Genomic DNA, 576716 nt, shown 5'->3' on the forward strand with positions numbered 1-576716 from the left:
CGAAAAACACACGCTGTTCCCGCCTTGCGCCTAAATACACGCCCACCCATATAAATGAATAAGTAAATAATACTCATATTTATCCACTGTGGGTGTCATTTCAGTCCACTTTCACTAAGTGGGTGCCATGCTGTTCCTAAGATGTTTCTTTGTTGGTGGTTGCTGGGTTGGTTGCTAAAGTGGTTCAGGTGGTCCCTAAGGCATTTGTTGCCAAGTGACTGCTGAGTTATTACATGTGGTTTGCTAGGTGTTGCTATTGTATTTGATTCTTCCCGTCATTTATAATGAAAAGCACTATTGGTAAACCGTCAGTTGACATTCTGAAAAGTCTTGTGCAGAGAAACATCGTCTTTGAACTGACTGACGATTCTGTCACAAAACCACAGCCCATTCCTACCCTCCACCAAAGTGCACCATAGTGCAGTTTCTGCAGTGCTGAGCCCAGGGCAGCAGCAACAGGGGCTCTTTTCTACCTGTTACAGGGCAGTGAAGCATCACGACGATTCTGAACCTGTCATTTTAAGGTAAATATATTACATAATGTTCCTTTAAATGAATATAGTATCCCAAAGTATCCCTACTTTTTAGCATTTGGGGATGTTGTGGATGTTTAGTGCACAATTCCTATTAGGTGCTGAGCCTTTACCTTTGCAATAACCACACTTTATTTTTTCACAGTGAGCTACATTCACCAAATACACTGTAAATGTAAAATGTGCAGAAGAACCTTCTCTGAGGAAGTGTAAAATCAACGTGTCATTTGACAAGGGGGACCCAAACCTTGCATCCGACTGGAGTATTTTACTACGGCTTTGAACGTGGTACAGCTGCCGACTCGGATGCTGGCTCCAGATTGGCTGGTCTGCCGTCTGCCTGTGAAGCTCTCTGACGACGGCAACGCTGGCTCCAGATCCACAGTCAGTGCCGAGCAAGCCTCTATTCAGTCTGACGACAGAGACGCTCCTCTATCCGGCCCGGGCTTATAATTAACAAGCCAGACCTCAAAGAGCACAACATTTCAATCTTAATGGTAAGCTTCTTTCCAAGGCCCTGGTTTAATACTAACACAGTGCCCATAAAGCAGTGCTGTGGACAGACAGGAAGAGAGATATTAAGACAACAAAGCCGATGCAGCCCATCCCGGATTAGAGGTTCGCTATCCCTTTGTAGCACTGAGTGGTAAACGCACACCATCAAAATAATAACTTCATTTGAGTCTCGCTCATTGTCTTGTCTTTTGCTCTAAATTAAGACTGCACAACAACGTTCAAAAGCAGAGACAGGAAAATGTCTGAAAACCATGGGGAGAAAATTAATGCAGTTCATGTTTGGAGGGCATGTTGTGCGATTAAGGGAAGCCCACATCAAATAGTGCGGCTTCAGAAAACCACCACTTGAAAAACAAGGCACTTCTTCTTTGTTGCGCTGCGGAGAAGAGAGGAGGTGTTGTTTTTAAAGAGGACCAAGCCCATGTTAACATTTTCCTGGAGCGATATGAGTCAGGGGACAAACATATACACACACAAAAACAGAAATTGAGGACATGCAAATGGTCATTTGTTGTGAGGACAAACGTAGCTTACAAGAAACTATCAAAAACTTTAAGGAAAACCAAGATGAATTCGCAAAACTCCAGCCTAAATTTGACATTTTTGTTCCTGTTCATCATGGGGCTATATTTAATGTAAATTTTGTGTTAAATAACAATACCATTGTGACAGGCAGTGATTGTTCTAAATGTTTGTTTGTTTGTTTATTTATTGATTTTAATTAAGATTAAAATACCACCCAAAAAGCAATGAGAATGGTTCTGGTCTAGAACTCCATAATCAGGCCACTGTCTGTGAGGAGTGTGGTGGGTTCTCCCTGTGTCTGCGTGGGTTTCCTCCGGGTCACTGTCTTTGAGGATTGTGGTGGGTTCTCCCTGTGTCTGTGTGGGTTTCCTCCGGGTGACTGTCTGTGAGGAGTGTGGTGTGTTCTACCTGTGTCTGCGTGAGTTTCCTCTGGCTGACTGTGAGGAGTGTGGTGTGTTCTCTCTGTGTCTGCGTGGGTTCCCTCCAGGTGACTGTCTGTGAGGATTGTGGTGGGTTCTCCCTGTGTCTGCGTGGGTTTCCTCCGGGTGACTGTCTGTGAGGAGTGTGGTGTGTTCTCCCTGTGTCTGTGTGGGTTTCCTCCGGGTGACTGTCTGTGAGGAGTGTGGTGTGTTCTCCCTGCGTCTGCGTGGGTTTCCTCCGGGTGACTGTCTGTGAGGAGTGTGGTGTGTTCTACCTGTGTCTGCGTGAGTTTCCTCTGGCTGACTGTCTGTGAGGAGTGTGGTGTGTTCTCTCTGTGTCTGCGTGGGTTCCCTCCAGGTGACTGTCTGTGAGGAGTGTGGTGGGTTCTCCCTGTGTCTGCGTGGGTTTCCTCCGGGTGACTGTCTGTGAGGATTGTGGTGGGTTCTCCCTGTGTCTGCATGGGTTCCCTCCAGGTGACTGTCTGTGAGGAGTGTGGTGTGTTCTCTCTGTGTCTGTGTGGGTTTCCTCCGGGTGACTGTCTGTGAGGATAGTGGTGTGTTCTCCCTGTGTCTGCGTGGATTTCCTCCGGGTGACTGTCTGTGAGGAGTGTGGTGGGTTCTCCCTGTGTCTGCGTGGGTTCCCTCCAGGTGACTGTCTGTGAGGAGTGTGGTGTGTTCTCTCTGTGTCTGTGTGGGTTTCCTCCGGGTGACTGTCTGTGAGGAGTGTGGTGGGTTCTCCCTGTGTTTGCAGGGGCTTCTTCTGGGTGTTTCAGTTTCCTCCCATAGTCCAAAAACACATTAGCGGACTGGCTATTCAGAGAGTGTCCATTTGTGTGAGTGTATTCCCTGTGATGATTGATGGCTTTGGACCTATGGCAGCGTTGAGCAGGATAAAGCGTTTATTATTATTATTATTATTATTATTATTATCACATTTTTATAAGAGCACTTAATTTTCTGAATGTTCCTACGCAAAATGGATCTTTGAGTGATGCCATAGGAGAATCACTTTTGGATCCATAAAGAATCCAAAAGAGAACACAACACACTCCTCACAGACAGTCACCCGGAGGAAACCCACGCAGACACAGAGAGAACACACCACACTCCTCACAGACAGTCACCCGGAGGAAACCCACACTCCTCACAGACAGTCACCCGGAGGAAACCCACGCAGACACAGAGAGAACACACCACACTCCTCACAGACAGTCACCCGGAGGAAACCCACGCAGACACAGAGAGAACACACCACACTCCTCACAGACAGTCACCCGGAGCGGGACTCGAACCCACAACCTTCAGGACCCTGGAGCTGTGTGACTGAGACACTACATGCTGCACCCCCGTGCCGCCCAAATACAATATTACAATATAGAATACAATATAGTTTAACATAATTATACATAATTAATAAACAATGAACATGACTGCTTTTCTTAACAAACAGCATAAAATGGAGGCATTCTGTTTTGATGACAGTGAGAATGAGCAGTAAAATTTGATCATTTAAATTATATAAAACTTCTATAAACAGTTGTTGTGTTGAGAAGACATCAGTGACTAGAGATGTACTTTGGAAAGAATGATCATTAGATAGAATCAGCTAAACTCTACTGGCAAAAGCTTTTGGACAAAAAAAAGAAATGGGGTCAGGGCTCTGATGTCCTCAGAGCCCACATCTGTGAACGTCTTCCTTTCACCTAGTTCACTTTTATCCTAAAGCTATCCCCTCAACATCAAGGCTGTTTAAAACATTAAGGGAACTGTCATTAGACAAACAAGATAAGCAAGTTCTATTCTTGGCCGAGCTGATCAAAGCACTCCCGATGAACCCCATGTGCCAGCTTCAAGAGGGGGTCAAAATCAAACACAGATGAGGTCACTAGCCATTCAAGAAAGACATCTACTGTCATTTTGAGAGGCCCTTAACAAGATGACAAGTGTTCTGTTTCTGAAATGTTTGTGTAGACTTCTAGAAGAGGGGGCTTTGTCCAAAATAAAATGCCCTGTAAAAGGACACAGGGAGTCACCTGTATAATGCTTGAAGTTGATTCCCATGGCACCTGCGGAATGACTCCTATCATTTCAACTTTTTTTCCCCCACATAGCACAGATTCACGGTCACAGTGGTCATAGGGCAAGCAAAGAAGCCCAGGCATCTCTGTGCCCAAATATTCCCAGACCAACTAGGAGATATAAACCCTCCAGTGGGTTATGGATCTGTTTCAACGCCTCCTCCCAGTTGGCAAAAGCTGGTATGCCTCATATAAACAGGGTACATTCTGATCTACCTCAAATAATTCATCATCTTGTGGTGAAGGAGCAATGTCTTTACTCTGAGCTCTAATAGTGTCCTACATTCTGTACTGGAGAGTGGGCCCAATTATCTTCAGTCGCTCATATCTGCAATTTCGTTCTTTCTGCCATCGCTGAAGGCTGATGGCTCCCCCCTTCACCTCCCAAAGAACATCTTGGGGAACACAGTCATACTCCAAATCCACAAAGCACAGCTGAGAAGGAAACCCATGCTCCATAAGTCTGAAAATTTATGAAGTGCGGATTCGCCATTCCATAGCTAGGAGGGATACCTCAATAGTTTGCACACATCCATGTTGGTTTGCCAACCTTATGTCCACTGTAGTGCTGTGTACAGCCACCTAGCAACCGAGACCTTTAGCCAGTTTGAGTGAATCTCTTCAAACCTGGTGCATTGCCACTGCAAACGTTCCAGTTACCATGGGGTCTTTGACCCGGGAAATGGATTCTGACCCTTCCAGTTACTCCCACATTGGTTGGGTTAAGAAGTTCCTTCCTGGGGTAAGGACTTCCCAGTCACTAACTTAATTGGGAACTGTTTGGCTCATTTTCATCAACATAAATAGGTCCATGAACCAGAAGAGTTTGTTCCAAGCTGGAACCAAAGAAGAGTTGGATCTTCACCCGTGATGTCGTCTGTAAGCGCGTTGAACAACACCGTTTTTTTTTACCATAATATCTACCATTTTGCTTGGAATGCCATCCTGACCGAGCCCACGCTCACACAGAGACACACAGATTTAGGGTTGCCACTACTTCTGTATAATATCCTATGGAATTGTTTCTCATTTAAAAATAAAATACAATGTTCCTTTGTCAATACGAGACACAAAGTGTCTCTCACTCAGCCATTGTGTCTCTCCTTACCACCAGTCTTGTTATAACAGTAGTGGGAAAAGGCCTTGGCCCTAGCGACATTTGAACCGGCCTCACAGTGTTCCAGGTGACCACTGGAGTCGGACAGAGATATCAGACCACACATCATCAGCTGTGTAATGTCCTGGTGTTGTGATTTTCCCTGAATGGGTTTCCAAAACTTTAAACCAGCTTGGTTCTTGCGAGGCGGGCTGTGTGTCGTTCATCATAGTCATCTGTTGGTGATGTACTATTAAATTAGTGATAATGAATGCCTGTAGAAATTCATTAAAAGAGGAAAAACAGAGAGGAAAGATGGTCATTTTTAATTGGAAACATCATCCAATGCTTCTTCCCTTCCTCCATGTCTTGTTCCCGTAAAGAAGAAGGGTGAGGAAAGCTGGCAGACTTTAAGGAGGTATTTTCACTGAGACCCTCTCCCTCTCTTTAAACTTTCTAACATCCCATGCACAAATGAGTAGCAAGGTCTTAAGCAAAGCCACAAGTTAAGTTGATTGACGTGTCTTTTGATCAGTAGACAAAGCCTCAAATTGTAGTTTGGGTTAAACTTGTTCTAGTGGGAGGCATTGTGGATTTAGTTTCCAGGAAGCATCAGGCTTTTAAGAAAATCCCAATTGAAAGGTCACTCAAAATGTTGGTTAATTTTACTGCGGCATTTTTGAACAGTTAGGTCTCATGATTTGTTTCCAGTTACAGAACTATGAATGTTTTGGTGTCTCCTTTTATACTAATATTATGTCCAAAAATGTGTAGACCTCACCTCAAACACCCCCCGCCCCATTTAATGTGTTAATATAGTGATTGCATCAGACCACTAGAAAAAAAATCTGTTTAACGTTATTCATTCATTTTTTCTAACCATTTCAGCCTATTCAGGGTCATTGTGTCCTGAGTCTACCCAGAGTCACTGGACACAAGGCAGGATCACACCCTGGAGGGGCACCAGTCCATCATAACATTCACACATGTGGACACTTTAAAAAATAGCCAATACACCTACCTGTGTGTGTTTGTGGGCTGTGGGTGGAAACCGGAGCGTCTGGAGGAAACCCACACAGACACAAGGAGAACACAACAGTGACTCAAGGCAGGGTTTGAACCCACAACCCGAGGACCCTGGAGCTGCTGACTGCGACACATTTTGCTGCGCCACCATGCCGCCCTTCACATTAACTTCTATAAACTTCATCAGGGTTTTTAAACCGTGCGTCGCGGCGCATTCAATCCAGTCAAAAAAATGAGTCACAGAGAAAAACAATATTAATTAAATAACCAAATTTTAACAGGCACATAAACACTCGTGCAAGCTTTACCTAATGCTGTAATCCAGACTGTGTAGTTAACCCAGCTGCTGCTGTTCTAACTTTAATGGTGAATCCCATTTCTTTGTTCCCCTATGAACTGGGACAACCCTTCAAGCTCCTCATACATCAGTAGCTTCTTTCCCAGACTCTTAACGGGGCTCTGTAGGCAGCTCTGCACCGGTCTGCAATGAGAGGAGCACTGTAGGTAAGTTAAGTAAATTGTAATATATAATCACTTACAGCACAGTTTTTTTTCCCCAAATCTTCCAGTTCCACCTTAAATGTTGCAGTCACATTAGGCACTAAATTGGGATTGATTCTCCATTTAAAGGCAACGTGCAAGATGTAAAAAAAAAACCTTCTTATAAAATTCAGAGGAAGTTTCCTCAACCAACCGGTTGCTCCTCGAATATGGTCTAATGTTTTTACGAAGGCCCCAGGGTCAGCAAATATGTAAAAACATAGTGTCTCAGTTCCGCAGGCTAGGCTATCTCTCTCTCTCTGTCTGCTGATGGCAGATATTTTACACAACGAATAGAACCACAAACGTTAAAAAGCATGAACTGAGATGAGGATAGTGGCCTATACCTGCTCCATAGGTGGTTAATATTGACATATTTTTGCTGTTGGAAATGACTCCAAACTCAGGGGATGGCTAACTGCATTAGCGTAAGTGCTACAAAACTACAAAACTCGAGTTACAAATAAGATTCTGTGGTGATTCAAACAGTGAATGAAAACCTACAGAGGAGTTACACTTCAGCGGCGTACAAACAACAGTCAGTTTTTCTTCTCTAACCCTAACCAGAGCTTCTGGACTGATCACGAGCTGTTCATGAAGGTCTATTAAACTCAAATAAACACTTCTCCAGCACTGGAAATGACCTACCACATGAATAATATCTGCTCTGGGTTGGTCCCATTGGACTCCTCACCTTTGAAGAACAGGGTAAAAGGGTTCTAAATACGTAGACAGCACACAAGATGGACTACAGTCTGTAATTGTAGAATGACAAAGTGCATCTACATGGACCATTTCATGATTTTTCAAAAATTATCAACAGCAGTATGAAATTTCTCTATATTCTTTGTGTGAGAGAACAATGTGAAACACTGGATTATGTTCAGCGTTAAAGAGGGATGAAAAAGGTGGATGTGTTTGTCACTGGGCAGCAACTGGACAAATCAACCTTCCATATTCATTCAAACAAATTAAAGGGCTTTTCTGTAGTGTTAAATTATATTTATCTTCAGTTTTTTTAAGAGAAATGTGGACACTTTTTCAGTGTGTTAATTTGGTCTCTTGGATCAAAACCAGTGCCCCTCTGGGTTCAGTCCCATTGTATCATTATTTCTCAGCTATACTTTCCAAGCTAAACATTGGCTTCTGACATCAGCATATCATTGTCATTTCAAACATACTCTTGGAGACAGCACACAGTTTGTGATTGATCTCAGAGAACTGCCCTGGAGCTGTACTTTGAGGGAGAAACCACGGAACCACACTTAATGCCTTGCAGTCCCGTAGTCTTAGCTACTGTCATCAGATTTTCACTTGGTGGAATACTTCGCTAACATTGGTGTTCACTCTTTACAGACGCTAGCATCAGCTGACAAATGAGACTCTACAGTGGGCTGTAAGGGTGTAATGAATATAGATTTACTTAAGATAGTTGTTTATAAACCCATATAAATATGACCTAACCTTGCTTATAGATTATTACAAACCTCACGTGAATGCTGTCCACCGCTTTTTTATGTCACAAAATAACCCCGTCTCTGTAACGTACTGGCTTCTAATACCAACATAAACGTGTTCTGCAGTAAGACTGTCTGGAGTTACCACTGCCATTACCTCAAACAGTGTGGTGCTGTGGTCATTCAGATGTGTCCTTGTTGTTGGAATATTTGTGAAAAACAAATGGCATGAGTGGTTTGTTTAAACAAAGGAATAAAGTGCTTTTTGTGTTTGGTCAAAAGAGCAAGACTGCACTAAAGGGAGAGGTGTTTTCTTCACTTTATGGAACGGAATTGGAGTAAACATTCTTCAGGAGCTCTGGGGCTGAGCATCATCCTTTCATCCCTCACCACAGACTGAAGAAACAACAAAACTGGCATCACTCCATTTTAATTCCAAAGAAACCCCAGTTTAATTATAGAAGAGTGACGCAGCCCTGTTCCCAAAACGAATTCCTCACTCTAATACTGTGTTCCTTCTTTGTCTTGTCTGCTATAAAGAATGCCATTGATTCGCTTGTGGTTTACATTTAACATTTAGAGTGTGCTTCTTTCTGCACCGTGCGTTCCCTCCCTCTTCCTGCCTGTGATTATTGTGGAGACTATGTTCAGTCGGTCCTGTCCTGGGAAGCAAAGCCCCCCACACCCCAAAAGACAAAAGGTCACATGTACTTAACTTTCACCGCCAAAGTGCCGTGTGAATGATTTGGGACAGCTACTTAAACATGTAGAATTTAGAAGGTTTGTCAAATGACTTTTGAAGCTAAAATACAAGGCAACACCAAATAAGAACAAAGAGGTGTGAACCAGAGGTGTTATCAATTTATAGTTTGTCTTCAGTCCCATGATTCTGATGGTGGGCAGGAGGTGAAAAACAGACTGGAGGAGCATATATAGTTATAGTTTATATAAAAACCAAGGACAAAAAAATAGAAAACAATGGCCTGTAGTCTCTGACAGCACTAAAGCACTAAAGTTTTTAAAAAGTATTGACATTAAAGAAAAATTCATTTAAAAAATTCTCCAGAATTGAAGCATTTTGATGGTTTACTGACCCCAGTGATTCTGGGTAGGCTCCAGACCCACCGCAACCCTGAAATGGATAAGGACTACAGACGATGAATGAATGGGTAAGTAGTTTATCTCCTTTTTGCTGATGAAACAAACTTTTCTGGAAAGATTTTAGATGTTTTATTGAAATTTTCAAAGAGGCATTAATAATTAGTTGAATAACAAATGCCAAATGTCAGTGTTGAGCCGGACCCAAGCAGTGGGAAAGAGCCATAACTGTGTCTCCCTGTGTTTACAGTTCAGGGTCGTGATGGGTCCAGAGCCTACCTGGAATCATTGGGTGCAAGGTGGGAACACACCCTGGAGGGGGCGCCAGTCCATCACAGGGCAACACAGACACACACACACACATTCACTCACACACTCACACCTACGGACACTTTTGAGTCGCCAATCCACCTACCAAGGTGTGTTTTTGGACTGTAGGAGGAAACTGGAGCACCCGGAGGAAACCCATGCAGACACGGGGAGAACACACCACACTCCTCACAGACAGTCATCCGGAGGAAACCCACGCAGACACGGGGAGAACACACCACACTCCTCACAGACAGTCACCCGGAGGAAACCCACGCAGACACAGAGAGAACACACCACACTCCTCACAGACAGTCACCCGAAGGAAACCCACACAGACACGGGGAGAACACACCACACTCCTCACAGACAGTCACCCGGAGGAAACCCACGCAGACACAGAGAGAACACACCACACTCCTCACAGACAGTCACCCGGAGGAAACCCACGCAGACACAGCGAGAATACACCACACTCCTCACAGACAGTCACCCGGAGGAAACCCACGCAGACACAGAGAGAACACACCACACTCCTCACAGACAGTCACCCGGAGGAAACCCACGCAGACACAGAGAGAACACACCACACTCCTCACAGACAGTCACCCGGAGGAAACCCACGCAGACACAGGGAGAACAGACCACACTCCTCACAGACAGTCACCCGGAGGAAACCCACCCAGACACAGAGAGAACACACCACACTCCTCACAGACAGTCACCCGGAGGAAACCCACGCAGACACAGAGAGAACACACCACACTCCTCACAGACAGTTACCCGGAGGAAACCCACGCAGACACAGGGAGAACACACCACACTCCTCACAGACAGTCACCCGGAGGAAACCCACGCAGACACAGGGAGAACAGACCACACTCCTCACAGACAGTCACCCAGAGGAAACCCACCCAGACACAGAGAGAACACACCACACTCCTCACAGACAGTCACCCGGAGGAAACCCACGCAGACACAGAGAGAACACACCACACTCCTCACAGACAGTTACCCGGAGGAAACCCACGCAGACACAGGGAGAACACACCACACTCCTCACAGACAGTCACCTGGAGGAAACCCACGCAGACACAGAGAGAACACACCACACTCCTCACAGACAGTCACCTGGAGGAAACCCACGCAGACACAGGGAGAACACACCACACTCCTCACAGACAGTCACCTGGAGGAAACCCACGCAGACACAGCGAGAATACACCACACTCCTCACAGACAGTCACCCGGAGGAAACCCACGCAGACACAGAGAGAACACACCACACTCCTCACAGACAGTCACCCGGAGGAAACCCACGCAGACACAGGGAGAACACACCACACTCCTCTCAGACAGTCACCCGGAGGAAACCCACGCAGACTCAGAGAGAACACACCACACTCCTCACAGACAGTCACCCGGAGGAAACCCACGCAGACACAGAGAGAACACACCACACTCCTCACAGACAGTCACCTGGAGGAAACCCACGCAGACACAGAGAGAACACACCACACTCCTCACAGACAGTCACCTGGAGGAAACCCACGCAGACACAGGGAGAACACACCACACTCCTCACAGACAGTCACCTGGAGGAAACCCACGCAGACACAGAGAGAACACACCACACTCCTCACAGACAGTCACCCGGAGGAAACCCACGCAGACACAGGGAGAACACACCACACTCCTCACAGACAGTCACCCGGAGGAAACCCACGCAGACACAGGTAGAACACACCACACTCCTCACAGACAGTCACCCGGAGGAAACCCACGCAGACACAGGGAGAACAGACCACACTCCTCACAGACAGTCACCCGGAGGAAACCCACCCAGACACAGAGAGAACACACCACACTCCTCACAGACAGTCACCCGGAGGAAACCCACGCAGACACAGAGAGAACACACCACACTCCTCACAGACAGTCACCCGGAGGAAACCCACGCAGACACAGGGAGAACACACCACACTCCTCACAGACAGTCACCCGGAGGAAACCCACGCAGACACAGGTAGAACACACCACACTCCTCACAGACAGTCACCCGGAGCGGAAATCGTACCCACAACCTCCAGGCCCCTGTGTGACTGCGACACCTACCTGCTGCACCACCATGCCACCCCTATTAAAAACAAGGAAATACAATTATTTTAAATGTATAATATAAAAACAATATTTATATATATTTTTATATATTTAATATATTTAATTCATTGTCTGTAACCCTTATCTAGTTCAGGGTTGCGGTGGGTATCTGAACTTCTCAGAATTTATGTAAACATCTCCAAACTATAGCATAAGAAAGCAAATGTGTGGTTATCATTTACAGAAAATCAGTGTCAGGACAGGGGCTCAGACTGTGGACGAGTCTAATAAACACAAACCACTGGAAGAGAGAACAAGGGAGACACACATCAAAGTCCTGTAGAATTACACAGACCGTTTGATCTCTCACAGTTTTCCCTCTTTTTAACATCACTCTGGAGTGTTTACACTCTGGTCTTCATTATGCTCCTCCTCCATCAGGTTTTTTTAAACCTCACAGAGAAATGGAGCATGGTGGGAGTAACTGGGACGGCCTTAAAATAGCGATAAAACCCTCTATCACCAAACATAGCTCACCAGATTAGGTTCATTCTACTTTAAAAAAAAGTGTTCCTTTGTCACCACCAAAGCTGTTGATATGTTAATGTCTCAGCTCAGGAATTAGCAGCGAAGTAAAAGTGCAAGCGCTCCACACTGAGCGTTACTGAAAGATTAAAGAGGGCCCAGCATATCCCCCGTGGGTCTTGAGAATATTTATTGGGCATTATCTAGATTAAATCACTCATTTCAGGGATGTCTGCTCCTGCCTCAAATAAAATGAATCCATAGCCATAAAAACTAATAAACCAATGAGCAGCCACTCATTGAGAACTGAGCCGTGTCTTTGGCCTCTGTGCTAAGATTTTTACAGGGCCAATGCCACACTTGGGTGATAAATGAAGGCTGGGTGTTGGTGAAGCTGTGTTTATCAAATGTGTGTCCGAGTGATGACCGGAGTCTTGACTGATGGCTCATTAAAAGCTAACATTTTTTTCTCCATAAATCAGTCACAAAAAGAGCATTATTTATTAAGTGTAGTGTCCTTTTTATTGAATGAAGGATGATATGTAAATATATACAGTCAAACAAGCCAATAAAAAAGCAAAGAAAAACACATACTAACTAACACCTATAGTGTGTGTGAGGTGGTGAGATTTATGTATTAAGTGTGTATATATTTGGAATTGGGAACTGTGTTTACACTGGAATCGATCTGGAGGGGCAATTACTGTAAAATGGAGTTAATAACTGTAGTCCAGAACAAAGTGCCTTTTTACTGAGCTTTCTGCATACTAAATCTACTCTGGCTACTCATCAGATTCATCTGCTCTAAAAGGAGACTGCACTTGCTGTGTGCAGTTACACAATCTCACCAGAGAGGTCTCTAAATCCCCAAAACACCTATGGAGCATCTACACTCCTTGTCCATTTCATCAGTTCCGCCAAACACACAGGAGCACTCTGTACTCCACCTGTTTCTCTGCCCACTTTCTTATCCCCATTTCACCCTGCTCTTCAATGGTCAGGACCCCCACAGAACAGGTATGATTTGTGTGGTGGATCATTTTCAGCACTGCAGTAATACAGATGGTGTGTTAGTGTGTGCCGTGACTGAACTGATATTCAGAGTAACCTGTAGTAACATTAAACAAGAAAGGATTTTTTTGTTTGTTAATAGTGCTATATATAATCACTGAGCGCAAGGCAGGGACACACCCTGGAGGGGGTGCAAGTCCCTCAGGAGGTGACACACACTGACACATTCACTCACACCTATGGACATTTCTGAGTCTACGATCCACCTACCATCCACGATCCAGAGTGTGCTTTTGGGGTGTGTGAGGAAACCGGAGCCCCGGAGGAAACCCACGCAGACACAGGGAGAACACACCACACTCCTCACAGACAGTCACCCGGAGGAAACCCACCCAGACACAGGGAGAACACGCCACACTCCTCACAGACAGTCACCCGGAGGAAACCCACACAGACACAGGGAGAACACACCACACTCCTCACAGACAGTCACCCGGAGGAAACCCACCCAGACACAGGGAGAACACGCCACACTCCTCACAGACAGTCACCCGGAGGAAACCCACACAGACACAGGGAGAACAGGTAGTGTCTCTGTCACAGCTCCAGGGTTCTGGAGGTTATGGTTTCGAGCCCCGCTCTAGGTGACTGTCTGTGAGGAGTGTGGTGTGTTCTCTCTGTGTCTGCGTGGGTTTCCTCCGGGTGACTGTCTGTGAGGAGTGTGGTGTGTTCTCCCTGTGTCTGCGTGGGTTTCCTTTGGGTTCTCCGGTTTCCTCCCACGCTCCAAAAATACACGTTGGTAGGTGGATTGGCAACTCAAAAGTGTCTGTAGGTGTGAGTGTGTGAGTGAATGTATGAGTGTTTGTGTTGCCCTGTGAAGGACTGGCGCCCCCTCCAGAGTGTATTCCTGCTTTGCGCCCAATGATTCCAGGTAGGCTCTGGACCCGAATAAAAACATAGCGTATGAATAAATATGATGTGACTTGATCAATCGTTCAGTTCAGCTTTAGACATGAGAGACTACTAACCACAAATTATGCAAAAATGAATAAACTGGCTATAAACATGTTATTATACTTAGGGCTGGACGATACGGACAAAATTTATATCATGAGATATTTCAAAATTTTGGTCGATACGATATAATTCCGATATCGATATGAACATGCCACAAATAACACATATTGAAATATAGAAAATGTGTTTAAAAATCATATCACTGTTATTAATACATTTTATATTGTGATATATATTGATATTATCGTCCAGTCCTAACTATAGCGCTAGACTTTAATTAGACACCTTGCTTCTTTGAATGGGAGCATAAACCATGAAAAATACACTTGGAACGTCTTTGCCTGTGTGTGCATGTGTATTTTACTGGACTGCCCCTTTCAAAATAAAAGCTCCTAATAGTATTGAATAGTAAATGGAACAGAAACATGACATCAACAAATACAAAAAAGTGCTTTTCAAATTCCACAACATTAACACAGAACATGCACAATTTCATCTGGAAAATGAATGTATTTAACTAAAGTATAAAATATAATAGAAATAATAGTAAAGTGAGATAGTAAAACAGATGTGTATGTCTTTGATGGTGTTTGTATAATAGGTGGAGTCCATGAAATCAATACATGTTCTACTCTGTAAATATAGTAACGGTTCTTGGAGAAGGTAAATATATTTATATCGAATGTAAGCTCATATATAGAGATTTAGATGCTTTTGGAGCATTTCGACTTCATCATTAAAGTTTCACACAATGCACAGCACACAGATAAATAAAACGGTATGTTTTTCCGAGGACAGCAGTAGTATACAATAAAAGTTGTAGGCTTAAGTGTATTCTCTAGAGTATGTGCAAATGTTTAACTTTCCAGATACATCTGTGCATAGGGTCTTTATGTGTGTGTCTGTGTGTTTGTGTATGTGTTTGTGTGTGAGGGTCACTGGTGCCCGTGGCGTCTGCGAGAGCTCGTGACTGTGCCTGTTTAACTCTGCTAACAGGGCAAGCATCCTCAGATCCCATCACGCAATCCACAGATGGCCCACAGAACAGAGACCACTGAAATAGAAAGGAACACAGAATGGTAACCGTCCACAGCCTCACACTGCAGACCCATAAACCGTCAGGAAAATAAACTTCTGCACTGCACTGCCCTCTACGAGGAGTCATTATAGAGTGCCGTAGGTTAGTGTTTACACAGCAAAAGACAAAACAACAATTGTAAGCATTATATATATTAGATATGGGGTCTAAACTTAGATGTATTTAAATCTGACCCAGATTTTCTATATTTTTTCATCCATTCTCTTCATTCGTTTCATAAAGAATAAAATACACTTACTAATACTTGTTATTATTATTTTTTGTTATTAAATATATGGAACATTAACATTTCTATATATTTATATAGGGCGGCACGGTGGCGCAGCAGGTAGGTGTCGCAGTCACACAGCTCCAGGGGCCTAGAGGTTGTGGGTACGATTCCCGCTCCGGGTGACTGTCTGTGAGGAGTGTGGTGTGTTCTCTCTGTGTCTGTGTGGGTTTCCTCCGGGTGTCTGTCTGTGAGGAGTGTGGTGTGTTCTCTCTGTGTCTGTGTGGGTTTCCTCCGGGTGACTGTCTGTGAGGAGTGTGGTGTGTTCTCTCTGTGTCTGTGTGGGTTTCCTCCGGGTGACTGTCTTTGAGGAGTGTGGTGTGTTCTCTCTGTGTCTGTGTGGGTTTCCTCCGGGTGACTGTCTGTGAGGAGTGTGGTGTGTTCTCCCTGTGTCTGCGTGGGTTTCCTCCGGGTGACTCTCTGTGAGGAGTGTGTTGTGTTCTCTCTGTGTCTGTGTGGGTTTCCTCCGGGTGACTGTCTGTGAGGAGTGTGGTGTGTTCTCTCTGTGTCTGCGTGGGTTTCCTCCGGGTGCTCCAGTTTCCTCCCACGCTCCAAAAACACACGTTGGTAGGTGGATTGGAGACTCAAAAGTGTCCGTAGGTGTGAGTGTGTGAAGCTCTGGACCCACCGTGACCATGAACTGGATAAGTACTTACAGGCAATGAATCAAACAATCGTTTTGTTAAACAGAATACTTCACTGTAACAAGGCAAACAGAAGTAAAATATACAAACCGTTATGAGAAGAGCACAACATACAGAAAACTGAAAAATAAAAACGTCAGAGCTGTGATGACAGAGGCAACTGCAAGATTTTACAGACGAATATTGGTAATGTATAATGCCATTCATGTATGAGAATATTATATAACAGTTAATTTAATGATGAAGATCTAACCTGTAGCTCCTTCACAGTCTTACATTAATCATGTATTAATTCCAACAATTGTCTTTTGCTCCTCAAGATTTTTCATCCGGAAGATTAATGACTTTGTTTTTTACTTTCAAACTCCTTTTATCTACAAAGGATAAAAGAAAAGTCTGAGTCTGAGTCTCAAGAAAGTGAATGATCTGTAAATCTCGCCATCAGTTTCCTTCGCTTTGATGAAGCTAAGTTAAAAAAAAAAATCTGTGGAGGGGTTCAGGGGAGTCTCTGGAAAGGTGAGGTGAAAGCAAGCCTTCTTGTGTTGTTGCAGTCACAGCAGTGTGAAGAGAGCAGAGTCAGACCGGCAGGTAATACGGCCTCTTACTTCAAAGGGCCAAAAGAAAATACATAAATAATCCACCATTAGGCAGAATGTTTTCTTAAGTTAACATTTCAAACTCAGCCCAGGACCCTAGGACCATGTTTTAAATAACCACTAGAAGTTGTGGCTTTGTGGTGGAGGTTTGTTCCCAAAATGCAGTGGGGCAATGCATACTACATGTACATGTGCTCTCCAACACGGTGGAAAAAGTACAACTGTAGATACAGAAACCAAAGTCAGGGCCTTTGCTCTCTAAGCCACTCTCCTGTAAAGCACATGGAATGATTGAATCATTTTTAAATTATTTACTTCTGCTTATTACGTACATTGACTAGTATTATGGTTATTTTTGTCCTCGTGCATGGTGTGTTTTGCCTTTAATCAACTTTCTGATCTGTCTAATATTAACACATTGCAGCAATGTGGAGTTTATTACGTATTATTAATTCATTCCTTCTTTTTAAACTGCTTCATTCTGATCAAGTTTGTGGAGAGAGTCTAATGTGAATCACTGAACACAAGGCAGGGCATGGGGAGCACACCAAAGTCCCCTGACACTGACCTGAGGTCAGGATCAGTGGTGGATGCTGGTCTTTCAAGGAGGGGAAGCTCAATTTCGGCCTACATCATAAAATGTGTCGGTTTATTTATACGTAAATTCTACCCTCCGTTCCTTTTTAAGAAAACGATCTGTACCCTGTCGTACCAACAAGGCGTCTTTTCCAGGGACTTGACTAGTGTCCTCTCAATGGCCAGCAGAGCTAGGCTGCTTAAACGGCCTTGGCCCATGTGAAGTGTGTCCGCCTGTGCTCCCACGGATCTTTACACCAAAGGATCGCTGATTCGCTCATTTCGCTGTCAATCAAAAAGGGATTCAGCCTCAGACAGATCATCCAATCATCATGCAGAAGCTGAGCGTCCGGTCCAGCCGAGGCCAGCCCACTGCCCCATAGACCCCCAGAGACGCTGAGCGTCCGATGGGCAGGACAAAGCCCAGCATTTATCCAATGACTCGTCTCGTTTCGCTGCTTCGCTATTGAACTCTGTGGACGCTCAGCGTCTTCACTGTTTAAAGCACTGTGAAGCTGCGGGAATGATTGAGAGGAAAGCTGCGTCTTTACCAGTGATAAGAAGCTGATTCTGAACAAAAGTTGAGCGCGTTGTAGTGCATATTTATTCACTGACATGTACACACAACAGTATATATCTGATCACTTATTTTTTTACATTTTAGGGGAAGCTGAGCTTCCCTTGCAGTCTTAGAGCAATCGCCGCTGGTCAGGATCAAACCCAGGATCCCAAGACCCTTGAGCTGTGTGCCAGCAACTGCATGATGTTAATCGAAAAACCATTTTTATAAAATTCTGAGGATTTTTACTCACCATTTGCTCCTCTCCAGTGGATTTGCGTTGAAACTGATCTAATGTGTTTACAAAGCCCAGATGGCTTTCTCCCTCTGTCTGCTGATCGCAAAAACAGTATCTGGAAGATTTTAGACAAAGAATAGACCGCCAAACGTTGAAAAGCATGAACCAAGATAAGGAAGTGCTCTATTCCTGCTCCATATGTGGGTAATATTGATATATTTTTTGCTGTTTTGGACCACTTTTAATTGCAAATGTCTCCAAATTCAGAATAAAGCTAACTGCATTAGCGAAGGTGCTACAAACCAAACAACTGTAGTTACCAATGAGTGTCAGTGGTGTTTAAATCATGGATAAACACTTACAGACAAGTTCAACATCAGTCACGTACAAACAACGTCATCGTTATTCCCCCTCAAACATAGTGTTTCACCTTAAAAGACATCTGAATGTAAACAAACCAGAGAGAACAGCATTTCCCCGTGATCGTACACACCCGTTTAAGAGAGTAATAAGCCTTACTAAATTGTTAGGTAATGTCATAGTTAATCATTAATTAATGAATTTAAACAAGAAGTAGCGTTAATTGACATAGATATCGTTAATTAATGCACCCTTACCTTACTAAAATTTTAACGTGTTACCAATAATTATTATCATTGTTAGCGTAGTAGCAGCTGTAATATTAAGTGTAGTAGTCCTGATATTAGTATTAGTAATAGTCCTAATGGTAGTGAAGGTATTAATATTAGTAGTTGCAATAGGAATATGAGTATTAATAGTGGTACTATTTAATTATTTATTATGTGTGGTGTGCCATGCTTTCTTCAGGTTTATTTAACCAGAAAACGTTCCAACCAACAATTAAAGTGATACAGTTTAACACAGACATATCGGGTTTCATTTCATTTGTTCATTCTTTTCGTTTTAAAACTCACAACTCTGCGACAGTCGTGAAGGTTAGAAGATAAATGTAACTCAACTGGACTTTCCACAGTAGTCTGCCTCCACACAAGCAGACAGAAAGTGGGGAGAAAGCCAGTGGTAATGTGATGACACTTCTATGGAGAAGAAACAGATCACCCTCACTTCAAAGAACACAGGGGATGCTTTTAAAAATCAACTGGCTATAAAATACAACAGAGATTCATCGGTTTTCCATGACATGAAAGGCATTTTTAGCATAAAGGACTCCTGAGTTCAGAGTCTTAGAGTCGTTTCCCTGTTTCATGCACAAGACCAGACACTCCAGCACCACTCCTGTGGTAATACTGAATGATTGTAGTTAAAAATATCAAGGTTAGCTATATGGCCAAAAGTATATAGGCACTCTTTATAATGAGTGAATTCCTCTTTTTAAGGTGCACCCAATGCCCACTTGTACACTATTTGTATTATCTCTATAGAAAGGCATGGAATGAAACAGGATTCTTTGGAGCAGCCACATAGGTTCAACGCCAAGACGTTAGAGAGGTTTAAACCTTTTAGCACTGGGCTGGCGATGGAGCATTGTTCATGGGCTTTTACACGAGTTGGAATCATTTCTGTGATCCCAAGCTCATCGTGCAAAGATGGTACCTGTTTTCACAAACGTTGTGGCTGAAAGCAATCCAATACTTCCATCTAATCGAAAGCCGTTAACACTTTAATGTCCTTATTCTGAGGAAGAGCAGGAACTTAAAGGGTTAAAAAACACAAAGGCTGTTTCTCTGGGAAAGTGGGAAGAAACAAATGACAGATGAACCGGTGTCCACAAACATGTGGCTATAAAATGTATGGTCAGAATAGAGTGTGATACTTTTTTAATCTTTGCACTGACAGAGCTCCCCCCTGAGGCTTCCCTTAGTAAATATGGATTTTAAAAAGTACAGTAGCATTTAAAAATAGGGTTTATACAAATAGCCGGGGCTGAGTTAGCTGTGTAACTGCAGTAAACACAGTAGAAACATGTGCATGTCCTGTTTGAAGATAGTTGCTTACATATTCCCAGCCTAACATTAATTAATTTGATATAAAATAAATGAGCACTGGAACTACACATCTCATTTTATCAGAGCCACTGACCACACAGGAGCACTTTGTGTTCTACAATTAGAGACTTTAGTCCGTCTGTTTCTCTGTATACTTTCTTACCACCACTTCACACTGTTCTTCAATAGAGAAGACCCCCAGAAGACCCCCACAGAGCAGGTATGATGCAGTGACACTGACGTGGTGGTGGTGGTGTGTTGTGCTGGTGTAGAGTGGATCAGACACAGCAGTGCTGGTCCACCTTGTAGATGTAAAGTCAGAGACAGTAGCTCATCTGTTGCTGCACAGTGTGTGTCGCTGTAGATACGTTTTTAACATTGGGTTAGTAAACACAGATGCTAAAACATACCAATCTTTTCAAAGCCGTACATTATTAATGGTTTGGTTTTGTGGAAATAAGGGTCAGCCACGTTCATGATTCTGATATTTAAACTTGGAATTTGCAGTACATTCATAAAGTTATAAATTAAAGTTCAGTGGCCTGATTTGAGTTTAGTTGCCAATACTTTCATGGTCTACTATGAGAAAATAAATGTATAGAAATGACACTAATATTTGAGATTACAAAGCATGCTGTTTCATATTTCTGAGCTTAAAAACCCTTGTCCCCGCATCCAGATTTTGTGATTTATTATTTCCATTTATCTGTACATAAGAAAGACGACACGGTGACGCAGCAGGTAGCTCCAAGGACCTGGGGGTTGTGGGTTCGAGTCCCGCTCCGGGTGACTGTCTGTGAGGAGTGTGGTGTGTTCTCTCTGTGTCCGCGTGGGTTTCCTCCAGGTGCTTCGGTTTCCCCCACGCTCCAAAAAAACATGTTACTAAGTGGATTGGCGACTCAAAAGTGTAAGTCTTGTGTGTGTGTTGCCCTGTGAAGGACTGGCGCCCCCTCCAGGGTGTGTTCCTGCCTTGCACCCAGTGACTCTGGGTAGGCTCCGGACCCACCGCAACCCTGAATTGGATAAAGGCTTACAGGCAATGAATGAATGTACATAAGAAGACACAATACTCCACAGAATGTGGGAAGGAAAAGAGTGACCATAATTACAGTTTAACACATAGGGGGAGGACCAAGGAGGAACTTTAATCTGTTCATCTATGTTTGTCTTTCCCAGAATCGCGGAGCTTGTATAGCTTTTGCTTTAAAAGGATATGACAAACTCATCTCAGTGTAATCATCAAATGTAATCTCAGTGACCCCAAAATGGCCAGCAGTACCTTGCCTTGTCTCTTGTGTTTGTTCAAGACATTGATTCACAGCAATGTGTGTTTAACAGATTCAGGCATCTCCTTGTTTCTTTCTTTGCTTCTCGTCTTTCTCCACTGACATCTCGTGTTCTTTTTCAGGGAATATTTTCCAGTGCATTGTTTTACCTGTGAAAGGTTTATACCTATGGAATTACTTATATGTCAGAGATGTTTCTAACACAAACAGTAATTTCAAAAATGTGTGGTTTAAAACTGTAAATTGCACTTTATAAAATCTTTATTTGATATATTTTCTTTGTTATTTTTATATTAATCTATTTATTTCTGTGATTCAAAAACAATTGTCTATATTTCCAGACAAACCTATAAACAATATAGACACGCAGAGTGCATCTCAGGCAAAGAGAAACCCAGTAAAAAAACACATTTTAATTTTGAATTCAGGCATTTTTGCTGCACTATGCAGATTTATAGATCTGGACTGTTTCTAATCAAGCTCAACAATCTGTTCCAGCAAAGAATAGTAGTAATCTTAAAGGATCTGGGTTCACTGTCTCTGCTTCACCATCTCTATCACATTTTTCCACTCCCAGACATCCTGGAACAGCTATTATTACACTTGGAAAGACTCACTATCATCTTAAATGATGTGCAGCAAGTCATGGCGGAGTGGTACCAGACCTCTTCATATTGTCTAATGGAGACAGGATTTATGAACTGCGTGGGCTTACTAGGGAACTGTTAGCATTAGACGCTAATGTGTTTACTTTAATGACCCATTCTTGAGGTTAAAATAATATTAAAACTCATTTTCACAAACAAAAACCGGTTGTTTTGCTAGAATCTTTGTGTAATGTGATTTAAAAAGTAGAATCTTTCACAAAAGCACTCATAACATTTCTTGTGACATAGAGCATGACAGCAGCACTTTCAGAAACTCTGACACCACGAATGCACCGTCATTTCAAACTATATCCTTGCTTCATTTCTATGGGCCATCACACTCCTCCAGCTCTAATGTAAGGAGCCCGAACCGAGAAATCTAAACAGCTGCTTTATGACAATGCTAGCTGTAAAAAGTGCTCTTTAATTTGAAGTTATTTGAACTTTTACTGAAGCTTACGTAGCACTAGTCAACTGCACTATAATGACATCTTTGGTACGTAATTCTTCCCACTGTACGCTGAAACTAGACCACACCCTTAAATGAAACACTACAAGCCACTTCATTAAAGATACATTAAAATAACGAAAGAAAAAACAATTGTGAGCCAGTTTCACAGAACGTGTTAAAATCCTCACCTGTGCTGAATGTGCTGAAGTTATCATTTTGTTTTTTTTATGATTTTTAATTTTAAATTTTCTATGTCGGGAGTATGCAAGAAAATTTTGGATCAAAGGTAAATGCCGTTCCCTACCAGAGATCTGTCCTTAAAGAAAAATAGTTATAAATCAGATTTATTCAAACAGATAATCAAAATGATCCAAAAATATGTTCAAAACTATATATATATATATTCATTCATTGTCTGTAAGCGCTTATCCAGTTCAGGGTGGCGGTGGGTCTGGAACATCATTGGAATATCATTGGGCATAAGGCAGGAACACGCCCTGGAAGGGGAGCCAGTCCGTCACAGGGCAACACACACTCACACATTCACTCACACACTCACACCTACGGACACTTCTGAGTCGCCAATCCACCTACCAACGTGTGTTTTTGGACCCACGCAGACACAGGGCGAACACACCACACTCCTCACAGACAGTCACCCGGAGGAAACCCACACAGACACAGGGAGAACACACCACACTCCTCACAGACAGTCACCCGGAGGAAACCCACGCAGACACAGAGAGAACACACCACACTCCTCACAGACAGTCACCCGGAGGAAACCCACGCAGACACAGAGAGAACACACCACACTCCTCACAGACAGTCACCCGGAGGAAACCCACACAGACACAGGGAGAACACACCACACTCCTCACAGACAGTCACATGGAGTGGGACTCGAACCCACAACCTCCAGGTCCCTGGAGCTGTGTGACTGCGACATTTACCTGCTGCACCACCGTGCCGCCATATTCTCTTATTATTGTTTTTATAATTGTATTATTCTCATTTTGAGTAAAACCACATTTAGGATAAAACCACATGCACTGCCTCTTGTGGCTGATTAATTTAGTCTTTAATGTAAATTACTTTATAAAAACACCAAGAAATGTACAAGTATATGTTTTGCGAATAAAGAACATCATTGCCGTCCTTTCAGGGAAATAGAGAGAGAGAGGGGGGGGGGGGGAGCGGGGGGAGAGAGAGAGAGAGGAGAGAGGGGGGTGAGAGAGAGAGAAGGGGGGAGAGAAAGAGAGAGAGAGGAGAGAGGGGGGAGAGAGAGAGAGGAGAGAGGGGGGAGAGAGAGAGAGAGGAGAGAGGGGAGGGAGAGAGAGAGAGAGAGGAGAGAGGGGGGGAGAGAGAGAGAGAGGAGAGAGAGAGCGTAGTAGTTTTGTTTGGTTTTGTGTCGGAACATCGCTGAAGGGTGGCTACTTCTGAATAATTTGTGCTACTCACATCATCAAAGATCAGGCACTGGTATGGTCTGCTGATCCTCCATTTAGAGCTCAGAAGAAAAAGTGTGTCATCTTATTTTGGCCTCTTGTTGTTCATGTGGATGGTGAAACCCAAAACCGTGTCATACATAATGGAAAATATTTGAGGTTCTCTTTTATTAACCAAGAACAGCTTTGATGTTTGATGTCTTTTTTTATTTTAAAAGAAGAAAGAAAAGGGGAGCAATATGGCATGCTAGCCATCTCCCTTTGGAGAGCAAAGCCAACAAAAGTGGGGGTGTGGGAGAGGGGGACAAATAGGATAAAACAAAACCAGAGCTCCTACACTTCACTTAATCAATTAAATGTCATCATTAGCCTCTCTTCCTTGTGGAATGTCAGGGATCAGAGAGCAGTCAGAACTGATCAAAGTGACAGCATTTGCATTGGTTTTAGCTCAAAACCTATGACTGCCACTGCAGCTCCTCCTCTCACTAAGCTACAGTTGTGTTTAACACAGACACAGAGAGAACACACCACACTCCTCACAAGACAGTCACCCGGAGGAAACCCACGCAGACACAGAGAGAACACACCACACTCCTCACAGACAGTCACCCGGTGGAAACCCACACAGACACAGGGAGAACACACCACACTCCTCACAGACAGTCACCCGGAGGAAACCCGCGCAGACACAGAGAGAACACACCGCACTCCTCACAGACAGTCACCCGGAGGAAACCCACGCAGACACAGAGAGAACACACCACTCTCCTCACAGACAGTCACCCGGAGGAAACCCACGCAGACACAGGGAGAACACACCACTCTCCTCACAGACAGTCACCCGGAGGAAACCCACGGAGACACAGGGAGAACACACCACTCTCCTCACAGACAGTCACCCGGTGGAAACCCACGGAGACACAGGGAGAACACACCACTCTCCTCACAGACAGTCACCCGGAGGAAACCCGCGCAGACACAGGGAGAACACACCGCACTCCTCACAGACAGTCACCCGGAGGAAACCCACGCAGACACAGAGAGAACACACCACTCTCCTCACAGACAGTCACCCGGAGGAAACCCACGCAGACACAGGGAGAACACACCACTCTCCTCACAGACAGTCACCCGGAGGAAACCCACGCAGACACAGGGAGAACACACCACTCTCCTCACAGACAGTCACCCGGAGGAAACCCACACAGACACAGAGAGAACACACCACACTCCTCACAGACAGTCACCCGGAGCGGGACTCAAACCCACAACCTCCAGGTCCCTGGAAATGTGTGACGGTGCCGCCCAGAAATTTGACATGTACCTGCCAATTTGAGATCTGATCCAACCAGGCTTTTCTTTATTCACTGTCATGTTGATTGCATATTTCTCATTTCCTCTCCAGGACTTATAGAGTATACTTTTTTTTGGACAGATTTCTGTAATGAAAACATAAATATTCAGAGAATGTAATGAATCTTTAGGGAACACAGCTGGACCTTTAAATGTACTGTTACACTATTTGTGTCTTTCATGACAATAATGTACCTGTACAGACGTGCCTCGTGTGACTGTCAGTGAAACATTTGGAGCGTTCTCCCTGTGTCTGCATAGGTGTCCTCCAGGTACCTCCTTACAGTCCAAAAACACACGCCGGTAGGTGGACTGGATATTCAAAAGTGTCCATAGGTGTGATTGTGTGAGTGAGTGTGATATGCCCTGTGATGGACATGGTGCCCTCTCCTGGGTGTATTCCTGCCTTGCGCCCCATGATTCTGAGTAGGCTTTGGAGTGACCTTCAGGACTCAGACACACTGTGAGATATAAAGTCTTGGCTAAAAAGTTATTTGTTTAGTCTATCGTTTATTAGATAGTTTTAAAGGCATGGACCTAGGTGTTCATAGATATTTCACTATGCTTTTTTGTTCCCCTTGCTCTCATGTGAGCACTCAGGTTTGCTGATGGTGAAGCTGAGGAGCTCTGATATCTCAGGGAGCCCTCATGTCTGTGCTGCTGTTTCTGATTCTCCCTATTTACAAATGCTGTTCTCATGAAGTCTGCCAGGGTTTCAACTCACTGTAATTATTCTCATAGTGTTCAGTAACTCTGACCCAGAAATCAGATCTAGGTATCGATATGCATCTCTACAGAACAATTACGCATCCTGTCTGACGTGATGCAGGACACAGATTGTCTAAACTGTGTTGTCCCCACCCGCCTGATGTCTGATCAGCTTTGACCATCTCTCATGGAGGGACCTGCATGTGCCGAAGTGTCTCACCTTCACACTCAGAGACTGACTGATGAGCCCGGGCTTTTACTTTAATTAGAACTTCTCGTTGTTCACCTGCCTCACACTGTACTTTATTAACACACAGGGACATCATAGAATACTAACTTCACATGAGATTATAGACTACTATACAGTCATTAGGCATCAACTACATTAGGATGGGTCCTTATAATCTGAGTGTGCTTTTCCTCACCGGTGTCACATTAACACAGGGCTAAGACCTGGAATACTGCACAGCTCCTGTGAGACAACACCACTTGTCAACTGACTTGAACTGGAAACTGTTTTTTAAAGGTTATAAGTCATTGGCTTAAACTGTATTTTTCAGTTAAATTCATCTAAAACCATACAAAGCATTCATCCAATGAAAATTCACTATAGAACAAAATGTGGCATGAATTTAGCATGAAAAATTGGGTATGAATATTCATTCATTCATTGTCTGTAACCGCTCAGAGAGTTCAGGCTTGTGGTTGGTCTGGAGCTTACCTTCAACACACAACTCAAGGACCCTGGAGCTGTGTGACAGCGATACACCTGCTGACACACAACAAAAGGTTCCAGAGACTGAACAAATCACAGATTTTTGTTGTTATTGCAGTTTAAAAGTGTTGACTTTAATTATTAAATGACTGTTGTTTGTACGTGACTGAAGTTTAACTTGTACGTTTTCATACACTGTTTGAATTATCAACTGTTTCGAATTCGTTTTAGTTTTGGATCAGTTTCAGTCTGTGTTTACTTTCATGACGTTAGCGCTCTCATGAATTTAGACTTGGTTCCACTTTAAATAGTCTGAAACAGCACAAAATAAGTCAGTATTACCCACCTGTGCAGCAGAAATAGAGCAATATTTTAGAAAACATTTTTTCATGATTTTCAGCGTTCAGCTGTTTTCCTGCAGTGAGCAGAGACAGAGGAAGCCTAGCCAGTAAACAAGGAACGTCCCTGGACGTTCAAAATAGGTCTAAAAGTAGTCTGTCCGTCAAGGACATATTTTAAACGTCAATGGACGTGCAAATCCATCTTAATGAGTTAGTTAAGTGGTGACCAATTGATAACATCAGTGGACGTCCAAAATGCGTTTTATACAAGTCATTTATTTCAGGACCAATTAATAACGTCAATGGACGTCCAGAATACGTCTAATAGTCGTCTTTTCAATGTCTGTGTTTGGACGTCTTTGCAACTTTCATTTTCAACCTTAAGAGAACGTTGATTAGACGGCAGTCATTACGTTATTTCAACGTTGAATCAACGGCTAATTGTTTACTGGGTAGCTTGTCTGGCTGAGACACTTTGTTTTTTACTCGTTTACTAACACTGGGGCTTCAAAAACACCCGGTTTCCAGCGCACAAACCGACAGGGGAGCAGCACACGGTGAGGAAACCTCTTCTGAAGTTTAGAAAATGTATTTTTTGATTAAACTTATGGACATCACCTTTAAATGAAGAAGAAATTATTGGAAAATAAAAGCAGTCGTAATAACTCATATTAATAAACATTTATTGAAATAAACATTAGCCTATTTTGACAACAGTAATATTATCCATGAGGTCAGCGTTGTAGAAAGCCCTGTTTTGAGTCGTTGCAGGATTTGGGGCAACACATACTACACTAAAGCGTTTAATCAATAATCACGGAGGTAAACCCCTGTGCTCCTTGTTCTTAAAATCTATCACCACTGCTGAAACTATCCAAACACACATGCACATACAGTTAACCTTTCTGACCCCGAGAAGAGGTGATGCCCACGATGATTGGACTCAGCCTCCCGTCACATGACCCTGCTACAAATAGAAAGAGGAAAGCAGACGATAACATTACGACAGAGTTTATTTTGTGCCTCCCCCAGTGAAAACACGTCTTTGAGCCTAGGTTTAACCCACATCTTCTCTTGTAGAAAAACAAAAAGCAGACTGTGTGCTGACAGCTGCAGCTCAGGCATCCTGCAGAGAACCATAGGAGAGCTTTGAGAAACTTGACCTTCTGAAACAATAAAACGGCATCATCAAACACACCGCTGACCTGGCCTTACAAGCGCCTGCTTGAAATGATTCATATTAAACGGTGGGGAGCTCCAAGACAGCGATAAATAGCGTGAGAGCATACTATTTTAAATAAATTTAAAGAGCGTGCTATTGTCACATTGCAAATTTCTACCCTAGACCACGCTTAGCAGCAAGTTTACTACTATCACGTTTCTGTGGTCTGCACTGAACCAGACAACCCACTGTGGGGAATTAGAAGGAGAGCGCTGACAAAAACACTGATGCCAAAGTTAGTTTGAGTTAGGTGCAGTGTATGAGTGCGACTGATTCCGTACTTAGAGATCCCCTCACACTCATATACATCCTGCAACATAAGGAACTACTTTTGAGACGATCCTTAGCCACAGCCCATGTTTAACCACTACTATAATCTGTAAATCATTTTCCACCGGCCAGATAACTTAAAAAAGATGAGCAAAACATTAGCGTTAAATCCAGTTATATGTTAGATATCTAAGTACTTTACCCACTACTGTAATGTTACCGAAGGACTGTATCCAATACTGAACTCTTTATAACATTACAGTGAAATTACTTTTATCATTGTGTCAACGTAGGCTTTTGCTAGAAGTGAATGTGCGAGCATTTTACACTCTCAGAAAAAAGGTATGATAGAGGTACATAAGGTGTCACTCAAGGTAAAAAGCATAATTGTATAATGGTACATTCATTCATTCATTATCTGTAACCGTTATCCAGTTCAGGGTTGCAGTGGGTCCGGAGCCTACCTGGAATCACTGCGCGCAATGCAGAAACATACCCTGGAAACCCACGCAGACACACGGAGAACACACCACACTCCTCACAGACAGTCACCCGGAAGAAACCCACGCAGACACAGAGAGAACACACCACACTCCTCACAGACAGTCACCCGGAGGAAACCCACACAGACACAGAGAGAACACACCACACTCCTCACAGACAGTCACCCGGAGGAAACCCACGCAGACACACGGAGAACACACCACACTCCTCACAGACAGTCACCCGGAGCGGGACTTGAGCCCACAACCTCCACATAATATACATTTATTATAATATAAGTCCTGGAGATGAAATGAGGCATATGAAGTCAACACAATTTTACAATCTGAAATCATAATAGAATATGGTACAATTATATTCCCTAATTAAAGGTAGAGAATATGTTCTCTTAAAGGTACAACCACAGTTTTTCTGGCAGTGTATAACAGGAATTTGGGAACTACCTTTTCATTAGGAATTGTGATTATACAAATCAAGTTTCCAAAGTGTTTGTACACTGTGCTAAATGTAAATAAAAACAGAATACAACAATATCATTTAAAGCCTATATTTAATAGAAAATATAAAAAAAAAACAATATTCCAAAGGTTGAAAGTAATTAATCTAGTTGTCTTTTGAAAAATATACGCCCATTTATAAATTTGAATGCCAGCAGCTAAATGCAAGATTGAAGTGCACGAGTGCAAACATGCAGCAATGCGAGACAAGGAACAGCAATGCAAGCAATAACAAAAAACAATAGCTGTTAGGGAGGTGACACAGTGCTTTTTCTTCTGTGCTTCAGTGCTTTTTCCAGACGGTAGGAGTGTGAGGGGTGTGTGGGATCATCCACAATGTGTTCTAAACAGTCCTCATTATGCTCAGAAGGGACCTGTGTTTTGAGGCGGTGCAGTTCTCAAATAAGGCAGTGATGCAGCTGCTCAGTGTGCTCTCGACGGTCGTGCTATAGATGGTCCTCCCTGGATCGGAGGTAGGAGGTGTGTTTTCCTCAGACTTTTAGACGTTGCCACACTTTCTTGGTGATGGGGCTGGTGTTGATGGACCAGGTGAGGTGAGCAGCAAGGAATCTGGTGCTCCTTGTGGTCTCCACCGTGGAGCAGTCGATGTTCAGTAAAGAGAGATCCCGCCCTGTTCTTCTGAAGTCAACAACAATCTCTTTGGTTTTGTTAGCTACAAGGTGGACCAACCAGGTAGGTGTGTCCAATGCGGTGGGCAGTGAGTGGGCATCCACTCATACCAGCGCATCACACACTAACACACCACCACCACATCACTTTCGCGCAGAGAAGGAGTCATCACACAAATTAATCATGATCTGTGGTGGTCCTGTGGGGGTCCTAACAAAGTTTGCAGCGCAACAGGTGGCCTACAGTCTGTGATTGTAGATCTACAACGTACACTTTTATGGTAAGTGGAGCTGATAAAACGGACAATACGTGTGGAACAAGGCAGGTCACTGTAATGTTAGAAATAATCTAATAATCATTATTTATTTAATGAGAAACACATTTATTCCTTTTCAAATGAAATACAAAAGGGAATGTAGAGTATATCTTTGTAGTATTGGGGGTAAAGGAGTGTTAGACATTCAAAAGAAACATCTGTCTGAAACATAGAGCCAAGAAGCTTTAGGTTCCAGGCCGACTGATATTCCCCTCCTATTAATGACGGCAGGAGAAAGTTCCTTACGGTTCTCCGCTACCGCTCGAGGACTCGTGCCAGACTGCACGGGTCCGCACCTGTTACACCATCCGTTCAAATTTCAGACACAAACAAAATATCAGAAAGATCAGATCAAAGTAAACATGCTGAAAAACAGATCACGAGTCCGTTCCACCGCTTCTTTATTCTTATTTACAGTACCGTGTGATCACTGTTTAGTTTAAACCATGCTGTGTTTAGTCTGGGATCATAACGAGAACAATCCCAGCCATAGATCTGATTCTGAAAGTTAGAAGGAAGTGTATAGGAAATGTTCGAGTGTTTTAAGAAGGATTTTATGCTCGTCATGTGGATCCAACATCTTTTATTTCTCCCCAGATGTTAATATTTACAGGCCACTCGTGGAATTTGTGTTGACAGCCTGAATTTGAGGTTAAGGAAAGGTCAAAGGCCAAGCACGTCCCGCTGACTTGAAAGCGCATCTGAGCACACCTTGCTCTTCGTCTCTGTCGTTTGGTTCTCAAACCATCTGTATCGCCACACTCTGGGCCTGATCAAAGCCAAACAAAAGCCATGTGTTAATTACCTTTGAAGAGGTAATGACTTCAGGGCCATGCGCAGCCCCTCATCTGGTTTCAGAACTGGGACAGAGTGTGGGCTTCGCTGGTACCTGCCTCACGTGTACTCTTTTCTCCTGGAGAAATCCCCCATTCTTCCTCCACAAATAAACAGCAGATGCTATTTTTACAGCATGCATTTTATTACGCTACTACAGCTGAACCGCTGGTGATATCTGCATGAAAATATATAGAGAGAAGCAAATGGGGTGACATTATATTACACTGAGTACTGCACTTATGAAAAACATAACTGCAGATTTCTTTAATATTAAGTGTCTAGGATCTTTGGCAGCACACCATCCCCGTGTCCACCATAAAATATTACATTTAGATTTGCTCTCCATACAATATTACAGACATTGACGTGTTCGTGCACCTCAGGCTCACAGACAATGCACTTCATTCCTTCTGGGAAGTGATTCATTTACAGCCTCAATTCAGAAAAAGGGGACAGAGATTTTCAAATACAACGCCATAATACCCTTGTGTTTGCCTGTAATGTCACTGTCATCCAGCTCCAGGGTCCTGGAGGTTGTGGGTTCGAGCTGTCTGTGAGGAGTGTGGTCTGTTCTCTCTGTGTCTGCGTGGGTTTCCTCCGGGTGACTGTCTGTGAGGAGTGTGGTGTGTTCTCCCTGTGTCTGTGTGGGTTTCCTCCGGGTGACTGTCTGTGAGGAGTGTGGTGTGTTCTCTCTGTGTCTGCGTGGGTTTCCTCCGGGTGACTGTCTGTGAGGAGTGTGGTGTGTTCTCCCTGTGTCTGCGTGGGTTTCCTCCGGGTGACTGTCTGTGAGGAGTGTGGTGTGTTCTCCCTGTGTCTGCGTGGGTTTCCTCCGGGTGACTGTCTGTGTGGAGTGTGGTGTGTTCTCCCTGTGTCTGTGTGGGTTTCCTCCGGGTGACTGTCTGTGAGGAGTGTGGTGTGTTCTCCCTGTGTCTGCGTGGGTTTCCTCCGGGTGACTGTCTGAGGAGTGTGGTGTGTTCTCCCTGTGTCTGCGTGGGTTTCCTCCGGGTGACTGTCTGTGAGGAGTGTGGTGTGTTCTCCCTGTGTCTGTGTGGGTTTCCTCCGGGTGACTGTCTGTGAGGAGTGTGGTGTGTTCTCTCTGTGTCTGCGTAGGTTTCCTCCGGGTGACTGTCTGTGAGGAGTGTGGTGTGTTCTCCCTGTGTCTGCGTGGGTTTCCTCCGGGTGACTGTCTGTGAGGAGTGTGGTGTGTTCTCCCTGTGTCTGCGTGGGTTTCCTCCGGGTGACTGTCTGTGAGGAGTGTGGTGTGTTCTCCCTGTGTCAGCGTGGGTTTCCTCCGGGTGACTGTCTGTGAGGAGTGTGGTGTGTTCTCCCTGTGTCCACGTGGGTTTCCTCCGGGTGACTGTCTGTGAGGAGTGTGGTGTGTTCTCCCTGTGTCTGCGTGGGTTTCCTCCGGGTGACTGTCTGTGAGGAGTGTGGTGTGTTCTCTCTGTGTCTGCGTGGGTTTCCTCCGGGTGACTGTCTGTGAGGAGTGTGGTGTGTTCTCCCTGTGTCTGCGTGGGTTTCCTCCGGGTGACTGTCTGTGAGGAGTGTGGTGTGTTCTCCCTGTGTCTGCGTGGGTTTCCTCCGGCTGACTGTCTGTGAGGAGTGTGGTGTGTTCTCCCTGTGTCTGCGTGGGTTTCCTCCGGGTGACTGTCTGTGAGGAGTGTGGTGTGTTCTCCCTGTGTCTGCGTGGGTTTCCTCCGGGTGACTGTCTGTGAGGAGTGTGGTGTGTTCTCCCTGTGTCTGTGTGGGTTTCCTCCGGGTGACTGTCTGTGAGGAGTGTGGTGTGTTCTCTCTGTGTCTGCGTGGGTTTCCTCCGGGTGACTGTCTGTGAGGAGTGTGGTGTGTTCTCCCTGTGTCTGTGTGGGTTTCCTCCGGGTGACTGTCTGTGAGGAGTGTGGTGTGTTCTCCCTGTGTCTGCGTGGGTTTCCTCCGGGTGACTGTCTGTGAGGAGTGTGGTGTGTTCTCTCTGTGTCTGCGTGGGTTTCCTCCGGGTGACTGTCTGTGAGGAGTGTGGTGTGTTCTCCCTGTGTCTGCGTGGGTTTCCTCCAGGTGACTGTCTATGAGGAGTGTGGTGTGTTCTCTCTGTGTCTGTGTGGGTTTCCTCCGGGTGACTGTCTGTGAGGAGTGTGGTGTGTTCTCCCTGTGTCTGCGTGGGTTTCCTCCGGATGACTGTCTGTGAGGAGTGTGGTGTGTTCTCCCTGTGTCTGCGTGGGTTTCCTCCGGGTGACTGTCTGTGAGGAGTGTGGTGTGTTCTCCCTGTGTCTGCGTGGGTTTCCTCCGGGTGACTGTCTGTGAGGAGTGTGGTGTGTTCTCTCTGTGTCTGCGTGGGTTTCCTCCGGGTGACTGTCTGTGAGGAGTGTGGTGTGTTCTCCCTGTGTCTGCGTGGGTTTCCTCCAGGTGACTGTCTATGAGGAGTGTGGTGTGTTCTCTCTGTGTCTGTGTGGGTTTCCTCCGGGTGACTGTCTGTGAGGAGTGTGGTGTGTTCTCCCTGTGTCTGCGTGGGTTTCCTCCGGATGACTGTCTGTGAGGAGTGTGGTGTGTTCTCCCTGTGTCTGCGTGGGTTTCCTCCAGGTGACTGTCTATGAGGAGTGTGGTGTGTTCTCTCTGTGTCTGTGTGGGTTTCCTCCGGGTGACTGTCTGTGAGGAGTGTGGTGTGTTCTCCCTGTGTCTGCGTGGGTTTCCTCCGGGTGACTGTCTGTGAGGAGTGTGGTGTGTTCTCCCTGTGTCTGCGTGGGTTTCCTCCGGGTGACTGTCTGTGAGGAGTGTGGTGTGTTCTCCCTGTGTCTGCGTGGGTTTCCTCCGGGTGACTGTCTGTGAGGAGTGTGGTGTGTTCTCCCTGTGTCTGCGTGGGTTTCCTCCGGGTGACTGTCTGTGAGGAGTGTGGTGTGTTCTCCCTGTGTCCACGTGGGTTTCCTCCGGGTGACTGTCTGTGAGGAGTGTGGTGTGTTCTCCCTGTGTCTGCGTGGGTTTCCTCCGGGTGACTGTCTGTGAGGAGTGTGGTGTGTTCTCTCTGTGTCTGCGTGGGTTTCCTCCGGGTGACTGTCTGTGAGGAGTGTGGTGTGTTCTCCCTGTGTCTGCGTGGGTTTCCTCCGGGTGACTGTCTGTGAGGAGTGTGGTGTGTTCTCCCTGTGTCTGCGTGGGTTTCCTCCGGCTGACTGTCTGTGAGGAGTGTGGTGTGTTCTCCCTGTGTCTGCGTGGGTTTCCTCCGGGTGACTGTCTGTGAGGAGTGTGGTGTGTTCTCCCTGTGTCTGCGTGGGTTTCCTCCGGGTGACTGTCTGTGAGGAGTGTGGTGTGTTCTCCCTGTGTCTGTGTGGGTTTCCTCCGGGTGACTGTCTGTGAGGAGTGTGGTGTGTTCTCTCTGTGTCTGCGTGGGTTTCCTCCGGGTGACTGTCTGTGAGGAGTGTGGTGTGTTCTCCCTGTGTCTGTGTGGGTTTCCTCCGGGTGACTGTCTGTGAGGAGTGTGGTGTGTTCTCCCTGTGTCTGCGTGGGTTTCCTCCGGGTGACTGTCTGTGAGGAGTGTGGTGTGTTCTCTCTGTGTCTGCGTGGGTTTCCTCCGGGTGACTGTCTGTGAGGAGTGTGGTGTGTTCTCCCTGTGTCTGCGTGGGTTTCCTCCGGGTGCTCCGGTTTCCTCCCACAGTTTGTGTGAAAAACACAGGTTGTGTGAATGTGTGTTGCCCTGTGAAGGACTGGTGCCCCCTCCAGGGTGTATTCCTGCCTTGCGCCCAATGATTCCAGGTAGGTTCTGGACCCACCGTGATCCTGAATTGGATAAGGGTTACAGATAATGAATGAATTCAGAAAAAGGTCTGAACAGTTAATATAATACCACAGTGTTTTTTATATTTACTTTGACAGTATGAGCCCAAGATATTTCATGCTTTATCTGGTCAGCTTCATTTCAATATGTTAAACTCAGTTCATGTATTTACAGGCCTGCAAATTTGAGACAGTACAGCATTTACCAGTTTGTAATTCTGCCATTCTTTTTCTTATAACACTTAAAAGACATTTTGTCACAGAGAATACGAAGTGCTGATTATTAATTGTGCCCCATGCATCCTACAAACACATCTTAAGGTGTGTGAAAGTACAGGGTTATCACTGTTAAAAAATGTAATTCATTCATTGTCTGCACCACTCATCTACTTCAGGGACATGGTGGGTGCAGAGCCTACGCAGAATCACTGGGCGCAAGGTGGGGACACACCCTGGAGGGGGCGCCAGTCCACTGCAGGGCAACACACTCACACAATCCACCTTCGACCATGGGAGGAAGCACCCAGAGGAAACCCATGCAGACACAGGGAGAACACACTACACTCCTCACAGACAGTCACCCGGAGGAAACCCACGCAGACACAGGGAGAGCACACCACACTCCTCACAGACAGTCACCCGGAGTACACCCACACAGACACAGAGAGAACACGCCACACTCCTCAGACAGTCACCCGGAGGAAACCCACACAGACACAGAGAGAACACGCCACACTCCTCACAGACAGTGACCCGGAGGAAACCCACGCAGACACAGGGAGAACACACCACACTCCTCACAGAGGATCACCCGGAGCGGGAATCGAACCCACAACCTCCAGGCCCCTGGAGCTGTGTGAATGCGACACCTACCTGCTGCGCCACCGTGCCGCCCTTAAGTAAAACAACTTACAGAATTGTGGTTCGTTCTACGTTTAAGCTGATAAAATTATGTTTACAAAATAATTCTGATATGTTGTTGTGTAAATTACTCAGTATGGGTTTCTGCAGCTGTATCAATGCTGAAAGTCTTTTTATTATTCTACAGCAGTGTCCCTTAATTTTTTCCTGAGGGACCACTGATATACTAAATATTCAAAGGTATTTCCTAGAACCTACTTCCAAGCCAAGACCCATTTAACAAGCTATATTTCTTGAGTGTAAAATCCCATGGTGAAAAACAAACAAGTCATGGCCCACTATAAAGGTTTCCCTACTTATTTAACACGACACTTGGGAATCAGTGTTTACAGACTAAATATCTGTTCACCACACAAACAAATTAGCCATCTCCATTTAAACCAGTCATTGCACAACCTGACAACATTACTCTCATAAGCCCCCTGTGCCAAGACACCACACAGGAAATCTGCTCTGTCTTGAACTGCTTAGCTTTTTATCGAAAGGGGCATCATCTGCATCCAATAGAGGGTCCCCTCTTACGAAAGCAGAGTCTGCACGACAGATGTGTCCCACCTCTTCTCTATCCACTCAGGTCCACGTCCTAGATGATAACTAGAAAAGAAGGATTCGGGGTCACAGTTTGTTACTAATTATTTGAGCTTCATCAATATTTGTATGACAAAAATCAGAGCTATATATTTAGAAGTTATTCCATAGACAAAGTTCCCTAAAGTTTTAAAAGTAGTAGAAATTGGTCCAAAGTGACCCTCTGCCCTCCGTCCTCTGTTGCCAGATCCAGGGAAGTCAAGAGGTATTGACACCAGGGTAGTGAAGAGTGGGAAGGTACCGGAGCACTCGGAGGAAACCCACGCAGACACAGAGTGGGGCTCGAACCCACAACCTCCAGGACCCTGGAGCTGTGTGACAGTGACATTACAGGAAAACACAAGGGTATTATGGCGTGGTATTTGAAAATGTCTGCATACTACAAGTAAACTTCCCCATCCACACCTGCTGTCCCCTGCCTGTCAGGAAGCTGGTGATCCACTGAGAGGTTGCTTGGGAGATTGAGTTAAAGGGTTTGGAGGAGAGAGTTGCTGGGACAATGGTGTTGAACACCGAGCTGAATCTACAAGCAGGATCCTTGCGTATGCCCCTGGGCAGTCAAGGTGATGCAGATTGTAGCAGTTCCTGTATTCACATATTGCACACTAGGAGGTGCCTCAAGTGTCCACAGGATTTTGCAATTCCAATTGGGGCGACAGGGTGGCTTAGTGGTGAGCACATTCGCCTCTCAGCGCTGGGATCTGGGGTTCAAGTCCCATCTGAGTGGAGTTTCCATGTTCTCTCTGTGTCTGCATGGGTTTCCTCCAGGGTCTCCGGTTTCCTCCCACAGTCCAAAAACATGGAGGGTAGGTTAACTGGCCTGGATTGTGAGTGAATGAGTGTGTATGTGAATGAATGTCTGTATGCGTATGTGCCCAGATATGGATTGGCACTGTGTCCTGGGTGAAAGCCTAGTGCCCGATGCAGTCCTCCAGGTGGACGGTCGTTCCTGGTGGAGAGTACACTGTGTGTGTTTGGCTGCTGCTTCCCACACACTATGTTGAGTGTTGATTGTAAAGTGTCCTTGGGTTTCTAGAAAGGCTCTATGTTAAGTTTAACATTAAATAACGCTAATAGAAAGAGGAAAGGGCCTTACTGGATTTCCTGAAGGAGGCGTGAGAGAGTCACAGTACAAACCACAAGTTTAACAGCTTGTCTTACATCCTGAAGATGAAGGAGAAGAACAATGGCTTCTTTCACTGAAATAGTTTGCGAGAACAGAAAGAAGGCCCAGCAAAAACTGGAGTGGTACTACACAGCGGCTAGGAACAGAGAACTGGTACCTGGAGGGAACGCCCAGGTTCTCTCGCCTACATCAGAGACCAGTCTGGTGACAAAGTGGAAAAACACGAAGTTCTGTAGCAGTTCTATATTCTGATCTATAATTAGAATAGAAAAAGGTGCAATTATGTTCCGTAACTAAGGGTATGTACTACGTACCCTTGTGGGTACCACCACAGCGGACCAGAGAACAGTAATTCCCAGTTAAAGGAGGGGAGAGCCCAATATTTGACCTGTCACACCGTGAGCTGAAGCTGCGCAAGGAGTTTGAATGATTTATCTTCTCTTCAGAGACAGCTCTTCAGAGAAGATCCAGGCAGGACTAACAGTATGCAGCACAACATCAGACAGACAAAGTGCAGAGTGCCATCGTGCCCGATTCCAGACCTGAGGAGGGAAGTGGAGATGATGCTGGAGCTGGAGGTAATAGAGCCATCAAAGAGTGAATGGTACACACCAGTTGTGCTGGTCCAGAAGAATATTTATTGTCTGCAGTTCTGCATCAACTTCTCTAAAGTGATTGCGGTGTCAGCTCTGCCCCTGCATTCGTTCATGTTTTGAGTGAGGTATCCCAAAGTGGACCAGAATGTGACAGGCTTACAGAGGTAGGATGGGATGTGATATAGCCCCATCACCGATACGTTGTTTTGCACTACTTTTAGCACTTTGGTACCTGATTTAACATGAAATAAACTAAAGAGTAGACTTACTCCAAAAGATTGAAAGCCAAAGCACTGAGACACTGGGTTAATGCAGAGTAAAGAGACACTAATATAGCCATCGCAAGGAACTACTCAACCAAGAATCGACTATAAACAAATATAGATCTGTCTCAAAACCTAGTGAGCGTCATGGCTTGTTCCGCCCCATTGCCTTGCCTCTGCTCTTCGCATTTTTATAGCAATTTTAATAAATTTTGCTCTGAAATAAGAGAAAAATTGAGCAGCACAGCAGGTAGGTGTCGCAGTCACGCAGCTCTAAGGACCTGGAGGTTGTGGGTTCGATTCCCACTCCAGGTGACTGTCTGTGAGGAGTGTGGTGTGTTCTCCCTGTGTCTGCGTGGGTTTCCTCCGGGTGCTCCAGTTTCCTCCCACAGTCCAAAAACACACATTGGTAGGTGGATTGGTGACTCCAAAGTGTCCGTAGGTGTGAGTGTGTAAGTGAATGTGTGTGTGTGTGTGTGTGTGTGTCTGCGTTGCCCTGTGAAGGACTGGCGCCCCCTCCAGGGTGTATTCCCTGCCTTGCGCCCAATGATTCCAGGTAGACTCTGGACCCACAGCGACCCTGAATTGGATAAGGGTTACAGATAATGAATGAATGAATAAGAGCAAAATTGATGGGAGTTTTGCATCATGGGATTGCCCTAGGGATGCTTCAATGCTGCCCTACTTTTAAGTCAGATTAAGGTATCTCAATAGGCAGAATTTTTAAGGTATGGAAGAATTGGGAAAGCCTGTGTGTCGGGAGCATTCACACTTTGACGTAAAATGTTCTCTATGTAGACAGCTCACTAGGTTTTGGGAGAGACCCTATGTCACCCAATATATAACACCTGAATGTCACTGAACAGGTTTCCACACCTTTGACTACTCTTCATAGCTTAGCACCAATAAATGATCACATTTGACTCTCAGTCAGAAACCGTATACATTTTACATCAAGACTTGACAAAAACGCTGAGCTGGAACTCAAAGAAAATATTTTATATGTCTTGATTTCTGCTTTGTTCTTGGGGTGAGGACCTGCACCTGTTTCTGATGATGGGAGCTGGAGCCTGTCCCTTCCAAGAATCTGATCCCTCTTGATCTTTCTGCTGTAATCTGACCTAACAGTTCCAACTAGCAGGGTTTGATCATCATGCTGATGGGCCCTCCTCACCAGCAGCTCATGAAACCTGAGACTCGGGTGGAAGGAGGGATGAGGATGTGTGAGCTGAAGGAGGAGAGCAATTCTCTCTCTCTCTCTCTCTCTCTCTCTCTCTCTCTCTCTCTCTCTCTCTCTCTCTCTCTCTGTGATGTGTGTGATGTGCCTGAGTAATGGGAATGGTAGTCACGTGGGGCATCTATGCCAGGCCAAAGTTAACCAGTAAAACCTGTGGATCTGTGAAGGGCACATGCCTCTGATCAGAGATAAAAGCCAGACTTTGACTTTCATAGGGGGCTGGAGACAGGGGGAATAGGGTGGTGATGGTATTGGGCACCTTTTGAAGCCACTGCATTTCAAGTCAACGCCAGTGTTTTTTTTTATTGTCATTTCAACCACATACAGTCTGTACAGCACAGAGTGAAATGAAACAACGTTCCTCCAGGACAAAAGGTGCTACATAAACAACTCAAACAAACTACACATAGTGCAAGGGTGCAAACATGTGCAACAATGCAAAAACAAATTTGGGAGTAGTATACTACATTACTGTGCAAAACTTCATATTATTATCATCTTTAAAAAAAATGTATCTTTCCAATAAACATGGTGTTTGCCTGGTACATTTTGGCCCTCGCTATTCTCAGGGCCACATCGTCACCTACTTTGAAGGCAGAGTCTCAGGCCCTCCTCAGTCATCCACGGCCAATAGTTGGTGCATGTGGTGATAGTGTGGGAGACAATTATGTCATCCATGCACCTGCCAATGTAGCTTGTCCCTCAGGAGGTGTACCCCTCCAAGCTGGTGGTGTTATTTAGATCTCAGGTAGAGTACCTGAGAGATCATGAAGGGACATAAAACAACAAAGATCCAGTGATGTCAGTGGGTGCAATAGAAAAATGTTAAAATGCACTTTATAAGGTACAGGAAGCCAGTGCTGTGTAGCTATAACTGGAGTAATACGCTCTCTCTCTTCCTAGTTTGAGTTCTTTCTGCATGTGTGTGAAAGCACTACACAAAATGATTCTGGAAGCAGCGCTACCTTCAAAGCCACCAGACAGAGATGACTGTGATTGGTTAAAACGGATTGGGCAAAGAGCTGTTTATTGATTGATTTTTTGGACGATGTGAAAAAGAGCATTGCACCAGTGCAGTCTGCTCAAAATAAAAGAATGAATCAGCTTCTCAGCATCCAGTCGGATTAAAACTGAATGTACCTTGGCAATATTTCTTCAGTGGAAGAAAGCTGTTGTTGTAACCCTAACAATATTCACGCAGACACAGAGAGAACACACCACACTCCTCACAGACAGTCACCCGGAGGAAACCCACACAGACACAGGGAGAACACAACACACTCCTCATAGACAGTCACCCGGAGGAAACCCACGCAGACACAGAGAGAACACACCACACTCCTCATAGACAGTCACCCGGAGGAAACCCACGCAGACACAGAGAGAACACACCACACTCCTCACAGACAGTCACCCGGAGGAAACCCAGGCAGACACAGAGAGAACACACCACACTCCTCATAGACAGTCACCCGGAGGAAACCCACGCAGACACAGAGAGAACACACCACACTCCTCACAGACAGTCACCCGGAGGAAACCCACGCAGACACAGAGAGAACACACCACACTCCTCACAGACAGTCACCCGGAGGAAACCCACGCAGACACAGAGAGAACACACCACACTCCTCATAGACAGTCACCCGGAGGAAACCCACGCAGACACAGAGAGAACACACCACACTCCTCACAGACAGTCACCCGGAGGAAACCCACGCAGACACAGAGAGAACACACCACACTCCTCACAGACAGTCACCCGGAGGAAACCCACGCAGACACAGAGAGAACACACCACACTCCTCACAGACAGTCACCCGGAGGAAACCCACGCAGACACAGAGAGAACACACCACACTCCTCATAGACAGTCACCCGGAGGAAACCCACGCAGACACAGAGAGAACACACCACACTCCTCATAGACAGTCACCCGGAGGAAACCCACGCAGACACAGAGAGAACACACCACACTCCTCATAGACAGTCACCCGGAGGAAACCCACGCAGACACAGAGAGAACACACCACACTCCTCACAGACAGTCACCCGGAGCGGGAATCGAACCCACAACCGTCAGGTCCCTGGAGCTGTGTGACTGCGACACCTACCTGCTGCACCACCGTGCCACCCCTTACCAATATGTGATATAAAAATATAAATCAATATTTAAAAAACATCTAAACCTATTCCTTGTTTGCTTTGTTGATTTAAATGTTCTAGTCTTTAAGAGACGGCATCTTGAGATTATTTCTACTTTTCCTCATTTTGTTTAAGAAAACTGTTGTTCATTCATTGATTAACAGCAAAAAAACATGTAATTTAAGGGTTTCGTGTTGAGACATGATACATAATAAAATCAGGAAATATGGGGAAGGCTTATTCCTCCTGAGTTTATCACATGATCTAATCTAAACAAGCATCTGTTTGAAGTTCCCTACTGAATACCATCGTCCCTGCTGGTGTGACTTCACATCAGGGTTACTACACTACAGAACATCAAGATGGCATCAACTGAAACTGCATTTTGTTTTCTGTTTCTTTACCTCAGACTACTTTTAAATGTATATGCATTTTTACCATGGCTAGCCCATTTAAAAGATCTATATTTTATTGAATAAGATCATTCCAGCAGATGCTCACACTATAGAGTAATGTGTATATGTTACAGCAGCATTCAGTTAAAAAGCCGTTCTAAAAACGTAATGTGATAATCGTAACCAAACTTAATTTTTAGTTTTTTTGCACCTTTCAAGAACCTGAAAAAGAAGAGAAAATACACAGGTGTTCATCAGTGTAAACCTGCATCTGTTCCATGAGAATATTTAATAGAGACTTAGCTCCAGTGAGAGAGCATTAAATACGTTATTAATTTTTAGTGAAAATACAGCCTAATACATTCATTCATTATCCATAACCCTTATCCAATTCAGGGTCGCGGTGGGTCCCGAGTCTACCTGGAATCACTGGGTGCAAAGCGGGAATACACCCTGGAGGGGGCGCCAGTCCTTCACAGGGCAACACACACACACACACTCACACCTACGGACACTTTGGAGTCACCAATCCACCTACCAACATGTGATTTTTGAACACACTACACTCCTCACAGACAATCACCCGGAGGAAACCCACGCGGACACAGGGAGAACACACCACACTCCTCACATACAGTCACCCGGAGGAAACCCATGCAGACACAGAGAGAACACACCACACTCCTCACAGACAGTCACCCGGAGGAAACCCACGTGGACACAGGGAGAACACACCACACTCCTCACAGACAGTCACCCGGAGGAAACCCACACAGACACAGGGAGAACACACCACACTCCTCACATACAGTCACCTGGAGGAAACCCACGTGGACACAGGGAGAACACACCACACTCCTCACATACAGTCACCCAGAGGAAACCCACGCAGACACAGGGAGAACACACCACACTCCTCATAGACAGTCACCCGGAGGAAACCCACACAGACACAGGGAGAACACACCACACTCCTCACAGACAGTCACCCGGAGGAAACCCACGTGGACACAGGGAGAACACAGACACAGGGAGAACACACCACACTCCTCACAGACAGTCACCCGGAGCGGGAATCGAACCCACAACCTCGAGGTCCCTGGAGCTGTGTGACTGCAACACCTACCTGCTGCACCACCGTGCCGCCGTGCAGCTTAATACAGTATTCAGGGTGTCCATCGTTTGCTTATTTTAATTGCTTTATTAGAGCTAACTCCTTTCTGCATACTTTCAGGTGTCACTTGCGGTTAACCACTTCATTCCACATCCGTAGCCTTTGAGCTGTCTACTCAGAGAGGCAGGATGGGCAGTAACACCTGTGTATTTTTTCAAAACTAATGCAGAAGTTTAGCTTGATTTTCTTCTTCTTTAAAACCCCTAGCGGCAGCTACAGAACATGAATTTACTAATTTAGCGTAGAGTTTATTGACATGTCAGGACTGTGCAGTAAAACACAGTACCCTCCATGGTGCATATTCTGTACCTTTAGTTAGGGAACATTATTGTACCTTATTCTATCAGAATTTTAGATTTTAAAGTTATGTTGATTTCATATGATCCCTTTTATCTCCAGGACTTGTGTTCTTTTATTCTCCACAGTTGTATAATGGAAGATTACAGAGATCCCCCTCTCCTTCTGGAGGACAGAATGTAATGAACCTTTAGGAACACAACTGGACTCTAACACCACTGCTGTACCTTTAAAGGTGCATTACACTGTTGGGACCTTTAGTGACAATAATGTACCTCTACTGTACTTTTTTTTCTGAGAGTGTATGATTGTGTTTAAATACACAACAACAGCGCTGAAAAATTTGTATTCCACACCCACACAATAAACAGTTAAAATCTGCACAGACCTTTAAAATGGAGCAAAAAAATTGATTAAGACACTGACAAGGAAGAAACCACAGACAAGAATAAAAGTGTGGTGTGTTCTCCCTGTGTCTGTGTTCTCCCTGTGTCCACGTGGGTTTCCTCCGGGTGACAGTCTGTGAGGACAGTGGTGTGTTCTCCCTGTGTCTGTGTTCTCCCTGTGTCCACGTGGGTTTCCTCCGGGTGACAGTATGTGAGGAGAGTGGTGTGTTCTCCCTGTGTCTGTGTTCTCCCTGTGTCTGCGTGGGTTTCCTCCGGGTGACTGTCTGTGAGGAGTGTGGTGTGTTCTCCCTGTGTCTGCATGGGTTTCCTCCGGGTGACTGTCTGTGAGAAGTGTGGTGTGTTCTCCCTGTGTCTGTGTGTGTTTCCTCCGGGTGACTGTCTGTGAGGAGTGTGGTGTGTTCTCTCTGTGTCTGTGTGGGTTTCCTCCGGGTGACTGTCTGTGAGGAGTGTGGTGTGTTCTCCCTGTGTCTGTGTGGGTTTCCTCCGGGTGACTGTCTGTGAGAAGTGTGGTGTGTTCTCCCTGTGTCCACGTGGGTTTCCTCCGGGTGACTGTCTGTGAGAAGTGTGGTGTGTTCTCCCTGTGTCCACGTGGGTTTCCTCCGGGTGCTCCGGTTTCCTCCCACGCTCCAAAAACACAAGTAGGCAGGTGGATTGGTGACTCAAAAGTGTGCATAGGTGTTAGTGTGTGAGTTGCCCTGTGAAGGACTGGCGCCCCCTCCAGGGTGTATTCCCGCCTTGCGCCCAATGATTCCAGGTAGGCTCTGGACCCACCATGACCCTGAATTGGATAAGCGCTTAAAGATAATGGATGGTTGGATGTAGAAAACAAATTTGGACTCAGTTGCAAAGTGTCCAAATAGAATATAATGGGAGTGTAAATGGAATAACTTTGGTACAATTTATGTGATTGTATATATTTATTTATCTATTTTTTATATAACATTTCATTGTTTTCTCACTTATTTTCCACTTATGCAAGAATTATTTTATAAAATGAAAATTAAACTAACAATATACTCTTTAAAATTGAGGGATTTTCAACTTCTATAGTAACAGAGGTGGTCCTATTTTACATGAAAAGTTGGTTCTTTCCACAGTGCAAATGTTCTTCAGATTGATGTAGAATGTGTTGTATTTGGTTCTATAGTATGTTTCTGAAATGAGTTCTGTAGCACCAAAGGTGTTCTTCTGTTGAGATGGTGTCTAGCTTGTTAGGACCATTATAAACTGAACCATACACATATTCTCCATCAATGTGAAAAAAATATATTTCACAATGGAAATGGTTCCAGCTAGAACCAGTGTATTTAGTAAACAGAACCGTTGCCTTCACTAAAGAACCACTGACACCAGTTCCTAACTTTTACCCACACTGTAGCGCACTGGTGTTATATACATGGTTTATTTATTAAAAAAAATAATTCTACATCCAAACCCTCAAGTCCAAAACCACCTGCAGCTTAAAGTAACTGGAGGACTGTGCATCTGTGTCCAGTTGGACTTAAATGACCACTATTAATGTTACTTCAAAAAGGGAGACTTCACTGTGTAGCTATTGTTGAAGATCTGACAGACTCAGCTTGGAAGTGGGAGTGCTGAATTATCCCGTGTTTCTGGCTGTGAATAGACGCTGACTGCTCTATTCTTTTCGTGATTAGCATTTAAACAAAAGCGGACTCGTGGTAAGTCACTCACTGAATCAAATGGCGGGCTCCCCCCTGTTTCCAGGGCGCTGTAAAAAATGACAGTTAGACACCTGATCTCAGCCAATGGGTATGCGGAAAGGGAAGTGCTTCGTTATGATTGGCCGCCGCAGCTCTTTGATCTTGCCGCCTCTGTCAGGGTGAGAGAATCCCTGAAGGCCGTCACGCCCCAATGTAAGCCATTGAACCACCATAACGCGTCATTAAGCCATCTCAAACCAACAATCCGAGCCTAATGATAATGATAAACGAATTATCACTGCCATTTCAAAGCAGGGAGTGGACCTGAGGAGGGTTTGTCGCAACGAAAAATGTTACGATTATACAAACGTCTTCAGTAGACCACGTAATTGAAAAAAATAATGCGGTGTTATAATCAACAAAACACTTTTTTTCATCTAAACAGTGGGTCTCAAAGAATTTTTTTCGCTTCATTTGCTCAGTTCTCGTATTAAAACGAGCTGGACATCGCAAAAATAGAGGATTTATTTTGTTACATCCAATGAACCCAACATCGTCGCTGTCAAAAACATGTATCTCCATTATTTTTTGTCAATTATCAGTTTATTACGTCATTTGAACACAGCAGCCGTCAATTTCATGAGGAATGGACCAATAGAAACCCTTCATTTGTGTGCGCGCGCGTGTGCGTGTGTAAACACTAACACGTTAAACAGATGTTTCTGCAAGGTTTCTTTATATAAAAACACGTTCAGAAAGTGTTATATAGAAAAACACAGCTTATTTTCCATCAGAAAGAACCTTTTCACCATGAAAATAACCTTATAACATTGGTATCTCCTGTCTACACTACACTACACCTGTTTATACGATATCTACGCTCCCTTTATTAAATAATCATTCAAGAACTCTTTAAAGTGCTGTTGTAGTAGTAACTTTCCTCACGTGCTTTCGTCAAAATAGTTATTGTCGGTGCTGCACTGTCGTGGGTTAAAGATTTTCCTGTGCACAATTGTTTTATTTTATAGGCTGTAGTTTTTTTTGGTGATGATTTTTTTTCCAAAGCGAATGTACCACTAGAAGTTGGACTCTCACTCTATAAAACTCTGCGGATTAGGAAACAGGCATTTCAAGGCCAATAAAAACTCCCACATCAAATAAAACATCGTGGATCAAAGAGCCAAAGCCTGGGCGCTTCTCTTCTCCCCCCCCCCCCCCCCAATAAACGAAAAGGATGGAAAGACGTGTCACTTGGCCCCGCCCTTCTTGGCGTGCCCTCTACTCTGATTGGCTCCGGCCAAAAGAAAGGGGGGAATTTAAATAAAACCTGGAGCTTAAAAACATGAGCGCAGGTATTCAGCTGAGACAGAGCTCGGGGAAAGGAGACCTCAGAGACTGCACTTACTGTAGCTTTAGTACTGAACACCGCCCAGAACATTAAGAACCGAGCTTATTTAAAGACTCAGACCAAATTGAAGTCACCTGTTCCACTGAGTGAAACCCAGTCGTCCGCTTGTATCTTCCACAGTGGTTTACTGCTCGTGCCGCCGCGTGTTCCTGAGGGAGATGTACCTGAAGCTGCCTGTGGTGCTGGCGCTGGTGCTGTTGCAGAGTGGAGCGGTGTGTACGCGAAGGCCGCGAGGAGGCCGAAGCGAGCGGCGAGCCCCCCACCGCCAGCGTCCCGAGACCACAGGCCCCACGGAGAGCTTTGCGCTCGACTTCACGCCCGTTGAAGACAAGATGGACAGCTTCATGACCCAGGTGAAGAACTTGGCGCAGTCTCTGTACTCGTGCTCCACGCAGAGGCTCGACCACGACATGAAGCTTCACTTTCTGGAAAATACCTCAGTCACCTGCAACGACGGAACACCTGCCGGGTAAGTCCTCAGCAGCCACTGGGAGCAACCTGTAGCCTGAACTGTAAACTTCGACATGCCTTTTACTGGCTTGTTTTATCATAGAAACGTACAGAACGTGTAACGTATAAGGCGCGTTCTCGATAAGAAGCTAAGTATTTCCACTTCAGAATGAACACAAACCGTGTGGAAATGAGATTTGAGCTTAAAGGGTGAACACAGCTCCAGTCCTGGGGGGCAGGTGTATCCAGCACAGTTGGGTGATTCCTCTGCTCACCTCACCTGTTAATTACCAGGTCTATGGGGTGTGTTTTAGCAGAGGAATCACCCCCACTGTGGTGTACCAGCCTTCCAGCAACCCCTGGTCTAGACCCCTGAGCTGTACATGGAACCATCATCCGGTTGATGAACATATGAATATAGTTCTTTATAGCCCCCCCCAAAAAAATAGTTCCCGTATTACGACGCCCCGCATGGTAAAGTAGATGGTTCTGTACAGAGCTGACTTCATAAACATGTACAATATAACGCACTCAACACCCTCCATCAATCCAAAGAGTGATCTACAATGGACATATCAGTCTATAAATGTTTATTTGTAGAGCTTGAGGTTCTAAATAAAACCACTGCCTTCGCTAATGACCCCCTGAACACAGTTTCTTCAAAGACAGCGGGTCCCGAAGCTCTGCAATTCAGTTCACATCTCAAACCCAAACCCACAACATCTGATTCAGTTAATGGTCGTCTTCAGAACAGGTGTTTAGGTTTAAGCTGAAGCTGAAAAGTGGCTGTCGAGAGGAGGACGGTTGACCACAGAGTTCACGAGCCTCGGGGGTGGATCGAGACTCAGTTTCATTTGGTTGTTTTTTGGAGAAATGTGTTGAATGCTTTAATGATGAGGTGATAATTTGTTGCCACTAGGTACACATTATTATATATAGTTTTACTGATCAGTGCAAGTGTCTTCATATTTGCTGCCTTCCTTATAACTGTAGTTTATCTTAATGTCCATTTCAGATTAAATAATATCTTAATTATCTAATGACTGTTTTAATCTGTAACTAATTAATTCAGTCACTTCAAAACAAGGTAAAATAATGAACTAGACTCACACGCATCCTCCCCGTTGAAGTCTTTTTAAAACATGAGTTGCGCGTTACGCTCTGTCGTACGTGTCGTGGTGTGTTCCTCGTCAGCTGATGACTGTGAATGTGATCTCCCACCAGGAAATGCATTCACAGGTTGTATCAGTCCCATGTGGGTATGAGATGGATCTTTAAAGCCATAAAAGTCTGGTTTATCAAAGACATTATCCTGTTAATATAAGGCATGTTTAAGGAGAATCACAAAGAGAAACTGCCTTTTTTGCGTGTCTGCCGTACATGTATATGATGTAATACCAAGTGGTCGTCACCTCATGCTTCTGTGCTAAGCTCAAGTGGATGACAAGGTGTTAATCTGCTCTGAACTGCCATTATTTAAGATGAATGTACCTTAGAAAAACAAACAAACACAAATACGCTGGTAGAGTGACAGTATAGTGAGTTGACGTGGGTGGCGATACCAAGTGTACCAGTGTAACCGTGATGGGGAAACGTCTCTCGTCTCTGTCTCAGTCTGGTTCATGTTCAGGGGTCCGTTAACGCTTGGACAGTTCAAAGGCCTCTGCAGTTTCTTGTTCACGTAGAAATCAACAGCAGCGAAATGGAAGATAAAGGAAACGGGATGATGCGTAGAAAGTTGGGAAGAGAGACGGGTGATTATACTTATTATGATATAAACAATGCAGTAAAGATGAGAGGCTGAGCTCTGGATCAGAGACGGGTCAAAGAGCTGGTGCTGTCCGTTCTTCTCTGATCCTGGGGCACGTCTGTGTAAATTCTACACTAAATCTATGGCTTCTACACTTTCTTACTGTAATGTCTTGCACATTTTATACACAAAGGCACACAAGGATCGTCCAGAAAGATCATACAACTAAATGGAGGGGAGGGGGATCTCTCTTTCTCTCTTTTTCTTTTTCTCTTTCTTTCTCTCTTTTTCTCTTTTTCTTTCTCTCTTTTTCTCTTTTCTCTTTTTCTTTCTCTCTTTTTCTCTTTTCTCTTTTTCTTTCTCTCTTTTTCTCTTTTCTCTTTTTCTTTCTCTCTTTTTCTCTTTTCTCTTTTTCTTTCTCTCTTTTTCTCTTTTCTCTTTTTCTTTCTCTCTTTTTCTCTTTTCTCTTCTTTCTCTCTTTTTCTCTTTTCTCTTCTTTCTCTCTTTTTCTCTTTTCTCTTCTTTCTCTCTTTTTCTCTTTTCTCTTTTTCTTTCTCTCTTTTTCTCTTTTCTCTTTTTCTTTCTCTCTTTTTCTCTCTTTTTCTTTCTCTCTCTCTCTCTCTCATATATATTGCTTGTAACGATGAGAGTGCAGGGAACTTACGTAACCAATTCAGTTTGACTCTGTCGTCTAATCACAAAAACACAACACGTAAATATCACTCTTCATAATGGCCTGGCTACAGCTGGAGCCATGAATTCCCAACAGCAGTTTCACAGTCACACCCTTTTAAACAGTTTAGAATACAAAAGCAGCTTATTAAAAAATAAATACTCTTCCCTCAAAGCAAGCTTTATGAGGATGGAGAAGACAGTCTGATAGTAATTAGTGTTTTCGCTCCTGGAAGCGAACCAGCAATGCCCTAAAAAAAAAAGAGAGATGATCTTTGTTTTCACAGCAGCAAAGTTGTTCGGTTACACTGCAGTCCTTAAACGTGACGATGTAACGACAAGACAGGCCACAGAGAGATGTGCTGCAGCGATTACAACTTGTTTGTGTTACTGTCCCTTCTGAGACGTGCAGATAAACATCTTAATGGAAACGGTGGCTCTGGGTAGATGTTTGATTTACAAACTGCCAACTCCACAATCATCAGTGTTAATTTTGTAAAAGAACAATGATCTTTAACTTATTATAAATGCGTCTATCCACACGTGAAATGTTCTGCTTTAAAGTGACGCAGTACTTTTTTTAAAAGCGTTCTGGTTCACAGCAGTGGGAGCACAATCTCTAACACTGAGTAATGTCTCTCTTCTCTTAGTTACTACCTGAAAGAGTCCAAGGGAAGCAGACGGTGGCTGATATTTCTAGAGGGTAAGTACCGAGTTACGGCTCTAATTATGCGTTGTCAGTCATTTTACACACGGAATATTCTGAAATTTGATTGTTTCAAATATTATTTCTCTGTTTAATGGATTTACTCAAAGAGAAACTCTCTGAACTGTAAAGGTTTATTAAGAGTGTAATGAATGACCCCTTCTGTCTGTTCTAAGCACAGCAGGATCAGTGCTAGTCTGCGTTCATCTAATAAATAATCTTCTTTAACCCCTAAGGAGACCACACTTGAGTACATTATTTGCTGTTTGAATTATCAGTCTGTATTAAGTTTATTTTCCCTTTCTCATAGTCGGTGTAACTTTACAAAACCGTAATCACAATCTCAAACAAGGTGATGTCAGCGGTGATAACTGATCAGCTACAAACTCAAGGCCCTGTCTCTCTCTCTCTCTGCAGGTGGTTGGTACTGCTTCAACAAGGAGAACTGTGACAGTCGATACGAGACTATGAGGAGGCTCATGAGCTCCTCCCAATGGCCCCAAACCAAGACAGGTGAGACATGCATCCTGAAGGCTCTGTTTTACAGCATGCCCAGGACGTACACGGGGTGCTCTTTGTTGTTCCAAAAAAGTGGGAATAGCCAGAATTACAGTCCATTGATGATCAAACAGGACTGCCGTTCATAACAAATGTGAGATGGCAACAGTCGGCGTTCTCATACGTGCGTCTTTTCTTCCCCAGGAACAGGTATTCTTTCTCCACTACCAGTGGAAAACCCTCACTGGTGGAACGCCAATACGGTGTAAGTACTACTTTCATGACTTCTTACACACACAGATCAGCCATAACATTATGACCACCACTAACTGTCCCTTCTCTCAGCTCCGCTGAACGTGGAGGACAACTTTGTAGTTCTGCGGTTACACAGTGGAGTCCGTCTGTTGCTTTGCTTACACACTGTTTGCACACTTCTACCCTGTTCTTCAATGGTCAGGACCCCCACAGGATTGCCACAGAGCAAGAGGGATCATTTTCAGTGCTGCAGTGACACTGATGTGTGTGAGTGGATCAGACAAAGCAGTGCTGCTGGAGTTTTTAAACACTGTTCACTCACTGACCGCTCTTAGACACTCCTGCCTTGTTGGTCCACCTGGTAATCCGTGGCATTGAATATACACACACAGACACACACACTCTAGTGCACTAGGGTCAGTGAACACCCATGCAGGCAAGAGGTTAGGAGCCTTGCTCAAGGACACTTGCGCCTTGCATTGAGGGAGGACGACGGTGCTGTTTGACCTTCTGGTCCCACACACGCTCCTCGAACCATTAGGCCATGGCTGCCCAATGTTGTAGTTCTTCATTCATCACTGGTCACTGGATACTCCCCACAGGATGCTGTTTACTGGCTATTATTGGTTGCTGGACAATGTATAATCCAACACAGTGTAGAGTTTAAATGATTCCCCAGCCGAATCACACCTGCTTTTAGGGGTCTGGATCTTTTTTTGAACAACAGGGTAAACAAAGTATGCAGAGCAGCTGATGGGTTACAGTCTTTAACTGTGGAACTACAAAGTGCTTCTGTATGGCCTGTAGAGTTGAGAGAATGGACAGTGTAGAAACAGGAGGTGGTCATGTGACTGATTTACATCTGAGCTATGAACTTAATCATTGTTCAGTTCATTGTGCCACAAGTATTTTCAATTTGGCGCCTTTTGGGCAGGATATCATCATCATAATAATCATAATAAACTTCTTTTAGGTTCATTCCATATTGCTCCAGTGATGTGTGGAGTGGTGCCACCCCCAAAACAGATCAAAGTAAGTAAATTATCCAAAAGAAACATCAACTCTGTTCTCAAACTGAAGGCCTTTTAAACTCAGAGTAAGAAGGATTTGCCTAAAACTGTTCACTTTTGTGATGGGCAGGTGACTATGCGTTCATGGGTTCTCTCATCATAAAGGAGGTGGTGAAGGATCTGCTGAGTAAAGGTCTAGACGGTGGAAAGATTTTGCTCCTGGCTGGAAGCAGGTTAGTCTGTGTGTTACTCAGATCCGCTTCCTAACACTTTTTTCCTTGCAAAAGCACTAGGAGGATTTTTTAGAAACACATTGGTGAATTAATCATGAAACATATATTTAAAGAACATGAAGACTGTATTGTTTTAAAGTGAAAAAGTGCAAATCTCAAAGTGCATGACCTGCAATTTTAATTTTAAAAGAGGAAGCTGACCTCGCTGCATACGTCAGAGTTGGACCAATCAGAGGCCCACGTGTGGCGTACCTTTTTATTAACCACAGCTTTGGAATGAATTGCGATTTTTAAATAGCAAACGAATTATTAGAAATATGAGAAAAATCACCAAATCTTTATAAACACAGGAAACATTTAAATCTCAAATTTAATCAATAATCAGTTTAGCTCAAACACAGCAAATTTCATATTGTTCAAGACCTAATGCATGTTAAGGTCCCTTTTTAATTGAAGGTTTTATTGATTACTCTGTAGTGCAGGTGGCACTGGAGTACTGCTGAACGTCGATGCTGTGGCTGAACTTCTGGAGAACCTGGGTCACCCCAACATCCAGGTGAGGGGCCTGTCTGACTCGGGCTGGTTTCTAGATAACCAGCAGTACCACTGCACGGACTGTGTGGACACCGTCAGCTGTGCCCCTACAGAGGCCATCAGAAGAGGCATCAAGTAAGTAAACAATAAGCAATTAAATATATTAATTGAAACATTAAAGTCATGATGTTAACTTTGTTATAAGACGAAACCTTTTCAGATTAGCGTTTATGCTCAGGGGATCTGTATATTCCTTTAGGTATTGGGGCGGTGTGGTGCCTGAGCAGTGCAGACAAGCACATGAAGGAAGTGAATGGAACTGTTTCTTTGGTTACCGAGTTTTCCCCACGATTAGACGTGAGTAGCTACAGACGACCAAATGAACAATCTTCTCTGAATCATGTAACGCTTATACCTTGGGTCTCTGTATGAATTGTTTAGCCCTTTTCACGCATGCGCAGTAACCCTGAAATGTTTATCTTGAGAAGCTGTATATGTGAACGCCTGCAGCATATGTCCCAGACTTTACGTGGACTTTATACCACTAGCCCACTCTTTTGAGAATGGACCCGCTAATGTTCCGGAGTATTCCTGCATACACTGCACAGGTGCCTAAAGCATGCACAGACACAAATAGGAAAAAAAAAATTTAAGGATAACTCCAGGACTTTTCTGGACATGATGCATGGAGTTTCTCTAGAGAGTTGTGAAAGGGCTTTTGTAAGTCTCCTTCCCGTCTGTCATACACCCTGCTGATCTAATAAGGTGTGTTTTCTCCAGGACCTGTTTTTGTGGTCCAGTGGCTTTTTGATGAGGCCCAGCTGACTGTGGACAATATCCATCTGACTGGTCAGCCTGTCCAGGAAGGACAGTGGCGTTACATACAGAACCTGGGCACAGAACTCAGAAATACTCTCAAAGATGTCCCGTGAGTTAAATCTTCCTGATATTGAAGTCTCCAATAAGTATGATTTTATGGAAAACGAGGAATACCTTCTTATGTTCTGTCTTTGTTTCTAGAGCCATGTTTGCTCCAGCGTGCCTGTCGCATGAGGTCATTGCAAGAAAGTAAGGGTTTCTTTTATTCATTTTCAATCAAAATCCATTGATCCAATGCTTCCTGGAACTCATCTGTCTCCATAACAGCTGTAAACATTCTTTAAACAGCAGTGCCCTCTTGTGTTTGTTTGTAGCTATTGGATCGACATACAGGTTAAAGGGACATCACTTCCCAGAGCTCTGCACTGCTGGGACCGCAGTCTCCATGACAACAGCCGGAACAACAAGTCCTTGCCGAAGGGTTGCCCCATGCATTTGATTGACAGCTGTCCATGGCCCCACTGCAACCCAACCTGCCCTACTATCCGAGACCAGGCTACAGGCCAGGACATGAGCGTAATCCAGTTTCTCATGCATATGGGCTTCGACGTGCAGAAGATGGCCCAGCAGCAGGGCATGGACCCCAGCAAACTTCTGGGCATGCTCAATAGTGGCAGCTAAATATTACGACCAATGGAAAGTTCTTCTCATCTCGCTGTTATGATACCTCTGAACGATGACCTCAGACCCCTGACCCCTGACCTGCCCCCCCTTAACCTCACCATAAATCCCTCCCTACCCCTCAGTATAACATTCTGGTTCTCATTGGAGGGCTCTTCCTGTCCCTACACTAGCACTGATCTTAGATAAAGCTGGACTAATGAGAGCACAACCTGCTCTCATACATTTTTACATATTCACAACGGCTTATTACAGCCACGAAGGGCAAGGATGCCTCAAATTGATGTTCAGGATGATAGAGCTATTGTCAAATCCACCTCAGAGAAAACCACGGGCTGCTCACTGTTTAACAAATTCCACCTTAATGCAGTGCAGAGCTGCAGAGGGAACGTAAACAATACCCAATCTATACTTCACCCAAAAATACTCTGGTCCTTAGTTAACACCAGTGAATTATAACAGAAAATTAACTCTCACCCGTTTTCCTATTTGGCTTTTTTTTTTAGCAGAAATTGCTGCAATGATTCTTAAGACATTTTAGCCACGTTTTCGTGTTTTTGAGTGAAGTATATTTTACTTTAATTGTTTAGTCGACGAATGTAATCCATTTTGAATATTTGCTTTTTTTATTTTATTTTTTAAATCAACGTATACCTTTTTTAAAATGTATTTTTTATTAGATTCTTGTCTGTTTCAATACGGTGGTCATGGCTAAGCTGTAGATTAGAAGTAGAGTTTTTATAGCAGATTCTAAAGTCTTTATAAGCAGTCTTCTCCTAAAGAACAGACGGAGACTCTCGTGTGAGGAGCGCTCTGTATGAAGTCCTAAACCCAAGCATATGAAGTGTCTGAGCAAGTGCTGATATCGGATAAGCTTCCTGTTTAAAGTAAAAAGTGATTTCTTGTCGGCGCTAGCGTTTACCCGCAGTACGAGAGTGGGAGAGAGAGTAAATGAAGTTGTGAAATGCGAAGCAGCTGCAAGTGTCTTTAGTTTACCCTCTAAATTTATTCGAAGTCTCTATGCCGTGCTGGACACACACCATTGACCCGAACTCAGACAGGAAGGTAGTGTTTGAGGCTTTGACATAAATGTACATAATAAAAGTCACCCGTTCTGTTTTATAAATACTTGTTGCTTTCTTGCTGTAAAGATCTGACAGACATTAAAAGGTTCAGTTTGGACACACGGGCCAGAAAATGACACTTTTACTCAGGTTGGCCTTTGTTCACTTTTAAATGCATTTCCTAAAAAACCTGTTCCATTTATTTGAATATAATGTAGGAAGCAAACTTTTGACTAGAGTACTATGTGCTGCCAAAGTGGTGTAGCACAGGAGTGAATGATTAACCAGATAGTTTCACTTTCTTAAAAAGTATATATTGCAGTAAGAAATGAAATGACTCCTTCACGACGGTCAAATATTTCATATATTAAATTTCACTCAATACAAATGATTCTATCAGTGCAACCTTTTTGTCCTCCTCCTCCTCACGACAGAGGGCAAGGGCATTGTTCTTCCTTTCTTTTGTTTGTTTTAATATTCATTTAATCACTAGGAAAGTGTTTCTTAAGCGAGACTGTTTAGAATATTTAGAAAATGAAGTGTTTTAAAAATCACAACAATGAAGAAAATTTATTACTGATTATTTTTTTTCTCTGTAACATTTTTATCAAACGAACTCATAGCTATGTGGTAATTTACATATTTATTTTGTTATGTAAATCATATTTATAAAAGATGTGTTCACAGAAAAGTGATTCTTTGTAATTTATAAATGATATTTTCTGTGCGTTGTTTGCATGTGTTTCTATAAGAAGGATGTATTACAGTTATTTCAAAGAATCGTTTGCCAGCATTTCCTCGTTGCTCGGATAGGTGTTTGTTTGCCCCACCCCCTTCATCACAGACCCCCCCCCCCCCCACATAAAAATAAATCATTCTCATCTTTCCTTTCTCTTTCTTTCATTCATTCGTTATCTGTAACCCTTATCCAGTTCAGGGTCGCGGTGGGTCCAGAGCCTACCTGGAATCATTGGGCGCAAGGCAGAAACACACCCTGGAGGGGGCGCTAGTCCTTCACAGGGCAACACACATTCACTCACACCTACGAGCACTTTTTTGAGTCGCCAATCCACCTACCAACATGTGTTTTTGGACTGTGGGGGGAAACCGGAGCACCCGGAGGAAACCCATGCAGACACAGAGAGAACACACCACACTCCTCACAGACAGTCACCTGGAGGAAACCCACGCAGACACAGAGAGAACACACCACACTCCTCACAGACAGTCACCCGGAGGAAAGCCACGCAGACACAGAGAGAACACACCACACTCCTCACAGACAGTCACCCGGAGGAAGCCCACGCAGACACAGTGAGAACACACCACACTCCTCACAGACAGTCACCCGGAGGAAGCCCACGCAGACACAGTGAGAACACACCACACTCCTCACAGACAGTCACCCGGAGGAAACCCACGCAGACAAAGGGAGAACACACCACACTCCTCACAGACAGTCACCCGGAACGGGAATCGTACCCACAACCTCCAGGCCCCTGGAGCTGTGTGACTGCGACACTAACCTGCAGAGCCCCTTTCTCCTTCTTGTGCTTTGTTAATAGTAAATTTCTGCATGAGGCGCATGACTTCCATGCCCTCTACAAATATTGTGACAGAACATAATTATATTTGCATTTTGATTTTTTTTTGGGGGGGAGGGGGCATTTTTAATGTATCAATTTCATAAAACAAAAAAAATTTAAAAACTATGCTAAATAAATAAGAAGCAATTGTGCTTCATAAGCAAACACCCCCGTGGTCTTCCAGCACCAGCAGCTCTCAAACATAAATACCCTAGGATTTATTTTCTCTACGGTTTTTTCTTTCCCCTGCTCAATTGAAGCATAAATAAGGATCTTTTCAGCCAGCTCTGTCATTACCTCACACAAAAATATTACCCTAAGAGGCACAACTCCTCCACCCTCAGCAACATGACTCCCCGTACAGTTGCCTGACACGGACATGTGGACTCCCACCCCATTCCGCTGTGGAATATAGGCACCTATTTATAGAGATGGTCTGGCCTGTGCCCCTGAGCTCAGCGGAACAGTCATTTAAACAACTTTCCACAGCAGGCTACTGCTCCTTCAGAGACCAGAATGAAGCCTAGTGTGTGAAACGGTCCGCGAGAGTCAGGAGAGCAGCTTGACATCTTCATACAGCCGAAGAAGGGTCACACCAACTAGTTTTGTGCTTAAATCACCAAAGGAACTTTGTGATCTTCGTTTGTTGGAAAAGCTTTTTACCTGCTTTCATTCTGGAACCTTATTGTGGAAGATTTGAGGAAACATCTGGAACGTTCCTGAAAGAAACTGCATGGACAAGATTTTGGACGTGGCATATGCCTCTTTAGATGGAACTTTTCATCTAATGACTTTTGGTGAATTGATTTAAAGGTGATATCCGCCTGGCAACAGTGAGTAATAAGCCTTCTTGCCTCTGTAGTTAGCCGTGTTTTAAATGGTGGTAACAATTTGGAATTTAATCGTATTATAATATATTTACACAGAGCAAACGGTTCAGAAATAGCCTTGTATTTTTTGCTCTTAATGTAAGACCTTATTGTACAGTTACTTTAAATTAAGAGGCAGGCACAAGGCGAGCAGGGGTTTTCTCTATAATCTGAACCCACACACGGCAGTAATTACAATGCATGGAGGGAAAGCACTGAAGGAGATTTGTAATTAAGGGCATCTAAAAAAAGACCCAGGCTGAGGGTGAGCTTTGTGGAACCGGGCGTGTCTGTTTAGTGGCACCAAGTCTCCAGTCGGGGCTGTAAGCAGCACAGAGGCCTGCTAATGGATGCCCACGGAGGCCACTACCTGAACCGGGATGCCGTGCTGTCCGGCCTCGGTGCTGCTCGCATGTGCCAGCTGGTGTTGGGTTGCACCACCATGTCTCTGGTGGCCCACAGTGCCGGCTTCAGCGCCACCTATGGGACGTACTGCATGTTTGTGTGGTGCTTCTGCTTCGCTGTGACACTGGTCATCTTCACACTGGATGTGGCCCGGTTGCATGGCTGCATGCCAATCTCTTGGGACAACTTCACGGTGGCCTACGCCATGCTGGCCACGCTCATGTACATTACAGCTTCTGTGGTGTACCCCGTGTACTTCCTCCACAGCAAGTGTCCTTCAGAAGGCTGCGAGGTTCGCAACTATCGCATAGCCGTCACCGTCTGCTCCAGCGTCTGCTGCTTTGCCTACGGAGCCGAGGTCTTCCTGACGAGGGCCAAGCCAGGCCATGTCGTGGGATACATGGCCACCATGTCTGGCCTGCTCAAGGTGGTCCAGGCCTTCATCGCCTGCATCATTTTCGGTGCCCTTGCCAACGACAGCGAGTACAACAAACACATCCCCACCCAGTACTGCGTGGTGGTCTATAGCCTGTGCTTTGCCATCACCGTGGTGGTGGTGATTTTGACCGTCTCTGGAAGGACCTCAGCGCTCAGGTTGCCCTTCGACCGCTTCGTCATCATCTACACCTTCTTAGCAGTGCTGCTGTACATGAGTGCTGCCGTGGTGTGGCCCGTCTTCAGTTTCGACAAGAAGTATGGCACCCCCGGCCGCCCGGACGAATGCCCACGGGGGAAATGCCCTTGGGACAGCAAGCTGGTGGTGGCAGTGTTCACCTTTGCCAACCTGGTGCTGTACTTTACCGATCTGGTGTACTCTCAGAGAATCCGCTTTGTCTCCTCATCAGCAGCCTAGAAGAACCTTTCTTCCATTTGCCTGAACATATGAACTCACTGGAGATTGAGAAGCAACTACTGATGCAAATAAGACTCCTGCATTTTAGCCACATTCTACAGATTCTTTAAAATCGCTGTAAAATTCAATAATTCACATGGAAACAAGATTATTCAGAGTATGTAGATATGAAATGCTGAATTGTAGAAATATTTACCAACTCTGATTTCTTTACATTGGTGGTAATAGGAGGTCATGAGTCCTACAACATTTGCTTCACTTGCCAAAAAGTTTTATATGTCCTGCTGTTCATTGTAAAACAGTGGTAAATCTGTGAAAAAATATGCCTTTTGGGACTATTTTGCCTTAAAACCACACACAGGCACATGCTTTCACGGTCTCATTCATCAAGCAGCATATTCACAATGATGTCATGTGACACATTTCATACGTGTTATCGTACATATTTCTATGACAATGCATTTCATATCAAACCATCATTAATAACTATATTTTTTATCTTAACTATTTAATTATTTGGAATTTTTGGAAAATGGAGGGTATCTTTAACCTGCCCCTGGCATTAGGGATTTCTGTTTTATTAGTTGAGATGTGGCAAAGTAAAATATTGGGCTGTAGGGGTGCAGTTAAGAAAGTATGTGTTTTATTAACTATTGTCAATGTCACAGTAAATAACTTTTTGTACTTTTATGTACAATACCGGCATTGTCTGTTAATTCTAGAAAAAAAAACTGCGTATGCCTTCAGTTGGTTTCAATTTTTTAACTAATTATGCATAAGTATTTTTTTATATGAGGATACATCATCTATTTAGCCAATCCCCAAATGTATTGTTTTTTTATGGGATTTAATCACTTTTCATCAATAACAGATCTGTAATTTTGTTTTAATTCCTCTGTTATACTGGAGTTTTAACATATTTCAGGCACTGGAAATACTCTGATAACTCAAGAAAAACATACTAAAGCCATTAAACCTTTTTAAAAGTGCCTCATTATCATCTCAAGTTAAAGCACAAGAGGCAAATTCAGCAGAAATATAAGGTTTAACACAATTGTCTATGAATAATGAAAATAATAATTGATTTGGACATTGCCAACCTGACTCTGTATGTAGTTTGATAGTTACTTATTGCTTTTCAATGGAAATTCTTCCTCACTTTTTTTTTGGTCTACTTTGCTATTATTTAAATGTTTTAAGTTTGCTCTTTCTGCATTTTATTTATATTTGAATGTTAAAAAGTTTGTAGTGTAGAGTACGATAGTATAAATATTAGTCTACCTGAGCATAAAAGGATTTCCCTTTTATCAATTACACTGTTTCACTTATTTTAAAATATTTGATACATCATTGGTTTTCAGGATTCCAAATCAATGTAGTTCGATTCCATCTTTTACTCAGAAATGATAGTTGACATCTCATACCTTGATAATAATAGGCTTAATTCTGACTGTACTTATTTCAGTGCCTTAGCTTTTTATATAACTTTCTGAAAATATAAAAAATATTTTAAAAAGATGTATTTCTTATGGTCTCATTGTCACTCTACCCATTGTTTGATAAGCCAAGAAATGTATATTTCAAATAATTTCTTCAATGTGGAAAGTTCATATGGATGCATACACAATCAAGAAAAGTACAATTATCTGTTACACAGCCGGCCACCAATGTCAGCAGACAGTGATATTTTGTCAACAATCATCACAAAGTCCATTCAACCAAATTTAAATGTCTGTGGACATAGGTGGCCACCTCTCCTTATAAACCAATACATCAAATACAACACCTTTAATAATAAAAAACAGGCATTTTGCTAAATGCATTAAAAAGGAATTATCTGGGATTTGGTGTTTCTTTTCAACTGTGAAATGTAAAATTGTGCTTCATGGTTATTGTACAACTATAAGTTTAACAAAGAAGAAGGCACCACGACATTCAAAATGTACTTTAAAATATCAACAGCCATGAGTTTTTTTTTTTTTTTTTTTACCTCACGGCTCTAACGGTTAAACAAACGAGCCAAATCACTGAGGGCTGAATGACATCTGAATAGATTGGCTGATGCAAAAATGACGAAAGCTTTTTTTAATCTGTGATTGGCTCATATAAAATGTGACTGACAGCCATCGGTTTTTTAATTGGCTGGAGCAAAAAAATATTGCCAGGCTCCTCCCCCAAGAACCCGCCCTCTCTTGGCGGCGGTTGGACGCTCGCCTCGCGTTGATTGGCTCTTTGGCGTAGGCGCGGCTTCAATAACTCCCGGTAGGAGGTAGAAGGTTGACGACTTTATAAATAAAAACGGTGGAATCACTAGGTATAAGGTCATACAACAGGTGGTGGCTTTCTAGCAGAGCTAGCAGTTCCTGTGCTGCCCTCAAAGTGGCTGTGAAAATGAGTGTGGGGTTCATCGGAGCGGGGCAGTTGGCCCATGCCTTGGTAAAGGGATTCAGTGCTGCAGGTAAGTTCCACTTCCTCAACTTCTCTGTAGCTTTCTCTTGAGTTTATTGAACAAATGCTGAGCTACTGCTCACTCTCTCCTCAGGTGTGATCGCTACACACAGGATTACAGCCAGCTCCCCTGGAACAGACCTGTCAACAACCACTGGACTCAGGGTAAAGACCCAGTTTAAACAGCGCCATAACAACAGGCATTCTTGGTGAAGAGAGTTATGTAGCTCCTGAAACAGTATTTTGATTAATAACAATTTAGTTAATTGGTTAAACACAAATCAGATGTTTGATGAATATTGAGTTCCAGCTCAGACACACACAGGGTGTTTCCAAGTGTGCCAATAATAATAGAACAGAGCTGAACTGAAAAGGGAACATGGTTATGTGACAATGGTTAATGGCTTTAATGCAGTGGCTGATGCTGGTCTTTCAAGGAGGGGAAGCTCAGTATCAGCCTATATAATAAAATGTGTGGGTTTATTTATACGTAAATTCTACCCTCCGTTCCTTTTCAAGAAAATGATCTGTGACCCTGTCGTACCAACAAGGCGTCTTTTCCAGGGACTTGACTAGTGTCCTCTCAATGTCCAGCAGAGCTAGGCTGCTTAAACGGCCTTGGCCCATGTGAAGTGTGTCCGCCTGTGCTCCCACGGATCTTTACACCAAAGGATCGCTGATTCGCTCCTTTCGCTGTCAATCAAAAAGGGATTCAGCCTCAGACAGATCATCCAATCATCATGCAGAAGCTGAGCGTCCGGGCCAGCCGAGGCCAGCCCACTGCCCCATAGACCCCCAGAGACGCTGAGCGTCCTCACTGTTTAAAGCACTGTGAAGCTGCGGGAATGATTGAGAGGAAAGCCGCGTCTTTACCAGTGATAAGAAGCTGATTCTGAACAAAAGTTGAGCGCGTTGTAGTGCATATTTATTCAATGACATGTACACACAACAGTATATATCTGATCACTTATTTTTTTACATTTTAGGGGAAGCTGAGTCTTAGAGCAATCGCCGCTGCTTTAATGCCTCCGAATACAATGCTCATGAAGTAGTTCTTTCCTTCCTCAGAAATTGGGGGTAAATCTGACCACCAGCAACAAAGATACGGTCAAGAGGAGTGATGTTTTATTCCTGGCAGTTAAGCCACACATTATTCCATTTGTGTTGGATGAGATTGGACCAGACATTGAGGAACGTCACCTCATCGTCTCCTGTGCAGCCGGTGTTACCATCAGCTCCATAGAGAAGGTCTGTGATTATTTTATATCCATGTAGCTCACATCAAATAGCATTGTTTTTCCGTGTCATTAGGGATTTTCAAGCTTCAGAATCATACGTATTACGTTAGAAACATTCAGCGAAGTACCTGTAAACAAAGCTGTATATCTGACAGAAACTACTCCAGTACCGTCCTGCGCCGAAAGTGATCCGCTGTATGACCAACACGCCAGTGATGGTGCGGGAGGGAGCTACAGTGTACGCTACAGGGATGCACGCCGACGTGGAAGACGGGAAACTGCTGGAGCAGCTGATGGCCAGTGTCGGATACTGCACAGAGGTGGAAGAGGACCTGATTGATGCCGTGACAGGCCTCAGTGGCAGCGGCCCAGCCTACGTGAGTAAGATTAGTGGGAGAGCTTTAACTGCCAGGACCAAGCAGATACCATCTCGGGTCGTGACAGGTTTCTCCATGTCTTACAGGACTTCTGTAAGTTTAGAATGAGTTTAGTTTTACACTGAAGCTTCAGGACCATTGTAGATAACCTGTAATGAAAGTTAATACTCTAATTAGCTTCATTCAAGGGCTCCACGCTGTTCTGAAGAAAAAAAAAAATAAGGCAACAGATCAATTAAAAATCAGCTTTTTACTGTTCAAGATCCATTGTTTTACCTACAGTTCAGTCATGATCTTGATAAAATGGATAGATGTAACTTTATTGTCCATTAAATTTACATAAAATGGAAATGAACATTGTAGATCTGAAGCTGGAATGATGAGTGAAGGGGGCTGGTGGGGGTCATTGTAGACCTGAATGGCCTTTTTAGTTATAAATGGAGTGTATACGTTTTGTAATAATAATGGTGTGTCTCCAATAATCATGGCCTGGGCCGGCTTATTCCTATACTTCACTGAGGGGTTCCCGTACCAGGACACCATGTTGAAACTGGGAATACTCTCAGGAGAGAAGAGAGGGAAGAGAGAGAATCCTCACTTACATGAAAAGGGAATCATTTTGTTGTCAATAAATGTTGCCAAATATTCAACATGATCAACTTGTTCCACTTCCTGTTTTATTTGCTCTTAATGCTAACACACAGGAGTCTCTCTCTCTCTCAGTAACTCTCTCTCTCTCTGTAACTTTCTCTCTCTCACACTTTCTCTTTCTCTCTCTCTCTGTAACTTTCTCTCTCTCTCTCTCTCTCTCTGTAACTTTCTCTCTCTCTCACGTTCTCTTTCTCTCTCTCTCTCTGTAACTTTCTCTCTCTCTCTCTCTCTCTGTAACTTTCTCTCTCTCTCACTTTCTCTTTCTCTCTCTCTCTGTAACTTTCTCTCTCTCTCTCTCTCTGTAACTTTTTCTCTCACTTTCTCTTTCTCTCACTTTCTCTCTCTCTCTCTCTCTCTCTCTCAGTAACTCTCTTATTCGTAAAACAAGGCTATTACTGACTACATTATTATCCAATGTTAATGTTGGCTTTTTTTTCCCTCCAGGCTTTCACTGCTGTTGATGCTTTTGCTGATGGGGGAGTGAAGATGGGGCTGCCCAGAAGACTGGCAGTTCGACTTGGAGCGCAAGCCCTTCTAGTTAGAGCTTTACCAAGAGACATAACTAACGTTAATGTCATTAGACTGACAGCGTTCTGTCTTATTTGATCATTTAATATATTTGGGTTTCTAGGGGGCAGCAAGAATGCTGCTGCATTCAGAGCAGCACCCTGGTCAGTTGAAGGACAATGTTGCATCGCCAGGGGGCGCCACTATCCATGCCCTTCATGTGCTGGAGAGCGGAGGTTTCCGCAGTCTGCTTATAAATGCCGTGGAGGCGTCATGCATCAGAACCAGGTGATCACTGATGAGCTTTGACTCTCTTATGGACAGTATTCGTGTGATATTCAGAGAGGTGTTTTATGTTTCAAGCCCTTTATTGACTGGATTAAGTGTTCTCAAGGTATTTTTGATTTCCTGAAAGGGAGCTCCAGCACTTGGCAGACCAGGAGAATATTTCCCCAGCGGCTATAAAGAAGACCACTCTGAAAAAGGTGCTGCAGCAGCCGGGCGTCAGCGGAGCGAGGGTTGGGGTGCAGACCGGCAACAACCCCAAACACAAATAGAAACGATGTTATGGGTGAAAGTTTGCACTGCCGTACTCTTCAGGACCAAGCTTCCCAAAAGCATCCTAGTGTTATGACGTACTTAAAGGAACACTAGGTAAGATTAGAGTTTTTTTTTTGCTCCTGGGACCCCCTGTAGCATTGTTTAAGCACTGTACTAAAAAATTACATAGTGATGTTTCTGTAGTGCTGATCCCAGAGTCACAAGAACAAAGGCTCTATTCCCTCTATCACAGGTCAGTGGACCATCACAATGATTATGAAGCTGTAATTTTAGGATTTAAAATATTACGTAGTGTTCCTTTAACTGGCAAAAAGTGATCAGTGTGATGCTGGTCCTGTTTACGAATGAACGTTCTGCAAGTGTGGCTCAGTGATTAAATGGTTAATGTTGCTGTTTCACACCTCCAGGTTGTGGTTTCGTACCCTGCTATGGGGTATGTTCTGTGGTGTATTCTCTCTGTGTCTGCGTGGGTTTCCTCCTGGTGCTCTGTTTACCTCCCACAGTCCAAAAACACACTGGTAGGTGGATTTACTGTTCAAAAGTTTCCATAGGAGTGAATGAGTGTGTGATTAGACTGGTGCCCCCTGGTGTGTTCAATGATTCCTGTCAGGCTCTGGACCCACTGCACCCCTGAACTGAATAAAGTGCTAACAGACATTGATTGATTGAATAAACTTGATGCACTTTGAACATTGGTGTTAATGTCTGGGCTATTTGATTGTATTTGGAACCTTTCTTTATTTTAAACCACAAAAAAAAGTGTTCTCAGACTGGACACCGTGACGAGTCTCAGAGAGCGTTAGGAAAAATAGGGAAACCAAGGTTCTGCCCAAGAGTCTTTCAGTGGAGCCTTTCCTCTGTTCCACTTGCTGTAGCATAAGTACCAGGGCATTTCACCCTCACTGCTGCCCTCTGTGGGAAAAGTGGTGAATGAGCGTAATAAAATAAACCTGAATAAATAAATACGTTGTTATTAATTGGCACATTGAGTGAGGGGTGTGTTTATACCTGATCCATTTTATTATTGTGATGACGTCTCAGTCTCTTGTTCCTTGTAAATGAAGCTGAGCCTTTAACTATTATCTGCTCAGTGACAGCCCCATGACGCACAAAATGGATGTTTCATGCGCCTTAGCAGTTATTTGTAGTGGAGATGTGATTAAATTGACCATGAATGTATGTATAAGGTGGCGGTATTTAAAAGAACACTAGGTACGATTGTTTAAAATCAGCGGGAGAGGGGGTGATCTACCCTCCCTGAGAAATTACATAGTGCAGTTTCTGTAGTGCTGAGCCCAGAGCAGCAACAACAGAGGCTCAGTTCTCCCTCTTACAGATCAGTGGAGCATCACACTAATATTTTAACTCGAATTACAGCTTCAAAATCAGTGTTCCTTCAAAACAAACGAGCAGTTTATGGTATGTTATTACTTTGTTAACCAGAGTGTGCACTTTGGTTTTGTTTGAAAGTCAAAGCAACTCAACTTTCTGCATTCTCAGCTCTGATTTTATTTTATTTATTTTAAATAAAGACTAAGAAAACCAGGCCAACTGTCAAAACATCACTATTTTTAATGTGTATGAAACGTACATATAAAAGGTTAAAATATGTAATTTATCATTAATAAACAAAGTGAACGTATGTTTGCATTTATTTATTTAAGTCACGGAAATTATTAAAAGTAAATAAATAAAGCTACAATTGTGCTCGGTGATTCCGGGTGGGCTCCGGACCCACCGCGACCCTGAAGTGGATGAGGGTTACAAACCATAAATGGAATGCTACAGATCCTGTAGACGTACAGAAAACACTTTATTCTCAGAATGAATTTAATTGTAACTCTTTTTTAATGACGATTTTATGTGTATATGTATATTTTTATTTTATTTTAAAGTGTTTGTAAAAATACGACATAGTAATATTTTAGCTTGTATTAAGTTTCCAAATAGAACCAATCTCTACTTAGAAACATGTCGTTTGACAAGTGACGTTGAAACACGTACCAACTCCTGCTCGTGAACCCAGCATTTCAATATCGTCTCAAGACAACTCTGGAAACCACGCCGTCAAAATCTGCTGCAAAAACAACCCGACACCACTTACATACGCGGAGAAGAACATTTTGTCTATCACTTCAGCCACTTTCGTCCATTTCTGGGCTGCCTTCTGCTTCTCGGTTTCTTGATGTTGTTTCTGAAGCTCCGTAACAATCTGCTGAAGGACGGTGGAGTTTTGTGATTCTCCACCACTGCCTGGAGACACGGGGGTGTGTTGTGGAGGTCTTTCTCCACCTGAGAACAGAATAAATCATTAATAAATGCTATTAATTTGGTCAGTCTTGCTGTGTTTTTATATGTGGAACTTACCGTCCAGACGAGCTGAATCAGCCATGGTTTCTCCTGCCAGCTTTTGGACGACTTGAAGTTTACGGTTTTTAAGAAAATTCACAAGAATAGTCTCCAGGAGGCTCACAGCTGTGAAGGTGAAAATGATACTGCAGTAGACCCCTAAAGTAACAGGAATTATGTCAGGTTACACTATAGTTGGAATGCTATACCACTTTTTACTAAATAGAACCCTGTTGAAGCCGTCACAAAACTTTATCAGTTGTATTAAGGTTTATGAACTGTGTAAACGCTGCTGACGAACCTATCAGTGGAAGGTCTTCTGACGTGGAGGGCAGCATGTCATGTAGAATTAGCAGCAAGACAGATATTCCCAGAAGTAATGTCACCTTAAAGCTCAGTTTCTCTCCACCATCATCAGAGATGAAGAAAGAGGCCAGGTCCAAAACGAGGAAGTACAACAACGGCAGAAAGAAGATGACTACATACAGCAGGGGTCTTCTCTTTATGGTAATCTGAATGTTGAGAATATATGTGTACAGTGTACATACAGGTACACCATCGTCATCGTGGTCATTAGGTCATTATGGATTATAATGAATTACAGCGAATGGAAAGAAAACACACACAAAAGGTGGGACAGGGACAAAATAAGTACAAAGTTGACAGACTATTCAAGTTATTCCATTTTTAAAAATCCAACAATCAGTGAATATAAACAGGTACCAAAAAAAAGGGTATATTTTTGCAAACCTAAAGATGGAATCGTTAAAAAGGATCATTTTCAACACAAGTGCAAAAAATGTAGATTTTTCACAATGTATCATAATTTTAAAAGATTTAGGAAATGAGGGGAAATTTCAGCACATGTAGAAAAAGGCAGGGAACTACCGCTGAATGTACCTTCGAGCCCTCAGACAGTGATGCATAAGAAATTATCTACTCATGCTACTGTGATAAAGAAATAGGTGTTTTGGGAAAACTCACAGTTTCCTGGGTCTAAGCTAATCACTAGGGTGACCAGATCTTAGATGGTGAAAAATGTCTCGTGGGGACGGGGGCGATTAGCCTCGCCCCTCGCTGCCGTTGTATGCTTAGCTGAACCTATGGGTGCTTTTAGGTCCTTTACACCTTTATTTGCGACACAAAACATGGGAAGAGATGAGGGTAGGTACATGAGCTTTGCCTGACGTAAACAAGGACTACTGACGTGCAGACTGACCAATTAAATGTTTACAGAGAAGGTTATCGACCAATAACGGTAGCTCTACAGTCAGACCGTCCAATCAGAAGATTTTAGGCTACTTCACCACGCCCCCTTCTCACACAAGCGAACCAATCGGAGTAGGGGAGGACGGGACTAGTTTGTGAACGAAACTTCTCGAAGTTCTATGTAAACGCTAGAAAAACAAAATCCCGGACGTTTGTGAAATTCCGCCCGGACATTTTTTTAAGTCTAAAAAAGAGGACATGTCCGGGTAAAAGAGGACGTCTGGTCACGCTACTAATCACAGATGGTTAACATGCCGTGGTCAAAAGAGTCTACATTTTAATTTGCTTTCAGCTTGTTCACAAGTGTGGCTTCATAGACACGCGTTTGTGGGTATGATATTTTTTAAAAAGAAAGGTTATTTCCTGCTTTTTAGCCTCACATCCACACGAAAACTGTGATTTAGAGAACTGAAAATGGAGGTTTTTGTTGTTTTGGCTGATATTCAAATAGCTTTCAACTCACTAAATAGTGAAATACATAAGAACACAACCACAATGTACACATGCAGCTAGCACTAGATTTCAGATTCCCCACATATGAATAAATAGAAATGTTGTATTATATATATAATATACTGTTTAGATCTAGATTCAGTAATTTAATAACGTGTGTAGTGCACTACATAGGTAGTATGGTGTGATTTGGGATTAAACCCGTTTCTCTCATACTTCCTGTTATATTGATGTCTCTGTTAAAGCGGTACTATGACCCCCTACTGGACTGGCATGGTAATGCAACTGTTTCATATTCGTCTGAACGGAGATGATTTCAAAAATAGAGGGAGGAATATGATATTTTAAAAAATATCCGGATGCTTATGGCCTCGGTCTCCTATGAGGAAGAGAAGATTTGAAAAATGCGGATCATGAACTGTTGAGGAGCTTAGAATGGGCTCCATTTAATGGAACTGTTTGTTGTTCTCTGCAGAATCTAAAGAAGCACCATCACAGTACCACACAAGATCACGATATATGATGGGATCAGTACCGTATATATGAGCTGGTCCCACACCCTTCCAGAAGATTCTATAAAGGATTTTGACATATTAATGCTGATGAGCTCCCATTCCCCTTTGTTCACAAAGAACTCCTTTGAGTGTGCGGTCAGTGAAGAAGCATTGGAGTAGGCTTCAATGTGGAATTCTTCGACTGTGGAGTAAAGAGAAGGTTGTGTTACTCGTGTGAAAATGATACTGTCCCAGTTTTGTGTTTCAAAATAAAATCATTATTTAATTATAAGATCATTATTCCTGTACAAAATAGATATTTAATGTCAATCATTTTAAAGACGTCATCCAGCGTGACTTGTTATACCTGCTAAACACGTCCATTGTTAACTAAGCTAAAAATGGATTGTCTGTCATCTTCCACATCTATGATTTAACAAGAACAAAGAAGACTGTCCCTTAAGACGGTAACATTCATTCATTCATGGCCTGTAACCCTTATCCACTTCAGGGTCGCGGTGGGTCCAGAGTCTACCCGGAATCACAGGGCACAAGGCAGGAAGACCTCCTGAAGGGGGCGCCAATCCTTCAACATACGCTCACACAAAAACACCTATGGACACTTTTGAGTCGCCACACTCACGGTCCCTGGAGCTGTGACAGAGACACTACCTGCTGCACCACTGCGCCACAGCTTGAAAATTAAGTTTGAAAACAAGATGTGCACAAAGATTTACACAATTTCTTTGTCATTTATTGTCTGTGAAGAGTGTGGTGTGTTCTCTCTGTGTCTGCGTGGGTTTCCTCCGGGTGACTGTCTGTGAGGAGTGTGGTGTGTTCTCCCTGTGTCTGCGTGGGTTTCCTCCGGGTGACGGTCTGTGAGGAGTTTGGTGTGTTCTCCCTGTGTCTGCGTGGGTTTCCTCCGGGTGACTGTCTGTGAGGAGTGTGGTGTGTTCTCCCTGTGTCTGCGTGGGTTTCCTCCGGGTGACGGTCTGTGAGGAGTTTGGTGTGTTCTCCCTGTGTCTGCGTGGGTTTCCTCCGGGTGACTGTCTGTGAGGAGTGTGGTGTGTTCTCCCTGTGTCTGCGTGGGTTTCCTCCCACAGTCCAAAAACACACGTTGGTAGGTGGATTGGCGACTCAAAAGTGTCCGTAGGTGTGAGTGTGTGTGTGAGTGTGTGTCTGTGTTGCCCTGTGAAGGACTGGCGCCCCCTCCAGGATGTATTCCCGCCTTGCGCCCAATGATTCCAGGTAGGCTCTGGACCCACTGCGACCCTGAACTGGATAAGGGTTACAGATAATGAATGAATGAATGAGTTCTACTCACTAGTGTGCAAAGAAGACTGTAGAGTAAGAGTGCAGCTCTGTGTGTCAAAGGGGAACCGATATAGATCCATTTTACAGACAGAGGTCAATGTGAATGCCTGTCCTCCATTTACAAAGCCTTCAGACAGCATCTTCAGAAATGGAGCCTCGTTTGTTGAAAATTCTGTCCTAATTCTACAACAGACACCGGTAAACAAAGTCAAAATGAAAAATATTTAATATAAAATTGCACTTGCATTACATTTTAAGGTAAAAATATATATTAAAAAAAATCAACTAGAGGTATACAGAGTTCCTTACATCTCCATTACGGTGATATCTGGAATCCATAGCATTTCTTTGGGAACTGACATGAAGGTTATTCCACAAAAATCTGTAGCGTTCCACTTTGTAAATTCATTGACCCAACCCTGGAGAAAACACAGTCAAACATTAGACAAAATCTTTGCTGTCTGATTAAATGTTAGCTTTTTTTTTTTTTTTTTTTGTAAATAAAAACAAACACATACCATTTCTACATAGATGTGAGGAGAAAAGGTTTGGGCTTTTTCATTCTGGGGATAAAAAAATTAAAACCTTCCTTAGCTCCAATATGCTATCAATACCGGAATGTATTTGCGAGCAGAGCACAGCTAGGTCAAGTAATTCTCCACGTGCTGCTATATTTAAACAGATTTAAATAGAAATATTAAAAACAAGATCCACAAATATCAAACACATACCACCTCTGTGATAGAGGACACATAAAGATCTAATAAAACCAGAGTAGGAGTTTTCCAGTGATGAACAGGCCGTAAAGAGGTCATCTTGATATTGTCCTTGTCCAAGCCAAGGTACTCCTGAACACTCTGGTAGCTGCAGTTGGTTAACTGAGTGCGCACTATTCCTTTATTAGAAGACATCACTGTTTCAGAGAGAAGAGAGGGGGGGTAGAACAATATTATTCATTATCTGTAACATCTGTAACACGGGAATACACCCTGGAGGGGGCGCCAGTCCTTCACAGGGCAACACAGACACACACAAATTCACTCACCCACACACACACCTCTACGGACACTTTTGAGTCGCCAATTCACCTACCAACGTGTGTTTTTGGACTGTGGGAGGAAACCAGAGCACCCGGAGGAAACCCACGCAGACACAGAGAGAACACACCACACTCCTCACAGACAGTCACCCGGAGGAAACCCACACAGACACTGGGAGAACACACCACACTCCTCACAGACAGTCACCCGGAGGAAACCCACGCAGACACAGAGAGAACACACCACACTCCTCACAGACAGTCACCCGGAGGAAACCCACGCAGACACAGAGAGAACACACCACACACCTCACAGACAGTCACCCGGAGGAAACCCACTCAGACACAGGGAGAACACACCACACTCCTCACACAGTCACCCCGAGCGGGAATCGAACCCACAACCTCCAGGTCCCTAGAGCTGTGTGACTGCGACACCTACCTGCTGCGCCACCGTGCCACCCTCAGAACAATATTAGTTTCTCCAAATATATTTTGGACCAATGTAAATGGAAATTATGCAATAAATTAATGAATGATGAAAATATTCAGGTGAATGCAGTAATGTACTTTATACACTTTCCTACATCTATATTTCCATTGAAATCATCAGAGTATTTATTACACCAGGATGGAGACAAGGAGTAAATGATAATGCTATTTTTAATGACACTATTGCTGTATATGCATCCAATGTATATTCTACTCTGTGTTTCTGAACATTTAACAGGATTTTTAAAGGTTGAAATCTAGTCAGATCATTAGATGAAGTAGAGTGTGATCAAATCATTCTGTGTGAACACTTTATTTAAGATAAAAGACTTTAGCATCATTCTCAAATCAATGAAATTCCACTATGAGCTTTAATAAGAAACGTAGTCTTTATTTAAGAAAGTGCTGTTTTGTTTGCATATACAAAGATCACCAAATTAAAAAGAGCCTTACCAAACGATGTAGCGATCAGCCAAAGAAGGTTCATTCTCCCTCCGCTCCCCTGCACTAATGAGCAAACCCCAGGTGTGTACTCGATCACACGTTCAGAATTTTTGAGGATATTGTCAGATATTTATGCTTCTATCACGCGGGTTATGCTCCACCCCTTCTTACGTTAACAATGGCTTTACAATATCTACAATGGGCAATCGGCACGAGCTACAGAGAGCTGTGTTTGCTGAACTGGCAAAGAGATGCTTTACATGCAGCTGAAATCCCTGATGTGTTTTATACTGTTAGAAAAAAGAAAGTAATTAATCAAACTCAGGGCAAGCAGACGATTGGAGAACACTGTGACTCTGCAAACGATTACCTCACACCGATCCACTGCCGTGTTAAAGGTTTTCATTTCCAGACAAAAGAAGAATGCTGTTTTTGTGAAGATGTTTTTGGAGCATTGTTCTAAAAATGTTTCTGAGAAAGACCCTGAGAGGCAGATCCACTGACAGCAAAGCAAAGCCGTCCCTTGCTCTTCAGTCCTTATTATGAATCTAAAACACGGATATGTGTCTTTCAGTAGACGTCTGTGGGTAACTTGAACTCCTTGAAGCAGTAGAAGGAGATGTCTCCATGGTCCACCACTGCAAACGTCACAGGGACGTCCCCGCTCTGGAGGGACAGCTGCTTCATGACGCGCAGGTCCGGTACCGCTCCGTCAAAGCTGGATGAAGACGATAAATTGCAGAGTAAATTTGAACAAAGCTCCCTCGAGCACAGATAATGGACTGCTGTAATATAGGTTCAAAACGAATGAAATATAAAGAGAGACTAAATAAACAGAACACCGGCTCTGAATAGAACTTCCATCACACAGAACAAAACGTGGTGCTGGAGTCTGTGAGATAATCCCCCTGCTGTGTGCCTGTTTACCTGCAAACACACATGCGGGTGTAGGGCTTTCCAGGCTGGCTCTTCTTGTAGTCAGACACCGTGTCCGGCTGGTAAACATTGAAACTGATCCTCCACTGCTCTGAGTCAGGCAACCTAGGAGGGTAGATGCTGAAGTGAGGCATCGAATACAGCAACATACAACATCCTGTGTCTAAAATCATGCTTCAGTGCGATGCATTATAATTCTACCCCAGTTTTTATTCTTGCACTTGTCATTTTAGGGTTAATAAATCGATAAATAAATAAATAAACGTCAACAAACCCTGGAAGCTCAAGTTCCACAGTCGAGGAATAATATTATAGCTGCTGTATACTGCAATAAGTCAGTTGTACAAGACGTGTATCAAAATGACTGAAAACGTTTACGTACCTGGAAGCTCCTTCCATCAAATCAGAGGACTGAATGATTCTGATTTGTTCCAGGAGTTCACCTGCCCCCAAAAAAACAATAATAATAATTAAAAAAAAAAAAAAACGTACACTGGTAGGAAGTACAGTAACCCCTCGCTAATTCGCGGTTCATCTTTCGCGGGTTTTTTCAAGGGCGCTTATGGCCTCTATATCGTGGATATAGATACGCAAGTATTTCTTACGTACAGTACATGTATTGTTCACGTCCACATCCGAGTGAAATTTACTGACACTAAATCACAGCTTAGGAATTACTCTATTAAAGAAACTGTAGGATATCACATGTAGTTCCAGCTGAAAAACATTAGAGAACGACTGTTTAATGCAAAGGGTGGGTTGTTAACGGTAACAGGGAGGGGTTTAAAAGTCCAAATACTCGTTAAATACAATAAAAATATATATATCTTTCCTCTACTTTGCGGAAATTCATTTTTCGGGGGTGGTCTTGCAACGCATCCCCCGCGAAAAACGAGGGATCACTGTAACACAGAATCGTATCTTCTGACAACATCAGAAACAACACTATGTACCAGCCTATTTGTACTTGGCTGTGAATGAGCAATCGTACAGTATCCTTACACTAATGATTCCATTAATAATAAAGGCTTTGTAAAAATGTTATTCTGTTTTAGGGGGAAATAAGAAGCTATTTGACTTCAAGTTTTGCAAAAAACGTACGATGTGACGGACACTGCCCAGGCTGAGTGAGTGGTGTAACTTCCTGTTCCCAGAGATGGGCGGGTCTTTCCCTGTGCTTCCTGCTCCTCCTTTTCTCCATCAGCTGTAAGTATTCGGCCCAGTTCCTGCAACGCCGCACCTCTTTGTCATCGTTAATGTCCCGCTTGTGTCTGTCCCGCTCTCTCTGTCTCTCTCGCTCTCGCCGGGACAGTCTTTCCTCTTTCAGGTTCAGCTTCCTGAGCCAAGGGGCGAACTCACACTCTCCCACCTGCAGAGCTCCGGGGAGCAGCACGGGATCCGGTGAGGCCAGGTGGTGATGTCTGACCTTGGAGGAGCCCAGGTCGGGGAAACAGATGCAGCTGAAATTCCACTGCGGGGCCACAGAGTGGCTTGAATTAAGCTGGGCTTCTCTCGATGTAACCGTCCACCAGTTCCTTCCAAGTGCTTCATCCAACACTGGGCAGGTCTCCATTTGCTCGTCCGGGGGAGTCTGCTCTGTTTTCAGCTGGTCGGGGGTGGTCTGTTCTTCACACCGTCCTGAAACTGTTGGCTCTTCCATGGGTGTAGGGCTTTGTTTTTCACACTGCCTGAATGAAACGGGTAATCCATTATGTGTAAAATATATACAAAAGTCTGGATCATCAATTTAAATGTTGTGTTGGCTGCTTTCATCACACATTTGCCTCAAAGTTCCTGAGCAATCTCAAGCTAATTTACTTTCAGTGGATGTCATTTCTGACACTGTAGTGTTGTATCAAGTGGAAAAGATGACAAAATAATTAACAGCCAACTTAAAACATGATCTCGATCGCTGGAGGTCTAATGTGGAAAACGTATGTTACCTGGAGGAAGGGCTATGACTACGTTTCCTCTTCAGCAGCTTGCTCGGCTTGTCCCTGGACACAGGCAGATTTAGCTGTCGTTCATACAGAGATTGCTTTGTACTGCAAGAGACACACTGGTTAAGAGAAAGCTGACTCTGACACACACACATCACAGATGAAGGTGAGAGATTACTGCATATTTACCCAGGATCAAATCTGTTCACCACGTATCCCAGTCTTTTTAAATGACTGAAAACCTATGAAAAGGGAAAAAGAAAAGTCATGGATCAGAATAGAAGTAAATTCAACGTCTGATCCACCACAACATTATAACCACCTCCTTGTTTCCACATTCATTCTCTATCTTCTCCACCCCACTGACCCCAGAAAAGTGCTTTGTAGATCTACAATTACAGACTGTAGTCCATCTACTGTTCTGTGTTTTTTTTTATTGGCCTTTCTGAGGACCACCAGAGTGCAGGTAGGATTTGGGATTACTCTCAGCACGTTACTGGCATCAACATGGGAGTCATGTGTTAGTGTGTGTCGTGTTGGTACGAGTGGATCAGACACAGCAGTGCTGCTTGAGTTTTTAAAACTTTCCGCTCTGTTAGACACGCCTACATTGTGGGTCCGCCCTAAGTCAGATGTAAAGTCAGATGCTGTGGCTGAAACAGAAGGCAGCAACCTCTTGCCGTCTCAAGTCAGTGCCTTTAAAGGCAGCATTTTGAAATAAAGTATTGGTATGTCACGTTAGAGACAGAAGTTTGTCAATACACTTCTGGGCGGCACGGTGAGCACGTTCGCCTCCCAGCGCTGGGATCTTGGGTTCAAGTCCCATCTGCGTGGGTTCCTGTCTGTGAGGAGTGTGGTGTGTTCTCTCTGTGTCTGCGTGGGTTTCCTCCGGGTGACTGTCTGTGAGGAGTGTGGTGTGTTCTCTCTGTGTCTGTGTGGGTTTCCTCCGGGTGACTGTCTGTGAGGAGTGTGGTGTGTTCTCCCTGTGTCTGCGTGGGTTTCCTCCGGGTGACTGTCTGTGAGGAGTGTGGTGTGTTCTCTCTGTGTCTGCGTGGGTTTCCTCCAGGTGACTGTCTGTGAGGAGTGTGGTGTGTTCTCTCTGTGTCTGCGTGGGTTTCCTCCGGGGTCTCCGGTTTCCTCCCACAGTCCAAAAACTGTCTAATAACTGTCCTGCTGTGTGTGTGAGTGAATGTCTGTGTGTGTGAGTGAATGTGTGTCAGCCCAGATATGGATTGGCGCTGTGTCCTGGGTGAAACCCTAGTGCCCGATGCAGTCCTCCAGCTGGACGGTCGTTCCTGGTGGAGAGTACGCTGTGCGCGTTTGGCTGCTGCTTCTCGCCAGTGTGTGTGTAGATTGAGTGTTCTGAGCAGTGTGTGGATTGTAAAGCATCCTTGGGTGTCTAGAAAGGCGCTACATAAGTGTAACGATAGAACACACTGCAAGGACACGTTAGCACTCGCTTGCCTTATAAGTTATTGTTTTGCTCTGATATCTTCAGACACACATTCTCTAAACTAATTACAGACTCTACATTAATTGTAATTACTGATAATTTTTTACATTGTGTTAATTTCATATGCTCCATTTACTACAACTACACTTGCTTTCCTCATACAACACTCAGCCTCTAAACCCAATATCTCTGCTAATGTTTTACCATTGAAACCTGCTTATTGTTCTTCCACAGGATATTAATTAAGCTTCTGTGTTTGTTAATGCTCACTGACTTCAAAGGCAAATGACAAATGCTGAAATGATAATCTTTGCTCATTCAGTAACAGAGGAAGAATGCATGCAGCTGGAAACACAGATCAATCAACAATCACAAATACAGAAATGTCTATAAAGAACTTAAATTCACTACAATTTCCCCTGACCTGCTCCTTACTGACCTGGTATTGACTGAGAGTCACCGTTTCAGGAGAAAGGAAGTGTTCATACCCCTCCTGGATGGACAGAGGAAGGTCCCGGTAGAACACTTGCACATTGCCCTGAGATGTTTAATGGAAAAACAGTTATATTTTATTTAATATATGAAGCAGGAAATAATTAACAGTTGAGTGTGGATTGTTTGTGTAATGTATTGCAAATAACTGAATGCTCCGTACTAGCTTTTGATAAATTAACATCAGCAAAGCCTTCACTCACACATTCCATGAGGTAGAGGGCCTCCTCTGGGTGAAGGCACTGCTTTCCTCGGTCTGAAAATCCCATAGTCTGCCAAAATTTCCCCTGCAACAAAAACAAGTTCTTAGAAATAGACTGTCGCCCAAACATTGCCCATTGATGTTAGCACCGAGTGGTGACAAGTAGAAATGATTGAAAGAAAGGCAATGCAGAAATGAAGGCGGTTCCTTTCTTGCAGCTGGGGATGCAATGTGATAAGTTCAGGTGGTCAGGTGCATTCCTGACCCCCCTAAGAAGGCTGAAGTCATCAGATGAGATGCATCTGACCTATTTGTACCCTACCAGGATGTAGGACAACCTCAGGTTTGATAATAACCTTGCTTTTGTGGTTGCTGCAGTCATTTTATAGGGTCAGGTTGTTTGATGATTTAGACAAAGCAGTCTCCACTATGGAATTATGGGACATAGAAGGAAAGTGCTTTCTGTTGGACAGTACTTACGGCTGCTGACTTCAGCTTCACTAGCTTTCCCTCTGGAATCCATTCTGCACTTACAAGGTTTCCACTACAGAAGAGAAAAAGATGTTGATCCTCATTAAAATAATAATTATAATAAAATTATCTAAATTAACATACAGCTAAAATATCATATTTTAATAAATACATCTATATTTAAAGATGTAGTCTAGTCGTATTGTCCTGTGAAACGGACTAGACTCAAAGAAGTGAAGTTTAAGAAGCTCTAAATAAACACAGTGGTCCCTCCGAATGGTGCTCATCAAATTTGTTAAACACAAGGGAATGTGGAAAGTCAGGATTCTGGATGATAATTACACACAAGTTCATCTTACTTGACACGTAGGACAATCATTCACAGTTTCAACGTGTGTGGACTTGCCCCTGAATGTGAAAAGGGTATTACTGATGCACCAGTTGACCTACGAGCACCCAAACAAATGTTGTATAATGGCAAAGACTGTAGATGTACTAGTTTCACCATCTGGGATTTCATTCTCAAACTTCTAATGGTCTTATGATCCTTTTAACCTAGGACTACTTTGACAGAGTGACTCCCCACAATTGTTTTTATTTTTTAACACATATTTGAACCATGGGTCAAATTAAATGTTATTGATGCCAATGTTTCTGTAGTTTAAGAAAGAAAGAAGGAAAAAAAGAGAGAAAGAAAGAAAGGAGAGAGAGAGAGAAAGAAAGAAAGGAGAGAGAGAGAGAGAAAAAGAGAGAAAGAAAAAAGAGAAAGTAAGAAAGAAAGAATTAAAGAGACAGAAAGAAAGAAGAAAGAAAGAAAGCAAGAAAGAAAGAAAAAAGAGAAAGAAAGAAAGAAAGAGAGAAAGAAAGAAAAAAGAGAGAAAGAAAAAAGAGAAAGTAAGAAAGAATTAAAGAGAGAGAGGAAGAAAAAAGAGAAAGAAAAGAAAGAAAAAGAGAAAGAAAGAGAGAAAGAAAAAAGAGAACGTAAGAAAGAATTAAAGAGAGAGAGGAAGAAAAAAGAGAAAGAAAAGAAAGAAAAAGAGAAAGAAAGAGAGAAAGAAAAAAGAGAAAGTAAGAAAGAATTAAAGAGAGAGAGGAAGAAAAAAGAGAAAGAAAAGAAAGAAAAAGAGAAAGAAAGAAAGAAAGAAAGAAAGAAAGAAAGAAATAGAGGGGAAGAAAAAATATAGAGAGAAAGAAAGAAAAAAGAGAGAAAGAAAAAAGAGAAAGTAAGAAAGAATTAAAGAGAGAGAGGAAGAAAAAAGAGAAAGAAAAGAAAGAAAAAGAGAAAGAAAGAGAGAAAGAAAAAAGAGAAAGTAAGAAAGAATTAAAGAGAGAGAGGAAGAAAAAAGAGAAAGAAAAGAAAGAAAAAGAGAAAGAAAGAAAGAAAGAAAGAAAGAAATAGAGGGGAAGAAAAAATATAGAGAGAAAGAAAGAAAAGAGTAAGAAAGAAAGAAAAAAGTGAAAGAAAGAAGGAAAGAATGAAGAAAGAAAGAAAGAAAGAAAGAGAAAAAGAAAGAAAGAAAAAGAAAGAAAGGTAGAGTCATTGTCACACAGCTCCAGGGGCTTGAGGTTGTGGTGTCGAGCCCCTCTACGGGTGACACTCTGTGGGGCGTTAGGTGTGTTCTGCCCGTGTCCGTGTAGGTTCCCTAATCCTCGGTTACTCCTCATTAAGGACAGATTCTCCAGTATGTTAATAAATAAAGTAGACCAGGTCTAGGCTTAATCTTTCACCTTAATCTTTGACTGAGTGTTTTTTTAATTACAGCAACACTGCTGTGACTGATCCACTCTAGACCTGTGCGTTGGGTCACTCACAGCCTCTCCACTCGCTCCTCTTCCACAAGTGTCCAGTGCTCACTGAGACCCTTCTGCAGACGTGCCCTCTGCTGCTCCGAGCTGGATGGCAGGAATTCCTTTTGCCCTTTCAGGGGAATTTTGTGACTTCGAGAGCGTGCATGTAATAAATCTGATGGACTGCAGCGGAAGGAACACAGAAAAACACACATTATGGAACAAGTAGATGCATAGACAAGGCAGGGTTTTCCTACATCATGATTCTACAGAACCAAGCCTGTCAGCTCACAGGGCACGGCATTAAAGGAACACTTTGTAATAATTTAACCCTATAATTACAGCTTCTAAATCATTGTGATGCTCCAAGCACCTGTAAGAGGAGAACAGAGCCTTTGTTCTTGCTACTCCGGGCTCAACAACACATAAACCACACCATCTCAATTCTGGAGGAGGGTAGGACACCACCCCCTCTCCCCACTGATTTTAGTACAGTGCACAGTGTCAATATTTGTATCATTTAATCATTTTATATCAGGCTTATACTCATTATTATATCTCTCACAGTTGTTGGTAATCTCTGGTTTAGTGTGTTTTCCAGAATAAAAGTCTCTGTGAATTTAACGCCTGTAAGTTAGCGATAGATTTCAGAATACAAGTGCTGCACTACTTAACAACACAGACTCTACAGCTTTCCCCTGAAAGTGAGTCTAACCTAAGGGCTTTTGAAGAGCACGAATCTCACGAAGCAGGTGTATCTTGTGCTGTACAATTAGCCGGAGTTCCTTCTGTTAGCATTGGTCGAGTTCTAACAGTTGCTGAGCCCACGTATTTAGAGGATAAACGTCTGAAAAATTAATGTCTCGCCTATAAGACGGGGCTAAGAGGAAATAAGGGAATTCACTACTCACCAGCTTCATAATAAAACAACCCCCGCTTACCTCAGTAATTCATTATCAAAGTCTTTCTGACTAGCTCCCGTGTTTCCTGCCGCCATGTTTACAGCTAGGTTCCTCAGCCCCTGGGTCCTAGTGCGCAAAGAAGTGAACATGTAATTGTACATCTTCGCCTGTAGGGGGCAGAATAGCACCAAATTCATTTTAACTCGGACAAGTTTCCATCTCTCTCTTACGACAGGTTTATTAGAGTTTACGAAGCACTTGTTACAGTGTGAGAAGAACAATGCCGTTAGGGTTTTTTCCACCATGAGGCCTAGCTGCTAATCTGGTACACTCGTCATATTGTATAAGAACTACAATACCGTGAGAAAACAAGCCTGTAACACTGAAATAATAAAAATAACTCAAGGACTAAGTTTTTATGAAGGAAAAAATTTTTAATAAAGGAAAAAAGTTCTGGTCAGTTCCTTCAGTCTTGGCATTTTAACTAGATTGAATTGGGAAAAACCATTATACACCACCAAAAACCTCAGTATTCGAGTCTTGAAAGAGCATTTGAACATTGTTTGTCATGTTATTCAGTGTTCTGTGGCCTCTCAGGTTCGACAGAATTCATATTCTTGTGTCCTTTCTGTATTTCTGACCATCAATGGTCCAAATCTCATAGCAATCTGTCTCCTCATGACTGCTGTGGCACTGCTACAGAAAAAAAAAAAGCCATGTTTGTGACAGTTTCAACAGTTTTTCATTTTATCTGACGTTTCTCTTTAAAATGCTGCTTTAATTCCAGATAAATGATTTAAATTAATATTGGACTGGGCTCACCTTCAACATTCCTTAATAAACGTTAAACTACTTTAACAAGAATTCTTTCAAAAATAATCGGGATTGCCACAAGACAGAAGATGGCTTTTGTTTCACATTTTTTCACTGTCATTCAAAGCAATTGATGAGGTGTTATTTTAGAGATATCAGGTGAAAACTGGACAATGACGTGTGGTGGTCATCACACATTACGTTCTCTTTGTTTGGCCACAAAGCTAGGCCACCTGACCCCAGAGGTGAGGGATGCATTTCAAATGAAATAATACCTCACTAACCCAAACACGGACACAGAGGACAAGGAAGTGAGCAGCCGCTCCTCCCACAGCCCTCCGAGCCGCCCCCCTCCCTGACTGAAAGTCAACAATACAACCACATTTCCAGTAAGCCAGATAGCTTCCCAAGTGCTGCTCATCACCATAGAAACAAACGCCTCAAGCTGACAGTGGTGTCTCTTCTTTGGCCAAATAAGGCCACCCATGCACCAAAAACGCAATAAGCCCTCTTTCTAATTTGCACTTAGTTAAGTGAGTTTTAAAAGAAAAAAACTATCAAGAAACGTGTTTAGTCTAATAATACAAGGCAGGAGAAAAAAATTATCTTTCATAGTGACATTCATATTATTTCTCTTAATGACCTTCGCACACCCAGAGAAGTTTAAGGGGTAAAACATATATTAACAGGAGCATCCCTTGATTTTTCCAAATATCTGAATAATTAATGTATTAAATAATAAACATGTTTTAAATCTGTGATTCCAGAAGTGTCACAAATATTTAAAATGGGGGAATTGTGACCTCTAAGAGCCACCTAGAAGGAAACAAGTAATACATTTCATGACATCACTTTACAATAGTTTTGATGTGTTCCGTTTTGGAGAGTAAATAAAATGGCTTTATTTGGTATTCAGACATTACGCCCCCAGGGTTCCAGTCACCAGCACTCTTCAGAAATCTTGGTTTATTTGTTAATCTACAATGCACCATTTCACATACGACCACTCGATAAAGAAGTGTATCCCTCTCTCACCATTGGCTAATGGCTTGTGACTGTGATCTAAACTGGGATAAGGTTTATATATTTCTTGCTTCCAACTAGAGGACACAAAGGATAGAAACCAATGCAATGTTAAAAACACATTGTTCTTTGAAACGGATTAAAATGCACAAAGATACAATGATTAATATTGTACATTAATATTTCTGTGTGACCTATTTTATATGATATATGCGATATACCAAAATCTGCTCAGAAACAGTCAAATTGGTAGAATTGTATTAGTGCTCATCCACATCCTAATGTGTTGACAGGTTTAACATGTGACGTCATACAACCTATAATCCCTCATTGACACAGTAAATGTGTGTGCAGTTCTCAACGTCTTATTCAACCTTGCTTAACTCCTGGGTCTGGGATTGTGTGGAGGTCTTTCAAAGTATGTGACTTTTTAATCCCCCGAATCAAATGCGCTGAATCGAGCTGCTTGCGTCTAAGGTCAGCAGAGCTGAATGACCGTTGACTTGCAAATCATGCATGGGCAAGTTCAGGCAGGAAGCCAGCTGGGTCATCTTAAAACATCCGCATGAATATTAACTTTGTTGGGTGCTGGTACAAGCATATCGTAAGCTATAATTTTATGTTGTTAAAAAACAAGACCAGCTAATTCAAATTTAAAAAATAAATAACAGGAAAAACATGAGCTAAAGCTAGGCTAAACAAGTCTCTATGTGAAAGATCAATAAGTAACTTTGTGATAGTTTTAGGCATCTTGCTACAGTCAGAAAAGGTCAACCAGGAGCTCCTTGGTGGCTAATTCAAATTTCTCACACAAGAGTCTTGGGCAAACACATCTGAAGGAAAGCTGACACAAACAAAGCCATTAGCAAACAAAGCCATGCTAAGGGCTACTTGTATAGCACCCACAGTTTTGCTTCCTACGGCACTAATCTGTTAAACTATTTGTACCTGAATGCACTTTCACTGATACAGGGAAGGCCCCAAACAACTCCCCTCCCTCCAATTGAAATCTCAGAAGCTTGCTAATAGCTGTATGCTATCTAGAAAATCAGTGGCCTTACACCTGTTCAGCTTCATGTGGAAAGAACAGCTTACCAAAGAGATACTTTGATAGCTTATAGTCATTTATCACAGTGGAGAACGAATGATGAGAACTGCGCTAATACACCTGTCTCTGCCAACTGTTAACAACAACCCAACCCTGTATACGATGCTAGGCTAGGTCCAAGACAAGGTCACAGTGTTCCTCCCTTGTAAGATCCCATTGTTCTAGAATGTTCTATCGTCCACCACCCACCACCTCCCAGATGTGTGCTGGAGGTGGTGAAAGTGGGTGAGGGGACATAGCCCCGCTTCCTTTTTCTCCTTGTCCTCTGTGTCCAGCCTTTAAGCTCTGGCTTGTTTGCATTCCTCTCAGTTAATAAGTGTTTGTCTGATCCCTGGCAGGGGCTAAAGATCACCCCACGCAAACACACTGAGCCCCTCCCACGCCTCACTAAAAAGGAACGAGCTCTAGCGACGCTAGGCTAATGAGCATCATAAATTTCACGGACATTCAGCTCACTCGTTAAACATGATATAACACTGTATAGGTATTAAGTCGTATGAAATTCAGCGATAAATCCATTTCAGAGGAAGTATTTTGGAACAAAAAGGAAGCTCATGTTCTTAAGAAATGCTTGTTTAGCACCTTAGAGAATGTGAAACAGGCCCTGTGACCCAAATGGCTCTCTATTCACTAATCTCTATATTATTCACTATATAGTGTGTTATTATAGTGAACCCAATCATAGCGTAGTAGTGCATTATAGTGAAATTATGTACAGTTTATATATGTTATATTTAAAATATTTTTATGTATATAAAAAATAGAGGGCTCAGGCCTAGCCATTTAAATTAATTTTTTATTTATTCAAATGAGCTTAAGTTAAAAGTGGATAAAACATATTCTAATATTTTTCAAATATCTAAATTAATTTATTAAATTTTAAACATTATTCTAAATCTGAGAATCCAGAAAAATGTGATAAATGTTTAAAGTTGGGCACTTGTGACCTCTAACAGCCTCCTCACACAAAAGTTATTCCCTAAAACGTAATAAAGAAGATACTCCATGACATAGTTTTACAAAGCTTTCACCCTCCAGGTGATGGGGCAAGTCATGCAGCTGAATTTGTGCCCACACCATAGAAATTAAACCTTGGACAGAGAGCCAGAGGGCTGTGGGAAATAGCCATGGAAGTCTGCTTCACTTCATCCCCTGTCTGTTCCAATCAAGGCCTTAAAAGACGAGCGCCCGGCACAAATGTCGCGTCTCATTGCTGGGGGTTTGGTGGCCTGAGAATGCATAGCTGTTGTGTCCGAATTAGCAGGAAAAAGCCCTGGCTGGGCTGCTCTACGAGGGGGTCCCACTTTGGATCCAACGTTTGGGTCTTTTGTTGTGTTTTTTTTTATTTTATTTTAGTCACCCCCCTCCCGGCAGCTCACCTATTGAAGGGAGAGCCTAAGATATGTAAAGCAGCATAGTTTCAAAGTGTTTGCTGTGCTGGGAAACAAACAAAGAAATAAAGAAATCAAATTAAAACTTTTTAGAAAACAGGAGTCTGTGTGTGTATGGGTGTGTGTTGAGGGGGAGACACAAAGGGGGGGAAAAAAGAGTTAGCGCTGAAGCAAGTGTTAAAAAGAGTCCTGGCAAATGATGTATAGGAAACCAGTGACACCCTGGTCTTGAAGCAAATAATGAATGAATGAATGAATGAATACAAGGAAAATATGGAGCAGGGTGCAAAGAGCTTACTATGGTTTTGCTTGCTTAGAGTGGACTATTTTTTTTTTTTAAACTGAGTCCTGCTGACATCCTGCAAGTGGCTTGGTATGCCTCCCACCCTGTATTGAAAGGCAGGCCTGGACTTGCCCATCCAAGGTCATGCCACGGCCAGTGGAACCACACCACCAAGCCTTGACCTGGCTGCTATGGCCTTTGTTTATGTTTGTTTTTTCTCCCAGTCTCTGTAATTCTCCCTTGCTGCTGCACCCTTAGGGATAGCTTGCAGTGCGTGCTCTCTCCTCTCTCTCTCTCTCTCTCTCTCTCTCTCTCTCTCTCTCTCTCTCTCTCTCTCTCTCTCTCTCTCTCTCTCAGGGCCAAGATCGTGTGTCAGCCTACGAAGGTATGTGATAAACAGCTCAGGTCGAGTGCTGCATTGTCTCTCTGTCTCCACAACAGTAGATATCAGCGTCTCAGGACTGACACACCTGTCCTCAGAGGTGACAATGGATGCCCTGTAATTTTTCTTCATCTAAAGCTCAGATCACATTAAATATGTACTTCTTCTGTAGTTTTAAATCCTTTGAAGTTTTCCGGTTGGACCAGAGGAGGCCTCTGTGCTGCTGTCAGTTCCTCGAATGAAATTAAATGACATTAAATTAACTTAAATTAAATGTATGCTTCACTGTCATTGTACAACCTGCTTTTAACTCATCCATGGCAGTGAACATACACACACACATACGCTAGCGATTAGGGGCAGTGAACACACACATACACACAGAGCAGCTAGCAGCCATCACTGGCACCCAGGGAGCATTTGGGGGTTAGGTGCCTTGTTCAAGGGCAACTCAGCCGTGGATAGAAGGAGGAGACCATGTTGTTCCTTCACAAACCCGACACCCCAATCTTCATTTTTTAAACCTAACACAATTCTTTAGAAAACCAACAGTGTTTCATCGATGGCATCACTCTAATAACCTTTTACTCCATGTTTATTTTGCGTAAAACTGAAAGGTAGTAGGAGTCAAATACACTGGTGTTCATTCTCACTGTTGCCATCACCTGCTTCTCATGAACAGCACTGATTACATTAGTGTTTCGGGAACAGGATGCATGTCGTCCACTTTGTACTGCCTTTAGAACCTTTAAAGCTTACCAGCTCTAAAGCTTTGATTGGCCAGTCCAAGACGTTCTGTCCCAGAAAGCCTTACATCTCTGCACTGGGACTGGCAATCACAAAGAACATAATACAAATCACTCTAGAGTAGTTGCTAGCTTATCGCTAGCAGACAAGACAATCCCCATTAATTAGCTACAACTAGAAATGGCTTTGTCATGGTGGTCTTTTGCCGTCTCACCCCCTCCTGAAAACACCTACAAAAGAGCGTCACAGCTTTGTGTAATGAATAAGGGGCCTCCCACCATTTTACTAGGCATTGTCCCCTTTGCACTAGCTCACCGTGTGTATTGCTCACTAAGCTGGTGATGGATGTCAGATTACCCTGCTGCTAGTGTCTCACTCATAAAGAGTCACTGGCTAAGAGAATACACACACACACACACACACACACACACACACACACACACATACACATAAACACACCACCAGGAACACTGCATAAAATATGTCTTGTATGACACTGCGTTTTACACCTATGCCTGTGTCCATGGCTAGCATACTATATAAACCTTTCTAAATTGTTCTAAGAAAAAGCTAAAATGTATAGAAAAATGTATGCCGTCATTTACTAATGTGGTTCTTTAACTTTACTTTGTCGTCCCCTTAACGTTACTGTTTAATTTTTTTATTGCTGCTACTTTTTTGTGGATTACAGTTAAAAAGTGCCCCCCTTGCTTTATTAGCATGTAGCTGTATCAGGGTGATATATCGTTTACTGACTTGCTGATAATAATCTGAAGTGTGTAACTGAAGGTAAATTGAACACTATCTAGAACCATCCATAGCTTATTCCATGTGTGGGAGTTCACACGCTCTTGCCTGGCTGTTCCATGCACATTTTCATGCTGATGCTGCTTTTTGTGAACTGTGTAATCGCACCCCCAACACCCTGTTTGACAAACTGAAACCACCCCCTGAAACCAGGAACTTGTAATAGCACCTTTACATACTGTGCGCCTCAGTAATCAGCGACCCCACTGTGTAAATTTACATGGACTGCCACTTTGTGGCTGAGTTGCTGTGGTTCCTAACCACTACCATTTTTCAATAATACCACACAGTTGATCATGTAATACCTAGGAGGTAAGACATTTTACAAACTAATTTGCAAAGCTGACATCATATTACAGTGACACGCTCAAATTTGATCAGCTCTTTAGAAAGACCCATTTTTCACAAATGTTTGTAAAGACAGGCAGTGTGGCTAGGTGCTGGATTTTATTATACACTTGTTGGAATAGGACAGAATGAAACATCTGAATTCGCTGATTAGGAAATGTGTTCCAAGAGTGTAACAGAAGGATTGTGTTCACTCTCTTTGTGAGGAGATTCATTTGAAATTATATGAGGAACAGGGGATATTTTAAAGTTTTCTTGCCCTTGCAATTTACTGCCCCTACTAAAGTAACATTTTTTCTGAAATGAAAGATATCAATAAATAAGATGTTCTAATTTTTGGAAAATTTCTTTGAAGGATTTGATAGCATTTAGCTTCAAAAACGTTAGTGAGGCCAGATACTGATACAGATTTGTTTTGGATCTCAAACACTGCTCCAACTCATCCCAAAAGTATTGCAATGTGTTCTATCACTCCAAAGAGTGCAGTTCCATTGCTCCTCAGCCCAGTGCTTTTTTTGGGGTTTTTGCACCTCCAGCTGATGCACAGCATAAAGCATGATGTTCTTAAGGGTGTCATGGTGGTATTACAGGGGGTGCCGCTGCCAGAGAACTCCAGGGACCTAGAGTTGTGTGTTTAATACCGACCTTGGGTCACTATCTGTGAGGTACTCCGCATATGTGTGTGGGTTTCCTCCAGGTGATGTGGATAGGCGATGTCACTGTGTCCATAGATGTACACTATGATGCCCCCTCGCAGGGTGTGTTCTGGACAGGGTGAAGTGGTTACAGAAAATGAATGAATGAATAAATGATGACCGTGAGCTCATGTGCGGCTGCTTCAGAGCATCTCCTTTTCATTTCACTCTTTTCTGTCCTCACTGTTCGAACCGTGGCTGCACACTGGGACTTAGGTGTCCGTGGGTGTCCAATTCACCGAAGCACAAACAAAAACCCTAAAATACTTTTCACTTTTTCAATTATCACTAATATTTAATATAAATAAAATAATAATAGAGAGTGTATACATTGACCATTTTATACATCAAATGTTAAATGTGTTGTGGGACTGATCTGATTTAAAAAAGGAAGACCTATCGACTCATAATAACTGATACGAACACATAGAAAAACATTTCTCTACAGTAAGTGTACTCTGACCCAGAGGTGTTTATGCCCTTGTTAAGAAGCGCTTTCTCCATTAAAGACACCCCCTCCATTGAGCAGCTAAAGAGCCTCCAACAAACAGTAAACCTCTGCGTGGAGAGAAAAATCCCAGGTTGTGAACTCCACCCCCAATGTTGTTGCTTTAGAGGTTCTCATTGGCCAGATAAGTGCAGCTACAAAGCCCTACAGCATCACTGTAATAAATCTTGGTTACCACCAGGCTCTTTCTCTTTCTGTGTTTTCCGGAGGGACTGTTATTGGCTCTCTCGCATTTTGTGTCCAGCCTTCATGACAATAGCACCCGCAGTTACCCAGGAGACTGGCCTTTTTAGGGGGCCATGTGATGTAAAAAAAAAGATGTATTCCACCTCTGTCCTTCCACTTTTTCCTTCTTCAGCCTCTTTTATTTTTGGCTTTGAGGGGGATGCCTAGAGCAGTGGTGGATTGGTGCCTTCCTCGTATGGTGCACAGCGGCAGGAATACCAAGGGAGTTGTGGTGGCAACGGGGGTACAGCTTAACCTTGTGGCAGATATTTTCATTAGTTCACTATGTTATTATATTTTTAAAACATGATGAGAATAGCTACAAAGGAAAACGACAAGAATTAAGCAGAAAACGTCTTTAGTACCTGACATTTTAAACATTTTTTAAGTTGAAAACAATCAAAATCTCAGTGATGTTCCAACATCTAGTTTCTAATACCCTCCTAAATCTTTCTAATTCTCTTAAAACTGCTTAAAACACTTGATTTCAAAGGAATTTTTGGATTGTATAAATACAGTTTTAATACCTTTTTATTTCGAACCTCCGTTTTTGCATAATCTGATTGTCTGGTTGTAATTGTACCTGTCTTCATCAACTGGATCATTTCCAACTGTAGCCGATGTGACCCAGTGTTTTAGACAAGAATCTAAATAATGCCCTGTTTACAAACAGATATCACTTGCTTATAAAAAGAAAAAGAGTTGCGAGAAATGTACAATAACAACAATATACCCCCAAATACAGACAGCTGTGAAAGACCTTCAAATGTGAAGAACAAAGAAAAGTAAAAGTTGTAACCCAAGCTGACACTGCTGATTGGCACTTATAAAAACATAAGACATTTTACTGCTGAGAATGCGCACTTGCAAAAATTAACTGAGAAAGCTGGCAAGTGTCATCATGTGGTCACCACCCAGGACTGATGTTGTAATCCTGTAATTCTTCCACAGTGACGAAGCTCTCGTAACAGCAAAAGCCTGGACATTTGACTGTGTACTGTCTGAAAGTTAAAGGCTTTGTTTACAGTTGTAATAAACGATTTTTATAAAATTTAGAAGATGTTTCCTCACCTTTTGCTACCTCTCTATTCTGTTTGTGTGTTGGACACTGATCTAATGTGTTCACAAACAGTAGCGTCTGTAAACGAGTAAAATAAAAATAAAAAGTGGATCGGTCAGTCATGCTAGGCATCCTCTTTCTCTGTTTACAGCAGAAAAACAGCAAAGAGCCCTCAAAACATTGAAAACCATGAACAGAGATGAGGATGTTGCTTTATTTCTGCTCCATAGGTGTGTAACGTTGAAGATGCTACAAAACTAAACAACTCGAGTTACAAAATAAGATTCTGTGATAAACTTCAGCTATGTACAAATAACAGTCACACGGTTCCACTTTAAAACACGCTAAGCTTCTGAACGTAAACAAACCAAAGAGAACTGCAGTTCCCCACAGAAATAGATTTTTCCTTTAACGTTCACAACTTCCCTAGACAATGCCATATTTTTGCACTCTGCTATAACTATTTGAATCACTGGATATAAACTGCAGCATAAGTCATTTACAGTTTCAGTTTTGAGCGTTTGTATCACTCTGGTGAAAAAAAATAAGTGCAGTTAACATTTCATCAGGCAGCTCTCCTTACATGCCACCATCAGCGGGGATAGAGAATAATGCCTGCATCATGTTACCCAGGCATTCTCGTCTAACCAAGCCACAACGTTATAATTACTAGCCATGCACTCTACCAGGAAAGTCTACCCCGTTCCAGCATGGACAGGCCATCCTAGAGCAGAGAGATGACCTCAGCAAGACACATATCAACCTTCCCGGACACAGAGAGGCAAACCCTAGCTCCACGGACATACGTTTCAATAATATCTATAATAATTTGTGTTATTTTATATACAAAATTAGCCTGTTTAGTACAGAATGTACCCATTAAAACGTAAATAGTTATTTTATTCGGTCCATAACCGAAGTTATAAAAACTGTCATAAAAGCTGCTTTAATCGATAAGTGTTTTAACAACGGTAACTAATGGGAATAAGCTTTTATAGTTAATTAAACAGGCTTATGTCATGTAGCTTTATGAATGAACACCGTCAGTAAAGTGTTATCCAATATTTCAAAGAGTTACAGGCTGTAATTTAATTCATTACACTTTTATACTTCTTTTACCTTTATTTTAGAAACTTTTATAGCTACTTTTATAATTCTGGCCTAAAGTAATGTCTCCTTTTTTATGACTTCCCTCCTTCCTACAGTTTCCAAATAATCAACAATAATATGTTACACGTAATATATACGAAATAGTACGAGAACACTACTCATCCATATGCTAACAATATGTCGTTTAACAATGACAAAGTAGCATTTTATGAGGTACAAACTCCAATGAATCCAGGAGTAGACCTATTAGGCTGGTCACCCCCTACCCAGCCCTTCCTCTAGGGCTGTGGGCTGGTGCAGTGCAGTAAAGTGCGGTGATATATGAGGGCGTGGGACACTCGTCCCCATCAGACCCCACACGGTCCTCACTGAGGGTCCAATTGACAGCAGCTCCGGGTGACGCGAGAATCCGACTGAGCGCAGACAAAGCTCTCTCAGCCCCCCTGCTCTCAGCCAAAAAGAGTCAGCTCTGAAACAAGAGAAGCTGAAACAAGCTTGTGTAAATCACACACACCTTCCGAGAATAATCAAAGCGCTGCCCAAATAAAACAGCAAGAAGAGAGAGAAAGAGCGGGATTATAGATGTTTTATTTCAAACACAAACTTGCAGTAAAAAGCAAAGCATCTTGGCTTCATTATAATGGCCTTAAACTAAGGAGAGTCATGGTAGGAACAGTAAAGAAGGTGTTATACTGTTAACACTTGAATCTTCATCAATTCCAAGGCTGACAAGTTATTTAAAAGGAGAAATATATTATTATTCCCAACTTACAAATATTTCTAAAGGTTTTTTATTGTTGTTTTCTGTCAAGTGTAACTCACATCAGATGAATCATATTGCTTTGAAGTCCCTGTAGGAACCAGATTACGCTCCACACCATTTCCACAACAGGTTTATTACATGATATCTGAATTCATCGAGGCCACTGTGTGTCCCCGTAATGTCTGTTTATAATGTGAAGTATTTTCTCAATTCCTTCTCAAACAGTGACAATGCTTTTTTGTCAGAATTCATTGCCAACTCACATTACGTTTTACATTTTATAAAATTTAAAGCATCTCCCTGCACATTCAAACACACAGAACAGCTTCCAAATGTATATTTAAGAGTTTATATGATTTTATATGTCATTATTTCATGGTGGTTCTGTTCAAGTAAGTGTTAAGTGTTTCCTACAGAGCTTATCTTTACCCTGTAGATTTTGCTCATGTGCGGATAGAGAAAAATACATTTGATCGCGCTTAAAACACATCAAAAAACTTAAAGTTCAGTTCTTTAAAAAGGCTTTAATCAGATTGTAGAGACTTGGGATGCTATCTACATTTCTTTTTGTTGCTGTGCGTGTGAACACACTCGTAGAAAAGCATCTGTGGCATATGTTGAACAGACATTTTCTGTATAAAGAGTTTGGCTGCTCTCAATAAACAACATGTGAGAATAAATAAACCTGCCACCAACAACTCAGTTCACACGATTCAGCCGGTGCCTCGATCGATCGATTGCTGATTTATTAAAAGGTACGTGTCTTTGTTCGGCCAATGTATAGTGTATTTCTTAAAGTGATACAATCACAGTAACATTGTTATGCAGCACACAGTTATTACACTGAAACATGTACAGCAATGTAAGCATAAATTAGAAGACATTTTAATCCAAAGAGCTGTCAAATGTATGAGAAGAGCTGAAGCGTGTTGAAGCGGGACAGGAACGGTTTGGCACTTAACGTTCAATAACTGGTCTTTACACAATCACAGTCTGGATTGGGATTCCTACAGACGTTCTAGCGTATGTACAGTTGTATTGTCAGTAGGTGTTATTTGCTTTGTAGCACTAGAAGAGTAAAAGAGAACAATGAGAAGGCATTACTTCAACCCATTTTGCTGTGATCTGGATGTACATGCCATGACAGTCCTGATTATTCAGGCTTATTATTATTAATATTCCTATCAACAACAGAAAAAGAAGCAGAACAGTTATTCTTCATATAAACGATAAGCACTACAGCTCCACGAATTACAAGACGACGAAGCTAACGTCACTTTGAATACTCTTTGTAATTGTTAGCCTCGGATTTACAATACTATGGAAACTGAAAGGAACTCTGCGTAATTACAGGAGAGTAGTTCATACAAGTATTTCATACAACAATAGCTATAGCAGTCAAACGTTATCATTGTGATGCGTGTTTATTTGCATATTCAAAGAACTTTGTTCTTTCAAGCAGACGCTCCAACTGCAGTAAAAAAAATTGGTAAATATTCATCGGTTTCTTTATGTCAGTCTTAAATGTTAAGAAGTTATTTTACTGCTTAATATTTAAATTCAAGTGGTTAACATGAGCATCTAAACTGTAAACAAGCACGAACTTGTAGCTCTCATTTTCCACATGCACTGTCTACAATATGACATTCCATGGCTGGTCAGTATACAGTTTCCAAGTGGTTCCAAACATGGTTTTAGAACCTGCTGCTCGTGGCAGTCTTTGATCCGTGGCGTTATGGTCAACAACGGTAGACGATTCATTTTGCCAGATATAAAAACATAACCATCAAAATCAAAATAAGAAACAAAGCCAAGTTTAAAACGCTATCTTTGAGATAAAACCAAAGTTCTTTGGAATAAAAGGGTTGTTGTTCCTCATAAGATTTCCTGGACTGGTCAGACATGAAGTACGTCAAGAGCTACTGAAGATCTCCTCAGAGGAGGGATTCAATCTTACAGTCAAACCCAAGTGAATCTCCCAGATCGAAAAGCTGGTCGAGGTTAACAGTGGAGCTGCTGAGGAAGTCAGGCCGGCTCCCTGCTTCATCCTCCGCCCACGGACTCTGTAAAAATTCGGTGGCCAAGAATGTCTCTTCGTCGAAATCGACGTCATTGCCCCTCTGCATTTCTATTAGCACGTTGTTGTCTGTAGTACCAGCAGGTGCCTCCAGGGGGTCGATGCGAATGCCTTGTACGGTGAGGTCCTCATCATGTGGGATTGGACTCAACGGGCCACCTTCGTTCAAGCTCAGCTCACCATTCAGCGCAGAATCGAGTAGGGCATCCCAGTCAAAGTTGCTCTTGAGGGAGCCTAGGTCTTTTGGCTCCTCCATGACCAGGAGTGGGGAGCTAGAGCGGCGCAAGGCTTTGGCGCCTCCAGCACGGTGCCCGTGTGTCTGTTTTCTCTTGTGGCCTTTTCCTGAGCCCCAGCAACCAATCATTGTGGCCTCAGCTAAGCGGGGATCCCAGTTTTGATCAACTCCGGTGAGTTCCTCAAATTCTCTCAGGAGCTGCTGAGACTCAGGGCTAACAAAAAGACCTCCCGGGACACTTGTTGGCACAGTTAGATCAGGCTTGGAGTTAATCCTGAGTCGGTTTTGAAGAGCCGGGTTAATCTGTACAGGAGGCATCCTCCGCTTTTTATAGGCTCCACTGAGCAGACGCTCAGCATACTGAGGGTCAATCTTCCAGAAACCCCCTTTCCCCGGTTCATCCTTCTGCCTTGGAACCTTTATGAAGCACTTGTTCAGGGAGAGGTTGTGTCGGATGGAGTTCTACAGTGACACACGGGGAGAGAAGACAAAACCACAATAGCATGGTTCATTAATCCTATACTGGAAACAAATGTAGACATTAATATGCTCTTCGGTTATTATGGTCCTTCTCAGCAGAGCAGGAAGTCCACATGTTTAAAATCATATATTACACAAGTCTTCTGCACATCCTGCACTTTTATGAAAACAATAGACTGACCAGCCACCGCTAAGCACTTATATTTAAATGAAGCACTGACCCTTTGACCTTGGTTAAACATTATGTGTTAATGTTTCGGGTCAGAATAACTGAAACTGAAGGAAACGTCTGAGTTGTCCTCAGAAATGCTACAGGGTTAATTAATCATTCACCAACAAATGAATTTGGTTTTTTGACTGAAAATCCCCTTTATTCACAGAAACTATTACTTCATTTTGTCGGTAGCTTTAGTCACTAAACGTATTCCATTCCACTCTCGTCCTTTTTTTACTATCATCACTCAGTACGATGGTACGTTGTTGGGAACCCCAAAAATCCTCTGTAGTGAAATACTCCCATGTTCCTCTGCCAGTTTTGCCTCTCAAGCACCTTAATTAGCCACACCGCTTAGTCGCTAATGCAATTTCACTGTGTGGCAGGCGTCCAAGAACTTCCAAAATATAAAGTCTCTCAATAAAAAAAACTTTCTAGAGGGTTCCTGTTGAAGACAATCTTTGTGCTCAGCAGAAGTTGGTTTCTCTCCAAACACACACAGGGTCCGCAGCCGTGGCAGATGTTTTAAAGGACTCTTTTCTTTTAGCTTAGCAAAAAATAAGGACACGAAAATGCTAACATTACGTTTTCTCAAGTGTGTGAATGCTATCTCTTGTAAAGGAAGCTGACACAACAAGTAATTCCCAACATCTTAAAGCACTAATGACTCTTTCATAAGGATAATGCACTGTATTATTGACTGGACTAAACCTTCATCGCGTTATTTCCTTCGTTTTCAAAATGGCCTACAAGTCTGTGGAGCAAAACTCACCTGCCAGGTTGGGTCAGCGTGGCGGAAGTAGCAGAAGTTGTCAGTGATCCATTTATAGATGCAGGAGAGTGTGATTTTGGTTTTCTTGCTTGCCTGCATAGCCATGCAAATGAGAGTGGCGTACGAGTACGGAGGCTTGATATGAGGGTTAGTCTTGTAGTCGACTTCATCCGGACAGTGGCCATGCGCGACTAAACAGGGCAGAGCCGACATGGAGGGTGCCCGGCAAAACGCGGCCGCCGTGGGCTTACCTGGGGTCAGTGGCATGCCAATGGAGGCAGGGTCGCCCGCTAGAGGGGATGCAGGGGCTTCTGCACCCAGCTGCTGACCAAAGAACTGGCTGTGGTGCTGGCTGGAATTAGATCCATTATGCCCTCCGCTGGCACTGAGGATAGAGAATTCCTGCAGCCACTGCAGGCTGGTGAGGCTATCATCCAGGTTATCTGAACTACCGCTGCTGCTGCTGCTGTTATAGGCCAAAGAGCTTTCGTCCAGTTCCTCTGCCTGAGCTGCGGCAGTCACAACCTCCTCTTCCAGCCCCACAGAGCCCTCAGGCCAGGAATCCACACAACTCATGGACAGCATAGTCCTCTGTTAGCCTCTCCCTGCTACAACCTGCACAAGGACAAAGCAAAGGCTGCGTAAATCATGCATGAGGCAGGATGTCATTGCAAGAATGATCCCATATACGTCAAAGCGACATAGACAAAAGTGTTAGGGCTCCCTGACGTCTCTGTAAACCTGAAATAAAGAATGGTTTATGGAGCCACTGTGGCTGCCAAGAGAAATCCCCCTAAATTCCACTCGTTACAGGAGGTCAGAGAATGTTCCTGAAAAGGCCACAGCTTTCTGTGTTTCTGTGAGCCATCTTCCACTAAAACAGGTGCATTTCAGTTTATAATAAGCCTCAGCATACGTTGGGTACACTTCCTAGTCCTGGATTAAACATAAACCTACACTAAAAGAAGAAATTCCAATTATGATTTACCTCTAGAACTGCACTTTAAACCAAAAACAGACTTAATGTGAACGATTACGTTTAAACGTAACTGGACCAAGGCTCAGTGAGACTGCTCTAACACAGCATCAGGTTTCTCAGGGAAATGTAGAACACACTTATAGCTCCCTACACTGCACATTTATAAAGGGAATAAATAAATAAATAAATAAATAAATAAACAGCTGATTGTATAATCAGTAAATAGTTATTTCAAACTGGTAGCTAATGTAATTCTCACAAAACTATTCAGCAACATTAATATTAATATATGAATATATCCCTTATTAACCACAATTTATCACGAGCACTACCCACATAACATACTCAGCTTGACATTACCTGTTTTATTCACCTTGGAATAACGTGAAAACCATCCACAAAAGCGGTAGATGCTTTTAAACAAATCCTTATTCGACTTTGATACGGCGCTGAAATTCCATAACATAACGTCTCCGCTCACTTTCAGGTCTCCGGGGCCTTCCGACCGGGGGGCACTTTAATACCTGCTGCACGAGGGCAGTCCGGTAACCGTAGCAACACTACACCCCCTTGTAAACAGCTTGCCGTTCTTCCATTGGCCGAGCGGTTGCTATGGAGCCTCATTTTCTCACTCAGGTTTGTTGGTGATGCTAATGAACCCAGGCTAACGATAGCCGCAAAGGGCGAGAGGGGTGAAACCTCTTTGTTTTTGGGATTACAAAGAAAATAAAGACAAAGTTAATGTTAGTATTAGCATGGGGCAGTGGATTAGGATATTTGTGGGCGGCATTCATTCTCAAACAGTCCGTTTCTAACGTGGTATATAGCCCAGCAGTTTAAAGTCTACAAAATGGCAGAAAATAACACTTTTGGACAGAATTTAAACACGAGAAATAGTGGTGGGAGTCTGGGTGTTTCTCCCTCAGACTGAAACAGATGAGAAAGTCTTGTCCTTTTATTGCTTTGCACTTGCTTTTGTAAAGTGCTTCAGGAACCCACTCAGCCACACTAATAGTGTTTAAGAGGCCAGCCCGCTTTTATGTGGGGGTTTTTTGGCCCTCTTCTGCCATTTTAATTCTTCTGGCTAACTGAGAACAAATACAATCCTTCACAAACACCTTACACATAAGTCTGTGACGTGCTCGAGGTTTCTTTGAGAATGAGCACTTCCATTACGGTTTTAATGGCATCTTATTGATTCCTTGTGTCTTCTGTTGCCACTGAAACTCTGGTGAACAATGTGAGAATGAAAGTGAAAAAAGGGGAAGGCAGACGGGGATTAGAGTATTTTCACCTCTCACCCCATTGCCAGCCACCTGTGAAATGTCCATCAAGACACTCCCTTTTGTCCCACTGTGACAGGCTTTTTTTTTTTTGACAGTGATTGTTCTAGACATAATTTGAACTGAATGGTTTACTGCGATGAAGGGATAAAAGACCAATGTGACATTCATGAGACATCCACAAAGTGACTTCATTTAAATGAGCAGTTATTCATAAATACAAAAAAGTGATTGTGTATCATTTTTAGATATTTTTTTTTTGAAATGTGTAACTCATCAAACTGATCTTTATCCTCTGAATTACACAGTTTATGTTCTCACATCAATGCTGTGTTACACAGGGCCTTGGCATCAATGTAACTACTTATTATTGACTCCGGTTACTCAATTAACATGGACTCAATTATCAGTCAAAGCCAAAGACAATAAATAAATCTAGCCTGGCATACAAAGTGTTAAATATACAGATGTATTATTTTCTAAAAGTTAATTTTAGGAATGTTATCACGCCCATGTCTGATCTCAGTCAACGTTAACATTCTGCACTATGTCACTTGAGGTAAAATGGATGAGTGAACAGTAGAGGGCGCTAGGTCATAACTTCTGTAAGTTTGATTGTCAATACGGATTTTAGCCACACGAGGGTTTAAAATGGTCCACGTGCTTTTTCAAATGTTCACTTTGACTCATATAAGTGTTATTGTTTATTACGGAGACCCGCTTATGTGAAGAAAGAGTACATATATTATATATTAAATATACATATATGTGTGGAGTTTCTAATTGAAGCTTTTAGAATTCAAAGGTTGGCTCTGTTCATATATTTTGTATATATTTGGTATTTATTTGTGTTAGGAAAACCAAGGATGACATATTAGATCTTAGGATGTTTTCACACTTATCATCTTAATTATGAGTGTATATTTTACAGAGACCCTTCATTCACTTTTCCCTTATATCCATATTTTAGATTAACTGTTTAAGAAAAGCGGACATGTATTACTTATTTAAGATTCACTGCTTTGTCTGTTTTTTAGGAAATAAGGGGGAGCTAGCTTAAATTCTATTAATTCAATCATTTCATTCAAGCAGTAATACTCTCGCTTTATTAGAAATCACTGTTGCATTATGTTACTGTATGAAAACAGAGCTATATCTATTTTGATAGATCGCTGAAACTTGTGTAAAACCCCAGTGTTAATCTTTTTTTTCTTTTCCTTTTGCTGTTGCCAAATCATGATAGTTTTCAGTTTCTAACTGTTCCAAGAAGTAGGGCGTGCTATGACAAGCGAGAGTTCCTGTCTTGCGCTCAATGGTTCTGGGTAGGCTCTGGACTCACTGTGACCCTGAACTGGATAAAGCAGTTACAGAATATGAAATGAATGAATGACTGTACTAACAATCAGGCATTCTGCCTGTGTTTAACAATGTATTGTATGTCCAGTGGGAGGCATGGTGGGGCAACAGGTAGTGTCACACAGCTCCAGGGGCGTGGGGCCCAATACAAGTCCTGCTCTGGGTGACTGTCTGTGAGGAGTGTGGTGTGTTCTCCCTGTGTCTGTGTGGGTTTCCTCCGGGTGACTGTCTGTGAGGAGTGTGGTGTGTTCTCTCTGTGTCTGCGTGGGTTTCCTCCGGGTGACTGTCTGTGAGGAGTGTGGTGTGTTCTCCCTGTGTCTGCGTGGGTTTCCTCCGGGTGACTGTCTGTGAGGAGTGTGGTGTGTTCTCCCTGTGTCTGCGTGGGTTTCCTCCGGGTGACTGTCTGTGAGGAGTGTGGTGTGTTCTCTCTGTGTCTGCGTGGGTTTCCTCCGGGTGACTGTCTGTGAGGAGTGTGGTGTGTTCTCCCTGTGTCTGTGTGGGTTTCCTCCGGGTGACTGTCTGTGAGGAGTGTGGTGTGTTCTCTCTGTGTCTGCGTGGGTTTCCTCCGGGTGACTGTCCGTGAGGAGTGTGGTGTGTTCTCCCTGTGTCTGCGTCGGTTTGCTCCAGGTGCTCTGGTTCCATCCCACAGACCATAATCACATGTCGGTAGGTGGATTGGCGACTCAAAGTGTCCATAGGTGTGAGTGTGTGAGTGAATTGTCTGAGTGTGTGTTGTCCTGTGAAGGCTTGACGCCATCTCCCGGGTGTGTTCCTCCCAGTGATCCTGGGTCGGCTCCGGACCCAACGCAACCCTGAACTGGATAAGGGTTACAGACAATAAATATATGGCTAGTCTTTGTATTTATTACATTTTATATATTGGTTTCAATGTGATATAAATGGTCCAAAAAAGTATTTAGAAATGTAGTCTTTTTGATAGTAACTGACTAAGGAATTCTTGTAAGTACATTTGCAAAATGATGAGCTTTGCTTTCAGTGTGTGTCATAGAATCTACAGAGCTACAGTTGTCTACACTGTATGTTTCAGATGGCTCCACTTTCAAATTTACTCATACTATAAATCCTAGGAACAGAGAAATATATGTGAATTTTCCTATCACTTCTGTAGGCCTCATTCATCTTACATTCTTTTACTGTACTCTATTGGCTTGCATTAATATCACTGTATCCTCACATTCAGTTTATTTGCCTCCATTCAATACTGAATACACAGGAAACACCCAGATCCAATACATTATAGATAACCTTCAATGTGAAAGGCTTTCACCTACACCTGAATTATTCAGTTTTACAGCCGGGAAGTTTGACACTCCTGAGGTGGTTTCAAAGTACTATTCCCATCAACACCCTCTCTGATTACACTCTGTTCAACACATGGTACATTTACTTTTGTAGGCAAAGGAAATTTTGTTAAATTTACTAATCCCCTGAACATGTATAATTTATCCTGGGTTTATATTTAAAAAATGCCAAAACATAAATAATACCATTGTCTGATTATATATTATTTAAAAATAATATATTTTATCTGTTTAAATGTAATTTAATCAAATGGACCAACAGTAGTAAAACAAAAGGCAAATAAATCAAGTCTGAGAAACTAAATAACTTAATCTGTTTTAATACAATACCCATATATTATGGGGCCTACAATGCAGTGGTTAGGCATTGGCCCTATCATCTTTATTGATGCCACAGCCAAATGAGACTGGGGGTTCAAGAGTGCACAGCTGGCTTTGTTCGCTGAGTGGATAGATTGTTCCTCATCTCTCTTCATCTTATCATGTCCAGTGCAAGCTAGCACTGGTGTTTGTCAACTGATGTGACAAATCTGGGCAGTTGGCATTCTCCCCACAGCATCGAACTGTCCTTTGTATTAGTTGTATTAGTGCCAGTTCAAAAAGAACTGGTGTAGTATTAGTGCCAGTTCAAAAAGAAAGTGCCAGTTCAAAAAGTGCCAGTTGTATTAGTGCCAGTTCAAAAAGAAAGTGTGGTTTCACATGTCTTGGTTAAACCTTATTGGCCTCCACCCTCCCACCATTCACCATTATTTATCCAGTTCAGGTTTGCAGTGGGTCCAGAGCCTGCCTGGAATCACTGGGCACAAGGTGGGAACACGGTCCTGGCAGGGCGACACACACTCACATAGTTCACACACATGGAACTTCTGAAGACCCAATCCACCTACCAATGTGTGAGTTAGGACAGTGGGAGGAAACCGGAGCACCCGGAGGAAACCCACACGGACACCAAACTCCTCACATTGGTGAACTGTCTACTCAAAAGTGTTCATAGGTCTAATTGAATGTGTGAGTGATTGGTGCCCTGTAATGGACTGGCGCCCCTTTCAGGGTGTTTTTCCTACCTTGTGCCCAGTGATTCCGGGTAGGGTTCGGACCCACCTCGACCCTGAAATGGAAAGGTGGTTACAGACAACGAATGAATGAATGAATTAAAATTGTAATGCACTCCCTTGGAATTAAATAGGTTAAATATAATGTTACCTATACTAATGAAGAAAAATATCAATTGCATTAAATATATATATATATATATATTTGATCTATTAATGAAACAATAATATATTAGCATTTATGTACACGACAACATAGATTGTTTCCAAACTACTTAAGTGTTTTACGCATTAATGTCTATTTTGTAGCCTTTGAGTAACAGTGTGTATGTTTTTAGTAAATAATCCTAGTTAATGTGAGACGTGACTACAAATCTTAAACGTGTTCTTCCTGTTCTTCTCGTTTCTTTTGTTTTGCGCCGTGATTTTCACACGAGTTCAGACGCCGTTGGCTTTTAGGCTCAATTCATGAAAACCGTACAGCAGCTCGTGGCCAATAACGACACTGTTTTTGAATAGATGACCAATGAGGGCTTTTGTTGCGATTTTCCAGTAGCCAATCACTGAGAAAGTGGGTTTAAAATTACGTCACACGAACTGAGTGACATTGCAGCGAACGTCCAATAGAAAGCTGTTATGTAGTATTTCCTTTGGCCTCCCGTCCAATCAGAGGCCGAGTTGGCTTGTTGTTAGTGATGACATAAAATATTTGTTGTTAGTGAAGGCAAAGAGCCGAGAAGTAGAAGTGGAAGGGAAGGGGAGGCCAGGCCAAGCCAAGTATTCGCTTCGAAAAAACTTAGTTTCTTCGGCGGCGGCTTTAACGCTCACGGTGCTGGAAGTGTGAAAAGCGGCCATGTCGGTGAATATGGACGAACTCAGGCACCAAGTGATGATTAACCAGTTTGTTTTGACCGCGGGTTGCGCCGCTGATCAGGCGAAACAGCTTCTCCAAGCGGCGCATTGGCAGTTCGAGGTAGCTCCCTTAGCTGTTTATAACGGCTCTGTACATTGCTACAGAGGTGGCAGATTCGGGTCCAGAGTTTAACCAGAGTTAGAAATTCTTCCCAGTATTTCGTTTCAACTGCCTTGACACCCCTGAGGCTAGTTGGGGGGGATTAGGGAAGCCGGTAGTGAGACTGAAATCCTGGGGATTATTTTTAATTTAACTTTGTCGCTACTTTTGCCACCTCTGTAATTCCTGTGGTTTGTATCTGTCCATTTGTTACTGCAAAAAAACGTTAAAACACCAGGAAAATCGGACCTGGCTCTTTCTCTTTTCTCGTTACACGTGTAACATCTTTAAAATGTAGGCATGCGTATGTAACGTATTTGAGGCTAATCCGGAAGATGTGTTCAGGAGTCGGTTTACAAAGTCCGTTTGGATCTAAATGAAACTTGAACACGTTTACGTTTATAATTAATTTAGTTTAGTTTCGGCTCGTGTGCGATGTATCCGTAGTCATTAGTCAAAGTTAGTTCGCGAGATTTCACCGTTTTATTTCAGAAACGCTTAGCTTCCTCTGGTTTTAACCGTTTAAATCGATCGAGGAGGACAGCGAGGCGGTGTACAGTCGCATTTGTTATTTATTTATTTACTTGTTCATTCATTCGTTTCGGTTATTTATAAAGGACGTACGCGTAAATACGTGAAAACCAAAACAATGTGTAATAAAACCGTTTTAGTGTGTTTACTGTGACGTCACAGTAGGAGCGTTTTGTGTTCCTCTATTGTTGTGAGTGTTACAGTACAGTGGAAGCTTTTGTGTTTACATCCACCAAAGAGACATGAATCAGGCGGTGGCTACAACTGCAGTTAGACGGTTAGCGTATATTCACAGTACACGCTTTGTTGGTGGTTGTCGGGCGGGTGTTACGAGTTACAGACAGTGTGTTAAAAAATTAACAGGGGTCTTAAGAGCCTCGAAACACTGTATTTCACTGGTTTCCTGTCTCGTTAATAATGCCCTTTTGATTTCGACATACAAAGAGGGGTTGCTTGGTACCATTTTCTCATATTATGACGTTTCGTTTTTTAATATATCTTTGTTTATCATAAAGTGTTAGGTCTGTCAAAACCAACACGTTTCTGAAAACCTGTTACATTTCGTTTTTACACCTAAATATTAGTAGTTAGCCAGGTCTGTTATAAACACACCTAACTGTCTCTTATGACCTGCATTAGGTGTAGTTTCCTAACACTTAACTGTGGTTGTCTGACTGTTATTTGGAACATTCTCAGTTTAACCACATATTGTGAAAGTTATCAAAGAGAGAAGGAAGTAAACCCCGCCTTTTACCAGCACTCGGCCAAGAGAACATGGCTGCTTCATGTTTATATTCTCAGACCACATCAGTTAATGGCTGATCCTGTTTGAAATCCAGATCACTGTGGAAAGGGTAGCAGCTTAGCTCAGTGTCTTCTCTCGTTCCCTACACAGAGCCCAGTTAAACACACTGATGACCAGTCTGGTGAAGGAATTTTAACGTGACCAGGTGGTTTATTGCAGTAAATATGTCTGTCTTTCTTAGATACGACAATGGTGACAATGAATGCATGAATTTGAATGGTTTTCAATTCAATATTAATTCATATATTGGGCGTTTTTAAAGCTGGTGTAAAAGGACTCTCAGAAAGGAGTCCTGAACACTGACTGGAAGGTTATTCCAAAGCTTGAGAGTTCAATATGAAAAGGCTTTATCCACGGTGGTAGATTTCGCCCAATAAACAGGCAGCAAGTACATTGTGTGTAGGCAAAATGGTTCATAATGCAAAATAAATTATCTCAAGGTGTGAGGCCATTTATATGTCAGTAACAGACATTTGGAACCAGTTTGGGATTTGACTGGCAGTCAGTGTAGGTCTGATAATGTCAAGTTCATGTAGGAACTCTAGCTGTGACTTTCCGAACTAACTGTAGATTATTTAGATGATTGTCATTGCATTAGTCCAACCTAGAAACAATAGGCTTGAAAGCCGTGAAAGTTAATAGCATGTTTATAGCATGTTTACACTCTGCCCGAATTAGTGTACTTAGGAGGTTAGTAATCCCCAATCCAATGTACACAACTGGCTTCTTTCTCTTCAGGACAAACGAATTGTTATAGATTTGTGGGATATTTGGAATATGACAAATGGTCTACACGTGTAATTACTTCAAACTGCTTTCACAATTCTGCATTACGTTCAATAAAGATGCTCAAGGCATGTTTTCAAAAATGAAAGTGTAATAGAAAGAACACTTCTCTCTCGTGTGATTTCTGTTTGTTTAAAGTATGGGAATATGTAATTATAGAGATTACCATTAACATATTCTGTGTTAAAATATACAGATTGGTATTTGTGTATCTCAAAGCAGGGACTTAATAATAATAATAATAATAATAATTCACACTTTTTATAAACACGTCTTTCACAGATTTCTGTTAATAACCATTATGCTTTTATAATATTTCCACAACATTCCTGGGTCTGTACTCACTTCAGTGGCAGGTTTCTACATGATGGCTTTTGCCACGTTTGTCCTTTCACATTTGTTGCTGTTAGAAATACTTCACTGTCCTGTACTTCACTGGTAGGAGACATTTTAAAGCTGTTGTGACCCTGAGCCCCTTGTGTTTGCGTAGCTGCGTATGGTTATAGGAAATGAGCTGTAGACTAGCACTCGAATGAGAACAATTCCCATAAACAAACCTGCCTTTTGGGGTGAACCGGGGCAGAGGAGAGAAAAGATTTGATGACAAAGAAGCTCTTTGGTTCTGTCAGTGTGAGACAATAGCAGTTTTTGCGCGTTCGCGTTGATATGTGTGTCACGTCAAGCAGCAGACATTCCTGTGCTAGCCACTTCTGTTGTCAAACAACGAGAGAGGGTTAGCACATGGGGTTGGGGGAAGGGGACTGTCGGGGGATGGAGAGACAAATACACACTATACGCTGCAGGAAGTGTTGGCAAAGGAGGACATTTCAGGAGAGAAAGCTAAGCATTCACTTGTCAGGCAATACTTTAAGACCAGTGTTGCTTTTAGATCCTCAGTTGGGTATAAGAGCAGCATCACTGCTGTTGAGGTTTTCAGGGACAAACAGAAGGATTGTCTTGCTTGTGTCTGACTTGGAGCGTCAACCAAAGTCCTGGAACATTCTAGTGTGTTGCTGAAAGTCACTATTTACCTCAAAAATACTTTAGGGCTGGGGCTAACTGCTGTTATTAAACTTGCTTATGTTAAATAACCGTATTTCCTTTTCTGTAATATTTGAAGAAGCTGGAAAATCAATAACAGAAGTGCTATTTTTTGGATAACAAAATTCACAGAACACGTCTAAGATGATGTCCTAAGATACTCCAAATCGCAGCTAGATTTCCTTCTAATAAAAATGTTGTTTTTATTAAAAAATGACTGCTACTACATTCATTGGCCAATCTTTAAAGGCAGTGTTGACGATTCTGGGCAACTGCTGTTCTCTCCGGTTTGTTTACATTCAGAAGCTCTTTGTCTTTTAAGGTGGAAGGGTATGTTTGTTGGGGTGGGGAGCGCAGCTGCGGTCTCAAAAATGAGTCAGTTCCATCTTAAGTGAGCAAATATAATCAATATTACCTTCTTTTTTATGATTATCAATGTTTCTGCTGTCAAAGCACCTCCAGATAGTTTTCTGCCACGAGCAGAGAGAGAGAAACAGAAAGCCTGTTTATAGATGTATGATTATTGCTGCATGACGTCTAGTCACTCATTACTAAGTAGTTGCTGTATACTGCTTTCAGCTCCTCTGTAATTAGTCTTTTTTTTTTTTCTTTTAGTCTTTTAAATCTATATGGTTAGCACCTGAAACGTTTTGTCACATGCTCACTTTTAAAGCCTGTGGTTAAAATAATCACTGAATTATCTGTACTTCATTTAATGATTTTTTTGATGTTTAGCTTGCTCTTGAAAGTCTAAGCCTCTCTAGCTGGTCAGAAAGCAGCTTTAACCCCGTGGTCATGTGATCTGTTTCCCGACTGTTCCACAGATCAGAAACAGGGAGAAGAAGAGGCACAACGTGAAACGTTTTTTTTCCAGTCTCGATGAAGAGTTTGCGATCTCAAGTTCCTCTGCTGATGTGATTTAACACACAGTTTCCTGTCTGATCTCAGTCTCCATCTCTTGTTCTCTCCCCACAGACTGCACTAAGCTCCTTTTTCCAGGAGGCGAACATCCCCAGTCACCATCACCAGATGGTAAGTGCATTTGCAGTGATCAGGAAAAGAGGTTTAATACCAAGTCCAAATTCAGCATCCTTTCATTGTTATCCACGGGCCAATTGGCAAAATGTTTGCCAGACCGTGCCAAAGAACTTGACTGTATTTAAGAAAATAAAATGTAGAATAGAAGCTGTATTTCTTTTTGTACACGGCACAGTGAAATTCTGTTTGTTAGTTCTCAAGAAAAGTATAGTGTAATATTGCTATTGTATTTTTTCCCCTCCCCCATTTATTTCCTTGTCTGGTGTTAGTCTTCTGTTAACCTTTTAAAACCCAGAAGTTCTGTGTCATTCTCCTGGATTCCTTTTTTTTAGACTTAGACTTAGTTATCACTTTTAAATAAAAATAAAAACTGGGTAAAAAAGCTTATATAATGTATATAATATTAAGTTATGAATCATGAACAACGCCGTGTTCACAAACTGCTATCAGAGGATACAGCAGTGTAGCGTTCCACTTTTAAAATGCCATTTCTTTACAAATAAGATATTGAACATACAACGTAAAAGCACTTAAGTTCTTGTTTTTAAACCCAACACTTTAAATGAGAGTTTAGCTGAAATGTAGGGTAATGGTTGTATTCACTCAGTCGGCTCCTTGTTGAAATGCAGAGCAGCGTAACGGTGACATCAGCTGCTACGATTGATGATGTTTACATTAAGCATGCAGTCGCCCATGGTTTTGAAAGTTCAAGTGATGCCTGTGATGTGCCGAGAGTAACACACGAGAGAGATGTTCTTTCAAGTTACGAGGTACACATTCTCTACTGCTGCCTGTGTACCTCAGGGTTGAGGACTGTCCAATAGGATCGTCCCTCGGTTCTTTGTCTAATTAGACAGGCTTGACTTTGGGTGGACGTTATGTGGCTGAACTGCAGAATTCCTGCTTTGTGGAATACTCCCTGGTATTTACAGATGTTCTCTGTTGATTTGCCGCTCTTTGATCACAGCACGCTGAGAGAGTGACTGCCATGCTCCCTGCTTCCTGCCTCTATACGTTCACTAGAAATTCCTGTTTTAACCGAATGAAAGAGAGAATGCACACAATGCGCACTACCCCCTCTTTGAACATCTGTTTGACTGTGCCAGTGGTTTTTTTCTTCTTTTCTTTAAATAATATTAACCCCCCCCCCCAGTCTTCCTCTTGGGTGTACGTGCATGTTTGCTGTACTGGGAGGAGCATGCTTGAGCAAGACAGTGGCAGGAAGTGTGTGTGTAAAAGAGAGAGAGAGAGTGTGTGCACGTTTGTTAGTGGGGGCAGGGAGGGTGATGGGTTGGTTTGTTTTTATTTTGGGTGCAGCCATTACATCATGCAGCCAGAGGCAGGGAGGTGGAGCCATGCAAGGCATCACAAGAACTGATTGGTGGGGTGAGTGTAGCGCTTTTGTGTCAGGGTAGTGATACAGCAGTGCACCAGCCAGTGCTGTGTGTTGAGAAATACACTCGTGTTGATTTAAGGTGTCATTGCTGGTAATAAATTAGGGCTAGCATTGTTTCAGTAAGGCCGTTTAGCCAAATGAGCCTCAGTAAGTAGCCGTTCTCCGCATCCGTAAGCCGAAAATGTGCTTCTTCCAAAGTGTAAACTGCTGCTGGCTCTTAATTAAGAAAAGTATCTGCATCGTATTTTACTAGATGTTAACATCAGTGTTTCATGATTATAGTCATTAAATAAACAGCCCCACCATCTCACATTCGTTTCTGTTTTCAGTTACAACCACTTCTGGTTTCGTGATTAACACACGATACACTGCGCACTCTTCGGTCCTCAAGCCACCATTTGCTTGAGGCCCTACATTTTAAGCTAAGAACCATTGGAAGTGGAGCGTTTTGTGTGGTGGGTCCAAAGCTGTGGAACTGCGAGCTTGTTCATCTGTAGGTGTTTTTAAAACCAGACTTAAACTCATCTTTTTAAACTAGCATACGGATGATGATATGTCTATGTGGCTGTGTATGTACTACATCTATCTATTGCACGGTGTCCTTGGGTCTCTTGAATGGCACTTTTCCAAATAAAAATGTGTTATTATTATGTCTTTTCGACATTTCAAAATTGGTTTAACACTGAAATAACTTAACAACAGCACGCCGTACATAGAACAGAGACCAAACTGAATCGTGGTCATAAACACATGTACAATCTTAATTAGCTTAGGTTTTTTTTGCTGTTTTATGTATTTTACATAAAGGAAACCACCCTGAACTGAAGGTCACACTCATCCAGCCACTCGCGCGCACACACACTTAAGTTTTAAGTTGATGTGACTTTTCAAACTACAGTTGTAACACACACTCCTAGAGGAAGTGGAAGTACATTTGTGAATGATAGACATCGTGGTGTGGTCTTTTGTTTTGGTTGCAGCTTGTGTGTGTGTGTGTGTGTGTGTGTCACCGTAACCTGAGCAGTCTGCCACTGGGGCCTTGAGTCACATGTCTGGACTCATATCCCTTCAGAAGAACTTGCTTAACTCTGTTCTCTTTTACTCTCCGCCCCCTGAGTCGCTCCTCAGCTAACACAGGGGCTGTTATTATCCCAGGCATGCTCCCCCAAGGCTGGGCCCAGCTCCTCTGAGAGAGACAGACCCCTTACTCTTAAAAGCCTCCTCTGAGAGGCTGTCTGCTAGTCATGTTTATGCTAGGTCAGGTACACAATGCTGTAACTGCTCCAGGAAAAAAAAAGAAAAAAGAAGGCTCCGACTGAAAACACTCCACTGTGTGCCAGACAACGCAGTACATTTCCACTCCTTGAGCTGGGATTGTTTTGGATCGGTGCGGTTGGGAGCTGGCTTTGTTTGCTGTTACAGATTCTGTGATTTGTATCTGGCCTTCACAAAATGGCAGCAGGTTTATTTTTTCTTTTTGTTTGTTTTCGTTTGAATTAAATGAGCAATAAGTAATGTTTACTAACAGAATTTAGCAAAGAACATTAGGTGAAAGTGGTTGTTTATTTCTTTTTCTATGAAGTGCAAATGAGATTAAGCTTTAAATTTGTAGTCTCTAAAGGAACCAGTTTGTGGTTCATAGAGCAGGCATCCACTTTGGAGTGGCCATGTTTTTAAGATTTAGCACTGGATATCTGACACATCCAGGTCACTAGGTGTCAGTAATGTAGCCGTGCCATGACCAAGAATTAAACACCCATGGAGAAAGTAACCTGCTTTAACTGTACTTATTACTGTTAGGCATTAATGTTTAATTATTATTTAATTATTCATATTTACTTATACCGCGACCCTGAAATGGAGAAGCGGAGAAGAAAATGATGATGATGATGATGATATTTACTTATTACACATAAGTAACACAATACAAATGCCTTTGTTCAATATACAGGAGGTCCTCGGGTTACGTCAGTCCCGAGTTACGATGTTTCGTGGTTACGACACATCTCCCATTTACTGTATAAAGCCTTGTTTCGACTTAAGTAGTTTTGTGTCGTAAACGTCGTAACGTGAACTTCGTGTTTGGTGTGCACTGCGCGGCGGAAGAATACACGGTTACACGGCTCAGGACCGAGGAGGATAGGTGTTAGGATAGGATCAGTGCTTACAGTATGTTGACCTGGAGGTTGTGGGTTCGATTCCCGCTCCGGGTGACTGTCTGTGAGGAGTGTGGTGTGTTCTCCCTGTGTCTGCGTGGGTTTCCTCCGGGTGACTGTCTGTGAGGAGTGTGGTGTGTTCTCCCTGTGTCTGCGTGGGTTTCCTCCGGGTGACTGTCTGTGAGGAGTGTGGTGTGTTCTCCCTGTGTCTGTGTGGGTTTCCTCCGGGTGACTGTCTGTGAGGAGTGTGGTGTGTTCTCTCTGTGTCTGTGTGGGTTTCCTCCGGGTGACTGTCTGTGAGGAGTGTGGTGTGTTCTCCCTGTGTCTGTGTGGGTTTCCTCCGGATGACTGTCTGTGAGGAGTGTGGTGTGTTCTCCCTGTGTCTGTGTGGGTTTCCTCCGGGTGACTGTCTGTGAGGAGTGTGGTGTGTTCTCTCTGTGTCTGTGTGGGTTTCCTCCGGGTGACTGTCTGTGAGAAGTGTGGTGTGTTTTCCCTGTGTCTGCATGGGTTTCCTTCGGGTGACTGTCTGTGAGGAGTTTCCTCCAAAAACACACGTTGGTAGGTGGATTGGCGACCCAAAAGTGTCCGTAGGTGTGAGTGTGTGTCGCCCTGTGAAGGACTGGCGCCCCCTCCAGGGTGTATTCCAGGAAGACCCTGGACCCACCGCAACACTGAACTGGATAAGCGCTTAGAGATAATGAATGATCATACATTAAATGATTTTACATTAAAGTAAAATGATACATTGATTATCCTGGTATTTAAAAGAGAAAATGCCTATATTTGTTGGTTTCTCTGGTCACTTGTGCCATCACACAAGGCATTCATAACCATTCAGAGTGTTCCTGTGAAATATCTCTGTTTCAAGGGCCAGGGTAGCCCTGACAATACGTCATACCCCTGTATCTTAAGGGATTGAGAGTCTCTAGCTTCAGGCAAAAAAAAAAAGGAAGTGTAGGGCTAAGTGGTAGGGGCAAGGTGTGAAATTTTATTCCGACATTTTTAGTACTGTGTTAATTCTTGTTTGCAGTGCAGCCGATGATAACTGGACTTGCCCGGTCTTGTTTTAATAAGATGAATCAGATAGTTACCAGGTAATCAACACTAGCAATGTTCTCAAACACACAATATTATCTTATTCACGATAGTGTTGTGATTAAGATTATAACCCGATTAAGCCATGGCAACATGAACAGAGGATGGGTGTGTACTGTGGTGTCAGCAATTGTGTTTTATTAAATGTGGGGAAACAGGTTATGAGTACAGAAAAAAAATAGGAACATTGTTTGCTGGTTGTGCAACTTTTTGACATGTCAATGTCTTCCTCAAACACTGGGTTGGACATGAATTGGTGTAATATAATTCAGGGTTATTTATTTATTTTTTTAAAACCTTGTTAGATAATACAGACTTTAACGATGGAAATCTACCGGCAGTTGAATTCAGTTTTATTTTTACAACTGGTGCTGTGAAAAGCAGCTTTACTCAGGGCCCAAGCCACAAGCCAAGGCTGCAGTGGCAGGGGGAAAAACCTTGAGAGGAACCAAGACTCAAAAGGGGCCACACTTTCCTCTGTTTACCACCCAAGCAAAACGCTGCAGAAGGAGCAGTAGGAGTGAGTTACTGAGCGTACAGTAGTCGGTACCGTGTAAATGAGCAGGGCTGGTTAAAGTGAATAAAAAGCCCTGTCTCATCAGTCATTGTTTCCCTATGAAAATGAAACACTCTGGCACATGCACTTGGCTCATTTGGGGTTGAGTAGGAACCCACAAATGTTGAGGTGTGTTCAGGAGGTCGGTGGAGACCGTAGGGTTAGGGTTAGGGTTAGACACCCCAATCTCTTTCTCAAGGACCAAGTCAGACGGAATGAAAGTCACGTTAATTGCTGATTGGCTGATGCACGTAATAATAGTAGTGATGAGAATTAGACTCCCAAAGGAGCTGGGAGTTGGGGTCAGCTCTTGGCCAGTGGTTTGAAAGCTGGGAAGCAACTGGGTTTAACTTGGTAGAGAGTGCACTTTTAATCCCAATTCTGTCTATTTATCTCTGACTTTATTTTATTTTAACCAAAGTTTATATAGCATCCAGCAGTTGATTCTGTCGACAGAAACACTAGGAATCAGGAATTGGAATCTACTCCTCCAAATCACTGCATGTCTGTCTGAGAAAACAGTGAAAACGAGACGTGGAGGATGTTTACAGAAAGAGAAATATCAGTCTGGAGTCTACTAGGAGTCTACTAACGCTGTTATGGCTTTTTATTATAATCAAACGAATCGTAATTGACTCTATGACTCGTTTCATTTTTAACCAAAGTTTGTTTGAATGCATCCTCCTTTTTTTTACACGTATTGATAAATGTGTAGAGTCATGATTAAACCGCTCTCTCAGACTGCCACCGAGTCCGTTCCAAGTCTTTCCAGTCATTGGCTTTACTTACGATAACGAACATGAGTCTTATCAACAAAAATGTATGCAGTCGTTCCAACAGATTGCAAAATGCCAAATGAAAAGCCTTGATTGTCTTTTGAGGACAAGGTATTTGAGCGCTTAGGGGGGGGATATAGTAGGGCTGAACAATTCATTCATCAAAAATGAATTAAAACTGTCCCTTTAAAGCCACACGACCGCACTGTCGTCACATGAACCTGCCCCATGGAGGAGAGCTTTAACAGCAAGGCCAAAAAATGCTGTGTCTGACCTTTTAGACATGTTTTGACTTCTGTGAAGATGTTCCTGAGCACAAAGAAGTCAACATTTTTTTTTTTTTTTTTTTTTTTTTTTTTTTTAAAGAAGAAACAAAAAAAAGTTTCAGCAGCCAGAATTAATATCACGTCTCAACACAATCACGTCACCAAATATGAAGTGACTGACAAGCTCCCAGCAACATTAGAAAAAAACATACCAATGTACAGGAGGTCCTCGGGTTACGTCACGATGTTTCGTGGTTACGACACGTCTCCCATTTACTGTATAAAGCCTTGTTTCGACTTAAGTGGTTTTGCGTAGTAAGCGTCGTAACGTGAACTTCCTGTTTGGTGTGCGCGGTGGAAGAATACACGGTTGCGTGGCTACGGACCGAGGAGGATAGGTGTTAGGAGGAGGATAAGTGCTTACAGTATGTTATTTACGTACAGTATGTACGTATGTTCCGACTTACACAGAAAATCGGTTTACGACGCGACGTAGGAACGGATCAATGTCGCAAGTCGAGGACCCCCTGTACATACGTATTTACAGTAGCAAGGTACAGGGGTTGGACAATGAAAGTGAAACACCTGGTTTTAGACCACAGTAATGTATTAGTGTGGTGTAGGTCCTCCTATTGCGGCCGATACAGCGTCAGTTGGTCTTGGGAATGACATACACAAGTCCTGCACAGTGGTCAGAGGGATTTGAAGCCATTCTTCTTGCAGGATAGTGGCCAGGTCTCTACGTGATGCTGGTGGAGGAAAACGTTTCCTGACTCGCTCCTCCAAAACACCCCAAAGTGGCTCAATAATATTTAGATCTGGTGACTGTGCAGGCCATGGGAGATGTTCAACTTCACTTTCATGTTCATCAAACCAGTCTTTCACCAGTCTCGCTGTGTGTGTTGGTGCGTTGTCGTCCTGATACACGGCACCGCCTTCAGGACACAGTGTTTGAACCATTGGATGCACATGGTCTTACTGGTGCAGTGTGGAGTTAATGAAGATTGTCCACCAGGCTGCTCCAATTTAGCCCTGAAACCTCCCACACTACAATGACAGGTGTTTCACTTTCATCGTCTAACCCCTGTGTATATATACACTTTATTTAAAATGCAAGCCTTGATTGTGAACAATGTGGACAATCGTCATCAAAGAAAAATATTTGAGTTAATCGTGATATTGGTTTGCAGTCGTATCGCCCAGTCTCTGTAATATAGAGTTATTCGGGGGGCGTGTTTTGAAGGGTTCTGCTCGCAGAGAATTTATTAGTCGAGCCCTAAAGTGCAAGAAATGGTCTCCAGATGTTTTTTTTTTAACAAGATCTTGCCTGGACTTGTGAGAATCGTGTAATGAAAGCAGTGTTGCCTAAATGTTGTTTGTTCTTTCATTTCAGATGTGCACTCCACGCAACACTCCAGCCACGCCGCCCAACTTCCCAGACGCTATCACCATGTTCTCCAAGATGCGGGCATCCGAGTGCACGAGCGCAGGGAGCAGCGGTCCGGCTCAGGTCCCCATGGCCTGCTCCCCTCCTCCGGCGTCCACGCCAGGCTTCAGCTCTTTCTGGGCGTCGTCACCGCCCAGCCACCAGCCTGCCTGGCTGCCCCCCTCCTCGCCCACGGGCCACCACACGCACCATCACCACCACCATCACCATCATCACCACCACCAACACACGCATCAGCCACCCATGTGGCCACCTGTCTCCCAGCCCGGCAGCACCCAGCAAACTCCGGTCATTTCAGCCCTCCACGGCCAGAGATGAGACTCGTGGCGCTGCTGGGGGTCAATGGGTTGGGAAGGGCAAGGGGTTTCAAGGGTTTTAGAAAAAGGCAGGTTACTGAGAGCTGCACTGGGGCACAGGGAGGGGTAGGTTTTAAAGAGGGTCTTTTTTAAAATGGCTGCCGATGGCCAGGGGACAGAGACAAGGTACTTTTTCTTTATTTTTCTTCCCCCTTCTTAATATGAACAATCTTTTCTCTGTCTGTTTTCTTTTTCTTCCAATTCTTAATGTAATAACTGTCTAAGCCTAGGAAGAACCACTAAGACAAATCAAAGAAGCGAAAGACTTGGATTTGGGGGCATTGGCTTCACGGTTGGGAAATGAGATTTTATTTTATTTTTGCCACGGAATCATCTGGAGCAAAGCAGGAATGAGAAAGACAAGGATGTGTGTTCGTCTTTTGACTACTTTCGGAGATCCTCGCCCCCCCCCCCCCCCCCCTCCGTAGCACTGCACCGACGACAAGCACTCGCAATAAAGCAGCTCGCAAAGCATCGAAGGCTTACTGGACACACAACGGTGATTACGCTCTGCTCCTCCACGGCTCCGAGGAAAGATTGTGTTTAAAGAAGCTGTATTTTTAGAAAATTCACACAAATTCTTTAGGAACACTATCCCTCCTCCTGTTCCTCTGTGAGACAAATCCTTGAGGACCGTGTGCAGTCCAAGGAAATCAGCACAAACGAGTGAAAACTTTATAAAAATCTGCAATAATTTTGAAATCCACAGGACACCTTTTCCGTGTCCCGCTGAGGTTCCATGAGTGTTTTCTTTTCCTTTTTTTTTAAATGTTGAATTACTGTTCCAAATTGTCACTTGGATGACTGTGTCCACCGTGCGGATGCTGGTTTTTTTTTAGCTGTTTATGTCTGGTCACGTGACACTGATGGTTTTGTGTATTCCATTTTCCTCTTTCGCCTTCAAACAAACTGCTACGCTTCTGCAGAAATTGTGTTCCATTTTATGAGACGGTTAAAGGCTAGAGCTGAAGCCGGGAAGTAGCCAGCAAAGGTCCACATCCATCTAAGCCTAAAGGAATACTCCAGTGTGTTTGCCCCACCGTGATCTGGGACTGGCGAGGGATTGCCGTGGAGAGAAAGGTCACACATGGCCCTGTTGAGTTCAGTCACTTCCAAAAGAAGCCAAAATGTGGTAGAGGAATAGTGTAAATACAATGTTTTATATCAGTGGCTGAATTACAAGATTGAAACCACAGTAGAAATGATTTAAAATGGAAGAGATATAAGAGAACTCCCTGAAATTGAACGAAATACAGCTAAATACATCATTATTCATGGTCATCAAGCCTGTTATTATAGAAGCAGACGCTGAGAGTCACTGGAGTATTTCTTTAAGCCACACAACCAGCCAAGTAAGCTGTACTGCACCTACCTCTGCACCATCCCCTCCACCTGGATGTTTTCTACTAACCAACGCTTTGCAGGGTTTTTAACACACAAACAATTGGGAACAAGGTCAGTCAATGCTCTCACCTCTTAAAGGTGTAAACTGTGTCTCAGAAAATAACCTCTCAAAGGAATACGCCTTTGAAAACTACTAAAACACGGATAACGCTGAATTAAAGCTGACTTCCACTAGGTTTTGTCACTTTCAGAACTCACACACGGGAAGCTGTTGGCCTTCTGTCACTAAAGGCATTGTATGATGTGGAGTATTCCTTCCAGCACGTTTGGGTTTGGTCAGATCTGTCCGAGTAGGGGTTGTAGCTTGTGAGATAACAATAATCTTAGGACCATTGAGAACTGAGAGAAACACAGGTTTAAAAAAAAAAAAAGCCCTTTTTGATGCACATTTCAAAAGTCAGAGCCCACCATTCACTGGTTCGATTCCCCGTCAAAATAAAAGTGTAAAGCAGATGTGGATTTACTGAACAGAAGATAAAACCTCGGCGTTTAAATGTGATGTATTTATAACGGCTACAGTTTAGTTCACTTTTTAAAGAAATCTGCAGGGACACTTTTCCACACCACGTTTTCCAGTTGTTTCATGTCGTTCCGAGTGGATAATGTTTACTGTCCAAACGAATATCTCATCCTCAATGGCTGCTGGTCTCTAACATATGCACAGTGCTGTACAATGAATGTTGTTGTTTTAAACAAAGCTTTGTTGTTGCTGTTGTTGTATTTAAGTGGGGACAGATTTAAATGCTGAGGTCTTTGGTTTATCAGTCAACCACCTGTTTCTGTGGGTATTGGAGCAGATGGCTAACGGGGCTTTTGTTGTATGGTGAAACAGGCAAAAATCTAGAGAGAGAGAGAGAGAGTGTGTCTGTCTCAGAGAACTCATTTCCTGGAGAGGATGTGTGGCACCGCACTGTTTCAGTGACACACGAGTGGCGCTGTTCTCGGTCTGATCTCACCAGGAGGCCAGACTTCTTCTCGGAATATTGTGTGCCGTGACTCTCTTTGGAGCTCAGTGTTGCAGGCGTTTAGCTTGTGTTCCAGTAGCATTTAGTGACAAGTTCATTCAAGAAAATAATGTGTACACAGAGATGCTTAGCACCTACGTTATTTTTTTATTAGGTTCTCCTACCGTTGTAAGTGCCCAATGGAAAGTCCCAGAATCCCATTAGATGGCATTGTCGGTAGTGCTTTTGTTCCATTTACGGACGGTGACGGAGGGTTTCTGACGGATTGTGATGCAGCAGATAAATGCTTTACCTCAGAAAGTGGGCAATTTTTAACGCTATGTTGTCCCTTTTTCAAATTAGCCAGCCTCTAGTGGAGCCGGTAGGTGCTGATACCCGCCCTGTTTCTGAAAAAGTTGGGATTTTATTTGTAAATTGCAATTTTAAAAATGTAGTTTGTAAATTCTGAAACTGTGAAAATGATTTTATTTTGCGAATCTAAGAATATGTAGAAATTGTTGCATGCAGCACGCTCTGAAAGTTGGGAACGGGGCAAAATAAGAGTGGGATGTTTGTTTGTAGAATATTCAAATTACATCATTTTCAAATGTCCCACAGTAAACAGGAAAATATAAAATATATAATGAACGTCCTGCAAACGAAGAACCGTTCTGGCTCAAGACTCAAGATTTCTCTATATTGCAACTCAAATGAGGTCTTTAACTATGTACCAAGCTTTATCCTGTAAAAAAAAAAAAAAAAAAGAGAGAAATCAGATTGTATCAGAGGCCAGAACTCAGTGCTGAATATATATATATGGTCTTCAAACCCTCAGATGGCACTGCAAGAGAAGTCGTCATGCTCCTGTGAAAGATGTAGACACAACGCCGTACCACGCTACGCTATGTAACGCTCTGCACAGTTCACCATGTTCATTTTAGAGGTATGCTGTTGTCACACAGGTCCACGTTTTTATCTTGTTCTCAGGAAAAACGCATATTGATTTCTCCATGCCAAAAACGAAAAGGGAACATCCAGGTTGTAATCAGCGAAAAGTACAAAAAGCAACACAGTGCCAGGCCTCAACCTACACTTGCTACAACGGCGTGGGCAGAGTATGGTTTTTATTGTGTTTTACAAAAAAAAAATCCCAACTTTTCTGGAAACAGTTTGTAAAAAAAAAAAAAAAAAAAAAAAAACAGTTTGTAAAAAAAAAAAAAAGAAAAACGAGACACACACACGAGTTATTTCTTTTACTTCTGATATATATTTTCTTCAGTTCTGAACGTGTGGTTGTAGTAACTGCCATTCATCACTGCTCTAAGAGTTCTGCCTTAAAACCAGGTGTTCGGTGACAGAGATGCCCCTGCGCACAAAGCAAGTTTGTTCAGATGAAAGTCGGCCGCCAGACGTTTTACTAATTGAGGGTTTCCCAAAAAATAATATTTAAAACCTTCTTTTGTATCACTTTGTTCTCTCCTGTACATCTGTTTTCACTTGTTGGAACTTGTATTTATAATGTTTGACAAACAAGCTATGATCTGCAACCATTTGAGGTCATTGTGGTTTTTATCAAGGTCAAATAAATGATTTAACAACTAAAACACAGCTTTTGTTTCCTGCTTCGAGGAGGTGACCTCAATCGTGAGGAGCGTGCGGCTCATCGTTTTTATTTGAAGGGAATCCTCTTCAAACGAGATCAATCTAAGATTTCAGAAATGAAAAGGCATTTCTCTCTCGTTAAACCGTGAGTGTTTTAGAAAGTTCAGAGTTCTGCAGCCAGCGTCACAGTTAACGTTCGGGACTCGGTCTTTAGGTCGAGGCTGAAAACGTAAAAGGCTGTAGATCCATAGGTTCGTTGACTTGTAGAGTTGTTGACGGTGGAGTGGGAGATGCCAGGTTTTCAGGGAGCTCTCGTCTCTTACCTGATGGTCCTCTCCTTTTGTTTGGCTGCTGTGGTGAGATCTCTCCCCACTCTGACAGTATTCATATCCTCCATAATCCATAAATGTAAAAACCGAACGAATGCCAACTCTCTACTCCCTGTGAGTTAATGACTACCCTCCTGTCCGTGGGGTACAGATGAAAGTCTGTCTTCTGGAGGCTCCTGATCACCAAGGTTTCTTCCTCCACCTCGCCACTATCACCTTTATCTGCTCATTCATTTCGCTTTACATTTGACTTGATTTAATATGGAATCTAAGATCTCTGTGTAATGCTCTTCAAAGTAAGCATCTGTTAGCTCAAATAACAGGTGCCAATTAATGCTTTCTGAGTGTGTAGAGCTCTCCAGCAGAACATTATTTAGGTCAGGTACCAGTCTAGAATGATTAGTTGTGGATCACAGATGGCCCTCGAGCTCATCCTATGGGTGGTACTATCAAGAAAAAAGTTGCAGTGCTCCACAGTTCAGTGCTGGGGCCTTTTTAACTTTAAGTTTCTCACATGTACCTGGTTCTCTGAATCAGAAGTGAGGTGACTCATGGGAATCGCCCTCCTCTGGGCGACCCACCATGGAAGCACCAGTGGCTCAGGTTTCTTTAGGGTGAGCTGAGAAGGAGATTGTGGATAAGATGTAAAATATCCAACACCAAATTCAGTGGAGCTTCACACAGGGCCACTCTCTTCCGACTTCCACAGCCACAATATTCCTGTGATTCCTGTGACCGGGTTCATCAGGCAGTGAAGTCTGGTGTCCCAGAGCCACCCCTCCTCAAGCCATCCCTGGTCAACAACTGGCCTCCCTGATGACTAAGGCCGTTCCTATGTGTTATTAGGGAAGTATAGACTTGTGACATTAGTGTCACACACATGTAGTTCATGCTGGAGCTAGCTGTTAGGTCACTGTGAGTTTCAGAGAATAACACACTAATCTCAGAACGAATAAATACCACAAAGACGTGAAGGTTTTTTTAATCATCATCAAAAATTATAGCACTCATAGCACCGATGTGAACTAAGATCCTCAGAGTAACCTGGTTACTAAGGAACGTGCCAGAAAACGTACATCATTTACAAAAACATGTTGCACAATTAAGCAGAGGGAGCTATTATGATCAAACCTGAAAAGGATGTGGTCAGTGCCAGAGACTTGTGAAAGTACGAGTGTAATCTGAGTTCACGAGCGACTGTAGTCACACAATGAAGTCTTATCTGCTTTATTTTCAGTTTTTAGGGTTCTATATCGGGCCAAAAATGTTATTCAGTTTATTTAATAACCTACAAATGTGTATACTACATGTGACATGCAATACTTTATCATATGATATATCACACACACACACACACCATAATCATAACACTATGACCACCTCCTTGTCCTTGAGCGCTCACTGTCCATTCTCTCAGCTCCACATCTTACAGAAACACTTTGTAGTTGTACAATTTCACAGTGTTAGTGTGTGTTGTGCTGGTGTAGAGTGGATCAGACACAGCAGTGCTGCTGGAGTTTTTAAACCCCTCAGTGTCTGGACTGAGAACAGTCCAAAAACATCCAGCCGACAGCGTCCTGTGTCACTGATGAAGGACTAGAGGACGAGCGACACACACTGTGCAGCGACAGATGAGCTACTGTCTCTGACTCTACATCTACAAGGTGGACCAACGAGGAGGAGTGTGTGTGTGTGTGTGTAATATACATTATATATTATATAATCATTTCCTTCAATAGAGTTTGTTATAATAAGCAAAATGTGCGCTCACTCCTTGACAATGCTTTGGAAAATCTAGGCCAGTGATAACTAAACCGTTCCAGTGGGTCATGGTGCTTTTGCAGTTGGCAGAAATCCAACAGACAGCACAGTTAGCCACTTTTATCCTTTTAAACAATCATTCTCCACCATTTGTCATTATCAATTAAAAACTAGGACTCCCCCGACTACTGCTTCACTTCTAACAGCAACTAGTGCTACACCACTGGACCTGTTTGGAGGAGAATGACAACTGCCCAGATCTGCTTTGTGAATCAGCAAAAGCCTGCACTAAACTCACAAAGCACTTTCCTTCATTGTTCTTGCTGACAGCGACAGATGCTGCAAATCACACTGCAGTTCTGTCTGTACTGTCACCTCACACACCCAGAGCAGCACTGTGTGAATGTATGCTCTGTGTGTGTGTGTGTGACACTGTGGCAGGATGTATTCTTTAAATATACCATGAAGGACAAAATGTTCTGAGGAGAGTTTTAGAGAGGCTGGGTGTGTGTGTGTGTGTGTGTGTGTGTGTGTGTCAGTAGACAAATATATTGTTTAAACAGACATATCGCCACTGTCCAAGGAAAAACATTGCAAAACAGTAACTTTACAGTAAATGGAAGTCAGAGTAAAACATTTCTAATGGTCTGTTCATGATTTAACTTTCACACAAGGTGAAGAGCAGCTGCTGTGGTAAAATGACACTAAACTAAAAAAAGTCAAGTAAAGTAAAAATTAGCAAAAACTGAGACACATTTTTCTTTGGACTGTGACCAAATGTTCAAAGGTTTGTGAACACCCACTGGAAACACAGTACATCTGTACAGCTTGTAAAATCACTTATTCATCCATTATCTGTAACCCTTATCCAATTCAGGGTTGCGGTGGGTCCAGAGCCTACCTGGAATCACTGGGCGCAAGGCGGGAATACACCCTGGAGGGGGCGCCAGTCCTTCACAGGGCAACACAGACACACACACACATACAGACAGTTTTGAGTCTCCAGTCGACCTACCAATGTGTGTTTTTGGACCGTAGGCACCTGGAGGAAACCCACGCAGACACAGGGAGAACACACCACACTCCTCACAGACAGTCACCCGGAGGAAACCCACACAGACACAGGGAGAACACACCACACTCCTCACAGACAGTCACCCGGAGGAAACCCACGCAGACACAGAGAGAACACACCACACTCCTCACAGACAGTCACCCGGAGGAAACCCACGCAGACACAGAGAGAACACACCACACTCCTCACAGACAGTCACCCGGAGCGGTGCTCGAACCCACAACCTCCAGGTCCCTGGAGTTGTGTGACTGCGACACCTACCTGCTGCACCACCGTGCCGCCTGCTTGTATAATGTCCATGTTAAAGCATGTAATGAAAAGTGATGTTCTGGAGTCACCATGTGAACTACCAAGTGTCTGACAGAGTGTGATAAAGCGTTTGTGATCAAGAGCTTATCGTGTACCTCACCTCATTAACGTTCTTGTGGCTGAGTGTCATAAAATACTCACAGCAATGGTTCCAAATCAAGTGTAAAGCCTTTGTGAAAAGTGTGTTTGTGGATTCAATTAGTTTCGCTTGAATAGATTATATTCAAATTACATTCAGATGGATGTGAGCTGTCCTCATTTCTTAGGCGTAACGTCCCAGTACTTTACAACAACGATAGACCTGTGTGGTGTGAAGGAACAACGCTGCCGTGCTGCAGATTTGTGACGGTCATTAAGGTCCAGAAGGCTGACTACAGCAAGTAAACACACAAGTCAACGAGGAAATCCTGTGCTGGAGCTGAACAAGCTCGTCAAAGCACTGTCTAAAACACATCAGCAACTGAAGACAAAAGGGACTAATTCTGCTTAGTCATCGCGAACGTCTGGGAATGTATCAATAGATCAAAACAATGTGGGATATTTATTAAGCCACAGGATGTGGAGTGTGCAGAAAATATGCAGGTTTTAGAAGCCTGAAACGGGGTTTGGTGGTGGACTGAACTTCACAAGCTGCACGGTGTAAAAGACACCATTTGAAGTTAAGAATGGAAAAACCTGGTAACTCCATGTCTGACCTAGAACGCTCAGAAACACTTCCTCGGTGTTTGTGGGTAGTACTGGTGCTGAGTTGCTGGTTTATTAGGTGCACTGCACTCGGCGTCATTAAAACCTAATTATTAACGTTAAACTCTATATCATCGCTATCTTTAAAACAGTAACTGTTCAGGAGACGGGGAAAAACATGTCAACCTGTTTATTACATGGTTATTAATTAGGTTGTAAACACCTTAAACATCATTAATAATCACTTGTAACACAGAGGTATGAAGTGCCACAGTGACCTCTTTTTTTTGTCCAAAACTGAAAGTGTCAGAAACTTTTACGAATGTGAATTTAGTCGTTTCACATTTTAACGTAAACACCGCATTATCACTGATGTATAATGAGACACTTTGTCGGTGATTAATTCATTACATGGTTAAACTTATCAAATTCATGCTGGAGCTGACGGGGTTAATGTTGAATGATGTGAGGTCAGTATTCGGCGGGATCTGAGGTTTAACAGTGTAGATGAATGTGGGTTCACTATTTGGCAAAAAAAAAAAAACAGGTCACTGCCCTGTATCTATGTGTTATAACTGACTATTAGTGACTAATAATGTATTTACAACCTAATTAATAACTATTAATAACTAGATTTGAAACCTTTGATAAGTGGAGTCTTAATTTTACGTAGTTTCTGGGTATAACCGACTAAAACGTTATAAACTTTTGCGTAGATTTCTGTCATTCGTCACGAAAAGGTTTGTAACTTCATGAACAATTGCTAAATAAATATCATTTGAAATGCGCAACACGTGCTAAATTTCCACACTCTCACGCCGACTGTACGCTGTAATTTCTCATGAGGCTCATGAGGCATTTGCTAACATTCATTAAAAGTTTGTATCAGTCTGTATTCTACAGCACATTCGTCAGCCACCCACCTCCGAGCACATGCCTCTTTCTTGGCTGCACATTCCTTGTCGTTACGCCATGTACTCAGATCTAAAACATTAAGACCGCTCACTAGCGAAGCTAATTTTATTGACTATCCAGTAACAAAAGCACATTTCAAGATCTGGGCTAAAAGAGAGCGAATGGAAACTTTTGTTTCTTGCAGAAAAGGGCTGCCATTTAAGACCTCAGTAACTTCATAAAGATCAACTCTTACAGTCAGGTGACTTTGGGACACAGCCCTGTGGAGTGCTCCTGGTCGGTGGGGAGGTGGACAGAAGGAGGGACACACCTCAACCCAGAGACAGCCGGTTAGAGGCCCGTTGATGTACTTTGTAGACTTTGTAGGTGCAGATGGTAAAAGCGCTGGAGAATTTCGGAACTGGACTTTGCAGCAAAAACAACATTCGTCCTGACATTCAGTTCGGAAACATGGTGGTTCCTTTTGATTGTTTCCGTGGACGGGCAGGGCTTCGGGTGGCTGAGAAACTGCAGTAAAATTGTAGCCACAGTCTGTAATCGTAAACCAACGAAATGTTTCTGATGAAATGGCCGATGAAGGTAAGTACAAGGTCGAAGCATTAAATAAAGCGCCACTCATTCAGTCTACGTCTTAATAACAAATGTGTACCACGACTAATCTAAACAGTCTAAAGTGTTAGCTACTAAACTGTATTTCGCTGTTGCGCTCTTCTTTAATGCAGCAAAGGCAGGCTTGTGTACTGCTGTAAACAGTTTAATAAACCAAAGCAATTTTGGACTCAAACAGGAAGTTTACAAACAAGGTCACTGTTTCCTTCTTTCATTGACTGAAGTCTTTGTGGAGTTCTCCGCAGCGCAGATGCTATATTGCCGAAGTCTGCGAGGGCTAGGGGACTCCAGACTGGTATAAGTAACCCATGGAGGACACTGGCCGGTCTTTCACAGAGCTGCTGGAGGCTGGGGAGATCAAAGACAGGATGACAGTGTGTAAATGTGTAAAAAACGATTTCTGGAAATGTCTGCACTGTTATTTAAGACAAAGATAAACCTCTTTGGCCTTTCAGCTAAACATTGTTGGTAACTGTTGATCAGTTTTAGCCCATTGCTCTTTATAGAACAGCTCCAGCTGTGAGAAGGTGATGGGGTTCTTCAGTTTCTTCAACCACATTACGGTCAGAAGTTTGTCTCGGCCCGTTTTTATCTATTTTACATTCTACATTACATTTCCGTTCTCCTGCTGAATGAACCAAATTCTCTTAACTACCAAAGCACTTATACCATTTAAAACTGGCTCTGAGTTTGAAGCAGAGGCCTTTGTTACTGTTTGTAAAGTGCTAAGAGGTTGCTATAGGTGCATCAACTGTTTGCATTTGAATGATCAACTGATGCATCACATTAAAATGCAAATCTAAGGCGGGTTGTGTTTACTACATTCTCAGTTTTAACGATTTCGCACATGACGTGTGTTTATTGCATCTTAAAAGCAACGGAAGAGAGAAATGTTCCTTTTCCATGTAGTCTTTCTGTTTAAAAACGGAATTGTCACTGTGTATGGAAGGTACTTTCCTTGGAGGATCACTACTAATAACCAATAATATCACGTGATCCACCACCTGAGAGCTTCTGGGACCCACCTGAGTGGCTGCCCTGTGTCTTGGCACTGTACGGCCGCAGAGGAGAAGCGTAGCCAGGCTCTCCATTGCTACACTTCTGTGACTGAAAGCGGCCCGTCGGATCTTTGTTCTTGCGGTTGCCTGCGGTGACAATAAACATCACAGAACCAAATGTCAGTGAGGGACAGAGATCCATAAGGAGCTGGTACCTCATTTGATGTTAAGTACGCTAACCCTCGCCCCCATGAATCGCCGTTTAAATTGTCCAACGCGAGCTCAAAGACCCTGACAAATTTTCATTGACGGATTTGGGACCGCTCCTACGCCACACCATCACAGTCAGAGACAATTTAAATTAAGTGAGTGACACTGGTAAACGAGTGTTTACAAACCCCATATACTCCATTTCTTTTCTGATTTGTGAACGTAGCAAGGACAGTGAACACAAAACACTAAAATCACTGGAACTACAGCTTAGTAAACCTGGACTTTCCTTCACAATTTAAATGTTAATTTTGAGGTTTATTTTTATTTATTTTAATTGTTTTTCAAGATATTGTGCAGATATTTAAGGCAAGACATGAAAAGAAAATTAAAATATTGTGTATATTTAACACCCCAAGACAATCCTTAAACTTATTCAGCGTCTATTTTTGTAATCTTGTATTGTCTTTTGTAGGTGTCCTAAAGGGAGCCTCTAAGTTTCTGGGGAACTGCTGTTCTTTTGTTTGCTTACGTTAAGAAACAACATGATTTTAAATGTTAAATTTGATAATAAAAAATAAAACACTTTATAAAATTCAGAAATATTTCCCCACCATTTGCTGCTCTAAAGTCTGTTTGTGTACGGTCTAATGTGTTTATGAAGCCCCAGTGTCTGTAAATGGGTAAAAAAAATATAGTGTCTCAACCGGTATGCTAAGCTTTCTCTCTCTCAGCTCATGGCAGGGAAACGTTGAAAAGCATGAACCAAGATGAGGATATTGGTATATTCCTGCTCCATAGGTGGGGAATATTGACTTATTTTTGCTGTAGCTGGAACTGACTCGAAATACAAGAGAGCAATAACTGCATGAAAGTAAACGCAGACTGAAAGTGCTACAAAACTAAACCACTCCAGTTGTTGTTGTTACGTTTCTGTGGTAATTCAAACAGTAAATGAGAAAAGTTAAACCTCAGCCACATACAAACACAAGTCTTTTTTTATCATCAAACACACTGTTCCACCTTAAAAACGAAGAACTGAATGTAAACAAATCAGAGAGAACAATCGTAGACGTTGCCTTTAAGGTGGATGAATAAAACGATGGTGCATTTGTACTTTGCTGAAGTGTAACTTGTCTGTAATTTCACAATATTCACTGTTTGAATTACCACAGAAACCTCTGTAACGTGAGGTGTTTAGTGATGTAACACTTTCAGATTGTGTTTAATTTAGAATCAGTTCCACTTAATGTGACCTGAAACAACAAAAATAAGTCAATGTTACCCACCTATGGAGCAGGAATAGAGCAATCCTCATCAACGCTCCTCAACGTTTGGGGTCTCTCTCAGCGGTTTCTCTGCTGTGAGCAGAGAGAGAGAAGGCCTAGCATATATCAGACCCATTGTTTTTTTTTAGCAGATTATTGACTCTTGAGCTGTGTGAACACATTAGACCAGTTTCCAGCACACAGAGCCACATCTGGTGTCGTTTGTGCAATGCATATGTAACACCTTATTTGAAAAGTAAAGCTTGAGAATGCTCGCGCCAGGTAGATGCCATTGGCAGTGGAAGTACTGAAAATAAGCAAAGCACAGACACACCGCAATAGTGTCCTGGGTCCTAGATTCAAACCGCGCCTTGGGTTACTGTCTGCAAGAAGTTTGATGTATTCTCCCAGTGTCTGTGTGGGTTTCCTCTAAGTGCTCTGGTTTCCTCCCACAGTCCAAAATCAAATGTTGGCTACTCCATAATGTCCTTTTTCCTTGTGTGAGTGAATGGGTGAGTGTGGACTGGCGCCTGGTCAAGGGTGTGTTCCTGCCTGACCCTGACCAGGATAAAGCAGTTACAGAAAATAAATGAATTAATGAATGCTGCTAGCAATATACTGTCCCCCCGTTGTTTATAAGATTGTGTGGAAAGTGAATTAGCGCAGGAATAAGGGAGCCTTGCCTTCTTTGGAAGAGATGGTGGGCAGTCTAGACTCTGTGGTTTTCAAAGCTCTGCTGGTTAGGCGGCCCTTATAGATGTGTCCATCCAGACCCAGTATGTCCACCTCCTCTGGCTTAACAGAGAGGATAAGACCATTTGGAGATTAGTAAGAGCAAGAGAACAAAATGATCACGTTACTGTTTTGTTAAAAAGTACTTACAACAGTATTTACATGAGGTTATTTAAAATAATACAATGACCAGGCTGTGGAAACATGCTAAGTTGAAGCACTGGCATTTCTGACAGCAGTGCTACAACCAATATGTTTTTCTATGAGGAGCGTCTGTTCTGGAGCAGATCTCTGTTTAAGTGTTCGTCTGTGACCCAACCACTGTCCAATCCTCAGGACCTTATCCACACCCCAGACTGCTGCCAGGTACGAAACAACACCAGACAAACACAGCATGCTGCAGCCATGGAAGTGGGCAAATGAACAAAGATAACGTTAGATTTTGCAAAACCTAAAATCCTCAAAATGGATGCTGAGGTGGCTCTTCTAAACAGATCAACAAGTCATTTCCAAAAACCTATAAAAATACAGATGCGCATGCATGGATAAAATCTGTAAATTCTGTGGTTTGTGTGTGAAGTGAAGAAAGTAAGGAATAAAGGTTGTGTTTCAAAAGCTATCTTCAGCCTTCACATCTCTGCCTCTCTAAAGTGGAGCAGAAAATTAAAGACAATGATGAATAACGCCAGTTTTTACAGAGAATGCCTTAGATGCCTCTTACTTTCTTTTATTTAGATCATATTATTAAAAGAGGGCGGCACAGTGGTGCAGCAGGTAGGTGTCGCAGTCACACAGCTCCAGGGACCTGGAGGTTGTGGGTTCAATTCCCGCTCCGGGTGACTGTCTGTGAGGAGTGTGGTGTGTTCTCCCTGTGTCTGCGTGGGTTTCCTCCGGGTGACTGTCTGTGAGGAGTGTGGTGTTTTCTCCCTGTGTCTGTGTGGGTTTCCTCCGGGTGCTCCAGTTTCCTCCCACAGTCCAAAAACACACGTTGGTAGGCGGATTGGAGACTCAAAATTGTCCGTAGGTGTGAGTGTGTGAGTGCATGTATGTGTCTGTGTTGCCCTGGGAAGCAGTGGTGCCCCCTCCAGGGTGTATTCCTGCCTAAAATAATTGGACTAAAAACAAATCATCTGAATCATTTATAAATAATCATGGACAGTGCATCCCTACTTATGAAAACATAAAAATGCATATCGTTGTGCCTTTCTTAGGGGGATCTGCATTGTGGCTATTTACCGTCACAGTGATTATTAAAAAAGAAAATGATACAATCACAATTACAGAATTATTATTTGATTTTAGCAAACTTAAAAACTCTTTTTATAGAGGACTAGAATTCCATTGCTCAAGACAAAAACATTGAAAATGAAGAGATATTCCACACTGACATCATCAAATGAGGAAATCGAAGCATGAGTCAAGGAAAAGCTCCTTCTCATCGTGTAAATATACAATCAAACCCCTACAAACCCATTTTTGATGATCAAAACCATATGTCATTTCCAGAAGTCATTTCCAAGACAAGAAACACCCAAATGCCATAAAAGTTTATTAGATTTAACTCCACACATGTGCCTTCATTCTCCAGGTTCAGATCTATGAATATTCAGCTTGTCCCCAACTAAAAAAACCCTGAAACTGTCAGTGGTTCACTGAAGTTTTCCAATGGACTCGAGTAAATGTAGTAACTACCCTCCTCTGAAGACATACAACAACATTAACGTGTGCTTTTCATGCATGTGACTTAATAGACATGTCAAAATAGCTTTGAATCGATTAGGAGTCTAACCCACGTGTGATCCTCACCTGAATTCTCAGGCTAGAGCCTGTCATAGTGACTGCATCATCTTCCGTCTGGAGGAGCTGTGTGATGTGCTGTAGGCGACTGTAGCGGCGGTTGGAGTAAGTGAGAGTGTGACTGCCTCCACAGCTGCGAGACATGGCCAGATAGCCATTGTCTGCCATTTCTGGGATTCGCTCGCTGGGCGTTACATAAAACAAAGCCGAAATTATAACTATAACAGTGGGGTTCATGGCAGAAGTGGTTACTTGGAAAGACACAGGTGTCTACAGGTACATTGATGTGCATCTGATATTTCAAAGACATCTTTCCAAAACACCTCTGTTTACATAAGTTACTTTTAATTAAAATAATCCATGTTTTAGCTCATTTAGCTAAACAGTCATCTACGTGTCTAGTTATTAGCTCGATTTAAAAGGCTAATTTATGGATTTGCAAAAGTGATCTAAAGTGAAAGCTAAAGTAATTCCTATTACAATTCGTTTCTACAAAAGTGGGGATATTTGGTTAAAAAGCAATAAAAACCTAAATCTGTGATCTATTAACTATTTCAAACCTTTATTTCACTGTCAAATGTACACAGAGTCAATGTTATGGCTTTCTCCTTGCGTAGTAAAGTATCAGATCACATCTCTGTAAGAGATGTTAATGTCTTGCAACAAAGAAGTGACTGCGATTTGTGATTACACTAGTGATATTCATGTGCAAAACATAGAAGACCAGCCTGGACATGTGATGCCCCCTACAGGATAAGCATGTTTCCTAAGGCCTGTTACCTCCTGCTGTGCTGACGCATTTGCTCCAGCTCATAGACTGAATACGGCCGATTCGTTTTGTGAGGAGGCAGCCCAGGAGCTGAGGGCACGGTCAGTAAATGCCTGAGAACATTCAAAAACAGCAAAACAGTGCAATGACACACTTGTCAGTGTTATTTTATGTTATTAATTGAAGTTTCACAGTTAATATCTGGTCAGCCGTGGTTCTATGGTTGTAGGTATCTCTAGGTATAGCTACAAAACAAGCAAATATTTTTAAATTAAGTGAAAAATAAAGGTCAAACATACGGTCCCGGAGTAACCATGTCAACCGGGCGGTCACAGGAGATACAATGAAACCTTGCCACAAGCTGCCTGTTAGAGAATTAGAGAATAAAAGACTTTAATATATATACTTGAATATACAGTGGTAATATCACAATATTAAACTTTTTACTAACTACTGTCTTTCTTTATCTTACTATAAAAACAAATCACAAGGAAGTAGGGGTGGGTGATTAAGCCCTTAAATAATATCACGATATTTCTGGGCATTTTGGCGATAGCAATATTCTTGGCGATATGAAAAAAAACACAGAAACTACTTTTATTAATTTCAAAAACAGATGATTGCAACAAAAATAACTGATATATTAATATTAATTATATATTCATTCATTCATTATCTGTAACCCTTATCCAGTTCAGGGTCGCGGTGGGTCCAGAGCCTACCTGGAATCATTGGGTGCAAGGCGGGAATACACCCTGGAGGGGGCGCCAGTCCTTCACAGGGCGACACACACACACACACACATTCACTCACACACTCACACCTACGGATACTTTTGAGTCACCAATCCACCTACCAACGTGTGTTTTTGGACTGTGGGAGGAAACCGGAGCACCCGGAGGAAACCCACGCAGACACAGGGAGAACACACCACACTCCTCACAGACAGTCACCCGGAGGAAACCCACACAGACACAGGGAGAACACACCACACTCCTCACAGACAGTCACCCAGAGGAAACCCACGCAGACACAGAGAAAACACACCACACTCCTCACAGACAGTCACCCGGAGGAAACCCACGCAGACACAGGGAGAACACACCACACTCCTCACAGACAGTCACCCGGAGGAAACCCACGCAGACACAGAGAGAACACACCACACTCCTCACAGACAGTCACCCAGAGGAAACCCACGCAGACACAGAGAGAACACACCACACTCCTCACAGACAGTCACCCGGAGGAAACCCACGCAGACACAGAGAGAACACACCACACTCCTCACAGACAGTCACCCGGAGGAAACCCACGCAGACACAGAGAGAACACACCACACTCCTCACAGACAGTCACCCGGAGGAAACCCACACAGACACAGAGAGAACACACCACACTCCTCACAGACAGTCACCCGGAGGAAACCCACGCAGACACAGAGAGAACACACCACACTCCTCACAGACAGTCACCCGGAGCGGGAATCGAACCCACAACCTCCAGGTCCCTGTATGCCATAATACTAATGGCTTCTTTCATTTCTAATGTACACGTGATATTTTGTAACAAAAACACCTCACTTTTTTGAAGCAAATTCCTCCACCTCAGAGCCACATTCCTGTGCCTAAATGACTTATGTAAAGTATGTAATTGCATAATTATCTTTTAATTTAACAAAACTAATGCTGCTCATAATGAATGTGGATTTGTACTATATTCAAAATGATATTACACTACTCGTGGACTATTGGCTTATATTCGCTACACGCCGCATGTTGGGTTTAAATATTCCTTCAAGCATTAAAGAGCGTGTTAGAAGCTAAAAAAATTCATATCAACTCCTAGAATTAAATGTTAAACTGCTGGACAGTGTTTGGAGTCTCACTTCCTGAGGCCAGCAGCATCGTCGTGTTCAAGGGCAGGCTGTGCTTGTAACTGCTTGCGAATGCTCTTCCAGCGATCCTCAAGCTGCTTCTTTAGAGGTTCCAACTCAATGCGGTTCAACTGCAAACACACATTCACCACAATAAATAAATAAATGAATAAATGAATAAATGGATAAAGATGACAGCTCTAAATCGGAAATATCGATTACTACATATGTTTGGTAAAGTCTGTTATCCACAGCCATTCCTTCACTGTGGTTCAGCAGGTCAGAAGAGGGAAACCAATGAGTGTCACCTTGGACTCCATCTCTGTGGAGATCTTCTCAATGACCTTGTTCCAGTCTTGCTCCTGACCGGTGATCTTACTGAGAAGCTCCTGGAACATCCCGTTCAGCTGCTCCGTCATCGTGTCGAACTGGATGCGGCTCACCTTGGCCTCCAGAGCTCGTTTATCTGCTTTCTGGATGAGGAATGAGAAACGTTCTAGTTACTCAGAGTCCGTAAGCTTTGGGTTTGATCTCTTTGAGTTTCTTACACTGGGACATTGTTTATCTATAAAGACCACACCCTATACACTGAGCGATCACCTACCTTAACGGCACAAATCGGACGAGCCACTCAAGTAAGTGGAACAAATGTTGGACGACTCACCACACTCAACCAAAAAACAGTTTTTGTACAACAGCAGCCGTGGGTATATGTGTGTTATGAATGCAGATGAAACTTTTTTGTGATTGTATGCCATAGCCATCATCTGTTACGAAGGACTAGAAGATAAGCTCGTTAAAAGGGAACGTCTACGATTGTGGGGAAACACACATAATATCCTCATCTCGGTTCATGCTTTTCAACATTAGGTGTGCTCTCCATAGACTAAAAAAAGCAGATGCCTCTGGCATGAAGAGAGAGAGAGAGAGAGAGAGAGAGAGAGAGAGAGAGAGAGAGAGAGAGCCTAGCATACCAGACCGAGCCAGTTTGTTTTTCCACTCATTTACAGGCACTGGGGCTTCGTAAACACATTAGACCGTTTTCGTGTTAGATATTTTAAGTTGTTGGGCTGTTCTCAGAACAGCAGGCATTGTGTAAACTGAGGAGGCACTCCCCTCGCTGATAATGACAATGATATGGTGCAATTATTTGTCATTGTACAACACACAACAAAATGTGTCTTCCGCATTTAACGCATCTGTGGCAGTGAACACACACTCGTGCACTAGGGGCTGTGAACACACACCCAGAGCGACGGACAGCCATCCTTGGCGCCCGGGGAGCAGTTGTGGGTTCAGTGCCTTGCTCAAGGGCACTTCAGCCACGGATGTTCCCTCCAGTCATGGGGATTAAACGGCAACCATTCCAACGGTACCAAGCCCAGTCTCTAACCATTGGGCCACGGCTGTGATTTATACCAAGATTTCGTATCAAATGCAAGTACATCATAAACATTACAGACATCCTGTGGTAAAATAACATTACCCCGGTTCCCTCTCTAAAACTAATCCTTTGAGACACTCACAATTCCAATCTCCATCTCCACCACTTCTCTATCTGCCTTCTTCTCGTCCAGCTCCTCCACCGCCTTATACAGGTGCTGAGGGAACAGAATTTGAATGGAATCTTCAGTGAAGTCCTCAGATTTCAGTACATAATTATTCCATCATGATTTACCTTGTGAATCTTTATAACGAGTTAAGCAGCAGTCCTAACTGTTAAAACTATTCTAATTTATTAGTTCTAAATGAATAAATACTATTAAATAGTCTGTAACTGTACAATGAAAAGGATATATGAATTATGTAGTTATGAGACTACACAACTGAAATGTGGACTTTGTGAATCATTAATTCTCACATCAATGTGGCTTTGTTTCTGGCTGTAGTCCTCCATCATGTGGTTGGTTGCGATTTGAAGTTTCTCGCACTCAGCCTGAAGCTGCAGGATTTTGCCCGGTATATCACTCATCAGTTGAGAGCTCTGGGGAAACACACACGCGCGCGCACACACACACACACACACACACACACACACACACACACACACATGTAAGTAAATTAAAGCTAAGTAATAAAAAGGAGATATGAGGTCTGGGGTGTATACACAGCAGTTATGTTTAATTGAACATACAGAAAATGAATCAATTAATTTATTCAATTAATGAATCAATATTTTTAATGTTGACAATCATTTATTTTCATATCAAAGTGTAATAAATGTAGTGTGTAGTTCATGAGTCAATGAGCATTAGGAACATCATATTTCAGTTTACTTACAGTTACATAAAGACATCAACAATAACTTCTTCATTCTTTAAAACCAAGTAAAAATACTGTGCATTAGAACACAATAAAAATGATTAAATCGTTATAGAGTACGAGTCCTAGCTTAAGAATGTGCTGGTGTGTGTAAGATGAGTCATTCACATAAGGGGTGATTTTGAACCTCAGAGTCTGAAAGCCGTGTACATGTTAGGAATCTGTATCCTACTCAATAAGTTCCCATTAAACAGTTTATTACAGAAGGTAAAGAATTGTGTGAAGGATTAGGAGAGAATCAAGTTGTTTTGAACTTCAGTTGCCATTGCCCTTATCTGTTGTGAAGGACTAAGTATAAGGTCTTTAAGGGCTAGATATTTTTGGTTGGTGGGCTGTTCTCTGAACAGAGGGCAATGTGTAAACTGAGTAGTTACTTCCATCACTTTAAGTTACACCATGATTTCCCATCCAGACGTGCAGTAATACAATGTTCAACTTCACCTCCCTTCACCCCATCCCTATAATCAAACTCGGAGACCTTCCAATATAGTGTTTTACTTAAAGATATATCACAGTACATAAAAGAAAATGTGTAATAAACATTTCATATTGTCTTTATTCATTTAATTCTTCTATTTAAAAACTGCACCTTTCCTTTACTAGAGAAAATGCAGCAATGGAAATTACTTCAACTAAATTCTCACAACATGAACATCCATCAAATCAAAATGGCTTTGGTCACAGCAGTCATAATATATTCAAGAGTGTAAATATTTGTATCTTGTATATATTTGTTATAGTGTTTTTTTTTAACATAATTCACATTATACACATTTTGTAACATTCATTCATTCATTGTCTGTAACCCTTATCCAGTTCAGGGTCGCGGTGGGTCCAGAGCCTACCTGGAATCACTGGGTGCAAGGCAGGAATACACCCTGAAGGGGGCGCCAGTCCTTCACAGGGCAACACACACACTCACACATTCACTCTTACACTAACACCTACAGACACTTTTGAGTCGCCAATCCACCTACCAACGTGTTTTTTTTTTAACTGTGGCAGGAAACCGGAGCACCCGGAGAAAACCCACGCAGACACAGAGAGAACACACCACACTCCTCACAGACAGTCACCCGGAGGAAACCCACGCAGACACAGGGAGAACACACCACACTCCTCACAGACAGTCACCCAGAGGAAACCCATGCGGACACAGAGAGAACACACCACACTCCTCACAGACAGTCACCCGGAGGAAACCCACGCGGACACAGAGAGAACACACCACACTCCTCACAGACAGTCACCCGGAGGAAACCCACGCGGACACAGAGAGAACACACCACACTCCTCAAAGACAGTCACCCGGAGGAAACCCACGCAGACACAGAGAGAACACACCACACTCCTCACAGACAGTCACCCGGAGGAAACCCACGCGGACACAGGGAGAACACACCACACTCCTCACAGACAGTCACCCGGAGAAAACCCACGCGGACACAGGGAGAACACACCACACTCCTCACAGACAGTCACCCGGAGGAAACCCACGCAGACACAGAGAGAACACACCACACTCCTCACAGACAGTCACCCGGAGGAAACCCACGCTGACACAGAGAGAACACACCACACTCCTCACAGACAGTCACCCGGAGGAAACCCACGCGGACACAGGGAGAACACACCACACTCCTCACAGACAGTCACCCGGAGAAAACCCACGCGGACACAGGGAGAACACACCACACTCCTCACAGACAGTCACCCGGAGAAAACCCACGCGGACACAGGGAGAACACACCACACTCCTCACAGACAGTCATCCGGAGGAAACCCACGCAGACACAGAGAGAACACACCACACTCCTCACAGACAGTCACCCGGAGGAAACCCACGCGGACACAGGGAGAACACACCACACTCCTCACAGACAGTCACCCGGAGGAAACCCACGCAGACACAGAGAGAACACACCACACTCCTCACAGACAGTCACCCGGAGAAAACTCACGCAGACACAGGGAGAACACACCACACTCCTCACAGACAGTCACCTGGAGAAAACTCACGCAGACACAGGGAGAACACACCACACTCCTCACAGACAGTCACCCGGAGAAAACTCACGCAGACACAGGGAGAACACACCACACTCCTCACAGACAGTCACCTGGAGAAAACTCACGCAGACACAGGGAGAACACACCACACTCCTCACAGACAGTCACCCGGAGCAGGAATCGAACCCACAACCTCCAGGTCCCTAGAGCTGTGTGACTGCGACACCTATCTGCTGCTAAATTGAACATTCACTTGACGGACAAAATACAAAGAAAAATGTTTTCACTGATCAACTTGGTTATATTTTGTAATTATAAACACAATTGGCATTTGATGCTTTTATCACACTCCAAAAGAAAAAAAAATATGTATCATTAATACAGTAAAGTATCAGAATATAACATTGTGTTTGTGTTTTTCTCTGCAACATTACAGGTTTTTTATGAATGAAACCAGTGATTCCAGACTTCTGAATGTTAGAGTTTGTAAAATGTATGTGTTATTTTTTTATGTATAATTTATCTTCACCTATAATGTGTTTTGTAATCTTTGAAATATAAACTGAATTAAAATCACAAATAAAATCAGGCTGTGATCAGTTTCAGAGAAAGATTCAGCTCAAAAAGTGTATGTTTGGATTGATTAGACTACACTAGTATTCTCTTTCCTCTCTGCCTCTCTCTGACCTGATCCTGAATCAGTTTGTCTGAGCTGCTCTTCTGTGCCCTGCTGTCAGCTGCCACATCTTTCTTCAGCGTTTGTACCTCTTCATCCAGCTTCTGCACTGCATTCCTATGAACGTTTATACGACTGTGTGAGATCATGAAGATGAGTTCTGTCTTCCTGACGTTAGGTCAATTTTCATTTCATTTTAAAGGAACACTAGGTAAGATTTCGAATCTTTGTGTTGCATGAACAATGTTAATCATTTTTACAGCACTGTAAATCTTTAGTTTCCTAGTCTCCTACAAAACTTACACAGTGCCGTTTCTGCAGTGCTGAGCCCAGAGTAGCAGTGACAGAGGCTATTTATTACAGGTCAGTGGAACAGCATAATAATATTGAAGCTGTAATTATAAGGTAAAATTACTATCTAGTGTTCCTTTAATATCATTGGCCACTAACAGTTCATTCTCAATGTTCTGTAAGTTATAGATGCATATGAATGAATATTTGCCTAAATATGATGTTTTAGAACTTTGCACCCATCCAATCAGATGGGCTACTTTCAAATATGCTTCAAGACTCAATTTTGGACTAAAGGGTTACACACTCCCCCATCACTGGGCTGTGGAGAAGCGGAACTGTGTTCTCTAAAATGACAGAGCACTGTCAAATACCTCTGGGATCAGCTGGAGTGAGGTTTGTGGTTCACCACTAATCCTCCAATATCAGTACCTGACCTCGCTGAAGTTTATGTGGATGAAAATAATAACTCATAACAATGTTCCAATATCTATTGTAAAGCATTTTAAAGAAAATAACAGAAGCAGTTACTTCAGCAAACTGGAGACAAACTTTATATCAGTTAATTTCAGAAGAAACCATTTGCTGAGTAGGTGTAATGTATTAAAATTGCCAACGAGTTTTACTTTTTCTTTTAGCTGGGACATAGTCAGGTTTCAAACTGGTAATCTCACCAACAACCGGGTGAAACATTAGACAGTTTGGGAGCTATTCGGGAGCCCAGTATGACTCATTACTGTTTAAGTGTATTGTATCATGGTAACGCAACCACAGATATGGTACAACATACAATGCTATCATGGTGGGGGAAAAAAACAAGAACAAAACATAGATATACACCTAACATAACATTGAAACAACATGTTAAATGTTATTTAACAAAAGACACTGTTCTATAAACAGAAAAACTGGTTAGCCTCTGTGCTATAGGGTTTTATTTACTGAGTTTATGCTGATTAGGAACATTTAAAGTTGAATATTCACATTTGACACTGACAAAAAACACTGGTTAACTAAAATTAATGAAATTAAGTATGAATATAAAATGACATCAGCTGATTTTATTTGCTATCTGAAAGTTTGGCCCAATAAAGCTGCTATCAGTCACAAATTTCTACTCTGTATTTTAAGTCAGTCTCAGCACAGGATTTGATGTCACATGTTCTCGGTGCTGCCCCCTGCCGGTTGGGACTTTACCTGAGGTACACTAGCTGCAGATACTGTCGCTGTGGATCACTGATGCTGATTTTGCCCTGGCTGCTCACTGACTCAGACTCCAGGGCTGTTTCACCTAAACCAGAGCTCTCTGACACGATCTCTGGACCCATGACCAAACTCTCCATCCCTGACACCTACAAAGATACACTGTAACTACTGGATTTGTGCATGTGTGTGTGCAAAATGTGTCCTTTTGATACCTTCTCTCTAGCAGTCATTACAGTTTCCATCAGACCCTTCAGGTTATCCACTTGCTCCAGCACATTTTCGGGCAAGTCCCTCGCTCCTAGAAACATACCAACAAATGGAAAAATATTAATGTAAATTTTAATAATACATGTAGATGTAATTAAAGGGAGAATACAATTTCTTAATTTTACCCCTACTCATTTTCAAGTGTTATATTTTCTCTTGGAACTGAGTTACAAGCTGTAGTAGTTAAAATATTCCACTATGAAGCGGAACAACCCTTCCAGAGCCTGTACCATCCGAACACAAAAAAGAGCAGCGCTTCAGCTGTGCTCTGCTGCCAGTCTGCAACAATATCAGCGCTTCTGGACTTAAATGTAGTTTAATTCAGGACGTCATGTTTTCAAAAGAGTTCCACAATCATATATTATCAACCACTCCTAACTGTCTCTGCTATGAAGCTGAATTCAGCTGATTATTTGGCAGAGTTTGGTTCGAAACTTCCAATTCCACCTTAAATGCTGCGGTAGCCACAGGTACTCGAATATAAAAGCTTTAGCATTTAAGGTGGAACTGGAAATTCAGAGACGGCGGCAAACTACTGGCTGTATTTTATGCCTGTTACGAAGTAAAGGGACATAATACACTGAAACTATATTAAACTAAGATAATTCAATAGGTAACATAGTTTTATAAAGGAGAAAATACCAACATTTGTGGCTTTATTTGCTCGCTTGCGCCGCCATCTTTGGGCGCAATGCATTTATCTACTATAGCCATTCGTTTGAAGTGTGCCTCTGAAAAATAAGTAGTATATAGTCCTACCCCACTTTCCCAACAGGAGGAGACACCCCTACCCCTAGGCAAAATGAAGAGTTGGGCCCTTTATTTTATAAGGGTTCTATACATGCTGTGTTAGTAAATTGAATCGAATCCCCAAAACATTCAATATTACTCTTAGTTTTATTCTGAAGCCACAAATTTAAGACCAACAAATAAATTTGACAGGACTTCATAAATCCTGTCTAATTATCTATCATCGATTCATTTTCCATAACCAATTCATCCTGATCATGGTTTTGGTGGGTCCAGGTTCTACTGGGAATCAATGGGTGCAGGGCAGCAGTACACATTGGAAAGGTCACCATTCCAATGCAGGGAATCACACACTCATCCAAGGCAATCATCCAACGAACATACGTTTTTGGATTCTGGTAGGAAACCGAAGCACCCATGAGACATTCTGTGTAGATATGAGAACAGCACAGACAGTGACCCAAGGCAAGGATTGAACCCTTGACCCCAAGATCCTGGAGGTGTTTCAAAACTGCATCAAATCTTGCTAACATGAAAGTCATGAGTGACAGACTATAATATAAGAAGGAAGGGGAGCTTACATACTGATGTTTTGCATCATTAAAGCCTTTTCAACTAAACTACTCAAGGAACAGGATTGATGTTCTTCATGCCACAGAATGCAGGTCCTCTGCTCTACTGCCCAATCCTGAGAGGGCTTCATACACCCCTGGCCCATGCTGTTTGCACCTTTATACCCATGTACAGTTGCTTCAGAACATTCCATATCATTTGATGCTTTTCTGTTGATATTACACAAGCGGTACATCTATATTCTGTCTTTTCTTCTGTATATGTATCAGGTTCATACCCATGTCACTGAGCAGATCCCTGAGTTGCTGAACCTGGGTCTGGTCTGCTTTTCCACCCTCCAGACATTCCACCCGATCCTCCAGATCCTTGAGCTTCTCCTGCAGTTGATCCACATCCCTCAAAGCTTCCACTGCCTCAGGGTAGCGCTCGGCCCCATTGCTGACTTGTGACCAGGGCTGGCCAACTTGCAGATGCAGAGCTCCTTCAGAATCAGGTCCGAGTGTAACCTGCTCAGACACAGGGCTTTCAGAGCTACCCAGGACTGGACCACTGGAGCTGCCAGACTCATTCACTGTAGAAGAGTCCCTTCTGGTCAAAGGGATGCTGCCTTCTGTGATTCTGTCCTCGAGTTCCTGCATGTGATATTTATCTCAGTGTTAATAATCATGAACTATTCAACTATAACATATTTCTTAATGTTTTTATTTTAATGAAGTCCACTTTGGCCTTTAGTTAAATAATAAAACAGGACACTTACATTATGCAAAAATTAATTATAGACAGGTAGATAAAACCACAGAATTCTCTACACGTACCACAAATAACACACAATGGGGCGGTTTCCCAGACAGGGATCAGTTCTAGTCCTGGACTATATCCTACTATTAATGCAAAATCATCACAATTCCAGTTTCTTTTCAGCGCAGGACTAGGCTCAATCCCTGTCTGTGAAACCAGCCCAGTGACTTGTTAAGTGTTACTTATAAGTCTAGCCCTTAAACATTCTCTAAAATCAATTCAATGGTTGTACACAACATTTCTGTAAAAGCTGAAAAAAAAGAAAATATGTTCAGTTATTGATGCTTTTGTGTAATTCTGTTACATACATTTTTTGTTGGTTTTTCCCTTAAATAAATAACTAATAACTTACGTTTAATGACTGTTTACTGGAAATTAAATAAACGTGGTCTTTTTAGCACTGACTTGGAGTACATCAAATTTAAATTTAAAAAAATCACACGGCATTTAACCTGAATTTCTTGATCTGAATTAGTTTTTTCCAATGCACATTTAAATGACGTGGTCACTGCAAATGTTATGATCACAAAATGATTTGCTACTGAAGAAGACTGGGTTGATATATCACTAGACAATGCTACAATATCAGCATACGTTCTTTATCTTTTGTCCCTCGCTGATGAGAGCTGCCTGCATCACTTCCCACGTCACACACTGGTTCAGATCTTCAGCTTGAGGGCAGCCAGCTACTTTCTCCTTCAGCTCTTGCTACACACACACACACACACACACACACACACACACACAAATAGAAAGACAGTCAGATTTAGTGTGTACGACAGCCATTCCTTCTTATGACTCATATTCACATTGCAAAACCGTCATTACACTGACTCCTAGTGTTCTGAATGAAGCAGATTCTGTTTTTACACCTGTTTTAAACACTGCTCTGTGGAACAAAACCTAGTTCATTCAGGTTCTTAAAATCAGCTCTATTCTTCTTCTCATATGTGATATACTCCAAAGAAGTAAACATTATAATTCTCATCAACATTACTTTCTGACTGTAAAAATACAGTTTAACTTATAACCATTTTATTATTCAGTTTCATCACATTATTATGTTTCACTCACTGTGGCACTCCTCAGGTCTTCCACTTGGTGGAGGCATTGCTCCACAGTGGAGATTCTATCAGCCAGCTGCTCCACATTAATCTGTGTAAGCAAAAGACAATATGCATTCATTCATTCATTGTCTGTAAGCGCTTATTAAGTTCAGGGTCACGGTGGGTCCGGAGCCTACCCGGAATCACCGTGCACAAGGCAGGAACACACCCTGGTGGGGGCGCCAGTCCTTCACAGGGCAACACACACTCACACATTGACTCACACACACACACCTATGAGTGAGTCGCCAGTCTTGTTTTGGGTCGTGTTTGGACTTGTGTTTTTGGACCGTGGGAGGAAACCAGAGCACCCAGAGGAAACCCACGCGGACACAGGGAGAACACACCACACTCCTCACAGACAGTCACCCGGAGGAAACCCACGCAGACGCAGGGAGAACACACCACACTCCTCACAGACAGTCACCCGGAGGAAACCCACGCAGACACAGAGAGAACACACCACACTCCTCACAGACAGTCACCCGGAGGAAACCCATGTAGACACAGAGAGAACACACCACACTCCTCACAGACAGTCACCCGGAGGAAACCCATGTAGACACAGAGAGAACACACCACACTCTTCACAGACAGTCACCCGGAGGAAACCCACGCAGACGCAGGGAGAACACACCACACTCCTCACAGACAGTCACCCGGAGCCGGACTCGAACCCACAACCTCCAGGTCCCTGGAGCTGTGTGACTGCGACACCTACCTGCAGCACCATCGTGTCGCCCCTAATTCATTAATTCCTTCATTAAAATAATTATTTTTTTAAAAGTGTAATTGGCATAACTTCTTCCAGTTATAATATTAGCGTCATAGTTCTCATTGCCCTGTGTATGTTTTAGTACGATAACCAGCGAGCTAATAGAGCAATATACATACTAATAAACCGCTTGCCTGCCATTTTTATTTGATAATTACACAATCACTAATTTATTAAAAGGTATTATAGCATGTAGACTATACTGTGTGCCATTGTTCTTGAAAAAACAGTTGGGAATGGAACATAATAATTTCAAACTCAATTTATATGAGGAATAGTCATTAAAATGGGTTTCTCTATTAATCCATAATCCATAATTAATCAATAGTTCCGGACAGCTCTCATTTTCACTGTTTATCTGATCAGAGGCAGAACTCTCAGTGTATCACTATTCTACGTTTAAGTCGATTCGATTACATCATGGGGTCTAATCACCCTCATTTGAGCTAAAACAGCAGAGGAATAATGCTCTGAACATACACAGCAATAATACAGCTGAAGACAAGTTTAAAAAAGATGTTGAAAGGTGAGGGTAAGCTACAATATACAGCCATTTTCAAATACGTGGGGCAGATGATATATGAACGTGTGTGTGTGGTGTGTGTGTGTGGTGTGTGTGTGTGGGTGTGTGTGTGGGTGTATGGGTGTGTGCGTGTGTGTGTGTGTGTGTGTGTGTGTGTGTGTGTAGTGTTACCTGATTGAACTGAAGCTGAAGATCCTCAACCTCCTTCTTCAGGCTGTCCCTTGAGTCCTTGAGTTCCTTAATTTCATTCAGCAGGTCTTGAATAAGAGCCATACACTGAGGAACAGAGCATGTGGCCTTTCAAACACTTGATTTGACTTTAAAGCAAGCCTTCCCAGTGGTGAAACAGAATGTCAACATATTTACCAGGATTTGTGGCTTCTCTAATGATCTATAACCAACCCCAGATGTATCAGGCCAAGTGAATGTATCTATATATTACCACTTAAACAGGCCGCCTAAGCCTTTACCGCCAAGAACATCTTTTCTCTCAACTCTAATCCCTTCTCTTCTGCATCTTTGAAAGAAGATAAACCATCACAGCACGGACTCAATTAAGCACATCATTCCTGTTTCACAGGGAAGCAATATTCTAACTTTTAAAGAGGCCCCAGAAATCCCTCTGACTCTTGATCCTAATGGAGGTTACCGGGGCAACAAGTAGCCCAGAGAATGCCATCAGTCCTGGATCAAACACTGCCCACCATCTCCCCCAATCTGTGTGCATAACCCCTCTTCTTATTGGGCGCCCTGTCCTTCTCTTATTTATGTTTGGCTTCATCGTGAGGTGCTTTTGACTTGGCAGACGGTCAAATTTGCCTTGGGTTTTGGCTTATTAGATTCGTGGGACAAGAGAAAAGTGATGACAAAGACATTCCACTAAAAGCTATAAAACAACAGCCAGGGACTGTTAGTGTCATTTGTCACAGGGCTTTCAGCCTTATCCAAAGTTTTCTGAATGCAGTGACGCACAACAACTATGCTTCATATCAAACCCAATCCAAACACACACAAGACCCTGCATGCCTACGTAGGTATCCATGAGGATAAATGGCCCTTTGCTTGTTAATGTATATACGCAGACCTGACTTAATGATTTCCCTTCATGAATTAGAAGGATGGAGTTAATAATAAGTGATCACAGACACTCACAGACAGTCACCCGGAGCGGGAATAGAACCCACAACCTCCAGGTCCCTGGAGCTGTGTGACTGTGACACCTACCTGCTGCACCACCGTGCCGCCCTTAAACAAATATTCATGCAAAATCTATGAATGATACACACAAGGGCGCTTTAATGACGGCCAGTTATTGACCAACACATTCGCCAACTTTACATTCCTTCTGCTGAAAGCTACACACAGCTCCAAAACCCCTGACTCCTGACTAAGATATTACCCCATACCCACTGCCATGCTACTGATTGGACCCCCATTTTTTAAAACACTAACACTGTTGCTTCATATTCTACAGTAGTTTGAATGTAACAACCCAAATAGCTTCATAAATCCGAAGAATATGGGATGAAAAAGAACAGGCAACGTTAATAAAACCCAAAACGAACAGGTCTGGTGGACTTGTGACTGTGTAACCAGCGTGCATGGAGACCAGTGGTCAGTCATTAACAAAGCCAGATAAGGGAGGCAGGCCATCTAGACCCTCCTCGGCGCTTCGTGTCTAAGGCACAATGCTGATTAACCCAAGTTTCCTGTGCCTTGTGAGGACAGCGTGTCATTTTTCGGCACATATTTTCACAGATGTGTCCCAGGAAAACAAACAATACAATGCCCTTTTCTAATCTCATTATGCACGTTTATGTGTAAAGTACTTTATGAAACTGGCTTGTGATTCACACACTCATTCACATTTAATAACAGGCTTCAGAAGAGGCACTACTCAGTGCTCCACATCACTGACAGGGTGCATCCTTGTTGAAACACGAGGCCAGCGTCAGCGCCCTCTCCTGTGGATTGTGTGCGGGGTAAAAGCTCTTGTTGTTTGGATGATCACAGTACTGACATCAGTGGATGTGTTGTTTTGTAACAGGTCAGTGCATGCCCCGAAACATGAAATGAAATTGAAAGTGCACGCCACAGTAATACGTCGATCTCTTAGGTTAACCCTTTGTTTCATGTATTATTCTGCTTTATATAATATAATTATATTCTATTATAATTATATAATTAATTTCCTGAATACATACCTACAGGTGTTCAAGGCCTGTTTTGTAGAAAAAGAAAGTGTACTTAAAGTGTACTATTTTGGAACCACTAATTTGTACTAAATCATATACTATATGGTAATATGTCATTTAAATGGACCTGGACCTGGAGGTTGTGGATTCGATCCCCGCTCCGGGTGACTGTCTGTGAGGAGTGTGGTGTGTTCTCTCTGTGTCCGCGTGGGTTTCCTCCGGGTGACTGTCTGTGAGGAGTGTGGTGTGTTCTCCCTGTGTCTGCGTGGGTTTCCTCCGGGTGACTGTCTGTGAGGAGTGTGGTGTGTTCTCTCTGTGTCTGCGTGGGTTTCCTCCGGGTGCTCCGGTTTCCTCCCACAGTCCAAAAACACACGTTGGTAGGTGGATTGGCGACTCAAAAAGTGTCCGTAGGTGTGAGTGTGTGAGTGAATGTGTGTGTGTGTGTCTGTGTTGCCCTGTGAAGGACTGGTGCCCCCTCCAGGGTGTATTCCCGCCTTGTGCCCAATGATTCCAGGTAGGCTCTGGACCCCCCGCGACCCTGAACTGGATAAGGGTTACAGATAATGAATGAATGAATGAGTGTGTTATTAAATTAAATCCCTTTGATAGCAACAAATGTTGATGTTATTGGCCACTTGGAGCTTGGGTGTGGGAGAGAGCGCTGGTCAACAGCATAAAAGCTCCAGGAGCTCAGGATAGAGGAGAATCTATTGCTGAAGGAGTGCTATGAAATCCTATCCAGGAGAAAACATTTAAAAATAAACTTATATTTACATGTTTTTATCACATGGAAACTATTTCAAATTTAGAAATGTGCTGGTTTATTCATTCATTCATTGTCTGTAACCCTTTATAACCCGATAATCCAGTTCAGGGTCGCGGTGGGTCCAGAACCTACCTGGAATCATTGGGCGTAAGGCAGGAACACACCCTTTAGGGGGAGCCAGTCCTTCGCAGGGCATGTGCTGGTTTAGTTGTTTCATATTTTTAGGATTTTTAACGATAACCAAGATGTCTCGTGCGAAAAGTACAAAATCATTGGCCCTTTCCCAGCAGGTCATCTCCCTGTTCCACCTTAAATATATTTCTTTAATCTTTAATCGTGGGCTAATCGACTAACTGAAGAAAATATTCGTTTTTGTTGCAGCCCTCACAGACACTCTGACTGCTCTAAGCCTACACAGTCCATAATGATATTGCAGATTTGTGGTTCGTCCCTCAGGCCGTTGTCAGCAGCAGCTCCTACGCTGCACGGCACTATAGCACTGTTCCTTTCACTTCGCCGCTTGTCAGATTTGATCGGGCCTTTATGCCTGCTCAATTCACGCAGCCGCAGATAACTCCAAACACACCCAAAGAGGTCTTTAATGATTCAGAGGGCCAGAGCAGGACCTCTTTGTGCTCTCGCTGACCGCGGCCTGCCGTCTAAAAAGCCGTTCTCTGTATGACACCAAGCTTGGTGGGGGGTTAATTACCTTAGGCTTATCAGAGGGAGATGGAAACAGAAGGTTGGGGAGGTATGATCTCATTAATGCATATCCTCACAGACATGTCTGGACAATGCCATGGCTTTGGCTACAGCTCTGTGGTTCCTCACTATGTGAAATGCCTTGTCCATAACTAAAGGTTTTTAATGGTTAATGTGCTTTTGAAAAGGCCATGGAATCTCTGTACTGGCCTAAACACTAAAATCATAAGTGTGCTCCCTGGACATTAAACAGCTGCCTGTTGTTTGTTTGGTGTGTGTACGGTTGTGCAGTTTGGCGACTGGAAAGAGAGAGAGGCAGTGAGAAGAGTCATTAAGTCATTTGAGAACACGGCTCAGTGTCAGCGCCTCTTTGTTCCGGAGTCTTTCATCAACCACCTCAGTGCCGCCAGGAGGACCCGATGAAACACTTGACCCTAGGACAGCACCCCCAGCTGAGGGCCACATAACAGCACACGATGCGCATGTCAAACAGAGAGAGGCTGATAGCAAGGAAGAAAAGGAATGACGTTGTGTATGTGTGTGTGTGTGTGTGTGTGTGTGTGTGTGTTCCACGATCAGCCACCAATACGGCTGTGGTACTGAAGTATAATCAGCACTGCCCTGTTTACAGCTCTGGATCTGGAACATCAGTTATTAGGCCCCAAATATAACCAAAGATCTCCCTTGTGCATGAATACATCTTACAAAATAAAAGCACATTAACTGAAAGAGTATTGAGTGCGTACACCGCACATTCTCCAGTGTTAATTTAACACTAATAACTAATAGTGAACTTGCAGTGTACAGGTGTCACTGGACGATAGCGGTTTTACTGCATTTGAACCCGTAAATAATAAAAGAACGAATGAGGATATTTCTTCTAAAGGCTATTACTGTGAGAAACTGACATTAGACCACAATTCACACATTATTTGGCCATAAACTTGAATAATTCTTGAATTTCCAAACACGCTAACTGTGCTACATTCACACACCTGCAGAGAGGATATAAAACAATAATCCATTAACCTTCAAATCACTTAAACTGCCAAGTGTTAAAGGGGAATTACGCCGATGTCTTGTCCACTGATATTTCTGTGAAATACAGCTCAGAGATCTGATGTGTAATGAATCACTGTACTGTAGAACCCCCCCCCTCCTCCTCCTCCTCCTTAAAATGGTGGAGGTGAGAAACAGATCTATATATCGACCAAAATAAAGTTAGATACTTTTCTATATAAAATAGTGTGAGTTTTCCTATTTAACACAAAATTATAGATGACAATTATTGCTAGAAAATACATTCCATACACCACAGTTCATTTTTGTCAAGAATGGCATATTTTCACCACAGTTTATTACGTGATACTCACAGTTTAATAATTCAACAATGTCTTATTTCTAACTTGAGGTCTGTTTAATTTGTTTTTAAAACGCTATTTTAAGGAAACTCTATATTTAAATGAGCTTTGTTTTGTTTGTTTTGGTCTGGTATGAATATGAGGAATAAGAAAAAAAAGGGCTCTTACTTTGGTTACACCGTCCTCGCTGCCCTCCACTTTCCGGCGGAGCTGCAGGAGCTGCCACACGTCGTTAACGGACCCAGAGCGGTCGAGCAGCTCGGAGCCGCTGGGGAGTCGCTCTAGCGCGGCCAGCTGCCGCTCTATGAGCCTCAGTTTTTCCTCCATGAGGCGGTAGGGGCTCTGCGGACTGGACGCGGCCGACAGCGGCTCGCCGGGGTCACGGCCCTCATCCTCCCCCCGCCACACGGCGCCCAGGTGCTGGATGTGCAGGTGCTCGAGAATCGCGTGGAGCAGCGTGTGCAGAGCGCCGAAGTTAACGGATCCCGGCTCCGGAGTCCCGATAGACACGTTCACCAGGTCAAATAAGCTGATATCCCCTGACATGGTCGCAAAAACACAGCTGCTCAGTTATTTCCTCTAGTGTAATATGGAAGAGACATCTGACACTAAAGTAGAGAAACGTCTAAATGGATATGAGCAAATATTCTATAGAATCTAACGGTTCCATTTTTGTTTACTTAAGAAAATACTACACTAACGCAGTAATCATAAACTAAACAGTTCTCTATAATGAAAACTCATGTCCCAAGGAGGGAAACAGCCCTTAAACTACATGAAATCTCTTCATATGATACGCCGCAAATGTTGTGATATTCTGCCTTTCGTATTTTCTATGTTTGCAGCAGCTTTGCCTTCGCTAAAATGTTTTAAGATTATACAGCGTTCTATTTCGCTCGTCCCACCCACCGAAAGCGTTCATTGGCTGAAGGAATGAGCGGAACGGGGATAATCGCTGATTATTGGCTGATACTCGCCCCCACCCAACCGCTTTTTTTTTTTTGTGATTCATGGCGTCTGCCGTTGCTTAGCAACCGATGCCCTGACAGCACAGTTTTGCCACGCGAGTACAGACTGCTTATCATTCATTGTTCTGGACCTGTTTGGAAATGAACGATGGACGTTTACTGACTTCTGAAGAGTTTATGTCAATTTATAATTTTCCAGTTCCTGATATAATATAATATAATATAATATAACACTGGGTGCAGCCGTGGCCTTACAGCTAGAGAAGTGAGCTTGAAGCCCCAAACTAGGTGGTCCCAGCCCCCTGCTCCGGTTGTGTGTGTGTGTTCACTGCCCCTAGTGTGTGTGTGTGTGTGTGTGTGTGTGTGTGTTCACTGCCACAAATGGGTCAAATGCAGTGAAGCAATTTCCCCAGGCGGATCTATAAAGGTGGAAAAAAGACATACTTATAAACAATAATGTTACATAGAAAAATAAATACACATTTGTCATTAAAATAAAGGGCACAGTTAATTAAATGCCTGCATTTCTACAATTATTTATTTCTGTTGGGACAGGAACCACTGGGCTGTTGCTGGGCTGTTGACTGCTGTTGACCCTAACCAAGCCTGCTTTTTAGTGAGCTTAGGAATGCCCACTCACTTAACATACTGACGAACAAACGCATACATAAATAAATATAGACCTGTGGAAATATATAACTGAATAAATAAATAATCTATTGTGAAATATATATATAGAAATGTAAAAAAAAAAGAAATGTAGAATTGCATACATTTAATCAAGATATTTAATTAATTTAGCTGTGTTTCATTACAAACATTCATTCATTCATTCATTATCTGTAACCACTTATCCAGTCCGGTGGGTCCAGAGCCTACCTGGAATCATTGGGCACAAGGCGGGAATACACCCTGGAGGGGGCGCCAGTCCTTCACAGGGCAACACACACACACATTCACACCTACGGACACATTTGAGTCGCCAATCCACCTACCAACATGTGTTTTTGGACTGTGGGAGGAAACCGGAGCACCCGGAGGAAACCCACGCAGACACAGGGAGAACACACCACACTCCTCACAGACAGTCACCCGGAGGAAACCCACGCAGACACAGAGAGAACACACCACACTCCTCACAGACAGTCACCCGGAGGAAACCCACGCAGACACAGGGAGATCACACCACACTCCTCACAGACAGTCACCCGGAGGAAACCCACGCAGACACAGGGAGATCACACCACACTCCTCACAGACAGTCACCCGGAGGAAACCCTTGCAGACACAGAGAGAACACACCACACTCCTCACAGACAGTCTCCCGGAGGAAACCCACGCAGACACGGGGAGAACACACCACACTCCTCACAGACAGTCACCCGGAGGAAACCCACGCAGACACGGGGAGAACACACCACACTCCTCACAGACAGTCACCCGGAGGAAACCCACGCAGACACGGGGAGAACACACCACACTCCTCACAGACAGTCACCCGGAGGAAACCCACGCAGACACGGGGAGAACACACCACACTCCTCACAGACAGTCACCCGGAGGAAACCCACGCAGACACGGGGAGAACACACCACACTCCTCACAGACAGTCACCCGGAGGAAACCCACGCAGACACGGGGAGAACACACCACACTCCTCACAGACAGTCACCCGGAGGAAACCCACGCAGACACGGGGAGAACACACCACACTCCTCACAGACAGTCACCCGGAGGAAACCCACGCAGACACGGGGAGAACACACCACACTCCTCACAGACAGTCACCCGGAGGAAACCCACGCAGACACGGGGAGAACACACCACACTCCTCACAGACAGTCACCCGGAGGAAACCCACGCAGACACAGAGAGAACACACCACACTCCTCACAGACAGTCACCCGGAGGAAACCCACGCAGACACGGGGAGAACACACCACACTCCTCACAGACAGTCACCCGGAGGAAACCCACGCAGACACGGGGAGATCACACCACACTCCTCACAGACAGTCACCCGGAGGAAACCCACGCAGACACAGGGAGATCACACCACACTCCTCACAGACAGTCACCCGGAGGAAACCCTTGCAGACACAGAGAGAACACACCACACTCCTCACAGACAGTCTCCCGGAGGAAACCCACGCAGACACGGGGAGAACACACCACACTCCTCACAGACAGTCACCCGGAGGAAACCCACGCAGACACGGGGAGAACACACCACACTCCTCACAGACAGTCACCCGGAGGAAACCCACGCAGACACGGGGAGAACACACCACACTCCTCACAGACAGTCACCCGGAGGAAACCCACGCAGACACGGGGAGAACACACCACACTCCTCACAGACAGTCACCCGGAGGAAACCCACGCAGACACGGGGAGAACACACCACACTCCTCACAGACAGTCACCCGGAGGAAACCCACGCAGACACGGGGAGAACACACCACACTCCTCACAGACAGTCACCCGGAGGAAACCCACGCAGACACGGGGAGAACACACCACACTCCTCACAGACAGTCACCCGGAGGAAACCCACGCAGACACGGGGAGAACACACCACACTCCTCACAGACAGTCACCCGGAGGAAACCCACGCAGACACAGAGAGAACACACCACACTCCTCACAGACAGTCACCCGGAGGAAACCCACGCAGACACGGGGAGAACACACCACACTCCTCACAGACAGTCACCCGGAGGAAACCCACGCAGACACGGGGAGAACACACCACACTCCTCACAGACAGTCACCCGGAGGAAACCCACGCAGACACGGGGAGAACACACCACACTCCTCACAGACAGTCACCCGGAGGAAACCCACGCAGACACGGGGAGAACACACCACACTCCTCACAGACAGTCACCCGGAGGAAACCCACGCAGACACGGGGAGAACACACCACACTCCTCACAGACAGTCACCCGGAGGAAACCCACGCAGACACGGGGAGAACACACCACACTCCTCACAGACAGTCACCCGGAGGAAACCCACGCAGACACGGGGAGAACACACCACACTCCTCACAGACAGTCACCCGGAGGAAACCCACGCAGACACGGGGAGAACACACCACACTCCTCACAGACAGTCACCCGGAGGAAACCCACGCAGACACGGGGAGAACACACCACACTCCTCACAGACAGTCACCCGGAGGAAACCCACGCAGACACGGGGAGAACACACCACACTCCTCACAGACAGTCACCCGGAGGAAACCCACGCAGACACGGGGAGAACACACCACACTCCTCACAGACAGTCACCCGGAGGAAACCCACGCAGACACGGGGAGAACACACCACACTCCTCACAGACAGTCACCCGGAGGAAACCCACGCAGACACAGGGAGAACACACCACACTCCTCACAGACAGTCACCCGGAGGAAACCCACGCAGACACGGGGAGAACACACCACACTCCTCACAGACAGTCACCCGGAGCGGGAATCGAACCCACAACCTCCAGGTCGCTGGGGCTGTGTGAATGCGACACCTAGAATATGAATGAATGAATGAATGTAATGTGGTTGGAATGCTACTGAAATTCAAAATGCTTCATAGTAAATATAAAATAATCACTGCATTGCATTCAAAATCAAGTGTTTGTGCAGGACTGATGACACCACGCTGCACTGTACAAAGGTGTTTTTAAGGTTGTATAGAACCTTATGTAGCACTTTCTTTAAAGGGTGTATAGTGGGATCAGCCCATCATCTAAAACTGATCATTAAAATGTAATTTCAAATGAAATATTGTATGAGCAGGTGTCCACAAAAGGGTCCCTTCAATCAAACAGTTATTTTGCATCAGTGTTTGTTTCTGACGTGCTGCAGTAGTATTACAGTAAGGGTGGCTAATACAGAAAAACAGCAAAGGTTTCATTTAAAACCAAACAATAAAAACAAGTGCTAAACAAAGGCTCAGAAATTTTATTCATATGTAAAACCAAGCAGTACGACTTGTCTCCATTCTGATTCATGTAAACAATCATTCATTCATAAATACAGTTTACACATATGTCCCTCAACATTCCCTTTAAATTACTCTGAACTGAAGCGGAGCGGATCAAACCCAGTATATTCCAGAAAAATAAGAAGTGTGAACAGAAACCTGGCAATATTCTCATTCGCAAACGTGATCTACATGAAAGTGTTTAGTTAACTGAAGCTGGGAAAGCAATTTAGAAGTTACTCATCGTAAAATGGAGTGTGCCCTGTGGATTCCAATAATAAAACTCCAAATGTTTGACTGTAACATTATCAATTACCTTTCAATCTCCTAAAAACAAAAAAACGTATGTATGATTACATCAGCAGAGACGCTTTGCTCTGATTAACATCAGCACCCACCCAAAGACAAAGTTTCACCTGAACTTGCAATTACAGCAGAGGATTTGTTTCCTTTGAAGAAAGTGTCCCACTCTCCGCAGTCTCGATTTCTTTCAGTAATTTATTTCATACAGACTCTCTGTAGATGCACGATGGCTGTTGACTTTTATATATAAAAGAGATGAAACTGAAAACACCAAAAGTGCTCAGCCTCTTGTACGTGTGCCACTGGTAGTGCAGTAAATTCATGCCACGTCTTTAGTGTATTACCATTTTACAAGTTGTCTTTGTTTATGTGCAAAATATTGATGACTAGAATCTACTATGAACGTTTTTCCCTTTTTATAATCGATGACCGTCCTCGACATTGCGTTACACTACATTACACTAGTCTGTGCCTCTTCAAAGGTGTGTTGTCATGGCGTCCTGCTCACAGGGCTTTTGCGAGGACACGGCGTTCAAAGCTCTAATAAAATCGGAACCTTTTATTACGTTGCAGTAGGTGAACTTTGGCACCTTTGCAGGTGGAGAAATTAAATTTAAAAAGATGTAAAAGCAACAGTGACAGCAGTGATTCTTTTGAACAACCTGGTATATTAACAAACGTTCAGCCGATGGTCTTTCAGAAAGAAGAAAGGAAAGATTTGTTCCCCGTGGTCAAAAAGGTCAGAATTCAGAAAGTGTCCTCAAAACTGAGATGAATCATCAAGAATAAAGCAACAACCTCCCCTTGTTCCCATTCCTGAACTGAAGACTGAAGAGCGTGTCCTCCCGCTTTTGACAGCTACTACACATCCTCCAGCTCTAAATGTTAGATGCTGTCGTAATCAGAGCCCCGCTGATCCTTAGCCACTGTCCATTCAGCCACGAAGAAGGACAGCGTGCCTGCAAAGCCCACTATCACCATAATGAGCAGCTGCCAGTGCAGTAGAAGATAGTTGCTGTAGAAGAACGCCACAGCTGCTGTGATGGACTGCAGAGAAGAGGAGAGGAGACAGAGTACAGGAATTGTTACAGATCTTTGTAAAAATTGGCTTAAAGGGAACGTCTACAGTTGCAGGGTAATGCAGTTCACTCTGGTGTGTTTACGTTCAGAATCGCTGTGTCTCTTAAGGTGCAATGGTGCTATGTCTTACACTGATAGGTTTTAACATTGGTGTATTTTCTGTGTGTGGAACAGTATATTCAAAATGCAGTACTGAACGTGACATGTAAACCTTGTAGAGTGCTGATTGGTCAATCACCATGCAGTGCAGACATCCAGCACTAACTCGCCATTTGTAAAATCTCCAAGTTACAGCAGCTGTCACGTTTGTTTTGATCCAACTACACAGTGGTCTTTTGAACCTCTTCAAATGCTCCTTGTGTTGGTGGCCGACAAAAAACTCCAGCAAGAGCCGGATATGAAACAAAGAACAAGAACGGTACTGATCTGTCTGAAGTGGGGCATGGAACAGTGTGCAGTCAATTAAAAAAAAACATCCGAATACAAAACATGTAAAAGCCTGTGGTTCCCATTAGAGATGGGTTTTACAAAGTCACAAGCTACATTTCTGTTTTAATGGAAATGTGTGCCAAGCCGAGCCGGATAAATACCAGCGCCGTTAGCGCTGCTTGAGAAGTGTGGTGGCTCACAGCACTTACGAACTTATATCGAATCTTGTTAATATCTCTGTAAAATGAGTGAAGAGTGATTTCTGACGCAGTAATGAATTAAAATGTGTTAAACCCAATAAAAACACAATTTTATCCTGATCCTCACAATACATTCATTCTAAGACATTTGTTGTTTGCTTCTTTACAGCTTTAAAATAATTATGAAAACACTAGGAAGCTTTAAGTCAATAATAAATAAAGGTATATACACAACAAATTGTAGAACATGGCAATAAAATAATTCTGTAGAGTGTCCAATAATGACTGGAAAAGATTTATAACATGAGCAATTACACTCAGTTTGTAGGTATTCCAGACCCTACACCTGCTGTTAAACTAGCAACAAATCTGCAGTGTGTTACCTGTACAAACTTGAAGACAGCAAATGCTGGAGCACTGTCGTCACGGAACACAGAGCCGATAATACTGAGCAGCTGAGTGTTGAAACAACTGTCGCCCAGGCCTAGCAGAAAACTGCACAGCAACGCCACCTCGACACTGAGAACACACACAGTCATACACTCAATCTGCTGCCACGATTTTCAACCTTGTGTTGTACGAGCTAAAACAACACGGCTTTGTAGACACAGAGTGCAAGTGCTTGACTCCTGTAGCACATAATGTAGAGGAGAATCAGAGGCAATAGCAACGATGGACTGAAGATTATTAACAATCAAGAACGCACAAAAACTGCTCGTGTGAAACTTTAGCAATAGGTAAGTTTAATTCCCAAATGATTAAAAATGAAATATGATGTGAGGCAATGGTAAACATCCCTTTGTCCCAACTGTCTGAGCGCACTGCGGGCATCAAATTCATGTGTTTATATTAACAGAATACAATACAGTCACACAACTCCAGGGACCTGGAGGTTGTGGGTTCAATTCTCGCTCCGGGTGACTGTCTGTGAGGAGTGTGGTGTGTTCTCCCTGTGTCTGCGTGGGTTTCCTCCGGGTGACTGTCTGTGAGGACTGTGGTGTGTTCTCCCTGTGTCTGCGTGGGTTTCCTCTGGGTGACTGTCTGTGAGGAGTGTGGTGTGTTCTCCCTGTGTCTGCGTGGGTTTCCTCTGGGTGCTCCAGTTTCCTCCCACAGTCCAAAAACACACGTTGGTAGGTGGATTGGTGACTCAAAAAGTGTCCGTAGGTGTGAGTGTGTGAGTGAATGTGTGTGTGTCTGTGTTGCCCTGTGAAGGACTGGTGCCCCCTCCAGGGTGTATTCCCGCCTTGCGCCCAATGATTCCAGGTAGGCTCTGGACCCATCACGACTCTGAACTGGATAAGGGTTACAGATAATGAATGAATGTCTTGGATATGTTTTCTTTGTGCTTTTGTCAGAAATATAAAGCTAAAATACGTTTACTAGACATTTACTAGTAGAGGTGGTGTACTGGTATCGATAGGCATGGCTCTGACACATGAGTGGGGTTACAGTAACTTGAATGAAACAAAACTGAAACGATTTCTCACTGACAATGTCACCTCTCTACTCCCATCGAGGTAATGCCCGCCCTCCTGTCCTGAGGTACGCTGATGGAAAACAGGCTGCCAGGAGCTCCTGTTTGTTTATCAATGATAGGATTGTAACTTGGACTAGTCATACCTGGGAATGATGAATGCCTGCAGCTCCGTGCCTTCTTCTGGTGCAATTGGTGCATCTTGTGCAATGTTAAGAAAGATCAGGTAGAAAGCCAGAAAATGGGTGAACAGTCCCAAAAACACTATTGGATTCCGTCCGAAGCGTTTGCTCTGGGTAATCATTCCAAAGACAGATCCACCTGAGTCAATGAGAAAGAATAATGTGCATCATACTTTTTAAATATCGTCTGAAAGATCTTGAGAGCAGGGCGATACGTTGACTCACAGTGACTTACCAAGTATTTCCCCAACACCGATGAAAATTCCAGAGAGTCCAATGAGACTCTTGGCATTATTCCCAAAGCGAGACATGGCTCCTATACATGTCCCATATACCCCACTGTAAAACGTCAGTTCCAGTCCTGAAAGAAGAAGACAGCAAAATAAACAACTACACACTGTACAGTCTGTGGTGGCACCCTCAAGGGGACATGTTCTGTACCTTTAGTTAGGGAACATAACTGACCCTTATTCTACTATAATTGGAGCTTTTTTAAATCGTGTTGTGCTCCGTTTCAGCTCCAGGCCTTGTGTTCCTCCAACAAATATCCCCCTCTCCTTCTGGAGAAGAGAATGTAATGAACATTTAGGGAACACAACTGGACTTTAACACCACTGCTGGACCTTTTAAAGGGTACATTTAGTGACCTCTACCGTAACTTTTTTCCCCCCTGAGAGTGTATAACTCAATTTGCTGCATTATGCCAGTGATTCCCAAATGACACTGGGCCTATAATCGAACAAATTCGGTCATTAAACTTCATTGCTTTCAATTAGTGAAACACTCATTCAGCTACTTCCCCAAAAAGAGTGCAGCACCTGACAGACCCATGCTCTTACCCTTTCATTTATCTCCTTTTCTTCAGAAGAACTGTTGGAGAAGAAAATTTTACTCATGTCCCTTGTAAGTTTTGTCCCTGAGTGGGTGCTGAGCTTGTTTCACTTGAATTTTGTGGTTGTAGGGAGTTATTAATGTGTAGCTGATGAAGTTAGCACTTGTTTATTATGTATTGGTTACAATATTATATCATTTTTGTTGCACTGTGTCTGTATAAATTACATGCTGCACAAATTACAAAAGTTGACAGCTGTTTTGTCAAATTACAAATCACAGATTTTATTTACCAACATATTAACGTCAGAAGAAATATTAATAAATTCTGGCTTTATGAATCATACCTCTGTTAAATCCAATGAAATCATTTGAATTAATGAAAATATTTACATTTCAAATACAGACTCAGTTCTGAGGAAAAACATATGGAATCCTCAACAAAAAAAATACCAGTGAGTACATTGATGTTCTCCTTAAGCACGAATTCTTTGAGACACGAGACTTCAATTATGAAAAACAAGACACTTGATATTTCTCTATAAGCAGCTGACAAACCCAGCCATCGTCCATTGGGATGAGATCTGGACGGTTGCTCGTCGTGTCACAAGTTGATCTACATTTTCTGAAGAAAGTCATTAACCACTCTGCTCTGTGGCCAAGCTTATTTTCCATCTTTGGAATTAGAAATGTGTCCAGAATTTCAGTGTCGTATTGAGTGTGAGTGAGTGTATGGCGTCATATCTGTGATTTGTTTATTTGCTACAAAATGAGAAAGCAGGACAACTATCACAATCTGGACAAAGGTTTCTTCTAAAATGAAATGGAACGTCTATGACTGTAGGGAACTGCTGTTTTCTCTGACTTGTTTACGTTCAGAAGCTCAGCATCTTTTAAGTTTGTATGCGGCTGAAGTGTAACTTGTCTGTACATTTTTATTCACTGCTTGAATGACCACAAATCTCTTTTGTAACTCGAGTTGTTTCGTTTTGTAGCACTTTGCAGTAACGCTGTTAGCCGTCTCTCAAATTTGGAGTTAAAAAATGACCTACTATTACCCACCTATGGAACAGAAATAGAGCAATATCCTTATTTTGGTTCATACTTTTCAACTTTTGGAGTTCTCTTCATTGTTTACATAACTCCTGATACTTTTTCTCTGCCATTTTTTCCCCCCATTAACTGACACCAGGGCTTCGTAAACACTTTAGACTGGTTTTGAGCACAGAAAAAAACATCCTCAGATTTGAATTTTAAAAGGTTTTTTTCTATTAAAATTATGAACGTCTCCTTTAAGGACATCTTCTGCCAGTTTAGTAGACACTGCTTTTCTAGTACGGCTTTTCATTACACATTGCTGTGATGTTTTGACTGCATTCATCCACAAGAGCAAGAGTGAGCTCAGGTCCTGATTTTGAATGATTAGGTCTAGTTCACCTCTGCGCCTGGAACGTATACCAAAGGCAATGGAAAGAGTGCCATCGCTCCAGATATAACAGTAGTTTCACTCCCTCTGGTCTGTACTGGGTATGGTAACTAGGATGGTAACCTAAGGCTCATGTGCAGCTGCCCCAGATCATCTTTGGTAAAGGTTTTCTTTAGAGGTTGCACTGGCTGTGAGTTTACTCTGTAAATAACAGGTACATCAGAACTGGATGAATCTTGACACAGCTGAAAATTTTGAATCTCCTAGCGTAAGGTTCCTCAAATTAAATGCTATGGCACTTGAGATTAAAAGTGCTGAAAGCTCACTCGTCTTCCTCCTCCAGTAAAATACTGAAGCAGTTCTAATATTACTCGTTCTTAAAGTATTGTTTATTTTTAGGACATGTTTGATATGTTAAAGTTATTTCATGTTAAAAGCTACACTGTAACAGAAAGTTTAATATCTGAGGGGGAATAGGTTTAGGAACCACTGCCTTATGCTGAATATGCATCTACTGAGCAAAACGAATATTAATTACACCATTTCTAGAAAATAAAAAGTGTGAATATCGGGTTTACCTGTGTATGCAATGGAAACACTAAGCAGCAGCATTTCTTTGGTGACAGCAAGCTGAAAGGCTTTCTCTGTGCACAAAGGGTTAAGAGATTTTAAAACATGTCTGGATTATTTTGTTAGTTTATTAGTTTAGTATTCAACCATAAAAAGTAAAGAGTAAATCTTACTGAATGCATCCAACGCCTGAGTGCTTCGACGCTGTGGGGCTCTGGATTCAAAGAAAAAAGAAAAAGATTATACAGTGAGCCCCTGAACCTTAAATAGGGGAACGTGGGGCCTAACAAAGAATGTAGAGCAACAGAGAGACTATGTTCACTCAAAGTTTAGAACTACAGGGTGCACCTGTTTGGCAAATGGAGCTGAGAGAATGGACAAGGAGTATAAACACTGACCTGTGTTCTTTTCTCTATATATGAAATAACAAACATATCTGAACTGAAGATAATATTGTAAAACTGTCCAAGTCAGAAATTGCTGTTTTTTTTATTATTTATTAAAAGGGGAATAAAAAAAAATCCCAAGAATGGGGCAAAAAATAAATCTGTAAAAAAAATAAATATCAGGATATTGTTATTGTCACGCCTTTGTCCTGTCATGTCTGTTTGGTATTGTCCATGTCTCCGCCCATGTCCCGCCTTTGTTCCTCCTCATCAGTGTCATTTGTAATCCATCCCCCTCATTATCTATCTCAGGTGTCCCTTGTCTGTGTGGTGTATTTAAGTTCCCTTGTCTCTCGTCCTCGTGTTGGACATTCCACCTTTGTTTTGTGCTCTCCGGTCTGACTGTCTTGTGTATTTCTCATGCCCTCAATGCCCTCCACCCCCCCCCCCCAGGGCCCCGACAGCATTATTAATGAATGCGTTTGAAATCAATTGAATTGTGAACAGCAGAAAACTCAACAAGGTTCTTAGAGAACATAAGAAATGATGAATAAATAACTTTTATAACCACAGTTCTCTGAAAAAAAAAGGTAAAAAAAGTAATAGCCGTGACAAGTCACTACACTCATTACAGCTCTTACTTATGTCAACTTCTAGTAGAACATGCAATGATTTCCATACTTACACCTCCACTGAATCACTCTCAGAAGCGTCTCCTGTCAGCAGTGACCTTGACGCCTCTGAGGGCGGAGCCTGTTGTTGGACCCGCTGAATGAGGAAAAAGAGGAAGTTGCCAACTAGACTTATGACGGTGAGTGTGATGAACACCGTCTTACGGTCCTGGTCTGACACAAGAGGAAGTGATAGAGACACAGGCTTGTTATATTTATGTCCAAACGTAAAAGACACTCGGTCAGTGCACACGTATGTACCAATGACACAACAGAAGAATCATAAACCTCACCTAATATGTGCACTTTGTCGCGCCAGGCAACATATATGTAAAGGTTTCCCCAGAATAAGCTACAAAACACAAAAAAAGAAGCCACATGAAAATGACCTTAACCCTCTTTACTGTCTAAGAATAATTCAGTTCCATCAGAAATAATACTGTAATAAAACAGACTACACAAATTCACAGAGACACACCTGAACTGCATAAGGGCCCAGAATAATCCGCTGTTTCTGCCAATGGTGCTGTCAGTGGAGTTGATTGTAAGAAGATTCCCCTGAGCAGTCCACAACACTGTGAAAAGAAAGTTCCATAGATGAAGTAGCGAGTAAAACCAGAAGCTTTTTATATAGCAACAAGAACAGTAGCACCACACCTGCAGCTGCAATCCCAACCAAGACAGACAAGGTGTAGAAGCTCCAGGTAGTGGGGAGGATGAACATTGCAATGTAACCACTAAAAAAAAAAAAAGACCAGAAGGCATGTTCATAAGAGAACATTTCAAAAATATGTATAACCCCATTTCCAGAAAAGTTGGGACACTGAGCAAAATATAAATAAAAAAAATAAAAAAACGTAAAGCACTGCAAATCATATAAACAATATACTTCTTTGAAAAATACTTGCATGTGAACAAATTTGCTAACAGGTGAGTGACATTTAGAGAATCCAGAGAAATCTCTATATCCAAGGGACAAAGCCCAAAACCAGTATTGACTGTCTGTAGTCTTCAGGATCTCAGACAGCACTGGATTATAAACAGACAAGTTTCTGCAGTGGAAATCACTGCATTGGCTCAAAAACACATTATAAACCTGTGAATCTGTGAACACGATTCCTCAACAGAATGTAAAGAAGAAACCAAAATAAACAGGATCCAGAAACACTGCTGCCTTCTCTGGGCCCAAGCTCAGTTAAGATGAAGGTGAAGTTTAAAAGTGTCTTGTAGTCCAACAAATCAAAGTTTATTTGGAAATAATGGATGAAGCGAAAGACCACTCTTGAGAACCCAAGATATTGAGAACTTTCAGAAACACAGCAACTGGTCTCCTCAGTTCCCAAACACTTACAGAGACTTGTTAAAAGAAGTGATGATGTAACACTGTGGTAAACATGATCCTGCCCTTTTTTTTGGGAATGTGTTGCTGCCATCAAATACAAAATGGGAATATTAAATATTTTTCCAATAACAGTAACATTTTTCAGTTTCAACATATAAAATATTGTCTTTGTGCTATTTTCAATTAATTATACGACTTAAATTATTCGGACCTCATTGCATTTTGTTTTTACTTATATTTTCTTCTGCGCCCCAACTTTTTTTGGAAATGGGATTTTATTTATTTTATTAATAATAATAATAATAAGTGTACAACATTATAAATATAGTCTTACCTGTAAACTAATCCACTGAAAAACAACGACAACTGAGGTCCAATGACAGCTACCACTGAGGGAGCTATTAGGTTTGAAGCTGAGAAAACTCCATAAATAATTGCCATGCTGTCCAGATGGAATAAAGCAGCCAAATTAACACAATTTCATAATGCATTTCAAATCAAATATACAGTGAGTAGGTAGCTACATGGGATGTGTTTTTATTAGCCTTTCTATTAGCCTAACAACTTAATGTATATGTATTTCAATAATATCCTCACTTTGCTATGCTATTTAAATGGAAATCGCTGTTTTGTTGATTAGAATTATTAAGATCACATTAGATTTCAGGGTAAACCCAGATTACTAAGCACATATTAAGAGTCATCTGAGAGCTATGAGGCCAAATCACATGATTTCAAATTCTAAAATGCTGTCATTAAAAACCCACATCCTGGTACAGATTAAAAGAAAAGCAAATATAAAAGAGAAAACACTGCAAAATACCTCGTATAGCCACTGCCTTGAAATGCTGTGTTATTAAAACTCTTTATCACCGTTTGCTGTGAAAACATGAGGCACAGTTAAACTTGGTAGGCGTTACATTTATTAAAGGAGAGATATGAGAAACGTCTGGAACACTAATTTACACATGTGGAAAGTGAGGTGGGCAACATGACAATATTCATCATTACTGTCATAAACAACACGCATGTCTGAGCAAGCTGTGGATAATGTAAATAGTGAATAATTTTGTGAAGTACAATATGCGAAATGTGCTTACTACTATGTTTAAATGTAATACTAACTGCATTTTATTGGTCAAAATATCATAAAATGCTTGGCACATTATGAAAATGTCTTTAAAGGAGCAGCCATTTTCTCCAATAACAATTAGCTCACACCTAGCCCTATTAGGACTTCTATAGTAAACATAGGCTGTGTCCAATATGGCTCCCTACACACTATTCCCTACATTACTCACTATAGAGTGCACTAATTACAGGATGTTGAATTCAATATGGGAGTGAAGGATTTCGGTCACAACTCGTGGGGGGCGGGGTTACCTAGGGTGACCAGTTCTAAGATGGTGAAAAAGAGGACACGTCCCCGGGGGGTGACGCTGCCGTTGTATTCTTAGCTGAACCTATGTTTAGGTCCTTTACACATTTATTTCCTACACAAAACATGGGAATTTCTTTTTTAATTCATCCGAGAACTTACATTTCCGTTTAAGCTGCTCGAGCTGAGGGTGGGTACATGAGCTTTGACGTAAACAAGGACTACTGACGTGCAGACTGACCAATTAAATGTTTACAGAGAAGGTTATCGACCAATAACGGTAGCTCTACAGTCAGACCGTCCAATTAGAAGATTTTAGGCTACTTCACTACGCCCCCTTCTCACTCAAGCGAACCAATCGGAGTAGGGGAGGGCGGGACTAGTTTGTGAACGAAACGCTACAAAATCACGGACGTTTGTGAAATTCCGCCCGGACATTTTTTTAAGTCTAAAAAAGAGGACATGTCCGGGTAAAAGAGGACGTCTGGTCACCCTAGGTTACCAAACAGTGCAGTGCATTATGGGTACCCGGTCATGACTAGTGTATATGGGCTGTACACTTCTTTTTTTATTTGGTCACAGCACTTGTTACATGATAAAACTTTAACATATAAATGACATTAAAGAAAAACAACAGTCAATAAAGTAAAAAATTCATTATTCGGTAACACATTACTGTAGCTATATTAATACATAAGAAAAATACACCTTGAAGGAGAAGCGTGTAAAACAGTTGCCTCACCTCTATGTTGCCGCATGTTTGAAAAGCAGTGAACATTAACATGAAACCACCGCCCAGAACAATGATGTTTAAAAGGGTTTTCCTTTCTGGACGCATCTTGGACGCTACAGTCTGCGAAGTGTGACGAGAGAAAGAAGAAAAAAGCCTCTGAGGCTGACGGGGGACATCTGGTGAGAGACAGTCACTGAGTCAGATGACACTTTTACTGCGGTGTTAGAAGATTCAGTCTCATAAACACATTTTAAAAAGCGGACGACTGTGCTTTTTGGAAGCGCCATCACAGCCGCTTTGTTCATTACTTTCATTAGCTGTCTAGTGCTAGATAATCTCACATAATGATCAATAAAAAACCTCTGCGTTGTCACTGAACCAGCTGCAAACTCACCGGCGTCTGTTAGAAGAGGTGCACTTTTTGCCTCACAGCTCAAACAGAGGCTAAATTCATCTCGAGAAAACTTCAACGGCGACAAGAAAGCTAGGTCTTCACCTTTAACTCAACTGTGCCCGACAGTAAAGGGCACACATACTGTAATCCGAATGTATTTGTAGCTGTTTCCTCGGTGCTAACTAGTTTCAAGGGCTTGTGCCTCTTTCTCCACTGTGTGTCATGTGAGAGATCAGCTGACGAACCGAGTCACTTTAACCGGAAGGTGTACGACGCGAAAGGAAGAGACTCTCTCAGCGTGGCCGCCTCTGCTCTCTCCGTGTAGCTCCATGGCTGTGGCCAAGCACTGCGCTCCTGGAATGGTCAAGTCGCGTAGAAATGCGTTTCACAAAACGGTAACACTCCGTAACACTCTCCACGAAGCCCGTATTTATAAGACCCTTTATAAGTGCAGTTATTATATTAATATTAACTTTAATTATACGTTTAATTAGATAATAATGATTTGTAAATATATATAAACTCAAATAAAGCCTCATAAGGTTCTTATAATGAGCCATAATCGATTATTGTGCAACTTTTAAACACATTTTAACACATTATACATGTTTAAAACACCATTGAGTGCCTCCAGCGCTCAATTTATTATAAAATAATAAATAATAATGAAAACAGTCAATCACTTTACATGAAACTCTCAGTGAGGGCATTTTTAAACATTTCTGTTAATATGTATTATAGCCGTTTATAATTATGCACAGGTCAAAATCCATTGAAAAGTGACACAGTGTGTATACATTTTAAAATATTTAATTATATCTCTGGTTGTTTACATTTGGAAGCTAAGTGTCTTTTAAGGTGGAATGGTGTGTTGGACTGTTGTTAGTAGGTGGCTAAAGTTGAACGTGTCTGTAATGGTTTATTCACTGTTTGAATTACCACAGAAACTCATTTGTAACTCGAGTTGTTTCGTTTTGGAGCACTGTCGATAATGCAGCTAGCTGTCTCCTGAGTTTGGAGACATTTCCACCTTAAACAAAATAAAGTCAATACTATCCACCAATGGAGCAGGAATAGAGCAATATACTCATTTCAGTTAAGGCTTTTCAACATTTGGAGTCCTGCCCATTGTCTAAAATACTGCAGATGTGAGCAGAGAGAGAGAGAGAGAAGAAAGATGAGTGAGAGAGAGTGAGAAATGAGAGAGAAGAGAGTGAGAGAAGAGAGAAAGAGAGAGGAGAGAGAGAAGAGAGAGAGAGGAGTGAGAAGAGAGAGAAAAGAGTGAGAGAGAGAAAGAAGAGAGTGAGATAGAGTGAGAAATGAGAGAGAAGAGAGTGAGAGAAGAGAGAAAGAGAGAGGAGAGAGAGAAGAGAGAGAGAGGAGTGAGAAGAGAGAGAAAAGAGTGAGAGAGAGAAAGAAGAGAGTGAGATAGAGTGAGAAATGAGAGAGAAGAGAGTGAGAGAAGAGAGAAAGAGAGAGGAGAGAGAGAAAAGAGTGAGAGAGAGAGAAAGAAGAAAGTGTGAGAGAGAGAGAGAAGAGGAGAGAGACAGAGATGAGAGTGAGAGAAGAGTGAGTGAGACAGAGAGAGGAGTGAGGAGAGAGAGAGAGAGAGAGAGAGAGAGAGAGAGAGAGAGAGAGAGAGAGAGCGAGCCTAGCATACCGGATCGAGACAATCTGTCATTTCACTCATTTAGACACTGAGGCTCTGTAAACACATCAGACTGGAATCCAGCACAAGAACACGCTGGACGAGCACAAGGTGAGGAAGCAAGCATCTTCTGAATATTATAAAAAGTGTCTTTTGATTACAATCGTGAACCATGCCTTTAATTAAAAAAATAGATCATTCTTAGCAGACTGTACAATTTATTTTAAAAATAAATATACCACAACTGTACAATATTAAAAACAACAACAAGATATTCCAGACACAACACTGAGGCTGTATTCATGTATCAACAGGTCATGCTTCTGCAGTAATAATAATCATTTGTATGGTGTGATTCCCGGGGAGAGATGATGCTGCTAGATGACTCTTATTCGCCTGAAATGTGTCCAGTGGAATTTCAGTGCACTTCAGGCTCCACTTATGCAGCAAGGCTTCTATAGACCAGTCAGTGCTGAAACAATATTACACATCAAAAGTGTTATTCCATTCTAAGTCTGAACTGTGGTTGAACATTACTGTGAAGAGCAGCGTTGCTGGACATTATTACCTTCTCTCTTGATATGTGGTCCAAAACTGAGCACAGGGATTTCGTTTTAAGAGGAAAGACACCGTCACAAGGACATCTTCAAAATCTGCAGAACGACAAGTTCATTAAATAAACTCTAGACATATTTGTTTATATCTATTTACTGTCACTGACCAGTGTGTGTGTTAAAGGCCATTCATTCATTCATTCATTATCTGTAACCCTTATCCAGTTCAGGGTCGCGCTGGGTCCAGAGCCTACCTGGAATCATTGGGCGCAAGGCGGGAATACACCCTGGAGGGGGCGCCAGTCCTTCACAGGGCAACACAGACACACACACACACACACACCTACGGACACTTTTGAGTCGCCAATCCACCTTCCAATGTGCAAGGACTGTGTGAGGAAACCGGAGCACCCAGAGGAAACCCACGCAGACACAGGGAGAACACACCAGACTCCTCACAGACAGTCACCCGGAGGAAACCCACGCAGACACAGGGAGAACACACCACACTCCTCACAGACAGTCACCCAGAGGAAACCCACGCAGACACAGGGAGAACACACCACACTCCTCATAGACAGTCACCTGGAGGAAACCCACGCAGACACGGGGAGAACACACCACACTCCTCACAGACAGTCACCCGGAGGAAACCCACGCAGACACAGGGAGAACACACCACACTCCTCACAGACAGTCACCCGGAGCGGGAACCGAACCCACAACCTCCAGGCTTGATAAAGAGTACTGTCATATGATTCAGTTCAATGGCTGAGATGTAAAATGTGTCTTTCAGAGTGGACTGTTCATGTGAAATGGGAAAAACAGAAAAAAAACAGTACAAACGTATTGGTTTTATAAGTAAAACAACAAAACTACTCTAGTACAATGAGGCAAAGAAAACAGAAGCAGGTTCACCTTCGGGCTCATAGAACACGTCAGATCCCAGGATAATATCGACAGGTGGCAAAGACAGCAGCTCTGGTGATACCTGCCCCCAGGTAAGACCCACCACAGCTACACCGGCAACACCATTGGCTTCACAGGAGCGCCTGCAATTGTCGAGGCAGAGAGGAAGCGCCGCACTGTCAGACAGAATCACGTCAGCTCCACACTTTGCAGCTACGACACCGGGCAGGCTCACCCCAGCACCTAGCTAAAAACAAACTGTAATAAATAATCATTTCTCAGTAATCAGCACTACAATCATAAGCTTGTAAGTGATTTTGTCCGACGCGAGCTTCACCTCCAGCACGGTTTTCCTCTGTAGATTCTCTCTCGCCGTCCAGACGTACTGCGCTAAAACCACTGCACAAGGCCACACATACATTCCATACTGGGGATCAAGAACCTGAGTACACAGCAAACAACAGGAGAACTGTAAATAAAACAGGACCGGTGTAACATGATCAACAGTAGAAACACAGTGCTATAAATACATCAGGTGTCAGTCACAAATCAAGAATGAAGTTTGCAGTTATAATCATTTTAGTAAATAATAAAACAATTACATTAAAATGTGACTGATTTATATTTATTATGAACTAATGTGTAATTATTATGTTATATATAGACAGAAATATACAAAACCATGACCCATCGGGGCTTCCATGCATCGGAGACATTGTTTGTCAATTTGGTTTGAGAGTTTGGCCCAAAAAGTCGATTAATGGCATTTTTATTTGCTTTGCACCTATCCAGCCTCTACCCAGACAAGAAACCCATGTTGGGCCCAAACGGACAGCACAGCTGCCCATTCACAGGTTAAATGTAGACCCCACACATAGTGATAGTTGCCCACCTGTGTCGGTTATTAGACCAGGATTTGCTAAACATGGGAAATATGAGGTGTTCTCCCCGTGTCCGCGTGGGTTTCCTCCGGGTGCTCCGGTTTCCTCCCACAGTCCAAAAACACACGTTGCAGGTGGATTGGTGACTCGAAAGTGTCCGTAGGTGTGAGTGAATGTGTCTGTGTTGCCCTGTGAAGGACTGGCGTCCCCTCCAGGGTGTATTCCCGCCTTGCGCCCGATGATTCCAGGTAGGCTCTGGACCCCCCGCGACCCTAAATTGGATAAGCGGTTACAGATAATGGATGGATGGATGGGAAATATGAGCTGCCCTCCTGAAAACACAAATTCTCTCCCAATTAAAGACTACCACTAAGGTGCCCATGTGGACCATACAGTCACTGGGCTGACAACATTTATTCGATATAGGCAGCACACCTGGATCCCACAAATTGCCAACACACCAACCCTACCACAGACCATGCCCATCCTGAACCCATGCCCATTCTGAACCCATGCCCATTCTGAACCCATGCCCATCCTGAACCCATGCCCATCCTGAACCCATGCCCATTCTGAACCCATGCCCATTCTAAACCCATGCCCATTCTGAACCCATGCCCATCCTTAACCCATGCACATTCTGAACCCATGCCCATTCTAAACCCATGCCCATCCTGAACCCATGCCCATTCTGAACCCATGCCCATTCTGAACCCATGCCCATCCTGAACCCATGCCCATTCTGAACCCATGCCCATCCTGAACCCATGCCCATCCTGAACCCATGCCCATCCTAAACCCATGCCCATCCTGAACCCATGCCCATCCTGAACCCATGCCCATTCTGAACCCATGCCCATCCTGAACCCATGCCCATTCTGAACCCATGCCCATTCTGAACCCATGCCCATCCTGAACCCATGCCCATCCTGAACCCATGCCCATTCTGAACCCATGCCCATTCTGAACCCATGCCCATCCTGAACCCATGCCCATCCTGAACCCATGCCCATTCTGAACCCATGCCCATTCTAAACCCATGCCCATTCTGAACCCATGCCCATCCTTAACCCATGCACATTCTGAACCCATGCCCATCCTGAACCCATGCCCATCCTGAACCCATGCCCATTCTGAACCCATGCCCATCCTGAACCCATGCCCATCCTGAACCCATGCCCATCCTGAACCCATGCCCATTCTGAACCCATGCACATTCTGAACCCATGCCCATTCTAAACCCATGCCCATTCTGAACCCATGCCCATCCTTAACCCATGCACATTCTGAACCCATGCCCATTCTAAACCCATGCCCATCCTGAACCCATGCCCATCCTGAACCCATGCCCATCCTGAACCCATGCACATCGTGAACCTGGACCCACGGTGTGCTAGTAAGGGGTTGTTTACTACTGAGTTTCACTGTAATAAACGTTTCTCATCAAACCAGTTTTTACCTTGTTTACATTTTAACAGAGGAATAGTCTAGGAATGTTAAAATATCAGGGGACCCCTCTTTAAAAACCCCACTCAGTTACCTCTGGAACAGACACGGTCAGTTGAAGAGCGCTGTCGTTGCTTTCAAAGGTGAACGATTTCTGGATAAAATGCGTTGTAACGAACTCGTCCATGATTCTGTTAAAATAACAAATAAACAAATAAATATAAACGCATATTACACTAAAGAATCTAAAGCCGATATATTTCTTCCTAAATTTCTAACGACTAAAAAACTTCCGAACGCAAAAATGGGTGGGAATACCCACCATTTCCAGCCAATCAAAACATGGCTTTCCGGCGGACAATTCCACCTCTGAACTCCTATTGGTTTAAGATTTGACTGACGGTAGGCTACATTTACAGACACCAATGAAATGGCGCGGTTTCAGTTCGCCTCTGAGAGCCGCGAATGTTCTGTTCAGTTGTGCGCTGAGGGCGGGCTCCTGTGCTGTAATGTAGGCTGCGCTCAGCGCTGTAGAAGTTAGAGCTGTCGGTTCACGAAGTTAATTTACAGCGGTTTTCCTTCTTCATCGACTGGTTCAGAAATAAAGAGATTTGTTTTTGTCTTTATTAAAGCGGTTAGTGCTGCCTTACAACCGAGAAATCCTTAGGAGCGTAAATAACGTATTCATGCGTGGCTAGTTAGCGTTAGCACCCCCGTTCACTGTCACTAGCCTCATTAGCAGCAAGCTACACCCACTTTCACTGCAGCCTGAAGTTTCACACCGTAGCCAACACCGAGAGGGAATGAACCACAAGAGCAAGAAACGGATTAAAGAAGCCAAACGGAGCGCCCGGCCAGAGTTAAAGGATTCAGTGGACTGGTCGAAGCACAACTACTGCGAGGGTTTTGATCTTTCTCTGGGGACAGTGAAGGTAACCGAACGGCTAGCCTTCTGCTAACTAACGTTTTTCTCGGGCGACAGCAGGTCTGCGTTAACGTGCAGTGCTTCAAGGTAGGAACGCTGCGAGGAGGTTTCCACGTGCTCGGTGTTCACTCTGACCGGCGGGGAGGCCGGGGATGTTTCCCTGCTGTCTCCACACCGCTGGGTGGGTTAAAGTCGCGGTGTAAACGCGGGGTAAAGGGAGTTCGTTCCTCTCGGCACGTACACCATGGAGCTCCAGTCTCGGCGGTTCTGTTCAGTTCGCGTAGTTACGGGAAGTCTGACAAGACACAGGCTTACAACTTTACTGATGATAACGTTATTAATATTCACTGCTTAAACTTATACCTTATTTAACATGGCAAATAAAGCGTTATATTTGAATTTGTCATAACTGGCAAATCCAGGTCTCAGTTTTCTTGACTGTAAAACAGCCTGGGCTTTTAAAAATATAATTTCAGTTTAAATGAGTCACGGTATTAGTCAGATACATCTCAGTGAGTTATTGTCCCAAATGCTTCAGCCCTGTTTCCCACCAGAAAACACCACATCCACCTGAAACCGATGTTGGGGAAACACCAAAACATTAGAACTGCAGCTAGTTGGTCGAATATTGTAGTTGAGAACTTAATAAAGAGTAAGAAATAAAAGCACACATTCTACGTATGAACCATGGTTGTAAACGTGACACAGAATTACTGTTACATTTGATTTGTATTTAAAATATATGTTTAAATTTATTAAGCATGCCAATTTCTGTAACACCACTTTCACACGTTTACACCCAAACTTCATGACTTCAGATTCAGGTTCCAGTGACTCAGATGGAACATTATTTTCAGACCAACTTTCAGCAGAAAACAGTCCCAAACTTCCCAAATATAGCTTTTTTTTGTTTGTTTTCACTGTATTTAATTCTCAGTGTAATTTATTGAAGTGTTCTAACATTATTAGCCATCAGTTGTTGTTTATTATTATTATTATTATTATTATCATCTTGACTGTGCTTTTTATGAAGTATTTAACGAGGTAAAATAGTTGCCCACTGTATGAGGACGTTCTAAGCAAATTATCTGGTTTTGAAGCTTGCTCCAAGGCGAGATTTCATCGTTGTTGTTATCCACCTGTTGCTCTTCATTAAGTAGGAAATACCTTCAAGAAAAATGTACATTAAAAGACAATATAAAATATCTTTTAATGTGTTCTTTCTTCAATTCATTGGTTGGTTAAACTTTGAAATGCATGATGTTTTTGGTGTTTTGCCTCAGGACAATGTGGAGCGAGTGGACGCCCGTCTTCTGAGCCCAGAAGAGTTCATCCAGCGCTTCGAGAAACCCTATAAACCTGTAGTTTTGCTCAGCTGCCAGGAGTCATGGCCTGCTCGGGAAAAATGGACCGTGGAGCGGCTCAAACGCAAATACCGCAACCAGAAGTTCAAGTGCGGCGAGGACAACGATGGTTACTCTGTGAAAATGAAGATGAAGTATTATGTTGAATACATGGAGAGCACAAAAGACGACAGTCCGCTCTACATTTTTGACAGCAGCTATGGTGAACACGCCAAACGCTGTAAGCTATTAGAGGACTACGATGTGCCCACCTTTTTTAGAGATGACCTCTTCCAGTTCGCTGGGGAGAAGCGACGACCACCATACAGGTAATACATGGGCTCTCACTGCTGTCACCCGTTTATTCGCTGACCAAACGTTCCTGATATTTTTGGAATTGTTGAAAAATGTATTGTCTAGAAATTATTAACCGTTTGTACATATTTGTGGGTTTTGTATGTGGCCCTGTTAACAACACACTGTGAAAATAGAAGCCAGTCCCAGATTCTCTCTCTCTCTCTCTCTCATTTCTCTCTCTCGCTCATTTCTCTCTCTCTCTCTCTCTCTCTCTCGCTCATTTCTCTCTCTCTCTCTCATTTCTCTCTCTCTCTCTCTCTCACTCCTCTCCCTCTTCTCTTTTCTTTCTCTCCTCTCACTCTTCTCTTTCTCTCTCACTCTCTTCTCTCACTCTACTCCTCTCTCTCTTCTCTCTCTCTCATTTCTCATTCTCTCTTTCTCTCTCTCTCTCTCTCTCTCTCTCATTTCCCACTCTCTCTCCCATTTCTCTCTCTCTCTCACTCCTCTCTCTTCTCTTTTCTTTCTCTCTCATTCTCTTCTCTCACTCTACTGCTCTCTCCTCTCTCTCTTCTCCCTCTCGCCTCTTCTCTCTCTCTCTCTCTCTCATATTCATATATATAGCCAGAGGTGGATGTGTTTAATTAAATATTTTAATCCAGTATTTGATCCATTGATTTTAGCTGGTGCAATTTACACATTCAAAACTAAGCTTTTTGATATCATTATTTATTTTTAAAACAACCAGTCCTATACCTATTTAACACAACATACAAATTATTTTCAGTACATTGTACATTTGATACAATTAATTGCAGACGTAGAAGACTTTATGGTGTGTTTTGTAAAGGGTAAAGGGGTACATTGTGATCATACCACGTTTGTTTCCTGCCCCTCAGGTGGTTTGTAATGGGCCCTGCTCGCTCTGGTACAGGCATTCACATCGACCCTCTGGGCACGAGTGCGTGGAACGCCTTGGTTCAAGGCCACAAGCGCTGGTGCCTGTTCCCCACACACACACCTCGCGAGCTCATTAAAGTGACCCGAGATGAGGGCGGCAACCAGCAGGATGAGGCAATCACCTGGTTCAATGTGATTTATCCCCGAACGCAGCAGTCCACCTGGCCAGCTGAGTTCAGACCATTAGAGATCCTGCAAAACGCTGGAGAAACTGTCTTTGTTCCAGGTCAGTTACTGATTAATGCCGGATGTTGTAAGAATGTGTTCTTATCACGCTGCAAATTTGCTCAGCTGCCACTCAAGCATTGTCATGCATTGAAGCTCTGTATTGATAAATGGTTTGCTGTGCACCTTCGCACCGTCTACGTTTTTGAGAGACTTTTTTACAGCAAGGGTTTCATGGAATTTGCTCTCTCTTCAATACATAACCCTTGGTAGCAACTTCATTTATAAACAGTGTCTTGTTTTGTCGTGCTGAAAGTCAACACTAGGGTAATGTAAGTAACATGTGGGAAGGGCAGAGTTCTATATTGAAACTTATTGAGCTTAACTATGTCTTTTGGCATGGCTTTATATGACATGGTAATTTTATTATAGCCTGAAAAGAGACCCATGGCTAGGGTTAGGGTTATATTACATTTATATTTAGGACATTGAGCAGACTCTCATCCAGAGCAACTTACAAAATGCTTCACTGTTTACTCTGAATATATCTGTAGTTAGGAGGCTTCGATCTTAGCTGCTGCCAGATACAAAAGTCCAGATACACAACGCTTTTATATTACAATTCTAAATGTCAAACACAGTAAGACATAGTACAATCGTAAGAAGTGCAAGATAAATGCTGATTTAAGTACTCTTGAAAGAGGTTAGTCTTCTGTCTTAATTTGAAAACAGCCCGCAACTCTGACCCATTCGGGATCCCAGGGGATGTTAGTTCCACCACGTAGGTGCCCGGTCAGAAGGGAAAAAGTCTGGATGCTTGTCTTCCATCTACGTTGAAAGATGGTGGGTCATGCTGAGCTGTACTCGAAGGGCTCAGGGTACGGATCAGGTTTTTACCATAGTCATTGAGTATGGAGGGGCAGTTTTATTTTTACTTGTAGGCTGGTATCAGTGTTTTGATTCTGATGTGGGCAACCACAGGAAGCAGATGAAGAGAATGCAGTAGAGGAGTCAAATTGCTTAATTTAGAGACTTTGTCACACAGCTCCAGGATCCTGAGGTTGCGAGTTTGAGCCCTGCTCCAAGTGACTGTGAGGTGTTTGCTGTGTTCTCTCTGTGTCTGCGTGGGTTTCCTCCGGGTGACTGTCTGTGAGGAGTGTGGTGTGTTCTCCCTGTGTCTGTGTGGGTTTCCTCCGGGTGACTGTCTGTGAGGAGTGTGGTGTGTTCTCCCTGTGTCTGTGTGGGTTTCCTCCGGGTGACTGTCTGTGAGGAGTGTGGTGTGTTCTCTCTGTGTCTGCGTGGGTTTCCTCCGGGTGACTGTCTGTGAGGAGTGTGGTGTGTTCTCCCTGTGTCTGTGTGGGTTTCCTCCGGGTGACTGTCTGTGAGGAGTGTGGTGTGTTCTCCCCGTGTCTGCGTGGGTTTCCTCCGGGTGACTGTCTGTGAGGAGTGTGGTGTGTTCTCTCTGTGTCTGCGTGGGTTTCCTCCGGGTGACTGTCTGTGAGGAGTGTGGTGTGTTCTCCCTGTGTCTGCATGGGTTTCCTCCGGGTGACTGTCTGTGAGGAGTGTGGTGTGTTCTCCCTGTGTCTGCGTGGGTTTCCTCCGGGTGACTGTCTGTGAGGAGTGTGGTGTGTTCTCTCTGTGTCTGCGTGGGTTTCCTCCGGGTGACTGTCTGTGAGGAGTGTGGTGTGTTTTCCCTGTGTCTGCGTGGGTTTCCTCTGGGTGACTGTCTGTGAGGAGTGTGGTGTGTTCTCCCTGTGTCTGTGTGGGTTTCCTCCAGGTGCTCTGGTTTCCTTCCACGGTCCAAATATACATGTTGATAAGTGGATTGGTGACTCAAAAGTCTTCATACATGTGTGTGTGAGTGTGTATCTCTCTGCGAAGTACTGGCGCCCTCTCCAGGGTGTGTTCCAGCCTTGTGCCCAGTGATTCCGGGTAGGCTCCGGACCCACCGCAATGAATTAACTGGATAAAGAGAAAATGGTTCACTTGATATCATTGTGTCATACTGAATGGGAACAGATCACATTCTTTAAATACTTTTTTATTCTTTGCTGATTTAGGAGGGTGGTGGCATGTCGTCCTGAACTTGGACACGACCATAGCGGTCACCCAAAACTTTGCCAGTAGCACAAACTTCCCTATTGTTTGGCACAAGACAGTTCGTGGACGTCCCAAACTCTCCAGGAAATGGTACAGGTGAGAGAATGTCCATCATATTCCTGCAACCTACAGCTGTAAATGTCCTCAGTGTATTAGTACTTCAACTGTGTTTTTATCTTTCTCAGAATTTTAAAGCAGGAGAGGCCAGATTTAGCTGCCCTTGCAGACAAAGTGGACCTTCAGGAGTCCACAGGCATTGCTTCAGACAGCTCCAGCGACTCTTCCTCCTCCTCTTCCTCTAGCTCATCTAATTCAGATTCAGAGGTACACGCTGTCAACTCATATTCAGCCATTCACTAATGTCTCAGTAAGACAGGGAAAGATTTCAGAAGACTTCTGTAATTTTATGTTTTGATTTGTCAAGAGCATAAAAGCAGACACAGCAACACATTATAAAAACGCAGGGACAGGGGCTGTGTAGCATCACCTCATCTTTTAACAGTTACTCAGATGCATACAACTGTGTATAATATGAATTTTATATTTTAAATGTTGTTTACGAAGAGGATTACATTGCTCAGTAGACAACATTCAACATTCTTCGTCTTCTTTCTAAAGGCTGAATCAGGCTCTGAGATTGATGCCATGGCTCACCGCAGCAAGAAAAGGAGAACATGTGGCATGATGGGAAATGGTGACATCTCCAGCCAAGATGATTGTGTGAGCAAAGAGCGAAGCTCATCACGGTGACATCCTGCCACTTTTAATGATACTGGAGGAGCTTTAAACCCATGGAGCCTCTCAAGACAGACACTCAGTTTCTCTCTCTCTCTCTCTCTCTCTCTCTCTCTCTCTATCTCTCTCTCTCTCTCTCTCTCTATCACTCACACACTGTCTCTCTCAGTCTCTGTGCTTTTAGTAAATGAAACAAAAGGAAGGAATATCTTTCAGTGATGGTTGGGCCAGGTTGGCCATAATATGAACTATAGAGAGTTGCCTTTACTGAACAGCAGGTTTTGGGCTGTACAGTGTGTGCCCCACTGACAAGCTCCTAAAATAATCTGTGGCCACAGTCTGAATTGTTTTTTTCTAATGATAATATCAGTAATATGTTTGTCCTCCACACTCCACTTGCTCTTAATTTCCCCCCCTGTTCATTTAATAATTGTCCTGCCATCGATCAGATTGTTTTATTACAATCTGCAAGTTCCACATCCGAGATAAGTTTTGCCAAATTTTGTATCCTGTCATTTTGTCATCACCGATTCCACACATCATCGTGTCTCCCTCAGTTGTACACACGGCCACCAGCGTGGGCGCTAACGTGCTTTCCGAGACTCGCCAAGACTCGCCTCATCATTTCAAACCGATCTGCTGCTTATGCCACTGAACAGCTTAAGAGAACACACCTGCCCAGATCTGTCACATCAGTTCACAGCTAACACTGGGGACTGAACTCACAATCTACCCATGAAAGGGCCACTGCGCCACGTAAATGAGCAACCCCACGATGAGCACTTTTAATGCAAGAAAAGTGCTGTAAAGCGAAGTTGTCTAGCGAAATTAGGCATTCAACAATCTACAAACCTTACATTTGACCCTACAACGTTTTGTGAATTCCCTTGAGAAGACAGAGAAGTAGGGACTTTTAGCAAAGTGTTTGTTCTTTAAAAGGACAACGGCATTTAACTTATTCAGTATTAAGTGTTTGAATTCAGACACTATACAAATAGACTTTAAGCGTTTTAAAATGGAGATCTGGTGATCTTGTAAACAAAGTTGTTCAGAGTGGTTTGATGAGTGCTGCATTTTAGAGTCTTACCGATTTGGTTTTGTTTACAGTGGCCATAAGCAGTTTATTGGGTTTTTTTTTAAATGTCAGACACTGAGTTACCAACCGTTTTGTGTAATCTTTATTTGAAGGAGATTGGGAAACATTTAACAATAGATTTCTTGCTGCTTTTGCCATTGTTTAGAACGGTTTTAATTCTGTGGTTATTTATAGAACAGCATTTCACATCAAAACACTACAAATGGCTTTGTTTCTTTCTGTCGTGTGCAGATTGAGGAAAAAATATAGGAGTATTTTCCTTAAACCTAAGACACGTGCTCTAACTGGATGCAGGCAAGTCCTGTGTGTTGTATTTTCAGGGAGAAATATGTTGCTTTTGTTGGAAGGTAAGAGCTTCATGTTTGGTATTTTAAATAACGGCTAACACTAGGGGGCAGCAGCGTGTTTCGCTTTCGTGTGCTGTGCAGAGGGTCGTCATTCAGAGCTTAGAGCCCAAAATATAATATTTTATTTTACATTTATCAAATGAACAGGGACAAAAAAAAGCAAATGTAACACGAGCAAACAGTTGGTTGGTGGTTGGATGTTCTGATCGTGCTGCTTCTTTTTGTTCTTAAAGCAACACCGCAGAAACCGAACGTTTGGTTGTGTTACTGTTAATGTTTTATAAGTCTTGATGGGGTGAATGCACAAAAGCCACCATTAAAAATAATCACTATTGGGGCAGGTTTAAGAAAACCAGCTGTGTGTTGTGATGTACATTAAGGGCGTTGCAGATTCAAGATTCTTGTACTACTTCTGAAATTGGTACCATGTTCTGAGATTGTGTGTGTGTGTGTGTGTGTGTGAGAAATGATCTACCACTTGCAAAAGAAGTGCCTATATGTGTCTAATGGTTCTGTTGTTGCGCTAATTAATGCAAAAGTGCACCGGCCTCTTACATTGCCATGTTGATTATTAAATGAATACATCATTGTTTTTCAACCTGATCACCACCTGCCTGTTCTATATTAGAAGTTTGATCACCGCAGACTGTAATTTCAGCCTGTTTTTCAAAACGATTGTGCGCGCACACCCTGCTAAAAATAAGACAAAAATCCAGCCACAAATCGAGCAAACAGTTCAGCTTCTTGCTACTATCAGCCCTCGTGCAGCAACTCTTTCAACCTCCTCCCTTTTAAATCTGTACGTTCTGCTGGAGACTTCTTAAAGTGACAGTACAACTTCCAGAGAATAGACTCGGTCGCAAAGGCAGAAGTCCAATATGCAAATGCATCCCAATTTTTCTATATATTATTGATCAGCTTATTTTATAGAAAACAAATAGAGACTCAGATCCCCAGAGAACAGAGAGAAAAGCTCACACACCCTAGAGGCTGGTAATCTGTGGATCACACTGACATAAGTCTATATGTGCTCTTTTATTGTAAGTTGGGAAAACTAGACTAGCTCTGCGAATCACAATTATGCACAAGTGCAATTCTCAGATGGGATATTTTTCCTGTTCTCATCATTTTGAATCCACTAGACCTTCTCTTTTGTGTATTGAGTGGGTTTTGTTGCAAAGAAGAGGGGAACACGGTATAAAAGCTATGACAGAGTGGTCTTTTGGAGATGCTTTGTGGAGCGCAACAACGAATTCTGCTCTTTCCGTTAAAGACGAGGTTGAAAATTACCGGTGTATAATTTTAATGAATAAATAATTGTAGTGTGTCAGTGGAAATGTCGTACGTCCAGTTGGAGGGCCACAAAGATACAATTCTCTTATCTTTGAGCAAGTCTTTGAGGCTCGTGAGTGCTGCTGTTTTTAGACGGAGGTGTGATAACTGCGGGTCCTTGTTATCTGTCTTATTCAGCACTGTCCCAAGTCCCTGGGGGCGAACGTGTGATTCTCTCGGTTCACTCGGCTTTGGGTGTGCAAGAAAAAAAAAGTGACATCTTTGCTGTTGCTTGGGTCGAAGCAAACAAATGAATATGATTAAATATTTGATTTAATAAAGCTTTGTATGAATTTAGTGTGTGTGTGTGTCTGGATTTGTAATCAGTGCTTGCAATGCATTAAATATAATTGCATTCTTGTCCCACTCTGTAAATTCGTTCATGGATTACAGAGGCAAGGAACAAGGGAAATGACTCATGATTATAATAATTTTGAAAGGTGTGTTCTGCACTCTCTACACCTTTATAACAGTGCTTCCATACTTTGCTTGTTGCACATTTGTTTAGTGTTTTCTCTACTCCCAACACACCAGGTCCTACTGAATGTGCAGGGGTAGGATTTAGGAAACCCTCCCGTGAAAACTGCTGAATAATGATTGTTGGTTTCAGTGTTTGCTTCATACGAAGCAACTCATTTATTTGAGGCATGCCCCTGTATGTTTGTTGTGCTAGCTTAGCTAATTAGCCTGTAGGTGCAGACAAGTAATTGTCACCTGTGTGTGTGTGTGTTCGTTTGGAATCCAGACACTGCAAGAACAGGGCCAGTGAGAAGCAAAAAAAAAAAAAAAAAAATGAAAAGGACAATAGAGAATGAAATACATTTAAGGGAACATCTACAATTGTGTGGAACTACAGTTCTCTCTGGTCTGTTTACGTTAAGAAGCTCTGCGTGTTTTAAGAAGGAACGGTGTGTTTGTGGCTGAAGTGTAACTTGTCTGTAAATTTTATTCACTGTTGGAGTTACCACAGAGACTCATTTATAACTCAGTTTTCACATTAACTGATATGAAAAAGCAAAGTTAAGTCAATATTCCCAAAATATGCAGCAGGAATAGAGCAACATCCTCATCTCTGCACGTGCTTTTCAATGTTTTTTTTTTTTTTTCAATGTTGTCTTACTTTAAGTTTATTTATTTTTTTAGTTTTTTCCCCTTCTCTGTAGTAACAGCTGCTATGATTCTAGGAAGGGTTTAGGACTGATGTTGGAACACTGTTGTAAGGATCAAAGGGCAATATTTGTGAGGTCAGTTTCGGATGCTGGATGACCAGTGTCCACTCCAACTCACCTCACAGGGTTTGTGTGCTCTTATCAGTCCAGAGAACCCACACCACTGCTCTAGTGCTGAGGCATTGGTGTGAAATACCAGCATATTTAAAAAAAAAAAAAATGAAATTAAATTTATTTTAGTCAGTGCTGACCTGTTCTTGAGTAAAAAATAAAATCATAATATTTGCACCAAAATTTGGTGAAAGAAATTGCAAAAAAAAGGGTATTTGCATTTTCATTTTATTGTTTTCATTTCAATTTTAATTTTGGCAGAATCTACTTCCCACACTCACCGCGGCGCTTCCGATTGGACGGCGGTGAGTAATCCGACAGGCCCCGCCTTCATTCACTGTGATTGGTCAATGTACCTTCTTTAAAAACAGTGCCAGGCCATGCTTCCGAGGAGGGTTGTGCCCATTGGACGTGCTGTTTGCCTGAGGGCGTGGTTTGTCCGGAAACAGGTGTGACATTCAACGGCCCTTCGCCGAGTTGTTGAAGGGGGCGTGGCGCTGATGTGACGAGGCGCGTGTGAGCTGCCGTTAATCAGCGCTCAGTCCGTTAATCTTCCCGGCATTCAACGGCCAGCTGCCGCCTACATGTCCTCCTCATAAACTAAACTTCCCTCTTATAACGATTTCTAATTTACTTTTTTTATTTACGAGGCCTTTGTGCTCTCAACTACAGCCCGGCAAACATGACGATAGAAGCCCCGGTTATTTTGTCCGCTCTCCTCTTCACAATAATCGCTGTTATACTCGCCTCGTTGTTTTTAGCCAGGAAACAGTCTTCGAAAAACGAAAAGCAGAAGGAAGATAAAGCAGCGAGACCGGAGCGGGAGGCAGAGGTCTGTGAGCCCCCTGTGAAGCCCACTGAAGCCGAGGAGAGACGGGAGAAAGAGTCTTTCTCAGCCCCCGCTGTGGTGGAAGAGACTGGAGCCACAGAGAAGCCAACGGTTCTCGAAGCTGAAGTTGCCTCAGTACAAGCGCAGCTCGAGGTAAACGGTCAAATTGGTACAACGCTTTAGTTACAAACTGATAAAACGGCAAAGGGACGAGGGGGAAATTTCTATCAAAAATGAAACAGAATAAAGAATTAACTTCTTTATAAAGGAGGCAGCTGCTATTTATTTATTTATTTTTAAACCCGTTTACTCAAATATTCCGTTTTTGTTTACTGTACCTTTAAGAGTGATATGTAAATATGGTTTACTCTGATTGGCTGCCATTGAGCCCAAAGTAGCCCTGGCTAAAATATAGCTCATAACTTTAGCTCAGTAGGTGGATAAGTTCTACATTTCTTCCTGTATATCTATGTTTTTATTCTTCTACGTGATTTTGAAAAAAATGACATTAGTTCAAACTTTTAATTCAGTAGTTTAAATTATTTTTACAAAACCAGGGTTCTCAGTTATTAAACAGACACAGTTTATTGTTATATCTGTGATGTCTCCATTTGCTGTCAAGTAAAAGTAGTATAAAGACAAACCTTAATCCCCAAACCGGAGGTAACAGGGATGAGAATGAAGGATAAAGCAGGTCAGGGATGATGCTACAGTGACTCGTGGAAAGAAAGTAGGCTGTAAGCTGGTTTACTGCTCACTGAGGAACAGCAGACTTCAGTTGAAGCTTCGCATGTGATGAGCTCTGACATCTTCACGTATCAAAGTATTTTCTCAGTAGATGCTTTACTCAAAGCCTTCCACCTGTTTTTTTTAGTGACGCCGTGTGGCCACTCGCCTCTCGTTTATGATTAATCTGATCGTCCTGGACTTTGGGAAGCCACAAGTGCCCGTCTGATGCAAGACATCTTAAAACAGATGCAGTAATATTTGTGTCATTGCGTGATTTAATTTGTTCTTGTAGTTTTATAGCTTTAAGGCCAAGATATAAACATGATATCTGATATGGCACCGCCTTGTTACTGTTATACACCCTTGGGTAGAAAAACAAAGATTGGCCACAGTGTGTTTAATTACGTATTCACTAAATGATTGCACATTTTTTGTGGATTTGTTGGATTTAGTGTTTTAATAGATAGTTAAACTAAATAAAATAAAATAAATAAAACCTTTGGCATCTGGCTTCCCCCAAACTTCCTAATCCCAATAAAATTTCCCAACCTGGATCTGTGACCTTTTAACATGTCAGAAAGAAACGCTGCCCCTAAGGCACTCTCAGGTTTCTATGTACTCTCTCTTTTCCCCATCCTGAAAATACAAGCTAGCAGTCTGAAGCGCTGGCTTGAATTTCGCTGACTTTTGTATTTTGTCTTGTGGCTACCAAATGCGAAGTATGAAGCATGCACAGAGACATCATTTTCACCTCGTCTTGAGCAACAGAATTAGGCCTATATTCTTATAGATATTATCCACCCCTAAAAACACAGATGTAAACCCATCCAAGTATGGATCTACACAGCAGGCCTAAATATTTTAATCTGAATTAAACAGAGCTCCAGGGTCCTGGAGGTTATGGGTTCGAGTCCCGCTCCGAGTGACAGTCTGTGAGGAGTGTGGCGTGTTCTCCCTGTGTCTGCGTGGGTTTCCTTCGGGTGACTGTCTGTGAGGAGTGTGGTGTGTTCTCCCTGTGTCTGCGTGGGTTTCCTCCGGGTGACTGTCTGTGAGGAGTGTGGTGTGTTCTCCCTGTGTCTGCGTGGGTTTCCTCCGGGTGACTGTCTGTGAGGAGTGTGGCGTGTTCTCCCTGTGTCTGCGTGGGTTTCCTCCGGGTGACTGTCTGTGAGGAGTGTGGCGTGTTCTCCCTGTGTCTGCGTGGGTTTCCTCCGGGTGACTGTCTGTGAGGAGTGTGGTGTGTTCTCCCTGTGTCTGCGGGGGGTTTCCTCCAGGTGCCCCCATTGTTAGGTCATTGCACTCAATTTTAAAGTTAATTTAAAAATATTAATGTTGACAAAGCCAAGACATTTTCTGCCCTATGTTTTATAAAACTGAAAGTCTTCTCTGTCCCTATAACCCCCGCACTCCACACATCTCAATGTTACAGCCTACTGACACTCAAGCAACTTTGTTCTATGAGAAAACTGAGATCATGACAGAAACTAACATGGTTATATTTTAATCTTAGACTTTTGTGATTGTATGAGCTCTATTATTTGTGGGCCTTCCCTTGAACATTTACATCAAATAAAACCAAAAACTACTAGAGTGCGTCAAGGGCTTGTGTACATTTTAAAGGAACACAAGGTAAGATTTGTTGTTTTTCCTACTGGGGCGCCTCTAATGCTATTAATTTTTACTGCACTGTAGTGACGTTCAAGTGGGTGGGTGGTGGAGGGAGGAGGGGTGGAATCCTGCCCTCCTCCAGAAGTTACATAGTAGTAACTTTTGTATAAGCCGTGCAGACCACATGCAAGAATGTAAACGCTCAAGAATCACATCCCCCACCTTGAGAAGCACATCTTTTTGTGACGGTTCCCTCATTTGGACACACGAAGAGGCACAACCCTGATTAAAAATATAACATCAGTCAACAATCAAATAAAAACCGTCTCCAAGTCCCAGACTTTCATTGCAGCCTTTAGTGCAGATTAATCTTTTCATCACTGGGTGGTATTTAACAACCAGTCTCTAAAGTATGTCGATAAGGGAGGTAACAGAAGCTGGCCAAGAAATAAATTCCAACAAGGAGAGCTCAGAGGAACACTTAACCAATCAGCAAGGCACAGAGCAGATTCCATTGCACACAGCTGTTAGCAGCTCGAGAGAGGAGGAAGAGGAGTTGTGGAAGGTTCATCTAATACCTGGTGTGTCCGACCCCAAAATAACCAGGACGTTTTAGCCAATGAACTTGACCACCCCAGTGGGGCCTATAGACAACGTGTAGGAAAGCACACGTTCCAAGAATTATGTGTACAGAAATATTAATAGCATCTGGAGAAACACAAAAATATGACCCAAGGTTGGGGTAGGGTTCATGATGCCGTTTTGTGTCTCTGACCCGCATCTTGGAAAAGATCTGCCTGCCAAAGATGGCTGCTGTGTATTCTGCTTTCAATGCCTCATGCTGACACATTGCCTTTTAAGGAAGGCCACAGCTCTGGAACAAGGCAGACTTGAAGAGGTGGGCTTTGCATGAGGGTGGGGAGAAAATACCAGCACAGAAGTTGAGTGATGCTGATGGAACGCACTTAGGACTGAACTGTTTGGGGGGAAAAAAAAACCATACACGTAGTTTGTTATTCATTTTTTTTCAAGTAATATTTTCGTAGACCCCGTCTTTAAAAACTCCAGCAGCACTGCTGTGTCTGATCCATTGGTAACAGAACAACACACACTAACACACCACCACCATGTCAATGTCACTGCAGCGCTGAGAATGATCCACCACCAACCTGTAGAGGTCCTGGCCTTTTGAAGAACAGGGTGAATCTGTGCCAACAACATACGCAGAGCAACAGCTGGATTACAGTCTGTAACTAGAAATACAAAGTGCTCCTGTACGGTCAGTGGAGCTGAGAGTAATGTATTAGAAATCAGTTAAAAGGAATCTCTGAAAACTTTGTAGATGTGGTGTGTCTGGTTTGAGGAACTGAAATGCGCACAGACACATTTAACGCCTTGTTGTGAGACAGATGTCATACCTGCTTCTGCAAATGTTGTAATTGGGAACTGGCAAATTACAGATAGTTTTATAAGAGTGCTCTTAAAAGAGAACATTGAAATAGAACAATAAATAATCTAGCCTTGCGTATAATGACTAGTATTGTGTAGCTATATATACTTTTTCTTTTGTAAAATTTGTTAGAGTATAGTAGTGATAAACATGCACCAAAGTCATAAAAACTGATTTATTAACGCACGGTTACGGCAATAAAATTCTTAGTTGTATAAAAGTATAGTCAGTGGCGGATGCTGGTCTTTCAAGGAGGGGAAGCTCAATTTCAGCCTATATAATAAAATGTGTGGGTTTATTTATACATAAATTCTACCCTCCGTTCCTTTTTAAGAAAATGATCTGTGACCCTGTCGTACCAACAAGGCGTCTTTTCCAGGGACTTGACTAGTGTCCTCTCAATGGCCAGCAGAGCTAGGCTGCTTAAACGGCCTTGGCCCATGTGAAGTGTGTCCGCCTGTGCTCCCACGGATCTTTACACCAAAGGATCGCTGATTCGCTCATTTCGCTGTCAATCAAAAAGGGATTCAGCCTCAGACAGATCATCCAATCATCATGCAGAAGCTGAGCGTCCGGTCCAGCCGAGGCCAGCCCACTGCCCCATAGACCCCCAGAGACGCTGAGCGTCGGATGGGCGGGTCAAAGCCCAGCATTTATCCAATGACTCGTCTCGTTTCGCTGCACTTCGCTATTGAACTTTTTTAAAGCACTGTTTAAAGCACTGTGAAGCTGCGGGAATGATTGAGAGGAAAGCCGCGTCTTTACCAGTGATAAGAAGCTGATTCTGAACAAAAGTTGAGCGCGTTGTTGTGCATATTTATTCAATGACATGTACACAACAGTATATATTTGATCACTTATTTTTTTACATTTTAGGGGAAGCTGAGCTTCCCTTGCAGTCTTAGAGCAATCGCCTCTGAGTATAGTCTAATACCTTATTATATATGCTCTATGGCCAAAAATGTTCAGACACACAGCAATCCACTTGAGTCTATCCTTTTGTGCACGAGGAGATGGTCATGCGGTAACAGGAATATTCCTTGCCCAAAACCTTGTCACAACGTAGTCAAAGTCAGAAGCAAAATAGCCAAATTGACTTTGTAACATTTACATAAATCATTGGAAACTAAGGGAACTTATCATTGGAGACCTGTTCCTCCTTCACCAAACTCTAGTGTTGATCATGTGCACTGCAGTGGATAGCGTTCTCCTGGCATTCACCAGACCCAGATTCTTTCCTCAGATGGCCAGACTGAAGCGTGATTCCTCACTCCAGAGAAGGTACTTTCACCGCTCCAGAGTTCAGTGGCGACATGACTGACGTGATTTAGCTGCCACTGACACCTCCCAAAAAAACAAACATGAAACACACACCTATTACAGTAAAGCTGTGCTCGCATCTGTCCTTGGTTCCACATAGTATCATAAATTAGAAAATAATAGATTGTACATCAGCCAACATGGTCAAATCCACACTCGTTTTTTTCCCCCACAACCTTAATGAATAAGAGCCACTGTGTTCTGTGCGGAGAGTGGGCTCAATGTACCATTGGTGTCTGTCTGCTGAGATGACGCAATATGTTGAGACGGCACCAACAGTAGCCAGAAGGCCAATGGAGAAGTGTGTGTGTGTGTGTGTTAGTGTTAATTTCACTGTACCAAATTTCACTCCTATCAAATTTTGGCTACTCTGACTATTCAATACTGTGACTGTATTTGAGGCATACATCTCAGAATACTGCTTTTGTTTTTAGTTTTGAGATTTGAGGGTCCTATCAGTAATCCCTCATTTTAGCATGTGACCAAAGTACTCACTTGTATGTACCTTATACAAAAATATAATATTAATTCATCCATTGTCTGTAACCCTTATCCAGTTCAGGGTCGCGGTGGGTCCAGAGCCTACCTGGAATCATTGGGCACAAGGCGGGAACACACCCTGCAGGGGGCACCAGTCCTTCACAGGGCAACACACACTCACACACTCACACCTACGGACACTTTTGAGTCGCCAATCCACCTACCAACGTGTTTTTTTTTTTTTTTTTTTTTTTTTTTTTTTTTGGACTGTGGGAGTTTTCCTGTTGTGTTTTGTTCTCCCTGTGTCCGTGTGGGTTTCCTCCGGGTGACTGTCTGTGAGGAGTGTGGTGTGTTCTCCCTGTGTCTGCGTGGGTTTCCTCCGGGTGACTGTCTGCGAGGAGTGTGGTGTGTTCTCCCCGTGTCCGTGTGGGTTTCCTCCAGGTGACTGTCTGTGAGGAGTGTGGTGTGTTCTCCCTGTGTCCGTGTGGGTGTGCTCCGGGTGACTGTCTGTGAGGAGTGTGGTGTGTTCTCCCTGTGTCCGTGTGGGTGTGCTCCGGTTTCCTCCCATGGCCTAAAAAAAAACAAAACAAAACAAAAAAACGTTGGTAGGTGGATTGGCGACTCAAAATGTGTGTTGCTCTGTGAAGGGCTGGCGCCCCCTCCATGGTGTGTTCCTGCCTTGGACCCAGTGATTCTGGGTAGGCTCTGAATCCACCGCGACCCTGAACTGAAAAAGTGTTACAGACAATGAATGACAGTGAATGAGGCAATGCAAAATGGTCACATAAAAGTTAAATTTAATCAGTTCACCTGACACAATGCAAATGATCTGTTCAAAAGAACAATTTGTGATGAATTAATCATACATTTTTATCAAACAAAACACCAGATTTCAAAGAGGTATCAGTTTTCCAGACAGCTATTTCCTGATTTTTATTGCTACGTTTAATTAAAATCAATAACTTAAGAAATAAGAATCACACCATTTTAAAAGATTAATCAATAAAATCAGTGTACATATTTAATAAGACTTCCATGGGAAAAATATCTTAATGTGAGTGTGGTTCGGAACTGGCTGCATGCCAAAGTAACTGAACAGCTAACGCCGTTAGATTATTAACTGAGCATGGCAAGTACTGCAGCTTAAAATGGTAGTCCAATATTTAACCTCAACCAGTCAATAGTATGATTGCCTCAGTCACAGAACAGTGATTCTCCACCTGTGATTTCTGATGAGTAGTACATTCTGAGAAGCATGATGTTCTGTAATGAATAGTTTCAGTTAAACTTTACCAGGAGGATCTTTTAGCTAACAGCAAAAACAACTTAAATACATTGATAGATTCTTTCTGCGGTTAGAAGAACAGCAAGGACACTCTAGAGGCTGGAACATGAGCTCTGATAAATCCTAGTTAGGAGGATTGTCGGGAGTCCAAAGTGTGCCAAGCTATCCTTCAAACTGCTCTGAACATCGTGAGTCTGTTTGTCCTTTCTTTGGCCTTTTGGGGGTTTTAAAAAAAAATTGTCCAAAAAAAGCCCTAAGTAAATAGGTAATGTCGCTTCTGTTTGGATCCTGTGTGGATTCTGCAGTTTGTAGATGTGTGCACCATGTTGGATGTTTCTGTAGCTGATGTATTCATTGGCATGCTGAAGGAACTAAGATCATGCTCTGGGGTTGCACACATGCATACACTCACACACGAGTGTGCAGTATGAACAGCTACTGAGTAAATAGTAGTTTTAAAACCAAACATATAGCGTGCCATGGTGGGTAGTGTTGCAGTCACACAGCTCCAGGGACCTGGAGGTTGTGGTTTCGATTCCCACTCCGGGTGACTGTCTGTGTGGAGTGTGGTGTGTTCTCCCTGTGCCTGCGTGGGTTTCCTCCGGGTGACTGTCTGTGAGGAGTGTGGTGTGTTCTCCCTGTGTCTGCGTGGGTTTCCTTCTGGTGACTGTCTGAGGAGTGTGGTGTGTTCTCCCTGTGCCTGCGTGGGTTTCCTCCGGGTGACTGTCTGTGAGGAGTGTGGTGTGTTCTCCCTGTGTCTGTGTGGGTTTCCTCCGGGTGACTGTCTGTGAAGAGTGTGGTGTGTTCTCCCTGTGTCTGCGTGGGTTTCCTCCAGGTGACTGTCTGTGAGGAGTGTGGTGTGTTCTCCCTGTGCCTGCGTGGGTTTCCTCCGGGTGACTGTCTGTGAGGAGTGTGGTGTGTTCTCCCTGTGTCTGTGTGGGTTTCCTCCGGGTGACTGTCTGTGTGGAGTGTGGTGTGTTCTCCCTGTGTCTGTGTGGGTTTCCTCCGGGTGACTGTCTGTGTGGTGTGTTCTCCCTGTGCCTGCGTGGGTTTCCTCCGAGTGACTGTCTGTGAGGAGTGTGGTGTGTTCTCCCTGTGTCTGTGTGGGTTTCCTCCGGGTGACTGTCTGTGAGGAGTGTGGTGTGTTCTCCCTGTGCCTGCGTGGGTTTCCTCCGGGTGACTGTCTGTGAGGAGTGTGGTGTGTTCTCCCTGTGCCTGCGTGGGTTTCCTCCGGGTGACTGTCTGTGAGGAGTGTGGTGTGTTCTCCCTGTGTCTGCGTGGGTTTCCTCCGGGTGACTGTCTGTGAGGAGTGTGGTGTGTTCTCCCTGTGTCTGTGTGGGTTTCCTCCGGGTGACTGTCTGTGTGGAGTGTGGTGTGTTCTCCCTGTGTCTGTGTGGGTTTCCTCCGGGTGACTGTCTGTGTGGTGTGTTCTCCCTGTGCCTGCGTGGGTTTCCTCCGAGTGACTGTCTGTGAGGAGTGTGGTGTGTTCTCCCTGTGTCTGTGTGGGTTTCCTCCGGGTGACTGTCTGTGAGGAGTGTGGTGTGTTCTCCCTGTGCCTGCGTGGGTTTCCTCCGGGTGACTGTCTGTGAGGAGTGTGGTGTGTTCTCCCTGTGCCTGCGTGGGTTTCCTCCGGGTGACTGTCTGTGAGGAGTGTGGTGTGTTCTCCCTGTGTCTGTGTGGGTTTCCTCCGGGTGACTGTCTGTGAGGAGTGTGGTGTGTTCTCCCTGTGCCTGCGTGGGTTTCCTCCGGGTGACTGTCTGTGAGGAGTGTGGTGTGTTCTCCCTGTGTCTGCGTGGGTTTCCTCCGGGTGACTGTCTGTGTGGAGTGTGGTGTGTTCTCCCTGTGTCTGCGTGGGTTTCCTCCGGGTGACTGTCTGTGTGGAGTGTGGTGTGTTCTCCCTGTGTCTGTGTGGGTTTCCTCCGGGTGACTGTCTGTGTGGTGTGTTCTCCCTGTGCCTGCGTGGGTTTCCTCCGAGTGACTGTCTGTGAGGAGTGTGGTGTGTTCTCCCTGTGTCTGTGTGGGTTTCCTCCGGGTGACTGTCTGTGAGGAGTGTGGTGTGTTCTCCCTGTGTCTGCGTGGGTTTCCTCCGGGTGACTGTCTGTGTGGAGTGTGGTGTGTTCTCCCTGTGTCTGCGTGGGTTTCCTCCGGGTGACTGTCTGTGTGGAGTGTGGTGTGTTCTCCCTGTGTCTGTGTGGGTTTCCTCCGGGTGACTGTCTGTGAGGAGTGTGGTGTGTTCTCCCTGTGTCTGTGTGGGTTTCCTCCGGGTGACTGTCTGTGTGGTGTGTTCTCCCTGTGCCTGCGTGGGTTTCCTCCGGGTGACTGTCTGTGTGGAGTGTGGTGTGTTCTCCCTGTGTCTGTGTGGGTTTCCTCCGGGTGACTGTCTGTGTGGTGTGTTCTCCCTGTGCCTGCGTGGGTTTCCTCCGAGTGACTGTCTGTGAGGAGTGTGGTGTGTTCTCCCTGTGTCTGTGTGGGTTTCCTCCGGGTGACTGTCTGTGAGGAGTGTGGTGTGTTCTCCCTGTGTCTGCGTGGGTTTCCTCCGGGTGACTGTCTGAGGAGTGTGGTGTGTTCTCCCTGTGTCTGTGTGGGTTTCCTCCGGGTGACTGTCTGTGTGGTGTGTGGTGTGTTCTCCCTGTGTCTGCGTGGGTTTCCTCCGGGTGACTGTCTGTGAGGAGTGTGGTGTGTTCTCCCTGTGCCTGCGTGGGTTTCCTCCGGGTGACTGTCTGTGAGGAGTGTGGTGTGTTCTCCCTGTGCCTGCGTGGGTTTCCTCCGGGTGACTGTCTGTGAGGAGTGTGGTGTGTTCTCCCTGTGCCTGCGTGGGTTTCCTCCGGGTGACTGTCTGTGAGGAGTGTGGTGTGTTCTCCCTGTGTCTGTGTGGGTTTCCTCCGGGTGACTGTCTGTGTGGTGTGTTCTCCCTGTGCCTGCGTGGGTTTCCTCCGAGTGACTGTCTGTGAGGAGTGTGGTGTGTTCTCCCTGTGTCTGTGTGGGTTTCCTCCGGGTGACTGTCTGTGTGGAGTGTGGTGTGTTCTCCCTGTGTCTGTGTGGGTTTCCTCCGGGTGACTGTCTGTGTGGTGTGTTCTCCCTGTGCCTGCGTGGGTTTCCTCCGAGTGACTGTCTGTGAGGAGTGTGGTGTGTTCTCCCTGTGCCTGCGTGGGTTTCCTCCGGGTGACTGTCTGTGAGGAGTGTGGTGTGTTCTCCCTGTGCCTGCGTGGGTTTCCTCCGGGTGACTGTCTGTGAGGAGTGTGGTGTGTTCTCCCTGTGCCTGCGTGGGTTTCCTCCGGGTGACTGTCTGTGAGGAGTGTGGTGTGTTCTCCCTGTGCCTGCGTGGGTTTCCTCCGGGTGACTGTCTGTGAGGAGTGTGGTGTGTTCTCCCTGTGTCTGCGTGGGTTTCCTCCGGGTGACTGTCTGTGTGGAGTGTGGTGTGTTCTCCCTGTGTCTGCGTGGGTTTCCTCCGGGTGACTGTCTGTGTGGAGTGTGGTGTGTTCTCCCTGTGTCTGTGTGGGTTTCCTCCGGGTGACTGTCTGTGAGGAGTGTGGTGTGTTCTCCCTGTGTCTGTGTGGGTTTCCTCCGGGTGACTGTCTGTGAGGAGTGTGGTGTGTTCTCCCTGTGTCTGCGTGGGTTTCCTCCGGGTGACTGTCTGAGGAGTGTGGTGTGTTCTCCCTGTGTCTGTGTGGGTTTCCTCCGGGTGACTGTCTGTGTGGTGTGTTCTCCCTGTGTCTGTGTGGGTTTCCTCCGGGTGACTATCTGTGAGGAGTGTGGTGTGTTCTCCTTGTGCCTGCGTGGGTTTCCTCCGGGTGACTGTCTGTGAGGAGTGTGGTGTGTTCTCCCTGTGTCTGCGTGGGTTTCCTCCGGGTGACTGTCTGTGAGGAGTGTGGTGTGTTCTCTCTGTGTCTGTGTGGGTTTCCTCCGGATGACTGTCTGTGAGGAGTGTGGTGTGTTCTCCCTGTGTCTGTGTGGGTTTCCTCCGGGTGACTGTCTGTGAGGAGTGTGGTGTGTTCTCCCTGTGTCTGTGTGGGTTTCCTCTGGGAGCTTCGATTTTCTCCCACACTCCAAAAACACATTGGTAGGTGGATTGGGGACTCAAAAGTGACCATAGGTGTGAATGTGTGAGTGTGTGTGTTGCCCTGTGAAGGACTGGTGCCCCCTTCAGGGTGTATTCCAGCATTGCGCCCAATGATTCCAGGTATTGGATAACTGTTACAGATAATGGATGGATAGAGGTACGTTATTGTCACTAAAGGGGAGAATTTAAATATGAACCACACTTCGGATGTTGTTGCTGTCCAAAGAAAAACATATCTCAATTTTGCCGAACTTTCGTTTACTACATAATTTGAACTCAACAGCTGTCCTTCACGCTGTGTCAGTTTCATGATGAATAGACCAATAGAAATGCTCCAAAATGACTTGGAAACTTTTTACACTGACCTCCACTTAAAAATTGAGAAGTTCTTTGGACAGCAACAATATTTCTTTTTTGCCTCCACACTCTGGAGGTGTTGTCTTTAGCTTTAGCTTGACTTTGAAGCTGTCATGACCAGAGGAAAGCAAAGCAGGTCGAGGTGGCTTTGAGGGTGCAGGCTTTGTCCTGGAGTCAAAGTCAGGTGCGTGATGAAAAGGACACAACAGAGTGCAGATGACAGCACTCCTACGCTATATTTCCACAGGTTTATGGACACTCTTTCTAATGTGTTCCACAAATTGTGGGTGTAGTGTAGAACTTCCACTGCATTTAATAATACTGTTAATTGTCTTTTGAGTACATGGATATCCAAATTTAATTTACTTATTTGTGTATTCAAATAAACCCTCAAAGAAAAATGCTAAAATCACGTGTAATGGTTTTGGAAGCACCTCATGGTCGTGAAAGTGACTACAGGGAAAAGAAGGAATCGTTGCGTCAGTGACACAGATCACGGGTCAAAATATAGAAACAATGGGGTCATATTCAGAAAATAAATCCCTTTTTTAATGAATGTTTTGGAAGTGAAAAGGGACAGTGGAAGGACAGTGTGGTCATCGGCGTGGCCTCTTGTGATTGGTCATTGTGGCTGTAGTGTGTTTGATCATGTGGTTGCTCCATGTTGTTGTACTGAGACTTTGAGACAGACTCTTTATTGATTGTCCGTTTGTAGGCAACAGTAGAAGAGTCTTTTAAAGTAATAAAATTGGAATGTGGCCTCATTTAAATTGAGGCTACTCATTTGTATTTTGAATTTGGTTGGCGTATTAATTTAATACAAATCTCTAATGTGTGTTTTGGAATGCTGCCCCAAACAGGCATTGTGTTCAGCCCTACAGCCACACATACCACGGTCATATACACCCCTAAAGACAGTTAGTACAGTATCTGTGTTACAAATTATGCCATGAAATCCATTCATTCATTCATTCATTCATTATCTGTATCCCTTATCCAGTTCAGGGTCGCGGTGGGTCCAGAGTCTACCTGGAATCATTGGGCGCAAGGCGGGAATACACCCTGGAGGGGGCACCAGTCCTTCACAGGGCAACACACACTCACACATACATTCACTCACACATACATTCACTCACACACTCACACCTGCGGACACTTTGGAGTCACCAATCAACCTACGTGTGTTTTTGGACTGTGGGAGGAAACCGGAGCACCCGGAGGAAACCCACGCAGACAGAGAGAACACACCACACTCCTCAGAGACAGTCACCCGTAGGAAACCCACGCAGACACAGGGAGAACACACCACACTCCTCACAGACAGTCACCCGTAGGAAACCCACGCAGACACAGGGAGAACACACCACACTCCTCACAGACAGTCACCCGTAGGAAACCCACGCAGACACAGGGAGAACACACCACACTCCTCACAGACAGTCACCCGGAGGAAACCCACGCAGACACAGGGAGAACACACCACACTCCTCACAGACAGTCACCCGTAGGAAACCCACGCAGACACAGGGAGAACACACCACACTCCTCAGACAGTCACCCAGAGGAAACCCACGCAGACACAGGGAGAACACACCACACTCCTCACAGACAGTCACCCGTAGGAAACCCACGCAGACACAGGGAGAACACACCACACTCCTCACAGACAGTCACCCGGAGGAAACCCACGCGGACACAGGGAGAACACACCACACTCCTCACAGACTGTCACCTGGAGGAAACCCACGCAGACACAGGGAGAACACACCACACTCCTCACAGACAGTCACCCGGAGCAGGAGTTGAACCCACATCCTCCAGGTCCCTGGAGCTGTGTGACTGCGACACCTACCTGCTGTGCCGCCCCGCCATGAAATCCAGTGCATATATACAGCACTCTGCTTCTGTTTTCATTTGTGAAATGTGTCGTTTCTAAACAACAGGTTAAAGATTTGAGACACACCTGCAGTAGAGAACATTCTGGGTGCCATACCCACTCTCCCACTCTGAATATGTGGACATTCCATTCATACTTTGTCTCCAACTGCTTTCCCAGTGGACACTTTCCGTTTTCAGTGTTGAGCTGCTGTCAAAACTGTTTGAGGAGGGCACATTTTGGTGCATCTACAAATATTTGCATTCATTTTAACATGATGTAATAATGAAATGCTTTAATTTTGAACACTGACGTTTATTTGAATGTAATGTTAACTTACAATCTCTCTCTCTCTCTCTCTCTCGCTCCCTCTCTCTCTCTCTCTCGTTTCTTCACTGCAGGACGTCCCAGTGCCCGACCCTTTGCCTGAAGTCATCTCAGCTTCAGCTCCTGTGGAAATGCTGGCATCTGTGCTTGAGCTCCATGACGCACCAATCCCAGAATCAATCCCAAAGGACACGTTTCCAGAATCTGTTCCTGAACTTGTCTCTGAGCAAGTTTCTGAATCTATCACGAAGCCAGCCTCAGAAACTGACACTGAGCAAGTTTTAGAAGCTAACTCTGGACTGAACTTGGAATCAGCTCCTGAGGTTTCAGAACCTGCTCCAGAAACCGTTCCGCAACTCACCACTGAATCAGTTTCAGAACCCATTCCTGTTTCAAAACCTGCCCTTGATCAAGTTTCAGAACATGTCCCTGAACCAGTTTTAGAGGGTACCCCAAAAGTAATTGCAGAGCCCACACCTGGACCAGTTTCAGAGCCCACACCTGGACCAGTTTCAGAGCCCACTCCTGGACCAGTTTCAGAGCCCACTCCTGGACCAGTTTCAGAGCCCACTCCTGGACCAGTTTCAGAGCCCACTCCTGGACCAGTTTCAGAGCCCACTCCTGGACCAGTTTCAGAGCCCACTCCTGGACCAGTTTCAGAGCCCACTCCTGGACCAGTTTCAGAGCCCACTCCTGGACCAGTTTCAGAGCCCACTCCTGGACCAGTTTCAGAGCCCACTCCTGGACCAGTTTCAGAGTATACACCTGAACCAGTTTCAGAACCTACTCTTGAACCAGTCTCAAAATCGATTTCTGAACCACTTTCAGAACAGGTCCCTGAAGTATTTGCAGAACCTGCGCAAAACTCAGAGCTAATTGTAGAATCTTCAGAACTTTTTCCAGAGCAAATTTCAGAAGCAACTAATGAGCCTGAACTAGTCTCAGAAACTCTTTTGGAATTCACACCAACTCCAGCCTTGGAATCGGTTCCAGTTGTTGCAGAGCATAATGGTATAGTATTTGTATTTGTCACTTTATTATTCTTTTCCTATTGCTGCCCTCAGATTCTGATCCATTATTCAGCACTGTGTAAACGGTGCCTGGATTCTTCTGCAGAGGAAACTTGGAGGTTAGGTCAATTGGTTACTCTAAAAAAAAAACAAATAAATAAATAAATAAATAAATAAAATCTGTTGTGAGGGGCGGCACTGTGGCGCAGCAGGTAGTGTCGCAGTCACACAGCTCCAGGGACCTGTCTGTGAGGAGTTGGTGTGTTCTCCCCGTGTCCGCGTGGGTTTCCACTTTTGGCGACTCAAAAGTGTCCGTAGGTGTGAGTGAATGTGTGAGTGCGTGTTGCCCTGTGAAGGACTGGCGCCCCCTCCAGGGTGTATTCCTGCCTTGTGCCCAATGATTCCAGGTAGGCTCTGGACCCACCGCGACCCTGAACTGGATAAGGGTTACAGATAATGAATGAATGAATATTGTGAGTGAAATGAATAAATTAATTAAAAAAAAAACAACAACAACCGTTTGATGACGTAAGTGTGCTCAGGTTCTGAACGTTATCACAGGAAAACCAAACTTAAGCAGGGTTCTATTCAATCAGGTCCAAAGTGAGTACACCCCACGTGACTTCTTTTGCATATTCCACCACACCACGAAACACTAATATTGATGTAACTTGCTCAATTATACAGAGTTAGAAATATAACCATTTCTACGTTTCGGTTCAGTAGACATGGCTTCTAACACTGACCTTCTATAAAATGAAGGGGTAGAAGTGCTGTCCAGTGTTGGAGAAGTGATGTGTCCCACACACAGACCATGCTACGCATTTCTGGATTCAGATTGACAGCTGCGTTATAGCAAGTGTTTGGAGACTAGGGTTAGACACATGGTGACTATAATAACTTGCATATCGAACTGGCTCAACACACACACACACACACTAGACTTTTGTGCCCAAGTTTCAAACATCTCTTTGTTCTGCCCACACAACATCTGCTCTCCGACAGACTCAGCTGCTACATGCTGTTAGCTGCTAGCGGGTGTTGCTCTTGGATGCTATAATTCTCTGAGAACAAAATTTACCACAGTGAATGTTTTTCTTTAATTAGAGCAAAAAACAACTAATCTAAGGTCTTTATGTGCTTTTTATATTTAGGATTAATTTTTGTAGACATGAATGTTTGTATTATTCCTACATATTTTTGTGCCGTAGACACGTGAAATGCCATGCTTTTAAATAAGTATTTGCTAATGCTATTTGATACTTTCTCTTTGTTAAGTACTTAAGCTGTAAACAAAGAGAAGATGCTTCAGCACATAGTGTTCAAAATGTCCAAATTCTGTATTAAAGGAATGAATCTCTGTATTCAGCTCAACTCTACTTTCATCACTGTATTCTCAGCTCAGACGAGCATCATGTTTTATTCCACTTATTCTTTTTCAGGTGTGGCAGCTGCTCCTGCGATATCTGATGGCGAGGCTCTGAGTTTCAAACCTGGCAGAAAATTGACTGCAAAACTGACAAAGGAAGAGCTGGCTGAGGAACAGAGGTCAGTATTGGTCTGTTTCTGACACCAGGGCATTGCATTTAATCACCTCACATCACTGTCGTTGTCAGGAAACGGGGTGTCTGTCTTAAGGGCTAGAAACGCTACCGAGCTCCCACCACACCCTCCATCACTGCCTTCTATCAATAGAGGAGCAGTTGTTGAAGGCTTGTGTGGAGCTTAGATCTTTTCCCAGAGTGCACTGAGAGGGTGGGTGAGGTGGAATCTGGTTGATAACAGCATAGGAGAATTTATGGAAAGATTTACTTGTAGCAACTACAGCATTGCCTTTTGTTCCTCTAAATGAATGGCTCTCTGGAAAGAGTGGGTATGTTGAGGATCGCTAAAATTACCCACTGCTGGAGCAACTAGGAAGCAATGTGGAAGCAAACAAACAGCACATATTTTAAATTGTCATAATTGTTGTATATAAAGCACACTGGCTCTGGCATTCACATTTCAAGCCATGTTCTCCAGAGTGCATTTTCCTCTCCTGTGTTAGGAGTGTTAGAAACTAGCCCATGACGTATGTTAAAAGCTAAGCAGCAGCTCTATGAATGTGTCAAACAAATAAATACAGTGGAGTTTGAGTTCCTAACTTGTATTTATTGATAGTCAGAAAACGTTATGTTTGTTTATGTTTCCGGTGTTGGGAAACTCTAATAGGCGTCTTGCCTGTGACGTAGATGGTGGACAACAACTCTAGAAGCTGCACTTAATTTAATGCAAAATGACGAAAGGTGTGTTGTTTTTGGCTGCAATCATTCAATGTACAGTGGGACATCTGTGAACAAATGGCCCAAAGATCCCAAAATATCCAGAAAATGGACTAAATTTGTCCACTTTAAACGGGCACTTTGGAAAGGACCCTCCGCTCACTCCGTTATCTGTAGCTCATTTCACTGGCGCTTTTCCAACAATATGGGCATGTAAGGACCCCAACGAAAGGTGTTCAAGAGCCTCTGTAACATGGAGGTAAACAGGGTAAGGACACTCACTTCGCCTGTTTTAGTTGGTGTTAGTTAACGTTAGCTTGACTCGCTAAACTCGGTGTCTCAGATTATACTCGGCTACGTAGCTGCATTACGGAGGTTTATAGTGTCGGATGAATTCGAGTTCGACTTCGATCACATTTACAAGAATAACGGTACCTCTACATTTGAGTTTAGCTTATTGCTAGGCTATTGTCATGAATAATGTTGGTTATTTAGCTGGATACTGTCATAACAGTCAGTCATAACGGTGTTTTACCGCGGCGTTGTTCAGCTGTTGTCCACCAGTGACGTCACGGTCGCGTTCAAGAATTTCCGTAGGGAGCTCGGGTTTTTCCGTCAATTTAATAAAATTGTCAGTTTTAAAGCAAATTAAGCTGCTATTTTCATTTTAATTCATACTTATATCTGTCAGTAACTACAATAATGTGGAATATTCATGGAGGACCATTAAGTGGTGCTTAGCCTTTAAGGCTTTGTAGTTTTATGACGTTTTATACTTTTGTAGAGGCAGACAATAGGGGTGGGGGTTGAAAGTCAATACTTTAATGCTACCCACCAAATTACTTCTGCAAAGAATCAAACCGGTCCATACACTTCTATACCAAGTTTTACTATCTAATAACTCACTTAGTGTCATTGAGCCAGTTCATTTGCTTCTGTTTTAAAATCAAGACCGGCGATTGGCTGTTTAAAGACACCTGCTATGTTTAAAGGCATAGTACAAAACAAATGCACTTTTTACATAGTAAATTTTTTGGTCAGAAAATCGAAAAAAGACTTGTGTGATACCCAGCCCTACCACTGAAAATATTTAAAATATTTCAAACAGCTTTAACTTTGAGCTGTTAGACAAAACATTATTGTGGTCAAAAATATTCGTGAAAAATGTAAAAATGACCAATTTTTATAAATAACTTCACATATCGTAATTTAATATTTGTGGTAACAAGAAAACGAAAAGCTTCTCATTCACTGAAGGTGCTGGGCAGTTTTCAGTGCTACAATAACTTTCATTTTTTATTTCTAAGCCGTCTGAAAAGTGAGAACTGACAGTCCGTTTAAAATTCACTATTTAAAATTTGCACAGGCTGAAAGCAGTGTTCTTTTTTGACCATAAAACTTGCATTTGTTGATGTCAGAATGTTTAGCTCTGAACATCAGTTTCTGTATTAACTTTTACATATTGTTTGGACCCATTTTAAAAACTGCCCCAATCCTCAAATGCTTTGTATAAGAGTAGCCTCCTTTTAGAGAACAGCTATGTAGAGTGTGATATGTGTATTCTGTGTTACATCCCAACCTTTATCTTTGCAGGATAGAGTTCACAAGTGATTTTACCTCCCTTTAAACACGAGACAGTGTCTCTGTTTGGCCTCACTGGTAAGGCAATATTTACTTCAACCCAACCCCTGACACTTGACCCCTGACCTCTCTCATGGCCTTACCCCAACACTCCCCCCTCCTGTTTACTCTCTCCACATCAGTCTATGGTGATGCTTGGGTCCTAGAACATCATGGTGGTCTTGCTGATGGCCACTAACCCTCCTTCTTCACTGACCCTTTTAACACGCCAGTTAACACTGACAATTCCATGCACATTGCTTTAATTGCAGGTGTAAACAAGGGGCTGATTTACTTTTGATTTACCACGTCTGCTGTTACATGGAGCCGCATTGTCAAGTCAATGAAGTCTTTGCAGCAGTGTCATTGTTTCTTTTAAATCAAATCAGACTTTATCAGGACCCCACATGACTCTTCAATCTGCCTGGAGGGATTCTGGGAACTGTAAAATGAATTGTTTGGAATTGTCTGCCCACATGTTAAATTGCACGGATCAGTGAGAGAGACAGTTGAGAAATAAATTGACAAAAGATGACGGAAACAATCATGGGCTTTATTTACAAATAAATTATTATTAGTGTCTCAGTCACACAGCTCCAGGGACCTGGAGGTTGTGGGTTCGAGTCCTGCTCCGGGTGACTATCTGTGAGGAGTGTGATGTGTTCTCCCTGTATCTGTGTATCACAGCCTTCACCGCACACCGCACAGCAGTTGTTGAGTTTGGCACAGCTTCAGGCTTGAACTCCTTCAGAACATGATCCTGATGATGATTTACCAGCTCCTCCCTGGCTCAGCCTATTGTTGACTTGTGAACTCGATGGAGAAGTTATTGAGAATAAACTAGAAGGAGTCATCTGCTTGTGAGGAGAGATTTAGGTTCATTAGATGTTCATACAGTAGTGTTAACAGGTCTCCATTTAGTTCACCCTCTCCCACAGAAGGAGCAAACCATGTTTACAGTGTTATCACACTCACTGTCACAGTCCTCCCCTCACACCCTAAGCATCAAGGTTATAAACCGATGATAAACAAGCAAAGGAGAGACAAGCAACTCGGAGATCGCTCAGTGACCATAAAGAAAATATTATAGAATAAGTATTAAAGTATAAATTAACCATTTTTGAACAATACTTGAAAAGTTCTCGAGAGACGGCTTTAAGTGGGAAGCGGCTATGGTTGGAAGTATAAAATACTCAGCCCTAAAATGCTTGTTTCCTCATATACTTTTGCAGTTACTAGCCACATGGTATCTATAGAGTCTTGCCAAAAGAGGCAGTAACAGAATGTGTCTATTTACAGCCCAGCTCCTATCGCTTATTCGTGCTTAACAATAGTGCCTCCTGCTGGCTGATGCGGGCACGGGAGGATGTGCTGCTGCCAAAACTTAAGAGCAGCATTCATAAGGCTTCACAGCAGCTAAATAATGCTTACTGTTATTGGACAAAAATCTCTCTTTTATATATATTTATTAAAGGTTCTCAGTATTTTTACAGAAGTGAAATTAATATGGACAGTAAAAGCCTGTATTAAAATGTTTATCAACAGTTATTTAGAAAGGATTGTTTTTGTTTGCCAAGACCTGCTTACAGTGTAATGCTTCTAAACAGTGTGACATGAATTTACTGTCACTGTGGCCCTCATATTTTGCTTATATTGCGCTGTTCCAACTTTTTTAGAGTGTGTTGCATGCATTAAATTGCAATTTTTTTATGTTTACAAAACCCAATCATGTGGTCAGTGGGGAAAAAATGGTAGTATTTTATATGCGCTTTTATTGTCACCTAAAGTTTCAAGATCACTTTAAAAATCACATTTCTGTTTTTTTATTGCATTTTATGAAATGTCCCAACTTTTCTGGAACTGGGGAATGCATTTCTCTCACTCTGATTATTCAAAGTGGCAGGATTAGACTTCCTGGGACTAGGCAGAGGCAGAGCGTACTGATAACGTTAAAGTCTATATGTATAGTCTATATATATATATCTATCTGTACACACACTAAATGAATATTGACACATTTGAGAAACAAGCCAAAATAGCAGGAGGTTTTCTCTGGAGACGTGCTCTTAGCGCTCTGGATTCCTACTTCCTCCTTTCCAACAGTCGCTTTAAGGTTATATTACCACCCCAATTCCAATGATTGTGTAAAACATGAATAAATACAGAATACGATGATTTGCAAATCACTTTCAACCTGTATTCAATCAAATACACTACAAAGGCAATATATTTAATGTTCGAACAGATAAACTTTATTGTTTTTTTTGCAAATATTCACGGCCTGCAGCACGTGGATGTTGTTGGATCTCGTGTGATTCTCTCAAATCTTTTCTTATCCGTGTGTAATGCTTTTGTCTCCTAATCTGCACTTTTTACTACAAGCTTTTAGTGCTTTCAGGATGAGAGTCATCCGTGTCCTGAGCACATCCTAATCCCAATTATTACATAGAATTATATGTCAATACTTGAGTCTAGCTTCAACCATCTAACGACTGCATGAAAATGAATTAGTTTGTGGGCGTAAGACTCTGTTAACTTTAAGTAGTGGTTGGTGGCGACGTGTGGGTGTTTCTCCTGAGTGCTCGCAGTGTCTCTGATCAGCTCCATCTTGGCTTTCTCAAGCAATAATGTCTCAACAACCTGCATGACTAACACGCCTCCTACTGGCCACTAGGACGCAGCATCACCACAGTGCCAATGGTGAGTGAGCTTTTCCACTTCTTGATTTTATTGTAACTGAATGCTTAACTAATTTATTACTGACATCTAATGACTTTCTCTTCTGGAGAGCTTGCTTTAATATTAACACCAGGTAAACAGAGCGTAGATGAGATGGTAGTGCCGCTCTTAATGGGCTAGTATTGTTATTAAGGCTGTGCCACACCACCACATCGTCTGACTAATAACATCTATTCTGTATTTTTGTCATGAACTGTGACACACCCGCGCACGTTTATCAGGCAGCGACGAAGAACGGTCACAACTTTCATAGACTTTATATCCACAGTCTGCTTAGGTGGTTCACTGTGACCGTTCCGCCTCGAACGGCAATAACCTTGTTTAGACCAGTCTTTTAACCTGGTCTCACAAATATATTGTGATATTGGGTAAATGTGCTCCTCCTTCTACAGTTGCTGAAGCATAAGTGTTTTCCAGTAAACAGTATTTCATCTCCTTTCTTTCAGGGAGGCGGAGTAAGTGGAACGGAATGAACTTCAGCTGGTCTCCTTCAGTTATTTTTGAGGCATCTTGAGGATTCACCCTTTTTTTTTTTTTTGGCACGTCTCAGCACATTTCACAACCTTATGGAGAATAAATCTTGTTGCCTTGCTTCCACCCTTTCCCCCCCTGTGTATATGTACTTTACTTAAGAAAAGCAAACTTCCAAACAACACCAAAAAGCCAAAGTTGTGATTTTGTTTTCTGTGGAGATGCTCACGCCTATGTTTTTAAACAAATTTCAAAAACGTACTTAAAGGTTTATGTGTTGCCTGTTCATTTTAGACGTCACTGTATTTATAAGACTTTTTAATGTATTTCAGAGTTGTGAGGCTTTATTTGGAAGATCCCTGAATATGTTCCAAAATGGGGACTAGAATGTTGTGTAATTCTGTTACATTCTTTTAGTGGAGAATGTAGACTTTGTGTTTTCAGTCTGAACTGATTTTTAGTGCAATATCACTGCCATTGGTCCTTTAGCTAAAATTATTAATAGTGCATTTGAATCATCAAGTTGAGGCAATAAAAATGCTCTTAACATTAATAATGTGGTTAATATTTGATTGAATCCAGACTGGTGTATTCAAGTGTATATTTAATAAGTATTTCTATTCAAATACATACTTATCAACTCCAAAAATCAACATTTATGACCACCTCCTTGTGTCTATGTTCATCCTCTCACTGTCCACACAAAAGCACTGTGTAGTTCTACAGTTACAATGAATCTGTTGTTCATGTGTCGTTTGCCCCTTTCACCCTGTTCTTCAATGTGTAAGGTCCCCCCCCAGGACCTCCACAGAGCATTCTCAGAACAGCGACACCGCTCGTACCGATGCAACACACAAACTCACCACCACGATGTCTGTGTCACTGCTGCGCTGAGAATTACCCACCACCCAAATCAGACCTGCTCCTGTAATGGTCCTGACCATTGAAGGAAAGGGTGAAAGTGGACATCAAACACAGTACGTACAGCAACAGCTGGTCTTCATCAATGGCCATCTCAGTCCCCTCATCTAACTTCAACTGTCAACATGAAGAGACCCACCCCCAGGAGGAGACCGCATATGACACATTGTGTTTTCATTTTAAGTTTGATACTGATGTGCTTTCGTAAGTAGATACATTCATACTGTGGGTTAAAGAATAAAATGAGTGAAAATGACATGTTTGTCTTTTCTCAAACTCGAGAAGCACTGCTGTGTCGTATCCACTCAACCACGCCAACATACCACCACCGTCTGAGTCACTGCAGCGCTGACAGTGATCGTACCCGCTCTGTGGGGGTCCTGACCATTGAAGGACAGGGTGAAATGAGGATAAAAAAGTGGAGTGGTGTGATTTATGTGATTTGTTTAATGATGGCAATAAATGATCATTTTTCAAATCTAAACGGTTGTTGTTTTTTTAGGGAATTTCAAAGTGAATTGTTTGATTTAACAAATATATAGAAATTAATGATGACTACGTTTAAAAAAGTAAAAATAAAAAAAAGAATTAATTCCACGTGTTTTACTTATTTTAACACTGATGTTTAATTTCCACTTGTTATTAAAAAGTCTCAGAATACATCACACCAAGCTACAAGCTGAGAGTGTAAAGCTGGACTGAACCAGCCGTGTTTTAAAGTGTGACCTGTTTCTAACACTTTAACACTCTGAAAGATGGCCTTCCTGAGAGAGCCCTCCGTCCCATCTTATACTGTGGTTAAATAATGTGTGTAATTGATTGATCTTAGTAGTTTAATATAAAACATCTGAAAATTCAACTCAGACTCTTGTAGTGACCGTGTTGGTTTTTGTTACAGGGTTCAGCGGGAGCAGCTTACTGCCATCTTCAAGCTGCTGAAGGACAACCAGGAGACGTTCGGTGAAGTGACAGAAGCAGATATAGAAGAGCAGCTCAAACTCTATACGTACTAGAGTCTACATCTGTGTGTAAGATACGTATGAGGCATGAAACGTGACCTTAAAGAATGACGAGCAGGTTCTTAGCGCTGATGTAATACTCAGATGTCACGCGTATAATGGACTGTTTTGGCATCGCTGTACGTCTAGTTCGCACAGATAACGGTACAGGAAAGTTATTTTCAGAGCAAAGAATTGTTCTGCGATTAAATTAGTAATTGATGAAAATAAATAATAGTATAAACGTATATCTGTAAGTCCAATAAAGTGTATCCAGATTGTATCATATGCTTTTCAAATATTACGGTGTTTCAGGATTAGGGCACGTCAAAAACTGGGCTCAGTGTATTTTCTATGATGCTTCAATTTTTTTAATTTTTATATTTTATCGTTATCTCATTAAAAGTGTCAGTTTCAGTCACTAGTCATAGACACGTCATTGATAACTTCAGTAAAATGTTTGATAGAACAATTGATATATTCATTTAAATGCATTAAACACTAGCTTCCAGGAAAGCACCTAACGAATATGCAGCGTTTGGTTTTCTGAAGCAACAGGTAGGTGTCGCAGTCACACAGCTCCAGGGACCTGGAGGTTGTGGGTTCGATTCCCGCTCCGGGTGACTGTCTGTGAGGAGTGTGGTGTGTTCTCCCTGTGTCTGCGTGGGTTTCCTCCGGGTGACTGTCTGTGAGGAGTGTGGTGTGTTCTCCCTGTGTCTGTGTGGGTTTCCTCCGGGTGACTGTCTGTGAGGAGTGTGGTGTGTTCACCCTGTGTCTGCGTGGGTTTCCTCCGGGTGCTCTGGTTTCTTCCCACAGTCCAAAAACACATGTTGGTAGGTGGATTGGCGACTCAAAAGTGTCCGTAGGTGTGAGTGTGTGAGTGAATGTGTGTGTGTGTGTTGCCCTGTGAAGGACTGGCGCCCCCTCCAGGGTGTGTTCCCGCCTTGCGCCCAATGATTCCAGGTAGACTCTGGACCCACCGTGACCTTGAATTGGATAAGGGTTACAGATAATGGATGGATGGTTTTCTGAACACACCCTAAGCGTGCTCCACTGGGTGTGGAGTGAGATTAGTATGGCGTTAAAGCAGGGTCAGATGTTTTGGGAATCGAAAAAACTGAATCCATAACCGAGAAGAGGTTAGTTATTAAAACTAATAAGAATAAAATAATGAACAGTGAGTTGACTTTGACAATAGAATAGAATCTTTATTTTGACTGTACCCAGGTACAATGAAACTCTGCAAGGCAAAAAATAAAAAATTGATATTTGTCTGTGTGTGTATGAGTGTGCTCTGTGAGAGTGAGAGAAATAAGACTCTGTTTGTGGGTTGAATTTGTATTTGTCAAATATCCAGACAGTCATTCCCTTTGAGAATCTATATCATATTTAGATTTATACACAGGGGTTAGACGATGAACGTGAAATACCTGTCATTGTAGTGTGGGAGGTCTCATGGCTAAACTGGAGCAGCCTGGTGGACAATCTTCATTAACTCCACACTGCACCAGTAAGACCATGTGCATCCAATGGTTCAAACACTGTGTCCTGAAGGCGGTGCCATGTATCAGGACGACAACGCACCAATACACACAGCGAGACTGGTGAAAGACTGGTTTGATGAACATGAAAGTGAAGTTGAACATCTCCCATGGCCTGCACAGTCACCAGATCTAAATATTATTGAGCCACTTTGGGGTGTTTTGGAGGAGCGAGTCAGGAAACGTTTTCCTCCACCAGCATCACGTAGAGACCTGGCCACTATCCTGCAAGAAGAACGGCTTCAAATCCCTCTGACCACTGTGCAGGACTTGTGTATGTCATTCCCAAGACCAACTGACGCTGTACTGGCTGCAAAAAGAGGTCCTACACCACACTGATAAATTACTGTGGTCTAAAACCAGCTGTTTAACTTTCATTGTCCAACCCCTGTGTGTACTGTATGATATCTGTACAGAAAAGCAAATATACTATTTGTATATTGGGTCTAAAATCCTACAAAGTATGAGTTTTATTGGCTGTAACTTGAAAATCGACCAAAGTAGAACAGTTTGAACATTTGGTCAAATGTTTAAGGACACATTTCAATGCTTTCCTATGGGAGTGTTCTTTCCAAAACACAAATGCAAATGGTTACAGTATGAAAGCTACTGCACTTTTCAAAACGCTGGGGGTTTACTAAACAATAATCAACTGTAATAATAATAATACAATGAGGGAACAGAACATGAATCCTCTTGTTCGTCTTTCGTCTGTTCTCTTCCGCGGTCGTCACAGAAGATCAACCGTGATCTGCACCGTCGATCTGTCACAGTTTTACACAAGATGCCCCTCCGGATGCAGCCCTCCCTATTTTTCCAGGCTTTGGAACCGGCACTGCATCGAGATGCATTCCAGTGAGGGAACACAACACGAATAAAAAGACAAATTAAGTGTGTGAATGTCTACAATCACAGTAATAAAACCTAAGAACAGTTGTGTCACTGCAGTAGACGATCACACTAATACATCAGAGGGGTTTAACCTTGCTCGGCTTTTGCTTTTCATGTTTCTGTAGACTCGGGAGGTGTAGGAATGCCTCCAGACCGTTGTGATTTCACTGAAATGAGGGTAGTTTATTTTACGTTTATATATTTTCCTGTATTGATGCAGGCAGAGTGAAATTATTATGACTGCAATGAGGAAATCATTCACACAACTGGTCTTGCAGGTGGCAGCATGGGGGACAACAAGGAAGAATAAAGCTGGAGAGATCAATGGGACGAATGTGTTCTCTGATGGCAGACTCAAGGAAGCAGGCTTACACGAGTCCACGAGGCCAACGTGCCACTGCAAAGCTTTTCCTCCCTGAGAATTACAGTAAAACAACTTTAGTAAATCAGGTATGAATAAGTAATATGTAATCGTTTTTTTTATTTGGTATTTTTTACCCCTGGGGCCCCACCTACAGTTGTAGATAAAGTTGTACACTTTTAAATCAAGGGGAGGTGGTGTGTGGTGGCTACCTACCCTCCTCCAAAAGTTACATAGTGCAGTTTCTGCAGTGCTGGACCTGGTGTAACAATTACAGAGACTCTATTCTTCCAATTGAAGCTCAGTGAGTCACAATGATTTTGAATTTTAAGGTAAATAATACTACCTAGGTTTCCTTTTGTGGATGAGAACCACATGTAGAGAAAGTAATTATATATATATATATATATATATATATATATATATATATATATATATATATATATATATAATAACATCTTAATAACATTTTGATTGATTTGTACATTTTAAATTTTAACACGGTGGTGCGGAGGTTGTGGGTTCAAGTCCTGCTCCGGGTGACTGTCTGTGAGGAGTGTGGTGTGTTCTCCCAGTGTCTGCGTGGGTTTCCTCCGGGTGACTGTCTGTGAGGAGTGTGGTGTGTTCTCCCTGTGTCTGCGTGGGTTTCCTCCGGGTGACTGTCTGTGAGGAGTGTGGTGTGTTCTCCCTGTGTCTGCGTGGGTTTCCTCCGGGTGACCGTCTGTGAGGAGTGTGGTGTGTTCTCCCTGTGTCTGCGTGGGTTTCCTCCAGGTGACCGTCTGTGAGGAGTGTGGTGTGTTCTCCCTGTGTCTGCGTGGGTTTCCTCCGGGTGACTGTCTGTGAGGAGTGTGGTGTGTTCTCCCTGTGTCTGCGTGGGTTTCCTCCGGGTGACTGTCTGTGAGGAGTGTGGTGTGTTCTCCCAGTGTCCGCGTGGGTTTCCTCCGGGTGACTGTCTGTGAGGAGTGTGGTGTGTTCTCCCTGTGTCTGCGTGGGTTTCCTCCGGGTGACTGTCTGTGAGGAGTGTGGTGTGTTCTCCCAGTGTCCGCGTGGGTTTCCTCCGGGTGACCGTCTGTGAGGAGTGTGGTGTGTTCTCCCTGTGTCTGCGTGGGTTTCCTCCAGGTGACCGTCTGTGAGGAGTGTGGTGTGTTCTCCCTGTGTCTGCGTGGGTTTCCTCCGGGTGACTGTCTGTGAGGAGTGTGGTGTGTTCTCCCTGTGTCTGCGTGGGTTTCCTCCGGGTGACTGTCTGTGAGGAGTGTGGTGTGTTCTCCCTGTGTCTGCGTGGGCTTTCTCTCTCTCTCTTCACGACAATTTGGAGTTTTTTTTAATGACAACTAATAGTCCTCCAAATGTTCAAAAGAATGAACCAAAATGGAACTACTCTAAATTGGGGAGGCCACTAACTGCACGAAAGTAAACATAGACAGAAGGTGCAACAAAACTAAACAGCTCGACTTACTAATTACTGTCTGTGGTACTTCAAACAGTGAAAAAATACTTAGAGACAATTTACACTTCAGCCATGTACAAAATAATAATTTCCTCCCCCTCAAACACACGGTTCCACCATAAAAGACGCTGAGCTTCTGAACATAAACAAACCAGAGAGAGCATATTGCACCACCATCGTCGAAGGTACCTTTAAAGTAAATAATAATAAATAAAAAGGGAGAAATTGAGATGTTTTGTACAAGTGGTCACTGACCATATTCGTCTGAGGAAAGAAGGCTATTAACAAACTTTTCACACAGAAAACACACAGTAGTATATGTGCTACCATAATGTTTAGACTAGTTTATGAAATGGTAAAATGCCTTTAACAATTACAGTCTTATTTGAGAAGATAGGAGTTCTTTCCCAAAGTGCAGTTCTTTCTTAATGTTAGTAAAGCGGTGCAGCTGGTGATCCTCGGCTCTCTGTAGCTCAGTGATAACGCTATTGGAAGTGAGCGGCTCGGCACCGAGAGGAGGAGGCTTGTCCTCGGAGGAGGAGTCGCCGCTAGTCGGTGGAGACTCAAACCCCCGACATTAGTGAACCGCAGTGAAACGGGACAGTTTCCCAAAGACCGCTTCATGTTTCGCCTGTAGCCTGCTTTATTTGACCCAAAGTTCACTCCGAAAAGTTGGTTAGTAAAGACTAGTTTAGGCTACTCCTCACTACACCATGCCCAGCCTGAGAGAAACCCTCCGCCCGAGACTGTGCGTCCTGGACAAGGGCGAGAACGGATACGGCTTCCATCTCCACGGAGAGAAGGGGAAGACCGGTCAGTTTATTCGGCTTGTGGAGCCGGACTCTCCGGCCGAGCGCTCGGGCCTGCGCGCGGGGGATCGGCTGATGTTCGTCAACGGAGAGAACGTGGAGAGCGAAAGCCACCAGCAGGTCGTGTCGCGGATCCGCGCGAGCACCGGGAGTCTCGAGCTCGTGGTGGTGGACACGGACACCGAGCAGCTGCTGAAGAAGCACGAGCTGAAATGCCGGAGGGAGTTCGTTACCGAGGGAGTGCCTCTGACCGACACCGAGCTTCAGGAGGAGGTCAACGGCAGAGAGCCCACAACGGAGCCCGTGAAAAACGGGGGAATGGACCACAGCGCCCTGGAGAAGAAGCTCAGCTCCGAGGACTCAGAGAAGGTACGACCGTGTGTTTGATAAAAAATGTGGGAGTCAGACGACGACTTTATGATAAAGCTATTTTTTAATAAACATTTCTATGTCGACACACAAACTGCTAAATGCTACATTTAAACACGAGCCAGTCCTGGGTCTTTTTAGTGCACTTTCTCATTCACATTCACTTTTAACTTGTTATTTACAAGTCACTTTTAGTTATAAATTGATTTAGGAGAATTGTGTGTATAGAAATAAACAGATGTCCTCAATAAAGAGGACTTCTGTCACAGAAAGCTGTTAATGAAAATTTAAAATGATAAATGAGTTAAAACTGTAAACATTGCTATTAAACATCTGTTAAACTTGGTTTGAACGTTGTGGTGACATCCCAAAAACATTAGCATATATTATTACAATGTATTTACATATATCTGATTAATATTAATAGCACTGCGCTTATGTTATGTTCTGTTTTTATGTTGAATTATGTTTGACTTTGAACAGAATGTTCCAGTATTTTTCTGGGTACCAGCCTTTGCCCAATTTTCTTTCCACTGCTGAGAAGTTATAACTTTAGACTTTTTTGTTGGATTTGTACCGCTTTACAGGAATACACACGGTACTGTGCTCCTCTTTGTTTATGATCTGAATGAGACCAGCCAGAGCAGCTGTGGAGCGTCTGTCCGCTCCGTGAATGTGGTACCCAGAGGAGCAGCTGGCTGCCCAAACATTTAACTGTAGGTGGATAGTGAGGAATGTTTCAGTTCAGTTCCAGATTAACAGATGACTTTGCCACAGGCCTCGACCCACAAGGTGACGTACTGTATATTTTGCTTATTGCTTTAGAAGATCACAAACGACATAATTCACAAAATGACTGTGGTTTATTGGATTTCTAGAAAACACTACAGTGCCCACAGTGCTAAGCGAATTCCGAGGTGGTGAAAGTACACAGATTTCTTACGTTGAATATATACCCAGCTTAATGTTTAAGTATGACTTGAAGTATAAAAGCATGCTTCTAAATGTATTAAAAAGTGAGAAGGACTTTATAGAGGAAAAGTCTTTTTGAAGGCATTTTTAACGGAATGTAATTGAGGTCCGCACTAAAACTGTTCACATCATTCACAACAATCTACATTCGTAATGGATCACAAACTCAGGGGCTGTGTAACCGTCGACAGCTACACGTGGATGTGGAGTAATGATAAGGAACAAATAAAAACATAGTTTGCTGTTTTCAATAGTGAGGGTCTGGAAAAATTAAACACTACATTGTTGTTTTTATAAACGCCCATAAATAAATATTACTCATGATGGTATTCAGTGTAGTGTTAGTAAAATAATATTGTATTACAGTATAACGCTACATTTTTTAATTCTTGATTTTCCGAAGCGCATTAAAGTCTCAGCTCTGAAGCCATGCTTAGTTTTACAAACCTTTTTTTTTTTTTGAGAAATGCTGGGGCCGTTTGCTGCTATGGACCACGCCCATTGGGGAGGTGAACGCAAGAGAAGAAAAAGGTGGAGACGGGGTGGAGGTGGGAGCCAGTTTGTCCGTCACGGAAATGGCGAGAGTTTGGAGGGTATATATAGGGCTGAGGGGAGGTGTTCCGGCTTGATCCTACTCTCAGGATTTTATTACATAACTCCAATAAAAACAAGGATCTGTGATTTGTTTATTCCCTTAACCTTTTATTTAACCCTCAAATGTGCAAATTAACATTTCAATAAGATTTTTATTGAACTTGACTGTAATTTGTAAACACATTTAAATTCTGAGCCCAAAAAAAAGTGTGATGGAGTAAAGTAAGGGTGAAAAATATAGTAGAATATTCAAATTACATCATTCAGAATCATTCCTCAACAAGCAGTTCATCCATCAAAGGCCCTGTCTTTGCAAATAAAAAAAGAGGTCAGGGCTCACCACTTTGTGGTGGACAAACAGGCCTTGATTTCCTGCAACGGAGCTGGACCTCACCTCTGCAACACTGCCCCCGTGGAACGAGTCAAGGGATTCTAAAGACGTGCAAGACACTTTAACCGCCTTATCCACGTCAGCTTGCTCTCTCCTGTGTGATGTACACAGCCTAGAGCCCCATAGCCCTTCACAAAATTCTCCCCAGTTTTCTCACCGTGTTGCTGGGGGCTGATGCTAATTGTGACGTTGCTTTTGCTGATGCCCAAAGGAGGCCTTTCCTTTCCTTCGCTTCTTGACAGGCCACAGCCTTCTTCAAACAAACTGCTTTCAAACATGTAGCCACTCCCGCATGCATTCAATGGAGCCAGCAACTCCACCTCGCCGCTTCCTGGTAATGGCTGTTCATTCTATAACTGGGAGCGGGTTTGTCTCAAAGAGACAGAAGAGAGAGATGAAACACTTGAAACACACGCAATACATGACACTAGAATTAAAAAGAAACTGTTAATGAGAAACAAGACTAGGATGAAACGTGGAAGGACAATAAAATTAAGGACACCATGAGGCTAGAAACAGGGGGCTTAAAGAACAGGCACAAATAGGAAGTTCCGGGTGCAGAGCTGGTAAAAGACACAAGCGGGGACCAAAGCACGTGGCTGCCAAAACCAACCAAACAGGCACAGAACAGGGCTAGAACTGAGACAGATCCTCACAGCACCACGGCACCCTTCTCTCCCAGGGCGTGAGTGAACAGAAGCGCTTGCTTTTAGCTGTTTTGGCTTGGTTCTCTTCAATCTCCGTTAACATTATCACCTTTGCTCAGTTTAACCTCATCTGAGTGCTCTGAGATAAACACGGGTCCAGCTCTGTGAATGGAGATCATGGACGGTTCGTTCATTAAGGCGATGGTCCGAACCACCGGCAAAAGGAAAAGGGAGGAAGAAGCTTTGCCCCGCTTCTGAGTATCACTGTCCAATCAGGGTTAGGTTTTATACAGCCCTGCCTTTGAGTATCACTTTACAGGTGAAATCCTAACACTGATTGAACTGTCCTGGATATAGCTGTCCACAAAGACAAAGCTTTACGAATCTAGTGGTGACTGGTGGTATCCCAACCGTTGCCCCCTAACAGATTCGGCAGGAGCCACCACTGATGGAGATATGTAGATCAGGGTGGTGTTACAGTTCTAATATCTCAACACTTGATGAGGAAGTGGAGCGATGAGTTTTATCCCATGATTTCTGACTTAGGAAGCCCACGAAAAGTTGACGGGATGGTCTTTGTTACACAGCTTTTGGGTTGGAAGGTTCCAGAGCCCCAAATGAATGCGCTAATGCACTGAAATTATTTTGTTTTTAATAAAGATTATGTCTCTTTGTAAAAGAAAGTGGAGAAGAAAAAGGCATTTAGAGCTGAAGTTAGTTTGGAAGCAGGGAAACTTTACTGTGCTGTAAAGATCGTAATGTTCAGCATGGAAAACCGGTAGTAAAAGAGGTTAACACATAACACCTCAGTGCTCCGGCCGAGGCTGTATAACAACGTGCGAGCTTCGTAAAATGTGCCGTTACAAATCCAGATTCCTTACTGAGGAGTACCTGCCAATTCACATAAACTCTGATTAAACTACAGGCTTACATTCCCTTGTAGGTCAAAATATGGCTCCACTTTTATGGAGTAGGTGTCCTCAACTTGTAATGCACCATGTTTGAAGTCCTTTGGAGGTGGGTGTGGTGGTGTTACACTTTGCTGTCACTGTGCTCCAGTATTCAATACTGCGCTTGTTTATCCAGTGTGTTTGCTGGGTCTTGACCTATGAAACTGATATTAGTTCACCTCATACTCTGCCCCTGGTTGACACGAGTGTGGTGGATACACACGTCTCCAGCTTGTTTGAGATCAGCTGGAGCCTCAGGCTAGAGGAGTAATATCAAATGTAATCACAGTATAATCTTTAGCATTAATAGTTCTGGAAATCCAAGAGGGAGCAGTGAATGTTTGAGTGCATGCAGCGCAGATCAGAGTGAGCTCACATTTATTTTGCATGAGAGCAAGGAAACTTCGTGACTGTTCCAAGAAGAGAACATATTTTAAAAATATGTTCTCAATTTTTGGCATTAAAAGAAACATCATACAAATCTGGGCTTACAAAGATGACTGAAAATGTATCAGTGTTGTGAGGACCATTGCGCAATTCAGGGCGTTTCATGTAGAAAGATGGTGACACGACATGGTGGAATTACATTAATAATCACATAATTCCTTTGGCAGAAAAGTGTATTGCTGTGTTACGCTTGTGAATCAACTTTCACGCTGCAGGAAAGGATACTCTGCTCAGGGTTATTTTATTAGTTTTACTGCCTTTGTATTTATAAATATATAATATTTCATAATGAACCCTCAGGTTAATTTGGTCCCAATAAATGATCAGTAACCCACAGCCATTCAGGGGCCAGGTCAAATTCTGCTCTTGTATTTACTCTTCAACTCATCTACAAACCGAGCCATTCCTGGGTGTTTACGTGGTTCTAAGCTTTCATTTGAGATCATGTTCTGGTACAGGAAGGGTTTTTCCATTGTGGAGAAGTATAGAAGTGACTTTGTGATTGACTGGGTGAGTGTGTGTGTTGCCCTACGATGGACTGGCTTCCTGTCCATGGGGTGTTTCTGCCTTATGCCTTATGTGACTTTACTCAGGATGTAGCAGTTGTGGAAAATGAAAGAATGAATAACGTATGGAATATAGATCAGTTTTGATTTTCACCTCAACTCAGCTAACTCAGAACAGAAGTATAGGAGGAGCACTCACCTCTGGAGATGCTCGCTGGAGGTCATGTGTTGCATATCCATGTATTATGAATTGTGAGAGCACAATTGGCCTTCTCATTTCTCATTGTATTCACATTTCAACATGGGCATTTTTCAGCTGACAAAACAGAAGAGGGCATCATCAATGAATATCACATTTCAAATGACTTTGTGCTAACAGGATGCCCAGGAGAAGCGTAGGTCAGCCATGGGTTATCCAAATCGGAAAATACACTATTTGGATAAATATTTGAGAACACACCTAATAATTGAACTCAGGGGTTTGTGATCTGCTAAGGGTGGTGTTATTTAAAAAGGGATGCATTTAGCAACCACAGCAACTCAGCCACTAAATGGCAGACCATGTAACACTCTGTTAACCCTGTAACTGCAGAGTTCAAAACCTGCTCTGGCTTTAACATCAGCACAAAATCTGTGTGTCAGAAGCTTATTGCATGGGTGTGCATGGTCATACGAGGTTTACATCACCAAGCAAAATGCCAAGCGTTGGATGCCAAGCATCAAAACGATGCTGGAGTGATGTTCTGTAGAGTGAGGAATCATGCTCCTCTATCTGGCAGTATGTTGGACCAAGGGCATAGCTATGATCTCAACATTGGTAAGGACACACACAACACTTCTCAGGCCCTATTGTTCTACACCACTGTCTGATCTCACAAATGATGATCGACGAATGGGTCCCTCAGAGTCACTTGAAAATCTTGTAGAATGCCTTCCCAGAAGAATGGAAGATGCTATAGATGTGAAGGAGGGGGTGGGGGAGCAAATCCACATTAATACCTATGGATTTAGAATGGCATGTCAAAAAAAACCATATACCACTTAATGTAGGGTCTTGGCGTGCGGGTTGTAAGGACATATGCAATTTTCCTACAGATCCCTGCTTTTTTCACTCATAAACAGATGAAGCCACACGTGTGAGTTCGTACACACTGTGGCCTTTGTTAATGATTTGTGATTGGTTTGTTCTTTACTGCTGTGCTTCAAACCTCATGTGGACACACTCCAAAACAGCTGTGCTCCCCATGGTGCTGAGTTTGTTTCCAGCTTTTATTCAGCCTCTTGTCATTACCCTCATGGAATGACCTAGTATTCTGCACTCAGTACTGTGGTGTCAGTTTATGGACCCATAACAGCCTGATGTGTTCTGTGTACGGTGGTTTAAAATGTACCATATGCATACAACCTAAGGTCTGCTTGAGTGGAAAAATGTACTGAGGGTTAGGCTCCCTCTGTTTTGCTTCTGTGCACTGTTTATTCCCCTGGCTCCCTTAGCCACGCCCCTTACACCTGTGCATTCACAGGTGTATGCACTTACCCCTTGTTATTTAAGCCCAGTCCTGTTTGTCGCTTGTTTTGTGTTAATGTTTTTGTCCTTTGTGTTTCCTGTTTGCTTTAGTGTTTCTGTTCTGTTCTGTGCATGATCTCTGCCCATGCTTCTGTCTCCATTGCACCTGAAGAAGGTTAAAAGCCTGCTGAATTTTAATTAACCTACAGATACATAGTGTACTGCTAGACTGCTTCAATAACAATTCTGAAATTTGGAATATTGGTTTGTTCAGCGTCACTCTGTGACAGCCGCTTTGAGAGTGCTGTTTTGTGGACAGTATTTAAGATCTCTGATATGTTCAGTCTCATAAAAGCCTCGTATTAAAGAGTAGCACTCGACATAATCACAGATAGCAGTGTGTGAAAGCTCTGTATTCAAGAGGGCAGTCTCGGACAACTAGGGAGAACAGAGCAAGCTCACTTTGTGGCTGTGAGAAAAGGCCTTTAATGAATTTAAATGGCTGTTTGTTGGTTTCTGTTCCTGAGGTAGCAGCAGACCCCATACAGACTAAGCTGGTTTCCTTTCATTGTTTTCAGTGGATGTGTGGAGGCCACAGTCTTATGGATGATTCCCTTTTACTCTGTTATCAAAAGTCACAGTGCTCTGAATGACGAATGAAATTTAGGCAAAGAAACAAAACAAGACTGATTTCTCCAAGACCAAGATGTTGGTATTCTGCTGTTCAGTTATGGCTTTTTTGTTTGTTTAACTCATTTAACACCAGCTGCATTTTCTTTATTTGTTATTTGTTTAGTATTTATGCAAATGTATGATTTTCAGTCAAAAAAAGGCCATAAAATTATTTTCAGATAAAATTCTTACCTCAGGGCATCTACTATTTTTATACTGGCTAGCATAGTGTTAGCGTGTTAGCGTTTCTGAAAGCAGTGTCTGTTACTTGAAGCTTTACTTGAATTAAAATGTTTACTCAGTTATTTTGGTGAACACAATGTTTCTTTAGCTAGTTTTGAATAATGAAACTTCAAACATTTGTATCAAAACCTGTTGTTTTTTAGTTGTTTTGCCTGCTATTTTTCCTTTCCCGTTTTAGCCTGCTAGCAGCACAGTGTCAGTTTACCATGGCTAAATAATGAATTATGATACTGAACATAAATGAACCTGAACCTAGCGAGAGTAAGTGTGAGACTGGGTTAAGGATGTGGCCTTGTCCCTGTGCGTGACGCTAGGGCTTTGTCTTTGTGTATTCTTTGAGTCACAAAGCCAGCTTCCTCAACTCAAGGAGAGTGTCCAAAGAGCAAAGAAAAGGAGATGTTGTCTAAGAGTGTGCGCTGGTGTGGGACTACATTACTCTGAATGTATGCTGTGCTTCCTGGTGGCGCACTTGTGATGTTAGATGCCAGTCTAGGGTCAGAGCTCTCTCCATGGGATGGGTCAGAATCAGTCAGAGAATGGAAAGAGATGGAGGGAGACTGTCTCTTGAGGATCCGGTCACAATGGTGCTTTCCATTCTTCTCTGTTCACAAGCTCCGTCTGACAATGAGAGAAAGGAAAGTGCTTTTCTAAGACATGGGGCTGAAAGGAAGTGACACTCAGCCTAAAATAGACTTAGCATCTCCACCCTGAGCAGTGACGCCACTATGAGTCAAACTACACTGAACAAACACTGGTTCTAACACGGTTAACTGTTGCATGTGATTGGTATTTATTGCTTATAGGATATTACCTCTGACCTCTGCACAACAGACTGTACGTCTTACCCAAAACCAGCAAGAGACACTTTGTATTTATTATTATTATTATTATTATTATTATTCTTACATTTGTGATACTGGGTAGTTTAGTTTTATTTATATTTATTTGTTTGTTTGTTTGTTTGTTTGTGTGTATAAAGATGGTGGATTTGCTGTTCCCTTGGCCATCAGCCTTGCACCACTTATCCATTCGAGTTGTTTTATTCTTTTTAAAAACTCTATGGAGCCTGTATCCTTTCTTTATAAAGAAGTACAGGTCGCAATGAGCCAATACACATCACCACACAGAAGTAAGATCAAGACATGAATTAAAAATATATATATATTTTTGGCAATTGATTATCATAGTAAATACAGTTATTACACGTTAATATTCCGTTACTAATTGATTTGAGTTTAAATTTGATAGCAAGGGAAATAACTCAGATCGCTGAACATAAACATGTTATTAGTTATTTCAGTTTATTTCACTTAATCTGTATAGATACGGGGCTGTAAATGATCATTATAACGTACATGAATCACGTAATATCAGGGGCCATGTGGGATTCGGCCTCTGTCTCTCATGCTCAGCTTTTAAATAAAATGAAGGCATGTGCCACTGCTCTAGTGGAGTCACAGTGGAAAGTGGGCAGTAGGACTTCTCTGTCTGAGCTCTGTTTCCCAACATCCCATTAACTTTGATACCTCTGCATTGACCTGTCAGCCATCGCCCCTTTTAAAATACGTACATTGACCTCTCACCCAGGGCTGTGGGCTTTGGTGAAGAAATGGTTGCCAAGTTAGAAAACATCACAAAATACCTACTCTGTTTATTACAGTGATATCAAATACAGAAAACTATCATTTATAACATTATTTCAGGTCTTGGGTTCACATGGTCAACAGAGAATGACTGAGAAGTCAGTGAGTGTGAATTATGTCATGTTTCAGTGCATTAGCTCTTTTTTATCTGCTTGGTACAGTCCCTCCCCTTTGAATTTCCATATGATCAAAAGGCTCTTGTTGTGTACAGAGGGACTCTAGTTCATTATTGACATATTTAAAAAGACGGTACAGTGTTCCGTGTCTAATAACCCTGCCATAGAAATCGTAATCGTTCGGTTTGTGGTGTGTGGAGTGAAGCATGTAGAAGTGCAAACAAATATCTTTCAATGAGCTTGATCATTAGCAAAGCCATGTGGCAGACATTGGACTTTGTACTTGATATAAACAGCTGTTAATGTTAAAAGGCCATAGGTGGTAGTGCTGAATGTTGTCATTGCTCCTTAACCCATTTAAGACCAATCAGTTCATGAAAAATAAGGTTTTAGCACAATATAAAAGTTTACATTAAAAAAAATTTGAATTGACAAACATTTGTCCAAATTCAGAGGTGTGTCTTTATCAAGAGTTTAAATGTGTCCCAAAATGTCTTACTTTCTTATATAAGAAAATAAACAGTAAACTAGGGCTGTGCAATAATATCGTCTTGATTTTTAAAACGATGTAAAATAATCAGTATCAAGATATTTAGACTTGTTTACATAATGACGTCACACAGTTACCCATAATACAGCAGACGTTCTTTACACAAGTCATTAGGCCACAGTGAAGTACGGTGGGAAGTGAAGGAATTTGCTCCAAAAAAGTGGAGTGGTTTGTGGAGGTGGTTTGTTTATAAAATATCAGATGTACAATAAAAAATGTTAATGTGTTAGAAATGATAGAAGCCTTTAATACATGTTAAATATATTTAATTGAATGTAACCTAAACTCACAGCTAAGAACACTGGGCTTGTTTTTCTTCAACCTGTTTTCAGAGTGTGACAGCAGCAATCAGTGAGCTCCCACAGCGCCCCCTACCTGTGGCTCTCTTAAATGTACATAAATGAACTTTTTAGCCATGTTCTTAAACACACAGAACAGAAATGTGAAGTCATAAATACCGCCCTCATTTTTAAATACCGAGGTATTTCCGTTATACCGCCCAACCCTAATATATACTGAATAACTCTGTAAACGTTTTTTTTTTTTCTTCACATTATTCTGGCAGTAGGACTTTTTTTACCTGGCCATTCCATGTTTACTGAAGGACAGGGTTTTCTCCTTTAAACAGATGTCATATTAGGCTTTTCAAGCATTCTCATTTACATCATATATCTAAAGGTTTGTAGAGACCACTTATGAGTGAAATGGAACTCAGCTGCACAAGCTTTCAGTCACAGTCATAACAAAACATACTGATAACAAAACTCACTGTCTTTCATAGATCATTTAGCATTAATATTAACATTACATCCTGCTGTCTACGTTCATTGTTCATTTCAGCAGCTACACGTATTATATAGGTGCACTCTTGTAGTTCTGCAATAAAAGTGTGTTTGGCTGCATATTTGTTAGCGCTCTTTCACCCTGTTCTTCACAGTCTCCAGGTAACTGTCTGTGAGGAGTGTGGTGTGTTCTCCCTGTGTCTGCGTGGGTTTCCTCCGGGTGACTCTCTGTGAGGAGTGTGGTGTGTTCTCCCTGTGTCTGCGTGGGTTTCCTCCGGGTGACTGTCTGTGAGGAGTGTGGTGTGTTCTCTCTGTGTCTGCGTGGGTTTCCTCCGGGTGACTGTCTGTGAGGAGTGTGGTGTGTTCTCTCTGCGTCTGCGTGGGTTTCCTCCGGGTGACTCTCTGTGAGGAGTGAGGTGTGTTCTCCCTGTGTCTGCGTGGGTTTCCTCCGGTATCCTCCCACGCTCCAAAAACACACGTTGGTAGGTGGATTGGCGACTCAAAAGTGTCCGTAGGTGTGAGTGTGTGAGTGAATGTGTGAGTGTGTGTCACCCTGTGAAGAACTGGCGCCCCCTCCAGGGTGTGTTCCCGCCTTGCGCCCAATGATTCCAGGTAGGCTCTGGACCCACCGCGACCCTGAACTGGATAAGGGTTACAGATAATGAATGAATGTTATTAAAGTGCACCGTTCAGTGTAGTATATACTGTGTTGCAGATCACTGTGATCCGTGCAAAAGCAGCAACACTGAATGTCAGCAGGAGGGTGAGTGGAGCTCTGCTCTCAGACAGATTTGAGCTGATGTGCTGGTAGATGTGGCGTGCTGATCTGAGGTCAGAGTTGAGGTTGTGTACACAGGATGTGCCGTAGGAGTCAAACGTTCCTCAGGAGGTGGACTAGCTTTGTGACTGTGCAGCGGATTCCACGGATTCTATTCCCTCAACAAGATTCCTCCACACGTCTCACACAAACATGTCCACTGTCATTCTGCCCATTGTCTTTGAGCTCTTTGTTCTGCTGGGACTCGTAGTGGAGAGTGTTGATTCTGGGCTTGATGATCAGAAAGATCATTTTTGATAAAGCAGAAGTAAACAGAGATGTCCTGTTAAATAGTCTTTCACATCGGACCGGTGTATCAGAGACACGCACTTATTTACAGACACTTCCTGCCACTTTAAATCTTCTCAATCTTAAAACCCGCCAGTTACAGCTGTGTCCTACTGACAGATGCTTTTTATAAAGGTTCCCTTACGTCATGTTTCACTTCAAAAAGAATCTGATATTCACAGAAGCATCTGCAGCTGAAAAAACTGATTTTATTTTGTAGCATTGGCCATGGACTGTTGGGGGGCCTGGACCAATCAGGACTCGGGAAAACTGCTGTATTTGCATTGCTCCGCCCCTGTACTGTTCAGACTGTTTGGGAGCTTGTTATTTTATTCTTCTGTGTATTCAAATATGAGGAGTTTCTCTGTTTGTGTGAATTAGAGCTGGCTGGTGTGTATCAAGAGGATATTCACCCTCTCCTCAAGGCATGTGGAGGACTGTATCAGACGTGTGATACGCATTTGCCCATTCTGCCCTCTCTCTTCCCTGCGCCCTTGCTCCCTATGCCCTTGTTATGGTGTTATAAAGGGAACTCTTGAGCAATAAAGGCTGTGTCCCCTTGGTCCCTTTTTGAAGCCTTCTACAATATTAAGATGCTAAAGAGACTGATTACATTTCTTTTAAACAAACTTTAAACAGTTTGTCACAGGTGCACATATGTAAATGACTATGACCATCATGATCCTACCGCATCGCACTTGAAAGCACTGAAATATGAAAAGGCCCTAAACATAAGACAAAATGAACCACAATTTGAGGCACTGTTTATTCATTTTTATATTTTATTATTTATAATTTTATATTTTATAATTTGTCATGTTCCAGATCTTTTGGGGACCTGCTCATTACGTTTTTTTCTGACGTTATGGGTATTATTAGGGAGATGCACTTCATGCTTTTATATATATACATATATTTATGAGAGAGGGACAGAGAGAGAGAGAGAGAGAGGGACACAGAGGGAGAGAGAGAGAGAGAGAGGGACACAGTGAGAGAGAGAGGGACAGAGAGAGAGAGAGAGAGAGAGAGAGAACTGTACAAAGTAAGAGTTTATTCCTTTCCTTGTGAGACTCCATTATTCTTTGAAGTTACCATCCAATATCTAGTTTTTCTGGTTAATAATTAGTTCATTATGTTAAACCTGTGCTGTTGATTTAACAAATCCATATGATGAAGGAGAACATCTGGAAACACACCTTGCTCTTCACACTCGCTCACCACACTTCTACTGCTTTTAAGGAAAAAGAAAAGTATAAAATATAATACAATATTTATGTTTTCATAGTTATTGTAATTCTATATAATTTTATGCACTGAATATAAATATGTATTGTGTGTGTGTGTGTGTGTGTGTGTGTGTGTGTAAAAATAAACTGCTTTTATTGTACTCTCTGCACAGAGTATTCCCTGCTGTCCAGTATCTGCCGTTAACGTTGTCCTGTAAAATGTGCTGCTGTTTTATTTAGCAGCACACACTCCAGCGTGTGTATTTTATATCGGGGGATTGACTTGACTCTAGTTTGTAGAACCGGAGAGTTAAGACCTCACTACGCCTCATGTCCGTCCGTTTGGGGACCGCTAATGCCTCGCTGGCGGTGTCCTTGCTAGGTGTGGTGCTATTGTTGATCCTGATGGGGCAGGGCCTGCTTTCCTTGTGGACGTGCTCCAGAATGGGCGTGTTGTTCCTGAGAGAGAGGAAACAGGTGGGGTCAGCAGGAAACTCTGACTGGGCATGGCTGGCCCGAAGAATGAAAAAGGAAAGGAAGGGGAGCTTTGTGTCAGGAAACGTGTACGAACCGTGGAAGTCTCAAGACTTGAAGTTTAAAGAGTATTTATTGTCTCTCATCCTTGCACAAGTAGGACTGGCTGTGGTTCTGTAAATACACTGATGTCCATCCTTATCTCAGTATTTACTTGACTGAATCTTCTAAAGAGTTGTGTGTGTTGAAAGAAAACATTCAAACTAAACAGAACTATTTATGGAGCGTGGCATAGTTAGTGTTACATTTGTAGACTGCCGTTTGTTAAATTGTATAAACCTGATACAAAACATTCATTCATTCATTGTTTGTAACCACATTTCCAATTCAGGAACACACCCTGCCTACCTGGAATCATTGTGCACAAGGCAGGATCACACCCTGGAGGGGGCGCCAGTCCTTCACAGGGCAACACACACTCACACATTCACTCACACCTACAGACACTTTTGCATCTCCAATCCACCTACAAATGTGTGGTTTTGGAGTGTGGGAGGAAACCAAGGCAGACACAGGGAGAACACACCACACTCCTCACAGACAGTCACCCGGAGGAAACCCACACAGACCACAGACACAGGGAGAACACACTACGCTCCTCACAGACAGTCACCCAGAGGAAACCCACACAGACACAGGGAGAACACACCACGCTCCTCACAGACAGTCACCCGGAGGAAACCCACACAGACACAGGGAGAACACACCACGCTCCTCACAGACAGTCACCCGGAGGAAACCCACACAGACACAGAGAGAACACACCACACTCCTCACAGACAGTCACCCGGAGGAAACCCACACAGACACAGGGAGAACACACCACACTCCTCACAGACAGTCACCCGGAGGAAACCCACACAGACACAGGGAGAACACACCACACTCCTCACAGACAGTCACCCGGAGGAAACCCACACAGACACAGAGAGAACACACCACACTCCTCACAGACAGTCACCCGGAGGAAACCCACGCAGACACAGGGAGAATACACCACACTCCTCACAGACAGTCACCCGGAGGAAACCCACACAGACACAGAGAGAACACACCACACTCCTCACAGACAGTCACCCGGAGGAAACCCACACAGACACAGGGAGAAGACAACACGCTCCTCACAGACAGTCACCCGGAGGAAACCCACACAGACACAGGGAGAACACACCACACTCCTCACAGACAGTCACCCGGAGGAAACCCACACAGACACAGGGAGAAATACTTTTTCCCTATTTTTTATGATAGTTCACTGATATTGTGAATATTCTGAATAAAATCCTTTTACATTGACTTCCATTGAAAGTTCTGAAGGTGTTTTCTTCTCTTGTAAAGGTACTACGTTGGAGAAACGTTTTTTATTGCGCTACAGAGACGATACAGAGACTTAAATTCCAAGTCAAGGGCAGTGTTTTCCAGGATCACAGTCTGTGTGCATCTCCAGCCACACGTTCCATATTCAGGAAAATATATTCAGAACTTTATTTTACAACATGTACTACACGCTAAACATAGCTCAGCAGACCAAGGCAAGGTTAACTCTCTGATCTACCTTCAGGAATCAGCCCTCTATAAAAAGACATAGTTTGTGCTGGCTAAACATGGAGGAAGGGAGTTTTTTTCCTGGAGAACAATCCAGCATTCCACATGGCAGCTGCAAATAGTGAGGGGTGGGCAGTCAGGTGACCTCATATTGTGCTCAGTCTCAGGTCGTTAGGAGAACAGTAACGGCAGGAAATGTTCATGACCCTGACCTACGACAGAGTCTTTATTCTGTAGGAGACTTTCCTCCTCATCCTTTGTCTTCACGAGTATCTCTTCATCTGTGTGGCGTTACCTGCCCCTCCTCGGCTGTATACGCCGTCACAACCTGGTCATGACCGTATTTTATCGATGTTTCTCGGTGAATCCTAATTGGCGGCCATTTTCTCTATGTCTCTTGTGCAGAATCTGAAGAACAAGCTAAGGCCACGTCTGTGTGTGATTCAGAAAGGCTCCGGTGGCTACGGTTTCAACCTGCACAGTGAGAAGACCCGACCAGGTCAGTACATCAGAGCTGTAGATGAGGACTCACCAGCTGAAAGAGCCGGCCTGCTGCCCAAAGATCGGATAGTGGAGGTACACACACACACACACACACACTCTTACACCTTCTACCAGCATCGATTTAATTTATTTAATGATTTAAAAATACACAGCAGCTGTTATACACTTTCAATCATCGAGGATATAAATACAGTAGGTGCTCCGGTTTTCTCCCACGATCCAAAAAAAGGACTGGCGCCCCCTCCAGGGTGTATTCCCGCCTTGCGTCCCAGTGATTCCGGGTAGGCTCCGGACCCACTGCGACCCTGAACTGGATAAGGGTTACAGATAATGTATGAATTAACTTTTTGAAGTCATCTAGTACCACCAATTGCTGCTTCACCACACCACCATTGATACTTGTACCAACGGCTCTAGAGCGATGCCACAGTGAATTCTGATACTGAATACTGAATACCTAGAGCTGCCAGCAGTAGCCACCGAGGCTGATGGGAGAGTAATGTCATATGATCCCACCAGTTGGAGCACATCACATCGAAATTCTGTGGTTCACAACTGGACAGTCTTCCACCATCTTGTGTTGATTCAAAAGTGCTGTGGTGTCATTTTATCTTTAGTTTCATAGTGTTCTGAACACAGCAGGATACACAGCTTCTGTAAGGGAAGCATTGTCTTAGTGCTCATCCTGTGGAGTGTAATGAAGGCAGGGCTCAAGGGAAACTCGGTGGAACATGGACAGAAAGCACCAGAACAGAGTGCATCGCTGCCCAGTCCCTGCAGGAGAGCTACAGAGCTGAAGGTCTCTGAAAGGGTGTGACTTGACACAAGGGCCAACACAATGTGCAGTGTCAGTGGAATCAACCGTCGCTGTTTTCAAAGAGCCTTTAACTTTCATAATCTTTCCCTGAACTAAGAAACAAACAGAAAAGTTCAGATATGACTCTAGCTTTCATCTCGTTCTAATGCATTAATCAATTACATAACTGCATTATACATTTAAAAAACGTTCATAACATTGCATCAATGTGTTTGTCTGCTGTGCCACGTTTTTAAAGTTGAATACAATTGCGTTTCTTGTGTTTGTCACGTCCTGAGTTAAGTTAATAATTTACTGTCATTAATTTAGAGATCACTTCTTGTTGTGATGTTACGGGGGTTAGATTTGAACTTCTGAACCGCTCTGTTCTAGCAATGAAAACGTAGAAAAAAGGAACCCAGGGAGGAGAGTAGAGCAGAGGGAAAGATGAAGGAGTGTTTGTTGTTCCTCCGGGCTCCTGGACGTCCTACTGAGTGCTGGCCTTTTTACGTTTGACGGACAGCCATTGTTAATACCCAGCACACATTATGCTCTCGCTATGGCTGTGCTTGCTGAATGGCCACAGCCTTTACACACACACACACACTGAGGTTCTCCCAAAGTCCAGAACATTCAGCTTTGCCTCATGTGACATTCTCTGGTATTACTTCATACCAGGCCTCTGTTGTGATGGGAATTCCTTGCCTTTAAAGCACGCTCTTCTCTTGGGAGACTTTAACTAATGCTAGTTTGAGCTGCCGCACATATTTCTGGAACTTTGCAGTGAATTACAAGAAGGCAAGGCAAGTTTATTTATTTCATACAAAGGCAGTGCTTTACAGAGTCAAAAGGAACATTAAAAAGTGGTTAAATTAAGATCAAGAATAAAAAACATGATTAAAATGATTCGAGGAAAAGCAGTGAGGAGTGTTTTAAACCGAGCTGTAGCTGCTCAAAGTCTTGATTTTAAAGTCAGGGCTCTTCTAAAGTTCTCGGTCTGGTTCTGGTTCAGAGCGGCGCCGGAGCTAAACGCTGCTTCTCCGTGTTCGGTTTTGACCCGAGGCGGGACTAAGGGACTCGTTCCTAAAGATCCGAGAGCTCTGCTCGGCTCGTGTCTCTGAAGCAGATCTGATAAACACACGGCTCCTACGCCGTGAAGACGCTTATGGAGCAGTAACAACACCTTAAAGTCTGTTCTGTAGCAGACTGTGGTCAGTGTACGGATTAAAGAAGGGGGCGGGGCACTGGTTTTACAAATTAAAGGAGTTGATTTTATTTTCTGTGAATTCTGGGAGCTCCTGTAACAAACAGAACTAAGGAAAATGTAAAGTGTATGTTCAGAAATGACAGGAAATTAGGAGCATGAGCTGGATTAGTGTGTGATGGTGTGTGAATAAAAGGTGGAGTCAGTAATTCAGCAGACTGTCGTGGTGTGAGCGGTTAGTTCCAGATAAAAGTGTGATTTTAATGCCGTAGAATTATAGTACAATTGCTGTAAATGGTGTACAGTAAAATAAAGGTGAGCAATTAATTCACTGTGAATTTAACAGGATACACACACATTTATTTAAAAATGTATTCAGCAACTCTTTTATATACAGAGTATGTTTCATTAGAGCCACAACGTTCTGGGAAAGTCTCCCCTGAGCACCTTGTTCTTAGAGAGAGAGAGAGAAAGAGAGTCAGAAAGGGAGAGAGAGAGAGAGAGACAGAGAGGGTTAGAGAGTAAGAGAGAGAGAGTGACCGTGTGTGTCTGTGTGTGTGTGTGCATTAGATTAAGAGACACAGGATTTCCCGCGATGGAGCAGCAGGAAATAACACTGATAATTTAGAAAAATGAATCCTTGCTCTGATAAACAGGTTGTGTGCTCAGTGTAAAACACTGATACCTAAAGACAATCAAATGTTTCTCTCAGAAAATGCTTTGTGAATGTTACAAAGCACAAAACCACAAACGTGCCCCACTTCCAAAGTTCTGCTTTTTAAAAAGATATCTCCTGTAGTTTCTGACTGGAACATCGCTTGTGTACTTCTGGTAAACACCCCTGAAAATATGTACTGACTCCCCCTCTCTCTCTCTCTTTGACTCTGACTCTATCTCTTTCTGACTCTCTCTCTCTCTGACTCTCTCTCTCTTTGACTCTCTCTGACTCTCTCTCTCTCTCTGTCTCTCTCTTTTACTCTCCAACTCTCACTCTTTCTCTCCGACTCTCTCTCTCTCTCTCTCCCTCTCTCTCTGTGTCTCTCTCTCTCTGTCTCTCTGTAGGTGAATGGTGTGTCAGTGGAGGGAAAGCTGCACACGGACGTGGTGAATGCTATAAAGGCTGGAGGTGATAAAACTGAGCTGCTGGTGGTGGATCCAGACACAGATGCATTCTTTAACAAATGCGGAGTGGCACCCAGAGCAAAGCATCTCACAGGTAGCTCACAAATTCAAACATTCACAAAGACTCATTTTCAACAAGGGTCCCAGAGCCATTATAGAAAGAAAACAGCCTAATCTTCACCATCATTTAGTCATTTTGGAGCCAGGAGTGAGGCAGAGGCAATGGCTTCTTTCATTTTATTTGGAGTTGGATTGTTAGCAGTAATTAATCCAAATATAGAAAATTCAAAACTTGGAACTGTGTTTAACTGAAGTGCCAAAAATAATCCTGATAAACCTGGAGAAAACCCACGCAGACACAGGGAGAACACACCACACTCCTCACAGACAGTCACCCGGAGGAAACCCACGCAGACACAGTGAGAACACACCACACTCCTCACAGACAGTCACCCGGAGGAAACCCACGCAGACACAGGGAGAACACACCACACTCCTCACAGACAGTCACCCGGAGGAAACCCACGCAGACACAGGGAGAACACACCACACTCCTCACAGACAGTCACCCGGAGGAAACCCACGCAGACACAGGGAGAACACACCACACTCCTCACAGACAGTCACCCGGAGGAAACCCACGCAGACACATAGCTTTTTCATAGCTAAAAAATAATAACAAAAAATCTAAATCAATTATCATTTATTTTAATTTAAGTTTAAGGACAACTACAAACATTAGAATGTTCTTATTTGTTCAGTCAGTTTACTCTGGTCTTATGTGCCATCTGTCTCCAGCAAGAAAGAATGATGCTTGAAGAAACCTGTGTGTGTGTGTGTGTGTGTGTGTGTGTGTGTGTGTGTATAATCATATTTGTAACAGCCAGAGTGTGTCCGAGTGGGTTTACCCTCACTCTGATTAGAGAGAACACACCACACTCCTCACAGACAGTCACCCGGAGGAAACCCACGCAGACACAGAGAGAACCCATGCAGACACAGGGAGAACACACCACACTCCTCACAGACAGTCACCCGGAGGAAACCCACGCAGACACAGAGAGAAAACACCACACTCCTCACAGACAGTCACCCGGAGGAAACCCACGCCAACACAGGGAGAACACACCACACTCTTCACAGACAGTCACCCGGAGGAAACCCACACAGACACAGGGAGAACACACCACACTCCTCACAGACAGTCACCCGGAGGAAACCCACGCAGACACAGGGAGAACACACCACACTCCTCACAGACAGTCACCCGGAGGAAACCCACGCAGACACAGAGAGAACACACCACACTCCTCACAGACAGTCACCCGGAGGAAACCCACGCAGTATCATAGTATTTTTATGTTATCTGCTCAGTAGCAGGACATTAATGTGGAAAAATAAAGGCCTTCCAGGCTTCTCCGCTGGTAGAGTTGCTGGTGTGTTTCTAATTGTTATTTTTGAGCAGCTCTTTTTTTGTTGTTGCAGTTTTTATGATGGTGCACATGTTTTAGAAATACACTCCTTAGTTTGTAATCGAAGTAGAGAATTAATAAATTTGGAAAAACAATTGGTTGCTCATTTACTTTAAAGTGAGGAAGGTAACAGACACAGAATATTTAGAATTACAGTAAGAACACAATAACATCGTAATCAGCCGAGCGCCGTGTCACATGGATTTGGTTGATTTAATGTCCACAGGCTCATGGCCCTGACTTCCTCTGTCGTGGTAAACAGTGTTTGATCACGTAGTTTGGCTCTAATCCTGTTGTTTTTTGCCAGAAAGCAGCAAGCACTATTTGAGCAGTTCTCTATCATTAGTGCTTTAATAATTCGGCTAAGAGCTAATTAAGTTTCAGGGGAGGGGTTTTCAGAGGGAGGTGAACAGGACCGTTCCTAAAAAGTGGATCTTAACGTTTTATACAGGACCTGCACATCCTCATCATGGCCTACAGGAGGCACCTGACTCTGGGTGCAGTAGTTTACTTTGACAACAGAGTGGGGTTGCTTTTCTACACGCCTCAGAATAGATGCTTCTTATGAGTAGTTGTAGGCACGGAGCACACGGACAGGGCAACAACAAACAGATATCGGTTTGGTAATTGGGCCATGCCTGTGTTGTTCAGTGTGCCATGCCTTTGTTTGGTGAGTTGGATATTTGTTCTGTTTTTCATAGCTAAAAAATAATAACAAAAAATCTAAATCAATTATCATTTATTTTAATTTAAGTTTAAGGACAACTACAAACATTAGAATGTTCTTATTTGTTCAGTCAGTTTACTCTGGTCTTATGTGCCATCTGTCTCCAGCAAGAAAGAATGATGCTTGAAGAAACCATGGCAACTGTGTGTGTGTGTGTGTGTATAATCATATTTGTAACAGCCAGAGTGTGTCCGAGTGGGTTTACCCTCACTCTGATTAGAGAGAACACACCACACTCCTCACAGACAGTCACCCGGAGGAAACCCACGCAGACACAGAGAGAACACACCACACTCCTCACAGACAGTCACCCGGAGGAAACCCACGCAGACACAGAGAGAACACACCACACTCCTCACAGACAGTCACCCGGAGGAAACCCATGCAGACACAGGGAGAACACACCACACTCCTCACAGACAGTCACCCGGAGGAAACCCACGCAGACACAGAGAGAACACACCACACTCCTCACAGACAGTCACCCGGAGGAAACCCACGCAGACACAGGGAGAACACACCACACTCCTCACAGACAGTCACCCGGAGGAAACCCACGCAGACACAGGGAGAACACACCACACTCCTCACAGAGAGTCTTTTCATAGTCAGTGGTAAGGAGCCTGGATGAATACTATGTGATCACAAAGGCCTGTGAAGCTGTGACTGAGTGAACACCAATGAGGGCTCTATCACTGAATACGCATTGAATGGTTTTTGTTTATCTTTGAGGCGTCCCTTATTGGTCTTGATTTAACTCATGAGTGTGTGTTTAACCACACCCTGAGTCCTGGGTGGGGCTCTAAGATAGAATATTCCTTTCCCAGCACAGATGAAACTGAGAGACTATTCATATTTAACATAAGGTAGTTTAAGACACTACATTATTTTACACTCTATTGCACTTCTATGTAATAAATTTAGAAAAAAGAATCACTACACACTGAAGTGATTGAACTGTATTGAATATCATTTGGGGTTTGATTGGCTGAATGTCATCAAATCCCCAGCAGAAATATTCCAACATCGTGTCTTAAATCTTGAAAGAGCTGTAGAAGGTGTAAATGGAGCAAAGAGACAAACTCACTATTAAAACACTTAATGAAACTGGTTTGTTACTCACACATTCACTCCCTCACTCGCTCATGTTTAACAACATGCTCCACACAGGGCTTTTCAGTCTTTGGCCTTAAGCACAGTGTGTGTGTGGTTGTTTGTGAAGCATAATATTGTTCATTGTTTTCGAAGCACCGAAGGAGCTGTCCAGATAGCAATAGGCATGACCTACCATCAGGTAATGAAAGTTAAAGCTGTGTTTATGAATATATTTATGCGTGGTATTCTCTGCTGTAGACAGATTTACACATAGCTCTTTGTTTCGTTGCCAATTTTATTGCGTGGCAATTGATAGCTTCACTTCTCTTCAGTTAATGTAGTAATGATTGAGGATATTTTGGGGCTGAGAGATAAGGTCAGAAGTTTTTCTTTAAACATTCTGACTTTATTCTCTAAATATTCGTAATTTATTTCTTGAAATATTGTTCCAAGCAGAACCAGGGCCCACCCAATCAGCCGCTTTTACTTCATCACAAGTGGAAGCTTGCGAGCTTAGGGTGTGCGAGACACACGAGACGTTGAAACTGCTTTGTTTTTGTGACACACGTAGAGTCTGTAGAACTGAAATTACTTAAGCCCAGCTGCAATTTTATTTCTGGCCACACCACTGTTCTGACTTCGTGGCTGCATTTTCATGATACAATTTTGTAACCATCCTGTCGGCCTGGAAACATACACTCGTTCATTATCTGTAACGCTTATCCAGTTCAGGGTCGCGGTGGGTCTGGAGCCCACCCGGAATCACTGGGCGCAAGGCAGGAACACACCCTGTAGGGACGCCAGTCCATCACAGGGTGGCCTGGAGACAGAGGTGGAAAAAATTAGTATTCCCACTGCCTGACTTCTCTAATCATCTCTAAACAGCATCAGAGGTGTCAAGGCATTTAAAAACTAAACTCTAGGAGGACGTTTTACTTTCTACACATGAATTTTCCACCAGGGACTGTGTGGAACTGCTGACTGATCTAGTGTTTGTTGCTTTGTTTGCAGGACCCCTGCCTGAGCCTCTCATCAACGGGGATATGGAGGAGAAGGTAAGAAAATTAGAGATTAAAAAGGGGTATAAATCCTGGAATGGCCACAGAGTCCTGTACCCACATGCCTGGCTGAAATGGCTGCCACATTCACTCTGATCATGGACAGTGCTCCGCCAAATATTCAGCGACCTCCAACCAGACTCCGAGGCATCTTCGGTTAAATCACCGCCAGAAATGAGTGCTGCTGCCAGATACTAACAGCAGACAAACAAACCTGATCAGTTACCACCCATGACTTTAGGTGGCGCGGTGTGTTGAGGCCAAGGAAAGGCTGAGCGAGAGGAATACGGGGCTAGTGTCTGTCGTCTCTTACACAACACAGGCGTGAAATAAGACGATTACTGAAGCTTGTGTATGATCTGTGTATGAATAACTCACACAGATTCAGACAGAAGAGCAGAGAAACGTGCTAACACGCTAGCAGTTTTCCATCAGATCCTATGGCGATGATGCTAATGTGGCTAACAGATTTCACTGCTCATAATGCTACACTGTGGGATTCTTTACCCCCCTCATGCAAAGAGGCAGTTTGCTTCTGAGTTTAGAGACTCTGCATATCCATCTTTCCCAACCATTTACATTAGTGCTGTGCTCTGAAACCAGACGATTAATCACCAATAAGGCACCCACGCCAAAAAATCACGAGTGCAGCTCTTGGATAGGATGAATACATACAACATTTTTAGAGGTCCTGATGCATGCCACACCAAATGGAGGCCAGCCTTGACCCACATTTAGTGTGTTCCAGTTCCAGTCCCAGTCTCAGTCGGTCAAATCCAACTCCATGTGTACGGTTCATCTGAGCAGGTGTAAAAGAAGTAATCGCACTTGCATGCAGACCAGAACAACCGTACTGAGACCCACGAAAGGAGGTGGCCTTGATCCGGTCCCAAACATACTGTGGTGTGGTCAGTGTCTGGTGAGGACCTGACCCTACTTTAAAGTGTACACAGCAGGTCACTGCTACGTGGCTCCCGTGGCCAGGGGTGCCGTCCGACTCCGTGTCCTGGTCTCATTCTTGATCACAAAACTATATCACAGCGCAGGAAAAATTACAGGGTACAATTAAGCAAACTATAAGCACAGACGCTTTAGCTACATATTTTTCTTTGAGCTTTATGCACTCCAGCTTGTGTTTAGCACATTTATAACTTGCTGTCAATTTCTCTACTTCTCAGATTAATGGAAAAGGAGACAAAGAAGTTGAGCTGAAGGAGACTAAAGTGTCAGTCAGTCCATCACCATCCAACGCCTCTTCTAACACATCACTGTCAACTACACCCACCATCTCTCCAACCTCTGAGGTGTGTCCATTACGATCACAATCAGAATTAGTCTTTATTTTATTCTCGTGTGAGGAACTGGTCTTGGTGTTTGTTGTTAACCTGCAAACATTGCTCATTTCATTAGTAACACCTTCAGTATAAACAATACAGCCCAACGTTTAACACCAAACATCTAGCACTTCTTCCATTGGGAAGCTAACTGTCCTGGAAAGGCTTTACAGTAAATGGTGAAACATTCTTAAATGCAAACACTGAGCTCAGGCACAGAAAGTAATGAGTGCATGTTAAAGTGTCTGACTTGTTATCATTTGTTAGAAGATCTACAGCATTTACACTTGAAGTGTTACTGGGGTTTGTGTATAAATTACATCATTTTTGGTATGTATTTTAACTAAGGCAGCATCTATGTGCAGCATTATTGCTAACGCAGGGCTATGGAATGTAAGCAGCTAAAAGGCCAAACCACACTCAACTCTCCAGTTTCATAACGGGACATAACCACAATCCTCACAGACAATCACCCGGAGGAAACCCATGCGAACACAGGGAGAACACACCACACTCCTCACAGACAGTCACCTGGTGGAAACCCACGCAGACAAAGGGAGAACACACCACACTCCTCACAGACAGTCACCCGGAGAAAACCCATGCAGACACAGAGAGAACACACCACACTCCTCACAGACAATCACCCGGAGGAAACCCATGCAGACACAGAGAGAACACACCACACTCCTCACAGACAATCACCCGGAGGAAACCCATGCAGACACAGAGAGAACACACCACACTCCTCACAGACAATCACCCGGAGGAAACCCACGCAGACACAGAGAGAACACACCACACTCCTCACAGACAGTCAACCGGAGGAAACCCACACAGACACAGAGAGAACACACCACACTCCTCACAGACAGTCACCTGGAGGAAACCCATGCAGACACAGAGAGAACACACCACACTCCTCACAGACAATCACCCGGAGGAAACCCACACAGACACAGGGAGAACACACCACACTCCTCACAGACAGTCACCTGGAGGAAACCCACACAGACACAGGGAGAACACACCACACTCCTCACAGACAGTCACCTGGAGGAAACCCACGCAGACACAGGGAGAACACACCACACTCCTCACAGACAGTCACCCGGAGGAAACCCACGCAGACACAGGGAGAACACACCACACTCCTCACAGACACAAGCTCAGAAGGAGGCTCTGAACTCAGCAGAATTTACACATGTATTACTTTCTCATCGTGAGCTGATCCTGCTGTAAACAAGATCCCAAGAACCTGAGTGTTCCTGGTAGAAAAGTGCTAAACGTGGGTTAGAGGGGTGTAACGTTCCCAAGCAGAGGGTTGTGGAGGTCGGCCGAGTATCTTTGGATGAATCGGTACTGAAGATTCAGATTATGAATTTATCATCTTAACATCATTAAATGAAGCCAATTTGTGTTCTCAGGCCTGAATGCAATCAAATCCTGACAGAACTGTTCTGGTCTATAGTGTAAAAGCTTCCCCAGAAGAGCCAAAGATGAACATGTGGTTTTTTCCATGCATTAAAAATTGACTTTTAATCCGTCTTTTAGGCCGTGGAGGCGTCCATCGCTGATGCCATCCCTGCCCTGAACCTCACTCTGCAGCAGGTGAAAGAGAGAGCCCATCAGAAACGCTCCAATAAAAGAGCGCCCCCTATGGACTGGAACAAGAAACACGAACTGTTCAGTAAAATGTGATCCTCTTCCCTTCTTTTAACTTTTTTCTCAGTTTAGATTCCGTGTAAAGCCAGAGAAAGGAGAGGTTTTTTGTGTCCTCCTGTTTTTATATGACCTACTTTATTCAGATTTGAATGAAAGGATATTGACTATTTTAGTGGATATTAGATAAATATGAAAAAGTATGCGCACATGTTGTGTCCTAACACAAATTAGGTAAAGCACCCCTTAAAACCCACAAATCTGTTCTACCATGAATCCTGTATAAATGCTGATTGTTATTGTTTTTTTTGGACAAAGGCTATTCATTCTGGTCTGTCTGTGTGTGGTGTCCAGAACATCCGCAATGGCCCTGCTGGTCAGTGAGCTTGATACCTTTTATTTAAGTAGAATAGAAAGTCTACAACCATTGTGTGCCTTTATCTGTCTGTGTTTGAAAATCACAAAAACCTTTTCATCGATATCGTTCCATTTTAAATACACACTGAGAACCCAAACACTGAAAAACTGACCTTGCTTCTACATTCACTGTCACCACCACAGACCAAGAGCAAGTGTTCAGATGGTGGACGGTGTGGTGGTGGTGCAGTGTGTGCCGCACCGTTACGAATGGATCAGGCAACGCAGGGCGGCGGATAAAAATGACAAATATATAAAAAGAAAGGAGTTGAAAAGTGATTTTAATGTTACGGCTGGTTGTTTTATACGAACTGTACTGCAGGTTAATGATAGCCACTCATTCTGATTTCCACAGCAGGCCATTGAGGGGTTGCTGGTGCTGCGCAGTGTCAGTGTAAATCTAAAGAATATTTCAAGGTCCAGTTTCGTGGCCTTTGATGATTTTTTATTTTTTTTATTCTTATTCATTACAGAGATATTCTTACTACTTACAGTTTATTTACACATGACCTGTATGTATATTTTTAAAGAGTTTTAGTTTGTATTTCAGTATTGATTCACTGCCGTGTTAAATACTTGCTTCAGAGAACTGCAATATATTTGATGTAATTTTATTTCTGTATCACAATAAATGTATACTTCCTAAATTCTGAGTTTCAGGGACTGTCTCTCTCTCTCAAATATAAATATATCGTTCATTCATTATCTGTAACCCTTATCCAGTTCAGGGTCACGGTGGGTCCAGAGCCTACCTGGAATCATTGGGCGCAAGGAGGGAATACACCCTGGAGGGGGCGCCAGTCCTTCACAGGTCAACACACACACACTCCCACATTCACTCACACCTACGGACTCCTCACAGACAGTCACCCGGAGTAAACCCACTCAGACACAGGGAGAACACACCACACTCCTCACAGTCAGTCACCCGGAGGAAACCCACGCAGACACAGAGAGAACACACCACACTCCTCACAGACAGTCACCCGGAGGAAACCCACGCAGACACAGGGAGAACACACCACACTCCTCACAGACAGTCACCCGGAGTAAACCCACTCAGACACAGGGAGAACACACCACACTCCTCACAGACAGTCACCTGGAGCAGGAATCAAACCCACAACCTCCAGGCCCCTGGAGCTGTGTGACTGCGACACCTACCTGCTGCACCACCCTGCCGCCCTGTATAGATATATAAATATATATAAAATAAAAAAGCTTATTCAACATTGAACACAGCTGTTTTAATCGCAGGAAATTCAAGTTACAGTGAGACAAATCTGTAACAGTGTTATTACAATATACCCTCAGTTTAGCGCCATGAAAGACATTGTTGAAACATTTCGTGAAAAATAAACATATACTTTGGTAGAACTCAAATATAGGTCAAATATACCTTCAATGTAGAAAAAAATACATATTTTAAATATTATTTTTACTTAAACAGAGCTCAAATATTTTCCCAAAATAGTGAATATCCTCTGTACATCCTCACTACTAGTATTTAATGTTTCGCTAAAGTGTTTATTAGTTGATGATATGTTCCCTTTAAAACATTTAATAATGAAGATGTTTGTTTTGTTTTTTTACATTTAATTCATGGCAGTTTTTCTCTTAAAATGGAAATAAAGCAAAGAAACAAAACAGTGACACATTTTTAAAAGCTCCTTTCAGAAGTTAAATAAATGTTTTTGTTTGAATTATTCTCACCTGGATCCCCCCGCCACACGCAGTCGTTTATGAAACGGGGTTCAGTTAGCGATACGTTACAGTACGATTACGTTTAACCATCTAAAAGCAGACATTAACACAGAAAGGAACATTAAAATATGGAACAGCTCTGATTTAAGCAGGAGATGAGAGAGTAGAAGACGCTCTGGTTTTAGCAGCAGACTGGACGTAGCTGGGTTAAGTGCTTACATGTTTAGAGCAGTGTTTCTGGGAGAATTTGAACGGTTTCCCTGCTTCAACACAATCCCCACAGCTCTGAAAGGATTTCATTGGCTGATTAGTCGAAGTACGTGCGCTGGAAAAGTAAAAGGATAAATGCACAGAGCTGGGGGCGTGTCCGGGACCAGGGTTGAGACACACAGGTTTACTACATGAACGTGTTCCGTCTAAAAGGAAGTAAGAAAAAAAACAGGTCACTGATTAACGTGAATTCAAAGAACGATCTGAAAATATAATCGTCTCCATTCATTTTCGCCTCTGATTCCACAGGAGCAGTGTTCTCCAGCAACAGAACGCAGAGGAGAAGCAGAGAGCTAACGTTGGTTTGCCTCCCGTCCTGTGTTTTCTCCTGCTGCAGGTCAGACGTGACCCGAGCTGCTGCGTCACCTGAGAGAGTCCGGTCCGGTCCGGTTCAGTCCAGCATAGCGTCCAGCTGGTCAGCAAGATCATCAAACATGTTCCCAATGTCATCCAGAATGTTCCCTGCAGTCTTCACTGTGTGAGGCTCTCTGTGAGAAACAGAAACACAAAGAGCGCTGTCACTACACTGGCCTTTATTTACAAGACAGACTCTGTGTGGAGGAATGGACTCAGATCCATTGTCTGTAATTCTTCTCCAGTTCAGGGTCCGGTTCTTTGTGACCCCTGCAGACCTGGGGCTTTCTGACCTTTTGTTCTAATTACTGGGTGTGTGTTGTGGTCTCTAGGGAGCACAGTTTAGTTTTTCTACACCTCACAGATCCAGTCATTTCCTGAATGTCATCTATAACCTGCTCAGCCCTGGTTTAAGTAGCTCCTCTAATGTAAGAAGTTACTCGAACGCTGTCTATTTAGTTGAAAGCCACGTTCCTATTTTTTTTAGAACGGCTCCTTTTACGAGCGGAGGATGTTGCCATGTGCTTCTTTATAGGAACCTTTCCATCGCCACTGTTTTCTGAAGTAGTCCTGCTACATCTTCGTTAGTTTGCTGCCATCTGCTGTTCCCTCGTTTCTCTCAGTTATCTTCAGCTAGACCTTTTCTCTAAATCAGACTCATGGGACTCATCACTGCTCATGTCCCGGACCATAATTTCACCGACGTCAGCGCACAGAGACGTGTAACACACAGGATACAAGGCACAGATGTTGATACGTAATGTTTACGCGACCCACGTGGTCATTGATGTATATCTTTGTTATTTCCTGATTTATTAAGCATTAATTCACTATGAGGAGATCATTAGTGATGTATTAATATATGCTAATTTGTGCACCAGTAAATAGTGAGGGTTTTATGCCAACGTTCAGTGCCATCTTGCCTTGCGCCTCACCTGCAATCCCCAATGATAGCTTTATTATTTTATTGTTTATTAGTCCCCAGTCCTGACTACATTTATCACGAAGGCACACAGGGGACAGTCATTCAACAGCGGGGTATGGACTTACACCACACAGACTGCAGTGTCTCCTGATTAATCTTTCACATTGTGGCAGATGATTAAGTAATCATGTGTTTCTCCACGTTTCTCATGAAATTATATATATATCGTTACACTTATATAGCACCTTTCTAGACACCCAAGGACACTTTACAATCCACACACTGCTCAGAACACTCTATCCACACACACACACTGGTGAGAAGTGGCAGCCAAACACACACAGTGTACTCTCCACCAGGAACGACCGTCCACCTGGAGGACTGCATCGGGCACTAGGATTTCACCCAGGACAGAGCGCCAATCCATATCTGGGCTCACACACATTCACTCACACACACAGACATTCATTCACATACACACTCATTCACACACCAGGACAGTTATTAGAGAAGCCAATTCACCTACCCTCCATGTGTGGTCTGTGGGAGGAAACCGGAGACCCCGGAGGAAACCCATGCAGACACGGGGAGAACATGGAAACTCCACCCAGATGGGACTTGAACCCCAGATCCCAGCGCTGAGAGGCGAATGTGCTCACCACTAAGCCACCCTGTCGCCCGAAATTTAGAAAAACGAGGTGCGCCATGACACACTGTTGCCTGCAAAGACTGAGCCTTGTGTGGATACTCCTTTTATTTTCACCCGTTTGCAGTTGAATGTTCCAAAAGTGTGAATATTTTCGGCTTGAAGCGTGGCAGGCGTTCCACTCTAAAATGGTCTATTTTCTTTGTCAGTGAAAACACTGGAAACCTGCACATTTACCGTCTACTCTTTACATCCGGCTCTCTTCTTTGACCGTGAGAGTCGAGTGGGTTAAAGACAAGGCAAGAAGATGGCAATGATGATGATAAAAATAACAAATATCTCTGTACGGTGCAAGCAGCTGACATCAGACGATCAAAGCCAGTTAAATAAGATCGTTAAGACGGCAGGTCGTCAAAGCAGTGGTGGATCTTTACACAAAATACTCTCTCTCCCCTGAGTCTGGGTTGTTCCTTGGAGTTACAGAAGGTCCTTGGCAAATCGGACGTCTATAAGCTTCAAACTCAGCTGATTTTTAATTGTCATTTGTTTAGTTTTAATTAGAGGTCTACAACACGTCTTTGTGTGGATACTTTTTCAGTCCAGTGTTTTGTTCCACTCCATTCATTAAACCCCTTGAGTGAGACCTGAAAAACAGCACTTCGATTATATCTTGTCTTTTCTTCAACGTCACTGTCGTGTGTAAAATCGCAAATCAGTTTCCAAACGTTCTGAACCCGAGGTGTAATTTTGTCTCGATTTAGCAGTTTTTAAAACCTTTTTTTTTTTTTATTGTCCCAGGCATAATGTGAACATAAGCTGCTATAACTCCATTTTAAAATGTCTGAGCTAGGGGTAAAACATTATGAATCATTTACTCGTGCACCATGGCTTTTAAAAGCTTGGAACCTATAAAGTTGTGACAGATTTCTTTATTAAACACTGAACCTAAAATTACTACAACTCTGAAGTCCATACATTTACATATAAATGTGATGCAGGTCTCCTATTTCTACAGTTTAATAATCCGTATTCCCGGTCTATGCTGTATTTCAGAAATCCACATCCGTGTGTTGTTCCGCTTCTGTCTTACCCTCCGGTCACGTTGTCTAAGGTGAGGTTCCTCTCCACAGCTTTTAATGCCTGCTCCAGGGAAGAACTGGTCTGATCCAGTCTCTGCTGCAACCGTCCGGAACCCGGGGCCTCATCCACATACACCTGAGGGTTTCCAGATCCCAGCGTTTGAACTGGAGGCACAGGGGAACAGGCCACTGGTGACGTGGGCGCTGCGAACGCCACACTCTGCACCACACTCAGAGTCACCCCTGATCCACACACTATCAATGACAAACACAAGAGTCAAATTAGGATTTCATTTGTTAAAAAACGAACATCATAAGATTATAGCATCACAGTCCAAATAAAAACAAGTATCTCCCAAAATAGAAGGATAAAAGCTTCAGTGGAAGTCAGTGTAAAAAGATTTGAATCAGAGTCATTTTGGAGCATTTCTATTGGTTGATTCGTCGTGAACGTTTCTCGCAGGGTGAGGGACAGCTGCTGTGGTCCAATGATGTAATAAACTAAACATCCACAAACACGGATGTTTTTTCCACAGAAGACACAGGGAGAACACACCACACTCCTCACAGACAGTCACCCGGAGGAAACCCACGCAGACACAGGGAGAACACACCACACTCCTCACAGACAGTCACCCTGAGGAAACCCACGCAGACACAGAGAGAACACACCACACTCCTCACAGACAGTCACCCTGAGGAAACCCACGCAGACACAGAGAGAACACACCACACTCCTCACAGACAGTCACCCAGAGGAAACCCACGCAGACACAGGGAGAACACACCACACTCCTCACAGACAGTCACCCGGAGGAAACCCACGCAGACACAGGGAGAACACACCACACTCCTCACAGACAGTCACCCTGAGGAAAACCACACAGACACAAGGAGAACACACCACACTCCTCACAGATAGTCACCTGGAGGAAACCCACGCAGACACAGGGAGAACACACCACACTCCTCACAGACAGTCACCCGGAGGAAACCCACGCAGACACAGGGAGAACACACCACACTCCTCACAGACAGTCACCTGGAGGAAACCCACGCAGACACAGAGAGAACACACCACACTCCTCACAGACAGTCACCCGGAGGAAACCCACGCAGACACAGAGAGAACACACCACACTCCTCACAGACAGTCACCCGGAGGAAATCCACGCAGACACAGGGAGAACACACCACACTCCTCACAGACAGTCACCCGGAGCGGGAATCAAACCCACAACCTCCAGGCCCCTGGAGCTTTGTTACTGCGACACCTACCTGCTGCACCACTGTGCCGTCCTGAAATTTTGTTCGTACTGACAGCAACAATATATGGGAACTGGGATTCACACAACGGGAACCTGCTGTTATTAACCCATAGCTACAAAGCAAAAATTAAAGAAACTAAGGCACCAAACATGTCTTGGCTGTAAAAGTGCATTTGTTTGTTGGAGAAAATATTGTAAGTTTCACTAAAGACCTGTACCTGTGGCTGCAGGAACTGTCTGTCTGAGATGAGCCGGATGTGGGGGTTTTGGAGGACTGGCCGGTTTCGGAGCGAGGGGTGGGGGTGGCTTTGCTGGATGGGTTGCTGAGGGCAGAACAATTTCCTCACTAATGCGTAGTTTGACTGTGCCCTGCAGCTGCTGCTCGGCGTCAGACTCAGCAGGTGGCTGATCTTTCTCCTTCGGCTTGTGTCTCCTCTTCACGGTGTCTGACTCCTTCAGGTTGAACTCTGGGAGCTCCGATGCCTTAGCTGCCTTCATATTCTCAGGAGGCTCCAGAACACTGTCAGCCCTGGGTGGACCACTGGTTTTGGGCCGCTGCTTGATGGTGAGGTTACCCTCCTCGGCAAAGGGTATGCACTCGCTGGAGCTGTTCTGAGGGGAAGATGAGCCATCAAGGCGGTTGCATTCATCCTCCTCGTTATCAGACTTCACGGCTCTGTCAGTTTCAGCCTGAGTGGATGTGTCGGCCTCGCTCTGACTTAGGGCTCGCCTCCTGGGTCCCTCAGAGGAGCTGGACTGAGAGGAAGAGGCCCCCGGACAAAGCTCTGCCCTCTGGCCCGATATTGCAGTTTCTAAGTTAGCTGCAATGCTTTTTACACTGCCGGGGCTGTTGAACTCCATGCTGCCTGCAGGTGGTGTTGGTCTGTCCACAACAACCTCAGTGTTGGTGATGGTGCTGCTAACAGAGCTGAGGCGCTTGGGAGGGGGCGGGGGGGGTCCTTTGCTCCGGGCCCTGATGGCAAATGAATGACTCCGGCCCACCGGCTGCTCCGGGGCAGACTGGAGGCGGGCCAGATGACCTCGTCCAGGCCTGCGACTCAGGGTGGCGTAAGACGGAAGAGCAGCAACCATAGGCTTAGCAAACTCTTCGTCGTCCTCTTCCTCAGGTTCTCCATCAGACAAGGCGTAGCGCGTCAAGCTCTGGGTGCGTTTCTTTGGACCTCCAGATGAAAGTCTGTTCAGAGTGGCACAGCCACTGTTGGTGTGTAGGTAACTGAAGGCCTTCTGGCCTGGAATGCCGCCCGGTTTGGGCTTACTTTGTACTGCATGGTGTTTAAAGCCCGGAGAGCCATCCACAGGGCGCTGCCGATGGTCCCGGCCTTCTGGAATGTTCCGCTCTTTCGCATAGCTGCTGTCGGCACTGTTCAGGCTCTCCTGCAAGTGGCCAGGAGGGGTTGTAACTGAGGAGGAGGAGGGTGTGACAGGATGCTCGTGAGATTGCCCCGAACCTCCAGAGCGAGCGTCAATGCTCTCCTGGCTAACCGACATGGCCACAGCACTCTTGATGGCCAGACTCTCCTGAGGGCCTCCGTAGTGTGTGGTCATGGCGCTCTGGAGCTCGGCACTCAGCTCGCTGTCCTGAAACGTGAGCATTTTGTGGGTGGGGTGCAACAGGAGGTCCCCAGTTTCAGGGGGCGGCTCAATGGGGAGAAGGTCCAGGGCTGTGGGGGTCTTATGTCGCAAAGTGCTCTGTCCAGACTCAGTCTGAAGGAGAGCTTTGTGCAGGTCACAAAGCTTCTTCACTGCCAGCATGATCTTTTTCTGATGGCCTAAAGGACAATTAGAGACACACAATTTACACACATGTGTATATATAAACACAAACACAATTATAAGAAATTATATTCTTATGATTACAGAATATATGCCCATTCTGATTATTTGCAAGCAACAATAGACTGTGAAATGACTCTAAAAACGTGGTTTATTTCACTCTCAAAATTGCAGTAATGGATCTCAGTTCCCGAACATTTAGAGTGGTGTTAAAAGAAGTGATTTCACACAATGGAAAAAACATGTTGCTGAAATAAATGAAAAAAATGAGCAACTGTTCTCCACAAAACAATATAATATTTTGTCTTTGTACTCATTTCTAAATTAAATTTATGATTTACAATATTTGCAAAATTAAAAAATACACACTCACTTTTCAAGACCATGCTCAGTTTTGGAGAAAAGTTAAGACAAACACCATTTATTTCATTCATTCATTATCTGTAACCCTTATCCAGTTCAGGGTCGCGGTGGGTCCAGAGCCTACCTGGAATCATTGGGCGCAAGGCAGAAATACACCCTGGAGGGGGCGCCAGTCCTTCACAGGGAAACACACACACACACACACACATTCACTCACACACTCACACCTACGGACACTTTTGAGTCGCCAATCCACCTACCAACGTGTGTTTTTGGACTGTGGGAGGAAACTGGAGCACCCGGAGGAAACCCACGCGGACACAGGGAGAACACACCACACTCCTCACAGACAGTCACCCGGAGGAAACCCACGCAGACACAGGGAGAACACACCACACTCCTCACAGACAGTCACCCGGAGGAAACCCACGCAGACACAGAGAGAACACACCACACTCCTCACAGACAGTCACCCGGAGGAAACCCACGCAGACACAGGGAGAACACACCACACTCCTCACAGACAGTCACCCGGAGGAAACCCAAACAGACAAAACCCATTTATTTCAAACACAACGTTTTTATTCCAAAAAGTAAAAGCACAAAAAGACTTTTGGTTACTGAGGTTAAGGAGATGGTTAGGTGTTAACTGCCTATGTTTATTATTATGTTTATGAAATGTACTGAAGTTGCTAGTGAATTAATACTGTTGTTAATTACCAATGAAAGCCCAGTGGAATGAGCTCACCTAGCTTAGTTATCCCAATCTCCTGAAGGTCCTCCCACGTGAGGTCTCTGACAATACTGATCGAGTCGTAGCCATTCTCCAAGAGCTTCTTCTGATACTGAGGCAGACCTATAGTGCTAAGCCATTCACCCAGATCTGCCTAAAAAGGGAGAGAAGAAAGATTAAACATGTCTGTACCCATACAAATATAACATTAATAATAACAGCAGCAGCAGCGACTACTACTTGTAAAGTGCTGTAACATTACTCACGGGAGTATAGTCAGGCAGCCATTCTGGAATGCTCAAGTTGCCAATTTCTAGTGAGATCTTCTTCCTGTGACCGGGTTTTGTAACTCCAATAGCAGTCAGGTCCTGATAAAAGCATGAATGAGAATGGAATAAAACCTCTGCTGTATGGTGTTTCAAAATAGTTAAAGGCATTATAAACGAAACAGCGAATATCACTCCACCTCTGGGGTCATTCGGCTAATGGTGGGGACGTCATATCCCGCATTAATAAAGTTTGCAGTGTACTGCTCCAGCTGAAACTCATGAAGCCACTGGTAGATGGCGTCAGCGTCCTGCAGAGAAAGGAGTGAGCATGATTCATTTCTCTGAAAATGATTTATAAAGTGACATCTGAAATATACAGACTACTTCTTGGGAAGTAGCTTCATGTTTTATTCTGTTGGAAATGTGTTTTGTACTTTTCCCTCCATCAGCTGCTGAGGTCTCACAAACTGCTGCAAGAAGCTCTGATCTGGTGCCCTCCGCAGAGTAAGAACTGGCATTCGAGACACTCCTAGGGAACAACAGACACATGCTTGTAATTCAGATTTGTTACCTTTGGAATAACAAGCACTGCTGGAGCAGAACTGCACCAAATGCGAAGACATGGCGCACACAGGAGGATGCAGTAAGATACCTGTTGATTGGTCAGGCTGTTTGCTGTGGTCTTGCTGGGCCAAGTCGCCACCGGGTGTCTGTTTAATAAGAAACCGCCACAAGATAAACTTATTGTGATTATTATTCCATGATCAGTTGGTGCACAGCTGGGAGTCTATCAGCTAAAATAATAAGTGAGGTGTCTGTACACAATTTAAAATCAACACAGGGCTGGTACTAGGGAATATCTCTTACCTTGTTGGATTCCTGGTTGGTAGAGTGCTGGTTTAGGCCATTGGGGGCGCTATTGCTCTCTGTGCTCTGTCCACTACCAGCACTCCGTGTGCTCCCGACACTGCCGGTGCTGCCCACACTGTTTCTGTCTCCCGCTGCAGGTTACACACATCAAAAAGAGGGGGAACAGAAAGAGAGGAAAAAGAGAAGAGAAAGACGGCAAAGAAGACACAAGAGGAAAAAAGATATAGATGAAGACAGGGGAAGATCCAGTGAATCATTGCTTTGTCGAAGCTCATTGGGAAATTAAATGCTCCTCAAAGTTAAAGGAAAACTTTGGACAAAAGTTTTTACCTTTCCCCCAAAAATAGTCAATCGGCCAAGAACTGTAGGCTGTTTAAAAGCATCACATGCAAACCATCTTTTGTTTGTTTGTTTTGCTAAAGGACCCTTTATGGGCTCCATTTGTAACGTATTCCATTAGTTGATTAGTTGTCAAATAAAATAAAAAATAATAATAAATTGAGACACCAAACACATTTTGACTGATCAACGTCATCCAACAGTCGTTTGCAGTTCGACCCTCATTCACTCGGTTTTACACACACCCTGCGAATCTAACACATTCGATCATTTTTGAACACAGTTTTCAGATTTTCAAACACGGCGCTATCATGCTGTAACACAGGGCTGGCATGATGTCATTCCTGTGCATCATGCCAGCAAGAGAAGTCAAGGAGCGAAAGGCCATGAGGGGACGGACCCCTGTGCCGGGGGAGGGGATGAGGCAAGTCAAGACAAGGCAGTGAGGAGTGCGGGACAGTGGCAGAGGCACGGTGGGGTTAAAGCTCACACACAGGGATGACTCTACAAACACAAAGCTCAGTCTATGTTTTTGCTAAAGGGACTGCGGTAAGCCAGTAAGCCAGACGCTCAAGCAGCAGTGGCGGTGCACTGCTGGCTGTGTAGTCCAGCCATTCAGCAGCTAATAGAGGGCAGCAGGGCGTCAGAGATTCTTACCAGTGCAGGCATTCCTCAGAACCCAGACGTCCTCGAGGCAGGGGAGAGCAGGCTGCGAGAGGCTGCTGGGTGACCCACCTAGCAGACACAAACACTGCATGGGCCAGCTGCCTCTCTGCCTCTGGGTGGGGAGTTGGGGGTTGGGGGTTAAGTATATGTCTGAGGTTTGTTACGTTATCCCCATCCAAAGAGGGCTTTGGAAAATTGGCTGGCATTTCATAAGGAGCTTGCTGTAATAACTACTGGTGGTGAAGTTAATTTCTTTACATTGTCCTTCCCTTATTACCAGGTACATTTACCTTCTTGATGCACTGGGCCGGAAAAAACAACACAAAACCCGGCTGGTCCTAACTGCACTTACAATACGCTTCTAAATCTGTAATGCACCTTTACTACATGCTCAGCCGAGGTACTGTGGTCTAGTCATGGACTGGGGGGGGGTTCGAGTGCCTATTATGAGGGGGATTCTCCAGCAACAAATAAGCTACAGTCAGGTGAACCTAAAAACAATGGAGAAGACAACATACCTAACAAACTGGCTACTGGAGTGTACGTGTTCATTAATATGCGCCTCTGCATATCTCCAAAGTGTGTACCTGCGTTGATGCTCAGGCTGTTGGCGTGAGGCAGGGCCAGGTGGGGGTTATGAGCATACAGGGTATAGGAGTCGTCGGTTTGAGGAGCGACAGAGGTGCTCATGCTCAGGCTGGAAGTGAGGGGTGTTCTGGAGAGTTGCTGCTGCTGCTTCTGGCAAGGCAGAGAGCAGTGCCGGGACAGGGTGCCCCCTACAGGACAACACACACACACACAGCACAGGAGCAGTGGGTTAATGCAAGCCGACGGGAGGTTAGGGATACAGTTTATTAGATGACGTGAGGACAATGAGTGAGAGAAAACCAAGACGCCTAATGTTCCATATCTCAATGTAACAGTGCTCTGTTCTTCAGCCACAAAATTCAACGAACTTCCACTGTGTGTCTGAACAGCAGACTCTCTTTCAGTGTTCAAACGCAGGCTAAAGACACCTCTCTAAGTGAAACACTGAAGTGAGCATTAATCTAAGTGCAGAGCGTAAGAGACAGTACCACACTTAGTCTGCGCTAACTCCTTTCTTTCTAGGTATCAGCACCAGCTCAGACACACACTCTCTGAACACTGAGCAGCTTTCTGAATAAGAGCATCTGCTAAATGCTGTAAATGTAAACTAATATTTACTTGCTTATTAATTTATTACACATTTTTTTGCGTGGGAAGGGATTTAGGGCGGCACGGTGGCGCAGCAGGTAGGTGTCGCAGTCACACAGCTCCAGGAACCTGGAGGTTGTGGGTTCGATTCCCGCTCCGGGTGACTGTCTGTGAGGAGTTGGTGTGTTCTCCCCGTGTCCGCGTGGGTTTCCTCCGGGTGCTCCGGTTTCCTCCCACAGTCCAAAAACACACGTTGCAGGTGGATTGGCGACTCGAAAGTGTCCGTAGGTGTGAGTGTGTGAGTGAATGTGTGTGTGTCTGTGTTGCCCTGTGAAGGACTGGCGCCCCCTCCAGGGTGTATTCCCGCCTTGCGCCCGATGATTCCAGGTAGGCTCTGGACCCCCCGCGACCCTAAATTGGATAAGGGACAGGCAATGAAATAGTGAATTCATTACAACCCACTTCTGCTCAGATACATTTAAAGATATAAAAATGAATAACAATGTCTATGTTGTTTTAACCTTGTCCTGTCTGCAGCATCTTTATCTAACGTTAAAAAAACAGAAAAACACATTTACAATGAATTTAGAAATCAGTTTTCTCATAAATCTGTTATAAATCCCTTCCCATCCATCCATCCATTATCTGTAACCGCTTATCCAGTTCAGGGTCGCGGTGGGTCCGGAGCCTACCTGGAATCACTGGGCGCAAGGCGGGAACACACCCTGGAGGGGCCGCCAGTCCTTCTTTTGTAATTTGTAATTAAGGTTTACAAATTTCAGTTGCTCTACTAAGAAGCTTCACCACATCTCTACAGGTAGAGAGTAGCTAAGTATGTTTGAGCTGCTTTTATACTCTTTCTTAAGCTGTTTTTTTTGGGTAAATATTCTTCAAGCTGGTTGTGGATTGTGGTTAGACTACGCTGTGAAACTGCTGTGTGTGAGTGCATATATATAAGAGAAACAGAGCAGGTGACAGTGGCACTAAAACATCCAGAAGAGTTTGTTTTCAGCATTAGTACGCAGTGTGTATCAGTTCTAGTGTCAGGACACTGAAGGACATACCAGATCGCCTGCTGATGACCTCTACAATAGATGGAGGGAAGTAGCCCACACGGTCAGTTCCTCTCTGACTGTCATGAATGTGACCCTTCCAACGGCCATCCATATGTTGCTCCAGCACCTGTCAATCACCACAGAAAAACCCTGAGACAGAGCCAATCATTTCCCTTTCACTAGCTCCATGGATTGTTTTCATGACAACAAAGGAGCAGAGCGGGGAGTGTCTGGTTTAGTGGCAATAACATCATTAACCTTCTGCGTGTTATGTAACAAGACCCCCACTGAACTCCAGTCAGGTTCATCTGCAGGACAGGTTCTACAAGTACACTATACATTATATAACAAGAGCCTCCATTCAGCCACAAAGAAAACATTCAGCTCATTCCTATTTAGTTCTAGCTTTCCTTCCATACCCTTGTGCTTCAACCACAGCGAGACTGCCCTAACATTTCCTGAATAACAGTGTTGTGTGAAAGCTGGGGCTGAAATATAAACCATGTGTGTGTCCACAGTGCTCGAAGGCAATGAAGCAAACAAGAGCAGGGGGACGAATATCAGAGGAGGGAAGATTAAACAGACGGTGAACGTAGTGGCACAGACAGAAGATGTAGTGATTCCGTCAAGTGAAGTATGTTGCAATGAACATTTGTTATTTAAGGATCGCTGTAATAATACTATACAGTTTAAAGGAACACTAAGTAATTTGGGGGTTTTGTTCATTTTTACAGCACTGTACTGAAATCAGCAGCGAAGGGGAGACAGCGGTGGTTTCCTACCCTCCTCCTAAAGTTACATACTGCAGTTTCTGCAGTGCTGGGCCTGGAGTAGGGATGACAGAGGGTCTACTCTCCTCATTACAGCTCAGTGAGGCATCTCAATGATCTTTGAGGCTGTAATCTTAAGGTAAACATATTATGTAGTGTTCCTTCAAGGCTTATTTACAAGTTTGCAGGAGTTTGAATCACAAACACACACACAGCAATATCATCAACACACAGCTGTGTTCTGATGACATTACGTATACACAAATTAACACAAACACTGCCCTTGATGCAGAGATTGTGGACAGGCCACTGGCCAATAGCCAATGAATATGTTAAGAGCAGGGAAACACAACATTGCTCACCATAACGACGTCGCCAGCGCGGATGTTTAGGGCAGTGGGGTCATGGATGTTCCAATAGTCCTTCAGAGCTCTCACTTGAAGAACTCCCGTGGCATCTGAGGACAGACGTACACAGTCAAACCTCCAGGACATGGGTACAATTACAAACTACCTACCTCCTTTATGAATAAAAGGAGATGTTACAATTAGAATACGTGTTTAAGAGGAATTTCTGGTGCTGTTTTGACTCCTTTCTCCATTTTCATTCATTCATTCATTATCTGTAACCGCTTCTCCAGTTCAGGGTCGCGGTGGGTCCAGAGCCTACCTGGAGGGGGCGCCAGTCCTTCACAGGGCAACTCAGACACACACACCTATGGACACTTTTGAGTCGCCAATCCACCAATCAACGTGTGTTTTTGGACTGTGGGAGGAAACCGGATCACCCGGAGGAAACCCACGCAGACACAGGGAGAACACACCACACTCCTCACAGACAGTCACCCGGAGGAAACCCACACAGACACAGAGAGAACACACCACACTCCTCACAGACAGTCACCTGGAGGAAACCCACACAGACACAGAGAGAACACACCACACTCCTCACAGACAGTCACCCGGAGGAAACCCACACAGACACAGAGAGAACACACCACACTCCTCACAGACAGTCACCCGGAGGAAACCCACACAGACACAGAGAGAACACACCACACTCCTCACAGACAGTCACCTGGAGGAAACCCACACAGACACAGAGAGAACACACCACACTCCTCACAGACAGTCACCCGGAGGAAACCCACACAGACACAGGGAGAACACACCACACTCCTCACAGACAGTCACCCGGAACGGGAATCGAACCCACAACCTCCAGGCCCCTGGAGCTGTGTGACTGCGACACTACCTGCCGCACCACCGTGCCGCCCCCCTTTCTCCATTTTACCACTTCATTCTATGTTTGGTAAACAACGTGCAAAATGTACAGCGTTTATTTGTAATAAATTATTTAGGGTTTGATGGTAAATTTGGCATTGCAGTGCTACGTAAATCACACAAGTATAAACCACACCACACCCTTAAAAGAGCGATTGTGGACCAGTCAGATTCAACCCCACACGCCTTTGTGTGCCAAAGACTTCAAAGGCTTTAAGATGAATTAAAGAGGAGATGCCACAATAATCATCTTATGTATCATAGATAACTAAAGCATTAACAAAGCTTTTTATGTCCCGCTAACACACACACACCTTGGATATTGAGCAAAAGGACTGGGCACACACACGTAACAGAGCTGCAGCTGCCTTTCAAAATTATAGCTTAAGTTAATTTTCACCCACTTTGGCCCCTCAAAGAGCTAACCATGGTCTTTCAGGAGTGTATATAAACACACTGTAGTATGTAGTATTCATATACATTTATTAGTTATATGTGTAAGAATGTATGTATAGCAAGTCAAACAGAAAATATATAACATATATATGACATGGATTTAAATATGAACACTAAAATACATTCAATGATTTTATCGTTTTGTTTCTGTGTCTATATGTTTTCTGTAACTTTTATGGAATACATATAAAACACAGTAATCCGAATACAGAGTAATATTATTGACTGGAGAGCTGCTGTTTGGTTCAAAAACAAAGAGCACTGCAGAAGCAGACTAACCCCGTAAGAGCTGTTTGATGTCCTTGCTGGCGTGAGAAGTGGTAAACTGATTAACGATGTCCAGTGCCGTCTGGTTGTACGTGTTCCGAATGTTCACATCAATGCCGGCCTGAAAGGCAAAATGAAAACAGTATACTTCTTTAAGCGGTCTCTAAATATGACATGCAATTATTTATGAAAATGAAAGAAAGTAGGAGCAGAGTTTAGGTTTCAAAATGGCTTTTAGTAATAGGTATGTCATGCAGTGTGAGATAACACTCTCTTAAGGCCTGTGTGATATTTTTAGGCAGTGATCACTGGTCCTTTACCTGTAAGCTGTCAGCCTCATAGATCCAGTACAAAGCTAAAGAAAACCACTATGCTTCAGCTGATTAAGATGTGGGATGAAGGGAAAATGGTGAAGTCTCAGGATCCTTTGTGCTTTTAAATACAGAATTAAGTCGCCTGCCTTTTATTTTCCTACATTACAGCAGGCAAAACAGATACTGAGGTTGTCCTTTTCATACTTGTTTGATTAAAGATGGTGGATTTTGGTAGATCACAGACCCTTCCAACCCACATTTACAAAAAAGAGCAGTCTCTAGCACTGTTTAAAAATAAAAATACAGCAAAACAAACAAAAAGTAAACGTAAAAAAGCTTCAACAGGGGGCTTACGTCCAGCAGCAGCCGCACTACCTCAGTCTTCCCATAGAGAGACGCCTCATGCAGCGCCGTCCCTGCTTTAGTTACTCTGTTAATGTCAATTCCAGCTTTCAGGAGCAGCCTGGGGAACAGAGAGAAACAGTGTCAATTAATGAATGAACAAATCGTTAGTGATATTCAGAAATGGATTAAAAAACACTCCAAAAAATCAGCAAAAGATATAATGTTGACAGGACTTTTATATTACAATAAATGTAAAATCATTAATAAACAGTTACCAGATTAAGGCTCTATATTCACTGGTGATACACTACAGTTTTCAGCTTTAAAATCATTTCAAACACCATGATATTTATTGGTGAACTTGAGTTATACTCCATTCTTACTCCACGGGGTTTAATATGATGTCGGCCCACCCTCTGCAGCTATAACAGCTTCAGCTCTCCTGGGAAGACTTTCCACTTAGGAGTGTGTTTATGGGACTTTTAACCATTGTTTCTGTAAAACGGCATGGTTTTAAAGACCCACGACAATTTAAAACTGAACGTTCTGTATTTGTGATGGGGCTGAAGTGCTATGAAAATACTGATAGTTTAAAAGATATATTATTTAATGTTATTATTAATATTTGATATTTATTAATTTGTTACTATAGTAACACTGTGTGTAATGAAATAATGCTGAAAGCTGACCGGATGATGTCCTTATGTCCATTGCGAGCTGCAAGATGGAGGGGTGTGTTGAAGGCACAGTCTATGGTGTCCATCCTGTCTCCCTCCAAAAGGGTGGTAATCATGTTACTGCTCAACAACAGCTGGGTAACCTTGAGAACAGAGGCAGATACAGAGAGAGAGAGAGAGAGAGAGAGAGAGAGAGAGAGAGAGAGAGAGAGAGAGAGAGAGAGAGAGAGGGGCAGAGAGAGAGAGAAGCACAGAGAGAGAGAGAGAGAGGCAGACAGAGAGAGAGAGAGAGAGAGAGGCAGACAGAGAGAGAGAGAGAGAGAGAGAGAGAGAGAGAGAGGGGGGCAGAGAGAGAGAGATAGAGAGAGAGGCAGACAGAGAGAGAGAGAGAGAGAGAGAGAGAGAGAGGCAGACAGAGAGAGAGAGAGAGAGAGAGAGAAAACGAAAGGAATTACAAATCAGGAAAAGTGAATACTCCCAAAAAAAATAAATAAAAAAAAAGCCCACACAATGTCCTGTGACTCTGTGTGTACACCACCGTTTGAAGGATGTAACGTGTCGTTCATGGCCAGTTATTTCCTACGGGAATCCGTATGACATTTTAACCAGAAGTTTTTGTACGTAAACCGTACACCGAATCACAGAGAAAACAGGTGTTTCTAGAATAAAGGTTTTACGAAGAGATAAACATTTTGAAAATGTAAAAAGTGGGTTACACACTGAGAAAAGTGAATAATAGCACAGCAAGTGCAACATCAAATATTAGTTTGAAATATCTACCTAAAGATCTGCCTCTTTTTTTAAGCAAATATCTGACAACACATATATAAACCCAATATTGTCCTGCGGTTATTTATTCAGCCACAAGTGGGCGTTGGTTATCATCACTGGCCCCAGACCAACCTTAATTAACATCCACAAACTCGAGGGCCACTCACCTACACCGTTTAACAGAAAGACAGGGGAAGAGTAGGTGAATATAAGAGAGCATACTGTAAGAGAAAGGACAAAGTCAGATGTCAGACAGCTGCCACTGCCACACCCTGGCTCTTCAACACAGCAGCTGAATTTCTTACACACACACGCACGCCCACAAACAGGGTTTCTAAATGACACAGTGCAAACCATCTAAATATATTCCTGCAGAAGTGCATTCATACCAGCAGAACTGGGAGGATAAGTGCAAAGAAAGAAAGAATGAGAGAACGTGACGTAGAGAGACAAGTAGAAATTTGTCAAAGTCACATTATTAAAGGGCCACTGCTACAGACAGAGGCATGGACCGGGTCTTTGTCCAGAAAAGACGTGTTTGTACAGCTGTGACCACAGACAAACTACTGCTGGAAATTACAAAAGGAGATTTGGTGTCTCTCGTGAGAACACACTGGTTTTTATGGATTGGGTTAAAGTTGATGCAAAGGTCAGGCGAGTTTTACCGACATTATAGACATTTCTTACTGTAAATAACAAGTGAGTTGTTTATGTACTGAATCTGTGAGAGAAACGAGGGAGAAAAGCCAATGTGAGCTGCTTATCAATAGATCCACATTTATTTACACAGACCAATACACTTAGTTCCCTTTATCTCTGTAGCATCTGCTGCCAGATCTACATTTGGATAGAAACATTCAAAGTGCTTTTGTATTCTCTAAATATTTTCTGTGTTACTGTACAAGAATCCGGGCGGCATGGTGGAGCAGCAGGTAGGTGTCGCAGTCACACAGCTCCAGGGGCCTGGAGGTTGTGGGTTTGATTCCCGCTCCGGGTGACTGTCTGTGAGGAGTGTGGTGTGTTCTCTCTGTGTCTGCGTGGGTTTCCTCCGAGTGACTGTCTGTGAGGAGTGTGGTGTGTTCTCCCTGTGTCTGCATGGGGTTTCCTCCGGGTGACTGTCTGTGAGGAGTGTGGTGTGTTCTCTCTGTGTCTGCGTGGGTTTCCTCCGGGTGACTGTCTGTGAGGAGTGTGGTGTGTTCTCCCTGTGTCTGCGTGGGTTTCCTCCGGGTGACTGTCTGTGAGGAGTGTGGTGTGTTCTCCCTGTGTCCGCGTGGGTTTCCTACGGGTGACTGAATGAATCAATGAATGTACAAGAAGCCTCGTGCAGGCTCCTGAGGGTTAGGTGCGACTTAATATTGAGGTGTTTCATCAGAAATGCATTTGGTCTCCTGCAGTCACAGATGTTCGTTCAAGGAGCACTCACCTTCTGTCTGCCAAACTCACAGGCCAGGTCCAGAGGAGTCTTCTTAGCCTTGTTCACAATGCAGGGGTTGGACTGGTGTTGCAACAACATTTCAGACTACAGACAAAATAAAGAAAAGGAATGAAAATGTTACTACTTTGTCATCTGAACACTAAATGGAATTAATAGCACTGTCCTGGAGTCCACAACAACCTGGAACAACTCCAACTCTAAACATCGGAAATGACAGTGGACATCAGGAAAAGCACAGCAATGCCAGCGCTATCCACACTTGTCTTATGCACTGTAGGGTTGTACCTTGCTACAAATGCTATTGAATTACACAGGTTTATGCTTAGAGCAAGTGACTGAATATCCAAGAAACAGAACATTAAGAAAAAGAAACAACAACAACAACAACCTAATGCCTGACTAAGTACAGTTTTAAAATAAACTCCTCGTAGACTAAGCCCTTTTCAAAAATAACACATGATTTGTGGTTTGTTTTTGTTCAAGACTGCTGACAGCCCGACATACTGTCATACCCAGACAAACGCATCGCTTATCTGCTAGTTAAAAGGAGAGAGTGATTATGCGTCTGGAAGGCAGTGCAGAACAGAAGATTATAATACCACAGCATGAGATGTGGGGCAGTAGAATTGAGTTTTCTGGAATGATGGAGCACCGTTCAATGCTTTTGAGTTGCATATGTTCATACAGCATCCGTTCTTGACCTCACTCATCAGTTCCTGTGTTTGTGAATGCAACTGTAGTGTGTTAAGTTTGCTTTAATATGGTTCATGAGCCCCTGTTTCAGAGTTCTGGGACTGCACGCTAAAAGAAAGGGCTCTAAGCTCTGTGTCTTTTAAGGTGGAACAATGTGTTTGAAGAGATTAACAACTGTTGTTTTTAGTGTAAATTGTTTTTTTCACTGTTTGAACTACCACAGAAACTCATTTGTAACTTGAGTTGTTTAGTTTTGTAGCACTGTCACTAATGCAGTCAGTCGGCTCCTGAGACACCTGGAGACATTTCCACCTTAAGTGACTAGAAATGGCAAAAATAAGCCACCTAAAGCAACTCCAGATGCCTCTGCTATGAGCAGACAGAGAAAGCCTAGCATACCGGACCAAGACAGTTTGTTTTTTCTCATTCGTATACAGACACTGGGGCTTCGTAAACACATTAGACCAGTCTCCAGCGCACATGCGGATTTAAGAGCTAGCGAATGGTGAGGAAACATCTTCTGAATTTTATAAAAAGTGTTTTTTGATTACAATCATGAACCTCAAATTTAACCTCCAGTAACTGTGCTGTGTTCTCTGTTCTCATTCTCTTAGTACAACAAAAGAGAACGGCAGTATTGTAAATGTTACAGCAAAATGACAGTAATTTAGCTCATTTATAACTGATGAATATGAAAATGAATGAAAATGAATGTAATATTTTACTCAGACTGAATCTGAATAATGTTACATCAAAGTCATCCTCATGAACTCCTGTGGAGCACTGAATCTTGTATTCAAAGCTAATTTATTGGCATGATATTCACATGTGTTGCCAAATATACATTTTTCCTACTGCAATGACCAGTATAATGATGGCAAATAACAGTCAGCCTAATAAATGGTGTGCAGCCATTTGAATCACCAAGAAAGGAGCCATGAAAAAAAAAAAAAATCATATAGCAGGGTGTCACTAGACCTGAGCGTGTGCTGCAGTAAATGGTTGCTATGCCCCACTAAAATCACAGTGGATAAAAAAGAAAAGCCACAAAAATTCCTTAAAGGAACTACATTTCCCATAATGCCCCAGCTAATGTTTTCAGTCAGAGCCTATTTATTTATTTATTATTTTTAAGCACAATGTAATTTGCCTTCATAAACATGCCACGCAACAGAAAAGTCAACGATAGCACTGCACTGCAGCTTTTAAAACATTTTTTAAATTACATTTAAATTGTATAGTTTTTAATACACATCTGCTGTTCATCTTTCCACACTTTCTATATCCAAAATGGCTAGAAAATAGAAGATGTGTTATTTCGGAGAGAAACACTTAATTTACAGATGTGTGGTAACACCTGAGATCCCGTGGGTAAATGGTTACTTTTTTGTTTGTTTTGTTTTCTTTGTGAACTCTGAATCTCAAATGAAGGCACACCTCAGATCAGATTTTATAAATAAGCATCTAAATAAGGATAAGCATCAGATGTTTTCATTAAGGATCATTCTCTGTGTGATGTGATTGACAGGACAACAGCGCTCCCAGACTCACCACTTCATAGTGTCCATACTGTGCGGCCAGATGTAGCGGGATCTGACCATCCTGTGAAGCTCCATTGACTGAAGCTCCTGCTCTGAGCAGCATGTGCACCGAGTCAGCTTTCCCCTGCCATGCAGCATAATGTAGAGGACGCATTCCTGCAAGGACAACACCTTGTTAAAGGAATAGTTTGGCAAGAAGCCACATTTACATACATTTCCCCATGTTTCAGTGACTAAATTTGACATATGTACATTTGCCCTGGAGCCATGGGGATAGTGTAACATACAAGGAATAGAAACGTATCCCACCAATCAGCACTGGGCAAACTGAATCATTTTGCACTTGCCTCAAGCTGCTGTTAAAACATACAAGAATACACACATAGTTCAGGCCTGGTTGTTTTTGGCTAAGCAATGTACACGGTAAGAAGCCACATAAACAAACTAAACCAGGAACATTATGTCGGTACTGAAGAAGCAGATACTGTTCTAACCATTGCTGTCCTTGATATCCACAGTAGCCTGAGCCTCCAGCAACAGAGAAAGCAGATCTGTGGTTCCTGTTAGAGCAGCATGGTGCAGGGCTGAGAACCTGGGAACGAACACAGTGGAAGCAGTGAGATGTGCGCAAATAAATGACAAGTTTTTGCAAGAGTTACCTCTTTTACATTAAACAAATGAAAATGAATGTAATATTTTACTCAGACTGTGAATCTGTTAAAGTCATACTTCAGAACATCCTCATGAACTCATGTGATATTCACACGTGTTGCCAAATATACAATATTCCTATTGCAATGACCAGTATAATAATGGCAAATAACAGTCAGCCTAATATATGGTGTGCAGCCATTTGAATCACCAAGAAAGGAGCCATGAAAAAAAAAAAAAAAAAATCACATAGCATGGTGTCACTAGACCCAATTTACGGGGGCGTGTGCTGCAGTAAAGGGTTGCTGTGCCCCACTAAAATCACAGTGGATAAAAAAGAAAAGCCACAAAAATTCCTTACAGGAACTACATTTCCCATAATGCCCCAGCTTCTTTCAAAAATATTCAGCAGCTAATGTTTTCAGTCAGAGCCTATTTATTTATTTATTTATTTATTTATGATTTTTAAGCACAATGTAATTTGCCTTCATAAACATGCCACGCAACAGAAAAGTCAATGATAGCTCAAACCTAAATGTTTGGGTTACAACCACTTATTAATGTTATAACGTACAAAACAAAAACATATTGCCTCACTAAAGCAGAAGCATTAATTGAAAAGGCATCTGTTACATTACAATGGTCTTTATTTATTCTATCTCCTAAAAGGGGCATTGAAAACAGGAAATGTATATTGTTCCGGTTTTTATTTCTTTAAGAAAGGTCATTTAAACAAAAATGAATGCAATACATTACTTTAATGTTGTTATTCACTTTGTATCTTTTGTAATTTTTTTTTATCTATTTCACTTTTTACTAAACGCACAGCTGTGCCCCTAAAAGCAGTTTGGAATGCAGAGGGGTACAGCCCTGCCCCTGTAAATACTGTGTGCGCCACAGTATAACAAATAATCTAGAAATGTCCCTGGCTCACAGGCTGAAGACACATAAAATCAAGTTCATGAGAAACATTTTACAGACGCCACTCGATATTGAACCCTATTATACTTTCATCTTTCCGTGCTAAGAGCCATGTGTGGTCATGAAATGAATGGAAAAATCCCTCCCTCAGAAAGCTGAATGATGCCAACAAACCGAGTCATAGTAAAAGTGCCCCCGAGAAGCTGAAGATGTGGCAAAAATAGGAACAGAAGACTTAAATTAAAAAGACTGAGAGGTAACAAAAATACCAGACCCAGTACTTGAGGCAGGATTCAGATCCAGATTAGATTCATTTAAGAAGAAAAAAAATAAAGAGGAGAATATAGAAGGCTTATTGTTTGTGCTGGATATTCTCTTCTGTTGGGACATGCTGAATGAAAGTGTGCCTTCCAGCAATGGCTTCCAGTGATGAGTAACAGTCTGCAAAAACACCCTTCAATACACCGGAGCATAAAAATCCAAATGTAACACCCCCTGTGAAATAACCAATAACTAGCTGCTTTTTTGTAGCAGTTGTTCAGTAAATTCTGAACAGCTCCATATCAGTGTTCAGGTGTTTTATATAAGAGGGGCTCCTGCAGTGTGGTTGTGGAAGGTGTTTTTCTGTAGTTTAACCTCCTGGGTGTGTGTTGTTTGCCCCGCTATCTGAGAGATGCCGACATTTCACATTAGTTTTACTCTAAAACCTGGAAATAAAACCAAAATCCTTTGTTGCGAAGGATGCATAGATCACATCCACATATTAGCAAATAATAATGATACATCGAGGATGCGTCGTGCATCGCCTGAGGTACCTAATGTTTCTGGTTCCAATTCAGCACCAAACAACGAACTTGTGTTTGAACAATTTCATTCATTCATTCATTCATTATCTGTAACCCTTATCCAGTTCAGGGTCGCGGTGGGTCCAGAACCTACCTGGAATCATTGGGCGCAAGATGGAAATACACCCTGGAGGGGGCACCAGTCCTTCACAGGGCAACACACACTCACACACTCGCACCTACAGGCACTTTTGAGTCGCCAATCCACCTACCAACGTGTGTTTTTGGACTGTGGGAGGAAACCAGAGCACCCAGAGGAAACCCACGCAGACACAGAGAGAACACATCACACTACTCACAGACAGTCACCCGGAGGAAACCCACGCAGACACAGGGAGAACACACCACACTCCTCACAGACAGTCACCCGGAGGAAACCCACACAGACACAGGGAGAACACACCACACTCCTCACAGACAGTCACCCGGAGGAAACCCATGCAGACACAGGGAGAACACACCACACTCCTCACAGACAGTCACCCGGAGCGGGAATCGAACCCTCAACCTCCAACACCCTGGAGCTGTGTGACTGCAACACCTACCTGCTGCGCCACCGTACCGCCCTGAACAATTTCAGTTCATATTAAATTAATATAAATTATATATTTAACCGACACAGAAGAATTTCGTATGCTGTGTCAAGTGCCTAAATATGTGGCTAAAAAAGTAATACATACAAAAGAATGTAAATATATATATATAAAAACATGAAATGATTTAATAAGAATATACTATGTACATATGATTGGCCGTATATAAAGCCACATACACATCCTGTGCACTGTTAATGTGCAAATTCCACATTAGCGGGATTCTAAAGTCCAAAGTTCAGCAACAAAAAGCATGTGTGTGTCTGTGCACGAGTTGGAGCCCATCACACAGCTGGACAGATTGAGTCGTTTGCTTCAGTTGGAGTCATTCACAAGTACAAAAAGCCAGTTTCAGAGTCTTGAAGTTCTTGATTTCACACTTCTGTACCATCTCCCTGAGGGTGGGAGTGTACAGAGGCTGTGTGGGGCGTGAGCTGTGTCTCTAATGACGATGTTTGCTCTTTGGACGACCCTGGTGTGGTAAATGTGACGGTTCTGTGGTCTTCTGGAGTGTCTTGTGTTTCTGTACAGAGCGGTTCCCAAACCAGAGCTCGACGCTGATGGTGAGAACACTCTTAATGGTACCCTTGTAGAAACTGTAAAGAATTCTAGCTTCTTCAACTCTCCCAGGAAATATACACCTTATTGTGACTTATTGTCACGTATACGCCGTTACGGGTTTCAACTTGAAAGGTCTAGTCTAGAATGTGAAGAGCAGAAGACTTACACTAGATCAGACTTACTGTCACTAGAACTTAAAACTCCTGAGTAGACGTACAGTACACAAGCATCAGGTCGCTTTGTCCGACGTCAAAAGGCAGCTACAGTAGGGAACAGTGTTCTCTGGAATGACAGAGCATCTTCAAAATCTGAGGTTTGTGATCCAAAACTAATTACCTCACATCAGCACTAACTTGCACAGCCATGTTACAGTTACTTTACAAAAAAACGCAGAAAAGTAAAGTCATTACTTCACCAAATGTGGCACAACCTCCAATTAAAGGAACTGTAGGTAGCATTTTTACTTTAAATTAACGGCTTCAAAATCACTGTGATGCTACACTCTGTCATTGCTACTCTGTGCTCAGCACTTTTGGAGCGGTGTAGGAAGCCACCCACCTCCCTCCTGACCTCAGGAAAGTGCTGTGAAAGTTAAACTCTGCAACTGTAGGAGGAGCCCAAGAGCAAAGTTACGAAATCCTACCTAGCGTTCTTTATTAACTCTGATTTCAGGCGCAGGTTGTCCATGTGTTTGTAGATATTGGCAGTTTTCTGGACAAGGACTAAGTGTTTAATATCAGGGATTTAGAGAGTTCTGCGCTACACGAGATGCTCAATGCAGATTTGCTCAGTGGAATTAAAATGTAGCACAGGATTAGGCTTAATCCATGTCTCTGATTCATAGTGTAATTATACCATTCACTCATTCAGCTCTTACTGTATTCCATGCGACTTATTTTAGTGCTAATACACCACACGAGCTGAAGGAATGATTCATTCATTCATTCATTCATTATCTGTAACCCTTATCCAGTTCAGGGTCGTGGTGGGTCCAGAGCCTACCTGGAATCATTGGGCGCAAGGCGGGAACACACCCTGGAGGGGGCGCCAGTCCTTCACAGGGCAACATACACACACACACATTCACTCACACACTCACACCTACGGACACTTTTGAGTCTCCAATCCACCTACCAACGTGTGTTTTTGGACTGTGGGAGGAAACCCACTCAGACACAGGGAGAACACACCACACTCCTCACACACAGTCACCCGGAGCGGGAATCAAACCCACAACCTCCAGATCCCTGGAGCTGTGTGACTGCAACACCTACCTGCTGCGCCACTGCCGCCCTAACATTCTCTTTTTCTAATCTTTATTGTTGCTTTGCAGGTGATGGTGTCAGTACGTGACCCATTTGTTGAACTTAGATTGAAGGTTTTCATGCTCTTATTTGCACGGCCGCTGAGACTGAAAACTCATGTGCCATATCAAAAGGACAGTGTCTGAGCTTTAGTGCGGCAGTCTCCACTGAGAAATATAGAAGTCTTGTGTAGTTACTGAAAGCAGAAAATTGACACAAATTATGTCAAACCCGCATCTCATAAAATCCAACTGCCGTATACTGGAGGTCTTCCAAGTGAAAAAGGGTAAGAGACATTAACGGTTGGCAACACACTGTGAGCCCAAATCAGTCGCTGGTTTCTCCAAAACGTACACAGTTTGGGAAAGTTCCCAGAGCTCGGTTAGTGATCTGTGTTGCAGGTCATGTCAGACGTTGCCTCTGTTTCTTCAGATGTCAGTGTGGTTTGATGGGTCCTGGCAGCACGGTCTTGGTGGACAAAAGGCGAGGCTCCAATCAGTCCCCTTCACACTGGCCAGGCCTTTCACATATAGACATTCCAGCAGCGCTTTCCATGGAAACCCACCCCACACAAATCCCAAAATCCACTGGAAAGTCAAAGGAGGACCAAATACTAATTTGTCTCACAGGGAAGTGAAACCTACTTGCATTTGCTTAAGGTTTCCCTCTGCATACCTTTAGCTCTTGGTGTCGAACCTAGATATTCACTAAAGAATTCCACGACGCATAGAGGACTGAGCGTTTTACGAGAAATATTTTCAGAGGTTTATGGCATTCTAGGTAGCTAGGTCTGAATGTTTGTCCATGAACACTTAGATCTGTACCTTTTATATGACAGGAATCTAATGATCAAATGTTTCACTAAATAAATAACTCTATGTATGTATAAATAACTCTATGTATAACTCTATGACTATGGGCTAGACCAGGGGTCGGCAACCTTTACCACTCAAAGAGCCGTTTGGACCCGTTTCACACAGTAAAGGAAACACTGGGAGCCACAAAACCCTTTTGAAATTTTAAATGGAATAACACTGGGCATAACAGGGGTTTTTTGCCTTTGTGCTCTGTATAAACAAACTATACTGTGATACATTTATGAAATTAATGGAAGACTGCAGAGAAAATGAAATAACATTTCTGCATGCAACAAAACATTTTTAACTCCGAAAAAAAGACGTGTTGATGGTTAAGTAAAATACTCAATGTCTATTTGAGTCCTTGTAGTAATGGGGAAAAACGCCGAACTTAAATTATCCACTGGCAGCAAACAACACTGCTGTCCTCTCTCTACGTGCCGTCATTATTTTACTGGCGCCGTGCAGTCAGCGGTCAAAGTTCAAGAAACCGCACACTGACGGGTGTCGCACGTTGGAAGTTGTGACGTGTTTTAAGAGCGACAAAATATTTTAAATACTAAAATATTTTAGATGTTACAAGATCGCCATAATCTTCATAGAATGACATTTTGAAAATGAACGAATTAAAATAAAATACATTTTAATTAAATACTCATTATTTATTTTCAAAAGCTGAGCCGCATCAGAGGGATCAAAGAGCCGCGGTTTGCCGACCCCTGGGCTAGACGATAATTCAGTATCAATATCGATATCGCAATAAGAATTTTCAATAACGATATTGAAAACGATTTTTAACTCGTTTTCAATAATCAATATTCATTATTTACAGCATCTGTCACTGACTGACGGCCATTACGGGGTGCTGCCATCAGTTCACTGCACTCGATTTTAAAGTTAGTTTAAAAATATTAATATTGAGAAAGCCAAAAGGTTTATGTTTGACAGTGGTGTTATGTTGCCATTTTCTGTGGCATATATATTGTTCATATCGTATCGACCAAAATTAAGAAATGTACTGTGCCCTACTCAGACTTGGACTGGAAGATTATTTCAAAAATTGGGGGTTCTATATGAAAAGGCCCCTAACAGGATCTAATAGTTACAGGCACAAACACTCAACCACCATGTTGTGATTTAACTACAATATATAATATATCATACAGTACAGTCTTATTTCCAAAGATAACACAGGTAAAGATTTATTTACGAAACCTGCCCATGTCCATATATAGCTTTCAGCAATAGGTGTTGATATATGTCCTCAAGCACAACAAAAATAAACATTAATATATACATTTTTATACCATTTATAATTCTTTAAAGTGTGGAGGGGGGATTCCTTTAAACCACATCAACTGAAAAAATATAAAATGACTGGGCACCATTAAACTAAAAATGAGTCTGTTTTTAATTGTAAACATGCGGTTATGTTTTCCATTTAGTAAACATCCTTATTTTATTCTATCCATTGTGTTACAGTAGGGGGCTGCGACTTCAGCCAATTTATAGATTTAAAAGTCAACAGCATAACTTTATAACTATTCTGAATTTGACTGGCAGCCAATATAGGGCTGAGTGTATCAGTCTAATAGAGTCAAACTCTCTAACTCATGTAACGACGACGGCTGAGGTGTTCTGGACCAGCTGAAGCTTGTTTAGGGTTTTACTGGAACATCTAGAAAACTGGGCATTGCAACAGATGAACCTAGAAGTGACAAGTCATGGACTAATATTTCAACATCCTGCACATTGACTGTGGATTTTTGGAGCTCAGTAATAATTCAAAGATGAAGAAACTGCTATTCTAGCAATGATTCATAAAACTTCATCAAAGGCCAGATCAGAATCAACTGTGATGACAAACGTTTTTCAACGGTGTGCCTGATAAAATTGGGAAAATATTCAAATTGAACAGCAGATGAATCTCCATTTTGTCCTGTTGAATAGAGTAGAGGCAAGTTGTTTAGGGGTCCTAAAACAGCCTTGTGTTAATAGATATTTAACAGAATAGATCTCTACATGACTATTACCAGTTATACACCGTCTCAGCTTTAGATAAAAGTGAACATAAGGAACAAAAAGACTAATAATAATATATTTGTTGTTTCTGAAGAACGGAAAACAAGTTCATAGAAGATTAACTGCTCCAACTTCATGATAATAAATACTGACCAGCAAAACAATGTCTGCTTGTCATAAAACTAAGCTGCCTTTTGAACACATTAGGCTCTAAACTTACCCGCCACACATGAAAGAACAAACTTCTACAAACATATTCTAACATTCAGAAACCCTCCATTTATTTTTCTTCATCTGGTCATTTCACGTGCTCCGCTCTAAGACAATAATAGCTAAAAGCTGAAGCTGTCATGACCACACTCAGCTGTGTGCAGCTTTGTAAAACCAAAATCTAGGCCTTTCCTCACAACTTCGAAATGCTTACACACACCTACTTCAGCCCCAACCACCTCCTGACCCCATGAATAGGTTCTGGGGGGGAGTAAAACAAACAGACCAAACCTTGGCAATGAAGAAAAAGCAGTTTAATCGCACCCTTGCCCTGGTTCGGATATATGGGGTCGGTATCCTGTCACTTGACCTTTTTACGGCTCTTGGAGTGGCGTAATATATCTTAAAGTTTATTTATCTTAAAGTGGCCGCGTGCTCTGTTACTTGAAGGCTAAACACAAGAAAAGTACTGAAGAGCTTGCTTAAATCAACTAAAGCGATAAATGCACCCAAAACACAGAGCTTTGCAAAGAACCTTCCTCTGAAGTCCTCTTTCATTAAAGGCAGTCTTCCTTGTATATTATCAGTCATCATTGTCCTCACAGCACAATCGAATAATATACAGACTTCCCAGTAAAGTATAAACACTGCAAGCCTATAAAATATTATTTAGGTCCGGAAGAAGAAGGAAAAAAAAGTAATAAGAGCTTACACTAAGAGAGTTGCACTCCTCATCAACACACGAGGTAACTACGGGATCAGTCGTGCAGTTATATAAAGGACAAACAAAAATGGAGAGTACGTCAAAACTTAAATGAGTGTTTTCAGTTCTGATGACTACCGTTCTCCATCAGACATGATTATCATTTACCTTACCCCACCTGAATAAGCAAAAAAAAAAAAGTGTGATTCACCTCAGGCCAGAAGAACAAATCCCAACCTGCACCAGCAAGAGCTTTCAGACTTGCTTCATAAAATGGCAAACAGACCTAAAATCACCATGATCCCTTTATTAAAGAACGTAATGGTGACTCAAGTGCCCTAGCTTTCACCCCTAAAGAACACAAAGGTAAAGTATCACCTGGTCACAGTTGTGTCTAAATACACTGAAGGGCACATGGGAAGCATCACTCACCCATCTGGATCCTGATAGTTGACGTTGATTCTCTTGGTGGAGCCCAGGAGTTCTGCAAAACAGGGAACAAACACAGCATTCAGAATCTATTTAAATGTCAGGATATTCAGCCGATACCCGTCAAATAATAAGTTACTGCAATCAATAGCATTCACTAAGAGAAATCTCCAAAATGTTTTAGCAAGATTGTACTTCAAGATCAAGACCAAACGCTGGCAAAGATGGCTTTTAGATTCATGAATGAATGGCAAAGTGAATGATTTTCTGGTCTCCTTTTTGACTACTGAATCCTCTGGCTCTATAATGTACACTGTACGGATCCATTACGCACTCCAAAGGACTCAATAATGTCATTTTCTCTTCTTCTCTTATGCCATTGCCTTCTCTCGTTGTTTTCCAGGAAGCTAATCAGAGCCTGGGCTGATCCTGTGACTCTCCCATGCATCACACAACGCATGCCAAACCAAGCAAAGCGAGGCAGCAAGCAACAATCCTTTCACTCATGTTTGTGGCAATGTGGTCTGTGCTTCTTCAATTCGTGTTGTCATTCCTTCATATACCTGACAGGTTCATTCATGTGTTCAGACCGTCCTGTGTTTTGTATTTCGGTTGTGTGACCCTGTGTGTCCACAGGAAGGAATGGTACACCACCTAACAGTACACAGGAACCGACCAAATAAACCTCTGTGCTGTCAACACACAAGTAATGTACGCTGATGATAAGACCACACTAGGGCTGTTAGGTATTTCTCATCAATGTTAATGTAATCCAGACTTTAAAATGTTTTAATCTTTCACGAAACAAACCCGACAACTTCTTAAAAGTGTAATATATAATGACATATTTATGGACACGTTCTCCCACGACCCCAAACACAGTTGGTGGGTGTGAAACAGACTGGAGGAAGCAGCTGGAAGCTGCCAAGTGACAGATGAGTGTCAGAAATTCCCGTAAGGAGATGGACACTTCAATGGTAGTTAAAAGGGTTAATGACTGTGTTGCTGTCCGAGTGTAACAAAGGGCAGTTCATTAACCTCTGACTTCAGCCTGACCCCTCTGTTCAGGGTAATATACTGGGAAAAACCAGTCCAGGCTGAAATCCTCTAAAAAGAGAGCTCAAACTGAAGTGGGTTTTCGCAAATAATGAAAATGCACGTTTAAAAAAACCCTGAATGGATAAAGGCCAAAAATCGAAAAACATCACTCGCTGATGTTGGACAAGTTAGAATGTCGCTAAAAAGCAAATGAACGAAAGGGTTTTTAATTGAATAAACAATGAAGTTTCAGCTGGTTTATACATACTGCACAGCGCCCCCCAGAGCTCGGACTGACACCACGACCACAGGCTTTTAATGGACTCCCTCAACTCTTCCTCCTTTTGTCTTCTCACCACACTTTACCACTCTGTTCTCACACTAGCACCCAAGCTTCTTGTTTTAGTGCATGTGTGGAATACTGTAGACACATACAGCACTGCACAAAAGTCATATTACTTTCCACCCAAAACATTAAGAACAAGCTCCACAACCAGAAACCACACAAACGCCCAACAAAGTCTGGTTTTGACATCTCCCTCGTTTCAATGCCATCCCTGATCACAGTGGCCTACGTCATCTGAAGTTTGTCACGCCTGTCTCCCAGGACTCCATATCCCAGAATGCACCAGACAGTCAAATGACTCTACACCAGAATTCTAATCACGCACACCTGTTTGCCCCCTTATATAAACCTCATTCACGTACCAGTCCTTGCCGAGTATTCAGTGATTTTTTCCTGCATACAAAGCGTTCTCTAGAAACCTGACTATACTGATATCCTGTTGTCTACCTCTTGCTCGTCTTTCGGTTCTTGTCTTTTGTCGTGCTCCTTTGGATTTGTTGATAGTCTCCAGTTTTTGACTACTCTTTTGGCTCATCTCCGAGGTACTGTTTGCTCCCTGTTTTCGACCCTTGCTTGTTTTTGTCTTTGTCTTTAAATAAACTATTTTGTGACTGTGACCCGCGAGTGTCTGCTTTCTGTCCAGTTGTGACATTTATTCACAAAAGTACAGTGAATGGGAAGAGTAAGAGATGGCTTTAGTTCTGTGTGCAGTACAGAGAACATGAATCCTAGCAGATCTAACTATAACTGATAACTGACTAAAAGGAGACGCCAGGAGGAAACACAGAAACAAGAACACCCTGAAAAAGAAGAGAACGCTCAATGGTTGAAATATGAATTAGAGTCTGTTTACGGATAAACTCCCACCCTTCAACAAAAAGAACCAATCGTCTTGCTGATACGCCGTGAGCGGAGGAAGAGCAAAGATTTGTGGCGCTTGTGAGAAAAAAACCCTTTGATGTGGAAATCTGCACAAGCACAGTAATAAAAAACAAGCGGAAAAATCATGTCTTTTGTGCAAAACACTACAAACTATACGTGAGGTTTTTCTCCGATTTTATCAGTGATTGAAAATATGTTTTTGCAGTGGTTATATTCCTTTTAGTTTTGAGCATTTTTGCTTATTTCCATTCAAGGATATAGGCACCTGGTCTTGTAGGGCTTCAAATGAATGGCAGGAGGTGTTGCTGAGACAAGAGCTCAGGCCGGCAACCCGAAAACAAGTAAATACCTATTTACACCATGTCCTATTTTTATGGTGGGGAAAAAAGAATAAGAAAGGGGAAAAATAATGTCAAATTTTCAATACAAACACATGTATATTATTATTATTGTCTTTCAAAACAAGTCTGACACTGATGGACTGTGAGCTTGTGTCAATCTTTCAATTAGAACGTGTTCTATTTTCTGTATTGTATAAAGGGATGGACAATAACTCAATACTGATAAATATCACAATATAAAATGTTTCAATAACGATCTGGTTTTAAACACATTTTCACGTCACTCAGAGACAGTCATCACAGTTCATTCATTTGAAGAATTTAAAATTAAGTTTAAAAAAATATTAATATCGACAAAGCCGACTGGTTGTTGTTTGATGGTGATGTCATCTTGATCAAGTTTTTTAGCGGGTTTTATACTGTTCGTATCGATATCGGAATTATATCGTATCGACCAAATTTAAGAAATATATCGTGATATAAATTTTAGCCGTATCGTCCGGCCCCAGCTGGACGGAAGTGTAAAAATCAGGCTGACCAATCAAAGCTCTGGTTGCAGAACAAAAAACGGGCAGCGAGACGGCATACGAACGGCAAAAGTTTATAGAACAAGCAACACGCTGAATATAAAAATATTAAAGAAAATATACTTTTTAATGACAGAAGCAACTGAATTCCTCCACTGACCTATAGAAATACCTTCGGAAAAGAGTGTTATACAACTTTAGATCTTGAATGAGATGCTGGATCTCCTTTTTCTGTAGAATGGGGTGAGCCCAGTGTGTGTGTCAGTTCAGGGAGTGCTTAAAATGAATTGATAACTTCATCATCACTGCTACTGCTCAATTAACAAATTTCTTCTCCCTCTTCCAGCATCTTCTTGTGATTTTTGCGTGAAGGTTCCACGTTGTTAAACTTTGCATCCTTTGGTTTGTCTGAAAAAAATCTGACCATGGTGTGAACTGGCTTTAAGTGTCTGGCCTAGACCTAAAGATTCTCCCCCACTAAACCCTTCTAAATACTTGGAATTTGGATTTAGAAAAAAAAGAAAGCCAGCATCCTGTGATGGGAAATATGAGGAGAGTTTGTAAGTTATCTATGTTAACACAGGGTTAAAACTAAATTAAGGGTATGACTACAGTAACGTGACTAGAGTGAGACTCAGACCATGGACGCTAGGTACACCCACAATGTGGATCCCTGGCAAAAAGGCCCAATGGCTTTTCCTCTTTACGGACCTGTCACAGCCAAGAGAGGCTTTAAAGTGAGCAAAACAATACCAGAAGGTTTTGAAGTACAGTTCCATGGTGATTACTACTTATCTACCATAATTAATGAGCTGCTTTTAAGATCTGAATAGATGTCTAATGGGTACATAAGCGTTTGTAAACAAGGGTCTTTTATTTTAGTTTGACTGATGGTAGTCCATGCATCATTCCTTTGGTCAAGTCTGCTGCTAAATGACTCAAACCTTCCATCAGCTGAACAGCTGCTCACGTTATTTTTAATTGTTTATAGCAGAGGGGAAAAAAAGGAAAGCCGTTTGGTTAAAAACAGCCCCAATATAAGATAATTTAATTCACTTGAATGATAAACGCAGAAAGTATAATCTTGCACAGCTTCTATGCCACAAGAATGCAATACAGTTGGGAGATTTGGTTCCCATGTGTGTATTTGAGAAGTTCATACTTGGGATCAAGCCCTAACCTGTGTGTGTGTGTGTGTGTGTGTGTGGAGCAAAACACTGAAACCCAATCTGATGTTACAAAAAATAAAAAAATAAAAAAATCCCCAACTAAAATTAGAAAAGCCACAGCCTATATCAAAAATATACAATTATATGTTTATCCATAAAAATGGCGGGGAACGCCTCAAAAATGGAGTGGTTTCTGACTGTAGTTGACAGTGCTTTAGATCCAAGTCGTAAAAACACAGTCTGAAATGAGTCTGGTTGAGGTGGAGTTACACCGTGAAGTCCTACTTCATCCATTATGGAAACCGCCATTTTAAATACAACACACCTACAAACAAGGTCCTGTTACAAACCAAATCTCCTGCCGTCCACAAGATACCACATCATTTTTATCACAAACGTTCTCTTTGTCTAATCAAGTTTAAATAGAGGCTGTGTTTTTTCCTGTCTGATTGAACACGTATGTAAATAAACTCAATTTAATATATATCCAAGAGCAAGGATCACAGTGTCCTTTTGTTAAAGACCAAGATGGAACTAATAGTTTGTAGAATGTACAAAAATTTGTCAAACTGTACAAACTAATTGTCTCTAGGCTGCACAGCAAGTTTGTAATTAGAATTTTAATAACTGTAAGAATCAGAGCTGCTGGACCCTCTAAAGACCGGGCGAAAGCGAAAAATTGTAAAATGTAAAGTGTTATTTCACACAGAACTAGTCTCCAAATTTTCACCCAATACGGATATATATGGAATCTGCAGAATCCAAACACTAAAGTTAAATTATCATCGGGGAAAAAAGTTGAATTCCATCACTGTGTGGCTACCAGGCTTTATACTGCAAAACCTGCCACTTTCTTTGGGGCCAAACTTGTATTGAAGCATTTCAGAGCACGTGTTTTCTGAGGCAACAACAAGTTTACAGTCGGATCTAGTCCTGCTTTTACATCTTTAAAATCTGACTAAATAGGAGGAGGGTCAAGTTTGAATTTAGACGTTATACAGAATAATGCTTTATGTTTTTGGATGCCAAAGAAAATATTAGTAATAGCTGCAAAGTAAAGCGAATCAGGAACAGCTGCTAATACGAATGATACCTAATGTAACAATGGTATTAATAATAACAGTCCAAGTAGAACACTTCTCAGATCAAATCAAATTATGCCTTCTGCATTAACTTGTGTACAGCCTATCAACAATGACTCCACAGATTTATCATGGCATTTGTCTAAAATGTAGAAGGGTTTGGGGAATATTCTGGTAATCCTGCCTACTGTGAGGTATAGCAAGACTTAAACTGATTTTTTTATTTTTTATCTTCATTTGACTGGCAAATGGTTATTATTTTCCATCCACTTCACAAAGCGAGCGGATCTCAGCAGTCGTGTTTGTGCAACAATGGCTTAATGGTCAGTGGCCTTCCTCTTTGATATTTGTAATCTGAGAAGGCCTTGTTTCTTGATTACAAGGAAGGAAGAGGCGCTTTTAACGCTACAGGGGATTTAGGAGGAGCACCTACACTGTGTTTGAAGCCTGAAAAGCGGTAGTGAAAACCCTAGGCCCAGATCATAGATAGCAGATTCCATGGAGTTCGTACAGTAGCTCCGCCTGATCCTTTTGTGGATGCTGTGAAAGCACACACTAACTGAGAGGTGGCACCAAAGGCAGATTTAGGAAATGTAGCCAATAAACTCCACAGCGTAGGTTCCTAATCCAGTGATCGTTCAGTGTAGATAATATCTTTCCTTAGCGTAGGAGTAAGCCGCTTCTTTGCTACCCCTGCAGCTGAAAAATGAGCAGCAAGCACTGCAGACAGGAAGCATGACTGTACCAAGCCTTGGGGTAAAAGGTAGCATCCTTATCCTGCCAGCACATGTGCTCCTGGCATTTAAAAATCCCTTCAATTAACAGCAGAGGCGGGCAGAACTGTATTCAAGTCTAAACAAACCCTTTCTCTTAACACAAGGGTGTAACTTTGCAAGCAGCAAACAAGATTCAGATACAAAGCCTTTATCAGGAATTTTCTGAGGAGAAACACCTTACGTCACTCGCGCAGTAGATCAGATATCATCAGTAGAGCCCACGAGGCAAGAACCTGCAATAAGTAACAGACAGAACCACACAAAGAACCGTGTAGACAAACATTAACATTAAATATTTGTATATCGACAAGATTCTTAAAACTGTCAAAGAGCTAGTTAACAGAAATGGACAATTACTAGGACTGTGTCTGTGAAAGAATTTCCAATGTGGCATGCAGTATTCATTCATTATCTGTAAGTGCTTATCCAGTTCAGGGTCACGGTGGGTCCAGAGCCTACCCGGAATCACTGGCGGGAACACACCCTGGAGGGGGCGCCAGTCCTTCACAGGGCAACACTCACTCACACAGACTACTATACGCTCACTATAACACCGCGATTGTTCATTAATAATAGTCTCTGTTAGGCCTGGACAATAATTCAATATCAACATATGTAGCAATATAAAATGTTTCAATAAACATTAGTTACAACATCTGTCATTGACTGACGTTCATTACAGGGCACTGCCCTTAGTCCAACATTTTTAAATTAATATTGACAAAGCCAATTGGTTTATGTTTGATGATGAAGTCATCTTATTTTCTTTGTTTGTTTCTTGTCAGGTTATCGGTGGCTTTTCTACTGTTCATATTGATATCTGAATTATATCGTATCGACCATTTTTACCATATCGTCCAGCCCTGGTCTCCGTTTATAATCTGCCATTTGAATATACACTGTTCTTTACTTTGCTGCTGTGTCGAACAGAGCAGGAAAAAATAAATAAACAGGAAATTGGAAAAAACAAATACAAGCTACTGTTTCTTTGCTATGAAAATTTAGCCTGAAAAACCGAACCCATAAACATGACATGGACTGTCCATCATATGCATTTCCAAAGGTTAGCATCTATATAAACGTGTATCGGGTGGCTTCCCAGACAGGGATTAAGCCTAGTCCTGGACTACAGAGCATTTTTAACTGTGATTTCCCATTGAAAGGAGGATATAGTACAGGATTAGGCTTAATCCCTCTCTGGAAAAAACCCCTAAATGTTTTAAAGCCCTGAGCAGCTGCTCCATTTATTGGCTGCTCATTAAGAGAAGAGCCCTGTCCTAATCATACTCAAAAATATGGAATATTACACCAACAGGGAAACCTTTATATCACTCTGTTTACATTTACATGTCCCATTTTTTCTGGCAGCAGATTTAACCTATGTGCTAACTACACATTGGATAAAAGTAAATAAGCTCTCACACACATTCAATATGAGCTTTCTTTTCCCATGTGACATGGATGCCCAATAGTCATGCCAATCTGAGGCAATGACAAAGTGCTCACTTATGCTCCATGTGGCACAGACAAGCTCTTCTCAGTTCACCTCCTGTACCTTACCATAGGCGAGGGTGGGGACTTAGTTTGACTGGTAAATTGAGAGCTTGCTTCATGGCTCAGCTCCCGCTTCATGACTATATTCTAAAAGAATGACTGAATTACGGCAGTCACTGCTCCAAACGTGATAGATCTCACATTCCCAAGGCCCTATGAATTTAAACTCACCTCCTTCATATAAATCAACCAGCAGCAAACTTAGAGAAGCTAAAATAATTAAGTTAAAATGATTTATTAAATTAAAAACAATGAATATCAACTACAAAAATGCATATATTATAAATAAGTGCTGATAAATGTTATGTCAACTCAAATGGTTATAAAAAAAAATGTATCATTTAAAAATAAAAAAAAATGTCAAATCGTAATAATTACCTACATGAAATCTTCATATTTAAAGGAGCACTCTGTAACATAGTTACTGTTTTTTGTCATAGAATGTTCAGGTTGTGTGATCACAGATTAAGGAAATAGGCGAAGTTGAAGCGCTGGCATCCGTGTTAGCAGTGCTGAAGCTGTAGATCCTCTTTGAGAAGTGCCCCGTCCATAGTGACACTCTACTGGAGTTTCAGATCCCTCCCTTTCAATACATTTTGAAAATGTGTTGTCGTTCTCGTTAAAAGGCCTGGTGTCAGTATTACAGATTCCTCCTTTAAATTTGACAGTCGTTGTCTGAGCAACACACGTACCACGAAAGAAAGTGTATCAACATACTGACCTTGAAAGATTATATAATCTATATGTGTCAACACGTATAGTCATATAGCACATACCTAATACCAATACAGGAGGTCCTCGGGTTACGTCAGTCCAGAGTTACGATGTTTTGTGGTTACGACACATCTCCCATTTACTGTATAAAGCCTTGTTTTGACTTAAGTGGTTTTGTGTCGTAAACGTCGTAATGCGGACTTCGTGTTTGGTGTGCACGGCGAAAGAATACACGGTTACGCGGCTCGGGACCGAGGAGGATAGGTGTTAGGAGAGGATAAGTGCTTACAGTATGTCGTATGTTATTTACGTACAGTATGTATGTATGTTCCAACTTACACCGAAAATCAGTTTACGACGCAACGTAGAGATGGATCAACGTCGTAAGTCGAGGACCCCCTGTATATAAACAACACACAAAAAAAACCCTGTCAGGAGCAAAATTATGAAAGCAAGGCTTAGACTGACCCCTGAGCCATTTAGCCTAACTTGGCTGTGACATGGGCGAGAGAGGTGAGGTGGGGGTGTGTTGACACAGACGCTTTGAAGAATGCTGAAGTTTCCAGAGACAAAGCTGGGACTTGAGCTGGGCCTCTTTTTACACTTCCTTTCCCAAGACCATTGTTCCAAAGAGTGCAAGGCTAGGCCTATTGTGTCACCCCCACCCCTGAACTCTAGTGGGCCTCAATGTTGGATAAGAGATGTCCTGGTGAGCTCATTCAACAAACACCACCCCCCTCTCCCTTCCTTCCACACTCGTTTTCTCACTTGTGTCACTCACCAATCCCTATTCAGCTATACACCATCGTTTTACCTTCTTTAGCCATGTTTTTTAAAATTTCATCAGCACTCAGAATTCAAAAAGTGGTGAAGGTGATTGTTTGTCAGAATCTGGAAAATATGTAACATATTAACAATGATTTAAAAAATGATTGAACTACTTTTCACTATCGACTGTATTTAAAGCTATATACAACGTGAAGGATACACAGATTAGTATCTGTTATAGTCACTTACAGCACATCATCTTGGCTTCAGCCAGCACTGGAAATATCTTCCCATTTATGGAGACACTACAGTTTGTCGCTTATGCTTTCGATCTTTCATTCAAAATATAACTTAAAGCCAACTTTTATTTCAAGCACAATATTGTAAAATCGCTTCTTTCATTCTTTTAATGTCCTACTGCAAACTTTATTAATCGCAAGTTCATCCGGGTACGTTATTTTACGGTTAGTCAACTTATGTTGTTACATACTTTGTAGCTCGTTCGAAAAAACAGGCCTTGACTTTACCGCAAAGTATCTGCAGCCTACTATTGTAACCAAGCTGGAAAATGATTGGATCACCCATCCTTCAGAGCAGAACTCAGCACTCTTTCATTCCTGATCTCTAATCATAAATATTCCTGATAATGTCTTTCACAAGCCAGCGTTTAATGTTCAATCTAGAAAATGAAAACAAAAAGGAGCAACAGAACATCCGTGTGCCTGAAGCTACTTACTAAAGTTCACTTCTTAAAAAGGTTCAGTCAGAGAACAGTCACTTTATAAAAAATCACTTTCACACTAAAACCCCAGATCAAAGTAGATTAGCAAAGCATTTCTGGCAAACCTAACAAAGAGCTGCCACAGGACATAAAGGGCGTTAAAGGAACAGTACGTAATATTTTACCTTAAAATTACAGCTTTGAAATCTTTGTGATGCTTCTCGGACCTGTAATAAGGAGAACAGAGCCTCTGTCATTGCAAGGTTGTCAGGCTCAGCACTGTTCCAACTGCGGTATGTAGGTCTAACCTTTGTAGCTGGGTAGGAAAACACCCCACCTGGACAACACAACGTTTCTCAAAAGTGAAGCCAGCACAGGTCTAGCACTTCGTCTGGCTGGTGGCAGTATGATGTGTAGCTCCGCCTACCCCAATATGGTTTCTATGGCAAAGGAGCCCATTTCCCTTTACAATGTCTAAATCCAATATTGGCTGGCAGTAAAGTTAGCCACTGTTTACTCGACGTGCATTGGCGTGTTGTTTTTGTTTTTTGGACTGAACACGACGGCACACCTGGCCGATTTTCATTGGCCACCGCCCCAATTAGCGTTTAAACCTCTTTTAACCTACGCAACTAGAGAACAAAGCCAATAGCACCCTTTGGGAAAATCATACTTTATTCCCATAGGAATCTCAAAACTGGAAATTAGTGGCATCTCTTAGATAGAGTTTAGTATCACATCAAAGACTCTAATTCTGTATTTGTATTCATCTCATTGGTAATGGGATACAGCACAAAAGGGGGCACACCAAGGGCCAGTCAAGGAAGGAGGTTCAGCTGAGAATTAGTTCAGAAAATAAAGGCTCAAACCCAGGACACGAGCAGAGAGAATCCATGACAACTGCACTTGCGTGAGAGGATGACTGACCTAGTCGAGCTGAGCTGAACAGTACAGCAAAGAGAAAACAAAAGAGAAAGGCTTTTCAAAATGGGTACAATAGCAACATGATAGGCCACTCTCACCAGGAACAAACATTGTGTTGTCTGAAAGTACACAAAGAGTTGCCCATAAGATCAAAATAATGTGAATGAGATAAGCCTTACAGCACCATTTGACCCAAAATATGGATATATTTCATATTCTGCTAGGCATTCTCTAGAGGGTCCAAAAAAGGACTCAAATAAGAGGTATTATTATTCATTTTGAAATCTGCTTTAAGAGTTAAAAAGATAAAAATGAAACAAACAAAGAAATCTATAAAAGGAAATAGAAATAGAAACAGAAGCCTATCTTGAAATAGAACTGGCCTAGTAGCTCGTAGTTTGCCACTGGCTGGGTCTGTGGCCTCGGGAATTGTGTGCGTGTCCAAACCAAACACATTCACTTTGAGATTTTCAGTCCTCGATCCTGGTTTGTCTTTAAAGGTGGATGGAAAAAAAACCCACTGGAATTGGGCTGTGTGTGTGTCTATGTGAGGGTGATTTGTAGCTCTAGGCCCCAGGGTGTGTGTCTGTGTCTCTGGAGTCCCACTGTCAGAGCGCCAGAGGTGCAGGTAGTGGCTAAGTCCACGGCTGATCTCTGGTCAAGGCACGTTATGAAGCACCGAGTGAAGAGCATTGACTTTCATATCTGCGGCAGCTGATGGACATGCTCCAGCTGCAGGCCACTGGAGAGTCCAGACGCCCTGAGGATCAGCAGGACAGGCGAAAATGTGCCAAAAGACCAAAGGAACACCAACAAAGTTCTTGTTTCAGGGGTTTTAAAGCTCAGTGATCTCCATGCTGTCTGTAAAGGAAACTGAAATCTTATACGTGATCGCTAACTAAAGTAACAGTGAAGAAATAAACAAAACGTAAGAGGACCTCCTCGGTGCGTGGAATGAAAATAGATTCAGATGCATGTATTAAATTATCCATGGGCAAGGGATCAGCACCACAACTATAATTTGATAAATAAACCATAAAGGGAGGTCTATGAGAAGTTACAAAACCACCTGAACGTCACTTCTGATTAGACTGCATTAGATTAATTGTGTAATAACATTTCTCCAACTTGTGCAAGAAGATCTTGGCTAACGTAGAACACGTTTCACTACTTTTCATTACTATGTCAAATACAAGGGGAAAACATATTCAATATTACTAATAACATGTCATAATATCATTATGTTCTTTAAAGTTTTTCCATTTCGAATATCAGAGACACACGCAGCCAAAAAGCTGCACATAAACCTTGTATCGCTCAACATTAGAATAAACCCAATCACATTCCTCCAGTGTGATCCTCTGTGTGTGAATGTGTTTAACTTTGTCCAAATCTCTCCTCGTGGAGTCTGTATTATTTGAGGTGATCATCCAGAATCTGAACAAAACATTGTTCTTCAAACTCACTCTCACCTACTGCTTTATAGAAAAACATTATCTTATATTTCTTATTTGTTTAATATATTTTATTTATTTACTGTGGTTATATATAACTTCATCTCCTCTGTCATATTAAAAATCATTTATTGTTGTAATTAAGGGTGGGCGATATGGCCCTAAAATAATATCATGAAATTTCATGTTTTTTTCACGATATTTGAAGATATCAAAAAAACAAAACACTGAAAAAAAGTTTTAATTTCAAGAATGCACTAATGCAACAAAATAAATGTTATATTAATATTAACCGTATTAATTAAATGAAATTCAATGAATATTTATATTATTTATATTTTTATTTTTTATATTTTTATTATTTATATTATTATTTTTAATTAAATGAATATTTAATATATATTACTGTCACGGTGGCAACGCAGGTAGGTGTCACAGTTCTAGGGTCCTGGATGTTGTGGATTCGAGTCCGGCTCCGGGTGACTGTCTGTGAGGAGTGTGGTGTGTTCTCCCTGTGTCTGTGTGGGTTTCCTCCGGGTGACTGTCTGTGAGGAGTGTGGTGTGTTCTCCGTGTCTGCGTGGGTTTCCTCCGGGTGACTGTCTGTGAGGAGTGTGGTGTGTTCTCCCTGTGTCTGTGTGGGTTTCCTCCGGGTGACTGTCCGTGAGGAGTGTGGTGTGTTCTCCCTGTGTCTGTGTGGGTTTCCTCCGTGTGACTGTCCGTGAGGAGTGTGGTGTGTTCTCCCTGTGTCTGCGTGGGTTTCCTCCGGGTGACTGTCTGTGAGGAGTGTGGTGTGTTCTCTCTGTGTCTGCGTGGGTTTCCTCCGGGTGACTGTCTGTGAGGAGTGTGGTGTGTTCTCTCTGTGTCTGTGTGGGTTTCCTCCGGGTGACTGTCTGTGAGGAGTGTGGTGTGTTCTCCGTGTCTGTGTGGGTTTCCTCCGGGTGACTGTCTGTGAGGAGTGTGGTGTGTTCTCCCTGTGTCTGTGTGGGTTTCCTCCGGGTGACTGTCCGTGAGGAGTGTGGTGTGTTCTCCCTGTGTCTGTGTGGGTTTCCTCCGGGTGACTGTCCGTGAGGAGTGTGGTGTGTTCTCCCTGTGTCTGCGTGGGTTTCCTCCGGGTGACTGTCTGTGAGGAGTGTGGTGTGTTCTCTCTGTGTCTGCGTGGGTTTCCTCCAGGTGACTGTCTGTGAGGAGTGTGGTGTGTTCTCTCTGTGTCTGTGTGGGTTTCCTCCGGGTGACTGTCTGTGAGGAGTGTGGTGTGTTCTCCCTGTGTCTGAGTGGGTTTCCTCCGGGTGACTGTCTGTGAGGAGTGTGGTGTGTTCTCTCTGTGTCTGTGTGGGTTTCCTCCGGGTGACTGTCTGTGAGGAGTGTGGTGTGTTCTCCCTATGTCTGCGTGGGTTTCCTCCAGGTGACTGTCTGTGAGGAGTGTGGTGTGTTCTCCCTGTGTCTGAGTGGGTTTCCTCCGGGTGACTGTCTGTGAGGAGTGTGGTGTTTCCCTGTGTCTGAGTGGGTTTCCTCCGGGAGCTCTGGTTTCCTAAAGCACACGTTGGTAGGTGGATGGGTGACTCAAAAGTGTCCGTAGGTGTGAGTGCATGAACGTATGAGTGTGTGTGTGTGTGTGTGTGTGTGTGTGTGTTGCAATGTAAAGCACTGGCGCCCCCTCCAGGGTGTATTCCCGCCTTGTGCCCAATGATTCCAGGTAGGCTCTGGACCACCACGACCCTGAACTGGATAAGGGCTACAGATAATGAATGAATGAATATATATTAATAGCATTAAGTGTTTTTATTAAAAATTTTATTTTACTACAAATGCAACAGTTTCAAATATTCAAATATAAAGTGACAAAAGAAATCAGTAATCATCTGCTTATATTGTAAACAACGTATTAACAGCAAAAAGAAAACTATCATACAAAAAGTAACCTTAAACCGTAAATAACAAAACAAACACAGGAAAGTTGCTGTGCTGAGTCATTATGCAAAAAGCCAGAATTAAATAAAGAATTAATTAAAGAATTTAAAAAAGAAATCTAATGAAAATCCTGTGCTATTTTAAATACATCTTGATTATGCACAGTAACATCCCACTGTAGACTGTAGATCCAAAGTTTGGCCAACCGCCTGGCCTGAAAAATCCTGTTTGTGGACATCGCTAGGGCAAATTAGAATTAGAACAAGGGGTAATTTCCTTTAACCACATCCTATTATGTCTCCAAAGGAAAATCTAAGACAGGGGCCGACTTTGGCTTAAAGGGAAACATCTGTCCCAAACACGGGGCTTTCCACTAAAACCAGTTCTTTTGGACAAAAGTGTTGGCTGCATCCATGCACTTGAGGTGACAGCAAAAATAGCAAACAACTCGGGCTAAGTGGAGGGTTAGGAGGCTCAGGCTTGTAGTACCACAAAGCCATATCACATCATAACATTTTAAAAGGCAAAAAATAGCAAGTGAAATAATTCATAAATCTACACCCTTAAAAATGGTTCTTTAAGGGTTCCTCAGTAAAGACAATGGTTCTGAATAGAACCCTAAACACTTGAAGAACCTTTTGCATGATTAAAAGTTCTTTACATCATGTAGGGGTTCTTCAGATTGATGGAGAATGTGTTACAGAGGGTTCTATCTAGCACCTTTTAGAAAAGTGTTCTATAGGCACCAGAAATGGTTCCTCTACTGCAACAAGCTGGATGTTAAACCATTTCTGGTGCCGAATAGAACCCTTTTCTAAAAGGCGCTATTAAATGTGTTTAAAAATTATATAATTGTTATTGAAACACTTTATGGGGCGCAGCAGGTAGGTGTCGCAGTCACACAGCTCCAGGAACCTGGAGGTCGTGGGTTCGATTCCCGCTCCGGTTGACTGTCTGTGAGGAGTGTGGTGTGTTCTCCCTGTGTCTGCGTGGGTTTCCTCCCACGCTCCAAAAACACACGTTGGTAGGTGGATTGGAGACTCAAAAGTGTCCGTAGGTGTGAGTGTGAGAGTGAATGTGTGTGTGTGTCTGTGTTGCCCTGTGAAGGACTGGCGCCCCCTCCAGGGTGTGTTCCTGCCTTGCGCCCAATGGTTCCAGGTAGGCTCTGGACCCACCGTGACCCTGAACTGGATAAGGGTTACAGATAATGAATGAATGAAACACTTTATATTACGATATATATTGATATTGAATTATCATCCAGCCCTAGTACCAACTTACTTCAGGTGATCACATTGAACACATTAGTTTCTATTCACAAAATACAATCAAGTATGTAGTGAAAACATTTGTTCATTCACCTTCTGTAACTATTTACCCAGTACAGAGTTTTGGCGAATCCAGAGCCTACCCGGAATCACTAGGCACAACACACTCACACCTACACACACATTTGAACTGCCAAACCACCTACCAACATGTGTGTATGGACTGCTCCCACAAAACGGTGACCTGAGGAGGGGCCCCCGGTCCCTGGAGCTTTGTGACCGTGACTCCCATTGTGCCACAGTGCCGTCTGGTAATTAAAACAGAAGAAATGTTTTCTTCAATTAAGTTGTTTGAGAATTAAGAAATAAAAAAAATCGCTGTAAATACGGACAGATATGTACAGGAATTTAAACTCATGTGGTTAAAAAGGGAGCCTTTTCATTTCAGGTTCACTGCAACATTAAAGCAGAGACACTGGCTTGAAACACACCGAGGCTATATTCCACAAAACTGTTCCCAGGATGAAAGGAAATTCACACCCTATCCTTTGTTCATGACAATAATTTCCTCCCATCCAAAACATTCATCCGTTTACAATCCACAGCCCACACGCTCCAAACATGTGACTGACCACGTCCATCTAATGTCCTTGTATGTACAGAACGTCAAACCGGTCGCTCACTCTAATGGAGATCAGGTGAAAGATTAACAGAGTGCACAGAGAGCCTACTCCTGTTTCTCTTTCTTACATTACTCCCCCTGCATTTCTTTGCTATGCTCTTCTTCTCCCATCATTCAGGCCCTCGCCCCTTCATCTCCACACCAACAGCCCACGTCTCCTGTTCTCTGAGTGTCCATCTGTACGAAGCAAAGTCCGAACTTTGTTATATTTTAAGATTCAATCCCTCTCACCAAGCAGCAGGCTCCTAATTCACAGTCTCAAATCTATGCAGCGTTTACTGCAGGCATTCAGATTAAATTACTTAACAAAGCTTCCCCCATGTGTAACACATTCTGATATGCTGACATCATCCCTTCTATTTTTCTCGCCTTCATTCAAGCACACGGGGTTATGTCGCTTCAGCACAATGGCTGGCAGGCTTAGCCGGAAAGATTCCAGAAAAATAGCTGTAAAACACTACGTCCTGTGCAGCTGTGAGTCATAAACTTTGGTTTATACTTCTGTAAACATCTCTCTGTTGTGATGCACAGAAAGAGGTTCGCAGAGTCGCACACCTCCAGAATCTTAACTACAGGTCGTGTGGCTCTGTGGAGCTGGATGTCAAGTGAACCCTGACTGGCGTTCCAGTAGCCATGGTCACATAAACAAAACACAACTGGAATTAGAGCAGAAACAAATGGAAGATATTGAGGATAGGCTGGCAGAAGACTTAAGCTGAGGCAATAATACACAGTACATCTTCCTTTATTTCTTCCAAATCTTCTCTTGCTTTGATTCATTTTGTAATCCAGAATCAGTCGAAGTCTGTGGCATTCTGAGGCCCACTTCAAACATCTTGTGCTCTTTATGCCACTCTGTACGGCTTTGATTTCCATCCTTGTAAACTAGGGCCCACTGATCTATCAGTGAGATAATAAAACTGCCTCATAGTTTTTGTGAGGGATTGCATTTTGGCTTGTGGCTGCAACTAAATCACAGCCGTTATTCACTTTAACACGTGTGTGCACCATTCCCTAAAGTTTCTAGTAGCTCTATGAGGGAGCAGTCACCAGTTTGAGAATTACTCTGTTAGTATCCTTTAGAAGTGCATATAAAACACTCTTCTCTGAGGGACTAAACTCATATAAAATTATTCATTCATTCATTGTCTGTAACCCTTATCCAGTTCAGGGTTGTGGTGGGTCCAGAGCCTACCTGGAATCATTGGGCGCAAGGCAGGAATACACCCTGGAGGGGGCGCCAATCCTTCACAGGGCAACACACACACACACACACACACACACACAGACAGTTTTGAGTCGCCAATTCACCTACCAACGTGTGTTTTTGGACTGTGGGAGGAAACCGGAGCCAATTAAAAACATGTATCTCCATTTTTGCCGATGTTTACTACGCCACATGAACACAGCAGTTGTTTTCCACACAGTGTGTAAAGTCCATAATGAATGAACCAATAGAAATGCTCCAAATTAACTCTGAATACAATCTGTTTACATTGACTTCCATTGAAAGATCAGAAGGTTTCTTCCTTCTCTTGTGAAGTTAATATTTTGGCAGATACATGTTTTTAATTGGAAAGGGATGATATCAAAGCAATATATTTTCCAACCGGTGTATTTGCACCCTCTAGTTTTGAGACTATTGTGATGCTCTTGGATGTTGTCCTGAGTGGGGGATGTTCAGAAATGCCTTCAGTAGATCTTCGCACTACTGACCACTAAAACAATATTTCAAGCAAAGACACAAACCCTCATGAAACGACACGACTTTGGCCAACCTGACATTTATTAGCCGTCCTGTCTGCAGCTGTGACAAGAGCCAGGTCTGCATTTTTCAGGTCAGTCAGTCAATAGCAGCCTTTAAAAGAAGAAGCAGTCTGTGTTTTAGTATCGCTGTGTGTTTGTTCAGCCCAGAGGCTTCACCTGTGTTTACAATGCACACCAGCAGCACATGACAAAATTTACCATGCTGTCCTCAGTTACTCTTAAAGTCTTTCTCAGTGTAGGTGTGGTGCCTTACTCCTCGCTTAAACAGGCTCTGGACTATGCTTTCTATGAAGTGTGGCCACCTGATGTGGATAAAATACTAATCCCTGAGAAGTTTAAAGGCTAGCTACACCCCACAGCTTCAGTCTACTTCTTGTTAAACTTTAAAAAAACAAATCTCTGAAGAAGAAGAAGGGGCCTTTGCAGGGGGAGCTGTAGATGGAGACAGGGTTCTGCTGTGTTGTTTGTTCAGTGTCCATGACGCCAGCGGAACGCCTACGTGACGAGAACAATGTGCGAGAAGTAGTACAAGAGGACGCATACCTATGCACCAGTGTGTGCCAGACACAAGGAAGAGGTCATCAAGGTGCGGGAACACTGGCTCACACATTTGCATGCTGCGACATGTCAGTACGGAGAGACCGTCGGCACATACAGCAAAGCTGAACTGCACCGCAGAGTTTAAACTTCAGATATTGGCGCTGCTTTATAAAACGCATTTTAAAATATCACCTGAAACCGTGGCTGAAACCGTGTTCTGAAATCCAACCCATATCCGATCTGTGGCAACGCGTCTGAACGGTCTGATCGTAATTTTACGTCACTCTGGCCGTTTAATCATCCACAGACTCAGGTCTAAAGCACGTTTGTTTTGATTTAAGGCGTTTAGGACGTGGAAAAGCTTTTTTTCGTATTCTAAAAAATATACTTCTTTATCAAATTTAGCGGACATTTTTATTAGTGGACATTCTTTCTCAGCGGTTCTAGATCAGATTTATATTGCCCTTGTTGGCACGTGAAGCTGCCTGAACATGAATCACAGAAATATTAACCTCATGCCGGTGCTCGTATTCTATTCGGCGATCTCAAGTTTGCGAGAGTCCCTGCAAATTTGTGCTTAGAGTGGAATTTTTGATTATTCTTTAAAGTTTTTAAAAACACGTTTATAAAATTCACAGAGTTCATTTGGAATGAAGAAAATGGTCAATTTGTGATACAGCGCTGCACAGTAACCAGCATTCCTTCACTTCAAAAATTAGTGTTAGATGAAGTGTTTTAGATGAAACAGACAGACATTTCTTTCTGGTCAGAGCCCTTTTGTGCGTTTGGGACAGTTTCAGTGAGTGATGTGTTCAGACTGAGATCAGATATAGGTCACATTACGTAGACAGTGTGAACAGTCACTTTTACCTGCTGTGTGATTGTAGCCTAGGTAGATCCGAGTGTGTGTTCACTGCCCATAGTGCACTAGTGTGTGTGTGTTCACAGACACAGATGGCTTAACCCTTAGGAGTCTTGGCTTATTTTGGACAATTTTGATTACTTTTGATTTACATGCCACACATTAAACCATGTTTACCGTGCCAGAGTTCTCTCTCTCTCTCTCTCCTCAATGAATGAAAATTCGCGGCAATGTTCAGCATGACTTTGTTTTGATCCGGTCACGAGGTTTGAGGTTTGCCGGCGTGACACATTTGCTTGTACTTTGTATAATGACAAATAATCGCACATTTGCATGTTACTAAAGACTGATTTAACGTTGTTATTTGAGTCCAAGGCATCTAACGTCATGTCACCGGTCATAACACTTTCACTTTCACTACGTAACTCTTATTAAAAAATTAAAATAAATGTCTCCTTGTTTGAGCCTGGACCCTCTCCTCAGTCATAAACTGCCATGGCCTTGTGAAACAGGATTTAGCCATTAATTGGTCTACAGCAGGAGTGGAGAATGCTGCCTGCTTTTAAATAGTAACTTTCCACTGCTGGATGCAGCCAAACACTACAGATTGAATAGACATGCCGGATGCTAATTGAGCACATAGAACTAAGCCTTCAAAAGGCAACCTGCTGTATGAAGCACACACTGTTCCTCCATTCCATCGCGAAACAGGGCTTTAGTCATCTGGGTCACAAAGAAACAATGAATGCTCATTCAAAAGGGCAAAAAAGGCCACCAGTGGGAAATCTTATCATTCTGTTGCAAGTTAAAAGCTGAAGCTTGTCCAGTGAATTGCAAGCTGGCAGATAAGCAGTCTACAAAACAAGCAGCCCAAAACCAAAACACGAGACAGAACGTGTGATTCAGGGCTGTAGACTAAAAGTAGAGAACTTCTCTGTTTTTTTCGCTTTTTAATCTTCGTTATGATAAGGACTCCTTTATATCTTCCCACATTATGAGAGAATTGGTCTCGAGGTAAAGCAGCAAAGCTGGCACCTCTTGTCAATTTAAGGAAATGTTGCTGAATAAAGAACGCAAAAATAACAAAGATGCAGCAGACTTCAAGCACTGCTTCCAATCCAAGACTGAGAAAGACTGTCTTGACCACTGCAGTGTTGGGAACAGCCCAGTGTTTTCAATAATCTTTGAACGGTTTTACCAAAACAGCCTGTTAAATCCTTCAAACGGGTCAAACACATTTCACAGATGGAAAAGTTGAAAGAGGGCATTCTTCCTTCATAGTCAGGTGGAACAGTTAATATTTTCAAATATTCAAACTGGAAAAATGGGTCATTTATTCCGTGAGATGGTTCAGTTCCGATCCTATAATGATATTGGGTCTGATATTGATGTCCGATCCATATTCCAGTCCAGAGCTAGCACTGGAACATGAACTAGCCGTAACGCAGTGTAACGAAACACACCACTAAGGTTTGTTTCGCCTCCCATCCAGTCTAAATGTTCTATTGAAGGTTAAAGGAAGCAGTCATTCATTGTCTGTAAGCCCTTATCCAGTTCAGAGCCTACCTGGAATCACTGGGCGCAAGGTGAGAATACACCCTGGAGGGGGCGCCAGTCCTTCATAGGGCAACAAACACACACAAACGTTTGAGTCTCCAATCCTTCTACCAACATGAGTTTTTGGAGCGTGGGAGGAAACCGGAGCACCCAGAGGAAACCCACGCAGACACAGGGAGAACACACCACGCTCCTCACAGACAGTGACCCGGAGGAATCCCACGCAGACACAGGGAGAACACACCACACTCCTCACAGACAGTCACCCGGAGGAAACCCACGCAGACACAGGGAGAACACACCACACTCCTCACAGACAGTCACCCGAAGGAAACCCACGCAAACACAGGGAGAACACACCACACTCCTCACACACAATCGCCCGGAGGAAACCCACGCAGACACAGAGAGAACACACCACACTCCTCACAGACAGTCACCCGGAGGAAACCCACGCAGACACAGAGAGAACACACCACACTCCTCACAGACAGTCACCCGGAGGAAACCCACACAGACACAGAGAGAACACACCACACTCCTCACAGACAGTCACCCGGAGGAAACCCACGCAGACACAGGGAGAACACACCACACTCCTCACAGACAGCCACCCGGAGGAAACCCACGCAGACACAGGGAGAACACACCACACTCCTCACAGACAATCGCCCGGAGGAAACCCACGCAGACACAGAGAGAACACACCACACTCCTCACAGACAGTCACCCGGAGGAAACCCTCGCAGACACAGGGAGTGTCATGCCCTTAAACACAAAACCAACAACAATAATGATAATATTAAAGCAAAACCAGCTTTAATGTAGCTGAAAGAAGTGGATCGGCCCATCACTACCCAATATCAACAAGTCTTCATTAACTGAAACACTATTCTGTGCTAAAATATATAACACGTATCAAAATACTTCAGTTCTAATTTCTCAAAATTCACATTTTATGAATGTATGCTACACAGCTTACTAATTAACATGCTGGTGTAGGCTGTGAACTGCGGGCAGGTTGATTGCCAAGCTTAAATATTACGAATGCGTTCAGTGCTATAGCTTAATTTACAGGTGTCTATTTTCTATTATATATTTAGGCACTGAGTCACGTTTGTGCATTGTGACATTTTTTACATCATGATCACTTTAAAAATCTCACTTTCACGCAGGTGATATGAAACCAAAAGCCAGAATTTGGCAGTCAATCTTAGAGAAATTCCAGTTTGGTAAGTTAATTAGATATTCAGCTCAGAGATATAAGAACAGAGTTGACAAGTAAACACCAGCTGATGTTCTAAAAAAGGCAGAATTTAACACAGTGCCTACAAAGTCTTAACACTTTCCCTTCAACCTACCATCCCCCAAAGAAAAAGACAGAAATCTTATGAACCTTCCTAATTTTTCAAGATTTAATGCTATGCAGCTGTATTATAGTGCATTAAGATCAGAAGAAAAAACACTAGCAAGTGTATATGAGAGTTGAATGTATTAAAACTTAATGAGACCGCATGTGCACTGTTAAAAGAATCTAATTGCAATAAAGTCTCCCTCCACAAAGTAAAAGGAGCTTTCAGCGCTATAAAGAAAATAGGAATGAGATTTATTAATTACAGACTTCTGTAATCAAAAACACAGAGGCCTACCATGTGCTATTTGTTTCTGTGCAGTAGAGCGTTCATGACTAATCCGTGTTACACTGGGCAGTATATAAAACGATGCAGGCTGTTCTACAGTCAACAGCATCTGTCCTATCACAGCATCACTACAGCTCCCAGACACTGATATTTACTCTGGCTTTTTATTAGACAGATTTACACAAGCACAAACAATCGGAACACTGATGGGATGACGGTAAGCAGCAGTTCATTTATAAAAACCTGGGACATGCTTTAATGAAAAAGGACAGATGGTGACGTTCCATGTCAGGCTAAGGGATCACCGAGTAACTCGGGGGTGATGTTGTCTGTGTTTACACACTGTTGGGGAGGGTTGGTCGTGAAATCCAATTCTTAAAGCATTGCTAATCCACCAAGGCAGCAAACTGTGAAATACTTTAAATCAAATTCTTCCGTCTAAACAAAACTCGCAAACCCCATTTTCAGAAAAGTTGGAACATTCCATTCTACTACAAAGAAAATATTTCCAGTTCTGAAACAGAGAAAGTCATGTAATGTACAAATAAATTAATTTGCAACGGGTTAGTGACATGATTGGGTTTAAAAAAGAGCCTTTAAGGGAACTTCTACGATTGTTTCGAAACACAGTTCTACGCGTTTTTTTTTAAGGTGGAACGGTGTGTTTCGCGGGAAAAAAAAACAGCTGTTTGTACGCAGCTGAGGTGTAACTTGTCTATGAGTTATCATTCACTGTTGGAATTACCACAGAAACTCATTTGAAACTCGAACCGTTTAGCGCCTTCAGTCTGTTTACTTTCATGCGGTTAGCCATCTCCTAAATTTAGTGTCAGTTCCACCTTAAGTCATTTCAAACAGCAAAAATAAGGCAATAGTTCCAACTTTCAATAATGCAAAATAAAAATAAGTCGATTTTACCCACCTGTGGAGCAGGAATAGAGTAACATCCTCATTTTGATTTGTGATTTGTAACGTTTAGAATTCTCTCTGTTGTTTAAAAAAACTCCAGATACCTCTGCCATGAGCAGATATATATATATATATATATATAGTTTTTCTGTATAATACCGACTTACAAATGACTGCTTCCTTTTTATATTTGCACTTTCCATAATTTTTTTAACATTACAAATCACTCAATGATATTTTTGCAATTCTGCTTTTTAACAGAAAAACAACATAAACAACAAAACAACAGTCCGGATTCCAAAAAAACAGCACTAAAACAGGTGTTATATAAGCAACACCACCCGAATGTCTTCTTAACTTCTTTAAAGGCTAAGCAGCAGCTCTATGAAAGTGTCAAACAAATAAATACAGTGGAATTTGAGTTCCTAACTTGTGTTTATTGATAGTCAGAAAACGTTATGTTTGTTTATGTTTCCGGTGTTGGGAAACTCTAATAGGCGTCTTGCCTGTGACGTAGATGGTGGACAACACTCTAGAAGCTGCACTTAATTTAATGCAAAATGAGGAAAAGGTGTGTTGTTTTTGGCTGCAATCATTCAATGTACAGTGGGACATCTGTGCACAAATGGCCCAAAGATCCCAAAATATCCAGAAAATGGACTAAATTTGTCAACTTTAAACTTTGGAAAGGACCCTCCGCTCACTCCGTTATCTGTTGCTCATTTCACTGGCACTTTTCCAACAATATGGGCATGTAAGGACACCAACGAAAGGTGTTCAAGAGCCTCTGTAACATGGAGGTAAACAAGGTGAGGACACTCACTTCGCCTGTTTTAGTTGGTGTTAGTTAACGTTAGCTTGACTCGCTAAACTCGGTGCTCAGATTATACTCGGCTACGTAGCTGCATTACGGAGGTTTATAGTGTCGGATGAATTCGAGTTCGACTTCGATCACATTTACAAGAATAACGGTACCTCTACATTTGAGTTTAGCTTATTGCTAGGCTATTGTCATGAATAATGTTGGTTATTTAGCTAGATACTGTCATAACAGTCAGTCATAACGGTGTTTTACCGCGGCGTTGTTCAGCTGTTGTCCACCAGTGGCGGAGAGCTCGGGTTTCTCCGTCAATTTAATAAAATTGTCAGTTTTAAAGCAAATTAAGCTGCTATTTTCATTTTAATTCATACTTATATATGTCAGTAACTACAATAATGTGAAATATTCATGGGGGTCCATTAAGTGGTGCTTAGCCTTTAAAATAGATTCCCAAACAGTTCAAGTCTGTCTAACAATCCCATCTGTGAAACACAACAACAAAAAGGAAAAGTCACAAAGCCACCCTACATTCTGTTAGTAACATGACCTGATACGCCATTAAGCTCCTTAGCTGTGGAGGTCAGAAACACAGCAAAATCAATGAGATGACAATAAATGATAAAAACACCAGGCTGCCCTTTAAGGCTTCCATTAGAACATTTTCTTCCTTTTCCCGATGCCCTTTATTAATCTGTCTAGGCACCATCTGGGTCTTTATGATCATTTCAGACGGAGGGTGAAAAAGGGGGTGGGAGATTAAAAGTAGAACTAAGATAGCAGATGTCAAAGGGAATGGATGGAGTACGTGTACTGGAGAGACACAGGCAGTATTGTTTGTTTTATAGTGGCCAGTGATAAGATGGAGGCTTAATGCAAAACACAATGTGATGAATTGTGGAGGGAAAGATCCGTAACAATAAGTAGAGCATAATCCACCAGACCATCTTTGAGCAGACACCCCTCTGGGATTTGAACAACGCTCTGGAGACTGTAGGCAAGGTTCATGTTGGTTCGGTTAGTCAGCTGGCCAACCATAGTGCTTTATTACCCACTGCATTTAAAACAAAAATCTTTGAGACCCTATTAAAGAGAAATGACTCCACTTGAACACCATTCACTCAAAAAGCCTGTCCCTGGGTTTTGGTTTAATAAACAATAGACCAGCTATAGTGAGGCTCACCTCATGACCCTATCATTCTTTGAAGTCAGGCTGCTATCTTTTTGTGTTCACAAATGGTTTAGAATAGCAGAGGCAGACGTGGGTTATCTCAAAGACATCCAGCTGGCCGTGGGCACAAATGAAGGCACTTCAGGTACAGAGCTCAAATAACAGAGGTCCTTAACGCAACTACAGTAATGATAGATTTATTTAAAGGCAAAAGAGTTACTTTTAAAGAATAAACAAGGCCTCCATGTTGGCTCCATGTTGTATTGCTGCTGATGGATTCCTTTTCTCCAAAAACTCTGAGAACTCCAGGGAGCTGAATCTGCAGCTGTGCTCCAATTCAATGACGACGTAGTTCTTTTTGTTTTTTTGCTTTTTTAAATCTACTTTTACGTCAGAATTTGGTGGTGCTTTTTAGGCTGTAGGCCTGCTCTTCAAACCATCTCCATGTCCCTCTTCCCGGCTGTGAAGCGTTGCTCTGCAGCCCAAACCAATGTCCAAACAGTCCTCCATGTCCAACACTGGACGAGGAGGAACAGAACCTTTTAAAAGCACTAAAGAAAAAAACAGTTAATTTAACTCCACCTACCACTTCATTTTCTAATCAGATGATATGTCTGATTATGGCAAAATCATTTTCACAACATATGACAATTCATCTTTGACGTTTTTAAACAAGCGGTAATGAAAAAAAAAAAAAAAAATTACCAGCCATTTTCTAGTGTCATTATTAAAATATTAAAAATATCAATACAGGGGGTCCTCGACTTACGACGTTGATCCGTTCCTACGTCGCATTGTAAACCGGTTTTCGGTGTAAGTCGGAACATAAGTACATACTGTACGTAAATAACATACTGTAAGCACTGATCCTATGTAACACCCATCCTCCTCGGTCCCGAGCCGCATAACCGTGTATTCTTCCGCCGCGCCGCACACACCAAACACGAAGTTAGCGTTACGACGTTTACGACGCAAAACCTAGTAAGTTGAAACAAGGCTTTATACAGTAAATGGGAGATGTGTCACAACTACGAAATATCGTAACTCAGGACTGATGTCACCCGAGGACCTCCTGTAAATTGATTGTTTTTAGTTTATTGGAATCTAAATAATAATTTAATTTAATAATATATTAAATAGAATTAAAGTCACCCAATTAGATACTTGTACTATGCTGATTATGCGTCAATAAACTAAATAAAATGTATCTGATGGACCCATCAAGAAAACTGTTCCTATTGCTAAACACTATCTATGAACTGTGCTGAACATATCACAGAGCATTCCAACTCAAACCAAGTCACATTTAAGAACTCCACCAATCAGTCAACAATTTAAAATTAACCCTTTGTTTCTAAATTCATTTTATCAGCTCTACTTACCATAAAAGTGCACTCTGTAGTTCTACAATTGTAGGTTGTTGTCCATTTGTTTCACTGCATACGTTATTAGAGGCCATTATAATATAGTTGGTCTGATCCATGTAAACACAAATTGGCTATGTTCATAACTGTTGACCAACCCTCCGTAAATATAAACAAACCATATTTACATCCTCACCAGAGCTCGTCACGAATCCTACAAGGGAATAGAGTGTGAAGTTTAAGGAAGTGTACTCACTGCTTCGGCTGCTTTTACATTTGGCCAGTAGCTTCTGCGTCGATTGCACGTCACCGTTCTTAACCGCCTGCAGAAGCTCCTGCTCCTTTCCCATTGTCTTCTGCTTGACTGAATTCTACCAGTAATCCAGAAGAGTCCAGCTCCTCTCTTATGAACCCATGCAGAGCTGAAGGGCAGCACAAATGGGTCCCACAACACTTTTTTCCCCTCACATTCCCCTCCAAGTAACAGGAAGAAACAGAAAGACAAATGATGAAAGCCTTGGTCAGAGGGACTCCTGGACCTTGCCAGTAATCACGCTGTCAAATCAGCACAACCAGCTCCAACTATTGGGCACCAAAATATAGTTCAATATAAGTTGCCTTTCAAATTTCCCATCCCTCCTCTTGGGTTTCTACAGCGTTCCCGGCTTTGATTAGAGTGTCTGGCTCTTGAGCGTCTGGTTCAAGATGTGGTCACAGTGCTGGGAAAGCTGAAGGAGTGCTGTTTGCGCCAGCAGACCAGAACCTGAAAGAAAAAGGGTGTCGACAAGAAAAACAGTGAGTACAGTAAAACACTGAGAACAGTAGCATGTGTCTTAAGCCTGACTCCCTGACCCCAGCCATAAAAAAAAAAAGCTAAAAGAAGGCTGTCTGTCTAAGGACAGCACAGCAACACATTTATTCAAGTAAAAAAAGAAAAACTATCATGACGCTTTCCACCTCAGTTCAGAACTTGTTTTGGATTTTTCCCTCCAACTTCACCCCCTCTTTTGACTGACTGGCACAAAGCCCAGCATCCTCCACCTCCCCCCTGCAGAGAGATCAGCTCCATGACCTGTTACTGTCACTAAAGCTGGAACGGGAGAAACAGCATCCATCAAATCTGGATATTCACCACATTTCAGTCTGCAGACTTGACTAGGGATTATAACTGCATACTCATTCATTCATTGTCTGTAAGCGCGTATCCAGTTCAGGGTCGTGGTGGGTCCGGAACCTACCTGGAATCACTGGGCGCAAGGCGGGAACACACCGCAGAGGGGGCTATAACTGCATACTAAAAAAATCTAATTCTGCTTGTTTGATTGCAACAATTTCCATTTTTATAAAATGTATACATTAATATAAAATGACAAACCAAAAGGAAAAGTGTGTTTCAACATACAGGAGCAGAATTAAAAACACATGTACTTTACAAATATATTTAAGCATTATTTTGGATGATTTGTACTTTTTATAAATCTCCCAGCCCATGTTTTTATGTATTTTTGGTTTTTCTTGCCTCAGGAATTGATGCACATTTTTTGCCATTTCACTTATTATTTAATAATAAATGTTTTCTAATGCATTCTAATGCAGGAAACATACACTGTTTTAACAGAACAATATTTTACGAGCTTTTTCCTGCACAGAGAATTACAAGGTGTCAGCCACCATTAAATTTCACGACACATCCTGCTCTCAACAATCTCTGTAACCCACTGGTTCTTTTTCCAGTTCCCAACCATGGGACTTTTGTACAACTTTATACTTGGTACAATAAAACTTGTTTCTTTTTAATTTTTCACAGGACTGTGCTTGGTACCGTTGCGTCAATACATCCACATAATTTCCCTTCCTCGTAATAACATCTACTTGGTGACGTGCACCAGTCCCTCCTGCAGCAAAGCACCCCACGTCATTATGCTGCTACCCCCATACTTATGGATAGTGGTCTTTGGCTCGCAAGCCTCCCCTTTTTTCCTCCATACATAACGATGGTCATTATGAGCAAACAGCTCTGTTTTTGTTTCCTCAGAACGGAGGGCATTTCTTCAAAGATCTTTGTCGCCAGTTGCAAACTATGACCTGGCTTTTTATGGCAGTTTTGGAAGAGCGACTCCCTCCTTTCTTATTCTAAATATCGATATTATTTTACTGTTGATATAGATCCTCTGTACCCATTTACTCCAGCATCTTCACAAGGCCATTTGCTTGTGCACAAATGATGTCTATTAGATTAGAAGCCAGGGGATGGAGAAACTTCAAAGTAAAAGCTTCAATTTCAGTGCGGTCTACAGGCACCAAGTTTATCAGGGTTTATAACTGCACACAGAAAATAAATTAAATCAACCAGGTTTGATTCTAATGCTGATATTATTCCTATATTCATTTATTTTATTTTTAACAAGTCACTTTATGACCTCGTTGGCCAGCAACAGCTCTATGATGTCCTGGCTGCGGCAGTGTTCCTCACAGACACTTGAACAAGGAATTTGAACAGAGTTTTCATCTCCACTCTCTACTACAACTTAAAGGGTGGATGTAAGAAAATGTCCTGTCCCATGGAGAGGTTTGACACTGGACTAGAAGATCAAGTGGCCAGGGCACAGCCTGAGGGCAACTGGAATAAAGCAATGTAATAATCTGTGTAACCCTAGAGTACAGCTGTCAAAACTCATTTGGCATGTGAAATCACTGCCAGTCCCACGTTGATGGTGGAGGATACTCCAAGTCAATTCAACAAGCTCTGTAAACAGAAAGAGTAGACAATGTGCACCGGAGGACATTCGGCTATGGTTGGCTGTGATGTGTTAGCTGAGGCATGTCATCTAGCAGGGGATCACTGGCCAAGATGCATTAGCTACAGGGCTTTAGCTCACCTTGGTGTGCAGCAAGTAATGAATTCTCTCAACAAGAGCAGAAGCCAACAGCCATGTTTAGCAATGAGACCCCAGTAGCACAGCCATCCAGGAGAGCTCAAAGAGGCAATCCATGTAGAAGAGACATAACTAATAGGTGTATCCTCACAAACAGGTGCCTCCATAGTTCCCATCTAGCAGGCTGTGGTGTGGGAGCTGGCACTGGGGTTAGCTAGCCATGAGGTCTTAGCTACAATGAAGCTAGCTTGCCGTGACATGTTAACTAGGTCAATATGCTCCTAACAATGGTGCAATGGCAACTACATCATTCCATGAGGAGACACAACAGGGGTTTGTCCCTTGAACAGTGGAGTACAATTGGCAAAAGTTCATCCAAATTGAAAAAAAAAAAGTTATTGGACTTCAAGGGAAGAGCAGATGTATGGCTGACATAGGTGCTGCCCCGGGTTATGCACAGACAGGCACTACAAGATCACTGCTGTCGGAATTACAGAGGAATAAGTTAAAGAAGAAGAAGATCCTTTATATATCCCCTTAGGGAAATTTCTTCTCTGCATACCCATCCGTGGTAGTGAACACACAAACCCACCCTAGTGAGCAATTCTTCACAAACACTAGGGGTAGTGAACACACACACAACCGGAGCAGGGTGCTGCCGTCCACCTTGGCGCTCAGGAAGCAGTTTGGGCTTGCTCAAGGGCACTTCAGTCAAGAATGAATTTTTCCTTGCCGGTCCCTGGATTTGAACCAGCAGCCTCAAGCTCACTTCTCTAACCTCAAGGCCATGGCCACCCATCATTGTTTGTCACACAGTTTTTAAATATCAGCCTTTGCTATTGATTTATTTATTCAGTAAATTAGTTTAAGAAATAGGACAAGTGAAAGTTGCATGTACATAAATGATGGGAGTTTAAAATTAGTTTTTTATTTTAATAAAATTCGTTGCATTTGTTGCTTTATGGGTAATCACTGATAATAACGAATTTCTGTAGAGCTCAATGAGACCTCCGAACTGGTCAACAGGTAGTTTGGCCCACTCTTCCTGATCAAACTGCTCTAGCGGTGCCAGGTTTGAAGGGTGTTTTCTCCAGACTGCATGTTTCAGTATTCTGTTCCATAGAATTCAGATCAAGGCTCAAAACAACAATTCACATTGGTCTGGTGTTTTGTTTTAGCCATTCTTGAGTGCTTTTAGATGTGTGTTTGGGGTCATTACCCAGTTGAAGGACTCATGACCAGTGACTGAGACAGAGCTTTCGGTTACTTGGCAGTACATTAAGCCACAGAATGCCTTGATTGACTTGAGATTATACCGTGCCATGCACAGATTCAAAGGCCTCCTCCATATGTCATGGTTGGTATGGTGTTTTACCTTTGAAAGCTTAATTTTTTTTGTCTGTGGACATGGAGTTAATGTGCCTTGCCAAAAAGCTCCAGTTTTGTCTCATCTAACCAAAGAACATACTCCCAGAAGCATTGTGGCCTGTCAATGTGTATTTTAGCCAATCCCACTCGTGCTTCTGGGTCTTCTTCTAAGTAGCCCACTCTGGCTCAAAAAGCGACAACCGGTGCAATTGGACATTGACGTACACTGCCCCTGGAGTTCAGACCCTTGCATCTCTTTGGAAGTTTTCCTCAGTTATTTGTCTACCCATTCGCACTATCCTGCTATTCAATCTGGGGTCAATTTCGCTCTTGTGGCAGTGTCCATGGAGGTTGGCTACTGTCCCATGCACTTTTAAACTTCTTAATATTTGCAAATATAGTCACAGGAGCATCAAACTGCTTGGAGATACTCTTATAGCCATTACATTTAACATGATTGTCTGGAAATGTCTTCCTGACATCCTCAGACAACCATTTCCTTTGCTTTCTCTGGCCCAGTTGACTAGTTTTCTCTATATTTTAAAATTGTACTTCATTTATCCCCAATCCTATTTATTATGGGATGCAATGATAAGTGTCCAAAACATTTAAAGTATATCATTTTACGAAACCAATGTTGTAAGACTTGTTAGATGTGCAGAACTCCACAAATATTTGGACATTTAGTGTATGATTAGTGAGATTAACCTTGAGGCAGATACCTGTATATCACTATTTGTCAAAAATACAAAATTAATGAAAAATTAAATAATACTTTCTGAAAAAACAAATCACCCTTCTGATATTATTTCTGTTAAATTGTAACTATAAGATTGTTGTGTTTAGATGGTCTATATGTGAGAGAACTACATTTATATTACATTTTCAGAAAAGAAACACATGCTTTGTTATTAGGCATTCATTCAAAATATACATCACCTGCTTGGGTTGTTCTTTAGAGTATAAACGGACACACATTATCGGGCATACCGCTCCAAAATGCTAAAATACATTTGTGCTCATGAGTGCCACCTACTCACCTTTACTTTAAATATTTCTTAAATAAAGAGGGCATTGTGTTTTCTTTAGGTAGTCGTCTTTATATGCTTTCATATGACACCAGAAAACGGTTCCAGGATCGTCTCCTTGGCCTTTGCAGATTAGTGATGCATCAATGAACGTCACTGATACAATCTTCCATTTCATAAACACATCCACACTCCATAATTGCTTCTCTTTATCCTGCTGTAAACTTTTTGGTTCTCTTCTGTTAAGATGTTCGCGCTAGTTCTCATCTTCTACAGTCTGTTTTCATGCAGATGATTTCTGTTTATGTCCTTGTGCTTTTTATTGGCTTGTGGTGCATTTGCTTTTTTCAAGGTATAGGCTATTGCTTTTTATGTCTTCCTCGGTTCCTTGGTTCCTCAGGGGTTCCCAACCCTGGTCCTGATGGGCTACTGCACTGCATGTTTTAAAGATTATCTCCGCTCCCAATAAACCTGACGACAACAGGCATTGCTACAACTAATGAGCTAATTAACCACCCTTTCTGAAATTGACGTTGGTGTGATGGAGCACGCCGAAAACAACCACATGCCTGTACATATTCCTTTTATTACTTTTCCAGTTCGGTTGTACTTCCACCAAATTTTAGAGACCACTGCCTGGGAACAACCAAACATCGTTTACGTTTCCTTTCCTTCTTGGAGGTTTTTCTTAATCTTTTCCATTTTTTGCAACTGGCAAAACTCTAGTTGGGAGCATGTCTTCTTTCAATTGGCCAGTAGCTCTATTAAGGTCTGTAAGCACTCAGTTTTAATCTGCATTTGTAGACTTTTTGTGTATTTTTTATCATAAAGTACAAGATGATTCCATACTTTTCCCTCTAATTGATTTTGAAAAGAAAAATAAATTTATAAAAATAATTTATAGAGAAATGCTCCATGAAGCCAATGTGTTCAACAGTTTTGGGTCATGTGTGATTTGTTCTTTTGCTATAAAAGAAAAATAAAAGATAGGGGTAGGTCCTCTAAGTGTGATGATTCCATAAGAGTTTTTTTTATTATTTTTTATTTTTTGCTTTATTGTTTTTTGCCAGGAGTAGTAAATTTAAATTACATAATTAGGCAGCCAAAATAATAAGTACATGCAGTTGTAATTCACTGATTAAACTCGTGTATCCCTCTATCAGTAACGTTAAGTCATAGCTAGCTGAGCTAAAGTTAGTCGTGTAAAATTATCAAGCCGTGTGTGTGACATTCAACTTAGCAGAGCAAAGCTAGCAGCGAATAACTTCACCGGGCTCAGACAGGACGGTACCGACTTTTGAGCTGTGTTTAAGAGTTGTGAAAAAACAGAGACAGACGGAAATACTTCACCTTTTATAAGCCTTACTGATAATTTCAGCAAGAACTCTGGGTTAACTCTGAGGTAAAATCCGTTGGGTCCGCAGAGGAGAGCTAACGTTAACGAAACATCCGCGCTCCCTCAGAGTCCCCGCTCCAGCCTCGACTCCAACGGTAGATCAAAGTCCAAACAAATGTTAGTCCAGTCTGCGCAAAGCACATTCAACCGCGACTTTCTCTGCGTGAACTGATAATGAAGTCTTAACTGGTCAGAAATGTGACTAATAAAGTGTCTAAAGTTAGTTATTGCGGTCTCCTCTTCGACAGAGTTCACACCGCTCCACGCAGTGCTTCTGAGCTCCAGCTCCACGGCTTCACTACTCTCTCATTACCGTCACAGCCGGGAACCTCCTACAACTACAACACGCTTCAGCTCCCCTCGGCCGGAGAGGGACACTCTTAAAGGAGTAGTTTTTTTTGCTTTTAAATCATTTGTAGTGTTTATTGGTAAAATGGTGACTTCTCAGATGACACCTCCCTAGGCTCTGGGACAGTAATTAAACACAGTCTAGGAATCTGAGTCCTTATAATTCAGAGTTTTGTATTCGCCTGTTGTGTTGTTATTTTCATGCAGACCTGGTAATTCAGAGGAACAAAGATGTAATTTTACAATTCAATGGGAGTGTTTTATAAATGTTATGGGGAATGATGCGCTTGTTTATAGTAAGGGACTTCCACACGCCATATAATTCAGGTTTATTATTATTATTATTTACTTCTTTAGGCATAAACAATTCAGTATGCTTTAATTTACTATTAAATATGCAGATGTTGTCATAAGGGGGCGGCACACAACTCCAGGGACCTCAAGGTTGTGGGTTCGATTCCCGTCTGTGTTCTCTCTGTGTCGGCGTGGGTTTCCTCCGGGTGACTGTCTGTGAGGAGTGTGGTGTGTTCTCTCTGTGTCTGCGTGGGTTTCCTCCGGGTGACTGTCTGTTTGGTGTGTTCTCCCTGTGTCTGCGTGGGTTTCCTAAGAATATTTTTAGATGAGCAGGTCCCCACAGACATTTGGACATTGTGTATATCAGCTCAGTCTTGTGCTATATGTTACTTTAGACACATGTATTTGGTAACAACAAAAAAAAACAACTTGCTGAACTTCATCACAGTTCCAGCATTAATTATGTGAAAATGTAACTATATTTAGAAGGTATGTATGTGCAAAATAACTACATTTCTATTGTCATTTCAGGAAACAAATGCATGCATTGTTATTAGATATTCATTCAGAATATTTACATCATCTGCTTGGGTTGTTTTTAGAGTATGAAAAGGCATGTTTTAGGGACGTATACTGCTTGTGCATTTTTGCTACCTTCAGGGAAAATGATCCGTTAGTTTAAAGACAACTTTCTCTATAGCATTTGCAACATACAGATGGGTTCTTATGACTTTCACCTCGGGGTGACCTGGTCATGACCTTGTCTTCAGCGTGTGACTGGTCAGTACAGACTACAAGATAAATATGTCCCTTTTGGATAGACAGCTGCTACGGCCATAGCTCTAACTAAACAGCAGAAATGAGCATGTGTGTGTGAAAGGCCCTGCCCTGGAGAACCTACATTTATCACACTGGGAGGGGGAAGGCAAGAGGAATAGTGTCTGTTTATGTGTCTCAGTCCTTAGCTGCATGTGAAATACTCAGAAAAAGGGGCATCTGCAGGAGAAACATAGAAATGGGTGGACTTTGAAGGGACTGTATCCTAAATTCATATGACATTGAATATTTGAGATAGTTCATAACTATTCATTCTGCTCTTTATTTAAACACAGTTCTTTGTTGTTGTAGTTTACTCTTGTGTCAGCTAGAGGAGAATGGGTCCTCTTTAAAGTTTTGGTTCTTCTCAAGATTTCTTCATGTTCTGAGAGAATTTCACCTTCCAGCTCCTGCCTCAGTTTGCTCAATGACCTGGAAATCTGTGAAGCTGTTTAATGAGAATGCCAACTGTATTTAATTAATTCTGTGTCATTACCAGCGAAAATTCATTTTCATTAGTGATTTCCAGCCTCTTTTACAGGTTACAATTAAAAATACATTTGTCTTTACAGAGGACCTAATGCTGATTAGATTTGATATCATCACTGTCCGAAGAAAAACATCATCATCATCATCATCATTTTCTTCTCCGCTTCTCCATTTCAGGGTCGCGGTGCGAAGAAAAACATGTATCTCAAAAATAGTAACTTTGGAAAACACCTTTCATATCTTTCAATGGAAATCATTCATTCATTCGTTATCTGTATCCCTTATCCAGTTCAGGGTCACAGTGGGTCCAGAGCCTACCTGGAATCATTGGGCGCAAGGTGGGAATACACCCTGGAGGGGGCGCCAGTCCTTCACAGGGCAACACACACACACTCACACACACACTCACACCTACAGACACTTCTGAGTCTCCAATCCACCTACCAACGTGTGTTTTTGGAGCGTGGGAAGAAACTGGAGCACACGGAGGAAACCCACACAGACACAGGGAGAACCCACCAACTCCTCACAGACAGTCACCCGGAGGAAACCCACGCAGACACAGAGAGAACACACCACACTCCTCACAGACAGTCACCCGGAGGAAACCCACGCAGACACAGGGAGAACACACCACACTCCTCACAGACAATCACCCGGAGGAAACCCACGCAGACACAGGGAGAACACACCACACTCCTCACAGACAGTCACCCGGAGGAAACCCACGCAGACACAGGGAGAACACACCACACTCCTCACAGACAGTCACCCGGAGGAAACCCACGCAGACACAGGGAGAACACACCACACTCCTCACAGACAGTCTCTGTCTCTTTCACAGCTCCAGGGACCTGGAGGTTGTGGGTTTGAGTCCCGCTCTGGGTGACTGTCTGTGAGGAGTGTGGTGTGTTCTCCCTGTGTCCATGAAAGAAAATGTGTTCCATGTTGCTTTTTGATCTGTTTTACATTTTTCATCATTGGGATTTTTGTCTGGGCTCTTATGGGTTAAAATCCCTACACACTATATACTCTTAAAAATGATGGTTCTTCAAGGGACATAAAAATCCATTGCATTGGTTTGAACTTTTCTGATGTTCAATGAAGCATCTTCTGCACTCAGACACGTTTCTAGTCCAAAAGATACACAGCACAGCACACACTAGTGGACTGCGTTTCTGACGCTCCCTCAGGTTCTAGTGTGTAGGCACATTTATCCAAACCATAGGCAGTGAAAGCGTTCACTTAGAAGGGAACTTCAGACTGCACAGAGTTGCAAGGTGTGAATATTATATATGCTACTGAACGTTATTTAAAACGTTTATTGGGTGATTTGTGCCGCCTAAAATGCAGGTTCATGGTATGGTAACTAGCTCCACCTGCTGGTCTTTGACAGCCAATACAGTTAAACTTAATTCATCCAAGTATAATGTTGATGTATAATACCTGATTTGACCTGGCATATTTATATATTTCACAAACTAGTCATTAAAACCAGGATATATCAGTGGGCGGGGGTAGGAAGGATGTTTATTTCCCTACCCTCTTACTCACGTTACATAGTGCAGTGTCTGCTGTGCTGAGCCCAATGTACCAACAAGGTACCAACGACAGTGGCTCTGTTCTCCCTATCACAGCTCTGTGAAACGTCACAATGACTTTTAAGCAATGCTTTTATGTTCCTTTAAGTGCTGTTAGGTGATTTATTTGATCCTGCTCCTTCGTGGTTTTATTCTTTTCATGATTTCATATTCTTCTATTTTACACAGCCTCTGACTTGTTGACGCCAGGTGAAAAGACATGGTACTGGCTCTTTCATCTGCCCTGTTTTTCCCTTTGGTGTAACACTACTGTTCCTCAGGCCAAAAGGTGCACTTAATATATGTGTCTTTTCAATCTACTTTGAAAGTTGGCCTCTTACACTTTCTACTTTACTTCCCAGTAAACATTTAGCCGTTGATTCAACGTTGAAATAACGCAATGACTGCCGTCTAATCAACGTTCTCTTAAGGTTGAAAATGAAAGTTGAAAAGACGTCCAAACACAGACATTGAAAAGACGTCTATTAGACGTATTTTGGACGTCCATTGACGTTTAAAATATGTCCTTGACGGACAGACTACTTTTAGACCTATTTTGAACGTCCAGGGACGTCCCTTGTTTACTGGGTTTTCTTTGTGAGATCCTCGTCAGATGGAATTGAGTTCAACTTCAACAAAATGTATACCAAAGTTTCAGACAAATTTAAATATTAGATTTTTCCACCAATGAGCCTCGAGGTGGGCGGGGTTGTGTGCTGTCCGACTCCGCCCACTGGATGTCTGGTTCTGCAGAGTGCTCGGGAGAAGCGGAGTCAGTGATTTGTGTATAACGCGGTAGAAATAACGCAGATAGAGGAGAGGGAAACAGCAGCTGGGAATGTAAAAGGCATATTTAATAAAAACAGACGTTATTACACAGATATGACTTTGGAGGACTCGTATAATCACATTTCATTTCGTCCCTGACAGAATAACGGACATAACGGTAAGAGAGGCAGGCCGAGCGCTGAGGTATCAGCAGATGTTTAAACAATTAGCATCAGCTAAAGCCTCGTCTCGATATTAGCCTGTGTACGTTTATAAGATTTAATCGTTATTCTCGTACCGTTACAGGCGCTGTTTGTAGGTTAGGCGACACCTCTGTTATTGTAGGCTGCTGTTTACCCCATCGTTTATATCCAGGTGTTAAGGTGGTGTTCACTAAACAATTACCGACGCAAAATTCACTAAGAGACGAATTCCTTCACAGTCACCGTCTTTGTGTTTTGCGTTTCCTCATGTCGGTTACCGAGAGACCGAGGGGGGCTTTTGAGAATGTCTCAGGAGCTATAGAGTAAATGTGGAAGCATACAGAGCCCCTAAGATGTCTGTAGGTATTTAAAAAATATACTTAGAAGCAGAAAAAGTGTTGGCTTCATTAGCCAGTTTTGGATAACCTTTGAAAATGAGGTCACTGTGGTTTCTAAGGTGTGGTTATGCTGTTCCTAAGGTGCTCAAAATGGTAACCATGGTGTTGCTATGTCGTTATTAAGGTAATCCGTGACGCTAAGGTGCGGTTATGATGTTGGTGTGGTATTCCAAGTGGTTGCTAAGGTTTTGCCAGGCTGTCGGTGCGCTACCCCAGATGATTTGCTCCTGGGGCTTACCTTAGTGTAATTAAATTTGACAGCACTGTTTGAAATCAGAGGGGGAGTTAAGGGTGTTTATTTTCCTACCCTCCTACTCACGTTACATAGTGCAGTTTCTGCTGTTTTGAGCCCAATGTACCAACAAGGTACCAACGACAGTGGCTCTATTCTCCCTATCACAGCTCTGTGATTTTTAAGCAACATATTATGTAGTGTTCCTTTGTGAGATCCTTATCAGATGGAATTGAGTTCAAACTCACATCCCATTCATTATATGTGTTAAAACTGCATACTTTCTTATCTATATTTCACCCTGCTCTTCAGTGGTCCGGACCCCATTAAGACCCTCACAGAGCAGGTGTGTTGTGGTGGTGGATCATTCTCAGTGCTCCAGTGACACTGATGTGGTGGTGCTGGGTTAGTACATTGTGCTGGTGTAGCTACTAGAGTTTTTAAACCCTTTGTCCACTCTGTGAGACACTCCTCCCTCGTTGGTCCACCTTGTAGATGTAAAGTCAGAGACAGTAGCTCATCTGCCGCTGCACAGTGTGTGTCGGCCGTCCTCTAGTCCTTCATCAGTGACACAGGATATTGGATATTTTTGTTTGGTGGACTATTTTCAGCTGAGCAGTGACACTGATGATGACCCTTGATGATGCCACACTCATAGTTATGAGAAGCATGCCAACCTACAGGATAAGGCTCTAGAGTAAGTTTATCTAAAGCGTAAAGTATAAACTGAGCCTCGAGGATAAACCTCCCCCAGGATACACCCCAATAACAAAAACCGTGCAAGGATAAAAAAAAAATGTAGTAATGACTGCAAAAAGGGCACATAAAATGCACATAAAAAATGTTACTACAAAATGACAAAGAGACATACATGAAACTTACAGCCAAATATATATAATTTTTCAATAGTTTTTCTAAGGTGTTGTTAGGAAGCTTGTATGGTATCCCAGGTGATTGCTAATGTGTTGTGAGGTTGTTGTGGTTTCCAAGGTGTCTCTTCTCTAAGGTGTCAGTCATGTTTGTAGTGTTTTTTAAATTCTAGTGTGTAGTAGAGCACTGAACAGTACGTATGTGACTGGAATCAAACTTTTTTTGTACTCTGAATGAGTAACTCTACATTGAGACATTGCTAAATAGCACCCAGAATTCATTGAAGATGCTTTGTGACAACGCCAGCTGTGAAAATCACTAAATAAATAAAAAATGAATTGAACTTGTCTTCCTTTTAAGGAAACATGCAGAGCTACGAAGAGTTCTGTTTGTGCAGTTTGGCTAAACTACAGTGTGAAAGGATGTACATCAACAGCTGTCTCACATCTGGCCAAAGGATGGACACTTCTCTCATCTGTTTCAGTGGGAGGCCAGTTTTGTCACCTGTGGTGAGTAAAACAGCTCAGTAATTCTATCACTGAACTAGCAGATGGTGTATGAATAGGACAAGGAAAAAAAATCTTACCTAAACTTCAGTGGAATCCAATGGAAAAAATATTTAATTCAAAGTAGTTTTAGAGCATTTCTGTGGGTTCATAACATTTTCACACAGTGTGAAGGAGAGCTGCTGAGTTCAAATGGTGCAAACTAACAACTGAAAAAATGGAGATACATGTTTTTTGATATAAATTATGTAATTACTAAATTACTGACAAAATAACAAAACTCTGAGCATTTCTGGCTGGCACCGTAAGTGTATAATATTAAAATCCTTAAATCTGTGCTATCCATTCATTCATTCATTATCTGTAACCCTTATCCAGTTCAGGGTCACAGTGGGTCCAGAGTCTACCTGGAATCATTGGGCGCAAGGCAGAAATACACCTTGGAGGGGGCGCCAGTCCTTCACAGGGCAACACAGACACACACATTCACTCACACCTACGGACACTTTTGAGTCACCAATCCACCTACCAACGTGTGTTTTTGGACTGTAGGAGGAAACCAGAGCACCCGGAGGAAACCCACGCAGACACAGAGAGAACACACCACACTCCTCACAGACAGTCACCCGGAGGAAACCCACGCAGACACAGAGAGAACACACCACACTCCTCACAGACAGTCACCCGGAGGAAACCCACGCAGACACAGAGAGAACACACCACACTCCTCACAGACAGTCACCCGGAGGAAACCCACGCAGACACAGGGAGAACACACCACACTCCTCACAGACAGTCACCCGGAGGAAACCCACACAGACACAGGGAGAACACACCACACTCCTCACAGACAGTCACCCGGAGGAAACCCACGCAGACACAGAGAGAACACACCACACTCCTCACAGACAGTCACCCGGAGGAAACCCACGCAGACACAGAGAGAACACACCACACTCCTCACAGACAGTCACCCGGAGGAAACCCACGCAGACACAGAGAGAACACACCACACTCCTCACAGACAGTCACCCGGAGGAAACCCACGCAGACACAGGGAGAACACACCACACTCCTCACAGACAGTCACCCGGAGCGGGAATCGAACCCACAACCTCCAGGCCCCTGGAGCTGTGTGACTGCGACACTTTTTAACTCTAGCTACCTTTATAACAAAAGCTAATGCTAGCCATGTGTACCCTTCTGAAGACAGGCCATTCCTTTGACTTTTTTAAAACAAAAATGTTACATGGCATTGTTTTTACTCACTTTATTTGCATGGGCTTTTTCTTTTGTTCTTTGGTTTTCTCCCAAAATCTAAGAAACAAAACATTTTCCTTAGTTGCTTGGCTATTTGAAGTTGCTCACGTGTGTGAGTGTGTGTTGCCCTTTGATGGACTTGCACCTTGCCCACAGTGTAGTTTTATGAAAATGTTTGTTTTTCAGATATAACACTATTTTACTCTTAATATCACCACTCATAAAAGCTCAGGAGGCACAAGCGGTTGTATAATTTTAAGAAAAAAGCATATGTATTTCCATTTTAACCCTTGCTTCTTATTGCTTCTTATTGAATTGATAAGTTTCTTTATAACACTACGAATATTTGTTTAAAAAATGGAATCCCTTCTTAACCTTGTAAAAGTCGAAAAGCCTGAGTGTGCTGTTAGTAAAATATTGATCTTTGTCTGTGTATATGTCTAGCTGAGTGAGAAGCAGCGAAGGGAAATGGCTCAATACAGAGAGACGGCTGCAAGACTGGAGGCTGCAAGGCAAGCTACATGTAGGAAAAACCTCCTAAACCGAGTTCAGAAGGTTTTGGACAACAGAGTGAATGCATTTACTGCACCTGAACCTTCCAAGCCCTTAAACAATGGAGGAGATGTACTGACCACCATCCGACTTGTGTCTCCAATAGAGGTCTTGAGCAAAAACGTTGGGGAACAAATAGAGAGGGATGATGAGAGTGGAAGTGAAGAAATAAGCCTACAGAGTCTACTGCGGAGATCACGGGAGTACATTGCAAAGGAGCAGTGTTGTCGAGGGGCAATTGTGAGCAGCAAGTCACAGAGTCTCTCAGATAAAGAGAAAGAGAAGGTTAACCCTGTGGTTGAAAATGACACCAACGTACCTTGCTACATTCAGTACCGCAGTCCTCTCAGCCCAGGCCAACCCCAAACTCAGAGTTTTAAAGGGCTTATACCAGCGACTGATCCCCTACTTGGCCTTGACTTATCTGCATGCCCTCCACCAAAGAGCTTTGAAAACATGGAGGTTAGTCTAAGCCCTAGGCCCCATCGTGGGAGACCCCGTCCAGTATCAACAGGCGATATCCTTTTCTCATTCAATGGCAGTCCCAACGAGCCAGGCTTCACAGCTAAGGGGAGGTCTCCAGAGAGCGCCCTACCATCAGGAATCGAGAGGAGGCTTTTAGAAGTGGAAGGAGTAAGTGCAAGTCGTCGCGCCAGCCATTCTGGGTCCAGCCCATTGGGTGAGAGAGGTACTATTATCTGTAGTCCAGAAACAGGATATGACCTTACTGAGACTGGGTTTCGAAGGCGGTGTCACACCCTGAACACTAATCTGGGTCCACCTCATTGGAGCCCTATAGACAGAAGCCAGGAAAGAGTTCCTCGCTTTATGGCAGGCGTTCCTCAGAGGACTCCCCCTCGCCGCTCCCCTCCTGACGTCTCAAACTCCTCATGTCAAATCAAACAGCAGCCAGTGACTGAGGGAGACGCCTTTATCGGGACAATACTGGGCGAGACTAGAACAGGTAAGAGAAGGGAAGACGTGAAGGCAAATATATGACAAGAATTAAAAAAATATATCAAAAAGCATACAGAATGTTATTTTTAAACATTATTAAATTAAAAATAGTGAACTAATACACCTTTGATGCATCCAAGCCAAAAATGTTCATTAATTAATACTGTTCTTTTAAGTGCGGATATGTAACATTGGGTATGTAAATGTGTAGATATGTAACATTGCCATATCAGAATATACTACATACTAATGCTATACAGTATGTACTAGGTACTAACCTTAAAGTTTGAGTCCCACAGGCTAGTACACAAAATATTAACATGCTATGTCGTTTCTTACTAACTGTTGCTATGACAATACACGTCATTCCAATCTGCAGCAGCCACATTGTCTGTCATAAAATAATAGTTTCTGCACCAAAATAGTGCAAGGTATGTCAGATAATAAAACCATTTATATTCGATATAAGCTTATTTAGGGCGGCATAGTGGTGCAGCAGGTGGGTGTCGCAGTCACACAGCTCCAGGGACCTGAAGGTTGTGGGTTTGAGTCCTGCTCCGTGTGGCTGTTTGTGAGGAGTGTGGTGTGTTCTCCCTGTGTCTGCGTGGGTTTCCTCCGGGTGACTGTCTGTGAGGAGTGTGGTGTGTTCTCCCTGTGTCTGGGTGGGTTTCCTCCGGGTGACTGTCTGTGAGGAGTGTGGTGTGTTTTCTCTGTGTCTGTGTGGGTTTCCTCCAGGTGACTGTCTGTGAGGAGTGTGGTGTGTTCTCTCTGTGTCTGCGTGGGTTTCCTCCGGGTGACTGTCTGTGAGGAGGGTGGTGTGTTCTCCCTGTGTCTGTGTGGGTTTCCTCCGGGTGACTGTCTGTGAGGAGTGTGGTGTGTTCTCCCTGTGTCTGCGTGGGTTACCTCTGGGTGACTGTCTGTGAGGAGTGTGGTGTGTTCTCCCTGTGTCTGCGTGGGTTTCCTCCGGGTGACTGTCTGTGAGGAGTGTGGTGTGTTCTCCCTGTGTCTGCGTGGGTTTCCTCCGGGTGACTGTCTGTGAGGAGTGTGGTGTGTTCTCCCTGTGTCTGCGTGGGTTTCCTCTGGGTGACTGTCTGTGAGGAGTGTGGTGTGTTCTCCCTGTGTCTGCGTGGGTTTCCTCTGGGTGACTGTCTGTGAGGAGTGTGGTGTGTTCTCCCTGTGTCTGCGTGGGTTTCCTCCGGGTGCTCCAATTTCCTCCCACGCTCCAAAAACACACATTGGTAGGTGGATTGGTGACTCAAAAAGTGTCCGTCTGTGAGCTTCTGAATGTAAACAAACCAGAGGGAACTGCAGTTCCCCACAATCGTAGATGTTCCGTAGATGTGCACAATTGGGATGCATCTTTAGTGTCATCAGAAAAAGAGCACATTTCTCCTGTACTTTAAGTTTACTGTGATTCCTGGCTCATTCCTGTTTTAACTTCCCCTCAGTGTTGCCCACATTCTAAGTGTAGTGAGAGTCACTACACTGTGTGTGTTAGATAGTTGTGTTTTGTAAGTGTGCAACATGTGTTTGTTTGCAAGTTGTAGGCAATTTACAGAATATGTTCCAATGAAATAATATTAATTTCTTTCTTAATCCACAAGATGGTGCACTTTATGCTGAGATTAATCAAAGAGTTTTGACATGGCTCTGGTACTAGACAAGACCAAAAGTACAAACACACTTAGGCTTTCGGTCTTTCTCAAATACACACATTCCATTTGAACATGCAGTACTTTAGTCTGTTCAGTTAGGGCACCTACAGGACTTAGTTTACATTTAGTGTTTTTTTCCCAGTGATTAGGGGGTGTGTCCCAATTCTTTTGTCCATATCGTTTTTAAAACACTTTAAATGCTTTATACTAGGAACTCGCTGTCTGTCACTGTTGTTATTCCCTGACACATCACATCTTATCCGTGTCACAAACAGTGCACATCAAATGAATATGATGAAAAAAGAAATTCAAATGTGCGATAGAGACTGAGGTTTTGAGAAATGGCACGGATACAGAGGTCTAACTGTAAGTGTGTGATATGTTTATATTGTATAAGGTGAAATGTAATGCATTTCTTTCTCAGACGAGGTGCAATGGCGAGTGCAAGCTATTGGAGAGATGCAGAGGTGTTTGAAAGACGAGCAGCATGCTTTACAGATGTCTCTGCTTATGGCTAAACAGGAGAGAGAGCAACAGCGCATGCAGCAGGTCGGTACAGGTCCTCTGACGGGCCATTTTATTAGTAAAATCAATGAGCTTTGTTGTAAAAGAACTGACGGGTTAATATACACCACACCATGAAAAGTGGCACTGCAACAAAAGATCAATATTATTCATGTGGATGATAATTTTGTATGTTGTCTATGTTTTTTACAGGGGCTAGAAGATAAAGAGAGGCAGCTGAGGGATCTGGATGAGTGGAAGGCAGTTAGTGAGTGTTATTCCTATAGCACCTCATGCCCTATTAGCCCAGCTGAGATATCACCTGGATGCTCCACCCCCTACATAGGTATTTCACCACCAGTGCTGTACAATGTACCACTCAAAACAATGAAAAAAGGGTTAACTTGGATATCTATTTAAATTTCATGCGAGTTAAGCAAGGCCTACACTACACTTACAGTGGCAATGTCTGTGATGGTGGGTAATTGCTGTTCTCTTGTTTGTTTACATTCAGCAGCTCTGCATCTTTTCTCAGATACAGTCTGTTTAAAGGGTGTTTCACAATGACCCTTTCTTTCTCTTTTTATTTATGATCTTCTTACAGGTCTCCACTCTCCTATTTCTTTGGGTCCTATAAATCCTTCCATCACACCTCCAGTTTACTTATGGCAGCTGAATCCAGGAGCAAACAGATGCAGGAACCGATTGAGCCAGGTGTGTGTGATAGAAACATGTTTTTAGGTTTTGTGTAAACATGAATATGGCACCATATTATAATATATATATAATATAGAATTGCTGAAACAGCATCAGTATCCTGGCACCTATCATTTAGTTCAAGAATGTACACATAATATATATTTAATTACACCTACGTTTTGTTAAATGACCCTTTCTGCAGTGCTCCCTTTTGTAGATAAGAATAATTTTAAGCCCCCACCCCCCAAACATGCCTTAGTATTTGACTTGCTATGTAGAGACCCTGTTCCACATAGATTCACAAAAATTCCTGACATTATCAGGAAACACATTTTGATATTTAATTTTTAATTTTATACTTTAAAATAGACAATAAACCACAGAAAATGTAGCAAAATTCTATCAAATTATTAACACATTAATACTTATTCAATATTCCTAAACTACAATTCTGACGATATCCACGATATGCTGAAACCAATAATGATGATGCTTATTAATAATGAATCGTAAAATCAGCCACATTATGTGTTTCAATTAACTGTTTTTATGGTTCCTTTTTGGAGGTTTTAAGCCCAGAGCAGCAGAGGGCACTTTGTCGACTCAGTGCCATCGTCCGAGGGTTCCTCACTCGGCAGCTTCTGAAGACTGAAAAAGTCAAAAACCTGCGTCAAACAGTAAAGGTGTAACTTTAAAGTATGAATACATTGGAAAACACGAGGACTGGCAGAACAATCTGCATGATTTCAGAATTAGAATTAAAATCAGAATTAGAATGTCTTTATTGGACTCCGCATTTAACCCAATTCATGCAGTGAAACACACATTTACACACACTAGTGAACACTAGGGGGCAGTGAGCACACATGCCTGGCAGCACCCAGGGGACGATCAAACCAGCAACCTTCCAATTACAAGCTCAGTTCCCTGACCACCAGGCCACGGCTGCCCCCATCAGCCTCTAGATGCACTAAGAAGTTCACCTGCAGTTTTGAGTTACTCAGAGGTTTTTAGTGACAACTTTTAGTAAAAAATCTTTTATTGGGATGGTATATTTACAATATTTTTAATTGAGTAGGGATTTAGGCTACTCTTACCCCCCCCCTCTTCCTGTAGGTTATGCGAAGTTAAAATCTATTCCATTTAGAATTTAGTAAATAAATGTATTTTTTTATTAATTTATTAGGCTCCATGCTTGTCTTTGCAGGACACACAGGAGTTTATTTCCTCTTTTAATAAAGAAGCACCACAGAAAAAAAACCCTCTCTCAGAGCAGGATGTTTCTTTACAAGAGAGAGTCAGAGCTCAGGTAAAGATAATAAAAGTCCAGCCTTTACATACGTAATGCCTGATTTGCCTTTTTTACAGGCGTTTCAGGCTTTGGAATGTGATTGACTGTGTGTTTTGCATGTCTCCTGCAGCTGCGTGCAGCACTGTTTGACATTCATGACATATTCTTTGAGATGACTCTGGAGGAACGGTTGGCTCTGCTCAAACAGGACAGAGAGCTTTGCAACGAGAGGAAACTTCGAGAGATGGTAACAACTGAAACTTTTCTATTCCTTGAAATGTTCAGAGGCTTATCACTGAAGGGAGGTATTGTTCTCCCTGTATACGGTAAACAACTTGATAATCAATGAAATCCTTTGAATCTTTGGCTGACAGGGAAACAATTAATTACGTACCGTACTGTGGTCCCAAAATACACGTTGGTAAGTGGATTGGTGACTCAAAAGTTTCCATAGGTGTGAATGTGTGAGTGTGTGTCGCACTGTGAAGGACTGGCGCCCCCTCCAGGGTGTGTTCCCGCCTTGCGCCCAGTGATGCCGTGTAGGCTCCGGACCCACCGTGACCCTGAACTGGATAAGGGTTACAGATAATGAATGAATGAATGAATGAATATATTATAGAGCAGTTTACGGCACTGTAAATGCCCAAGGGACTTGAATTACACACGTTGCCAGAAATAACTGAAGAAAACCTGCTATAAAAACTGACTGAACGGGACCCTTTAAGTTGTACATAAAGCTGAGTGCTGTTTAAATATGCAAAATTGTGTCTGATTTCTAAAATCTAAGTACTAAAGCTGCATGGCAATATCTGAAATGGTTCGTTCATCAACAGGAAAAAGCCAAGAGCCCAAAAGAGAAGACAAGTTTGTCTGCCGCCACCCAGAAGGTTCTAGATAGAAAAAAACAGAGGTGAGACATAAAGCTTCTTTATCTACACTGTGTGTCCAAAGAGCTCAACTGCTTTTAGGCTGCACCTTTGTATACACGGATGTTATAAACCATGCACACCCATGGCTTATATAAACATCATAGGAAAGTAGGACATGTAATGGGATGCTTTGGAGCTGCTGCACATGAACTTGAGTTTCACCGTGCTCAGGGCCCCAGCACTGGGCTGTGGAGCAGTGGAACTGTGTAGTGATGTAGCTCCATTCACTACGTCTTTGTCATTTAAAACTAATCATCCCTGTCCACAGTAATACTCTTATGGCTGAATGCCAACTATTTCTTACAGAAATGTTCCAAGACGAAGTCTAAATCATTTCAAAGAGTAGAAGCAGTTGCTTCAACAAAAGGAAGATAAATTGCCAGTACAGCTTTTATTAAGAAGAAATGTTTACCTCAAGAAGGTGACCACAAACATTTATCTGAGAAAAGCAGTTTTATTTGTACAGCAGTTGTGTCTCAGATACAAGGCTACAGCTGTGCTGGAATAGATAGGCCAGATATTTCTTTATTTAAATACAGTATTAGAAAGATCCTAATAACAAAGCAGATGTTTAAAGATTTAATAGATGAGACTCACAGATTAAAATAGTTTTTAATACAGTTTTTATAGCAAATAGAAATACAGGGGTTAGTCAATGAAAGTGAATCACCTGTCATTGTAGTGTGGGAGGTTTCATGGCTAAATTGGAGCAGCCTGGTGGACAATCTTCATTAACTCCACACTGCACCAGTAAGACCATGTGCATCCAATGGTTCAAACATTGTGTCCTGAAGGCGGTGCCGTGTATCAGGACGACAACGCACCAATACACACAGCGAGACTGGTGAAAGACTGGTTTGATGAACATGAAAGTGAAGTTGAACATCTCCCATGGCCTGCACAGTCACCAGATCTAAATATTATTGAGCCACTTTGGGGTGTTTTGGAGGAGTCAGGAAACGTTTTCCTCCACCAGCATCACGTAGAGACCTGGCCACTGTCCTGCAAGAAGAATGGCTTCAAATCCCTCTGACCACTGTGCAAGTAAAATGTGAATTTGAAAGTGTTTATTTCTGAATATCTCCTCAGAGTGGGTGAGTCTCCAGGTCAGACCAGAAGGATACAACAGAAGCCCAGAAGCCCACTTACAAACAGGTGAGATTTGTAAAAAAAACACAAAGGCCAGTAGTGCCAGTAGAAATTGTGAATACAGTTTTGAAATATAAAAACATTTTAAAACACATTTCTGGTTCCTTTCACATCTCATTCAGTTTTGAGTCACTGATTTGCTTAGGGGGTCGGCACGGTGGCGCAGCAAGTAGTGTCGCAGTCACACAGCTACAGGGGCCTTGAGGATGTGGGTTCGATTCCCGCTCCGGGTGACTGTCTGTGAGGAGTGTGGTGTGTTCTCTCTGTGTCTGCGTGGGTTTCCTCCGGGTGACTGTCTGTGAGGAGTGTGGTGTGTTCTCTCTGTGTCTGCGTGGGTTTCCTCCGGGTGACTGTCTGTGAGGAGTGTGGTGTGTTCTCCCTGTGTCTGCGTGGGTTTCCTCCGGGTGACTGTCTGTGAGGAGTGTGGTGTGTTCTCTCTGTGTCTGCGTGGGTTTCCTCCGGGTGACTGTCTATGAGGAGTGTGGTGTGTTCTCTCTGTGTCTGTGTGGGTTTCCTCCGGGTGACTGTGAGGAGTGTGGTGTGTTCTCCCTGTGTCTGCGTGGGTTTCCTCCGGGGGCTCCGGTTTCCTCCCACAGTTCAAAAACACACATTGGTAGATGGATTGGTGACTCAAAAGTGTCCGTAGGTGTGTGTGTGTGTGTGTGTGTGTTGCCCTGTGAAGGACTGGCGCCCCCTCCAGGGTGTATTTCCGCCTTGCGCCCAACGACTCCAGGTAGGCTCTGAACCCGCCGCGACCCTGAACTGGATAAGGGTTATGTGTACATCTGGAGCGATTCTGGGTTTTTTCTCCATATTCCCATGTTACTGTTTACATTAGCAGAGGGTGTTTAGAGCCTGATGCTAATATATTCATCTCAGGACTATAGATGACTGTGGGTGTGTGAAAGAGAGAGAGACAGAGGTGTTCATTTGCACAATTGCTTTTTTTGTTCTAACACATTTTCTTATTTTAAGGAGTCATGTCTTTGCTTGATACCTGAGACTGGTGTGTGTGTGTGTGTGTGAGAATGAGCAAGAGCAAAAGGCAATACAGAGAGAATGAAGATTTAAAAAGAACAAAGTAAAGTAAGACAGTAAAACAAAACTTTTTACGTTCTCGTGTGGACATCAGTATATTCAAAAATTCTGTTGGTGTGGACCAAGCTTTTTTGAAAACTGAGCCTGAGAATGTGTAATGTACAGAAATGTTTTATTCTGTATTTGTATTTTTGCAGGGGTTTGCAGCGGAAGACTCCTGAGGAGCGCATGAAGCACTCGGACAGTCTGAAGAAGCAACATTCGCTTGGTTAAAGTGTTCAACGCTCTGCACCTTGACAACAACACACCCTGCCAATGATGTGATAAACTAAATAGTGCCACTTGGAGAGCAGATTTTAAGATGTGAATGAATGAGTCGGATCACATCTTAAAACATATTGCTGGCCTTAGTGAATGTGAATATACTTACCCAGCTAGAGGTGCTAAACACAGTGCCAGGAAAGTGAGATTTGAATTTACTCAAGCAGTAAGTCTTTTAAACTAGAGATTAAATACAAAAAACTTAATTAAATATCAGTAATAAACTGTGTTTCATTACTGAGCTTCCCTGAATATATATATATATATATATATATAGGGTGGGTCATTTATATGGATACACCTTAATAAAATGGGAATGGCTGGTGATATTAACTTCCTGTTTGTGGCACATTAGTATATGGGAGGGGGAGGGGGACTTTTCAAGATGGGTGGTGACCATGGCAGCCATTTTGAAGTCTGCCATTTTGGATCCAACTTTTGTTCTTTCAATGGGAAGAGGGTCATGTGACACATCAAACGTACTGGGAATTTCACAAGAAAAACAATGGTGTGCTTGGTTTTAACGTAACTTTATTCTTTCATGAGTTATTTACAAGTTTCTGTCCACTTATAAAATGTGTTCAAAGTGCTGCCCATTGTGTTGGATTGCCAATGAAACCCTCTTCTCCCACTCTGTACACACTGATAGCAACACCGCAGGAGAAATGCTAGCACAGGCTTCCAGTATCCGTAGTTTCAGGGGCTGCACGTCTCGTATCTTCACTGCATAGACAATTGCCTTCAGATGACCCCAAAGATAAAAGTCTAAAGGGGTCAGATCAGGAGACCTTGGGGGCCATTCAACTGGCCCACGACGACCAATCCACTTTCCAGGAAACTGTTCATCTAGGAATGTTTGGACCTGACACCCATAATGTGGTGGTGCACCGTCTTGCTGGAAAAACTCAGGGAACGTGCCAGCTTCAGTGCATAAAGAGGAAAACACATCATCATGTAGCGATTTCGCATATCCAGTGGCCTTGAGGTTTCCATTGATGAAGAATGGCCCCACTATCTTTGTACCCCATATACCACACCATACCATCAAGATGTGCAGCATCTGAAACTACGGACATTGGAAGCCTGTGCTAGCATTTCTCCTGCGGTGTTGCTATCAGTGTGTGAAGAGTGGGAGAAGAGGGTTGCATTGACAATCCAACACAACGGGGCAGCACTTTGAACACGTTTTATAAGTGGTCAGAAACTTGTAAATAACTCATGAAAGAATAAAGTTACGTTAAAACCAAGCACACCATTGTTTTTCTTGTAAAATTCCCAATATTTTTGATGTGTCACATGACCCTCTTCCCATTGAAAAAACAAAAGTTGGATCCAAAATGGCCACCATGGTCACCACCCATCTTGAAAAGTTTCCCCCCTCCCATATACTAATGTGCCACAAACAGGAAGTTAATATCACCAACCATTCCCATTTTATTAAGGTGTATCCATATAAATGACCACCCTGTACATTTTCAGTACTAGTTTTGTCAAACCATTTGCTGCATTTTGTGTATTTAATCATGATTAATTGCTCTTGTTTTATTTGCTTATATTTGACCTTAAAGTATATACATTTCCTCTTTAAAATAAGTGCATTTATATGTGAAGTGAATGAAGAGAAAATGAACTATTTGAACATGAACGCATTAAATTTCCACGTGTTAACTTTGACAGCACTAAATACGTATAAAGCCCCCAAATAATATTGTGAGAAATCTGAATTTGAATTTGAATCTGAATCCTCAGACTCTGCTTCAGAATCCTTCTACTGTAAATCATTCTCAGAAGAATATAAAACATTTTCATGGTAAAGGAGAGGAAGCTACCCATCACTACCCCTGAATTCAGCAGAAGTAGTAGGCAACCAATCAATATAATGTACCGTAACACAAATCTCACCTCACCCTTTAGCTGTATTTGGTTCCAGATGCTAACACTCCGTTTCTAGAGGATACTGTGGTGCAAACAAGCGTGTGTTGTCTGTGGCCTCTGCACGGTTTTTAACCATCCTTAGAGGACATTTAACAGCGTAATGTGGAAAAAGGCCTGGGGCTCCATCCTGGCTCTGTCCAACTCAATCAAACGCACTTTGTTTTCCCACCTAATCAATTCCCTATTTATTTACACAGACCATGGTCTGGTTCATAGCTTCATTAACTGGATTTGAATCTACGTTTTTTTTTTTTTTAATGGAAAGCTGCTTTTAAATCAGAAAGACGTTGCTGACACAGTAGATGTGGATATATTGGAAAAAAACGACGTGGTTTGTTCAGGGAAACTGACTCATTAGTGTTGGATGATTCATTTAGATTCACAGAGGATCACAGAGGGTGAAACTCTGAGTAGTTCATATAAATATAAATTCTGTGTGTCGTAAGGTTAGTGGCTCTCGTGACACAAAAAATGACCGACACGTCCCCTCTCCCCCTCATCATCTCAACAACAACAACAGTGCTTTAAAAATAATATCAACGAATCTAAACTATCACTGCATCCTCGGTCCTTGACTAGATCTGAAATTGCAGGTGTCCACTCCGCAGCGCTGCCTAATGTGAATAATGCACGCACTCTAAACTAAATAAAGGTATGAAAATAAACGAACATTTATTTATAAAATATATTTACGAAAATAAACTGTTCAGACACAACATTGTCCACTACAATCAGAGCCATGTTTATTGTATGAAAATCCCTTAGGACACAAAATAGTTTTTATACATTCTTTAAAATAAAAAAAACATGAACCGTCTCATCTGTAGAAATCCTGGCTTTCCTTAGTTTTCTTTTACATCAGTTTCATCTTTGGTGTATCTCTACATCAGTGTCTTTATATCTGACTGTGGCCAGCAGGGGGAGCAGTGCATTCACCACTCCACCTCAAACTCTAGTTATTGGCTCCCAATCCTTCAGAAAGTCATTTTTTTTCATACTCACTACCAAAACATCTGCGTGAATTAGTGTGTCTTATGTAAATGATATGTAAATGAGGCCTGTTTGACTGGTGCTTGATTTCATGCACTGAAATTAATTCAGCAAATGCATTCAAGTATTGGGTTTTATTCCACAAAATATGAAAGATTCCTGAACATTTCATCATTCAACGCGCTCACATCTGCAGCAGTTTTTACATAACGCCGATGAATGAGGGACACTTTCAGTCCATATCTTTTACACCTCAACTGAAACACACTTAAATAGTTCAAATTAAATTAATTTTAATTAACTGTGATTATTCACATTAGTCTCATTTGCTCTAATTTGGCCGCGAAGATAATTGTGCTTTATAAGCAGTGCATTTTGATATAGTTCTCTCTAAGAAAATAAAATAAATAAATAAGTAAATAAACAAGCCTGATTTCCATTATGTTTAGGGGGAGGTATAGCACTGTTGGCCAAACTTATCTTAAATGTGTTTGGCTTGTAGCTGATATTTTAGACACAACAAAATGAAGTGTGACAGTGCTTTTTGTGTTTTTGTCAAGGAGGGGTCATCAAGGAAATTTGTCACAGACTGTGCACAGAGCTGGGATTTAGACGGGTTTAGGCAGGAACTAAGGCAATGCCAAGTATGGTTCTTATTGGAAATCGTTGTTCCGTCTTAAATGTGCTAAAAGTGTTCAATTCAAATGTGAACCATTCAAAGTTTCAATGATTCAGTGGTTAGAAGAGAATAAGCAAATATGTTAACAGCATTAAATACAATATTGGTGTCAATTTAGTTAACGTTCACACATTAAAACTTGCTCAATTTGATGCAAAACGTATTAATGCGCAACTATTACTTTAAAATAGGTAATCTGAGGTTTTTGACAATTAGGGAAACAGGAAACCACTTCTTTAAACGTTAAATAAATAAGTAGCATTAATATTAGATGCATGTTACGCGAACAGCGTCAGCCGTCACAGCCCCAACACATCTGGATCTGGAAAACACATCTGTAAGAATGCTCTTTGTGGATTTCAGCTCAGTTTTTAATACATTTATCCCCCACAAACAGGCTCAGATGTGAGAAATACGGGCAGTTCACTGTGCACATAGATATTGGACTTTCATAGCAGATTTTATACATATCATCCACATCCTGAGCACTGGCATACCTCAGGGGTGTGTCCTCAGCCCCCTCGTCAAACACCTTTGTCAAATTTGCAGATGATACAACCACAGTGAGACCGATAAAAGACAATAAAGAGATAAAGAGACGTCAAGCATTTACCGCTTTTAAAAGTAAAATAAATAAATAAATCTGTCACTCATTTATTTTTTTGACCAATGTGAAAAAGTAATATTTTCAGTTACAAATTCAGAGACAGAAGTGGATACCTGTGGTAAAACATTATCCGCTTGCATCTTCCTTTCACAAACCATCTGTGGTCATTCAATAATAATAAAAAATATATATTGTTACCATCCAATCAAAACCTGTTCCAGAAATGCTCCAAAATAACTTCAACATCAACAAGATAATACCATGGAAAAAATATATACCATACATTACAGACGAGAACACGTTTTCTTCTGGCGTGATGTTTCCGTTTCAGAGATACTCTACAATAATCCCATAATTTAATTCCTAGTGAAGATACACGATATTCGTAAGTCCTCGTTTAAAGAGACACTACCTAAAAACACTTCAGCGGATTAAACATTAGATATTAAATAATCCATTTGCATAAGGAAGGAAAGAAAGTGCAAAAACAAGAATTAGAAAAATTCTAGTTACAACTCATCAAACAATAAAATGAAAATGATCCCATAGTTGTTATCACTGACCAATCAAAAACACAGGAGACCTCTTAAACCTTCACCATCAGATACACATTCCTAGAAGATGCTTTTAAAGGGGACATGTTCTACCCCTTTTCCACAAGTTAACACAGTTACCTGGGGGTCTTAATGACACAAAATACCACAAGCATCAAACAACACAGCAACATTCTTCTGTCTAATGGTGCTTTTCCACTGCATGGTACCTATGAGGCTTGGCTTGGCTTGGCTCTACGTGATTTTTGGGGCCTGATCCCTGTTCGCTTTTTCCAGAAATGTAGTCTCTAAAGGGGAACCACAAGCTTTGGAAACCGTAACAAGGACGGTGGTAATGTAAACTGATATTTTCTCATCGTGTGTTCACGTGTTGTGTTTTGCAAGGAAAATATAATGTGGAACTTAATCTCAGGAACATCCTTTAACCTTTTATATTCATCATGCACTAAGGGCCTCCGTAGTTTCATTGATTCGTCTAACGTTTAATTAGGACAACAGGGATGGAGAGAAGCATAAGTTGCAACCAATGTTTAAGACTGAACTTCCGTGGTGTGTAAAAGTAAGACCGCATGTTCAGTAAAATGCACCCTGAAAGGAAGGGTTTGTAGAGATTAAAACTGAAAAATCCATTTGTTTGATTTTCTGTTAGTTATATACAGTTAAAAACCTGACTGTAAAATAATCAGATAACAGACTGGTGTCTGCTCGTACCGTACCGTAACTTGTAATCTTGTAATTTCTTTTTTTTATGGTCATTCATTACTTTTCATTCATAGCATTATATTTCAGATTCCCTTCTCAGTGGCCTGGGTTCCAGAAGTACAGTTTCTCGACTGGACGCTGATTCTGAGACTAGGTCGGTGTTTGCACCCTCCAACTCGACTTTCTCCAAAAAGAGGTCATTCTTAAACTCCTCGTGTTCTTCCTCATTATCTATCCCTTCTTTATCCATAAGAGCTATTTCATTCTCATAGCAGAAGGAGTTGGAAGCAGAGAGGATGTACTTTCTCTCTGCAATTTCTCTGGCACTGCACTGTGGCATGCTGGGAACCTCGTAAGTGTTATCAAACATCGAGTAGTCCACCGTATAGTAGTTTTTCTCCTCTGAAAGAACAGGCTCAAACCGGTGGCCCCATAAAATCTCGCTTGCTATGTAAGAGCTGCGACACTGCGTGGTCATAGCAGTGGCTTCTACCATACCCTCCAGAATGACCACTATCTCAAACTCAGAACGCTCCAGCTCCTGCTTGCTCATGTCATAGAATGGACTGTCTTCGTCAATCTCATGAATGATAGTGATCGGGGTCACCAAGAAGATACGGTCAATACCCGTGTCAAACCCAACATCGATGTCTATCTGGTCCAAAGGTATGTACTCTCCCTCGACAGTGGTGCGAGTCTTGAGAAGCTGCGCCCGAACGTGAGCTTCCACCAGGTGGCTCTTACGCAAGTTCCCCACTCTCCACATTAGACATAATTTATTGTCCCTCATGGCAATGGTAGCGTAATGGCTAAATACCAGTGTCTCGTTCCTTTTCTTGGGCTTTGCCATCTTGGCCATAACCGCACCGATGATGAAGGCATCGATTATACATCCCACAATGCTCTGGAAGACAACCATGAAGACCGCAATGGGGCAGTCCTCTGTTATGTAGCGGTACCCATAACCGATGGTGGTCTGTGTCTCCACAGAGAACAAGAAAGCTGCTGTGAAGCTGTCAACGTTTGAAACACATGTCTGTTCTTCATTGTCCAAGTCTCCGTATGCCAGTGCGACGAGCCAAAACACAAAACCAAAGAGGAGCCAGGAGAGAAGGAAAGAGAGACAGAAGAGCACCAACATCCAGCGCCAACGTATGTCCACACATGTTGTGAAAATGTCTGCCAGGTAGCGCTGACCCTTCTCGCTCATGTTTATGAACTGCACGTTGCAATGTCCGTCTTTGTCAACAAAGCGAGTCTGAGTCTGGCGATGCACCTTTCCCCCAGCGTTCCCATTTCCGTAGCCATTTTGTAGGCCTATAGTGGCCAATTTAATGCCATCTTCTTCAGAGGACACTATACTGTAGCGGTGGGATGCTCGCACACTGCCCATTACTTCCGACTGGGATGGCTGGACCACTTCTGCTTTGGAAAACAGTCCGAGTTTTTGGAAAAAGCGTTGGAGAAACAGTTTTGAAGAATGTTAGGAACGAGCACACAGGAGAAATTAGTAATTTGACTTCCTAAATCTGTAGCCGGTGGTGGGGTTATTTCTCGTTTTCAGTGAGGTGATGGTCCAGCGTGAGTTGCCCGGCTGAAACGTGCTCTTCAACTTCATAAGCGAAGGGTTCTGTGGAAAAAAAGACATATGACAAGTCTGAAAAATACATCTTATATTCGACATAGTGTTGCAAACTCAGACTCTACTTTTCATGATATTACAAGCATTTTTATTGGCACACAATTTAGATTTATCATGAGTAAATACTAGATATAAACCTTACATATAACAACTGGGCCACTTCCTGTCTTCTCTCTGTTTAATGTTTATGGAGTTATTTAAATGTAGTTTGTAATCAAACATTTTGACGGCTGCAGTATTTATTTTTTTAAATAAGCTTCAAAAATTAAGAGGAAATTAAAATACAAAATATAATGGCAACAGTGATTGAATTAAAATATCATAAATGATATATTGATAATTATCAATATATTTAGGAAAAATCTTTGACCATTTTACGTTTATTTCTCATGTTTAATATTACTGTATGATTATTATAATAGATTTATGTAATGTATGAAGCTATGACTTAAGCTGACTGTCCCAGTGTTTTTCCTGTTGTGTTGTTTCACCTGTAGAGTATCCACTACAATGGAACTTCAGAGCTTTCTGTACAGTCCATCTGTCAGCTGGTGAACTGACACAGCAGTGTACACGGTATGTCATTCTTTATGATCTCAGAAGATAAGGAATTCCTGTTGGGAAACACATTGTGAAAATCAACTGTCGTCATTCAGATTATTTTTCCTGTAATGATAAAAAAGACGTATCAGCCATGAAAAGGTGGACTGTATGAAGTAAATAATCACTGTTCAGTAACGTAAAAAGTCAGAAAAGAGACACCACCTTTTTTATAATTTCCAGACAAAATTTGAAACATAAATTATTTTAAAGAGATTGCAACAATTAAATATAAATATACATTGGTTCATAATTTGTGTGTCTACCCATTGCCTTTCTAGAGATTAGTTTTTTTCAGAGTAATCCACAGGGATATCGTAATCTAGGGCTGGGCGATATGAGCGCAAATCAATATCACGATTAATTGTACATTTTACCATGATTATGATTAATGAACGATTATTTTGTTTTTGTATTTCTGACCCTCAGAAATGATTCTACACATTTTTCACAGTTTTGGGAAATATTTTTCCCTGTATTTTTCTTTAATTTCCCCATTTCTAAAGCAAATGGACGACCTCTTTGTTTTATTTTATTTTATTCATTTAAATATTTTATTTTATTCTTTTCTATTCTTCTTAAGTATCCAATATAAACTTTGGATTCTTAACAAAGCCATTTGCAAGGCCGCTAAGAGGAGTTTTGTGTAGCCGTTAAGGGTTAAATTATCTCAGTGACACCTTGGCAAACTCTTTTGCTGTAAATTGAAAAATCTGTATATTGTTTGACCTTTATGTTTTCTCTTACAATAATTATATATTTCTTGCTTTATTTCTGATTAAGATCTTTTACTTTATGGCTCTTTCAACATTAAATTAGACAAAGGAGTGCGTGACTTTGACACAGTACTCCACACAATATGTAATGGTACAGATGTAGCTGCTACACACTTTTCTGTTCTAGTCTGAATCTAGAGTCTAAACAAGACAGTACCTACATGTGAACTGATTTCTTGTTTTATCACTGAAGCAATGAATGAATGTGGCTGTGAAAATGAGAATGGAGTGGTGAGAGTGGTGCAGGCAGAGTTCAGGAAATGCTCTGAATATGACATGAATATATTTATGATCAACAAGACAAAACTAAAGCGTGTCAGAGACTGTGGGTAAAGTGCAACAAAACTGACAAATAGAGTGAAAATCATTTGTTACGCCACAAGTAAAAGGGAGAGAATAGAATGACAAGATGAGCATGATCAAAGCTGAAGGGAAGACAGAAGGTAAAGGAAGCTGCAGTAGCCCTGCAGCATGAAGACGCCTACTCTCCATCCCACAATAAGTACACAAAAATACTACCTCTTTTTCTTTTCTCTGTGCAGCCAGCTAAATGTAGCACCCCATTTCTGAAGTCAGTACATCACCACTGGCTCAAAACTGGATACTTATAATCAGGATATATAAGATAGACCATATTAGCCATACCACTGAAAAAAATAAAAGGTGTGTTCTCCCTGTGTCTGCGTGGGTTTCCTCCGGGTGACTGTCTGTGAGGAGTGTGGTGTGTTCTCCCTGTGTCTGCGTGGGTTTCCTCCGGGTGACTGTCTGTGAGGAGTGTGGTGTGTTCTCCCTGTGTCTGCGTGGGTTTTCTCTGGGTGACTGTCTGTGAGGAGTGTGGTGTGTTCTCCCTGTGTCTGCGTGGGTTTCCTCCGGGTGACTGTCTGTGAGGAGTGTGGTGTGTTCTCCCTGTGTCTGCGTGGGTTTCCTCCGGGTGACTGTCTGTGAGGAGTGTGGTGTGTTCTCCCTGTGTCTGTGTGGGTTTCCTCCGGGTGACTGTCTGTGAGGAGTGTGGTGTGTTCTTCCTGTGTCTGCGTGGGTTTCCTCCGGGTGCTCCAGTTTCCTCCCACGGTCCAAAAACACGTTGGTAGGTGGATTGGTGACTCAAAAGTGTCCGTAGGTGTGAGTGTGTGAATGTGTGTGTTGCCCTGTGAAGGACTGGCGCATGATTCCAGGTAGGCTCTGGACCCACTGTGACCCTGAACTGAAAAAGCGGTTACAGATAATGAATGAAAGTTTTAATGAGAAAAAAAAAACTTTTTCAACTAAAATATACTTCTGTAGCCAAAATGAGATCTTCTACAGATACATAGCACTTTTAAAAAGTGATGTCACATGAGAACTCTACACAGAACAAAAAAGTTCTGTTAAGAATAATAATATGGACATAAACAATAAATAATTACTGTAGAACAGGGACGCACAACAAATTATTGGATGAATTTCACACAGACACCTACACCAGAGGGCCACAAATGTATACTAACAGACACAGAGAGACGGATAGATATAGGTCCTCAGGTCACTGTCTGTGTGGAGTTCTCACTGTGTCAGTGTGAGTTTTCTCTGGTTGCTCCAGTTTATTCCCACAGAAAAGTGAAATACGGAGTACCCCAAGGTTCTGTTTTAGGACCGTTGTTATTCACATTATACATGCTACCACTGGACACAATTATAAGTAAACGTGATTTCAGTTTCCACTGTTATGCTGATGATACACAGCTGTACATGTCAGACAACCCAAACGATAAACTTAGATAAGATCAATGACAAATATGTAACACACTGAATGTCGAATAATGCCCTTCTACTGAACTCTGACAAAAGAGAGGTCCAAAATCTGCAAGAAGTAAACTGTCAGACTTAAGGTCAAACAGCAGATTAATCGACCAGAAGCTATCATCTGATGAACACATGGGTAACATTACTCTGGCATCTTTGAAATATTGTTAAATGAGGAAATGCCCCCGTCCTTATTGGCGCACAAAACCAGGCTGACAACGTACTTGTTTAGTGTAGCTTTTAGTGATTAACCTGTGCCTTTAGATAAAGGCAGTAGATCCAGGAGTTCCTTGACAGGGATAACTGTGATAAGCTGAGCTGCTGGTGCTCACACGTGATCACTCAGGTTTGTGATTTCAGAACTAAATCATGATTGGTTTCACGGATTTCAGCCGAAAGTCATATCTCAAAGTAAGGCTCAGATACTTACAACTGATAAAGTAAACAGTCCCTAAAGAGGCTCTGAATAAAAAGGGTCCACTCCTGACTGCATTTTGTTTGGTGTTATAGAATATGAAAGACTTATTAAATGCATTCACGTATTTCCCACTGCACAAAGTTTGCGGAAATCGCCGGAAAGTTTACGGTAGTTATCAGATCTTACAATAAGTCTGAGATCAACTGTTGGAACGATGAGTTTATAGGAACCTCTGGGTCAGGTCAAGGACTGTTGATCGAACTGAAGAATTGCTTGGGAAGGTGAACATTTAACTGGTAACATTAGATTTTTCAGATAATGTCAGAGAAAAGTATGTAATCTACATTTCAATCAACACATTTATGGCATGTAACACACAGAATGACATTAGCCGGGTTGATTCTCTGAGCCCGATTGATGCAGATGGTAATGAGATGGAAACTTGTTACATAAACACACGCTCAGTGTAGCTCTCTTTTGGTGCCAACTGAAGAAGGGATCAATACAATAACCAATGTTGTTTCAACATGACCTAACCATCACCATGACAAGCAGAGCTGTGTGTGTTTGGGACTGGATGAAGAATTTTCTATGAACGTACTTCACAAGCGTGACCAAGATCCAAATTTAAAAAAAGGACTCGTGAACCCAGCCTGGACTTATTTTTCGTTCTTTCAAATTAAATGGAACTTCAGTGATGTTTTAATGAAGGTACGCATAGAAAGTCATTTTTTCCTCATTAGTAACTTCAGTTATCATTAATATCAATCTACACATCAAACTTTAAATCAACCCTACCTGTGGGACGTCAAGCAGAATTAAAGGTCTGTGAAATCTTCAGTGAATAAGGATCTTTCCGACATTGTATCCACATCTGCTTCCATGTCTTTCTCTCGGTGTGACCTGACTGATTACACTGAACCGAGTGATTAACACTGACAGTGCGTCTCTAGCCCTGCCCATTCACAGTCGGATTAACCAATCAGGTGAGCTCCAGTGGTCCGGTTTCATCATCGCTCAGCCTACAGCATGCTAAGCTTTGATATGTATAGAATATGTTGAAAAACCTAAGCGGACCCCGACCAACTCCAGCAGTGATCTCCTGCAGATGCCATATGTCATATCTTAGTTGACCAAGAGAATGAAATAACAAATGTGCATGTTCTTAACTCTGTATGTTTCAAATAATATTTAAATTATAATAGCAAGTTAATTTTCTTAAGAATTACATTTAAGGTAGATTAACTGTACTGAAGGGCGGCACGGTGGTGCAGCAGGTAGATGTCGCAGTTACAGCTCCAGGGGCCTGGAGGTTGTGGGTTTGATTCCCGCTCCGGGTGACTGTCTGTGAGGAGTGTGGTGTGTTCTCCCTGTGTCTGCGTGGGTTTCCTCCGGGTGACTGTCTGTGAAGAGTGTGATGTGTTCTCCCTGTGTCTGCGTGGGTTTCCTCCGGGTGACTGTCTGTGAGGAGTGTGGTGTGTTCTCCCTGTGTCTGCGTGGGTTTCCTCCGGGTGACTGTCTGTGAAGAGTGTGGTGTGTTCTCCCTGTGTCTGCGTGGGCTTCCTCCGGGTGACTGTCTGTGAGGAGTGTGGTGTGTTCTCTCTGTGTCTGCATGGGTTTCCTCCGGGTGACTGTCTGTGAGGAGTGTGGTGTGTTCTCTCTGTGTCTGCGTGGGTTTCCTCTGGGTGACTGTCTGTGAGGAGTGTGGTGTGTTCTCTCTGTGTCTGCGTGGGTTTCCTCCGTGTGACTGTCTGTGAGGAGTGTGGTGTGTTCTCCCTGTGTCTGTGTGGGTTTCCTCCGGGTGCTCCGGTTTCCTCCCACAGTCCAAAAACACACGGTGGTAGGTGGATTGGTGACTCAAAAGTGTCCATAGGTGTGAGTGTGTGAGTGAATGTGTGAGCGTGTGTTGCCCTGTGAAGGACTGGCGCCCCCTCAAGGGTGTGTTCCTGCCTTGCGCTCAATGATTCCAGGTAGGCTCTGCACCCACCGCGACCCTGAACTGAATGAATAGCTGTACTGTGTAATTAGCATATGATAACATTGTGTGTTTATTGATCAATTAATTCATTACTTTTTTTCCTGGGGGATGTTACATCAAGTGTTATTGTACATAATGATTTGAATCTTTTTAATCAGAATGTACATGAACATTAAATTTTCTGTATCCTGAAAAATGCCTTTACATGTTTCTGTTATGAGAAGCTATAGGCCGCCCTCTGTACAGCATCAGTACATGAGAGAATAGCCCTCTCTTCATTTGACAATAAGCTTAAGATTAAACAAAGGAATGAAATTTAACTGAACCCATTGGGACCCTAATCTCTTTGTGACATGCCAGAATGAAAATGCATTTCCTGACAGCAGATGGTTGCTATTTACTCAGATTATGGGAGTAAATAAAAGCATTGGCGTGAAGATAAGTGCAGTGTAGTTTATCACTTACTTAAACTACAGATATTCAAATGCCTTTAATAAATGCCGATATCAGCAGATTAACCTTCTGGGTAAATAAACGTTTATGGAAAAATAAATGGACAAATGACACTGACTTGAGGCTCATAGAAACTACTAACACTGGACTATTAGACGTTAAATTTATTACATTTTATGGTCAAACCTTTGAGGACACTTAGTAACATTTAATCTCCAACAGAGTCCACGCGAGAACACGGGGCCCCATTCACACGGATCTGGATATTTTTTAAAGGAAGGTTTATGTGAGAGCCTCAGGCTCCTGTCCCCATTAAAAAAACAACACTTTAAGTCACTGAAAACAGGGAGGAGATATCTATTTACAAGCTGTTGTCCAAAAGAATATTCATCTTTTTGGGAAACACTGATGTCATAGAGGGCGGCACGGTGGCGCAGCAGGTAGTGTCACAGTCACACAGCTCCAGGGGCCTGGAGGTTGTGGGTTCGATTACCGCTCCGGGTGACTGTTTGTGAGGAGTGTGGTGTGTTCTCCCTGTGTCTGCGTGGGTTTCCTCCGGGTGACTGTCTGTGTGGTGTGTTCTCCCTGTGTCTGCGTGGGTTTCCTCCGAGTGACTGTCTGTGAGGAGTGTGGTGTGTTCTCTCTGTGTCTGCGTGGGTTTCCTCCGGGTGACTGTCTGTGAGGAGTGTGGTGTGTTCTCCCTGTGTCTGCGTGGGTTTCCTCCGGGTGACTGTCTGTGAGGAGTGTGGTGTGTTCTCCCTGTGTCTGTGTGGGTTTCCTCCGGGTGACTGTTTGTGAGGAGTGTGGTGTGTTCTCCCCGTGTCCGTGCGGGTTTCCTCCGTGTGGGCGTAATGCAACAGTTTTTGGATTCATCTGGATAGGGTTTTTATCAAAAACGGAAGCAAGTAAACGTAATTCTCGTGATGATATGAAGAAAGGCTCAGCTTAGTTCTGACAAAATGCCAAAGAAAAAGTCCCCTCTTTTCAATAAAGAACTTAATCGTAAATACAGACATTTTAGGGTTTGCCTGTAACACACTGGGACAGAAGCCGGTTTACATTTCAGTGTTTCGGGAGCTGAGAACGCTAGTTTAATACAAGACTTCAGCTTCTTACGAGGCAGGCAGCCAATCAAGAACAGTGTGTGAACCCACGCTGTTGAGAACGTACAGAAACATGGTGTTGTCTTGCTTTAATAACCACGGACATCCCTGTTCCTTTATAGCATCCCGGCTCTACAATCCCAGGACATGCCTCCACATCAGTGGTACCTTCACACACATGAACGTCACGCAGGCTGTGGGCACTGATGCACTCCCTGATACCACGACAGGTGAGGGGTGTTCACACATTTTGCTGCTAACAGTCCAGATGGTCCTTTTCTTCCTTTGGCAAAGAGAACTCAGCATATGTTTTTCCTCAAAACAAGAGGAAACATGGACTCGTGATCACAGCCTGCGTTTCCACTATGTTTTGGGACTGCGTTTCTGCATATACTACATATGGCTTTCTTGTGTCATAGTGATTTTCAGGTTGTGTACCTTGATGTAGCAATGAACAGTTAGCCATAGCCCCTATAGTTATACTATCAGGATGTTGATTTGGTTTTGTTGAAATATCCAAGAGTTTATTTTTTAAAAGACATATTTTAGGTAACATGTAGTTGCATTTGTACATTTTGGCATTAATCGTGCTGTGAACCCTTTGACCCAGTCACACACCAAGACCAAGACTGTGGCTTTTGGGCTTGTTGCTGGTAACAGTCTGGATGGTTCTCTTTATCTTTGGTCTGCAGCACACAGCGGCCATCTCTTCCAATAAAGGTTTGAAACATTGATTGGTCTGAGCACAATACACGTGTCCAGATTGTGATCCCACATGCATCCAACCCCAGAGAAGTCAAAACTGCTTCTGGACATGGTTAACCTAGTGGTTCCTTTTGGCACAGTAAAGTTTTAAATGACATTTGTTTGGAATAAAAATTTTGGTAAATCACTTTAGGCTTGTGCCCTTGCCCTTTATACAAGAACATTCTCTCAGATTCCTTAAATGATGTTAATTACATTATGCATCATGGATGGTGAAACAGCCGAATGTCATACTTTGAGGAACACTTTGAAGTTTTTAAAAATCTTTTCATTAATTAATTAATTCATTCATTCATTCCTCACAGACAGTCACCCGGAGGAAACCGACGCAGACACAGGGAGAACACACCACACTCCTCAATCTTTTTCATACTTTTATAATTTTCTTGATAGTCTCTCTCTCTCTCTCGCTCGCTCTCTCCGCTCATGGCAGAGGCATCTTGGGTTTGTTAGGCAACGGAGAGAACTCCAAGCATTGAAAATCATGAACCAAAATTTGGATATTCCTCTATTTCTGACTTATTTTTGCTGTTTCAGATCACTTAAGGCGGAAATCACTCCAAACTCGGGAGATGACTACATTACTAAAAGTGCTACACAACTAAACAACCCGAGTTACAAATGAGTTTCTGTGGGAGCTCAAACTTACACTTCAGCCACGTACAAACAACGGTCATTTCCCCCTCAAACACATTGTCCCACCTTAAAAAAATTGGAGCTTAGAATTGCATTTTCCCACAGTTGTAGGTTTTTCCCTGACGCTGCTTTTACACCAAACAAACACCTGTTCACGTCACCTGCTTCAAGTCACACAATTTTGAATTACCTTACGTCATTAGTCTAATAGCCTAGTCCTAAATTGCCCCAAGTACAAATTTGTTTTGCAGGCCTCATTGGCTGGAATGGATGTGTTACATCAACATTAATATCACGAAAAGTAAGTAAAATGTAATCAGCTATAGTCAAGTGACGTGTTGAGATCATTTATTCATAATGAGATAAGTCAGTGAAGTGTTATTTTATTGGTAAATGAGAGGTGACTCTATGATGGTCTTGAATCAAATGAGAGTGTGTGGATAAGACTGGTCACATCTTTATGATACACCTCTCTACTTTGGAGGCAATTTCCTCCATGTAAGGATTAGAGGTCTACGTCATGCTGCAATTTCATCCCATGTTTACCCTGAGATTAAAGAGGTTTAGGCTTCAGCAAAGAATTAGCTGAATAAATGAATAAAAAACTTCTGTTACAACCCAGTCTGCGGTTGATCTGTAACAAAATACACTTATTCTGGACGGTGTATGATATAAACACCTACATCCAATGTGTATCTTACACCGCAGGCATTCAGTGATTAGACCAATGAAGGTTAAAGATCCCACTCTATAACTTTTCAAACTTCTATTGTTTTTCTTGTCGGAACAGTGAGCATTTCAATGTATTTTTATTCTTAAGGTGAATCCCATTTCTTAATTTTACCCCATCCATTGTTTTCGAGTGTTATCTTGCCTCTTAAAACTGAGTTCCCTACAAAATGGGATGACCCTTCAAGGGCCTGATACGTCGTCAGAACACAAGAAATGGGTTGCTGGTCTGCAACGGTTCTTTAAGACCTGTTTATAAATATATATGAGTTTATCCAGCTTCTTAAACAACTTCCATCAATAAAAATGAACCAAAAAGTGCGTGAGAGCTCAAAAATTCGACTCTCTTTCCACCTCAGGCTCCAACTCTCATTCCCAAAGTCATTCTTACTGTCTTTTACAAAGCAGTTATAAAAAAGACCTAGTCAATAATTCTCAATGATAAAAATAACACAAATGAGCTGTAAATAAACTGTTTATGGTGTAAAACATACCGTGTAAAACCTTAGAGAATGGAGAATAGAATCTGTTACTGCAACAAATCTTTGAGTTTGGCCGTGCAGAAATTGACAGAAAAGACAGTAGTGTGTGTGTGTGTGTGTGTGTATGCATATGTGTATATATATGTGTTTCTGGCTTTGACTGCGTGCACAGGAGCATGTGGTTGTGAGGGGATGAGTATGTGGAGCTCTGCAGGTTTACGTGTGATTAGTGGACACTGGGACTAGCGGATGTATGGTGATGTAATGTTTATTGATGTGCCTGAGAACACGAGGAGGGAGAACAGTACCGAAGCATTTGATGCGGATCAGGAAAGGATGACGTGCCCAGGGCATTGGAGCCAGAGCTCAGTGACCTCTTTAAATATTATGTAGACTTTTTTTATTTGTACAAATAGCCCTTGATTTTTCTCACAACACAACATCAACAACAAACATAACACTGGGTTGAATATGGTATCTGTAACTAGTGTGTTATGTGGAGAGAAGTAAAGGCAAGAATGAGTTATTTTGGGAAGTGAGTGATCTGCTGGAGTTACACTAGAGGCTTGTTGCCAAAGTATTAAAAGCAATCTGTGGCATCTTTTGTGCCACAATAAACACAAAGATATTTACTAATTTTGGAAGCACATTGGCACTGCACGGTCATATTCTGGCCAAATATTAAGTCCTTATATTTCAAAATATGGTATGAGGGCAAATTTGCATGTTTTATTTCATATGTGTCACTTAAATATCATTGAGAATTTCTGATTTATGAAATGGGGGTGTATTACTTATTATTATATCCATCCATTATCTGTGACCCTTATCCAGTTCAGGGTCACGGTGGGTCCAGAGCCTACCTGGAATCATTGGGCGCAAGGCGGGAATACACCCTGGAGGGGGCGCCAGTCCTTCACAGGGCAACACACACTCACACTCACACATATGGACACTTCTGAGTCGCCAATCCACTTACCAATGTGTGTTTTTGGAGCGTGGGAGGAAACCGGAGCACCCGGAGGAAACCCACACAGACACAGAGAGAACACACCACACTCCTCACAGACAGTTACCTGGAGGAAACCCACACAGACACAGAGAGAACACACCACACTCCTCACAGACAGTTACCTGGAGGAAACCCACACAGACACAGAGAGAACACACCACACTCCTCACAGACAGCCATCAAGGGGGAAACCCACGCAGACACAGAGAGAACACAACACACTCCTCACAGACAGTCACCCGGAGGAAACCCACGCAGACACAGAGAGAACACACCACACTCCTCACAGACAGTCACCCGGAGCGGGAATCCCACGCAGACATAGGGAGAACACACCACACTCCTCACAGACAGTCACCCGGAGGAAACCCATGCAGACACAGAGAGAACACACCACACTCCTCACAGACAGTCACCTGGAGGAAACCCACACAGACACAGAGAGAACACACCACACTCCTCACAGACAGTCACCTGGAGGAAACCCACACAGACACAGAGAGAACACACCACACTCCTCACAGACAGTCACCTGGAGGAAACCCACGCGGACACAGGGAGAACACACCACACTCCTCACAGACAGTCACCCGGAGGAAACCCACGCAGACACAGGGAGAACACACCACACTCGTCACAGACAGTCACCCGGAGGAAACCCACGCAGACACAGGGAGAACACACCACACTCCTCACAGACAGTCACCCGGAGGAAACCCACGCAGACACAGGGAGAACACACCACACTCCTCACAGACAGTCACCCGGAGGAAACCCACGCAGACACAGAGAGAACACACCACACTCCTCACAGACAATCACCCGGAGGAAACCCACGCAGACACAGGGAGAACACACCACACTCCTCACAGACAGTCACCCGGAGGAAACCCACGCAGACACAGGGAGAACACACCACACTCCTCACAGACAGTCACCCGGAGGAAACCCACGCGGACACAGGGAGAACACACCACACTCCTCACAGACAATCACCCGGAGGAAACCCACGCAGACACAGGGAGAACACACCACACTCCTCACAGACAGTCACCCGGAGCGGGAATCAAACCCACAACCTCCAGGTCCCTGGAGCTGTGTTACTGCGACACCTACCTGCTGCACCACCCTGCCGCCCTGTATTACTTTATATAATGTGTATAAATCACGAGACATATCCGGACACTGCATACTATATGATACTATACTAAAAGCCTTTGTCAAACATGCTCCAGGTATGATCAAGATACTTGCGAGGATTGTAAAAAGATATTTCTTGGTTCTTCAGCATTTAGAGCAGTGAGAATAGTGTCACTCTCACACAGCTCCAGGGGCCTGGGATTGTGGGTTCAATTCCTGCCTCAGCTCATTGTCTGTAAGGACTTGGCTGTGTTGCCCCTAAAGTGAATATGTACAAACGTTTCACAGTTCTATCCGGGGAGCAAGGAGAAGGACTCCAGCACTGGCTCCTCCCCACTTCCATCTTCTCAGTGTGCACCCAAATTTGCGAAGTTTCTGTAGTTATATTTTAATGAACTATTAGTTGCACCTCCGTCTACCTCCTCATCCCTTTGCACAACACCTTGATGTGAGCTAGCACCCTATCCACGTGGTTCCTGGCAGGCACTGCACCCACCACAGCCCTGAACTTCATAGACGTTTACAGCAAACAAATGAATAGACGTAATTATTCACATAACCACTTTATTCAAACAGAGGACAGGACAGGGGTTTTATAAACGCAGTCTAAAAAGAGCAAGTGTTACTGTCAAATAAATACACAATCTCAAGAGTGCTAGAATCAGCCGTAGAAAATCTAGATGTTTATAACAGAAGAATCAGATGATAAGATGTTCAGATAATTTAATCAGCACTGAAGCTGTTTCTCAGCTTAATTTTACATCGCAGAATAAAACATAATACAAATAAATAAACAAATAAATAAAAGTTTGGTACACACGAATTACAAGTAGCTTACGTTTCAACAGGTGCAGTTGGGAATGGGATTAAATTCACTACAAAAAGTAAATCCAAAATTCCACAGTGCCTAAAGCGTATGTGAATCTCTGAACTAGTCCACCGTTGTGTAATAGGCAGCCATTTTTAAGGGAAAATCAAAGGAGTTATGGAGACTAATTTCTATCATCCGCTTTGTTCCAAACCCAATGCATTGCCCTATGTTTATTCATCCCTTTGGAATGATTCCTTGAATGATGAGGGTTACAAGTAGTTGAAAGCACTTTCCTTTTTGGAGTTAAATCTACTGTAAATATATGATACTCAGACACCCATTTAACACCAGCCACCATCGCTCGTCTCCTACACTTAAGTGCTGCGGGTTTTTTGCAGGATATTTCCTTGAAGTTCCTGCTAACTTCATGTAAGCTCGCCTGTAAAAATATTCATGTTTTGATGAATTAAAAATTGTATGGAAATGATGCCGTGATATTTGTCATGAAAGCGTACAAAGGACAATACGTGTAGCCCAGGGACCTCACTGCTTAAGGCTGCACTTTGTAACTCCTTAGGATTCTTAGAATACTTCCCTTCAGGGTTCTTGTGCCATCCAGTAACGCGGCACACGTCTGCACCAATACTGATAGGACACGCTCTGTTATAACCAGGACAGAACCAGCTGTTTACAGTGGGTTCAAATCATAGTGAACATGCCTCGAACCACACGCTGATCACAGGCCCAGGAAATAAACCAGATGGAGCATTTTCCTGTTTTTATTTCCTTGCAAAATGTCTTTTCTGCTTTCAAATAAGAAAAAGCAGGTAAATCTTTAGTCTCTGTGGCCCTTTAGCTCGACACACCCATGAATGTCATCGGAGTTTGTGCTCTTCTCCCTTCCCTGCTGTGTTTTAAACACTGACAAGTTACTTGAAGAGCTTCCATCAATTATCGTGCAATAATGGCACTTCTAGAACATCTCTCAGCCAATCACATTTTGGAGTTGCATCTAACTGTGGTGTAATATCACGTATGAAACATAAAGATGGCTGTTTGTAACGATGGTGATTCTTTGCTAACAACAGTGTTCCAAAAACACTTATAATAATTATATAAATTAATTATTTACTATTGTTATTGTATCTTCATCAATTTATTGTTCACATACATACAGGGGTTGGACAATGAAACTGAAACACCTGTCATTGTAGTGTGGGAGGTGTCATGGCTAAATTGGAGCAGCCTGGTGGACAATCTTCATTAACTCCACACTGCACCAGTAAGACCATGTGCATCCAATGGTTCAAACATTGTGTCCTGAAGGCGGTGCCGTGTATCAGGACGACAATGCACCAATACACACAGCGAGACTGGTGAAAGACTGGTTTGATGAACATGAAAGTGAAGTTGAACATCTCCCATGGCCTGCACAGTCACCAGATCTAAATATTATTGAGCCACTTTGGGGTGTTTTGGAGGAGCGAGTCAGGAAACGTTTTCCTCCACCAGCATCACGTAGAGACCTGGCCACTATCCTGCAAGAAGAATGGCTTCAAATCCCTCTGACCACTGTGCAGAACTTGTGTATGTCATTCCCAAGACGAACTGACGCTGTATCGGCCGCAATAGGAGGCCCTACACCACACTAATACATTACTGTGGTCTAAAACCAGGTGTTTCACTTTCATTGTCCAACCCCTGTATGTACCCTATCCATTTATCCAACCTTTTAGAGCTGTGTGTGACATTATCACAGAAAGACATATCACAGCCTGGACCAAACTATGTTACATAGTGCAGCTTTAAGTGTAGAGTACAAAGGGACAATTTTAAAGACAAGGAATTGTCTGGAATTCTAATGGCAAACTGCAAAAGAATGACACACGCTCACAGGTCTATTTTACTAAAGCAGTATACTCTACACTGAGCTGAAGAGAGAGAAGGGACATAATTACTTTTTGGTTATTATGAGGCTATGGTAGATGGGCTTGACTATAATATGCAGGTGGAGGGAGCTGTCAATGAGGTACTCTGATGTACGGCGCTGTAGGTCAGCATCCATCAAAAAGTCACCCGTCTCCTCTGTGCTTTGGTGAAAGTTGAAAACGTGGCGTACCACAACCTTTCCCTGCTGTCGTGCTGCCACGATGACTGTCTTCTGGAAGCTAACCCCAGCGAAGTCCGGACTGGAGGTGGCCGGTGTAATGATGATGCGAGGCTGGCCGTTGTCTGTACGTGTCGACTGCATGGATCCGTGCTCAGTATAGCTGGAGCGGACACTGAGCGGCAGCCAGCGTGGGGAGAAGAGAGCATTCCACGTCACCCGCTTGCTAGCATCATGGCCACTAGGCCCCAACTGCGTCTGAAAGCTGAAGCTGCGGTCATCACGCGTCGGATTATTTATCACCCACGGCGAGCCCCAGGATGAGGACAGATAGTTACGTGGCATGAAAAGACTGCAGTTGACGTCAAAGTACTTGGCCAACTGGACGGGTGAGGCTGCGTGGAACTGGAAGGTCAAAAACAGGAGATCACGTACTGATTCGTAATACTTCAGCATCAGTGGCGACTGCTTCTGGATGCGGAAGAGATGTTGAGGGGGGATCATCCCGTATCTGATCGCCCGCAACGCACTCTCTGCCGTCATGTCTACAGGCTGGTTCTGACTGATCCAGGCCTCCAGAGCTTCATACAATTCAAGCTCACTTTGGAGCACAAGGTCGGAACGCTGGAGTAGGGACAGCAAGAGCTCGTCACTGATAGAGCACCACTCTGCACTCTGGAGCACTGATGACAAGTTCCAGGAGAGGTACTGCAAACAGCTGTCCCTCAGGGTCAGGTCTCCAATCTGCACTGCGTACTGATACCAGCTCACCACGTGACCGGTTTGAGAGTCACTCACCAGATGTTGAGTCATGTAGCGAGTAAGGCCTTGCTGCAAGGCCCATATGTGGTATTTAGTGGCTAGCCTGTGTAAAGGGATGGCCTGGTCAGGGCGCACAGAAATGTCACCACAGTAGAGGTACCTGTCAGGAAGAGAGACCATGTTAGATTGAGAACTTTGTAACTTTGTTTTAGAAGCTACCACTTTTAATGACTTTGCTTCATTTATTAAACCAATAACTTTATCTCAGTAATCTCTGATTTTCTATCCATCCATCCATTATCTGTAACCCTTATCCAGTTCAGGGTCACGGTGGGTCCAGAGCCTACCTGGAATCATTGGGCGCAAGGCAGGAACTCACCCTGGAGGGGGCACCAGTCCTTCACAGGGCAACTCAGACACACATTCACTCACACACTCACACCTACGGACACTTTTGAGTCGCCAATCCACCTACCAACATGTGTTTTTGGACTGTGGGAGGAAACCGGAGCACCCGGTGGAAACCCACACAGACACAGGGAGAACACACCACACTCCTCACAGACAGTCACCTGGAGCTGTGTGACTGCGACACTACCTGCTGCGCCACCGTGCTGCCCCATCTCTGATTTTATTTATTTCTAAATTTAAATATAAAATCCTATTTTTAGACATGCTTATGGACGTGGATTCTCTTAATACATTTTTTATTAGACTTCATTAACACAATAAATCCCCACCACAAAGCAAAAATACATTATTAACCATACATTTCAAAAAGAAGAATCAGAAATGAAACCATACACTTACAACAATCAACCATATCATTATCACCACCTCCTTGTTTCTAACCTCAGTGTCCCTTCTCTCCACGGCACTCCACGACATTATACATTGAAGTCCACCTCTTTCAACATTCTTCAATCGTCAGAAACCCCTCAGAACCACCACAGAGCAGGAATGATTAGATTCTCAGCACTGCAGGGACACCTATGTTGTTGTGGTGTGTCCTGCTGTGTCTGACCCACTTGTAGCAGCACAACACACTTTTACACTAGTTCTTACTTGTTGCAGCCCAATGTAAAGTAAGATCTCAGTTATGAAGTATGAAATTACATTTGCTTGTGAATTTTCAACACATACATGGACTCAGTTACAAAATTGCTTATGGTGTGTAAATAGCTCGTAGCTCGGGATGGGCATGAGTACTTGATTTGTTTAGGACGTCAGAAGTGGTTCAACCTATAGAGTAAATACATTTATAATTTAAGTCAACACAGAGTCAAGCTTGAGCTTTCTGTCTTATGTTTGACACCCTGGTTGCTGCCAAAGTGATAAACCGTTGTAGCCCTTCTGCTTCTCCATTGTGACTGATAGCTGTTAGCATGCTGTAGCATGATGGCATTAGCCAGCACTAGTCGGGATCACTTTACCCTTCTCCAGTACTCGCTGCCTTGATAATACAGCTGCACACCGAACACAGAGTATGAATACTGCAATGTTGAAATGACTTAAAATGGCCCTCTCCACTGAAGCTCAGTGCTTACCTGTTCAGGAGAAGTGTTGCTATCAATCACCAGTATTTACTCTCGTTTTACTCCGTATTTGGTCATGGAGCTGTTTAGAGGTTCCCTTGCTTGTTCCATGGCTGCAGCACGCTATGTTGCTCTGCTAGAGTGTTTCATACCTGGCAACCCAGGGTGTGGAAACGGTACTGGTGATTGGCCAGTGGGTGACAAACAAAGATCCCAGTGCTTAAATTTAGCAGGTTTTCTTAATCTCTGATGACACATCCTGGGCATTTCATGATTTAGTACCATACATACTTCAAATTGCTCACCTACTTAATGATAAATCACTTATTTTGGACACTTTGTGTGTAGTGGGTGGATCAAACGAACAAACAAAATATGAAGCGCAACAGATGGAGCTACAGTCTGTAATTGTAGAACTACAGCGTGCTTCTGTAAGATCAGAGGAGCTGAGAGAATGAGCAGTGAGTGTAGAAACAAGGAGGTGATCATAATGTTATGGCTGGTGTATGCTTTTTGTACTAGACATTGATCATAATTCAAATTCATAGGCTACTATTTTTGTCCTCAATTAAACAAAGAGCTTTATTAGACCATATTTACAAATGTAAATGATTTGATTGACATCGTCTATTGTGGAATATAAAACACACACACAGCTTAACGTGTGACCCTCAACATTCCTGGTGCTGCTCTCTGTGTTTTAAACAGCTCTCACCTAATGAATTTATCGAAGACGGCAGCACAGTCGGCACCTTCTTTGAGGACCAGGTTGCTGGAGTTGCGCTTCTGTAGCAGGTCGTCGAACACATCGCTCTGTAGAGACAACACCAGCGAGTGTGCCTGGATCACCTTCACCTCATCTGTACTCACAGTCTGGACACGCAGAGTTACATCACTGCCATTGCCAAGAGTGAGCAGGGCCTCCATTCTCTGCACCAGAGCCATGGAATGGTTCAGAAGAGTCACGCTGTTTTCCAGTGATGCTTCCTGCTTCACTGCGGCTAAAGAGGACATCATTTGAATTATAAAAACATATTACTGAGAGATGGTGCTTCATAAACAACACGTACAGTGCTTTTCCATTGTATGGTACCTCTTCACTTTTCAGTTCCTGGGCCTTTTCCACTAGCACAGTCCTCCCCCCCACAGGCTTTGAAAACCACAACAACTGCAGCTTTAAATTTTAGCGTTGTTTAGTGTTTATCTATTCTCCAACTAGTGTGTCTTCAGTTTCAGGAATCACCTAGCTTTGCCACTTACAACTACAGTACACTGCTGTACTCAGCACTTATAAAACATTCATAATGTAAAGTTCACCGGTATGACTGTGTGTGTGTGTGTGAGAGAGATGGAATGTGTGGTTGATTGATATTTATCAGTAGTATTAAAAAAATACTGTAACCTAAACAAATCTCCTTGTATTTGTGGGAATATGCAGCCAATCACGCGTGATTCTGATCTCTGCTGTGGCTTGAAGATTTTACAGAGTTTGTGCTGGAGGTTTGTGTGTTTCGTAGTGGTTTAGTCCTTATTCAGCTCATTTGGAACCGCTAACCAGCAAAGACTAAAAATGTACCGGGTCCATGTACAGATCTAACAAGTGAAAAAAAAGCCAAGCCAAGCAGAGCCAGGTAGGTACCATGCTGTGGAAAAGCACCATTTGTATTCGCAAGAAAAATCATCCTTAAATGTTGTTTATTTTTCTGATATAGTTTATTTTTTTATGTGTAAAGGAGCAAAAATATTTAGGAAATCGAGTAATGATTATAATTTTTTTCTATAAAGTACAATAGTTTGTGATAGAAATGGTTAACGCTAGACAATCACCCACATGGGAGTGGCCATGTTTATAACAGGTTTCATACACAATCCAGGATGATTCACAGCAGGAAGAAGAACCATGGGAGAAAATGACTTGTATTTTGTAAGTACTGTATATTGTGTTGCATTTTATGAATCACTAATAAGAGGGTAATAATGTGCTAAGATTATGGTAAATGCATATGTTATCAGCTACTTAAAATAAAACATATGTCTGACATCATCTTGAAATAATTTAACAAAAATCTCAGAGTAAGTTTAAATATATTGACTAACAAAAGTTCACTTTCAAATATTATTTTTGGCAGTATCTGCACCTAGCATTAGCCGTGTCCTGAGTTTGGAGACATTTCCACTGAAGTGATCTGCAACAGCAAACATAAGTCAATATTACCCCCCTATGGAGCAGGAACAGAGCAATATCCTCTTCTCACTAACCCTCACTGAAATGCTTTTTAAGGTCTAGAGTACTTTCTGTTGTTTAAAAAGACTCCAGATGCCCCTGCCATGAGCAGAGAGAAAGAGAGAGAGAGAGAGCCTAGCACACTGGGCTGAGACAGTTTGTTTTTTTATTAATTTATTTTGTTACAACCCTGAATGTCGTCTTTAAGACCATAGTCAGACTTCGGTTCATATCAGAGCCAATTTTGTTATTTTTTGAAAAACATGTTACATTCATTAATTAACTTATTTCATTAACTTTTTTCTAGATGTTTAAAGGAACACATCATGTTGTAGCTTTAAATTACATTCATTTTCACTGACTTATAAAAGGGGAAATAGAGCCTGTGTCGTTGCTGCCCTGGGCTCATCGCCGCAGAAACCGAATTCACTTCCACCTCTCATTACCCTTCCCCTCAGTACCCTTCAGTAGAGTGCTGTAAAAATGAATTACACTAGGGGGAGCCCCAAGAGCAAAACCTCCAAATCTTAGTGTTTCTTTAACATAATAAACTTGAGGATTCTTACATGTTCTCATGATCGGAAAAATCTGTTATTATTTTTTATTATATATCATAATTAAAATCTACCGTTTCCGTGCTTCAGTATTTACATTTTTGAGTCTTTATCTGAAATCTTTAAATCATTTTACTTAAATAATAACAATATAATTTAAATAAAATAATTTGTCCTTGACCACAGAATTTTCATTTCAGTTTGGCCTTTTTTGGATGACAATATAAATAGATAAGGCTTTCTCAAAGTCATCTATCCATGACACACACACACACACACACACACACACACACACACACACAATTTAATATTTCTGGACTTTAAATTAGTGTTCTTTTGTGATGTTCTGGTTAATAACTCTTGTTCTTGTTTCTGATTATCGTCCTACAGCTTGCATTCCCTATATACGTATGGTCCAGCATTGATAAGTGGGTTATAAGCTCAAACAATAAGGACAGTGGAGACTCTAATTATTCAATAATTCAGTGTGTACTGACCTGATGTTCCATTAAACAAAATCACTGTCCAGCACTGCTCAGTGTTAGCCCCAAAACGTGTTACTTCTTTCTAGAATTTTCTCCTGAGTCATGCTTACTATTGATACCAATACAGGTGTAAAAAAATAATCACAGGAATATGTTTTATGGCTAAAATGCTACATAATATACTCAGTTAAAGAGAATCTTTGTGGTGCACCGAGCAGTTAATAATAAAAAGAGAGCCATAGCTTACCTCCTTCTACCATCTGGAGAGTAAGCACCACAAAGAGTCCGGACAGGAGATCCATGTTTGAAATTCTCTGTCCAAAGAGACTGTCGAGAGAGTGCATACCACAGTTTTTGTCTTTGTCTTTGTCTTTTCGTCCTCGTTCAGCTTTACCTCTTTCCTGCTTTGCTCTTTGATATGGCCGAGTGTTTCTCAAGATATGTGTAACTGTGTGTGTGTGTGTATGTGTACCCTCTATGGTGCCCAGTCTCCCTGTCCCACACTCTTTATGTAGGACAGTGGCCCGTCCCCAAAGCCTTACGAGGTACCATTGATTGGTGGAATCTGACTGGACCGTTGCTATGACAACAGCTTTGATTTTTGAATTTCTCCCTCTCTCGATCGATGGCATGCAGCCAGTTGAGATGGGGTTGGAATATATTTTTGGGGTTAGAGTGTGTGTATGAAACAAGGTAGTCACAACAAACTAAAAACTAGAAAATGTATTCTCTATTCATAATTTTTATGAAAATATGTGTTGGCCATTTGCAATATGCAATATATAGCTACACATTATATAATGGCATGTAATGTGCATTGTTTGTTTACACTGTAGGTGTCTTGTTCTATACACACACACACACACACACACACAAATGCACAAGCAGCATCTGCTTAGTGATTTATTAATTAAGTTAATTGCTCATTCTCTCTGTGTAAATTTCACATCAATACCTCAGTGATGACTATAATCTAGTGTCTGAGACATGGCAGAATTATGTAAAAACAATTGTCATATATTGTTAGAAAACTTTTACAATTTGTATATAAAATGTTAAATATATAATAAGCATAAAACCTGTTATTAAGGATAGGCAGAGAAGAAGGTTATTGCTAGGACATTTTAAGTTGAGTGTCTGCGTGGGTTTCCTCCGGGTGACTGTCTGTGAGGAGTGTGGTGTGTTCTCTCTGTGTCTGCGTGGGTTTCCTCCGGGTGACTGTCTGTGAGGAGTGTGGTGTGTTCTCCCTGTGTCTGCGTGGGTTTCCTCCGGGTGACTGTCTGTGAGGAGTGTGGTGTGTTCTCCCTGTGTCTGCGTGGGTTTCCTCCGGGTGACTGTCTGTGAGGAGTGTGGTGTGTTCTCTCTGTGTCTGCGTGGGTTTCCTCCGGGTGACTGTCTGTGAGGAGTGTGGTGTGTTCTCCCTGTGTCAGAGTGGGTTTCCTCCGGGTGACTGTCTGTGAGGAGTGTGGTGTGTTCTCCCTGTGTCTGCGTGGGTTTCCTCCGGGTGACTGTCTGTGAGGAGTGTGGTGTGTTCTCCCTGTGTCTGTGTGGGTTTCCTCCGGGTGACTGTCTGTGAGGAGTGTGGTGTGTTCTCCCTGTGTCTGTGTGGGTTTCCTCCAGGTGACTGTCTGTGAGGAGTGTGGTGTGTTCTCCCTGTGTCTGTGTGGGTTTCCTCCAGGTGACTGTCTGTGAGGAGTGTGGTGTGTTCTCTCTGTGTCCGCGTGGGTTTCCTCCGGGTGACTGTCTGTGAGGGGTGTGGTGTGTTCTCCCTGTGTCAGAGTGGGTTTCCTCTGGGTGACTGTCTGTGAGGAGTGTGGTGTGTTCTCCCTGTGTCTGTGTGGGTTTCCTCCAGGTGACTGTCTGTGAGGAGTGTGGTGTGTTCTCCCTGTGTCTGTGTGGATTTCCTCCAGGTGACTGTCTGTGAGGAGTGTGGTGTGTTCTCTCTGTGTCCGCATGGGTTTCCTCTGGGTGACTGTCTGTGAGGGGTGTGGTGTGTTCTCCCTGTGTCAGAGTGGGTTTCCTCCGGGTGACTGTCTGTGAGGAGTGTGGTGTGTTCTCCCTGTGTCTGCGTGGGTTTCCTCCGGGTGACTGTCTGTGAGGAGTGTGGTGTGTTCTCCCTGTGTCTGTGTGGGTTTCCTCCGGGTGACTGTCTGTGAGGAGTGTGGTGTGTTCTCCCTGTGTCTGCGTGGGTTTCCTCCGGGTGACTGTCTGTGAGGAGTGTGGTGTGTTCTCTGTGTCTGTTTCCTCCGGGTGACTGTCTGTGAGGAGTGTGGTGTGTTCTCTCTGTGTCTGCGTGGGTTTCCTCCAGGTGACTGTCTGTGAGGAGTGTGGTGTGTTCTCAGGTTCTCAGGAGGAGGCATGATTCTCAGGTTCAGGAGTTCCTCAGAATGCTCCTTCCAGTGCCTGACAATCTGCTCAGTCGAGTTCAGAGTTTCAAATTCCTTGTTGAGCACAGGTTGGACAGTGTCTCCACTTCCCCTCCTGAGCTGTCAGGGTGTTTTCTAGAACCTCACTGAGACGGCCCAGGTATCATTCCCATTCTCCTGGGATTCTTCTCTCACTGTGCACTCGTTACTTTTTTGCCTGCTACTCTGACTCGCTGAATCAGGAAATCCTTGAGCCAGTCAAGCTTAAAAAAAGACTCCTTTTCCACGTAAACGATTCCCTGACGACAGGTGTCCATCATCAGGTTCTTGGGGTGCTGCTGTAACAAGCTGTTTTTCTGTTGTTGAAGCTGGTTTCCGAAACATATCAGATTTTAATAGAAAACCTAAAGGTAGAACAAAAGTTGTACATTTATTACCCAAAGAAAATGATCCAATGTTATATATGAGTATGTAAAAAATATGTGAAGCTTTAGGAGCAGGTCATTTGAACATGCAACAGTCTCAATTGTGCTCCAGCATGCCCTCTCCTCCGACTAAATGCTAAATTCATTCATTAAAAATGCACCTTACTCTAGCGCTCACACGGCTGCATTTTTGGGCAGGAGCACATACAGTATGTAGTACATACCATAGATGTCTATGGAACAAACAGAGACGAGGCTCCTGTCAAAAGCTGCTCATTCTTTTTTCCACGTATCAACACAGCTGTCATCTGAAGGCCCAAGTAAACACCATCAGACTCACTTCATCTTCTACAACACACCGAATGGCTGAGGAATTTTACATAGGCTGTGTTCTATGATCATAGCATCAAATTACAGTAGCCATTTTAGAAGTGTAGCTAAAGCAGGTCATTTTAATTAAACTGGACTAGATAATGTTTGGCAAACAGCACCCAACACTAAACTGATACCAAAACTGCACTTAACGATAACATTTTTACTGCATCAAACTGAAGCTCTTAGAGAGGCTTTTGTTACCTCTGTCATGAAAAAGAGAAAAAAAAAGTTCTTCTTATTCTTCTATGATATGGTGCTGCAACACTGCCACCTTCAGGTTTCATATTAAAGTTTTAATCTCTAATCACATCTACTCTACATACAAATAACTTTCTTATTGTTCATTTTTTTTCCAACAAATGAATTTTATTTATTTATTATTTTTAAAAGTAATTTATACTATTCTTATTTCAGTGTCAGTTATTTTATTACTTATATTAGAATTAAAATTATATACATATATATATATATATATATATATATATATATATATATATATATATATATATATATAATTACAATTTAATTAGTTCTTTGATTCCTTTATTCATTCATTCATTCATCCAGTTCAGGGTCGCAGTGGGCCCGGGGCTTACCCTGGAGGGTGACACACACTCACACATTCACTCACACACTCACACCTACAGACACTTTTGAGCCTCCAATCCACCTCCCAACGTGTGTTTTTGGAGCGTGGGAGGACTTCCTTAAAATGCTATTATTTCTAACATTTCAGGAATTTAAAGAAAATAAGAAAATGTCTGCTTCTATCAAACATGTAATTATATGTGCCGACCAATAAAAAAGAGGCCTAAGCGAGATTATAAATGAATGTCAGACAGGACTCATGCTCAATAAACATATAAACTGAAATATTAGATTGGTATTAGTTCTGTAACTTTACACTAATTTTATTGAACCTGCGACAATAATAATTTTTAGATGTAAATAACATTGCTGTAATTGAGGTCCATTAATGATGATGAAATCTCATTAAACCTTTCCATAATTATACCTTTAATTTATGTTAATGATCTGAACATCATGAGCAGGAACTGTTTAAATAAACACACTAGGGAACTCTTTCTTAACAAAAGGGACTTTTTGAAACACTCACTGTACAGGGGTCACTTGGAAGAAAGCTTGGCCTATTACTATTTTTTTTATAAAATTAAAGTCATTTATAAATAAAAGTCAGAGAAGTGCATTTGAAAATCCTGCCCAATACCTACATGTGCAGTTACTATCTCTCACCAACATTACTGATCTACAACAGAACTTTGTTTTGCAAAACAAACCCTGTAAAAATTCACCATTTATTATTTGAATATCATTACTCTAAAGAAGTTTGGAATGATTTAATAAATACTAATTATATCATTATACAATAACACTAAAACTAATAAAATGACAACACAATATATTTCCAGATAAATCTGGATACAGTGTAAATGTGCTTTACTTTTAAATTTAATTTTGAATTTGATTATTATTTTTGAAGAACAAAAAATCCAAATATGGTGAATATATTTTGATATATTTTTATTTACATGTCTAAGCAATAAAAAACTGTATCTACAATTATATATATTAAGGATTTAAGTTGCCACTGTGTTATTTATTTATTTATTTATTTATTTATAGTTTTTCTTAATTTCTGTCTCTGATATTATTGATTATTTGAGGGGAATTCATCTTTTATGTGTCATTTCTGTATGTTTTTTAATTATTAACATTTTTAAAAATGTGATCAAGAAGGACACATAAATATTAAATAAACAGATTGTATGGCTTTGTTATTTTTAAAAGTATTGCCTGAATATCCCATGAGGGAATTTTTAATGACGTGTTCTTCCTGGGTGGGTGGTGCCCTGCTTTCAGGAAACAAATGTAAAAGTAAACAAATTAGTTTCGAGAGAACTGTACTTCTGCAGGACAACGGTGAAGACTGTTAAAATGGAGACAAGCGCTTACGGGGCATCTCTAGCTGGCGGCTCTTTTGATTTCGAGAGCTTTATTAAACAGCCACAGACTATACTTCGTGTGCTGAGCTGGGTGAGTGTTCAGAAAAGTTCATTCTGTTTTGGCAGTTAGCAAACTCGCTAGCTTCAGGGCATCAGCATTTCAGCGAGATTCGACAGTAGCGCCTGCGTTAGTAACGACACTGTGTCTAAGAGCCACGAGCTTGTGTTGGCAGCAGGTTAAAAACTAAGTGAATTAGCAGCAGACAGGTTAACTTTTGACTAGACAGAAAAACAGCTGCTTGCTGCGGGATTTCAAGGAAGCGAAACTTAAAAGTAGAACTTCAAGCTCAAAGTTAGTAGTTAAAATAAAACGTTTTCAGACTTCTACAGTAGCGTATCTCTGGTCCGGTTTTGTGAGCTAATGTTGCTAACCGAATTAAGCCTGTTGTAGTTGTCAGCTGTTACCACAGCGACTCCCCGACCGTTGGTGATTCACCCAGTGACTATTGAGTATTGATTGAGGTGCAGCTGGGGCCTACCTCGTCAGCCGCAGTTCTAGAGGAACCCAGCACTGCTCATTTTAATGTTGAAGAAAAGATTTCCAATGAACGTCCACAAAAAATAATGGAGTCTATTTCCGTTTTTTATAGAAGCTTTAATTTCGTTTCATTTGAGAACCACATAAAACAGGTTTTCAGGAATGTTTTTCTTCAGTTGCATATAAAAGCATTTAATTCAGTCAAGCAGAGCTATTTAAGAGCCGTTTAAGGGCATAGGAATTAATCCTGTTTAGAAAAGGCGTATTAATGAATTTCATTATGATTTTTCAAGTGTTGTTGAAACTACAAGCATTTTTATACAGCGTATGTTTGCTAATAAAAAAGCAGTCCTGTTCTTCTTCGGTAATGGAGTATGAGAAATTATATGAGCCGTTAAAAAGAGGTATGCAAATAGTATTGCATATTCTTGTATAGATAATAGCTAAGTTAAGAGGTCATGAAAAATGAAAGGAAACAAAGTACCCGCATCCATTTAATTGTGGATTATTAACCTGTATAATGCAGGACTTTAGCTGTCTCCCATTTTTACAGAGCAGTGTCGTGGTTTCAGTTCTCTTGGTTTCTGTAATTTTAATTGGGGCTGGCATTTCTTTCTGTAAAGCTGATCCATTTTCTTTCCCTCTTCCCCTTCTCAGATTTTCTCCATTGTGGTGTTTGCAACCATCACTGCAGAGGGCTTTATGAACACACAGGGTGTGCCAAACTCTAAATGCATCTTTAACGATAACGACGGTGCCTGCAGTTATGGATCCGCCATAGGAGTTCTAGCTTTTCTGGCTTGTGTCGCCTTCATTGTTTTGGATGCTTACTTTCCTCAAATCAGCAACGCCAAGGATAGGAAATACATTGTCCTTAGTGATCTTTCTTTTTCTGGTAAGGCTTGTTCTTGTAATCCACGCATACATGTGGGACATTGCATCAAACTTTACAATTTCCCAAACAAAAAAAGTCAGACATGATTTTCTCGGGCTCTTCTTGTCATTGTCTTTTACCAGGTGTGTGGACGTTCTTGTGGTTTGTGTGTTTTTGCTTCCTGGCCAATCAGTGGTCACACACTGATAATCCTCATGAAAACTCAGGAGATGCTGCCAGAGCTGTGATAACGTTTTCCTTCTTCTCCATCGTCAGTTGGGTGAGTAACGTATGATCCTCCAGCACGTGTGATAGAAATGTTTTTTCTGTATAAAAATGTTTTCTATGTTTCTATCTTTTTGTCCTACTAGACTTTGCTTACCGTATTTGCCTATAGACGATATCGCAGAGGCCTGGATGAGGTTGGTCTGGGCTACAACGATCCTTCCCCTGACCAAACCACCCCGTACCCTCCGTATCCCAATGCCCCACAGGGATACCAACAATCCCCATTCAGCCAGAATCCTACAGGGCAGGGAAGCTATCAACCTCCATCATACTGAGTGACAAACATCAGCTCACCAATAGCCAGCACAACTCTGTGAGCTTTAGTAATGGTCTTAAACTATTGCACTCCATTTTTTTTATCTGGGCCTTTCTACATTAAGAATAATAATCCAAAGAGTTATGTTTCTTGTTTCATTTAATGGTATTTCTGACCTTACAACAATGCCAAAAATGATTCTAGACCATGTGTGATTCTGTAAAATTTTATGGAGCCTGGCTGCTTTAATGGTTTTATTAAGAATGATGTGCCAATTGACAATCAGTATATTGTGTTTACAACTTTAATTTTAGATAAATTCAGAATATCATTTTTGTTAATTGCAATAAAAAACAGAATCTGTCATTTTTTTTAATTTTCCAGAACCTTTATATTTTGACAAAGGCACTGATGTATGTTCTATGTATTCACTGATCAACATAATTTAGAATTTGATACCTGCAACACACACACACACACACACACCCATACAGAGTATTTCAGCTATTCAAGTTAAAATGGCTGACCGTGCTGTGCCAAACTTATGAATATGTTTAAAGAGTTTAGAAACATTTCTGAAAGATTCAGGAAGTCCAGTCCCAAGTTCAGTCTATGAAGGGCATGACTGGAAACCATTGTTGAATATTCATGACCTTCAGTTCCCCATTTGGCACTACCTGAGAAACATTGACAGAAATAGCCATGTGGACTTGGGACTGATAACATTTAATGCAGTCTGCTTCTGCATCCAGAAATTCAACAGAAATGCTCTGTTATACACTGTATTTTGTTCTAAGATACGACAATGGAAGCCTACTGTGGCCAAAATAGTCCACGTTTCAAGTCGTTTTTGAGAAAAATGGATGTGAGTGATGAAGAAAGGTGCAATAGCCAACATCTGTCACAGGGGTGCATCAGTACCCACAGCATGGGTGAGTTACATATGTGTGAAAGTGCTATTGATGTAGCCCTTAGCGTGGAGTCCATGGTTATTTCAGCAAGAGAGTGCAAGGTCTCATTTCTGCACATGCTACTGCATGGCTTCGTAGACACTGTGTTTTTGCTTGACCGCTCTGTCTGTATTGCAGATCTGTCCCCAGCAGTTAAAAGTGCCTCTGTCCCACTGTGTTTGAGTTTGGTGCAGGTATCAAATTCAGAATTGTGTATATTTACAAACCACATTCCAGACGATCGGTGTAAGAACATGAATAAATCACAGATTCTTGTTTTAATTGCATTTGACCAAGGATCCAGGCTTTTCTGGAAGCAGGGTTTGTATGTGTCTGTGTGCTAGTTTCAGTACTATCTACTTACTTTCTAAAAACGTTAGAAAATCTTACATATTGGACTCAATTTAACACAGGAGTAAAATACAGGACACCAGTGTTTTAAAGATGAAGGGTGTTTCGTTCATATGACGACAGTTTGAGTAATCCTCCGGTACAAATGGAATAGAAACAACAAAAAATCACATCATTTAATGCACCTATGTGTCGGCTAGGTCCTAGATTAATGTGTAAAAATAACTTACGACAGTCAAATGACCTGTTAAGCTCTTGTAGTAATTTGCCAGTGTTTTTACGGTAATGCACAAACAAACAGGTAAATACATTGTATTTATGGGAGTTGGGTATTTGATTGGAGACTAAATTGATTTTACAGGAGGTAGAAAGTACTGCCTAATAGACTACTTCTTTAATATTAGTTATAATAACTGTGCACTTGAAGATGCTTTGTTTTTTATATATCATTTTTTGAATGCACTTGATTTGTGAAAGAAAGGATGATTTGTCACTAAATGATGTTTATTTTTGCATAGATTTGTTGTCTTTTACAAGGAAAGCCAAATCCAAGACTTTTACCTTTGGAAGTAAAGAACTGTGCCTTAAAATGATTTAAGTAACCAGTGTTTGTTTTTGATGTAACGCGACCCCTCCACACTTCACAGTACATATCCACATTTGCATGTACAACCACTAACAATTTTTTTGGTTTCTTACATTTAGTCTGAAAAAGGGAATGTTGTATTTTTCTGTTCTGTTCTTGTGCAACTGTTACTGAAAATACAGGCCTTGCCTGTGGGAACTTGGCTGCTTTTAATAAAGTTTTTTCAGAGGGGAAGCCAAACAACTCACTGAGTACTGTTTATATAGACAAAGGATCCATTTCAGACAGAAGAGTTGTACTTTGAATCATTAAAACTGCTCATAGTCAGCGTTTACTCATCAGTTATATTTCATACAATAGTTTCTCTCATTGTCTCGTTTTTCTCATTGATCACAATTAATCGCACTGTGTCCTGTTTTAGGACAAAAGCTTTTAATGATTGATATGTTTTATTTCAAATTAAACAATGTAAGATAAACACAATGGGATTTTATTAGTAGTGTGTGTTGATTAAAAATATAATCACAATAATAAAGTTATAATTCGGGTACTTGCTTGTATCTTTATGAGAGAGATAAATGTTTGTGTGAAATGTGAATGTTAGATGAAATGTTTTACTTTATTTTCATATCTCAATGCAGTTTTGATGATTTTTGAATTATAAACCCTTAATGAACGTTTTAAGGAGAGCATTAGCAATGGACACAGAAGCTTTAATATAGTAAATAAACGCTACAGTCCAGCTTGTGGCTCAAATGAGGAGTGATTAAGGAGAGGAGATGAAACAGGAGCTCTGTCTGTGTCAGAGTTGCTCAGATTTATTTTCCAAAGAGGACACTGGTTCACTCTGAGGAAACCCATGCAGACACAGGGAGAACCAGCTTAGCTTGAGTTGCTAAAGAAAGGTGTCAGGGGGCGGGGCCATGGCTGAAGGGAAGAGCGAGGCTTAGTTAAAAGTATTTGTTAAGGAATGCAAGAGTCAAGTACTGAAAATGTATTCAAAAGTATTCAGTTTTACTCAACACTGAGGAAAGTAGGGCATTTCAGAAATAAAATGTATATCAACAGGATACAACTGAAGAACTTCATTCCAGAATGCCTCATATTATGCTGATTTAATTTGGTTAAGAATGACAAACCTATGTTTGGTAGAGGGCTTTACACACTTGGATATATATGGTTTTGGATTGATACTATTCAATTACTCAGTAATAACAAGACTGTGGTTTTCTTGATCATTTATTTACCTAGAAAATGTACAATTAATGATAATGATTATAATAAAAATACTAATTAAAAGCTGGGACGGGGTGTGTTTACCATGTGTTGCGTTTAATTTCCAATTTAGATTTTTTTTAGATAATTAGATTTAATTATTTTTAAGACTGAGAATCTAATAGATTTTTTGCCCATTCTTGTTTAATACATGACTCCAGATACTTAACAGTTGAAGTTCACCTTTTTCTGATTTTTCTCTTTATGATTCGCCATAGGAGACAGGCCTAGAAATTAATGTGTTCATTCATTCATTCATCTTTAACTCATCACGCTGAGTCTGTAGTCTACTTGGACCCACTCGGTGCGAGGCAGGAACTCACACAGACACAGGTCAAACACACTAAACCCCTGAAAGTCAAAGGAGGTAGGGATTGAAATCAGGAACTCAGATTAAGAGCCATGTGGCAGTGACACTACCTGCAGTGCTACCTTGCCCTGTAACTCAATGGTTTTAATTCATGCCCTTTCCAGTGTGTAATATAGTTTCTTCAGGCATTAGTTACTGTGTCCAGTGGCTACATTCATTCATTCATTCCTTCATTGTCTGTAACCGCAGTTCAGGGTCCCGGTGGGTCCGGAGGCTACCCAGAATCATGTGGCTTCATCTATAGCGGAGTTAGTTTCTCATGCAATGGCTCAAAGGTCACTTTCAGAATTGGTTTCTGGCCTGGATCAACACAGAGTGAGATTTCTCTGGACTCTCTGGTACAAAGCAGTGAAGCATGACCCAACTTATAAAGCATTCATATTCTTCTGTTTAAAGTGGAATGGGTCAGAACAGAAAATGTCAGAAATATTTTCACTCTTATCCTCCCCCCCCCCCATCCCAAGTGTGTTCTGCAGGCATCAAATTTAAAAATGCACTGTTTGCAATACACATTCAAATTGAAGTAATTAAAGTAAAGTTTAAGAGATTTGACACATCCCAGGTTCTTGATATTTTCAGTAAACAACGTCTCGAATTCAAAGACAACAGCCTAGGTGTAGAAATGATCGTACAAACCAAATCAATATGATATACTCTTCTCAAACTCTCTGCATTTGCTCAGTATTGGTGTCTTGTTTATGTGATCCTTAACTCACAAACACACAACCAAATAAAAGATCAGACAAGTGATTCTGGTGTAAAAAAATGACATTCAGCACAATCATATTTAGTACAGTACAAACATCTACAGAAGTACGTGTACATGATTCTGACTGCATTTCTGTGTTCTTTGCACTCAGTTACATTCAACAGCATAAGATCATGAAAGGAGTGTGTGGGGCCTTGCTGTGAAAACAAAGCCTCAGTGTTTTTCACACAAACTCATCGGTGAGTGTAATTCATTCATATTCTATAACCGCTTTATCCAGTTCAGGTTCACAGTGGGTACAGAGCCTACTCGGACTCACTGGGCACAAGGCAGGAACACACCTGGAAACAGGATGACCCGGAGGAAACCAACACAGACACTGGGAGAACACACACATCAAACTCCTCACAAACAGTCACCCAAGACGGGGTCATCGTGCCGCTCAGGGTGAGTGTCAATTAGTCTTTAAATAAATAAGCCCCACCCCATTTTATCTGAGACTGAAATCCCACCTTCTGCCCATAACCTGCTAAATAAGGCCGTAATGTTCACGTCGGCCCTGTATCACAAAATTAAATTAGAAACAACACTGACGTAAACTGTTCCTGGTTTATCTGACTGGGGCTAGATAAACTCAAGTCCTTCATATTTTACATCACCGATCTTTGTTTCAGGAAGCAAAATGCGGCCATCCAGAGTGAAAGCCAAGATGTAAGTCGCTATCCTTCCCGCGTCTTCTTCAGACTTCAAGGCAACTATGATCTGGTCGTCCGTGTTGGGGATGAATTTAAAGGAAGAAAAGCCATGGGTGGGATTTAAGGGCCCAACTTGGCTTACAGCAATGTCTGTGAAGTCAGCCGTGCTGCAGAGCATCAGGTTGGTAGCACGGCGCTCATCTGCGGTTTCGTCGTATCGCTCTGAGCTGGCACGACGCGGCAGGAAGAACCAGCGCTGCAGAGTGTCACTCCAGGCAGCCGACTCATGGATGAGATAGCCTTAAATATGCACAAAGAACAGACGAAAACAAGACTTTAACACAAATGAATATGAGCCTTTGTGCATTTTCCCAATGGAGCATATTAACACTTAAAAATCACAGTAAGGATGGATTGCTTGTACTTTTCTAAAACAAATAAAAATTTTCAGAACACTGTTTTTTTTTTCCAAACATGCATTTATCATTATTAAGTTTAAATAATTCCAATATCACACTGCATCCATATGTTAAGTGGGTTTAATAACATTTAAGACCTTTCTCTCTCTCACCTGGGGGACTGATACCTGCTGCTCTGCGGAGAGAGTTGTACTTTGAAACCCAGTTCTGGTGCTGAACGTCTCCATGGAAGCCTACCACTTTCACCCATTCAGGATTATCATTGACCACTTCTCCTGTAGTGGTTGTCCACTCTTTTCCAAGACCTCCCACATACAGGTGGTCATCCTTCACAGCAAGCCATTCTGCCTTAAAGCCTTACACACAGACACAGAGAGAGAGAGAGAGAGAGATTAAGCTAAAGTAGACTTAGCTAGCTAATGTTTAAAAAAATTCAACATAACAAGATTACAAACAAAAAAGCATTGCAAATCCTATTTTCCCAGAAAGATCTCCCTTCCAATTTAATCAATATTCTCTTATTTTGAACCAAGACAGGTTCTATCTACTTTATATTAAAGCAGAAGCTACAAGGCTAATGTAGCTAACAACTAACAGAAGCACAAATTAGCATCTTACAATCTACATTCTTAAACCATCACACACATGCCTCACACTGCCTTTGAATCACACATGGTTTAACACAAACAGTACTGATTTAATTTCGGTCTGCAAGATCAAAAAAAGGTTTGGTATAATGTTTTTTAGAATTTATGTGGTCGCAGAGCAGCTTTACAGAATGCTACACAATGCTTTTATTTTTTACTATTGTAGTTTGACTGTTATGTCACGCAGAATTAATTTTAGCTACATTAAATTTGTGGTTGTTAGAAAGAAAAAACTATAATGTTAAGTTAATTGAGTACAATATTTTTAATGGCAAATATTTAAGAAGAAAGTTGATATTGTATTTTAAATGTAGTGCTGGGTGATATGAGCGCAAATCAATATCATGATTAATTTAGCATTTTAGCTCCAGTATTAAAGCCGGGATATTTCTCTAATGTTGCTGGGAGCTTGTTCCTCTCGTTTTTTCCTCAGGATTTACATTTGACTTCTTTTTGTTCAGTGTCGTCTTAATTATAGTCAAAACACAACACGTCCAAACCACAGACGCTGTATTTTTCTTTGGTACGAGCTCGAGTCGCTCGGGCGGCCTCTGTGTTTAGGTTCTCCTCCATGTGGCAGATAGGGGGCAGAATCACGTGACTACAGCTTGGTAGCTTGGTTTTGAAAGGACAGTACATAAACACACGAAAAAAATAACCTCTATAAACAAGATTATGCCGATTAGAATGTCTGAATGTCGATTTATTACCCAGCCCTATGCAGCATTCTATTTTTTGACATTAACATTTACAAGGATACTGACCTTTAGAGACAGAACCATCTCCATCCGGCAGTATAACCCAGGGCACAGCCTTAGTTCCGTCTATGTGGTACACTACACCAGTACGATCGTCCACACTGTACAGCTTCCCATTAAAGGCGATTAACTCAGAAAGCTCCATGCCTCGCCCTTTCTCAGCCAGATGGCTCTCCAGCACCACCCTGTCTGTGTCCCACTCTACTGCCACTTTGTCACCGCTTTCCGACACCAGTAAATGGCCTTTCCGCATGTAGCTGAACCAGGTCAGCTTATTCTGAATGCTTGACTGAGTATCCAAATCAGCAATGACTCCAATGCGATAACGTGTGCCCTTGGGCGTGCGCTCAGGAGGACTCAGGGGGTACGTGTCATTATACTGATCCTCACCCACAACCTCTGGGTGGTTTGAATTCCAGCCATGTCTGCCACTGGGCTGTGAGCGAACAGGTGACAAGTGCAAATAGATGAGGAGGACTAGAGTCATTACAGCCAATACAAAGACGATGGCTTTCCATTTGATGCGGAAGCGGGGGTCTGTGGGGTTGGTCATAGAGGCCAGCATGGGAAGTCCTCCAACCGAGATGCGCAAAGAGTTCAGAGGCTCATTTTTGTCCAGACGGGAATAGCCAGGAGAAACCGGCATGGAGGTGTGCGAGTCTGCCGGACCTAAAAGGACAGATGAGACTACATTAGGCGATGTATTACAACCAACAAACAGACAGACAACATAAGTAATTTAACACTAGTTCCACAAAACACAGCCTCAGAACCAAACTGTACGTTTAACAATGATTTCTGCCAATCTCTCTACTCCTACCATGTACAGGACATAGTCATTTACACAGCTGCAACGTGTCCCACTTTGAATAGAGCAGAACTTTCTTTGATAAAGGTGTCCTGTTGACACAGAGCTTAGGAGTGGTCACCGGCCAATAAGAAAGCAGTCGGAACAGGAAGGACTTGGCAAGAACAGGTAAAGCAGGACATTTCAGTTGCACTAAAGGTCAACCCTTTTACACTAAGAAAAAAAAATCTCATCAAAGGAAATGTAACATTTTGCCTCCAAATCTAATCCAGAGAAAGGGAAGCAATGCAAATTTCCTAAATGCTAATAAAGGGTTTAGAGTTTGCCAGTAATTATTTAAACGATTCACTCATCCCTGGCATCATCGATCATTTAAAAATTCAAGCCTCACCTGCATGTTTTTTTTTATAATTACATAATATTTATATTAGTAAATAATATCAATATACCAAAACTCTTAAATTAAAGGTTATAACTGAAGTAAACTCCCAATAATGTATCATTTATAGTTTATTTGTTATTCTGTTTCAGGAGAGTTCCAGTTGTGGTCACTGACAGCTTACTCCACCTTCACAAACTCAGAGAGGCTTATCTTAACAGTGACTAAGGTTAGGCTAATTGACCCCATCAGTCATTAAACACATAATCTGGCATTGATTCACTTTCTGTAACCACTGTATCCTGTTCAGGGAGGGAGTGCATCTGAAGAAACACACAATCACTCGGTGCGAGGCAGGATCACAGTGTGGATGAGGCGCCAGTCCAACACACCATCTCTCATTCACTCACTTTTGAGTTGTGAACCCACGTTTAAATAAGTTTAGAACCACGTCTCTGATACAGCCGAGTCTCCAGGGGCAAGACGAGTGGTTATTCCACTGCATGAAAATGAATCATTACAGAAAGTGACTGATTCCTTCGTAGACTCTGGGTATTTCTGGGCAGACTGTGTAATGAAGAAAAATGCATTTAATAGTTTGCTTTTGAAGAATATCTATTATTTCCTTCAACAAGTTTAACAGACAACCTGAACTCTCCACGCGGTACACACTGAAAGCCCTTTTCAACAAACTTGGTCCTATTTTACTGCAAAATTCTAGCTGGAATAATAATAAGCTTATACACACATATATAGATCATATATTGTACACTGTATCTCAAATAGCAAGCTTTAAAAGATTGAGCCATTTCGAAATATCTAATACATTAAGGTTAAAGCTGATTAGTTACAGTTTTACAGAGATGTAACTATAGATTTTAAAATAAGCCTGAAGAAGTACTTAATAGATAAGAGACCAAATTTCTCTGTAAAATAATGTTGGAGTGCAGACTTTTTACAGTTACACATTATATACACTAAGCCTTTCTTATAGCTTTATCTATCATTTTGACCAATTAAACATTTACTGTAGTATGAAAATTATTCATTACTCAAAGTACAGATTTTTTAAAAACGAGATCAAACCCTTGCGCGTTCTCGTGATTATTGTGATTCGTCGATGACGTGTATGAAAAATTGCGTAAGTCTCGGTGTGGTAACTTACCCTGTACAAAGTGTCCGTTAATGGGGAAAGGATCCTTTAATATTAAATTGTAAATTTCGCCCCGTTTTCATGCCCCAGTGTCTTCAACACTTCCGCAATATAGAGGCTAAAATACGAAGCAGTCTTGTAGCATCATCCCTGCGCAGAATTTGCGCATATTCACCGGGACACAGTGGCTGTGGCAGATTAATGGACCTCCTGGGCTCTGTGTTGTGTGCGCGTTTACAGTTACAGTTTAACACCGAATACAACTAATTGTCAGTAAATACAAGTTTTTGAAGAGTTCTGCCTACGTTTTTTTCGTAGTGGCCCTAAAACGCTGCCGTACTCGTTTCTTATAGACCTCACGACTGGCGCTTAAACTGCCATTCTAACAGTAGTGTTAGCACAGTTCTTCACTTTTAAAGCTAGTTTGCTATCAAAAAAACTGATAAACAGTTTTTTTATTTAAATATAAATTTCCCCTGTTTCAAAAAGTACACAGACTACACAGCGCAGAATAAAACATGATTTAAAACTCGTAGTAGACTTATTCGAGTAGACGTAGTTGTTATTATACACTTGTTTTTGTGCGAGACCAAAGACAGTGTATTTGTGGGAAAGTGTTTTACACAGGGTGACCAAATGTCCTCTTTTACCCGGACATGTCCTCTTTATTCGACTTTAAAACAATGTCCGGGTGGAATTTCACAAACGTCCGGGATTTTGTTTTTCTAGAGCTTACATAGAACTTCGAGAAGTTTCGTTCACAAACTAGTCCCGCCCTCCCCTACTCCGATTGGTTCTCTTGAGTGAGAAGGGGGCGTGGTGAAGTAGCCTAAAATCTTCTGATTGGACGGTCTGACTGTAGCGCTACCGTTATTGGTCGATAACCTTCTCTGTAAACATTTAATTGCCCCCACCCCCGAGAGGTGTACTCTTTTTCACCATCTCAGATCTGGTCACCCTAGGTTTATTCATTCATTATCTGTAACCGCTTATCCAATGAGGCGGGTACCTCATTGGGAATCATTGGGCGCAAGGTGGGAATACACCCTGGAGGGGGCGCCAGTCCTTCAGAGGGCAACACACACACCTACGGACACTTTTGAGTCGCCAGTCCACCTACCAACGTGTGTTTTTGGACTGTGGGAGGAAACCCACGCGGACACAGAGAGAACACACCAACTCCTCACAGACAGTCACCCGGAGGAAACCCACGCAGACACAGAGAGAACACACCAACTCCTCACAGACAGTCACCTGGAGCGGGAATCGAACCCACAACCTCCCTGGAGGTCCCTGGAGCTGTGTTATTGCGACACTTCCTGCTGCGCCACCGTGCAGGTTTATTATTATTATTATTATTATTATTATTATTATTATTATTATTATTATTAGTAGTAGTAGTAGTAGTAGTAGTAGTAGTAGTAGTATACATTTCAGCTAATTCACTCATATTAACCATCATAGTATAGTCATTATGGATTTAAGAGGTGTCACCTGTAGAGTTTAGTCAGTTTCTTAGTAGTTCATTGATGTAAATTACTGTAGGGTACTGTTTAGACTAGGGAGTAGATTTCTAAAGGCGAAAGGAAGAGAAGTTCATGAGATGACTGAAAATAAATCCAAAGTGCATGTGTCTGGTTTGGATACAGTTTTTGGCACACCTTTGTAAACAATAGGGACTGGTAGTAATGAAATATGTAATATACGACATTCTGCCAGTAGATGTCGCTCTACATCACCAGCATCACAGACCAAAATAAATACTTCCCTTCAGCCACACACCCCCTTCTTCCCATAGCGCAGTCTCATAATACTGATTTTTGAAGTTGATTTTGAAGAAGTATTGCTGTGTCCCACCGCACCTTTGTGTCAGTACTGTGAGCACTTTGAGGGGAAAGCAGTAAAGGCTGAGAGGTGTGCTGCTGTTACAGTGGCCCTGTGAAACATGGCACTGGAGGTCATGAGGGCAGCAAGTTCTCCATGCTCAGGAAACAGACACGGAGCAGGGGCTGGGGTGGATGGGCTCTAAACCATAGAGGACACTTTGTACTGGCAGGGTTTTGGTGCCTATGGGATGTATGCCCCTTAAAGGGGGGCGATATGTGGCAGCTGCTAGACACTGGGTGGTGCTGGATCTAACGGGGCTGTTGTTGTTGTTCTGTGTATTAGGGATTGGGGTATGTGATCAGTGTTGTTGTTGGAGGCTCACAGTCAGCAAGAAGAGTGTCTGCTGGCATGTGGCGCCCCTGGATCCCGTTATTAACGGCTAAAATGCTGCTTTTTTTGCTTGTGTCCATTCTGTAAGGTTGCTTGTTTTTCAGTATGTCTGCGTCTCAATACATATCTTCCATGTCCATTACAATATGTTTATGATTGGGAGGGGCTGGGGCTCATAGGGGGAGCTCCCAGCATGCCAAGCAGCTCCCCTTCTGACAGTTCAGGAGGTTTTATAAGGAGTCGTATTAGTTGTATCAGGGTGTAGTTAAATATGGGTACTGCCTGTTTGTGTTTTGAATGCGGGCAGAGCATTATCTACTCTCAGGAAGTTTGTGTGGCTGTGGATAAAGATTCTGCCAGTTCTGCCATACACCAAGCACAAATAACACATGAGCACTTGTTCTTGTTCTCTACGTCCTTGTTAGAGTGTAATAAAAAGCATTGAAACCAGTCTCAATACATGTTTCTGGCTATAGGTCACAATATATTGGAACATGAGTGCAGCGATATTATTGTAGATGACAGGTGTCTCCCGAGGCCTGAACTATTCCATGTATTTTACCAAGGGTTCTAGCCACTAGGAGATCCCCATGGATTATTATAATGGCTAAATTTAAGCAGCCACTTTTACTCATGGTGGGAACTTTAATAGCGGTACAGAGCCCGATAACCGGATGACTTTTTTTAGTCTTGTATTATTTTCTTCCAAAATCTCAACAGCCACAATTCATTTTCCCCTCAAATAACCACTCAGCAATCAGCCCACTATCTGTTATTACCTCAAGCAACCACCATTTGGGAATGTATTCAAATAACAAGCGGAGAAGGAGATGCCAGTTTCAAAAGCTACTCACTTGCATGCACAAGGCTCTCAAAAATATGAGATAAAAAAAGGCAAATAAGTCAGATTTGTTTTGTTTAGATACCAGTTTGTTCTAAGAAATCACAAGGTTCTAAAAATAGATAAAAAGAAGCAAATTGAAATAAAGTAGTATACTTTTTCTTTGACTCAGCATTACATACAGCATTTGTGACGAATGTATGTGAACCTCCAGGATTAGCAGCTAAAATATGGTATCACAGTCGGTGTGTTCCACCAGTGGGCTGATACTCCAGTGTGAGGGTGCACCATACTGTATTTAAAGAACAGTAATCTAAAACCCTCTGAAAGTGACTGATAACAAAGATCACTCATAGAGCAATTAATAGTCTGCAAGTTCCTCAAAGAAATCGTCAGTAAATGTTAAGTGTTTAAAGCCCTCCCTCACATTGGCTAATCTTATGAATTGTATGAAGCCCACAGTGAAGAGAACACCTAACGACAATGGTGTTACAGTCACAAGGAGAAAACCACTGCTCTCCACGTACTTGTGGTTTCTGTGCAAATAATGAGTAAAAACGGTCCAAAAACACGTTGGTAGCTCAAAATGACTTAGGTGTGAGTGTGTGTCGCCCTGTGAAGGACTGGCGCCCCCACCAGGGTGTGTTCCTGCCTTGCGCTTAGTGATTCCGGGTCAACCACCGCGACCCTGAACTGGATAAGGGTTACAGACAATGAATGAATGAATGAAAGTATGTTACATTTGCTCTGATAATATGTAGAACCCTGTGGCACTTTTACCTACCCATAAACCAACTGTGAAATCTATAACCCTTATCAGATCTCTCCCTGCCTATTCCTTTATTTGTTCTTTGTCTTTCTTTTACTGTCTCTCTTAAATGTATAAGATCATGAACTTCCACAGTATGCTACATTTCTGACAGAGCACATACGTTTAAAATAAATACATTTAATCTTATATTTAGATTTATTCAGAGGGAGACAAACAGATTACCACAGACAAAGCCTTACTTTGATGAGCAAAAGTAAATACATTTTACAACAGAATGTTATGTGTGATTTTAAGACTGTTTCTTACTCAACCGTACGCATATTTATAATCAATTATATTTTACACAAATAAGTCATTCCAGTTCCCTCCAAAATGAAAAAAAAAACTCTTTAAAAATAACATTTTATATATATAAACATTGTTTTCTCTCAGATCTCGGTCGAGTCTGGTTACATGTTGTTGCAATATTTCTAAAGCCAGTGTAATAATAATAATAATAATAATAATAATAATAATAATATAAACATATACTAGGCATCCTGAGCAGCAGGTGTCCACACTATAGACAATCACGTTAACATGTCGTAAAGGACACTACCACTAGGATGTTCTAGGCACAAGGATTGGAGTGTGACAGTTTTGTATCACCTTGGAAACGGTAAATTGGCTATTTAACTACTGCTGTCATGTACAATCGTAATAGCCAGCTCACTGCTAGCAGCAAGTACTTTGTCAAATGGAAAAGGGCACAGAGCCAGCAGCTTGCAGATGGTGAGGAAGATGATGAAGAAAGTAAAGATGAAGCTGAGTAACAGGCGACAAATGCTTCCAGAACGTTCAGCAGGGACTGAAGGAGGGGTCGACTGAAGGAGCCCGCACCACCAGCGAAGAGGAGTGAATATGGCAAAGGCAACAGTGAAATTACCCCAAGAGGTTGCCACTTTGATGTTGATGGTGGTACACTCCAGGATGAAGATGAAAGGACTCATGGAGCAGCAAAAGCACTAAAGTCCGCATGCACCAGGCTTAGTACCAGGAGTTGTAGTGGCCCACAGAGACCACACGGCTGAAGCAGACACATGACAGGACCGTATCCAATATCTGCACAGCGCCTGCTGGTAGAGGAACAGAATGATTATCCAGTGCCATCTTCATGACTAATTATTTTGTGTCCTCTTCAGCTGCTGGTCTTTATCCTTAAATGTCTTTTTGTACATTTTATTTGAATAGTTTAGTTAAATGTACATTTCATTTAAGCACAGTCGCTTATTAACTCTTCCCTTGCATCTTGATCCACTGCTTCTCCGTTTGTCCCTCCAGAGGATCTGTAGAGTCCTTCCAAAGAGAATCCAGTCCTTCCACAAAAATCCAGAGAATCCTGTTGACTGCACCCTGTGACTGATATGTTATCAATCTTTGCGCCTTCCACAATGAGCATCTGTTTGTAGGAGAGCGACCCATAAAATGTTCCATTGAGTGCTCTTACTGCCGTCTGGTCATGCAAGGAGATAAGAATAGGGTGTGGTCCTAATGTTTATAGTTCCACCCTTCAGTCCAGTTCTGCAAATCGCTTGTTTTACAGGCGGTGATGACAATGAGTCAGTCAAATAAAGGTATATCTCTCCATTTTCATTTTGAAGAGTATGATTTATGGAGAGGAACCAAAACTTTAAAGGGACAGTTTCCCAAACAATGAAACTAGACCTGGGCCAGGTCAGACTTCTCTTCTTGAACGTTTTCATTCATACACTGTCAGAAAAAGTCGCTGTGGTGGAACCCTCAAGGGCAGATGTTCAGTACCTTTAGTTAGGGATCATAATCGGACCATAATTGATTATAACTGTGTTGATTCCATATGCCCAATTTCAGCTCCAGGACTTTTATTTTACTCAGTTCTAGAATTAAAGTCTCCGTCTGGAGAAGAGAATGTAATGTTCCTTTAAGTAACACCACTGCTGTAGCTTTAATGTTGGTACCTTTAGTGACCAATACCTTTTTTTCTGAGAGTGTACTGTGGGAAACTTAAATTAGAAAGTTAGTTCTGCGTAGCACTGACCTCGTCTCAGCGGAGAGTGGTGATTGGTCGTTTAACAGAGCTCATGTTTAAGCGTGCACTTACACATTACATACATTGTACATTCCCGCATTTTAGAGTGTCCTTCCCTGTATTTTAGAATTAGTTCCCACGCATTAGAGTGTACTTTCCCATGCTTTAGAATATAAACAATGTTTTTTAACCCTTTGCTCACGGCAGCTGAGCAATTTCTTAAGCATGTGAGTTTTGGAAACTTCACCCCCACTCTAGGGATTTCGTGTGCTTATGTCTTCTACTTCACAGTATGATTGTGAATACGAACTGAAAGAGAAAACAGCTCTTAGTAGATGTGCTGGTCCAGCACTGCACCAAATTTACACCTTTAAGTGCCCAGCTGTGGAAGGCTTGTAGTGTCATCTGTAAGTGCTTATCCAGTTCAGGGTCACGGTGGGTCCGGAGCCTACCTGGAATCATTGGGTGCAAGGCAGGAATACACCCAAGAGAGGGTGTCAGATCTTCATAGGGTGACACACACACACACTCACACCTATGGACACCTCTGAGTCACCAATTCACTTACTAACGTGTGTTTTTTCGTGGACTGTGAGAGGAAACCCGAGCCCAAACCAAAAAAATAAATAATAACAATAAACAATAAGAAATCAGGGATTAAACATTTTAAAGCATTTAAAAATCTGTGTATTTATCTATTATAATATAAACACATATTTGCCTTCAACACACGTCTATTGGTCGTAGATCATTTGCGACAAGATACATTTTTCCAGACAAATTCTTAGTGGGATGAAGCTAACACATGAATTTAAATATATTCTGATACTCCATCATTTCTGGATATTTTTAATTATGTGACAACTGATGAAAAAGGGAAATAAAATAAGCCATTGGACTAAACAATGTTACTGAGTGTAGTTATGAGTAGAATTCCTGCATTTTATATAAGATCCATCTTCATATAACACAGGACTTTATCGTTAAAGACTTTTAGAACAGGCTTATTTCAGTCATTAAACATTTACAGTGGCGTTGTACTTTGACTGAAAGTCTGATTAAACACAGGGACTTTTGACATTTGGCACACGGTGATTATGGTACGAAATTAAAAATAATCAAAGAAAGAAAAGAATCAGTTGAAAAGCAACTGCATTAAAAATGATTGCAGTTCAGATCAAAACAAATAGGAAATAAGGTCAAATATTAATATGTGAACACACACTGTGGTGTAGAGCCGTTAGTTTTAATTATACATTCAAACTAAACATGAATAATGATTAACATCAACCGCTGCTGCAGAACAAAGTCAGAAAAAAGATACTGTGCAGGGACCTGTTTCAAACAATGTACCGTCAAATGTTCTGTAAATGTGCATTACATTCTTTTCCAGCTTTCATTATAGAACACGTTTAAGTATTTTATATCATACCCTCGTTGGTACCATTCAGCGACTTGAAAGATACCAGGCCCGAGACAGTTTGAGGGAGTACATCGCTCCAAAAATATTAATGATATCATCAATATTGTCTTTACAGTTATGACAAAAATAACCCATGCTTTTACTTCACGTATTTGAGTGGTGTTCTTGTTAATATTTGCAGGATTCTGTGAAGGTTTTGCCCCTCCCTCCTACCGGAAACTGAGATTAAAGACTAGTTTTATCGAGTAGATGGCATCAAAAATGTAGACAACGACATTAAATGCGGTCAAGAAGGACACCACGACCAATTTATCCCAGCTGCAGAAATAACAGTCAATTGGGCGTGGTTTGTTTTCAAAGGCGTACAATGGCCATATAACCACAACAGTCAGGTACATCACTGCAGCAAGGATGTTGTACACGGTAACTACCTTGTCAAAAGGGAGGGGAAAGGCTGAAACCAGCTGCCCAATTGTAAGTAGGATGATGAGCAGAGCAAAGATGAAGCACAGTGAATAGACTGCTACACACCACTGAAGCCCTGGTAGCGTATACTGTGAAGAATCCAAGGAGGTAAATATGATACAAGCTACAAACGTCTCCACAATCTTCAAAAGGCCAGAGACAGTGGAAAGAAAGCCACTTATTTCCCCAGGTCTTTTGTGAACTAACCAGACTTCCACAGCATACAGCACTACACAGGTCCAGGACACCACCGACGCAGCAATGTCCTTGATGCAGGAGGGGCAGGTGTACAAAGCAGGGTAGATGATCGAGGAGGCTAGAAGCATAAGTGTGGCCAGCATGGCAAAGGCCGTGGTGAAGTCATCCCAGGAGACAGGCACTTTAACGCTGAGCCTGGTGAACTCCAGGATGAGGATGAAAAGAGTCATGAAACAGCAGAAGCACCAAGTGAACATGCACCAGTGCCAGTATGAGGAGTAGCGGGGACCCACAGAGGCCACAAGGCTGAAGCAGATGCATGTAAGGACAAATTCAAAGATCCTCACGATTCCAACTGGCAACGTTAGTGACCTGAAATCCACAGACAGCATGGTGATCTCTGAATGTGCTGTCGTCACACCAATCCGTTTCACTTTCTCCTCATCGGTAGAGAACACCTTCTTCTGAAATCAATAGAGTCCTTTGCAGCTGTGATGGTTTATCCATTAATGATTATATTCCATCAAGTCTCTCTCCTTGTATCAGAGACAGACTGCAGGAGTGAACAGATTTTACTCCCAGAATATCCCCAGTGTCCTTTCAGACTGGGCGTAGACGTTTCTTCCGTGTTGGTGGCTACATAAGATCCCTTAACACACCGTCTTCATATTATCAGCTCTTTTTTTTATGACCTAGTTATTCATTGGTGCCTGATCCATTCTTATCTTATCTGAGAAGAATCTGACTTGAGTCAAAACTCAAACTTTACACTTGTGTTTAAATAAATTGGGCATTTGTGAAGCTTAAGAGATGATCTTTACAACTACAACACGCTCTTTAACCTCTCTTTTCTGTCAAATATTTTAAATCTTTTCCCATTTAACCACATGTTTTTTTAGGTCTATAAACTTTTCGCCATAATATATTTCAGTTTTACTTTTGTTATCCTGCGTTAAACTATTTAAAAAAGAAAATCCCTACTGTTTTCACTGGTTTTACCTGCCAGGTCTTTGGAAGAAGTTACAGAAGCTGTAGCATTGTGCTCAACACTGTCTGTGAGGAGTGTGGTGTTCTCTCTGTGTCTGCGTGGGTTTCCTCCGGGTGACTGTCTGTGAGGAGTGTGGTGTGTTCTCTCTGTGTCTGCGTAGGTTTCCTCCTGGTGACTGTCTGTGAGGAGTGTGGTGTGTTCTCTCTGTGTCTGCGTGGGTTTCCTCCGGGTGACTGTCTGTGAGGAGTGTGGTGTGTTCTCTCTGTGTCTGTGTGGGTTTCCTCCGGGTGACTGTCTGTGAGGAGTGTGGTGTGTTCTCTCTGTGTCTGCGTGGATTTCCTCCGGGTGACTGTCTGTGAGGAGTGTGGTGTGTTCTCTCTGTGTCTGCGTGGGTTTCCTCCGGGTGACAGTCTGTGAGGAGTGTGGTGTGTTCTCCCTGTGTCTGCGTGGGAAAAAAGGGGAAAGCTGTTCAGAAGGAAATATTGCATCCTTTCTAAATTTTTATGTCTCATGGTGATTAGTGTTTTGCAATGACCCGGGAAAATGGACGCTGGAGGAAGGCTTTTCAACATTTTCTGGCCATTTATGTACACACAAAAACATGAATAAAAACCAAAATGAACAGTTTCAGCTTAACCATCAAAGAAAACAAATCCTTCTCCTCTTCCTTCCTCCTCTCAGTTGTACATTAGGGCCACACCAACAGATAATGAGTCAGCCTTAGCATGAGACATGAGACAGCATGGCTCAAAGCTCAGCTCCAAACTCCACCTCCTGGGTCAAAGTTTCCTCTCCTTTCAGGGCTGGTTTCCTTGTCAGGGAGGCGGGGCCCCTCCAGTGGCACAGCTGTAGAGCTCTGTCTGTCCTGTCTATAGGGGATTGTGGTACAATATGTCTTCTGACTTGTTGTAATTACTGCATACGGAGAAGCAGCCTTGGGGTTTGTAATAGTAGTGAATCAGTAAATCAGCCATGAATCAGTTCCATTACATATCCAAGAGTTGGTGAAAAGGGACGACCGATGCCACAGATAACAATCTACAATGAGTGGAGTGGGAGTCAGTAGATGTTAGTAGAGGGAATAGAGGGCAGAGATCTGGTCTTGAGGCAGGTGAGCAGGAGACCCAGGTCAGTCTTACATTAGCATTGTGTCAGACAGGAGGGCAGTCATTCACACGGAAGAGAGTAGAGAGTTTGGACCAGATTTGCTTGGATTTATGGAATATTATTCCAAAGTTAGGAGGGCTCTAGAAGACATTGCTGTGTCTGATCCACTAGTAGCACTGCAACACACCATCATCATGTTAGTGCCAGTGCAGTGCAAACTATGATGCACCATATATATATATATATATATATACACAGGGGTTAGTCAATGAACGTGAAACACCTGTCATTGTAGTGTGGGAAGTTTCAGGGCTAAACTGGAGCAGCCTGGTGGACAATCTTCATTAACTCCACACTGCACCAGTAAGACCATGTGCATCCAATGGTTCAAACATTGTGTCCTGAAGGCGGTGCCGTGTATCAGGACGACAACGCACCAATACACACAGCGAGACTGGTGAAAGACTGGTTTGATGAACATGAAAGTGAAGTTGAACATCTCCCATGGCCTGCACAGTCACCAGATCTAAATATTATTGAGACACTTTGGGGTGTTTTGGAGGAGTGAGTCAGGAAACGTTTTCCTCCACCAGCATCACGTAGAGACCTGGCCACTATCCTGCAAGAAGAACGGCTTCAAATCCCTCTGACCACTGTGCAGGACTTGTGTATGTCATTCCCAAGACGAACTGACGCTGTATCGGCCGCAAAAGGAGGTCCTACACCACACTAATACATTACTGTGGTCTAAAACCAGGTGTTTCACTTTCATTGTCCAACCCCTGTACATATATATATATATATAGGCAGTTTGTCCAGTGATGGTGGAAGTGTTGCCTTTGAATGACATAAGCAGTTTCCCAAAGCATTTCATTGTGATGGGCAGGACGTTTTGGCACCGCTATCATGGGGGATGCCTCCTAGTGGGAATATCAGGCAGGGCCAGTTACAGTTTAAAGATGTCCATGAAGCCCTGGGATAGCTGTCTAGCACATGCATGCAGTGGAGGGTGTGAGGGGTTACTGCAGTGAAGATTATGCTGCCTGACAAAGGCCTGTGAAAGAAACATACTCCAGTGTTTTAAAATTTATGTTGTAGAGAGGAGACGGACCCATCTGGCCACACTTTCCCCTTCCGTGTTACTGTTTTCACACGGTGATGAATTGCACATACTTGGGGAGCAGAAATAATGAGAAGTGAGCAGAGTGTCCCAGGTGGGGGAGGGGAACCATTTGTATGGCTCTGCCAAGTTCAGCCCCTTGCACTCATGCACACTTACTCATAAATGTAATGTATTATTCCAGGGAGCAGCTGTATGTGTGAAGACTAATGTCTAAAACATCATGTTAACATGGTTCATCTCTGTGTTGAGGTCCAGAGATGGTGCTCATCCAGTTAGCATGCCAAAGACTGAACATTTGTAAGAAAGATTCTGGGACATCTGGGGCATGGTGGTCAATGTGGGTTTAGCCATAGCTCAGCCTGTAGTCCCTCTTACTTTCCTCGCTCTTGTTTAGGGTCACTGCACCTTGCTGCGTTGCTCAGCGTGAAGGGGTTGGGGTTTGAACAGTCCACAACATTCCTGACATTTCCCACTGCTTATGCAATTACAACCAATATCAAGTAGCATCTGCCAGCTATTTGAGATGCTTGCCTGGAAACAATTAAGCTAATCACTACTTAATAGCAAAATCTGGAGAGACAACTAGCCTAGTGTACACGCACTGCCATCTAGTAAATTATTTATCATGTGGGCTAGAGGACAGAACAAGAACAAGGGGTTAATTCAAGAGATCTGTTAATATACTTTCCTGAAAATGGTATGAAAATGTGACCATGTTTAAGAGAACTCAGGTGTAGAATACACTGTTTATGGTGCTTTTCCACCACATTAGTCTGGCTCTACAGGGCTCGGCTCGGCTTGCTTAAAGCTAGTCGCTTTTCCACAGGCAGGGCTCCCCCATGAAATGGAGCAAACCCTGTTTCTAACAGGAATCGCTGGCTTTGAGGACCACAACAACGATGACGGTAAAGTCAGGCGCTGTTTACTCATCGTGAATTTGCGTGAGTTCGAGATTTTACAAGCGGCGGTGTGTGCTGGATTTGAATGAGCTCCGCAATTCCTGGTAGTAGACATCTCTCTGGCCAATCAGCGCTCTGCAGGGTATACACATCACCATTTAGTACCTCCTCAGCATGGTTACTGAAGACCTACCCGGTTCCAGGGACCTGGACCAGATTTGGCCAGTGGAAAAGCAAAAGAGACATGCCGAGCCGAGTAGCGTCATGTTGGTTCTATGCAGTGGAAAAGTGCAATTAGATTATAGGTCATTCGTTTATAGATATTGATTAAATCTGGGCCCCTGCTGAGTTCGAGTGACGTTCTCCCAGGGAGGAACAGGCTGGCTTCAACGGCGGCTGGATATGGGTTGTTTCAGGGATAAGCCGTGAGCGGTATCTCTCTCCCCAGTATCAGGAGGAGGCCTCCAGCTGTAGGCACAAGCCAAACAGTCGAAAGTGGAGCTGGTTTGGAACAAAGTGTTTCTTCCTCTGTTCAAGACCTTGTCTCAAACCCCATGCTCCATTAAGAGCTCTGAGCCTTACATCGTGTCAAACTCAGAACTGCGTGTCTCGTCGAGTCACGGTGGAGCTCCTACTGTCCAGGTCACAGCAGTATGTTCCTGTGCTCCTGTTTGCTATGTGTTTTTTAAATATCCTTTTTCTGTTATGCATTTTGTTCATTTTGTAGTTACTGTTTGGTTGTCTTGTCCTGTGTTTTTTTTTTCTGTATTTATGTGAGGTTTCTCTGTGTTTTCCCTGTTTGTGTTTTGTTCTTTGGTCTTTACCCCCCTCCTCAACAACCACCTTTGGGTTTCTGGATGGCACATTTGGAAGCTGCACTATTATTTGAGGGGTGATATCATTTGATGTCCCTGTCTGTGCACATCACTTGTTCAGTCCTGTTTTCCCTGTCTTCTCTTTCCTGCTCTGTTCCCTAGCCACACTCTACACCCAGAGCCCAGAGTTTTCACAGGTGTTTCCTATCCTACCCATAGGCTGACTCTGTGTTCTTGTGGTTGTGGTTCATTGTCATGTTTGAGGTGTGTACAGGTTCCCGTCGTGGTCTTTAGTGGTTGTTTTTGTGACCAGTAAATTCCCATCTCAGCATATGCTTCTATCTCTGCTTCTCCTTCTCTCTAAATATGACAACCACAAAGTAAAACAAATAAAGAACCTATGGTTTAGTCATATATCTCTAAGAGGTAAACATGTATATTAACATTTATTTGTAAATTACAAATTACCTTACAGGGGCGGCACGGTGGTGCAGCAGGTAGGTGACGTAGTCACACAGCTCCAGGGACCTGGAGGTTGTGGGTTCGATTCCCGCTCCGGGTGACTGTCTGTGAGGAGTGTGGTGTGTTCTCCCTGTGTCTGTGTGGGTTTCCTCCGGGTGACTGTCTGTGAGGAGTGTGGTGTGTTCTCCCTGTGTCTGTGTGGGTTTCCTCCGGGTGACTGTCTGTGAGGAGTGTGGTGTGTTCTCTCTGTGTCTGCGTAGATTTCCTCCAAGTGTGGTGTGTTCTCCCTGTGTCTGCGTGGGTTTCCTCCGGGTGACTGTCTGTGAGGAGTGTGGTGTGTTCTCCCTGTGTCTGTGTGGGTTTCCTCCGGGTGACTGTCTGTGAGGAGTGTGGTGTGTTCTCTCTGTGTCTGCGTAGATTTCCTCCAAGTGTGGTGTGTTCTCCCTGTGTCCACGTGGGTTTCCTCCGGGTGACTGTCTGTGAGGAGTGTGGTGTGTTCTCCCTGTGTCTGCGTGGGTTTCCTCCAGGTGACTGTCTGTTAGGAGTGTGTTGTGTTCTCCCTGTGTCTGCGTGGGTTTCCTCCGGGTGACTGTCTGTGAGGAGTGTGGTGTGTTCTCCCTGTGTCCACGTGGGTTTCCTCCAGGTGACTGTCTGTGAGGAGTGTGTTGTGTTCTCCCTGTGTCTGCGTGGGTTTCCTCCGGGTGACTGTCTGTGAGGAGTGTGGTGTGTTTTCCCTGTGTCTGCGTGGGTTTCCTCCGGGTGACTGTCTGTGAGGAGTGTGGTGTGTTCTCCCTGTGCCTGCGTGGGTTTCCTCCTGGTGCTCCAGTTTCCTCCCACAGTCCAAAAACACTGACTGTGTGTGTGTGCTGCCCTGTGAAGGACTGGCGCCCCCTCCAGGGTGTATCCCCGCCTTGCGCCCAATGATTTTGGGTAGGCTCTGGACCCACCGCAACCCTGAACTGGATAAGGGTTACAGTGAATGAATGAATGAAATTGCCTTTATACTTCCAACCCTGCCAAAAATTCACCAAAACAATTGAACATTTTAAATATAATTTAAATTCTAAAACATAACATGTGAATAATCAATACAGTTAAATATTTTAAAAACTTGTTTGAATGTTGTACTTTAAAATGCGAATTAATTTATTTGTTCATTCATTCATTCATTGTCTGTAACCGTTTTCCAGTTCAGGGCGGCTGTGGGTCCGGTGTCTACCCAGAATCACTTGGTGCATGACCGGAACCCAAACCTTGAGGGGGCGCCAGTCCTTCACAGGGCAAAATGCGATTACATGTTGTTAAATGTTTATATATATATATATATATATATATATATATATATATATATATATATATATGTTTTATTCTGGCTGTTAGATTTGGCCAAAATATTATTAGTCATATTATTATTATTATTATTATTAACTTCTGGTTCACCCACCAGTTAATGCTATTCATGGACAGACAGCTGCTGCCTAAACACGCAACTCTCACCAGCATGGGAGAGAGGACTCTAGCCTCCAGGCCACAGCGCCAGAGCTGGAAGAGAGACAGTTAAATAGACCTGCAGATAAAAATGTAGTGTCCAGATGGATTTAGTGCACTCTGTAAATAAATCACATTGGGTTAACTTACACCGGTGTGTGTATATGTGTATGTCTCTGTCAGTCTCACTCTTCTAATCATCAGCCACAGGCTGAGATCACAAACTTGGATATTAAAGTGTTCTGTGAAGCTGTACTACGTTGTTGAAATGTGGTACCATAGTGAACTTTTATATGTACAGCCACCTAAATAAAAGAGTAGGTTGTAAAAGTACACATCAAAACATGAGTGGGGATTAAAGGCAAATAAGCTTTAAACAATAGTCCTGTCCCCGCCATTTGTTTCACCTTTTTTATTATTCATGTTCATTATTTGGAGCGCAAATAATAGCAGTAAGCTTACATCTTATAATGCACCCGAGGGAAACAAAACTATTATGAAATACACATTAAACCAATTTAAATTGAGGGTGTTAACATGCACAGACCTGCTAATTAGCACATATCGAGCACAGGGAATGCAGTCGTGCAGTCAGCAATATCTAGTTTCTTTTGTAGACATTCCACTTTCAAACATTTAAACGTGAGGTAAACAGAACATACTGCATAATCTAGTATGAGACCTACGCTATCCCTGGATGAAAAACAAAAAACAAGTTGTATAGTTCGTTTGCTAGCCATAGCAAGTTCCGGCCACTTGAAAATGAAATGTCAGGAATCCTAGCCAACTGTCAATAAATATAAGAACTTTACTCACTCAAATAAACGTTTTTTAGGAGACATATGTGTGTAGATCAATGTCCAAGACTTGTTTGACTTTGAAATAAAATGTGTTTTTAGATAAAAACACTATTGTTTAAGTAGGTGCCAATACTGCTAAGATTCTTGGCGCCCCCTAACTTCAGCCACCTCCCCTGCTTGTGACAGTCAAACGAGACAGTTGCTCCCACATTCAGTGGTTTTGAGAGGTTCACAACGAGATTACGTTTGTCCTGTGTTGGTATCCGTACTCTACATGTAAGGACTACAATGGCGGTAGATTTTCCCCTCAGAGAAAAGGAAGCTAACCGCTAAGCTAACTTTTACACTGAGGTAAATATCTGTCGTGAAATGGAAATGTGTTGTGTTCCACATGCAGTTTTGCACACAAAGAATTACAATACTGTTAGAGATATTTAAATATCGTTTAGATGTGTGATATCCCACAAGACTGATGTTTAAATGCCCTACTAAGGCGTGAACTTACGTTTTATTGTTTTACCCCCTGCGATTGCCGGAGAGAGAGCGGAATTGCACCATATACGGCAGTGGCTGGAAATAGTGGACGGTCTGAGTTAGGAGGAATACTGATAGCTAACTCGCTAGTTTTGTAGGTCTGTTGTGCTTGTATGAGTGGATCAGACACAGCAGTGCTGCTGAAGTTTTTTAACACTCTCTGTCCACTGTATAATGTACACCTATCTCTTTGGTCCACCTTGTAGATGTAAAGTCAGAGAACGTAGGTTGTGTTGCAGCACAGTGAAGTCATCCTCATACTGCACAGTTTGTGTTGGTCCTTCATTGGTGGTCACAGAACACTGCCCACAGTAAGAATGTAACAAGCTACATAGAAGCACAGGATTTTTATTGTTTGCACTAGCTATTGAGCATCTTGCTGAATTTATCCAAGCTCATAGAGTGATTTCCGGATATAATACCAAGGATAATATAATTTTTTATATGCTGATGATGTCCTCTTGTTTGTTTCAGACCACAAAGTCAGCATCCCAAACATTCCTAACTACTGTGGATAATTTTCTGGATATAGGACAAATTGGAATAAAGGTTAGCTAACGCAGAACTAGCTTTCTCTTTAAATTTCCAATAGTAAAGAATTCATTGCCATCCATTTAGAAGCAATACAACCATCCCTTCAATTATTAACTCTCTGCACGAACAAAAGCCTATAATGTGTATTTGGAGACAGTTAAGGTCACACTTCAGACTCAGGAGCTATGTTATGTTATGTATGTTATACTTTATATTACAGCAACACCCACCCCCCTTTATTTTTTTGTCCTTTAGTTTGGATGGAGCATTTGTCACGTTGAGAACCTCGGCGAAACACACTGTTGCAGATTTATATTTGAAAAGGGATTTTGCCTCCTTTCAGCAGCTGCAGGAGAAATATAATTTACCTGTAATGCATTTTTTCTGACATCTGCAGGTCAGAAACTATGTGAAAACACTTATCTGATTTTGCCACTGCTGAAATGGATGATCTTGATATGTGTCAAACTGGGCGTAGAAGTTACAGGGGTGATTTTTCAAAGCTTTAAACCAGCAGCTATGAAGATAATAAAAACTGTGTAGAAAGACGAATTAGGCGTCAAAATACCCCATATCCTTAGATACAAACATAACTCTCCTGTTAATGCTGCGCAGTTTAAATGATTCCAATTCCAAAAACTATTCACAGCTTTCTCAGACATACTGTACTTGGAGAGCTTTTAGAGCCAGATCCAATTTAATTTACATAGAGGTTTGCAATGCTAGTGTTTTTGTTTATTGATTTACTGTAAAGTATTTAGCTGTTTAGCTGCTGTTGCATCGTTTATTTTTTGTTTGTTTGTCTTTTATAATGTTTTTGTTTTATTTTATGTATTATCAAACTTATCACACCTTCATTTGAATTGTTATTTTTAGTTCATAAAGAAAACCAGAAAGAGAATTATGTATGAGGGGACTGACCTAAGGGCTATGTGTTTTGTCTCCAGTATTTTAATCCTGTTTATACAAGGAAAGCCTTTTGTTCCACTGATCTGACACCTGGAACATTAACACTGACAAAATCATTTTTCATACCTTTTATGTAACATGAAACTACACTTACATACATTACATTTAGGGCATTTAGCAGATGCTCTTATCCAGAGAGGCTTACAGATTTGCTTTGCTGTTTACTCAGAAAACTTTAGCTGGTTTGTACAGGCTAGAATCCAAAATATATCTCAAATCTAAATGCTGCCAAATACAGTATGGATACCTAGATACACAATGCTCACATACTACATTTTGCCTGACTGTCAAATAAAGTAAGACATAAGTACAATATTAAGCTATTAATAAGTGTGAGATAAGTGCTTATTTAAGTACTCTTGAAAGAGACGTATCTTCAGATGGCGTTTAAAGACAGCAAGAAACTCTGTTCAGAGACCCTGGGAAAGTGCTGCTGTATTCTGGATTGGTTACAAAGGTCTGATGGTACACAACCAGAAGGACGTTGCAGTAGTCCAGTCTTGAAATGTTGAGCGACTGAAAAAGCACCTGTGTGGCCTCTCTAGAAAGAAAAGGTACTATTCTCAGGATGTTGTAAAGGAGAACTCAACATGACCATGTCATGACCATGAACAATAGCTGGACATCCACAACTACATCAAGGATGTGTGCTTCTGATGATGGACTGACCTGCATTTTCTCAAAGGAGAAGGCAACATCATGGTGAAGAGTTTTGTTTCCAGGTAAGTAAAGCAGCTCAGTCTTGCTGGTGATGAGTTTCAGGTGATGCCCTGCTCCAGTGAGAGCAGTCTATGTAGAGTGTGGCAGTTTGACGCCAGAATGATTTGGACCTTGTAGTTTGTTCTGAGTGCGAGACAACGTAGAATATGTAGATACTGGTCTCTATTTGCTAATGTCTAGGCTTCTTCAATATGGGGACCACTCTGGCATTCTTGGTGGTACATGAAGGAGATGTTTAAGGTGACAGCGATGAAAGGAAAGCCGTCTGGAGCAATCATCTAAAATAGCATTAATTGTACAGGGTCTAGTGGACATGTGGATGGATTGTTAGATGTGAGAAGCTGTAATATGTCATCTGTGGATAAAGGAGAGAAACAAGACAGAGAAGTGGGGGGAGGAGGAGTAAGATGGGGCCTGGTGGAAAGGACTGACTGATCTTGTCAACCTTCTCCTCATAAAAGGTACCAACATCTTATAGGTAGTGGGTAGTGAGTGGGAGGGTTCAGGAGAGATGAGAAAATGTATCATGCAGGGCACAGCAAACAGAGACTGAGGTATAAAATACAGGATGTAAAAGGACAGATGGATTATACTGGTGCAAAAACACAACGTGGAAATGTAGATGGTTTAACACATTTTCACAAATTAGTGTGTTCTTGTTAATCTTCACTTTCCTTGCGGCTGAGGTGGGCACAATTGTTAAGGATGGAAATGTGGAGGAAAATGAGGATTTAGAAGAGAAGGAGCATTTTTGGTTGTAACTGCCTAAACCTGAAATCTTTAGATTTAACTATGAATCATTGGACTACACATTTAGAGTCAAGTAGAAAACACACATGCCTCAATTATCTGGAAGAAGGTGAAGCTTTGATCTGTTCTTCAATGGTCAGGGCAAAATGTACATAAAAGTTGGAAACACCAGTCCAGTTTTCCAATCCAAAGGCACTGTCCTCAATGTCCACAAAATACTGTAGAAGCTGTTAACCAAGACATCCCCCCAGTATCAAGGGCCTTCAGCAATTCCAGGCAAATCTCATCCACCCCAGGGGCCTTGCCACTGAAAAGCGTTCTAACTACTGCAGTAGTACATCTGCCAATCCAGCACCCAAGACATACAGTATCTCTACCTCCTGAATGAGAGGCAAGACTCTTTGTTTCAGGGGTTCGCCAAAGTGCTCCTTCAAATGCCTGACCATACCCTCAGTTGACTTCAGAAAACAGCTTGGACACTAGCAGACCCTTTCCCCTCCTGAGCTGTTGGAGTGTTGTCTAGAAGTTAATCTCCATGGACTTTCCAAACTCCTTCCCCCACCTGCAGGTTTCACTAAATCAGGAGTTCCTCAAGCTAGCCCCTTGACAACTTGTTGTCCACCACTGGGTTGTGGTTATAACAGGCAACAAGAAGCTACCAAGATAACAGACACATTTGGACCAAATCTGTGCTACTTAAGGGATTTACGGCTCAATTATGTCACTTGCAAATGTTGCATTGGCCATATATCATGAGTCGGGGTTAGACTGGGGTTATGGCACATTTTGTGTGGCCCAGATTTGGTCCACAGCTCACTTTAATTCTGAACAGAGCTTTACTAAAGACATCCATGCACATCTGTACATTACATTACATTTATGGCATTTTGACAGACGCTCTTATCCAGAACGACTTACAAGGTTACAGGTATTACAGGTAGGCCAACGCGGTGTTAGGAGTCTTGCCCAAGGCAGCACAGGCTGGTTAATCAGACCTGAAATCGAACCCAGGTCTCTCACATGTGAGCCAGTTGTGTTACCACTGTACTTGCACACTGGGGGTTATTTATTTCTCAGTTTCTGTAAAGCTGCTTTGTGACACCATCTGGTTTTAAAAAAAGCATTAAACTTGAGACTTTTGAGAAACCAAATTAGAAATGATGGCAAAAGTCAGTCAAAGGAGATCTCTATTATTGGACACTGCCTGAAGTTTACTTACCTAAATAAGTGAGCAAGTCTTCCGGTGTAATTGTTACTCTGTGGAAATTAGCCCCCAGCCTTGCATGTCTCTTTCAAAATATATATCGGCCACCGATGTCTGTCTACAAGTTAATAAGTCTCAAGTTAATGACTTAATATGTCTCCAAATTTCTCAAGCTGTGACTCTTGTCCTGTCCAAAGTGTAATGTTTTGTGTGGCTAAACTGCAGATATTTACCAATGTTAAATACTACCATCGCCAGCTGAACATAATTATACACTTTAGTGGTGTCAGACAACTTAAAAAATGAAAAGGCAAACTTTTGATCCTAAAATATTGATTACTACATGTAAAATATGTACATTTAGATATAGACATAAGACCAGACAAAATGAGCTTAATTTGGTCGACTAAATGAGTGTGTGTGTGTGTGTGTGTGTGTGTGTGTGATGTAAATTATTAAGATTCCTAGTGAACTTTAAGAAGACGTGTGTTTCCTGTCTTTCTGTCTGATCTCATTTGTATCTAGAACAAACTGCAGAGAAATAAAGCTGACATTTTTGTCACTTCCATTCTTTAGGTACAGTAATATCAAAAGTTTATTTATTTATTTATTTTTAGCTCAAAAACACACTACCAACATGTGTTTTGGGAGCATGGGAGGATACCGGAGCACCTGGAGGAGACCCACGCAGACACAGGGAGCACACACCACACTTCTCACAGACAGTCACCCGGAGGAAACCCACACAGACACAGGGAGAACACACCACACTCCTCACAGACAGTCACCCGGAGGAAACCCACGCAGACACACGGAGAACACATCACACTCCTCACAGACAGTCACCCGGAGGAAACCCACGCAGACACAGGGAGAACACACCACACTCCTCACAGACAGTCACCTGAAGCAGGATTCGAACCCACAACCTCCAGGACCCTGGAGCTGTGTGACAGCGACACCTACCTGCTGCACCTCCGTGTCGCCCTGTAATTAAATTATATTATGTAAATAACTCCAGTATACTTCGGTAATGTTCTGTTAATGGCCTTATGGTGCTTATGCGTTTTGAGAGTGCTTTATTTGTATGTGTGTGTGTGTGTCTGTTTGTGTGTGTGTGTGTGTGTGTGTGTGTACAAGGAATATATTACACCATGGTGACCTAAACCTGTTTACACACTCAGATGACATGTGCATATTTGTGAGAATGTTAGTGTAAGGGTGTGGGCAGGGGTAGAGTTATGTAAACTATTGTATTGTCCACTCTTTAAAACATGATTATCACATATGTATACGCTGTATTCACATGCTTAAGTACTAAAAATAGTTACTTGTTACTCTGGGTTATATTTATTTGATCACAGAGTATCAGAGCACTCTAAAAGCACTTGTTTTAAAGTGAAATTAGCACAACAGCAGTAAAAAAGAAGTAAGTAAATGAAAGATGTCAGATGTCACAATGACTTTGCACAGTGAGGCTGAGTGAACAAGGTTGGTTTTGAATGTTTGGGAACCTTCCCTGAGCCTAAGGTAAATTTTATCACTTATTTTACACATCACACATATTTTTAAATGTATATGGTTCATTTCTAATGTACAATGTTTTGTTTACAAACAAACACACTGGTAGTCATATACTGATTGGGCTTGTTTTATTCTAATGCAATTATCTGAAACATATCAATATAATTCAGATGTATTTGTTCACTCTGAGCAAACATTAAAACCATATTTTTTGGTGTTCCACTGAGGTTCTGGCGAATGAGTAATAGACTCTGTCATCATTCGCTTGCACGGCTGTTTGAAGAGTAAGTGTTATGCCTGGCTGTGAAAATTGCAACTACTTCCAGACATTTTTAAAATCTGTGTCATTGTGATGTGCTTTTGCCCAAGAATAAATAAATACAATTTAAAAAATCGACTGCAATTGACCGAACCAGACGCCCAATCATCCGGGAAACTCTGGGTTAGGTCAAACAGGGCTAAGCAGCCATTTTCTTGTAGAGGACGTCTGAGTTTGATTTGAGATTTACCTAATAATAATCATAATGTTCATCCAATCAACTTACACCATGAGATTGACATTTTTGCTGAAATATTTATTCAACAAACTGAGAGATTCTAATTCAATTATCATAAAAACTACTGTGAGAGATTATAATAAAATAAAAATACAGTTTCCTCTCACCACTGTGTTGTTCATACCCCTCTACACATTTAGTTGTTTTATATCTATTCCAAAAAAACAAGGAAATACTAGAATTTTAACGTTTTAAATCGATTACTAGTACAGAGTCTTCCCGTATTAGTAAAAATGAATTAGAAATGCCAGGAAAATATATATATACATTGTTTTTAAACTAGTATGATTTAAAAAAAAATACTTACCCTTCAAGTGAGAAGTAAAGGCACATACTATGCTTTTAAAAGAACACTCATGGCTTCTAATTCCTTGTAGTAAAAATTTGAGGTGACACACAGGCCACACATTCATTCATTCATTCATTCGTGAACTCTTAAACATTAATCATAAAACGATGCTTTTAGTGCCCACACAATGTCCCCTATATACAGCAGCAGCAGCTATATGGGAGTCAACCTCAGTCATCCATCATCATGGAAGAAACACTGTGCCTCTGTAAAACATCATGATCAATCACACTGTAATTTTGTAAATGTAAAATCACAGCATACTCCTATAAAGTGAGGTTTGGTTACATTTTACCAGTTTAAGGCAATACACACTTCCACTACGTTGGGCGCGCTAAATATTTCTCTTAAACTGTGCCATTTTTAAATCTTTATATTGAATGCATTGACAAAAGCATGAATATCAGTTCCAAAATATTGCATATGTAGTTTAGTAGAGACTCTTTAAATGGAAATCAGCTTCTGAGAAGCAATATGACACCTGTTGCCCAAAGAGTTGCCTCTAGGAGTTGGACTTCCTGGTATTTGGCAGGTTTTTCACTGCCATTGTTGTGAAGGGACCAAAGGTCATATATAAACCATTTAACTGTTAAACACTATCGAATATCCAGCTTTCCTTTTAAAGATTGGTTTAGATTTTGGTTTCTGTATGTAGTAATATATTAAGTGAATAGTTTTAGCTTTTTTGAGTAACGAAAGTCTAATTTAAAAGTGACTGTAATTAGCCTAAGTACCTAAGCATTAATGCCACAGTATTTTGCTGTATTCCCTTCTCGTTTTTCGTATCTTCACAGCATTCTCTCCCTGTTTCTGTGAATTCAAATAGAGTGTGAAACATTTCCAAAACTCCATGTCCACTCCCATTAAGATAAAAAGGGATCATACAACGTTTTCCGTGATTACTCGTTTTGCCAAATGTTCCTTTCTACTCGGTCATTCAAGGTAAATCCGAGTCTAATGATGAAGACAGACTGGCTAAGCTTGGGTTTTCATCATCACTGTGCTTAGGTCAGAAGACTAATTTAATAACAATGAAAATGTAAGTGGAGGACAATGTCATTTCCATTCTCCCACGCTTGTGTCCTCAGAGACCTGCTACTGGGAAAGATCAGTTTTCTCCTGTGGTGTCCCATCCCCTCCAGGGATAATCTCACTAAGACCCTGGTAAACTACATGTCTGACTCTAACCGGCATGAAGCATGTGTAGCATTTCTTTGTATTTTAAACTTCATGTTTACAAAACAATTACCAACCAAAGATTATGAGGTCTAGACTTCATGAACCTAAAATAATACAGCTTAATAATAAGTGTGTTGTGTTTAAGAAATCAAATACTATCAAGTGTACACTCACCGGATGATCACTGATCACTGGTCATATTTGGAGTAGGTTTTTTCAGGACTGTTCCTAAACAGGAAAGTGACTTTTTGATAAAATGCCTTTTATTTTTTTGTTGAAGCCAATGCAGCTGTAACTTCAGAAACATTTATTTGAAATCGTGTAAATTATTAGTCAGTTTTCCACCACACTGATAGATTTTGTGTTATTAGATACGCTTGTATTCTTGTATAATTAGACCTTGTATTAATAGATACCTTCTACTTTAAAGCAGAGGAAAGTTTGCACCAATCAGGAAAGTGATCTGTGGTTTAGCATTATATTGTGGAACCCTTGACTCTTAGCTCTGTTTATGGTCTACACTATACCTTTCAGACAAAGGTGTCCTCCAGTGTGACCTTGGGGATGAGCAGCAGTCTTAAAGACACAGAACGCGTTTCCACCAAGGCACCTGCAGCTTCCTGTGGTATTCAGTAAACAACTCAGATATGGGGGCACTCTGGGGGGAGACAGAGGAGTGAATGGTGAAAAACGATATGGTTGATAGACACTGTGCCACAGAATTATACCAAGTTATGAAATATCACCTCTTATTCACCTCTATATTCTTCAGAGGAATACAGCACATCTTTCGATATTAAACATGGAAGGGTCCTGTTTTTGAAAATACAACAACAACAACAACGAAAAACCATCTAAACCCTTGGAGATTCAGAATTTGATTTTTTTCAGTTTACATTTTAATACATTAAACATTAAGAAGGGACAGTGACATCATGCACTACGGCACATTCTCAGCAACAGGTTGAAGTTGTTCTTTTGCCTGCTCACTCTGCTGCAAAATCCTGGCTAACTGGTTTGTCCAGTCAATCCTACATGCAGCCCATGGTCATTTAAAAAGAAACAACACTCTTCTGATCTTGTGTTTACAGCAAAATCAAATTACCTCTATTTAAAGGTTCATGGAAAATAGACTGTGTTGCATTACCAGATAAAGTCGTACTTCTGTAGAACTATAAAGGCTAGGAAGAACTTTAGAACTGGATAGTAATCTAAATTTAAAACGTCCAAAATACACGTTGCAAATACAATCTGTATCTTAAGGGAATTTGACGAGGTTTTACAAGTCGCAGAACCTTACTATTTATCTTGAACAATAATATGATTGTACAGTTGCTGCTTTATTAAAAACCATGTGTTTATCCTCAGAGACATGATAAACATTCTTAAAACAGTTGTTATATTACAGCTTTTATTCATTGCTGTTTGACGATAACAAAATCAACTCATAGAAGGCTTTAGAGAGAGTGACACTTTAAAAATATACTTTTTTTTTTACATTGTTGAAATGAATCTGTTCTCTGTTGCAAATGGCACAAATATGCTTTAAGATACGTAGCAAACTGTGGTTTATTGTTCTCCTACATAAGCAAAATGCAAGCAAATTGCGATCCTAAAACCTGGAAATAGTCGTGTTGTTCTGGAGGGGTCGGGTATGGCACATTGTGATTGATATCACCCCTCAGCTAACTAGAGAACTTTTTAGTTTAGAATACGTGTAAGAAACAAGTACACAGTTTCAGAACTTTAGTTCAGGGTCTAAACGGTTAAAGAATGCACGCTCAGGGAGGCTTTGCTCTTATTGATAATATGCTGTTATTGTTATTTGTTACAAATATTTTACATTTATTGTCCATTAATGAAACTTCAGATCAGTTGTGAGATTTTATACATTTAGCTGCTGAAAACTAGACTAAACCTGAGTTCACGGCGCTCACATTAGTGATCAAAACGTGTGCAAAATAATATTATCGCACAAGTGCACGTGCTAGTGTTGCACTGTTTCATTACGTTTGAAACCCCTGCCGTTCTGGTACTGAGAACTGAAACTAGTTTTGAATTAAAACATAGTTTCCATGATCCGTTATTTTATTTGGCTCCTGTTTGTATTTTGTCAGTTCTCAAAAAATATGTTTGCAGTAAGTATCTTTTAAAGCCAGTATTATATTCTATTCAAATTATGGATGCTTTTGCTGAGCATGAACCCGTTTGAAAAATGGTCAGTTACTTTACAATTCATCTACAAAGAAAAACATCCACAGCTTAAACGCATTAAAAAAAACTTCAATAAATAAAGCTGAATCTGACAGTTAAATTCTTGTGTGTGACTTTTTTCTGGTCACTTTCTCAGCGTATATGAATCTGATTTTCCCAAGAGGAGGTTTTAATACTCCACCGAGTCACTACACATGCTTTTACAGAACGTGTGAGATCGTTAAGATGTCGGGCGACACAGAGCTGTCCATCAATCCTCATGACATTACAACCAACTGGACCATGACCACAACATTTCCTCTCCTAATCGTCTCAGTAGGCGCAAGTCAGAGGTCATCCACAATTTGTACAGCTTCCCAAATTTCCCAAGCCCCATTCAGTTTGTTTCCATTAAAAAACAATTCTCATTTCCAGGGAAAGGAGGGTTTATTTTCCCACCCTGAGACATCCCTTTGTCACAAGGAGAAATGTAGTCAGCTCTAAGAAACGTTTCATCACAGAATGAGCAGAAGAAAAATGGAAATATGTTTTCTTGATTTCCATTGGTCAGACAACTGCCCGTAATTGTTACTTCAGCTCGTCTCTGTAGTTTGTGGTTTGAGGCTGGGGATCGTCATATTGACGACTGACTGAACACAGAAGGTAAAAGTTCCTCTTTAGCGTTACCTCCAGTCTCCATCTGGAATGTCTGCAAAATAAAAGTAGAATCAATGAAAGACCAACATTGTAGTTGCGGTTTTTCCAAATACTCACAGTAACCCAAATATATGTAATGCCTAGCATTCACCAGAGCCTCCTATTGATCTCTATTCAATAGCTCTGAGGTGAATTTAAATGCTTATGGTGATCCAAAAAAACTAATATCCTCCATTACCTCACTTCAAATTATTAACTCAAATTTTCTAGAAACTGGTCTATAGTCTTATCAGCGGAGTACAAGCCACACAATTAAAAAAGATAGCGTGCTACAATGGTCCTTTAGTAAGGAAAATGGTTCTATATAGAACCCTGAACACTTGAAGAACCTTTGGCATGATTAAAGAGTCCTTCACATCATGTAAGGGTTCTATGTAAAAGGACCAAAACCAGTTCCTCTACTGATCAATAGAGAAACTACTGTTTCTGGTGCCGTATAGAACCCTTTCTCTAAAAGGCGCTGTATAGACCACATTCTCCATCAGTCTGAAGAACCCTTTCATGATGCAAAGAACCCTTTAATCATGCAAAAGGTTCTTAAAGTGCTGAGGACTCTATATAGAACCCTTGTAGAACCATCGTTGTTAATAGTACACTGCCACGTCTAAGAGGGTCTGATCACCTGGTTATTCCCTATATCTCAGAATGAATGTAATATGAACTGATGTCTACAAAACTGTAGCCATCTTATGTATTATCCTCAATAGTTCCCAAAGAGATATGTCAGAACATACTATATATATATATTTAAACTTTTGCTAAGCTCCAGGCAACATCCTTACAAGCAGCAAAATGGTTTTAATATATTTAACTGTACTTTACCATTATTAAATATATTCAGAGTACATTAAATCACTAGTCAGCTACATTCACTCAGTAATACATCCTCATTAAACCACATGTGCTCAGGCACACACACACACAAACAAATTAAACCATAATTAAACTATGATTAAACCAATCAAATTTCAAAGATGAAATGCAAACCCTGATATTAAAAACAAAACAAAAGCATTTGCACTTGTTCACAACCCTCTTATAGCCTTTCTTTTATCACCGTTACGATCACTCAGAATACTTTACTCTCTGTGTAACTTGTACATGTCTCACAATGAGGTAAATGTGTAGGGACTGAATACGTCGTTTGAGCTTAACAATGAATGAAACAAAATAGGTTCTAATTACTTTAAACTTTAAAGTATGTTAATGCTGTATATTCATCTATCATTAGATCAAAAAGCATATGTTTTTATCTCTGAAACATACCCAGTAAACATTTAGCCGTTGATTCAACGTTGAAATAACGTAATGACTGCCGTCTAATCAACGTTCTCTTAAGGTTGAAAATGAAAGTTGAAAAGACGTCCAAACACAGACGTTGAAAAGACGACTATTAGACGTATTTTGGACGTCCATTGACGTTATTAATTGGTCCCGAAATAAATTACTTGTATAAAACGCGTTTTGGACGTCCACTGACGTTATCGATTGGTCACCACTTAACTAACTTATTATGATGGATTTTGGACGTCCATTGACGTTTAAAATATGTCCTTGACGGACAGACTACTTTTAGACCTATTTTGAACATCCAGGGACGTTTCTTGTTTACTGGGTATGAGCTCTACTAGGTATCCACAGGTAATGTCCATCTGAATGGAAAGTTTAACGGTCCTGAAGACATCACCTGAGAACAGAATTCAATCTGCAAGAATGACATTTCAAGAACATGTGCCTAATTAGATGTGTCTTCTCTGACATTAGCACAGTAGGCTACTGTAAATGTGCAAACAATATATAGGTTAATCATAATGTGCCCCAGTACCACCTTGAAACTTGATTCATAAAGTCCATGTTAATGAGCTTGTAAAGTGGCTTTGTGAGAAAACTGAAGTCAAGAAACTTACTTGGTGGTTCTCTCCACGGCTGTTGGAGTCACTGATTCTTGGAGAAAGGAACTGGTCATTTTGACTGGCGCTCTCAATGCGTGCTCGCCCAGGGTTGCTATCTTCTTTGTAATTTTGGACACAGAGCACTTTTCTAAAGCTCTGCTTAAAGTTGTCTGACAGAAAGCCATAGAGCAAAGGGTTGGCGCAGCTATTGACATATGTCAGGATAACAGTGAGAAAGTAAATACCAGTTACAAGGCTCATATTTGGGAGGATGATGATGATATTGATAATGTTGAGGATGAAGAATGGAAGCCAGCAGAGCACAAACACGACGACGATGATCACCACCATGCGTGTTACTTTCCTTTCGGACTTGCGGCGCTTTGTGAGCCCGGCCCGGGCTCCGGCTGACTTCACCTTCACCACGATGAGGAGGTAGCTTATGCATATGATCAACAAAGGGCAGAAGAATCCTAAGATGGTCGTGTAAAGAATGAAGGCGGTCGACCACGCAGCACTCGGCCAGCTCATGTTGCAGGTGTTATGTACGGGTTGAACATTGGAGTAAATGATGACTGGAAGGGCCAAAATACAGGACAGGGCCCACACCATGCAGTTTATAACTTTAGCCACATTCGGCCGCCGCCATTTTGCACTGCGGATGGGATGAACCACCGCCATGTAACGGTCAATACTCATCACTGTCAAACAAAAGGTGCTGGTGAACTGGCTGATGGTGTCTGCCCACATAATAACACGACACAAGAAGCTGCCAAACGGCCAGTAGGTGAGTAAATTGTGAGTGGTTTGGAAAGGAAGTCCCAGTATGTATAGCTCATCCGCTACTGCCAGGTTTAGGATGTACATGTTGGTTACTGTCTTCATCTTAGCGTATCGCAAAACCACAAAGATAACTAATGTATTCCCAGTCAAGCCCAGGATGAACACAATGAGGTAAATTACAGCCAGAATCTTATTACTGTCACTATCAAAGTTTGTGCTAACAGACACGTTTAAATCTTGATTGAGAAAGGAAGACTGGTTCACATGGTCAGAAATGTTCCCCTGGTTATCCATCTTTGGAAAACGGTGATGGTTTGATGAGGAGAAGATCCTGTGTCTGCGTGTTCTAGATGGAATAACCTGAAAATGGAAATGAGGTTGTTATTTACATCTGCAAAGGTATGAGCACTGATTGTGAAATTACATATGCAGTATGAATTTGGGCACTATATTTGGCACAATAGACTATGGGTACCATTAATGATAATTCATTATTCATTCATTGTCTGTAACCGTTTATCCTCTTCGGGTTTGTGGTGGGTCCAGAGCCTACCCTGCACCACTTGGTACAAGGCAGGAACACACCCTTCACAGGGCATAATAATAACTAAATAGAATGAAATGGGTGATCACTCATCAAACAATCAGACAAGCAGGTAGTGTCTCTGTCACAGCTTCAGGGACCTGGAGGTTGTGGGTTCGAGTCCCGCTCCGGGTGACTGTCTGTGAGAAGTGTGGTGTGTTCTTTCTGTGTCTGCGTGGATTTCCTCCGGGTGACTGTCTGTGAGGAGTGTGGTGTGTTCTCTCTGTGTCTGCGTGGGTTTCCTCCGGGTGACTGTCTGTGAGGAGTGTGGTGTGTTCTTTCTGTGTCTGCGTGGATTTCCTCCGGGTGACTGTCTGTGAGGAGTGTGGTGTGTTCTCTCTGTGTCTGCATGGGTTTCCTCCGGGTGACTGTCTGTGAGGAGTGTGGTGTGTTCTCCCTGTGTCTGCGTGGGTTTCCTCCGGGTGACTGTCTGTGAGGAGTGTGGTGTGTTCTCTGTGTCTGTGTGGGTTTCCTCCAGGTGACTGTCTGTGAGGAGTGTGGTGTGTTCTCTCTGTGTCTGCGTGGGTTTCCTCTGGGTGACTGTCTGTGAGGAGTGTGGTGTGTTCTCTGTGTCTGTGTGGGTTTCCTCCGGGTGACTGTCTGTGAGGAGTGTGGTGTGTTCTCTCAGTGTCTGCATGGGTTTCCTCCGGGTGACTGTCTGTGAGGAGTGTGGTGTGTTCTCTCTGTGTCTGCGTGGGATTCCTCCGGGTGTCTGTCTGTGAGGAGTGTGGTGTGTTCTCTCAGTGTCTGCATGGGTTTCCTCCGGGTGACTGTCTGTGAGGAGTGTGGTGTGTTCTCTATGTGTCTGCGTGGGTTTCCTCTGGATGACTGTCTGTGAGGAGTGTGGTGTGTTCTCCCTGTGTCTGTGTGGGTTTCCTCCGGGTGACTGTCTGTGAGGAGTGTGGTGTGTTCTCCCTGTGTCTGCGTGGGTTTCCTCCGGGTGACTGTCTGTGAGCAGTGCGGTGTGTTCTCCCTGTGTCTGTGTGGGTGTCCTCCGGGTGACTGTCTGTGAGGAGTGTGGTGTGTTCTCCCTGTGTCTGCGTGGGTTTCCTCCGTGTGACTGTCTGTGAGGAGTGTGGTGTGTTCTCCCTTTGTCTGTGTGGGTTTCCTCCGGGTGACTGTCTGTGAGGAGTGTGGTGTGTTCTTCCTGTGTCTGCGTGGGTTTCCTCCGGGTGACTGTCTGTGAGCAGTGCGGTGTGTTCTCCCTGTGTCTGTGTGGGTGTCCTCCGGGTGACTGTCTGTGAGGAGTGTGGTGTGTTCTCCCTGTGTCTGCGTGGGTTTCCTCCGTGTGACTGTCTGTGAGGAGTGTGGTGTGTTCTCCCTTTGTCTGTGTGGGTTTCCTCCGGGTGACTGTCTGTGAGGAGTGTGGTGTGTTCTCCCTGTGTCTGCGTGGGTTTCCTCTGGGTGACAGTCTGTGAGGAATGTGGTGTGTTCTCTCTGTGTCTGTGTGGGTTTCCTCTGGGTGACTGTCTCTGAGGAATGCGGTGTGTAGGTGGATTGGCGACTCAAAAGTGTCCAAGTGTGTGAGAGAGAGTGTCCGAGTGTGCGCACCCTCCTGGGTGTTGTGATTCCGGGTAGACTCTGGACCCACCACAACCATGAACTGGATAAACACGTACAGACAGTGAATGAATATAATGAATGAAATGGCATGAAAGACACTACACAGAAGCTGGGAGAATCAGTGCAATTTTGAGAGTGTATAAAACTATCTGGAGCTAGTGATTTGTCTTTAACTGGAACCAAATATGATTTGTTTCTTTATTGTGCATTCAGAGGTACAAAAATATTTACATTTCTACTGTAAAGGTGCCATTTTGGACAGAGTAAGCATGGCTTTAACAGTGACGATGCATACTGTGAAATGATGTTGACGATGCAAGCAAGCGAACCATTAAGATTAAGTGTGTGTGTGTGTGTGTGTGTCTTACTCTAAATTTCCCAAGACTGGAGTGAAAACAAGTCCTTCTCTCTCCAGAGTCTAGAGTTTCTCTGTCTACAAACCCATCTCCCAGAACTCTCTTAGTAAGAGTTCACATGACCTTGACATAAGTGCCTATTCTCCCTGGAAATGAAGCATGCAGGGGAAGAGAAGAGGGCATCAGACGCTGTTATACGATTACACTGCTTAACGCTGAAATTCTGTGAACCACAAATGAAAACAAAGAGCTAACGATGTCACTGTTGTGAGTTGAAACATAGAGGCATAACCTTTTAAGTGCACACCGTATTAGTGAATATTTAACTTTACGTCTCTGTAGTAAGGTTTCACTTTGCAAAATGAGGAAGACTTGAGGAAGAACCACAATTTATGGGTTGCAGGGTGTGTGTGAAATAAAATAGGCTCCCGTTACTGAGGGAGCAACGTTGCTTTCCAGGTCTTCCGTTAATTACAACCCACAATAACACATCAGCCACAACAATCTCTTCTAAAATGGACGTTTTATCCTGTAGATGTGTGTTTCCCCTTTACAACAGGGGTTTGCCGTGAGTGTAAATATTTCAGCTCCCCACAAACTTAGTGCGTATTCTGGGAACTCACACGTTGATTTATTTGAATGTTCTTATCCCTATAAGCCTGAGACGTGTAGTATGCAACACATTTAGAATAAAGGAAGTGTAAAATGATGGTACATCACACAGTTTTAAGCCATTTTAAGCATTGTTGATATAACTCAGAACAACTTAGAAACTCAGGTAAGAGAAAACGTACCTAAAACGCAGTCCATTAAACCTTGGGGGTATTTTTGGTTCCTCTTTAGAGGACTTTTGCACGGTTTCGTGTTTTAGATGAAGTCCGTTGATGTAGCTTCTTTTTTTACAGCACCGAAAGAAAATAATAATAATAAAAAAAAGAAGTCAAAAAACCTTAGGAGGGAAGCACTCTCCAGTGAAGTTGTGGATCTCCAAGTAAAAAAAATTATATCAATAATAATAACCTATACACGTCCCTCATTCCATTCTACTCTGAATATACGACATCAGAGCTAAAGTGTCACAGACTAAAGTCATGTTTGAGCGCATTCGCATTTTCCTAAAGGTCTATCCGCTGGTGTGTCCAGATCTTTGGGTTGTGCTGCTGTGCAGAGCCCTGCCTTCAGGCGCACAGTCGCTCGCTGGGAAAAGCCAGAGGCTGGAAGTGGTATTTATCTCGACGAGTGGCATGACACAGTTCCTGGCGCGTCGTCTTGTGTTCGTGGAGTCATGGTCATGGAGGTATCGCTTTTAATAGAACTCAGGCACGAGATCTGAGCTGCCAAGAGCTGGTTAACGTCTCCCACTACTTCACACTAGGAACACAGATGATATTTTGGAATTCCTTTGGCTAAAATACCTGCGCGAATCCAGACAGAAGGAGAAAGGTTACTTCTGTCACTGAAGAATGTGCAGCATGAACAATTAATTCTTTAGTGGGGAAACCGTACAGACGAGACAGACTTCTATACTGTAACAGTTACAAACACGTGCTTTTCATATACACCTGTTAAAGGCTACTATTTTTTTTATTTCGCTTCTTGTACTTGATGGCATTTGATTTATATAATAGCACTGAAAGTTTTCTTTAAACAATCTTCACTAATTTACTGATATACCTTTACTTCTGTTAAAAGTATGAAGCATTGAAACATCTCTTCAGTTTGATTCTAGAGTGTACTGTATGGCCAACGTGTTTAAAATTGCAATATCTGGGATTTTAAACATTAATATAGAAGCAAACAACCATTTTCAGTATAAAGATGTAGTGGGGTAAAGCCTGAGCAGAGAATGACGTCTCAGAAACATTGTGTGTTGTTTTCAGCTCCTTGTTTTTATAATCAATCTGATTGTTAGTTCCATGGAAACTTTGGTCCTCCTCACATTTTGCTGAAAGGAGAAAAAAAAAACAATTCATTGAATGCACTAAAGGTGTTCTTCCTGTGTCTGCGTGGGTTTCCTCCGGGTGACTGTCTGTGAGGAGTGTGGCGTGTTCTCTCTGTGTCTGCGTGGGTTTCCTCCGGGTGACTGTCTGTGAGGAGTGTGGTGTGTTCTTCCTGTGTCTGCGTGGGTTTCCTCCGGGTGACTGTCTGTGAGGAGTGTGGTGTGTTCTCTCTGTGTTTGCATGGGTTTCCTCCGCTGTGACTGTCTGTGAGGAGTGTGGTGTGTTCTTCCTGTGTCTGTGTGGGTTTCCTCCGGGTGACTGTCTGTGAGGAGTGTGGTGTGTTCTCCCTGTGTTCGCGTGGGTTTCCTCTGGGTGACTGTCTGTGAGGAGTGTGGTGTGTTCTTCCTGTGTCTGCGTGGGATTCCTCCGGGTGTCTGTCTGTGAGGAGTGTGGTGTGTTCTCTCAGTGTCTGCATGGGTTTCCTCCGGGTGACTGTCTGTGAGGAGTGTGGTGTGTTCTCTATGTGTCTGCGTGGGTTTCCTCTGGATGACTGTCTGTGAGGAGTGTGGTGTGTTCTTCCTGTGTCTGCGTGGGTTTCCTCCGGGTGACTGTCTGTGAGGAGTGTGGTGTGTTCTCCCTGTGTCCGCGTGGGTTTCCTCCGGGTGACTGTCTGTGAGGAGTGTGGGGTGTTCTCTCTGTGTCTGCGTGGGTTTCCTCCGGGTGACTGTCTGTGAAGAGTGTGACGTGTTCTCTCTGTGTCTGCGTGGGTTTCCTCCGGGTGACTGTCTGTGAGGAGTGTGGTGTGTTCTTCCTGTGTCTGCGTGGGTTTCCTCCGGGTGACTGTCTGTGAGGAGTGTGGTGTGTTCTCCCTGTGTCCGCGTGGGTTTCCTCCGGGTGACTGTCTGTGAGGAGTGTGGGGTGTTCTCTCTGTGTCTGCGTGGGTTTCCTCCGGGTGACTGTCTGTGAAGAGTGTGACGTGTTCTCTCTGTGTCTGCGTGGGTTTCCTCCGGGTGACTGTCTGTGAGGAGTGTGGTGTGTTCTCTCTGTGTTTGCATGGGTTTCCTCCGCTGTGACTGTCTGTGAGGAGTGTGGCGTGTTCTCTCTGTGTCTGCGTGGGTTTCCTCCGGGTGACTGTCTGTGAGGAGTGTGGCGTGTTCTCTCTGTGTCTGCGTGTGTTTCCTCCGGGTGACTGTCTGTGAGGAGTGTGGCGTGTTCTCTCTGTGTCTGCGTGGGTTTCCTCTGGGTGACTGTCTGTGAGGAGTGTGGTGTGTTCTCTCTGTGTCTGCGTGGGTTTCCTCCGGGTGACTGTCTGTGAGGAGTGTGACGTGTTCTCTCTGTGTCTGCGTGGGTTTCCTCCGGGTGACTGTGAGGAGTGTGGTGTGTTCTCTCTGTGTTTGCATGGGTTTCCTCCGCTGTGACTGTCTGTGAGGAGTGTGGCGTGTTCTCTCTGTGTCTGCGTGGGTTTCCTCCGGGTGACTGTCTGTGAGGAGTGTGGTGTGATCTTCCTGTGTTCGCGTGGGTTTCCTCTGGGTGACTGTCTGTGAGGAGTGTGGTGTGTTCTTCCTGTGTCTGTGTGGGTTTCCTCCGGGTGACTGTCTGTGAGGAGTGTGGTGTGTTCTTCCTGTGTCTGCGTGGGTTTCCTCCGGGTGACTGTCTGTGAGGAGTGTGGTGTGTTCTCCCTGTGTCCGCGTGGGTTTCCTCCGGGTGACTGTCTGTGAGGAGTGTGGGGTGTTCTCTCTGTGTCTGCGTGGGTTTCCTCCGGGTGACTGTCTGTGAAGAGTGTGACGTGTTCTCTCTGTGTCTGCGTGGGTTTCCTCCGGGTGACTGTCTGTGAGGAGTGTGGTGTGTTCTCTCTGTGTTTGCATGGGTTTCCTCCGCTGTGACTGTCTGTGAGGAGTGTGGCGTGTTCTCTCTGTGTCTGCGTGGGTTTCCTCCGGGTGACTGTCTGTGAGGAGTGTGGCGTGTTCTCTCTGTGTCTGCGTGTGTTTCCTCCGGGTGACTGTCTGTGAGGAGTGTGGCGTGTTCTCTCTGTGTCTGCGTGGGTTTCCTCTGGGTGACTGTCTGTGAGGAGTGTGGTGTGTTCTCTCTGTGTCTGCGTGGGTTTCCTCCGGGTGACTGTCTGTGAGGAGTGTGACGTGTTCTCTCTGTGTCTGCGTGGGTTTCCTCCGGGTGACTGTGAGGAGTGTGGTGTGTTCTCTCTGTGTTTGCATGGGTTTCCTCCGCTGTGACTGTCTGTGAGGAGTGTGGCGTGTTCTCTCTGTGTCTGCGTGGGTTTCCTCCGGGTGACTGTCTGTGAGGAGTGTGGCGTGTTCTCTCTGTGTCTGCGTGGGTTTCCTCCGGGTGACTGTCTGTGAGGAGTGTGGTGTGTTCTCCCTGTGTCTGCGTGGGTTTCCTCCGGGTGACTGTCTGTGCTCTGGTTTCCTTCCACGCTCCAAAAACACACGTTGGTAGGTGGATTGGAGACTCAAAGTGTCCATAGCTGTGAGTGTGTGAGTGAATATGTGAGTGTGTGTCACCCTGTGAAGGACTGGCGCCCCCTCCAGGGTGTGTTCCTGCCTTGCGCCCAGTGATTCCGGGTAGACTCTTATCCCTGAACTGGATAAGCGCTTACAGACAATGAATGAATGCACTAAAGTACTTTGTAGTTAAATATATGTTCATTTGCCAGGCTCTTATTCACATGTTCAGTTACACCTTAAATTGTTGAATTCATTGCACTGTGTCCCAAACTACACCAGGCTGCAATTTATATTCTAGATTACTTTGTCCCTTACGATAATGATGCAGTGTTTTTTTATACCCTGTGAGGTGAGCTACGGTGTGGTTAGGAATAAAGCAGAAGTAATGAAGTTGGAAGTTGTATCCCAGGTGATAAGGTGATGATAAATGGTTATAGGCTTTTGCTATGGTAGTCCATGTGGCAGCTAGACAGTTGCTTAAGTGTCCCTGGTGGTTGCTAAGGTGTTATTTAGACATTGCTGTAGTGTGGCTAAGTGGTTGCTAGGCAGTTGATATGGTATCCCAAGTGGTTGTTAAGGTGTTGCATGACAGTTATAATATATCCCAGGTGCTTTCATGTACTTCAGTACTTTCAAGGCAGTGACTATTGTATCCCAACTGGTTGCTGTGGTGTCCCAGGTAGTTGCTACGGTGTTGCTAAGTAGTGGTTAGGCAGTTGCTATCATATCCAACGTGGGTGCTAGGCAATAGTGCCTCGTAAACACTGTAATAAAAACGCATTGGTCTGCATCTTTTAGCGAGGATAAGATTTATAGCAGGTGTTTATGTATCAGGTATAAAGTAACTGATATTTTATAAATTACAAAAAATATATTGCTATGAAATACATATAGAATATGAATATAAATAAGTATAAAATAGATATAAAAAAGTAGTTGTAATATTAACACTTTTAGGACAGGGATTGGGCAGGTGGGTTGGTATTTTAACTTTTTACAGATCAAACTGCATGTTCTGTCTGTGCGATGACAGTGAACATACTGCATGCCGAGCCACACTGACATGGGTGTGGTTTCAGCATACACAGTAATTCTTTTAAATACTCCTATAAAACTCTAAAATATAAGATTGCGGACTTTATTTACCTCTTACCCTGAATGACAGTGAACATACTGATCAAATAACAGGTCAGAATCATTGTTAAAGTTACCTGCATTCAGAAAATGAATAGAATATGAGGCCATTAGCTCAAAGTAGCTCAAATTATTGTGTATCAGAGTGAGTGCCACATTTTGATGCATTATTTTATGATACAATAAAGGTTCTTCCTTGAACATGCGGCTTGATGAAAGAAAAAAAAAACATATTTATTTATTTAGACAAAGAGAAAAACCTGATACAAAAGAAGAAGTTCATGAATAAAGGTAGGGTACTGGTCTGTAATATTTTTTTTAATGAATCAGACACTGGTACTGAAAGTAGTCCCTCAGTATTCCACATCAGTGAGATAAATGAGATGGGTTTCAGAGCTAGAACAATTATCCAGTCTTTCCTAGTTTCTCTCATTCTGCCCTCCCCCCACCAAACCTTCTCAGTTTGATTTAATTCCGAGGGCCTGATTGGAATGGCTGTTTTGTAACAAAGCAAATTATACAGTGACAGTAGGGCTGAACACGTAAAACGGTTACTACACAGTTTAATTTTCACTGAAGCTTACCATGTTTGTCCAGATATTTTTTCTACTTGCTGGATACATGATACATCACATTTCACAAGTGAAAACAGCAGTACAGTTTATACTGTTAGTAATAATGAGATCTGAAATAGACAGCACTATCTAAATCATTCTCAAAATATCAAAAGACAGTTCACAGCAGGGAAAACCGCATGCAAGGAATTTTAGAAACAAAATGCAAGTTGACCTACGGGTTTTAAAAAACAAGGTTTCTAATATGAACACTGGGTGTCGCTGTCACATAAGACCAGTCTGCACTGAACGATCACTGAGTCCATATGATCTGCTCCATTGACCACGCAGGGGCACTGCAGTCCATCTGTTTCTCTGCGTACATTCTTATCCCCATTTCACCCTGATTATTATAGAGCAGGGTTTGGGTGGTGGATCATTCGCAGCGTGTGTTAGTGTGTGTTGTGCTGGTGTAGAGTGGATCAGACACAGCAGTGCTGATGAAGTTTTTAAACCCTGTGTCCACTCTCTGTCCACTCTGTGGTCCACTCCTCCCTCGTTGGTCCACCTTGTAGATGTAAAGTCAGAGACAGTAGCTCATCTGTCGCTGCACAGTGTGTGTCGCTCGTCCTCTAGTCCTTCATCAGTGACACAGGACGCTGTCGGCTGGATGTTTTTGGTCGGTGGACTGTTCTCAGTCCAGACACTGAGGGGTTTGAAAACTCCAGCAGCACTGCTGTGTCTGATCCACTCTACACCAGCACAACACACACTAACACACCACCACATGCTGCAAATGATCCACCACCCACACCATACCTGCTGTGTGGTGGTTCTGACCATTGAAGAACAGGGTGAAAGGAAGCAAACATTGTATACAGAGTATATATATATATAGACAGTATATAAGGACAATATGTGTTGCTACTCAGAACCTCTGTCTCGAGCTCATCGTCTGTCTAGCATTACAATATTTAATTATGCGATCTATAGATCTATAAGGTTCAGCCCTGCATTTTGTGCTGATGGTTAGGTATAATTTTCCCCAGGCCTCTGTTTACTGCTCTGCTGAACATCTGACCCTTGATCTAATGGACAGTGGCTCATCATGATACTATCATCCATCATAATCTTCCAAGAGCTGCAGTTCCTCTTCACTTGGCTGTGAATGCTGATAGACTGCTTGATGATAAGAATCTAATTCTCACTTGGCTAAAAGCTTCACTGACAACCACTTACAAGTACATTTTATTAAATATTTAAGCACATCATTTCTAGCCCAGTGACTTGTATTCGGTGTATTCGCTGTGTTGCTAGTAACATGTGGTGCTGTCGGTAACTGTCCAGGTTCATTAACCTCCCCTCAGTCTCATACCAGCTGCAACCAGAAAAACTGTTGCTTTCTTGTTACAGAGCACCCCTTTTTCTAATTGGTGTAGTCTGGCATTCTGCACCTACACTCCAAATTTAGTTTAGTTTTGTTATTTTCCATCCATTCATTATCTGTAACCCTTATCCAGTTCAGGGTTGCGGTGGGTCCAGAGTCTACCTGGAATCATTGGGCGCAAGGTGGGAATACACCCTGGAGGGGGCGCCAGTCCTTCACAGGGCAACACACACTCACACATTCACTCACACACTCACACCTACGGACACTTTTGAGTCGCCAATCCACCTACCAACGTGTGTTTTTGGACTATGGGAGGAAACCGGAGCACCCGGAGGAAACCCACGCAGACACAGGGAGAACACACCACACTCCTCTCAGACAGTCACCCAGAGGAAACCCACACAGACACAGAGAGAACACACCACACTCCTCACAGTCACCTGGAGGAAACCCACGCAGACACAGGGAGAACACACCACACTCCTCTCAGACAGTCACCCAGAGGAAACCCACGCAGACACAGGGAGAACACACCACACTCCTCACAGACAGTCACCCGGAGGAAACCCACGCAGACACAGGGAGAACACACCACACTCCTCTCAGACAGTCACCCAGAGGAAACCCACACAGACACAGAGAGAACACACCACACTCCTCACAGTCACCCAGAGGAAACCCACGCAGACACAGGGAGAACACACCACACTCCTCACAGTCACCTGGAGGAAACCCACGCAGACACAGGGAGAACACACTACACTCTGTTGTAGGCTGTTTTGTTATTTTACATTGCATTAAAGAATAATCCTTGTATTTTGTAGAAATTCCATTTTTAATTTTAACAGAGAAAAGGGTAAAAATGAACACGATAAGTTCCTGTACTTGTGCATTTCAACAATTAACAATACTGAAGAACTCATTTAAAAAGATGCTTGCCTAATTATTTCCACACTTAGCAAACACTGCAAATGAATGAGAGAGACCAGAATATTTTGTGATCGAAAGTATGCTGTGTATGTAAGGAATACATGTAACCAACAAGTACCGAGTGTATATATAACTAATGAAAAAATACTTTTAATTCCAATGATTAGAATATAGAATGAAGAATAATAAACAGAAAAGTCTTCTCCGCTCTAATACACTCTCAGTAGTATTCTCAAGTAACAGACTCTTTATAAGTGCACTACAGTAAAGTGTACTACACGTGCCAATGTGGTGAGCTTTCAGCCATGGCAAGGATGTAAGGATGTGGTGTAAATGTGCACCGTGGTCACATTGTCATATCAGGCTGATACACACTCACAGCTTTACGTTTGTGTTTCTCTGTGTGTCTTGATATGATTTAAGCAAATGTGTTTTTCACATTCACAGGTCGCGTGTCAGCCATAAACTGAATAATCTCAGAACAGGAAAGGCCCACTATCTAGTAAACTCAACACAACACAAGTAACATATGAAATTCACCAGCTATATATGCTTTTGTGGTATTCCTTGAGGTTTATTGACAACATTATGACTAAATAGACTGATAGAAAGCATCAGAAACAGTCTATAGTAATATCCAGTGTGCAGTATAAGACTAACAGTAATTAAGTTTATTTGGGGGTCTGCTCTAGACTTAGATACGGTCTGTTTGTGAATTCAGTTGTGTTCAAAACAGAGCGGTAATTCTGGTGTTGTTTGGATGTGGTGGGAACAGTGCAGCCTCAAAAACTATAGCCTCGTGAGTGATCTCTTAAAGGAAAAAAGGTCTCCCCCTAGTGTGAATCATATTTATTACAGCACAGCACTGAAATTAATGATGAGGACAGAGGTGGCTTCTTACCCTCCTCCAACAAATACTTTACACAGCTGAGTCCAGGCTAGCAACAACAGAGACCCTATTCTCCCTGTTACAGGTCAGTGGAACATCACAATGAATGAAGCTGTAATTTTAAGGGTTTTAATGTGGTGTTCCTTCAGCAAATATCATTCACACAAAAAAACTTTTTTTTTTTGCACTGAGAAAAACAAGCGAAGTGTTCAAGGTGTTCTATGTCCCATTCTCTCCACAAACATGTCTTACTATGTGCAACACTAAAGGTTCTTCTATGTTACATCCACACATTCTTGATTAGGGACAGGTCAGGACTGCAGTCAGACCAGTCCTGAACCCGTACCCTCGTTGTCAGCAGCCATGCCTTTGTAATGTGTACAGCATGGTTTGCATTGTCAAATGCAGGGATGTCCCAGGATATTGTCACACTGAAGGCAGCATACGTTGTTCTAGGACCTCCGTGTACTGTCCTGCATTAATGCTGCCATCAGAGAAGTGTAAATTGCCTTTGCCCTGGGCACTGACACAACCCCATACCATGAGAAACACTGGCTTTTCAACTTGATGCTGATAACAGGCTGGAGGTTTCTAATTCATGTTTGGAGCAGCATCCATTTCTTCCAAACTAAGACCAGAGAGTCAGAGAAGAGTTCAGTAAAGTTGACTCAGTTTCTGGACATGTCTGAACTCTGTCTGAAGGATCAGAGTTCACAGGTCTTCAGCTTAGGTTTGTGCCATTGTCCTTTACGCATGGTAACGTCTTATGATTTCTTGAATTGTTTGATGTTATTTTGCTCATTAGAAGGAGAAATATGCAAGTCCTTTTCAAACTTTATTTGTTTTCTTAAGAGCCACTATTTTTTAAACATTGAAACTTGACAAACTGGTGATCTTTGCTCCTCAAAGACAGCTACTTTTGGTACCACATTATACCAATCATGTTGTCATCACTTGTTTATGTGTTTTACTTTAATGTGTTTTATTAGCTCTAAACTGCCATCTCTCCCGCCACGTTTTTTTAAAAAATATAAGTGTTTACAGCCCCCTCAGGAGTCAAGTGCAGCTCAGGGAAAACAGGCCAACATTATCAGCACCTTAAATGAGCACAAAGGCCAGAAGAGGAAAGAACCTCTGATAAGCCGGGAGAAGGTCTCGGATGACGATGACATCACTACCGACAGCAGTGATGATAAGGCGGTGACAAATGTTTTGACAGAATTCAATGTCGCCCAAGAATGTACCTGGGTTATGGAGGCGGAGGTGAAAAAGGTCAATGCCATGATTAATGAGCTACCATGCCGCCCAGCTATTAATAATTCAAATTAAAATAGCCATGAAACACAATTTAAACTAAAATACAATGTAGATTAGCAAGTCCTTGATTAGCTCTAAACTAGCTCCAGTTTAATTAAAATAATGTTGGTGTATCACCTAAATACTGGATATTGCAATACTTGTACTTTGAGTTCACTAGGTCTACTAAACAATGCACTGGTTTATGGAATTTTACTAAAAGTAGCTACAAGTAGATGTCGTCTGCCTCAAGCTAACGCTCAAAACAGTTAATTTGAAACATCATGGCAATAATGGAACATGTAGGACTATGCCTTTGAGTGCAATAGCTTAAACGAGCTTTGAGGACACAGCTACTTGTCCTGGTACAGCTGAAGGGTTTTTAGTGTTGCATGGAAAATGTTAAACTGACTGCTGAGTATCTGTATTTATAATAACATTAAATGATATCGCTGCTCACTGCTTTTCCCCCCACCATCTTCACAATACTGTGATCCTTCACAGCTGCAAGCTCATTGGCTCATTTTGTTAAAGGGTGTACGGGAACTTTATCTGTAAAAATAAAGAGCTCCGTGTTCAGAACATTAGTATTTGAGAAATGGCAGCCACATTCTGAAAAAGAACTTACAGTTCATCACACGTGAGTTCTGTTGTGATATATTTGTCTTTATTTTGATTAGGGGTTTACACTTCAACTGTGCACAGATCCTTAGTTGCTAGGTAACCGACAACAGTTGATCGTAGAATAATTGATTGAGTAGTTTAAGACTTCCCACCTTGAGATAAGAACCTGTAAGATCAGATAAGTCAAGATGATATTATATAGAGGTTGTTACAACCTGAGGGTGTCACAAAGCAGGTTTACAGAAACTGATAATTAGAATATTAACAAATAGGCCCCAAGGGGTGCAAGCTAAAGGCAACAGTGGCAAAGAACAAGTGTCAGAAAGGTGCAAGGAGAAGAAATGGCAGGAGCAAATGAAGGGAAGGGTAATTTTAATATGAACAAAAGGTACATAAAGGAACAAAACAAGGTGTATAATATACATAGGATATAAAGTGTATACAGCTGTGAGCTCAGTCACCTGACTGCTTACAGAACTTACAGGTGGGGCATTTCTAAAGAAGGGAAAACATGGCTGGGACAAGACCAAAACACAGAACCAAAACAGAGGGATCATGACAGGAAAGAACCAAGACTCACAAGGGGGACCCATCCTCCTTCAGGGCCTAAATATAATCCTAAAATTTAAATTCTTATTTATATAAATATAAAGGATTATATCATATTTTAGAATTTTTGCTCCCGGTGTAAAGTTGATAAATGTGGGTCATGTGTAGCTTTCCTTTTTTAAAATGAAAACTGTCATTCCCCACCTCTCTATCTCCTGCTTTTGATGTCAGACCAGACCTCACAGTCATCTGCAGGATGTCAGAGAACAAATGTCTTTCAAGCCTGGCTTGTGTCAGATATAATCACTCTATAATCAAGGCTTGTCATTTCAATCCTCAAAGCTGTGTCACCCGGGCCCTGCGTTAGCCCAGAAGGAGACATATCTCAAAGCGAGCCCCCTGGTGGACATGAAACAGGGCACATAATGCCTTCCCATTTCAACTCACACATCCCCCAAAACAGGGGGGCTGTGACCTTTAGAAGGGTTCTTTCATACGCAAGACCTGGGCATTACACGTGAGCCCATTCAGACACCAAATCACACCCACTGCAAATGTGTGTTCATGTTCGGTTCGGTTCGGTTCGACTCCAGACGTTTTTTTACACCTTACATGGAAATGAGCAAATGTAAAAAATGAAAGTATAAGAGGCTTGTTGAGGATCTTGTCTCACTTTTCAAGGCAGAGCATTTCCAATTTAAAGAATCTGTGTATTGCCCGCTTCAACGATCACCAGAGGTTTTAATTTGATCTGCACCATGACCTGGTGCTGCTGTTTGTTTCTGGTTTTTGCTTAAATTGAATTTTGCTTTTACCCATGTTGATGAATGAGCGAAATCTATTACAAATATATGTAACTCCAAATGTATGCTCCTGGAGTTTCTGGAGACGGGAAGAAATTAAAATAATTTACCAATGATTTTGCTACAAATTGTAGAATAGAAATAACATAGAAATTCATCATTGTTTATTGGAGATTTCCTTGTGAAATGAACAAATGAGCACGTTGACAATAACTATATAAACAGGCTTCTGATTTTTAATTCAAATTCTTAACATTCTTGTAAATAACAATATGGGCAATATCTGGCAACCTTTTTCTTCTTTTTTTTTTTTTAAATAAAAGAAATCAACACTCCTCTGCAGCTAAAGATCTGATTAATCATGTGACACTGGCAGCATAACGTCTCCCATGTCTCAGTTTATCAAAAATCCTTAGAGCTTCACCTTTTATCTAAAGGGAAAATATAATTATTCACTAACCCAGTAAACAAGGAACGTCCCTGGACGTTCAAAATAGGTCTAAAAGTAGTCTGTCCGTCAAGGACATATTTTAAGTTAGTTATCAAGTGGTGACCAATCGATAACGTCAGTGGACGTCCAAAATGGGTTTTATGCAAGTAATTTATTTCGGGACCAATTAATAACGTCAGTGGACGTCCAAAATACGTCTAATAGTCGTCTTTTCAATGTCTGTGTTTGGACGTCTTTTCAACTTTCATTTTCAACCTTAAGAGAACGTTGATTAGACGGCAGTCATTACGTCATTTCAACGTTGAATCAACGGCTAAATGTTTACTGGGTAACGCATTCATTGCCTGTAACCGTTTATCTAGTTTTAGGTCACGGTGGGTCCGGAGCCTACCCGGAATCACGGCCATGACCTTGTTTTAAGACCTCTGCTTATGGGGCTGGAGAACTTATACCTTCCACGTCCATGTTCCAGGAACTCTATCTGAGCTGTCTTTCAATGTACTGTGTTGCGGTGTAGTGGGGTTTGTTGTTTTTTCAGTATTCCAGGAACGAGTTTTGGGAAATGCATGTAGGATTAGTGTTTATTAGAAAGGAAGACTATAAAATCTTATTTCACATTTTCTTGCTAAGTATATTAACCCCGGCTGTTTATAAAAGGGTGAGTAATATATTCATCCTCTCTGTGGTCCTATGTTGCCTACCAGGAAAAGCCTTGATCTGTTGGAGTGCCATTTGAATGTGTTTAATTTGCATGAGCAAGACCAAAGCAACAAAGACAGCACTCTTAATGACTAAGAGCACAGCCACAGCACAGCCTCTGATGGGAGAAACAGCTCTTGCTGATAATCTCAGTGTTTAAATGCATACAGTATGTGTCAAAATAGAAGTCTGCATTTGTATTTATAACGAATGGTAAGGCTTCACATGAACTCCATTCATATAAAAGATGCATGGCATATTAATGAACAGTAACCGTCATTTCCATTGTATAATCATATTGAAGCATGCATTAAATATGCTTATTAATTAGCAATGAACAAAGAGCTCATGCACAGGGTCGTATTCATACAAATGTATAAAGTGGTTAATTAAAATAATAATATCAAAGGATCAACAATGCCATACAGATTTGTTTATTTTTGAAATTGTGTTATATGAAAAAACATATCTCATGTAAGGCATTCTTTCATTTATTGTATATTTTATTGATGTATAACATGTAGTGTTTACTCTACTCACAGTAGACCCCAATCCTCCACACTAGGCCTTTATTGAAAGGTCATTAAATTAAATTGCATTGAAAAAAAAAAACGCATCTTCAAGGCACTGCATGCTCTGTTCTTTATCCTCCTTACAACTTGCCAGGCTAGATCAATAGATCCCCGAGTGATGGATTAGAGGACATTTCTGCTGCAATGCTAATGATGCAAAGCTTGTTTACCCATTACTGATCTAGTTTGATTATATTCTGCTTTAACATTTCAACTGATGGTTACTTTGATGAGAAAATGAAAGAGGCAGAGAAAAGACACTTTAATCTAAAGGCAGTGAAAGTTCAGTAGCTGAAAGTAGATGGAGGGTTGGATCTCTTGACCTCATTAATTCTGGGTGACACTAAAATTGTATGAAATGTCTGTGTTTGAATCTGAAGGCAATCTGAAACGCACAGCTTAGCCTCCAGTGAAGTGAACCTGTTCAACCTTAGTTTAAAAAAAAAAAAAGGCATAATCTTTGTATAATAAAACTGACTACGCATTCTAAAACAGATTCCATTCATTACTGGTCCTTTGCTTGTGTGAGGAAATTGATTACGTTGCATTTGTTTCTTGACAGTGAAAGTGGCCAGATAATTAAATAAATTAATCATGCTGAGAGAAATATTTGGGAGTGTATAGAGTTTTGGATATTGAATATAATTTGAGTGTCACAAATGTTATGAAGTAATTAAGAATTAAGCTTCAACCACATTACATTATGGGATACAAATTATGGAGCCTTTGCGTGGATATGGCTTTTTTTTTATTAAATGCTCACCTGATATTATCAGATAAGCACAACATATTACAAGGTACAAACCCAATTCAAAAATGGCAATAAAGGCAGAATGCAGTGTCTATTATAGTAAGAATATATAGAATCATTAGGTGCAAGGCCATCAGTTCAGTGTGGCTTATGAACGCATATGAAGCCGGACCCCCGTTGGATAAATGAATACGAGAAAAGGGTGGAGACGGGGTGGAGGTGGGAGCGAGTTTGTCCAACAAAGAAATGACGTGAATTTGCGGGGTATATATAGAGCTCAGAGGAGGAGTTGGGGTGTGGTCCTACTCCCAAGATTATGTTACTACATAACTTCAATAATGGGAACTGTAGGCTTTGCCAATCACAACTATAGTGGTAACGTATAGCATTGTTTACTCATCTTGTATTTGTATGTTTTTGTTTAACTCTGGGACTCAGTAGAGCTTCGCACATTAGTTCTGACAGATTAGTATAGTTTTGTCATTCCACATTGCACTGTAATTATATAATATAATTGTATATAATTCGGTGGTCTCCAGAGACGTGGAGGTTGTGTGTTCGATTCCCACTCCGGGTAACTGTCTGTGAGGAGTGTGGTGTGTTGTCCCTGTGTCTGCGTGGGTTTCCTCCGGGTGACTGTCTGTGAGGAGTGTGGTGTGTTCTCTCTGTGTCTGCATGGGTTTCCTCCGGGTGACTGTCTGTGAGGAGTGTGGTGTGTTCTCTCTGTGTCTGCGTGGGTTTCCTCCGGGTGACTGTCTGTGAGGAGTGTGGTGTGTTCTCTCTGTGTCTGCATGGGTTTCCTCCGGGTGACTGTCTGTGAGGAGTGTGGTGTGTTCTCCCTGTGTCTGCGTAGGTTTCCTCCAGGTGACTGTCTGTGAGGAGTGTGGTGTGTTCTCTCTGTGTCTGCATGGGTTTCCTCCGGGTGACTGTCTGTGAGGAGTGTGGTGTGTTCTCTCTGTGTCTGCATGGGTTTCCTCTGGGTGACTGTCTGTGAGGAGTGTGGTGTGTTCTCTCCGTGTCTGTGTGGGTTTCCTCTGGGTGCTCCGGTTTCTTCCCAGAGTCCAAAAACACACGTTGGTAGGTGGATTGGCGACTCGAAAGTGTCCGTAGGTGTGACTGTGTGAGTGAATGTGTGTCTGTGTTGCCCTGTGAAGGACTGGCACCCCCTCCAGGGTGTATTCCTGCTTTGCGCCCAATGATTCCAGGTAGACTCTGGACCCACCGTGACCCTGAACTGGATAAGCGGTTAAAGATAATGAATGAATGAATGTATATAATTCCATGGAGTACAGACTTTACCAATGTCCTGTCCAAGAAGCCCAAGACTCTGAATGATACTCTATTGCCTAAAGCCTACATTAAGCAGCCTTTCCCATGCATGGATGTGCAGAATTTTAAGGAGGAGGGTGTAACCCAGGTTAATAAAGCAAATAAAACATGTATATGGTGTGTGTGAATGAGTGTATATGCGAATGAATGTCCGTATGTGTGTATGCCCAGATATGAGTTGGAACTCGTTCCTTGGTGAACCCCCTAGTGACTGATGCAGTCCTCCAGGTGGATGCTTGAGAGTACGCTGTCCGTTTTCACCAGTGTGAACGGAATGGCATTCAGAAGGGCATTCAGTGCAGTGTCCTTGGGGGTCTAGATATGCACCACATAAAGGTGTCACTGTGAATAAATAAATAAAACATTAGGGAAAAAATAAGTGAATTACAAACAGACTTCCACTTTTTTTTTTAGTGGAAAGGTTTTTAAAGTTCAGTTATCTACAGTTATCTGTCTCAAGAGATAGATCCATTCTGTCACCGACCGAGAAACTAAAGGAGCTTTATGATATGTCCAGATGCTATTACAGTGAAAAGTTTTTGACCTGCCATTATTATACTCCGCTTCACTTTCATCTCCTCAATGATGTTCCATTTTGGATAGAAATATAGTTTTGGTTTTTTTATGTTTCTTGTGATTTGAATTAGTGATACCAGTCAGTATCTGGCGTCAGACATCTCCTTCGCAAAGAGTTGATCCGGTTGTTGACTGTGGCCTGTGGAATGTTGGTCCACTCCTCCTCAACGGCTGTGTGAAGATCGTGTTGCAACATGAGGTGATGGTCGTGGACGAATGGCACAACATTAGTCCTCAGGATCTCGTCACGGTATCTCTGTGCGTTCAACATGCCACCAACAAAAATGCACCTGTGTTTGTTGTCCATAACACACGCCTGTCCATACCATAACCCCAGCGCCACCGTGGGGCCACTCGATTCACAACGTTGACATCAGCAAACCGCTCACCCAGAGATCTGCCCTGTGCAGTGAAAACCAGAGTTCATCTGTGAAGAGAACACCTCTCCAACGTGCCACACCCCATTGAACGTAACCATTTGCTCATTCAAGTTGGATACGATGACACACTGAAATCAGGTGGAGACCCAAATGAGAACGTCTCTTCCCTGAGACGGTTCCCTGTTTGGTTCCCTATTCAAACCGATTGTTGCAGCAGCTGTCCGAGTGGCTGGTCTCAGACGATCTTGGAGGTGAAGATGCTGGATGTGGAGGTACTGGGCTGGTGTGGTTACACGAGGTCTGCAGTCGTGAGGCCGGTTGGATATAATGCCAAATTCTCTGAAACGCCTTTGGAGATTAGGCTTATGGTAGAGAAATGAACATTCAGTTCACGGGCAACTGCTCTGGTGGACATTCCTGCAGTCCTCAAAAAGCTGCGACTTCTGTGGCATCGTGCTGTGTGATAAAACGGAACATTTTAAAGTGTAGTGTTATAGTGGCCAGCCTAAGTCACACCTGTGCAACATAATAAGTGATCGATTATCTCGGCAAAGGAGAAGTGCTCACTAACACAGACTTGAACGATATTTGAGAGAAAAAGGCCTGTTGTTACCAAAAGTCTTAGATCTTTGAGGGAGCAAAAGTAAATGTGTTGCGTTAATATTTTTCTATATTCAATATATTTGGGGAGTTGCATTCAACGTATAGATCTATGAACATTTTAATAAAACGCTAATTCAAAGATGTATTAGAGATTAGAAGTAAAAATCCATCATTTTTATACGATGTATGGCTTCATAGTGTTTGTCTCTACTGTGAATAGATGCTTTCCTTTAAGAAGCTACAGAATGGTATTAAAAGCAACATATCCATAATTCTGGCCTCATGCGTTTGATTATTTCACATGTTTCTCCTGAAAGAACATGCAGCAAATCATCCTTAATTTGATTGTCTGTGTGTCACACATTTATTGGGATATGTTTGAACACGTCTGTGTTGTCCAGGGGCTAATAATATTATACTTTTCAAGTCTAGACTTGAGGCACCAACACTACTGGGATGTAGGACGTGGGAAGAAAGCTTTTGTTATAAAGCCTCTGAATGCAAAGAAGCCAGTGATGTCTCCTCCTTATTCCATTTCACACCCTCCAGTCTTGTTTTATTTAATAGGCTAGATTTAATCTTCTTCATCTCATGCCTGTTCTTTAGGAGGGCATTAAAGACAACGGAGGGAGGAGGCAGGAGCTTGTGAACTCTTTCACCTCTTGTTCAACAAATCAAGCAACTGATTTACCAGGCACGCTAAATAAACACGGCCGCCATTAATGCCTGCGTTGCATTATTAATACAGCCTGTCACTCTGTTCTTGGTTGATAGATAGTACACGCAAAGGACGGGATCCCAGGGCCTCCCTCTGTTTCTCTCAAACGCTTTTCCTGTGGATACCCACCTCTTTTCTAATCTGTCAGGCTTTGGGTTTATCACACAGTCTGCAGCTGTATCATACTCTATCTCTAGCCTTCGTTACCAGCTTATCTTTGAATCCATGCTCTTCAAAAATATCTTGATGAACACTGATATTCAGATTTACATACACACCCAGTGAGGACACTTAGGCAAAATACTAATACGTATTTTTAAAGCATAAACACTTCATTTAAAAACTTTCATTCAAACCTGAGACCGTAGGTAAAGTGTAAATACAAGATAAAATATTTGATTTGTAAACGTCATACGTATAGAGATATATCACAGAGTAAATGTAAATTGGGTAGCTTCATGGAATTATCCATGATCCCGAGCTGAGTCGCATTGAGTCGATCCCATGCAGTAGAAAAGCACTATAAACCTTGTAGGCGCTATCTCAAAAGTCTCTTTCCCTGGAAGTAAATTTAATAATTCTGTAGCACAAACACACAGGCAGCACCTTGTGGTCTAAGTAGGCAAAAAAATCTATTGGTTCAAGTACTGAGGGCGCAACGCCATTTTTAGCTTTACATGTCAACAGCAAAACATTTATATGTAGGGCAGATAGTATCGGTATAATATGGTCAATTTTTCTAGTTGCTGTGGCATTCTGGACCAGCTGAAGCTTTCAGCCATTTACTGGAACATTCAGGAGTCAAGGCATTGCAGTAGTTCAACGTAGAAGTGATGAAGGCATGGACACATTTTTCATCATCCCGCATAGACAGTGCATTTCTTAGCAAATTTTCAAAGTCGAAGGAATGCTATTCTAGCAGTTCATCAAAGGTTTTTAATGGAGGTGCTTGATTAAACTGAGAAATTGTTCAATGTTCATGTTGGCTTTAGATGTTAGTACTACATCTGGTACGTTGGCAAGGTGCTGTTACAACTACAAGATGGTAAAATTGGTTAGATACCAGTTAAGTTTTGCTACCGTGTTGAACTGGGTGGTAGTCAGCACATATTTTAAAACTAGACATTGTCTGGGCTAATGTATACATTCATTCATTCATTCATTCATTGTCTGAAACCGCTTATCCAATTCAGGGTTGCGGTGGGTCCAGAGCCTACCCGGAATCACTGGGCGCAAGGCGGGAATACACCCTGTAGGGGTTGCCAGTCCTTCACAGGGCAACACACACTCACACATTCACTCTCACACTCACACCTACGGACACTTTTGAGTCACCAATCCACCTACTGATGTGTGTTTTTGGATCGCGGGAGGAAACCGGAGAACCCGGAGGAAACCCACGCAGACACAGGGAGAACACACCACACTCCTCACAGACAATCACCCGGAGGAAACCCACGCAGACACAGGGAGAAAACACCACACTCCTCACAGACAGTCACCCGGAGGAAACCCACGCGGACACAGAGAGAACACACCACACTCCTCACAGACAGTCACCCGGAGGAAACCCACGCAGACACAGGGAGAACACACCACACTCCTCACAGACAGTCACCCGGAGGAAACCCACGCAAACACAGGGAGAACACACCACACTCCTCACAGACAGTCACCCGGAGTGGGACTCGAACCCAAAACCTCCAGCACCCTGGAGCTGTGACAGAGACACTTCCTGCTGCTCCCCTGTGCCACCCCTAATGTATACACCTCTTTAACATTACATAAATAACTATATTAGTGAACAATTGGCTATGTAGAACTTTGCTTGATGGCTTGCCTTAATTTCTTATTATTTCATGTAGGCATGATTTCATGGTTAGTTGTTTCCTTTCCTTTTTGCTACCTCATTTCATGCTCCACTCCACACCTCAGAACACCTGTTTTCTCTACCACTCTCTCTCATGCTTTCCCTCTTCATCATTGCCGTTTAGACTCATACACTCGTATCCAGCTTCCTTCTGTTTCCCAGTCTTTGTACTCACCTCTCCTCCCTTTTCCTCTCAACACATATAAGGTACTGTCTCTCTCTCTCTCTCTCTCTCTCTCTCTCTCTCTCTCTCTCTCTCTCTCTCTCGCTCTCCCTCCCTGCCACATGCTAACATATCACCACCATCATCTGTGCTTGTGTCTCAGTCTCTCCCTTTCTCAAACACACACACATACACACACACCCACACACATGCATGCATGCACGCACACACACTCACACACACACACACACACACGCATGCATACACGGTCTGTCCCTCGTTCTTGCCTTTACTCACGTACACTCATGTCGACTGTCACCCAAGGGCACAATCCTTTCTCCTTGTGTCCTGCAGCCCGGCTGTAGCGTGTGTGGCATCTTTTTTTTTGGCTGCTAAGGGCTCTGGAGGAAGGCAGTGAGGTCATGGAGCACAGCCACATCTTCACCGTGCTTTCTTCTAACACTAGTGCTGGGGGCTCGGAGCAGCCGCATCCAAACAGCCCCCAGGGTTGCCCTCTCGGACCTTTGCCGGTCATTTACTACAGCACCTTGCTCTGTCTTGGCCTGCCTGGTAAGAGGGACATTTGTTTTACTGTGAATGACTGCTACAACAACTGAGGATTCGTGATTTTGTGCTATGTGTTGTGTTCATGTTTGTTGCCGTTCAACGAGCTGTGTTTGAGTCTCGGATTCTTTGTAATGACCTTGTAACAAGTTACAAGTTGTGTACAAGTACAGCAGATTGTCACTGAATTTACAGAAATCTCTCTCTCTCTGTATACATATATATTAGTGATGCTCTGACATACGTAAAATACAATACTGATCAATTTACAACCAAAATGTAGACAGAATAAAATCATTAGAAATAGAACTGGGAAATATATCACGCATCAAACTCTTGTATCAGTACTGTAACTCATTTTGGTAAATCTCTTCTGTGGATGACATTGACCCTTACGGGAGCTACCTCTGAGACTGTTCTCGGAAACAATCTTCAGCCTCCATTGTGTGAATAACCTCTGGCATAGAATTTTAACTCATAAAAACTCATCAAATAAAATAATTTGTTGTAACGCTGTCCTTTAATGGCTGACCATTTCCTGACTAATTATAAGCTGGTGTGCTCACACAGACCCATTATTCATGCAGTTCCTATGTCAGTGGGCATCGTAGTTCTCAGCAGGAGACAAGCGTAATGACACTGGTGAGATAAGGATTAGTAGTTGTGCCCTTGAGCTAGGCACTGATTCTCAGGCGCTGAGGAACCAGATACCTTCATTTGCTATTTGTTAAGTTCTCTGCAAAACTCATCATCACCCTATGGCTGGTTGTGCTGTATTCTCTCTGCTTACAGTAATATAATCTACAAAGAACTGACATCAAATGTCCATTTCACAAAGAGGATTTTCTACTCTCGAGACTGAGACGTTATTGTGCCTTTTAACATGACTGGGTTGAACCATGCTTTCAGGTTCAATGTAGCACATGCATTTCATGAACTTCAAACTGATCACAGACTCTGTGTAAATAAAATGCCTGTGTAAGGGACATATAAAGACTCTAACATATTGTGTTAGACAAGTGATAGACATTTTCCACCTAAATTAGTCTGTAAACTATAATTGGAAACACATATAAACAAGATCTACAGACAGTTCAGCAGTAAATTATGAGGACATTTATGCTCAAATTCAGTTTACCAGCTGCCGTACTGGAAAAACTCATACAGTTAGAGGGGTGGGTAAGGCTATGTCCAGGATTCGGAACGCCTGTCAGTCCAAAATCAGTCGACCAATGGAGATTCAAGGTGAATGCAATGCTCTAAGACCCACCATGAAAACGGTGTCAAATCTCAGAAGCGAATAAAGATTCCAGAATCAAAAAGTCTTATCAGCAGAATTCACAAAAAAAGAAACAACCCTGAAAGCATTTACCCCTTGAAAGCTAAAGAAAAGACATAAGAAAGCCACAAATATCAGTATTTTCTCCTCTAAAATTATTTTTCCGATGTCTCTAAATTTCCAGTTCCACCTTAAATGGTGATGCAATTATGTTCCACTGCAAAATTTAAGGTGGAACTGGAACTCTTCAAACTAAAAGATGCAGAATAAGCAGAATTCATCTACATTTCACATAGACTCAGAAGTGGGTGATGATATTGTGATTGTGGAACACGTTTGAAGGCATGATGCCCTAAATGTAGCTACATTAAAGCCCAGAAGCTCTGATATCGCTGCAGAATTGCAACACAGTGCTGAAGTGCTTCTTTTTTGTGTTCTGATGATGTATCAGGCTCTTGAAGGGTTGTCCCAAGGGAACATTTTAAATACTACACTTTAAGTTCCAAGGGGCAAAATTACACTTAAAAATAAGGTGTAGGTGTAAAATTAAGTGATTAGTGTTCTCCGTGTCAGAAAACCTAGTCCAGTGTTGATTGTTGTCCAGTCTTGCACTTTGTTAGATACTTTGTTAGTTGCTGAAGAACATGAGAATATGTGGATGGTTGCTCTTCCCTGACATTTTGTCACCTTGCATACAGAAGACTTGTGGGCAGTCACTGTCTTGTCTCTTGGGGAGGAACTACAGGATGTCTACAGGAAATGCAGTTTTCTCTGGTTTGTTTACGTTCAGAAGTGCCTCGTCTTTTAAGGTGGAATGGTGTGTTTGTTTGTGGCTGAACTCTCTCTCTTGTAAGTTTTATTCAGTGTTTGGATTCCCACGGAAACTCATTTATAACTTGAGTTGTTCAGTTTTGTAGCATTGTGGCTAATGCAGTTAGCCGTCTCCCACGTTTGGAGACATTCCACTTGAAGTGATCCAAAACAGCAAGGAACAGAGCAATATCCTCTTTGCTGTATGTGCTTTTTAAACTTTGGAGTTCTCTCCTTTGTCTAAATTAACTCCAGATGCCTTTGCCATGAGCGAGAGCGAGAGAGAGAGAGAGAGAGAGAGAGAGAGAGAGCCTAGCATACCGTTTTTTTTTTTACCCAATTACAAACAATGCACATTACACTGGTTTTAAGCACTGTGACTGAACTGTAAACGTGACTGAAGTTAAACTGTTCTATAAGATTTTAGTCACTCTTTGAACTACTGTAACTCATCTGTAACTGTTTAGTTTTTACAACACACACATGCAGTAATGTAGTTAGCCGTCTCCACAGTTTGGAGACATTCCCACTTTAAGGGATCAGAAACAGCAAAAATAAGCCAGTATTACCCACCTGTGGAGCAGGAATAGAGCAATATCCTCAGTTTGGTTCGTGCTTTTCCAGGTTTGGAGTTCTTTTCGCTGTCTAAAAAACTCCAGATGCTTTTTCTCTGCTGTGAGCAGAGAGAGAGAAAGCCTAGCATACTGTTAACATATTGTTAAATTAATCCAGGTCAGGAAATCAATCTCAAATTGCCACACTGTTGTCAGCAAAACCTACTACATTGTGCCAATCAAATTTTAATATACTAAAATATAATTTTTAAATAATTCTTTGAAATATCACTGAGGATATGTGATTTGGCAAAAATATGACGTGAGGAGAAAACACATTCACAGAGGCATATTTTGAAAGGTGAAGGGAACGTACTATTAAAATTACTTACAAATTAATTAATAAACAAACATATTAATAGATTAAGACAACGTCATAACAGTCTGGCATCAGCTACTTGTTTCTATGCTGCTCTGTGCAGTGACTGTTCACATGCCGTCCTCAAAACGTCTGTTAAATCTGATTGTATTGATTTGATTATATTAAGTCATATATTGTGTCCGTTTGTGTTTTCATGATATGAATTAAATAAAATTTTATATATATATTACAACCCATATTTGAGTTAAATATGTGAATATTCATAACGTATCCATCATTTTTGTCTTGCTCTCTCCCTGCTATAGCAAACATCCTCACGGTCATCATCCTGTCTCAGCTGGTCCTGCGCCGTCAAAAGTCATCCTACAATTATCTCCTGGCTCTGGCAGTGGCTGACATCCTGGTTCTCCTTCTTATCGTGTTTGTTGACTTCTTATTGGAGGATTTCATTCTCGGAACCCCTTTGCCACCTTCCTTGAACAAGACAGTGCAGGTACTAGAGTTTTCCTCCATGCACACCTCCATCTGGATCACTGTGCCGCTGACGGTGGACCGTTACATTGCTGTTTGTCACCCTCTGCGCTACCACACTCTTTCCTACCCAGCACGCACCCGTAGAGTGATCTTGGCTGTGTATACTGGCTGCCTGATCTCTAGCACTCCATACTACTGGTGGCCTGAGCTGTGGCATGGGCTTCCAGGGGCAAGTGGAGGCAGCAGCAGCACTTTAGGCCAGCATGTTCTGGTTTGGGCACACTGTGCTACTGTCTACCTGCTTCCTTGCTCTGTCTTTTTCTCACTTAATGCGGTGATCGTGAGGAAGCTCCGCTGCAGGCGTAACTGTTTTCGTCTCCGTGGCTACTCCACCGGTAAAACCACTGCCATTCTACTGGCTATCACCTCTGTGTTTGCTGTGTTGTGGGCACCACGGACCGTCATGGTCCTGTATCACCTGTACACCCAACAGCCGGCCAAGCCTGGCTCTGCACGGCTGCTTCATCTGGTTACTGACGTGGCAAATATGTTAGCGCTACTCAACACTGGAGTCAACTTCTTCCTGTACTGCTTCATTAGCAAGCGCTTCAGAGCAATGGCTGCCACCGTTCTCAAGTCCTTTTTCCACTGCAAAAAGCAGCCCGCACCCTTCTATGCCAGCCACAACTTCTCTATCACCAGCAGTCCCTGGATCTCACCAGCCAATTCCCACTGCATCAAAATGCTTGTCTACCAGTATGACAAGAACGGCAAGCCAATCTGTTTATCGTCCTAAGCAGAGACGTGCATTCAGCTGGTAGACTGAATAGAGGAGAACTACCAAAAGGCAGCAAATCACATGCAGGTGTCTGTCATTGGTTTACAAAAGGTGGATCTAAAGATACAAACACCAGGAGTGACTATGGCTTCAAAAAAGCTTAACAGACTGTAGAAGATATAAATCTGAAAGTGCTTGAGATCCATCAGATTGACACTCGATTGTAGGCGATGGGACATTTCCTAGTCTTATGTGTTTTGTGTGATCTTAAAGGATAGAGATATTTGTTCTTTAAGTGTATACTTTTGGCACTTGACTGTATTTAGCCTGAAGGAGGAGATCAATCCTAATTAACACAAGGTTTTCCGGGATGAGGTTACTCTACCTTGCCTCTGACCTAATTTGCTGGCAGCTCATATAGCAATACAGCCATGTTTATGTATAATTTCTTAATCTGAATCTTGTAAGTCAGTCTCCACCAATCGCCACCAGCCTTGGGACCGAGAATAGCCCTGAGACTTTTATTAAACCTCTGCCCCATTTGACGTGTCCATTTACACCACTGACAAATGACAATCGCACAACACAAAGGCTCAGCTTTGTGATATGGTACTGTAATAGAGTTTCTAGTACACCTGACTGTTAGCTGCAATGTAAAGGCAAAATGACCTCATTATTTTAAGGCGTTCTCTATCACAAGTAGATGGCGCCTGAACTTTATTTCATATTAAACCAAAAAAGAAGGACCATATCATGTCACATGGAGCCTCAGGTTAAATGTGAGGATTTTCAAATATAATTTGGACTAAAAATACACATCACACTTTGTAACTTCAGGTTTAAAAGTAATAATCAATGCCTGCTTCTGTTCATAGGGCTGCCATCTTGAGAAATTGCTTTAAGTCAATGCTTTTGTTCTTTTATCTTGTGTTAATTGCCCACAAAATAAGTGAAATCATTTTTGTATAAATTTATATCTCACTAGGATCAAATATGCACTGCATGGGCCTCGTTGATGAAATGTGTGCGGAATGAATTTGCCCATACACTGTTCATAAAACACATTTTTCTTAAATATCCAGACTCCTCAAAATGTTTGTAGACATTAACAAAAAATTCATATTCTAAATGAAAATAACGTATTCTCTCATTAAGCGTGGTGCTTGTGTAAAATTACAATAAATACAGTAAAATAAAAAGGATTTTCATATGATAGATGTGTTGTGAGTGAATGTGAAGACCAGAGTTTATTTTCAGATATACTCCTTGATCATATGGATATGATAAAGCATACTTTATTTAACATAATGCAGTATTTATTAACCTCATTTAAGTTGTGGAAAGGGTTAAACCAATGATTCATAAACAGAACATCACTATTTAGTGCAATAATGTTATTAGTTTTATATAAAACTCTTACTGCTCCGACAAATAGCTTCTTAAACCTCATTATCTTCCGGGGCCTAAAACTTTTACACATTCCTGTGTCTCAGACTTTAGACGGCAAAAAAATGTTTACTTCTGCTCATAACTGTAGTTTTCTTTTGCTTTTCTGTAGAGATTTTGAAGGGTTTTGCTGTCCAAAGTCTTCCTTATACGGTGGTTATTTGAAATTCATGGGCGTGGATTATGGTAATAGTCTGTTAATAGTAGAGGAAGGTGCACGCCCACCCAATTTGCAAATATTACGTTTTCAATAACATTCTACAAACAAATCTGGTGTTTATGCAGTGTTTATGAATCTGATGAAAGGTTTTCAGGAGGTCCGTTTTACTTGCAGTAAATTACACTCAGTTTGCTTATGTTTTCATGGAGTTGTCATGAATGAGGCCCAGTGATTAGTTATTACATAGTTTATGAAACTGATAATGCTAATTAATGACTGATAATTCACCACTGCTTTGCAATTTCATAACCATTTGGAAACATTCTTCAACAAAAGAAGAAAATGATTAAGTAAGAGGCATATAATTCAGTGGATAGGAAACGTGTGGCTTATACGTAATGCTGTGTAAATCAGTCAAAACTCAATGGAAACAGTAGGTAAAAGAAATCCATTAATTGAACAGATTAGTGACACCAGTGTAGCATTAACTATTGATCTTAAACATTCCTTTAAATAACTTAATTGTGCATTAATTCTGAAGTATTTAATATAATTTAACTCTAGGTCTGTCTTTGTATAAGACCTTTTCTGAAGAACAGGTGAGAGCATAGAGAGTTTAAATACACAACAAACCGTCAGAAAAAAAAGATGGTAATGAAACCAAGCAAAGAAACACAAACTTTACATCAAAGCTGACAAAGACAGTCCTTAATCCTTTCTAGAGGAATGAGCCTTGAATAATGTAGACATATGAAAACTGCCCTAAAAGTGTAAGACTTTAAAATATATTCACTAGTATTTCATGAAGTTTAACACACTTTTAAAACATTATTACGCATTAAATATTAAAACACTGAAAAGTAATTCATCTTCACAGCAGTAGTTTGTAGTTAAAATGAAAAATGATAGTATTTTGCTCCCAAAAAAGTAGTATTTGTAACTCACAGATGGTTTTCAAGTGTGCCTTTATAAACGCTGGTCAAATAAAGGGCTTCTAAAGATTAAATATTGTGATTCAGTGGTGCTGTGGCTGCAAACCTAGATAGAGAATGTTACATCTGATGTTCACCTGATGTTCACGTTAACTTTGAGTTTGTTGTTTGCTATTTGTTTGCCAGTGTCTCAGCAGTTAGCTGTAAATTTCCTGTTCTGCCTTAAATTGTGAAGCAATTACATTCTAGTGACTGTAGCTACTACAACATTTAAGGGGGAACAAGACGTTTCAAACAAAATAATAAGCAGCTGAATTTAGCTTCAGAGCATGGAAAGTTAGGAATGTGTAAAAATAAAGGATTGCTGAATGCTTTTGAAGGCATACGATGCCTCAGATTTAACATTAAAAAGTCGACACATTTGTAATAAGAGTTCAGACCAGCACCAGTGAAGAGCACCAGTGAAGCATGGGTCTTTCTTTGTGTTTCTGAAGGATTGAAGGATTGTTCCATTTTTTTTTCAAGATTTTAAACATTTTTCCAAGTGGAAGCTTGCACAACGGTGCTAAGAGGGAACCTGAGGGAACCAGTCAGTTCCCAGGGGCTGTTTGTGATTGGTTAAAGATGTCCTTATATAGGGAGTCATTAGTAACCATTCACACTTTGGAGCTGACCAATTTTCACAAGTTTTATTGAACTTTAAAAATGTTCCTGGGATTCCCAGGCTTTCAGTGTGCATTTAAAACCTAGGAGGAGCTATGGAAACCATGGGGTACACCTTAGATGATTGCAGTGTCAGCTCAAAAGTTATCATGGAACAAATGCACGTGTAATGTTTCATGTTTTTCTAGACTCCATAAGCCCCTCACTAACTAAGCATTACCAGGACGTATCCACTTCCTTTGGTATGGTGTTGTAACAAATCAACTGCCTGCCGTTATGTCCTCATCTGAAATGTACACTATTCCTTTGCAGTTTATCACATTTGTTTAATGTTTAATCCATCCAGACATCAAGGGAATCCGATGAACGGTCTTGGAGGCAGGAATTCCAAAATGTTCCCATTGAGTTATTAAGAAACTGTGTCCTGACCTTGATGACTTTTGCATTTTGTTTATTTCCCAGCTATTACATCCCTATTGGAGATATCTGTTATTCTTTCAACATTTCTCATGACGTGTGTGTTATGTTTATTTCCAGTGAATTTCAAGGAAATCCAATAAAAGTCAAAAAACTTGAGAAATACATGTATTTTAATAAGGACAGCAGGGTAATATGTCCTTCAAAGTGAGAGCTACGTTTCTACAAACATTTGTGAGCACTGGACAAAGAATCATACATGTAGACCTAGTCATAAATTCCTTTAAAACTTTTAGGAAGCACTACTGAGTCGACTGGCCACACAAGTCATATTGCAATATAACTGCAAAAGTTTACAGAAGTTTAATGAGTTTGTAAAATGTACTGAAATGTCTAACTTTGTAAGGCATAAAAAATTGCATTTAAGTCATGGGTGGCGCTATAGAGTTGCTAAAATACGTTCATTCATTCATTGTCTGTAACCCTTATCCAGTTCAGGGCAGCCGTGGGTCCGGAGCCTACCCAGAATCACTGGATGCAAGGTAGGAACACACCATGGAAGGGGCGCCAGTTCTTTGAAGGGCGATACACACTCACACACACTCACACCTACAGACACTTTTGAGTCACCAATCCATCTACCAACATGTGTTCTTGGACCGTGGGAGGGACCTGAAGCACCCGGAGGAAACCCACGCAGACACAGAGAGAACACTCTGAACTCATCACAGACAGTCACCCAGGGCGGGGCTGAATGCTAAATCTTTCCCGAGCTTTTCCTGAGTTTACCGATATCTAGTAATGTTTGCCAGTCACGGAAAATATTTGGCTTGCACATACGGGAACATTCACTAAACACAAATAGTTAATTTGAACAATTTCATTAAATACAAAGGTGTGATTTTGCTATTGTTTTATTAATTGTGGTTATATTCTGCTTCTTTAACATTCACATTACATTAAAATAGCATAAGAAATGTCCAACAGGAATGCACATATGTGAGAGCTGCTGATAGCATGTGTGGGCTACTGTGAACAAGGGCTCTGATTGGGTGAACACAGTGTAAACACACAAGCGACATAAGACCGCAGTGCAGACACATGTGACAGTAATGTTGCTTGCTGTATTCATGACAGACAGCAGAGGCCCTAATCTGGTCCAGAATGGTTAGATGTGCAACCACAACGTCTCATCTAATTTATTTCACTCATTCCCTTTATAAGCAGAGGGTGAGCCAGTGTCAGGGGCAGTTTCATCATGGCGACCAGCAGGTATTTATTCACATTACTGACCACCTTCAACATTAATAATGATAATAATAACATGATTCTAATGATTATAATTATTCTCAATATTGTTAATCATTATGTTTCATTGTTAAAAATATTGTGCAAATAATCTTCATATTTATTACAGCACCAAAAAAAAATAATAACAACAATTACAGCAGATACAACACAAAACATGATTAACTAGTATTACGCTTATGATGAATATTATGTTTCATATATTATTCTATTGTCACATCTCCTTTTCCTTAAGGTCCATTTACACTTCATTTCAGGTCACTGCATTGTTGTTGTTGTTGTTGTTGTTATAATACTTTCCAACAGTCTGGTTCACATTTAATCATCACAATGGTATTGTTAAGCAGTAATACCAGTTGTATTTAGTTAGTAATCAGAAAATACACATTTCAGTGACGTTCATGGTCAACATCCTGTAAATGTTTAGAGAGGCTGCAACTGACGGTGACGCCATTAATTCTGAAAATCATACGAAGGAACTGTTTGTACATCTCCCACTAAACACTGCATGCCCCCCTCGTGTTTTATCCAGCATCACTTCAGCGGGATGTTGTGCAGGATTCGTATACAGCTCGAGTGCGCCCTCGCGTGTTGGAGAAGCAAAAACGTTGCCGTGACAAGGGAACAACGCAATGTTTACAGAGGCTTTAGAATAGCCACGACCTGAAAAAGCATCGACGATTTTGAAAAACGTTCTACAAACGACACCAAAACCAGGAAAACGGAGTGAGTAGAGTCTGAATTCTTTTAGAGAGAAACTCACATCGCCTCAGTGCTTAGGGAAGGTAACTGGACCACGCCAAAAAAACATTTTACATAATGTTGTAGGCCCTGTGATAGATTATGTCGTCTAGATATTTTTCAGACGGTTGTGAATACTTCGCCAAATCTCGTAATGCAATTTTAAGAAATATATTAGCTACAACTCTAGCTCTTAGACGTCATTATAATTTTGTCAGGACGTAATGTAAATAATATTTACTAAGCCAACGGCAGTACACTTTTTGATAGTGTTATATTACAACTAACAATATTGCGCTTGGGATTAACATATTGCTCCTGTGACAGAAGGATATTTATGTAAAATATTGTCCACGGTTAGCATTCAACGGTTCAGGGCGTAGTAGTGTTCATTATAACGGAGTAAACCACAATAGATGAATATTTCTGTCAGTTGTCGATGCTGAATGTACAATTCTTTACTTTTTCATTAACAAAATAAAGAGATAGTGTATATATCGGTCCAAAGGTTGGCACTGACTGTAGACCACTGCTAGTCCTCAGATTACTGTCCTGTACATGATATAACTCATTTATAATCTCCTCAAACTGATTTTACATTCACAGAGACTTTTATTCTGGAAAACACACTAATACAGATATTACCAACAACTCTGAGAGATATAATAATGAGTGTAAGACTGATATAAAATGATTAAATGCTGAAAAGGTTGACACTGTGCTGATTAAAATTACTTACTAATGTTATTTATAAAGAATAACAAAAAGAACTTAATGAAGGAAAAAAAAATGTGAATTGGACTGTGAATGGAAAAGTGCTAAAATTTTGTCTAAAATTCTGTTTAATCAGCAGCGGTCCGCTCAGAAAATGCTGTTTAAAACACTAGTGGACCTCCAACTTTGCCCTCAGTGGAACAACAGTGATCCACCGTCTCCTTGCTCTCAGGGATTATACACATAAGCAGGGTCAATACTGTCAACATTATTATCACAGTGTCATCGCCATGGTATACGGCTGTCTTCTAATGACCTTTGAACCTAACAGGACTCCACAACGATGAACTGCCTGGTTACAGTGGTTTTGACCACCTTCTTTCTAGGCTCTGTAACTGCGGGACTGGACAACAGCAGAGGTACAGATAATTACATTTTTAATTAAATAAATAAACATAAATTATGATTTGCACCTGTTTTTTCAAAAGTTCAACTCTCCATTGAAACTTCACTGATTATCATTTGCATCTCTGATAAGGAAAAGTTAAGTTTAATATATATTTAGTTAAAAGAACAGTAAATAGAGTTCTTAAAAATATTTTTTATATTGTGTCACGGAAGCTTTGTATCTGTATAGTCTTCATAATATGTTTTTACATATGGAAGCAGAGCAATGTTTAAACATTATTGACCTGTCATGCCCTTGCCCTTGCTCTATATGTTTCCTACCAAGTGCTCTATCAGCACATAGCTCTCTATTTGTTTTGGTCCCTTGTCTCCGCCTCAGCTCCGTGCTCTCATCAGTGTCTCCACCTGTGTCTCTTTTGTAATCCTGCCGCCTTGTTATCTGTCTCAGGTGTTTGTGTGTGTGTGTGTGTGTGTGTGTGGATGTGTGTTTCCTTGTCTCTTAGTTAACCCCTGTTTACGGCTGTTTCCTGTCTGTCCTTGTCTTGTTCTGTTTAGTTTTTTCTGGTTTGCTTGTGTTTGTTTTGTTATAGTTTTGTTTTGCTCTTTGTAATAAATCATAGCTTGCGTGTACATCCGCCTCCTCCCAGCCGTGACATGACAAAAGGTTTTGTACTCTAAATATGTTATAAAAAAAAATCCATCCTGTCATGCCCGTCAGCACCAGTGTTCCTGGACCACAAGGAGGCCAGTGAAGTCATAAGCCGACAGAAGAGAGCCAATTCAGGAAATGAGGAAACTCAACTTCCTGCCAGCCTTGAGAGGGAATGTATAGAGGAGGTCTGCAACTACGAAGAAGCAAGAGAGGTGTTTCAGGACACGTATCGCACGGTACGTGTCTGAGATTGCATTTAAATAAAACGTCTCAGTTCTGTAATTATTCATATATATTGAATATATATTTTGAATATTTTAAGAACTTACTTAAGTACAAAGAAGATGTTAATATTTTGGCTGATATTACTGTGTTTTTGTTTTTTTTTCCAGTATATAAAAATTTGAATGTGATGCCTGAAACACACTAAAGAAATGTTGGAATGGGTAAAATAAGAGTTAATAGTTTGTAGAATATTAAAATTCCTCGTACAGTTCAAAAAAGAATATTTCTCAATGCAAGATTGCAAAGAATTGAGGTCTTTCACCTTCTACTACACAGAATTTTGTAAAAACATTCAAGGAATCTGGAGAAACCTGTTTAGTGTAAGACCACAAACCACAGCGGAAAGTGTCTGAATTGAGGCCTCAAGTGGAACTGCATTAAAACAATTTACTGTGAGCAAAAGGCATAAAGGCCAGTGTTTGTCATGGTGTGGGATGTATTTGTGCCCAAGACATCTTTAGCCCTCATTCTGTATGTAGCAGATCCCTATAGCAACATCATTAAGAGGAGAATCAGGCAGCGAATGATAGAATGGGCAAAAATCCCACTTGCAAAACTGTAACAACAATTATCCTTATTTCCCAAGCCTTTAAAATGTTTGTGTGGTAGTTTAATGTGGTGGTATTACATACATCTGCCCCAACTCTGTGTTGCAGGCATCACATTAAAGACAATTAAGTTGATCAGCCCCCACCACCTAAAAAAAAAAAAAAAAAACTAAACATGAAACTGAATCTAGACATTTTCCCCCTTTCTCTTCTCAACAGGACATCTTCTGGTCTGTGTACATTGGTAAGTAGAAATGATTTCAGGTTTGTGTATCGTGGAAATGTGTTTAAATTTATTAGTAACACTCCAAAATGGATAGATTCAAATGATACCATTTTCTTATTAAAAAGGAAGTCTGTAATTTCAGTACAGGGGTTGGACAGTGAAAGTGAAACACCTGTCATTGTAGTGTGGGAGGTTTCAGGGCTAAATTGGAGCAGTCTGGTGGACAATCTTCATTAACTCCACACTGCACCAGTAAGACCATGTGCATCCAATGGTTCAAACACTGTGTCCTGAAGGCGGTGCCGTGTATCAGGACGACAATGCACCAATACACACAGCGAGACTGGTGAAAGACTGGTTTGATGAACATGAAAGTGAAGTTGAACATCTCCCATGGCCTGCACAGTCACCAGATATAAATATTATTGAGACACTTTGGGGTGTTTTGGAGGAGCGAGTCAGGAAACGTTTTCCTCCACCAGCATCACGTAGTGACCTGGCCACTATCCTGCAAGAAGAATGGCTTCAAATCCCTCTGACCACTGTGCAGGACTTGTGTATGTCATTCCCAAGACGAACTGACGCTGTATTGGCTGCAAAAGGAGGTCCTACACCATACTAATAAATTATTGTGGTCTAAAACCAGGTGTTTCACTTTCATTGTCCAACCCCCGTATATAGACAGGGGACTGGCAGGTTTAACACTGAGTTACGTTACTTTTTCTGTGTAATTACTCATTTTAATCCTTTTGGAATAGACGATATTAATTGTTGCAGTTTTGCATGTGGAAGTGTTGCCCATTCCTGCTGTAAACAAATCTACAAAGCCATGCTGTGTTAACTCGTGCAGAATGTGGCCTAACATTGTCCTGCTGAAACAGACATGGGGTTCCTTGGAAATGATGTCATGTGAGTGGCAGCCTGTGTCTCTCCAAAATATTTATATAAGCCTCTGCATCAGTATCGCTTTCACATATTCGTAGCCCACACAGGCCATCGCAGATCCTGTTTTTTTTTCTTTCGCTAGCAGCCTGGATGTTTGGGATTTCCTTTTTTGTTTTCACCTTTGACACATCAGGCATCCGTTTTTCCCAAAACAATTTGGAACATGTACTCATATGACCACAGAACACATTTACACTGTGTTTCAGACCTTCTTGTACAACTTATAAAACTCTACAGTGTCTGCGCAACATTAACACCTGGTTTCTGCTTTGTGTATTTCTTGATGCAGCAAAGGATTGTGTTAAAGGCCATATTTTTCCAAATTGCCCCTGAGCCTGAGTGTGTTACAGGCATCACATTTGATTGCTTTTACAATTACATTTTAACAATTAAGTTTGTTATTGAAAAAAAATGAAAATGTTGTCTTTGTACATTTATCAGTTAAATAAAAGTTCAAGCAATTTTACACGTTACAGCTTTTAGTTTATGTTACATTCTTAGAAAGTGTCTTAACTGTTTCGAAACTCCTTTTATGGGAAGACCAGGTGGACGAACAGATGTTTATAAAGTTTGTATCTACAATGTAAGTAACCTTGAGTTTTTGTGTGCTGTTTTATAGACGGAGATCAGTGCGCTAATCAGCCGTGTAAAAATGGAGCCCTGTGCTCGGACAGTGTTGGGGGTTATGACTGTATATGCAAAGCAGGATTTTCAGGAGTACACTGTGAAACAGGTATGAGTCAGGAAGTGCCTGTAGATGAATATGCCACAAGTGGAAACAATTTCAATCTTAACTACTGGATGCTATTTTTTTATCCTGTTACTGTAAACAGTTCCCTATTTTATCTGTTTTATTTGTTTCTGATCAATATTTTTCTATCTTCTCAGATCAGACAGTATGCATCATAGATAAGACTAAAGGATGTAGCCAGTTTTGTAAACCTGGCTATCAATCATATGAATGTTCCTGTGCCCATGGCTGGAAGCTGCAACAGAAAGAGAAATGTGTGCCTGCTGGTGAGTTCCACCTTTCAAAACATTAAAAACTAATTAAATTTTTGTTGATATTAGGGTGTTTTTGCAAATTTTAGGCCTTCTCCCTTCAGGTTTTTACAAAATTTACAAAAACTCTGTGGCTGTAAAACACAGTACTCAACAAATTAAAACCAGTGTCATTTGCAGCTGCTCAATTACTGATGCTACTGCAGTGGGCTTTTAATTTGAAATGATGGATACAGAAATTGGAGACATGATGGTGCCCAACTACGGTGGCCAGCTGAGTCAGATCTCAACAATATTTACAAAGCACATGCTAAATTTCAGAAACTGTGTTGGAGTGAAAAGATACCAGCGGAAAAACATCAGAGACGAGATACTCTCAATGACCATGTCTCTCTCTTTCTCTTGCTTTTTCAAACACACACACACGGAAAGAGTGAGTGTGAGCTTGCCACCACTGCTGAAATATCCTGAAACCAGAGAATCGTGCTTATTGGGTTCAATAAATAAATTTGTTTAATTATTAACCTGGAGGTTGTGGGTTCGATTCCCGCTCCGGGTGACTGTCTGTGAGGAGTGTAGTGTGTTCTCCCTGTGTCTGCGTGGGTTTCCTCCGGGTGCTCCGGTTTCCTCCCACAGTCCAAAAACACACGTTGGTAGGTGGATTGGCGAATCAAAAGTGTCCGTAAGTGTGAGTGTGTGAGTGAATGTGTGTGTGTTGCCCTGTGAAGGACTGGCGCCCCCTCCAGGGTGTGTTCCCGCCTTGCGCCCAATGATTCCAGGTACGCTCTGGACCCACCGCGACCCTGAATTGGATAAGCGGTTACAGATAATGAATGAATGAATGATTAATTATTAAAACTGATGTGATGCATGATAAACTTTTAAGGGATTCTTTTATTTTATTTTATAAAAATAAACTTAACATTTTAACAGTATGTAGGTTGCACTGTGTTCCGACGTCAAAGGGGCAAAATCATTTTAATTTTTTTCAGTAACATTCCCTTGTGGGAAGGTGAGCAGTTTGAGCCAGTGGGAGAAAAGACAATCCGACAACATACGATCTGAATATCAAGGACTGAACTGTAATGCTGAAGAGTGCCCATGGCAGGTACACATCCCCAAAACACAAATCATATGTTAACAAACAAATTGGAAAACAGTGACATGCGAACCCTTTATCCCTTTGTTTGTGTGATTGTTCTATCGTTATTAAGGCTTTGCTGCGTAGTAGTGGATCCAATGGATTTTGTAGCGGTGTCATCCTCAAAGAGAACCTGGTTCTGACCACAGCACAGTGTACCAGCAAGTACAGTGATTTTCAAGTGGTTGTAGGTGAGTGTCTGTTTACAATTTAAATAATGCCTTGCATTACATGCATAGTATATATATATAAAAAAAGTATATTTCAAATATTATGGTAAGAGATGTTTACTGGCTGCATCTGCGTTTTAAGGAAAGGAACATATAACTGAACAGTGGAAAGACATTTTAAAGTAATAGTGTTTCATTAATATATTGTAGTGAAAAATAAAAACATTAAAGACGTTATTCATTTTATACGTTTGCTTCACAGGCAAGAGGTTAATGTCATATGTTCCCGAAGAGCAGAATGTTTATGTACAGAAAGTCCATGTGCATCCACTTTACATGGAAGGCAAACCCGATAATGACCTTGCTGTGTTGGAGCTGAAGGAAAAGATAATCTTCAAGAAGGCTGTAGTTCCGGCCTGCCTGCCTGAAAGAGATTTTGCTGACAGTGTGTTAATGTCAGGAGAATACATGGGCATCGTTACCGGCTGGAAAAATTCATCAGAATTCCAAGGAAGTCTAATGTTAAATCACCTGACTTACGACAAACTGCCAGCGTGTGTGGAACGCTACCCTGGCCAGGTTAGTAGATTCATTCATTTATTCAGTATGAAATAAACTGGTACAACATAGTGTTAGTCATTTCATGCAAAATTGTGGTTCAGTACTTTTAACAAAATATTTAAATATAATACAGACTTGAAAAAATACACCAGGATCATTGAAAACTGAAATTTCTAACTGTATCTGGTGCAGTATTCAGTACTTGTTATTTCATAATTAAAGAATTAAAGGGTCTACTAATTAAATTGAAAGTTGTATTTGGTTTTCAATAAATGAGAATACACCATTGGTCGAAACTCCCTTTGCCTGATTATAGAAATGGAAATTGTATGTTTGTAATCATTTCCCACTGCGAATTCATTGTCTGAACTAAACGTGGCTAGTAGACTACATATCTATAGTGCTGGATCTGAGACAACACCCAGACGTCTTGCTTATTACACTGCAATTTTATAGATTTTAATTGTAAATTTCTTTTGTTTAAAGGTTACGAACAAAATGACATGTACCATGCAGCGTCCTAAGGCCGACTGTTCCTTTGGACCTGGCAGCCCTGTCCTCACATTGTACCGAGATGTCTTCTTCCTCACCGGCATTGTGAGCCAGTCCCAAAATATGGATTGCAAAAGTGGCTATGTACTTCAAAAAGTGTCTCGCTCCCTTCCCTGGTTGAAAACTCTAATGAATGGCAAATAAATTATTGTGAATTTTAAACTCCAAAGTTGTACTTGCATACAATTAAAAAAAATGTCTAAACTTGTGCTGCTTATCATATTAACCAATTCAGTGCTATTATGCAAGTCATATAAAGTTTCTGTGTGAGTAACAACTTTACAATGTTTCTTCTGTATTTATTTCACTCAAGGATGCAAACTATTTTGAACTCTACTGGTTTGAATTCTGTGAGGCAAGGACTGTCTAAAACAGTGGTCAACCTATTTTCTGTTGGTGGAACGAGGAAAAATATCCAAAATGTCAACACTTAAGCCCCTTTCACACATGCACGGTAAACCTGTAATATTCCGCCATTTAGCCTGAGGAGCTGAATATGTAAATACACACTGCCGCGACCTTAATCCCGGACATTATCCCAATAGCCCCCTAGTGGAGGCTCCGGGAGAGTCGAGGCATGTGGTGACACAGCTGCTAATATTCAGATTTCCTGCACAGGCTGCACCATGCCTAAAGCACACAGCACAATTCCTACTGCGAAAGATTGCATGACACAGAATATCTCTCACTGAACACTGCATGTGTAAAAGGAGTAATCCGGGACAGCTCCAGACCTGATACTCTGGAGTTTCTGTAGAGTGTGTGAGAGAAGCTTTGTTGAGGCAATGTTTGCCATCTTCCCACGGTCCTTTCACTAGAATTAATGTGTGGAATTATGGATGCAATGCATAATGGGGACAGTGTGTTTTATTAGAAACATAAACATTATAACTTGGCCAATGCTGATTGATGTTTAATCACTGACTATCACTTTGTTTTAATCATGTGCTGCAAGGTTTTAGGCCCACCCTTCCGTGTTTGTCATGTTCTCTGTGTACTTTATATGTTTCCTTTGGTATCTTTCGCCATGAGCTTCTGTTTTGTTGGTGTTCCACACAAACAAATGTGTATTGCCCTGGTGATCATGTAGCCACGCCCCCTCCCTCATACCTCATGACTCTCTCAGGTGTTCCTTAGTTTTAGTACCCCTGTCCCTGTTACTTTCTCTAAGCCTCGGTTGTTGTTTTTAATTTTCTATTTTCATGGCAAAGAGTTTTCTTTCCTATGTCTGTTCCCATATTGTTTATACAAACCACATTTACAGAAAAATGTTGTAAACTGCATTGAAAACAAGAATGAGTCATCTAATTATTCCCTAAATGAATTACAAATAAATTAGTTTTAATGTTTATACCTGCAACTTGTTTTCATTTAACGCAATATTAATACAACATTTACTGTCCCAATTTCTGTTGTCATTCAATAAGATGAGGGATTCACTTCAGTACTTCCTGGTTTATTTAATTTCCTACTTAAATACCATGCAGTTAAGGGCAAGAGGAGAATCTTTGCTAACATTGTGCAGTGCACAGGAGCTGAGTCCCTTCTATTCTGTTGCTATGGCATCCTCCAGGGAGAGCCCTTCTAGTCTCCAAAAATGTTCCTGCTCTTTCTTCAAGCACCGAGTAGCAGTTAATCTGCATAAGGCCCCTTCTATCTTTTGTCTGTCTTGAAATATAGCCCTACCACATCCATTTACTCCTCAGACTGCAGATAAGACTCTAAAGAGTTGGACATGAAGAGACTGAAAGATGAAAATATGGTGATGGATTTTCAAGAATATTAACAGCTTTCTATGGAACTGAGTCAGTAGTCAACTGCAAACCAAACATTTATTTATGTGGGTGGTGTCCCTTAATTGTTTACACAGTGTAGAGTATAGTATTTTTTTATTGATATAGATTGTGCAGTACTGGTTTCTGCACCAATAAACCATAAGATAAAAATGACATCCTAGTTTCTATATTCGACAGTCCACATGTTTCTCTGCTGGCTTTCACGCTGTCCTTAAATGGTGAGGTCATCAACAGGAGCACCACAAAACCAGTATTTTTTGGGTGGTAGATCATTCTCCACACTGTCATGATAGCGTTATTACTGGGGCATGATAGTGTGTGTTGCTCTAGTATGAGTTGATTCTACCGCAGTGCTGTTGTAATTTATAAACACTGTGCTTTATCATTTCAATCCTGACCACTGAAGAAAAGGGTGAAAGCAGGCTATTAATCCAGAGAAACAGATGGAATGTAGTTCGAAATTTCAGTAATATGTAATAGTTTCAGTTTCTATGTAATAGTCTCAACTACTTTACATTTTTTAGAACCAGCAGTTAGCTTTTCAGTGCCCAGAAAGTGTTTTCTTTACTTGAAAAATTGTCAGTAATTGCTCTCTTTATAATCTAGCTTTCCACTCTTTCTTCATATTTGGGCACAGGTAAAAATGCCTCAAGGGCGCACAGTGGCGCAGCAGATAGTGTCGCAGTCACACAGCTCCAGGGACCTGGAGGTTGTGGGTTCAATTCCCACTCTGGTTGACTGTCTGTGAGGAGTGTGGTGTGTTCTCCCTGTGTCTGCGTGGGTTTCCTCCGGGTGACTGTCTGTGAGGAGTGTGGTGTGTTCTCCCTGTGTCTGTGTGGGTTTCCTCCGGGTGACTGTCTGTGAGGAGTGTGGTGTGTTCTCCCTGTGTCTGCGTGGGTTTCCTCCGGGTGACTGTCTGTGAGGAGTGTGGTGTGTTCTCCCTGTGTCTGCGTGGGTTTCCTCCGGGTGACTGTCTGTGAGGAGTGTGGTGTGTTCGCCCTGTGTCTGCGTGGGTTTCCTCCGGGTGACTGTCTGTGAGGAGTGTGGTGTGTTCTCCCTGTGTCTGCGTGGGTTTCCTCCGGGTGACTGTCTGTGAGGAGTGTGGTGTGTTCGCCCTGTGTCTGCGTGGGTTTCCTCCGGGTGACTGTCTGTGAGGAGTGTGGTGTGTTCTCCCTGTGTCTGCGTGGGTTTCCTCCGGGTGTTCCGGTTTCCTCCCACAGTCCAAAAACACACGTTGGTAGGTGGATTGGTGACTCAAAAGTGTCTGTATGTGTGAGTGTGTATGTTGCCCTGTGAAGGACTGGTGCCCCCTCCAGGGTTTATTCCCGCCTTGCGTCCAATGATTCCAGGTAGGATCTGGACCCACCACAACCCTGAACTGGATAAGGGTTACAGATAATGAATGAATGAATAAAAATGCCTCAGGTCTAAGTCTAGACTCTCAAAAAAAAAAAAAAAAAAAAAAAAAAAAAAAAAAGTATGGTGCAGGTACATTATTGTTCCTAAAGGTACATTACATTCTCTTCTACAAATCGAGAATGGAGAATTGTTAGGATTCATTCTAGAACCGTGTAAAATAATACATAATATAATTCGTAGAAATTAATTGGGTGTATGTTCTGTGTTATTTCATTTTACAAAAAAATCACAGCTAGGGTTTGAATAAACTGAATAGTGACAAGATTAAAACCACTGACCTTGCCTCATTATAATGAATGATATAAGGGGAGAGACGTAAAAGGCAGCAAGTGAACAGTTCTTCAAGCTGTTGTGTGTGCAGCATGAAAAATGGTGCAGTGTAAAGATCTGAGTGACTTTAACAAGAGGCAATCATCATATTTTTGTCAGAGAGTCTCCAGAATAACAGTTCTTAATACCTACCAAACGTGATGGTAGGATCATGTACATCTAAAGCTCACTGATGTGTGAAGGACCTGTATCTAAGCCAGAATATATTTTTTCAGAATCTTGTATAGGATTAGTATAGAGAGGATAGCCATCACTCGCTCCCCTTGTGCATCAGTGAGCAGTGGTTGCCCATGAACTTTGATGCCTAAGGTGCCACCAATTACACTGAACATAAAGTATGGGAAAGTGTAAGGCTCTGAGCCACTTAGACAAGGGCTAAACTGTGATGGCCCAAATGTTTTGGTCAGAGCATCTCCAAAATGGCAGGTCGTGTAGTGTTTCTGGAATGCGAACTGGAGACAGCCAAAGCACACTAAATCGCAAAGGGAGCAAGAGCTAGCCCATCTGGTCTGATTCCACAGAAGACCTTCAAATTCCATACTTTCAACATAATTTTGGACTGTGAATTGCACACTTGTGAAGGAAGAACATGTGACTTATGTATTTATGCAGGGGAAACCGTAAACGGAAAGACACAAAGAAATCTGAGAAAGTGTGTTTTCAGTTTGGCCCTATGAGCCACAAAGCACTTGGTACATTCTGCCTTCTTAGGACTGCAAAAGGACAACTTAGTTCTGGGGCCTGCAAACGACAATGTCTGCTCTGTTTTTCTCCCTCTATCTACAGAAACTCCACTATGTAACTTTGAGAGGTTTGTAGGAAAAGAACAATTTTGTGCACAATAGCAGCCTACATACGTATTATGAATGTGTATCCTATTTATTAAGTTACTATGATGTGAAAAAATGCACACAAACATTCAACTATGTGTAAATCAAGTAGCCAATCTCACCTACCAACATGTGTTTTTGGACTGTGGGAGGAAACCCACGCAGACACAGGTCGAACACATCAAACTCATTACAGACAGACAACTGCGTTGTGGCTCAAACCCACAACCCCAGGACCCTGGAGCTGTGTGACAGTGACATTGCCTGTTGCGCCACAATTCTGCCCTCTTCTGGCTGATCAGTGTATATGTTTATTGTAGCCGTGCCGGGCTGGAGGCTTACAGGGGAGCTCCCAGCATGCACCGTGGTCTCCCTGTTTGTCTTTTTGGGGTTGTTTTGTGGGTGGGGATCATTGTTTATGCGTTTGTGTGCGTATATGAGCTTGGTGTGTAGCAAGATGTGTTGTTGTTTGGAGGTTCACTGACAGCAGGTAGGACACCCGATGGCCAGTGGTGCCCCTGAATCTCGCTACACAGAAAGCCATAAATACTGCTTATATACTAGTGCCCTTTTCAGGGTACTTAATAAAGTTTGCTTGTAAAGTATCATCTCTATGTCTGTGTCTCATTACCCAAACATTCGTTTCAGGGACTTCACTGGAACTGTGTGCACTGATGGCACGGTTACATTTGAGGTTCATGGGCCTACAGGGCATTTAACCCTTGATGAGTCAGCTCTGTAGTGTTGCCGGACTCTGGATGGGGCTGGAGGCTCACGGGGGAGCTCCCAGCATGCTCCACAGCTTCATCTTCTTTGTCGTTTTGGGGTTTTATGTTATTGTGTGGGTGCGGGGGTCATTGTGTTTGTGTTTGGGGCTTGGTGTGTAGGGAGATGGGTTGTTATTTGGGGGCTCACCATCAGCAGGAGCGGTGGGAATAATATCCTGTGAATAGCTCAATGTTCTGGCTTGATTTGTGTGAGTCACACAGGCGTTACGTCTCTGATGTTTCTGGTGCAGATTCGTGAGTTGATGTATTTAGAGCCAGTTGTATAAGCGTTGCAGCCGCCATAAGCAATTCAGGGCAGCTTCTCACGTGCCCTCTGTGTCTGCCATTTTAAGGGCTCTTGCTCTGCACTGTAGCATATATATATATATATATAAACAATATATGAATACATAATAATACAATATTTCATTTACACATATTACGGCACAGTTATTTTACATACATTTCGTTCTATTATTATATATAATTATTTTTTTTCTGTATGATACCACATTTATTTATGGCTTTATTAAACAGCTTTAAAAAAAAAAGCCTCCATAGTGAGGGGGAGGGCCCAGTGTCACTCACAGCACGCTTTTCTGGACTGATCGAATTGAACAGCTGAGGACATGCTGTTGAGCCAAGAGGACATCAGAAGACGATTCATACGAGGAGATTCACCACAGCCTCGCGATATAACCATTTTTAGAAGGCAGTGCCCATTTCTCGAGGCCTGTCTAATTCTTCTATCTTTTTTTTGTTGTTGCTACAGCTGTTTAATAAGCGTAAAGCTCTTAGCGTGAGAGGGACAAAAGCCAGAACACAGTGTGGAGACCTAGCCGTCGAATGTTGGTCAGCGACTGTTTCTGCTGCCGGGGTTCCGAGGATAATTTATTTCCTTTCTACATCGAAACAGAACACGACGCTGTTAAAAAGACACGGAACGTCCCTGTGTCATAGCGGGTTAATGCGGTCTGTCGAGGATTGCTGAGGCAAGTGAGACTCGACTAGCGGTCGTTGCTGTGCGCTGCGTTTGAGGTGATCCTAGTGGATTAAATGGACGGTGTTTTTTCTCTCCTGTGCAAGATTCGGGTATTTTATTGTATTTATTTATTATTTTGTATTTTCCCGTATTGTCAGTTGTCTGAGAACAGAAGGAGTTGTCGGTGAAAGCGTAATTAAACGAAGGATCTGGGGAAAACCTCGAATATTAAGCAACGAATTAGACTGTTTAGGCTTCGTCCCTTCATTTAAATGCTGTCACTTGCTTGAGGCTCCCCTCAGATATCGGAAGCTCGAGCACCCCAACGGTCAACGCGCGAGCTGCTCGGCCGCTGTGACGTGAAGAGGCTCGAGGACAGAGATTGCGAAGCTCGTCGTGGGACTAATCCGAAATGTGACACCCTCATCCACTCTTGGCGTTTTACACCGTGTTTGTGTTTACCGAGGTGAAGGTATGTTCCTTTTCCAGAGCTTTTCTGCGGCCCTGGTTTATTTTTGGATGTTGAAGTATTTCACAGTGCTCTGTTTTGGACGTGTGGAGAGGCATGGCTATTTTTCTCTTCGGTGTTTGAGGGACACCACTGGACCCTTCTTGTTCTGTATTAAAATAACCCTTTGGTGGATGGAGCTGATGGAGCTGTAATAACTGAACTAATACGAAAAAGGGTTTTCAGTCGGACAGTGATTAGACTGAGAATGTGGTGCTGAGATCTGAGATCTTTTTTTAGACACTGGGAACTGGGAATGCCCCATTTTCTGTCATATTTACATAAGGCGTGTTTACCATTTAGATTTTCACAGTGACAAATGATGGCTTAGTGTTGTAGTACGTGTGTGTGTGTGTGTGAGTGTGTGTAGTGTATGTTTATGAAGGATCCATGCGGTTAAAGCCTAAGTGCAATTTGTGTCTATTGTATTATTCAGTGTTTAGGAAAAACACCTCTTATACATTACGAACGGACATTGAATTAATCTTTATTCCATGTCTGCATAGCATTAAATAGTTGACACTATCTATATAGTCAATGATTCGTCCACAGTGTGTGTGTGTGTGTGTGTGTGTGCGTGCGTTCCTGCACCACCAGTGGAGGAGCTATGTTTATTTGGATGCATGTAGTCCTGATTAGTCATAGAAAGGAGAATACAGCTACAAGGAACACACACACACACACACACACACACAGAGAGAGAGAGAGAGAGAGAGAGAGAGAAGCTGTCCAGAGTGAATATATTAGTGAAAATCTACTTGAACGCCAATGCATCTTCATGTAATTTGCATTCATTTAAACTCCAAAAATCTCTCTGGACAGAAGCAGAATTCATGAAAGGATTAAACATTCTGGATGTTAATTACCAAGTTGCATAATGAGCCTTAATTTATAGGAAGCAGAGTTAGTTGCCTTAGCATGCACAGGGAATAGCTGCAATACCCAGTTAATCCACGCTTTAAATGCCTCGTGGGAATCGTTTGTTTGGCTGTTTCTCTCTCTCTCTCTGACATTTATTTCTGAGAAGTGCTGTTCGTAACCGGGGACTGAGAGTATTGGGCAGAGCAGCATTTTCTAGGTTTTAACTATGTACATTCTCCACCGTATGTGCAGTTATTTTTGGATTAAAAGACAAGACTTGATTGATCCCGAAGGGAACTGTAGTGTCACACTACTGTACATAGTACACAACAGAGGAAACAATAATCAGAGCCACCTAAAAGTAGAAGTGGGTTACAGAAGTAAAAATGTGTGTGGTACAAATGTGCTATGAACCTTAATGTAATAACAGTGAGGGTCTTTATACATATGAGTCCTGTATATAACACAAGAGCAAGGATTGCAGTAAGAATAATGCGATAAAAATGACAACACAAGTGAAAAATATGTATAAACATAAATGACAGTGTATATGACTTAAAAAAGAGCAGCATACGTGATTATTGCACTATTGGAGTTCATAGTGAAACTATTCTGTAAATATATATGTATGATAGTATTTATAATAGTACTAGGAGCCACAGAGACAAATGTGGTCAGAATAAAGTGGACTAGTAGCAGATTAGATAAAGGTAACAGTGCAAATGACAGTATGGACTGGACGTATAAGAGTATGGTGTAGTTCAGCACAGTTCAGACAGCAGGAGATCAGTAGTGTCCCTGCAGTAAGTCATGGTAAAGTCTTATAAGAAGAAACAACCTCACACTGTGCTCCTTATCAGCCTTTCACTAAATATTGTCCATAATGGCCAGTAGCGTTTTTTCCTGTCTGTTTTCTGCCACAGTGTCCACAGTGTCCAGTTTGACTCCGACAACAGAGCCAGCCTTCTTGATTAATTTGTCCAGTTTGTTCAATGCACTTTTGTTGATACTGTTCCCCCAGCACACAACAGCACAGAATACAGCAGTAGCAACGACGGACAGGTAGAACGTCCTAAGTCCTTAGTAGACACTCAAAAGGACCTTGGTTTCCTCAGAAAGTACAGACGTGCACAGGTGTTAGAGCCCCAGTCCAGGCCAACCACCTCCACTTCCACTCCATCGATGGTGACTGGTGATGGGACAGGTCTAAGTTTCTTGAAGTCCACCACTATCTCCCTCATCTTGCTGATGTTGAGCTTTTTTTTTTAGTTATTTCAGCAATACAATTCCAGGTTGCCTCCTGCATGTGCTACTACAGTATGGCTTTATAGCCACTGGATGCATGTGCTTGATTGTCCTGTCTGCAGTCCATAAATGACCTGCCTTTAATAAATTGGTCTCTGTCTAGGCTCCAGGGTCCTGGGGGTTGTGGGTTTGAGTCCTGCTCCGGGTGACTGTCTGTGAGGAGTGTGGTGTGTTCTCCCTGTGTCCGCGGGGGTTTCCTCCGTGTGATTGTCTGTGAGGAGTGTGGTGTGTTCTCCCTGTGTCTGCATGGGTTTCCTCCGAGTGACTGTCTGTTCTCTCTGTGTCTGCGTGGGTTTACTCCGAGTGACTGTCTGTGAGGAGTGTGGTGTGTTCTCCCTGTGTCTGCGTGGGTTTCCTCCAGGTGACTGTCTGTGAGGAGCGTGGTGTGTTCTCCCTGTGTCTGCGTGGGTTTCCTCTGGGTGAATCTCTTTGAGGAGCGTGGTGTGTACTCCCTGTGTCTGCGTGGGTTTCCTCCGGGTGACTGTCTGTCAGGAGTGTGGTGTGTTCTCCCTGTGTCTGCGTGGCTTTCCTTTGGGTGCTCCGGTTTTCCTCCCATGCTCCAAAAACACACGTTGGTAGGTGGATTGTAGACTCAAAAGTGTCTGTAGGTGTGAGTGAAAGTGTGAGTGTGTGTGTGTTGCCCTGTGAAGGACTGGTGCCCCCTCCTGGGTGTGTTCCCGCCTTGCGCCCAGTGATTCCAGGTAGGCTCTGGACCCTGAACTGGATAAGGGTTACAGACAATGAATGAATGAATGATTGAATTATGTTGAGCACGGAAGTGTCATCAGAATGCAAACCATTTGTGTCCCCACAGTACAGCATTGAAAATCGGGTAAAGTTTACGAGCAGCAATAGAGTCACCGGCGTTGAGCGTGAGACGGGCGAGTTCGTCAGGCCAGCAGGAAGTGGAATGCACTGAAGGAGGGAAGGTGAGGAAGAGGAGTTGAGAAATGGGAGAGTGACCCACAGGGATGAGCCCCAAAAGAGGTGGTGACCTTTGGCACAGTGGGAACAGTGAGAAAGGAATCCAGTAACATGTTCCGGCTCATACAGGAGCGAAGATTTGGGATGAGGAATTGATGAGGAGTAGAGATGAAGAAAGAAAAGGGGGGAGGGGGAGAGAACAGGAGGAGCAGTTAAGATGGAAGACCAGGTGGGGTGGGCCCAGCAGCAGGGAGGAGTGTAGTCTCGCATTGCCAGACTGTCTGTCTAGGATGAGTCTGGTGCTATTTGCCACTTACTGTGTAGTTGGCCAAGAACCGCATACAACTGCAGGAAAAGAAACTTGACTGACACACAAAAAGTAGTAGCACTAGCAAATGTGTAGAATTTAGATCGAACCAATACGAGCCTGTATAAAACGATACATGCGGAAGTGCGTATACGCAGATGTACAGAGAGCCAATCAGAATGCAGCTGACAGTGAGCCAGATACATGTGGGCGGAGCATCTGCGTCTGAGTCTAGGGAGAGGGTAGTGAAGGTTACAGAGAACATATAAAAACATTGGGAAATTGTAATAAGCATTTAGAATTATACAAAAATGAGAAGAGAAATAGCTCTGTTATGTTTATTTGTACTTCAGTGCTGTCTGAGGGCTCAAAGACCATAGCCTGCTATAACACTGCTCTTGGGCCTTGTCCCTTGCATACAGAGATTTCTCTGAATGTTCACAAACGTAATGTTATTATGTATCATACACAATGAAATCCCCATGAAATGGGGTTGTAGATATTTGATAATAATAATGGGTGGATAAATACAAGTTTATGAAATAATAATTAAGACAAGAAAGGCAACTTAATCTAGTCTCTGTTATAGCTTTATGCTTCACATCTTTCCTTATATGACACTAAACGAATCCCTTAATTTTCAGAAGCGCTGGGGAAAATATGGTTCGTATTTTAGAGATTTTTACCCTGATGTTACACAGGACATAAAAAATATGATCATGAATCAATATTTTGCTCTTTACCCTCACTTTAGCTTTTCTGTGCTGACAAAGCAGGGGTGAAAATGCAAGACCTTTGCAGTTGGGCTTTACAGAGCTACTCTAACTTGTGAAGGATGCTTCTGCTCGGTCCATGCTTTAGAACTGGATAGGGCTGGATTTTTTTGCTGTTACATAAGAGGAAAAGAAGGAAGGAGGAGAAATGCACGAGGAACATTGAGATAGGGGAGGGTGCATTCATGATTGGACAAGTATTTCAAACGGGGGGGTATAGAGGAAACAATTCTTTCACAGCACATCTTCAAATGTGACAGGAATGGGAACTCGAGAGCGTGAAGGAGAGAAGCGGAGAGAGAAAGGGAAGGGGGCACTGCTTCTAAAATCAAATATTGATTATTTGGTGAGTGGGATATAACAAATTGATTAGAGGTCATTAACAATCATCCCATTCAAATACGGGTTGTATCATAGTCCTTAATTATGAATAATGCAGTCCTGTGACACTGGGTGGCTGATTGTGAGGGATGGTAGTTAAAACAGACAGACAGTGAAAAGGGCAGTTGATTTACCTCAGGACTTCTCAGTCTTGTTTTATTTGTGGTGCAAGGTTTCTTTTTCATTTATGATACACCTTCATTTATGTTTTTTACCCTTCCAATGTGGTCGTAGACTTAAAACCAGAAGTGGTTATAATTAGTTAGAGAGAGAGAGCTATTGTTGTTGTACCCAGCACCTCTGCTCTTCCTTCTGCTTGTTTCCATGGAAATCAGGGCCTTTGCCAGGACACATTATGAAAACATGACACTAGTGCTGTCTGAGGGAATTCACCGTCGGCACTCACCCCACACACACACACACACGTATCTGTGGATTGTGGGATGTTACATAGACTTCTATTCATTTTGTGGAGACTTAACATCATGTTTTCCATTGTTACCACGAGCTTCACCCTAGCTGAAAACACATCTTCATGCTAAAATATACTGATTTACATGATCCTAAACGGAAGGCCAATCCTCAACATTCATTCATTCATTGTCTGTAGTCCTTATCCAGTTCAGGGCGGCGGTGGGTCCGGAGTCTACCCAAGAATCACTGGGCGCAAGGCAGGAACACACCCTGGAGGGGGCGCCAGTCCTTCACAGGGCGACACACACTCACACATTCACTCACACACTCACACCTACGGACACTTTTGAGTCTCCAATCCACCTACCAACATGTGTTTTTGGAGCGTGGCAGGAAACCAGAGCACCTGGAGGAAACCCACGCAGACACAGGGAGAACACACCACACTCCTCACAGACAGTCACCTGGAGCAGGAATCGAACCCACAACCTCCAGGTCCCTGTGTGACTGCGGCACTGTATGTTTAGGAAAGCATTCAAATATAAAAGTAGATTCTGAGCTGTAGAAAGTACAATACATAAACGTTTGAACGTTCTTTCTTAAGCCACATAATGACATGCCTAATATTTGGAATACTATATTAGGCTGTTGTATAAAATATTCAACATAACTGGCGTGAACAAAGATACAACTCGCTGTAGTGTATACGATCAAAACAGATACACGGTTTATGTTGCACAGGTCTGCAGGAACTTTAATCAATTTACTTCAGTCTGTTGTTTCACTCTTATACTGATCTAAACTAAGGTACTGAGCCACACTGTTCCATCTATGTGTTGAAATCAACTGTCTTTTATGCACAGCTGTTACCTGCAGAGGCTACAACAAATATAGAACCTTTCCTTCTTTTCAGAGAGAAGAGGCTTTGTCTGAAACTGGTACATGGCTTAGTCACTATTCTATCATATAAAATAACTTTATAAAGGTAAACACAATCAGTTTCAACCCTCTTTAAAAGCCTTCATTACATGAATAAATGCCATGTCCTACGGTATATAGTGTGTGTGTGTGTCTATATACACACATATAATATGCATTAAATATGTTTAATCAGTAATATACTGGATAATTTTGACATTTCTATAGTACCTCGCTGACAATATTTCTGCTTCATATTTTCTTAAGAATTACAGTAATTAGATTAGTAATTGAATGATTTCCTCTTGCAAATCAGGGCAAATCTACCTTAACTCATCATTGGTTAACTTCAGTACCATGTTATGATATTTTGGTTTGTCTTGAAAATTGTGCCCTGGATAATTCGTCTAAATATATACACTGAACAATCGCTGGCTTAGAAAAACCTACCTTGTAGCTTCTATCATTCTCCATTTTATCAGCTCCACTGACCACACAGTTGGAGCACTTGTTAGTTCTACAATTACAGACTGTTCTCCATCTGTTTCTTATCCCCATTTCACTGTGCTCTTCAAATGGTCAGGACCAGCATAAACCAGGTGTGATGTGGGTGGTAGATCTGTGCTGTGACACTGACAATGTGGTGATGTGTTGTGCTGAGCAGCAAACTTGAGCAGCACTGCTGTGTCTGATCCACTCATACCAGTCTAATACACACTAATACCGCATCAGTGTCACTGCAGAGGCTGAGAATGATCCACCACGCAAATCACACCTGCTCTGAGGGGTTCCTGACCATTGAAGATAAGGGTGAAAGGGGATGAGAAAAAAACGGAGGGAAATCGGTGGAATGCAGTCTATAACTTTAGAACTAGAAAGTGCTCCTCTACGGTCAGTGGAGCTGATAAAATGGACACCGAGTGTAGATACAAGGTAGGTGTTCCTCATCCAGGGATTGTTCGGTGTAAAATCTCGTTTGTGTTGCTTTTCATGTGATGTGAGTTGCTAAAGCATATTTTAACGCACTGCCTTTTCTTCTCATCCTCTCTGTCAGATGGCACACTTTCCTGCACTGATCTTTTTCCTCTCTATTTTGAGTGTGAATTTTGCTCAACATGAAAAACCTGCTGGACCATGGGGCTGTGGATTTGGCCTAACACGACCTTATACCCTCTTGTGTGATCTGGAGACCATCTGGGGTGTGGTGGTGGAGGGCTTGGCTGCTGGAGGCACCGTGGCCGCTGTCCTGTTGGCTCTTGTTCTACTGTGTCGCCTTCGCTCTGTGACCGAAGCTGAGAAACGAAGTGGTGTGGGTCCCATCCTCCTGCTGCTTTTAGGCATTGTCGGCTTGTTTGGCCTGAGCTTTGCATACCTCATCGAACACAATGAGAGCCTGTGTGTGATACGTCGCGCACTGTGGGGAGCTCTATTTGCTCTGTGCTTCTCCTGCATGTTGGCCCAGGGTGTTCGTTTGCAGCGGCTGGTACGGGAGCGACGTTGCCTGGGTGGATGTGCCCTCACAGGGCTTGCTCTAGGCCTAGCAGCTGTCCAGGGCATAGTGGCTGCAGAGTGGTTGCTTTTAACAGTGTTACGACAAGGTCAGCCTGCTTGTCAGTATGAGCCACTGGACTTCGCCTTGGCTTGCACTTATGTGCTGGCAATTTTGCTCGCTGCCCTAGTGGCGGCAATGCTGGCACTTTGCGGGAAGACGCAGGCTTGGCGCTGTAATGCTGTTTGGCTTCTGGTCTCCTGTCTACTGTCTATATTTTTGTGGGCAGCGTGGATGGGCTTCTACCTCTACGGTAATTCAGCACTGGGGAAGGCCCCAGACTGGGATGAACCTGCACTGGCCGTGGCACTGGTGGCACAAGGCTGGCTCTTGCTGCTGTGCCATGCTGTGCCTGAGGCACATTCGTGTCTGCGACCTCCATCTCAGCCCTCTGCTCCTGACTACTTTGACACCTCACAGAACTCTTCACGCATGAGGGAGACCAGCTTTGATGAAGATATCCCACTCTCACACAGGCAGTTTGTAGAGAATCAAGGATATCCATTTGATGAAAATGCTGCAGGTATATAAAATAATATAGAACATTTCATTAAAAATGTACTATAATTAGTGGATGTTTATTAACACTGAAAAATGAAAAACAATGCTAATATGTGTTTATACTTTTAGGGCTAAGAAGTGGGGCACATCATAATGGTAACAGCGGGGCCCGACCCAGTGCCCCTTTTCGTAGTAATGTCTACCAACCCACAGAGATGACCATGATACTGAATGGTGGAACTGTGAGTAATTCAGGGTTTTTTTTTTTAGTGCATATACATATCAGATAACTGAAACTGCTTTCCCAGCTACTCCTGGAACCTACTCGGCTCAGCTCTTTTGCATTTCCACTGGCCTAATCTGATACCTGGTCCCTGGAACCAGGTACATTTATAGTCCCTGCATGCACCTCATAGGAAGTGAGCTGAGTAAATGTGATATGTGATGTATACACCTAGCAGAGCACTGATTGGCCGACGAGACCTGTCAATCACCTCAAATTGCAGAGCTCCAGCACAGGCTCACTGCTTGTAAAAGCACTAAAATTAACAGCAGGGGTCACATTTGGTTTTATCCGATTCACAACAGCAGCTCGTAACATTACCTTGGATTGGTGGTCGAAGAAAACTCTGCCGATCTGTGTGAACTGGGGCGTGGAGCCAGGTTCAGCCCCCAAAAAAACAAAAACACGATGAGTAAACAAAGCTAAATGTTACCTCCACTGCTGTTGTGGTTTCCAAAGCCTGCGGTTCCAGTTAGAGATGGGGCTTTGCAACTCACTGGCTCAATTTTGTGGGGGAGCTGTGCTAGTGGAGAAACAAACAGATAAAAGCAAATCGGTTTGAAAGAAAATTTGAAGGTAGAATTTTACACATTTCAGCTGCTCAGCGAAATATGGCCATTGTTGTTTCAAATTCCTCTTCACGATGTGCCACAGGAGACAGAGCTGTGAAGAAGACAGTGTGTCTGTGAAGTCACACTGATGTAAGATGTGCAAAATGAGACATGAAAATAAATGGACTTTCCAGAAAAAGACATGGGGATGGCAGCATATTTTTCTCTAAAATCACACTTTACGCCTCCATATCAATAGTGCCTTCTCACATAGGACGTCACTGACGTGGGTTTTGATGAACCCCCAAGCACCCCCAAGTTTTTTCAGTGACATATTTTTGATGTCAAAAAACACAGCACGTCTGTGGCTGTGTTTCTATCATATTAACTTTTCACACTTATTTTGCCCCTGTCCCAACACACACTAACACACCACCGCCTCAGTGTCACTGCAGTGCTGGGAATGATCTCCCACCCAAATCATACCTGCTCTGTATTGGTCCTGTGGGGGACCTGATAGTTTAAGGGCAGGGTGATATTGGGTAAGAAAGTATGCAGTGTGGACTACTACTTTGTACATACAGAGTAGGTGCAAACACACACACTATATATATATATATATATATATATACACATATGTTTTAGCAAAGTGGGCCAAACATTTTCTGTTTTGATGACACACCATTTTGTAAAATTGCTTGCTTCTGTCTGTGAATGTGTATAATTTCCTCAGGACTTTTAACACTTTACTGAGAACTATGTAATATCAAAGAGGCCTTGGTTCATTTTAAGTAACCTTTTGTTGTTCTTCGTTAACTGTGTAGGTCCCATCTGCACCCCCCACGTACACAGGAAGGCAGCTGTGGTAAAGCACAAAAAAGAAAGAAAAGGAGGCGGAAAGAAGAATGAAGGAGAAAACAATCCTGAATTTGAAGTGCAACGCCTTAATGGCACTAATTATTCTAACTTTTTTGGAATGAAGTGCACTGCAGTGTCACTGGAATGAATATGGACTTTTGTGCATTTGTGAACACCCTGTACTTTGCAGAAAGTGAAGGAACCTGGCAAAAAAATACTATGCTTTAGTGGATGTGGTGAATTCACAGATGGTTCCAAAATATATCCCAAAATATTTCCACACCATTTTGCTCCACAGTTGCATGGTTGGGAGAGTTTTACTTATGTTTTGATTTCCCAGTAATGAGAATTCATATTTTTATTCAAAATACACAAGTAGGAACTTACTAGTGGGTGACTTCCCAATATCAGTTTCAGAGGTTGACACTGAGGGTAAATTAGAAGAAAACTTTTAAATTTGCAGGTCTCCTTGGCCTGTGTGTGCGCGCGTGTGTGTGTGTGAGAAAGAGAGAGAGAGTGCGAGATTCTATACCTCCCACTGTGCCAGGACATGACCTGCAGCTTCTCAACAAAGCATTTCATTTCTAAATGGGAAGAGGGACTATTTTGTTGTATTTTGATTCACCACTCAGCTGCAAGATTAAAATGTCAGGTGACCTTCATAGTATTATCTTGTTACATGGCACCTGTCAAGGTGTGTAATATATTAGTCAACAACCAAATGGGGAAACTGAGAAAACGGGGTCTGAGATTTTGACAAGGATCAAATTGTGAAACCCAGAGAAGAGCTAATGTAGCACAAATAACTGAGCAGGTAAATGTCAGTAGATCTACAATAGACCTTCTCTGGGATCAGACCAGACAGGCTAGCATTTGCTTCCATTGGGCATCAATAAGTAAAGGGTGCCAGTGGTGTGTGTGTAAGAGAGTGTGTGTGTGTGTGTGTGTGTGAGAGAGAGAGAGAGAGAGACACACACACACACACACACACACAGACACCAGTCAACTTCATCTGTACTACCACCTTGTTTCTATACTTACTGTCCACTCTCTCTGCACTTCTGTGTGTGATCCTCATATCACCACCCGAGCCACACCTGCTGCTCCTGTGGTTTTCCTGACCATTGAAGAACAGGGTGAAAGGAGCAAACACAATATGCAGAACAACAGGTGGACTACAGCAGAGGTCATGAAATTCGGATCTGGATTTTCTTGAACCCAGTGGAACCTGGATCAGTGATCCGGACTTCTGGACCACAGTTTTGTAGGGCTACACCGTTCTCCCTTATGGTGAGTGGAGCTGAGAGAATGGACAGTGAGTTTAGAAAAGGAAAAAGTGATCATAATATCATGGTCAAGCAGGAAGTATTTCCTGTTATTTGATGTCTGCAACATGTTCCAAAAATTTAAGGTAGGACTGTTTACCACAGTGAGGTATGATCTTGTATTATCATTCAGTAATGATTTAGAAACTGAAGACAACGGAGCCTTTCCAAACAAAACAAAAAAGCAAATTATGTTCAAACAGTGGGGAGTTTTTCAGCGCTTCAGAGTTCAAACCATGCCATTTCAGGCTTAAGGTAATTAAACCTACTTAAGTTAAAAAACATTGTCAGTTGTTGTAGTTGGCAAATGGATCGTTTATCCCTTTTTGCATGAAATAATATTTCAGCTGCTGTGGCATATGTTCAGTAGGAGGCAGGACAGTGTAGGACATTTGAATCCTGGAAAAACATCTGCAGAAAAAGACGTTGTTTAAATGATAGTAAAGTCAGAGTAATTCAGAGAATAAAGTCAGAGTAATTCAGAGAACAAAGTCAGAGTAATTCAGAGAACAAAGTCAGAGTAATTCAGAGAACAAAGTCAGATTAATTCAGAGAACAAAGTCAGATTAATTCAGAGAATAAAGTCAAAGTAATTCAGAGAATAAAGTCAGAGTAATTCAGAGAACAAAGTCAGAGTAATTCAGAGAACAAAGTCAGAGTAATTCAGAGAATAAAGTCAGAGTAATTCAGAGAACAAAGTCAGATTAATTCAGAGAATAAAGTCAGAGTAATTCAGAGAATAAAGTCAGAATAATTCAGAGAATAATGTCAGAATAATTCAGAGAACAAAGTCAGATTAATTCAGAGAATAAAGTCAGAATATTTCAGAGAATAAAGTCAGAGTAATTCAGAGAATAAAGTCAGAGTAATTCAGAGAATAAAGTCAGAATAATTCAGAGAATAAAGTCAGAATAATTTGGCCCATCATACAAGATACACGTCATTGGAACTAAAAATGTTCCCGTGCATTAACAGATGAATGCCTTTGGACCTTGGCTTTTTTTTGGTTAGTTATTTTCCCTCCGTCACAGCAAACATTTGTTTTTCCGCAAAAAGCAGAAGAGTGGAGTCCTTGTTTTGATTACAGCACTTTACACATTTAAACTATGTACCATTTAAACAAAGTGTTTAACAGGATTTCCTGAATATTCTGATGGTAATTACCCTCCACTTTAGGGTGTAAAATGCTTAAAATTCCTTTTGTTGACTCATTAAAGAGTGTTGATCTGAAAGTGGCAACATATTTTTGGGAAAAATGATTGAACCCCTATCCATCCAAAGGCACGTTTTAAACGGACATTGTCCTGACATTTTGGAATATGTTGCAGAAATCAAAACAAAAACTATTTCCATTAACTGCAACAGTAAATATCTCATTTGTTTTAAGAAAAATAACTTTTCTTCATCTAAACCAGCAGAGTCTCTCTCTCTCCCCAGCTGTTCTAACAAAACTGTAGCTTCCCAAAATGACAACTTGGGTTGAGTTGTATTATAGGGTTGGGTGTTGGGGTGGATTGTGAATCTAGGTCAGATGACTGCCATCACAAACACTTATCCACACAGTACACTCCAGCCTTCCCTGTTACTCTCCGGTACTGAATAGTAACTTCGTAAAGCAGTTGTCACTTGCCAATTTTAATTCGAGGGTGCTATAGACGTTGGGTATATTACCGTACTGACACTGAGAGGTGCTCCAGCAGTGAGCTTTATTCCTGAACAGGAATGCAGAGTAAATTAATTACATACTGTGATTTGCTATATAAATATCTGCCATAAACTTTGTGAACCGTAAGGTTGTGTAAAACTAATAAGAGGGTGTATATTTAAAAATGATTTGAGTAGCGAGGATAGCATTACTGTGTTTTCGAATGAGAGTTCATTTTTAGTCTCGACATGGACACACTCTGCCTGTGAGCAGTGAGCTAGAGAGGAGCCACAATCCTGTGCATAAGCATGAAAGAGAGAGAAAGAGGGTAATGAAGGGTGGGCGGATTTGGCTGGGGGTGGGGTGCGGTGTTTTTTGTCTTTGTTTTCAGGAAACACTTTTCCCCTCTCTCCATTTTGATGAAATCCTATGCCAAGACAGATTCGGTTTTATACAGGGTCTCTGTGATTTTATTCCTTTGTTGTCGGTAACTGAAATATGTTCACACTAGTGACTTTTTTTTAATATTCAGATAATAATATTGCCTTCTTAATAAATAAATAAATAAGTAAATAGATAGATACACACCCAACACCTTCCCCCTTTCATCTCGTGGAATTTCTAGATTTGTACCCCCTCTACCTTTTGTGTGGACATTGGCTAATTTTAGATTTTTTTAAAAAATTGTATTTTTAATATTTTCATTACCTTAAACAATCAGGTTTGTTTTTTAATTATTATTATTATTATTATTATTATTATTATTATTATTATTATTACAGAGACGAACTACATTTTGATTAAAGGAACAATCCTACTGACTTTTTGTCACATTTGAGTGATACTTTATTTCTTCTAATTTTCTAATACCGTTCGTGTCGAGTTCTCATCACTGTCTTTAGACAAAAGCCAATTTGGAGTCATTTACAAAGAGAATCTAACGTTGTTTATTATAGAGACTAGCAATAATTTTGCTAAATAGGGTAGACCTTTACCTCTACAAGTGCCACTAGTTAATTGTATGACGGGTTAAACCTGCTAATGCTAATCATACACAGGCTTTGCTGTTGGCCAGTACTGCAGTTAAACAGTGCAGCTCCTGAAGACCAAGGCTCAGTGGACCTGTGAAATGGAGTGGATATATAAGGAGATAAACAACCCCACATACGGGTTATTGTGACGTGTGTTTATGTGTTCAGTTAACAGCTACAAATGCGAACAAACCTACACAAACACACCTTGTAGAACTTGCTCTAATCAACTACCTATGTGTGCATGCTCACATCCACATGTTCAGTGTTTTGTATCTGAGTTAATGTAACATCAAGCTTAATGTGTTTAAAGATGGCACAATCATGGTTTGTGTTTTTTTTTTTTTTAAATAACAATAAAAGTTTAAAGATCTGACGTGGGTCAAAGTGCCCACACAACTCAAGCCATCGATGCAATTAAGCTTACACCACTGTTGTTCTTGGATTAAACCTAAAGAAAGAGAAAGACAGTAGTTGTAGATGCATTCTCTCTGTGTTTAATAATTATAGTAAACTAGTGGTGGGATTTACACATTCTGTATGTGAAGTTTGTATTCCTGAACCCTTCTATACTACTGATTATCCGAGTGACCCGCTCCTAAACGGTCTTTTCAGACTGTCCAGAGGGACGCTGACAGGAGCGGTGGCAATTTCATAGCTGTGATGCAGCATGCCTATGTGTGGAACTTGTTTCCCCCAATAAAAATTTAATGTTTCTGTACAAGAACTGAGATAATAATGAATGATAATGAATAAAGAGTCATCTTTGTAGTTAATGTTTGGAGTCTGAAGAGTTTTTGGAGCACAAGAAACCTTTGATTGTCACGATGTTGTCATTTAATAACACATTAATGTTCCTATCTATTTATATAATGCACACATTCAGTGTTTAAAATGTCCACACTTCTTTGTTACAGCTCCCATTCTCTCAGTTTATCAAACACATCCTTCAACACCTTTAATGTTCAGTCAATCACCGATTGCACTTTTTGCTTCTAAAAATCCAAATCATTTCAATCACCAATGTAAACTCTTTGGTGCATAATATAGATTCTAATTCAGATTCTAAAAGAAAATACATTTGTGTTTTACTTAAAACCACCTATTTTCCTTTTTCACTAATGGCTCCACATGCTTTAAAACTGTAGAATATATTCACATTGGAAAGGTGGACTGTTTCAGAGCTGAATAATACATACATCTTAATTTTCACCTGTTATTTAAAGATGCACATCTTGTTTATCTGGGTGCAAAATGTTGGCGGTCTCCCAGGTCTTGGTGGATTGAGAGGGGTCCAGTTTTCAGTATAACTTCTAATAACTTCTATTAATAGTTTAGCTTATATTCGACCCCCTCTAGTTGTTTTAAAATAAATATGCAGTGTAGGTGTAATTGGTTAATATTTCCTCTTTGAAGGGTAACAATATTTGTGACACCTTTGTAACCCTTTTGTGTTGGAAATAACAATAAATGTAAATTATGGGCCGATTAAATTCTGACAGATTTTAAATTCCTCTCTGTGCCAGTCCATGTTTTTCTTTGATGATCTCTCTTTTCTGCACAAATTTAAGGCTCGCTTTCTTTGTCTCATTCATGTTCTAAAGGTGTCCATGTGTCGGTGTATGCCCATGTTTCAGTTTCTATCTCTGTTTTGATACCTGTATTTAATAAAAGCAAAATTTGCACTTGTGTCCTGCTTCCTCACTGGGCACAAGGCGGGAACACACCCAGGAGGGGGCGCCAATCCTTCACAGGGTGACAGACACTCACACCTACGGACACTTTTGAGTCTCCAATCCATCTCAATCCGTGTTTTTGGACCATGGGAGGAAACCGGAACAAACGGAGGAAACCCACGCAGACACAGGGAGAACACACCACACTCCTCACAGATAGTAACCTGGAGGAAACCCACGCAGACACAGGGAGAACACACCACACTCCTCACAGATAGTAACCTGGAGGAAACCCACGCAGACACAGGGAGAACACACCACATTGTAACTGGACAAAAGGCACAAATTATGGCATAATTAATCATTTAGATGCATTTTTGACTTTGACATTGTTTAATTCACAGAGACAACACATTAATAACAAATGCTATTTAAACAAAACACTCAATTTGACTCTGACAGGCAATGAATAATCTATAAACGTCACAGGTACGTCACTTCCGGCTGACTACTCGCGTGCTTGATTTGAAATTGTTTGCCGTTTGTCGCTGTTTTAGTCCTCTAGACGTTTATTTACAATCTCTATTGCATATTCTTTGGCATTGCTTATCCTAGTGTGCTGTCTTCATCATTCCTAACCCACCGTGCTTCTTAACTTCATTTTTTTTCGTACATATTATTTCTCATTGTTTATTTTTCTCTCTTCATGGCGCCTGCCGAGGAACGAGCCCTTTCAGCGTCTCTTGGAGAAGCAGACGGAGCTCCAGCGGGAGAAGACGAGACTCGAGGCAGCCCGCGACGCCTCCTACGTGGCCGTCGCCTCTCCGGCTCCTCTGCCGCGGCGGTTTGCGGGGGTACCCATCTACACGCCTGCACAGGGATGGGAGCGCCAGCGTGGGCGTGGGAAGTCGAGGCCGCCCCCCCCTCCACCGCAGCCAGTCTTCACTTCTGCCAACCGGTTTGAGGTGCTCAGCTCCTGGCCTTCACCTGCTCCAGCGCCGAAGACTAAACAGGACGGTGTTCTTATTATTGGTGACTCAATAGTTAGACATTTAAAAGTGCCGGGGATAAAGAGTAATGCAACCGTGTCTTGTCTCCCAGGCGCACGTGTCCTGGACGTCGCCAGGCGGCTTCCGTCGGCGCTTCGGCAGCGCGAGGACTTCGGCACCGTCGTTCTCCACGTGGGAACGAACGACATCTCCGCCCGCCGCAGCGAGGTCCTGAAGGAGCACTACCGTTCGCTTCTGGATACCGCTCGGAAGAAGACGGATGCTAGGATCATCGTCTCTGGCCCCCTGCCCACCTACCGTCGAGGATGCGAGGCGTTTAGCAGGCTCTTCGGGCTCCACTCCTGGCTCCTGGATTGGTGCGGCACTGTCGGCGTGGACTACGTCGACAACTGGGAGTGCTTTCGTGAGCGTCCGGCCCTGTATCGTTGGGATGGGCTTCATCCAAGCCGTCTAGGATCCACAGTTCTCTCTGAGAACATTGAGGTGGTTCTGCGCCGGAACTGACTGGTCATTCCCAGTCACATCAGTCAGGTAGGTGGAATGGATAGCGAGCAGGTAAGTAATATTAAAATTCCTAATGTTCCTCCTGACCATCTCTCTACTGCTAGTATGATGAGTAGCATGTCCATATCACCCACTCTAATTAATGCTAATAAATTTTTCAGCATTGAGACTGTGTCTGTTCCCCGCAAAGCTTGTTATCACAAACGCCCAAAAATCAGTTTTAACAACCTAATTAGAATTAACACCAAGGCACTGCAGCGAACGCAATATTTCAGCACTTCCAGCATTAAATTAGGGCTTTTAAATATACGATCTCTAACATCCAAATCACTCACTGTCTGTGATATTATTACTGATAACAAACTCTATGCATTATGTCTCTGCGAAACATGGGCTAAACCCAATGAATACATTGACCTAAATGAGTCCACTCCCCCTGGCTTCAGCTATTACAGTTGCCCACGAACATCTGGTCGTGGTGGTGGTGTAGCCACAATCTATGACCCTACCATTGACACAACACAAAAATCTAGTTATGATACTAAATCCTTTGAAGTACTTACTCTTAAAGTCACTGCATCAAAAAGGCAGCACTCATTTATGCTCATCACAATCTATCGTCCTCCTGGCCCTTATACAGAATTTCTTTGTGAATTTGCTGATTTTCTCTCAAGTGTAGTTATCGTATCAGAAAAGGCCTTAATTGTTGGTGATTTCAATATTCACTTTGAGAAGGACCATGATCCACTTAAAATTGCATTTGAATCAATTTTGGATGCGCTAGGGTTCACTCAGAATGTTACTGGGCCCACTCATCAATGCAAACACACATTGGACCTAGTGTTAACACGGGGCATTGAGATAAAGAATCTATCCAATCTCTCGCTACATGAGACCATCTCTGATCACCATCTAATCACATATGAAATAGCGTTAAACTTTGATATTTGTCCACAACCACGCTATATTAGAAAGCGCACTATAACATCCTCAACAGTTAGTGATTTTATCAACAACCTTCCAGACCTTACCACCATTTCTTCTCCAACTCACCCAAATGACCTTGAGCTCATTACAAACAACCTACAACACTTATTGTGTACAAACCTAGATAGTGTTGCACCAGTCAAGACCAAACAATTTAGAGAGAAAAGGCTTGCTCCATGGTACAGTGACAGCACGCGTGCATTAAAACTGGCTGCCCGTAATCATGAACGTAAATGGAGACACACAAAACTAGAATGTTTCCGAATTGCATGGCAGCACAGCCTCACCGACTATAAACATGCCTTATCTAAAGCCAAATCACAGTACATCTCTTCCCTTATAGAAAACAACAAAGACAACCCTAGATTCCTTTTTAGCACTGTATCAAATCTAATTGGAAACAAAAAGGAAATCAACCCCATTGTTCCCTCTGATTTCTGTAGCAATGACTTTATGATGTTTTTTAATGATAAAATTGATTGCATTCGCCTCAAAATCCAAAATCAGTCCAAAGTCACATCGGCTCTCGTAGATGAACCACCCGCCAGCTCTGAGGTGCACTTAGACTACTTGAATTCTGTCGATGAAAATGACTTGCTTAGTTTAATTAGCTCATCTAAATCAACTACATGCTTACTGGATCCTGTACCAACACAATTATTTAAACAAATTTTACCTAAAGTCATTAGACCATTGCTCACAATAATAAACTCATCCCTCAACATTGGATATGTACCAAAACATCTGAAACTAGCGGTAATCAAACCAATTATTAAAAAACCCAATCTTGACCCTCTCGTACTCGCAAACTACAGGCCAATTTCAAACCTCCCTTTTATTGCTAAGATTCTAGAAAAAGTCGTGTCACAGCAGCTGTGCTCTTATCTACAAAACAATGACATTCATGACATTTTTCAGTCTGGATTTAGACCAAATCACAGCACAGAAACGGCTCTAACAAGAGTAACTAATGACTTACTCCTTTCACATGATAAGGGCTATATATCTATTCTGGTGCTGCTTGACCTTAGTGCAGCATTTGATACCATAGATCATGTGATGCTTCTTGATAGGCTGGAAAATCTGGTAGGAATAAAAGGATCTGCCCTCTCTTGGTTCAGATCTTATTTATCCGATCGTTACCAATTTGTTTATCTGAATAATAAATCCTCTAATCATACTTTAGTTAAATATGGTGTTCCACAAGGATCAGTGCTCGGCCCTGTATTGTTCACACTCTACATGCTGCCACTGGGTCGACTAATCCGTAAGCATGGGATTCAATTCCACTGTTATGCTGATGACACACAACTGTATATATCAGCCAAACCCAATGATGTTGCTTGTCTACGTAAAATAACAGAATGTCTAACTGAAATTAAAGACTGGATGATGCAAAACTTTCTCATGTTAAATTCTGATAAAACTGAGGTCTTGTTACTAGGTAAAGATACTCAGATACATTCACTCAGAAATGCTGCTATTGATAATTCAACAGTAAAACACAATGCCATCATTAAAAACTTAGGGGTAGCCTTTGATTCGACTCTCACATTTGATACCCACATATCCAATACAGTCAAAACCGCCTTCTTCCACCTACGCAATATTGCCAAAATTCGGCATATTTTATCATTAAAAGATGCAGAGAAACTAGTGCATGCTTTTATAACTTCACGTCTAGACTACTGCAATGCGCTCCTGGCAGGGAGCTCGTGCAAAGCGTTACACAAGCTTCAGTTAGTTCAAAATGCAGCAGCCAGGGTGCTCACTAGAGCTAGAAAATTCGAACATATCACCCCAGTTCTCTCGTCCCTACACTGGCTACCTGTAAAATTTCGCATTGACTATAAAATACTCCTCTTAGCTTATAAATCTCTAAATGGTTTAGGCCCGCAGTATCTTACTGAACTTCTCATACCTTATCGCCCGTCACGTACACTTCGTTCACAGGATGCCCATCTACTCTTTGTTCCTCGCATTAAGAAAAACACAGCAGGAGGAAGAGCCTTTTCTCACAAAGCTCCTCAACTCTGGAATAGCCTCCGGTTACTGTTCGGGGCTCAGACACACTCTCAATCTTTAAATCTAGATTAAAAACCTACCTTTTTAAACAAGCTTTTGGTTAATCACTCACCTTCAGGTTACTCCTTCTATATTGGTGTTCGGGCTGGTTTTCATATTATCACTGTTCTGTGTTAACCCTGTCATATCACCATAGCTACAGCATTCTTAGTTAGCTGTGTAGTAACCGCCAACACGCTGTCTGTCGCTGGGTTCTCTTGCCTGACCAGTGGAAGCTTTTTTCGCAGGACAAATTTCCCCGTTCTTTACCATGACCCTACTAACCTCTGTGTTTTTATTTGTTCCCTTTGTCTGGCTTTCTTTCTCCTGTCTCTCTCTCATGCTTTGAGATGTCCTGCTGCTCTCCAGGTGTTGCCCTGATCCAGCCCCTGTGTCCTGTACAAGATCCTGTCCTTGTCTCATCTACACTATCATGCTTGGCCATGCTGTTTTATTTCAGATTAACTCTGCACCTAATTTTAACTCACACTGAATCCCTGATCACCTCCTCCTTCATCAGACTCATACATCACTAATATCATCATCCTCACCATTTTCATTTCTGCTTCTCCATCATCACCAATATACTACATTTATATTACTATAACCCCTTCATCGGTCATTTCACTTTTACTTCTGTTCTCTGTTGTGTCTCCGGTGTCGACCCGAGGAGGATGGGTTCCCCGTATGAGTCTTGGTTCCTTCCAAGGTTTCTTCCTCGTGTGCTGAGGGAGTTTTTCCTTGCCACTGTTGCCCCTGGCTTGCTCATAGGAGGCTTGGACCCGGATCTCTGTAAAGCTGCTTTGTGACGACTTTTTGTTGTGAAAAGCGCTATATAAATAAAATTTGATTGATTGATATTGATAAATCACTACAAAAATACAAAATATATTACATGAAACAAGCACAATGACATCAGAAAGCTTCTGAGCAGCGTTTTTCCATTTGCATGCACATTCATATGACCTTCCAAACATCTGCCCTCCTGGTGTCACTGGCCAAAAATATACAAGTGCATGATATTAAACAATTCATCTCATCTCCCTACGAGAGTCAGCATTTCCTATCCTTCACTTTCTTTTGACATCTGGCATCCTGTTGTACAGGACATGGAAACACGGTGTCACTTTGTTTGAGGGGAAATGCGTCACTGCCATTAGGAACTGCCTTCTCTTTAAAATGCAGGTGTAAATCCTCAGACAAAGCCAACAACCAGATTTAATGCATGACGATGTACAAGAGTTTGCTAACATGCAGGTACAGGTATTTCTTCTTCTATAAACGGAAATACATATATAATAAAGTAAAATTAGCAATCTGTCAGGTTTTGACTGGATATTTGTGAACATTCATGTGTATATTTTTAGAGCATCTTCATACATAACAGCACCAGTGTGTGTATGGATTGAGCGTTCTGAGCAGTGTGGATTGTAAAGCGTCCTTGGGTGTCTAGAAAGGCACTATATAAGTGTAAAGATACATTAAGCTATTATATAATCTAGTGAGCAATAAACACCCCCAGACCCTTGATATAAACTACTCATGCTTTGTTCATCATTCAGTGTGGTGTCTGTCAGACGTCTGTGGTCCCTGAAACAGACTGTGTGTTTGAGATGGTGAATTGACATGTGGCTCCAACATGAGCCAACCAGGGGTGATGGTGCCATCCAGAGCGCTATGTGGTGCAGGGGTGTTGTAGGGAGTTGGCGACACGACCTGGTTTGAAACACCGGACTCTCCATGCTGGTCAAATTCATCAACAAAATCATTCAGCTCTGACCCAACTGCAAAAAAACATTAATAAAGTCAGAATCAGTTCAAACTTAGACAAGATGATGTGTGTGTGTGTGTATATATATATATATATATATATATATATATATATATATATATATATATATATATATATATACACACACACACACTACTGGATGAAACAAGAGAAATGTGTCATTTTGTCAACTATATACAGTCTGAGAACACAGAGTCATTAGCAGTACTGTCTGGGTTACTGGGGGTTAAATGCTTTGCAAAGAGGAACAACCAGAAATATCCAGCCAATTCCAGTTGCTGGATTTCTTCTCTAAGGACTACACAACCAAACCAGCTACTGGAGCAAAGTTAACCTGAATAAAAACACTGTTTAATACTTGGCAACTACTTATGTTTTATATTATTCTCCATTCTTTCTTGAGAAATAACTTACATCATCCATGTGCTAAGTCTATGTTCTGGGAAATCCCAAAAATGGCAGCAGAAATAAGCAAACTGGTGTAATAATGCGAGTTAAATTGTGCTTTCCTCTTCAGTCACTGTGGTCACTGTATTTCAAGCTTGTCATTGTATTGCAGACTTTGTAGAGACATGAACATGAATAATTGCCTCAAAAAATATATATTCTTTTTTCACAGCTTCACAGGCCAACATTTAAATTAATTTATTCATTCATTATCTGTAAGCGCTTATCCAGTTCAGGGTTGCGACGGGTCCAGAGCCTACCTGGAATCATTGGGCGCAAGGCAGGAATACACCCTGGAGGGGGCGGCAGTTCTTCACAGGGCAACACAGACACACACACACATTCACTCACACACTCACAGACACTTTTGAGTCGCCAAGGTGTGTTTTTGGACTGTGGGCGGAAACCCACGCAGACACAAGGGGAACACACCACACTACTCACAGACAGTCACCCGGAGGAAACCTACGCAGACACAGTGAGAACACACCACACTCCTCACAGACAGTCACCCGGAGGAAACCCACGCAGACACAGTGAGAACACACCACACTCCTCACAGACAGTCACCCGGAGGAAACCCACGCAGACACAGGGAGAACACACCACACTCCTCACAGACAGTCACCCGGAGGAAACCCACACAGACACAGGGAGAACACACCACACTCCTCACAGACAGTCACCCGGAGGAAACCCACACAGACACAGGGAGAACACATCACACTCCTCACAGACAGTCACCCGGAGGAAACCCACGCAGACACAGGGAGAACACACCACACTCCTCACAGACAGTCACCCGGAGGAAACCCACGCAGACACAGGGAGAACACACCACACTCCTCACAGACAGTCACCCGGAGGAAACCCACGCAGACACAGAGAGAACACACCACACTCCTCACAGACAGTCACCCGGAGCGGGAATCAAACCCACAACCTCCAGGCCCCTAAATAGCAGATTTAATAATTATCATAACTTGGAACATGTTTGTTTCAAGTCAGTAGATATTGAATAAAGGGACTTTTATTAATATAAAAAGCAATTATTTAAAAGCTCTCAAAACATATTTAATTTTTCCCTTTAATTTAGTCCCTTATAATCCCTGTATTGATACAATCTGAGCTGATAGTATTCCGAACAATGATTTGATATTACACAACTTTCAAAGTGTACAGCTGTGAGCCACGTGGCCCATCACATGTTTAATCCCCACTGATATTGATCTGCTCATTTATCCACACTAAAATTGGATTGTTTCAGTCGATTCAGCCACAATAACCACAGCAAGCTGAAATTACATGGACATACGTCAGTTTCTCAAAGTAGATTTTCAGAACACTTTCTCTTACTAAGCAAAGCTTAGTAATTTTTTTTTTCCTAGTAATTCTTTACACTTCATCACTGTGGAGGCATCTGGGATCCAGTTTGTGACTCCTTTGTGGATTTATATGTAAGCCTTTACCAGAAAAATGAGTGGTCAGCATTTATTCAATTCAGAATATAGGATAACGTGGCATCTCAAAGTGTCTTTTCGTGCATCTCCAAGTTCCAATGTGTTCCATCTTGTGGGTCATCCTCTGAGGATGTCGTCGAAAGGCTCAGTGGCTCGTTGCTGTCCATGAGACCCATATAGCTCCTCTTTCCATGCTGATGGTCTCTCTTGCTTTGCGAAGGTGATAAACAGGCCTGTTTGTTATCTTCATTCTTTTCAAGTTTAAAGACCCATAGCATGGTGTAGGAACAGCTTACTTGCTAGTTGGTGACAAAGACAAAATTGTTAAATGGTTTAGGTGGGTTATACATGTTTTCACTCTGACATGCTCACCCAAACAAAGGTCAAAATGATTTTCAAAATGATCTTACATAAGTACAAACTTAGGATAGAAATAACAGGTGGTGTCATATGTCCAGAAGTTCAGATTCCAAAAGGATTCCATTGATCATGTCCTCATCCTTGAAAAAGTAAATCCATTCATCCTCTATTCTCAGACGAGCGATCCTTGTGTATGACCTGGGCTGTCATCAGATGGACTCTGTAGGTTTGTTCATGATCCGTGTTGTGGGAAATAATCAGTTATTTGTTGGACTTCCTTACAATCACCAAGACACTCGAGTCATCGACGGTAGATCTCATGATATGTGTCTGAACAATCCTGGAATATATTTCACCTACATGCTTGTATTTCGATGAGGACTGATTCAACGTGCCGAGCTCCCTGTAAAGATCACCTTCTTCATATCCTTACCTTTATTAAAGAACAGGTACGAAAAATGATGGAACATTGTGTTTTACCCAGAATCATCAGCCTCCATTTTTGCCACATTTGTTTAATCTGACATCATTTTAACCACCTGTCAGAGTATAAGAAAACGTCATCCCTCAGTCTTATTTTATCCACTTCACTAACTGTGATAACAGGAGACTGAGATATCCAAGTTATGTTGCAGTTGACGAACATCTTCGGCGTATCTGCTATTTCCTACACCGTAGGTTGTAGATCCTTTATGCTATGTTCTAGTATCCGTTTAGGCCACGGAAAGATGTAGATTGTGATGGCGCAGGTTATTCACAATGCTTTCCTGGTATTTCTCCAGAGTAAAATCACCACCAGTTAATTCCATGTTGTCTTTGGGAAATTAGTTCCCAGTGAAGAGGTAAGTGACAGTGCTGGTCTTTCTCTTCTGCACAACGAACTCTCAAAAAGCAGGGGGATTTAAAGGTTTTTTTTTTAATCCCTACTACTGCTAGTATTTGAGTATGACATCATGTGGAAAAAATCCAAGTAAGGGACCTTGTGCCAGGTTAACGTCAGCAAAAGTCCACGCGTGTATTAAACAGGACCTAGGTGAGTGTGATAATGTCAGATATGTCCCTAAAATAACTTTACTACTAAAATTCGGGATTATATCGTGGGAAAATATTCCATACATTCCTAGAATTACACTCCAAGTACTAACACCCCATAATGTCAGCTGATTGCGTCACATTCTGATGTCACGTGAATTTCCAACATCAGTCATATTCGCATAAAATGGTACTGTAAGCTTTTCCCCCCACTCTTTTCTTATGATTTTCTTATGATTTAAGGGTATGTCCATTTACGAAACCTACTCCTTAGTATGTGATCTACACAGTCTCTTTCCACACACCAGGCCTAACCTCTCCACTAAGCCAGTGTTTCACCACAGTAAAGAAAGCTGCACATTAAAGATTTGAATAGCCTAGCTATATGATCCTCCCTAAAAGTTTATAATGAATTAACCAATAGATTAAAGCTGTCAATAAGAGTATTGAAGAGTTTAGGACAGTCCTGTATTTCCAAATTTCATAAAAAATACACAAACAAAAATAAAAAAGGAGATACTGTGTAGTCACAACAGCAGCGGCACGAGTGTTAGTTTGTCTGTGGGTCTGACCTCTGCTCTCTTGAACAGCTTTAACAACGTCACGGTTTTCTTCCCGGAGCTTCTTTTGCCATTGTCTTAACTCTTGCACGTCTGGGCGAGCGCAAATCTAGACACACACACAAACTGGGATTCAAATAATGTTATAATATACTAACACCATTTCTAAAAAAAAGCAAACAGTTGAACAAAACCAGGATGGGTTCATTTACTTCTACTACAGATGACCTTCATGATGAAGTTCTCCAGCAGTCATGAGTGCATATGGTGAGCCCTAGTGAAGTTTCATGCACATAGAAGCTGGCATTGCTTGAGCTACTTTATAAACAGCCGACCAGCACTAACTCTCTGCTTGATTTCTGGAAACGCACAAGAATACTCTGGTCACCTGTAAGAAATATCTAATATGATTTAAAGAGATGTTTGAGGACATATATCAAGCACAGAATATAAGCCTACAGACACTAATATACTCATATGGAAGGGTTTGGAGTTTTAGACAATATTATTCTTTCCCTGACATGCATCTTCCCACAGTGTAACATTCAATGTCTTTGCTTTGACTGTTAAACTGGGTCTAAAAGCGGTCTCCACTTATTTCCCAGCCTTTTGTCGCCCTGCCCCAGCTTTTTTGAGATGCACTGCTGCCATTAAGTTATAAATGTTTTAATATTTTCCATGAAATGGTACAATGTCTCACTTTCCACATCTGATGTGTGCTTCTTTTGTGAATAAAATTAGTCTGAGATTTGGAAACCATTGCATTTTGTTTTGTTTCTTTTATTCTGTTATTTTATTTAGTTTCCCAACTTTTTTGCAGTTGGAGATGTGAACGTGGATGTGTGTGAATTAGTAACTCGAGGACGATGGGTCCCTCTCTTCTCTCCTGGTTCCATGATGAAAAGCACCCTGTAAATAAAACTAAACTCAAGTCTTACCTTGTAGCCCCTCCAAAAGGCCAGGATAAGAAGCGCAGCCTGCTCGTCTGTCAGCTGAAGAATGATGGGGACGGCTGGCCTTGGACTAAGACGACAAGGCAGAGAGGACATTAATTAAATGTAATTAAATGCTTGGTGAATGAAGGACAATAAGAAGGGAATAAATTGTCTCAAAGGTTTTTGTTTGTTTGCAGAACACAATTCATTCAATGAATTTAAATTTGATGCTTCAAACACATTCCAAAACAGGAATTTGTATCACTGTGTTACATCACCTATTCTTTTAATTACACTTTTTAATTTTATGTGCACACACACACACACACACACACACACACACACACACACACAGTGTCTAAGAACCTATTCTATTTCCACCCGTGCAGAATGAGTCCTGGTATTGTCTTGCAATAAACATTTGAGCCCATGTGGGTATTTTAATCACAGTAGCATGACTGTTTCTAATGCAACAAGGTCTGTGGATTCTCCAAAGGTCACAAACATTCAACGTTTCCTCTACATGGACTGAGATTTCCCTGAATATTTCAGAATTTTATTTATTGGAAGGGAAAGACCTACAGTTTTTGCAGTTCTACATTGGGAACCATTGTTTGTAAATGGTTTAACAACCTTCTCGAAGTTGAAACCGGAATCAATCTTGGCTTGGTTCACTCCTATTTTAACCCCAGACCTAACATTATTGATTGTGATGTAGGCATTAAATATAAAATTTGTTTATAAATACAAAATATAAAAATAGTCAGCAGAAACACTGCACATCCTTTCATCTGTTCAACAATTTAACACTTGACTAAACATTTCTGTTTTTATTCCATTTTACTTAAGAAAAAAGAAATAAATACTTGTGTATGAATGCAAGTAAAGATTTCTCTTAGTTATTTTTTAAATTTTGTTTTCCTGCAGTGATATTCTTCATGTAGGATATTATTTTCGAGTTTTCCACTGAACAGTTATTTTTTTCCATTAAACATTTAATCAGCAAATTCATTCATTTATTGTCTGTAACCCATATCCAGTTCAGGGTCGCGGTGGGTTTGGAGCCTACGCAGAATCAATGGGCGCAAGTCAGGAGGAGCCAGTCCTTCACAGGGTGACACACACACACACACACCCAAAGACACTTTTGAGTCACCAATCCACCTACCAATGGGTGTTTTTGGATCGTGGGAGGAAACCCATGCAGACACAGGGAGAACACGCCACACTCCTCACAGACAGTCACCCGGAGGAAACCCACGCAGAAACAGAGAGAACACACCACACTCCTCACAGACAGTCACCCGGAGGAAACCCACGCAGACACAGAGAGAACACACCACACTCCTCACAGACAGTCACCCGGAGTGGGACTCGAACCCACAACCTCCAGGTCCCTAGAGCTGTGTGACTGCGACACTACCTGCCACCCCAGCAAAATAAGAAAAATTATTTTATAATAAAAATGAATGGTTTCCTCTCACGTTTGTTACAAATGTCATACTAAATCTTTTACAAATTACATTTTTTAATCTTAACATAGGCAGGTCCTAATAATTCCAAAAAGGTACAAATGGTATATTTTTAAAGCAATAAATAGAGCCTGTGAAGTCTCTGTAACTGTAGAACTACAGAGTGCTGTTATACTGTACATGAGTGAATCAACAATAGTTTATTTTATGATTTAGTGAAATTGTTTACACTTATTTATGCACTAAAAAGTGAATACATGTAACTTTTATTCTGTTTTTGTGATCTATTTTCCCCCTTTAACTCCTTTAAATTGTAAGATTATACAAGAGACAATGTAATCGCAATTACAACCAGATTTCGTCTTGTGCTCGTGTTATATTTTGTGCTGGATGTTTGCTGCTTGCCGGACTGTGCTATAGAAACCTAAAAGTTTGATCTGTGTTTTCTTCCACTTACTGTTTGCTGAGCCAGTCGCATACGAAGGGAATTTTATGGAAATCCAAAATGTTATTTCCAGCCCTCTTCTCATTCTTGCTCAAAAAGAGAAATTTATACTAAAATAATAATTAATTGTCAGTGTTAACGATGAACAGAATGTAAAAATACATTCCACATACTTGTACAACCATTCTGTCAGAAAGTCACAGCCATTAAACGTAGTTCCTTCCTTCTGTATGAAGCAGAACAGATGAGAAATTTAAAAAGGTTTGATCACAAAACACTGCCATATGTGATTACAAAGTTAAATATCTGGTGTTCTACAGAAAACCAAGACCTGACTTTTGGACATTGGTGCTTCAGTGCTTCTCTCAACATGGCGTCTAATCCCGGCAGCAGCACAGGAAACACACTTCTTTCCAGGTACAGGATGTTGGGGCCTGCAGAAAAATTGTTGTATAACACTTTACAAAACTGTAATTATATTTTAAAAGGTCTTTACAGTTTGTAATCACTGACAGTTATATGTAAATAATAATAATAATAATAATAGTAAAATAATTATTACCCTAGGACCCTGGAGCTGTGAGAATATGACATTACCTGCTGCGCCACTGTGCCACCCCATAATAATAACAATAATAAGTAAGGGTAAGTAAATGGTAAAGGGACGGTGAGGGCCTTTTCAGCTTGATTCCATGTTCACAGACCAATGTGTGACGATTTACACCTCTGTTCCTGTTATTGACGGTGGTGTGCAATGTCACCAGCTACATTTCAGGGGTCAGGGTGTGGGGGGAATTCCACCCTCACAGTGGAGGTCATTTATTAACTCTGAGAAACCTAACTGTACTTACATTGTTGGAATTCTTGAGAAGACATTTGGTCAGTGTGGTTAGACTTGTGATGCCGCTGCATGGAGTGGGAGTGGATTCACATCGAATGCAACCTAACAATGAATAGAGAAATACATTAAACCTAAGAAAGGCCTATTCTAAAACAGGGTGCTTGTAATCAGAATGTTTCTGATGGTTTTCTGAAGCAGGAGTGTGGTGTCTCACTCTAACAGTAGCTATGGCCTCAATTACAGCAGTGTTGAGGAAGCTCCTATATTCACCTTCCTGAAAATCAATGCATGGGCTCAGAAACACTTGTCAAAACCATTGTCTACAAACACTCTGATGCTGCGTACACAAACACAAGGTAAATGTTGATCATGCAAAGACAACAAGATCCTGAAATGCCCCCAAATAACTAGCATTTCATACTTTCTCTCCATTCTTTCGAACACTTTGCTTTCAAGTTCTCTGGACCCGCATTTATAAAACTCTGCTTCGATTCTGGAGAGAAAGTGTGCATCCGCACAAAAGCCAGGACACAGCATGCGCCATAAACAGTTGGGTACACACATCTGAAAGCTGTTTCCTCTCCATACATCACAATCTTCTAAAGCACAATGTGCGTAGGTGAATTAGCCTTGTGTTGTGCCTCAGTGACACCCACATTTATGCATAAGTGGTCCATTCAAATCACCTCATTAATATCTAAATATGGGCTTCTCCATTCATCTTCACATGGAATAGTGAAGAAATGGAGGGCCAGAAGACAAAAGAGAAACAATGAATAATGTGAACTGGACGTTTTACACAGGGAAATGAGATAACATCCCTCTAGGACCATAATGCAGTGTAACAGTAGTAAACGTAGGTCTTCTAGCCAATAAAGCCACTATGACACTGTCCGTCAGCCTCTTGTCTATTTATAGACCTGTAGTTACAGTTGTTAAGGCTGGTAATTATCTCCAGCCCAAAATTTACTGTCTATTATTAAGTTTAAATGGTTGTAATTATTATTATTATTATTAATAAAAAAAACACAAATGGGGTACCCCTTAGTATTTTTTTGGGTGAAAAATGTGACGACTTCAAATCTTCTTCAATCCCACACCATGTGTCAGGCAGGTCCTGGTGAAGACAGTGGTGTGGTTATTTTCACTCTACCACTTCCCAAACCTGAGATATGGGGACCTCTTCTAGTCCATAAAATGTATAACTGTAAAATTATCATATCTCAGCTTTGGGGTGAGAGAGACTGAAAATAATCACACCCCTGTGTAAGTCAGGGTCTCCTTTATCATGAACATGGATTTGGAGGAAATCTGATTCGGTCAATCTTTTACTCTAAAAAAACACAAAGGGTTACCACTTAGTATTTTTTTGGGTGATAAATGTGACCTCTTCAGATCTTCTTCAATCCCACACAGTGTGTCAGGCAGGTCCTGGTAAAGACAGTGGTGTGGTTATTTTCTTTCCATCACTTCGCAAAAAATTTAGTCTGAAAAAACACAAAGGGGTTCCCCTTAGTATTTTTTTGGATGAAAAACGTGACCCATTCAGATCTTCATCAAACTCACACAGTGTGTCGGGCAGGTCCTGACAAAAACAGTGGTGTGGTTATTTTCACTCTACCACTTCCCAAACCTGAGATATGGGGACCTCTTCTAGTCCCAAAAATGTATAACTGTATAATTATCATATCTCAGCTTTGGGTTGAGATAGGCTGAAAATAATCACACCCCTGTGTAAGTCAGGGCCTCCTTAATCAACAACCTGAATTTGGAGGAAATCTGAGTTGGTCAAACTTTTAGTCGAAAAAAAAACCCAAAGGGGTACCCCTTAGTATTTTTTTGGGTGAAAAATGTGACCCACTCAGATCTTCATCAAACTCACACAGTGTGTCTTGCAGGTCCTGACAAAAACAGTGGTGTGGTTATTTTCACTGTACCAATTTCCAAACCTGAGATATGGGGACCTTTTCTAGTACATAAAATGTATAACTGTATAATTATCATATCTCAGCTTTGGGGTGAGATAGGCTGAAAAAAATCACACCCCTGTGTAAGTCAGGGCCTCCTTAATCAACAACGTCAATTTGGAGGAAATCTGAGTTGGTTAAAAATTTAGTCAGAAAAAACACAAAGGGGTACCCCTAAGTATTTTTTTGGGTGAAAAATGTGACCTCTTCAGATCTTATTCAATCCCACACAGTGTGTCAGGCAGGTCCTGGTGAAGACATTTGGTCAGTGTGGTTAGACTTGTGATGCCGCTGCATGGAGTGGGAGTGGATTCACATCGAATGCAACCTAACAATGAATAGAGAAATACATTAAACCTAAGAAAGGCCTATTCTAAAACAGGGTGCTTGTAATCAGAATGTTTCTGATGGTTTTCTGAAGCAGGAGTGTGGTGTCTCACTCTAACAGTAGCTATGGCCTCAATTACAGCAGTGTTGAGGAAGCTCCTATATTCACCTTCCTGAAAATCACCCCCTGTGTAAGTCAGGGCCTCCTTAATCAACAACGTCAATTTGGAGAAAATCTGAGTCGGTCAAAAATTTTGTCTGAAAAAACACAAAGGGGTACCCCTTAGTATTTTTTTGGATGAAAAATGTGACCCACTCAGATCTTCATCAAACTCACACAGTGTGTCAGGCAGGTCCTGACAAAAACAGTGGTGTGGTTATTTTCACTCTACCACTTCCCAAACCTGAGATATGGGGACCTCTTCTAGTCCATAAAATGTATAACTGTATAATTATCATATCTCAGCTTTGGGGTGAGATAGGCTGAAAATAATCACACCCCTGTGTAAGTCAGGGCCTCCTTAATCAACAACCTGAATTTGGAGGAAATCTGAGTCAGTCAAACATTTAGTCTAAAAAAAACCCTAAGGGGTACCACTTAGTATTTTTTTGGGTGAAAAATGTGACCTCTTCAGATCTTATTCAATCCCACACAGTGTGTCAGGCAGGTCCTGGTGAAGACAGTGGTGTGGTTATTTTCATTCTACCACTTCGCAAACCTGAGATATGGGGTTGAGGTTGGGTTGAGATAGGCTGAAAATAATCACACCCCTGTGTAAGTCAGGGCCTCCTTAATCAACAACCTGAATTTGGAGGAAATCTGAGTTGGTGAAACTTTTAGTCGAAAAAAAAACACAAAGGGGTACCCCTTAGTATTTTTTTGGGTGAAAAATGTGACCCACTCAGATCTTCATCAAACTCACACAGTGTGTCTTGCAGGTCCTGACAAAAACAGTGGTGTGGTTATTTTCACTGTACCAATTTCCAAACCTGAGATATGGGGACCTCTTCTAGTCCATAAAATGTATAACTGTATAATTATCATATCTCAGCTTTGGGGTGAGATAGGCTGAAAAAAATCACACCCCTGTGTAAGTCAGGGCCTCCTTAATCAACAACGTCAATTTGGAGGAAATCTGAGTTGGTTAAAAATTTAGTCAGAAAAAACACAAAGGGGTACCCCTAAGTATTTTTTTGGATGAAAAATGTGACCTCTTCAGATCTTATTCAATCCCACACAGTGTGTCAGGCAGGTCCTGGTGAAGACAGTGGTGTGGTTATATTCATTCTACCACTTCGCAAACCTGAGATATGGGGACCTCTTCTAGTCCATAAAATGTATAACTGTATAATAATCATATCTCAGCTTTGGGGTGAGATAGGCTGAAAATAATCACACCCCTGTGTAAGTCAGGGCCTCCTTAATCAACAACCTGAATTTGGAGGAAATCTGAGTTGGTCAAACTTTTAGTTGAAAAAAAAACACAAAGGGGTACCCCTCAGTTTTTTTTTGGGATAAAAATATGACCCCCCCAGATCTTCATCAAACTCACACAGTGTGTCTTGGAGGTCCTGACAAAAACAATGGTGTGGTTATTTTCACTCTACCACTTCCCAAACTTGGGATATGGGGACCTCTTCTAGTCCATAAAATGTATAAATATATAATTATCATATCTCAGCTTTGGGGTGAGATAGGCTGAAAATAACCACACCCTTGTGTAAGTCAGGACCTCCTTAATCAACAACATCAATTTGGAGAAAATCTGAGTCGGTTAAAAATTTAGTCTGAAAAAACACAAAGGAGTATTTTTTTGGATGAAAAATGTGACCCACTCAGATCTTCATCAAACTCACACAGTGTGTCAGGCAGGTCCTGACAAAAACAGTGGTGTGGTTATTTTCACTCTACCACTTCCCAAACCTGAGATATGGGGACCTCTTCTAGTCCATAAAATGTATAACTGTATAATTATCATATATCAGCTTTGGGGTGAGATAAGCTGAAAATAAACACACCCCTGTGTAAGTCAGGGTCTCCTTAATCAAGAACATGAATTTGGAGGAAACCTGAGTCAGTCAAAAATTTAGTATAAAAAAACACAAAGGGCTACCCCTTAGTATTTGTTTGGGTGAAAAATGTGACCCACTCAGATCTTCATCAAACTCACACAGTGTGTCAGGCAGGTCCTGACAAAAACAGTGGTGTGGTTATTTTCACTCTACCACTTCCCAAACCTGAGATATGGGGACCTCTTCTAGTCCATAAAATGTATAACTGTTTAATTATCATATCTCAGCTTTGGGGTGAGATAGGCTGAAAATAAACAAACCCCTGTGTAAGTCAGGGCCTCCTTATGCAACAACGTTAATTTGGAGGAAATCTGAGTCAGTTAAAAATTTAGTCTGAAAAAACACAAAGGGGTACACCTTAGTATTTTTTTGGATGAAAAATGTGACCTCTTCAGGTCTTATTCAATCCCACACAGTGTGTCAGGCAGGTCCTGGTGAAGACAGTGGTGTGGTTAATTTAATTCTACCACTTCGCAAACCTGAGATATGGGGACCTCTTCTAGTCCGTAAAATGTATAACTGTATATATATCATATCTCAGCTTTGGGGTGAAATAGGCTGAAAAAAATCACACCCCTGTGTAAGTCAGGGCCTCCTTAATCAACAACGTCAATTTGGAGGAAATCTGAGTCGGTTAAAAATTTAGTCTGAAAAAACACAAAGGGGTACCCCTTAGTATTTTTTTGGATGAAAAATGTGACCCACTCAGATCTTCATCAAACTCACACAGTGTGTCAGGCAGGTCCTGACAAAAACAGTGGTGTGGTTATTTTCACTCTACCACTTCCCAAACCTGAGATATGGGGACCTCTTCTAGTCCATAAAATGTATAACTGTATAATTATCATATCTCAGCTTTGGGGTGAGATAGGCTGAAAAAAATCACACCCCTGTGTAAGTCAGGGCCTACTTAATCAACAACGTCAATTTGGAGGAAATCTGAGTTGGTTAAAAATTTAGTCAGAAAAAACACAAAGGGGTACCCCTTAGTATTTTTTTGGGTGAAAAATGTGACCTCTTCAGATCTTATTCAATCCCACACAGTGTGTCAGGCAGGTCCTGACAAAAACAGTGGTGTGGTTATTTTCACTCTACCACTTCCCAAACCTGAGATATGGGGACCTCTTCTAGTCCATAAAATGTATAACTGTATAATTATCATATCTCAGCTTTGGGGTGAGATAGGCTGAAAAAAATCACACCCCTGTGTAAGTCAGGGCCTCCTTAATCAACAACGTCAATTTGGAGGAAATCTGAGTTGGTTAAAAATTTAGTCAGAAAAAACACAAAGGGGTACCCCTTAGTATTTTTTTGGGTGAAAAATGTGACCTCTTCAGATCTTATTCAATCCCACACAGTGTGTCAGGCAGGTCCTGGTGAAGACAGTGGTGTGGTTATATTCATTCTACCTTTTCGCATACCTGAGATATGGGGACCTCTTCTAGTCCATAAAATGTATAACTGTATAATAATCATATCTCAGCTTTGGGGTGAGATAGGCTGAAAATAATCACACCCCTGTGTAAGTCAGGGCCTCCTTAATCAACAACCTGAATTTGGAGGAAATCTGAGTTGGTCAAACTTTTAGTTGAAAAAAAAAACACAAAGGGGTACCCCTCAGTTATTTTTTGGGATAAAAATATGACCCCCCCAGATCTTCATCAAACTCACACAGTGTGTCTTGGAGGTCCTGACAAAAACAATGGTGTGGTTATTTTCACTCTACCACTTCCCAAACCTGGGATATGGGGACCTCTTCTAGTCCATAAAATGTATAACTGTATAATTATCATATCTCAGCTTTGGGGTGAGATAGGCTGAAAATAACCACACCCTTGTGTAAGTCAGGACCTCCTTAATCAACAACATCAATTTGGAGAAAATCTGAGTCGGTTAAAAATTTAGTCTGAAAAAACACAAAGGGGTACCCCTTAGTATTTTTTTGGATGAAAAATGTGACCCACTCAGATCTTCATCAAACTCACACAGTGTGTCAGGCAGGTCCTGACAAAAACAGTGGTGTGGTTATTTTCACTCTACCACTTCCCAAACCTGGGATATGGGGACCTCTTCTAGTCCATAAAATGTATAACTGTATAATTATCATATCTCAGCTTTGGGGTGAGATAGGCTGAAAATAACCACACCCTTGTTTAAGTCAGGACCTCCTTAATCAACAACATCAATTTGGAGAAAATCTGAGTCGGTTAAAAATTTAGTCTGAAAAAACACAAAGGAGTATTTTTTTGGATGAAAAATGTGACCCACTCAGATCTTCATCAAACTCACACAGTGTGTCAGGCAGGTCCTGACAAAAACAGTGGTGTGGTTATTTTCACTCTACCACTTCCCAAACCTGAGATATGGGGACCTCTTCTAGTCCATAAAATGTATAACTGTATAATTATCATATATCAGCTTTGGTGTGAGATAAGCTGAAAAAAAATCACACCCCTGTGTAAGTCAGGACCTCCTCAATCAACAACCTGAATTTGGAGGAAATCTGAGTCGGTCAAACATTTAGTCTAAAAAAACACAAACGGGTACCCCTTAGTATTTTTTTGGATGAAAAAATGTGATCCATTCAGATCTTCATCAAACTCACACAGTGTGTCTTGGAGGTCCTGACAAAACAGTGGTGTGGTTATTTTCACTCTACCACTTCCCAAACCTGAGATATGGGGACCTCTTCTAGTCCATAAAATGTATAACTGTATAATAATCATATCTCAGCTTTGGGGTGAGATAGGCTGAAAATAATCACACTCCTGTGTAAGTCAGGGCCTCCTTAATCAACAACCTGAATTTGGAGGAAATCTGAGTTGGTCAAACTTTTAGTTGAAAAAAAAACACAAAGGGGTACCCCTCAGTTATTTTTTGGGATAATAATATGACCCCCCCAGATCTTCATCAAACTCACACAGTGTGTCTTGGAGGTCCTGACAAAAACAATGGTGTGGTTATTTTCACTCTACCACTTCCCAAACCTGAGATATGGGGACCTCTTCTAGTCCATAAAATGTATAACTGTTTAATTATCATATCCCAGCTTTGGGGTGAGATAGGCTGAAAAAAAATCACACCCCTGTGTAAGTCAGGACCTCCTTAATCAACAACCTGAATTTGGAGGAAATCTGAGTCGGTCAAACATTTAGTCTAAAAAACACAAACGGGTACCCTTTAGTATTTTTTTGGATGAAAAATGTGACCCATTCAGATCTTCATCAAACTCACACAGTGTGTCTTGGAGGTCCTGACAAAAACAGTGGTGTGGTTATTTTCACTCTACCACTTCCCAAACCTGAGATATGGGGACCTCTTCTAGTCCATAAAATGTATAACTGTATAATTATCATATCTCAGCTTTGGGGTGAGATAGGCTGAAAAAAATCACACCCCTGTGTAAGTCAGGGTCTCCTTAATCAACAACGTCAATTTGGAGGAAATCTGAGTTGGTTAAAAATTTAGTCAGAAAAAACACAAAGGGGTACCCCTAAGTATTTTTTTGGGTGAAAAATGTGACCTCTTCAGATCTTATTCAATCCCACACAGTGTGTCAGGCAGGTCCTGACAAAAACAATGGTGTGGTTATTTTCACTCTACCACTTCCCAAACCTGGGATATGGGGATCTCTTCTAGTCCATAAAATGTATATTTGTATAATTATCATATCTCAGCTTTGGGGTGAGATAGGCTGAAAAAAATCACACCCCTGTGTAAGTCAGGGCCTACTTAATCAACAACGTCAATTTGGAGGAAATCTGAGTTGGTTAAAAATTTAGTCAGAAAAAACACAAAGGGGTACCCCTTAGTATTTTTTTGGGTGAAAAATGTGACCTCTTCAGATCTTATTCAATCCCACACAGTGTGTCAGGCAGGTCCTGACAAAAACAGTGGTGTGGTTATTTTCACTCTACCACTTCCCAAACCTGAGATATGGGGACCTCTTCTAGTCCATAAAATGTATAACTGTATAATTATCATATCTCAGCTTTGGGGTGAGATAGGCTGAAAAAAATCACACCCCTGTGTAAGTCAGGGCCTCCTTAATCAACAACGTCAATTTGGAGGAAATCTGAGTTGGTTAAAAATTTAGTCAGAAAAAACACAAAGGGGTACCCCTTAGTATTTTTTTGGGTGAAAAATGTGACCTCTTCAGATCTTATTCAATCCCACACAGTGTGTCAGGCAGGTCCTGGTGAAGACAGTGGTGTGGTTATATTCATTCTACCTTTTCGCATACCTGAGATATGGGGACCTCTTCTAGTCCATAAAATGTATAACTGTATAATAATCATATCTCAGCTTTGGGGTGAGATAGGCTGAAAATAATCACACCCCTGTGTAAGTCAGGGCCTCCTTAATCAACAACCTGAATTTGGAGGAAATCTGAGTTGGTCAAACTTTTAGTTGAAAAAAAAAACACAAAGGGGTACCCCTCAGTTATTTTTTGGGATAAAAATATGACCCCCCCAGATCTTCATCAAACTCACACAGTGTGTCTTGGAGGTCCTGACAAAAACAATGGTGTGGTTATTTTCACTCTACCACTTCCCAAACCTGGGATATGGGGACCTCTTCTAGTCCATAAAATGTATAACTGTATAATTATCATATCTCAGCTTTGGGGTGAGATAGGCTGAAAATAACCACACCCTTGTGTAAGTCAGGACCTCCTTAATCAACAACATCAATTTGGAGAAAATCTGAGTCGGTTAAAAATTTAGTCTGAAAAAACACAAAGGGGTACCCCTTAGTATTTTTTTGGATGAAAAATGTGACCCACTCAGATCTTCATCAAACTCACACAGTGTGTCAGGCAGGTCCTGACAAAAACAGTGGTGTGGTTATTTTCACTCTACCACTTCCCAAACCTGGGATATGGGGACCTCTTCTAGTCCATAAAATGTATAACTGTATAATTATCATATCTCAGCTTTGGGGTGAGATAGGCTGAAAATAACCACACCCTTGTTTAAGTCAGGACCTCCTTAATCAACAACATCAATTTGGAGAAAATCTGAGTCGGTTAAAAATTTAGTCTGAAAAAACACAAAGGAGTATTTTTTTGGATGAAAAATGTGACCCACTCAGATCTTCATCAAACTCACACAGTGTGTCAGGCAGGTCCTGACAAAAACAGTGGTGTGGTTATTTTCACTCTACCACTTCCCAAACCTGAGATATGGGGACCTCTTCTAGTCCATAAAATGTATAACTGTATAATTATCATATATCAGCTTTGGTGTGAGATAAGCTGAAAAAAAATCACACCCCTGTGTAAGTCAGGACCTCCTTAATCAACAACCTGAATTTGGAGGAAATCTGAGTCGGTCAAACATTTAGTCTAAAAAAACACAAACGGGTACCCCTTAGTATTTTTTTGGATGAAAAAATGTGATCCATTCAGATCTTCATCAAACTCACACAGTGTGTCTTGGAGGTCCTGACAAAACAGTGGTGTGGTTATTTTCACTCTACCACTTCCCAAACCTGAGATATGGGGACCTCTTCTAGTCCATAAAATGTATAACTGTATAATAATCATATCTCAGCTTTGGGGTGAGATAGGCTGAAAATAATCACACTCCTGTGTAAGTCAGGGCCTCCTTAATCAACAACCTGAATTTGGAGGAAATCTGAGTTGGTCAAACTTTTAGTTGAAAAAAAAACACAAAGGGGTACCCCTCAGTTATTTTTTGGGATAATAATATGACCCCCCCAGATCTTCATCAAACTCACACAGTGTGTCTTGGAGGTCCTGACAAAAACAATGGTGTGGTTATTTTCACTCTACCACTTCCCAAACCTGAGATATGGGGACCTCTTCTAGTCCATAAAATGTATAACTGTTTAATTATCATATCCCAGCTTTGGGGTGAGATAGGCTGAAAAAAAATCACACCCCTGTGTAAGTCAGGACCTCCTTAATCAACAACCTGAATTTGGAGGAAATCTGAGTCGGTCAAACATTTAGTCTAAAAAACACAAACGGGTACCCTTTAGTATTTTTTTGGATGAAAAATGTGACCCATTCAGATCTTCATCAAACTCACACAGTGTGTCTTGGAGGTCCTGACAAAAACAGTGGTGTGGTTATTTTCACTCTACCACTTCCCAAACCTGAGATATGGGGACCTCTTCTAGTCCATAAAATGTATAACTGTATAATTATCATATCTCAGCTTTGGGGTGAGATAGGCTGAAAAAAATCACACCCCTGTGTAAGTCAGGGTCTCCTTAATCAACAACGTCAATTTGGAGGAAATCTGAGTTGGTTAAAAATTTAGTCAGAAAAAACACAAAGGGGTACCCCTAAGTATTTTTTTGGGTGAAAAATGTGACCTCTTCAGATCTTATTCAATCCCACACAGTGTGTCAGGCAGGTCCTGACAAAAACAATGGTGTGGTTATTTTCACTCTACCACTTCCCAAACCTGGGATATGGGGATCTCTTCTAGTCCATAAAATGTATATTTGTATAATTATCATATCTCAGCTTTGGGGTGAGATAGGCTGAAAATAACCACACCCTTGTGTAAGTCAGGACCTCCTTAATCAACAACGTCAATTTGGAGAAAATCTGAGTCGGTTAAAAATTTAGTCTGAAAAAACACAAAGGGGTACCCCTTAGTATTTTTTTGGATGAAAAATGTGACCCACTCAGATCTTCATCAAACTCACACAGTGTGTCAGGCAGGTCCTGACAAAAACAGTGGTGTGGTTATTTTCACTCTACCACTTCCCAAACCTGAGATATGGGGACCTCTTCTAGTCCATAAAATGTATAACTGTATAATTATCATATCTCAGCTTTGGGGTGAGATAGGCTGAAAATAACCACACCCTTGTGTAAGTCAGGATCTCCTTAATCAACAAGGTCAATTTGGAGAAAATCTGAGTCGGTTAAAAATTTAGTCTGAAAAAACACAAAGGAGTATTTTTTTTGGATGAAAAATGTGACCCACTCAGATCTTCATCAAACTCACACAGTGTGTCAGGCAGGTCCTGACAAAAACAGTGGTGTGGTTATTTTCACTCTACCACTTCCCAAACCTGAGATATGGGGACCTCTTCTAGTCCATAAAATGTATAACTGTATAATAATCATATCTCAGCTTTGGGGTGAGATAGGCTGAAAATAATCACATTCCTGTGTAGGTCAGGGCCTCCTTAATCAACAATCTGAATTTGGAGGAAATCTGAGTTGGTCAAACTTTTACTTGAAAAAAAAAACACAAAGGGGTACCCCTCAGTTATTATTTGGGATAAAAATATGACCCCCCCAGATCTTCATCAAACTCACACAGTGTGTCTTGGAGGTCCTGATAAAAACAATGGTGTGGTTATTTTCACTCTACCACTTCCCAAACCTGAGATATGGGGACCTCTTCTAGTCCATAAAATGTATAACTGTTTAATTATCATATCCCAGCTTTGGGGTGAGATAGGCTGAAAAAAATCACACCCCTGTGTAAGTCAGGACCTCCTTAATCAACAACCTGAATTTGGAGGAAATCTGAGTCGGTTAAAAATTTAGTCTGAAAAAACACAAAGGGGTACCCCTTAGTATTTTTTTGGATAAAAAATGTGACCCACTCAGATCTTCATCAAACTCACACAGTGTGTCAGGCAGGTCCTGACAAAAACAGTGGTGTGGTTATTTTCACTCTACCACTTCCCAAACCTGAGATATGGGGACCTCTTCTAGTCCATAAAATGTATAACTGTATAATTATCATATCTCAGCTTTGGGGTGAGATAAGCTGAAAATAAACACACCCCTGTGTAATTCAGGGTCTCCTTAATCAAGAACATGAATTTGGAGGAAACCTGAGTCAGTCAAAAATTTAGTCTAAAATAACACAAAGGGGTACCCCTTAGTATTTGTTTGGGTGAAAAATGTGACCCACTCAGATCCTAATCAAACTCACACAGTGTGTCAGGCAGGTCCTGACAAAAGCAGTGGTGTGGTTATTTTCACTCTACCACTTCCCAAACTTGAGATATGGGGACCTCTTCTAGTCCATAAAATGTATAACTGTATAATTATCATATCTCAGCTTTGGGGTGAGATAGGCTGAAAAAAAATCACACCCCTGTGTAAGTCAGGACCTCCTTAATCAACAACCTGAATTTGGAGGAAATCTGAGTCGGTCAAACATTTAGTCTGAAAAAACACAAACCTCTTCAGATCTTATTCAATCCCACACAGTGTGTCAGGCAGGTCCTGGTGAAGACAGTGGTGTGGTTATATTCATTCTACCACTTCCCAAACCTGAGATATGGGGACCTCTTCTAGTCCATAAAATGTATAACTGTATAATAATCATATCTCAGCTTTGGGGTGAGATAGGCTGAAAATAATCACACCACTGTGTAAGTCAGGGCCTCCTTAATCAACAACCTGAATTTGGAGGAAATCTGAGTTGGTCAAACTTTTAGTTGAAAAAAAAACACAAATGGGTACCCCTCAGTCATTTTTTGGGATAAAAATATGACCCCCCCAGATCTTCATCAAACTCACACAGTGTGTCTTGGAGGTCCTGACAAAAATAATGGTGTGGTTATTTTCACTCTACCACTTCCCAAACCTGAGATATGGGGACCTCTTCTAGTCCATAAAATGTATAACTGTATAATTATCATATCTCAGCTTTGGGGTGAGATAGGCTGAAAATAACCACACCCTTGTGTAAGTCAGGACCTCCTTAATCAACAACGTCAATTTGGAGAAAATCTGAGTCGGTTAAAAATTTAGTCTGAAAAAACACAAAGGGGTACCCCTTAGTATTTTTTTGGATGAAAAATGTGACCCACTCAGATCTTCATCAAACTCACACAGTGTGTCAGGCAGGTCCTGACAAAAACAGTGGTGTGGTTATTTTCACTCTACCACTTCCCAAACCTGAGATATGGGGACCTCTTCTAGTCCATAAAATGTATAACTGTATAATTATCATATCTCAGCTTTGGGGTGAGATAAGCTGAAAATAAACACACCCCTGTGTAAGTCAGGGTCTCCTTAATCAAGAACATGAATTTGGAGAAAATCTGAGTCGGTTAAAAATTTAGTCTGAAAAAACACAAAGGGGTACCCCTTAGTATTTTTTTGGATGAAAAATGTGACCCACTCAGATCTTCATCAAACTCACACAGTGTGTCAGGCAGGTCCTGACAAAAACAGTGGTGTGGTTATTTTCACTCTACCACTTCCCAAACCTGAGATATGGGGACCTCTTCTAGTCCATAAAGTGTATAACTGTATAATAATCATATCTCAGCTTTGGGGTGAGATAGGCTGAAAAAAAATCACACCCCTGTGTAAGTCAGGACCTCCTTAATCAACAACCTGATTTTGGAGGAAATCTGAGTCGGTCAAACATTTAGTCTAAAAAAACACAAACGGGTACCCCTTAGTATTTTTTTGGATGAAAAATGTTACCCATTCAGATCTTCATCAAACTCAAACAGTGTGTCTTGGAGGTCCTGACAAAAACAGTGGTGTGGTTATTTTCACTCTACCACTTCCCAAACCTGAGATATGGGGACCTCTTCTAGTCCATAAAATGTATAACTGTATAATTATCATATCTCAGCTTTGGGGTGAGATAGGCTGAAAAAAATCACACCCCTGTGTAAGTCAGGGCCTCCATAATCAACAACGTCAATTTGGAGGAAATCTGAGTTGGTTAAAAATTTAGTCAGAAAAAACACAAAGGGGTACCCCTAAGTATTTTTTTGGGTGAAAAATGTGACCTCTTCAGATCTTATTCAATCCCACACAGTGTGTCAGGCAGGTCCTGACAAAAACAATGGTGTGGTTATTTTCACTCTACCACTTCCCAAACCTGGGATATGGGGATCTCTTCTAGTCCATAAAATGTATATTTGTATAATTATCATATCTCAGCTTTGGGGTGAGATAGGCTGAAAATAACCACACCCTTGTGTAAGTCAGGACCTCCTTAATCAACAACGTCAATTTGGAGAAAATCTGAGTCGGTTAAAAATTTAGTCTGAAAAAACACAAAGGGGTACCCCTTTGTATTTTTTTGGATGAAAAATGTGACCCACTCAGATCTTCATCAAACTCACACAGTGTGTCAGGCAGGTCCTGACAAAAACAGTGGTGTTTTTTATTTTCACTCTACCACTTCCCAAACCTGAGATATGGGGACCTCTTCTAGTCCATAAAGTGTATAACTGTATAATAATCATATCCCAGCTTTGGGGTGAGATAGGCTGAAAAAAAATCACACCCCTGTGTAAGTCAGGACCTCCTTAATCAACAACCTGAATTTGGAGGAAATCTGAGTCGGTCAAACATTTAGTCTAAAAAAACACAAACGGGTACCCCTTAGTATTTTTTTGGATGAAAAATGTTACCCATTCAGATCTTCATCAAACTCAAACAGTGTGTCTTGGAGGTCCTGACAAAAACAGTGGTGTGGTTATTTTCACTCTACCACTTCCCAAACCTGAGATATGGGGACCTCTTCTAGTCCATAAAATGTATAACTGTATAATTATCATATCTCAGCTTTGGGGTGAGATAGGCTGAAAAAAATCACACCCCTGTGTAAGTCAGGGCCTCCATAATCAACAACGTCAATTTGGAGGAAATCTGAGTTGGTTAAAAATTTAGTCAGAAAAAACACAAAGGGGTACCCCTTAGTATTTTTTTGGGTGAAAAATGTGACCTCTTCAGATCTTATTCAATCCCACACAGTGTGTCAGGCAGGTCCTGACAAAAACAATGGTGTGGTTATTTTCACTCTACCACTTCCCAAACCTGGGATATGGGGATCTCTTCTAGTCCATAAAATGTATATTTGTATAATTATCATATCTCAGCTTTGGGGTGAGATAGGCTGAAAATAATCACACCACTGTGTAAGTCAGGGCCTCCTTAATCAACAACCTGAATTTGGAGGAAATCTGAGTTGGTCAAACTTTTAGTTGAAAAAAAAACACAAATGGGTACCCCTCAGTTATTTTTTGGGATAAAAATATGACCCCCCCAGATCTTCATCAAACTCACACAGTGTGTCTTGGAGGTCCTGACAAAAATAATGGTGTGGTTATTTTCACTCTACCACTTCCCAAACCTGAGATATGGGGACCTCTTCTAGTCCATAAAATGTATAACTGTATAATTATCATATCTCAGCTTTGGGGTGAGATAGGCTGAAAATAACCACACCCTTGTGTAAGTCAGGACCTCCTTAATCAACAACGTCAATTTGGAGAAAATCTGAGTCGGTTAAAAATTTAGTCTGAAAAAACACAAAGGGGTACCCCTTAGTATTTTTTTGGATGAAAAATGTGACCCACTCAGATCTTCATCAAACTCACACAGTGTGTCAGGCAGGTCCTGACAAAAACAGTGGTGTGGTTATTTTCACTCTACCACTTCCCAAACCTGGGATATGGGGATCTCTTCTAGTCCATAAAATGTATATTTGTATAATTATCATATCTCAGCTTTGGGGTGAGATAGGCTGAAAATAACCACACCCTTGTGTAAGTCAGGACCTCCTTAATCAACAACGTCAATTTGGAGAAAATCTGAGTCGGTTAAAAATTTAGTCTGAAAAAACACAAAGGGGTACCCCTTTGTATTTTTTTGGATGAAAAATGTGACCCACTCAGATCTTCATCAAACTCACACAGTGTGTCAGGCAGGTCCTGACAAAAACAGTGGTGTTTTTTATTTTCACTCTACCACTTCCCAAACCTGAGATATGGGGACCTCTTCTAGTCCATAAAGTGTATAACTGTATAATAATCATATCCCAGCTTTGGGGTGAGATAGGCTGAAAAAAAATCACACCCCTGTGTAAGTCAGGACCTCCTTAATCAACAACCTGAATTTGGAGGAAATCTGAGTCGGTCAAACATTTAGTCTAAAAAAACACAAACGGGTACCCCTTAGTATTTTTTTGGATGAAAAATGTTACCCATTCAGATCTTCATCAAACTCAAACAGTGTGTCTTGGAGGTCCTGACAAAAACAGTGGTGTGGTTATTTTCACTCTACCACTTCCCAAACCTGAGATATGGGGACCTCTTCTAGTCCATAAAATGTATAACTGTATAATTATCATATCTCAGCTTTGGGGTGAGATAGGCTGAAAAAAATCACACCCCTGTGTAAGTCAGGGCCTCCATAATCAACAACGTCAATTTGGAGGAAATCTGAGTTGGTTAAAAATTTAGTCAGAAAAAACACAAAGGGGTACCCCTTAGTATTTTTTTGGGTGAAAAATGTGACCTCTTCAGATCTTATTCAATCCCACACAGTGTGTCAGGCAGGTCCTGACAAAAACAATGGTGTGGTTATTTTCACTCTACCACTTCCCAAACCTGGGATATGGGGATCTCTTCTAGTCCATAAAATGTATATTTGTATAATTATCATATCTCAGCTTTGGGGTGAGATAGGCTGAAAATAACCACACCCTTGTGTAAGTCAGGACCTCCTTAATCAACAACGTCAATTTGGAGAAAATCTGAGTCGGTTAAAAATTTAGTCTGAAAAAACACAAAGGGGTACCCCTTTGTATTTTTTTGGATGAAAAATGTGACCCACTCAGATCTTCATCAAACTCACACAGTGTGTCAGGCAGGTCCTGACAAAAACAGTGGTGTGGTTATTTTCACTCTACCACTTCCCAAACCTGAGATATGGGGACCTCTTCTAGTCCATAAAATGTATAACTCTATAATTATCATATCTCAGCTTTGGGGTGAGATAGGATGAAAAAAAATCACACCCCTGTGTAAGTCAGGACCTCCTTAATCAACAACCTGAATTTGGAGGAAATCTGAGTCGGTCAAACATTTAGTCTAAAAAAACACAAACCTCTTCAGATCTTATTCAATCCCACACAGTGTGTCAGGCAGGTCCTGGTGAAGACAGTGGTGTGGTTATATTCATTCTACCACTTCGCAAACCTGAGATATGGGGACCTCTTCTAGTCCATAAAATGTATAACTGTATAATAATCATATCTCAGATTTGGGGTGAGATAGGCTGAAAATAAACACACCCCTGTGTAAGTCAGGGCCTCCTTAATCAACAACCTGAATTTGGAGGAAATCTGAGTTGGTCAAACTTTTAGTTGAAAAAAAAAAACACAAAGGGGTACCCCTCAGTTATTTTTTTGGATGAAATATGTGACCCACTCAGATCTTATTCAATCCCACACAGTGTGTCAGGCAGGTCCTGGTGAAGACAGTGGTGTGGTTATATTCATTCTACCACTTCGCAAACCTGAGATATGGGGACCTCTTCTAGTCCATAAAATGTATAACTGTATAATAATCATATCTCAAATTTGGGGTGAGATAGGCTGAAAATAAACACACCCCTGTGTAAGTCAGGGCCTCCTTAATCAACAACCTGAATTTGGAGGAAATCTGAGTTGGTCAAACTTTTAGTTGAAAAAAAAAAACACAAAGGGGTACCCCTCAGTTATTTTTTTGGATGAAATATGTGACCCACTCAGATCTTCATCAAACTCACACAGTGTGTCAGGCAGGTCCTGACAAAAACAGTGGTATGGTTATTTTCACTCTACCACTTCCCAAACCTGAGATATGGGGACCTCTTCTAGTCCATAAAATGTATAACTGTATAATTATCATATCTCAGCTTTGGGGTGAGATAGGCTGAAAATAACCACACCCCTGTGTAAGTCAGGACCTCCTTAATCAACAACGTCAATTTGGAGAAAATCTGAGTCGGTTAAAAATTTAGTCTGAAAAAACACAAAGGGGTACCCCTTAGTATTTTTTTGGATGAAAAATGTGACCCACTCAGATCTTCATCAAACTCACACAGTGTGTCAGGCAGGTCCTGACAAAAACAGTGGTGTGGTTATTTTCACTCTACCACTTCCCAAACCTGAGATATGGGGACCTCTTCTAGTCCATAAAATGTATAACTGTATAATAATCATATCTCAGCTTTGGGGTGAGATAGGCTGAAAATAATCACACTCCTGTGTAAGTCAGGGCCTCCTTAATCAACAACCTGAATTTGGAGGAAATCTGAGTTGGTCAAACTTTTAGCTGAAAAAAAAACACAAAGGGGTACCCCTCAGTTATTTTTTGGGATAAAAATATGACCCCCCCAGATCTTCATCAAACTCACACAGTGTGTCTTGGAGGTCCTGACAAAAACAATGGTGTGGTTATTTTCACTCTACCACTTCCCAAACCTGAGATATGGGGACCTCTTCTAGTCCATAAAATGTATAACTGTTTAATTATCATATCCCAGCTTTGGGGTGAGATAGGCTGAAAAAAAATCACACCCCTGTGTAAGTCAGGACCTCCTTAATCAACAACCTGAATTTGGAGGAAATCTGAGTCGGTCAAACATTTAGTCTAAAAAAACACAAAGGGGTACCCCTTAGTATTTTTTTGGATGAAAAATGTGACCCATTCAGATCTTCATCAAACTCACACAGTGTGTCTTGGAGGTCCTGACAAAACAGTAGTGTGGTTATTTTCACTCTAACACTTCCCAAACCTGAGATATGGGGACCTCTTCTAGTCCATAAAATGTATAACTGTATAATTATCATATCTCAGCTTTGGGGTGAGATAGGCTGAAAATAATCACACCCCTCTGTAAGTCAGGGCCTCCTTAATCAACAACCTGAATTTGGAGGAAATCTGAGTCAGTCAAACATTTAGTCTAAAAAAAACCCTAAGGGGTACCACTTAGTATGTTTTTGGGTGAAAAATGTGACCTCTTCAGATCTTATTCAATCCCACACAGTGTGTCAGGCAGGTCCTGGTGAAGACAGTGGTGTGGTTATTTTCATTCTACCACTTCGCAAACCTGAGATATGGGGTTGAGGTTGGGTCGAGATAGGCTGAAAATAATCACACCCCTGTGTAAGTCAGGGCCTCCTTAATCAACAACCTGAATTTGGAGGAAATCTGAGTTGGTCAAACTTTTAGTCGAAAAAAAAACACAAAGGGGTACCCCTTAGTATTTTTTTGGGTGAAAAATGTGACCCACTCAGATCTTCATCAAACTCACACAGTGTGTCTTGCAGGTCCTGACAAAAACAGTGGTGTGGTTATTTTCACTGTACCAATTTCCAAACCTGAGATATGGGGACCTCTTCTAGTCCATAAAATGTATAACTGTATAATTATCATATCTCAGCTTTGGGGTGAGATAGGCTGAAAAAAATCACACCCCTGTGTAAGTCAGGGCCTCCTTAATCAACAACGTCAATTTGGAGTAAATCTGAGTTGGTTAAAAATTTAGTCAGAAAAAACACAAAGGGGTACCCCTAAGTATTTTTTTGGGTGAAAAATGTGACCTCTTCAGATCTTATTCAATCCCACACAGTGTGTCAGGCAGGTCCTGGTGAAGACAGTGGTGTGGTTATATTCATTCTACCACTTCGCAAACCTGAGATATGGGGACCTCTTCTAGTCCATAAAATGTATAACTGTATAATAATCCTATCTCAGCTTTGGGGTGAGATAGGCTGAAAATAATCACACCCCTGTGTAAGTCAGGGCCTCCTTAATCAACAACCTGAATTTGGAGGAAATCTGAGTTGGTCAAACTTTTAGTTGAAAAAAAAAACACAAAGGGGTACCCCTCAGTTATTTTTTGGGATAAAAATATGACCCCCCCAGATCTTCATCAAACTCACACAGTGTGTCTTGGAGGTCCTGACAAAAACAATGGTATGGTTATTTTCACTCTACCACTTCCCAAACCTGAGATATGGGGACCTCTTCTAGTCCATAAAATGTATAACTGTTTAATTATCATATCCCAGCTTTGGGGTGAGATAGGCTGAAAAAAAATCACACCCCTGTGTAAGTCAGGACCTCCTTAATCAACAACCTGAATTTGGAGGAAATCTGAGTCGGTCAAACATTTAGTCTAAAAAAACACAAAGGGGTACCCCTTAGTATTTTTTTGGATGAAAAATGTGACCCATTCAGATCTTCATCAAACTCACACAGTGTGTCTTGGAGGTCCTGACAAAACAGTGGTGTGGTTATTTTCACTCTACCACTTCCCAAACCTGAGATATGGGGACCTCTTCTAGTCCATAAAATGTATAACTGTATAATTATCATATCTCAGCTTTGGGGTGAGATAGGCTGAAAAAAATCACACCCCTGAGTAAGTCAGGGCCTCCTTAATCAACAACGTCAATTTGGAGGAAATCTGAGTTGGTTAAAAATTTAGTCAGAAAAAACACAAAGGGGTACAACTAAGTATTTTTTTGGGTGAAAAATGTGACCTCTTCAGATCTTAATCAATCCCACACAGTGTGTCAGGCAGGTCCTGGTGAAGACAGTGGTGTGGTTATATTCATTCTACCACTTCGCAAACCTGAGATATGGGGACCTCTTCTAGTCCATAAAATGTATAACTGTATAATAATCCTATCTCAGCTTTGGGGTGAGATAGGCTGAAAATAATCACACCCCTGTGTAAGTCAGGGCCTCCTTAATCAACAACCTGAATTTGGAGGAAATCTGAGTTGGTCAAACTTTTAGTTGAAAAAAAAAACACAAAGGGGTACCCCTCAGTTATTTTTTGGGATAAAAATATGACCCCCCCAGATCTTCATCAAACTCACACAGTGTGTCTTGGAGGTCCTGACAAAAACATTGGTGTGGTTATTTTCACTCTACCACTTCCCAAACCTGGGATATGGGGACCTCTTCTAGTCTATAAAATGTATAACTGTATAATTATCATATCTCAGCTTTGGGGTGAGATAGGCTGAAAATAACCACACCCTTGTGTAAGTCAGGACCTCCTTAATCAACAACGTCAATTTGGAGAAAATCTGAGTCGGTTAAAAATTTAGTCAGAAAAAACAAAAAGGGGTACCCCTTAGTATTTTTTTGGATGAAAAATGTGACCCACTCAGATCTTCATCAAACTCACACAGTGTGTCAGGCATGTCCTGACAAAAACAGTGGTGTGGTTATTTTCACTCTACCACTTCCCAAACCTGAGATATGGGGACCTCTTCTAGTCCATAAAATGTATAACTGTATAATTATCATATCTCAGCTTTGGGGTGAGATAGGCTGAAAATAACCACACCCTTGTGTAAGTCAGGACCTCCTTAATCAACAACGTCAATTTGGAGAAAATCTGAGTCTGTTAAAAATTTAGTCTGAAAAAACACAAAGGGGTACCCCTTAGTATTTTTTTGGATGAAAAATGTGACCCACTCAGATCTTCATCAAACTCACACAGTGTGTCAGGCAGGTCCTGACAAAAACAGTGGTGTGGTTATTTTCACTCTACCACTTCCCAAACCTGAGATATGGGGACCTCTTCTAGTCCATAAAATGTATAACTGTATAATAATCATATCTCAGCTTTGGGGTGAGATAGGCTGAAAATAATCGAACTCCTGTGTAAGTCAGGGCCTCCTTAATCAACAACCTGAATTTGGAGGAAATCTGAGTTGGTCAAACTTTTAGTTGAAAAAAAAAAACACAAAGGGGTACCCCTCAGTTATTTTTTGGGTAAAAAATATGACCCCCCCAGATCTTCATCAAACTCACACAGTGTGTCTTGGAGGTCCTGACAAAAACAATGGTGTGGTTATTTTCACTCTACCACTTCCCAAACCTGGGATATGGGGACCTCTTCTAGTCCATAAAATGTATAACTGTATAATTATCATATCTCAGCTTTGGGGTGAGATAGGCTGAAAATAACCACACCCTTGTGTAAGTCAGGACCTCCTTAATCAACAAGGTCAATTTGGAGAAAATCTGAGTCTGTTAAAAATTTAGTCAGAAAAAAAAAAGAGGTACCCTTTAGTATTTTTTTGGATGAAAAATGTGACCCACTCAGATCTTCATCAAACTCACACAGTGTGTCAGGCATGTCCTGACAAAAACAGTGGTGTGGTTATTTTCACTCTACCACTTCCCAAACCTGAGATATGGGGACCTCTTCTAGTCCATAAAATGTATAACTGTATAATTATCATATCTCAGCTTTGGGGTGAGATAGGCTGAAAATAACCACACCCTTGTGTAAGTCAGGACCTCCTTAATCAACAACGTCAATTTGGAGGAAATCTGAGTTGGTTAAAAATTTAGTCAGAAAAAACACAAAGGGGTACAACTAAGTATTTTTTTGGGTGAAAAATGTGACCTCTTCAGATCTTATTCAATCCCACACAGTGTGTCAGGCAGGTCCTGGTGAAGACAGTGGTGTGGTTATATTCATTCTACCACTTCGCAAACCTGAGATATGGGGACCTCTTCTAGTCCATAAAATGTATAACTGTATAATTATCATATCTCAGCTTTGGGGTGAGATAGGCTGAAAATAACCACACCCTTGTGTAAGTCAGGACCTCCTTAATCAACAACGTCAATTTGGAGAAAATCTGAGTCGGTTAAAAATTTAGTCTGAAAAAACACAAAGGGGTACCCCTTAGTATTTTTTTGGATGAAAAATGTGACCCACTCAGATCTTCATCAAACTCACACAGTGTGTCAGGCAGGTCCTGACAAAAACAGTGGTGTGGTTATTTTCACTCTACCACTTCCCAAACCTGAGATATGGGGACCTCTTCTAGTCCATAAAATGTATAACTGTATAATAATCATATCTCAGCTTTGGGGTGAGATAGGCTGAAAATAATCACACTCCTGTGTAAGTCAGGGCCTCCTTAATCAACAACCTGAATTTGGAGGAAATCTGAGTTGGTCAAACTTTTAGCTGAAAAAAAAACACAAAGGGGTACCCCTCAGTTATTTTTTGGGATAAAAATATGACCCCCCCAGATCTTCATCAAACTCACACAGTGTGTCTTGGAGGTCCTGACAAAAACAGTGGTGTGGTTATTTTCACTCTACCACTTCCCAAACCTGAGATATGGGGACCTCTTCTAGTCCATAAAATGTATAACTGTATAATAATCATATCTCAGCTTTGGGGTGAGATAGGCTGAAAATAATCACACTCCTGTGTAAGTCAGGGCCTCCTTAATCAACAACCTGAATTTGGAGGAAATCTGAGTTGGTCAAACTTTTAGCTGAAAAAAAAACACAAAGGGGTACCCCTCAGTTATTTTTTGGGATAAAAATATGACCCCCCCAGATCTTCATCAAACTCACACAGTGTGTCTTGGAGGTCCTGACAAAAACAATGGTGTGGTTATTTTCACTCTACCACTTCCCAAACCTGAGATATGGGGACCTCTTCTAGTCCATAAAATGTATAACTGTTTAATTATCATATCCCAGCTTTGGGGTGAGATAGGCTGAAAAAAAATCACACCCCTGTGTAAGTCAGGACCTCCATAATCAACAACCTGAATTTGGAGGAAATCTGAGTCGGTCAAACATTTAGTCTAAAAAAACACAAAGGGGTACCCCTTAGTATTTTTTTGGATGAAAAATGTGACCCATTCAGATCTTCATCAAACTCACACAGTGTGTCTTGGAGGTCCTGACAAAACAGTGGTGTGGTTATTTTCACTCTACCACTTCCCAAACCTGAGATATGGGGACCTCTTCTAGTCCATAAAATGTATAACTGTATAATTATCATATCTCAGCTTTGGGGTGAGATAGGCTGAAAATAATCACACCCCTGTGTAAGTCAGGGCCTCCTTAATCAACAACCTGAATTTGGAGGAAATCTGAGTCAGTCAAACATTTAGTCTAAAAAAAACCCTAAGGGGTACCACTTAGTATGTTTTTGGGTGAAAAATGTGACCTCTTCAGATCTTATTCAATCCCACACAGTGTGTCAGGCAGGTCCTGGTGAAGACAGTGGTGTGGTTATTTTCATTCTACCACTTCGCAAACCTGAGATATGGGGTTGAGGTTGGGTCGAGATAGGCTGAAAATAATCACACCCCTGTGTAAGTCAGGGCCTCCTTAATCAACAACCTGAATTTGGAGGAAATCTGAGTTGGTCAAACTTTTAGTCGAAAAAAAAACACAAAGGGGTACCCCTTAGTATTTTTTTGGGTGAAAAATGTGACCCACTCAGATCTTCATCAAACTCACACAGTGTGTCTTGCAGGTCCTGACAAAAACAGTGGTGTGGTTATTTTCACTGTACCAATTTCCAAACCTGAAATATGGGGACCTCTTCTAGTCCATAAAATGTATAACTGTATAATTATCATATCTCAGCTTTGGGGTGAGATAGGCTGAAAAAAATCACACCCCTGTGTAAGTCAGGGCCTCCTTAATCAACAACGTCAATTTGGAGTAAATCTGAGTTGGTTAAAAATTTAGTCAGAAAAAACACAAAGGGGTACCCCTAAGTATTTTTTTGGGTGAAAAATGTGACCTCTTCAGATCTTATTCAATCCCACACTGTCACGCCTATGTCTCAGGACTCAAATTCCCAGAATGCACCTGCCAGTCACATGACTACCTACCGGTCTCCCTCACCAGAGTTCTAATTACTCACACCTGTCTGTCTCCCTATATATACCTCACTCTGAGAACTGTTCCCTGCCGAGTATTGTTTTGGTTCTCCCATGCATACAACGCGTTTCCTGGTACTTTGTCTGACGGTCTCCTGTTGCCTACTTCCTGCCTGTGTACCCGATTTACGTCTCCTGTCTTGTCCCTATTGGTATTGTCTGCATTCTCTGGTTTTTGAACTCTGCCTGTTTTTGACTACGATTTTTGTCCATCCTCCGAGGTACTGTTTGCTCCTGTTTTTGAACTTTGCCTGCTTTGTGATTACTCTTTTGGATAACGACATTAAACAGACTGTTAACTGTGTTCCGCGACTGTCAGCTTTCTGTTATGTCCTGACAGAATACTCGGCCAACATGCAGACAGCGGACACAGATGCCGTCAGAACGGCTATAACTAGTCAGGGCCAGATGCTAGGTCAACACCAGCAAATGTTGACTAGCGTGACTCAATCTGTTGAATCTCTCGCTCAACAACAACAGAGTCAACAGCTCCAGTTGAAACAAGTGTTGGAGAGTGTTAACGCCCTTGTAGCGCGTATTCCTGCTCCTAGCCCTAATCCCAGTCCTCCTGTAGCGTCTGTCAGTTTGAACTCTCGTTATCCTGTCAGTAAACCGGAGATGTTTGAAGGCGATCCGGCCAAATGTAGCGGGTTTTTATTGCAATGTTCTATATTTTTTGAGAATTCTCCTCCCAGTAATGACCAGGCAAAAATCGCCTTTTTGGTCTCCCGTCTGTCTGGTAAAGCTCTTGAGTGGGCCACCGCTATTTGGAACAGTATAGTCAGTAACACTTATCCCGAATTTGTCAATACTTTCCGGGAAGTGTTTGACCATGCTAATGAGGGACGTTCTTGTGGTGAGATCCTTCTCACTCTTAAGCAAGGAGCCCGAACTGCTGCCGATTATGCGTTAGAGTTTCGGACTATTGCTGCTGGTAGTGGCTGGAATGAACCTGCGCTCATTAATGTTTTTCGTAATGGTCTAAATCCAGAAATACTCACGGAACTGGCTTGTCGAGATGACGGATTGACTTTAGATCAGTTAATTTCTTTATCCATCCGCCTGGACCAACTCCTACAAAAACGTCCTCGACCACCGTGTAAGAGACAAGAAGTTGTCAAGCGTCAATCCGCTCCTGGTTTTCTATTTCGCCCGGTACAAGGTCAAGCTCCCTGTCCTAATCCTCCTTCGGATCCTATGCAATGTGATAATATGCGACTTTCTCATGAAGAACGCCTTCGTCGTCTCCACGGTGGACTATGCTTATACTGTGGAGGATCCGATCATATTCGTCGTGATTGTACACGCCTACCTCCACGAGTCCGGACTCAAAACCTGGAGAGGAATTTTCGTGCTAATTTGGTGAGTGTACCCACAAAAGGGTTAATATCAAAATCTTTCCTCATACCTGTCAAAGTGTACTGCCAAGGAACTTCTTTTGTCGTTTCAGCGCTAATAGATTCTGGAGCTGAAGGAAACTTCATTCAACAATCCCTCGTTACCCGGCTGGGAATTAAGACTAAACAGTTGTGCAAACGGATCCAAGTCCGAGCTTTTGATGGCCTTCCCGTGGGAGGAGATTTCATCTCACAAGAGACAGTTCCTGTTTGGTTCCAGACAAGTTTCTTGCATCACGAGTGGCTTTCGTTCCTGGTATTACCCAAGGCGGATTTTCAGATCATCTTAGGACTACCGTGGTTAGAGATTCATAACCCAGCTATCTCATGGAGCCAACGCGAAATCACATCCTGGTCATCCTTATGCCAAACAAACTGTTTAGCCCTTAAAAACATTTCTATCCATTCCACTTCAGTAGAGAGTCCAGATTCAACCATGTCAGTAGAAATTCCTCCCGTTTATTCCCAATATTTAGAAGTTTTCAGTAAAACAAAAGCTACTAAACTACCCCCGCATAGGCCATATGACTGTGCGATAGAACTTGTTGAGGGTGCTACCTTACCTAAATCACGTATTTATCCTTTGAATTTAGAAGAAGAAAGAGTCATGGAGGAATACGTCAAAGAAGCTTTAACACAGGGGTTTATACGTCCATCAAAGTCTCCAATATCTTCGGGTTTTTTCTTTGTCAAAAAAAAGGACGGTGGATTAAGACCATGTATAGACTATCGTGCTCTGAATGATATCACCAAGAAATTTGTATATCCTCTACCCCTTATTCCAGTCGCATTAGAGCAACTTAGAGGTGCTACCATCTTCTCTAAGTTGGACCTTCGTAGTGCATATAATCTAGTGCGAATTAAGGAGGGTGACGAGTGGAAAACTGCTTTTAGTACCACCAAGGGACATTATGAGTATTTGGTAATGAGCTATGGGTTGGCAAACGCTCCATCTGTGTTCCAGGAGTTTATTAATGACATTTTTAGGGACATGTTGGGAAAATTTGTAATTGCATACATTGATGACATTTTGATATACTCTCCAGATGTGAAAACTCATGTAAAACAGGTCAGTCAAGTGCTTCAACGGTTAAAGGAGAATAACCTTTTTGTCAAAGGAGAGAAATGTGAATTCCATCAACAAACCATTTCATTCTTGGGATATGTTATCAGTGTGTCTGGTATAGTCATGGACGACCAGAAGGTCGAGTCGGTCGTAAACTGGCCAGTCCCAACTAACGTGAAAGAGCTTCAACGCTTTTTAGGGTTTGCGAATTTCTATAGACGGTTTATTAGAAATTTTAGTTCTATTGCAGCCCCACTTACTGCTTTACTAAAGGGTAGTCCTCATCGTTTGTGTTGGTCTGCTCAGGCCCAAAGTGCTTTTGAACGTCTTAAGACAGCCTTCACTACCGCTCCCATATTAAAACATCCTAACCCTGAACTCCCCTTTGTGGTGGAGGTAGACGCTTCAGAGACGGGTGTAGGGGCGGTACTATCTCAACGCAGTGGAGAACTTCCTAAGTTACACCCCATTGCCTTTTTTTCGCATAAATTATCACCTGCTGAACGAAATTATGGTATCGGGGATAGAGAACTTTTAGCGGTAAAGTTGGCTTTAGAAGAATGGAGACACTGGCTAGAAGGTTCTCTACATCCTTTCACAGTCTTAACTGACCATAAGAATCTTGAATATATTCGTTCTGCAAAACGTATGAACTCTCGACAAGCTAGGTGGTCGCTGTTTTTCTCCCGGTTCCGGTTTACCATCACGTTTCAGCCTGGTAATCGTAACCTTAAAGCAGATGCACTCTCTCGTTTTAATCAGAATGAGTCAGAGGAGAAAGGTGAAGAATCAAATAAGTTTATACTACCTTCCTCCGTTTCTGTGGCAGCTATCAGATGGGAGTTAGATGAACTGATTGCACAAGAAAATCGGTCAAAAGGAGTTTCTGAATCTTGCCCGGAAGGCAAAACTTATGTACCGCCAGAATTCCGTAATAGGCTGATTACCTGGGCTCATTCGTCACTGACATCTGGTCATCCCGGAGAGAGACGTACTACACAGCTTATTCTAGCACGTTATTGGTGGGGTTCAGTAAGAGCGGATGTACATGAATTTGTATCATCTTGTTCAGTTTGTGCTCAGGCAAAAACACCAAAAACCCTTCCGGCAGGTAAACTTATGCCTCTACCCGTTCCAGAACGTCCCTGGTCGCATTTGGCGCTGGATTTTGTCACTGACCTACCTCTGTCGGAGGGATTTACTACAGTTCTTACAGTCATTGATCGGTTCTCTAGAGGAGTTAAATTCATCCCAGTACCTTCATTACCCACGGCCCTAGATACCGCTAAAGCTTTATATATACATATATTCCGTCATTATGGAATCCCTGAAGACATTTTATCTGATAGAGGTCCTCAGTTTACGTCACATGTATGGAAAGCTTTCTTTGAACATTTAGGGGTAAATGTTAGCCTTACCTCTGGATATCATCCCCAGAGTAATGGCCAGTGTGAACGGGTTAATCAGGAGCTGGGAAAGTTTTTACGAATTTATTGTCATGAGAATCCACAAGACTGGTCCCAGTACTTGGTATGGGCAGAGATAGCCCAAAACTCCTTGGTCAACTCGACTACTGGTCTCACCCCGTTTCAGTGTATATTAGGTTATCAACCTCCGTTGGCACCCTGGACTGCAGCTACATCTGGAATTCCATCAGTCGACGAGTGGATGAAACGCAGTGAGGAGGTGTGGGAGAAAACTAATCTTCACATCACGGAGGTCCTTTCCCGGTATAAGGAACAAGCTGACAGACACAGATCAAATTCCCCGTTATTCCAGATTGGAGAAAGAGTATGGTTGGCTACAAAGGATATCAGGTTTGAGGGGAGGTGCAGGAAGCTCCTTCCTAAGTATATTGGTCCTTTTCGTATTTCAGATAAAATTAATGATGTTACTTACAAGTTAGAATTACCTGCACAATACCGGATTGCTAACTCCTTTCATGTGTCTCTCCTCAAGCCTGTGATCTCTGGTCCTTTGAATGAGTTGCAGCCCGACGACGTTCCGCCCCCGGCATTGGATGTTGGGGACTCTTCCACATACGCTGTGCGAGAGGTACTGGATTCTCGAAGACGTGGAGGAACTCTCCAATATCTTATTGATTGGGAAGGGTACGGTCCTGAGGAGCGTTCATGGGTACCAGCAAAGGACATCTATGATCCGGGTCTCGTGTTGGCGTTTCACTCTCGTCATCCTGAGAAGCCGGCTCCCCGTCCCAGAGGTCGCCCGAGAGGATCGGTATCTAATCCCGCTCCGTCCCTTCCTAGGTCTCGATCCAGAGGCCCACGTCAATCTCAGTCCTCCGCATGTGCAGAAGTCCATAGTTCCGGTGAATCTGTTCCGCTGGGTGGTCGTCGTCGTGGTCGTCCTCGTTCCAGGCCTCCTCCGGTGTCTTCGGGGGGGGGTACTGTCACGCCTATGTCTCAGGACTCAAATTCCCAGAATGCACCTGCCAGTCACATGACTACCTACCGGTCTCCCTCACCAGAGTTCTAATTACTCACACCTGTCTGTCTCCCTATATATACCTCACTCTGAGAACTGTTCCCTGCCGAGTATTGTTTTGGTTCTCCCATGCATACAACGCGTTTCCTGGTACTTTGTCTGACGGTCTCCTGTTGCCTACTTCCTGCCTGTGTACCCGATTTACGTCTCCTGTCTTGTCCCTATTGGTATTGTCTGCATTCTCTGGTTTTTGAACTCTGCCTGTTTTTGACTACGATTTTTGTCCATCCTCCGAGGTACTGTTTGCTCCTGTTTTTGAACTTTGCCTGCTTTGTGATTACTCTTTTGGATAACGACATTAAACAGACTGTTAACTGTGTTCCGCGACTGTCAGCTTTCTGTTATGTCCTGACACACACAGTGTGTCAGGCAGGTCCTGGTGAAGACAGTGGTGTGGTTATATTCATTCTACCACTTCGCAAACCTGAGATATGGGGACCTCTTCTAGTCCATAAAATGTATAACTGTATAATAATCCTATCTCAGCTTTGGGGTGAGATAGGCTGAAAATAATCACACCCCTGTGTAAGTCAGGGCCTCCTTAATCAACAACCTGAATTTGGAGGAAATCTGAGTTGGTCAAACTTTTAGTTGAAAAAAAAAACACAAAGGGGTACCCCTCAGTTATTTTTTGGGATAAAAATATGACCCCCCCAGATCTTCATCAAACTCACACAGTGTGTCTTGGAGGTCCTGACAAAAACAATGGTATGGTTATTTTCACTCTACCACTTCCCAAACCTGAGATATGGGGACCTCTTCTAGTCCATAAAATGTATAACTGTTTAATTATCATATCCCAGCTTTGGGGTGAGATAGGCTGAAAAAAAATCACACCCTGTGTAAGTCAGGACCTCCTTAATCAACAACCTGAATTTGGAGGAAATCTGAGTTGGTTAAAAATTTAGTAAGAAAAAACACAAAGGGGTACAACTAAGTATTTTTTTGGGTGAAAAATGTGACCTCTTCAGATCTTATTCAATCCCACACAGTGTGTCAGGCAGGTCCTGGTGAAGACAGTGGTGTGGTTATATTCATTCTACCACTTCGCAAACCTGAGATATGGGGACCTCTTCTAGTCCATAAAATGTATAACTGTATAATAATCCTATCTCAGCTTTGGGGTGAGATAGGCTGAAAATAATCACACCCCTGTGTAAGTCAGGGCCTCCTTAATCAACAACCTGAATTTGGAGGAAATCTGAGTTGGTCAAACTTTTAGTTGAAAAAAAAAACACAAAGGGGTACCCCTCAGTTATTTTTTGGGATAAAAATATGACCCCCCCAGATCTTCATCAAACTCACACAGTGTGTCTTGGAGGTCCTGACAAAAACATTGGTGTGGTTATTTTCACTCTACCACTTCCCAAACCTGGGATATGGGGACCTCTTCTAGTCTATAAAATGTATAACTGTATAATTATCATATCTCAGCTTTGGGGTGAGATAGGCTGAAAATAACCACACCCTTGTGTAAGTCAGGACCTCCTTAATCAACAACGTCAATTTGGAGAAAATCTGAGTCGGTTAAAAATTTAGTCAGAAAAAACAAAAAGGGGTACCCCTTAGTATTTTTTTGGATGAAAAATGTGACCCACTCAGATCTTCATCAAACTCACACAGTGTGTCAGGCATGTCCTGACAAAAACAGTGGTGTGGTTATTTTCACTCTACCACTTCCCAAACCTGAGATATGGGGACCTCTTCTAGTCCATAAAATGTATAACTGTATAATAATCATATCTCAGCTTTGGGGTGAGATAGGCTGAAAATAATTGAACTCCTGTGTAAGTCAGGGCCTCCTTAATCAACAACCTGAATTTGGAGGAAATCTGAGTTGGTCAAACTTTTAGTTGAAAAAAAAAAACACAAAGGGGTACCCCTCAGTTATTTTTTGGGTAAAAAATATGACCCCCCCAGATCTTCATCAAACTCACACAGTGTGTCTTGGAGGTCCTGACAAAAACAATGGTGTGGTTATTTTCACTCTACCACTTCCCAAACCTGGGATATGGGGACCTCTTCTAGTCCATAAAATGTATAACTGTATAATTATCATATCTCAGCTTTGGGGTGAGATAGGCTGAAAATAACCACACCCTTGTGTAAGTCAGGACCTCCTTAATCAACAAGGTCAATTTGGAGAAAATCTGAGTCTGTTAAAAATTTAGTCAGAAAAAAAAAAAGAGGTACCCTTTAGTATTTTTTTGGATGAAAAATGTGACCCACTCAGATCTTCATCAAACTCACACAGTGTGTCAGGCATGTCCTGACAAAAACAGTGGTGTGGTTATTTTCACTCTACCACTTCCCAAACCTGAGATATGGGGACCTCTTCTAGTCCATAAAATGTATAACTGTATAATTATCATATCTCAGCTTTGGGGTGAGATAGGCTGAAAATAACCACACCCTTGTGTAAGTCAGGACCTCCTTAATCAACAACGTCAATTTGGAGAAAATCTGAGTCGGTTAAAAATTTAGTCTGAAAAAACACAAAGGGGTACCCCTTAGTATTTTTTTGGATGAAAAATGTGACCCACTCAGATCTTCATCAAACTCACACAGTGTGTCAGGCAGGTCCTGACAAAAACAGTGGTGTGGTTATTTTCACTCTACCACTTCCCAAACCTGAGATATGGGGACCTCTTCTAGTCCATAAAATGTATAACTGTATAATAATCATATCTCAGCTTTGGGGTGAGATAGGCTGAAAATAATCACACTCCTGTGTAAGTCAGGGCCTCCTTAATCAACAACCTGAATTTGGAGGAAATCTGAGTTGGTCAAACTTTTAGTTGAAAAAAAAAACACAAAGGGGTACCCCTCAGTTATTTTTTGGGTAAAAAATATGACCCCCCCAGATCTTCATCAAACTCACACAGTGTGTCTTGGAGGTCCTGACAAAAACAATGGTGTGGTTATTTTCACTCTACCACTTCCCAAACCTGAGATATGGGGACCTCTTCTAGTCCATAAAATGTATAACTGTTTAATTATCATATCCCAGCTTTGGGGTGAGATAGGCTGAAAAAAAATCACACCCCTGTGTAAGTCAGGACCTCCTTAATCAACAACCTGAATTTGGAGGAAATCTGAGTCGGTCAAACATTTAGTCTAAAAAAACACAAAGGGGTACCCCTTAGTATTTTTTTGGATGAAAAATGTGACCCATTCAGATCTTCATCAAACTCACACAGTGTGTCTTGGAGGTCCTGACAAAACAGTGGTGTGGTTATTTTCACTCTACCACTTCCCAAACCTGAGATATGGGGACCTCTTCTAGTCCATAAAATGTATAACTGTATAATTATCATATCTCAGCTTTGGGGTGAGATAGGCTGAAAAAAATCACACTCCTGTGTAAGTCAGGGCCTCCTTAATCAACAACGTCAATTTGGAGGAAATCTGAGTTGGTTAAAAATTTAGTCAGAAAAAACACAAAGGGGTACAACTAAGTATTTTTTTGGGTGAAAAATGTGACCTCTTCAGATCTTATTCAATCCCACACAGTGTGTCAGGCAGGTCCTGGTGAAGACAGTGGTGTGGTTATATTCATTCTACCACTTCGCAAACCTGAGATATGGGGACCTCTTCTAGTCCATAAAATGTATAACTGTATAATAATCATATCTCAGCTTTGGGGTGAGATAGGCTGAAAATAATCACACCCCTGTGTAAGTCAGGGCCTCCTTAATCAACAACCTGAATTTGGAGGAAATCTGAGTTGGTCAAACTTTTAGTTGAAAAAAAAAACACAAAGGGGTACCCCTCAGTTATTTTTTGGGATAAAAATATGACCCCCCCAGATCTTCATCAAACTCACACAGTGTGTCTTGGAGGTCCTGACAAAAACATTGGTGTGGTTATTTTCACTCTACCACTTCCCAAACCTGGGATATGGGGACCTCTTCTAGTCTATAAAATGTATAACTGTATAATTATCATATCTCAGCTTTGGGGTGAGATAGGCTGAAAATAACCACACCCTTGTGTAAGTCAGGACCTCCTTAATCAACAACGTCAATTTGGAGAAAATCTGAGTCGGTTAAAAATTTAGTCAGAAAAAACAAAAAGGGGTACCCCTTAGTATTTTTTTGGATGAAAAATGTGACCCACTCAGATCTTCATCAAACTCACACAGTGTGTCAGGCATGTCCTGACAAAAACAGTGGTGTGGTTATTTTCACTCTACCACTTCCCAAACCTGAGATATGGGGACCTCTTCTAGTCCATAAAATGTATAACTGTATAATTATCATATCTCAGCTTTGGGGTGAGATAGGCTGAAAATAACCACACCCTTGTGTAAGTCAGGACCTCCTTAATCAACAACGTCAATTTGGAGAAAATCTGAGTCGGTTAAAAATTTAATCTGAAAAAACACAAAGGGGTACCCCTTAGTATTTTTTTGGATGAAAAATGTGACCCACTCAGATCTTCATCAAACTCACACAGTGTGTCAGGCAGGTCCTGACAAAAACAGTGGTGTGGTTATTTTCACTCTACCACTTCCCAAACCTGAGATATGGGGACCTCTTCTAGTCCATAAAATGTATAACTGTATAATAATCATATCTCAGCTTTGGGGTGAGATAGGCTGAAAATAATTGAACTCCTGTGTAAGTCAGGGCCTCCTTAATCAACAACCTGAATTTGGAGGAAATCTGAGTTGGTCAAACTTTTAGTTGAAAAAAAAAACACAAAGGGGTACCCCTCAGTTATTTTTTGGGTAAAAAATATGACCCCCCCAGATCTTCATCAAACTCACACAGTGTGTCTTGGAGGTCCTGACAAAAACAATGGTGTGGTTATTTTCACTCTACCACTTCCCAAACCTGGGATATGGGGACCTCTTCTAGTCCATAAAATGTATAACTGTATAATTATCATATCTCAGCTTTGGGGTGAGATAAGCTGAAAATAACCACACCCTTGTTTAAGTCAGGACCTCCTTAATCAACAAGGTCAATTTGGAGAAAATCTGAGTCGGTTAAAAATTTAGTCAGAAAAAACAAAAAGAGGTACCCTTTAGTATTTTTTTGGATGAAAAATGTGACCCACTCAGATCTTCATCAAACTCACACAGTGTGTCAGGCATGTCCTGACAAAATCAGTGGTGTGGTTATTTTCACTCTACCACTTCCCAAACCTGAGATATGGGGACCTCTTCTAGTCCATAAAATGTATAACTGTATAATTATCATATCTCAGCTTTGGGGTGAGATAGGCTGAAAATAACCACACCCTTGTGTAAGTCAGGACCTCCTTAATCAACAACGTCAATTTGGAGAAAATCTGAGTCGGTTAAAAATTTAGTCTGAAAAAACACAAAGGGGTACATCTTAGTATTTTTTTGGATGAAAAATGTGACCTCTTCAGGTCTTATTCAATCCCACACAGTGTGTCAGGCAGGTCCTGGTGAAGACAGTGGTGTGGTTAATTTAATTCTACCACTTCGCAAACCTGAGATATGGGGACCTCTTCTAGTCCGTAAAATGTATAACTGTATAATTATCATATCTCAGCTTTGGGGTGAGATAGGCTGAAAAAAATCACACCCCTGTGTAAGTCAGGACCTCCTTAATCAACAACCAGAATTTGGAGGAAATCTGAGTCGGTCAAACATTTAGTCTAAAAAAACACAAACGGGTACCCCTTAGTATTTTTTTGGATGAAAAATGTGACCCATTCAGATCTTCATCAAACTCACACAGTGTGTCTTGGAGGTCCTGATAAAACAGTGGTGTGGTTATTTTCACTCTACCACTTCCCAAACCTGAGATAAGGGAACCTCTTCTAGTCCATAAAATGTATAACTGTATAATTATCATATCTCAGCTTTGGGGTGAGATAGGCTGAAAAAAATCACACCCCTGTGTAAGTCAGGGCCTCCTTAATCAACAACATCAATTTGGAGGAAATCTGAGTTGGTTAAAAATTTAGTCAGAAAAAACAGAAAGGGGTACCCCTTAGTATTTTTTTGGATGAAAAATGTGACCCACTTAGATCTTCATCAAGCTCACACAGTGTGTCAGGCAGGTCCTGACAAAAACAGTGGTGTGGTTATTTTCACTCTACCACTTCCCAAACCTGAGATATGGGGACCTCTTCTAGTCCGTAAAATGTATAACTGTATAATTATCATATCTCAGCTTTGGGGTGAGATAGGCTGAAAATAACCACACCCTTGTGTAAGTCAGGACCTCCTTAATCAACAACGTCAATTTGGAGAAAATCTGAGTTGGTCAAACTTTTAGTTGAAAAAAAAAACACAAAGGGGTTCCCCTCAGTTATTTTTTGGGTAAAAAATATGACCCCCCCCAGATCTTCATCAAACTCACACAGTGTGTCTTGGAGGTCCTGACAAAAACAATGGTGTGGTTATTTTCACTCTACCACTTCCCAAACCTGGGATATGGGGACCTCTTCTAGTCCATAAAATGTATAACTGTATAATTATCATATCTCAGCTTTGGGGTGAGATAGGCTGAAAATAACCACACCCTTGTGTAAGTCAGGACCTCCTTAATCAACAAGGTCAATTTGGAGAAAATCTGAGTCGGTTAAAAATTTAGTCAGAAAAAACAAAAAGAGGTACCCTTTAGTATTTTTTTGGATGAAAAATGTGACCCACTCAGATCTTCATCAAACTCACACAGTGTGTCAGGCATGTCCTGACAAAAACAGTGGTGTGGTTATTTTCACTCTACCACTTCCCAAACCTGAGATATGGGGACCTCTTCTAGTCCATAAAATGTATAACTGTATAATTATCATATCTCAGCTTTGGGGTGAGATAGGCTGAAAATAACCACACCCTTGTGTAAGTCAGGACCTCCTTAATCAACAACGTCAATTTGGAGAAAATCTGAGTCGGTTAAAAATTTAGTCTGAAAAAACACAAAGGGGTACCCCTTAGTATTTTTTTGGATGAAAAATGTGACCCACTCAGATCTTCATCAAACTCACACAGTGTGTCAGGCAGGTCCTGACAAAAACAGTGGTGTGGTTATTTTCACTCTACCACTTCCCAAACCTGAGATATGGGGACCTCTTCTAGTCCATAAAATGTATAACTGTATAATAATCATATCTCAGCTTTGGGGTGAGATAGGCTAAAAATAATCACACTCCTGTGTAAGTCAGGGCCTCCTTAATCAACAACCTGAATTTGGAGGAAATCTGAGTTGGTCAAACTTTTAGTTGAAAAAAAAAACACAAAGGGGTACCCCTCAGTTATTTTTTGGGTAAAAAATATGACCCCCCCCAGATCTTCATCAAACTCACACAGTGTGTCTTGGAGGTCCTGACAAAAACAATGGTGTGGTTATTTTCACTCTACCACTTCCCAAACCTGAGATATGGGGACCTCTTCTAGTCCATAAAATGTATAACTGTTTAATTATCATATCCCAGCTTTGGGGTGAGATAGGCTGAAAAAAAATCACACCCCTGTGTAAGTCAGGACCTCCTTAATCAACAACCTGAATTTGGAGGAAATCTGAGTCGGTCAAACATTTAGTCTAAAAAAACACAAAGGGGTACCCCTTAGTATTTTTTTGGATGAAAAATGTGACCCATTCAGATCTTCATCAAACTCACACAGTGTGTCTTGGAGGTCCTGACAAAACAGTGGTGTGGTTATTTTCACTCTACCACTTCCCAAACCTGAGATATGGGGACCTCTTCTAGTCCATAAAATGTATAACTGTATAATTATCATATCTCAGCTTTGGGGTGAGATAGGCTGAAAAAAATCACACCCCTGTGTAAGTCAGGGCCTCCTTAATCAACAACGTCAATTTGGAGTAAATCTGAGTTGGTTAAAAATTTAGTCAGAAAAAACACAAAGGGGTACACCTAAGTATTTTTTTGGGTGAAAAATGTGACCTCTTCAGATCTTATTCAATCCCACACAGTGTGTCAGGCAGGTCCTGGTGAAGACAGTGGTGTGGTTATATTCATTCTACCACTTCGCAAACCTGAGATATGGGGACCTCTTCTAGTCCATAAAATGTATAACTGTATAATAATCATATCTCAGCTTTGGGGTGAGATAGGCTGAAAATAACCACACCCTTGTGTAAGTCAGGACCTCCTTAATCAACAACGTCAATTTGGAGAAAATCTGAGTTGGTCAAACTTTTAGTTGAAAAAAAAAACACAAAGGGGTACCCCTCAGTTATTTTTTGGGTAAAAAATATGACCCCCCCCAGATCTTCATCAAACTCACACAGTGTGTCTTGGAGGTCCTGACAAAAACAATGGTGTGGTTATTTTCACTCTACCACTTCCCAAACCTGGGATATGGGGACCTCTTCTAGTCCATAAAATGTATAACTGTATAATTATCATATCTCAGCTTTGGGGTGAGATAGGCTGAAAATAACCACACCCTTGTGTAAGTCAGGACCTCCTTAATCAACAAGGTCAATTTGGAGAAAATCTGAGTCGGTTAAAAATTTAGTCAGAAAAAACAAAAAGAGGTACCCTTTAGTATTTTTTTGGATGAAAAATGTGACCCACTCAGATCTTCATCAAACTCACACAGTGTGTCAGGCATGTCCTGACAAAAACAGTGGTGTGGTTATTTTCACTCTACCACTTCCCAAACCTGAGATATGGGGACCTCTTCTAGTCCATAAAATGTATAACTGTATAATTATCATATCTCAGCTTTGGGGTGAGATAGGCTGAAAATAACCACACCCTTGTGTAAGTCAGGACCTCCTTAATCAACAACGTCAATTTGGAGAAAATCTGAGTCGGTTAAAAATTTAGTCTGAAAAAACACAAAGGGGTACCCCTTAGTATTTTTTTGGATGAAAAATGTGACCCACTCAGATCTTCATCAAACTCACACAGTGTGTCAGGCAGGTCCTGACAAAAACAGTGGTGTGGTTATTTTCACTCTACCACTTCCCAAACCTGAGATATGGGGACCTCTTCTAGTCCATAAAATGTATAACTGTATAATAATCATATCTCAGCTTTGGGGTGAGATAGGCTAAAAATAATCACACTCCTGTGTAAGTCAGGGCCTCCTTAATCAACAACCTGAATTTGGAGGAAATCTGAGTTGGTCAAACTTTTAGTTGAAAAAAAAAACACAAAGGGGTACCCCTCAGTTATTTTTTGGGTAAAAAATATGACCCCCCCCAGATCTTCATCAAACTCACACAGTGTGTCTTGGAGGTCCTGACAAAAACAATGGTGTGGTTATTTTCACTCTACCACTTCCCAAACCTGAGATATGGGGACCTCTTCTAGTCCATAAAATGTATAACTGTTTAATTATCATATCTCAGCTTTGGGGTGAGATAGGCTGAAAATAATCACACCCCTGTGTAAGTCAGGACCTCCTTAATCAACAACCTGAATTTGGAGGAAATCTGAGTCGGTCAAACATTTAGTCTAAAAAAACACAAAGGGGTACCCCTTAGTATTTTTTTGGGTGAAAAATGTGACCTCTTCAGATCTTATTCAATCCCACACAGTGTGTCAGGCAGGTCCTGGTGAAGACAGTGGTGTGGTTATATTCATTCTACCACTTCGCAAACCTGAGATATGGGGACCTCTTCTAGTCCATAAAATGTATAACTGTATAATAATCATATCTCAGCTTTGGGGTGAGATAGGCTGAAAATAATCACACCCCTGTGTAAGTCAGGGCCTCCTTAATCAACAACCTGAATTTGGAGGAAATCTGAGTTGGTCAAACTTTTAGTTGAAAAAAAAAAACACAAAGGGGTACCCCTCAGTTATTTTTTGGGATAAAAATATGACCCCCCCAGATCTTCATCAAACTCACACAGTGTGTCTTGGAGGTCCTGACAAAAACATTGGTGTGGTTATTTTCACTCTACCACTTCCCAAACCTGGGATATGGGGACCTCTTCTAGTCTATAAAATGTATAACTGTATAATTATCATATCTCAGCTTTGGGGTGAGATAGGCTGAAAATAACCACACCCTTGTGTAAGTCAGGACCTCCTTAATCAACAACGTCAATTTGGAGAAAATCTGAGTCGGTTAAAAATTTAGTCAGAAAAAACAAAAAGGGGTACCCCTTAGTATTTTTTTGGATGAAAAATGTGACCCACTCAGATCTTCATCAAACTCACACAGTGTGTCAGGCAGGTCCTGACAAAAACAGTGGTGTGGTTATTTTCACTCTACGACTTCCCAAACCTGAGATATGGGGACCTCTTCTAGTCCGTAAAACGTATAACTGTATAATTATCATATGTCAGCTTTGGGGTGAGATAAGCTGAAAATAAACACACCACTGTGTATTTCAGGGTCTCCTTAATCAAGAACATGAATTTGGAGGAAACCTGAGTCAGTCAAAAATTTAGTCTAAAAAAACACAAAGGGGTACCCCTTAGTATTTTTTTTGGGTGAAAATTGTGACCCACTCAGATCTTCATCAAACTCACACAGTGTGTCTTGCAGGTCCAGACAAAATCATTGGTGTAGTTATTTTCACTGTACCAATTTCCAAACCTGAGATATGGGGACCTTTTCTAGTCCATAAAATGTATAAAAGTATAATTATCATATCTCAGCTTTGGGGTGAGATAGGCTGAAAATATTCATACCCCTTTGTAAGTCAGGGCCTCCTTAATCAACAACCTGAATTTGGAGGAAATCTGAGTCGGTCAAATATTTTGTATAAAAAAACACAAATGGGTACCCCTTAGTATTTTTTTGGGTGAAAAATGTGAACTCTTCAGGTCTTATTCAATCCCACACAGTGTGTCAGGCAGGTCCTGGTGAAGACAGGGGTGTGGTTATTTTCATTCTACCACTTCGCAAACCTGAGATATGGGGACCTCTTCTAGTCCATAAAATGTATAACTGTATAATTATCATATCTCAGCTTTGGGGTGAGATAAGCTGAAAATAAACACACCCCTGTGTAAGTCAGGGTCTCCTTAATCAAGAACATGAATTTGGAGGAAACCTGAGTCAGTCAAAAATTTAGTCTAAAAAAACACAAAGGGGTACCCCTTAGTATTTTTGTGGGTGAAAAATGTGACCCACTCAGATCTTCATCAAACTCACACAGTGTGTCTTGCAGGTACTGACAAAAACAGTGGTGTAGTTATTTTCACTGTACCAATTTCTAAACCTGAGATATGGGGACCTTTCCTAGTCCATAAAATGTATAACTGTATAATTATCATATCTCAGCTTTGGGGTAAGATAGGCTGAAAATAATTATACCCCTGTGTAAGTCAGGGCCTCCTTAATCATGAACATGAATTTGGAGTACATCTGAGTCGGTCAAACATTTAGTCTTATAAAACACAAATGGGGTACCCCTTAGCATTTATTTGGGTGAAAAATGTGACCACTTCAAATCTTCTTCAATCCCACACCATGTGTCAGGCAGGTCCTGGTGAAGACAGTGGTGTGTTTATTTTCACTTTACCACTTCCCAAACCTGAGATGTGTGGACCTCTTCTAGTCATAATTAACTGTATAATTATCATATCTCAGCTTTGGGGTGAGATAGGCTAAAAAAAAAATCACAACCCTGTGTAAGTCAGAGCCTCCTTAATCAACAACGTCAATTTGGAGGAAATATGAGTCGGTCAAAAATTTAGTCTGAAAATACACAAAGGGGTACCCCTCAGTTATTTTTTTGGATGAAAAATGTGACCCACTCAGATCTTCATCAAACTCACACAGTGTTTCAGGCAGGTCCTGACAAAAACAGTGGTGTGGTTATTTTCACTCTACCACTTCCCAAACCTGAGATATGGGGACCTCTTCTAGTCCGTAAAATGTATAACTGTATAATTATCATATCTCAGCTTTGGGGTGAGATAAGCTGAAAATAACCACACCCCTGTGTAAGTCAGGGCCTTCTTAATCAACAACGTCAATTTGGAGAAAATCTGAGTCGGTTAAAAATTTAGTCTGAAAAAACACAAAGGCGTACCCCTTAGTATTTTATTGGGTGAAAAATGTGACCTCTTCAGATCGTATTCAATCCCACACCGTGTGACAAGCAGGTCCTGGTGAAGACAGTGATGTGTTTATTTTCACTCTACCACTTCCCAAACCTGAGATATGGGGACCTCTTCTAGTCCATAAAATGTATAACTGTATAATTATCATATCTCAGCTTTGGGGTGAGATAAGCTGAAAATAAACACACCCCTGTGTACGTCAGGGTCTCCTTAATCAAGAACATGAATTTGGAGGAAATCTGAGTCGGTCAAACATTTAGTCTAAAAAAACACAAACGGGTACCCCTTAGTATTTTTTTGGATGAAAAATGTGACCCATTCAGATCTTCATCAAACTCACAAAGTGTGTCTTGGAGGTCCTGACAAAACAGTGGTGTGGTTATTTTCACTCTACCACTTCCCAAACCTCAGCTTTGGGATGAGATAGGCTGAAAATAATCACACCCCTGTTTAAGTCAGGACCTGCTTAATCAACATCGTGAGTTTGGAAGAAATCTGAGACGGTCAAAAATTTAGTCTAAAAAAACACAAAGGGGTACCCCTTAGTGTTTCTTTTGGGTGAAAAAAGTGACCTCCTCAGCTCTTCTTCAAACTCACACCGTGTGTCAGGGAGGTCCTGATGAAGAGAGTGGTGTGGTAATTTTTGCCCTACCACATCCCAAAACTGAGATATAGGGACATGTTGTGCTGCATAAAATGTATAACTGTAAATTTCATGATGGGATTCCTACTTCCAGTGAAGCTAGGTAAACCCATGAGTAGAAGGGTGAGATAAGAAAAGCCTAGTCAGTCCATTATACTCTACACTGCATCTGTATTTTGCTTTATTGGACTTGTAACATTTTCAGAAATTTAATTCCAATATATTCAACACCAATAAACCTATTGAGAGAAAATCCCAGTTACGTAAGTCCTCATATCTCAGCTTTGAGATGAGACAGGCTGAAAATAATCACACCCCTGTGTAAGTCAGGACCTGCTTAATCAACATTGTGAGTTTGGAAGAAATCTGAGACGGTCAAAAATTTAGTCTAAAAAAAAAAACAAAGGGGTACCCCTTAGTGTTTTTTTTTGGGTGAAAAAAGTGACCTCCTCAGCTCTTCTTCAAACTCACACCGTGTGTCAGGGAGGTCCTGACGAAGAGAGTGGTGTGGTAATTTATGCCCTACCACATCCCAAAACTGAGATATAGGGACATGTTGTGCTGCATAAAATGTATAACTGTAAATTTCATGATGGGACTCCTACTTCCAGTGAAGCTAGGTAAACCCATGAGTAGAAGGGTGAGATAAGAAAAGCCTAGTCAGTCCATTATACTCTACACTGCATCTGTATTTTGCTTTATTGGACGTATAACAAGTTCATAAATTTAATTCCAATATATTCAACACCAATAAACCTATTGAGAGAAAATCCCAGTTACGTAAGTCCTCATATCTCAGCTTTGGGATGAGACAGGCTTAAAATAATCACACCCCTGTGTAAGTCAGGACCTGCTTAATCAACATCGTGAGTTTGGAAGAAATCTGAGACGGTCAAAAATTTAGTCTAAAAAAACACAAAGAGGTACCCCTTAGTGTTTTTTTTGGGTGAAAAAAGTGACCTCCTCAGCTCTTCTTCAAACTCACACCGTGTGTCAGGGAGGTCCTGACGAAGAGAGTGGTGTGGTAATTTTTGCCCTACCACATCCCAAAACTGGGATATAGGGACATGTTGTGCTGCATAAAATGTATAACTGTAAATTTCATGATGGGATTCCTACTTCCAGTGAAGCTAGGTAAACCCATGAGTAGAAGGGTGAGATAAGAAAAGCCTAGTCAGTCCATTATACTCTACACTGCATCTGTATTTTGCTTTATTGGACGTATAACAAGTTCATAAATTTAATTCCAATATATTCAACACCAATAAACCTATTGAGAGAAAATCCCAGTTACGTAAGTCCTCATATCTCAGCTTTGGGATGAGACAGGCTGAAAATAATCACACCCCTGTGTAAGTCAGGACCTGCTTAATCAACATCGTGAGTTTGAAAGAAATCTGAGACGGTCAAAAGTTTAGTCTAAAAAAACACAAAGGGGTACCCCTTAGTGTTTCTTTTGGGTGAAAAAAGTGACCTCCTCAGCTCTTCTTCAAACTCACACCGTGTGTCAGGGAGGTCCTGATGAAGAGAGTGGTGTGGTAATTTTTGCCCTACCACATCCCAAAACTGAGATATAGGGACATGTTGTGCTGCATAAAATGTATAACTGTAAATTTCATGATGGGATTCCTACTTCCAGTGAAGCTAGGTAAACCCATGAGTAGAAGGGTGAGATAAGAAAAGCCTAGTCAGTCCATTATACTCTACACTGCATCTGTATTTTGCTTTATTGGACTTGTAACATTTTCAGAAATTTAATTCCAATATATTCAACACCAATAAACCTATTGAGAGAAAATCCCAGTTACGTAAGTCCTCATATCTCAGCTTTGAGATGAGACAGGCTGAAAATAATCACACCCCTGTGTAAGTCAGGACCTGCTTAATCAACATTGTGAGTTTGGAAGAAATCTGAGACGGTCAAAAATTTAGTCTAAAAAAAAAAACAAAGGGGTACCCCTTAGTGTTTTTTTTTGGGTGAAAAAAGTGACCTCCTCAGCTCTTCTTCAAACTCACACCGTGTGTCAGGGAGGTCCTGACGAAGAGAGTGGTGTGGTAATTTATGCCCTACCACATCCCAAAACTGAGATATAGGGACATGTTGTGCTGCATAAAATGTATAACTGTAAATTTCATGATGGGACTCCTACTTCCAGTGAAGCTAGGTAAACCCATGAGTAGAAGGGTGAGATAAGAAAAGCCTAGTCAGTCCATTATACTCTACACTGCATCTGTATTTTGCTTTATTGGACGTATAACAAGTTCATAAATTTAATTCCAATATATTCAACACCAATAAACCTATTGAGAGAAAATCCCAGTTACGTAAGTCCTCATATCTCAGCTTTGGGATGAGACAGGCTTAAAATAATCACACCCCTGTGTAAGTCAGGACCTGCTTAATCAACATCGTGAGTTTGGAAGAAATCTGAGACGGTCAAAAATTTAGTCTAAAAAAACACAAAGAGGTACCCCTTAGTGTTTTTTTTGGGTGAAAAAAGTGACCTCCTCAGCTCTTCTTCAAACTCACACCGTGTGTCAGGGAGGTCCTGACGAAGAGAGTGGTGTGGTAATTTTTGCCCTACCACATCCCAAAACTGGGATATAGGGACATGTTGTGCTGCATAAAATGTATAACTGTAAATTTCATGATGGGATTCCTACTTCCAGTGAAGCTAGGTAAACCCATGAGTAGAAGGGTGAGATAAGAAAAGCCTAGTCAGTCCATTATACTCTACACTGCATCTGTATTTTGCTTTATTGGACGTATAACAAGTTCATAAATTTAATTCCAATATATTCAACACCAATAAACCTATTGAGAGAAAATCCCAGTTACGTAAGTCCTCATATCTCAGCTTTGGGATGAGACAGGCTGAAAATAATCACACCCCTGTGTAAGTCAGGACCTGCTTAATCAACATCATGAGTTTGAAAGAAATCTGAGACGGTCAAAAGTTTAGTCTAAAAAAACACAAAGGGGTACCCCTTAGTGTTTTTTTTGGGTGAAAAAAGTGACCTCCTCAGATCTTCTTCAAACTCACACCGTGTGTCAGGGAGGTCCTGATGAAGAGAGTGGTGTGGTAATTTTTGCCCTACCATATCCCAAAGCTGAGATATAGAGACATGCTGTGCTGCATAAAATGTATAACTGTAAATTTCATGATGCGATTCCTACTTCCAGTGAAGCTAGGTAAACCCATGAGTAGAAGGGTGAGATAAGAAAAGCCTAGTCAGTCCAATATACTAAACACTGCATCTGTATTTTGCTTTATTGGACGTATAACAAGTTCATAAATTTAATTCCAATATATTCAACACCAATAAACCTATTGAGAGAAAATCCCAGTTACGTAAGTCCTCATATCTCAGCTTTGGGCTGAGACAGGCTGAAAATAATCACACCCCTGTGTAAGTCAGGACCTGCTTAATCAACATCGTGAGTTTGGAAGAAATCTGAGACGGTCAAAAATTTAGTCTAAAAAAACACAAAGAGGTACCCCTTAGTGTTTTTTTTGGGTGAAAAAAGTGACCTCCTCAGCTCTTCTTCAAACTCACACCGTGTGTCAGGGAGGTCCTGACGAAGAGAGTGGTGTGGTAATTTTTGCCCTACCACATCCCAAAACTGGGATATAGGGACATGTTGTGCTGCATAAAATGTATAACTGTAAATTTCATGATGGGATTCCTACTTCCAGTGAAGCTAGGTAAACCCATGAGTAGAAGGGTGAGATAAGAAAAGCCTAGTCAGTCCATTATACTCTACACTGCATCTGTATTTTGCTTTATTGGACATGTAACATTTTCAGAAATTTAATTCCAGTATATTCAACACCAATAAACCTATTGAGAGAAAATCCCAGTTATGTAAGTAATCATATCTCAGCTTTGGGATGAGATAGGCTGAAAATAATCACACCCCTGTGTAAGTCAGGACCTGCTTAATCAACATCGTGAGTTTGGAAGAAATCTGAGATGGTCAAAAATTTAGTCTAAAAAAACCAAAGGGGTACCCCTTAGTGTTTTTTTTGGGTGAAAAAAGTGACCTCCTCAGATCTTCTTCAAACTCACACCGTTTGTCAGGGAGGTCCTGACGAAGAGAGTGGTGTGGAAATTTTTGCCCTACCACATCCCAAAGCTGAGATATAGGGACATGTTGTGCTGCATAAAATGTATAACTGTAAATTTCATGATGGGATTCCTACTTCCAGTGAAGCTAGGTAAACCCATGAGTAGAAGGGTGAGATAAGAAAAGCCTAGTCAGTCCATTATACTCTACACTGCATCTGTATTTTGCTTTATTGGACGTATAACAAGTTCATAAATTTAATTCCAATATATTCAACACCAATAAACCTATTGAGAGAAAATCCCAGTTACGCAAGTCCTCATATCTCAGCTTTGGGATGAGACAGGATTAAAATAATCACACCCCTGTGTAAGTCAGGACCTGCTTAATCAACATCGTGAGTTTGGAAGAAATCTGAGACGGTCAAAAATTTAGTCTAAAAAAACACAAAGAGGTACCCCTTAGTGTTTTTTTTGGGTGAAAAAAGTGACCTCCTCAGCTCTTCTTCAAACTCACACCGTGTGTCAGGGAGGTCCTGACGAAGAGAGTGGTGTGGTATTTTTTGCCCTACCACATCCCAAAACTGGGATATAGGGACATGTTGTGCTGCATAAAATGTATAACTGTAAATTTCATGATGGGATTCCTACTTCCAGTGAAGCTAGGTAAACCCATGAGTAGAAGGGTGAGATAAGAAAAGCCTAGTCAGTCCATTATACTCTACACTGCATCTGTATTTTGCTTTATTGGACGTATAACAAGTTCATAAATTTAATTCCAATATATTCAACACCAATAAACCTATTGAGAGAAAATCCCAGTTACGTAAGTCCTTATATCTCAGCTTTGGGCTGAGACAGGCTGAAAATAATCACACCCCTGTGTAAGTCCGGACCTGCTTAATCAACATCGTGAGTTTGGAAGAAATCTGAGACGGTCAAAAATTTAGTCTAAAAAAAAAACAAAGGGGTACCCCTTAGTGTTTTTTTTTTGGGTGAAAAAAGTGACCTCCTCAGATCTTCTTCAAACTCACACCGTGTGTCAGGGAGGTCCTGACGAAGAGAGTGGTGTGGTAATTTTTGCCCTACCATATCCCAAAGCTGAGATATAGAGACATGCTGTGCTGCATAAAATGTATAACTAAAAATTTCATGATGCGATTCCTACTTCCAGTGAAGCTAGGTAAACCCATGAGTAGAAGGGTAAGATAAGAAAAGCCTAGTCAGTCCAATATACTAAACACTGCATCTGTATTTTGCTTTATTGGACGTATAACAAGTTCATAAATTTAATTCCAATATATTCAACACCAATAAACCTATTGAGAGAAAATCCCAGTTACGTAAGTCCTCATATCTCAGCTTTGGGCTGAGACAGGCTGAAAATAATCACACCCCTGTGTAAGTCCGGACCTGCTTAATCAACATCGTGAGTTTGGAAGAAATCTGAGACGGTCAAAAATTTAGTCTAAAAAAAAAACAAAGGGGTACCCCTTAGTGTTTTTTTTTTTGGGTGAAAAAAGTGACCTCCTCAGATCTTCTTCAAACTCACACCGTGTGTCAGGGAGGTCCTGACGAAGAGAGTGGTGTGGTAATTTTTGCCCTACCACATCCCAAAACTGAGATATAGGGACATGTTGTGCTGCATAAAATGTATAACTGTAAATTTCATGATGGGATTCCTACTTTCAGTGAAGCTAGGTAAACCCATGAGTAGAAGGGTGAGATAAGAAAAGCCTAGTCAGTCCATTATACTCAACACTGCATCTGTATTTTGCTTTATTGGACGTATAACAAGTTCATAAATTTAATTCCAATATATTCAACACCAATAAACCTATTGAGAGAAAATCCCAGTTACGTAAGTCCTCATATCTCAGCTTTGGGATGAGACAGGCTGAAAATAATCACACCCCTGTGTAAGTCAGGACCTGCTTAATCAACATCGTGAGTTTGGAAGAAATCTGAGACGGTAAAAAGTTTAGTCTAAAAAAACACAAAGGGGTACCCCTTAGTGTTTTTTTTGGGTGAAAAAAGTGACCTCCTCAGATCTTCTTCAAACTCACACCGTGTGTCAGGGAGGTCCTGACGAAGAGAGTGGTGTGGTAATTTTTGCCCTACCACATCCCAAAACTGAGATATAGGGACATGTTGTGCTGCATAAAATGTATAACTGTAAATTTCATGATGGGATTCCTACTTTCAGTGAAGCTAGGTAAACCCATGAGTAGAAGGGTGAGATAAGAAAAGCCTAGTCAGTCCATTATACTCTACACTGCATCTGTATTTTGCTTTATTGGACGTATAACAAGTTCATAAATTTAATTCCAATATATTCAACACCAATAAACCTATTGAGAGAAAATCCCAGTTACGTAAGTCCTCATATCTCAGCTTTGGGATGAGACAGGCTGAAAATAATCACACCCCTGTGTAAGTCAGGACCTGCTTAATCAACATCGTGAGTTTGGAAGAAATCTGAGACGGTCAAAAGTTTAGTCTAAAAAAACACAAAGGGGTACCCCTTTTTTTTTTTTTTGGGTGAAAAAAGTGACCTCCTCAGATCTTCTTCAAACTCACACCGTGTGTCAGGGAGGTCCTGACGAAGAGAGTGGTGTGGTAATTTTTGCCCTACCACATCCCAAAACTGAGATATAGGGACATGTTGTGCTGCATAAAATGTATAACTGTAAATTTCATGATGGGATTCCTACTTTCAGTGAAGCTAGGTAAACCCATGAGTAGAAGGGTGAGATAAGAAAAGCCTAGTCAGTCCATTATACTCTACACTGCATCTGTATTTTGCTTTATTGGACGTATAACAAGTTCATAAATTTAATTCCAATATATTCAACACCAATAAACCTATTGAGAGAAAATCCCAGTTACGTAAGTCCTCATATCTCAGCTTTGGGATGAGACAGGCTGAAAATAATCACACCCCTGTGTAAGTCAGGACCTGCTTAATCAACATCGTGAGTTTGGAAGAAATCTGAGACGGTCAAAAGTTTAGTCTAAAAAAACACAAAGGGGTACCCCTTAGTGTTTTTTTTGGGTGAAAAAAGTGACCTCCTCAGATCTTCTTCAAACTCACACCGTGTGTCAGGGAGGTCCTGATGAAGAGAGTGGTGTGGTAATTTTTGCCCTACCATATCCCAAAGCTGAGATATAGAGACATGCTGTGCTGCATAAAATGTATAACTAAAAATTTCATGATGCGATTCCTACTTCCAGTGAAGCTAGGTAAACCCATGAGTAGAAGGGTGAGATAAGAAAAGCCTAGTCAGTCCAATATACTAAACACTGCATCAGTATTTTGCTTTATTGGACGTATAACAAGTTCATAAATTTAATTCCAATATATTCAACACCAATAAACCTATTGAGAGAAAATCCCAGTTACGTAAGTCCTCATATCTCAGCTTTGGGCTGAGACAGGCTGAAAATAATCACACCCCTGTGTAAGTCCGGACCTGCTTAATCAACATCGTGAGTTTGGAAGAAATCTGAGACGGTCAAAAATTTAGTCTAAAAAAAAAACAAAGGGGTACCCCTTAGTGTTTTTTTTTTGGGTGAAAAAAGTGACCTCCTCAGATCTTCTTCAAACTCACACCGTGTGTCAGGGAGGTCCTGACGAAGAGAGTGGTGTGGTAATTTTTGCCCTACCACATCCCAAAACTGAGATATAGGGACATGTTGTGCTGCATAAAATGTATAACTGTAAATTTCATGATGGGATTCCTACTTTCAGTGAAGCTAGGTAAACCCATGAGTAGAAGGGTGAGATAAGAAAAGCCTAGTCAGTCTATTATACTCTACACTGCATCTGTATTTTGCTTTATTGGACGTATAACAAGTTCATAAATTTAATTCCAATATATTCAACACCAATAAACCTATTGAGAGAAAATCCCAGTTACGTAAGTCCTCATATCTCAGCTTTGGGATGAGACAGGCTGAAAATAATCACACCCCTGTGTAAGTCAGGACCTGCTTAATCAACATCGTGAGTTTGGAAGAAATCTGAGACGGTCAAAAGTTTAGTCTAAAAAAACACAAAGGGGTACCCCTTAGTGTTTTTTTTGGGTGAAAAAAGTGACCTCCTCAGATCTTCTTCAAACTCACACCGTGTGTCAGGGAGGTCCTGACGAAGAGAGTGGTGTGGTAATTTTTGCCCTACCACATCCCAAAACTGAGATATAGGGACATGTTGTGCTGCATAAAATGTATAACTGTAAATTTCATGATGGGATTCCTACTTTCAGTGAAGCTAGGTAAACCCATGAGTAGAAGGGTGAGATAAGAAAAGCCTAGTCAGTCCATTATACTCTACACTGCATCTGTATTTTGCTTTATTGGACGTATAACAAGTTCATAAATTTAATTCCAATATATTCAACACCAATAAACCTATTGAGAGAAAATCCCAGTTACGTAAGTCCTCATATCTCAGCTTTGGGATGAGACAGGCTGAAAATAATCACACCCCTGTGTAAGTCAGGACCTGCTTAATCAACATCGTGAGTTTGGAAGAAATCTGAGACGGTCAAAAGTTTAGTCTAAAAAAACACAAAGGGGTACCCCTTAGTGTTTTTTTTGGGTGAAAAAAGTGACCTCCTCAGATCTTCTTCAAACTCACACCGTGTGTCAGGGAGGTCCTGATGAAGAGAGTGGTGTGGTAATTTTTGCCCTACCATATCCCAAAGCTGAGATATAGAGACATGCTGTGCTGCATAAAATGTATAACTAAAAATTTCATGATGCGATTCCTACTTCCAGTGAAGCTAGGTAAACCCATGAGTAGAAGGGTGAGATAAGAAAAGCCTAGTCAGTCCAATATACTAAACACTGCATCAGTATTTTGCTTTATTGGACGTATAACAAGTTCATAAATTTAATTCCAATATATTCAACACCAATAAACCTATTGAGAGAAAATCCCAGTTACGTAAGTCCTCATATCTCAGCTTTGGGCTGAGACAGGCTGAAAATAATCACACCCCTGTGTAAGTCCGGACCTGCTTAATCAACATCGTGAGTTTGGAAGAAATCTGAGACGGTCAAAAATTTAGTCTAAAAAAAAAACAAAGGGGTACCCCTTAGTGTTTTTTTTTTGGGTGAAAAAAGTGACCTCCTCAGATCTTCTTCAAACTCACACCGTGTGTCAGGGAGGTCCTGACGAAGAGAGTGGTGTGGTAATTTTTGCCCTACCACATCCCAAAACTGAGATATAGGGACATGTTGTGCTGCATAAAATGTATAACTGTAAATTTCATGATGGGATTCCTACTTTCAGTGAAGCTAGGTAAACCCATGAGTAGAAGGGTGAGATAAGAAAAGCCTAGTAAGTCCATTATACTCTACACTGCATCTGTATTTTGCTTTATTGGACGTATAACAAGTTCATAAATTTAATTCCAATATATTCAACACCAATAAACCTATTGAGAGAAAATCCCAGTTACGTAAGTCCTCATATCTCAGCTTTGGGATGAGACAGGCTGAAAATAATCACACCCCTGTGTAAGTCAGGACCTGCTTAATCAACATCGTGAGTTTGGAAGAAATCTGAGACGGTCAAAAGTTTAGTCTAAAAAAACTTAGTGTTTTTTTTGGGTGAAAAAAGTGACCTCCTCAGATCTTCTTCAAACTCACACCGTGTGTCAGGGAGGTCCTGATGAAGAGAGTGGTGTGGTAATTTTTGCCCTACCATATCCCAAAGCTGAGATATAGAGACATGCTGTGCTGCATAAAATGTATAACTAAAAATTTCATGATGCGATTCCTACTTCCAGTGAAGCTAGGTAAACCCATGAGTAGAAGGGTGAGATAAGAAAAGCCTAGTCAGTCCAATATACTAAACACTGCATCAGTATTTTGCTTTATTGGACGTATAACAAGTTCATAAATTTAATTCCAATATATTCAACACCAATAAACCTATTGAGAGAAAATCCCAGTTACGTAAGTCCTCATATCTCAGCTTTGGGATGAGACAGGCTGAAAATAATCACACCCCTGTGTAAGTCAGGACCTGCTTAATCAACATCGTGAGTTTGGAAGAAATCTGAGACGGTCAAAAGTTTAGTCTAAAAAAACACAAAGGGGTACCCCTTAGTGTTTTTTTTGGGTGAAAAAAGTGACCTCCTCAGATCTTCTTCAAACTCACACCGTGTGTCAGGGAGGTCCTGACGAAGAGAGTGGTGTGGTAATTTTTGCCCTACCACATCCCAAAACTGAGATATAGGGACATGTTGTGCTGCATAAAATGTATAACTGTAAATTTCATGATGGGATTCCTACTTTCAGTGAAGCTAGGTAAACCCATGAGTAGAAGGGTGAGATAAGAAAAGCCTAGTCAGTCCATTATACTCTACACTGCATCTGTATTTTGCTTTATTGGACGTATAACAAGTTCATAAATTTAATTCCAATATATTCAACACCAATAAACCTATTGAGAGAAAATCCCAGTTACGTAAGTCCTCATATCTCAGCTTTGGGATGAGACAGGCTGAAAATAATCACACCCCTGTGTAAGTCAGGACCTGCTTAATCAACATCGTGAGTTTGGAAGAAATCTGAGACGGTCAAAAGTTTAGTCTAAAAAAACACAAAGGGGTACCCCTTTTTTTTTTTTTTGGGTGAAAAAAGTGACCTCCTCAGATCTTCTTCAAACTCACACCGTGTGTCAGGGAGGTCCTGACGAAGAGAGTGGTGTGGTAATTTTTGCCCTACCACATCCCAAAACTGAGATATAGGGACATGTTGTGCTGCATAAAATGTATAACTGTAAATTTCATGATGGGATTCCTACTTTCAGTGAAGCTAGGTAAACCCATGAGTAGAAGGGTGAGATAAGAAAAGCCTAGTCAGTCCATTATACTCTACACTGCATCTGTATTTTGCTTTATTGGACGTATAACAAGTTCATAAATTTAATTCCAATATATTCAACACCAATAAACCTATTGAGAGAAAATCCCAGTTACGTAAGTCCTCATATCTCAGCTTTGGGATGAGACAGGCTGAAAATAATCACACCCCTGTGTAAGTCAGGACCTGCTTAATCAACATCGTGAGTTTGGAAGAAATCTGAGACGGTCAAAAGTTTAGTCTAAAAAAACACAAAGGGGTACCCCTTAGTGTTTTTTTTGGGTGAAAAAAGTGACCTCCTCAGATCTTCTTCAAACTCACACCGTGTGTCAGGGAGGTCCTGATGAAGAGAGTGGTGTGGTAATTTTTGCCCTACCATATCCCAAAGCTGAGATATAGAGACATGCTGTGCTGCATAAAATGTATAACTAAAAATTTCATGATGCGATTCCTACTTCCAGTGAAGCTAGGTAAACCCATGAGTAGAAGGGTGAGATAAGAAAAGCCTAGTCAGTCCAATATACTAAACACTGCATCAGTATTTTGCTTTATTGGACGTATAACAAGTTCATAAATTTAATTCCAATATATTCAACACCAATAAACCTATTGAGAGAAAATCCCAGTTACGTAAGTCCTCATATCTCAGCTTTGGGCTGAGACAGGCTGAAAATAATCACACCCCTGTGTAAGTCCGGACCTGCTTAATCAACATCGTGAGTTTGGAAGAAATCTGAGACGGTCAAAAATTTAGTCTAAAAAAAAAACAAAGGGGTACCCCTTAGTGTTTTTTTTTTGGGTGAAAAAAGTGACCTCCTCAGATCTTCTTCAAACTCACACCGTGTGTCAGGGAGGTCCTGACGAAGAGAGTGGTGTGGTAATTTTTGCCCTACCACATCCCAAAACTGAGATATAGGGACATGTTGTGCTGCATAAAATGTATAACTGTAAATTTCATGATGGGATTCCTACTTTCAGTGAAGCTAGGTAAACCCATGAGTAGAAGGGTGAGATAAGAAAAGCCTAGTCAGTCCATTATACTCTACACTGCATCTGTATTTTGCTTTATTGGACGTATAACAAGTTCATAAATTTAATTCCAATATATTCAACACCAATAAACCTATTGAGAGAAAATCCCAGTTACGTAAGTCCTCATATCTCAGCTTTGGGATGAGACAGGCTGAAAATAATCACACCCCTGTGTAAGTCAGGACCTGCTTAATCAACATCGTGAGTTTGGAAGAAATCTGAGACGGTCAAAAGTTTAGTCTAAAAAAACACAAAGGGGTACCCCTTAGTGTTTTTTTTGGGTGAAAAAAGTGACCTCCTCAGATCTTCTTCAAACTCACACCGTGTGTCAGGGAGGTCCTGACGAAGAGAGTGGTGTGGTAATTTTTGCCCTACCACATCCCAAAACTGAGATATAGGGACATGTTGTGCTGCATAAAATGTATAACTGTAAATTTCATGATGGGATTCCTACTTTCAGTGAAGCTAGGTAAACCCATGAGTAGAAGGGTGAGATAAGAAAAGCCTAGTAAGTCCATTATACTCTACACTGCATCTGTATTTTGCTTTATTGGACGTATAACAAGTTCATAAATTTAATTCCAATATATTCAACACCAATAAACCTATTGAGAGAAAATCCCAGTTACGTAAGTCCTCATATCTCAGCTTTGGGATGAGACAGGCTGAAAATAATCACACCCCTGTGTAAGTCAGGACCTGCTTAATCAACATCGTGAGTTTGGAAGAAATCTGAGACGGTCAAAAGTTTAGTCTAAAAAAACTTAGTGTTTTTTTTGGGTGAAAAAAGTGACCTCCTCAGATCTTCTTCAAACTCACACCGTGTGTCAGGGAGGTCCTGATGAAGAGAGTGGTGTGGTAATTTTTGCCCTACCATATCCCAAAGCTGAGATATAGAGACATGCTGTGCTGCATAAAATGTATAACTGTAAATTTCATGATGCGATTCCTACTTCCAGTGAAGCTAGGTAAACCCATGAGTAGAAGGGTGAGATAAGAAAAGCCTAGTCAGTCCAATATACTAAACACTGCATCTGTATTTTGCTTTATTGGACGTATAACAAGTTCATAAATTTAATTCCAATATATTCAACACCAATAAACCTATTGAGAGAAAATCCCAGTTACGTAAGTCCTCATATCTCAGCTTTGGGCTGAGACAGGCTGAAAATAATCACACCTCTGTGTAAGTCCGGACCTGCTTAATCAACATCGTGAGTTTGGAAGAAAACTGAGACGGTCAAAAATTTAGTCTAAAAAAAAAACAAAGGGGTACCCATTAAGTGTTTTTTTTTTGGGTGAAAAAAGTGACCTCCTCAGATCTTCTTCAAACTCACACCGTGTGTCAGGGAGGTCCTGACGAAGAGAGTGGTGTGGTAATTTTTGCCCTACCACATCCCAAAACTGAGATATAGGGACATGTTGTGCTGCATAAAATGTATAACTGTAAATTTCATGATGGGATTCCTACTTTCAGTGAAGCTAGGTAAACCCATGAGTAGAAGGGTGAGATAAGAAAAGCCTAGTCAGTCCATTATACTCTACACTGCATCTGTATTTTGCTTTATTGGACGTATAACAAGTTCATAAATTTAATTCCAATATATTCAACACCAATAAACCTATTGAGAGAAAATCCCAGTTACGTAAGTCCTCATATCTCAGCTTTGGGATGAGACAGGCTGAAAATAATCACACCCCTGTGTAAGTCAGGACCTGCTTAATCAACATCGTGAGTTTGGAAGAAATCTGAGACGGTCAAAAGTTTAGTCTAAAAAAACACAAAGGGGTACCCCTTAGTGTTTTTTTTGGGTGAAAAAAGTGACCTCCTCAGATCTTCTTCAAACTCACACCGTGTGTCAGGGAGGTCCTGATGAAGAGAGTGGTGTGGTAATTTTTGCCCTACCATATCCCAAAGCTGAGATATAGAGACATGCTGTGCTGCATAAAATGTTTAACTAAAAATTTCATGATGCGATTCCTACTTCCAGTGAAGCTAGGTAAACCCATGAGTAGAAGGGTGAGATAAGAAAAGCCTAGTCAGTCCAATATACTAAACACTGCATCAGTATTTTGCTTTATTGGACGTATAACAAGTTCATAAATTTAATTCCAATATATTCAACACCAATAAACCTATTGAGAGAAAATCCCAGTTACGTAAGTCCTCATATCTCAGCTTTGGGCTGAGACAGGCTGAAAATAATCACACCCCTGTGTAAGTCCGGACCTGCTTAATCAACATCGTGAGTTTGGAAGAAATCTGAGACGGTCAAAAATTTAGTCTAAAAAAAAAACAAAGGGGTACCCCTTAGTGTTTTTTTTTTGGGTGAAAAAAGTGACCTCCTCAGATCTTCTTCAAACTCACACCGTGTGTCAGGGAGGTCCTGACGAAGAGAGTGGTGTGGTAATTTTTGCCCTACCACATCCCAAAACTGAGATATAGGGACATGTTGTGCTGCATAAAATGTATAACTGTAAATTTCATGATGGGATTCCTACTTTCAGTGAAGCTAGGTAAACCCATGAGTAGAAGGGTGAGATAAGAAAAGCCTAGTCAGTCCATTATACTCTACACTGCATCTGTATTTTGCTTTATTGGACGTATAACAAGTTCATAAATTTAATTCCAATATATTCAACACCAATAAACCTATTGAGAGAAAATCCCAGTTACGTAAGTCCTCATATCTCAGCTTTGGGATGAGACAGGCTGAAAATAATCACACCCCTGTGTAAGTCAGGACCTGCTTAATCAACATCGTGAGTTTGGAAGAAATCTGAGACGGTCAAAAGTTTAGTCTAAAAAAACACAAAGGGGTACCCCTTAGTGTTTTTTTTGGGTGAAAAAAGTGACCTCCTCAGATCTTCTTCAAACTCACACCGTGTGTCAGGGAGGTCCTGACGAAGAGAGTGGTGTGGTAATTTTTGCCCTACCACATCCCAAAACTGAGATATAGGGACATGTTGTGCTGCATAAAATGTATAACTGTAAATTTCATGATGGGATTCCTACTTTCAGTGAAGCTAGGTAAACCCATGAGTAGAAGGGTGAGATAAGAAAAGCCTAGTAAGTCCATTATACTCTACACTGCATCTGTATTTTGCTTTATTGGACGTATAACAAGTTCATAAATTTAATTCCAATATATTCAACACCAATAAACCTATTGAGAGAAAATCCCAGTTACGTAAGTCCTCATATCTCAGCTTTGGGATGAGACAGGCTGAAAATAATCACACCCCTGTGTAAGTCAGGACCTGCTTAATCAACATCGTGAGTTTGGAAGAAATCTGAGACGGTCAAAAGTTTAGTCTAAAAAAACTTAGTGTTTTTTTTGGGTGAAAAATGTGACCTCCTCAGATCTTCTTCAAACTCACACCGTGTGTCAGGGAGGTCCTGATGAAGAGAGTGGTGTGGTAATTTTTGCCCTACCATATCCCAAAGCTGAGATATAGAGACATGCTGTGCTGCATAAAATGTATAACTGTAAATTTCATGATGCGATTCCTACTTCCAGTGAAGCTAGGTAAACCCATGAGTAGAAGGGTGAGATAAGAAAAGCCTAGTCAGTCCAATATACTAAACACTGCATCTGTATTTTGCTTTATTGGACGTATAACAAGTTCATAAATTTAATTCCAATATATTCAACACCAATAAACCTATTGAGAGAAAATCCCAGTTACGTAAGTCCTCATATCTCAGCTTTGGGCTGAGACAGGCTGAAAATAATCACACCTCTGTGTAAGTCCGGACCTGCTTAATCAACATCGTGAGTTTGGAAGAAAACTGAGACGGTCAAAAATTTAGTCTAAAAAAAAAACAAAGGGGTACCCATTAAGTGTTTTTTTTTTGGGTGAAAAAAGTGACCTCCTCAGATCTTCTTCAAACTCACACCGTGTGTCAGGGAGGTCCTGACGAAGAGAGTGGTGTGGTAATTTTTGCCCTACCACATCCCAAAACTGAGATATAGGGACATGTTGTGCTGCATAAAATGTATAACTGTAAATTTCATGATGGGATTCCTACTTTCAGTGAAGCTAGGTAAACCCATGAGTAGAAGGGTGAGATAAGAAAAGCCTAGTCAGTCCATTATACTCTACACTGCATCTGTATTTTGCTTTATTGGACGTATAACAAGTTCATAAATTTAATTCCAATATATTCAACACCAATAAACCTATTGAGAGAAAATCCCAGTTACGTAAGTCCTCATATCTCAGCTTTGGGATGAGACAGGCTGAAAATAATCACACCCCTGTGTAAGTCAGGACCTGCTTAATCAACATCGTGAGTTTGGAAGAAATCTGAGACGGTCAAAAGTTTAGTCTAAAAAAACACAAAGGGGTACCCCTTAGTGTTTTTTTTGGGTGAAAAAAGTGACCTCCTCAGATCTTCTTCAAACTCACACCGTGTGTCAGGGAGGTCCTGATGAAGAGAGTGGTGTGGTAATTTTTGCCCTACCATATCCCAAAGCTGAGATATAGAGACATGCTGTGCTGCATAAAATGTTTAACTAAAAATTTCATGATGCGATTCCTACTTCCAGTGAAGCTAGGTAAACCCATGAGTAGAAGGGTGAGATAAGAAAAGCCTAGTCAGTCCAATATACTAAACACTGCATCAGTATTTTGCTTTATTGGACGTATAACAAGTTCATAAATTTAATTCCAATATATTCAACACCAATAAACCTATTGAGAGAAAATCCCAGTTACGTAAGTCCTCATATCTCAGCTTTGGGCTGAGACAGGCTGAAAATAATCACACCCCTGTGTAAGTCCGGACCTGCTTAATCAACATCGTGAGTTTGGAAGAAATCTGAGACGGTCAAAAATTTAGTCTAAAAAAAAAACAAAGGGGTACCCCTTAGTGTTTTTTTTTTGGGTGAAAAAAGTGACCTCCTCAGATCTTCTTCAAACTCACACCGTGTGTCAGGGAGGTCCTGACGAAGAGAGTGGTGTGGTAATTTTTGCCCTACCACATCCCAAAACTGAGATATAGGGACATGTTGTGCTGCATAAAATGTATAACTGTAAATTTCATGATGGGATTCCTACTTTCAGTGAAGCTAGGTAAACCCATGAGTAGAAGGGTGAGATAAGAAAAGCCTAGTCAGTCCATTATACTCTACACTGCATCTGTATTTTGCTTTATTGGACGTATAACAAGTTCATAAATTTAATTCCAATATATTCAACACCAATAAACCTATTGAGAGAAAATCCCAGTTACGTAAGTCCTCATATCTCAGCTTTGGGATGAGACAGGCTGAAAATAATCACACCCCTGTGTAAGTCAGGACCTGCTTAATCAACATCGTGAGTTTGGAAGAAATCTGAGACGGTCAAAAGTTTAGTCTAAAAAAACACAAAGGGGTACCCCTTAGTGTTTTTTTTGGGTGAAAAAAGTGACCTCCTCAGATCTTCTTCAAACTCACACCGTGTGTCAGGGAGGTCCTGACGAAGAGAGTGGTGTGGTAATTTTTGCCCTACCACATCCCAAAACTGAGATATAGGGACATGTTGTGCTGCATAAAATGTATAACTGTAAATTTCATGATGGGATTCCTACTTTCAGTGAAGCTAGGTAAACCCATGAGTAGAAGGGTGAGATAAGAAAAGCCTAGTAAGTCCATTATACTCTACACTGCATCTGTATTTTGCTTTATTGGACGTATAACAAGTTCATAAATTTAATTCCAATATATTCAACACCAATAAACCTATTGAGAGAAAATCCCAGTTACGTAAGTCCTCATATCTCAGCTTTGGGCTGAGACAGGCTGAAAATAATCACACCCCTGTGTAAGTCCGGACCTGCTTAATCAACATCGTGAGTTTGGAAGAAATCTGAGACGGTCAAAAATTTAGTCTAAAAAAAAAACAAAGGGGTACCCCTTAGTGTTTTTTTTTTGGGTGAAAAAAGTGACCTCCTCAGATCTTCTTCAAACTCACACCGTGTGTCAGGGAGGTCCTGACGAAGAGAGTGGTGTGGTAATTTTTGCCCTACCACATCCCAAAACTGAGATATAGGGACATGTTGTGCTGCATAAAATGTATAACTGTAAATTTCATGATGGGATTCCTACTTTCAGTGAAGCTAGGTAAACCCATGAGTAGAAGGGTGAGATAAGAAAAGCCTAGTCAGTCCATTATACTCTACACTGCATCTGTATTTTGCTTTATTGGACGTATAACAAGTTCATAAATTTAATTCCAATATATTCAACACCAATAAACCTATTGAGAGAAAATCCCAGTTACGTAAGTCCTCATATCTCAGCTTTGGGATGAGACAGGCTGAAAATAATCACACCCCTGTGTAAGTCAGGACCTGCTTAATCAACATCGTGAGTTTGGAAGAAATCTGAGACGGTCAAAAGTTTAGTCTAAAAAAACACAAAGGGGTACCCCTTAGTGTTTTTTTTGGGTGAAAAAAGTGACCTCCTCAGATCTTCTTCAAACTCACACCGTGTGTCAGGGAGGTCCTGACGAAGAGAGTGGTGTGGTAATTTTTGCCCTACCACATCCCAAAACTGAGATATAGGGACATGTTGTGCTGCATAAAATGTATAACTGTAAATTTCATGATGGGATTCCTACTTTCAGTGAAGCTAGGTAAACCCATGAGTAGAAGGGTGAGATAAGAAAAGCCTAGTAAGTCCATTATACTCTACACTGCATCTGTATTTTGCTTTATTGGACGTATAACAAGTTCATAAATTTAATTCCAATATATTCAACACCAATAAACCTATTGAGAGAAAATCCCAGTTACGTAAGTCCTCATATCTCAGCTTTGGGATGAGACAGGCTGAAAATAATCACACCCCTGTGTAAGTCAGGACCTGCTTAATCAACATCGTGAGTTTGGAAGAAATCTGAGACGGTCAAAAGTTTAGTCTAAAAAAACTTAGTGTTTTTTTTGGGTGAAAAAAGTGACCTCCTCAGATCTTCTTCAAACTCACACCGTGTGTCAGGGAGGTCCTGATGAAGAGAGTGGTGTGGTAATTTTTGCCCTACCATATCCCAAAGCTGAGATATAGAGACATGCTGTGCTGCATAAAATGTATAACTGTAAATTTCATGATGCGATTCCTACTTCCAGTGAAGCTAGGTAAACCCATGAGTAGAAGGGTGAGATAAGAAAAGCCTAGTCAGTCCAATATACTAAACACTGCATCTGTATTTTGCTTTATTGGACGTATAACAAGTTCATAAATTTAATTCCAATATATTCAACACCAATAAACCTATTGAGAGAAAATCCCAGTTACGTAAGTCCTCATATCTCAGCTTTGGGCTGAGACAGGCTGAAAATAATCACACCTCTGTGTAAGTCCGGACCTGCTTAATCAACATCGTGAGTTTGGAAGAAAACTGAGACGGTCAAAAATTTAGTCTAAAAAAAAAACAAAGGGGTACCCATTAAGTGTTTTTTTTTTGGGTGAAAAAAGTGACCTCCTCAGATCTTCTTCAAACTCACACCGTGTGTCAGGGAGGTCCTGACGAAGAGAGTGGTGTGGTAATTTTTGCCCTACCACATCCCAAAACTGAGATATAGGGACATGTTGTGCTGCATAAAATGTATAACTGTAAATTTCATGATGGGATTCCTACTTTCAGTGAAGCTAGGTAAACCCATGAGTAGAAGGGTGAGATAAGAAAAGCCTAGTCAGTCCATTATACTCTACACTGCATCTGTATTTTGCTTTATTGGACGTATAACAAGTTCATAAATTTAATTCCAATATATTCAACACCAATAAACCTATTGAGAGAAAATCCCAGTTACGTAAGTCCTCATATCTCAGCTTTGGGATGAGACAGGCTGAAAATAATCACACCCCTGTGTAAGTCAGGACCTGCTTAATCAACATCGTGAGTTTGGAAGAAATCTGAGACGGTCAAAAGTTTAGTCTAAAAAAACACAAAGGGGTACCCCTTAGTGTTTTTTTTGGGTGAAAAAAGTGACCTCCTCAGATCTTCTTCAAACTCACACCGTGTGTCAGGGAGGTCCTGATGAAGAGAGTGGTGTGGTAATTTTTGCCCTACCATATCCCAAAGCTGAGATATAGAGACATGCTGTGCTGCATAAAATGTTTAACTAAAAATTTCATGATGCGATTCCTACTTCCAGTGAAGCTAGGTAAACCCATGAGTAGAAGGGTGAGATAAGAAAAGCCTAGTCAGTCCAATATACTAAACACTGCATCAGTATTTTGCTTTATTGGACGTATAACAAGTTCATAAATTTAATTCCAATATATTCAACACCAATAAACCTATTGAGAGAAAATCCCAGTTACGTAAGTCCTCATATCTCAGCTTTGGGCTGAGACAGGCTGAAAATAATCACACCCCTGTGTAAGTCCGGACCTGCTTAATCAACATCGTGAGTTTGGAAGAAATCTGAGACGGTCAAAAATTTAGTCTAAAAAAAAAACAAAGGGGTACCCCTTAGTGTTTTTTTTTTGGGTGAAAAAAGTGACCTCCTCAGATCTTCTTCAAACTCACACCGTGTGTCAGGGAGGTCCTGACGAAGAGAGTGGTGTGGTAATTTTTGCCCTACCACATCCCAAAACTGAGATATAGGGACATGTTGTGCTGCATAAAATGTATAACTGTAAATTTCATGATGGGATTCCTACTTTCAGTGAAGCTAGGTAAACCCATGAGTAGAAGGGTGAGATAAGAAAAGCCTAGTCAGTCCATTATACTCTACACTGCATCTGTATTTTGCTTTATTGGACGTATAACAAGTTCATAAATTTAATTCCAATATATTCAACACCAATAAACCTATTGAGAGAAAATCCCAGTTACGTAAGTCCTCATATCTCAGCTTTGGGATGAGACAGGCTGAAAATAATCACACCCCTGTGTAAGTCAGGACCTGCTTAATCAACATCGTGAGTTTGGAAGAAATCTGAGACGGTCAAAAGTTTAGTCTAAAAAAACTTAGTGTTTTTTTTGGGTGAAAAAAGTGACCTCCTCAGATCTTCTTCAAACTCACACCGTGTGTCAGGGAGGTCCTGATGAAGAGAGTGGTGTGGTAATTTTTGCCCTACCATATCCCAAAGCTGAGATATAGAGACATGCTGTGCTGCATAAAATGTATAACTGTAAATTTCATGATGCGATTCCTACTTCCAGTGAAGCTAGGTAAACCCATGAGTAGAAGGGTGAGATAAGAAAAGCCTAGTCAGTCCAATATACTAAACACTGCATCTGTATTTTGCTTTATTGGACGTATAACAAGTTCATAAATTTAATTCCAATATATTCAACACCAATAAACCTATTGAGAGAAAATCCCAGTTACGTAAGTCCTCATATCTCAGCTTTGGGCTGAGACAGGCTGAAAATAATCACACCTCTGTGTAAGTCCGGACCTGCTTAATCAACATCGTGAGTTTGGAAGAAAACTGAGACGGTCAAAAATTTAGTCTAAAAAAAAAACAAAGGGGTACCCATTAAGTGTTTTTTTTTTGGGTGAAAAAAGTGACCTCCTCAGATCTTCTTCAAACTCACACCGTGTGTCAGGGAGGTCCTGACGAAGAGAGTGGTGTGGTAATTTTTGCCCTACCACATCCCAAAACTGAGATATAGGGACATGTTGTGCTGCATAAAATGTATAACTGTAAATTTCATGATGGGATTCCTACTTTCAGTGAAGCTAGGTAAACCCATGAGTAGAAGGGTGAGATAAGAAAAGCCTAGTCAGTCCATTATACTCTACACTGCATCTGTATTTTGCTTTATTGGACGTATAACAAGTTCATAAATTTAATTCCAATATATTCAACACCAATAAACCTATTGAGAGAAAATCCCAGTTACGTAAGTCCTCATATCTCAGCTTTGGGATGAGACAGGCTGAAAATAATCACACCCCTGTGTAAGTCAGGACCTGCTTAATCAACATCGTGAGTTTGGAAGAAATCTGAGACGGTCAAAAGTTTAGTCTAAAAAAACACAAAGGGGTACCCCTTAGTGTTTTTTTTGGGTGAAAAAAGTGACCTCCTCAGATCTTCTTCAAACTCACACCGTGTGTCAGGGAGGTCCTGATGAAGAGAGTGGTGTGGTAATTTTTGCCCTACCATATCCCAAAGCTGAGATATAGAGACATGCTGTGCTGCATAAAATGTATAACTAAAAATTTCATGATGCGATTCCTACTTCCAGTGAAGCTAGGTAAACCCATGAGTAGAAGGGTGAGATAAGAAAAGCCTAGTCAGTCCAATATACTAAACACTGCATCAGTATTTTGCTTTATTGGACGTATAACAAGTTCATAAATTTAATTCCAATATATTCAACACCAATAAACCTATTGAGAGAAAATCCCAGTTACGTAAGTCCTCATATCTCAGCTTTGGGCTGAGACAGGCTGAAAATAATCACACCCCTGTGTAAGTCCGGACCTGCTTAATCAACATCGTGAGTTTGGAAGAAATCTGAGACGGTCAAAAATTTAGTCTAAAAAAAAAACAAAGGGGTACCCCTTAGTGTTTTTTTTTTGGGTGAAAAAAGTGACCTCCTCAGATCTTCTTCAAACTCACACCGTGTGTCAGGGAGGTCCTGACGAAGAGAGTGGTGTGGTAATTTTTGCCCTACCACATCCCAAAACTGAGATATAGGGACATGTTGTGCTGCATAAAATGTATAACTGTAAATTTCATGATGGGATTCCTACTTTCAGTGAAGCTAGGTAAACCCATGAGTAGAAGGGTGAGATAAGAAAAGCCTAGTCAGTCCATTTTACTCTACACTGCATCTGTATTTTGCTTTATTGGACGTATAACAAGTTCATAAATTTAATTCCAATATATTCAACACCAATAAACCTATTGAGAGAAAATCCCAGTTACGTAAGTCCTCATATCTCAGCTTTGGGATGAGACAGGCTGAAAATAATCACACCCCTGTGTAAGTCAGGACCTGCTTAATCAACATCGTGAGTTTGGAAGAAATCTGAGACGGTCAAAAGTTTAGTCTAAAAAAACACAAAGGGGTACCCCTTAGTGTTTTTTTTGGGTGAAAAAAGTGACCTCCTCAGATCTTCTTCAAACTCACACCGTGTGTCAGGGAGGTCCTGACGAAGAGAGTGGTGTGGTAATTTTTGCCCTACCACATCCCAAAACTGAGATATAGGGACATGTTGTGCTGCATAAAATGTATAACTGTAAATTTCATGATGGGATTCCTACTTTCAGTGAAGCTAGGTAAACCCATGAGTAGAAGGGTGAGATAAGAAAAGCCTAGTAAGTCCATTATACTCTACACTGCATCTGTATTTTGCTTTATTGGACGTATAACAAGTTCATAAATTTAATTCCAATATATTCAACACCAATAAACCTATTGAGAGAAAATCCCAGTTACGTAAGTCCTCATATCTCAGCTTTGGGATGAGACAGGCTGAAAATAATCACACCCCTGTGTAAGTCAGGACCTGCTTAATCAACATCGTGAGTTTGGAAGGAATCTGAGACGGTCAAAAGTTTAGTCTAAAAAAACTTAGTGTTTTTTTTGGGTGAAAAAAGTGACCTCCTCAGATCTTCTTCAAACTCACACCGTGTGTCAGGGAGGTCCTGATGAAGAGAGTGGTGTGGTAATTTTTGCCCTACCATATCCCAAAGCTGAGATATAGAGACATGCTGTGCTGCATAAAATGTATAACTGTAAATTTCATGATGCGATTCCTACTTCCAGTGAAGCTAGGTAAACCCATGAGTAGAAGGGTGAGATAAGAAAAGCCTAGTCAGTCCAATATACTAAACACTGCATCTGTATTTTGCTTTATTGGACGTATAACAAGTTCATAAATTTAATTCCAATATATTCAACACCAATAAACCTATTGAGAGAAAATCCCAGTTACGTAAGTCCTCATATCTCAGCTTTGGGCTGAGACAGGCTGAAAATAATCACACCCCTGTGTAAGTCCGGACCTGCTTAATCAACATCGTGAGTTTGGAAGAAATCTGAGACGGTCAAAAGTTTAGTCTAAAAAAACACAAAGGGGTACCCCTTAGTGTTTTTTTTGGGTGAAAAAAGTGACCTCCTCAGATCTTCTTCAAACTCACACCGTGTGTCAGGGAGGTCCTGATGAAGAGAGTGGTGTGGTAATTTTTGCCCTACCATATCCCAAAGCTGAGATATAGAGACATGCTGTGCTGCATAAAATGTATAACTAAAAATTTCATGATGCGATTCCTACTTCCAGTGAAGCTAGGTAAACCCATGAGTAGAAGGGTGAGATAAGAAAAGCCTAGTCAGTCCAATATACTAAACACTGCATCAGTATTTTGCTTTATTGGACGTATAACAAGTTCATAAATTTAATTCCAATATATTCAACACCAATAAACCTATTGAGAGAAAATCCCAGTTACGTAAGTCCTCATATCTCAGCTTTGGGCTGAGACAGGCTGAAAATAATCACACCCCTGTGTAAGTCCGGACCTGCTTAATCAACATCGTGAGTTTGGAAGAAATCTGAGACGGTCAAAAATTTAGTCTAAAAAAAAAACAAAGGGGTTCCCCTTAGTGTTTTTTTTTTGGGTGAAAAAAGTGACCTCCTCAGATCTTCTTCAAACTCACACCGTGTGTCAGGGAGGTCCTGACGAAGAGAGTGGTGTGGTAATTTTTGCCCTACCACATCCCAAAACTGAGATATAGGGACATGTTGTGCTGCATAAAATGTATAACTGTAAATTTCATGATGGGATTCCTACTTTCAGTGAAGCTAGGTAAACCCATGAGTAGAAGGGTGAGATAAGAAAAGCCTAGTCAGTCCATTATACTCTACACTGCATCTGTATTTTGCTTTATTGGACGTATAACAAGTTCATAAATTTAATTCCAATATATTCAACACCAATAAACCTATTGAGAGAAAATCCCAGTTACGTAAGTCCTCATATCTCAGCTTTGGGATGAGACAGGCTGAAAATAATCACACCCCTGTGTAAGTCAGGACCTGCTTAATCAACATCGTGAGTTTGGAAGAAATCTGAGACGGTCAAAAGTTTAGTCTAAAAAAACACAAAGGGGTACCCCTTAGTGTTTTTTTTGGGTGAAAAAAGTGACCTCCTCAGATCTTCTTCAAACTCACACCGTGTGTCAGGGAGGTCCTGACGAAGAGAGTGGTGTGGTAATTTTTGCCCTACCACATCCCAAAACTGAGATATAGGGACATGTTGTGCTGCATAAAATGTATAACTGTAAATTTCATGATGGGATTCCTACTTTCAGTGAAGCTAGGTAAACCCATGAGTAGAAGGGTGAGATAAGAAAAGCCTAGTAAGTCCATTATACTCTACACTGCATCTGTATTTTGCTTTATTGGACGTATAACAAGTTCATAAATTTAATTCCAATATATTCAACACCAATAAACCTATTGAGAGAAAATCCCAGTTACGTAAGTCCTCATATCTCAGCTTTGGGATGAGACAGGCTGAAAATAATCACACCCCTGTGTAAGTCAGGACCTGCTTAATCAACATCGTGAGTTTGGAAGAAATCTGAGACGGTCAAAAGTTTAGTCTAAAAAAACTTAGTGTTTTTTTTGGGTGAAAAAAGTGACCTCCTCAGATCTTCTTCAAACTCACACCGTGTGTCAGGGAGGTCCTGATGAAGAGAGTGGTGTGGTAATTTTTGCCCTACCATATCCCAAAGCTGAGATATAGAGACATGCTGTGCTGCATAAAATGTATAACTGTAAATTTCATGATGCGATTCCTACTTCCAGTGAAGCTAGGTAAACCCATGAGTAGAAGGGTGAGATAAGAAAAGCCTAGTCAGTCCAATATACTAAACACTGCATCTGTATTTTGCTTTATTGGACGTATAACAAGTTCATAAATTTAATTCCAATATATTCAACACCAATAAACCTATTGAGAGAAAATCCCAGTTACGTAAGTCCTCATATCTCAGCTTTGGGCTGAGACAGGCTGAAAATAATCACACCTCTGTGTAAGTCCGGACCTGCTTAATCAACATCGTGAGTTTGGAAGAAAACTGAGACGGTCAAAAATTTAGTCTAAAAAAAAAACAAAGGGGTACCCATTAAGTGTTTTTTTTTTGGGTGAAAAAAGTGACCTCCTCAGATCTTCTTCAAACTCACACCGTGTGTCAGGGAGGTCCTGACGAAGAGAGTGGTGTGGTAATTTTTGCCCTACCACATCCCAAAACTGAGATATAGGGACATGTTGTGCTGCATAAAATGTATAACTGTAAATTTCATGATGGGATTCCTACTTTCAGTGAAGCTAGGTAAACCCATGAGTAGAAGGGTGAGATAAGAAAAGCCTAGTCAGTCCATTATACTCTACACTGCATCTGTATTTTGCTTTATTGGACGTATAACAAGTTCATAAATTTAATTCCAATATATTCAACACCAATAAACCTATTGAGAGAAAATCCCAGTTACGTAAGTCCTCATATCTCAGCTTTGGGATGAGACAGGCTGAAAATAATCACACCCCTGTGTAAGTCAGGACCTGCTTAATCAACATCGTGAGTTTGGAAGAAATCTGAGACGGTCAAAAGTTTAGTCTAAAAAAACACAAAGGGGTACCCCTTAGTGTTTTTTTTGGGTGAAAAAAGTGACCTCCTCAGATCTTCTTCAAACTCACACCGTGTGTCAGGGAGGTCCTGATGAAGAGAGTGGTGTGGTAATTTTTGCCCTACCATATCCCAAAGCTGAGATATAGAGACATGCTGTGCTGCATAAAATGTTTAACTAAAAATTTCATGATGCGATTCCTACTTCCAGTGAAGCTAGGTAAACCCATGAGTAGAAGGGTGAGATAAGAAAAGCCTAGTCAGTCCAATATACTAAACACTGCATCAGTATTTTGCTTTATTGGACGTATAACAAGTTCATAAATTTAATTCCAATATATTCAACACCAATAAACCTATTGAGAGAAAATCCCAGTTACGTAAGTCCTCATATCTCAGCTTTGGGCTGAGACAGGCTGAAAATAATCACACCCCTGTGTAAGTCCGGACCTGCTTAATCAACATCGTGAGTTTGGAAGAAATCTGAGACGGTCAAAAATTTAGTCTAAAAAAAAAACAAAGGGGTACCCCTTAGTGTTTTTTTTTTGGGTGAAAAAAGTGACCTCCTCAGATCTTCTTCAAACTCACACCGTGTGTCAGGGAGGTCCTGACGAAGAGAGTGGTGTGGTAATTTTTGCCCTACCACATCCCAAAACTGAGATATAGGGACATGTTGTGCTGCATAAAATGTATAACTGTAAATTTCATGATGGGATTCCTACTTTCAGTGAAGCTAGGTAAACCCATGAGTAGAAGGGTGAGATAAGAAAAGCCTAGTCAGTCCATTATACTCTACACTGCATCTGTATTTTGCTTTATTGGACGTATAACAAGTTCATAAATTTAATTCCAATATATTCAACACCAATAAACCTATTGAGAGAAAATCCCAGTTACGTAAGTCCTCATATCTCAGCTTTGGGATGAGACAGGCTGAAAATAATCACACCCCTGTGTAAGTCAGGACCTGCTTAATCAACATCGTGAGTTTGGAAGAAATCTGAGACGGTCAAAAGTTTAGTCTAAAAAAACACAAAGGGGTACCCCTTAGTGTTTTTTTTGGGTGAAAAAAGTGACCTCCTCAGATCTTCTTCAAACTCACACCGTGTGTCAGGGAGGTCCTGACGAAGAGAGTGGTGTGGTAATTTTTGCCCTACCACATCCCAAAACTGAGATATAGGGACATGTTGTGCTGCATAAAATGTATAACTGTAAATTTCATGATGGGATTCCTACTTTCAGTGAAGCTAGGTAAACCCATGAGTAGAAGGGTGAGATAAGAAAAGCCTAGTAAGTCCATTATACTCTACACTGCATCTGTATTTTGCTTTATTGGACGTATAACAAGTTCATAAATTTAATTCCAATATATTCAACACCAATAAACCTATTGAGAGAAAATCCCAGTTACGTAAGTCCTCATATCTCAGCTTTGGGATGAGACAGGCTGAAAATAATCACACCCCTGTGTAAGTCAGGACCTGCTTAATCAACATCGTGAGTTTGGAAGAAATCTGAGACGGTCAAAAGTTTAGTCTAAAAAAACTTAGTGTTTTTTTTGGGTGAAAAAAGTGACCTCCTCAGATCTTCTTCAAACTCACACCGTGTGTCAGGGAGGTCCTGATGAAGAGAGTGGTGTGGTAATTTTTGCCCTACCATATCCCAAAGCTGAGATATAGAGACATGCTGTGCTGCATAAAATGTATAACTGTAAATTTCATGATGCGATTCCTACTTCCAGTGAAGCTAGGTAAACCCATGAGTAGAAGGGTGAGATAAGAAAAGCCTAGTCAGTCCAATATACTAAACACTGCATCTGTATTTTGCTTTATTGGACGTATAACAAGTTCATAAATTTAATTCCAATATATTCAACACCAATAAACCTATTGAGAGAAAATCCCAGTTACGTAAGTCCTCATATCTCAGCTTTGGGCTGAGACAGGCTGAAAATAATCACACCTCTGTGTAAGTCCGGACCTGCTTAATCAACATCGTGAGTTTGGAAGAAAACTGAGACGGTCAAAAATTTAGTCTAAAAAAAAAACAAAGGGGTACCCATTAAGTGTTTTTTTTTTGGGTGAAAAAAGTGACCTCCTCAGATCTTCTTCAAACTCACACCGTGTGTCAGGGAGGTCCTGACGAAGAGAGTGGTGTGGTAATTTTTGCCCTACCACATCCCAAAACTGAGATATAGGGACATGTTGTGCTGCATAAAATGTATAACTGTAAATTTCATGATGGGATTCCTACTTTCAGTGAAGCTAGGTAAACCCATGAGTAGAAGGGTGAGATAAGAAAAGCCTAGTCAGTCCATTATACTCTACACTGCATCTGTATTTTGCTTTATTGGACGTATAACAAGTTCATAAATTTAATTCCAATATATTCAACACCAATAAACCTATTGAGAGAAAATCCCAGTTACGTAAGTCCTCATATCTCAGCTTTGGGATGAGACAGGCTGAAAATAATCACACCCCTGTGTAAGTCAGGACCTGCTTAATCAACATCGTGAGTTTGGAAGAAATCTGAGACGGTCAAAAGTTTAGTCTAAAAAAACACAAAGGGGTACCCCTTAGTGTTTTTTTTGGGTGAAAAAAGTGACCTCCTCAGATCTTCTTCAAACTCACACCGTGTGTCAGGGAGGTCCTGATGAAGAGAGTGGTGTGGTAATTTTTGCCCTACCATATCCCAAAGCTGAGATATAGAGACATGCTGTGCTGCATAAAATGTTTAACTAAAAATTTCATGATGCGATTCCTACTTCCAGTGAAGCTAGGTAAACCCATGAGTAGAAGGGTGAGATAAGAAAAGCCTAGTCAGTCCAATATACTAAACACTGCATCAGTATTTTGCTTTATTGGACGTATAACAAGTTCATAAATTTAATTCCAATATATTCAACACCAATAAACCTATTGAGAGAAAATCCCAGTTACGTAAGTCCTCATATCTCAGCTTTGGGCTGAGACAGGCTGAAAATAATCACACCCCTGTGTAAGTCCGGACCTGCTTAATCAACATCGTGAGTTTGGAAGAAATCTGAGACGGTCAAAAATTTAGTCTAAAAAAAAAACAAAGGGGTACCCCTTAGTGTTTTTTTTTTGGGTGAAAAAAGTGACCTCCTCAGATCTTCTTCAAACTCACACCGTGTGTCAGAGAGGTCCTGACGAAGAGAGTGGTGTGGTAATTTTTGCCCTACCACATCCCAAAACTGAGATATAGGGACATGTTGTGCTGCATAAAATGTATAACTGTAAATTTCATGATGGGATTCCTACTTTCAGTGAAGCTAGGTAAACCCATGAGTAGAAGGGTGAGATAAGAAAAGCCTAGTCAGTCCATTATACTCTACACTGCATCTGTATTTTGCTTTATTGGACGTATAACAAGTTCATAAATTTAATTCCAATATATTCAACACCAATAAACCTATTGAGAGAAAATCCCAGTTACGTAAGTCCTCATATCTCAGCTTTGGGATGAGACAGGCTGAAAATAATCACACCCCTGTGTAAGTCAGGACCTGCTTAATCAACATCGTGAGTTTGGAAGAAATCTGAGACGGTCAAAAGTTTAGTCTAAAAAAACACAAAGGGGTACCCCTTAGTGTTTTTTTTGGGTGAAAAAAGTGACCTCCTCAGATCTTCTTCAAACTCACACCGTGTGTCAGGGAGGTCCTGACGAAGAGAGTGGTGTGGTAATTTTTGCCCTACCACATCCCAAAACTGAGATATAGGGACATGTTGTGCTGCATAAAATGTATAACTGTAAATTTCATGATGGGATTCCTACTTTCAGTGAAGTTAGGTAAACCCATGAGTAGAAGGGTGAGATAAGAAAAGCCTAGTAAGTCCATTATACTCTACACTGCATCTGTATTTTGCTTTATTGGACGTATAACAAGTTCATAAATTTAATTCCAATATATTCAACACCAATAAACCTATTGAGAGAAAATCCCAGTTACGTAAGTCCTCATATCTCAGCTTTGGGATGAGACAGGCTGAAAATAATCACACCCCTGTGTAAGTCAGGACCTGCTTAATCAACATCGTGAGTTTGGAAGAAATCTGAGACGGTCAAAAGTTTAGTCTAAAAAAACTTAGTGTTTTTTTTGGGTGAAAAAAGTGACCTCCTCAGATCTTCTTCAAACTCACACCGTGTGTCAGGGAGGTCCTGATGAAGAGAGTGGTGTGGTAATTTTTGCCCTACCATATCCCAAAGCTGAGATATAGAGACATGCTGTGCTGCATAAAATGTATAACTGTAAATTTCATGATGCGATTCCTACTTCCAGTGAAGCTAGGTAAACCCATGAGTAGAAGGGTGAGATAAGAAAAGCCTAGTCAGTCCAATATACTAAACACTGCATCTGTATTTTGCTTTATTGGACGTATAACAAGTTCATAAATTTAATTCCAATATATTCAACACCAATAAACCTATTGAGAGAAAATCCCAGTTACGTAAGTCCTCATATCTCAGCTTTGGGCTGAGACAGGCTGAAAATAATCACACCTCTGTGTAAGTCCGGACCTGCTTAATCAACATCGTGAGTTTGGAAGAAAACTGAGACGGTCAAAAATTTAGTCTAAAAAAAAAACAAAGGGGTACCCATTAAGTGTTTTTTTTTTGGGTGAAAAAAGTGACCTCCTCAGATCTTCTTCAAACTCACACCGTGTGTCAGGGAGGTCCTGACGAAGAGAGTGGTGTGGTAATTTTTGCCCTACCACATCCCAAAACTGAGATATAGGGACATGTTGTGCTGCATAAAATGTATAACTGTAAATTTCATGATGGGATTCCTACTTTCAGTGAAGCTAGGTAAACCCATGAGTAGAAGGGTGAGATAAGAAAAGCCTAGTCAGTCCATTATACTCTACACTGCATCTGTATTTTGCTTTATTGGACGTATAACAAGTTCATAAATTTAATTCCAATATATTCAACACCAATAAACCTATTGAGAGAAAATCCCAGTTACGTAAGTCCTCATATCTCAGCTTTGGGATGAGACAGGCTGAAAATAATCACACCCCTGTGTAAGTCAGGACCTGCTTAATCAACATCGTGAGTTTGGAAGAAATCTGAGACGGTCAAAAGTTTAGTCTAAAAAAACACAAAGGGGTACCCCTTAGTGTTTTTTTTGGGTGAAAAAAGTGACCTCCTCAGATCTTCTTCAAACTCACACCGTGTGTCAGGGAGGTCCTGATGAAGAGAGTGGTGTGGTAATTTTTGCCCTACCATATCCCAAAGCTGAGATATAGAGACATGCTGTGCTGCATAAAATGTATAACTAAAAATTTCATGATGCGATTCCTACTTCCAGTGAAGCTAGGTAAACCCATGAGTAGAAGGGTGAGATAAGAAAAGCCTAGTCAGTCCAATATACTAAACACTGCATCAGTATTTTGCTTTATTGGACGTATAACAAGTTCATAAATTTAATTCCAATATATTCAACACCAATAAACCTATTGAGAGAAAATCCCAGTTACGTAAGTCCTCATATCTCAGCTTTGGGCTGAGACAGGCTGAAAATAATCACACCCCTGTGTAAGTCCGGACCTGCTTAATCAACATCGTGAGTTTGGAAGAAATCTGAGACGGTCAAAAATTTAGTCTAAAAAAAAAACAAAGGGGTACCCCTTAGTGTTTTTTTTTTGGGTGAAAAAAGTGACCTCCTCAGATCTTCTTCAAACTCACACCGTGTGTCAGGGAGGTCCTGACGAAGAGAGTGGTGTGGTAATTTTTGCCCTACCACATCCCAAAACTGAGATATAGGGACATGTTGTGCTGCATAAAATGTATAACTGTAAATTTCATGATGGGATTCCTACTTTCAGTGAAGCTAGGTAAACCCATGAGTAGAAGGGTGAGATAAGAAAAGCCTAGTCAGTCCATTTTACTCTACACTGCATCTGTATTTTGCTTTATTGGACGTATAACAAGTTCATAAATTTAATTCCAATATATTCAACACCAATAAACCTATTGAGAGAAAATCCCAGTTACGTAAGTCCTCATATCTCAGCTTTGGGATGAGACAGGCTGAAAATAATCACACCCCTGTGTAAGTCAGGACCTGCTTAATCAACATCGTGAGTTTGGAAGAAATCTGAGACGGTCAAAAGTTTAGTCTAAAAAAACACAAAGGGGTACCCCTTAGTGTTTTTTTTGGGTGAAAAAAGTGACCTCCTCAGATCTTCTTCAAACTCACACCGTGTGTCAGGGAGGTCCTGACGAAGAGAGTGGTGTGGTAATTTTTGCCCTACCACATCCCAAAACTGAGATATAGGGACATGTTGTGCTGCATAAAATGTATAACTGTAAATTTCATGATGGGATTCCTACTTTCAGTGAAGCTAGGTAAACCCATGAGTAGAAGGGTGAGATAAGAAAAGCCTAGTAAGTCCATTATACTCTACACTGCATCTGTATTTTGCTTTATTGGACGTATAACAAGTTCATAAATTTAATTCCAATATATTCAACACCAATAAACCTATTGAGAGAAAATCCCAGTTACGTAAGTCCTCATATCTCAGCTTTGGGATGAGACAGGCTGAAAATAATCACACCCCTGTGTAAGTCAGGACCTGCTTAATCAACATCGTGAGTTTGGAAGAAATCTGAGACGGTCAAAAGTTTAGTCTAAAAAAACTTAGTGTTTTTTTTGGGTGAAAAAAGTGACCTCCTCAGATCTTCTTCAAACTCACACCGTGTGTCAGGGAGGTCCTGATGAAGAGAGTGGTGTGGTAATTTTTGCCCTACCATATCCCAAAGCTGAGATATAGAGACATGCTGTGCTGCATAAAATGTATAACTGTAAATTTCATGATGCGATTCCTACTTCCAGTGAAGCTAGGTAAACCCATGAGTAGAAGGGTGAGATAAGAAAAGCCTAGTCAGTCCAATATACTAAACACTGCATCTGTATTTTGCTTTATTGGACGTATAACAAGTTCATAAATTTAATTCCAATATATTCAACACCAATAAACCTATTGAGAGAAAATCCCAGTTACGTAAGTCCTCATATCTCAGCTTTGGGATGAGACAGGCTGAAAATAATCACACCCCTGTGTAAGTCAGGACCTGCTTAATCAACATCGTGAGTTTGGAAGAAATCTGAGACGGTCAAAAATTTAGTCTAAAAAAAAAACAAAGGGGTACCCCTTAGTGTTTTTTTTTTGGGTGAAAAAAGTGACCTCCTCAGATCTTCTTCAAACTCACACCGTGTGTCAGGGAGGTCCTGACGAAGAGAGTGGTGTGGTAATTTTTGCCCTACCACATCCCAAAACTGAGATATAGGGACATGTTGTGCTGCATAAAATGTATAACTGTAAATTTCATGATGGGATTCCTACTTCCAGTGAAGCTAGGTAAACCCATGAGTAGAAGGGTGAGATAAGAAAAGCCTAGTCAGTCCATTATACTCTACACTGCATCTGTATTTTGCTTTATTGGACGTATAACAAGTTCATAAACTTAATTCCAATATATTCAACACCAATAAACCTATTGAGAGAAAATCCCAGTTACGTAAGTCCTCATATCTCAGCTTTGGGATGAGACAGGCTGAAAATAATCACACCCCTGTGTAAGTCAGGACCTGCTTAATCAACATCGTGAGTTTGGAAGAAATCTGAGACGGTCAAAAGTTTAGTCTAAAAAAACACAAAGGGGTACCCCTTAGTGTTTTTTTTGGGTGAAAAAAGTGACCTCCTCAGATCTTCTTCAAACTCACACCGTGTGTCAGGGAGGTCCTGACGAAGAGAGTGGTGTGGTAATTTTTGCCCTACCACATCCCAAAACTGAGATATAGGGACATGTTGTGCTGCATAAAATGTATAACTGTAAATTTCATGATGGGATTCCTACTTCCAGTGAAGCTAGGTAAACCCATGAGTAGAAGGGTGAGATAAGAAAACCTAGTCAGTCCATTATACTCTACACTGCATCTGTATTTTGCTTTATTGGACATGTAACATTTTCAGAAATTTAATTCCAGTATATTCAACACCAATAAACCTATTGAGAGAAAATCCCAGTTATGTAAGTCCTCATATCTCAGCTTTGAGATGAGACAGGCTGAAAATAATCACACCCCTGTGTAAGTCAGGACCTGCTTAATCAACATTGTGAGTTTGGAAGAAATCTGAGACGGTCAAAAATTTAGTCTAAAAAAACACAAAGGGGTACCCCTTAGTGTTTTTTTTGGGTGAAAAAAGTGACCTCCTCAGCTCTTCTTCAAACTCACACCGTGTGTCAGGGAGGTCCTGACGAAGAGAGTGGTGTGGTAATTTTTGCCCTACCACATCCCAAAACTGAGATATAGGGACATGTTGTGCTGCATAAAATGTATAACTGTAAATTTCATGATGGGATTCCTACTTTCAGTGAAGCTAGGTAAACCCATGAGTAGAAGGGTGAGATAAGAAAAGCCTAGTCAGTCCATTATACTCTACACTGCATCTGTATTTTGCTTTATTGGACGTATAACAAGTTCATAAATTTAATTCCAATATATTCAACACCAATAAACCTATTGAGAGAAAATCCCAGTTACGTAAGTCCTCATATCTCAGCTTTGGGATGAGACAGGCTGAAAATAATCACACCCCTGTGTAAGTCAGGACCTGCTTAATCAACCTCGTGAGTTTGGAAGAAATCTGAGACGGTCAAAAGTTTAGTCTAAAAAAACACAAAGGGGTACCCCTTAGTGTTTTTTTTGGGTGAAAAAAGTGACCTCCTCAGATCTTCTTCAAACTCACACCGTGTGTCAGGGAGGTCCTGATGAAGAGAGTGGTGTGGTAATTTTTGCCCTACCATATCCCAAAGCTGAGATATAGAGACATGCTGTGCTGCATAAAATGTATAACTAAAAATTTCATGATACGATTCCTACTTCCAGTGAAGCTAGGTAAACCCATGAGTAGAAGGGTGAGATAAGAAAAGCCTAGTCAGTCCAATATACTAAACACTGCATCTGTATTTTGCTTTATTGGACGTATAACAAGTTCATAAATTTAATTCCAATATATTCAACACCAATAAACCTATTGAGAGAAAATCCCAGTTACGTAAGTCCTCATATCTCAGCTTTGGGCTGAGACAGGCTGAAAATAATCACACCCCTGTGTAAGTCCAGACCTGCTTAATCAACATCGTGAGTTTGGAAGAAATCTGAGACGGTCAAAAATTTAGTCTAAAAAAAAAACAAAGGGGTACCCCTTAGTGTTTTTTTTTTGGGTGAAAAAAGTGACCTCCTCAGATCTTCTTCAAACTCACACCGTGTGTCAGGGAGGTCCTGACGAAGAGAGTGGTGTGGTAATTTTTGCCCTACCACATCCCAAAACTGAGATATAGGGACATGTTGTGCTGCATAAAATGTATAACTGTAAATTTCATGATGGGATTCCTACTTTCAGTGAAGCTAGGTAAACCCATGAGTAGAAGGGTGAGATAAGAAAAGCCTAGTCAGTCCATTATACTCTACACTGCATCTGTATTTTGCTTTATTGGACGTATAACAAGTTCATAAATTTAATTCCAATATATTCAACACCAATAAACCTATTGAGAGAAAATCCCAGTTACGTAAGTCCTCATATCTCAGCTTTGGGATGAGACAGGCTGAAAATAATCACACCCCTGTGTAAGTCAGGACCTGCTTAATCAACATCGTGAGTATGGAAGAAATCTGAGACGGTCAAAAGTTTAGTCTAAAAAAACTTAGTGTTTTTTTTGGGTGAAAAAAGTGACCTCCTCAGATCTTCTTCAAACTCACACCGTGTGTCAGGGAGGTCCTGATGAAGAGAGTGGTGTGGTAATTTTTGCCCTACCATATCCCAAAGCTGAGATATAGAGACATGCTGTGCTGCATAAAATGTATAACTGTAAATTTCATGATGCGATTCCTACTTCCAGTGAAGCTAGGTAAACCCATGAGTAGAAGGGTGAGATAAGAAAAGCCTAGTCAGTCCATTATACTCTACACTGCATCTGTATTTTGCTTTATTGGACGTATAACAAGTTCATAAATTTAATTCCAATATATTCAACACCAATAAACCTATTGAGAGAAAATCCCAGTTACGTAAGTCCTCATATCTCAGCTTTGGGATGAGACAGGCTGAAAATAATCACACCCCTGTGTAAGTCAGGACCTGCTTAATCAACATCGTGAGTTTGGAAGAAATCTGAGACGGTCAAAAGTTTAGTCTAAAAAAACACAAAGGGGTACCCCTTAGTGTTTTTTTTGGGTGAAAAAAGTGACCTCCTCAGATCTTCTTCAAACTCACACCGTGTGTCAGGGAGGTCCTGACGAAGAGAGTGGTGTGGTAATTTTTGCCCTACCACATCCCAAAACTGAGATATAGGGACATGTTGTGCTGCATAAAATGTATAACTGTAAATTTCATGATGGGATTCCTACTTCCAGTGAAGCTAGGTAAACCCATGAGTAGAAGGGTGAGATAAGAAAACCTAGTCAGTCCATTATACTCTACACTGCATCTGTATTTTGCTTTATTGGACATGTAACATTTTCAGAAATTTAATTCCAGTATATTCAACACCAATAAACCTATTGAGAGAAAATCCCAGTTATGTAAGTCCTCATATCTCAGCTTTGAGATGAGACAGGCTGAAAATAATCACACCCCTGTGTAAGTCAGGACCTGCTTAATCAACATTGTGAGTTTGGAAGAAATCTGAGACGGTCAAAAGTTTAGTCTAAAAAAACACAAAGGGGTACCCCTTAGTGTTTTTTTTGGGTGAAAAAAGTGACCTCCTCAGCTCTTCTTCAAACTCACACCGTGTGTCAGGGAGGTCCTGACGAAGAGAGTGGTGTGGTAATTTTTGCCCTACCACATCCCAAAACTGAGATATAGGGACATGTTGTGCTGCATAAAATGTATAACTGTAAATTTCATGATGGGATTCCTACTTTCAGTGAAGCTAGGTAAACCCATGAGTAGAAGGGTGAGATAAGAAAAGCCTAGTCAGTCCATTATACTCTACACTGCATCTGTATTTTGCTTTATTGGACGTATAACAAGTTCATAAATTTAATTCCAATATATTCAACACCAATAAACCTATTGAGAGAAAATCCCAGTTACGTAAGTCCTCATATCTCAGCTTTGGGATGAGACAGGCTGAAAATAATCACACCCCTGTGTAAGTCAGGACCTGCTTAATCAACATCGTGAGTTTGGAAGAAATCTGAGACGGTCAAAAATTTAGTCTAAAAAAAAAACAAAGGGGTACCCCTTAGTGTTTTTTTTTTGGGTGAAAAAAGTGACCTCCTCAGATCTTCTTCAAACTCACACCGTGTGTCAGGGAGGTCCTGACGAAGAGAGTGGTGTGGTAATTTTTGCCCTACCACATCCCAAAACTGAGATATAGGGACATGTTGTGCTGCATAAAATGTATAACTGTAAATTTCATGATGGGATTCCTACTTTCAGTGAAGCTAGGTAAACCCATGAGTAGAAGGGTGAGATAAGAAAAGCCTAGTCAGTCCATTATACTCTACACTGCATCTGTATTTTGCTTTATTGGACGTATAACAAGTTCATAAATTTAATTCCAATATATTCAACACCAATAAACCTATTGAGAGAAAATCCCAGTTACGTAAGTCCTCATATCTCAGCTTTGGGATGAGACAGGCTGAAAATAATCACACCCCTGTGTAAGTCAGGACCTGCTTAATCAACATCGTGAGTTTGGAAGAAATCTGAGACGGTCAAAAGTTTAGTCTAAAAAAACACAAAGGGGTACCCCTTAGTGTTTTTTTTGGGTGAAAAAAGTGACCTCCTCAGCTCTTCTTCAAACTCACACCGTGTGTCAGGGAGGTCCTGACGAAGAGAGTGGTGTGGTAATTTTTGCCCTACCACATCCCAAAACTGAGATATAGGGACATGTTGTGCTGCATAAAATGTATAACTGTAAATTTCATGATGGGATTCCTACTTTCAGTGAAGCTAGGTAAACCCATGAGCAGAAGGGTGAGATAAGAAAAGCCTAGTCAGTCCATTATACTCTACACTGCATCTGTATTTTGCTTTATTGGACGTATAACAAGTTCATAAATTTAATTCCAATATATTCAACACCAATAAACCTATTGAGAGAAAATCCCAGTTACGTAAGTCCTCATATCTCAGCTTTGGGATGAGACAGGCTGAAAATAATCACACCCCTGTGTAAGTCCGGACCTGCTTAATCAACATCGTGAGTTTGGAAGAAATCTGAGACGGTCAAAAATTTAGTCTAAAAAAAAAACAAAGGGGTACCCCTTAGTGTTTTTTTTTTGGGTGAAAAAAGTGACCTCCTCAGATCTTCTTCAAACTCACACCGTGTGTCAGGGAGGTCCTGACGAAGAGAGTGGTGTGGTAATTTTTGCCCTACCACATCCCAAAACTGAGATATAGGGACATGTTGTGCTGCATAAAATGTATAACTGTAAATTTCATGATGGGATTCCTACTTTCAGTGAAGCTAGGTAAACCCATGAGTAGAAGGGTGAGATAAGAAAAGCCTAGTCAGTCCATTATACTCTACACTGCATCTGTATTTTGCTTTATTGGACGTATAACAAGTTCATAAATTTAATTCCAATATATTCAACACCAATAAACCTATTGAGAGAAAATCCCAGTTACGCAAGTCCTCATATCTCAGCTTTGGGATGAGACAGGCTGAAAATAATCACACCCCTGTGTAAGTCAGGACCTGCTTAATCAACATCGTGAGTTTGGAAGAAATCTGAGACGGTCAAAAGTTTAGTCTAAAAAAACACAAAGGGGTACCCCTTTTTTTTTTTTTTGGGTGAAAAAAGTGACCTCCTCAGATCTTCTTCAAACTCACACCGTGTGTCAGGGAGGTCCTGACGAAGAGAGTGGTGTGGTAATTTTTGCCCTACCACATCCCAAAACTGAGATATAGGGACATGTTGTGCTGCATAAAATGTATAACTGTAAATTTCATGATGGGATTCCTACTTTCAGTGAAGCTAGGTAAACCCATGAGTAGAAGGGTGAGATAAGAAAAGCCTAGTCAGTCCATTATACTCTACACTGCATCTGTATTTTGCTTTATTGGACGTATAACAAGTTCATAAATTTAATTCCAATATATTCAACACCAATAAACCTATTGAGAGAAAATCCCAGTTACGCAAGTCCTCATATCTCAGCTTTGGGATGAGACAGGCTGAAAATAATCACACCCCTGTGTAAGTCAGGACCTGCTTAATCAACATCGTGAGTTTGGAAGAAATCTGAGACGGTCAAAAGTTTAGTCTAAAAAAACACAAAGGGGTACCCCTTAGTGTTTTTTTTGGGTGAAAAAAGTGACCTCCTCAGATCTTCTTCAAACTCACACCGTGTGTCAGGGAGGTCCTGATGAAGAGAGTGGTGTGGTAATTTTTGCCCTACCATATCCCAAAGCTGAGATATAGAGACATGCTGTGCTGCATAAAATGTATAACTAAAAATTTCATGATGCGATTCCTACTTCCAGTGAAGCTAGGTAAACCCATGAGTAGAAGGGTGAGATAAGAAAAGCCTAGTCAGTCCAATATACTAAACACTGCATCAGTATTTTGCTTTATTGGACATATAACAAGTTCATAAATTTAATTCCAATATATTCAACACCAATAAACCTATTGAGAGAAAATCCCAGTTACGTAAGTCCTCATATCTCAGCTTTGGGATGAGACAGGCTGAAAATAATCACACCCCTGTGTAAGTCCGGACCTGCTTAATCAACATCGTGAGTTTGGAAGAAATCTGAGACGGTCAAAAATTTAGTCTAAAAAAAAAACAAAGGGGTACCCCTTAGTGTTTTTTTTTTGGGTGAAAAAAGTGACCTCCTCAGATCTTCTTCAAACTCACACCGTGTGTCAGGGAGGTCCTGACGAAGAGAGTGGTGTGGTAATTTTTGCCCTACCACATCCCAAAACTGAGATATAGGGACATGTTGTGCTGCATAAAATGTATAACTGTAAATTTCATGATGGGATTCCTACTTTCAGTGAAGCTAGGTAAACCCATGAGTAGAAGGGTGAGATAAGAAAAGCCTAGTCAGTCCATTATACTCTACACTGCATCTGTATTTTGCTTTATTGGACGTATAACAAGTTCATAAATTTAATTCCAATATATTCAACACCAATAAACCTATTGAGAGAAAATCCCAGTTACGTAAGTCCTCATATCTCAGCTTTGGGATGAGACAGGCTGAAAATAATCACACCCCTGTGTAAGTCAGGACCTGCTTAATCAACATCGTGAGTTTGGAAGAAATCTGAGACGGTCAAAAGTTTAGTCTAAAAAAACACAAAGGGGTACCCCTTAGTGTTTTTTTTGGGTGAAAAAAGTGACCTCCTCAGATCTTCTTCAAACTCACACCGTGTGTCAGGGAGGTCCTGATGAAGAGAGTGGTGTGGTAATTTTTGCCCTACCATATCCCAAAGCTGAGATATAGAGACATGCTGTGCTGCATAAAATGTATAACTGTAAATTTCATGATGCGATTCCTACTTCCAGTGAAGCTAGGTAAACCCATGAGTAGAAGGGTGAGATAAGAAAAGCCTAGTCAGTCCAATATACTAAACACTGCATCTGTATTTTGCTTTATTGGACGTATAACAAGTTCATAAATTTAATTCCAATATATTCAACACCAATAAACCTATTGAGAGAAAATCCCAGTTACGTAAGTCCTCATATCTCAGCTTTGGGCTGAGACAGGCTGAAAATAATCACACCTCTGTGTAAGTCCGGACCTGCTTAATCAACATCGTGAGTTTGGAAGAAAACTGAGACGGTCAAAAATTTAGTCTAAAAAAAAAACAAAGGGGTACCCCTTAAGTGTTTTTTTTTTGGGTGAAAAAAGTGACCTCCTCAGATCTTCTTCAAACTCACACCGTGTGTCAGGGAGGTCCTGACGAAGAGAGTGGTGTGGTAATTTTTGCCCTACCACATCCCAAAACTGAGATATAGGGACATGTTGTGCTGCATAAAATGTATAACTGTAAATTTCATGATGGGATTCCTACTTCCAGTGAAGCTAGGTAAACCCATGAGTAGAAGGGTGAGATAAGAAAAGCCTAGTCAGTCCATTATACTCTACACTGCATCTGTATTTTGCTTTATTGGACGTATAACAAGTTCATAAATTTAATTCCAATATATTCAACACCAATAAACCTATTGAGAGAAAATCCCAGTTACGTAAGTCCTCATATCTCAGCTTTGGGATGAGACAGGCTGAAAATAATCACACCCCTGTGTAAGTCAGGACCTGCTTAATCAACATCGTGAGTTTGGAAGAAATCTGAGACGGTCAAAAGTTTAGTCTAAAAAAACACAAAGGGGTACCCCTTAGTGTTTTTTTTGGGTGAAAAAAGTGACCTCCTCAGATCTTCTTCAAACTCACACCGTGTGTCAGGGAGGTCCTGACGAAGAGAGTGGTGTGGTAATTTTTGCCCTACCACATCCCAAAACTGAGATATAGGGACATGTTGTGCTGCATAAAATGTATAACTGTAAATTTCATGATGGGATTCCTACTTCCAGTGAAGCTAGGTAAACCCATGAGTAGAAGGGTGAGATAAGAAAACCTAGTCAGTCCATTATACTCTACACTGCATCTGTATTTTGCTTTATTGGACATGTAACATTTTCAGAAATTTAATTCCAGTATATTCAACACCAATAAACCTATTGAGAGAAAATCCCAGTTATGTAAGTCCTCATATCTCAGCTTTGAGATGAGACAGGCTGAAAATAATCACACCCCTGTGTAAGTCAGGACCTGCTTAATCAACATTGTGAGTTTGGAAGAAATCTGAGACGGTCAAAAATTTAGTCTAAAAAAACACAAAGGGGTACCCCTTAGTGTTTTTTTTGGGTGAAAAAAGTGACCTCCTCAGCTCTTCTTCAAACTCACACCGTGTGTCAGGGAGGTCCTGACGAAGAGAGTGGTGTGGTAATTTTTGCCCTACCACATCCCAAAACTGAGATATAGGGACATGTTGTGCTGCATAAAATGTATAACTGTAAATTTCATGATGGGATTCCTACTTTCAGTGAAGCTAGGTAAACCCATGAGTAGAAGGGTGAGATAAGAAAAGCCTAGTCAGTCCATTATACTCTACACTGCATCTGTATTTTGCTTTATTGGACGTATAACAAGTTCATAAATTTAATTCCAATATATTCAACACCAATAAACCTATTGAGAGAAAATCCCAGTTACGTAAGTCCTCATATCTCAGCTTTGGGATGAGACAGGCTGAAAATAATCACACCCCTGTGTAAGTCAGGACCTGCTTAATCAACCTCGTGAGTTTGGAAGAAATCTGAGACGGTCAAAAGTTTAGTCTAAAAAAACACAAAGGGGTACCCCTTAGTGTTTTTTTTGGGTGAAAAAAGTGACCTCCTCAGATCTTCTTCAAACTCACACCGTGTGTCAGGGAGGTCCTGATGAAGAGAGTGGTGTGGTAATTTTTGCCCTACCATATCCCAAAGCTGAGATATAGAGACATGCTGTGCTGCATAAAATGTATAACTAAAAATTTCATGATGCGATTCCTACTTCCAGTGAAGCTAGGTAAACCCATGAGTAGAAGGGTGAGATAAGAAAAGCCTAGTCAGTCCAATATACTAAACACTGCATCTGTATTTTGCTTTATTGGACGTATAACAAGTTCATAAATTTAATTCCAATATATTCAACACCAATAAACCTATTGAGAGAAAATCCCAGTTACGTAAGTCCTCATATCTCAGCTTTGGGCTGAGACAGGCTGAAAATAATCACACCCCTGTGTAAGTCCAGACCTGCTTAATCAACATCGTGAGTTTGGAAGAAATCTGAGACGGTCAAAAATTTAGTCTAAAAAAAAAACAAAGGGGTACCCCTTAGTGTTTTTTTTTTGGGTGAAAAAAGTGACCTCCTCAGATCTTCTTCAAACTCACACCATGTGTCAGGGAGGTCCTGACGAAGAGAGTGGTGTGGTAATTTTTGCCCTACCACATCCCAAAACTGAGATATAGGGACATGTTGTGCTGCATAAAATGTATAACTGTAAATTTCATGATGGGATTCCTACTTTCAGTGAAGCTAGGTAAACCCATGAGTAGAAGGGTGAGATAAGAAAAGCCTAGTCAGTCCATTATACTCTACACTGCATCTGTATTTTGCTTTATTGGACGTATAACAAGTTCATAAATTTAATTCCAATATATTCAACACCAATAAACCTATTGAGAGAAAATCCCAGTTACGTAAGTCCTCATATCTCAGCTTTGGGAGGAGACAGGCTGAAAATAATCACACCCCTGTGTAAGTCAGGACCTGCTTAATCAACATCGTGAGTTTGGAAGAAATCTGAGACGGTCAAAAGTTTAGTCTAAAAAAACACAAAGGGGTACCCCTTAGTGTTTTTTTTGGGTGAAAAAAGTGACCTCCTCAGATCTTCTTCAAACTCACACCGTGTGTCAGGGAGGTCCTGACGAAGAGAGTGGTGTGGTAATTTTTGCCCTACCACATCCCAAAACTGAGATATAGGGACATGTTGTGCTGCATAAAATGTATAACTGTAAATTTCATGATGGGATTCCTACTTCCAGTGAAGCTAGGTAAACCCATGAGTAGAAGGGTGAGATAAGAAAACCTAGTCAGTCCATTATACTCTACACTGCATCTGTATTTTGCTTTATTGGACATGTAACATTTTCAGAAATTTAATTCCAGTATATTCAACACCAATAAACCTATTGAGAGAAAATCCCAGTTATGTAAGTCCTCATATCTCAGCTTTGAGATGAGACAGGCTGAAAATAATCACACCCCTGTGTAAGTCAGGACCTGCTTAATCAACATTGTGAGTTTGGAAGAAATCTGAGACGGTCAAAAGTTTAGTCTAAAAAAACACAAAGGGGTACCCCTTAGTGTTTTTTTTGGGTGAAAAAAGTGACCTCCTCAGCTCTTCTTCAAACTCACACCGTGTGTCAGGGAGGTCCTGACGAAGAGAGTGGTGTGGTAATTTTTGCCCTACCACATCCCAAAACTGAGATATAGGGACATGTTGTGCTGCATAAAATGTATAACTGTAAATTTCATGATGGGATTCCTACTTTCAGTGAAGCTAGGTAAACCCATGAGTAGAAGGGTGAGATAAGAAAAGCCTAGTCAGTCCATTATACTCTACACTGCATCTGTATTTTGCTTTATTGGACGTATAACAAGTTCATAAATTTAATTCCAATATATTCAACACCAATAAACCTATTGAGAGAAAATCCCAGTTACGTAAGTCCTCATATCTCAGCTTTGGGATGAGACAGGCTGAAAATAATCACACCCCTGTGTAAGTCAGGACCTGCTTAATCAACATCGTGAGTTTGGAAGAAATCTGAGACGGTCAAAAGTTTAGTCTACAAAAACTTAGTGTTTTTTTTGGGTGAAAAAAGTGACCTCCTCAGATCTTCTTCAAACTCACACCGTGTGTCAGGGAGGTCCTGATGAAGAGAGTGGTGTGGTAATTTTTGCCCTACCATATCCCAATGCTGAGATATAGAGACATGCTGTGCTGCATAAAATGTATAACTGTAAATTTCATGATGCGATTCCTACTTCCAGTGAAGCTAGGTAAACCCATGAGTAGAAGGGTGAGATAAGAAAAGCCTAGTCAGTCCAATATACTAAACACTGCATCTGTATTTTGCTTTATTGGACGTATAACAAGTTCATAAATTTAATTCCAATATATTCAACACCAATAAACCTATTGAGAGAAAATCCCAGTTACGTAAGTCCTCATATCTCAGCTTTGGGCTGAGACAGGCTGAAAATAATAACACCCCTGTGTAAGTCAGGACCTGCTTAATCAACATTGTGAGTTTGGAAGAAATCTGAGACGGTCAAAAGTTTAGTCTAAAAAAACACAAAGGGGTACCCCTTAGTGTTTTTTTTGGGTGAAAAAAGTGACCTCCTCAGCTCTTCTTCAAACTCACACCGTGTGTCAGGGAGGTCCTGACGAAGAGAGTGGTGTGGTAATTTTTGCCCTACCACATCCCAAAACTGAGATATAGGGACATGTTGTGCTGCATAAAATGTATAACTGTAAATTTCATGATGGGATTCCTACTTTCAGTGAAGCTAGGTAAACCCATGAGTAGAAGGGTGAGATAAGAAAAGCCTAGTCAGTCCATTATACTCTACACTGCATCTGTATTTTGCTTTATTGGACGTATAACAAGTTCATAAATTTAATTCCAATATATTCAACACCAATAAACCTATTGAGAGAAAATCCCAGTTACGTAAGTCCTCATATCTCAGCTTTGGGATGAGACAGGCTGAAAATAATCACACCCCTGTGTAAGTCAGGACCTGCTTAATCAACATCGTGAGTTTGGAAGAAATCTGAGACGGTCAAAAGTTTAGTCTACAAAAACTTAGTGTTTTTTTTGGGTGAAAAAAGTGACCTCCTCAGATCTTCTTCAAACTCACACCGTGTGTCAGGGAGGTCCTGATGAAGAGAGTGGTGTGGTAATTTTTGCCCTACCATATCCCAATGCTGAGATATAGAGACATGCTGTGCTGCATAAAATGTATAACTGTAAATTTCATGATGCGATTCCTACTTCCAGTGAAGCTAGGTAAACCCATGAGTAGAAGGGTGAGATAAGAAAAGCCTAGTCAGTCCAATATACTAAACACTGCATCTGTATTTTGCTTTATTGGACGTATAACAAGTTCATAAATTTAATTCCAATATATTCAACACCAATAAACCTATTGAGAGAAAATCCCAGTTACGTAAGTCCTCATATCTCAGCTTTGGGCTGAGACAGGCTGAAAATAATAACACCCCTGTGTAAGTCCGGACCTGCTTAATCAACATCGTGAGTTTGGAAGAAATCTGAGACGGTCAAAAATTTAGTCTAAAAAAAAAAACAAAGGGGTACCCCTTAGTGTTTTTTTTTTGGGTGAAAAAAGTGACCTCCTCAGATCTTCTTCAAACTCACACCGTGTGTCAGGGAGGTCCTGACGAAGAGAGTGATGTGGTAATTTTTGCCCTACCACATCCCAAAACTGAGATATAGGGACATGTTGTGCTGCATAAAATGTATAACTGTAAATTTCATGATGGGATTCCTACTTCCAGTGAAGCTAGGTAAACCCATGAGTAGAAGGGTGAGATAAGAAAAGCCTAGTCAGTCCATTATACTCTACACTGCATCTGTATTTTGCTTTATTGGACGTATAACAAGTTCATAAATTTAATTCCAATATATTCAACACCAATAAACCTATTGAGAGAAAATCCCAGTTACGTAAGTCCTCATATCTCAGCTTTGGGATGAGACAGGCTGAAAATAATCACACCCCTGTGTAAGTCAGGACCTGCTTAATCAACATCGTGAGTTTGGAAGAAATCTGAGACGGTCAAAAGTTTAGTCTAAAAAAACACAAAGGGGTACCCCTTAGTGTTTTTTTTGGGTGAAAAAAGTGACCTCCTCAGCTCTTCTTCAAACTCACACCGTGTGTCAGGGAGGTCCTGACGAAGAGAGTGGTGTGGTAATTTTTGCCCTACCACATCCCAAAACTGAGATATAGGGACATGTTGTGCTGCATAAAATGTATAACTGTAAATTTCATGATGGGATTCCTACTTTCAGTGAAGCTAGGTAAACCCATGAGTAGAAGGGTGAGATAAGAAAAGCCTAGTCAGTCCATTATACTCTACACTGCATCTGTATTTTGCTTTATTGGACGTATAACAAGTTCATAAATTTAATTCCAATATATTCAACACCAATAAACCTATTGAGAGAAAATCCCAGTTACGTAAGTCCTCATATCTCAGCTTTGGGATGAGACAGGCTGAAAATAATCACACCCCTGTGTAAGTCAGGACCTGCTTAATCAACATCGTGAGTTTGGAAGAAATCTGAGACGGTCAAAAGTTTAGTCTACAAAAACTTAGTGTTTTTTTTGGGTGAAAAAAGTGACCTCCTCAGATCTTCTTCAAACTCACACCGTGTGTCAGGGAGGTCCTGACGAAGAGAGTGGTGTGGTAATTTTTGCCCTACCACATCCCAAAACTGAGATATAGGGACATGTTGTGCTGCATAAAATGTATAACTGTAAATTTCATGATGGGATTCCTACTTTCAGTGAAGCTAGGTAAACCCATGAGTAGAAGGGTGAGATAAGAAAAGCCTAGTCAGTCCATTATACTCTACACTGCATCTGTATTTTGCTTTATTGGACGTATAACAAGTTCATAAATTTAATTCCAATATATTCAACACCAATAAACCTATTGAGAGAAAATCCCAGTTACGTAAGTCCTCATATCTCAGCTTTGGGATGAGACAGGCTGAAAATAATCACACCCCTGTGTAAGTCAGGACCTGCTTAATCAACATCGTGAGTTTGGAAGAAATCTGAGACGGTCAAAAGTTTAGTCTACAAAAACTTAGTGTTTTTTTTGGGTGAAAAAAGTGACCTCCTCAGATCTTCTTCAAACTCACACCGTGTGTCAGGGAGGTCCTGATGAAGAGAGTGGTGTGGTAATTTTTGCCCTACCATATCCCAAAGCTGAGATATAGAGACATGCTGTGCTGCATAAAATGTATAACTGTAAATTTCATGATGCGATTCCTACTTCCAGTGAAGCTAGGTAAACCCATGAGTAGAAGGGTGAGATAAGAAAAGCCTAGTCAGTCCAATATACTAAACACTGCATCTGTTTTTTGCTTTATTGGACGTATAACAAGTTCATAAATTTAATTCCAATATATTCAACACCAATAAACCTATTGAGAGAAAATCCCAGTTACGTAAGTCCTCATATCTCAGCTTTGGGCTGAGACAGGCTGAAAATAATCACACCCCTGTGTAAGTCCGGACCTGCTTAATCAACATCGTGAGTTTGGAAGAAATCTGAGACGGTCAAAAATTTAGTCTAAAAAAAAAACAAAGGGGTACCCCTTAGTGTTTTTTTTTTGGGTGAAAAAAGTGACCTCCTCAGATCTTCTTCAAACTCACACCGTGTGTCAGGGAGGTCCTGACGAAGAGAGTGGTGTGGTAATTTTTGCCCTACCACATCCCAAAACTGAGATATAGGGACATGTTGTGCTGCATAAAATGTATAACTGTAAATTTCATGATGGGATTCCTACTTTCAGTGAAGCTAGGTAAACCCATGAGTAGAAGGGTGAGATAAGAAAAGCCTAGTCAGTCCATTATACTCTACACTGCATCTGTATTTTGCTTTATTGGACGTATAACAAGTTCATAAATTTAATTCCAATATATTCAACACCAATAAACCTATTGAGAGAAAATCCCAGTTACGTAAGTCCTCATATCTCAGCTTTGGGATGAGACAGGCTGAAAATAATCACACCCCTGTGTAAGTCAGGACCTGCTTAATCAACATCGTGAGTTTGGAAGAAATCTGAGACGGTCAAAAGTTTAGTCTAAAAAAACACAAAGGGGTACCCCTTAGTGTTTTTTTTGGGTGAAAAAAGTGACCTCCTCAGCTCTTCTTCAAACTCACACCGTGTGTCAGGGAGGTCCTGACGAAGAGAGTGGTGTGGTAATTTTTGCCCTACCACATCCCAAAACTGAGATATAGGGACATGTTGTGCTGCATAAAATGTATAACTGTAAATTTCATGATGGGATTCCTACTTTCAGTGAAGCTAGGTAAACCCATGAGTAGAAGGGTGAGATAAGAAAAGCCTAGTCAGTCCATTATACTCTACACTGCATCTGTATTTTGCTTTATTGGACGTATAACAAGTTCATAAATTTAATTCCAATATATTCAACACCAATAAACCTATTGAGAGAAAATCCCAGTTACGTAAGTCCTCATATCTCAGCTTTGGGATGAGACAGGCTGAAAATAATCACACCCCTGTGTAAGTCAGGACCTGCTTAATCAACATCGTGAGTTTGGAAGAAATCTGAGACGGTCAAAAGTTTAGTCTACAAAAACTTAGTGTTTTTTTTGGGTGAAAAAAGTGACCTCCTCAGATCTTCTTCAAACTCACACCGTGTGTCAGGGAGGTCCTGACGAAGAGAGTGGTGTGGTAATTTTTGCCCTACCACATCCCAAAACTGAGATATAGGGACATGTTGTGCTGCATAAAATGTATAACTGTAAATTTCATGATGGGATTCCTACTTTCAGTGAAGCTAGGTAAACCCATGAGTAGAAGGGTGAGATAAGAAAAGCCTAGTCAGTCCATTATACTCTACACTGCATCTGTATTTTGCTTTATTGGACGTATAACAAGTTCATAAATTTAATTCCAATATATTCAACACCAATAAACCTATTGAGAGAAAATCCCAGTTACGTAAGTCCTCATATCTCAGCTTTGGGATGAGACAGGCTGAAAATAATCACACCCCTGTGTAAGTCAGGACCTGCTTAATCAACATCGTGAGTTTGGAAGAAATCTGAGACGGTCAAAAGTTTAGTCTACAAAAACTTAGTGTTTTTTTTGGGTGAAAAAAGTGACCTCCTCAGATCTTCTTCAAACTCACACCGTGTGTCAGGGAGGTCCTGACGAAGAGAGTGGTGTGGTAATTTTTGCCCTACCACATCCCAAAACTGAGATATAGGGACATGTTGTGCTGCATAAAATGTATAACTGTAAATTTCATGATGGGATTCCTACTTTCAGTGAAGCTAGGTAAACCCATGAGTAGAAGGGTGAGATAAGAAAAGCCTAGTCAGTCCATTATACTCTACACTGCATCTGTATTTTGCTTTATTGGACGTATAACAAGTTCATAAATTTAATTCCAATATATTCAACACCAATAAACCTATTGAGAGAAAATCCCAGTTACGTAAGTCCTCATATCTCAGCTTTGGGATGAGACAGGCTGAAAATAATCACACCCCTGTGTAAGTCAGGACCTGCTTAATCAACATCGTGAGTTTGGAAGAAATCTGAGACGGTCAAAAGTTTAGTCTACAAAAACTTAGTGTTTTTTTTGGGTGAAAAAAGTGACCTCCTCAGATCTTCTTCAAACTCACACCGTGTGTCAGGGAGGTCCTGACGAAGAGAGTGGTGTGGTAATTTTTGCCCTACCACATCCCAAAACTGAGATATAGGGACATGTTGTGCTGCATAAAATGTATAACTGTAAATTTCATGATGGGATTCCTACTTTCAGTGAAGCTAGGTAAACCCATGAGTAGAAGGGTGAGATAAGAAAAGCCTAGTCAGTCCATTATACTCTACACTGCATCTGTATTTTGCTTTATTGGACGTATAACAAGTTCATAAATTTAATTCCAATATATTCAACACCAATAAACCTATTGAGAGAAAATCCCAGTTACGTAAGTCCTCATATCTCAGCTTTGGGATGAGACAGGCTGAAAATAATCACACCCCTGTGTAAGTCAGGACCTGCTTAATCAACATCGTGAGTTTGGAAGAAATCTGAGACGGTCAAAAGTTTAGTCTACAAAAACTTAGTGTTTTTTTTGGGTGAAAAAAGTGACCTCCTCAGATCTTCTTCAAACTCACACCGTGTGTCAGGGAGGTCCTGATGAAGAGAGTGGTGTGGTAATTTTTGCCCTACCATATCCCAAAGCTGAGATATAGAGACATGCTGTGCTGCATAAAATGTATAACTGTAAATTTCATGATGCGATTCCTACTTCCAGTGAAGCTAGGTAAACCCATGAGTAGAAGGGTGAGATAAGAAAAGCCTAGTCAGTCCAATATACTAAACACTGCATCTGTTTTTTGCTTTATTGGACGTATAACAAGTTCATAAATTTAATTCCAATATATTCAACACCAATAAACCTATTGAGAGAAAATCCCAGTTACGTAAGTCCTCATATCTCAGCTTTGGGCTGAGACAGGCTGAAAATAATCACACCCCTGTGTAAGTCCGGACCTGCTTAATCAACATCGTGAGTTTGGAAGAAATCTGAGACGGTCAAAAATTTAGTCTAAAAAAAAAACAAAGGGGTACCCCTTAGTGTTTTTTTTTTGGGTGAAAAAAGTGACCTCCTCAGATCTTCTTCAAACTCACACCGTGTGTCAGGGAGGTCCTGACGAAGAGAGTGGTGTGGTAATTTTTGCCCTACCACATCCCAAAACTGAGATATAGGGACATGTTGTGCTGCATAAAATGTATAACTGTAAATTTCATGATGGGATTCCTACTTTCAGTGAAGCTAGGTAAACCCATGAGTAGAAGGGTGAGATAAGAAAAGCCTAGTCAGTCCATTATACTCTACACTGCATCTGTATTTTGCTTTATTGGACGTATAACAAGTTCATAAATTTAATTCCAATATATTCAACACCAATAAACCTATTGAGAGAAAATCCCAGTTACGTAAGTCCTCATATCTCAGCTTTGGGATGAGACAGGCTGAAAATAATCACACCCCTGTGTAAGTCAGGACCTGCTTAATCAACATCGTGAGTTTGGAAGAAATCTGAGACGGTCAAAAGTTTAGTCTAAAAAAACACAAAGGGGTACCCCTTAGTGTTTTTTTTGGGTGAAAAAAGTGACCTCCTCAGCTCTTCTTCAAACTCACACCGTGTGTCAGGGAGGTCCTGACGAAGAGAGTGGTGTGGTAATTTTTGCCCTACCACATCCCAAAACTGAGATATAGGGACATGTTGTGCTGCATAAAATGTATAACTGTAAATTTCATGATGGGATTCCTACTTTCAGTGAAGCTAGGTAAACCCATGAGTAGAAGGGTGAGATAAGAAAAGCCTAGTCAGTCCATTATACTCTACACTGCATCTGTATTTTGCTTTATTGGACGTATAACAAGTTCATAAATTTAATTCCAATATATTCAACACCAATAAACCTATTGAGAGAAAATCCCAGTTACGTAAGTCCTCATATCTCAGCTTTGGGATGAGACAGGCTGAAAATAATCACACCCCTGTGTAAGTCAGGACCTGCTTAATCAACATCGTGAGTTTGGAAGAAATCTGAGACGGTCAAAAGTTTAGTCTACAAAAACTTAGTGTTTTTTTTGGGTGAAAAAAGTGACCTCCTCAGATCTTCTTCAAACTCACACCGTGTGTCAGGGAGGTCCTGACGAAGAGAGTGGTGTGGTAATTTTTGCCCTACCACATCCCAAAACTGAGATATAGGGACATGTTGTGCTGCATAAAATGTATAACTGTAAATTTCATGATGGGATTCCTACTTTCAGTGAAGCTAGGTAAACCCATGAGTAGAAGGGTGAGATAAGAAAAGCCTAGTCAGTCCATTATACTCTACACTGCATCTGTATTTTGCTTTATTGGACGTATAACAAGTTCATAAATTTAATTCCAATATATTCAACACCAATAAACCTATTGAGAGAAAATCCCAGTTACGTAAGTCCTCATATCTCAGCTTTGGGATGAGACAGGCTGAAAATAATCACACCCCTGTGTAAGTCAGGACCTGCTTAATCAACATCGTGAGTTTGGAAGAAATCTGAGACGGTCAAAAGTTTAGTCTAAAAAAACACAAAGGGGTACCCCTTAGTGTTTTTTTTGGGTGAAAAAAGTGACCTCCTCAGCTCTTCTTCAAACTCACACCGTGTGTCAGGGAGGTCCTGACGAAGAGAGTGGTGTGGTAATTTTTGCCCTACCACATCCCAAAACTGAGATATAGGGACATGTTGTGCTGCATAAAATGTATAACTGTAAATTTCATGATGGGATTCCTACTTTCAGTGAAGCTAGGTAAACCCATGAGTAGAAGGGTGAGATAAGAAAAGCCTAGTCAGTCCATTATACTCTACACTGCATCTGTATTTTGCTTTATTGGACGTATAACAAGTTCATAAATTTAATTCCAATATATTCAACACCAATAAACCTATTGAGAGAAAATCCCAGTTACGTAAGTCCTCATATCTCAGCTTTGGGATGAGACAGGCTGAAAATAATCACACCCCTGTGTAAGTCAGGACCTGCTTAATCAACATCGTGAGTTTGGAAGAAATCTGAGACGGTCAAAAGTTTAGTCTACAAAAACTTAGTGTTTTTTTTGGGTGAAAAAAGTGACCTCCTCAGATCTTCTTCAAACTCACACCGTGTGTCAGGGAGGTCCTGACGAAGAGAGTGGTGTGGTAATTTTTGCCCTACCACATCCCAAAACTGAGATATAGGGACATGTTGTGCTGCATAAAATGTATAACTGTAAATTTCATGATGGGATTCCTACTTTCAGTGAAGCTAGGTAAACCCATGAGTAGAAGGGTGAGATAAGAAAAGCCTAGTCAGTCCATTATACTCTACACTGCATCTGTATTTTGCTTTATTGGACGTATAACAAGTTCATAAATTTAATTCCAATATATTCAACACCAATAAACCTATTGAGAGAAAATCCCAGTTACGTAAGTCCTCATATCTCAGCTTTGGGATGAGACAGGCTGAAAATAATCACACCCCTGTGTAAGTCAGGACCTGCTTAATCAACATCGTGAGTTTGGAAGAAATCTGAGACGGTCAAAAGTTTAGTCTACAAAAACTTAGTGTTTTTTTTGGGTGAAAAAAGTGACCTCCTCAGATCTTCTTCAAACTCACACCGTGTGTCAGGGAGGTCCTGACGAAGAGAGTGGTGTGGTAATTTTTGCCCTACCACATCCCAAAACTGAGATATAGGGACATGTTGTGCTGCATAAAATGTATAACTGTAAATTTCATGATGGGATTCCTACTTTCAGTGAAGCTAGGTAAACCCATGAGTAGAAGGGTGAGATAAGAAAAGCCTAGTCAGTCCATTATACTCTACACTGCATCTGTATTTTGCTTTATTGGACGTATAACAAGTTCATAAATTTAATTCCAATATATTCAACACCAATAAACCTATTGAGAGAAAATCCCAGTTACGTAAGTCCTCATATCTCAGCTTTGGGATGAGACAGGCTGAAAATAATCACACCCCTGTGTAAGTCAGGACCTGCTTAATCAACATCGTGAGTTTGGAAGAAATCTGAGACGGTCAAAAGTTTAGTCTACAAAAACTTAGTGTTTTTTTTGGGTGAAAAAAGTGACCTCCTCAGATCTTCTTCAAACTCACACCGTGTGTCAGGGAGGTCCTGACGAAGAGAGTGGTGTGGTAATTTTTGCCCTACCACATCCCAAAACTGAGATATAGGGACATGTTGTGCTGCATAAAATGTATAACTGTAAATTTCATGATGGGATTCCTACTTTCAGTGAAGCTAGGTAAACCCATGAGTAGAAGGGTGAGATAAGAAAAGCCTAGTCAGTCCATTATACTCTACACTGCATCTGTATTTTGCTTTATTGGACGTATAACAAGTTCATAAATTTAATTCCAATATATTCAACACCAATAAACCTATTGAGAGAAAATCCCAGTTACGTAAGTCCTCATATCTCAGCTTTGGGATGAGACAGGCTGAAAATAATCAAACCCCTGTGTAAGTCAGGACCTGCTTAATCAACATCGTGAGTTTGGAAGAAATCTGAGACGGTCAAAAGTTTAGTCTACAAAAACTTAGTGTTTTTTTTGGGTGAAAAAAGTGACCTCCTCAGATCTTCTTCAAACTCACACCGTGTGTCAGGGAGGTCCTGATGAAGAGAGTGGTGTGGTAATTTTTGCCCTACCATATCCCAAAGCTGAGATATAGAGACATGCTGTGCTGCATAAAATGTATAACTGTAAATTTCATGATGCGATTCCTACTTCCAGTGAAGCTAGGTAAACCCATGAGTAGAAGGGTGAGATAAGAAAAGCCTAGTCAGTCCAATATACTAAACACTGCATCTGTATTTTGCTTTATTGGACGTATAACAAGTTCATAAATTTAATTCCAATATATTCAACACCAATAAACCTATTGAGAGAAAATCCCAGTTACGTAAGTCCTCATATCTCAGCTTTGGGCTGAGACAGGCTGAAAATAATCACACCCCTGTGTAAGTCCGGACCTGCTTAATCAACATCGTGAGTTTGGAAGAAATCTGAGACGGTCAAAAATTTAGTCTAAAAAAAAAACAAAGGGGTACCCCTTAGTGTTTTTTTTTTGGGTGAAAAAAGTGACCTCCTCAGATCTTCTTCAAACTCACACCGTGTGTCAGGGAGGTCCTGACGAAGAGAGTGGTGTGGTAATTTTTGCCCTACCACATCCCAAAACTGAGATATAGGGACATGTTGTGCTGCATAAAATGTATAACTGTAAATTTCATGATGGGATTCCTACTTTCAGTGAAGCTAGGTAAACCCATGAGTAGAAGGGTGAGATAAGAAAAGCCTAGTCAGTCCATTATACTCTACACTGCATCTGTATTTTGCTTTATTGGACGTATAACAAGTTCATAAATTTAATTCCAATATATTCAACACCAATAAACCTATTGAGAGAAAATCCCAGTTACGTAAGTCCTCATATCTCAGCTTTGGGATGAGACAGGCTGAAAATAATCACACCCCTGTGTAAGTCAGGACCTGCTTAATCAACATCGTGAGTTTGGAAGAAATCTGAGACGGTCAAAAGTTTAGTCTACAAAAACTTAGTGTTTTTTTTGGGTGAAAAAAGTGACCTCCTCAGATCTTCTTCAAACTCACACCGTGTGTCAGGGAGGTCCTGACGAAGAGAGTGGTGTGGTAATTTTTGCCCTACCACATCCCAAAACTGAGATATAGGGACATGTTGTGCTGCATAAAATGTATAACTGTAAATTTCATGATGGGATTCCTACTTTCAGTGAAGCTAGGTAAACCCATGAGTAGAAGGGTGAGATAAGAAAAGCCTAGTCAGTCCATTATACTCTACACTGCATCTGTATTTTGCTTTATTGGACGTATAACAAGTTCATAAATTTAATTCCAATATATTCAACACCAATAAACCTATTGAGAGAAAATCCCAGTTACGTAAGTCCTCATATCTCAGCTTTGGGATGAGACAGGCTGAAAATAATCACACCCCTGTGTAAGTCAGGACCTGCTTAATCAACATCGTGAGTTTGGAAGAAATCTGAGACGGTCAAAAGTTTAGTCTAAAAAAACACAAAGGGGTACCCCTTAGTGTTTTTTTTGGGTGAAAAAAGTGACCTCCTCAGATCTTCTTCAAACTCACACCGTGTGTCAGGGAGGTCCTGATGAAGAGAGTGGTGTGGTAATTTTTGCCCTACCATATCCCAAAGCTGAGATATAGAGACATGCTGTGCTGCATAAAATGTATAACTGTAAATTTCATGATGCGATTCCTACTTCCAGTGAAGCTAGGTAAACCCATGAGTAGAAGGGTGAGATAAGAAAAGCCTAGTCAGTCCAATATACTAAACACTGCATCTGTATTTTGCTTTATTGGACGTATAACAAGTTCATAAATTTAATTCCAATATATTCAACACCAATAAACCTATTGAGAGAAAATCCCAGTTACGTAAGTCCTCATATCTCAGCTTTGGGATGAGACAGGCTGAAAATAATCACACCCCTGTGTAAGTCAGGACCTGCTTAATCAACATCGTGAGTTTGGAAGAAATCTGAGACGGTCAAAAGTTTAGTCTACAAAAACTTAGTGTTTTTTTTGGGTGAAAAAAGTGACCTCCTCAGATCTTCTTCAAACTCACACCGTGTGTCAGGGAGGTCCTGATGAAGAGAGTGGTGTGGTAATTTTTGCCCTACCATATCCCAAAGCTGAGATATAGAGACATGCTGTGCTGCATAAAATGTATAACTGTAAATTTCATGATGCGATTCCTACTTCCAGTGAAGCTAGGTAAACCCATGAGTAGAAGGGTGAGATAAGAAAAGCCTAGTCAGTCCAATATACTAAACACTGCATCTGTATTTTGCTTTATTGGACGTATAACAAGTTCATAAATTTAATTCCAATATATTCAACACCAATAAACCTATTGAGAGAAAATCCCAGTTACGTAAGTCCTCATATCTCAGCTTTGGGCTGAGACAGGCTGAAAATAATCACACCCCTGTGTAAGTCCGGACCTGCTTAATCAACATCGTGAGTTTGGAAGAAATCTGAGACGGTCAAAAATTTAGTCTAAAAAAAAAACAAAGGGGTACCCCTTAGTGTTTTTTTTTTGGGTGAAAAAAGTGACCTCCTCAGATCTTCTTCAAACTCACACCGTGTGTCAGGGAGGTCCTGACGAAGAGAGTGGTGTGGTAATTTTTGCCCTACCACATCCCAAAACTGAGATATAGGGACATGTTGTGCTGCATAAAATGTATAACTGTAAATTTCATGATGGGATTCCTACTTTCAGTGAAGCTAGGTAAACCCATGAGTAGAAGGGTGAGATAAGAAAAGCCTAGTCAGTCCATTATACTCTACACTGCATCTGTATTTTGCTTTATTGGACGTATAACAAGTTCATAAATTTAATTCCAATATATTCAACACCAATAAACCTATTGAGAGAAAATCCCAGTTACGTAAGTCCTCATATCTCAGCTTTGGGATGAGACAGGCTGAAAATAATCACACCCCTGTGTAAGTCAGGACCTGCTTAATCAACATTGTGAGTTTGAAAGAAATCTGAGACGGTCAAAAGTTTAGTCTAAAAAAACACAAAGGGGTACCCCTTAGTGTTTTTTTTGGGTGAAAAAAGTGACCTCCTCAGATCTTCTTCAAACTCACACCGTGTGTCAGGGAGGTCCTGACGAAGAGAGTGGTGTGGTAATTTTTGCCCTACCACATCCCAAAACTGAGATATAGGGACATGTTGTGCTGCATAAAATGTATAACTGTAAATTTCATGATGGGATTCCTACTTTCAGTGAAGCTAGGTAAACCCATGAGTAGAAGGGTGAGATAAGAAAAGCCTAGTCAGTCCATTATACTCTACACTGCATCTGTATTTTGCTTTATTGGACGTATAACAAGTTCATAAATTTAATTCCAATATATTCAACACCAATAAACCTATTGAGAGAAAATCCCAGTTACGTAAGTCCTCATATCTCAGCTTTGGGATGAGACAGGCTGAAAATAATCACACCCCTGTGTAAGTCAGGACCTGCTTAATCAACATCGTGAGTTTGGAAGAAATCTGAGACGGTCAAAAGTTTAGTCTACAAAAACTTAGTGTTTTTTTTGGGTGAAAAAAGTGACCTCCTCAGATCTTCTTCAAACTCACACCGTGTGTCAGGGAGGTCCTGATGAAGAGAGTGGTGTGGTAATTTTTGCCCTACCATATCCCAAAGCTGAGATATAGAGACATGCTGTGCTGCATAAAATGTATAACTGTAAATTTCATGATGCGATTCCTACTTCCAGTGAAGCTAGGTAAACCCATGAGTAGAAGGGTGAGATAAGAAAAGCCTAGTCAGTCCAATATACTAAACACTGCATCTGTATTTTGCTTTATTGGACGTATAACAAGTTCATAAATTTAATTCCAATATATTCAACACCAATAAACCTATTGAGAGAAAATCCCAGTTACGTAAGTCCTCATATCTCAGCTTTGGGATGAGACAGGCTGAAAATAATCACACCCCTGTGTAAGTCAGGACCTGCTTAATCAACATCGTGAGTTTGGAAGAAATCTGAGACGGTCAAAAGTTTAGTCTACAAAAACTTAGTGTTTTTTTTGGGTGAAAAAAGTGACCTCCTCAGATCTTCTTCAAACTCACACCGTGTGTCAGGGAGGTCCTGATGAAGAGAGTGGTGTGGTAATTTTTGCCCTACCATATCCCAAAGCTGAGATATAGAGACATGCTGTGCTGCATAAAATGTATAACTGTAAATTTCATGATGCGATTCCTACTTCCAGTGAAGCTAGGTAAACCCATGAGTAGAAGGGTGAGATAAGAAAAGCCTAGTCAGTCCAATATACTAAACACTGCATCTGTATTTTGCTTTATTGGACGTATAACAAGTTCATAAATTTAATTCCAATATATTCAACACCAATAAACCTATTGAGAGAAAATCCCAGTTACGTAAGTCCTCATATCTCAGCTTTGGGCTGAGACAGGCTGAAAATAATAACACCCCTGTGTAAGTCCGGACCTGCTTAATCAACATCGTGAGTTTGGAAGAAATCTGAGACGGTCAAAAATTTAGTCTAAAAAAAAAACAAAGGGGTACCCCTTAGTGTTTTTTTTTTGGGTGAAAAAAGTGACCTCCTCAGATCTTCTTCAAACTCACACCGTGTGTCAGGGAGGTCCTGACGAAGAGAGTGGTGTGGTAATTTTTGCCCTACCACATCCCAAAACTGAGATATAGGGACATGTTGTGCTGCATAAAATGTATAACTGTAAATTTCATGATGGGATTCCTACTTCCAGTGAAGCTAGGTAAACCCATGAGTAGAAGGGTGAGATAAGAAAAGCCTAGTCAGTCCATTATACTCTACACTGCATCTGTATTTTGCTTTATTGGACGTATAACAAGTTCATAAATTTAATTCCAATATATTCAACACCAATAAACCTATTGAGAGAAAATCCCAGTTACGTAAGTCCTCATATCTCAGCTTTGGGATGAGACAGGCTGAAAATAATCACACCCCTGTGTAAGTCAGGACCTGCTTAATCAACATCGTGAGTTTGGAAGAAATCTGAGACGGTCAAAAGTTTAGTCTAAAAAAACACAAAGGGGTACCCCTTAGTGTTTTTTTTGGGTGAAAAAAGTGACCTCCTCAGATCTTCTTCAAACTCACACCGTGTGTCAGGGAGGTCCTGACGAAGAGAGTGGTGTGGTAATTTTTGCCCTACCACATCCCAAAACTGAGATATAGGGACATGTTGTGCTGCATAAAATGTATAACTGTAAATTTCATGATGGGATTCCTACTTTCAGTGAAGCTAGGTAAACCCATGAGTAGAAGGGTGAGATAAGAAAAGCCTAGTCAGTCCATTATACTCTACACTGCATCTGTATTTTGCTTTATTGGACGTATAACAAGTTCATAAATTTAATTCCAATATATTCAACACCAATAAACCTATTGAGAGAAAATCCCAGTTACGTAAGTCCTCATATCTCAGCTTTGGGATGAGACAGGCTGAAAATAATCACACCCCTGTGTAAGTCAGGACCTGCTTAATCAACATCGTGAGTTTGGAAGAAATCTGAGACGGTCAAAAGTTTAGTCTAAAAAAACACAAAGGGGTACCCCTTAGTGTTTTTTTTGGGTGAAAAAAGTGACCTCCTCAGATCTTCTTCAAACTCACACCGTGTGTCAGGGAGGTCCTGACGAAGAGAGTGGTGTGGTAATTTTTGCCCTACCACATCCCAAAACTGAGATATAGGGACATGTTGTGCTGCATAAAATGTATAACTGTAAATTTCATGATGGGATTCCTACTTCCAGTGAAGCTAGGTAAACCCATGAGTAGAAGGGTGAGATAAGAAAAGCCTAGTCAGTCCATTATACTCTACACTGCATCTGTATTTTGCTTTATTGGACATGTAACATTTTCAGAAATTTAATTCCAGTATATTCAACACCAATAAACCTATTGAGAGAAAATCCCAGTTATGTAAGTCCTCATATCTCAGCTTTGAGATGAGACAGGCTGAAAATAATCACACCCCTGTGTAAGTCAGGACCTGCTTAATCAACATCGTGAGTTTGAAAGAAATCTGAGACGGTCAAAAGTTTAGTCTAAAAAAACACAAAGGGGTACCCCTTAGTGTTTTTTTTGGGTGAAAAAAGTGACCTCCTCAGATCTTCTTCAAACTCACACCGTGTGTCAGGGAGGTCCTGATGAAGAGAGTGGTGTGGTAATTTTTGCCCTACCATATCCCAAAGCTGAGATATAGAGACATGCTGTGCTGCATAAAATGTATAACTGTAAATTTCATGATGCGATTCCTACTTCCAGTGAAGCTAGGTAAACCCATGAGTAGAAGGGTGAGATAAGAAAAGCCTAGTCAGTCCAATATACTAAACACTGCATCTGTATTTTGCTTTATTGGACGTATAACAAGTTCATAAATTTAATTCCAATATATTCAACACCAATAAACCTATTGAGAGAAAATCCCAGTTACGTAAGTCCTCATATCTCAGCTTTGGGCTGAGACAGGCTGAAAATAATCACACCCCTGTATAAGTCAGGACCTGCTTAATCAACATCGTGAGTTTGGAAGAAATCTGAGACGGTCAAAAATTTAGTCTAAAAAAACACAAAGAGGTACCCCTTAGTGTTTTTTTTGGGTGAAAAAAGTGACCTCCTCAGCTCTTCTTCAAACTCACACCGTGTGTCAGGGAGGTCCTGACGAAGAGAGTGGTGTGGTAATTTTTGCCCTACCACATCCCAAAACTGGGATATAGGGACATGTTGTGCTGCATAAAATGTATAACTGTAAATTTCATGATGGGATTCCTACTTCCAGTGAAGCTAGGTAAACCCATGAGTAGAAGGGTGAGATAAGAAAAGCCTAGTCAGTCCATTATACTCTACACTGCATCTGTATTTTGCTTTATTGGACATGTAACATTTTCAGATATTTAATTCCAGTATATTCAACACCAATAAACCTATTGAGAGAAAATCCCAGTTATGTAAGTAATCATATCTCAGCTTTGGGATGAGATAGGCTGAAAATAATCACACCCCTGTGTAAGTCAGGACCTGCTTAATCAACATTGTGAGTTTGGAAGAAATCTGAGACGGTCAAAAATTTAGTCTAAAAAAAAAACAAAGGGGTACCCCTTAGTGTTTTTTTTTGGGTGAAAAAAGTGACCTCCTCAGCTCTTCTTCAAACTCACACCGTGTGTCAGGGAGGTCCTGACGAAGAGAGTGGTGTGGTAATTTATGCCCTACCACATCCCAAAACTGAGATATAGGGACATGTTGTGCTGCATAAAATGTATAACTGTAAATTTCATGATGGGATTCGTACTTCCAGTGAAGCTAGGTAAACCCATGAGTAGAAGGGTGAGATAAGAAAAGCCTAGTCAGTCCATTATACTCTACACTGCATCTGTATTTTGCTTTATTGGACGTATAACAAGTTCATAAATTTAATTCCAATATATTCAACACCAATAAACCTATTGAGAGAAAATCCCAGTTACGTAAGTCCTCATATCTCAGCTTTGGGATGAGACAGGCTGAAAATAATCACACCCCTGTGTAAGTCAGGACCTGCTTAATCAACATCGTGAGTTTGGAAGAAATCTGAGACGGTCAAAAGTTTAGTCTAAAAAAACACAAAGGGGTACCCCTTAGTGTTTTTTTTGGGTGAAAAAAGTGACCTCCTCAGATCTTCTTCAAACTCACACCGTGTGTCAGGGAGGTCCTGACGAAGAGAGTGGTGTGGTAATTTTTGCCCTACCACATCCCAAAACTGAGATATAGGGACATGTTGTGCTGCATAAAATGTATAACTGTAAATTTCATGATGGGATTCCTACTTCCAGTGAAGCTAGGTAAACCCATGAGTAGAAGGGTGAGATAAGAAAAGCCTAGTCAGTCCATTATACTCTACACTGCATCTGTATTTTGCTTTATTGGACATGTAACATTTTCAGAAATTTAATTCCAGTATATTCAACACCAATAAACCTATTGAGAGAAAATCCCAGTTATGTAAGTCCTCATATCTCAGCTTTGAGATGAGACAGGCTGAAAATAATCACACCCCTGTGTAAGTCAGGACCTGCTTAATCAACATCGTGAGTTTGAAAGAAATCTGAGACGGTCAAAAGTTTAGTCTAAAAAAACACAAAGGGGTACCCCTTAGTGTTTTTTTTGGGTGAAAAAAGTGACCTCCTCAGATCTTCTTCAAACTCACACCGTGTGTCAGGGAGGTCCTGATGAAGAGAGTGGTGTGGTAATTTTTGCCCTACCATATCCCAAAGCTGAGATATAGAGACATGCTGTGCTGCATAAAATGTATAACTGTAAATTTCATGATGCGATTCCTACTTCCAGTGAAGCTAGGTAAACCCATGAGTAGAAGGGTGAGATAAGAAAAGCCTAGTCAGTCCAATATACTAAACACTGCATCTGTATTTTGCTTTATTGGACGTATAACAAGTTCATAAATTTAATTCCAATATATTCAACACCAATAAACCTATTGAGAGAAAATCCCAGTTACGTAAGTCCTCATATCTCAGCTTTGGGCTGAGACAGGCTGAAAATAATCACACCCCTGTATAAGTCAGGACCTGCTTAATCAACATCGTGAGTTTGGAAGAAATCTGAGACGGTCAAAAATTTAGTCTAAAAAAACACAAAGAGGTACCCCTTAGTGTTTTTTTTGGGTGAAAAAAGTGACCTCCTCAGCTCTTCTTCAAACTCACACCGTGTGTCAGGGAGGTCCTGACGAAGAGAGTGGTGTGGTAATTTTTGCCCTACCACATCCCAAAACTGAGATATAGGGACATGTTGTGCTGCATAAAATGTATAACTGTAAATTTCATGATGGGATTCCTACTTCCAGTGAAGCTAGGTAAACCCATGAGTAGAAGGGTGAGATAAGAAAAGCCTAGTCAGTCCATTATACTCTACACTGCATCTGTATTTTGCTTTATTGGACATGTAACATTTTCAGAAATTTAATTCCAGTATATTCAACACCAATAAACCTATTGAGAGAAAATCCCAGTTATGTAAGTCCTCATATCTCAGCTTTGAGATGAGACAGGCTGAAAATAATCACACCCCTGTGTAAGTCAGGACCTGCTTAATCAACATCGTGAGTTTGAAAGAAATCTGAGACGGTCAAAAGTTTAGTCTAAAAAAACACAAAGGGGTACCCCTTAGTGTTTTTTTTGGGTGAAAAAAGTGACCTCCTCAGATCTTCTTCAAACTCACACCGTGTGTCAGGGAGGTCCTGATGAAGAGAGTGGTGTGGTAATTTTTGCCCTACCATATCCCAAAGCTGAGATATAGAGACATGCTGTGCTGCATAAAATGTATAACTGTAAATTTCATGATGTGATTCCTACTTCCAGTGAAGCTAGGTAAACCCATGAGTAGAAGGGTGAGATAAGAAAAGCCTAGTCAGTCCAATATACTAAACACTGCATCTGTATTTTGCTTTATTGGACGTATAACAAGTTCATAAATTTAATTCCAATATATTCAACACCAATAAACCTATTGAGAGAAAATCCCAGTTACGTAAGTCCTCATATCTCAGCTTTGGGCTGAGACAGGCTGAAAATAATCACACCCCTGTATAAGTCAGGACCTGCTTAATCAACATCGTGAGTTTGGAAGAAATCTGAGACGGTCAAAAATTTAGTCTAAAAAAACACAAAGAGGTACCCCTTAGTGTTTTTTTTGGGTGAAAAAAGTGACCTCCTCAGCTCTTCTTCAAACTCACACCGTGTGTCAGGGAGGTCCTGACGAAGAGAGTGGTGTGGTAATTTTTGCCCTACCACATCCCAAAACTGGGATATAGGGACATGTTGTGCTGCATAAAATGTATAACTGTAAATTTCATGATGGGATTCCTACTTCCAGTGAAGCTAGGTAAACCCATGAGTAGAAGGGTGAGATAAGAAAAGCCTAGTCAGTCCATTATACTCTACACTGCATCTGTATTTTGCTTTATTGGACATGTAACATTTTCAGATATTTAATTCCAGTATATTCAACACCAATAAACCTATTGAGAGAAAATCCCAGTTATGTAAGTAATCATATCTCAGCTTTGGGATGAGATAGGCTGAAAATAATCACACCCCTGTGTAAGTCAGGACCTGCTTAATCAACATTGTGAGTTTGGAAGAAATCTGAGACGGTCAAAAATTTAGTCTAAAAAAAAAACAAAGGGGTACCCCTTAGTGTTTTTTTTTGGGTGAAAAAAGTGACCTCCTCA

The 576716-nt window shown here is 41.8% G+C and overlaps 25 protein-coding genes and 1 long non-coding RNA gene across 52 annotated transcripts; 13 read left to right on the forward strand and 13 right to left on the reverse strand.

Annotated features, from left to right (window-relative positions):
- Window positions 1-47356: 47356 nt before the first annotated feature.
- Window positions 47357-56871, forward strand: notum1a (notum, palmitoleoyl-protein carboxylesterase a). Its single transcript, XM_066641980.1, has 11 exons — window positions 47357-47868; window positions 50922-50974; window positions 51395-51490; window positions 51680-51740; window positions 52704-52762; window positions 52871-52973; window positions 53451-53642; window positions 53767-53864; window positions 54288-54435; window positions 54528-54575; window positions 54701-56871. The coding sequence occupies exons 1-11, from the start codon at window positions 47558-47560 to the stop codon at window positions 55005-55007; spliced, it is 1476 nt and encodes a 491-aa protein (XP_066498077.1). The 5' UTR covers window positions 47357-47557; the 3' UTR covers window positions 55008-56871.
- Window positions 56872-58866: 1995 nt separating this feature from the next.
- On the forward strand, window positions 58867-59784 carry LOC136664322 (myeloid-associated differentiation marker-like protein 2). Its single transcript, XM_066641455.1, has one exon. The coding sequence runs from the start codon at window positions 58873-58875 to the stop codon at window positions 59782-59784; it is 912 nt and encodes a 303-aa protein (XP_066497552.1). The 5' UTR covers window positions 58867-58872.
- Window positions 59785-62046: 2262 nt separating this feature from the next.
- pycr1a (pyrroline-5-carboxylate reductase 1a) lies at window positions 62047-67118 on the forward strand. The gene is made up of 7 exons (XM_066641981.1): window positions 62047-62242; window positions 62327-62397; window positions 63301-63480; window positions 63626-63847; window positions 64943-65035; window positions 65130-65293; window positions 65421-67118. Exons 1-7 carry the CDS (start codon window positions 62176-62178, stop codon window positions 65560-65562), a joined length of 939 nt encoding a protein of 312 aa, XP_066498078.1. The 5' UTR covers window positions 62047-62175; the 3' UTR covers window positions 65563-67118.
- Window positions 67119-67284: 166 nt separating this feature from the next.
- On the reverse strand, window positions 67285-68480 carry LOC136665176 (5-hydroxytryptamine receptor 3A-like). The gene is made up of 4 exons (XM_066642765.1): window positions 68472-68480; window positions 68217-68427; window positions 67934-68074; window positions 67285-67858 (listed from the first exon to the last, which is right to left on the reverse strand). The coding sequence occupies exons 1-4, from the start codon at window positions 68478-68480 to the stop codon at window positions 67608-67610; spliced, it is 612 nt and encodes a 203-aa protein (XP_066498862.1). The 3' UTR covers window positions 67285-67607.
- A 364-nt stretch (window positions 68481-68844) lies between these two features.
- Window positions 68845-72497, reverse strand: LOC136665435 (5-hydroxytryptamine receptor 3A). Its single transcript, XM_066643065.1, has 5 exons — window positions 72177-72497; window positions 71964-72008; window positions 71755-71864; window positions 71456-71628; window positions 68845-70333 (listed from the first exon to the last, which is right to left on the reverse strand). Exons 1-5 carry the CDS (start codon window positions 72354-72356, stop codon window positions 70116-70118), a joined length of 726 nt encoding a protein of 241 aa, XP_066499162.1. The 5' UTR covers window positions 72357-72497; the 3' UTR covers window positions 68845-70115.
- Window positions 72498-73365: 868 nt separating this feature from the next.
- tsen54 (TSEN54 tRNA splicing endonuclease subunit) lies at window positions 73366-81737 on the reverse strand. 6 transcript variants are annotated; one of them, XM_066642404.1, is made up of 11 exons: window positions 81644-81737; window positions 80727-80885; window positions 78924-78987; window positions 78445-78528; window positions 78189-78287; window positions 76486-76538; window positions 76300-76353; window positions 75458-76044; window positions 74739-74799; window positions 74348-74461; window positions 73366-74138 (listed from the first exon to the last, which is right to left on the reverse strand). In XM_066642404.1, exons 1-11 carry the CDS (start codon window positions 81697-81699, stop codon window positions 73991-73993), a joined length of 1479 nt encoding a protein of 492 aa, XP_066498501.1. In that variant the 5' UTR covers window positions 81700-81737; the 3' UTR covers window positions 73366-73990. The 6 variants fall into 6 exon arrangements, with proteins under 6 accessions (XP_066498501.1, XP_066498500.1, XP_066498502.1 ...); XM_066642403.1 differs by having other exon boundaries at window positions 76300-76401; XM_066642405.1 differs by having other exon boundaries at window positions 76300-76401; window positions 81614-81691.
- An 11015-nt stretch (window positions 81738-92752) lies between these two features.
- On the reverse strand, window positions 92753-98127 carry foxj1a (forkhead box J1a). Of its 3 annotated transcripts, XM_066642484.1 has the most exons (4): window positions 97985-98121; window positions 96646-97260; window positions 94825-95641; window positions 92753-93935 (listed from the first exon to the last, which is right to left on the reverse strand). In XM_066642484.1, the coding sequence occupies exons 2-4, from the start codon at window positions 97228-97230 to the stop codon at window positions 93919-93921; spliced, it is 1419 nt and encodes a 472-aa protein (XP_066498581.1). In that variant the 5' UTR covers window positions 97231-97260; window positions 97985-98121; the 3' UTR covers window positions 92753-93918. The 3 variants fall into 3 exon arrangements, with proteins under 3 accessions (XP_066498581.1, XP_066498580.1, XP_066498579.1); XM_066642483.1 differs by having other exon boundaries at window positions 92753-95641; window positions 97998-98127; XM_066642482.1 differs by having other exon boundaries at window positions 92753-95641.
- A 5242-nt stretch (window positions 98128-103369) lies between these two features.
- Window positions 103370-119648, forward strand: ubald2 (UBA-like domain containing 2). The gene is made up of 3 exons (XM_066642559.1): window positions 103370-103610; window positions 107788-107844; window positions 115489-119648. Exons 1-3 carry the CDS (start codon window positions 103491-103493, stop codon window positions 115858-115860), a joined length of 549 nt encoding a protein of 182 aa, XP_066498656.1. The 5' UTR covers window positions 103370-103490; the 3' UTR covers window positions 115861-119648.
- A 5415-nt stretch (window positions 119649-125063) lies between these two features.
- LOC136665052 (glutamine-rich protein 2) lies at window positions 125064-150427 on the reverse strand. 2 transcript variants are annotated; one of them, XM_066642602.1, is made up of 18 exons: window positions 149670-150427; window positions 144649-144753; window positions 143148-143228; window positions 142668-142781; window positions 141553-141907; window positions 139898-139983; window positions 139677-139831; window positions 138200-138305; window positions 135042-135164; window positions 134707-134781; window positions 133489-133653; window positions 133193-133311; window positions 131604-131669; window positions 131316-131417; window positions 130545-130719; window positions 128690-128801; window positions 126556-126675; window positions 125064-125878 (listed from the first exon to the last, which is right to left on the reverse strand). In XM_066642602.1, the coding sequence occupies exons 1-18, from the start codon at window positions 150045-150047 to the stop codon at window positions 125808-125810; spliced, it is 2508 nt and encodes an 835-aa protein (XP_066498699.1). In that variant the 5' UTR covers window positions 150048-150427; the 3' UTR covers window positions 125064-125807. The 2 variants fall into 2 exon arrangements, with proteins under 2 accessions (XP_066498699.1, XP_066498700.1); XM_066642603.1 differs by lacking the exons at window positions 138200-138305; window positions 139677-139831.
- Window positions 150428-154395: 3968 nt separating this feature from the next.
- mfsd11 (major facilitator superfamily domain containing 11) lies at window positions 154396-166062 on the reverse strand. Its single transcript, XM_066642604.1, has 14 exons — window positions 165855-166062; window positions 165470-165636; window positions 164173-164228; window positions 163684-163791; window positions 162665-162744; window positions 162486-162582; window positions 162301-162359; window positions 162022-162181; window positions 161124-161164; window positions 160959-161024; window positions 158359-158484; window positions 158088-158262; window positions 156851-156986; window positions 154396-155805 (listed from the first exon to the last, which is right to left on the reverse strand). The coding sequence occupies exons 2-14, from the start codon at window positions 165563-165565 to the stop codon at window positions 155644-155646; spliced, it is 1362 nt and encodes a 453-aa protein (XP_066498701.1). The 5' UTR covers window positions 165566-165636; window positions 165855-166062; the 3' UTR covers window positions 154396-155643.
- Window positions 166063-167722: 1660 nt separating this feature from the next.
- Window positions 167723-172507, reverse strand: mettl23 (methyltransferase 23, arginine). Of its 3 annotated transcripts, none has more exons than XM_066642288.1 (6): window positions 172257-172507; window positions 171387-171483; window positions 169303-169407; window positions 168975-169212; window positions 168071-168155; window positions 167723-167974 (listed from the first exon to the last, which is right to left on the reverse strand). In XM_066642288.1, exons 2-6 carry the CDS (start codon window positions 171477-171479, stop codon window positions 167818-167820), a joined length of 678 nt encoding a protein of 225 aa, XP_066498385.1. In that variant the 5' UTR covers window positions 171480-171483; window positions 172257-172507; the 3' UTR covers window positions 167723-167817. The 3 variants fall into 3 exon arrangements, with proteins under 3 accessions (XP_066498385.1, XP_066498383.1, XP_066498384.1); XM_066642286.1 differs by having other exon boundaries at window positions 172459-172498; XM_066642287.1 differs by lacking the exon at window positions 172257-172507 and adding an exon at window positions 171615-171765.
- On the forward strand, window positions 172076-180866 carry jmjd6 (jumonji domain containing 6, arginine demethylase and lysine hydroxylase). The gene is made up of 6 exons (XM_066642285.1): window positions 172076-172224; window positions 173501-173889; window positions 174754-175040; window positions 177040-177175; window positions 177265-177403; window positions 177698-180866. The coding sequence occupies exons 1-6, from the start codon at window positions 172096-172098 to the stop codon at window positions 177827-177829; spliced, it is 1212 nt and encodes a 403-aa protein (XP_066498382.1). The 5' UTR covers window positions 172076-172095; the 3' UTR covers window positions 177830-180866.
- Window positions 180867-182198: 1332 nt separating this feature from the next.
- Window positions 182199-209073, forward strand: si:ch73-366l1.5 (FILIA-N KH-like domain-containing protein). 7 transcript variants are annotated; one of them, XR_010795130.1, is made up of 6 exons: window positions 182201-182851; window positions 196262-197198; window positions 198640-198745; window positions 201052-201117; window positions 203701-203778; window positions 204264-205681. XR_010795130.1 is itself a non-coding variant. In XM_066641528.1 (5 exons), exons 1-4 carry the CDS (start codon window positions 182552-182554, stop codon window positions 206220-206222), a joined length of 1458 nt encoding a protein of 485 aa, XP_066497625.1. In that variant the 5' UTR covers window positions 182199-182551; the 3' UTR covers window positions 206223-206237; window positions 208918-209073. The 7 variants fall into 7 exon arrangements, 6 of the variants coding, with proteins under 6 accessions (XP_066497625.1, XP_066497630.1, XP_066497627.1 ...); XM_066641528.1 differs by lacking the exons at window positions 201052-201117; window positions 203701-203778; window positions 204264-205681 and adding exons at window positions 206108-206237; window positions 208918-209073 and having other exon boundaries at window positions 182199-182851; XM_066641533.1 differs by lacking the exons at window positions 203701-203778; window positions 204264-205681 and adding an exon at window positions 206108-207469 and having other exon boundaries at window positions 201057-201117.
- A 1179-nt stretch (window positions 209074-210252) lies between these two features.
- Window positions 210253-238093, forward strand: nherf1b (NHERF family PDZ scaffold protein 1b). The gene is made up of 6 exons (XM_066641534.1): window positions 210253-211625; window positions 226461-226631; window positions 229622-229775; window positions 233987-234030; window positions 235212-235337; window positions 236922-238093. The coding sequence occupies exons 1-6, from the start codon at window positions 211161-211163 to the stop codon at window positions 237066-237068; spliced, it is 1107 nt and encodes a 368-aa protein (XP_066497631.1). The 5' UTR covers window positions 210253-211160; the 3' UTR covers window positions 237069-238093.
- A 598-nt stretch (window positions 238094-238691) lies between these two features.
- LOC136664595 (caskin-2) lies at window positions 238692-302422 on the reverse strand. 4 transcript variants are annotated; one of them, XM_066641863.1, is made up of 23 exons: window positions 302010-302422; window positions 295644-296150; window positions 268609-268660; window positions 260004-260101; window positions 259520-259665; window positions 257264-257359; window positions 255082-255212; window positions 254402-254510; window positions 253746-253854; window positions 252090-252184; window positions 250967-251084; window positions 249314-249502; window positions 248718-248795; window positions 247719-247852; window positions 247504-247561; window positions 247286-247380; window positions 247049-247159; window positions 246849-246950; window positions 246598-246736; window positions 243911-245482; window positions 242436-242679; window positions 239787-239908; window positions 238692-239566 (listed from the first exon to the last, which is right to left on the reverse strand). In XM_066641863.1, exons 2-22 carry the CDS (start codon window positions 295735-295737, stop codon window positions 239812-239814), a joined length of 3867 nt encoding a protein of 1288 aa, XP_066497960.1. In that variant the 5' UTR covers window positions 295738-296150; window positions 302010-302422; the 3' UTR covers window positions 238692-239566; window positions 239787-239811. The 4 variants fall into 4 exon arrangements, with proteins under 4 accessions (XP_066497960.1, XP_066497959.1, XP_066497961.1 ...); XM_066641862.1 differs by having other exon boundaries at window positions 238692-239908; XM_066641864.1 differs by lacking the exon at window positions 248718-248795 and having other exon boundaries at window positions 238692-239908.
- A 3922-nt stretch (window positions 302423-306344) lies between these two features.
- On the forward strand, window positions 306345-321583 carry LOC136665180 (centriolar coiled-coil protein of 110 kDa-like). 3 transcript variants are annotated; one of them, XR_010795204.1, is made up of 13 exons: window positions 306345-306528; window positions 308414-308562; window positions 310264-311335; window positions 313408-313532; window positions 313701-313833; window positions 314092-314201; window positions 314753-314869; window positions 315394-315495; window positions 315608-315724; window positions 316311-316387; window positions 317496-317561; window positions 318791-319080; window positions 320664-321583. XR_010795204.1 is itself a non-coding variant. In XM_066642768.1 (12 exons), exons 2-12 carry the CDS (start codon window positions 308419-308421, stop codon window positions 318864-318866), a joined length of 2139 nt encoding a protein of 712 aa, XP_066498865.1. In that variant the 5' UTR covers window positions 306345-306528; window positions 308414-308418; the 3' UTR covers window positions 318867-319155. The 3 variants fall into 3 exon arrangements, 2 of the variants coding, with proteins under 2 accessions (XP_066498865.1, XP_066498867.1); XM_066642768.1 differs by lacking the exon at window positions 320664-321583 and having other exon boundaries at window positions 318791-319155; XM_066642770.1 differs by lacking the exons at window positions 306345-306528; window positions 320664-321583 and adding an exon at window positions 307764-307880 and having other exon boundaries at window positions 318791-319155.
- A 1721-nt stretch (window positions 321584-323304) lies between these two features.
- Window positions 323305-326196, reverse strand: LOC136665182 (inward rectifier potassium channel 2-like). Its single transcript, XM_066642773.1, has one exon. The coding sequence runs from the start codon at window positions 325772-325774 to the stop codon at window positions 324458-324460; it is 1317 nt and encodes a 438-aa protein (XP_066498870.1). The 5' UTR covers window positions 325775-326196; the 3' UTR covers window positions 323305-324457.
- Window positions 326197-326444: 248 nt separating this feature from the next.
- LOC136665184 (uncharacterized) lies at window positions 326445-343960 on the forward strand. The gene is made up of 3 exons (XR_010795205.1): window positions 326445-326599; window positions 333253-333360; window positions 343818-343960. It is a non-coding gene; the product is annotated as an uncharacterized lncRNA (long non-coding RNA).
- LOC136665181 (BTB/POZ domain-containing protein 17-like) lies at window positions 338463-346899 on the reverse strand. Of its 2 annotated transcripts, XM_066642771.1 has the most exons (4): window positions 346620-346899; window positions 343825-344110; window positions 340664-341734; window positions 338463-339144 (listed from the first exon to the last, which is right to left on the reverse strand). In XM_066642771.1, the coding sequence occupies exons 1-4, from the start codon at window positions 346714-346716 to the stop codon at window positions 339015-339017; spliced, it is 1584 nt and encodes a 527-aa protein (XP_066498868.1). In that variant the 5' UTR covers window positions 346717-346899; the 3' UTR covers window positions 338463-339014. The 2 variants fall into 2 exon arrangements, with proteins under 2 accessions (XP_066498868.1, XP_066498869.1); XM_066642772.1 differs by lacking the exon at window positions 338463-339144 and having other exon boundaries at window positions 340065-341734.
- A 4519-nt stretch (window positions 346900-351418) lies between these two features.
- Window positions 351419-356642, forward strand: syngr2a (synaptogyrin 2a). The gene is made up of 4 exons (XM_066642774.1): window positions 351419-351593; window positions 352698-352935; window positions 353058-353194; window positions 353286-356642. Exons 1-4 carry the CDS (start codon window positions 351495-351497, stop codon window positions 353475-353477), a joined length of 666 nt encoding a protein of 221 aa, XP_066498871.1. The 5' UTR covers window positions 351419-351494; the 3' UTR covers window positions 353478-356642.
- Window positions 356643-357540: 898 nt separating this feature from the next.
- cant1a (calcium activated nucleotidase 1a) lies at window positions 357541-362718 on the reverse strand. Its single transcript, XM_066642481.1, has 4 exons — window positions 362571-362718; window positions 360225-360887; window positions 358966-359169; window positions 357541-358694 (listed from the first exon to the last, which is right to left on the reverse strand). Exons 2-4 carry the CDS (start codon window positions 360862-360864, stop codon window positions 358324-358326), a joined length of 1215 nt encoding a protein of 404 aa, XP_066498578.1. The 5' UTR covers window positions 360865-360887; window positions 362571-362718; the 3' UTR covers window positions 357541-358323.
- Window positions 362719-370067: 7349 nt separating this feature from the next.
- LOC136665177 (myeloid-associated differentiation marker-like) lies at window positions 370068-370913 on the reverse strand. Its single transcript, XM_066642766.1, has one exon. The coding sequence runs from the start codon at window positions 370911-370913 to the stop codon at window positions 370068-370070; it is 846 nt and encodes a 281-aa protein (XP_066498863.1).
- A 16539-nt stretch (window positions 370914-387452) lies between these two features.
- On the reverse strand, window positions 387453-395754 carry LOC136665323 (somatostatin receptor type 5-like). 2 transcript variants are annotated; one of them, XM_066642898.1, is made up of 4 exons: window positions 395405-395754; window positions 394623-394756; window positions 391341-392468; window positions 387453-389425 (listed from the first exon to the last, which is right to left on the reverse strand). In XM_066642898.1, the coding sequence occupies exons 3-4, from the start codon at window positions 392400-392402 to the stop codon at window positions 389351-389353; spliced, it is 1137 nt and encodes a 378-aa protein (XP_066498995.1). In that variant the 5' UTR covers window positions 392403-392468; window positions 394623-394756; window positions 395405-395754; the 3' UTR covers window positions 387453-389350. The 2 variants fall into 2 exon arrangements, with proteins under 2 accessions (XP_066498995.1, XP_066498996.1); XM_066642899.1 differs by lacking the exon at window positions 394623-394756.
- A 19952-nt stretch (window positions 395755-415706) lies between these two features.
- On the forward strand, window positions 415707-420311 carry gpr139 (G protein-coupled receptor 139). 2 transcript variants are annotated; one of them, XM_066643014.1, is made up of 3 exons: window positions 415707-415860; window positions 417439-417441; window positions 419185-420311. In XM_066643014.1, exons 1-3 carry the CDS (start codon window positions 415713-415715, stop codon window positions 420147-420149), a joined length of 1116 nt encoding a protein of 371 aa, XP_066499111.1. In that variant the 5' UTR covers window positions 415707-415712; the 3' UTR covers window positions 420150-420311. The 2 variants fall into 2 exon arrangements, with proteins under 2 accessions (XP_066499111.1, XP_066499110.1); XM_066643013.1 differs by lacking the exon at window positions 417439-417441 and having other exon boundaries at window positions 415713-415860.
- A 5327-nt stretch (window positions 420312-425638) lies between these two features.
- proza (protein Z, vitamin K-dependent plasma glycoprotein a) lies at window positions 425639-434325 on the forward strand. The gene is made up of 10 exons (XM_066642231.1): window positions 425639-425783; window positions 426844-426931; window positions 427639-427808; window positions 428625-428649; window positions 430196-430309; window positions 430465-430593; window positions 431571-431686; window positions 431793-431910; window positions 432152-432468; window positions 432937-434325. Exons 2-10 carry the CDS (start codon window positions 426856-426858, stop codon window positions 433144-433146), a joined length of 1275 nt encoding a protein of 424 aa, XP_066498328.1. The 5' UTR covers window positions 425639-425783; window positions 426844-426855; the 3' UTR covers window positions 433147-434325.
- A 4434-nt stretch (window positions 434326-438759) lies between these two features.
- On the forward strand, window positions 438760-452206 carry gprc5ba (G protein-coupled receptor, class C, group 5, member Ba). Of its 3 annotated transcripts, XM_066642463.1 has the most exons (6): window positions 438760-439598; window positions 442615-442729; window positions 445463-445537; window positions 446572-447589; window positions 447697-447809; window positions 449226-452206. In XM_066642463.1, exons 4-6 carry the CDS (start codon window positions 446572-446574, stop codon window positions 449268-449270), a joined length of 1176 nt encoding a protein of 391 aa, XP_066498560.1. In that variant the 5' UTR covers window positions 438760-439598; window positions 442615-442729; window positions 445463-445537; the 3' UTR covers window positions 449271-452206. The 3 variants fall into 3 exon arrangements, with proteins under 3 accessions (XP_066498560.1, XP_066498559.1, XP_066498561.1); XM_066642462.1 differs by lacking the exons at window positions 442615-442729; window positions 445463-445537; XM_066642464.1 differs by lacking the exons at window positions 438760-439598; window positions 442615-442729; window positions 445463-445537 and adding an exon at window positions 445561-445584.
- Window positions 452207-576716: the final 124510 nt, after the last annotated feature.

The sequence above is a fragment of the Hoplias malabaricus genome, chromosome 13 (genome assembly GCF_029633855.1).
Source record: "Hoplias malabaricus isolate fHopMal1 chromosome 13, fHopMal1.hap1, whole genome shotgun sequence".
Lineage (NCBI taxonomy): Eukaryota > Metazoa > Chordata > Actinopteri > Characiformes > Erythrinidae > Hoplias > Hoplias malabaricus.

Bases quoted from the DNA above. Each gene is read 5' to 3' on its own strand.
- LOC136664322 (XM_066641455.1), top strand. From the start codon at position 58,873: ATGGATGCCCACGGAGGCCACTACCTGAACCGGGATGCCGTGCTGTCC.
- LOC136665177 (XM_066642766.1), bottom strand. From the start codon at position 370,913: ATGCTGTCTGTGGATTTCAGGTCACTAACGTTGCCAGTTGGAATCGTG.
- pycr1a (XM_066641981.1), top strand. From the start codon at position 62,176: ATGAGTGTGGGGTTCATCGGAGCGGGGCAGTTGGCCCATGCCTTGGTA. The intron at 63,481-63,625 runs GTCTGTGATTAT...TATATCTGACAG, and splicing joins CCATCAGCTCCATAGAGAAG to AAACTACTCCAGTACCGTCC. The intron at 65,294-65,420 runs GTGATCACTGAT...ATTTCCTGAAAG, and splicing joins GCGTCATGCATCAGAACCAG to GGAGCTCCAGCACTTGGCAG.
- foxj1a (XM_066642483.1), bottom strand. From the start codon at position 97,230: ATGCTGTCCATGAGTTGTGTGGATTCCTGGCCTGAGGGCTCTGTGGGG. The intron at 95,642-96,645 runs GTGAGTTTTGCT...GTGTCACTGTAG, and splicing joins ACGCTGACCCAACCTGGCAG to AACTCCATCCGACACAACCT.
- cant1a (XM_066642481.1), bottom strand. From the start codon at position 360,864: ATGCCGGTTTCTCCTGGCTATTCCCGTCTGGACAAAAATGAGCCTCTG. The intron at 359,170-360,224 runs GTCAGTATCCTT...TCTGTGTGTAAG, and splicing joins AGATGGTTCTGTCTCTAAAG to GCTTTAAGGCAGAATGGCTT. The intron at 358,695-358,965 runs GTGAGAGAGAGA...TGCATATTTAAG, and splicing joins AGCAGGTATCAGTCCCCCAG to GCTATCTCATCCATGAGTCG.
- LOC136665180 (XM_066642768.1), top strand. From the start codon at position 308,419: ATGCAGAGCTACGAAGAGTTCTGTTTGTGCAGTTTGGCTAAACTACAG. The intron at 314,870-315,393 runs GTGTAACTTTAA...TTGTCTTTGCAG, and splicing joins ACCTGCGTCAAACAGTAAAG to GACACACAGGAGTTTATTTC. The intron at 315,496-315,607 runs GTAAAGATAATA...TGTCTCCTGCAG, and splicing joins AAGAGAGAGTCAGAGCTCAG to CTGCGTGCAGCACTGTTTGA.
- LOC136665323 (XM_066642899.1), bottom strand. From the start codon at position 392,402: ATGGATAACCAGGGGAACATTTCTGACCATGTGAACCAGTCTTCCTTT. The intron at 389,426-391,340 runs GTAAGTTTCTTG...TTTATTTTGCAG, and splicing joins GCCGTGGAGAGAACCACCAA to ACATTCCAGATGGAGACTGG.
- mettl23 (XM_066642286.1), bottom strand. The intron at 169,213-169,302 runs GTGAAGCTCGCG...GTTTGTTTTTAG, and splicing joins AGAGGAAAACCGTGCTGGAG to CTAGGTGCTGGGGTGAGCCT. The intron at 167,975-168,070 runs GTAATAATGTCC...ATATTGTTTCAG, and splicing joins ACCACATATCAAGAGAGAAG to CACTGACTGGTCTATAGAAG.
- proza (XM_066642231.1), top strand. From the start codon at position 426,856: ATGAACTGCCTGGTTACAGTGGTTTTGACCACCTTCTTTCTAGGCTCT. The intron at 431,687-431,792 runs GTACACATCCCC...ATCGTTATTAAG, and splicing joins CTGAAGAGTGCCCATGGCAG to GCTTTGCTGCGTAGTAGTGG. The intron at 431,911-432,151 runs GTGAGTGTCTGT...TTTGCTTCACAG, and splicing joins TGATTTTCAAGTGGTTGTAG to GCAAGAGGTTAATGTCATAT.
- jmjd6 (XM_066642285.1), top strand. From the start codon at position 172,096: ATGAACCACAAGAGCAAGAAACGGATTAAAGAAGCCAAACGGAGCGCC. The intron at 173,890-174,753 runs GTAATACATGGG...CCTGCCCCTCAG, and splicing joins AAGCGACGACCACCATACAG to GTGGTTTGTAATGGGCCCTG. The intron at 177,176-177,264 runs GTGAGAGAATGT...TATCTTTCTCAG, and splicing joins CTCTCCAGGAAATGGTACAG to AATTTTAAAGCAGGAGAGGC.
- LOC136665176 (XM_066642765.1), bottom strand. The intron at 68,075-68,216 runs GTTCGTCAGCAG...CTGTTACTTTAG, and splicing joins AGAAGACCTTCCACTGATAG to GGGTCTACTGCAGTATCATT. The intron at 67,859-67,933 runs GTAAGTTCCACA...TTCTGTTCTCAG, and splicing joins TGATTCAGCTCGTCTGGACG to GTGGAGAAAGACCTCCACAA.
- mfsd11 (XM_066642604.1), bottom strand. From the start codon at position 165,565: ATGCGTCCAGAAAGGAAAACCCTTTTAAACATCATTGTTCTGGGCGGT. The intron at 164,229-165,469 runs GTGAGGCAACTG...ATGTTTTCACAG, and splicing joins AAACATGCGGCAACATAGAG to CAAACGGTGATAAAGAGTTT. The intron at 158,263-158,358 runs GTAAGTCACTGT...TCATTGACTCAG, and splicing joins CGGTGTTGGGGAAATACTTG to GTGGATCTGTCTTTGGAATG.
- LOC136665052 (XM_066642602.1), bottom strand. From the start codon at position 150,047: ATGTCAGGGGATATCAGCTTATTTGACCTGGTGAACGTGTCTATCGGG. The intron at 131,670-133,192 runs GTGAGACTCCAA...ATTCTCTAACAG, and splicing joins GATGCTGCTGGCCTCAGGAA to GCAGCTTGTGGCAAGGTTTC. The intron at 130,720-131,315 runs GTAACAGGCCTT...TGTAACGCCCAG, and splicing joins ATGCGTCAGCACAGCAGGAG to CGAGCGAATCCCAGAAATGG.
- nherf1b (XM_066641534.1), top strand. From the start codon at position 211,161: ATGCCCAGCCTGAGAGAAACCCTCCGCCCGAGACTGTGCGTCCTGGAC. The intron at 234,031-235,211 runs GTAAGAAAATTA...TCTACTTCTCAG, and splicing joins ACGGGGATATGGAGGAGAAG to ATTAATGGAAAAGGAGACAA. The intron at 235,338-236,921 runs GTGTGTCCATTA...TCCGTCTTTTAG, and splicing joins CCATCTCTCCAACCTCTGAG to GCCGTGGAGGCGTCCATCGC.
- si:ch73-366l1.5 (XM_066641528.1), top strand. From the start codon at position 182,552: ATGACGATAGAAGCCCCGGTTATTTTGTCCGCTCTCCTCTTCACAATA. The intron at 197,199-198,639 runs GTATAGTATTTG...ATTCTTTTTCAG, and splicing joins AGTTGTTGCAGAGCATAATG to GTGTGGCAGCTGCTCCTGCG. The intron at 198,746-206,107 runs GTCAGTATTGGT...TTTTTGTTACAG, and splicing joins GAGCTGGCTGAGGAACAGAG to GGTTCAGCGGGAGCAGCTTA.
- notum1a (XM_066641980.1), top strand. From the start codon at position 47,558: ATGTACCTGAAGCTGCCTGTGGTGCTGGCGCTGGTGCTGTTGCAGAGT. The intron at 51,741-52,703 runs GTAAGTACTACT...AACTTCTTTTAG, and splicing joins TGGTGGAACGCCAATACGGT to GTTCATTCCATATTGCTCCA. The intron at 54,436-54,527 runs GTGAGTTAAATC...CTTTGTTTCTAG, and splicing joins AATACTCTCAAAGATGTCCC to AGCCATGTTTGCTCCAGCGT.
- LOC136665435 (XM_066643065.1), bottom strand. From the start codon at position 72,356: ATGTCTTCTAATAAAGGAATAGTGCGCACTCAGTTAACCAACTGCAGC. The intron at 72,009-72,176 runs GTATGTGTTTGA...TTTTATCCCCAG, and splicing joins TGTCCTCTATCACAGAGGTG to AATGAAAAAGCCCAAACCTT. The intron at 71,629-71,754 runs GTAAGGAACTCT...TGTCTGTTGTAG, and splicing joins GATATCACCGTAATGGAGAT to AATTAGGACAGAATTTTCAA.
- gpr139 (XM_066643014.1), top strand. From the start codon at position 415,713: ATGGAGCACAGCCACATCTTCACCGTGCTTTCTTCTAACACTAGTGCT.
- tsen54 (XM_066642403.1), bottom strand. From the start codon at position 81,699: ATGGCGGCAGGAAACACGGGAGCTAGTCAGAAAGACTTTGATAATGAA. The intron at 78,288-78,444 runs GTGAGTGAAGGC...TAAACATCTCAG, and splicing joins CCCTCTACCTCATGGAATGT to GGCAATGTGCAAGTGTTCTA. The intron at 74,800-75,457 runs GTACGTTTTTTG...TTTTGGGGGCAG, and splicing joins TGGGCAGTGTCCGTCACATC to GTGAACTCCTGGAACAAATC.
- LOC136664595 (XM_066641863.1), bottom strand. From the start codon at position 295,737: ATGGGAAAGGAGCAGGAGCTTCTGCAGGCGGTTAAGAACGGTGACGTG. The intron at 253,855-254,401 runs GTAAGCCCCCTG...TTTGCCTTTCAG, and splicing joins TAGTGCGGCTGCTGCTGGAC to GCCGGCATTGATGTGAACAT. The intron at 247,160-247,285 runs GTACAAAACACA...CTTTCTCTGCAG, and splicing joins AGCAGCTGATGGAGGGAAAA to GACGCTGACGCCATCTACCA.
- gprc5ba (XM_066642463.1), top strand. From the start codon at position 446,572: ATGGCACACTTTCCTGCACTGATCTTTTTCCTCTCTATTTTGAGTGTG. The intron at 447,590-447,696 runs GTATATAAAATA...TTATACTTTTAG, and splicing joins ATTTGATGAAAATGCTGCAG to GGCTAAGAAGTGGGGCACAT. The intron at 447,810-449,225 runs GTGAGTAATTCA...TTAACTGTGTAG, and splicing joins TGATACTGAATGGTGGAACT to GTCCCATCTGCACCCCCCAC.
- ubald2 (XM_066642559.1), top strand. From the start codon at position 103,491: ATGTCGGTGAATATGGACGAACTCAGGCACCAAGTGATGATTAACCAG. The intron at 103,611-107,787 runs GTAGCTCCCTTA...CTCTCCCCACAG, and splicing joins CGGCGCATTGGCAGTTCGAG to ACTGCACTAAGCTCCTTTTT. The intron at 107,845-115,488 runs GTAAGTGCATTT...CTTTCATTTCAG, and splicing joins CCAGTCACCATCACCAGATG to ATGTGCACTCCACGCAACAC.
- LOC136665182 (XM_066642773.1), bottom strand. From the start codon at position 325,774: ATGGGCAGTGTGCGAGCATCCCACCGCTACAGTATAGTGTCCTCTGAA.
- syngr2a (XM_066642774.1), top strand. From the start codon at position 351,495: ATGGAGACAAGCGCTTACGGGGCATCTCTAGCTGGCGGCTCTTTTGAT. The intron at 352,936-353,057 runs GTAAGGCTTGTT...GTCTTTTACCAG, and splicing joins TAGTGATCTTTCTTTTTCTG to GTGTGTGGACGTTCTTGTGG. The intron at 353,195-353,285 runs GTGAGTAACGTA...TTGTCCTACTAG, and splicing joins TCTTCTCCATCGTCAGTTGG to ACTTTGCTTACCGTATTTGC.
- LOC136665181 (XM_066642771.1), bottom strand. From the start codon at position 346,716: ATGCACTCTCTCGACAGTCTCTTTGGACAGAGAATTTCAAACATGGAT. The intron at 344,111-346,619 runs GTAAGCTATGGC...TGTCCTCTTTAG, and splicing joins TCTCCAGATGGTAGAAGGAG to CCGCAGTGAAGCAGGAAGCA. The intron at 339,145-340,663 runs GTAATTATGTCC...ATATTTTTACAG, and splicing joins AGCCTCATAATAACCAAAAA to GCGAGCTTACATGAAGTTAG.